This window comes from Vanellus vanellus (genome assembly GCF_965231255.1).
Source record: "Vanellus vanellus genome assembly, chromosome: 9".
Lineage (NCBI taxonomy): Eukaryota > Metazoa > Chordata > Aves > Charadriiformes > Charadriidae > Vanellus > Vanellus vanellus.
The window spans coordinates 15,734,395-16,311,110 of record NC_138914.1 but is presented as its reverse complement, the minus strand read 5'-3'; the positions used below and the strand labels follow the sequence as shown (position 1 = coordinate 16,311,110).

Here is a 576,716-nt window from a genome sequence, read left to right as displayed (position 1 = left end):
ATAGAAATGGTAGACCTGCTTTGTGTTTGGCGCTGGTTGGGTGAGACTTCGACCATTTTCAGTCCATGATTTCCTCCATTTGCTCCTCTTCAGTGGTCTGTCTCACCAACTTTGCAAACTCCTACGCCTGGAGCGGAGGTGCGCCTGCACTGCCGCCCGCCCGCTGCCAACAGCAACGCCGGGAGCCTTAGCGATGGGCAGTAAAACTGTGGACAGAACTCTGCAATAATAGATGGGTTTTGCTGTCGGTCTGTCTACGTGGCTATTCATTATTAAAAGAAACGATCTTGCTTGCTTTTCTAAATTTCAGCTGTAACGGCAATTTGCATTAAATTATTTACCTCCAAACACTGGATTTGCCTCCGTTACTAAGAGTTCAATTCCTCCATTTTCAGGAGTAAGTAGGACAGCAGGACCCACAGCAATTTATAACTGAACACCACACCAAATACAGGGTTTATACACTTGAAAGGTCAGTACTACGCGTTTGATGTGGACTACACAAGGCTTAGCCAAATTATACGGGCCACATTATGGGGCCAATTTCTGTAGATCTAAGATGAGGTCCACATATTCGGCTAGTTTGCTCATTTGCAAACATCTGTAGCAGAACACACTGATCTTCCATTAAAAAAATAACACACAAATGGAGTCAGTTCCATTTGTTTTCCATATATGGGAAGAACTGTCTCTAAACAAATTTAATTCTTGACTCCAAGTGGGATTGAAGATGCTTTTCAGATAAGAAGTGGTAAAATAAAATCGCAAGAGATCACAGAAAATGATGTTGTTATTCCCTTCCTGCAGCATTCATCTAATTTTATGTTTCGCATTGGGGCAGTTTGGCCTTCTCGTAAGACCAGAAAGACAGCAGACAACAGCAGTTGAGCAGTGGTTAGTCTGCACTCATGTAACCCAGCAATCATAATTCAAGGGAGAAAATGATTTCCTGTCAGAAATATAGACTGAAACTGCCAAGAAAATCTCTCCAAAGCTACAAACTTATCACCATTCAGCCATTAGGCTTGCGATGAGGAGAAAAATCAAAATTGCACCACTTAGTAAACCATGGATGGAATATCACGCAGAGAGGAAGAAAAGAAGACGTAGCCATGAAGTCAGCTTGAGTTCTACTAAACACTTCGTTTTGAAATCACATTTCTAAAAAATCAGAGAAGTAGGTAAAAACACAGTTGCACTTACAGCCTACCCACTGTGACATTTTTTCCAGACAGCTGGCAAGATTTAGCACGAGCTACGAAACCGTGTCTTAACAATCTTGTGGATTCACTCGTGTCTCCATCCTTGGTGCCAGAACTACCGTGTGTGATGAACAGCGCACTGCCTTTAGGGCACCGCGCGTGCGATGTGCAACCGAGGGGGACATCGACCTGGGAGCGAGTGCCCGGATAACTATTCAAACCTCCCTCCCCAGCTGCAGTCCAGCTTTCATAAGGTTTATACCAGGATTACAGTCTTTTCAAGTTAAAATAACCAAGAAAAGAAAGTTTGAGAGATGACGTTGCTTGAGCTTTTTCAAAAGTATTTGCTCAACGGTAGTGAATTTCTCTCCCCAATGTAGGGTGTGCTGCTCCAGCCGTAAGAAAAGGACAAAAAAAAAGCCTGCACAGTGTGATTTCCTGATTAAGCTACTTGTAACCTGTAACCTCCTTGGTCCGTTTTCAGCTGGTTTGTTCTGTTGGGTTTTGGGGGTTTGTTTTGGTTTTTTATTTTTAAAGTTTCTACTGCTGAGCCCAAAGGAGATCCGTTAGAAATGGCCGGCTGGCTCATAGCAACAGTATCTCAGGCAGCATCAGAGATTTTCAGATGTGAAACCCTTGTCCAGTTTTTTCACACCGGTGGTTATAGCCGATAAAGCATCATTACTAAAGCATTATCCAATGTATTATTTCAACCTCCCAGAGGAAAACAGACTGGAAATTCAATTATCTATTGCCACAAGTCACTGTGTTACACCATGAAAACGAAACCCAAAGTGGATTGAATATTTTTTTAATAGAGTGCCAGAACGCAAAACTTATCAAGAAATGAGAAACACAGTAAGACCTGAATCAAACTATAAATTCTGACATATCTCCACTAATAATGATTAATGACTAAGAAAAAGAAAAGGGAGGCCACATGCACAAATACCAACCTGAGCTGACATTAAGACATACAGCTATTTTAAATATTTTTCCTTCTAATTACATATTTCTTACTACTGTAAACTATTCAACACACAAAACCAGACTGGCTCTATTGCCTGCCTCCAAAGCAGCAGGCAGTCAAATAAGCTCTGAAAAGCTAATTCAAATGCCACAAGCAAAACAGCGCTGCCGTTTCTTCCATAGAAAATCCAAATAAAGCTCATTTACTTCTCTTGTGAGTATGAGACAAAGGTATTAACACCACAGTGGAGTTGTTCTACAGTAATATATGAACAAGGAGACTGAATGCCCAACCCTGCAGACCCTACTACGGCCTCCAATATTTTTACTTACATTTCAGTGAGAGCAAAACTCATTTGACTCATGGAGAGGGCTGTGGCCACACCAACTCACTTTGTTCACCATTACAAGAGTGATCGCTAAAAAAGAGAGCTCAAGAGTGTGCCAGTGAATAGTATTCAGGGTATGCCACGTTGTTCACTACTTCCCAAGCACCAAAATTAGTTTTCCTGGGCAGAATGGCTCTTTTTAGGACAGCTTTACAACTAACGCATGGCCCTTCACATTCTACGTGACCCGAGTTTCACCGTTCAAGTACAAAACTCATAAATTTTAGTATTTCCCTGTTTCATTGACAGGTGTAAATGAGAGCACGTGCCAGAGACCATATTTGGACGGAGCTGTGCCTGCAGCAGCAAAGGCTGCTGGAGCTCGGTGGGTCCACGGAGCGGTGGGTGTTGTACCGGCACCGTCATGTCAGCAGGAGGCTAAACGCTTGTGGGATACAGCATACCGGGGTTAGCAGCATGACACCAGCACGGTGCCCCACACCGCACCAGCACGATGCCCCTCTGCTCAACCCACCCCGCCGGTGTGTTGCTTCACCTTGGCGCTGGCAGCCCGGCTGCCGGGGAAGGACGGTGGCCGCGGCAGCACAGGAGGGCGGCCCGGCTGGACCCGGGGGCTGCGGATCTCCTCCTGCTCTCCAGGAAAGCTGCCTACGCAAACCAAAGCTGCCGAGCACACAAATTCAGGGGTTGTTTAGGGTTGTTGCAGGCTGGTGAGGGAGAGTTTGGGTCATGCCAGGGGGTCCCAGCTAGGACTAGGACTGGTGCCAGCAAGGGCACATCTGGCAAAAAGCAGGTGCCTAATGACAGAAAACGACCCCCAGCCCTTAGTGCCACTGACTTCTCAATGTGAAAAGCTTCCTAGTGTGTTGATATCTGGGGATGTCAAGGTGCCCTTTTTGCTGTCAATTACCGTGCAAGATCGAAATGGCATCATTTGTCACCGGTTCGATGCCATGCGACACATCTGGACGCAGGGTGTCGGCCGTGTTTGTGTTATGCTCTCAGCGAGAGACGATTTGCTAGTAGAGATCATGACAGCACTGCTGGAGATGAAAATACCCAAAAAAAGAGTCCATGACTGGCAACTTTTATTTTGCAACATATGTCAAACTCTCGTCTGTGATGTGGCACAACTAGCTATCGCATGATGTAAGTGCAACAGCACATATTTTAACATACAATACAATTGTCTGGGAGAAGTTAATTTGACTCCCCGCTGCGAGACGCATTACGTGACGACCAAGTCCTGAAAAGTGCTCTGGTCCACTTAAAACAGCGCTGTGAGCTGAAAGGGCTTCTCGCAGGGCAGGATGCGCTGGGCAGAAATTTCCAGAAGTGAACTGTAAATGGAAAACCTTTAAATAAACACTAATATTAACTAAACTGGATGCAGAATTACTAGTTTGGGTTGGGCCTCCTCAGAGTAATGAAGCAACTCCCTTAGAAATGCCTCTATGTTCAGAGCCTGCACTTAAGGCGGATTAGCCATGTTGTCATCTTATGCGGATACCAGTCTTTGCTCGGTAAAATGAATTAAGACCACACCAAAATTACTCCAGCAAAGAGTTCTCAACAGCGTTCGTAACCTCAGGGAGGCCGTTATGACAGCAAAGGGAACCAGCAAAATACAGACTGGTTTACCAATGCTGTTTTACTGCAGAGCAAAAACACGGTTTATGAAAATGAAACACACCGAGGAAATACTTTGCTCAGACCCCAGCACGATGGTACGGTTCCCCAAGAAACAAAAGTCCTTCTTCATCCCTTCCAGCACGGAGCTTAGGAAAAAATCACATCTGACGTGAGTCATCTTCTCATTCAGACATGAATTCAGTTTATCCTTGCTGGAAGGATGAGCTAACCCTTACCTTCTCCAGACTTTCTCAACGGGGAAGGCAGGCACGGGGGTAGAGTGGAGCTCGGTGACAGAGGTGAAAAGAGGAAGGAAAAACATACACAAACACACAGAAAAGCGATAATTCTGGAGTTTTCCTCCGGGAAACCACGTGCCACTGCACAGCAACAAAAATAACCCAGGGGTTCCCTCTCTGCTCCGGCTCCCTGTGAGGAGCCACTTTAAAGCTTTTAGAACATTCGCAGAGTTTGAGAGAAATGGTTTTTGTTTAACTTCAGCTACTTCAGAAATGCCTGGGGCCTGAAGAAACAAATTTTTGGATTGCTCTTAAAGAACCGGCTGAACTTTGAAGTTTGGGGAATTTTTTTCAGATCGAATGTTAAATTAATAAACACCAACATGACATATCAGTCTGAGTACTGGGGAACAAATTAACAATCACTGAAAATCTTCTTGGATTAATTAATTGTGGCATATTGTTACTTATTCTAATACGCTGACGGGTCTGGCACTTCAAGTCCTGTAAGCCACACTGCATAATGGGGTTTTGTCCTAACTAAGCACGTTTGATGTTATTGCCCATTTGCCCCAACAAAATAAAAGGCATATCATCACCATTTAATAAACTTCACTCTGGGTAATAATGAGATCACGAGTAACTAATTTACTTACGGATCATTTAAGTTCAAGAAATGCGCACAGAATTTCAAAGCATCTGGAATCTAAATGACTTCTTCGTACACAGCGTCTTTATAAGAGAAGTTTCATCAATGCCACTGGATTTACCCTGCACTTTCGCGTTAATCGAGGTGCTTGACTAGTGTCCCACGCGACTCATTTATTCTTCACTGTATTGCAAGAAATGGCTGGATAAGGAAACCTTGACTCCATGGGAAGTCACGGGTCAGTCGGCTGCAAGCCACACACAGACTATTAATTGCAGCTACGTGGTTGCAGAATCATCTGCTAACACTGTACAGACAGGAACAGTATCGTGCCAGCATTGCCACATCCACATTTTTGTATTCTCGCCTCAATTTTCCTCACCCCATTTTCGGAAGAAAAGCCATGATTCATTCTTACGAGGTCCCCTATTAAGTACTTAAAAAGCAGTAATGTAAAACAATCTTCCTCTATAAATACTGGTAAACAACAGCTTACTCACCGCTCTAGTTCCTTACCATCCTAGTGAAGTATAGAGGGGGAGCTATTCAATGCACTTTCCTGTACATTTCAGGGATGTTTTTTCAGGAATCTGAGGACTGTAATGCTTCAGCAGCCCAGAAGCGTACCTACCAAGGACCGTTAGAACAAGCTTGCTTCTCACAAGTTAGCCGATTTGTTGGGAAAAAAAATAATAAAATAAAAAAATAAAAAAAAAGACACCCCCTCCAGATTCTAGACTATTCTCATTAATGCAAGCCAAGTTAATTGTACCAGGACATTCCTACTGCAGGACGGAGCTGAGATGGGCGAGTTCCTACTGATTTTATCCCTGGGGAGTCCAACGTGAGAATCACCTCCCTGAAAACACGTGGTCCCTGCAGAGGGCCAGATCCTCAGCAGGGGCTGATGGACAGGGTGCTTTGATTAACACCACGAGCTCCTGACCCAGAACATCAGCGCCCTGAGGAGGATTCCAGCAAACATCTGTTACCATTAAAGATCGCCGGTTGAGATCTACACCCAGAGAGGGCCAGGGCTGAGGGATTGCGTAGTTCCTCTCTGAGGCTTAGGCAGCACTCAGATTTGAATGTTAGCGGAGCAACGTTTAAGGAAATCGGCTTCAGAATCAGAAATGAGAAATGTGAAGCTGTTCATTTAGCAGTTTCTCTAAAGCTTCTCCGTTTAATATTTGCAAATTTAATATTTACACTTGCAAGCCTTACAAAAATTATCTTAGGAGGAGCAGCTTCTGTACTTCTCATAATAAACAAACGACGAAAAATACATGGTATGTATAGCAGGGGTTTACAGCTGGGATCCTATATGACTTCCTAGAGCCACTTATCTAAGATCTAGTATCTATAAAAAGCCTCTCTGTTTGCTATTTACACAGGTGTCCTGGAGCATTATATAATCATGTAGCAGATCAACGTAGCCTTAGGATCTCAAAGTATAATAAAAGTACATTCGGGTCACGACATAGAGGGAAAGAGTTGGCTACCATTTGGCGCTCATCTTTTATTCCTTCCAGAAGTTCACCTAGACATGGAGGATAGACTTCTTCAGTTCTTCACGAGAATAAGGTGAAGAAAACACATCTTTTCCTAGTCTTGTTCACCTAGGTTTTTAAAACGTAGAGTCAAGCTGCCTTCTCACGTAAATGCTCAGATTTTCCCACTCTTATTTATGCAGTTCCACTAAACTTGGCAATAGATCTCCTACAGTAAGGTCCACAAGCGAGGGGTCTTACAAGATCTCTACTTTCAAGCGTCAAGTTTTAAAAGAGTAAAGCCATAGTAACTTAAAGTATTCCAAATACACACCACCAAGGAGGACAATAAGACGTGAGAGATGACAGAATCTACACAAGGCATAGATGTTTCCACATATTCTCTAACCACAGAGAGGATCAGAAACTACAGTACAAATTAAAGCAGATTCCATGATAAAAATGCCCTCCAGAAAAAGCATATATCATCCCTTCCAAAAAAAAAAAAACAAAATGAATGTGATGTATTATCCATAAAATCCTCCACAATGACTAATCTATCATTTCAGTCAGCCAAATCCTGAAGACACGGTTTGAATCTTAATAAGGTAACAACAAAATCCACTAGAATGTAAGAACAAGGGACATATTCAGTTCCTATTACATCTGGCTTCATTAGAGCTATTCCTCCTTTTAATCTGCTATAATAGAGACCGTACATTTGAGTGAAGATCTTAGAATTTGATGTTTGTATAGAAATATATATTGCATGCAAATAACATTGCAAAGACAACGCTAGTACATCAGACCTTCTACTTACTATGAACTAATTAAGTCCTCCGTTCGTGATGTTCTCCTGCCATTCTTTGCCAAAACATCTGCTACACAGGATCTCTACATACTGCCTTGTTACAGGAGACAACATCAGGATGAAGAAACTTCCACCTCCCATTCCCTAGGCTGTGTACAGCTGCTGCTCATGCCAAGGCATCGAACCCCCTCCCATAATTTTTATCAGTTGGTCAGATTCCCACATATATTAGAAGGCTGTAACAAAACCACAAAAAAATATTATATATAATGCAATGCAAATCATAATACTTTTACAAGGTTAAAAAAAAAAAAAAAACAACCAAACTTATCACCTATTTTCAGGTACAAGCATGTCATCGTGCATACTGAGGATTGCCAGAGGTCATAACTACCAAGCATTCCATATGATGCATATAACTACCAAGGAATTGCTCCCAGACTACTATCAGTGGCATTTGCCTAGTTCTACATATATAAATCAAACGGCACTGTGGCTTAAAATGGCCATATTATCTTTGACAGAAGCAACCTTGTGCCTGCTTGAGAGCTATAGCAACACTGACTCTTAAAAAAAGTATTTGTTTGACACACCTTGCACTGTTCATTTTCTTTATAGTGGGTTTTCTGAGTTTCTTTGGTTATGGTTTTACTTCTAGTTCATCAAGTCCTCTAACTTGATTTACTTACAGACCCTTTACCCACAAATACAATAGGTAAGATGAAAGTATCATTAAGAGAATACTTTCATCCAGAAGGCATAAATGCAGAAATACACAGACCTTCGATTTTACAAGAATGTCAATCAACACCAATGAAGACTGCTAACAAAGCCAACGTGTTTACCCACCATCACTCGGTCTTTTCCCTGTGTTCTTCAGATGGTTACTAGTTCATGTCTTGCTGAGTAACAACTTTCTTTTTCATGCTGTGACTCCCTGTCACCCAAAGGAAAGCACAAAAATACAGCGGACCAGCATTTTGAACAGCATTAACGACCTCAGTCTCCCTGCCCCAAGTAACAGCCAGTTCAAGCTTGCTCAGGGACTACCCTTTGCTCCTCCAAGGTTGCCGGTTTATAAAGCAGAGATACTTGAGAAGTCCTAAAACTATTTGCCTACCAAGCACTAACTTTTCTGAAATCAATAGTCACGGAAAGTAAATCCCAGCCCCTACTTGAGAAAAGCTATGTAAGAAATGCAATTCTCTTTATGAAAAACAACAGGAAAACCTACCAGGAGGTGGGCTCGCTTCCCTGGTAGAAAGAAGAGGCAGAAAGCAGCAGCCAACGGCATAATGCCTGGCAAGCTGCAGCTGCTGGCACTCTGCTAATTAACTGCTGGGCGAGAAGCAGGAGGAGCCCCCGGGCTGTGGGTTGTTTCTGAAAGTGGTCCTCACACTCTAACCTGTCACTGGGGACCTGGGAGTCACCGGGGTCCATTTCCTTTGCTCAGGGTGCGCCTCACAGACAAGGACTTTACAAAAAAAAAAAAAAAAAAAAAAAAAAAAGTTTTAATAAAATGGAATTTTGGAATGGGCTGCTCTATAAAGAACCAAACCAAACCGAAAAGAACGGTGAGCCATGCCCTGAGCTCTACACTACAGTTTGCATTTTTTAAATTCCTCACAATGGATCTGGAATAAATCAGCAATGGGTCAAACCGGTTCAGAAAGTGTTTGAATAACTGCCCATGGAGTGTCCAGGGGTTCTCCTTCAGCTGAGTATTTTGACTGCTGCTGTTCAATTACCATTTGAGAAAGCAGGACTGCTGAGAAAGACAACACGACGTAAACCAACATTGGCTATGAAAGCCTACGGTGTACCAATAGCCACACTGCACCGCCCGGGTTTCAGAGACGTTACCCAAAGCAGCTTCACGTCACACCGCTCGACGACGCTCCCAGCCAGCAACCTTCCGCGCAGCCAGGGGTAAGCGGTCTTCAAGAAGTCATGAGAGCCCGAAATACCTAATTTTATCTCTATAAGAGAAAGAGTAATTGTCAAATCATTATTTTACATTTATAAAATATATGATGAGGAACATACCACATGCATTCTAGACTTTCTGTCTGCACTGGAAATCAACTGGGAAATTAGAAGGTACGGCGTAGAAACATCGCTACGAATATACTGTATTACTGCTTTTGCAGCTGCAGTCCCAGAATTTGTTTCACAATAATTCAGTTACCCATGTTTAAATAACCAGCCAGCAGAAGAAAGGCTGATATATTTCATATGCATTCTCTTTGAGCAGGGGGGCCTTCACGTCTGGTCGAAAAATGTCAGGCTCATATGACACCACCAAAGTCAGGAGAGATGCCTAACCATAACTAAAAGCAGAATTTGGCCAACACAATTGGAAAATACCAGCAGAGTATATACAAATGCACACACGCAATCTCATATAAGAGCAGAGTATGAGACAGATTGGGTTTTTTTAATCGCACCTTTTAAAAAAACAAAATTTCACGTACAAACCCATCACTGCGTTCCTACGTGGTTCATTTATCCGCTGCAACATAAACAGACACACCAGAGCCCGTACCAGGGGGGAAGGTCTGGGTTTTTCTTTTTTTCTTTTCCCCCCCAACATTGGGGATTTTAAATACAGTTTGAAGAGCGAAAGAACAGACCTGGCCTGCTTTCCAAACTGACTTTAATAAATAAGCGATTTGAAGACTACCACAGTCAGCAAGCACGTACATAAGCTATGCCTGAATATATTTATCTATACTTTTAAGAGCGCTTTCTTTTTCCCCTTCGTTTTCATAGTTTCCTCTCGCGTATAGTCCGGAAGAAAAAAACTAGATGTCTTTCCCGATGCAGCAAACCCACCCTTTTACAGTGAATATCCAAACGGTTTAGATACTGTTTCTCAAGAATCCTTACCCAAAGGGAAGCAGCCTTTCTGGCAGCTGCAGCGCCAACTTCTACAAGTTTCGTATCATCTTCGTAAGATCGTTCTATCATCAAGCACACCCTTCAGAAAGGAAGGATATTAGCTTGCTTTCTGCAGGCGGTGCCTGACTCGAAGCTGCTATTCATGCTTCGGGTTTCTCGCCTGTTCCTGCTAACACCTGGGGCTTCAATATTTTGCAAAAAAAGGGGGCGAATCTTTGTGTTCGGTATGGGCAAAGCCATAACCGAACACAAAGATTTGAAGAGATTACTAAAAATACAAGATTCTGAACCAGGGGTAACAGCATTTTTAACAAAATTAAACAGATAAACTTTGCTGCAAATTAAAAACAATTCTCTTGTATCCGAGCCCATAATGACTATTTTGAATACAGATATTTACTGCTGCCAATAAAGAAATTTTTTGGTAACTTTTCTGTTATTGGGAAGAGCTTGAATACAATCCAGTCCAAAAAAATGCTGACTTTCCTAAATAGGGGCTGTGTTTTTGCAATAAAGAATACTGGTCAATATACAAGTGAAGGAAAACTGAACCAGATGTCAGTAATAGGACCACAGAACGTTGCATTTGCCCAGAATCGCTATTTTAAACACACGATGTTGGTCTACTGGTTTGTGGGATAATACATTCTTGGCAGCCAGAAGGAGTTTCGATATGTTAGAAGGTTATCCTTGAGCAAAAAAAAAAAAAAAAAAAAAGAAAAAGAAAAAGAAGGAAAGAAGCAGAAGAGAGGTAGAGAAAGGCCACACTAATTCATCAAGCTCACTATAGCAGAAAAAAATTATGACTTACGCAGGAAATCAGTTCAAAGAAAAGCCAGTCTCCAAACAGAAGGCTTGTTTTTTACATTAATTTTCATTTTCTGCTTTACTTCCTTACTACTAATACTTCACTGTACTTTGCCTTTTTTTTTTTTTTTTTTTTTTTTTTTTAAGGATTCTTCCCTCCGTAAACGCTCAATTTCTGGGCAAAAAGTCGAAGGCAAAACTGGTGAGCTTTCACCTTGCAGCTGGAGTGCAGTCAGAGCGATGGGTGGGGGAACCACAGCGACCGCACACGCAACCCAAACCGCACAAAACTCAGCCCTGAAACTTTGCACGTTGGAAACCTTTCCTTACACGAGGATCCTGCTGCCATCACTGGCATTACTGGGGGAAGCTGTTCACTGGATCAGGCCCCACTGTCCCAGAATCCCTACAAGCAGCCCTGGAAGCCATATGCACCCAAATAACATTGCCCCAGGTCCCTGCCCACCACCAATTAAGTACTTACCCATCTCTAAAATGCTTTCTAGTTCAGAGTCACAGGTATTTGGGATTGGGGATTTTTTTTTTGGGGGGGGTCCCTTCTGTTTAAGAAGTAGTTACATCTGTATGGCTTCTTAATATAGAAATAAAACTTCAAGATGTACTTTGTATGTTTGGCGAACAATCACTTCCCTGTTTTACCACGTAGTAAATTTAAAAATCAACTCTGTTCACTGTTGTAACAAACCCTCCTCTGAAAGATAATTAAAACCACTTCCCAATATACAACCAAAGTTTTATTTTTATAGTCTATCTTCCATTATGGCATAATCCTTTCTTTTTTTTTTTTTTAAACCAGTGAAATATACAAATCACGCAAGACAGAAATATGTACATTAAATGTACAGAACAGAGGAAAGGACATAGAAGATTTACATATCTGAATGACAAGTAAAATATTTTACATTAAATAGTGTTTTAATAGCTAGGATCACGAGACTCAGTTCTGCTCCGACAAAAGTCACTAAAAAGGAACATGAGGTGATTCAGCAAATGAAGAGGAAAATGATCACGGTTTTTGTACAATAAAAACCAAAGTGACATATTCAATGAATTAGTGCTTTATTTATTTATCTTACTTTAAAAGATATTCTTTGCAAACATCTGAAGATGAGGGGTAAATATGTCCTTGTACAATAAATTAAGAGCAATAAAGCGCCATTTAAGAAGCTGATAAATGATCAAGATGAACTTAATGATACAGCTTAAAGGCTCGTGAAAAGTTAAGGCTTTAGTACAACTAGGCTAAAGTGAAAGATTTTCCTCTCTTGGTATTCGCAAAACCGTTTTCTTTAACTTGTTGGATGGGACTGAGTTGGGAAGAGGCATCTGAACCAATGACGAAATGCTCTGTAACGACACAGCACTGGGGGGAACGCATATTGTTCAACAGATAATAACTTCCATTTCAAAAACTGAAAAGCGAGGGCCAAATGCAGCACGTTTCGGAGTTGGAAGGTGTCTCCTTTCAGCAATAATCAAGAATGCCCTTAACATGAGAGTGGCATAGAAGCAATCTCCAGACCGGTATCAATTCAAGTGCAGGGTGCTGCCTCTACCAACCGCTTGAGAAAGTCCTAAAGCCGGGAAGAGGCTTACTTCTTTGTGGTCATCCTTAAAACTTTTGAATGAAAAAAGCTTTTCAAAAATAATTAAAAAAAAAAACAAAACACCAAAAGGTTAGACTCGATCTAAAAACCTGAAGAGACCTGAAAAAGAAAATGGAGGATGAACTGCCCCTGCAATTTAGGCATTTTATTATTTCTTAAATCGTTAAAATATATATGTACAAAAAGCTTTGAACTATCAGACACCAGCAGACCACAGTTCTCCCATATATATGTAACTGCTCAAGTATAGTCTGAACAGTTGTAGTGTATATCTGCAATATATTATCTAAAGCATGTGTATTAAAGACATAGGATGATAAATTTGGTATTGCTGCAACATTTCATTGAACTATAATAGTCAGTTAATGTTATTAAAATATGAAACTATTGTCTCCTTAAGTGAAAGCGTTCCCAAAATCTGCGGAAAAAAATAAAAAATCAGTCATTCCAAGAGCGGATATCTAATGATTTATTTTCTCACATAAAATTAGAGGAGTTATTTGTCAAGCTGTGTTTTGAAAGACAGCCAGCTATTACACCATTTTTAAGGCATTTTCAAATTTGGGGAATTCTATTTTCTATGGGCTTTCCAGGCTGGGAGACCGAAACTGTTTGCAAGCATCACCGCTCCCCTCGTACGGCGCTCCGGGCAGCCCGCACCTCGGCGGCTCTCCACCCTCGGAAGCCGCGAAGCACGGCTCTTGTAAGATGAGACACTCCAACGTCACAATTAGCTAATAAGGCCAAATTCTGCCTTGGAGAATACTATTCATTAAGACAGATTTCTTCTTTTTTTGTTTGTTTTTTGTTTTGTTCTTGTTAGGTTCTGGAACCAGACACGGTGACTCAGGAATGGCGCAGTTGAAGCCTTTATGATCCTTTGCTCTTTACCCTCCGATGCCATTGCGTACTCGAGTGGGCACATTCAGGTATGCGACCGACACTGCACTTTGTGATGAATACACCCCTTATTTACAGAGCCCTAAATGTACCGAACAGCTTTATATACCCTATTCTGATAACTTCTACTGTCTGAAACTAAAAGTCATGGACAGGTCTGTGTGTTCCTCACATCCATAAGGATTGTTCTAACATCCCAAGCACATTACATGGTTGCTCTGCCTACTGCACATGTATTATGTCCCATGGGACTAAATTAGGATATGTTGGATTTTCCCCTCAAACTACTCTATTGTTTTTAAGAAAAGTCAATTTTTTTTTTTCACTTTGTAAAATAAATATTCTCAGGTTCTCCCCCATTATTGCCAAAAATATAAGCCGCACACAGTTCCGGGATGGACGCAGAGAGGGTTTCCAGGCACTTCTCTTTGCAACCTTTATACTTTTCTTTTTTCTTTCTTTTTTTTCCCCTTTTCCCCGCCCTTTTTTTTTTTTTTTTTTTTTTTTTTAAAGAAGACGACAACTCGTTAGACTCTATAAATAAAGTGGAGATAGTCCTGTGGGAAGGGAGAGGGGCCCGCACCCCTTGCTGGCAGGCGGCTGCAGTTCCTCCCACCTCCTCCGTCCCCTATTTGCACACAAACTGGTCCACGATCTCTGTGCACAACTTGCATTTCACGTAGCAGCACCAGTGGAACTTGCAGTGGCAGCGCTCTCGCTGCACCGTCTTGAACTGGTCGTAGCCCCGGCCACAGCACATGAGTTCGCAGCCGTCCATGCCCTCCGAGGTCTTATTGCAAAGGCGGCCCTGGGTGCCCAGGGACCCGGTGCTCTCGTTGCGCACGCAGTAGTCGGGGCTGGGATCGATGTAGACCAGGTCGTGGATGGTGGGCGCGTTGAAGCGGCTGTTCACTTGCACCAGCTTGCCCCGGCTGTTGAGTTTCATGGCAGCGGCGCTATCGTATTTCTCCTTCAGGGCATCGCCTACCTTGCGGAAATCGGCGAGCTGCAGCCAACAGGTCTTCAGGCTACAGGAACCAGAGACGCCGTGGCACTTACAGGCCACGTCAGCCAGGTTGTACACAGTCTGGAGGAGCCAGGGAGAGAAAGCAAAAAGGATGATGAAAGATCAGCACGGCTGTGAAAGCATTTATTCCCCTCGCTTCCTGCCCTCTGTCGCATTCCTACGCGCCCCTCCGCCATCTTCGCCTCGGCGTCCTCCTCCCTCCCGCCCTGCGCTGGGAAGGGAGGGCGGGCGAGCGAGCCGGCAGGCGCGCACCCCCAGCGCCCCCCCTTAGCCGGCAGGACGGGGGCAGGCTCTCGCCAGCCTCTCCCCGCCCCAGAGAGAGCCGCGCAGCTCGCACACGGCCCAGACGGCAGCATCACTCAGGCCGCAGTCAAATTTTAGGAATTCGCTTTCAGGCCAGCAAAGGATTTCGCTGTTTCATTGAGAAATGTAAAACATCCCTTTATTTTCTATCTGAGTTACTCTCTCTATTGATCTCCGCTTGAGGCTGCAATTAGGGAAAGAGTTAAGATTCCTCTTGCTCCTGGCTCGGCTGCAGCCGATTGTCTACTCTTGGCTCGGCATCCTCCTCCCATCCCATGCACTGCTCTGCAAGAGAGACTTCATCCAAGAAGAAACCCCCAAACACCTATGGGTGGGAGACAGCGCTACAGAGCAATATCCTCTTTACAAAGCTTTGGCAGGGAAATATCAGTCATTTGCCCTGTACAAATAGAAATAAGAGTCAGTGTTGACACTGCCCCAAAAATCCTGGGGTCTGACACATTAGATGATACTGTAGACAACTTCCACCCAGCAGTTACAGAGAGTCTGAATGCTGCCAAATGGCACTGCAAAGATGAGGCTGAGGAAGGAAAAATCTGCTCGAGTCTCTGTAAGCAACTGGGAAAGTGTCATTTTTCTTCCTGCTAATAGTAAATTGGCCTGTCCATTGCTTTCAGACACCCTCCTCTCATATTTAAATACTATTAATTTTCAATTATCTTTCATCCTTCTTCACCTTAGAACACAAGTGTAAAGTCTCCAGCCGACTATTTCTGGCACATCAAGCTCTAGGAAAATAATGATTTTGGCTCTTCACATTCAGACTATTAAAAAAAAGAAAAGTTTACACCCATTCATTTAAGGCATTTTTGAGATTAAAGAAACCATAAAGACATGTTTAACCACAGAAGACCGTGTCTTCTAATAATATGGAGGAGCTTTTCACGTCCTCTTGAAGCGGGGGGGGGGTGGGGTGGGGGGAAGTCAGAACAATCCTGCGGCACAATTCCAGCCTGGGAAGCCCAGCGCGTCCCTCCTCCCTCCAACGCACACTGTCCTGGTTGGAAATACAAACTAATAAAATCCCGTTCTACAGAGAATCCACAGCGAGCAGGGTGCTTTTAATGAGACAATACGGAGGGAAAACCAACACACTTCGGTCCCGATCTTCCCCCACGGGGAAGGCAACTGGGCTGTCAGACAACCAGGAGCAACACAAACGCATACGCTCCCCCACCCAACCTACACCCTCTATTTGCTGTTTGCTTGGTTTGTGCACCGAAGCGGAGACAAGCCTTGGTGGCAGGTCACCGCCCAGCGCCGCCCCGTGCCCCGCTGCCGCAGCACGTTGTCGTGCTTCAGGCCAAAATCCACTACTGGGGACCTGAGGGACCCCAGATGGGACCGACACGTCTTTCCCCAAAAGGAGGGACGCGGACGGGGACAGAGGGACGTGCTGTTTCGCAGCCACTTACTCTTCTCCCGGCCTCGTTGTTGTGCAGGTTCATCATGATGCGGGCGCTCTCGTAGGAACCTCTCTGGTAAACTCTCTCCCGCTCCCGGGCATCAACGAACTCCTTGGCGAAGCGGTATCCGTATTCGATGTTATCCCCGCAGCCACCCCAAAGCCAGTCCCGGGGCAAGTCCTTGGGGCGCGCTGCTCGGCTGCAGCCGCAGGAGGAGAGCTCGCCCTCCCGGCAGGCACGGCTCATGGCGTTGACCACCCCGGCCGCGCTCACCGCGTAGGTGAACGCCGTCTCCCGGCTGCCTGCGTAGGAAGACAAGCGGTGTTACAGGGGAGAGCCCGCGCGCCCCGCTCCCTGCCCGCCGATGAGCCGGCAGGGCAAAAGCCACCAAAATTCATTCGCCTACTAAAAGGTAGAGTAACCCTGAACCGTGCTCCTCAATATGTCTTCACTCCGAAAAAACCAAGCGAAACCAACCCATTAAAGCACACAAGGTGTTGCGAAGAGCAGGGGACGCTTCTCATCCACGCTGGTGAAAGCCTGGACGGGAGCATGGGGAGGAGGGGAACCGGGGCCGGAGCACGATGCCAGCGGGACCGAAGCATCCGTGCCTGCGTGCGAGGGGCGGAAAGGGAAACAGACTCCCTGTCTTCCAGAAAAAAAGAGATGTTAAATACAACTTTAAAAAGTCTGGTTCTTAAATTACTACTTCTCAAACATGATTTATGCACTTCACCCACTTTTTCCAATTTATTTAAAGTCATAGCGTTTTACAAAGCCTCCTGGTATCAAAAGAAATGCGCAGCAGAATAGCACACAACTTTTCACCCTACGCGTAAGGCAGGCGCTTCTGCAGGAGGCTAACTAACGACAGGAGGCTAAACTAACGACAACCTGTGCTTGTTTAGTATCCACCACTCCAGCTCATGGGAATATGGCAAGTGAGTCCACGGACAATCAGCTTTACAAATTAGAGGAAGAATAAACCCTTGGCACAAGGCGGCCTTGAAGGTTTTCTCCTGCATCTGGTGCCCTTAAATGGAAATTGAAAACCTCGAGTTTCAAACTTTCGGAAGGAAAAGTTACAATACCCACAATGCAAGGTATGGCCACCTACCATCCTCTTGACGGTACCTAATCCCACCTTTATTTAGAGCCTGACTTCCCCTATCGCTTTTCCAAGGCTGCCACAAGTTCTGACTACAACTAGAAAAGCTTTCAAACAAACAAACAAACAAACAAAAACCAACCACAAAACTAGCACCAGAGAGCCCACTTGAAGTTTGTTTTTCATCTTAAGAGACAGCATCCCACTGGGTCTTTTCCAAGAAAGATTCCCAGAACGACTGAGAATAGACTAAATATTTATTTTTCTATTTATACGAGTCAAGTTTTATTCCTAATCTTTAGTCCAATCAATAGATCAAGCTAGGTTTTAATCTTGATTTTACAAGATTTTTCTTAGGGAACAGCATGGGCCTTTGCAAAACCAGGGGTTTAAGAGGCTGCGTTTTGGACATGCCATATGTATTTAGGCAGCAACATTTTTGAGGCAGAAACTCTTTGTACAAGACCTACCATAACAGGTCAAATCTAATAGAAGAGGAGCTTTCGAGCACTTCTGGAACATAAATAATTTGCGGTCTTGTCCATATTTAACACCAAGATGACACCATGCTCAGAGCAGCGTTGTTAATACAACAGCTGTCATCCACTGGATTAATTTTAGTAATAGATGCTGGTTTCAAATGGGACAAATCAGAAGCCTTATGTTCGGAAAGATGAGATTTAAGGAAGATGAGAAGCACTTCGCTCCCTTACTTACAACAGTCTGCTCTCACAGACACCTGCTCCTGGAAGTACTTACATGAATTATGGGTATAAAGGGTTACAGGAGTAGCCTTTTCGGTTAAAAGAGATTTGGCTTTATGCGGTGACTTATGCCTTGCATTTACTGCAAACTATAGCAGGGGGAACCTCATACGCATTTTAATGTTCCCGTTTGTTCTGTAACACACATTTTTGGATTAATTCCTTAAGCAAAATTTCCACTAGATTGAGAGGAAAGAAACGTGGTCTGCTTCGGACCACAGGACTCGCCTCTTCCGTTCCCTTTTATTCTTTTTCATGTTTAGTTAGCTCATGCTTTCACGTGGTTAACTATGTCGTTTATGGCAGGATTCAAACTCATGAAGCTGACTTTTTTTGACTAGTTTTCATTATTATTATCCTGAAGCATATTTTAAAGAACTTAGTGGGAAGGAGAAGGAAAGGCTGGGGTACGGAAAGAAGAGTTGCCTCCCAAGTTCCCTCCTTGAACATTTAGGCAAATTATAAAATAGCATCAGCTGCTGAAGTGGATTTCAAGCCCCCGCAGGTTGCAAGCCAACACTGCCTCCAGTCATCGACCCCAGGAACACATTAAGAGTGATGGTTCCACATGGATGAGTTACTCTGAATTTTTCTTTTCTTTTTTTTTTTTTTTTTTTCCCCTTTCTAAGTCTTTAGGCACAACTGTGCTTTCCTTCGCTGTCAAACATATCTGTCTTTTCCCACAGTCCAGCATTTCTCTCTATTGTAGCCATGGCAAGGAAACACACATTCCAAACACGTTGAGTCCCCTCTCTCCCATATATATAAAACATAGAAATGGAACCGTTCAACATACGTACACTGTAGGAAGCCACCCACAGAGCAAGGAGCTGAGCTTTACACTTGATATGAATAAGTCTGCAAGAACAGAACAATTTTTTTTTTTTTAATACCTGAATATAGGATACAAAATGTTCTTTGTCTTGTATTTTAAAAGCATTCGGCATCGGGCAGCAGGCATGAATAAACTGCAGCCCGGCTACGCCGAGCTGCTGGGGGAGGATCCGGTTATTCTATTTTATGTTAGCGCTTCTTTGCTGTTCGGGAAGCCCAAGCGCAGCCAAGCCGGGGCCGGCCACCGAGCCAGGAGATGGCGCACGCCGGCGAAGGCAGCCCGGACCACGGCCCGAGCTGGGAACCAGCAGCGGAGGAGAGCGACAGAGAACAAAAGCCCGAAAATGTTGCAGTTCAATAAACCACAGAGCAAGTTTCCAAACCCCATGCTAGGTTTATTTGTACGGCTTTAGCTAACTTTGCGGGGTAAAGCCTGGAAGAAAGACTGTCCGTTTATACACCGGGGTAATTACCGTGCTGTCCGTCAGCGCTCTGCCCGGGCGCAGCCAGCGACAGCGCGGCCTTAGCTCAGAAGACAAAACCCTCCCAAACGATGTGCGTTCAGATCCCGACTACCATCTTCTCCCATCGGTGAGAGTAAGGAGTATCCCACCGTCCCCGACACGCCAGGGTATGGTGGGCTGAAGGAAAACTGAATGAGGCTCTAAAAGACCCCTCTTCCCTTCCACTCAGAGGAACAGCAACTGGTCGTTACCGAAGATCGGCAGGGAATAATACAACTGTTACCCACAACACCTTTCTTGTTCTCAGTGAATACACTCTTTAGGCTCTTTAACTTGAATATGGCTATTAACCTCGCTTCCATCTGCAATTAGAATAAGTGGCTTAATTACATGATGAATTGCTGTGTAGACATCAGCTAATACAGTCATATTCAGCAGAAGGGTGCGGCAAAGTTCTTTGACTTGAAAGAAACCACCTTTAAATAGATCTGTCATACTCGGGGAGGGCAGAAACGTCTGTTATGGAGACAGACACCACAAGTCACGGGCCCAATCCTGTACGTTTCTTCACACCAATAGTCCCCTTGAGCTAATTTTCACTTGCTTGGATAATAACTAAGGGCCGAAGGACGAAGGCCTAAACTTTAAACAGATTATTTCTCTGACATTCGTTAGATTATTAGAACAGAAAGGTATACAGAAAAAGTTTTCTTTCGTGTCTCCTGTGCTTTTAGACTTTTGCTCGGGTAGGGTAAAAAAAACCCCAAACTCTGTTGGGGTGTTAATACCGTTCTTGCAAAAAGCCCAGGGAAGGTTGTTTATCTAAAATCAGCTGTTCCAATTAGGTCCTTTTATGCAATAGACATTTTTCTGCTTGTCTGACAATCTCCAAATAGAAACTTCTTTTAACAGAAATTGAGACCGAATGTGAATCGATGTATTCCTTCCACCTTAACTGGAGTTAGCCCATTTACAGATAAACCTAGCTCAAGTCTGATTTCAAAACTTTCTTTTTTTAAAGCAGGACAGGAAAGTGCTGGCATAAAAGCTTTACTTTACATGTCCAACTAAAAATCACTGCTGAATTTGTCGGTGTACTGATCGCTACATAAAACAACTGTCACCCAGAAAAATCGGGAGGTTTTCAGTTGCTTACACAGAATCATCAATCTGACTTGGGAAAGTCAGAGGAAGGTTTCACCATGGATCCAGTTCAACAGCACTGGTTAAAATTTTGCCAAGGACATTAAAATACGATGAGGTCCTTAAACGACAGTAAAGGCGGGCAGCACGTGAACAGTGGAGAAGCACATTTCAAAGAGGATCTGATAGGGAAAGGGTGGGGTGGCCACCAAATTGTGATGAGATGTTAAACAAGAATCCACCTCTCTTCCCAGCGATGTGATTACATTAAATCCAAGTTACAAGGACAATCATACATTTTGTCCTGACAGAACTGATTTCATAAAAATTACCCTGCGACATTATTTTTAACGTAAATCTACCTTTCTCAGAAAGAGGAAAAAAGTTACCATAGCTGGAAATAAGCAAAAATGAATTGCCCATAAACACTAATATACAGAGCAGCAATTTTCAGTTAACCTCCAGAGCAAGAGCAATTTATTATGCAGCCGTTAACTTTGGATCTAGACATGGACATCTTTAATTTTACAAGATGCTGCTGTTTTTAATTCTCTTTGGTTGCCTTCCTTTAGTCTCAAGGTTTTCTAAAAGGAGATTGCAGGGCTGCATTTTCCTTTCTCCTCTATTCCCATATGCAAATATGTATTCCTTCTTTGTTTTCCAAGACACATGGCTGGACAGTGGTGGGAAATCACCTCCAGCTAAAAATAATGCAACTCCTTTGCCAACTTTTAAAAACACTTGATTGTATACAGTACTCAGTAAGAACCTGGCAAGAGTTTCAAGTGCAGAACAGTATGTGCCATACAAATCCTTAGACAAGAGTTTAATCATAAAGATGTTGCTTCCTACCTATCTGCATGACTCTGCCAAAAACAGAGTTGTTGTCCACAGTGCTGCAATTCCATCTTCTATGTCTGAACTGATACTGGCACTCCTTAATGCCCGTCTTTGCACCCTCTCCAATGAACTGCATATGGTCCTGATACAATTGGCAGAGTTTCTTCTGTCCTTGGGAAAGCCCTGCTAGCTGGCTACATAGTGGCTGGGCTCCTATTATATACACCTCTGACATCTGAACAGGGTTCATGGGGTTCATAGGGTTCATCCCTAAAGACCTGCATAAAGAAAGATTTGGATTAATAAAGAGAAGACTCAAAAAAAAAAAAAAAGTCTATAAATCTTATATATGAGTATACAACTCTTTGTTTTGCTATCAGGTGAGAAAACAGAAACACTTAAATACGAAACTTTTGTTGTAAAGACATATGAAACTCTTGTTTAAAAGACAGCACGGAAGAGAAGTTATTAGATCCCGTCCATGTGGTTATCACCATCCATTAGGGACTGAAGTAAAACGCAGACCTGGAAGACTTGCATCTAGGCAGTCCTTTACCAACTTAAATGGACGTCGTAAAAGTAACAGAAGCTCCAAACAACTGCAAGGCCAGAAAAATAAATAAAGCAAAACCAAAAAAAGCCCCCCAAACCCCACTTTATTTTAACACACATTTTAGGTTTAAGTCTGGATTTTTCAATCTGTTCTACCATAAACAAAGAGGGAAGCCTTTAACAAGCCAGAAGTTAGAAACTTGCTACAAACTACTTCTAGCTTCTTGAGAACGACACAAAAAACACAGAAGCAAGTATATTCACTGTAAACAAAATCAAATTTGTTTTCTTAATTCTTAAAGTGCTCTTCACATGATACATTTCAATTAAAAAGTGGCCATTAATCTGAAAAGGATCACTTGAAACAGCAGAGAAACACCTATTTCAAGAACTCCCAACATCGTACACTATACAGAAACAGATAAATCTGCCAAAGCTGAAATTTAAATGTACTTCTTTGTAACAAAACATATTTATAAATGTTTATAAAGTTACAGAAAAGTTCAAACTGAAATGCTAATAAAAGGTTTTACTTGTAAATCAGCATTATCTCTTATATATGCAAAATTTCTAATCTTACAGAGTTGAAAATACTGTTTTAAAAGAGAGGCAATTCTAGTAATTTCAGGATGATCAAATCCATAGAGAATCTACTGTACGGCATTCAAAAAATGAATTTTACAACACGAGAAGTTGCACATTTACACTTCTTCGGGAGACCCGTTCATTTTACTACCCAACGTATTACAACTCAAACATTACTCCCCTGCCGTCTCCTTCATGCGGTGCTCCCTCAGAAACAAAGTACGTAAGAAGTAAATAGACATTTAATCAAGCAAACCTTGACACCCCCTTTTAAAATGAAGTCGATACAAGATGCTTACCACCAAGAGCTGGCTTCTATTACAACCTGGGTAAAAGAGGAGAAAACGGCCAGAGCCACTATGAGGTACTGAGAAGCCATTGTACTGCCAACTGTCCCCAAAGCACCTCCTTGGATTAATACTGCAGTGGATTTCTGGAGGGGGGAGAAAAAGGATCAGATTGTTTATTGCTTCTCAGACCATTTTCGAGCATTCAAGTTTAAACAACGGAAGTATCCGGGCCCCTTTTAACTTGACTCTGACTCGCCTGCCCTTCTCCCCGCCGCGGCTTTGGTGCCAGACGCAGGCACGTCGCGGCTCCCGCTCCACCGGGCAAAACCCACCCACGCACCCCCACCCGCCCCCGCCACCCCCCCACCCCCCCGCGGACACCGCCTTCCCGGGGCGGCCGCAGCACCCACCCGCGCCCGCCTGTCCCTCTGCCCCGGCCCCGCCGCTCCCCGCACCCCGCCCGCCCCGGGACGGGACGCGACGCGACGCGACGCGACGGGACCGCTGCTCCGGAGGCGGGGGGACCCCATCCCCGCTCCCCACCCGGCCATCCCCGCTGCGCCGGGGCTCCGGGAGACCCGCGGGCTCCGGGCCGGGCATTACCCCATCGCTCCCTGCTCCGGCGCCAGCATCGTGGACACGCAACGCTCCCGGCTGGCTAAAGGCGGCTTCAGGTTTGCCGAGCGAGCCCGAGCGGGAAGGAAAGGGGGGGAGGTCGGTGGGTCCCAGTCGGGGACGATGCGGCCGGTGCTCGCCCTTCCCGGCCGCCCGGGGAAGGCGCTCCCCGCCGCCCCCTAAACCATCTCGCCGCAGCCTCCGCGCTGCGCCGCCGCCCGCTCTCCGCGATGGCCGAGGCAGCCCCGAGCTCCGCGCTGGCGCCGCGGTGACAGCCCCGACGGCAGCCCCCGGGCCCCGCCGGGATCGGTACCGGTCCAGGGAGGTACCGGGAGCGACAAGGAGCGGCTCCGCGTCCCGAGCCGGCCCTTTGCAACAACCGGGCTGCCGTCTTGGAAGTCAAACGCTTCCCCCGACAGGTCCCGCGATCACCGTCTGCGTCCTCACACGGGACTCTTTAACTTGCTAACCAGTGCCATTCACGGTTTTTTATTTCCCCTCCCCTCGGAAGGGGAAAAAAAAAAAAAAAAAAGACATTTCGACACTTGGGGGCTCCCTATTCATTCTCAAAAGGCCCTTAATGCTGAATTGAAGGTGCTCTTAATTCTAATTTATTTCTGTTTGCGAAGGGTCGGGCGGAGAGGAGCGATGGCAGCGCCGCGGCGGGAAGTCGGGCTGACACGAAACCCGCCCGGACACACGCGGGGACCCGCACGCGTGTGGGAGCGGAGCACCGCGCCCGCTCATCGCCGCCGCGCCGGGGCTGCAGCTCCCCCTCGCCCCTGGCCGCCTCCTGCGGGTTAAACACCTCCTGCCCGGGGGGACCCCCCAGTTGCTCACTGCTGGGGGAAAGGGCGGGGGGGGGGGGGAGCGGGGGCCGGACTCCCGCTGCTGCTCCCGTCCGGTTTAGATGGGATCAATCCCGGGAAAGATGGGAAAGCCGAGGGCGCATTAAACAAGGGACGAGGGGAAGCAAGGTGTGCGAGGAGCTGGCGGCGGGCCCCAAAAGCCAACCTGTTGGGTTTTTTTATCCTTTCATCTGTTAGTTCTTGAAGTAATACTAAAGAAGCGTCATGGAATTGCCCGAGGAGGTTGGAGACGCCGGTGCCCAACCGGGACCCCAACAGACGTGCCACTGCCCGGCCCAGCAGCCCCCCCGCTGCACGTCGAGCTGCCCCGGCGGGGCGGGCGGGCGGGGGCCCACCGGTGGCCGCGGCTCCGCGAGGAAGGGGGGCGGTGACCCCGGGGCCAAAGCCCCTCTGCTCAAAGGGCCCGGGTGCCCTCCCCCCCCGTCTCCAGCGCTGCATCGGGCCGGAGCCCCGGAGCCCCGGCGGCCCCCGGGGAGCTGTGCCGCCCCGCTCCCAACAGGGGGCGGCCTCGGCCGCCGCAGCCCCGGGAGGCGACGGGGACGGGCGGCTGCTGCCCCTCCGACGGCACCTCCCGCTCCTCATCATCGCTCTTATCGCCCTCCTCGTCCTCCTGACACGGAGCTGCGTGGCGAGGCGGGAGGAGGCACCTGCGCCCGGGGGCGCGGGCGGGGGGACAGCCCCTCCAGCCCGTCCCTTCGGCACGCAGCGGCTGACGAGCTGCCATCAAAAACAAAGGGAAAAAAAAAAAGGGGGAAAAAAAAAAAAAAAAGGAAAAGAAAGACTCGCCGGCAGCATCGGCTATCAGGAGCGTGAGGCACCATTTGCAACTTTGTAGGGCCGCGGAGATTGTTTTTTGGTATTTAATGCACCCCATGCGGAGCCCGCGCTCTTTGCCGAGATGAAAAGGGAGGCTTTTACAGATCCTGCAGCCGCGGGATCGCCTCTGATCCTGTTTTACACGGGGTGTCTGGAAAGCCTGCGAAGGCATCTGGTTTTCTGGGAGCACTACCTGCGGGAAAGCGGCATCCAGAGCCCCGGCTCCGGGGGGGCTGTAAACCGCGGCGGCCTCCGCGGGAGGCGCAACGGCTCCGCGGGGAAGCCCCTGGCCGCCCCCTGCTCCCCGCTGCGGCTTTACATCCATTTCGGCCGGGCGAGACCAGGTTTCACGTTTGCGGAGAACGACACCGGCCGGCTCCCCAGCCCGGCTCTCTCCTGCCGGGGTGGCGGAGGGGGGAGGTCCGGAGGGGGTCCGGGGGGGGGGGGTTCCGGCGCACCTTCCCTCCGTCCTGCCCTCCGCGCCAGCTCCGGCCGGGGACGAGCCCCGCTCCTCGGCCCAACTGAACTCTCCGTGACCCTCCGAGCGCAACCGATTTAGCATACAATTGACAATTAAAAACAAACAAACAACAAAAAGGCAACAGCCTTTCCAACATGGAGTCCTCGCAGCGCCAAAGGGACCCCGAGGAGTCGCGCTCCTCCGCTCTGACCCAGGCGGGACCCTCTGCAGATGCAGAGTGATAATCTCCAGAAACTTAGAATAAAATTAAAAAGGGGGGTGGCGGGGGGTGGGGGGGGCTGACTCCGGGTCCTCCGCTGGCCCCCAGCCAGCTCTCCTTAAAGGTACAGGCCACCATTAGCGCCGACGTTGTGCTCCTCCATAGCGATCCTCCTCGGGAAAGTTTGGGAAGTTTGGAAAGATGTCTTTAAACTCGCGTTAGGAGCCGCTGCCAGAAAGATGCACCGGGACGCGGCGGGCAAAGCGAGCCCCGCAAGTGTCCCCGCGGCGGGCAGCCCCTCTTCGCGGAGGGGGGGGAGAAATTTTAAAAAAGAAGGAAAAAAGAAAATAAAGGAGCTTTTTTTTTTCCAAGCGAGGAGCAGCGCTCTCCGCGGTGGGTGAGAGCGGAGAGGTGGGAGCGCCCGGCGGCAGCCCGGGGCGGAGAGGGCCGCCCCGCCGCCAGGGACCCGCGCCCGCGCAGGGCCGCGCCCCGCCAAGGTGCTGCCCACCCTGCGCGCCCGCGGAGGCAGCGCCCGGCGGCGAGGAGAGACCCGCGCCCCGCGCGGACTCACCTCCATTGCCGCGGGATCACCGAGCGAGAGCAGCCAAGTAATCCAAGCAGAGCAGGAGGGGAAAGGGCGAGGCGAAAGTAAAATCCTGGATCGCGGGAGCCGGGCGGTATCCTCCCGAGCAGCGGGCGGCGGCGGCGGCTGCCGGGGGAGCGCGGGGGCCCGCGGAGCTGGCGGGGGGCGGCGGGCGAGCGGTGGCTCTGTCCGGCGTGGGCTGAGCGTGTCCGACTGCGGAGCGGGGCACCAGTGCAGCCTTCTTTCCAAGGTCCATCAGCAATCGCAGTAATTAGGGCTTTCCACCACCAGAAGAAGAAGGAGGCAAAAAAAAAAAAAAAAAAAAGCCAAAAAAAAAAAAAAAGCCAACCCAACACACGCACACAGCGCCCGTGGGCGTGATTGTGCGGAAGCAAATAAAAATCTTCACAAGCGGCAGCGAAAGCGCCGCGGGCGACGATCCGTCCCACCAGCCCAGGTGGTGCCGCCGCGGGGCTCCCCGCGCTCCCACCCGGCCCCCGGCGGCGCTCGGCCCGCCGGCGCGGCCCCTCCGCGGCTCGGCGCGGACCGGGCACGGAGGGGGACGAGCGGAGCCGAGCGGGCGCAGGGCTACCCCCTGCCCGCCCCCCTTCACTTGCTTAAAGGCTGGGCGGTGCGGAGTCGGGCGTCCGGGGCTGCAGAGCCATCCTGGGGCTGGCTCCCTCCATTTTACACAGAGAAGAAAAAGCCAAAAAAAAAAAAAAAAAAAAAAGCCCAACAGAAAAAGAAGTTTCTGCACAACCGGGGAAGGGGGAGGGGGGGGCCTTGTGCACGCGTGTGTCTGTCTTAGGGGGCGACTGATCCTGCAAGGCGTTTAGGGGCAGGGGGAGGGGAGAAGTCCGGGGCTTCAGGAGCTGCGGCTCCCCCAATCCATCGCTGGCAGAGGCACCCAGCGCCGGGGAGCAAGTTACGCGCGGGAGAGCGAGCCAGAGCAGACGGCGTCGCGCTGCAGCCAACCTTTCCTCCTCGGGGCTCTGCCCCCCGCCCGCTGCAGCCGGCCCGGCTCCCCCCGCGTCTCTCCCTCGCTCCTCTTCACCCCACTGCTTAAAACTGTTTAAAAAAAAAAAAAAAAAAAAGTTGGAGAGCCAACGGCAGCTGAAAAACTTTCTCGGCAGCGCATGCGCCTGGAGCCGACCTATTGCAGACTGGGCTGGATTTTAAAGCTGTACGGCAGCGAGTGGGACCCCGGTGCAGCCCCGGAGCGGGCGGGGGGGGGGGGGGGTGTCCGGGCTCCGCGGCCGCGGCGCCTCCTCGGGAGCGCGCCCTCCGTCCCGCCCGCCCCGGCTGAGCCCCGCGTCGCCGGGCCCCTCTCCATAGCCAAGCACGGCGTGAGACCCCCCCCGAACACAACCCCTGCCCGCAAAAGGCGGCCCCGCGGAGGCTCCCCCTCGCATCCATGTGCGCGCAATGTGCAGCGCACATGGCCGAGCCGGAGGGGGCTGCCCCAGCGTTCCCCAGCAGCGGCTCGTTTGACAAGTCTTGTTTATCGCATGCTCCGGGACGCGCTGCCAAGCGCCGGGGGATGGAGCGGGCTCGAAGGTTTAGGTTCCTCCTTCTTCAGCGTCTCTTTTCCGCTGTAAATTCGGCAAGTTGTTGGCAAAACTGTTTGGGTTAAAATCATGTAAGACCCAATGAGCGCTACAGGCGCTACGGCGGGGGAGGGGGGGCGGGGGGGGAGGACACCCTTTGTACTTCAGAATGCTTTCCCCGCTCTGCAGTCCTCAGCCAAAGTTTGTTTTTTTTTTTATTGCCCCTCTCACACGCACCCAAGCACAGGAAATGGGAGCGCTCCCCCAGCCCTGCCATAACTCCGCATTATTTCCCTCGTACTCGCCTGCGACTGCGGGTCCACGGGGGGATGCGGGGAAGGGGAGGGAGCACATTATCAAAGCGACCCTGGGAAATCCAAACAGGCTGCGAGAGCAGCTCCGCTATCAATAAATTCATTCACTCCTTCAAAGCCATTCCAATGCAAATAAAATCCCGTCATCAGCCCAATGGGGGGAGAGGCACATCTCGGCCGGCCCGAGCCCCTCTCCCGCCGCGCACACGCCTCCGGGGGCAGGAACTCGCCCGCCCCGACGGGGCGCTGCCCGCCAGGTAAGCGCAGCCCTCCTCCGGTATCACCGGCTGCTGCACGCTCGCCCCGACCACTGACCGGGCCAGCTCCCCTCCTCGAGGCCGCGATCGCTACGCTCCCCCCGGCTCAGCCCAGCGTCCCGTCCCCCCCGGGCCGCCCCCTCTGCCCGGGGCGCCGCTCCCCGCCGCGCCCGGCAGCGCCCGCCGCCTCCCGGGGAGGGAGACGCGCCGGCGAGAAGGGGGTACCGGGCCCGAGAGCCGAGGAGCGGGCGGCTCGGGGCGCGGGTGCGCGGGCAGGGAGCGGGACGGCGTGGAAGAAGGGGAGGGGGTGTGCGTGGGGGTGTTCCCTAACGGGGCGGCGGAGGCGTAAAAGCAGCGCGGAGCCCCCCCTCGCCCCGGGACACTCCGCGCCCCCGCCGGCACCTGCCTGCCCGGACGGGGCCCGAGTCCGCAGCAGCGATTCACTCGCCAGATTTATTCACTCCCTGGTGTCCGAGGAGCCTTTCGGTCAGGCATCCTCCCAGCCCGGGCTGCGGTTCTATTCCTGGGGCCGGCTGGTGAGGAATTTATAAATTAGGTGCAGGAATAAAGGGGTTGTTCGTTCCTTTTAGGAAGACCAACCTTAGTTTTATGCCTAGTAAATAATATTTTACTGCCTTTGGTTTACTGTGGCATTTCAATTATCCCCTTTAGGAGTCTGCAAACTGCGTGGGTTAAAGGTCATTTCTCAAATCACTAGAATTAGTAAAGAATAGCAGAAAACTGTAAAAAGGGGAGGAGCCGCGCAGTAAAAGAAGAAAGATCGCCTGAAATAAACTAATAAAGAGCCCCGAGCTGTTTACCTCTCGCATTTGTATTCCCGAATGATGTTTATCATCATGTAATTGCATAATGTCATCGGGCACAGGAAAACGCCGAGCCCAGGCCGGGCAGTGCAGGCAGGGCTGGTAGCAGCAGCTTGGCAATCGGCGAAGCCAACGCCGGATCATTTTCCTTGCCGGGATGCCTAGTCGTTGCTTTTAAATAGAAATCCGAACAGGGAATTTATAAATCACGGGCAATTTTTCAAGCCGTGGCGCATAGAAGTGGAAATAAAGGGCAGAAATCCAAACATCCTGCAAGGCTTTAAGAATTTTAATTTCTCCGCGCTATTTAAAACAGCTGGGTGAAGCTAGAGGGGGCAGGAGGGAGAAGTATTGACACTGTTACAGGCAGTCGGGCTGCCCAAGCTTTTGTTTTCCAGGTTTGCTGGTGATGGAGCTCTTAAGTTAAGTGGGCGGTTGATCCGCTGTGCTTTACTGCTAACATCGAGGTGTTTGCTGGAGGAAAAAAATATGCTCAGAGCAATGTAATAGGAAGTGCAAAGATATGGTTGAATGTCCGCACAGCAGAACCCCAAACAGCAACTCTGCAGGATTTTAGAGATGAAGGTCTGCTATAGTTCTGCAATTCTCTGTAAGACAGAAATAGAGTATTTCTGGTCTTTTAGATGTGTTTCTGCCATTTTTCTGCAGAGTAATGCATTTTAACTAAGGACTAGTCACATCGGAATATTGCATGCATGTGTTCATTTTAATGTGTAGTGCTGTGTGATTTGTATCTTTACACCTCGGTCAATGGCAAATACGCAACCAGAGGCCGATAGCATGGTTTTCCATCATGAAGAACCCATTTGGGAAGCAGAACTTTTGAGGGAAGATGGTATTTTCCTATATGTCTTTTTAGTTCATCATGGCATTTGAATATATAATATAGGAATTATTAGGCATGCTGCACTGAACCTTTGTGAAGGTTCATAGCCCATCTGCAGCTGCTTCAGTTTTACGATGCATAGTGGATCTGCATATATGCTTCTTTGTAGGTGGGGGCCATACATAGTCCCATAATGACCATTTGACAGATCAAATAAGTTGTGTAATTTTGAACGCGAAACCTGCACTCTGCCCACAAGCACATCTACTCCAAGGAAGACTTTTTATTTTAAGCTCCAAGGGACTTAGATGTGACTGCCTAAACCATGCCGTTGCTTTCTGCTGCAGACCATCCCGTCATCCAAAATATGGCTAAACTACAAAAGAAATGCCAAAGATGATGAGTTTATGCCAAGTTTTGCAATAATTGTTATTTTCCTACATGCTTAGCCACTAGAGGCAAGAAATAGCATGAGAAACTCCCACTCTTCTTAAATAATCATTTTATATTTCTAACTTGCCACTGCTGATGAAACTTGGACAAGTCAAGAGACTAAAAGACAAAGAAAAGAGTATGGACATGTGTGTCTGTGTCCCATCCCCCCGTTGGCCCCTCCCTCAAATCCCAAATTCATGAAGTTGAAAGAAGCCAGGATATTTGGGAGCAGCAATAACCACTAGAGAGCAAGAAATACAGAGTCTAGATTAGCATTTGTTTTTACCAGGTGAAGACAGATGCAGTGAGATGCAAATAAGAGGCATCAGGCAACAGAGGACAGTTTGCAGGGTAATTAAGTGTCACAGATTCTGCACCAATCTATAAACCTGCAAAGTCTGTAGAAAAAAATATGCCATTGATGATAACTATACCAATTTGTTATTACTAGTAATGAACTGCATAACAAATAGCCCCCTCAAAACACTCGGCATTTGTCTGCATTATCAGCTGGAGAAAGACAGTTGTGGATTCGTTTTTTCATTTTTAATGTGCAAAACACAGATGGATTTTTTTCATCCCCTCCTACTGAGGTCTACTAAACCTTGCTGCCGCTGCACAAATCACAGCCCAGGCACAGAACGTGTCTGCTGCCTCTTGGAGGAAAATAAAGCTATGCGGAGATTCTTTACAAAAATGGGAAGTAACTCGAAAAGCTGTTGGACCGGGACGCCAACCTGGTGCCGCGTCTATTGGAGCACGGGGCTGGACTGCTGTGAGCTCAGCCAGGTGGAGGATGGTCAAAACCCACCCTCGCACAAGAGCAGGGAAGGCAGCTTTTTGGTGCCCCGCAGTGCTGTGGGGGCCAACTGCTGTGGGAGACTGGTGCCACAGGCGGCTGCTTGTGCCCACCCCCGGCTCTGGCACACTGAGCTCAGCGAGCTGAAGGTACAGGCGCTGGTGCTAATGCAAGTGTCTGCTGGAGGTGTTCAAGAAGGACGTGACTCCCCCACAGCCAACAGGACATGGGAAAGCTGCCTAGACCTCTGTTTTCCGCAGTGACAGACTGGGAAAGGGGAGCTTCTGACATATTTTCATTTTATCTCTGGAATAGCGAGGCTGCCGAACATGATTATCACAGGAATGACTTTATACCCCTAGAAGTGTTTGCTGTTTTCCCCTCTTTCCTGCCTCTGTCCGGGGCAGGTGTCCCTCTCCTCACACCTTGTGCCTTTGCCTACAAGCTGTGGGTCTTTATCTCGATGATACCACTCTTGTTCGCATCTCAGCCATCCCCCTGCTGCCACCATATGTCATTGGAATGTTTCAAGTAGTGAGTCTGGTTTACTTAAAGAATAGTGCTTTTAGAGGAATAATACTTTGCTTTGTTTCCATTAGGACCTTAGAAAAAACGTTTATGGGAGGAAAAATAAACAATCCCACCACCACTCCTTAACAACAGAGTACTTTCCCTCCCCTAATGCTACCAGTTCCTTCTTTCACTGAGGCCAAAGGCACCTCCCATAAACTCTGGAGGGCTCTTACATGTTTCTTCTGAGTGGCCTGAACATAACTCTCCCCAATACACACGCCCAAAGGCACACACAGAATTCATTTTCCAACGATGACCAGGCAGGGAGCTTTGTCACACCGACTATGGGCCAGCACAGTCTCCTGGTTCTTCCTCAGAGAGCCACAGAGCAGTTGAGGCGTGGGAGGCCATAGCTGCGGAGAGGGTCCGCAGAGGAGACAACGGGGAAAGGGCAGGACGAGGCTCTCTTCCACAGCCCGCCTGTATCGCTCGGGTGTAACAGCCCTTTGAGCAGCCCCGTTCTCACACGTGCGCCTCTGCCCCGTGGCTGTGCTTCAGGTTCCCAACTGCAGCAGCAGAGAGAGGGCAGAAGCAGCCCAGCACCAGCTATAGAGGGGAAGGATCATGCCGGGATGCTCTCTGCCCTTTAAACGGACACCCCCATCAGCAGACTGCCGTTGTGCTCCGTTTACACCGCTAACACACCCCTTGAGACGTGGTTTGGGGCTGCGCGTAGCGTGCTGGGTGGTACATCACCACACTTGGTTCAGCATCCTCCTTGGCCCGCGTAAGATGGCACTCCTGCCTTCGGCAACGTTTTAATCCCATGTCCTGCCTGGCGTATTTTCATGGTGTCGGTGTGATCGCTGTGTGGTACTCCTGACCCGCAGGTAACTAGGGCTCTCGGGAGATTTTACTGATGGCAAACCAGCAGTCCGCGAACAGGCGTGAATTTACATGCGGGAAGAGGAAGAGAGGAAAGGGCACCACAGACTGCTGCTGAGCATGGGCCAGTCTGACACCCGCTCATGTCGTGACCGCAACCGTGGGACCGGTCTGACACCCGCTCCTGACGTGGTCGCAACCACGTGTGGTTGCCTGGGGCTGCATCCGCTCCTGAATAGCATTACTTGCCTCCGAGAAGATTAGAAGATTAGGCTAGAATTTATAATTGTAGCAATATTTGATCCGCACAGTCTGCATAGCTCAAGGAGGAATGTAGGTGGACGCTGTCTGAAGCTCCCACCTGAAATATCACTAAGCATTTCTTTAAAATATGTACACACGCATATCATCAGTAAGGTGTGCTTAAGAGTGAGAGGAGGGAGCTTGGTTAGCCCTTATATGACACTTATCTTAAAGACTACTTAGCTAATTCATCATTTCCTTAGGACTAAAGATATGTCATAACAGCTAAGCCAATGTATATTTGTCCATGACTGCTTAAAGCCAATATAATTCCGAACATAGCTATCAATCTACGCACCATGAGCAACACATCTGATAAATTTAGCCCTATCTTTCAAGCTCCGTAACAGTCTGTGAATTGACCTTAATTCTTACCAGGTTATTTAGAATACGGCATTGTTTGACAACTCATTTTACGAAGATATTTAAGGTTTAGATTAATTTTGAACTCTTCGTTTTAAGTATCTGATTAGGCAAACCTTGTGACTTGTTGCCCCGGTGATAGCACTGTCTGTATTTTTTCATGGAATGATTAAGGTACCATTTTAGCTCCACATTATTTTCCTCAATTTAAATGAAAATTGTGAAAACTTTTGAAAATGGCACTGGCAGTCCGAATTTCTGCTCACGGTGAGTAACACAAGGATCCCCTGATAGCACAGCCATGGGACCGATACGGAATGGGATTCTGTACAGAATAGGTACGTAACGGGCACACGTGTAGACCTGGCACTTACAGCAAGTGCTTCCCCTGCTAAAATCACCAACCCAGCCTTGCGAGTTGAAAATTGATGTATCGTAGACCACCTCTCATTCTCTTCTGCCGTTTAGAGCCTGTAGGCTGTCACTTTTTGAGGAGTGACCTGACAAAAAATGCTTATAGTGTAATGTTGGAAGAAACAAGGACCATCGCGGTGGAAAGCGTGCTGTGATTCCAGGCAGGACCTGGGGATGGAATGGATGAGGGCTTCCGCAGTGAAGCCTCTGCTGTGCTCCAACTTACCTGAGTTCTGGTGTCAAAGTCTGTGTTTGTGTCACTCCTCCTGTTCTGCTTCTTCACCTGAAGGCAAAGAAAAACCACCCCAGCAGCGTACTGTGCTGTCGGAGCTGACAGTCCCACAGAGATGGGAGACGCTCTTCTGTCCCTTATAATAGTACAGAACGCTGTAAGCTGGTTTTGTCAAGTGGCTGTATTTTTGCTGCTGGGAGAGCGTGACAGGTACTCATTACTGCCCAGTGTGCCGCTTTGAACAGCTCTGCTAATTGCCCGGCCCTGTCTCATTGGCATCTGTCCTGGGCACAGCATTTCTTCCACCCAAACAGTCAGTAATAACCTATAATTCAAAGCACAGTGGTGACTCCATGATACCGCTTGTAACAAAGCAGCCAAGCAAAGGGACAGCTACAGAAGGGGCTACTTAATTGCCTGATAATAGTCCTTGCACTTTAGTTTATCTAATTGTCTTTATTACAGGTTGCCAATTTAGCAACTTCTCTTTATTTAATCAGCTGGTTTGCTAGTATTTTCAGAAAACACTTCCTTCCAGAACATCTGAGGCTCACAGGGTAACTAACCCGGTATAGGGGTGGATGTACCGATCTGCCGCTGGTTGTAGTGAACTCCACAGGAAAACAAAATCTCATTACTTTCTGTAAGGTTGTATGCAGAACATTTATTGCATTTTCATGATCACCTACATGTATTTCTATGGAATGGTGGAAATGCCAGAGGCTTTTCAAGCAGAAGTGCTTTTCCATGCAGTTCCATCATCCTATGACTTTTTTCTTTTTTTTTTTTTTTTTTTTTTGACAATACAGTATGAAGTTATTGTGAGGACTGCATTGTCACAAGTAGGACATCATGAGGATATTCTCTATTTCCATAGAAGCCAATAGTATTTCTTCACTATCCCACACCACCAGCTTGTGTTCCTTAGGAAACTATTCCCTGGTTTTCCACATTTTCTTTGTACCTCTCCTCTTTATCAAAATTGTAAGTCCCAGCTTGACTCTGTAAAAAAAAGGACTATAGAATATAGATTGTAAAAGTCACTTAAACGGTTAAATGTGGGTCACAGCAGGGCTTTTTGCCACTCCGTAGGCAGGGTGCTCCCCTTCAAAATGCTGGACTTTATACTTGCCATTTGCGCCGGAATGAATATCGACAGTCCTGTCCCTGAGACTAGAATAGTTTTGGGGAAAGCATTCCTTGTCTGAAATACAACTTGAGCAGTATTTTATTATACTGTGACCCTGTGAGTATACAATCAGGAGGGACTCCTGGGGTTTATTTCAGCTGATTATGGAACACAGAGCAGAAGGCAGCCAGTGACCTCTGTAAATGATCACATATTTGACTTTTGGATAAGAAGTCATCTAGTCATAAATGATTTATCTAAAAGATTCTATCTGATCTGAGACTAACTTCACTCAGCTGCATTAGCAAAGCATGTAACAATATAAATTTCACATACTGTAGTACTTTAGAAAATATATTTACATTTTATATTCTTCACATATATCTGGACTGGATTTTGAAAGCTAATTCAAAGTGAAATCAGATTTTTAAAATATTTGTTAAAAAGCCCTTCCTAAAAATCTGGTATTCATTTTAAGACGATATCCTGTATTTAATAAGAATTGTTAATATTGTCTGTGGAGCATAATTACAAAACTGTACTAAGATGTGGCACGCGAAAGAAGTGTCCTTTTCATCTTCATTCCTGCGGTGTGAGTAGGATGTGCATAACATCAAAAAATATCTCTTCAATTGCCATTTTGTTTGTAACGTGGTTTCAGGCAGCGTCTTTGAAACGTTTTGAATATGCAAATAGGAAGAAACTTAGCAAAATAAAAACATCTGATTTTTTAAATTTGTCCCATTCCCCTGGTGTTTGACCTTCCTGAAAGTCCTAGGCTTTCACACACAGAGGCACCTTCCTTTCATATGAACTACTCAATTCAAACAGCTCATTTATTTTATTTTCCGTCTGCAGTTTAATGTCTGTGTTGCTAAGTAATCTAAATTCTTCTCGGAACTCGCTATGGTTTCAAGGTCCAACAAATCAGTTGCAGAAGATGCCCCTTCGGTGCAATTTCTCCCCAATCACTCAGAGGTTAGCAAAGGTGCACGCATCACAATTTGTACTGGGAATTTCAGAAGCGAGAGGGAAAAATAATCATTGAGCCAAACTGAATAGGCAAGCGAAGTCTGAAAGAACAGCATTTCTAAACAACCTATTTTGATATTTCCTGATTTGCCTGATTCTTTGGGACACTAATGACGGCAACCTAATGTCTCTTCGGAAGATTTTATAGGGTTTTCTATATTTCAGTCTCTCTTGTGCAAGCTGCTGTTATATCCAAATGCCACAGCAAGCAAAGGAAGGAGAGCATTTTCGTATTGCACAGGATAGGACCCATGGGTAATGCGGGTCTGAAGCACGCGTTTCATTTCGGATAGTCTTCCCTTAGGTGCCTCCTGCCTCACGCAAAGTCCTCCTGCGCACCCTCAGAGAAGATGGCAAAGCAGCCAAAGAATCACAGGATTCCTTCAAGAAGAAGTTTTCAAAGACTGCGTGTGGCACCTCTGCGTGAGGGAATTTAGTGCTAAAAAATGTGCAAAGTGCTGCTGAAAGTAGAAAAATCAGTCCTGTACGCCCCTATGGCTGCAATGGAGAAGAGCAAACAGAATAGCGGCAAAGCATAAACATTTTAACCGAAATCATTCCCTACGATGTATGCAGAGAACAGATGTGGACGAGGACTGCTGTGAAAAAGTATCACTATGACCATGAGCATTCACATTACCCCAAAAGCATTTATAACTGATTTCAGGATCTAAGTCTTGTAAAAATTTGCTCACGTGAGTAGTTCTATTCTTCTATAAACTATCCGGCCAATCATAGCCCAAAATGCCAAGCACGGATATCCCTTACTCTCTGAAGGACTGGGACTAATTCCTTCTGACTTCAGTAGCGTTACTGACAGAAACGGGGGGCTACTCCTGCTCTCTGATTTAAATTCTTAACCTGGTTCAAAGACACTAAGGAATACAATGACATCTATAGCCAGATTAGTAAACAGTTCTCTGTATTTTAGCAGAATAACTATATCCAGTGCAGTGTGCTTCATACAGAAGGAAGACTGTGAGATATTTCAATTAATTTATCTATGAATTACAATAACTGACGGTAATCTTGAAGAAAAATTAAGAATACCTGCACAACACCCAGGTCTGAAGAAGAGACTTCCACTGAAATATTCATGGGTTTGGGACCAAGAAAACATTCCTTATCGTATGAGCCGGACAGGTCTTTTCCTGTAGTTTTCAGACCTTGATGTTTTATTGACCAGACTCCTTGCTTTAGACTTGAGCTCATGTTCTCCGAGGAAGTACAAGTGGTAATTATGCAAGTCTTTCCTTCCCTGTCATAGGCAACATTCACAAGGGAGATTTACAACCTTCAGCTTTCAGATAGGGAGACCGGTTGTTTAACTTCAGTGAGAATAACTCGGACACGGTGAATGGCATCAGAATTGGAACAAATCCTCCAGAAACTGGCTACCCGCACAGCACTGGAAGCTACTTATTATGTGGGGTTTTTCCCTCTTCTTCTTTTTCCTGTAAGATTGGTCAGAATTTATTTTGTTTTAGAAAAGAGATTCCTTAGACAGAATGCATTTTACTCCCTGAGGCCACAGCAAATCTATCTATAGCAACAGAAAGCTAACCTAAAGACTGAATGATACTTACTCAGTCGTAAAAAATACCATAAGTGACCGTAATGTAGAGACGCTATAGTGACAGACTACCTTGAGAGTTAGTAGGAATAGAGTGCTGACCTAGAAGCAGAGTCAGGACAACTATAAAGAAAATACGTTGTAAATGAACTTTACATACATTTTCTTATCACAAAGCATTCAAAAAGTCAGGCAGTTTGCTCATCTGAATTACATTTCGCTCAAATTCTGATATGTAGAGGAAATGGTTTGGCCCCGTGCTCCCGTAAATGTACGCAGTTCCTCCAGAAAGAAGCAACTGGGGTACAATCAGAAACTTACCTTAAATCAATAGTTTTTCAGTTCAGTAAAGTTTGAATTAGTCCCTTAATGCACATCCTTATCATGACTGACAACAATCCTGCCTTCACGCGTTTCATTGCTCTAAGACTGGAGAAGGTACAGAGGGCAGGAGAGTTACGCATGAGGAACACAGCTGGTCCGTAATGACCAGATTTCTGTGACCCTTAGTGGATTGTAATAAGGATCTTTTTATTAAAACAAAACAAAACAAAAGAAAACTGTAAGAGCTCCAGGGCAGATCTGTGTTCTCTGTTGGCCTGTGTTAACCTCTAACCAAAATCTGGCCATTTAAAAAAAAAAAAAAATTACTTCAGCTGTTTTTCTTTATTTTTAGAAGTTTAAAATGAAATATAAAGCCCATAATAAAATGCATATGAGGACACAAATCAATAGACTTGAGAACTATGTTAAGAACTACCCAACCATATAGGTCTTCATTAACAAGGGTGTTCTCCTCATGACATTCAGAAAATGCTCTTATTTGCTTCTATGTGTGGTGGTGTTCACGATATTATTTATTTCTATGGTAACCAAAGCAGTAAATACAGCAATATTAGACAAGAATAATCAAGAAAAAAAAAAAACCAACACTTATTGCTAAAGAAGACAACTAAAAGCCAAAACAGAGGTGTTTAGATGATGGTGTAATTTGCTATAATAACTGTTTAGCCGCATATTTGGCAAGCCCTGGATAACTCACTTATGAGTAATGCATTTGTCCAAATTACGTTCAAATAAAAAATAGTTACCGTGCTACATTATCCCGCATACGGCACAGATATTTCCTTTCCATCGATTTTCCCACGACAAGAAGGCTTCTTACCGCACTCCGGTTAACTGTGGCTTGGCGCTTATTTCTCTTGTGCAGCCCCTCGAAGGTTGGTTAGGTGATGTGGAGCCACACATCATCAGTCCTTCGCTATCTGGAGCTATCTAACTTCCTTGCGCAGCCTCCCACTCGCCTCTCCGCTGGCTGCTCCATCTGGAGGGAGCTGGCTGCTCTCCTCCAGCCCCGGCTCCCCGAGCGCCGGGCAGCCTGCAGCTGCCAGAACATCTGCTGTCTCCTGGCCTCGCCGGGGTGAGTACCGAAAGCACGGCCTTTTTAAAGTTGGACAGTCGCCTCCGTTAGAAACTGGATGAGTTCAAAGTTCTTGGATTCGTCCTGAGACTTGTAGCTACGTGGGAATATATGGTGTGACTAACCGTAGCACAAATTCAAGTGCACGTTTCAATCAAAGGGATACGTGCGTTGTCTTTAGGATGCGCTGGCGTTTCGCCTGCTCTTCCTCTGCATCTGTGGTGATCCGCTTTTGGAATAGCCTCATTCCGAAGAACGAATCGTTTTGAAGAGCAAAGAGTGGAAGGAATGCAAAACCAACAAAATCAGTCCTTGATCCTCAATTGCATCCCTCAAGGGTTGGCTTCTCAACAGGGCTACTGCTCCACCAGTGCCTCCAGGCCATACAAAAGTTGTAGTGACGCGTTATGGGCCACTCCTGGTGAAGGCAGAGGTTGCCTCTTCTTTGAGAAGGTGCATTTGAAAAAGAATTGTCTCGTCTGAAAAGTTAGGAGTGTGAAATGACGTCACTCTAATCTCACGGGAGGAAAATCTGTACAGCAGCCCCACATCAGCTGTCCTCTCCATGTATGGGTCAGATCACGCCCTGGCAACGTGCAGGGCTCCCACTGACTTCCTAGTGGGAAATGTATTACTTATTTAGAGCTGGCTTGGCTTTATTTAGAATGATTTAATACATTAGTTATTAAACATTTTGTGTTTTGGAGGAGCAATATCAACAGGTGAAACAGAGTCACGCAGTTCTTTGACCTTCTTTTTGGTACTGTCGGACAGGTTTCTGCACAAGGCGGGACGCAGTTGTGCGTAATTCGCGTGGCTCCTCCAGGATCACATCCTGTACCTGAAGCACAGTGCGAACAACCGGGAGATGCAGTAGGTGTTCTGCAATTGGCTTTATCCAACTCGTGCTGGCACGGAGCTGTCTGGGGCTCTCAGAGTGCGTCTGAGCTGACCCGTTGGCTTGAAATGCAAGCCGCCACATGGCTTCATCCCCTGAATGTCCCCCACCGCTTATAGTTGTGCTTGCGCAAACCTCGAGCTGCTTTGGCTGAGATCTGGAGCAAACAAACGGGCTCCCTTCGGAAGAAACCTCAAGCTGAGCAGAGGCTGACCCTTACTCAGGCTCTGTCCTACGGGGCTGGAGGAACTCTGGGCTGCGTGAACTCAAACTTCGCTTGAGGCAGTTCCTGCAGCCAGAGCTGCCCTCTGGGGAGCTGCCCTCCCCGGAGGCGCCCAGCGGACACAAACACACTGGTCCTGCCCCTTCCCCGGGGCCCTCACAGCCCCTTTCCACGGAGGAAAGGGGGGGACTCCTTGCTGAAAACAATCTTCTAGAAAATGGGGCTCAAGAGCCTTTTACAGTTTCCCCAAATCCACCGCCGTCCTCAGGACGACGAGTTGGCACGTACTGTCCCCTCCAGCGCGCAGGGAGGCAGGAGCTGCCTTTAGAGCGGGAGGTGATTAGCGCCGGAAAGAGCATAAAAATATGTGTGTTGCCAACGGAGTGAGACGGAGAGTCCCCCAATACCGGCACGGCCTGCATAGAGGACCAGACCGTTCTGACAAATTGTGCAGGTCTAGGAAGGAGATAGAAGCAACTGCGACTCAATTTATAGCATTGCAACTCAGAGCTAAGTAGGTGTAAGTAGACTACACAATAAACGTACATTTAGCTGTAGTTAAAAGTGAAACTTAATATCCTATGTTAGTACATAGTGCCCTCTTAGCAAGAAAACTAATTTATAGGTAAAGAAACAGAGTTTAAAACTAAGAGACTGTGTGTTTTTAAACAACCTAAGCAAAACGCGTACTTACTTACCTTTTATTCTCCTGCTGTGTGTGCCCTGCGCTGGTCCAGGGAGTTCTATGAGGTAAGAAATTCCTGTTCAACAAAAGTTCCTTTTCTAAAAAAAGTGAACATAATGGAAACGGGGAACCGCTTACCAGGCAGCTGAAAAAGGAGCTGACTGTGCAGAGAATTTCACACCTTATGGCTTTTGGTCAGTAGAGTACATAAACAAAATGTAATTTTCTATGCAATTACACAGGGTCACACAAGAATATTATGCTTTAGAAACCCACTCAAAAGCATATTGCTCTCGAAGAGCCCAATCCGGCCAACGGTTCCTCATTTTGGTCGTAAGCGTTTCTGGGAGTGGGGCCTAGGAGACGTTTTCCTTTTTATGCTTTCTTAAACAGTTTATGTGATAGTAACAACAGGAAGATAAATTGCTTTGAATGGTAGCAATTAGAGAAATAAGGAGCGTGATAGATTTACCATGTGGAAAACATCTCTCACACATTTTCTGACAGTCATTAAACCCACTTTTAATGACACAACACCGATTTCAGAAAGAAACAAAGTTTATTTGATGAATATAAACAAGCTGATCAACACTAAATACTTCCCATACACATGATAACAATGTTATGAACTCTAAATACCTTGGTACTTTACACTTCTACTAGACATTAAACTACAATGACTGTCTAATACATGCCCACTGGTAATTTCTAGGAATTCCTTAGTTTCATATCAATGTCCTTAACCGTATATCAATATCACAATCCAGAACATGCCACTCACTTGAAAAAATTATTACAAGAAGCACTATCAAATGAGGATCTAAGGTAAATAGGGAATACTGACCCATTGCTGCAGAACATCACATTCAAACGTCACCCTACGCACACAAAAAAAACACTGCAGATATAGTTTGTGTCAACACATCTGAGGTCTTTTCATAAACACTGTTTAAAAAGTAAATTGAAACCCACTTTCAAATGAAAGTCAACGCGCAGGTACGTGCATACCGGATACACAAAATTCATTAAATACAAAATTCATACTGTACATTTAAATGAAAGAAAGAATGTGCAGTACAAGACTGATCTCACATTAAAATAATAATCGTTATCTTCAACGTTAACCAAAAGTTGGTTTGCTTCTTTACACTTAGAGGGGGGAAAAAAACCTACCAAACATTGCTCAAATAAAATATTTCCCGACATCACAGTGTTTATTGTAAACCCCGAGATTCTATTTTAGTATATGAAAAGATTTTCTCCAAACGTCAGAGTATCACATGAAATGAAAAAAAAAAAAAAAAGAAAGAAAGAAAGAAAGAAAGAACAAAGCAATGTTCGACAAAATTTTCCTCTTTAGGGGCTAACTCGTAGGCCCTGATAAAAGTTTAAATCAACGCTCTTACCAACATGAGTGGAGCAAAAATGCCCCTAAAATAATATCTGTGACAAAATTGGCACATACATATAAATATCTAACTATACAGCTTTGTATCTGTGACCCTATTTCCCCCCTAGTTTATTTCCTACTTCAAGTATTCAGTTGCAGAGTTAAGGTAAAGACCTGATTGTAAGAGACACAGACGATTGTCCCCTACCGCGACAACAAATTTGTCACGAGAAACTAGTTTTGTTGTCTGAGTTTCCAAGTGCAACATTTGTCATATGTGCTAAATATACTCCCAAAAGCTTTGCTGTTTCAAAAACAAAGATCTAAAATGCCATTGATAGTTAAAGGACAAACTTTTTAAACATGAATGAAATTGGGATTATCTATGCTATACTAATTCTATACATTTTACTCTATTTACTGAAGACAGTAGCATCCAGCAGGACTCCTGCTTGAATAAATTGCTCTTTGATTGCACCAAGAATTATGGTACAAATAAATAAAATATCATCTCTAGACAACAATTTTAGAGGGGTTACTATGTATGGCTCATGTAGGATGTTTAGGGTTAATCGCACCACAAGTTCAAAAAATAATTTTTCTAAATTCAGTGCAAGACTTTAGGAGTATCCATTTAGATTTCTATTTTTTACAGCAGCAAAGAAAAACTACTAAGGATTAAGGCCACCCATGCTTAAATTTATTGTTTGTCCTTTAAAAACGCAGATATTCTATTCCCACTCCCATCAGCATGGAAGCGTTTCTTCCACGGACAAAAAGATGCCTCAATAAAACAGCCAAACATTTGCACACGTTTGCCAGACTGACTGAAAATGGTCAGGGAGTCATAAGGATCCTCTCCTTGAGAAGTGGTAGAGATTTGACTATCAGTTATTTTCTCTCGCTGAATGTAATGACTTCGCATTTTTATTTTTCCTTGCATGTGCTTTAAATTTATTTTAGTAGATACGTTTTTGTTGACGCAAACAGCCTTGAAGTGCCGTTTGTTCATTGGTATTTTCATCTTTAATGTCTAAGATTCGTTGGGATCCATGTTGGAGACTGTTTTTCAATGCAGAAAACAGTAACAAACAGTTCCTCATTTACAGGAGACCTAGTGCATACACTGTATTCACAGCAATCTTTTTGTTTGTTTGTTTGTTTTTTTTTAGAGTCCCAGCTTTTATTGTTGAAAACTTGTATGCATTTGGATGGTAAAAGGTTGATACATCCTTGTGTATATGTCCATATATATACATATGTATTTATATACGCCTCAAGCTTTCACCATCCAGGAATAGATACATCTTGTATATAATCTTATATTTATGCTCAAATTAGATGTCCTATGCATTGTCAGAGACACACACCATATTTTCATAAAGCTGATCTTTGTCATCAGTTAGTAGTACCAAAAATTGATTTCATTTCCAACCTGGCCCAGAGCTTAACACCGGTTATACTGGCAACATTTTGGGGGTTTTGTTTTGGTTTGTTTTTAAATTATTATTATTGTATCAGTAGATATAAGAAAACAGAGGAGGGCAAAGGCTTGGTTTTTTATTTTTTGGAAAAGCCCAGACCTAACTGGGGGTTAATTAATGCCAACACCCTTATATAGCATTTTACTAATACCTCTTTGATAATCTAGTGCAATAGAAGTGATACTTTAGAATAGACTAGGTAAAATCAGCAAATGCAGATACCACATCTAAGAGAATCTGAATTACTTGTTAAAATCAATATCAATTTACCAAAAATTAGTTAAATAACCTGGTTAACTGAACTTCATTAAACAATACTATTCTGAACAGATGGTTTCTTAGCGAAAACAGAATAACTTGCAAGACCCATTAAAGACAGAAATGAAGCTCTCATAATTTCTGCTTGAGTCTCCTTCGTTATTTTCCAAAGTATCTTGATTTCATAGTAGACTACAAGAAATAATGGAGAAAATGCCAATGAAGGCAGCATTTCAGTAGATATCAACCTTAGCGTTCATTTTCTGCATCTGTGATCTTCTCCAGGGTATCATGGTCATGTTTGGAGATCCAATGCAATAGATTATCATCGTTACCTTCCAGTGCTACGGTTTTTTTTCTTCTTCTTTCACTAGTTCCTCTGACAACTGTAACAAGGGAACAAAATATTCCAATTAATAACATGATCGAAGCATACAAAACATCCTAGTTCTCATCTAATCAAGCTTCTCATAGACCTCAGGGGATATATTGCTTTTCTAGGGACTAAGGATTTCAATTTGATTTGAACCCACTTATGTTTACAGGGCGGCAATTGGTTTTACAGCGGATTTGTATGACAAGATTCCCCCTAAACGGGAAAGATTTTAAATTCCAAAGATGTGAAATTATGTTACGTTTGTGATTCTGTAAACGGTGAGTTTTCTGATCTTATCTATAAGCACAGTAGCTCTGAAGTGGAAATGCTATTAATAAAACGAAATACTTTGATTTGGAAACTAAAGGAATCATCCACTTATTTCCACTCAGTTCTACGGCAGGTGGGAATACGCAGTACCTCTAGCAACTCTCCAAAACTGAAGGTACTGAAGGTATTGTTATATTTTAAGGACTTTATTTTAAGTCCACTGTTAGTTATTTCAAGCACTGTATTTTAAGTCCACTTTAATTTACAAAACAGTTGAGAGCGGTTTTATGGACACAAACCCCACAGATTTATAACAGTTAAAATATACAACAATTTATTACGAGTTTTTCAGCCATGCAGTCACTAATCAATGACTGTTGCCCCTTAGGGCTTGGCTGGCATCGGCGAAATCGAGGGGACTGTGAGCGGTAACGGGTGTAAGCCCACGTCGGTCAGAGGAAAGAGCATTCCTGCTTTCCATGGGCTTTGGATGAGGCTCCGTGGCTGATTGTAAGTGACTCCAGAGTGTGGCCTGAATGATTTTTATTGTTACACTAGTTGTGCTGCAAGCAAAGGGCACGGTATTCTTGAACAAAGAGCAGTGAATTAGTCTTATTCACATTATCTGTATATCAGACGAGTGGGGGGAATTACATGATTCCTTTGCAGGGCAGCTGTTCACTTATCTACTGACTTTGTTTCCAGAAAAGTGGAAATGCATTACGTATGGGATTCCGCATTATTGCCCACCCGTTTACGTAACTTTAGAAGTTTCTAAAGCATCCCGTTTTATGAAGAAGCAATTTTCATAGAATGCTTACACTTTTGTACACAGCTGAAAAATCGTTGTTTTGTAAATAGAACTAGTTGACTAAAACGCCCCTTTAAATTGTAGAAGCCAATGGTGAGCAAAGTGCAACACTTTACAGAATAAACTTGCGAATGATTTTAAGTCGCTATTTTCAAGTTCACGTCTGTGTGGCAAGTACATATAATGGTTTATATAATACAAACTTGGATGAATAGTTTTACTTTTCCAATGGGAGGTTGGTACAATTCTCCTGGTTAAAACACTTAGGGACTAATCCAAAGCCCACTGAAATGTGGAAAGGTTCCCACTGATTTTAACAGGTTTTGGATCTGGCCCTTGAATGGAGAAAAAATGACTTCTGCAGAGCTGGAAAGCCAGGGAGTTCCTAAAGTAGATCATGTTACTAGTTCTGGCACATAAAATCTTTGCAAACTTTTTATGAAAACTGTAAGTCAGAGCGTGCATTACGTTTCGTGGACGGCGCATAGCTCCCATTCTTTTGCGTACCGAGCATTTCTTAATCAGCATTCAAAGAGATATATAGGCATAGGAAGCACCCGTATAAATTCATGAGGAGAGTACATTCCAGAAACTGTAGCACAAAAAATGTCTGTATTTTTTAACAGGTTCGCTAAAACATAATCCTAGCAAATCTTCAATACACTTGAGACTTTACAAGCTGAAGTTCCTTTGCAATTAACACTCATTTATGCTCTTAAAGAACCCAGAATAAAGTGGCCAATCGGAGGAAGAGCAACAAGTCATAAAATACAGTCTCTCTCCGATTCGCTCCCCAAATGTTCATCGGGGTTTTAGTATAGAATGAAACCCCCGCATAAACCCCACCCGCTTAATCAACCCACCCGTTCACCAGGAAACCATATACCTATTGGAAGCGTAACAAAAACTTGCTCACCACAGGTAGGAAATGCAGAGTATTTCTCGAGTAAGTCAAACAAATATATAAAAGGATATTGCTGTCAAATACCAAGAGAGGTTGAGTAAATTAAATTTATATTTGTTTCTTCAATGCTGGGCTTGGTATAGGTCACTGAACCTCTCAAAACAGAAATAAAATTTGGTAACATACATTGGGCCTGAGATTCAGCAGTGCTCCAGCTGAAAGTAATGTCTTATGAGTTTGGCACCTCTGACAGTCCATTAGATGCCAGTCAATGAAAACAGCAGAAGGATGCGAAGATATAAAAGTGTAGTAGCCCGCAAATGTTTGTTCAGATTGTTTTTCCGTTGGATAAAGACACCTGCCCGATGACTCCTTTTTACCTCCAATCCCTTCCTCTCCTCAGTGATTTGCAGAAACGAGCTGGAGAGGGTGGGTAAACACAAAGGGGTTAAAGGGGAAACTGTTTAATAACAGTAGTAAAACGCAGGCTATTTTTGACATCTGGGTTAATGTCCATTATGCTCCATATGCTTTCCAAATGTTTGCAACAAGCACCCAGATACAAAAACAGATACCCATTCACATAGGCTTAAATGGCCCTCTCCTAACCTGTTACACATGGTACCTACATAAAAGGCCAACGACTGATATGGTAATTAGTGAGTCAGAAAGAGAGGGAATAGCCACTTTATTGCAGGGAATTGGTATCTGACCAAATGTTAGTAGAGAAGGATATCATTAATGAAAACCTGTTAGGGCTATTTCTGCTCCTTAATCTATGACAAGGCGTCTGCATTATAACGTGACATCTTTTAAAAAGCCGTCAGGACGAATTCCTCAGTTTCCTTCTCTAGACTCATTCATCATTACTGCGATCAGAGCACCAACAAACGAGGGGAAATTATTTCATTTTCTGGAAACAAGTAACTAGACTGGAAAGTAGTATTTAAAAAATAAGGCTATAACTCATAAAGTCTTTCTCAAGTGACCTCCCGAAACTCAGCTGAGCCTCTTGCAACAACAAAATCTAAACGACATGAAGGAAAAAAAAAAAAAAAAGCATTCTCAATTTTTACTTTCGTCTGTGCAAAACCATGAAAAGAATGACACAATTAACTAGGACAAAGCCCTGGCACGGTACTGTTCTGAATTCTGCCCCCGCCACTAGCTTATTGTGTGACTAAGGCAAAAGTTGTATAATTTTTTTGTGCCTGACTCGCTTCTTGCTATAGCAGGGATAACATCAGGCTCCTCGCAGGAATTTGCAAGGCTTAATGTTTGTAATGTGCCCTAATAGTCTTGGATAAGTGCTAAGTATTATTATTTTTCAGTTCCTGCATTTGATTAAAACTGAAATGGCATAGTAAAAATTAAATTAATATATTAAGTTACAAGTAAAGAGCAAGCATGTGGTTTGTGGAGCTACTTGTAACACTTTTAATACGAACGTGTATTACAGAGTAGGCGATTCCCAAGGTCTGTAACGACATGTACCATGTGGGCATAACTTAACAACTGCAGAATCCCCCCCAGATGTTTGATTCAGCCAAAAATCTGTTCGTGGCTTCTGTGCAAGCCCAGGGCCCGGAGCAGTGGGAGCACTGGGGGCTGCTGCTCCCCTGCCCCTGAAGCGCAGTTGCAAACATGATCACAGCCCAGACGTTTGCAACTCAGCACAAGAAACAATATTAGGTAGCACAGGTCTGCTGGAGTGCTCGCCGCCATAGAGTTCCCTTAACGTGGCATATGAAAATGGCACGAGAGGTACTGTTTGAACTTCTCTGTCATTACAGTCCCAACAATAAATACTGTTTTTGCTACTTCCTTCTGGCCTAACTCCCACGGAAAGAATGAAACCCCACCTCTCGCTTTCTAAAGACTACCGTAACCTGTTAAAGCCTGTTAAGTCGACGTGAAAATCTCGAGCGAGGAGGGCTGAAAAATAATTAAGACGTAAACTTGTATCCAACCTACACAGAAAACTTTCAATGCCGAGATGCCAAAGACACCTAAGACACTTGTTGAGCTGAGTGAAAAGGTAAAATCTAGTTTAAATTTATAGCATTCCTTCAGTGTCCCTCTAGGAGTTTGGCTTTTTGCCAGCGTTCCTTGTTAAAAATTTGTTAAACGTGTTTGGCATTAATGCAAACACAAAGTGCTCATTTGTTACAAATTCTATTGGAATGCATTCATTTAAGGCAATGAAGTAGTTACCAGAAAAGAAAAAATGTTCATTAAGTACATTTTAAAAATACAATGATGTATGCGGTGCATAACTATGGCGCCCCAGTGGCTATATAAATATCTGACAGAATAACCACAAGTTGTGTTTGGTTTGAAATCGGAATCTTTTAAACATAACCGATAGAACAAAACCTGGTTTTGTTTGTTGTCAAAACTGCTGTTAGTCTTTCTTGTTTAGAACTAGTTAAAGTAACCAAAGTTTTGGCATACAATTTCTTACATCTCGAATCAATAAAGCCCACAGGTTAAAGTAATGCTAAAGGAAGTTTCTCGATTGGAACGGTAAGTGCAGCACTGCACATTATCTGGAGCACACTGAACGCAGAAAGTAAACACCCTGCTTGGAGGAGATCGAATTTTAGTCATTCTTAAAAAACTCCACTTAAGGAAACGTTACCTGGGAGATCTGCAACTGTCTGACAACATTCAGGTATACGTAGGCCAAGGTGTCCCGCTCTACTCTTAGTGCACTAACCCTTTCAGAAAGTAAATGGCTGAAACCTAGTTTGCAAAATCCTAATAACAAATCTCTCTTTTATAATAACAACGTGAAATATCCCTGATGATCATAACTCTTGATTTTGGCTAAGCAATTCTGAGGTGTACTTCGTAGAGGCTAGAAACATCTTCTTAGCTATGTTGTATAAGTAGAACCCTTTTTCTTTTTACTTTTTCCATGATTTACAGTTACTTACAGTAAAGCTGAAAAATGGTAAATACATGAGCAAACTATATTTTAAAAGAAAGGCCCAGAAACCGTGTGATTTAATTAAATAGTGAAAGGTTCACAAAAACCCATCAGTATAAAAAGTTATTTATAAAGACAAAATGAACTTTGTTCCACTTCTGGCAAAGAAATTATTTATCCCATTTGTTGCTATTTATGTTTTAAATTCATTATACAGTAAACTTCAGAAGGATCTGCAGCTGGTGGTAGAATCACTGCATGAATGTGATGAACTTTCCATATTGCTATAATGCCAGAATTGTTAATCTGAGTTTGGGATAAAAGCAGATACCATTGGGATGAATAAAATCGAATGGATTCAAGCCCTCTAGAGAGCGAGAGTCCTTGAAAACTACTGCACAACTACATGATAAAATTAGATGAAGTTTATGAACCTTGAGACTATTTGGACACGGATGCCTTCTCTACTGGGAATGTTTATAAATCAAAATTAGACAAGTGGTATACGAGTTGAAAGACAGCTTTTTTTTTTTTTAATAAACAACTTCTTTTCATAAAACAAGTCTAGTCCAAATCAAAGCTCTTCAGAAATATGAGAAAACCCGGCACATATTCTTCAATCTGTCACTTTCACGCTGAATTAAGAAGAGGGTTATGGGGAAATGTTAAGGATGGCTTCAGAGTAGCACTCTTCGATGGGCTGAGATGGAGCGTATTGAAGACGATGGAAGAATTTCCATCAGCTCCAGCGGCCCCGAGAGCTGCTCACAGAGGCAGCAGTGACTCAGCAGCGCAGGGCATGGAGCTCTTTGTCAAGACATTTATGTCTTCCTTAAGATGCAGCATGTGAGACGATTAAGGCTTCTTTTTTTTTTTTTTTTTTTAATTTAAATCAAACAGGAGTGACAACTAAAGAAGAGTTCTTGGGCAAAGTGGTTCAAACAACAAGAGTTCCCAATGTGATCCTCAAAACTGTCAATAGCAGAGTTTACTTAATGAAATCTGAAGGAGCCTTTTTCATCCTTGCTGATGTGGAATGCCACTTATTCTCATGCTAGGGACTAATTAGGGGCCTTTTTTGAAGATCAAGGTTTTGCGATCTCTGCTTCTTAATAACATGGTTTGCCTGTCTGCCACCTGGGACAAGGCAAGGCACTCTCTCTAACTCCCGAACAGCAGGCACTGCCTTAGGCCATTGCAAGTGCAGGCAGGAAACCGATCCTGCCTTCCCACTCGCTTAACCCGCTCCCTGCCGGCCCTCCGCACGCCCACGCGAAGTCCTGCGGCGGCGGTGACCCATCCAGTGGGGCAGCCTTGATGTAATATAATAAAAAAATCGTGCGGCTGGAAATCTGACATTGAGGGCAAAATGGTCGCACCGGAGTAGTGATAAAAATGGCATCACAAACCGCGCTCCACTCAGAGCCTGGACTGAACGCCTGCGGCGGCGCTTGCTGCAAATCCACACACCACTTGCTGTGCCCCAAGCAGACAGACAGTTTGTGTTTCTGGTGGCTGGGAAAAGAAGTGGTTAAACAAAAGCTGTGTCAAGCCCCCAATCTAATAAGTCATCTTATTAGGAAGTTGTGATGCCCTGTTTGCCCTAGCCTGTGGCTTGTCTGCTCCACTGAAAGGTCTCCTGCTGGGACCTTTGTGGCATTATATGAGGTAGAGAAGGCTGCTGCAATATATGAGCCTTGGTTTTGAGCAGCCAAAACAGCAGGAGAACTAAGCTGCAAAGAATTAAACATGTAACAACTTTGTAAAAGCACAGACAGTGATTGAGGTTGGCCCTTTTGCTGTTGACACATTCTGGCCCCTGTAGGTTGTGGTCACTAAGCCCATTAGAGTTTCAGTGTGGCAACATCTAGTTCAGCAAGTTCAATGTGTTTCTGTTTTATTTCTAAATACTGGACGCAAGCTGGCAGTGATAGGAGAGCGGAATATGGCACCAGAAATATGTCATAAACACAGTCGTCATTGTCAGGGATGTGAAACTACTTTTCAAACTATTTATTTTTGGCAGATGGAGGTTGGGTGTATTTTTGCATTTTGTTAACTGAAATTTAATTGCAACTTGCTGCATGTTTTGTTTAATTTTTTTTTTTTTTCTTTAAAAGAGAAACCTCAAGATGCTGTTTTCTCTTAAAAGAGAAATTTTTTCAGTGGATAGAGAAGTCCTTGTTGCTAGAAATTTATTGCAAAATGAAAACAGAAAAAAATAAACCCACCAAAATCTCAGCCGGGGCAAGTTTCACTTACGAGCATCCACTTATTTAAATCAACACTCCCCGCTGTTCTTATTTTTTTCATTTCTTTAAGATAAAACCTATATTTAATTCAGAGTTTAAAAACTGGATTGCGAAATGGACAAGAAAGGGGAATTAAATTAATGAAAGGAGGTGTGACTGATATATCTGAGGGGTAGATGTCAATTAGAAACCCTAATATGAGATACAGATCAGAAGAATACCCCTTCCTACCTCCCTGAGGACTATGCTGTTTTCAGGGAACAGTGCAAGGTTTCCATTGCACGCTGATGAGGACACTTGTGGTCCCTGAGCTCTGAAGGTTCGGTTTGCCTTTCAACACCGCATTGCGGCGCCACGTTTTGTAAATCCCTGCAGATTCGTCACCGCCAGGAATTACCAGTCCGCAGCTATGGAGACAAATGATGAGTTGGCTGAACACTGCGTATCTGAGATGTTTGCCTCTCTCAAGCCTGTTAGGTGTTGCCGCTGCCCTCGCTCCCAAATGAGCTAAAGCTTATGTAAGAAGTTAAACGTGCAGAGAATGATAAAGACAGGTCACGGCCGAAGGAGGGAAGGGGTTGGCAATCTTTTCTTCTTTCTTTCCACAGGCATTTCCCTGGTGCCCTCCCGTTTCTTCGTGGGTGAGGTAACAGGGTTTTTGCTCAGGCGTGGTCACCCTTTGGGTGCACCCAGCTCTCCGCTGCTGGCGGCGCTGCTGAGGGCTCGGTAAGTTCCAACTCGCTCATCCACAGAAATGACTGGCCAGTCCTTTTGGAGGGACAAAAATGATGTCAAAGGCAAAGCACATTCTTTCTTTGGCCACCAGTGATGAAGGAGTGTTTGTTTTCTGTTCTTAGGAGTTCGCCTGAACCAAGCAAGGTCATAGCTGCGGCTGTTCTCCGGATGAGGGGAACTTCTCGAATTTGTAGGACTTGTTTTTTCCTGTCATCTTTTTAGATTTGCTGATAGGTTGGGACTAGAAGGAAATTCTTAAAATCTCGTACATATTTGTCTGGTTGTAGGGAGCACAACTTGGTTTTCACCTCATGCATCCCACCAGAGTCAGTCAATATTTAATAGCTAAAATTGGCTGGCTCTTGGGCTTGGATAACTCCAGTTACTGCGGCTGTCACCAGGCTCTGTTGTTAGAAGCATATTGGCTACTAGATGTTGTACCAGAGTAAATACTAATAAATTTGGTGGCTGTGGTGAGGAAGCTTAATCCCAAAGCATTCCAGGCAACGAGCAGGCATACAAGGGCTGCACTCCTTCTTTTGAAGTACCCAAAGGCTGGATGGAGTCGGGAGGAAGAGAGGTGGTGAGGGCTGAGTGCAGGTTTGAGGTACTTCATGTGTGGGCCTATTTCTTCCCTTAGGAAAAGGCTGGATTCTTGGCTAGAGAGGACAAGTCTTCTTGGAAGTGCTGGGCACAGCATGGTGTCCTTAGGGCAGATGATTCCAGTAAATTGGCAGAAGTTTGCTGGGATTATCTTTTTCTTAACTAAATAATAATAACAAAATTAATAAAGATGCATCTAATGGCTGGTGTCTGCTTTTCCAATCACTTTAGATTGCTTATCTTCTAAAGCTGAGAATAAACTAATGAGCTTCGGAGGATTGCTCTGTGCATCTGAATATTTGTACAAACAGCTGTATGTCCCTATCTACACTTCATAATTTAGGTAAAGCATTAACACGCCATTTCATTAGTCTGCTCTGCTAGTTAATAGCCCTGTACTCTTCAGAGTTATACTATATATTTAAATACTAATTGTGCTATGGAGGGCATTGTGAAGTATGCTTATTGTGTTAATAATATAAAATAAATCAATAAGCCAAAGGATAGCTCAGAGTTTTGTTATATACCAAAAGCCTGTTCTACAGTACACGAGATAGATACATTTTCATCTTCTTTCCCTCCAAACGATCCTAAATATTTTGTATTTTCCATGGTTCATGATATGAACCTACTTATAAAAGTGAAGTGTGATATTGACAGTTGCATCTTTTAATGTCAAGAAGAAAGAGATACAACTAAGGAAAGTGTTAGTAGGTTTGGTATATCTGAAGTAAGACCAATGCTGGATCCACTTGAAACTCCTCGAACTGCGAAAGCATTACAATGACTGTGTGTGGCAGTGTGAACATGACCATACACGCTCGACAGCTACTTGTTTTTTTAAATACCCATCCAAACAACAGGCAGCATTTTGAAATCTAACCTGTGTGGTCTAATTATGCAATAATTTTTATACTTTAGGCCCCAATATTATGAGCTTCTCCACAATTACAGGTCTGCCCACGCATTTCTCAGTGCATGATAGGGAAGACTTAGGGACCAGTTCTGGTAAGCGTATAAGCGTACGTTTTAATTTTTACTCTGAGACTTAAATGTGCACCTAACATTAAGAGAATGCTCAAGAGCATACCCCAAAGGGGACCTTACAGACTATCCTTTCACTAAGGGCATGCATATACTATGCCGTGCAGATCGACAACCCACAGTTATCAGCATACCAATAATAATGACTATTGCATAAAGGGAAATGATAAAATAGCAACAAGCAAAATCTTGCTCCCCTCCAACCTCCAACCACCATCTTTTTAACCATTTATGAACTCGAAAGCATGCAAGTGTGTAAGAGTTAGCGAGATCGGAGGCTTAGATTGCAAGATTTCCAAAGCAGATACTCAGACCTTCCATGCAAGTGTCAAATGACAGGTAAACATATACAACTAAAAATATGAAATTCATTATGAAATCGTATAATATTACAAGGGCAACATTTTCTACTTGATGCATTTATATAAAAAAACGATGCATTGCAATTAATCTGTGTTTAGCAATACAAGACTAGTAAATTTATGACCAAAAATAATCACTGCGATCCATCACTACTCACAACTTACACTGAACAGTATTTTTACTAGAGAACAACTACTTCCCTGTGCCTGTTTTCTTTCCCCTCTCTTATCTCCCGTTCCAACCGTGCACAGACCTTCTCTATTTTTTCTCTGTCTATTTTTCTGCTTGCTTCAGCTTTATTTCTCCCTGCTCTTTTTTATTCCGTTCTCTGCAGCACTGCCCTTACCACTCGCTCAGTCTCTTGCCAATCTGCGACCAACTCGTTGTTGAGTGGTGGTATTGGACGATAGCTGGAAATTGTGTGATATCGCCACCATCTACTTTGCCTGCATACTGCACTTCCGTTGGTTGGAACAAGATAAAACACAAGAAGAGTAATTATAAAAAGCATTTTTGAGGACAACAATTTGCTAATTAAAAACGGCAAAACAAATCCAGAAGATACTCTTGTTGTGCATGCACAAATGTGCCAACCCCACTGAGGAAAAAGTAAAGCCCAGAGTGGAACTTAGCTCATAGAAATAACTTGGAAAATAAGAATAATGATGACGGTACAAACTTTGATTGTTCCTCCGTTAATTTTAGAGGGAATAGCAACAAAACTGGTACTTGAAAAAAATCTTTTCCACCAAAACAACTACATTGCAAGAAAGAGAAGACAGTTTCAGGACTACTTGCCAGCAACTTTGTTCTTACTGGACTCTAATTCAAGAAGAAAATACCAAATTTGACAACACATCCTAATTTCTCATTAAGTGTTCTAAATACAAATGAAATCATCCAGCCCATTTAATTCTAATCTTCTGGATTTATCTTTTTTCCTCGCACTTCCATGTCTTGCCTCATTTTCTATTCGAACTTAAAGATACAATACAGGTCACCACCGTACACCTCCACATTAATATTTATATGCTTTGGATATGAGACACAGTGGCCTGTGCTATATAAAAACATTAGAGTTGGACACAAAGATGTGTGAAATTCAGCAAAAAAGCACAGCTGGACCATGATTTCATATTTGAAGTTAGCACACTATTGTGAGGTCTACGATATAAAATGAGAGGATTAAGTCAAAGAACATGGTTTCACTGCATTTTTTTAATGAGAAAACCTTGGTTTTACAAACATTTGCATAGATCAAATCAAACTAACTTTGTATTAATTTGTCTAAGCTACTTGTGCTTTTGAACAAGACAATTTTTGTAGCATAACTGTAAGTTTTCAACAGTTTTATCACCAAAAGCAATTGAATAAGTCACAAATAGCTTTTTAACAGAGCTCAACAATTAACAGTCACGTAAAAACCAACAAAAGCCCCAGTAATTTTCTCATGCCAGTCATAAGATCCCAAACATAGGACATAAAAAAGGAGAAGAATCACCCATGTCCTTCACAGAATTTTTTTCCAATAGAATGTTTTGGGGTCTTTAATTTCATTTCATTTCACTAAATTAAATCTTATTTTTAATTCTCCAAAGCACATACCTTCCACCATTAGGCACTGCCACAGTAACGATCACAAATTGTTTTGGTAGGCTCATAAAAAATGCAGCTTGCTCCAGTAATAATTTCTAATGCAGCTCTCTTCCAAATTTTGGAGTGTGGATCAGGAACAACTCACACCTTCTGCTATCCCTATGCAGAAGGAAACAGGGCCTGCCCTTCCCCTCCAGGGAATGCATCCTCCAGGCTCCCCGCAACGCACGTGCCCCTGAGAGCTTAGGGCTCTCTGCTAAATCCGGAATATCGCATTTAATAACTATGAATAGACCGATGCCACCCACAAACCATTTAGCACCGTTCCAATTTCATTCACACTCGTGGTCTCCACAGCTGGCATGGCAAGCCTGGGCAACAGTTACGTGATACTGCGTAAGTATGGCTTGTATTATCTCTAGAATCCGCTGCCCGCTCATTGCACTAAGTGTCCATATTGTGGGAAAATTTACCAGTCATTTCATATTCACACCCTTAAGACTATTCACGATTCTAGAGACTTCTCGCATTTCTACTTCTTTTCCGAACTGAAGAATTATATTGCAATAGCCTCTCTTTACATAGAGAAAATTTGAAATCTCTGTCATCCCCACGATCGTTTTTCTTTCCCTAGCCTTTCCCGTGCTCTCCATTCTTTCTCAGTGGCTTATCAGAAACGTGTGGTATAGCAAAGATGTGGGCAAACCTTGAACAGGTACAGGGGTTAAAAATGGCTTTGCGGTTCAGTATCTATTTCTTTCCTAAGTATTTATGATATTGTTTGCCTTTTTGATTAGTGCTACAAATAAAGCTACGTTTTCAGAGGACTATGCACAATAATTCCAACACCTCCATCCTGAAGAGTAACGGCTAATTTACATCCTGACATTCGGTATACAGTGTTAGGGTCGCTTTTCTCCCATGTGCTTCATTTTACATTTCTCTAAAGGAAATGTCATCTGCTCTTTTAGTGCCCAGTCCCTCGAGCCACCGCAACCTACATTTTGAATTTTCAGAATCCCTTCAATCATGCAGACGAACAAAACAGATTTCAAAACCATTTCATGGGAAATTCCTATTAAATACATCTGGTTTCTCAAAAGAATGAGCGAAACCTGCGGGGTAGCTGGGACGGAGGGAAGGCAACAGACGTATTTCCATTCTGTGCCTAATTCAACAAAGTGCCAATCCACGCTTGGGGAATCCTTTTCTGTGCTGGTGTTGCTGGCTGATACAGTGTCAGCGTTTTGCAGGATTATGCCATTATCAGCCTGTACGGGGACCCTTTAAAACTCCTGAAATAAAAGGGCTCTTTTTGCATATTTATGCCATCCTGCTCTGAGTACTTCCTGTCGGCCCCAGTAAATCTCTTTGCCAAATTTCAATTGACTCTCGTGGTGTTCCAGCTGTTAGATAAACTTCCGAGGATATTTTTGTGACAGGTACAAACCTAGAGAGGAAATCTCAAGAAGAAATCCTAAATTAATTATATGTCAGCATTCAAGCCACAAGAAGGAGCAATTGTCATAAATTTTTGAAAGTTAGAATCCAATTTTAGTCGTAAGCGCAAAAAAGTTCACTGACTCAGTTGTGAGTCACTGCCAATAAAATAATATATTTCACGTTCTGTAACTGTTCGCTTTGGCTAAACATAGAAGGGAAGAAGCTAAGATTAGTGAGCTGTATATTTAAATCACATAAAACGACTACAGACACGAACCAATAACAAATTGTAGATTTACAATTCAGTATTGCCTAATCTTCTCTCACCTTTTGGAAAACGCCTACAAATTATAACCTCATTTTGTGCTAAATGAAAACATCTTCACTACTTGAAAATCTGACAACGATGCCAACAAAAGTCTTTGGGCAATACCACACAACACGCACCCCAGCTCTCTTCCTCTATAGACACACCATGCGTTTCCATTGCTTTATGAATGCGGGGAATATCGAGTAAGTGGGGGGTTGAGAGGGCAAAGAGTGTTGAAGCAGTACTGGCCCACAGAGCTTTGCCCACGTTTCTCGGGTTTTAGCATTGCTACGGGTTTCTTGACAGCTCTTCCAGTTCCTTTACGACACGCCCTTGCAGCGCCTCCGAAGGTGGCATCTGGGACACACAGGCAGTTCGAGTGCTCTGCAGCCGCCACCGGCTGGGCAGGTGGCAGAGATTCCCCATCTCGTTCCCCCAATATTCAGAATATTCTCCTGGGAACGCTATCGAGTGCCATCACCCGGATGCGCTCCTGCCCAGCAGCGCTTCCCCAGCCACGCAGGCGGCGGCGGCGGTGCGCGTCCCACCCGGCCCGTCAGCCGTGCGCGGCTGGGAGCAGGGCTCCAACCCACTCCCGGCTGACAACAGCCGACAAAGCCGCGCACCGGGTGTCAAGCCAGGGACTGGAACAGCAGCCTTGCGCTCTAACCCGGCAGGGGGGCCCTTTCCAAACCCACCTGCCTAAAGACAAAAGGGAGAGTTTTGAGATACCCGTCTTGGTACAGAGAAACGTGTGCGGTGGGGGTAGGGAGAGAGGGAGTGGGAGAAAATATGTTAAGCTTTGCAGGCTGCATTTCTCCATGCGGATTTGGGGCACAGGTGGGAGATGCTTGTGGTCCTCATTCTGGCACCCGGTCTATAACAAGCACTGGCAAACAGCAGAGCAACGCACCGCGCTCAACCCCGCGGCGTCAATACAGCCCTCAGGGTGCTGTCTACCGGGCACAGAGCTAGCGGGGAGAAACTGTGCTGGCCACAGCCATGGCTCCCACCCACCCTTGGCAGAGCTCTGCACCAGCAGCCCTTGGCTACATAGCCCAGCAACCATCGCTCACAAAGGAAAAGCCCAAGCACGGAGATGCAGCCACCTTCCTCAGGCAGAGGCAAGACGAAGAATCTGCTCTACAGCAAGAAGAGTCACAGCTCAGAGGGAGGGAAAGACAGCGCAGACTATTGACAGGAGAGGCTAGAAAACAGTCATCTCGCACAACGGGCACGAGGCCACGGCTGAGTATTCTGTTCATAAACAATATCCTTTTATAAAATGCAGGTAAGGTTCCCCCTGCTTTACTGAGTTCTTTCTCTTCACAGATGAAAGACACTAAAAAGATCCAGCCAAAACCCACGGAAGACAGAGTCTTTCTAATTCTTTCAATGGAGTTATGTCAAAATAGTCCTAGGAAGCAAACACTCAGGCCCATCTGCAGGCAAAACTTGGCCCACAGCATAAATACGAATACATCAGAAATCCGGCAAGGCACCAGCAGGAACATACTGCACTTAACTGACCACCTTGATTCTGTGTCTCTGAAAAACTGTGGATAAATAACTATTTATGTCACCCTGGGAGAAAAGGAATGTATGATATGGCTATGAAACCACCTGGACTTTTATATATAAAAACTGTTTTCACGACTTATGGAAAGCTAGACATGTAAATTACGCTACCTTTAGCAGGAAAAAATATGTGCCAAAGACCATGCCTAGGAGCAGAACTCAGGAAGAATAGGGGTATGGTCATGCCACTTTTGCAGTGTTTTCTTTTACAAGCCTGTTTTACTGCTGAGGTGGGGGAGACCAGTGTTATTGCTTCCTCAGAAAGCTGTTCTCACAGGATTTGACTGTTGGTCATGAAAATCTTATAAGGTCAGACAATCCCGCAAGATTTTAACAAATGGAGGGTTTAAACGTGTTCCCAAGATTTTCGTTATGTCTATTTCTAAGACGGAAATGAATCCCCTTACAAATGCGTACCCTCTGGGAAACCAGAATTAAATAGAAGCAAATCTGGCGATTTGAATTCAATTCCCTTGAAAGTTTACACAAATCGGTTATCAAATTATTTATCTACTTTCAGGATTTCCACATGGACAGACAAAGCTGGCATTATCAGCAAAACTATCTCTGCATATTTAGTGTGGAAATAAATAGGCTGAGCCTGTTTTCTGAAGACTGATCATTTCGCAAGAGCAAGAAGACACACAGTCACAGCATCCTACGCCATTAGAGGTCCCCTCAAGGCTGACTGTGAGCATTAGAACATTAGCAATCTGTGTATTTATCAAAATGTGGACACTAGAGTGGCTTGAAGTAGTTTCACTTCCTCTTAAATGATAATAAATTGGCAGCGTGAGTGTTGACTGCCTGAAATGCAACTTCATTACTTCAGAGGTTAATGGAGCAACCTCTCTCTGTTGATCTTCCTGTCACCGTTGGCTACAAAAGACTCTCTGACACAGTGCAGTTTTCAGGAGAGGCACAAGTATAACAGAGATTAACCACATCAAAAAGAATACTGTCCCGCTCCATTATATTCTGCAAAGCTGGTGTGCAGTAGACCACAGTGGCCAGCAGTGTGATCTGGCTTGTCAGAAAATAAAATTAGCATAAAAAGAGGTGATGATGCTATATTACGGAGACAAATACATTTCAGAAATTACTGAGACAAATACTTTACAGAAAAATAGAAAAGAAAAAAGAAAGAAGAAAAAAGAAAAAAGAGAAAGAATGAAAAGGGAAGAAGAGGGAACAAAGAAAAGAAAAGAAAAGAAAAGAAAAGAAAAGAAAAGAAAAGAAAAGAAAAGAAAAGAAAAGAAAAGAAAAGAAAAGAAAAGAAAAGAAAAGAAAAGAAAAGAAAAGGAGTTAGTAGAGACCAAACAAAATGTGAATAATTTCATTATGATGTAAAGTATTGGGAGCTACTGACCTTGAGCTATTTTGCACTAATTCTATAGAATCCCTCTTGTATTTCTTACAGAAAGCTACACAGTGATTTAGGCAAACTACTATTCTTTTGAAGGCTGAGTTCATGCTTCTGCAGGAGATGAACACTGACAGGAAAAGAGTAGGAGGTGGCCACTGAGATTCAAAGAGGATTACATTTAATGCTGGTTAAGTGAATAACCCACTGAATGAAAATGTATTCTTTTAGGGAAATGTGCCTCTTCTTGTTATATGTTACTGCCCTGAAATGCCTGGAAGGTGTGATAACTTTTGATAATTCATAGCTCCTGTTGATCACTAAGAACACAATGAACATGTCCCTCACAATTCTGAACAGAGAACATTGCCCAAGGAAGCAGAACATCCTGTACATCCTATACACAAATAACTGGAAGTCACTTCCAAGAAGGCAGATTACTCCTGTCCTCCAAGCAGCAGCCACTTCGTCAAAACACTAACCTAAATTCACAATAAATACAGGTTGGTTTTCTTTTTGTGAATACGTGGATGAAATAAAATTTCTCATTAGAAATGTTTTGTTTAATATTGCTGTTCTCTTCAGCAGATTAACAGATGAAAACATAACTAAGAATACAGCAGACATGCAATTATAGCACTGTGAACGCATGCACATATCAAGTAATTATATGTGTTGTTGTGCAAACAATTCAGGTGTGTTTCAGGTCACTTGTATTCACTCTCCACTTCCCACCCCCGCTAGTCCTTGGGATGGTGTTTAGCAAGTCTGACAACATGTCTACAGCAAATATATCAAATTCCCTTGTTGAACTCTTATGTTTTGGAAGTTACAATTAGAGGTGAATACTTGTGAGCATGAAACACATCAACCTGAACAAAAGCAGCCACCTCCTACACACAGTGGCTGGTACCTGGACTTCTCATTAGAAGGCAACGTTGATAATAAGAAGTGTCTGCTGATAGCGTCAGGGAGGAAGAACTTACTGGAAATTATGGGAGATAAGGAAGACCGGGATTTCTTGCTGGAGAAGGAAACTGGAGGTAGATTCCAGGAAGAAACTCCTCTGAATGCCAGAGCAACTGTCACCTTCCCAGCCTGTGATCTAGGTGTTGTGAACAACGGGACAGGAATTCAGTGATCAGCTCCGACTGTGTTAGTGGCTCCTTTTAAGACCTTGGGCAAGTTGCTTAATCCCTCTGCATCAAGATTTTCTCAACTGTAAAAATCAAAAAAGCAGCTACTAAACCTGAAGAAGTCCCTTACAATCTACAGATCAAAGTGGGATGTAAATGCTAAGCTTTCTTCTGTACTGACACACCATTTTCAGTTTCTTTAGGTTGAAAAACATACGCAGTGTTACCTGAGTTCAGGTTGATTAGAAACCACGGCTTAGCTTTTAAGAGAATGAATAGTGGTTCTGGATGACAAATTTGAAAAAATGAAAAAATTTTTACTTTCACAAACTTTCTCTAACTTAGGATGCAAAAATGAGTTCCACCAATTTGAAGCTGTGTTTTGCAATGGCTGCTGTGCTGCCGTAGAATGATAACCCTTTGGTGAATGATTTAAGAAAAGAATTGAAGAGAAAAAATTGGTAGTTCAATAGTATGTTGACCCCATGAATGTCAGAGAGTTGAGAAGGTCTCTTCCACAAATATATCAAACTCGAAATTGATAACTAACATGCAGTGCTGTAGGTTCTAAAAGATACCATTTGTAATATCTCAAAAAGTCATTGTCCCACTGGAAAACATTTGAGAATTTGTATGTTGCATAAAAATATGAATCAAATATGAGAGTGTAAGACAACTTTTAAACAGGGAAAACTCTGCCTCTGCATACACAGACTATCAGAATGCAACAATATGTATTTCAAAGCTACATTGCTGCAGATGGAATCAGCCACATCTCTCTTTGTAGACTCTCCTTTGAAGAAGGAACTTTACGGGTAAGTGGGTGAGAGGTATAGCTGCCACTCGTTGCTACACAAAGTTGTCCTTCCTTATCCTGGAATGCTTCCTTTTTGCTCCAGTCAAAAATGCACTATGGCACGGCTGGTCTATAGGTTAAGAAAACATTTTTGAACATCAATGGGAATTTCACCCCAGCTTTTCTTCTATGTCCATAGAATATGAAAAAATAAATGCAAAAAATCATCTAAATCACAATTCAGCTCTGCTGAAATGTTGCTGCTGCAATTCCAAAGCAATACACAGCTAATATAACATTCAGAATCACGCAGTTCCATGCTGCATCATAATGAATACCATTGTGGATACATTTATATAAAAGCACTTTGCTTGAACAACCCAGAGGAAAAGAAAGTCTATTATGCACCGCAGACGCTATCAGTAACGCAGGCTAACATAATACGCGTGGCTACAGATGGACCTTGGACAAGATGGGCCTTGGCTACACCTTGGATAAAGGTAAGTTACAGGAAATCAGAAACTTGCACCAGAAATCCTAATACAACCGGAAGTTGTGTATTTTCTCAAACAGTAGCCTCTTATTACGGGTATCAGGCAGCAGGTTTTATTCATGTTGATGTATGTATTTACAGATGCCTTAACACCCAACATTGCAGCACAACAGTGTGCTTTTATCTAAGTATGACAGTGAGCAGTTCCCATCCTCAGCACATCCCTGGAATTGAAGCAACATCCTGATTTACAGAAGTAATTGAGCACAGACAGTTTCTAAAACAACTACTATTAACTGCTTTTTAATGGCACGTATGGTTTCCAGAAAAGTCTATGGGAGGTAAAATAATCCTAAATATTTTAAAAATTCCACAGCAAGGAAATATTCTGGATCTTTAAAATAGATTCTAACTTTGCATCCTGAACTTTTTTTTTTTTTTTAATAAAACCCCTCCGTTCTTTCTTAATTAGAACTTTTAACAACCAGGGCAGAAATCTTAGAGGGAAACCTATACCGATGTATTTTTCAATGAGAAGCAGATTTTAGAAGGATTTTATTTGTAAAAAAGCAAAGCTTTTTTGATCTTTACACCCATTTGCATGGTAGAAGTATTCAAAGGAGTGAAGCATCTCTGTCATTAGTAAGTAAAAGAGATATCAAGTGTACTAAACTCAAAGATTATCCATCAGAAATGAAAGAAAACAAAGACCCTACAAGTATAAGACAGCCTCTTTTTCTGTTGGCTGAAATCTTTCATATGGTATATAATGCTGGCAAAACAGAATTTTTCTATTCACCTTTTTCCCTATTGAAAAGTAATGCTCTCTTTATCTAACCTTTTCTAAACCACCATTGAAAATTGTATTTTCTGATTCAAACAAAACATTGTTTTTCTTTCTGCCTCATATGGCTAATAATAAAGACTTGAGGTAAATCTCCCTACAGCTGCTTTCAGTTCATTTTAAGTCAATGAAACCTATATAATCCTGTAATACAGTCAATTGTTTCTTTTCTACTAGGCCTGAAGGGCTGCAAGCTTAGAAAGGGAAGAATTACTGTTTTGCTTTTAAGCACCTATTAATATTTTACCCCTCCAGCAGTTCTTTTTTTCCCCTTTGAAGCCTTTTTCCCACTAAATTAATGTTTAACAATTAAATCAAGCTGAAGGAGATCTTAAAAGATCTAGACAATTACTGATTGGGTAGAAGAACAGGCCTTTAATTTAAATGGGAAACATCTCTGAAATGATGGTATGAGACCCCACAACTAATTACATAATTTTCTGCATCTGAGAAAACACGAGCTGAGAGAATGCAAATAGAGCCACACATGTAACGTCAGGAAGAAAAGCTGGAACTCGAACGTCTACCTATTATCTTTGAAAATAGAGCAACTTGTAGAAAAACAAGCTTTGTGCTACTAGATATACAGAGCAAAAATATACCTCTACAAAAAAAAAAAAAAGAAGAAAATCCAAGGGATGGCATCTCTTTTTCAGGGAAATATTACCCATACACCTAGAACGGCAATACTAACTCTCTATGTAAACATCACGAGCAGGCCTAAGAGCCCTTTCCAAATTGTATATTCTTTGTATACATAATATACTCTTGTGTACTTGTAAGATACAAGTGTTCTGAGTTTCCCGCTTTCTTCTATAGTAATGTGTATGTTAACTTAAAAATATATCCACAGCTGAGTAGTAAGGTACGATAATGGAGTTTTGCTGTTAGGCCTGAATAAATAGAGTTTGGCCTGAATGAAAATCCTTAACCTGAACTCAAAAGCTGGTTAGTGACCACCTCCTTTGTCAGATCATCTGAGTACCCAGGGAGAGAATTGTCTGCCCCCTTGACTCAGGCAGTCCTTTGGATGCTGAGACCTAATCAGCTCCATAACCTCGTGTGTCTCTCCAGACCTCACAAATACCTTCGTGTGTGCTAAGACCCTAACCACTGTTCTTTTTCCCTCCTAACTCAAGAAAATTTCATCTGCTACAAGCAGAATAGCGTGACTAGCCTTGCTTCTTAAAAAGAGTCAGATTGAACTAGGACCAGGGAAAGTTTCGACCAAAAGTGCATTACCAAGACCTAATTAACAGAGTGAATGACTTTATCCTACTTCCAGCGTTGGTGCAGAAGCAGCTAAGGGCCCCAACTAGAATGTCCAAGAAAATGTTGGATTGTACCAGCAGAAACCAAATAGGTCCGTGGTGTGAAACTTCCAAAAAGGGAGCCATGCTTTTTAAGTTTGTCCATCACACAAGTATTAGGGAGAGACACTCAATGAACCAGACACCTAATTTCCTGGTGGGTTCTCTAAAGTATTTCCGAAGGAACCTGGCTCCCACTGATTCCAAATATATGAGAAAACAGCAGTTTTTAAGAGAGATACTTAAAGTTGCTCCCACTTACACGGTTGAACACTTAGGGAACTTGAAAGTTTAGTTTGCTGTTTCAATGTTCACCAAACTATAGCTATTCCTTAAACATTTCAGGAATTGCACACTGTTCTCCTGTCAAATTTTGAGTACTTCTTACTACAAGACAAGCCACAGGTAAATGAATTAAAAGAAAAAAATCCCAACAGTTTGTCACAATGCAAATACTTGCTTAATATTTCAGATGAAGTTTTCTCTAATTCAGCAGTTTTACTCATCCCTAGATAGAATCAAAACATGATCTAAGGAAAAAGTGTTATTCACTTTTATGAGTCATCAAATCATTTGGAAACACCGAGCGCATTTTAGCTCACCATCTGTTATATAACCTCGATGCAAAGTAAAAATTATTATGCTTTTGGCTAGAAATCTGAATTCCATTTTCAGAAAAAGGTTGAGATGACAAACAGACCACTGTGAAGGACACATTCAGCCAACCGAAAACACTCCAGCACTTCCAGGAATTAAGCCTCTCATTCCTATAATAACAAAAAACATCACTGACATAAGAAGGTCATGTCCTTTCCTGCTTTTGATAATTTTTTTTAAATATAAATTCTTTAGTATCTTTATATTATTCATTTTAAATGTTTCATTTCACCAAGCCAATGATACTAACAATATATTTCCCAATACAGGCTGTGACTGATTCATGAGCGTGTGCATAGCCGAGGCATACGCACTAAAAAGCCATACTCAGTCAAATGCCTTCTTTTAGTCTGCAGAAAGAACAAATAGGTAACAACCTCGCGATTGCGTAATTTACACAACACGTTGTCAGAAATCAGCAAAACTAGGAATCACTTGTATCTTATGCAAACCCCTCAGAGACATTCTGTAATAACACTTCATTTATGGTCCTGAGAGCAACTGACTCGAGGAAATACATACACAGAGGACCAGCACGAGCACCGGCCCCTTGCAGGCAGCCGAGCACAGGCTCTGCTCACGGGTTTGTTCCACTTGGCCCTGTTGGGAAATTGTCTGCGTGCCAGTGGGTAGGAGGGGTGACAACCTCCAGGGCTGTGACTGAGCAGGCAGCAAGAGGAGACGCAGCCCGGGCAAATTAGATGGGAGCTCAGGGGCTCCCACCACCGCCGGCATCAGTCGAGATGAACGGCAGAATGTGTTGGCAGCAGCTCTCGAATGACAAATCCGAGGTGTGGTTGTAAGCGCACAAGCCTCTGCTGAGCAACCGGCACTGACTCCAGCGCAGACCTACCTGCTGCCACTTTTTTTTCTTCTGAGTCATTTTGAGTGCCGCCAGAAGCAGCTGTCCCACACATCCAGCAGGATGCTGAGGCTCAGCCCATCCCTGAGGTCTCCAGCGCCTTTTGAGGTGTCGAGGGCCCCATGCAGCCAGATGGCTGGAGAGCTGAGCACCCTCACCTGAGCACCACGCTCTCGGCAGGCCCTCCGCAGCGCCGCAGGAAGGCGCTGGGCTGGTGACTCAGGAAGGGGCGCACAGGACAGATGCCCCTCGGAAGGACAAGGCTGCTGGCTCCCGGAGAGCCGAGGACAGCCAGCGGCGAACCTGCGCTGCATGCGAAAGCCCAATCCTGCGGAGCCACTGTGCTTTACCTCCGCACGAGGCAGCAGCTCCTGTTACCAGCAGGCTGTGAACCATGTCCTCACTCTTTCTCCTCCATTTCACACGCCAAGTGAATCTGATGAGGGCGCTGTCCCTCTGACACCTTCTGTTTCAGAGAAGCTACAGAACCAGCGAAGATGTTGCTAACACTTCAAGAATGTGCTGAGCTGGGCAGCAAGTTTGCTGAGGATTGCCTGAGAAGGCAGAACCACCCTCCTGGGGCAATCTGAAGGGAGCACAGTATTAAACGTTGTTTTTAAAATTCGTGAAGATAGGGTGGGTCAAGAAGACGGATGAGGCAAAAAAGTAGGAGAGAGATGAACAAAGGCGCAGGCTTTGGGCCAAAGAATAAACTTTCCTTGCTGTGTAATGGCAAAGGTGAAGGGGAGTTGACTGGCAGCAAGAAACAGGCTGCAAGGTTGCGAAGAGAGACTGTGCCCTTCTCTAAAAACTGCGTTCCTAACGCAGGAAGGAAATGATACAAGGATATTTCTGTCTTTTAGATTCAGTATGTTCCTTGCAGTGTCAAAAGTTCAAAGTGAAAATTTCCATCTTAGTCTGAAGAAGAACAGTGCAAAGGTTTGAGCATTGGGAAAGCACGAGGATCTTCCTGGAGATCCGGCATGAATACAGGCCTAAGCAACAGAGAGCGGGTCTGAGCAATTAGGAGAGCATGTCTTGAGAAGGCACGTAGGAGCCCCAAGCCGAAGGCAGTCCCGGGTTCTGCTCAAAGTCAGGAAGATTGAGAGAGCACAGCTCCAGCGTGGTGGGACCTAAAGACAGAGCTTGGGGAGCATCCAGCCAGGGGAGCCTGTCCAGAGCCGTGACACCTAGTAACAAATAAATAGCAAACAAAGATATACCGGTGACAACAATCAGCTTTAGAAGTTAACAGGAGAAGCCTGGAAAGTGTAAAACGTATTTGCGTTGCTAGGCAAAGGCAGTGAAACTAATTCTAGAGTAATGCTGTGTCAAGTAGAGTTTTGCGCAAAGGAATTCGAAGACCAGAAAACAAGGAAGATGAATTGTTATTTAAATTTCCAGATTTGGATCCTTCCCATAAGCCTGACAATGAAAAATTAATAATACAGATTCATCTAGTTTGTAATAAAAAGAACCAGGCCAATATTATGGTCTCAACAAACATTAGCTAACGGGCATGGGAAGGTTTAAACTGTCACCATTCAGCGCAGTGATGATGAGTGAAAAGTGACACGGGAAACTTGGGGACTGTTTTTAATCACCCTTGCATAGCTGCTAAAGGCACAATAAAATGGCAACAGGACATTATAAATAGAGCATGTAAAAGAGCCTTCTGTGACAGGGAGAACTGTTGCAGACTCCCTCATTAGACAGGTTGGCTTAAGCATTCACTCCGTCACCTTCCACAGTTGGTCGAATGCTCCGTCCCACCTTAAAGATAACCGAGCTTGTTCCGTTTGGTTTGGCCCATCCCTAGTTTAATATAAAAAGGGTGATTTATCAGAGTCTTAGTTTCAAAGGCAAACCAAACAACGACCCAAATGTGTTAAAAATTTTCCAATTTCACAGAAAGGATGCCAGCTTTGTTTTAAAAGCTTCACATGAATTGAAATACAATTTAAACGATCTGGGATGTTTGGAAATAATTTTGTTTGTAAAAAAGAAACCTTTCTTCCCACAAAGATGCTGGGAGAGAACGGAGCTTCCTGGTGATTTCTGATTGTGCCAGAACTGAATTTTGCACATCTATCTGCAAATCAGTCCGCAAGCAGCATTGCACAACATTGTCTTTTGGCCCAATTTTCAAAGATCTTAATACCAATAATTCCCACTGAAGTCAGTGGGAAGATGGAACTAACAAAAGGAATCTGAACATCTATGTCACTTCTGAGGAATAAATGTTAATCAGTCCATTTAGTTAATCAGTCCCTTTAATCTTGAAATGCAGCATGCAAACATATTAAATTCTAGACGCTATTCACAATTTGCCTCAACAGTTTCGGCAAAGAGCAGGCAAGCTCAAAAAAAAAATAATCAAGACAAATGTTTCTGGTTTTTGAATAATTTAGTTTGGATTCTAATTTCACTGCAAGTTATGCACTGTAATATTGAGCATAAAATCAACTATCATTCAGACTCAGCACTGAAGAATTACAAATTTGTTTCCAGCATTTAGTTCTTCTTGCTATTACATCACAGATGTGCACACATTTATTTTACTATGAGTTTTGTGCATTTAAGGCCACAGTTAGAGATAAAGAATTAGCAATACTTTCCCTCTCTAAACACACAACAACATACAGCATGAAACCCATAAAAAGGAACATCGGTGCTCATGTCATTTACATTTCTTATTCGTCCTTCCTTTCCCCAAATGTGTACTGTGTTCAGCTAATCTCACTTGTCATTCTCAGAAATGTTTAAAATAATGAAAATAAATTCCTTAAAAAGAAAGATGATTTCCCTTAAGGCTAGGCATTAGTGAAGTATTCCAAGGAAATAATATCCATAGTGCTCAAAGACAAAGGACTGTTCGCAAGACCTACAGTTTTGGACGTTTTTACTCACATTCTTCTCCCAAAATGAGGCAGAATATCAATGATTAAGAACAATGAATGTTTTTTGGGGTCACCGAACAAAAGAAACCAAATAAACTGAATAGTAAAGAGCACACCAGAATGTTGAGAGGGAAATTAAACAGCAAATAAATACATAAACATGATTAGATTTAAGCATGCACTTAATACATGTTTAGAACTCTTCACTCATACCTGACTCCATTATTGCACAGATTACCTTTCCTTTACCCTTCTCCCTCTGGAAATTTAATTAATGGCATGGATGAGAGATGCTCACCAGGCACAATGAGACATGCAAAGGACGTACAGGAGGAATACTCTGAACGCTCTTTGTGGTAAATCATCCCAGGTTTTGTAAACAAATGAGAGGGTAAACAAGAAGTTCACATGCAAGGCAGCCACACGGCACTTCTGCAAACAGATGTGCCTCACCTCACCAAGAGGCAATTCTGTGCAGGGTAGACTAAACCTTCAATATGCCATCTCCTAAGATGCAAAAGGAACATACAGCAATGAATCTTACCGTTATTATTTTAAGTTTTTTTAAGTATTTTTGTTCTATTGCAAACTACTCCATTCTCATGGCTTAGAGTAGCTGCAGACAAGCTTTAAAATGCACTACTTCCATGCCTTTTCCATTTTACTGTATTCAACCTGTTTTAAAGGAAAACAATTTGAAAGTCTTTTCCCTCAAAAAATATCTCCTTATACAAAGACTGTCTCTGAAATAATTGATTGCTCAATGCTAGCCTAGAAAAGCATTGCACAACTCTGAGAAATAATCCCTTAGATATAAGGACACGGTAAATGACAGGATGTCAAAAGCAAAAGGAGGGAGACACCTGCAAATTAATTCTGTCATCTGCTCACTGCTCACCCACTCACATCACGTGGAGCTGAAGAATGAGGGACCTCATCTCAGTGGGGCGGTGAAAGGATCAGAGAGAAGAACAAAGCAGCAGCTGATCATAACAGTTGCAATCGAAAATTGGAAGGGAAAAGCACAGGGAAAATTGAAAAACTGAATTTAAATACAGACATGGAGAAAGGCCAAGATAGAAGAGATAAAACACCCTGGGCAATTAAAGAGAGAAGACTGCATTAGAAGAAAAACATGGTTTAAACTACTGTGTTAAACAAAGGCAGACTGCAAACTTTATACCTGAGGGCCCCTCAGTGACAAAGTACATTGAGGGGACTGATGGATGTCACTGCTGTTTCTGAACCTGCTGAGAAACTTCCCCGGTTCTGGAAGAGGAAGAAGGCAGGTACAGGCATGAGTGATATCCACCATCCTTGCTGAACTCCACTGGAAGGCTGCCAAATAGTGAATGCAGTTAAGGATTAATTAAAGTATGAGCAAACTACTGCATCGCCGAGCAAATCCTTCCCTCCTCCCTGTGTCTGAGAAACTGAAAGGGGGAAGACCGAAGTGCAGAGGTAGTGCAGAAGCAACGATCATCCCGGAGGATGGTTTTGTGGCTCTGGAGGATCCCCTGTGATCTCTGCAGCCCTCACTGCTCACTTCCCGAGGCAAAACCGCACTGCTCCTGCTGCACGGCAGGCAAAACCATCCAAAAAATGGAGCAACCTACAAGGGATTTTTCCGTATTTCTTGTAGGCTTTTTTTTCTGTGAGTTCGCAGGTCCTACCATCGAGATGCAGATGCCTGGCTTGTCTGCAAAGTTCACCTGACAGGATGCCTTTAAGGAAATGTTTCTGTGGAGAAGGGCTGTGTACGGAGGAATCTACCCTTCTTTAAAAGTATATGTAACCTTATCAATGTACGTTTGCCTTCCCTCCTTGGGAGAAGGTGCAAATATCAGCGTAAAAGGATAGCTTGATTGTTCAAGCATCTACATGGTTTTAATGAGTAGCTGCTTAAACGGTCCAGCAATTCCACACGTAAATATTTGACCTCAGGGCTACAGTAATTTACGGACCTTCCAATTTTGGAAAGTATTCTTTTTTCTTTTGTATTGCACTTGGACTGTTGCTTTTATTGCTTACTCCATATCCTTTCCCACTGTTCCCCTACGGAGCTTTGGGTGATTGTGGGAAATGACAGAGGGATCTGTACATCACTCTCGCGCGTGAAGAAAAAGGGTCTATTTAGACTATTTACAAACCAGGCAAACAAAACACAGGGAATTGTGGAAAAGTTTATGTCGAAAAGTTCAACACAATTTTTTTTTTTCTAGAACAGTGTGAAAGGGAACCTGAGCTTAAAAATGGGGTCCACAGCTAAAGGTTCAGTACAATATATATTTATTTGCCCCAAGTTAAAAGTCAAAATCCTGGCCTTTCAACTATGTGTCAATAACTATTGTAAATGTTTATGAGAGGGAAAATGGAAATTCTCATCTAATCCAAGCCATGCCAGAAACTTATTTGCATTGTCTACAGTGATATAGAAACTGTATCAACCACAGCCCGATCATATTAAAATTTTAATTACAAAGTCCTATGCAGTTATGAAGAAAGTCTTTGGATGTTTCGTCATGAAGTCCAAATTAAGACACACATTCCAGTACTTAAAAACTCTTGCTGCTTATGGCAGGGGATTCATTAAAGTTCTTTCAAAATATAAATTCTATACCTTCCATACAGTATTTGCAAAATCTGTTCTAAGTGTGTGTTTCTCGGTGCTGGCAATATTACAACAGAATCGGAAAAGAAGAAAGTCAAAAGTAATCTCTGTGCAATTAATAACAACCTTTTCAACTATCTGGACTAGCTAAAAATACACTACTTGGATGAGGAAAGATAGCTTTGAGGTAAAAATAGCGGAAAAAAAATTATATTTAAGACAAAACAAAAAAAAATCCCAAATTACTCTTAAGAACTTGTGCAGACCTTCAATATTTATAACCTCCTTTCGCAAGCAGAGCTTCAGAACACAAAGAGGACGTGAAATTGATAACAAAGGAAAGACGCCAAGAATGTACAAAATAGAAAGAATTTCTGCATTCCTTCTGCGAACATGGAAGTCCTCCCTCTGAAGCAATTTATCTTGGCTGATGAGGGATAAGTGGGTGTGCCCAGGACAAAACTTGTCAGACAAAGACATGTTTGTTTGCTTTTTATTTATCTTAAAGTCAAAAGCACAATACGTTACAGTGCCAATGTGGGCCTTTCCAGATCCTCACTCTTCAGTGGGATACGAGATGGAGAGAACTATTTATTCCGAAGGGAGGACAGAACTGCAACTAACTCTATAGTTATCATAAATTTGTATAATAAGTAGCCTTTGAAATGGCTGTGCAAGCATACTGAAAAACATCCTAAGCAGATAAGACAAATAAAGCCTGAAAATGGCAGCAAAGACAGAGGTGAAGCAGTGTGTTCCACCTCCTACAGTAGAATAACGCCCCGCTCACTGCTAGAATTATCAGACTATCGCCCTCACTCCCTGCCATGATGTTCTACCCCAAAGAAATGTAGATCCTTAAATTAACATAAGTTAGTCACTCAGAACACACTCCAGCTAAAAATTAAGGCCTAACTGGAATTCAAACTTCCTTACTTTCTGGTTTCAATTCCAGTCTTGCAAACACTGAAAATCGATTTTTTGAAAGCTTGTTATTACCCCAAATTAATAGCTTCAGGAGCAGAAAATGCTGCTTAGGGAGTAGTTCTCACTGGTAGGAAGATGGAATGGCTGAACGAATGTATTTTTTTTATTATTTCTATTGTCCGTGGCTTAAAGTGGACAACAATTGACCTTGAAAGCTGCATTCCTAGCAAGATTAAACAGAGTACAACGAACTTTCTGTTTAGAACAAGATTAAAGAAGATCTCTGGAAGACAGAGAGTCAATGGTTTACTTCAAAGATAGGTATGAAAATTTATTCTGACAAAACAAAACAATATCAAGTGAAAAGTCAGAAAAAATGGTCTTGGATCTCTACTAATCAGCATTGCTTTTTTCAAGAATCAGGAATTCTTTGTAGATGAATTACATGTTAAATGACTAGTTCAAATCAATTTATTCATGCCACATGTCTGGATTTTCATGCATTATATCCGATATTGTTTTATATTTTTAACTGTAGCTTGTTTTAAAATGCAGTGGGCTTAGAATTAATGCACCGGACATAGATTCTTCATTCTACTTCATATAGTCACCATTTCAATGTAGAACTTTTGGAAACTGGGAAGTTTTGAAATGCTGAAGTGTTGCTACATCACTCTGGGCTAAGTTCTGCCTTGCATATTCTTTTGAGTGATTGACAACAAGAATAAAAATAGTACCGCGTTAATCCTTTTTCTTGATTAAACTTGATTAATTCTGGTTACATTTATAATCTTATTAATCTCTTGGGTTACTACTTTTAGGCTACGCAAGCTAAAATGTATTATCTGATGCAATCATTTGATGAAAATAATGGGCCGAGTGATTACTATGGAAAATGAGTGTTCGGTACCTCAGGGGATGAGAGCCTATCAAGGGGATAGCGAGGCATTGTTTTTTGTCCAAATCTCAACAGTTACATAATATTTACTGTTACCCACCCATATACTAAAAACACATAATGCAGATGGTATTCCTAACTTGAATCTGTCTCATTCTCAGAACAGCCCATGGTGATTTTATTTATTTACAAAGAGACACTGAAGAAAGAAGATACGCACTGCACTTGCATAACTCCTGGTCAAGACCTAGGGTTTGCTTTAGGCTGTATGAGTTTTAGAGGACTCACACCCTCCCTCATGTTGGAGTACGCCATATCCGACCAACTCCTGAATTTTAGTCATGTTATTCTCAATCCTGGAAGAAAATCAGAGAGAGAAAATGAGAATTCCTGGAACTCTGAGGTAATAAATGCCATTTGATAGTTTGTCCATGACCTATTTGCCATGAGAAGAACCCATAGAGAGGGGTGAGGTCTGCGCCTTCCAGGAGCAAGGTGCCGGGATAAGTGGCTGCCTAAATAAGATGCTGCAAGGAATATATCATTTTCTCCTCAGTCTCACAAGTTTCAGAAGAAACAACAGCATTATAAATTATTTTTTTTTTTACAATCCCCTTTTTCATGCATTCAACCACTTCTATCTCACATACCTGTTACTCAAAGATTCCAACTACCTAAGACCATTATAAGAACCATTTCCATTTTCAGAAGTAGGTCAACAGCAGAGCATTCCATATGAAATGCGTACTCTCTCATGAAAGAACATCTGACATTTATATTTTAAGCAGACAGTGACTAGATGGCACACAATAAATGTAATTAAGTAGCCAAGCCCAGCAACGGCAGGGTCAGAATGAAATCCTGAACGCTCTGCAGTGCAGCAAGTTATAATTTTCTATAGGTTTTAGTTCTAAAGTAAAGAAATCCTGGAAAATGATATCTTTTCACAAGTTTGATACAAAATGCAAAACATTCATAAATATGGTTTTAAGCTCCTTAAAATATAATGCTGTAAATCTTATTACAGACTTCAGATGTAATTGTTCTGCTGTTTGTCTCATAGCGCTGTGCCTCTTAACTTTATATGGTTACAAAGGGGATTAATTTTGCTTTAGTCCTTTGTTTTCTTTTGCTAATAAAGACCAGGCTTGTTTGTTCATTTTCTTTCAATTACTTCTGTTTCTTATAGTGTGAGCTCATATAGATGTAATATAGAAAATCAGTATAAAAATCTAGATGGTTCAGGTAAAGTCCAAAAATTTGGACAACTTGAGAATGACCAGAAGCTTTTGGGGTCATCCATTCCTTTTTTATTCCCTCTTATATTTCTCATATTCCCTCTTACATTTCTCTTCCTCTGTGTTTTCTTTTTATTTTGAACTAATAAAACCTTATTTCTCTCTTCTTAATTTCCTATGCTTTCCTCTCAGAATCCATTTTTCCCTTTCCAAAATATCACTGGCAATTGAGAATACCTTCACATTACAGGCTTATCAGTTCATCTTCTTCAAAGGCCATCTTGCCAACAAAGATGTACAAAAGACCATCTGAAGGGACAGGCCCCTGTGTTTGTATAGAGCTTTGCTGTTATGAATGTGTAGGTGTATGGCAGAATTCCCGTACAGCATATCTACATCAGGTCCAACAGTAATAATTTCTTTTAAATACAGCATCACTTAATCACATCAGCTCAGAATATAGGTTTACGCTTTTTTATTTTTAAAAAAAAGTGGAAGATATTTTGGAAAGTCAACTGAAGTAGAAATGCCTTGACATTTTAAAAATAACAGAAAAATTGAAATTATTTATTGTGAGCCCCTAACCTGTGCTCTGATCCCAAACACAACAGCATTAAGAACAAAAAGACCAGGGTAGCTAATGCATTATTGCTAAAAGTGAGAGTAAACAGTCTCATAATTCATCCTTACAAATGAATGAAATAAAAATGTGCAACCGAACCAAATTTTAAAGCCAATACAAATTTTGGTACTCTCTTCTGTGGCAGAAACCCAAGATATTCATAAAAAAGTAGTAGCTATATAGTTTACCTCAACAATATTCCTTTAAATTCTCTAATTATAATTCTATTTAAAGGAAGAAATATTGTTTTAAATAAAAATTTTCATGAAAACAGCTCTTTTCATCGAATTCTTCAGACAACACAGGGCCCTATGACCTGTAATTTCCTGAACTACAGCTTATGTACATATTAATGAAGACGTAATAGCTCTGACTTGTTATTGGCAAAAATTTTCTACAACTTAATAAGATATAAGGTCTTAGAATGTAGATACCAGAAATACCAGCAAGCTTTATTTTAGACCTATCTCATACAGCTGTCTAAGGCAGGAGGAATACAGTCCTTCTGACTTCATCTTTCCTTCCCCTCTAAATATACAATATTCCAACCAGCGTACAACTATGCTTGTATATGCACTTGGTACTAATAAGTTTAAAGTAGGAAATGATGGTGATGTGATAGCAAATGAATGTTGGCAAAATGTCAAATGTCCGGTGTAAAATTTTATGAGCATGCACATTCCAACGTAATGTGGACACAAGCCATCCACTGTAGTTCATTTTGGCAGAAATATTGCAAAAATATAATTTTAGCATATATTACAATTCACTTACGGATGCTTAAAAACACATTCATCAACCTCCCAAGAAAGGTCAAAGAAACACATGGGTATACGATATACCGGAGGAACTGGTGTATCAGAAAAGCCTGTTTGAAAACCGAGACACCGATAGACGCATCAAAGCTGTTGCACGGGCTTCTGACTGGGCTAAAAGTAAACGCAAGTCTGACAGTCGGGAAAATGTAAGTGAGCACGGCTATGCTGATTTTAGTGGACCTATAGCAATTCAACCCAAGCCATGATCAGGCCATTAATTTACAAAAGAATTGAAATCTTTCTCATCAACATTAAATGTAAGATGTTTGATGTTTTCTGACGGTACACACGTAGAACCTTGTCAATAATCATACCCAAGATGGTATCCATTTTTTTTTTCATGGAATAACCTAGTGGTGCAATTTGTGTATTAAAAAGATTGAGTAGTGCAGTTAGTTGTGTGTGTTTAATTATGGGTGGAAACTGGAAAGCTGTTCTTGCAGTGGGAGAGCTGTTTTATTAAGAACGAAGAGACAGAGGAGTTGCGAAGAGATGAACGAGGTAAAACTATATACCTTGTTGCTGCACAGCAGCACTCCACACTGGCACAAACGTAAGCAGCAAACAAGCAAACTTTGGGGCAGGGCAGTGCGGCTGGAATCCACCAAACAGAAAACGACTTTGACATGATGTCTGCGTGAGAGCCGCTGATGCCAGTGGGGTGTCTCAGCCTGTGCAGCGCTTGCAGCTCTCGGCTCAATCGGTGTCGAAAGGGGCTGTGCTGCTACAGGCTCTCCTGCCAGCAGCTTGGTGTGCAGTCTGGCACTTCCAAACCTCTCCAAACAAAACCTCCGTGCACCACCGACTGGATTACGGAATGACAGTCAAACAGGCCTCAAAAATATCTTTATAAATACACTTAAGTCTACTATGTATAATATAGGTGATGTATGGTGGACACTCACGACATAGCAGCGGGGAAGCAAGCGCATTACAGCGTTGAAAATTTTGTTAAGTCATTTGAGCTGGTCAGTTTTGAAAATAAGACACCTTCACATTACCTGATTTCATACTCCCAAACGTGGAGTCATTGAGAATTAGAAGTTTTCAGGATGGATGTAAATATTCATAATTTCAATAATTCTAGTTTATGCACTCAATTCAAGTTCACTAATGGAAATATGACATTTGCCACACCAAAAATAATCCCGTGGTGCGCTTTTTCAAGTCCCAAAAAGCACATTCATTCGTTAGTTTGCAAAAAACACCTGGCACCTGGCAGAACCGCTCTCTTGGGAACTCCATCCCTGTACACTGTTTCACCACTAATCGTTATAATATTTGTGAAAAAGGGGAACCTAGTCAAGGCTTTCAGAACCTCTTGAATAACTTACAAAACCGCTAACTCACAAAGCTCTCCTTTTAAAAAACATATGAAATCCCTCAAACCTGTACCTCTTCCAGACTCATTAGCAGTAAGCGATAAAAGACATTAACAAGGGAGATATTTGTAATGAGCTTGCACAGAGGTCTGTGGATGTCTGCTAGCAGCCTGACCCCTTCTTGTGCTCCTTGGGCTCCTGTCTTACCAAAACAGACCACTACCAAAGTGTGATGCTCTTCCTTTGGCTTTTGTCATCCATTTACAAGCTGCAAGTAAGCAAGTAAACTGAAAACCAAAGAGAATGCTGCTAAATACCAGCAGAAGTCCTCATTATGGCGGCACAAGAGTCTCCAAACAAATCAATTACGATGCCCCAGATGGCCACTGGTAAAGTTGCTTTCACAGCAGAAGTCATATCGCGCACACAGAGAGCATATGGTATCTGCCGCTAGTAACTGCTTAATACTAGGCAAAATCAAATAGCCAATATCCTTCACTGAGCTTTGTGTGGCCAATACTGTCTCCCCAGGAGTAGGAACCCTCAGCTCACAAAAAAAGGCAAAAGTAAAGATGCTCGAGACTTGTGACTGGAGAGGACTCGAGTTAATGAAACATCCTACTGGATCATACACCCACAAAATCCCTATTATAAACATTTGCTCGTCCATAGGGTTAGCTTCAGGCAGAAGTTAATGAAGAAGACCTCTAAATGTGAGCAGAAATTTTAAAGTAACACTGATTGTCAAAGGTGCCCTGGGAACGCTGCCCAAGATGCTTAAGAACCACCTCAATGACTTTTTCATTAGTCTCCAGAGTTTCCAAAAGTCTAGACTTACTATCTTGAAAATGTCAGTATCAGACAAATTTATGGTGAGAAGCAAAGTTCATGAGATAATGGGGGTGGGGAAAAGAGGATGTTGGGGGAGAGGGGGAGAGAGAGAGGGCGGGAAGAGAGAGAGATAATAAGTCTAGACTTTATTTTGAATATATCTTCCATTTTGTGACAACATCTTGACTTCTGAGCATCTGGTTGATCTTGAGCTCGTGAGGAAATAAATCCACTTCATAGACAATGGCATCAGTATTATGATACAAACTAATAAAAACAACAATCCTTGATTTTATCCAATTAGACTAGCTAATGACCAGGAATTCATCGTGATGTACATATAGCTAGTCCCTAACTCAAAATTGCATCGAAGGTGCTAATAGACGATGAGTGTAAGATGAGGTTATACAGAAATTAATACGATGATAAAGAATTTTCTTATGTGTTTCCTTCAGTCTAAGTTTTACACTTGGGACTAAAAGTAAGGTAGATGACAATCCTGCCTAAGGCTCCTTCAGTTCTTATCATTCTTCAATCCTTAATTCATGGTTGTGTTGAACTTCAGTTGTATCGTACATATTGGTTCCTATGCAGCCTGAGAGCAATTAATGCTTAATAAATTTGCCCATTTCACCTGATGAACGGGCTGACCAGAATGAGCCTCCAAACCTGTCTGATTAAACAAAGGAGAAAGGCAGACCTGAAAACATTAAAGGGCTTAAAATCCTCTTTGATTGTCATTAACTGATCTGCATCTGGAAAAAGCATCAGAGAGCATAATGTGATAAAACGAAAAGGTTAAGATGTTTGCAGAACAAGAATAATCCTTATGCTATAGACAGGAAATATTCAACTCAGAATAAAGTTTAATGAGGGCAAAATAAAGCCTAGGCATGTGGAAATGGTCCTCTTTGAGGATATTCTTTATACCAATTACTCTTCAAAGGTATTGCATTAATGTTTTTGGCAAAAGATTACAATTAAATCAGATGAATAGTTTCCAATGTTTTTGCATCTAATGTGCTCAAAAAAATGTTCTTTCACTCATATTATGAATCTGTCATCCTTGTATTTTATTTTGGCAATTCATACAGATACCGATTTCAATTACGTCAAGAATTGAAAAACATCTCAGCCTATTAATCTAGTTTATGACATGAAAAATAATTAATTGGTTTTCATTATTGTTTTTTGTTTTCCAAGAATATCGTATGGGGAGAAAAATTGCCAATAAGTTCCTACTTCTTTCTTCCTAGAGCCTTACTTTCTTATTTTTATTATTACCATTTTTCCCTTAAGGAATAACCACTGCCTTGAACTACACAGTCTCTTGCAATTTCATTTCATTCTAAAAAATTATTTTGCCTTGCGGTGCTTCTGATATTAGCACAGTAATAAAATAATATACCACAGTAATTCCCTGATAAAGCTAAATGTTGGGACACAAAGGAGAACAATTTTTGAAGAGTGAGTGCAAGATGGGGGGGGGGCGCGTCTGGGTTGGGATATTTGCCAGTGGGATTTGTATGTTTAACTTCCCAAACATTTAACCCTGCATTTCAAAAAACCCCACCCCTCCAAAAAAAAAAAAAATTAATAATAGCAATAAGCCATTTTATTTTTTTCTGGATACAGAGATCCCTTTTCTTGGGAAATCTTCTTAATCAGGTGATAAAGATCACCTTGAAAAGATTTGGAGACGAAATGCACATCATTGTAATGATCTGTCTGAACACACTTAAGTAACAAGAGCAGGGGCTGAAATCTCCTCTCTCCTGCAATCATGGAAACCTTCAACTCTGAATTCCTCTTTTTCTCACACCTTTTCCTATTCTCCCCGTACTATTTCTGCAAGTTCTGCCGCGTTTGCCGCACGCCTTTCTGCACAAGAAACCCCACCGCTGCAGGACTCGGTAATTCAGCCTTTTTTCTGACCAGTATTCTTGGACTGCTCTATTTGTCCCCAAAACACTGCCATGCTCAGCAGAGCCAGCCTCCACTGAGGGGTCTTGCAGGCGCTTTTTGGGTTACAGAAAGCAATCTGAGGAAGCAAGTGACAGCTGTCGGCAGTGAGGCAGTTTGTTTCGAAAAACAGAATTGTGACACAGGGGAGAGTCATGGGGAAGAATCTCAGACAGGAGGAAGGTTTGCCATTCTGTGTCTTCAGACAAAATTACTTTTTAAAAATCCCTGTCAGAAGGCTTGGAGGAAAACATCTCCTGTGTCAGGATGCCAAGCAAGGGGCAGCCTGGGCTGGGATAAAGCCGCCTCTGGCAATAGGTGCTGATGTAAGGATCCTGCGTATTAGCTCCCTTACAGCTTAGCTCAGGAAGACACTCGCCCCTTCCACAGTATTAAGACTTCGAACAGCCTTCACTAAGTAGGTTTTTCACGTTTTTTTTTGGTAAAAAAAAAAAAATTAAAATATTTATAGTAAGAATAGGTCACCATTGCGTTTAACGTTTCATTTACAAAACACCTAAGTGAGCAGATAGGACCTTCTTATTAATCTAAGTTTCTGCTTTTCTAGCGATTAACATTAACTACCTAACCAATATATTTCGAAAATGCCAGTATGAGAGAGATGTTACTGACAGATCAGAACTGCTGCACCAGCACCTTGCTGGATTTGGCCTCCCCTCGCTAGATCCTAGTTGCTTAGAATTACAGTTCTCGCCTCTTCGTGTGTTTCCTCTTGCACCGCTTAATGTACTATTTTAACCTTTTTCCAAGTCTCTACTTATTTCTACTGCTGTGGTCTCCAAGAAGCAAACCCCCATTTTAGCTTTTTATGATTGCTTTACAGTTTTAGGAGGTTTGCTAAAACCACGACAGACAGGATCACCATAATGATGACAGAATACACCGTCCCTTTGTTTCCTAGCCTATTTTGAAGAATTTAGAGAAAATTTCATGTATACAATCAGCATTTTGCTCCTCAAATATAATGGCTTTTGTGCCGTTCTCCTTGCAACTACAATGAGAGTAAAATAGATGTACTATGTCAACTACCGAAAGAAAGGAAAAATTTTGTACCTCTCTTTTGTATAACAGTGTGTTAAATTAGGGAAACAAGATGGATTTGAGTGGAAACAATGTAACTGTTCTACTCAAACACCGCCATAAATCTGAATCAACTTAAGTGCTTTGTTCCGAATTAGTGCAAGGAGCCGTTACCGTAATTCTCCTACTCTCTTTTTCCATCACACTTCAGCCCTGAAGAAGCATCGCTCATTCCTGTGCTTTGAAGCGCACCCTCAGCCGAAGAGATCCGCTCCCCATCACACGCCCTTAAGTAGTTTGATGCCATTTACCATCTTCACCGCGACACGATTTCTTGGGATGCTTTTCCCAGGCAGCTGGATGAGCACGTGTGACTAGTACCAGCAAAGAAAATTTTCAGAGTCCCCGAAATCTGAATGGAGGCAGCATTTGTGCAGCAAGGTGTCTAAACTTGCCGCCTGCAGTTACGGAGCGTCGCAGTCTGCCTGGGGAGCATTCAGCATCTAGCAGGCAGCCTTTTATGGTGAGACCCAGGCCTACCAGCAATGACGGCAGGAAAAAACGACAACACGGAATGCCTTTTATAACGTGGCTAGTCCATTGCAGACTACAAAGCACGTGGGCATGCAAAAAAGAAAAAAAAAACAAAAAACAAACCAACCACCACATTGCACATACTACTAACAACTCGTCTAAAATATAAGAGTAATTTGAAAACAGATATTCCAATTATAAATAGCTGTAGACATTTCAACGCTAAGGGCTTCCAGCAATATTGCTGCTAATTTAGAAGAGGTTATTGGGTGACATGGTCTTTAACCATGTCATCAACGCCTATTGCTACTCTCCATCCTTTTTGCTGGATAGTCTTTTGGACACTATTATAGTTCTTTGGTTTTACCTGAAGCAGAGGAGCCAAACAGCATTCCTGTTTAATCACTGGGGCCCCTGTGTGCCTCATGTCGATTCCCGGGATCTGAAGGGACCAGAAGCCAGAGCTCCGGGTGTCACATTTAGCTCTCGGGTTGAGGGTTTTTTTGCAATAGGTGCATACATTTCAAGCATTAATCCCGATTTTGATGTTCAGGATATTCAAGAACTTTGTGGTTGAGCTGAAAGAAGCATATTGTCCTATTGTAGAAAGGGGGGAACAGGAGGGGGAAGTGTGTAGAAATCCGTTTTCTGAAAGGCAGCCTCTCTTCTGCCAGCATAATTTCAAAATACCAGTTGAATTGCAAGTACAATTTCTGTTCCTTGCACCTCTAAGTGGACTTGACTGTGGATACAAAAAAAAGGTACCTGTTTATTCTCTAAGGGAAAAGACTATTTAGAATAAGTGTATGCTTACAATTATGGTAATGCTTAGAAAGCTCAGTTATGAAAGGGTTCGGGGTATTTTTTTTCTATATAAGTTGCAGCGTAATCTAATGAGTTGTATTGAAAATGCATGATTTTTGCATTCACTTCACATTGCTCCTTCTCTGTTTGCAAAATCTCATAAATGTAACCAAGACAGATCAAGTTTCACAGAGAAAATTAGGCTAAGAAAAAAAGCAGAATTCCCTTCCACTACCACCCTTCCTGCTTTCCCCATGCATTCAAAAGAGAGAGACTGGGTACATGTCAGTCGTACAGAGAAGAAAGAAAGTAGGTCCAAGCTTGACACCTCACGCTACGTGTAGACTATGTATTTAGGAATAGAGCTTTATACGCCCTTGTATTTGTCAACAGAAATATGGCTCTATTTATATTCACAGAAATTGCGAATATACACACTGTATTTTGCCTTTCATTTTTACTTATCCCCTGAATTTTGACTTCGCATGCAGAAGAATAAAGATTACCTGTCAAAATCAAATGGTATAAGAATGAAATATACAGCAGTGTGGGACTATACAGTGTGGAAATATACAGTACTGTGGGAAAGTACTTGGTTTGCTTACAGATGCAGCAGATGGTGTGCACTACTGAAAAGTGCTTAATTTAATCACCAGGAAAAATAAAAGACTTAATGGCATATTTCAAGCGAAGACATCTTGAGCTTTTCACATGGTTAGTAGTCAGTATTTATTTTAATATTCATCAGCCTTCTCTGAAAATTAGCACTTCCTATACCAGCAAAGGTTAATTTTTAACTTTCCCATTCAATGTAATATACTATTACATAGCAAGGAAGCCAAGACGTCTTTTAAATCCAGCTTCAAGTATCCACACATTCCACGTTAATCTGCAATGCTTAATTTAATATCTGTACAGCACTGGTAAACATTTTAAACAATAGATCACGCAGCCTAAGGGACAAAGCCACAGTATTCAGAAGGTGGTATAATAGGTTTGAAGGATGACTGTACACTTGAGAGGAGGCAGAAAACCCAAAAGCAAGGAAATCTGTACCACAATTGCCAGAAAATAATGCAGTCGCTATGTGAGCACACCCTCTGGCACTCTCTTCTGTCAGGACAGGAGAGAAGTCTACAGTACTGTCATGGTCCACAGGCTACAAATGTTCTCAATGTAGCTTTGTATTCAAAGCTTTTGACAAAAAAGGTCAACAGCTGTGGTTCACCGAAAGTCTGGGGGCAATAATTCTGTGTTTTAATGACATAAATGACAATAGTTTTTCAACAAGAGAAAGAACAGAGAGAGAAGAGAGACAGCAAAAATGGAAAATAAAATTAGTCTTATTTCATTTCCTTTCTACATTACTAGTTGGAATGAAACGTAAAATATCGTTCCAAATTCCCTCAAGTGCTTGAAATCATTCTTCAAAATAAAAGGCGTTAATTACCTGCAGCAGTTACGTTCATCTAATGTAACAAGATTTCATTTAGCCTGTCTTAATCTCCTCATAGCTGTTATTGGTCTTTTATTTGGGCAGTGAAGGGAGGGCATGAATATTATTATTAAAAGACTGCAAACCAAAATTCCTGAAGAACCAAAGGAAACGAGATCATTAATACCATCCTTGTGCATACATTTAAAATATGGTTGCTAAATATTGGGCACCGATAGCAAAAAATTTTACAACTACTGCACGTGACACTGCAAACTGCAGACAGCGCTTCCAGGAAGGATGTGAAAAAGCAGTGTCTAGGGAAGAGAAAATGTTTCCTAGATGATATTAACATTGCCATTTAGGGTGAGCCAAAAAAATATCCATCTGCAGGTTCAACTAAACAGCCTGGGAAACTCCAACATCAAAATATTTACTAGATCCAGATGTTAAGAACTTAAAAACCAAAAAAACCTTCTTATCTTTCCTTCTACGCTTATTCTACCGTTTTTCTACCATTCCTACCATTTCATGATGTGCTTGTGATTTTTCACAGGACCTCAAAAGGTTGAGCTCAGCTCAGGAACCAATGGGATAACTTTCCGCTCTCTTGTTTCCATAATCTCCTTTATCCCCCCGAACACGCCTTCCGCCACTGACCATGCGTGTCGCCTGCGTGATCCTTTTCTCTTTCAGTGACTACCGGCAAGCCGAGTACCAAAATTTTGTCTCCAATATGATCCCTAAGAGCTAAATTTTGTGGTCCTGAGGCAGATTTTCCTCTTCCTGTTCTCAGACTCATAACGAAGCCAATAAAAATGAAGGGTCTGCTCATGGAATCAGTTCCACACATACTTGTCTTATGGAGGTGAATAATCCCGCTGATTTCAAAAGAAAGACAAATGTGCATGAAGTTCAACCTAAGTGTAACTGATTGCAGGCTCGTGGCCTGGATGCTGATCCCAGGATTTGGCTCCAGCAGCACAACCTTATGCAGCTTGTGCTGATAAGTCTTATTTTAATATTAGTAAAGGGGATATGGCACAGAACGTGTCTGTTAAAAGGTTTAAAATACATGTGTATTTTATTTAAGCAACGTTGAATTTCTGGGCAACCTCCCTAAATTCCTTTAGTTTGCTGAACAATTAGAATCAGCTTTGGCATTCTTGTGTAATGACGCAGTGGAGAATTAAATGACAGACCATATGTATATGAAATGTATGTAAATTAATACAAACATGCAGTAAAATTAAACATATTATAAAAGCAAAAATGCAAAAGTATATGCTGATTTGTGCACATAAGGTTCAACATTGTGGTAGAAAACCTGCTGTGCTTGTCAATGAATTCATCCTAATTTGATTTCTGTATAGAACAAACAAATGTTTAAAACTTTTAAAAAAAAAAATCTTAAAAGAAAGTGCACATCTGTTCACCAAATCTGACCCGAATTTGCACACAGCATTGCGCCCTTCAAAACATTTTTTTGGAAACAAATTTTGATTTTTCAACAAAAATGTTCCTAGTTATCCCCATATAAAGATAATTTCTATACACTGTGAGACACTTAAGCCCAAACTATTAACATATACAGAAACCTAAAAAAAGGAAGCAGACCTCTCTCTTATCTGCGCGCCCAGCCACTTTTCTACAAGAGTTTGAAAGCCACACACACACACGCGCACTTATACATGTAATCAGGGGCAGCGCTTAGATACGAGACCTTAGTCGTGGTGTTACCCATCTATAACTCTTCACTTACAGAATGTCACAAGTATTTTAACACCCATAGCAAGATGTCACGCTGCTTACAAAGCAATCTCTCAGAAGTACAGGCAAACCAGATGATTTGCTTTCCATCATTCCCCTGGTGTTGTTACTTTCCTGACATTCACGTGGGATACTTGACCCGGGGGCTGGTGCGATCCCAATCAGAACCGTACGCCGTACAGCCCTGCCTCGCGCCCGGAGCTTCCCAGCAGGGGAAACCCAACTCGCGCTTTCCTGCTTCTGCTCCACGGGCAAAAAAAAAAAAAAAAAAAAAAAAGCCAGTTCCAGCAACTCTCCTGCTTTTCCTGAACGCAACAGCCTGAAACAACCCTGCACTTGCAGCGATGCTGATAACACTTAGAAAGAGAGACAGAACTGCCACTCGCACAGCTGAACCCGTGCCCAGGGAAGTGACCGGTCCTGCTGCGCGGTCGCCAGCGGAGAAGTGGCCAAAGTGTGACACCTTTGAGCAGGGCACCGCCTTGGCTCCCAGCGACTCTGGGCCAGGATTAGGAGCGCTGCATTCCTGCTCCCCCGGAGGCTGTCATTTGCAAGTCACATTAGAGTTCCTGAAACTGGCGTGATGCCATCTTTTGTATGGGTGAATGTTTTTGGAAATAAGAATGAAACGACTGTATTTGCAATCACATATCTTAGCTGTAGGTTCTCTTTTTATAGAAATAATTAATAAAAGCTTTGCTTTCATGCAAAATAAATTTTTAAATACCGCAGTAGTTGTGCATGAACTGGAAAAAAAAAAATTAGAAAGTTAACCTGCACTCTGAGAGAAACCACTAATCTGGAAGGAGAAAAGAGCTCAGCAGATTTTGGAAACATTTTCCAAAATACTTCAGGCCAAAATTTCCACAGGCTTTCTGAACCACGTTCATAGCATTTATGCATGTATGATGACTTATTACAGATTTCTATCTAGCCTAAGGCATTTGCTTTCTTAATTTGTTACATATCATAACAAGGAGAAAGTTAAAATAGTTTGTAATGCCCACCAATGAAGAAGACTTGTCAAATATGGACCACATTCATCCGTGACAATAGGGAACACAGACCGAAAGCAATTCTCTCGCAAAATGCAGCGCTCAAAAGACCTCTCCAAAAGCAACACTGATTTGTCATTAAAAAACAGGGAAATGTTAAAGTGCAAGTCCATCTCTATCCATCCATCCAATTTATGCGTCACTTAGGAAAAGAACTAATCAGTACGCTCCATGGTCTAGACGTAAACACCTGCAAAAATAAAGCTTTGTTAACATTTCTTTAGTAATTTACTACAGTTGTTACAACATTACAATTAATTTCTGATGATGTTTGCAACCGGAGAAACTCCTCACAAAAAAAGAGCCAGACATTAACACTGGTTGAACCCATTACCAAAAGCAGTCACCCTTATTGGGGAAAAGTCATCATTGCTGTGGACGATCCTAAATAAGTCAGGAACATTTCCATTGGCTTTTGGTAAGCAGCAACTAAGCTAATCTCCAATTAATTTGTACTTGTTCTTTGCATACCCCATGAACTGGTCCAAGCTCTCATTTGCTACTGCAGTTTCCAACTGGTCTCAAAATCAGAACAGACTTCTTGAATTTATGAGTCTCCGTTAGGAAGCTGGACAGCTTCCAGGACACAAGATATGAACTTGACCCTCTGATCTGCAGGCAGCAGTTCAATACTTCTAAAGGAAAGTGCTTTTGGAGCGTTCAGTAGGAACTGAAACTTGCATATACTGCACACAACCCTCTCGGCCTCCCCCCCGGCCTCCAAATTTCCAAACCTAAAACCAGACAAACTAACACACATTAGCAAGAGGAAGGGAAAAGAGTATGTAGATTGCATCCATTCATTCTCAGTTGTATAGGCAACATCTGAAAAAGATCTGGAACGCAAAGAATACTTAATACTGGACCTGGTTCTTCCTTCAGAGATTTGTATATCCGTTCAAATGAAAGTTGAATCGTAGAGCTAAAAAGAAAAGTTATCACACTCCTATGCAAGCCGTAATACGAAGAATTCACTGGGTTTCTCAACAATGACTTAGTAGGCCATATACACAGCAGTAATTATTTTTCTGAAAGTAGTTTCTATGTTTGTGCTGCAAGTGCATGGATTGGTGATGACAAAAGTAACACTGGTCACAGATTCTGCTGTCAAACTATTCAGTCTACCAAAAAGGTAGGAAAAACTAGCAATTTTTCTGTTTGAAAATATTTTTCTAACAAAGTACTAAACCAAAATATATGTTCTTTTTTACTTCCATAAAAAATGTCAAATGGCTTTTAAGCACAGAGCTTCATTCTTCAGCACAATGCTATAGATACACATATGATCACAAAAGAAAAAAGAATCCACTAATGGCAGATCCCTTCATCGCAGATCTACGTCACTGCAGATTTATCAGTTTAATTATGGCATCCAAGGATGTCTATGCAGCTGCTTTTGTTATTAACCGCATATCCTGTGGTAGTGCTAAGTTAAAGGCTTCCAAAAAAATGTCATTTAGCTAACTGTTTGCTAACTGTTCAGCAGCTTGGATTTACACAGCACAGCCGAGCTATTACTGTATTTGACAGCGTGCTTATTGGAAGTCATACATGACTGAGCTTTGATATTTATGCTATGCACTTTTACCCAGAAAGAAAGAATGCAACCCGTGTACCAATTAATTTCCTGTATTCCCTAATTTAGATATTCTCTTAACGGTTAGTTTCATAGTATGTAGATAATATTAATCATTACTAATTGATTTATGATGAACTAAAAAATTATTTTGTTAGCTTCAACAAACTTAAGATTTGCCACTAGATATTTCCAGATCTTCTGTTCCCAAACTGAGGGTACAGAGCAGAAATACAGAATATAAATTGAAAACAGATAACAAGTACTTTTCTTGTGAATGACAGAAAGGCAGGGCAGGATTTAGATGGCTTTGTGATTGGCATTGTTTCAGTGCTTCAATAAGTCATTCCTTGTTCAGTACAAAATTAAAGCTGCCAAATACTATTTTTTAGAGATTGATTACGTACAGAGGTTTTAACTAGTATATTTCTAAGCCATGTTGTGAATGGATTTAATAATTAACTAAGTGTAACTAAGTAATTTGGCAGCCTCAACCAACTTCAATTTATAATTTTTTTCTGGTTGAAAGGAAAAACAATTACTATACTCTGTATTACTCTCAAATCTGAAAATACACATAAGCTAAATACAAACATAACATTAAACATTAATAAATGCATTTCAAGCATGGATATTCTGTATCAAATACATTTATAAATATTACTTAACAATTATACATCAAGTTTTTCATTGCTGATAGAGTCTAATTCATTGATGAAACAGTTACTCTAGAGAGCCCTTTAAAATTCCATTCATATTACTGTATTAAAAGATATGCAATCGCCGGATCCTTGTTACAGGCTCATTTAAACCTTACATACAATGGAGGATAACGTCACGCAAAATAGACCCTCTTTTGAGTATCATCAGAATTCATTTTTTATTAACTACTTATATTTAAGATATGCAAGTTGGAAGGCTTAGGTCTGATTGGCAAAACAGTTCTGGGCATTCTGCACTGAATAAATACCGATTTCTGAGAATTTTGTTAAAAATGACACAATATAAAACAGTTACTGAAAAAGAAGGAATTTTTATGTTCTTCCAAACTGGTAGACCTACGGCACATGTAAATATTTAGTGTGAGTAAGTTCTACTATCAATATGACTGGCCTACTTACCAATATGTCATCTGTTTCTAGTGTCTTCAAGAACTGAAATTACCAGAAGTATAACAGTGGTATATAGAAAATGCCACCGTGACTTTGCTCTTAAAGAACCTGAGTGTCCCAGAGTAACAATTGTCTGGAAGAACAGCAGGTAGCTTTGGATGCGTTCACTGCTACATCTTTACACAGCCCTCAGACACTAATATCAAATTCAAATTGTAGCTACCATTTAAGCCTTGATTTCATAGTCAGATCATGATGAGTCAAATCTTGTCTAGAAGATGCAAGGCTTCAGTGATCAGAGAAATACCTATATGGGTCTGTATGTAGAAAATTGACTCTTTAAATTCTCTACAGGGATGGTAAATCTCTCAATACAAGGGTAAGGGGAGGTGCTGAAGTTATGACTTGCATAAATAAGAAAAAGCAAAAAAAAAAAAAAGAAGAAAAGGAGAGAGATACAGGTAAATAAAGTAAGTAAATACAATCAGCACCAGCTAGGAAAATACGAAATTACATACTAGGAAATCTGAATATCCCACACAAATCGCTACACGGAAAGCTTTGGATTAGGCTTCTAGAAACCACGATTCAATAAACCAACAGTTGTCAAACTGGTAGCAGACCTGACAGCTATTTCCTGTCTGGTGCTGTCCATTATGGAAATAAATTGACTAGATTACTAAATCGGTGCGAAAGATGCCGCTAAATAAGTAATTCTAGTGGAGACCTTTTTTTCCTCCTATTTATTATTTACATTAAAATAACTCCCAGAGGCTGTAAACAGGATTGGAACCTAGAAACAAGTTTAGACAGCTCTTTGCATAGCGTTGTCTAAGCTTGCTTAATAGCTATGGATGCATAAAATGAACACGTGTGTATACACACACACACACAAATACAACTACAACTCAGCCTTGATTAGTACGCATACAAACATACAGACCTTATTTACATACTCAAAACCATTCTTTTACACTATCAGGATCACATATATATACACACTCATATAGTATATAGTGCAATGACCTCCTGGTCCATAAGTGGGCTGGGTAGACACTTCCTTTATGTAAAAAGCAATCCAGCACATAATCATCTGAGATCTGCTATTTTTGTAAGCAAAGTCCATAGTACTAACTGAAACAGATGTCATACGCATTTTAGTATTGTTAATTATTTTTCTCCCAATTCTACTCCGTTTTATAAATTCATTATATAGAAAAAAAAAAAAAAAGTTATACTTGCTAATTACCTGATCAGTATTTTGAACTTGGGATAAAGCAGACATCTGTTTTCGCTGCTTTCTCATCTCTGTGGCACTGTAGCGAATAATTGATCAAGACTATGGTAAAAATCCTTTAAGTAGGGTTTTTCCTTATACTTCATGTTAAAAGACATGAAGATGTGGTTTCACAGCAGCTCTATTAACTAGGCAAGTAAGAACGCTCTTCATCTGTGCCCAGAATTACAGAGTATTACGTTATGCTGTGGCTGTCAAATCCACAGATATTCTTAGCCTAGACACACGCTTGCTCTGTAGATCACTTTGCACCTTGTGACAATTTAAGTTTTATATCTGTGTCTGCAATCTGAATGGGAGGGAAGGCAGAAAGATAAATCTATAATACATGTTAGTTCCATGTTGAGACCTCTGTTAATTAGGTCGTCCTCAATCACCATCTCTTTAATTGGCATTTTTCTAATATCAGGAAGAGACGCCTAATGTTTAGGTGTCTGATGCTGCATCAAAACGCCACAGGTAACAGCACAGCCCTATTCCAGTAGGACAGCGTGTGTTGTCAACAGAATTATTTCTTGTTTTAAAAACAAAGACTCTGCAATGAAGAACTTAAAGTGTCAGAAGTGAAAAAACTTTGGGGAAGAAAAGAAGCAGAAATAGTGTTACAGGCTGTTTCTATACAGGTAAATGTTCCCTAGCTCAGCGGACATACCACCATCAGAATAGGAAGACAGAACACTAAAAGAGGACAGTACCACTGGAAAAACTCAGAAACCAAATGACTCTGAAACATGCCAATGAAAGCAGAGAAAGGAACAGCACAGAAGCATTTTTCTCCATCTATCTGTAATTGTCACATGTGTTTTATAGATAAAGGGCACGTATTTAAGAAGTTCCTCTGTGCCGACTGTGAGGGTAGGATTATAATAGTCACATCGTGCACGCGGCATTTGTAACGAGACTGCCACAGGGAAGGAGCGGATCTGGCGACAGAATGCATAAATGGAGGAGATACCAAGGAGATTCAGAGCCAGACGTAACATCATGTGTGACATACCAGAAATGCACTCAAGAGGCCAGGTTTAGTAGACAGGGCAATCTGTGCATTTCAATGGAGTTAGGGAGGACATCGACGTACAGGGCTGTGTAGTACCTTGCCGTCAGCTGATGAGAATGATTTGGGTAAGACACCAACTCTTGTTCTTCCATAGGTCCCTCGGTAGAATATTTCCAGGTATTAAAAAATACCTGCACACATTCTTCTTCTGGTTTTAGATGTATACTGTAAGGTTTTTGGAGATGCAATACACCTCAGGCTTCCATGAGCTTTCTGTAGCATTTTTGTTTTGGCATTTCTTGGTTGTACAAGGACTGGGAAAATACATGTAAGACACCTTAAGATCTGTTTTCTCCTTTCTGTATCTGGTTCTTTTCAATGTTTTTTTCTAGCCCTGTAATATTTGCCTGATGCTCCTTTTTTTCATCCTGAAGAACCATATCTACTGGAAGAACTTACTTGCTAGTATTCTCAATCATTATTTAAAAAAAAGCCCTACAGAATTCAAAACAATATGCTTCAACTAGGTACTAATGCATTTATTTATGCATTCCTTCATTCCTTTCAAGCAAAATCTGATTTGGCCCTACATCTGTATGCCTCTTAAAGATAAACAGGGCATTATTAAAAAAAAAAAAAAAGAAAGAAAAAAAAAAGGTTGTTTAGGCATAAGCCAGACACAGCTTGTTGAATGTGACAACAGTTTTTATTTACACACAATTAAATCAAGGCTGTGTTTGCACTATATAGTTTTAAGGGGTTTCTGACATTATGAGCTAAATTGATTCTGATTGTTTAGGAGAGATGAGAAACCTTCAGCTTTTTGATTCTATTTCACGCCAAATGACAGTAACTTACTGTCTTTGATTGCTGTACCTTTGCTATTCATGATAAATGCTTTTAGATATTTATACTGAGAATGTGTTCTAAATAAGTTTACCTAGCACTACCTTTTATCAACAAAGTGCTAGTGATTAGAAGCTCACGATGGAGCCAATAGAACTGTTTGTCTGAAAATTGACACATCTGTTTAATAGAGGAAGAGAGAACAAGGGCAGGAAGGAACAGTTTTTGGTTATCTAGAACTGGATATATTTAAACTAAAGAGTTGTTTAATAGCAATTCAGGCTTTGATTTATTTTACGTTAAGGGATTCTGTCCCACATCAAAGATGTCTGTTAAAGAGGAAAAAAAAAAAAAAGATTCCTTTCTGAAAAAAAAAAAAAGCCCAAACCTTTGGCTGAACAAGTAATTTTCAATTTAGGAGCAGGTGACAGTAAGATATCTCCCAAGGGCAGAGTATTTAGACTTACATGGAACTAAACAACTCTGTTATGATGAAAGCCGGACATTCCTCAGTGCTAGGATCTAATGAAAACATCAATGTTTTACTAAGTTTTGAAAGTGACAATTTAACAGTTTTACAAGAACCATTTAACATTTATCATCACTTTCTGCAAGTTACATTTAGACAAGGGAAATAGTTACATAAAGCAAACAATTCTTGCATATCGTAAAAAAAAAAGCATACAAACTTCTTAAGATGAATGTACATTTAAGAATGATGCCTCTCTGCAATAAACTGTCAGCAATAATGGGTTCCCATAAACAGGAAATGGTATTATAAAAAGAGGAACAGATTATGATCATCTCTGATGACAGAAACTACATACTTTCTTTTTCTCTGACTACGCTCTGTGCAAAGTCCATCAGACTGAGCAATTGCACGGACCAAATAACAGCAAATTGTAAGGTCAGAACAGAACAGGAACAATTACGGTACCACAACTGCTACAAAACTTGTGCCTCTGGAGAACAGTAGGAAAGCTGAAGAAGCAGGAGACAGATGACGTAACCCGGGAAAGCGGGGTTTTAAGTTTGGAAAAAGAGATTTTGAAGTGCCGGCAAGTTACTAATGAGGAAAGAGGAAAGAAGAAAAAGAGGCTGGAGATAGGCTTGAAAATAAATCAAATTAAGCTGAAAGCCTGGAAGGAATACTGCAGCTGGAAGAGGTTGTAGAGGGAAAAGAGAGCACGGCAGAAAGACCACATAAGAGAATGAAGAGCCACTAGAGGCTGTAAGAAAGGAGGCATTGAAATGCCAGATGAAAAATGTTAAAAGAGCAAATCTGGCAAAATAAGGATAAGGTGCTTCCTCGGATTAGGTAGCCAAAGCTGAATATGAGGCATATCCATGCAAGTGCTGAGATATTAGTAACTGGAATATTGCAACATTTGTCGTTTAGATAATTTCTGTTAATGACATGAGGCACTTTGTCTTTGACAGGAGTGGGTGGCAGAAGACAAGCTCTAGGTGCTTAAGAAGAAAGCTGGAAGACAAATTTGGGGAGCTAGTTTAGGATTTCTGAGATGTCAAGAATGTAGAAATGATGAAAGGGACAATACACACTGATATTCTTGTTTGACCTATAACGCCTAGAACAGGAAGCTTCTGTACTTCAGAACTATGTCTTATAAATCTTACAGGTACTAAACAACGTGAAAATTAGTTAACAGATAGAAACAGTCTTAGGAACACATGCTAACTTTTAAATATGCCTTGAACTGCCTATACAAACCATTGCCACAAGAGAAAATGCACTTCTGTTTTGCAAAACACGATTTCCAGAAGCGAAGCTTGGTCTCATTGAAACACATTTAAATATTTGTGTTCAGACGATGAATTCATGTGCTTGTTCTAAACATTCATTATTTTACATTCTGCACGTACAAGAAAAACAAATTTGCACAGAGGTTTATCACTATACCATTTCATTAGCACACAGAAAACTCAAACTGTTGGAAATGCGCAACTGTGCCTTATGCAACAAAAGTCTCTTTATGAAGTATGACTCGATAGACAATATGCCGGTTCCTGTTCTAATCAAATACTTTTGAAAATTTGTTGGCCAGGAACTGATGAAGTATTTACCTGCAATAGTTAGGTAAAAGAATGACACTATCAAGTAAAATATATTTTCATAGATCCTTTGGATGTTTTATTCCCTCAGCAGCCAGCTTCCAATGGTTCCACCAAAAAATCAAACCACGTAGCTTAAATATTTGTCCGCAAATAACACTGGTTAAATAACTCTGCAACATCTGGTTTCCCTTTCTGTTTGCTATTTGAGTGCTTTTTCTGAGTATAATTAATCCTTATAAAATGGGAATAAAGCAAGTTATTGTCTTCTGGAAACTAATGAAGTATATTACAACTACAGACAAAGGGACTGTACTTCGTTCTGCACAGCAGACTTCAGATGCCCACAAAGAGAAAAAGAGCTTATATTCACATGAAAATGGTACTTGGAGCTCAGAGGTCTAGATTCACTTAACAAATTTAGTAAAAGGAAGGTCTTAGAGTAACTACAGAGCCGAAGCGGAAAATTTCAGGAGGACAGTTCGAAGAAATAGGAAATAAAAGCACAGGGAGACATGACAGGACACTTCTGTCTTGATTTTCCATGTTGAGGGCTCTGCCAACACAGACTGAATTTGTGGGCTGGTACAGATAATAGAAGTGGGGAAAAAAAAACCCAGAGTGTGAATGGTGCTTCTACGGGAGCTGTGGTAACATACACAAGTATTTGCATTTTCATTGCAGTATTGACCTAAGACCAAAGACAGGTTTTGTTCTCCCTGTATCTGTCACTGTGCACAGGAGAACAAAGCCACACTCTTAAGAAATCATCTTTGAATTTAGGATTCATTACTGTAACGCTCCAACCAGCAGAGCTTGAAAGGGTAGCTCCAGACCAAGCTGTTTAAAAAACTCTACTCCAAAACCCCCTTTATTATGCCTAATTACAGAGGGCAAAACTAACATATCCCAATCTTTCTTTTATAAATCAACAAAGCTTTTGCCATTCATTTCCATGAACATGGGTTTAACATAAAAAATTCAACAATAGCCACCGAATCTTGTTGAAAATACTGTTCTAGCCTCCTGTTCTGACAAGAATGGAATTAAACCATTTTATGTTCTCTCACATCTTCTTTTTCTATTTGATAGAAAAACAAAAGAAAAAATGAGAAGGCTGCTAAAGCAGTCTTTACCACTGGTCTAGTTCAGGTCTACACATAAAAATCAATTAAAATAAAGGGTGGATTTTTGTCTCCCCTTTAAAATTAATTCTGCGACCTCATTGAATTCAACAAAGGAGATCCATATCGATCAGTTAATTACGCCTCTGTTACGCATAATAAAATATTGTCTACTTTCCATTTCTGTTTTGAGGTTTGGTCTGATTTTGCCTTGTAAACATGAAGTGCTGTATTTGTAACTGTCTTTGTTTATAGAAGACATCTTTTAGAACTACAGCTTATTTTACGTGTCAACGATATATTGCCCACAAAAGGACCCAGACTTTACCTGAAGGGGCTGGTCCAACCCATTAGCTACCTACATGAGATACAGTTTGAACCACAGACTCCAAAACAAAACAAAGAGCTTGTCTTTTTTCTCAGGGAAGCCTCAGCAGGACTGTGCCTCAGGATGTAACCTTCCGTATCACTCAGCATTTCGGACTATACAACATATATGTAAGAAGAGTGAGGAATATACATAGGAGAGTCACACAGTCATAACACTGTAAAGCACAAATGCCCACTATTCATTGTACTACATTTAGTAAAACTTCATTTTTTACAACTCTCTTAATTTTATCTTACGAATAGGATCTAGACCCGCTGCAAACCTAGACATGTATCGAACTTTACTCGCATGGATCAAATCAAAACCATGAATTTGCATTACCAGTTTGGACTGGCAATAGAGCCAAAATTCACTAAGTCCTCTAGGTATGCCACATTACGCTGCTTCCAAAAATCAGTTTGCTAAAGGAAATCTTCCTGGAGAAAATGTCAGTTGCGTACTTTTCAATATGCTTCATATTTCTGCATTTTTCTGCATCAATTTGTTATGGAACTATCTTTCAGATTACCCCTGCTTTTATACTGCTTGGTGTTTGTTTTTAAGTAGAGTCATAAATGTATTTCCATTTCATGCTATTCTCAGTTAGGAATAAAATGACGGTACTTCCAAGAAAGAAAATTACCAGGGAATCTGTTCTGCATTTGTAGGCAGGAGTGAGGCGCTTTGAATGGAGAAGAAGAATTAAATTAGCCCCAGATATAGGGGCTGAATACTAGCCATGTGTTTTTGAAGTGAGTATCTGCAAATTCATTCCTATAGATTCTTTACAGTCTGAACTTTATACATACAACAATATAGGTATAACGTGGTAAAAAGTTTGCTGCCCTACAGCAAGCACAAGTCTATCCAATTTTTAGGCAAAACACTTTTTTTTTTTCTCTTCCAAAGGGACCATCGGTCTTTGAATAAAATATTTTTACCTTCCCCCACAGCCACCAGTTTAGAATGAAAGCATATTCCATGTTTAAGATTCTATATTTACTTAGTTTAAATATTTATGGGTGAGATGTATATACAATATTGAATAAAACAGAAACCAGATTCATTCCTTAATGAGTGAGAAAGAATAGACTTCATATTGGGCAAAAAGTAGCGTTAGAAATTGTCACTGCCTCTTCGAAGTCAGCAACCACAAGAAATGTTAAGTCTTCTCAACTACTGTACAGAATAACAAAACCAAAAGAAAGTGTTATTACGTTTTCTTCTATATTATCAGATTTTTATGACAAAGGTTAGAATGTTAAAAAACGTGTTTAAATTTATTCAGCTGTTCTCATAGTTTCATGTTTCACTGGGCTGCTACACTGCATTATGTTCCCACATGACTGGATTAAAGCTATCTAACAGGCTGGTTAAGTTATTAGTCCAGCATCTGAATACTTGTTCAGAACCTTTTTCATCAAGTATTGACAAGCTGCAAAAGTCATAATGAAATTCATTTTTTTTTAAACGGGACATCAATGGTATTTGTCAGATCAACACTTCTAAAGACTGCTCTTCCTCCAAAGGCACCGATAAACTAAAAATGGTGTGAAACCCAGTTGCAGGGGGACTGGCCAGCCCAAGGGAGAGGTAACAGGATACAGAGACTTTAACCTTCAGGTCATCAATTTAAATTCAGCTCAAGTTGATCATGACCAACATTCCCACATGATGAATGTTTGTTAGCCTGTGTAAAGAAATAGACACAATAAATATTGGTGGACACATTACCAAGGTAACTGATCCCCTTCGGTAATCTCAGAAGAATACCTACAGACTGACGGGGCACACAACAATCCTGATTCCTGTAGTTTCATGGAATCTATCACCGACTGCATATCCTGAAACAATGTCCCAACCACAATCAAATTACTTAGGACAGGGTTTGCAATGTTTTATTTTTTTCCAGTAGGTGCACGTTTCAACTAGAAGCATCTTCAACAGTGATCACCACTGAGTTCACCTTGTCATAATAAAGCATAAGGTGCAAAACCAGAAAACTATATTGAAAAATGCCATTAAATTCATTGCTATTATATCCCAAGTACTACTGCTAGGCAGATTTGGTTGAACTGTTAAAAGTGTGGAAATAGGAAAAACAGAGAAAAATCTGAGACAGCTGACAGGAATAACCAGAGGCATGGAAAGACCGCTTTATATGGAGTCTGAGATTGAGATTTAGTTTAGAGTCCAGATTAATAAATGTTGCCTGGTATGAATATATAAAATAATGATTATTACAGGCATTTTTTCAGAGCCTGAGGGTTATGAATAAAGCTAGGCACAAAGGTTCTCTCCTAGCCTGTAAGAATTCTGGAGATTTCAGAAAGGTCTTGTTAGTATTAGGTCAAATCCTTTCACAATTTCCACAAAAGCAGAGATACCCAACCTATTACAGACAATAGTCCAGTGGTAATGACAGTTGCCTTGGATGCATTAGATATTCAACTGGGTTTTAAGTCTCTATTCAGCTGGATTCAGAAAAGGAAATTGAACCAAAGTCGCATGTCTTAAAGGATAATGCCCTAACTATTAGGCTCTGGGTATTGTAATGCAGATTTCTCTCAAGGTTTCTAGTTGAGCAGTTCCATTTTCAATAAATTAGTTATTTGCTATTTGAAATTAAACTACCCTTGATGTGAGAGAGGTTTCAGGTTCGGGAAAGCAACAACTTCTATCAAGACTTCCATTAACTTGAAAAATTCTCTAGCAGCTTTGGTATTTCCAAGAGCGAATGCAAATAAGTTTCAAACATTTGTGAATGGTCTTTTTTTGCTTTGTGGCAACACTAAAGAGGGGACAGTGAGACCAGGCCATGCAATCTTTTCCTGTTCGAGGTATCAAGTGATTTAAGGCTGGGGAATCACTGCTACCAGTCATCCATCAACGAACCTCTCATATAAAATAAAAATAACAAAATGGGCCATAAAATGAAAACCATTTTCATTTAAAATTGATCAAGGAAAAGAGCAACAGCATTCATATCACTTTTTCTTTGCAGTTGACAATTTTTATACCTGGGAGGATAAGGCCTTTAATCTGAGCTTTAACTAACATATGAGTAATCTTTACTGTGATATCTTTTTATCCTTCCCATCTGTAAACTTGAAAATATGTTGTTCCCAAATTAAACACTAATTTTCATGTGATTTTAACTGTAAGTCTGTATTCTATTTCTATCGTTTGTCTTACGTTTGACTGTTACCTGACTCTATCAAGATGCTTATTGATCACAACTTTCAATTATGGTAACTGCCTTATGCAGTACACCAATTCTAGTCAACTAGAATCATGTAATATAGTTTATCCATAGTTCCACAATAATTATTCATTCTTGAAGACCTCTGCTCACCTCCAGAGTTTACCACTCTATCAAGTCATAGCTTTTAAAAATTCTCCCTCTGTAGAAATGTTTCTGTTTTCTCTGCTCTCCTACTCAATTTTCCGATTCCTGTTTTGTTTCAGTCCTCTCTGTCCTTCTCTGTCATTATGTGGGGTTTTACAGTGGTTTTTGCAGCTATTTATGCCAAATTCATAACACTGGTATCTAAGCACCCATTGATTTCTCCCTTTCCCAGACTAACAAACACCCACTTCTCTAGAGCATTCAAGTCAACGCTGTGCTAAGCAGTTCCCTACACTGGTAGGTCCCCATGCACACAACATCATTAATATGGTGTTGACTTACAATCTTTTATCAATTTAACTTCTGTTCACTGTGAATGGAGAGATAGCATTAAATTGTGCAAATGGTAGCCCTTCTAAAGACAAATTACGAGACAGTGAAAGTCCTGTGTGGGAAACAGAAATGCTGCCAAATGAACTGCACATAAATCTATGCAGTCAATAACCAGGATACAGACTGCATCCTTCCTACTTGTGCTGAGTGCTATCCTACTATATGAAAAGCTCCACTGCAATGAAAATAGACACTAGCAAGGCAGAAAAAGATTTGTCTTTAAAACCAACAGCCTGTCATGAATATAAGTTTCTATTCCCCCCACCCCCAATTTACCATATTACAAAGCCACAATAGTTCACAATGCAATGCATTTGGATACCGAACTAGGTGATACATCTACTGCCAGAAAAGTAATGTGTAATGAATCACATTATTCTTCTAGTGTTTTAAACAGGTACAAAGAAACAATAATAAAAGAACTGCCAAGGAAGTCCACAGTTCTAATTTTATACTGTCTATAGCTCTTCAGACTAAAAAATAATTCACAGATGTCACTTTCAAAATTAGCATTTCTATTAAAAAGAAAACCAGACTTATCCTAGTTGATCTTAGACACCGACTTACCAGAATAATTCCACGGAGGCAGATAAATGCATCTGCATGAATAAGGATCTGCACCGCAGGATTTAATAAAAACATACACATTGAAAAAAAATAAAATGATAGCCTAGGAATTAAGTCAGAAATTTTGGCAAACATTTTTTTTATAACTGCAATGCAGTTCATTTAGTTGACTGTTCCTGAGTTCAGATCTAATACACATTGCTTTGAAAAGAATTAACACATTTAAAGCAATTTCACTCTTTAGAGCTTCAAAACACACTGTGTTTTCTATGGTTCCTAACTGGCAATGCACTTTTGGACCACAAATTCTTCCTATCACCTTGCTTAATTATAACACTTCCTTTTAAAGTTAACGTGTTTGAAAAACGGGTTCATAAAATCCTTCAGTTCTACATCCAAAGGAGCTGTTAAATTAAAAGAAATTAATTGCAGGCCTAAAAATATGGGAATTCAAAATGGGGCGTGAGGAGAATTTAGGCACCTCCAGCCAAAATGGTGATCCTCAAGGCCCCTATCTCATCCTGAAGATGTCTGTTCTCTGAAGACAATACCTTTTGCTACGGTAAGGTAGGCCAGACACAGGAGCTGCGTCTCTGTCCACGGCCAGCGTTTACCTCTCCAACCAGGACTGAACATCTCACGGCACAGCTTATGTCTCCGCCTGAGCGGGATCTGGAAAAGCAGCCCACCCCTGCCCAGATGAGCTGAGAAGTTCGATCCAACAGGCGTTCTCAAAGCCAGCCTAAGCCAGCCTAATAAACGCCAACCAGGTGGGTTTCCTACAAAATTCTTCAGGTGCTATTTCTCTGTGAACTGGTAGATGAAGAGCAGTCGCTCCTAGCCTAGCAGCGGGACTACTCATCCCAGAAGCAAAATCCCCAGGTTCAGCCTAGGAGTCAAAGCAATATCTCTTAGCAGAGTGTTCTAATCAACAGGCTACAGGCTGCGTTACGTGCTGGGATGAGGACGGGGATATATTAAACCTCTTCTACTGAAGCTGTATCATCGTACAGAAAATAATTCAAGATTCATTGGGCCAGCGAAAGAACACAAGAGGGAGCAAGAGTCTGTAGCCTAGTGATTTGGGCACTCAGCTGGGGAAAGGAGTCTTGGGTTCCTGGCCTTTGCTCCACAGAAGGTTCATGCAATTTATCTAACGGCCTTTCCATAATGTAAGTCCTAGCCTGAATCTAGCAACGTTTTCCTTCTTGATCCAAGTTTATAAATAACATTTTGTGTAATCACGTTTATCAATTTGAATTTCACAAACATCAGTGTGTCTTTTGTATGCTTTTAACACTAAATTTTAAATAGAGAACATCAAAAAAACTGAAATGTACCAAACCCCTAAAGCTTACTTCACATTAATTTTGCTCTATATGTATATAAAGTACAAGAACTTACCTGACAGCAGGTTAAAAATAATATTAAAATGCAAAAGCCTTTATTTACCTGTGTCAATAATGCTGCTTTGAATTACTAGGTTGGACCTTATTTTTTCATCTCACCTTCGTCAGGATGTGGTAAGGCTTTTAAGGAGTTATAACAGCAGTAATAGACTTCTCATCTCTTAATTCTGCTCAGTTTCAGTTTCTGATTCTCACTTAATAGTATTTTCATTTGCTGGTTCTCATTCCCTAGCACAACAGTGCAATGTCATGCAGGCGACTGTTTAAATCCAAGCAAGTTTACCCTGAAATTCCCACTCCAACAATTTCATGGGCATATTTCTGGGTTTGCTAAACATTCTTTTTATAATAGCTTCATTTTGGGCCTAAGCCTACATAACAGGGTCCCTTTAAATAATATTCCATGCCTTGAAACATATTACAAAAACTGTTATATCAAGGCAAGTTATGCAACAGCTCTCTATGGTTTTAGCATATTTACTCTGTCACGCCATATGTGAGGCTGCAGCCTCCACAACAAAACCTTTACACACTGAAGTCATTATCTCTGTGAAGTCTGCGACTGGCATTTAAAACTTATTGATGGCCTGGGTATTGGTGGCTCAGTAGGCAGCACTCTTGCCGGAGGCCCAGAAGGTCAGAGGTTCACATTCTGCTCAAAGAACAAGTTGGACATGTTCCAGGATTGTGTGTGGGCTGTGCTAGACTCCTAAAGGGGCAGTCCTTAGGACAGTAAGTGAAACCTTGTCTGTGTTGTGGATATCAAAGTCCTCTTGGAAATGGAAGAGGAAGAGAAAGAAGCAAGTTTAAGTTGCCTGAAGCGAGTGAACGAAAATGAGCGTACTTGCCAGGGACGCGGATTTAGTTGTGCGTGCTAAATACAGACCCGTACAACTACAGTACACCGAACAGTTTTAAACAAGCCATTTTGGTCTTTGTGGTGAGCATACGTTCAAGAGACAGGTACAGACTGCCAGGCATGGGCACTATTAGCTAACTTCCACAACAGCAGAACGACTTGGGATTCAATTTCACAGCATGGAACTATGAAAAATGCACGTGTAGTTTCGCTAAGTGAGGAATCTATACAAAAAAGGTTTAACGCTGGTAAAACTTCAGAGCATGCTATATAATTACTGAAAAAAATCTTCAGCCAAATATCCAAGTCAATACTAGCAACATATATAGAGAATAATATAAATGGAGATTCAACCTGCTCTGGTGTTAAACTTTGATACTTGAATATCCCAGATGTCTCCCTCCTCCTCTTCTTCTTTATAGACGGGTAAAGATGGATCTCTTGAAGAAACTGGGGATCACACTCTAGGCAAAGGTTGGACAGGTGATCAATGTACAGCATGAGATTTTGCCGTGGCTATGTGCCTCCAACAGTGACTGGATCATCTGGTTTAGAAAAACAATTCAAAATTGTAATATTTTCTAAAGAACTTATTTAGGGAAAAATTAGCAAAAGGGAGAACAAATTATTTTTATAACATGGAATATACCACAGAACTTGTTCCCATAATTATATATGTTTTAAAAAGTCATTTATGTCTTATTTAACATTTAGTTCATTAACTTTTAAATTCCTTAGAAGTTAGCCTTCAGAGGGTCGTATCCCATTTCCATTGGCAGAATGCGTTCAATAGTTACTGAATAGATATGAAGTTATTCCTAAAAGTTTCAATTTCCTTTTTTGGTGTATAACACAACCACACAAAGTGCCAAGGCCAGGTCTGGCCTATTATTTGCACAGGCTTTGGAGCAAGCCACTATTTATTAGCCAAATGGGATTCTACTCTGTAGTGCACTTCAGGGAGGTATTCACAGAGGTTAATGTTTGCTAATGAAGATTCATCTCCCAACACTCCCTCCATAGGCTTTCAGTCAATAGACTGAAAGAGCATTTTCTAAAGGACGATTCAGAACACCTAAAGTGAGACTCTTTCTTCTAGCATTTAGGAACATCATCTTTTATCTACCTATCTTGTACATAGTGCTTTTTTTTTTTTTCTTTTCTTTTTCACAGAAAAACAAATAGGGCCCTCCTTCCCAGAAATATCCATTAGTATAATGGACCTTTGGGTTGAAGTTTGGTGAAATCAACCTGTATTTAAGCAACAGTGTTTACACACAGTAAAACAGATCATGAATCACAAGCACCACGGCATCTTTAGGCTATCGCACAATCAATGTGTAAGCAATGAGATTCTTAAACAAAACAAGTTAATGATGGCATTATTTCTAGTTTAGAAACAGAGGAACCCATACCATAATCCCAGTGCAAATTTGCAAAGAATTATGAGTTCATTTTGTGGCTCAAATATGAAAAGAAGCTATTTCAAGGAACGAAGGATGTCCTCTTAACCTGTGACAACAAATTTGTTTGTTTTTTTCTCTTCTCAGTAAGAAAGCAATTAGGTTTTTTTCCAATAAAAATATCCTTGTCCATATATAAACACTCCTGGTAATCATGTAATTACCTTACCCAATCAGATTAAATTGCTGTCAGTTGAGTTCCCACTGTTGATTAACTTTCGTGTACTCTAAACCTAAATGAAGTCTTTAGTCATTTACAAAGGTGTCTCTATGATTCCAACAAGCATAACAGCAATATATTTTTTGCCATAATCATCAAATATCCAAGGTCAAGGATAGATCACAGTGGACCCCTTTTTTAAAACCCAGAGAAATACAGAATTAAACCATGTTGCTTATTTTTGTGTTTCTTGCCATGCCTTCTAAATGTAATAGTAACCTTTGACCCCCACACATTAAACACCATAATTATGTAATTAAAACTAATTATGCAATTTAACATACATATTTTTGTCCTACAACAGGCAGGTCAATTACCTCACTCATTGACCTTGGAAGCTTTCACAGTTTAAACAAAACAATGAGGCTTTCAATTAATTTTAAAGTACAAACAGAGAAGGAGCAGCAGAACCACAAGTCTTCAAGCTAATATTGCATAGATGGATCACTTACAAATCTCTTCATTTTGTAATACATAAAACAAGTCCCTTGATAAAAACTTCTAAACACCTTTCTTGCCTATAGGTTTCTATCATTAGAAATGTTAACGCACTTGCGAACAAATCATAGACACATTACTTGCCAAATGCAAGCAAGAAAGGGGGCCATATATGGCCATATATTATTTTTCTTTGTCCCACTTCTTTTCTTCAGTATACTTTCCTTCGCTCCATCTCTACCTGTTTCACCTTCACTTTCTGAAGTCTTTTTCTTTCCCTTTATTTCTTCGTTATCTTCTCTGTTCCATCGCTAGCTGTAAAACTCGGTAGCAATTTATATATTACCGATATACCTATATTAGCCATTGCCTTTTCCAGTTTCGGCTTGCGTCCCTAACCCCATTCACAGGATGGTGTTTCTCATCAGATCCTGGCTCCTGCGGATGACAATCCAGCACACTGAGGGGACATGATTGCAGAAAGCTACAGCTAAACCAAACATGGTACATGTTCTCAAAAACATTCTAAATTTTCCAGTGCTGGAAGCTTGGTACGAGTGTGAGACACTTTATGAATTACTGAAATATGTTTCACCTGGATAATGTCTTTATTCTCTTCATACACTGCACTGAACATTTTTAAATTGCACAGCAGAGACTCATGCAATAACACACTGTGTCTTTTCTTTCTTTTGACCATACTCTTTCTTTTCAAAGAGAAAAATTAGCATTACAATTCAACCACATTTTTATTTTTCAGTAAACTAAATCCCATTCACGAGAGAACAATTCTTAAAGCAAGGGTAAGCCCAAGAGCTCGACATTAAAAAGGATCCTGTTGTGCTATCTTTTTTTTTGCAATTGCTATCCACAAATAGGTCCACCAAAATTAATAGGCTTAGCTGTGAAGTAAAGTGCCAGACAACCTATAGATAGGTATACCAATCAAGCTTTAAGCTGTTTTCTGTAAACCTGGGTTTCTGTGGGGATCAGAAAATAGTTACTGGAAAAATATATGTGCAAATCTTTGCTGACTTCTTGGAAGTAAGGCAAAAACATCTACAGTGCGCTTTGTGCTCTGGTGTAATTTCCAACACCATTTTTGGAGTCCTTTTGGTTCTCTGCCTTAATTGGGCCTGACTTGCACAAGCAGCTCCAACAGGTATCAGTAAACCTTTGACATAATGGAAACAAGGAGCACTGAACTCTGCTTGCGGAGTTACAACAGGAAAGAAACAATTTAAGATGGTAGCAGGCCTTATTGCAACATTAAACCTCAAATTGGATCTGACCTATGTAAAGTAAACCGATATATTGAAATAGTGCCCCAAACTTCTGGACAATAGTTTGAAGGAAAATAATACAGTGCCTGTAGAGAAATTCTGTCCAAGGGAACGGAGGACATTATTCCTTATACTCTCATTTAACAAAAAGGTTCCTTCTGTTTTGCACGGAACATTAAAATTCTATTTCAGCTCATAGAGCATCCCAAACAGAGCAGCAAAAGAATGTGTGAAGGAGTCCAAATATGGTGCTATTGAAACAGAGTAGATTAGAGGAATTGGGACAGAATCCTCCAAGTGGCTAAATAGCAGCAGGAGATCAGCTTCGCAAACAGCAGGATGCTGTTCTTTCCAGACGTGAGTGACATAATACAGGCAAAACAATCAAGATTTAGCTGATAAACGTATGCATTAGGAAAAAGCCTTGATGTAGAACTTTCATACTCAACACACTTTTAGGTAAATTCTGTAGATGTAATTTACACTAGAGAGCATTTTGTCGTATATGAACACGTCATGTTAATCATGTAAAACAGAATCCTTTATAACATAAAGACAATAATTTGTAAGCGCCTAAATGCAGAAAACACGAGTATTTGCTTAACAGTTCAGTAAATGGATAAAGCCAAAAACTTCCGTAGTTTGACACAGCTTCAATTCTGTCCTGACCCAGTCTATGTATATTAGGTTAACTATACATAAAAATATTAGCCCCACATATCTACTGTATCTAGAATAAATAAGTAAAAGAATCTGTGTAATCCTATTGATTATTCATAAATTCCATATTATAGCAGCAGTATTAAGGAAGTTTTAAGGTTCTGAAGGGAACAATTGCATTTGTAAAAAGATATATTGAGATATCAAAATAAGATGCACTAAATGAAAACATGGAACATTAGATCATTTTGATTTCTAAATTTCATGGGATTTTATAAAATCACACTTTCATTCTAAACATCTATTTTTCACTCACGCTATTTTCAAAATATCGTTTAAAAGGCTGAGATTCTACTTACTTTCCATTTTATGCTATGAGCAACCAGCAGAAAGTTTATTCAATTGTTTTTTTACTAAGGAAGTGCAAAATATTATGCATAAAACATCTGTCTTCCCCAAATTCTTCCCTGTCCTCCCCCAAATACCCTTGTGGGCTAATTCCTTTAGTAAGTTTGAAATAAATTGTAATTCTTAGGTCAAGAACAGCTTCCAGCCTGCAGTAGAGGCCACACTTCCCCTCGACTCTTAGAACACTGTGAGACAAGAACCGAGTGGTGGGGTAACTGCAGGAGGCCTGGTAGAGAGCTCAAGAACATTGGAGCACATCACAGTTCCATCTACTGCAGCACCCTTTCTCCTGCGGTGGCTCCCTGTACAGACTCCCAGCTTAAGCAACCTTCACACCATGTATTTTATGCAATGCAAACAGTATCTCAGCATTTAATAGCCTCTGACGGATTATATTTTTTTTTTCCCCTCACGAATTCGTCAAATCTTTTTGAACCAGCAAAAAAGCTGGCACTCACAGCATCATGTAGCAAGAAGTTCCACAGAAGAATTGCAGTTTACAGGAAGAAATACCCAATTCCTTCCCCCTGCCCCGTGATTTTAGATTTTTTTTTAAACTCCCCAACCACTAATTTTATTCGATACTCTGATTAATCATGATATAAGGGATAGTCAATAGCCATTTTGAACTTCCCTCTTCATGACAGATGGCTTTATACTCACAGGCATGTTGTTAAACCTTATTAGTTCTCCAGTTATCAACTATCCAGTTGACTGTTTTCATTCAGAAATCAGTTTAAGAGGCAATTGTGCCTTTGGGAGCATGAGCTATAGTGATTAAGGAGGCAGGACAGAGAAAAGGCCAACCAGAAGCACAAAGGCACAGAGTTCCCCTGCCGTGGCTTGGGCAACCCCATAAGAACATCATGACATTTGCAGAAGACACCTGAAGACTGTATTCCCTGAGCCCTTTCTTCATCTATCATCTGATCACAACCAGGCATTTTGTATCACATGACCGAGTGAGAGAACATGACAGATGATGTGTGTATTTTGACAATGTGATGGACATGTAAATATTTATGTAAATTTATGTAAAAATTTATGGTCATTTCTTCTGGAGAAAGACCAGCATACAGAGCAGATCAAGTTCTTGCTAGCTGGCTCCAGTCTATGGAACCTGTCACAAGTTGGCCATCTGCGACGTTAATGTGCATGATTTCTGGAGATCTTTCATAAAACTGTACGAACGGACGGGAATTTGAAACGATGAAGAGATAGCCACGGTATTCAGCAGTTCTAGCTCTAGTCCCTGCTCCGCTGAAAAACGACGAGATGATGCTGCTGCTTTGCGATTACCTGCAGCATTGTGCAGTCATTGAAATACGTAGTCATCTTGTTCTCATCACCACAGGGAGTGTGACTTATTTACATGTACGGATGTATTGCACATTTATAGCATGTTTGGTACAGAGCAGAGCAGCTCTGTAAAAGCTGATTAAGACATTATGCTGAACTAAAAATTGAATGCTTTGTGAATATCTGCGTTTTGGCCTTTCCCCAAATGTCTTCCCCCCACAATGTGAGAGAGGACAGCTGGAGTAGACTAACTTTCTGTACACAAGAGACTTTTTTTTTCTTTCTTTTTGAAGGTATTGCTTGCATATTATTACATTTACATGAAGGATCTTTATTTTTTCCCATATATAGTAAATTGCACTCCAGTATGTGAACGTTGTATAGCCATTTCCCCCCCAAATACAAAACAGAATTATCCTCACTGTCATTCAAGCTTTTTTCCTCCCCCCCGTTACAAAGAATTGATGCAAATCTATTTTTGTTTGGTCTGTTTTATGCTGACAGCAATTAATTCTAAAGCCTACAGCATAAAGACATACAAGTATCACATATGTTTTTAATCTACAAGCAAGTTATCCAATTATTTTAGGTAAACTTTATGATCACAACCATTCTTACCAACTCTGATACGATAGGTTATTTTCTTCTTAATGGCTTAAGACTCATACACGCTGCTATGGGGAATATATTCTTGCACATTCCTCATGTTTTACCTCCTGATCTTGAAATAATAATACAATCAATGAGCACATTTTGTTTACACTTATTAGTAAAAAGACACTAAAAGCATGCTGGGAAATAATATTCCGTGCCTTAGGACTCAAACAAGTTCTCTTTATAAATAGAGCTTGTGTAAATCACAGGCAAAGTTGACAAATTTCATGGATTAGTCATGGTGAAAATATCAAATTTCATGGTTTAAAACAGATTAATAGGAAAATCATATTAGAATCCCAACTATCCAAATTCTGCATGTTGTTGAAGAATGAAATGAAAAATAGTGATAGTTCAGGAGTGCATTCGCTTATTACACTTGCATTGAGTCACATATGGAGCATAAATCTTCCTCACCAAACAAGTGCCTTGTAAAACCTCTGCAATCTATATTTAGCTACATTAGGCAAGCCACCCTAGAACCAGAACATCAGGAACTCCAGAGACTGTACTACATTCAAGCTATTTCAATGCATTTTTCCATCAAATTATCCTAACGTGAAAATATTTTGTCACCTTATAGAAAAACTTTGACTAACAGAAGAAAGAGACTTTGAAATGGAAGCTGCTGTTTTCACAATTATTTATATTTGGTGCATTTAATTAAAAACTAGGGAAACAATCTCCTGAAGAAGTTCCACTTTAACAGAATAGCACAGTATTCTGGCAAAAATATAAAATTCATCCCAATGAAAAACAACATTTGGAGTTAAGAGAAACTATCAGTTTTCATGTAAAACTTCATGGCTTTTAAGTCTTTCATGATGATGTAATTTAAAGTGAGGCCTTATTTGAAAGAGAGGTTACATATAACCATGTGATTCAAAGAGACTTGTTGACTATATAACTATTTGGCTTGATGCCTACATCTCTCCTACTTAGCTGTATAGACCACTTGTCATCTTTGCGTATGAAGACAGCCAATTTGTCAGACATTTGCTTTAATTCTTTTTCTTTGTCTTCTTTACAATATCCTTCATATACATCCTGGTCATCAATATCATATATCTGACTGGAGGATGGAAATTCGTTTGTGTCTCCGTCTTATTTCCTTTGCATGCAATCCTCCTGGGTCTTATAGGATGTACTTAATAAGAACCACATTATTCTGCTAAAGGAAGTCCTTGAGCAGACTTTGAGAAGCAGTATGGCAAATTAGTTTCAGAATGTGGAAGGTCAGGTTGGAAATAAAAAGCTGCAGTTATCTGCGATATTTTCTGCAGTTCAGAAATTAAGAAAAAGTGGTCTAACTTTCAAGAAAGGATTTGTTTCATGTTTTTCCCTTAGAAAGCTGGACTAATTTATCCACAAACAATAACGTGTTGGACGTTAGCTGAAACTAATTAAAATTAGCTTTTAGTTAAATTCACATTTTTAATATATGAGCAATCACGCTTCTCTTCCAAGTGTATTTAAATGCTTTTGTTTGCACAAACTTAGAACATTATTTGCAACAAATTCTATACCGTTCAAATATTTAAACTGAAAAGCGTATTTGAGTTTGAACATAAATAGCCCTTTAGGTGGTTGGAAATGCCAGGTTTATAGCTGTCCTTGCAACCTTAACTCTGCCCCCTGGTGTCTATAAATTATGGTTATTTCTAACTAATGATCACACACTATTTTTCACTCTAGGATCTCAGTGACGCTCTGCTCACAGGCTAAACGTTTCCTTGCAGAGCGAAGCGGCCTTTCAATAGTACCAGTTTGTAAAATGCGGCCTTTGCTGAGCATCTCCCTGAAACTACATTACTATTTGCTTCCTGGGCTTCTCTGTGCTGCTCATCGCCGTCTCTGGGTATCTCTAGAACACTAAACAAACTGCTTTCTGCATCTTCTTTGGGATCTGAAAAGAGCGTTATTATCTGTGTGGGAAAAGATGGTGCACAGACACTGGGCAGAGTTTCAAAAGCCTTTGTTTGTTGCAGATGTCTTGGTCATTTGCTCTAATGCATTAGGCTTGCTTGTGTAAAGTTCTGCGGATTTTACAGTCCTTTTCATTTTTGCAACAGTTGTATAGACTTTAACACGTTATATTTGACACATCTCTATAAAATAAAATTGTACTTTTCATTTTCCTCATCTTGTAGATGTTAAAAAGTGACTTTTGCCTTGGCGGCCCAGAGAACTGTTAGAAAAGGTCTAAAACTCAGAACCACTCCTGGTGCTTCAGCACTGGTTTTGCTCCTGGGGACCAGATACTTTTACCACAATGGTGATGCTTTCATTGCTCTGACGTACTGTCAGTGCTCTATACATCTGAGACAGGTCATGACAGAAACAAATAGAAGTTCCTATTTTGTTCTACACAATTTGTTAGCACATAAGAATTCTGTAGCAAGAGAATGGATAGGGCTAAGTTGACCAACAACATTATTATATGTCCCTCCCACAGTCGCTGTTCCGTTTAATATGCAACTTGAGAATGTATTTAGTATAACAGATAGCAAGCATGGAAGTGAGGTGCTACAGAAAAGGTAGTAAATGGCTGTATAACTGAAAAGCGCTGTAATATGTACCAAAAAGGGCATCAAAACAAAAATTGTATGAGCTACTTGAAATTTGGCACTTCCTAACTTCCAGACTTTTGATTTACACCGTAATGCCCATTTAGTGAAACCATTTTGTTGACTTGCAATATATACTTACTGTATTAAAAGCAAAAAGTTACAGATAACTTTAATGATGGCTCGTCAGTATCAGAAGCAAAGTTTGAGCTCTTAACAGTGACAGCTGAAGTACATATATAGACCATTTAAAACAAACCTGCGGTTATTGGTAATCGCTTCCAATTATAGCGTTGTGCACTGAAAGAAAAAGCTGCTAGCTTATATAACTCAGCAAATGAAAGCATTTTGGTTTGCTTTGTTTATTGTTAAGACACACTGGAGCATAAATCCATCACTTACTGTCTGAACAAAATCTGAGTGCCCTCTCCCGAATGGCCATGCAAACTGAAAAACAGTGAAAATAGGGCTTTTGATTCTTTAAACCTACCAGCTTTCCCTGCCTATTTGGAAATGGATCTGATCCAAAAATCAGCTGGACTTATAAGGAGCCTTTTTGTTGATTTCACAGTAAGGTGGCATACAACTCGAAGGAGTTCAAGCAATGTATATGGTCAGGTTAAAAATATCGAATCCACTCTTTGTTTTTACCATCTGTTTTTCAATCACACAGACCTCAGTGGATTTCTCATTATCTGTTTTAACATCAGTAAATTAGAATCAGCTACAAAATTTAATTAAATAAATTTCTTCCTAGAAGCAATGCATGCATCAGTAAGACCCAATAATAGCCTCAGTCAAGTCTATCAAAACCCTCCCATTTTCTTTGGCAAGAGCAGGTTAAAAAGGAAATACTGTGAAAATCCCAATTTACTCTCCAGTAGCAACCTTATGTGTTTTGTGTCTGTATTTCATTCTCCTCAGTGACAAAAAATTATTACAATAAATTTTTGGTTCTTAACATTTTGGGGTGCAAGAACTTCAAAAGACATGTTTGATTTTCTATTGACACTGAAATGAGAAAAAAAACCCACAATATTTCCTTTACAATTCTAAAAAACCCCCAAAGGAATACCAATTTTGGGCTAAATTTGGTCAAAATTTTGACATAATAATCTCTCCCCCACCTTCTCATATACTGAAAGAAATAAGTAATCCATGTTTGTAAAGTGTTTTAATGACCTCAGATGAAAATTACAGAAATGCAAAGCAAGTGTAATTGTTGTTACTGTGATGAAAATGTCTAGTTCTACTCACTATGTTCATTGCCTTAAGTAACACAGTGGGTAGCCTGTTATTACTAAAGGAATAACCTTTTTCATCAAACACTCTTTATAAAAATATTTCCCTGGAAATGTAACACAGCATGTAGCAAGACTACTACAATTTTCCATCGACTATGAGTACATGCAGCATAGGTACTGTATTTAGATAATTTTACTTGAGCTTTTTGGCAATAGTTACTCTCAAGGAAACCGACATTAACCTGAAATTTAGAGTCTGTTATCCCCAGGCCAGCTTCACTGGAATTTTTAATATGGCACTGTCTATTCAACAGTTGTGTGTAAAATGCCAATAAACTGGCCAGAAAAGAGCTGAAGGGCTAATTGCCTTTTAACTCCACTGTGATGATAAAGTCACGTAGAAAGAAAGGAAAAACTCCCACTGCTTTAACAAGTTTATCTGACTGCCACTTTAACATTCTCTGTCTGCATGCACTTTAGTGCATTCACCAATAAAAGGATAAAAGCATGCAAAATCCTATACCCTCAATAACTAAGAAAGTCCAGATTCAAAACGTCTGCTCTGCTGGAATCAGCCCATTAGGTCAGCTAGCTTTTTGCGTGGTACTCGATTTCAACTATGCAGTACATACCAAGAAAAAAATCTCCTTTTGATGCAGAAGATTACAAATCCTTCGGAAACCAGAGTGAGAGAAGAAAAGGAAGGATATCGTTTTGAAATAATAATAAAAAGCAGAAACTGCTTCTCACAGACAAAAGGTGAAATAGCACTAATCAAGTCAGTGGTGAAATTCCCATTGACTTTAACAGGTCAAGGATTTAATCTCAAAATAAAATACCGTACAGGAAAATATAGCATCATTTAATTTTTAATGCTGGATAAAGATATAATTTCAATTTTAAATTAGTCTCTGTTCCTTCAACCACATTTTATGTTCTTCTTTTCTATACTTCCCTCTTCAAAAATCCAGTTTTATTAATAAATTTTTTTTTACCTGATTGTGACTGAGATTTTCCACCTAACTCTGGTTTTCTGCACTTTTTGCAGTGTTACCTCTTATTACCCATAATAATATCCATATTTTTATTATCCATAATAATAAAAGCAGGCATCAAATGATGTCAGTTATGGAAGTCAATATTCATAGACAGAAGGCGTATTTTCCTTTGCTGCTGAGTGATAACCATTCTTGTCCTACTTGATTCTGCAAAATGAGATGGTTATTAAAAGACACTTCACAGAATGATTGAAAGGAAGAAACTAGTGGTCACTTAATTTTTTGCTGGACCTGTATTTTCACTTTGACCAGAGAAGGAACACAGTCGGCTCTGATATTGAATTGACCTGTTCCATTTCATAAAATAAAAGCAGCAGTAGAGGCATTGTGATTGCCAGCTGCAAACTGAGTTGTTTTTCTATTAAAAATCTCTTCCATGTTTTTCTTATTGTAACCTGGAAGGAGTACAAAATCTGAAATCCAAAGGAATTTCTATAGAAAAGAATACTGTTAACACTGAAAGTTCCTCAAGTACTCACCAAAGCAAATGTTATATCAGATTACAGTAAAATTTAAAAGCAGAAGTTCAAACTAAAAATGAAGTGTCCTTCAAAACAGACTTATGTGCATTAGAACCTCTGCACTAATGTACTCATTTCCATACAGTTCTGCATTTCCCTTCTCCATCACTTTATAATTCGTTCCAGATTTTGTTATTTCTTTCACATTTGAAGGTACGTTGTTCCACATTTGGTTGATGAAAGGCTGAACTGGATGGAAATACAGTGAAACGTTAGAGGGAGAATGAAAACAAAAAGGAAGTTAAATTTTCAATATATAACAAAACTAAAGAAAATTTAGTGCTCAGAGAGACCCAGAATGTTCATGTTCACAGTCTAAAATCAACAACTTCGCTGTCTTTCCAAATTTAAAATGCCAATACCTACGGGAAGTAATGAATTTATCCATAACAATACACTACTTTCAGGTTGTCACTGCAGTTCAGGGGTATTCTTAAAGCTTAGATCTTTGTTACTAGATTAGAAGGCAGAGTAAACTAAAAGATCAAGCTAATCTAGGATAAACTTCTTTTCCACAGTTCAAAGGCATTGGCCTCTCCACAGGTTCAATTGCAGGTTTCTTTGAAGATGTGCCCTAAAGTTCATTAAAGAAATTTCACTGACTTGAACTGATTTCAACATTAAAAAGATAATGCAAGAGCTTCATTGCCAGAAAGAACCCGGCAGACTGACTTCGAAGCTTTTTTAGGTGGTATTAGCTTATTTTTTTATTCTTCCACTAAAAGCCTTTTTTATTTAAACAGATCTTTATGTTTAAATCCTTAAGAAAACTTAAAAAATTCAATGAAAAGACTCTTGAAAACACAGATTTTAAAAAATCCAGTTAAAAATCATTACTTAATTCCGTCTCCAGAATCCAAACTCAGCGTTTCCCCCCCTTAACAATATTTCCAGGTGGTAGTGCACACAGTGACCTGTTAGTTATTGCTTATGCAGCATCTAATCCGTGCATAGAGCTTCGCAAAGAAACATAATGGCAACAACAACTGCAGTCTTTAACAATGTAAGATTTAGACAGACGTACGTAGCCGTGTCTTAATAACAGGTGCTCCATAGCCCTGTGTCGATAGTAATGTAAAGAGTAAAACGCTTTCAGATTTTCTCAACCTCTGCTGAAATCAAGACACATTTGCTCATTGTAACTCCAGAGTTAGACTTGATCACTACGGTAAACATTGGTTTTTTTACACTAGTGTGAATGCTAATCTCCTTATTCAGAAAAAAATAGGAATTGTTGGTAGGACAATCTTAGGAAGGGGACTTTTACCAATAAAGTAGCTGAAGGGGAGGCTCCGCCTAGAGAACGGGACTACACATACTTTTGAGATTTGTTACACAATAGTTTGCAATGTATTACAACTATACGCTTTTTTTTAGTACAGAACGCTGCACTGATGACTTTAAAAAAATTAAGACACAGAAAATTTCCCAAATCAAGGGTAAGCATAGCAGCACGAGCTTTCAGAATAACCAGGCACCCTCTAACTTCCCGGCAACACGAGCTGTAGTTCCACGTTACTATAGACTTCAGACCACTGCACCAGACTCACAAAATGGTATTCTTGAATTGCATTCGATTTCATTTTTACTCTAAATACTAACTTACTGGCCAGATCCTGTCAAATAAAACCCCCATCCTGGAGTCTGACAACTATTATTTTGTAAACTCTGCTGATGCATAGAACTTGCCTTCTTAGACAATAAATTCTACATATTTAGGTCAATTAAATACTTGCATTGCCTCAAAAAATTGCCTACAGGACAAGTCAAATATTCTGGCAGTACTCTATTCCACCTTTAAGTTATTCTACCATGAACCTTTATGAGAAAATCCTAAACAGAGAACTGTCAAAAGTACCAAGGTTTCTTTGAAACACATCATCCTTGGCTTTTTTGAGGTGTCCTTTGCTACTCTTTCTCTTCATAAAAGCACACAGCTTTCTCTTTAAGCCTATTTATTTACTTTGCTTTTTCGAGTTCAAGATTTTATCTTGTAGATTTAAAAAAAAAAAAAAAAAAAAAAAAAAGACTGAACTACCTGCCAATGTTGACACATTAGGCTTTGTAGTAAAAGCTGTTGGGCTATGCAGCTCACTCAAGGAAACTCTGTGTTATCAGAATAATGGAATTGATTACAAAATAATTATTAAAAATATTACAAGATGACTGATACAGGTATACATACTGAAGACAAAAGGCTGAAATTCATATTAAAGCTTTTGCCATTTAGCAAATCTCCTGCTGTATATTCAACCTCTTGCAGAGATGACCAAGCAAGTATTTCACTGATTAAAAAGATATTGAAAAACTGATCCTTCTGTCACCTAACTTAATGTTAACCACATAATGTGATTAAAGCCCTGACACACAAAGACTATTTTTTTTTTAATTTACACAATGAATTTCCAGAATTTTGTCTACTATCTTGCATACAATCTACTTAACGCGTATTCCACACACAGAAAAAAATTCTATGGTATAACAACATTATCAAGTTGAAACAAGCAAAAGTTAAAATGTTCCAGAATTAAGATTATCTGTTCATCTTGAATTTTGCACCTTATTAGATATTAGTTATGATACAATCTCTAATTCCACATATATTTTTTTCTCAGGACTCCTGCCTCAATCAGCACACAGAACGGATGTCGGGCCTTCGCCCATGACCAACTACCCAACATTTTTGATACATCTTATCGTCAAGCTTAGTTAATTGAATGCTATTCAAACACTATCGTGAAAACAAAACTACTAATTTCATTCAGGCTTTTCTAGAGCATTCTTTATTATGACATTATTCCACTCATTTACCTGAGTATCAGCGTCCACTACTCGGTCGACTTGTAGTTATCCTCATCTCTCTGGACTCTCTTCAGTTACTCCCATTAGGGATTTTGCTCAGCCAGTTCCAATTTCCCCGTCTTTTTCCGTATTCAATCATTCTTATTCGTGTAGTGTGACCTCCACCACGCCCTCCAATCCCCATCTCACGATCCCCTGCCTTGCAGTTTAGCAGTCCCAATTTTTCTCCTTGTCTCCCGAACCACCGTTACTCTCCCCTCTCTGCACAGCTACCTCAGCTCTACCTTTCCCCTGCAGCTGATTTGCCATTTCTTTTCTTTTGAGATATATTCCCAAACTCTTTTTCCTGCTGCCTCAAGGTTTTTAATCAGTCTCAGTCTTCTCTGGATCTCATTCTCTCCTCTCAAATCAACTTGTTGAGAAAAATCCCAGTTACGGACTGGCAGATAACACGGAAGATAGAGGAGAGACAACCTCTCAGTTTCACCTCTGGACCTGGCACAACAGAAGTGCTCTCAAACTGAAAATAAGGGAAATCTTCCTCAGCCCCAGAGCTGATCACACAGAAGGAATCCTACTCACTAAAACCTAAGATCTTATGCAAAGTGGGATTCTTCTAAATTAACTAAATTTAACAGACAGTAACTTGGACAACAAAAAGTACATCCATGAAATGAATACTTCCCAACTGCTAAAACCCAGGACACTGTCGTGAATCAATGGGATCAGTAAATCTTTTCAAAGAAGTTTCCACTTGTATCATTTACTAGTTTGGGTTGGTTGTTGGTTTGGTTTTTGTTTCTTTTAACCGATATCCTCTGTCTTGCAAATAGCTGAGCCTTTTCAGCTAAGCACATGGAAGCATTTGTGCAGAGTATAAACTCTTGAGACAGATAACCTCACTTGGCAAGTGTCCCAAGTAATTTTATAAAATTATCAGCTAAAAGAAAGGATTTCTTTATGGGAAAGGTCAGACAACCTTTAAAAGAAGAAAGGATACTAGGCAGGTCTGTAAACTGGGAATATATAATGCAGATAAATAAACCCATACTACTGCTTTATTGTAAAAATCTATTTCATTTGTTTCTTTTTGTTGTTGGAACCAGAAAGGAAATTTTGAAGTGCTGTAACCATAAAATAAAAAGATGTAGAAAATCTTGGTTGATAATTATTTGTTAAAACAGCTGAAAAAAAACTCTATTAAAAAAACCCAGCAGAACAAGTTAATGAATACCTTAAAGAAATTTGTAAAAATATTCAATTCTATATTTTTTATATATTGATATAATGATATTTACATCTTTATATATTGATATATATTTAACATAGTGATATCAATGTTCATAAATTGATATAATTTGGGGGCCCTTCTTGCTAAGGATGAAAAAACCCTCCAGCATGATAGGAATAAAAAAATTGTTGTTCTCATAAATATTTAATAGAAGGAAAAAGGATATATAACACTTTCAAGCTACAGTATTGCCAGAGAGAATGTTGCTATTTAGAGCTGATTAAATATATTTAAAGTTATCTTCATAATCAAAGAAATTGAGAATTATTTTTTGCATTTTAAATTTTGCAAAATAATACTGTTATTTGTACATTCAGGCTGTAAATTCAGAATAGCTGTACTGTACACCTTATCCACAGCTTATAAAATATTGCTCCTTAGCGTACCAAGTGCTTCAGTCCTCAAATCACAATGCACAAGAATAATACAATGGTCAAATAACCCTACGCAAAAACTAGCAGATAGGCTACATAAAGGACTTCAAAATTAAGTTAGAGGTACAATTTGTCACAAACCAGGCCTATCCAAATAGATAAATACAAATAATTTATGAATAGGTCATAACATCTTTGTAGTTCAGTTTTTCAAAATAGAAATAGAATAGTACCTACTTACAAATCATTTTGTGAAGATTAAATTTATTTAAAAGAACACACATTATTAGTACTAATTACCACCAGACATTATTTATGATTAAAGGTGCAATCAAATTCCTCTCAGAGGAACATACTGCACAACCCATATACATAATACCTAAAAAGAATGGGCTGCTTGAACAACTCCCTTACGCTCCAGCAGTGAATGTAAAACTTACTTTTATAGTTTGATGTAAAATGCAATGGTTGACTTTCAACTGGCATTGATGGATTGTAGATCACACCTTCAAACTTAGCTGGATGAATTCCAGTTTTCATAGGTGTGATATCACTATCAGTATTGCTACCACAGTCAAATAATTGACCGGTGACGTCACGCTCAAATTGTAAGATTTTATTTTGAGTCTATGGGCTGCCATGTGTTTAATACTACAGTGTACCATGAGGGCCCTTAAAGAATTTCCTTTCAATTTTTTTTTCCTTCTGTTAGCTGGGTTATTAACTGTATTAGCAGTGTTTCCTATTCTGCATATAGGAAATACCTGCTCATACCAGTAATACCTTGTCTAACTGTAAAAAACTAAAAGGAAACTATCGACTATCCTACACTCCATAAATACATCAAGCTCTTAGGCACATAAAAGTGAGACTTTTCTCATCTGGTTCATACCAGATAGATCTCTGCACTTCAGCTTCTTCTACATGCACCCCACCATTAAATTTGATTCAACTTAATGCTGTCTAAAATTAAAATAATGGTAACCTGCTATTATTTCCTTTATTGAATGTGAATGCTTACTATAACAAGAGAAAAAACAACTAAGAAGAAGAAATTACAGCTATCACAACCATTTGAAATATAAGTATTTGTCAGTTTTTAACACACAATGATAAAATTAAAAGACAACATAATTTAGAATCAGCTTTATTTGCTGAGAAAAAAGGGTTGTCAGTTGTCTACAATTCTGTTGAATTCAGCAAGTCTATTGCATTATTTTTTAGGAGAAGGACCATTCGTAAGAATGCAAACATTTTATCTTCCTTGGGCTCTTGGGAATGACTGTTGTTTTGCTAAGATACTGTATTTTATTTTATGAGAACGCTATGAAAATTCAACCTCATTAAATGAGTGTCTCACATAAAATTCAGAGTCGTTGGTTCCCAAGGATGATGGTGTGTGGAGGATGACTGTGCTAGTGTATTGCATTGCCCTTTTAGCCTATTAATTTCTGCATCAGAATTCCATTTTTCTAAAGAGTGTAAGCATAAGATATGGCTCTATTTTTTTTTTAACTCTATGAACGAAATGAAATGACAAAAGCCTTGAGGTTTTTTTCATTTCAAAGGTAAAAAGCCTAAACCACATTTTAGTCCATTCATTTAAACCTTGAGATCAACACCGTCTGAAACTCCAGTTAAGTCCTGGATACTTTGTCCCACTGAAATTCCGTATTAATTAAATATTTGAAAGGTGCTTTATTTCTATAAAGATTACTTTCAAATAATAACAATTTTAAGAATCCCTTAGCTGTAGATGTTAAGCTACATTTAGGATTGTAAAGAACTTTCTCTTTTCCTCTTAGAGGAACATAAAGAACTATATACATCTGAAAACATTTTATTTGTTAAAATTTAGTCATCTGATTTCTGGGGTTTTTTTTGTACCACAAACAGATGCAGAAATGTATAATACTCAGTGTAGACATGTCTAAAAATGAAAGGCAACAGTGTATAAGCCAGAGTCAAATTCTTTCTCAGCATTAATTCCACCCTTTTTTCCTCCACCATGCATTCTTGCCCCTTCTACAACAGTCCTTGAAGTTTAGCAGCTTGAAATCATATGTCTGTCCGTTAAGCTGCTAGGTATGTGGAAACAAAGTTTTTAGGAGACCCATAAAATCAAACAAGATCAGACTAAATTATCTGCTGCTGATCTGCTCTGATACATTACTGCTAGTCACTAAACCAGCCACTTGAGGTCCTGAAAAAAATTCAAGGGGTAATGACCCATGATATGCAACTCCATTGAAAGTTAGTTAAGCACATTATCTGACACTGAAAGCATTTTCGACCGCCTTGGTTGTCAACTTAGAAAACAGTAAGAGTGATAATTACCTCTTCAGCACTAGTACAGACCAACTGAAGTATTACACCACGAAAGCTCCTTCATTACACAAATAATCCCCCTACTGACTAGGAAAGCATTCAACTATTTTTCAATTCCGGGATAGAATTATGCCACAAAATTTGTAAAGAGGCCTACTTGAAGAAAATAAGGCTACACTTCACTTTCTCCACTGTCATGCCTGTGCAGATACCTTCTCCTATAGGCCAAGTCTCAGATCAGAGCAAAACGTGGGTGTTGGGATTTCACTGCTCCTTCTTTTCCTTTTGTGAAGACACTATATCAGACACTGTTTTATTTACCTCCCACTACAGAGCTGCAACTGAGCAACTGTGTTTTCTTCTCGCTCCTCTGCTCTTTATCCTATATCACACACACAGTCTGTTTTCCTCTTAGGTTTTACCTTCTAAGGTAAAAAAGGTACTGCAGCAGTCATTTAAACGTAGCGTTTCCAAGTGTTTTCAGATCACCTGCTAATTCTAAATGAAATCGGAATTAGCTACAAACCTAGAATTAGCCACAACTCCCTTATATTTGCTATTAAAGAGAGTATGAAAAGGGGTATAAAAAAAATAGAGATTTGTGCATGAGTTTCCAGACGAAAGCCTTGATCTTGGAGGACAGCAGTGTGCAGGTAGTGAGCAAGTGAAATCTTCCTTATTTTATAATGGAATTCTTAACATTTCTCCAGGTCTTTTGATTTGTATGACTTCCCTCATGGTTAAAGCCATGAGAAAACAACTGATGAAGCCGAAGCCCCTCCATTGAGCATAATGTATCCTCAAATGGTTCCCTCAACAGATCTAGAATTTTTTGTTCATCTGGAACGCAGCATATTAAGTGAAGGTTTCAGAATGACAGAGAATCCACTGCAATTTTTTGATGTTTGATTGTCTTCCCCGTTACAAATTTCTCTCTCATCTGTCCTGTGAGGTTTTTTTGGTGTGAAATATATGCTATAATTAGTTCCATCACAAGTTTCCAGTCATCATAAGTGGCCTCACCTTCATGGAAGTGACCCATCATGCTCCTCTGACGGGATGTATCAGGTTGGATGAGGTGTACAAAGCAACCTCTTTGGCCCAGGCTTTTTCAAGCCTAGCTTGCTTCTGGCTGCCCAAGCGCTTTCTCAGGTCTCTGAACAGTGCTGAACCGCTTTCTTGCAAAATTGCCAATCTAATTTCCTCCTTTCCAAGATATTTGCAATTTTCAACCCCTGAATGTCACGCTAGTGGCTCCTAAGCCCTTCATCCCCTGTTTTCCTCCACAGTCACGACTGTTCTGTCCGCTTTATGCTCTTCAGCCATCAGACTTCTTTTACTGCTGCATCCTGCGAGAATCATATTGCTAATTTCCACTTTCTCTGTTCCTGCTTTCACTTTGCAAAATACCGTTGCAAAAAGCCTCATATCCATGAGGCTTCCTTTGTTAAAAATGTGTTCTTTTCCTCCATTTTTAATGGGCTTACTTTGTTAAAATGATTTCTACTACCCACGCCTCATTCCAAGATCCAGATATTTACTTGCCATTTCTCAAGTTTACCTCCCAGCATATTGTCAGTACCTTTGCTCTGTATGGTCTTGATAACTTTTTCAGCTTGTCACATATCATCATATAAGTTAGATGACAACACGGAAATAACAAAAAATAAAGAGGGAAACAAAAAATATTTTTAAAAATGTATCTGTATGCAGATGTAGGTCAAAAGAAGTACTAGAACATTAAAGTGATAAAAACTGAAAAAGCATGTCACTTACAAAAATGATAACAAACAGAATCTTCTAGGTTACACATGTTAGTTCAGAACTACCAAAAACTTTGTTTCTTTTACCCACTGTCTGACCTATACACTTACCTGAGAAGAGGGGGGAAAATAACTTGAAAAAACGCAAGAATCATAATCTCTTTTTTTTTTTTCCTTATAAGACAAAATTAGACCAAAGAATTATTTCAAGTACAAGTAAATCCCAACTTACTCCCTATTTTCCAGTCACTGTATTTCAAATGACCAGGACAAATACATGAGGAAACGACTTGAAAAATTAAGAATAAAACTGAATAAGAAATAAGACTATGAACATATGAATGATATGATGAAATATTAGAAATTATTAAATGCATTCAAATTTTTCCTGCTATTAATAGTTAATAGTCAACTATAGCAATACACATAGTATACTGAAATCCTCATTATAAAGTAAAACACACAAAAGCAACTGGCATGCCCTGGTTGTGTATTGCTTACGATCTGAATGATGACAGTAAAGCATTAAGGGTGTGGGTTAAAGGTATAGCTAGAAGAGTTTTGAAACACGTTCCTAATTATGAATCTTGCAAGCCAGTATCTCCTAATATTGAAATATCCACCCTTGATATTAATATCCTAGCTTCTTTATGGCCCCAATTTAATTACCAACATTTGAAAAATATTTTGGCTCTAATAAAATAAAACTTGTTTATTGTTGTTCCAACAGATATATCAACCCTTTCCTCAAAGACTCCAAAATCTTTGGCTTTGAGAATAAGCATCTTTTAAGTCTTCGCTTCTTTGAACACTTATCTTCTCTGAATACATCAAGGAAAACAGCAAATAAATAAATAACCCAACTTTGAACTGCTATGCCTAAGATATTTAAGTAGCAAACAAAAACATTTGACCGAGGTATGCTACAATAAAGAGCCAAACTTTGTTTGTACAGTACCACGCAACACAGGAAAATGAGAGCCACTCTACACAATAATACTTATGCTTTTTAATTCTCTCTAAACACACAAAACATAAATCAATAGGATGCACATTAGATGTACGTCTTTATCCTTTTTTTCATATTTTGTTTTAGATCATCAGCTTAGAATACTTCTTATTTCTTTTTAAGTGTAAGGTGAAAGGAGAAGCAACAACACTCACAGACTGGTTTACAAAGCAAATGAGGTGAGAACTGTGGAACACTTTCATGCACTGACCCTCTCAATCACTTGCACTCCTGCCGCGCCTGATTAGCTCCCTCTATGCTCAGAGCCATTATCATCAGTTATGAGGCAGGCACGCTAACAAATGGAAACAAACAAACAAAAAATCTTTTCCACTTCTCGCTTCTGGAAGCTTTTCCCACATCAAATACTTTGCGGGAGACATGACTAGAGGAGGCACAAAATGATCCAGGACTCGATAACATGCTCAGTAATGTAAACCACGCATTAATAGCTCTGCCACAAGGACACAGTACGCGCTTGTAGTGCACGCAACAAAGCTGCGGAACGCTAGCTAAGTTGTGGATCTCAACTGAGTTCAGTCTCTTGTTTCAATTGTCCTTTCTTGTGTCCACGTTTTTCGTCGAGCAGCCACCCTCGCTGAGAGGAATTATTCACCACTGTACAAACAATGACAGCTGTGATTACGGTATTCTTCTGACATTTCAAAAATTAGTAGTCCTGCTCAGGTTTATTAGATAAAGACTGCCTCATCTTCCGTCATGAGCACACATTTAGTGTGCGTACAACATACAAACTACAGATCTTCCTATGAACAAGAAAAGCAAAGAAACTGTCTTTCAGAGAGAAAAAGCCTTAACAGCAAAATTACATACCAAACCTCGCAATTTGCACTTTTAGAAATACCATTCCTCCACCGACACACAAACAACGAAGTATATCACTTAATGACGGCTCCTGGAAGAGATACCCAGGTTAAGTATCTATTTGCCCCATGCAGTCAATATTAATGGTAACTGGAACTTTCTAAGGAAGGTGGGAAATCACCCACTTCAGAGCAAGAGAACGTGATGGCTGTAAGGGTGAGGGTGCAGATTCCGTAGCTCTCCAAAGCCTGGCCCAATCCTAGCAAATTGTGGGGCAAAGCTTCCCCTGCCCCTCAAAAAGGTCTGTGCAAGGATGTCCAAGAACTACTGTTTTAGAGAACTGCTTTCAATAAACTCCCCTAACTGAATATTTCCTGATCTGTGATGTGTCCTGTGATTTACTGAATGTGAACATTCAAAATCACATTGCTCATAACATTCAGATTTATTGATTTCTGTTACAATTTTACCTACTATCCATTCAAGGACTTAAGTCCCATCATGCTATGCACGGTATAAATACCTTTTGTCCAGAATCTTCACAACTTAGGATAAAAATATAAAGAAACAAATAAAGGTGAGATGAAGAGGTAGATACAGCCCTGATTTTAATTAGTACTTATCAGCTTTGCTTGTCACTTGCCCCTCTTTTTCAGTTAATAGCCTTTAAGGATAATTATTAGTGATTTAAAGGGCAACACAGCGGTGAGTTTACAGATTTGGACATAGCTTCCTCTCACCTAGAGGAAACATGAGAGAAAGTGCAAAGTTACTGGAGGAATAAGTAGACCATACAAGCAATAAAGGCTGGACTTCCTGATGCAGCCAAGGAGGGAATGACATTGTGTCCTGGAATATTGGGTCTAAATTGTAGAGAGCCAATTTCTTCCTGAAGATGTGAAATCCAAAATGAGACAGGCCTAAAGTATTCTAATTTATTGCAGACTTTTCTGAGCACCTCGAAGACAAAGTTTACTGACCAGCTTTCATCCTCAAACCTGGGACTATTTTTTTCAACTGCATTAATAGCAGATGCTCTACAGAAAGCAAGCCGGTATGAGGATAGAAAATAAGGAAAGTTCCTTGAGAACAAAACTGCAGCAATATTTTGATGCACAATGAATTCCCAAAGACCAAAAGACTACCATTTAGAAATCTAATTACGTTAAAAGTCTTGATAAAAGATATTCGTGATGCATTTTGTACTAACTTTACCAGAGACTCGGGGCCAAAACTGGCATGTGTATAGTATAAAAATAGCAACCGCTACATATATATCACAACTGTGACACATACCCTCAGGCATGCCAGCATGAAGTTTTCTAAAGGGTTCAAGAGCTTCCTATGAAAACCTGCCACACAAGTTAATAGAAGGCGCTTGGGCAACACATTACCAAAGCTGGTGATCCTCAAGATTCTCTTACATTTTAGACAGTGGACCTAGGAAAGCTCTGGGACAATCTCCAAAAAATGCAAAAAATGCGAACATGCATATTGGAAAAAGAGAGAGATGTTTCAGTGACCGGCATTTGAGTGCACGTACATGAGAGAGGAGCAGCAAAACCAGCACAGGACTGACATGGAGGTGAAATTAAAGCACAGCTAGAGAAAGTCTGATGCTGTGACCGGGATAGCTGTATGCACTGAATGCTGCCAAAACCAGGACCGAACACCCAGTAGGTACGGCACTTCTACTTTAGTTCTTCCATGCTCAGGGAAAAACAAGCTGTGTTTATTAGAACACAGATATACAGAGGTCTGAAACAAAGACAGTTCACTATTGATTGTCTCTGTTCCTGGAATAAGTGCACCAGGCCCCAAACACTGACAAGTTAAAAGTGGTAAGTCCATCACTGTGGTGAACAGCTCAGATATTCGTAGCATCTCACCTTGGTGGAGGTGGAAGAGCCATTCATATCAGAAGAAATTAGATCACCCATTCAAAGTTCTAGTAATAGACATACCTTTGAAGAACAATAGCAGCTGTATGTACTGCTGTGAAACCTTACATGCACATCTGGGCAATATTTGCTTCACACAAAAAGATATTTTATTTGTATTTCATACAAAAGATATTTTAATCCAAATTCTTTACCTACTTTAATAGGTGCGTTTATTCAATTCTTGCTTTGATTAAAAAACCAATAAAGTGACTTAGAACTGAAATTGCCCAGCATTCATTTAAAATTATACAGTTTGGGTTTGGTAACATTTTTAAACGCATAACTTTGCCCTCGTACAAATGCAAATATAAGCTTCCCCCAAACACGTGCCAGTAACTATATCTGCCAAGTCTCATGTGCTAAATACAAAAGTCATTCTTTTGGCCTCATCTCCTGCTCTCCTGCCGCAAAACCTCACGTATTTAGGGCACGGTGCCGCTTCCTCTCTCCAAATCCATAACCTAATATCCCACATGCAAGTGACAGGCTAATCAAGCGTGTGAATCCAGCGTGACTTGAATGGCAGTGGGGAAGTGACAAGGGCGAGTCATGCAGCTGAAAAAGCATGCTGCAAGGTCTGCATGGGCCAGGCTGCCTCTATCATGTGAGCAAGCACCCATCTCCATCGCCTACACAGCTCACATGTTGGGATTCCAATAAACTGAAAGGGTTGGAGTGCGTAGGGGGGATTGACATGTGGAAAATCAAATGTGGAGGGGAAACACTTCTTTTATGATGCACAAAACTCGTTGGTGTGGTCAACAGATGGAACGTAGCCAGATGCTCATTACAGCAATTCTATTGACATTGCTACAATTAAGGTAAGAGTCACTGTTTCCACTGTAAACTCCTGTTTGCAAGAGCTTATAAATTGGCCGTAAAACTTCACTTCAGGCAGAACCTTAACACACAAGGTCTCAGCATTAAAGTATGTTTCACATATATTAAAAAAATGGTGTGCCTTTCAGATTACATGGTAGCTCAAAACAGGTTTCCCATTCTTGTTCCAGTATTCTCTGCACTCCTTGCACTCAGAAAAACCTTTGTGTCTACCGAGTAGAATGATGGAATTTTCCATTCTAATTACAATTTTCCATAGTTGGTAGCAGTTTCATTTCTTATTTTACTATCACATTAATAAGCCAAGTTGTTAGCCTTGGAAAACTGGTTATCATCTTTTGAAACAGCATTTTTAACTCACAACACCTCCTATATATTCATTTAACATAATCAAAAAAACCCTTCATATAATAAAGCACCTTGGTTGAAAAGGATGCAGTCTAGCTTTTAGTCTATTTTCCTCACATAAACACCCCCCGCAACGTAAAACAAATTCAGCCAGCTAATACAGTATGCTATCCTCTGTCCCTGAAGTAAGAGGGAAAAATTTCCTTGAATTTCAACAGCAGACCCAAGCTTTCACAATACATGGGTGCATAACGCTATAATTGCTTCTTATTTATAGAGTGCTGACAGTAGGCTCAGTGCTGTACAAACAAAAGAAGACATGGTCCCTGCCCCTTGGGGCTTACAATCTGAAAACACAACAATTGAGGCACATAAAACATCAAGTGGTGATACGGTCCACAGCGGAACACTGACATGTTTGTTTTCCCATAAATAAATCGTTCTTTGGGGGTACAAAGAAAAGGGGCAGATAGTCGTCTTCAATTTGCTTTTTAAGAGAGGATTTGAAAGCATTCATACTCCTAGCACCCAGTCTTCCAAATTCCCCACCAAATACAGCTACGAGAAAAAATTATCTAGAATATGTAAGGACTGAGTACATAATTATCGTTACAGAAAAAAAGTTTACATTCTCTTTAGTTTAGAAGGAGCTGAAATGCTACTTCATGTCTGTATTCTTCAACTACTGACAAGTACACATCATCCTTCCACTTCTCCATAGAATGTAACCGTGTCTTTAAATACACATAACTGCATAACTAACCACAATTTGATTACTGAAGTTATCTACAGCAAGACGGGATACTGCACTTTTCCGTAGAGCCTCTGTGCTTGTGAAACATGGCTTGAGATATACAAAACCAGTGTACTTTCTGTTTAAAGACCAAATGCAGCTGGGTTTTCTAAAGCTCATGAACGACACTGGTCTAACTGCTCTAAGATAGGGTCCATTTCAGCAGCCCTCCAGGAGACAGAGAACACTTCATTCCATTCCCTTCCAGGCACTTTGCTGGTTATGTTCCCAGCAGAGACTGAGACACACTCATCCTATTCTACAGAGCAAGTCCTAGTTTTAGTATCAGTAGTTTTACACTTGATTTCACCAGACAAGTGCAAACATTAAAGTAAGGCCAACCACTCCTCACAATTTCACCTCTTCTGGGTAGCAACAGCTATACAGCGCGCCCTGTATGTCTTCCTATTGCCAAATTAAGCTAGGAAAAATGTTGAAAACAGGAAGAAGTTTGGCACATGCACCGCTTAATCCCAACTAAAGTGCTAACGTTAATGCTTTTGAAGCACTCCCCAGTTGTGCATATGACAAAACCCAGTCAAAACTTTGTAAGAGCTGCATCCTGCAGCCAGTAACCTCCACAGTGCAAGTGCCTGAGACTACGGATTCTCATTCTTCACATAAACTTCTTATGACCTATGGCTTCACGGCTGGATAAAGTTTTTAAATTAATCCAGCCTTGATTATTTATCACACTGGGTCAGTGACAAGTTTTTTTGAAAAACCCATTCTTTAAATAAACATTTACACTGTTAACTTAATAGACTATAATGTCTTCACAGAATTATAGGGTGGTGGGTTTGTGTTTTGTTTTGTTTTGTACAGTGACAGATCAAGAGTGGAAGGCCTAAAATTTGACCTACCCTGGCACTGATCCTCCTTTCCATTTATTTCTTTTTCTAACCTGCTTGCCACTGGTAAAATTAAATTAACGAAAGGCTAATGATATTAATACCAAAATAGAATCATAGAATGGTTTAGGTTGGAAAGGACCTTGAAGGTCATTGAGTTCCAACCCCCCTGCCATGGGCACGGACACCTCCCACTAAATCAGGTTGCCCAAGGCCACATCCAGCCTGGCCTTGAACACCTCCAGGGATGGGGCCTCAACAACCTCTCTGGGCAACCTGGGCCAGTGCCTCACCACCCTCAAAGAGAAAAATTTCTTCCTAATATCTAATCTAAATCTACCCTCTTCCACTTTAAAGCCATTTCCCCTCGTCCTATCACTACATGCCCTTGTAAAAAGTCCCTCCACAGCTTTCCTGTAGGCCCCCTTCAGATACTAGAAGGCTGCTATAAGGTCTTCCCGGAACCTCCTCTTCTCCAGGCTGAGAAGAGAACAACATCCATTTGTTGGATGTTCTGGCAGTTACCAACTATAAAACTGGATGGAAAGATTTCTACCATAAACTTTTACCATAATTGTGTAAGGGGTTGCAACTGAAAACACTTGAGATTAAAATAATGTTACACTTAGAAGAACCTCTCAGGGGAGACTTGACACAAAACGTGGTACTGTGGAAGGCATAGATAGAGACACCAATTCAAGTATGCAAAATGGGGCTTGTAAAATGAGCACATTGTTACTGAAGAGGAGGGTGTTGGTTGAGGGGAGATAATGTTCCTGCCCATGGCAGGGGGACAACGACAAGATTTCTGAAGGTACCTTCCAACCCAAACTGTTCTATGATTCTATGAAAGGAACCTATGGCAGACTAACTCAAATTTGCAGCTTTTCCTCATACATCCAAATACTGAAACAGACTACCAAATTAACTTCAGTATAATTACACTAGGGTTGAAGATTAGATTTTAGAAGACACAGTGGAAAGTAGAGGGGGAAAAAAGAAAGAAGCATTTAATTTTTGATCACCCAACCACAGTGAAGTAGAATTTGTCCTGACAGCACCTTGCAACTAAATACATGAAAGAAAATGTAAGTGCAAACCCTCCCTTCATCCACATTTTAACACACGTGTTCCCGAGAGTGCTTCCTCTTCTATCCCTCAATATTATGATTAAACCCACTTATGCTGCTTAAGACATTTTTGCACTGTTACTACATTCAGAGAGAATGAAGAGTGTTATTTAGACACTGAGTGGAGGTGAATGTAAATGCGTCTGGAAGTATAAACTGGCATAAGGAACATCTTAAGGATAAGAAAAGAGATTTAAATCAACGCAGATAAGAGTCTATCCAGACTTAACTACAACCCATCCACAAAGAGGTATTCGCGAGGTAGGTATAGACTGATTTTTATTCTGAAAAATACCACAGAATCCTTAAATAGCTTGATGGGGATAGCGAAACAGATAGCAAAGAAAGAGCTGAAAAGTATGCGGTGTGATAAAAGATACAGGACATGCTTTGTGTACTGTAAGTGCATTTGATGTGGTGCACACACTACAATCCACAGCCAGTTACAATAGGTACGCATGTGATCTCCTGCCTTTCTTGCTGGCAGCTGACACCTGCCTAACCGGGTCTGCCTTCGCACGCTCCCAGCACCAGTGTATTACGGATGAAGCCCACTACTTTCTGCTGACCTTTTCTACTGTGATTCTTTTTTCTCCCAAAATTTTGTCTGTTACATTCCCCTCAGACACTCCCCATTAAAAACAGTTATTTGTACATGCAATATGCATACATGATTTGAATACAAGCATTGGGTAAAGACTCATTAATAAGAAAACAATGCCTAAATCAAACCACTTTAAAAAAAAAAAAATTGACCCTTCTCTTGTAAGAATATGTGTAATAATCTGACGCAAAATCCATGCCTACAGACTTGCCAAATACCATGAGCTGAGTGTGAGGCTCACTCTTTTACACTTCTAAGCAAAGCAATTTAACCACAATTTTCAAGACTATTTTTAAACTTCAAAAATGTGACCAAATTTTATTTGTCATAGTAGGAGAAAAGAATCAATGAATAAAGAAATCTATGCAAAACGCATTTTATCCTAAAAAGCCTGGGTTTTCTTGGAAGACCTATACAATTTAGTGTCATAATGAAGCGCTTCTCAATTTGCATCCTCTCAGAAGACTTTTTCTCTTCCATGTTAGGGGATTGTCATGGCAAGCCAGAGAGTTTGTTGTGATTTCTACTGTTTTTACTGAGCACTGGAGGAACCAGGCTTAAAAGTGTAGGTCACCTTTTGGAATGTAAATTACAGCAGAACAACGGCTGTCGCTTATTTATATGTTTTCAGTTTGTTTAAGTTTCTAATCCTTTTTTCTATAACTGGTATGGCCTAATCTGTAGAACTAATTATATTTCCATCAACTTTGACTTCGCTCATTCTGTTGCTCAGTTTTCACTGAAGAGGCTGTATGTATTGATGTTTGTCTAGTTGTGAAAAATGGAAAACACCAGCAATTTCACTTTCTGTGTGTTTAAAATAATGCTATTTAAATCCAATACTAATTCAATTGTAAGCATATTTAATAAATTTAAACATTAAAATATTTAATGCATTTCCAGGCAAAGACATCTGTTGCTAGGGATTAAACCGCAACTGAACAAAATGTTTTATTAATGCCAAAGGAAAAGCAATTGACTTAACTACCTGCAACAGGATACAAAACCCTCTTACAGAACTCCCCTATTTGCTCCTTGCTGGGGTTGGCTCAGTCAAAGGGAAAGAAGGAATCTTATCTTTTCTTTGATAACAGGCTATTGCAGATACCCTTCTGATATCCAGGAAATATCATGTCTAATGAATAGGCACTTTGTCACAGAAGTTCAACTTTTGGTTAGAAATAATTTTTCAAGTGCTATATATAAGAAATGACAACTGAAATCTATTCAAAGAAAGAACAGTCTGTGATTTATAGCCTGCAATGATGGGAAAACTCCATTTTCATTATGCTGAATCAGTAAAGATATTACAGGGTGAATTTGTATTTGACCTCTAAAGAATTGGTTATGTAGGTGAAATGCAAAGACCTCATGTGAGTGAACTGCTTAAAGGAAACAAAAAAACATATTTGTTGAACACATTAGTATTCCAAACTCCTTGGATTATTTTTTTGTTTGTTTTAGCAGTATATTCCTAAAACAGCACAAACATACAGCAACTATGAGTATTACAGTTTATGCCAATGGATATCATTTTACAATTGCCTGCAGTCTATCTGCTCTCCTGCTAAAAAGCGACATCCTGCTGCCCTATGCCCCCTCTCCCTGCTCCTCCTAATCACAACCATGCAGTTCTCATCACGGGCCTTTTTTGGCATCACTATTCATTTGGCTAACTGGAGAGCTGGGTAAGTTCACTGATTCAAGAAACCAATCATTATTAATATTTTTTGGTAAGGGTTAGCGTTCAGCCAGAAGTGCAAGCTGAGCATGAGTACTAATGATAGCAAAAAGACCACACAGCCAGGAGTCAGGGAAAGGGCAGGAGCATCCTTCACAGTGGCACCAACACGCTTAGACCAGCTTTTGCAAGTAATAAAAAATAAAAAATCCCTTTTGGATATTTTGTACTTTCTATATACGTTCTATTGCTGTTTTTTTATGCATCATCACTGCCTTCTGAGATGTATTTTTTAGTTGTTCGTATCACATGGCTACAAAATAATAAACCAAGATGAATTAGAATGCATTGCTCGCCTATGAAATACCTTTAAAATTAAACAGTTTTGCAAGTCCATTTGGTTTCTATTTTATGAAGCTAGGAAAATGGACAAGCCAGGCTACTGACAAAGGAAGTTAAAGCTCTTCTCCTTTAGGTAACAGATTATTCAAGTTAATAATTACTGCAAAATTACTATAATCAAATAGCCTTATAGCTGGCTAACGTTAAACTAATTACTACCATCTGAGTTCTTCATAGACAGTAAGAAATACCATATAGTTGGCCAATATAGCATTACTAGTAACCTAAAGGGAGAAATCAAGGCAGAGAAGACAAGATTCAGGGTTTCCAAATATAGAGAAGAGGTCTGCTCATAGGATTCTCCCGACCATTCTAATAAATTCACATACCAAAGTGTATTGGCACTGGTGGAGTCACCAGGAAGGTATGTGCTCTGCTTCTTTCACAGCAGTTCAATCTCCTATAGAAAAAGGGCATTTACTGATCTCCAGGTATACAGGTAAGTTTGATTCTTAAGTTCTCTGTTGCTGAATGACTGCTGATGAATTAAAGTCTCCTTGATACAAGCCCCAAGTCCTCCTGCTGAGAAGGATCATTTACACAGAACTTGTGATGCCAGCAAAGACCTTTCAGTTACATCTGGTACTGTATCATCATCTCTGCAACATCCTGCTTCATCCTTGCTTGCATGAAATGCAGAGACAAATACATTATCCTTATTTCTGTACTACCTGTTTATATGTTTCCATATATTTCACTGACCATATACTCCGAGGTCTCGGTTAAAAAAAATTTCAGTCCAAACAAGAGCCTGAGCAACCTGATCTAACTTTGAAGTTAGGGCTGCTTCAAGAAGGAATGTCAGCTTAAGTAAAAATTTATTTATGATAAGGCATAGAGGAAAATTTTTTAAAAATATGAATTTCTAAGTTTTATATAAAATTTTCATTTAGTCCTGAAGTCTGTCAGGATGGGACCAAGTGTTAGAGCAATACTGAGCATTAGTCAAGTCTGGCTCAGAAAGTATTTATTCCCTTTTGTCCATCAATGACCATGTTTTTAAAAATGATGTGAGCTGCCACTTGGTTGTGAAGTGCCCCAGACGTGAGGATGGGTTATATACAACTGCCTGATCTCTAAGAACATAAACCACCAGCATTTTTTTTAATATTACTTTTTATGTACACATGCACTATTCAAGTACGTTATCTACAGATTTCCCCTAGACCTGCTTGCTACATGTGGGTATATGTTAGCTTTTTCCATTAAGCTGAGCTACTCATTTTCTGCAGTACCACCTGAACGATGCCAATAAAAAATTGTCACTCCCATGTAACAGAATCTCAGCTAAAATTCACATGCAAGATGTAATCTCAACAAGCCACTTGGAATCATCTCTAAAATAAGTAAAAGCCTACATTCTTCCAAAGGAATGAATCAATATGATAAAAACATCTCAGATGGATGTCTAATCTGCTCACATGAGAACCTGTCAGCAGAACACTCACAATGTAAGATTAAACCACCTTCGTAATGCCATTAGACAGAAGTGATTAATTCAATAGCTGAAACTTCTCTTAGACTCCCAGTTAAAACCTTTTTTTTAAATTTTCGTGTTTGCATAGAAACTCCAGCAACAAAATGCATTAAAAAAGTAAAAAATCATAATTTTGTTCACAAATTCCCATATAGTTTTGCCTCTAAAAATCTACTTCCATTCAAATCCTTCCTCCAGAACAAGTATATAAGGTTTAACTACTAAAACAAGGAATCAAGACCTCCAATTCATGAGGATTTTCTTAAACTTGTGTCAATTTTTCTTTTAAATCAACACATACAGATCTGAAACTACAAGTCATCTTCATGTATTCTTAATACTGATCATATGTCCAAGTGATTATTGACAGTAATACAGAAAACATTCTATTTCATAGACAAGTTCAAAAGCGGAATCCAGACATCAACTTAATAAATTATTTTAAGTGCAGGCTAGGTAAGGTTCCACATGAAACAAATCTACATAAACTAATCAAATGGCCAACCCTATGTTTAATCACTAAAAAGCAAATATTTCCATGAAAAATATATCTACAGCACAAAGTAACCAAAAATATTATTTCATGACATCTTATGTAATGGATTTTTTTATTATTATTTTACTGTAGAAAACCCCTTCCGATGACATTTTTCTCATTGCTACTCTTTAAAGGCAAAGCATTCATAGTTCAAAAACTACCTCCTGGGAAGCAGAGATCTCTGCCTTATCTCCCTACACGAACCAGTAAGATTACTCTTTTAGAATTAGAGAGACAAGTCAATGTCTTAAAAAAAGCTTTCTAGACTAGGAAATAAATATAAGCTAATTCTGACAGCTCTGCTAATCACTTAATAAATCTTCTTCAGAAAAAATATTAGGGCATATGACAGTAGTTTATCTTTGTAACATCTGTCATGCGGAAAGGGTACCTATCTCTCCTTTAAATGATGTATATTTGAACTAAGACACTTCAAACCACCCCTCATTTTGAGTAAAGTCAACAAAAGTTAAATGAAACTAGCAATGTGACTGAAGAGTTTAGGAAAAAATTAAAGCTTACTAACTCCAGCAAAAAATACGGTGGAGACTTTTAAGTGAGGCAGCAGATGAAGAAAATGACTACTTAAGTTAGATATGAAACTATCTCTACCTTACTGAAACACATCATGGTAATTTGAAGACAAGCTGAAAATGGCGATACCACTAATACGACAGCAAACACCCCACCTTTTTTCGTCAGGGGCACTGTTATCATCATGATTTCACAATGGGGAAAGTAATACATTGGAATAAAAAGGAGCTGGCTTAAATTCTTCACAGATAAGAGCAGGGGAGCAGTAACCAGGATGTCTCTTGCAGCTCATGCATGTTAGACTCTTACTCAGGCATTCTTCAGAGCAGTGTGCAACCTCGGTGTTGGTTTACCATCACTTATATATCCTATATAAGCAGCAAGTTTTCACTGGCTAGGAATTGTCAAAGCTTTCTCCTTATCTATGACTCTTCTAGCCACCACAATACAGGCACTGTGTCCTCTAGAATGGACCACTGTAGCCCGGAAGTAATTGGGAAATATTACACTGATTTCCTGTCACGGAGTGGGCTGCTGTAGGAATATAAGGAGCTCCAATGTCTCAGCTCTTCTAGCTCAAAATGCTAACCCCAGCTTCAGCCCTGGGCCACAGCCATACCTAAGGAACAATGCAACACCTTGCAGCAGTATTAAGCTGAATACACCTGAATGCTTGACCATCACCACAAGATGCAGCACAGCTTTGCAACCTGATGAACATCTGAGGACAACTTGTTTCTGTAGGGTGTCGTGCAATTTCATCTCCATAAGGTATGAAATCCTGCATTAAATTCTGAATAGTTCTGTGACACCCTTATGGTTAGCTGTTTTGGTTTGGGGTTTTTTTTTTTTGAGATCTGACAAGAAAATTTTCTAAATCAATGTCATACTAAACTCTAGAACAAAAAATAGCATGACAGAATAAGTGGATAAGGAAAAAGCCTATGAATAGTCAATAATTACCTGCATTATAGAATCACAGTTTGTGAACTTTAATATTGAAAATTACATAAATTCCTGTTCCAATAAGAAGTTAGAAATTAATAACATGCTGAAAGAAAGAGCTGTTATTGTTCACTTCACCTAGGGTGAATTTTCTGTGGTCGTCATTTTAGACAGTATGAAAAAACATAGAGTAAGCATCTTTCCTTGCTCCAAGAAACATACTGAAATTTCAGCTCTATTTCATTACGATTGATCCTATCGGAACAGTGCAGTTACCCATTGCGGAGGCCACCTGGGAAATGGGGGTCTGGGTAATACTTAAAAGACGTGTTACTTATGCCGTAAGAATAGGGACCAGTTCGCAGTCTGCAGAGTCTGTGCAGCAATATCAGTTCCTAAAAGTATAAAATACAGCAGGATGCTATTTCTAACCTTTAAAATCAACAGCGTATCACTTTCCTCAAAGGATCCCTGTAATAACTTATCCATGATACATAAGGTTTCTTGTATTCTGACTCACATCTGCTTCTAAGTCTTTATCAGTCACTCCTCCATACTGTGCACTTTGTTAAATCATCAAAAATCCCTGCTTTGTGGTTCAAAGGAAGCACCATACTGCTTAAAAATTATGCTAAAAGATGAACACCATAGATGATCCCACTAGCTTGAACATATGCCTTTTTGATTCCATTGACTTTTATTTTTATAGTTTAAGACACAAATATTTTGGACCAGGGAAAAAGCAAATGGGGGAAAGCAAATGAATGTGATATCAATGCTACTGAGAATATATTTTTTTTTTTTTAAAAAAAGCACCATTATTATTTACAGCATGGAAAATAAAAACCAGAGACTGAGGTGTCAGTCTTTTAATTCACAGTAGGGCAAAATGATTACCAGGTTTCAATGCAAATATGCAGCTGATGGGCTGGATTCAGAAATCAGGTGGGAATTTTACGAACTGTTTTCAGAAATTGAGATGGATTACTTTACCCCCAGGAACTGAAATCCCACCAGAAAATGCTACCCAGCTACAAATGCAACCAGGACTTGAAAATAGACCCTCTCAAGATTTGCATCAGACCTAGGAACAAAGCAGGGACACGGACGTAAACTGGGTAGTAGAGTCAAAGCTGCAAACACAAAATATCAAAATGCAATTTCAACTTTAATTTCTAATACTGGCTCAATTTGGAAATAGCAAACAAACTAGACATTTCTAAAAACAGGGTCTGAATGCTAACATTCAATAATTCTGTGAATTGTTTTTCAGACTAAATATGCAAACAAAATACAAGGGGGTTTCTTTTAACCACTGGGACATAAATACGATGTAATTTAACACAGTGAGACCTGTTTTCTCCCTTACAACTGACTTAGGGTACTCAGCAATCTCCCTTCAACACTTTCAATTATTGTTATTATTTAATTAAATTACAAATTTGAGAAAGGATGATTTATTATCGAAGAAGATTCAAACCAGGGGAAATTTTATTTTTGTTTAAGAAAAAAAAAGGGGGGGGGGCACTTGCCCTATCTTAGGTCTCCCCCCCCCCGTAAATAAATAAATAGTATTTTTATGTTTATGGCAAGTTGCCAAAGCTTAAATTGGCCTCCTTGAGAGGCTGATAGAGCTGTTTTAGTCACTACCACTTCATTTGAAAAACTGAATGAAAACCAGGGAGGCTAAAAATGTCTTGGTTTACATTCACTAATATGTAAGAGAAAAGAAAGAGTGATAATGGATACAGCGAGTGTAGCTACACCAAAATACTTTCGAGTCTTTCTGCTTAAAAACAATGAAGAAGAAAAAAAAGTCTGAAAATTCTCTTTGCAAACAGGGTTGTTCTAATTGCTTTTCATTAGGCTAATTGGTTGGAACTGACACAGGACCTTTCTAGAAATGAACTAAAGTCTTCTTAAGATTTTGAAGGATTTTAAATATAGCATAATTTATTTATGTGCTCTAAATTTACTGTAAAATCTTTGCTTTCCTAGAATGATCTCATAGTATTTCACTAAACCCTTCTTAAGATTTTCCCAGTAAGGGGGCTTTAATTCACTCCCTCTTTTCATTCCTCCCAGAGCCTCTGCATACTACAAAGTTCTTTAAAGTTAATAGGTTCTGTGAGTCCCAGAAAGGAACAGAACGAAGAACGTAGATCGGAATGCTCTCTTCCGATTTTTAATTCGCTCTGTGGCAGCTAGTCACATACCAGCTTGCAAGCAGCGAAAATAGGCATGTTCCTTTAAAGTGTCACAATGCGTACGTTCTCAAAACAAAGTGCTCTAACACACCAACACAAAAAACTCTTAGTTTAAAATGTTAGTAGAAACGAGCATCTTTAGAGAAGACAAGCTTCTGCTGTTGCTATTACCATTATTAGTAGTAGCAATATTACAATTATTGCTACTCTTATCGTGAGTCATCATATCTACCTTGTGCAAAACACCAAGACAGGTCTCTTCAACAGGGCATTGGCAGAGATAGGAGGAAACGGGGAAAGGAAGTTTCTATTTATTATTATTTTCTGGAATATGAAATTTTCACGTTAGTTTTCTGTGCGGTACTTTTTTACCTACTGTGTGGTTAATCGCTACCTTCAAGCACGTAGACCTGTAAACATCTTTTAAAAATTCTCGGCATTAGTATTTCTTTCATAAAAATACTATCAGTGGTCAAGCACAATCCTCTTATGTCTGACTAAGCTTTAATTTAATTAAATTAGCTCCTATTTGTATTTTTGAATGATCTTCTAAATACCTTATTTAATTTGTGTTTGGATCAAAGCCTATGACGAAGTCCCTATTTAAATTCCTATTGCTTAAATGATTCCTGATGCATAAAATGAGCACGCTCTTAAGAAGACTTCCCATTCAGTTTTATGCATTGTATAAAGTTTGAACAAATCCTATTCTTTAAGAGAAGCCTCACGTGATACATGGTTTTATTTGGGTGGTTACGATCTTAAGAAATATTTCTTGTTCAAAGTTTTAGTCCTGAGAATATATCCCATGGCAGGGGCATCGAAACTAGATGATCTTTAAGGTCCCTTCCAACCCAAACCATTCTGTGATTCTATTCTATAATAATTTATCCCAGACTACAGACAATGTATAAGTTAATGACTCCAAGGGCTAAAAATATAGTTGGGATAATAGCCAAAGGTATCTGTATGTACACATCAATAGGCAACAGTTAATTTTTATAACAATAAAGACATCAGGTAGTTCTTGAAGATTCAAAAACCAGCTTCTGCAAATGACAGAAAATGTTTGAGTGTACTGTAAATGTAAAAAAACAAAGTAATATATTTATACTATTTATAATATACTGTAAATGTAAAAAAACAAAGTAATATATTTATAATTTTAAATACAATAGAAAGATTAGAAATATATCATCAAGAAGACAAGATAAACCTTATTGAAAACAAGTTCAATTGTTGAATATGAAGTTCTGTTATTTTCAAAATGGTTTGATGTTTGTTGAACTAAAAATGAAACACAATTCCAATCACAGTCAAACCCAGTCTAGAGATCGATTGAAAACTTACTGGTTGAGTCCCCTGGAAAGAAAATCTAGCAATAACACATATTTTTTAAAGTCATTTAAAAGCTGGGAGATTAATTTCTCATCTCATGTATTGGTTGGAAATATACCTTACCAGACCCATTTATTCCTAATGCTATTTAAATAGCATCCAGTGGATTTAAGCAGACACTAGAGCTGGTACTCTGTTTTTAAAAGAACACCATTCATCATTGTACATAACCAAAAATCAAATGAGATCTGAAGAAACCAGATCTGAGCATTTCATTAACCCTACTTAAATTCTGAAAATCTTCAGTATCTGCCACAGGACTTGGGATCATTTCACCAGCAGATTATTTGCCTACTATACTGCACAGCATTTAAAAAATAAGAGATAGAAAGTTTCGTGTAAATTTTCATGTTGCTTAAATTTTCATGTTGCTTCATTAGTATTTTAGTAAGGCTTACTTTTCATTGCGCAGAATAGAGAAGCAGACTTGTTAGAAGTAATTCTTAATTACAAGTATCACAAAGTATAAAATGGTCTGTGAAAAAAGGCCTATTTGGCAGCAACGGCGAAAACTAAACCAAGGTATTTGAGGATTAATCTGCTGCTGAATGTGGTCTCACAAGTGCAGCTTTGGAAATGAAGATAAAAGAAAACTGCTGCTGTCCAACCACAAATCACTTTAGATTTAAAAAAAAAAGAGAAAGACTGATAAGTCATCAAAAAGGCAAATCATAATCATAAGGAATGACAAGGAAAAAAAAAACTACTGAACTACCAAGGGTCTGATGATGTCCTCTTATTCTATGCCTTCTATTCTACAATGACACGAGTGCATTTTGTCTCAAGAAAGAGAGATACGTGACGAAAAATTTCTTTAGATAGATTTACACATATCTTGTGAGATTATAATTTAAATCAAGCACAAAGCTCAGTTTCAGCATTCCTTATTACTAGCCATATTACAAGACTAGCAAATTGGGAGGTAAAGCTGCTTTAGCAGCGATGCTTATCTGACTTCAACACTTCTTTCTTCATGTTTCAATCAAAGAACAGCTGCTGTCATCCTACTGAGAAAACAGTGATAGCAGAACACATAGCGAGCCTTAAAAGCTGCTAACACAGGAGCCTTATTGTGGAAATAACTCATCTGCAGTTAAACTTCACATATAGGAAAGCTCGTAACTGAGGTGAAAGGATGGATTTAGCAGCAACATTCTTTGGAAGTCTTGTGCTGCCTTTCCAGAAGGACAGCTGTGAGCCAAAACAAGGCCTTGTTCTGCAGGTGATGCACCTCGATCTCCTCCAGATAACCACAAGAGTTGGTCTTTCAACAGCCAGGCTGTCATAATGATTACAAATTACTAAATACAACACGGTCCCATCAAAAGCCTTTAAGACAAAGGCCAGTGTGTCTTAAAGTTGGCAACAATATTAGCAAAAAGTTATTTTTTAATAAACTATTTCTGCTACCTTAAAACTGCTATTTGGTGCAGGAGTTTTGTTTCTTTGTTTTGGCTAAGATTACAATAATTTTGTGTTGTTGGGGGGGGGTTTAATAATTTTATCATTCGGTGAATTATCTGGAGAGACCTATTCCTTTAGGCAAAAGATTTCAAAAATAGTAGTTTCAATAAAAATAATTTTCCAAATCAAATGCCGCAGTGAAAAGCAATCAACTCAATGGTAGGAGAGTGCATTGAGACGTTATGCCCATGAGGGGAAGGAGAGAATTCCCTGGACTTGCTAGCTTAAGCAAGGACCTTCTGTAGCTTTATATTTGGTGCAGATGAGAAGAGAGTAAAAGTTTTGTAAACATAACAGTTCAATTGATCTAATTTTATTCAGTTTTTATACCAATGAGATCTGCGTACTTTTAAAAATGCAGTCCTATCTTTTCTTTAATACATGCAAAATATGAAATTCTTCAAAAGTTATATAAACTTTACAACTAAGAAATTAACTCATTTTAGGAGGATGAGTACCATTCTCCTCTAAAAGGAAGATAGCAAAAATGAAAAGTGAAAATCCTTCTAGGATTTCACATCATTCCTATTGCTTCCAGGAAATAGCTGCTAATATGCAAAATCTCTAAAGATTTAACAACAAACCACAACGACCAACATATTGACCTTCAACCTAAAATAACTTTTATTGACCTTACTCATACAGTTGTTTCTTTGCCTTGATAAATACAACAGAATATTAAGCACACTGCATACTGTACCTTTGTTAACATAAGAAATTCCCATGAAGAAATGTGTGTAAGGAATACCTCAGACCTGGATGTGCTCACCCTGCCAGTTGCTAACCACTTTGGTAAGTAAAACTTCCTGCCAATATGAACAACTAGATCCTTTGGGAAGGAAAACTGGCATGCTCTACCTCATCCCGTTGGCCCTAATACCACACAGCTAGTTAAAGAGACATTCACTGAGACATATGCCAGCACGCACGTGTTCTGCTTAAACAGCAGCCGAAGAGCAAACTGAGGCATTATTCCCGAGTATGTCTTTTATACCCCCTTCCTTCTTTCACTGATGCATAGAGGATGCTACTGCTCAAGCCAGCTGCACAAAATAACACACCCTATTAGACTACGCCTACAAACAAAGTTACAAACCATATAGCTAAATATGCAAGTCAAACGGGATGGGTAAATGCCAAATGGGTTTACATTCATGTGGGTTCAGTCCAGGTCTGAGTGATTCAGGAATGATTGACTCTGAAAGCTTCCAGTCACTCTGTGTAAATAGGGATGAATAAAAACTTTGGCACAACTACTCAATCCCCTGACCCTGGCAGGAAAGTCAAGCCAATTGGCCAAGGAATTTAGATTTAGACTTCCTTGAACATGTCAGGATAATAAAATAGTACATTCAAAAATATATCTTAGTCACCAAACAAAGAGCCATGACAATTCTTCTTTCCACCCCAAACACTGATATATTTATGTTTCAATGCATGTCAAATTTTCAAGCGTTCAGATGCTAAAACACTTAGGAATTCATTAATCTAATCAGCACAATATATTTACTTTTCAGGCTTCCAGTGTGCTTGCAAACATAAAAATAAACCGACAAAGTTTAGCATGTATGGCAAGGCAATTAATGAGTTTTCTTTGAAGTCGTAAGTAGGAATAGCAAATCAAAATATGCCCTTACAGAATCAGGAAATTATGCCAGAAGCCATCTCGTCATTTTTATAATATTGTTTTAAATATGCAGATTGACTAGCTGACTAATTTCCAATGATGACACTCTAAGCATCCTGATTTTTTTTCTTAGCTCAATGTCCATACAGTAATTTATTGAGTGCTAGATAACCTACCGAATTCCTACCTGGAAACTCAATAAACAGCACTGTCCTAACCACAAAACCAAAATAGCTGAGTTTATACTTTTAAGGCTTCTGTACAACAGGCCTTCTTTTTACTAAGTGGCAAACCCTTGGGAAAACACTACAGACCTGATCTGGAATCTGGGAGACCTGATTTTTGCCCTGACATAAAGAAAGCTTAAATCTGGTGAATCAAACCCTCTCACATTTTTTTAGCATTGGGAATTTTTTGATGGTGTAGTGGCATTTTGGTCATATTCTTTACCATGATGCACCTCTTACACCACAGTAATGCAAATAGGGTATAATTCTAAGAAAATCAGAAGAAAAGGGAAATTTACTGGATTTTGAATGACAAATGTGCAGCTATCAAACGGGTATATTATTTCTTGGTACCTCTAAGCATGTGATTCATTGATCTGTTGTCAATGTCATTTCGTAAAACAAAATCATAATAAATGTAAATTCACCGAGCCACAGTAATTTAGGGAAATCAACATTTTCAAACCCAGGTGCAAAAATATGTGCACAAACCTTTGTCGATGGTTGACTTACATTTGATTCATTTTTTCAATCTGCATGTACACACTGGGCTTTTTGTTCAGAAAAGGGTACATAAAAGGATTTGGAAATGTAAGCCTTGGTGGGCTATATCATACTGCATTCCAGCTTTACGTTAAGATTTTTTTATGACACGTTAATTTTGTTTTAAAATGGAATTCTTTCTCCTAAATCTGCAAAGCTTTTGATTATTGACTCTAGAGCACATAGATGTTCACATCATAAAGTTATTTAAACTATGTGCACGCCCTACAGATTAATAAATGCCAAATTCTCCCATTGTTTCCTAATTTTTGTCCTGTTTTGGATCTCATACAAGCTGTCCTATACAATATAATATTGTCTCTGCCAGAAATTGCTAAAGTGAGAACAAGTGTTTAAGATTGACTTCAGCAGTTGCCTTGGAAATTGGCAATAAGGATCTAGAATTCTTACTTGTCTTGAGTTATTCCTGACTTCACAGGAGTAAATTTATACTGTGCACTCTATAAACCGATTCTTTTTTAAATCTCTTCTTCATATTCTACAGCAAAGTAGACAAACAGAAATGATGATGTATCTGTTTGCAGGGACAACAGTAAGATGGATTCCTATGGATAAGCTCTATTTGGAGTAGACTTAAGATTCTGCCAATTACCAGCCCTTAACCATCTTTGTGGACTGGACAGACCAGCAGAGAAGACTGGCAGACATGCCCCTGGCTCTTTTAAATCAAAAACATAATGTCGATGATGATCCATCCACACTGAGGGAAAAAGTAAATTATTTTATCTTCCATACACCTTTCTATGCCTTTCCTGATTCCTCCTTAGCTCCTGAAAATTATTTAGAATTTGTGGAATTCTGGGAAGACTTTTCGAACTCTTTAAGATTCTGTTCTACCTTCCACCAATCGGAAAACAGAAGACAGGGTATTATTAACCTGTAAAACTTTTTTTTAAATCTAACAATTTATTAAGTAATAAAAGTGAAAACTTCCTTAAAATTGACTGACCATGCATAAATTTCTGCTTTAATTATTTTGATTGTCTTCTTAATCAAATTTGAAAAATACTAAGAATTGCAAAATAAATTAATAGTGGTTTCCCCAATTAAAAATTGAAATGTAATATGATCTATATGATTTTAACATTTAATATGATATGTAATATGAACTCATTACTTGTTCACAATCTCAAACCAGCAGTTTCTAAGGATTCTCTAACCTCATTATATATTTTACAGTATTTTATACTGTTTATCTAACTGTATTGGACATATATATTTCTAAACCCATTATATAAGTCAGAATTCTCCATCCACTACTTAAAAAAACAACATTGAAGACCTAAATGTGGCCTGCTTATCTGTCTTGTTTAACCTAGATATGTGACAAGAATAAAAATCAGATAAAATGTGTTTTCCAGTGTAGTTGCAACTACCTTTGGAGAACAAAACAAATTTTTAGACTTTTCTGAGGGCGTGGGGCTCTTTCAAGAACTGACAAAAAGCCAGGAAGAAAGAAGAAAACTTTTCACACTGCTCATATGCCATTGTTAGCTCACAAAAGCAAATAAAAGCATCTGAAACGAATAATACCACTTATAATACTAATGGTTTAATATTTGGTTGAGATTTTTTTTCTTAAAATTTGACCTGTTCTTTAGCTAATGAGGATGCTAATTATGTCTTCCTTAATAGAATTCACCAGGCAGAGACGTAAATCCATTGTAGGAGAAGAAGAATTTTAAGTCTTGAAAGATGGTGCTTAAAGACTTCAACTGTTGAATTAACCTTCTGAATACCTAGGCAACATCCCTGTACACCAGGAGTGGGATTTCTTTAATCCGTCCACTTGACATCTGCTATACCTACACCATTCTTTTTTTCTGTACTCTGGTCTGTAGATGATTGAAGATAATTTAATTCACTGTGCCAGTTATGACTATTTCTTTCTACTGAAATAGTTTTGGTTATGCTTTGTTACAGTAGCATAACTGATACACATTGTCTAACTCACTGGAAAGACCCCATCAGAAGATTCTTCTGTGGGCTGGCAAGATGATGTGTATACTACAACTCCATCCATACTGGATCCCAGCCAGGTCATTTTGTATTAAAACTGTCATGTGGTGACTCATCTAGAGCAGCAGACAGTCTATATGTGTTAGTTATTACCTTTTGCAAGAATAAAACAATTGTGTTCTATTCTGGAAGCTGGAAGCCAATTTCCTAAAGGGGCTTTCACATTCATAGCCCAAAGCAAAAACATCATCAAAACAAAAGCTGCTCTGGCACAACACAGGCACAACAACGGTAAAAAGAAAACCTAGTCTCCCTTTGTGTTCCAGACCTCACCTCCCTCCACTTCCCTGCTTTGAGGTTTCAGCTGTGTGCTGCTCATTCTACGTGCCTGCAGAAGTAAACCACAGACCATGGTAGTTTGTCTATTTGGGGAAGCTGAACAAATTAATTCATAAATAATATTAGAGAAGTCAGATTATGATATAATGATCATGAAAGCAAGTAAACAGAAGCAAAAGGCAGACTACCTATTTCAGACATAGTTCCTCAAACTAGTAACTAGATACCTGAGGGTTGCAATAGCCATGATTTTAATTTGGAGAATATTAGTTGGATCAGCAAAGACATAGTAAATAAATTGTGTTTGCAGGTGAGATTATCCAAAGATTAAGGTGTAGAGACAGAAGAAAAGGGAAACAAAAGAAAATTGAAACAAAAGGAACTTCAAGAAAAGTTGTGAAGATCCATCAAAGAATAACTTGATGAGACTAAAGAAATAATGGCTATTTTTATATCTCTCAGTCCTTGGTTCTTCTCCCCATATCCTAATTCCATCCCTAAAGCTAACTCTTAGCATACAATTTACCTACCACTTCCATAGGACATAACCCATATAACCTGTTTTGTCATTCAACTTTTCACCCCATCATCTCAGATGTTCAATCTTGCCAAACCAAATCATACCCATCCCCGTCCTAAAACTAGCCACGTTCTTCAGCTCTTTCCTACTTCCACCTGCCTGAAAACATTCACACCAGTCAGCAAGCAAGTCTGTCCCTCAATCGCATACAACAATCATAGGTTTGAAGAAACCTCTTTTCGTCAATCGGCCGTCTCGGAAAGCCAATTCCCAACTTCATTACCAATCTCTTCCTGCTCACTGACAGATCATCAACCCAAAACTATCTTACCTCCTCGTTACTGACAGTGGAAATGAAAAAGCAGAAGCAAAAGACAACACGTTATTTAGCCAATATTGTTAATTTTTGACCCAAGCATAATTGTACTCAGTTATTTGATGAAGTTTTAGTTCCCATATAAGAATGGCAAAAGTAAAAATAAATTATCACTCTACGAGGAAGAAAGCATATTTCCTGCCACCCCATCATGCTCCATCTCTCTTACTGGGGATAGCTGTATCTCGCTGTGACAATCTCGATTCAAGGATCACTACCATATACAAGTCGTTGTAGTGTTCTCACAGGCACTGAAACATTTAGTAATTTGACAGAATCCACACAATTCTTCAGGAAGTTAATTACCACTGAGTTTTAAAAGAAGTAACATGATCTACTACCAGAACCAACATCTCACCATGTTACTCATATGTTGGCCCATGTGATCAAATTAGCCAAAAAAACAACTCATAAAGGGGGACAAAATGAAATAATTTTAAAATGTAGAGTCAATATCATATTAAAATATAAATTTGTACACATCCCATATACAAAAGCACTGATTGCAACAAGACACTTGGAAATGAAACCAGCCTTTTGCATGATCCCACTTCCTGTAAGCGGTTTAAAACTATTTTTTTCCGTTTTAATCCAGTATTTCAAAGGAGCATCTGGGCAAAATATGCTTTTAATATAGCCCAGTGATTTATTTATTGCTTGCAACAATATTTGGCAGTAAAAATATGCATGCAACAACTTCATGCAAAACTGTTGCAAAGACATTCGGGAAAGCAAGCGCTTGTAAAAGACAACTACTTTGTTAAGAAAGAAGGCAGGCAGCAACATGCATTTTGAATGACACGTCTAAGTTTCAGCAGCAGCTTCCAGGAAACATTTACATTTGAGAAATCCCTACTTTGACCTCTTTTTCCCCAGTTTGCTTGCTGGCAGATAGGAGTACATGACAAATGAACCTAATTTAAGTGGGCTGAATGCCAGATTGCCTGTTAAAAAAGAGCACCTGATTGTACATTAGGTGAGAGGTCAGTGACACTGAACACCAGCAGGTGTAATAACAACCACAGGCTTTTTGTAAAGGAAATGCAAACAAGAATTCACCCCGAGGACATTCAGGATAGTGCCTATCTGCTTAGGTACCAAGTGATTGGCAGTCAGGATTGCACATCAGGACACTTGGTGATGCTTTGTTAAGCTGTACCATTGACAGGACTTTGAGCAGTATGTCATGGAAGATGGAGTCTGTAGCTAAAATCATAAAGCAACACAAAACTAGTCACTGAAGAAGAAAGCAGCTTTTCTACTATTAAAAAAAGCCTCAAAATACACAGAATAAATCGTTGTGCATCTCAGCACCTGTTTTCCCCTTGTTACAAAGCCTTTATTCATCTGTCATCGTTTAAAAACACCAGTGTTGGAACTACCTGATCATTAATCTTTGAAACATTTGCCAAGACAGTATTAGGTTCTTGCAAACTCTGCACACTCTACCCACCATTTGCGGGAAGAATGTAGAAAAACAATAAGTAAATAACATTTTAAAGCAGTGTTATTCCATCTTATTAAATTACATTAATTTGTCAAACACCTCTCCTGCAGATTCAGAGGTTTTATATTCTAACCTCTGCTTTTTGATCTAAGGAAAAGTGACTGGTTGATAAACAATATTTTTCTTACACAGAAGCTCGCTAAAATTGCATTATAACGTCAATACCAAAGCACACAATTTGTACCAACCACAGTGCAGTCTTGTAACAGACAACTACAAAGACAATATTGAGTACAGCTTTTATAGATTTGGGAGGGGGGGGGATTTATTTTTTGGAATACCACACCCACACTTTATTTCTGGAATGCTGGCATCTCTTTTGGTTAAGATTCATTTATTTCATGTTGGGGTTTAGAATCTGGCAATGCATCTTTGTTTCTTTTAAAATTTCAGTCATGATATTAAGCAGACTCTAGAGTTCTTGGGTTAGAGGATAAATAATTTAGTTAATTATTGTTAGAAGGATGCTAGCAACAACTGTATGTGTCATATATATACATATATTTGATCTCACATAATAAAATTATGAAAAAAAAATAGTTTACTTGCTAATTAGCTTCCTGCTTTCCATTTTATGAAATACATTGTTCTGAGTCATGGTACGTGGCAGATCCTTCTTAGTAAGAGAGATGGCTTGATTATCTTTCATATAAAACTATTTGTGCTACAATGAATTTTGAATAAAAATTTTCTTATGATTATGTTCTTTTTATGTATCATTTGGGATGTTCTTTACTGACACTAGTGTGTAATTCTTCAGGACAGTGGTGGCTTCATGTGCTACATCCTTCCTCTTCAAACAAGTATTTGGCACGTAATAAATAAAATTAGATGAAACCATAAGAAAACAGATTTCTTAACTCAGTATTATACTTCTAGAAACAAAGTGAAGCACGCACTGTCACTACTTTTGAAGTAAAAGCAGTCTGTGGCTTACAGATCTTTCAGCTGCTCATCTGTTTCTGAATGGCTTTTATGCATAAGACTATGCACAACCACACCCTGCACTATTGTTTCACCATACTGAAAATTTATAGTGCAGTTGACTATTAACGAATTTCTCCACATACAGAAAGCATACACAACTGAAAATTATGTAACAATTCACTTGTGGAAAGAGCTTGTTTTCTGAAAATAAAAACGCAGTTTCATAAGCTGCTTAGTGATTCTTCCTTCAGAGAATTTCACGTTCTACGACAACTTAGTAGCAACTTAAGTGCATCAGACCACATAACTTCATGAACTTGAATGCACAATCACAGCATTTGAAATATTTCTAACACCGGTTTATTAACTGAAGTTTGCTTTGTGGGTGCTAAGCAGATAGTCAGTTTTGTCCAACCAGCCCATATAGGGGAGAATGTACTTACGTGTTAATCACCTGCTGGGTGGTGGTGGTGGGGAATCTGTCCTTTGATCAAAGGGAGACATACTGGTTTTACTTTACATCCTGTCTCTCCAGCTCTCAACTGGCCCATAGCTGGAGGGATTCATTTCAGGATTTTTCTTTATTCCCAGTATTCTGTTACTTGCTGCATACCACCACCCAAGACATCAGGGCTAAACCCAAACACTCTTTGTGGTACACCCATATGACAGACTTAAAAATGGAAACGATATTTAAGTTAAACCTGTAAGATCAAGTTTGCTAAAATCCTGCAACACATGCAGCTTTTGAACACTTCGACATCAGATCAAAGTTTGCCAGACAGAGTCAAGGAGAGAATCAGTACATTTAAACCTATCGCTCCTCAAAGAAAAACAGAGTACATTGGTAAAAGTACAGCTGACAGTATTCATTTTGTCTCGGTGCTAACAGCAGTTAAATATAGCTAGGGAGCTCATGCTTTTTTCTCTGTAGCGTATCTTTTTTTTCTGTAACTAAGGCAGGGTTCTCACTCAGCTTGTCTTCAAATACATTCTTAGAAGCTACACTGCTTTCAAGAGGGAAAGAAAGGGTATTTTTCTTCTGATTCTTATACTGAAGGACCATTTCCAGATAAAACTTTCCCAAATTTTCTTCAAGCAATAAGACCGTGTCTGTGGATGATTCACATACAACTTTAGTAGTTTTCATAGGAAGACCTCTCTTTCCTACAAAACCAAAAGACAAGGTACTCTAAGATACTAATATTTGAACAAGTAGTCTTCACTTCTAAGTAAAAATTAGAGAACTTATTAAACAAGTAAAAGAGATGCAACTGAAAAAAGAATTAGCCCCCTGAGAACGAGCCCTTCTCTCTCTTGCAATCAGTTGTAGGCTTTTTTTGGTTGACAGGTTCAATTCTAAAACTATTACTACTAGCAGAGACTTTTTTTAACATTCATCATTTATCTTAAAATGAATGGCAGTTCAAGTTCTAAATATTTTTCCATCTATTAATTACACCCTGGAAATACATTACAAGCTTCAAGGTAAATTGATTTGCAACACTGCAGTTCTAAAATAGTTCATTTGAACTATAAAATAGTTAACAATAAGACAGTTTCTTATTAAATTTTCTGCTGCTAACTTTAGAAATTAAGTAAATTTACAAATGAAGAAAAATATCTCCTAAACAATGAACAACCACAATTGCATAAAAGATGGAATAAGAACTGAATCTGGTTTGGTAAAGAAATCTGGGAGAAAACAGCAAGCAGATTTCAAGCAGTTTTTTAAGTTTTTAAAAGGATGACCTACCATTCATAAATATTTTGCAAAGGAGTGCTGCAGGATCTGCGTAAATTTCTCAACAATTTTGTCAGCCTCAGACAGAGTATGAGTGAGGGTAGATTAAATAGGGTGGATAAGGAGTCATGTTTGCATTAAATCTAACCACAGACTTAAATCATAAGTACAGCATGGAGTTAGGCAGAAATGAAAATTTAGAGAGTTGGTAAAAAATTCTTTCAGAAGCATGACATTGAAGGCAAGTCCAACACTGGATCAGGAAATATTATTGAAACCGTTTGAAAAAGGAGTAAAGCTTTTCACTTTTATCCTATTTTTCCCCCACAATTAATGCAGGTAGGATATAATACCCAATTACATTAAAAAATGTAAGGGCAATCTCAGAGCACTTTCCACCCAAAGGGCTCGAACACAACTTAATTCAATCAAAATGTTAGGATCTGTTATTACTTAAACAGGTATAAATTCCTATAGAGGTATAGAACCAATGTAAGTCAGACCTAAAGCCTCTAACTGCCATAATCAAAATCATCCTAGCTAACAGAATTCCTAAACCATTAAAAAATTGCCTCAGTGGTTACATTTGACCCTATCCGTATTCTTAGAACTAAAATGAATCCTCATGAAAAGCTCACGTGCAGGAGCCAGGTCAACAGATGTAAAATACTACACAAAGAATGTGACTGTACTGTGCTGCTTTGATGGCTCCAACAAATAAAGATTTGGGCCTCCGCCACATTAGGGAACAGTAGTCATTCGTAAAGACTTATAGACAGACTTTAAGATCTGTTATAAAGAGCAAAGCTTTTAGTTTGCTTGGAGATTTATCACTTAATGCATTTCAAGGTCCTAGAACTGCGTGTGACAAAATGAATCATATTATTAATATAATTGGCCCAGCGAAGACTTATTGCAAGATCTATCCAAACTGTTTTATGGTGGGGGTTTGGTTTGGTGGGTTTTTTTATTATTTTGGTTTTTTAAGAACTGGTTTTCCTAGAATTTAACACAAATTTACTATCCAAAAGTATATTTCCTACATAAAATGGAAAATATCATTCATTACTGATCTCCATGCTTGCATCTGGTAAAAATATGTCTATCTGCAAAATGAACAAAGAGGTTCTGATTCTGATTAGTTAAACAAGAAAAGTGCACTGGTTTAATTTAAATTATTTTAATAACCCGATTACCTAAATTGGTGCAAGAGCCTTTGAAGATAAAGCGATTTTAGTAAGGGTCTTTTTGTTTTTAATTTATGGACATAATTCTCTTCCAGACTGAGCTTTTCCACTTGAAGATGTTACTGCCCCTAGCTGCTCTTCACTAACCATCACCTGGATGTTAGCACACCGTTTCCAACAGAAAGTCAGAAACGTCAGCGTGCTCTCTAATGCCCACCAGGCATCGATAACCAGGCTTGCCTGATGAACGGCTATTCGTCACGATTTAAGCTAACCTGGCCCAGTTTGATTGAAGTTGAAATGGGATTGATGGGAGCGATTTCTTCTGTTGAGAGATCTGGGAGGGTAACAACCTCTAACAGAAAAGTAGGAATAAGCACATAAAGGTGGGTGGTAACAACGTCATCAACTGGCACAGCTGTTTGTAGAGCGCTCTGCCCACGGCCTAAGGCTGTGGACAGATATCCTCATCTACATCCAGATAATGCTGTTGAAAGAGATTCCAGCTGCTTGTCCCTCTCCCTTCTAAGACTTCTTCAAATCTTCCAGCAAAGCTGTTCAAGTAGCTTGCTCATTTTAGTGAAAAAGATCTGGTTTAAAATAAAACTAGTCCATGAACTGTTTAATTAACTTGGCCTAGTTTGGCAGAACTCAGAGCCAGGCCGAAGAAGAGCTCGTAACCTGGCCAGCCACACGATCTGAAAGGCTCCAGCAGGAAACGATCACTGCTTTTCTGGAAAACAGACCTGTAAACATATTCACTGGTGAGCTGTCTATAAAGCAAAACTGAAGCAAAATTAAAACTGAAGCAAAATGAAGCAGCAAGGCTCTGCCATTTGTGAGATGCAGAGATATTCCACCACAACAACTAAAGTTGCTCTTTGCCTAGTGGTGCCTTGAAATGGGAAATTAGCACAATAGGGGTTTTGAACAAATTAGAATATCAATGCCAAAACGGATGCCTAATTATAGTGGGACAGTAGAGCAAAATGAGGAATATTAACAGGCATTCCTTAGCTATTTGTAATCCATTCCATTAATATTTGCTACTAGAGCACAAGTATACAATAACTTAATGCTGTCAAAGCAACATTCCCAAGATGCCCGATACCGATCTTAATTAAATCACATGAACAAATATTTTTCCTAGATTTATGTATGGTACTCTCTGTTATAGAATTATTTATAAATTATCATATTTCAGCTGCTGATTTGAGCCTCAAACTCAAGACAATCTCATCCCGCCCAATAATGCCTTTTCTTTGGCAGAAAAAGGGAATGGCTATACGAGTAGTATACACCTGCTGAAACAGCCAAATGCCTTTTTTTTTTTTCATTTGTTTCTTTGCACCTACACCTCACTCAGGTCAATCTGAGCTCCGGCCACCACACCCAGGTGAAGAGCTCCATTAGTGCATGTGTGTGATCTGAAAATCTGCATTAGAAACCACTGCCAGAATAACATGAAGCATAAGAGATAGGGACGCGTCTCAAAACTGGCTCCAGGCCTTGTGGCTGGTAGGACTGGATATCTATGATAGCAGTCATCACCTTTCAAAGCTTTTCCTTGAGGAAATCAAGAGACACATGCAATGACAACTGGTATTTCATTGATGTTAACTAGGTCAGCACAGGGAGGTTTTCTTTTTTTTTTTTTTTTTTTTTAAAAAAAGCAGCATTATAGCATTGTAACTAACAGAATAAATACATTTATTTATATTAAAAATAGATACTAGATAATTTTTTAGTAGGTATTATTTTCTGTGCTCTACTGAACATTTTCTCTTGTATTTTTCATGAACTTCCCAGAGCAATTGATATAAATCTCATGTTTATTCAAAATTGACTTTTTTCATATTTTAGTATTCAATTGTAAAATCTTACATTCAGAAGTTTAAGTCATAAGACCTTTCATTACGTCTTTAATTCAGGTGGTGCTTCTGCTTCCAAACAAACCAAGACTTTCCAAGAAGAACGCTGTGTTGCAAGTCCCATATTCACATACTCTGTTATTCACAAACATCTGCCTGAAACAGTTTTCAAGAAAAATAATAGTAATTTCACATGTTCGCATGAATATTTGTAGAAGTGCAATCCAACAATCGCAATTCACCATTGAATTAATCTCTTCAAAGCAGATTTTTGCTACTTTTACTAAGATGTCAGCTTAGCTTCAGATATTAAACTATATCTAGATTACGCGATTGTTTCTTTCAGTGTGAAGTCAATGATTATCTACTCCCGTTTACAGCAACTACAACGTTTTGAAACAAAGTTTAGATGTGAAAATACAGACTGCCTGCTCTCACTTTCTACGTTGTTAAAAATTGCTCTAGTATGTTATTTATTTTTACTACAGGAGATTATAAAAAAGCACGACTGATGACTGTAGGCCCTGTGATTGTTGTCTTTAGGCTGACTACATCAAATGCTTTGAAGTTCAGTTCATCAGCTACATTTTCAGATTGTTTGCACACCTTCTGCACCTGCAGTGAAGAAGCTGAGGCCAAAGTTCAGGCAGAACTCACACAGCTAAAATACAAGTGACAGACAAAAAACCTATTGAATACGCATAATAAAGTTCTACAGCTAGACGTGAGGGTGATTTGGTGGCTCATAAATACCAAGGATAAGATAAGCTAAACGCCTGTTAGAGTAAAGTAAAAGGCATCTAGTTTGTACAAATGTCTTGGAGAATATATATATAGGTATATGCACAGATTTTTTTTCTACTACGACTATGAACAAAATGAAAGACAGAAACTGCTCCGAGTGAAAAATTAACAGTACTGGAATAAATACCAAGAATCTCATGGACTCCAATGGGCCTGGGGTTTCAACTTTGTATTTGGCTGTAGCAGTGTTGTAACAAAAAGTTAAGAATGACTTTTTTTCAAAAGAACAATGCTGATCTTTCTTTACTGATCTTTCTTTCCATAGGAAACACAGAAAAAGTTTCCCATTTGTCAAGCGATCCACTTATTTCCAGTGCATAATCAATAAAAAATAACCAAATACATGCAGCTAAATAAATTCCTATGTATTTTTCAATGAAAGCCCTCCGTCTTTGATGGTGGGCAATTAATACCCGAAAATACTAACAGTAGGAATCACAGCTTCAAGAAAAAAAGAAAGGTAACTTTTAAACTAGTATAAAATTTCCCAATTAAAATAAAAACTATAAACGTCTTCCATTATGAATAGAAGTATTTTAACAGGAACGAAGACGAGTCACAAATCTGTCCATAGTTTTCCAAACAAACATTCCTAGGGAGGTTCCTCCTTTTGTTTAGTAAAAACCAAGTTGCAATAAAACAACAATCATGTCTAAAAATTCACAAATCCAAAATGCCCTTGGGCTCCAGTCAGTGTAGCAACACCCATTTAGCTAATTAAGCATAGAGCAAGTATTCATACACTCTATGAGAGAATTAAAATGAACACTGCAGTCATGCTCCTTATTTTTCCATTGCTTTGCATGCTACTGAGACTCCTTTCAAAGTTAACATGTTTTTTCCAAAACAGGCTAAACAGAATATCCAAACATAAAGAAAAATAAATTATTTACAAAAATCTTGACTTGAAATAATGAAAACAAAAAGCAGAACAATAGCTAATAGCTAATGTCTTTAAACATATCCTTATATAGTAACACGACCAAATTTTGTTATGCTTTATACTGCTATTAGTAAGGACATCTTGAAACAAAACTGTTCTCCACATCTCAAAAAAGACAAAGCTAGGCACCACATTTGTTTTAAAACAGCCTCCTCCTCCTCCCTGAAAACACATACAAAACACATCCAATAGTTAGAAGTGAACAGTGAATATTTGCCTGAGGAGTAATTAAAAAGCTTTACTCTTTCGCCTGTTCTGCAGACACTTTCTGCTTTGAAGGGGTTTTTTACTGAAAGACACTGATGCCTCTCCAAAGAGTGCCTCCACAGTGACTATTAAGGCAAAATATTAAAATTACAGCCTTTATGTTCAGCTCCTAAATTCAAATTTAGCAGACTAGCTTTATGATTTTAGTTTCAAAAACACTAGACATCATTTGCTGGCAGGCACATGCTTCAGTCTCTCTTTGCTTCAAGAGCGAAGGTAACCCTGTTCCAAGGATATAACAGACAACGAACTTGTCCAGACACTCCTAAACATCTTTTAAAACGTCCGATTTACTGCACATCTGACAAAGAATAAAGTCTCCAGTACCGTACAAACAGGCTTCGTGTTGATTTCTATTACAGGCACACACGGACAACTTGTGGCAAAGCCCTAACTGTTTTTCCAGTGTCTGTCGCACTTCAATGGTAGGAACTGGAAAGGAAAAAACAAGCACTTGTGTTCTATCTGCACACACCTCAGCTGTGCCACGAATCATATTTTGAGAGTCACATGGCTTCAGTTACCCATGACAGACTGCTATATAGGCTTAATTCTTAAAACTTATCATCACCTCCTGATTTTCTTTTTTTTTTTTTCTTCTCCTTTGTAAGGGTGAAGAGAGGGGAAGAGATCCTGTTTCTAACAAGCCCCAACCAGTACAGCTACATGTGCTACCGAATTTGCCGGCCAGTGAGATATCCCTGAACATCTCATCTCTTCCTTAATGAGTAACGAGCTCTCCATAACCTGACAACACATTCTCGTCCTACCACTCTGTATTTTCACCGTCATTTCACGTCACTATTCTGTAGTATTTGAGCACTGAAGTGGTAACGTTTAAAAGGACTTCACTGATTTTTAACTTACTGCTTTTTAAACGTAATTAGAGGACCAGCCTGCACTATCCTTACTTACAGAGTACTACCTCATGGCCTCAGGAAAAGTTCTGATTGCGTGAGGCTATATGCATGGCTCCTAACACAATGTTAGTAAGCCTACATAATCAGGATAAAATTAGACTCGAAACAAAAGAAGTTCACAAGCTAAACATTTTGGTATCTCAGGTGCTTTTTGTCTTGTAGAAAAAAAAATCCTCTTAAAGAGAAATCAACTCCAATTCATAAGCATATAATTTATTTGATGCTACTGTAACAAAAATTAAATTTAGATTCTCTTTGTCTCTTGATAGTCAGTTTTCAAAAAGATTGTACACTTTGTACCCAAGTTTTTTTAAACCAAAACATATGTGTCTTTGAGACTCTAGAAGGACATTAATATGCTCTGGTTCATAAACAAAAATGTGTGTCCCAATGGAATTGCTGCATCCATAGTGTATATAATTTAAAGTGTTTAACTAGAAATTATGGCAAATATATGAACTATTAAAAAGTAAGGTGAAGGATGGTTTTCTAGAAATCCACATTCTTGCAGTTCAAATAATTTTAAAATTAAAATGTTGCTAAAATTGTTTTCCTCTCCAACATAAAATTTATGCCTCATGTTCATTCTCGTTGGGTCTCTTGGTTTTCTCATGTACACAATTAGCTTTTGACACAAATTGGCAGGAAAAAAAAAAAAACACAAAACAAAACAGAAAAGCTTTTCTAAACAAGATATACAGTCAATTTAACTGTATTTTCTGCATTTTAATATACACTCAACTGAGAGATTTTATTTCCCTCAGCCATACTACTTGTATGAAAATCAGGAGAAAGTGAGAGAAGAAGAATGGTAAAAACGTGTCTAATCCCATGAATTTAGAGCTGTTTTAAAAGTCCTTAGATTATGAAGAGTGAAATCAGCTCCTTCCTACGTGGGGATGAAATCTCCATCTCCTTCCCATTCCATTTTTCTTGTGTCCAGTCCTATTTCAACAGGCTGCTGAAAGCTCACAGGTTCAACCACCCATCCACTCTACTACTATCATGCAAAAAGAGTCAACCCGTCCTGCCTAATCCTGCAGCCACAATGCAATGAAGATATACCCAGAGTGAACTGTGGACCCATCATTCCTGGTGGTGAACAACTGTTCAGGGAGTTTTATCACCTTGCCTTGGTGAGAAGAGCATCCAGACTCCTCTTACATGCACTGTGAAAAATACAGGACGGAATGCTCTGTAGTGAAGAGTTAATGCCTGCTCTGTAGTGAAGAGTTAATGCCTAGAGCTTTAAAACTCTGCACAGAAATGGATTTATTGTAATCACTTAGGTGGATATTCTTCTTATGTTAACACTGCCATTTTCAAATAGTAATGCAACATTCAAGACAGTTTATTTCACCCTGATTACTAACCATTTGAGCTGTTAAGTTCATTTAGCCTTGAGCCACATGCATCCAAGACAAATCTTGTGTGTCTTATTTAAATAGCAAGAGAAATTATTAAAGCGTTCCAAAACTGAATCAGAGGCACTATTCCTATCAATTCATAACTACAGCATCATAAAGTGGATTCTAAAAGGAATATCATAGAGCAAGTTATAACATAACTTACTATAATGTCCAGACTTTTTACAAAGCAAACAAACGTGAAAAAACATGTGTTTTACAAAGGCGGTGTCTACAAGATTCAACTGTATCAGCCTTTTGATTGTTAGTATTGATTGTAAGTAGAAACACGAAATAATGCAATTATCTAAAATTTTCATTTCTGTAAGAGATCCAGGGTTTGGTCTACCTGGCAGAAAATACCATAGAGCTATCTTTCAATCAACTAATTTTCAATTGCTGCTGTGCTCAAACATCAGAAAGCAGGAATAAAGACCTGGAAAGTAGTTTATGTCATAACTTACTCCTCAAGAATACTGCTGAGAACTAAATCCAGTTTTGCTCTCGTTTCATACAAGAGCTCAGTAGCTCAGTTGTACCTGAGCAACCCCCACTGCTGCGCTGCAGGAGTGGAGATAGCCAAATCAAGTCGTTAGCTCTCAAGTCTGGGCAAAATAGAAAAGTTTATCCATTATTTTTTCTAAGTATCTCCTTTGTAAGATATACTAACAGCTCTTACCAGTGAATATGAGGAAATCTAGTATTACCACATGTATTTTCAGAAAGGTTTATAGGTCTGGGACTTAAATTATTTTTTCCCCTAGGGAAGGAGGTCTACGACATGAATTTTCACCGTACGATGAAACTAGACTTTCCACTAGGCTCATGGCTATTCTACCTACAAGGACAGGTCTGGAGGGCAGGCTATGCCTGCTACCAGCTATTTGTTATACTGCCTTTGCAGTGGTCCCCCGCTTGAAAAGAAATAGCAAATAAGTTATTTGTCAAGGGTCTGGTATATAACGATACCAGATAAATTATGCTGGCATTTGAACAAAAGAGTCAGAGAGGAATGTCTGTTTTTAAATTGGAAATATATACGGGCCTGGAAAATAAACAAAGATTTGCTCTCCACACCCAAAACAGAAGAATGATGCTGACAAGCAGCTGAAAATTACATTACTTTTAAAGAACATCATAAACGGCTATTAAAATATCTATCATGCAGCTGCAGTTAACAGAACTTGCTAATTACTTAAAACACAACACTAAGAAAACCCATAAACCTTTTTTACATTTTTATATGAAAAGAACAATTCCCGATTCTTTTTAAGGCTGCTTATTTTCTGGAAAGAAGAAAGTGTAACTAAAAATATTTAGAATATGAGTCACATCCTTTCCTACTGTTACCACATGCAGCATGTGTGCCCCTAAACCCAGAGGTTATCTAGACATACAACCTGTACAGGTATGACATTTAAAATTGAGTCAGAAAACATAAAACCAAAAAAGGTTTATAACTATACCCCGATAAACCAAGGTTGCTTTCTTTTAAATGCTAATGGTATCACAGTGCCCACTATTTTATTTTAAAATTGCCAGTATTTTATTTTAAAATTGTTGAATCTTTGTCTGTGATAGAAAGCTTCAACAGTTTAATTATTTTTTGTAAACCAAATACAAATTATTCATTATGGAATGCACTAATTTTGCATCTCACCACTCTTCTAAAAAGTAAGTACATAAGAACAAAAACTATTTTGGAAATTTTATTCCTGTCAAATAGAATGACTGACTTGTAACATGGCTAATAACACTACTGGAAACAAAACAAATCCTACAGTCTTTGGCTTGGGGTGACAGGGGCCAAAGCAATAGACAGTAAAGTATGGCAGCTTTAATAACACATTAATCTTTACTCGTGTGAGTAGATTTTGCTCCTCTGAACAGTCCCACTGCAGTAAACAGAATTGTTCCAGTAAGAAGTAGTGACATGAGCAACATTTTCCATGAGTCAACCTCTGGCCCTGACAGTCGTAGCAAAGTTGAGACCACAGTGATCATGAGCTACAAATTACCTACAGCTTCAAAGGCAAGCACCAAAAGGTCTATATGTGTTGACCAATAACTGACACACAGTGACAATATGGTATTTACTCATTACTGAAAGAGACTTAAACAAAATAAGCTGCACTTTGTACTCTTAAATATCACAACCAAATTATTGTATGGGTGTTAGTCCATCAGATTATTTCATGCAAAGAGCATTTATTACATAGACAGATTATACTTTCCTTATTAAGCATCTGCTGCACCTTTTAAAATTTCACTAAAACATTTTAGCTTAATAGGTAGTCTCATTTTCTTCCATGCATATTATAAATTCCATTCCAGTAAAATTGTATGCTTAATCTGTGGCAAACTTTCTAATGTATCAAACTTTCATACTCGTTCTGCAAAGATATTACAGTTTTCTTACAGGGATTTTTGAGATCATGTAGGAGATTAATACTAGTTTAAAGAAATTCTTCTCTTACTGAAACCAGGAAATTGTTTAGACAGATGCAAACAGATACATATACCCTCCGTTTAAAGTTTTGTACCTACCTACACCTTTAGCCACAATAGGCTATGAAAAAAATTAAACCATTAGACCATTAAAACATTAGACATAGTTTCTCATTTTTCATTGCATACGTGAAAACATGTTTTACATGGTTCACAAACACACTTGTCAAGAAACACACAGCTCCATGCAGTTTAAAATAAAGCAATAAAAATCAGACTGCAATTTGAAAGAGATAGAAAAGAGAATTTCTCACCCCTCAAAACAAAACTGGAACTTTGGTTTATAGGAACGGCTATGCCCATATACCCTCCTCGTCATCCTGCGTGCCAGACAAGATGCACAGAGATGTTAGCATTGGAATGAAAGAAGAAAAGGTTAGTTACTTTTGTGCATATAAAATACAATTTTCTTCGCTGTTAAAAACATGATTTTTTTAAAAAACATAAGCCAGCAAAAACAGCTGAGCAAGTTTGTGTTTCATATACAAGAACCTGCATCTATAGCAACCAGAAAAACAAGAACAGTGACGTAAACATTTTTTCACCAAGTTAAATCAGTGTGTAGGAAGTAGATTATATGATTAAATATTAAAAGATTATCTATTTTTTAATTGCACACAATTCAAACCAACATTGACAGCAGAAATAGATCAAAGCTTATAAGTAAGCAAAGTAATTACCATAATCAAATTGTCTTACATTCTGTTAGGTTAAAAGATACAAAACGGCTGAAGAAACAAAAAAATCTGTCATTAGTAAAGTACAATCTTCTAACATGTTATCAATTAAATCTATCTTTTAAGCAATCCTTAAACACTGGACATTGTTCAATGCTATTAGATAGTTTCTCTCCTTTTTTCCATTTTTGAAACAACAGGATTACTCATTTAGTTAGCGTTTTAATGATAGATAACATCAATGGCAAATACAAAAAATCATAACGCTCTCAGCAACTTGTTTTTAAAAGGGATTATTTTATTGTAGATATGCTGAAAGCAGAAGGTCTTTCTTTACATTTATTATAAACTCGAAGTTAGAAAAGAACAAAATAAAAAACATGAACTAACCCAGGACAGTGAAATGGTATTCCCCGGTTATGTTTACTGAAGATTACATTTTTTATAATGATTCTTTATCTATGCACACACAGATATGTATGTGCATATCTATACCCATATATAGTTCTACTATGTCAAATTCTGATGCAAAACTCAGCTTCTAGAACAGAGGCGCACAACATAATGTTTTTCATTTAACTCAGCATTTCAAATAAAATCGTACCATTTTAGATATCCTCAAAATTCACCCATTCATAATTTAGAAACATAAAAAAAATTACATACTATAGTTTCGAAACTTTGAAAGTTAGCTGGTGTAATATATTGCTGGCACTTAATTAAATTTAAAAACTAAATGAAATGAATGGTAATTAATTATGATTGAAACAGACAGGAATTTTAGCCTGAAAATATACACTGCCAGTATCACTACTGTTCCTAGTCCATTCTTGGAATAAAAAAGAGCTCCCAGATGTCAACTGTTATTAAAAACCAGATGTTAAGATAGATGTCTTGCATGTTGCTGAATTAAGTAAAGAAATCTGACAGTCCACTGTAAACTTAGCTATCATTTAACACAGAAGAAATGTGGGCAAATTTTTACAGTTAACTCAGAACACATCTTAGTTCTAAGGCCTGCACAACTACACCACCTAGCAAAGACGCAGGAAGGCCCAAATGCTCTTATTTATTTTTGAAACAAAGGGCCAGATTCCGTAAAACTTCCAATGAGCTGGGTTCCCCTCACTGACAATAAGAGTCCTTCCCCCTGAATTCTACAGGAGCCACTTTTATTCAGGCCCACTAACGCTAATTGAACTGACTTTGAAGTTGACAAGAGGTTTGCCAGAGTAAAGGTTGAAGAAAGACTGAAGGATTTCTTTTCCACTGAGTAGTTTGATCCCATTTCACTAACAGAACGCATTAGGTTAATCTTTGGTGAGATCTTTAAAAACAGCAAAAATCAACAAAATGGGCAACTCGGTACGTTTCCAAATGACTCCTCCTAACTACATACAGCTGGTTTGCTGTTTAGTGTATTGTAATTCTTCAAACAGGCAGATTTTCATTTTTACTTCAACTATTTCCGTGATCTCTTTTTGGCAGAATTCTAGAAGAGTTGAAAAATCAAATATTGTCAAATATTTTTAAAGAGCATTGTGGGAAATTACAGACTACATAGTTTGACGCTGATCCTGATATACAATAAGCAATAAATTAAAAGCTGGAGCTCAGTTAAGGTCAATCAACATCGCTTTATTGAGTGCTGGTCCTGTCAAAACAACTTTCTATCTTGTTCAATTACATAGAGATTCTTTTTGATAAAAAGAGCATTTGATAATCTCAGCATATTATTTCAAAGCATTTGATTATGTGGCACAAGACACAGTGTCAGCAAATTTAGTTCTATCTAGAATGAATGTTGCTGGAGAAGGAAGGGGACCTGCAGGTATCTTTTCTCATCCCAAACTTGGTCTGTATTCCCATGATCTGAAAGAACAGTCTGACAAAGACTTCTTGGAAAAGTGAACGCATCTGTGATTAGCTGAATAAATGTTATCAGCCACATAAATACATGACTGAAATCACGTAAACAGAATCATCATTTGAAAACATACAGGGCAAACTTAGAAGACAGGGGACTGCATCTGAAATCGATGATATCAAAATGGCCTTTACAAATCATGCTGGAAGTGAACATGTGTCACAATGTTGAATTTACGAGGACAAATACAGGCAGAGAAATAAAAATCAAAAAGTTTGCTGTATCTCTATGCAGTAGCATAAGACCATTAACAGAATCACACATCTGGTGCTCACGTCATACTCTTCTGAATATTTGAAAGACCGTAACCAGATCAGGAAAGAGCTACAAAATTACTGAAAAATAAACTTGGCAGTGAGAAACAAAACAGACTCAACCTATCTGTCCGCTCAGAAAATATTAGAAGATTGTTTGATCACTATTAACTAACACATACAGAAAAGAAGATAGCTCTTTTCTCTAGCAGGAAAAAAGCTAGATAGAGATTTATAGGATGTATTTAGACTTCAAACATGGTACATATTTTTCAATAGTATAACTATTATATAACAGTATAAAAGGATAACTTGAAGATTTTATATCAAGACACTTTCTAAAAGGATATGGCTAACTGTAGTCAAAGCAATTTAAAAAATATATTTAAATAAGAAATTATTGAGTGATTAGTTCCAGATTATGATCATGGTCTGCTTCAAAGTAAGAAATTATTGAGTGGTCAATTCCAGATTATGACCGTGGTCCACTTCACCTTCAACATCTACAATTAATAAAAATCTCCTTCCACCTTTTTTCCTCACATCTGTTTCAGTGAGAATGTCTGTGCCATGATCTTATTCTGTAAACAAAGAGTTTAATATGTATTTTCCAATTTTAGTGATTAACAAGTTCATTAAAAAAATTAGTGATCTGTTTTGACAGACAACTGAATAGAAAAAACAGACCCGCACTGAATTTAAATCTTTAATACTAAGAGCAACCTCAAAACCTGTCTCAACATACTATCTTTTTTCAAAAAAACTGTTTCTATATAGTATTTTCACTTCATTTATACCTACTCCAGAAAATCTGTTCATATCTCATTTTCAATTCCACACACTAATTATTTATAGAAGATAAATATTACTTTAAGGCTTGCATTAATCTAAGCAGAGCTCACCCCCTTAGCATCCCTATTAAAAAAGCCAACGTTTCATAATGATGTGCTTTATCACATAATATATTATTGTTTAGTTAATTATGTCATATATTGATGCTAGGTAATGCACTGACCTATAAATACTTGGCGCTTGATGACAGTTGAGGAGAAAAGTAAAATTCCTACAGATATCAGAGATTGTAAACCCGCTTTTCATTAAAAAAAAAAAAAAAAAGGATTAAACCAAAGAAGCATAATTTCATGATATATGTCACTTTTTAATTTAACAGAAGCCAGAATGTACAGATGCAAGATCTGAAAGGAATATCAGAAGAACTCATGGATCATTTACTATTCCCATTTCGCAGACAGCTTGTTTTCAAGCCTGCACTACCTCCTCCCAGCGCATTGGATGAAAGTTATGAGATAAAACTCAACTATCCTTGTAATTCTGCTGCCTATTACTTTTTGAGGCGTGGATATTTAATGATGTAAATCCTAACTTAGTGTTACAGGCCTTACAGGATTTTCTGTATGGATAGGAACAACTACACAAAAGCACTGACTAAAAAGTACCTAAGAATCAGGATTGTAGTTTTGGTTGCTTTCATCAATAAGCTATTCTATCAAGAAGCTAAGGTTTGGTACCTCAATGCAAACAGATAACCTAAGAGAATACAGAATTCTTCACTGATGTTCTGAGACAAATTAAGGTCATCACCTATTTTTGCATTCTTTACATACTGTGAAGCAAAATAAAAGCTGCAGTTATGCCTTATCATTTACTAATATTGGATCAGAGGCTTCCAGAGGAATGCTTAGTCTTTCATATCAGTGTGTATCCTACAGAATCATTAATCTATGGCTCTTTCAAACAATAAACTATAATCAAGCAATTTTTGATTAATGTTTGTGTACATTAACTGCTTTTTAAACTTGGATCTTTCATTGGTTTATACGCTCGAGAATAGCAGTTCAAGGACAAAAACTGCAAAGCAAAATCTCCATTACAGACAAGCAAAAAGGGAAAAAACCAAAATTCAAGAAATACCATTTGAATTGATAAATCAGCATACAGTCTTTATTATTATAATTTAAAAATATTTAAGATATTGAGTGCCTTGTATTTTTAGGACTGACATCCAAGTCTCTAATTTGGACATATATTTAGATACAGTACAGTGGTATAATCTCAACTTTAATCATGGTCTACACAATTAAGTGTATCTAAAAAATTTTAATAAACAGATGCCAGAAATTATAACCCTATTCATGAGCATTCTGCACTTGGCATACTCTCGATTACTGGTGACTGAAATGGTTGCAAGAGGTTATATTTAGCAGCCTCTCGCAACAGCAACAGATTTATAGCCAATACAACCGGTACTGAGAATTGGCATCTGCACAATACACCTATCTTGCGGGGGGGGGGGGGGGGAGAGTATTCTGGATTAATTTTGCTCTGTCTCCAAGACTGAATTCCCTTTAGCAACTTCACTGTGTTGGGGGACCTCCTGGAATGCATCTTTCAGTTAAATTTAATCAAAAAGGAATTCAGTGTGCCCACTCCAACACTGCTTCTGGATACGAACCATAGTGGGAACGATCAGGATATTTGATCCGAATCTGCACTCTTGATCAGAACTAAAACCCTAACGTAGATGCCATCAAAGACTGCAAAATTCTGCATTACTATGAGGCCCACTGACGTATAAAATTTGGTTACCTGAAGTGAAGAATGTAGTGAACCTGACTCAAAAAACAGAGAGCAAATACTTCCATGAAGCTGAAGTACTGCACACGTCCCTTCACTTTTATGGCACGCAAGATTCTTTATAAAATCCATTCTTCAAATAAATAAAAAATTTAAAAAATCCTAATCTCCTTTTAGACAAAAGCTTTCGCAACACAGGCAACATTAAAAACTTGACGAGTTAAGCTTTTCTGGCTCTCTTCCCACAATAGAAGACCCTTCCTGACAAGGCTCATCACATTTCCTTTCATGTGCCGGCACGTTAAGAATTAATGTCTTAACTTGGGTTAAACAAATCTAGTGATAACCTGTTCATCTCTTGAACTAACTTTCTGATGACTGATTTACGCTACTCTCCGTATTATCTGTGGCTACTAATGGGTCATTAAACATGCAACTACTGACTCTGGACTGTGAAATTGTCCTACTTACAGCAAACAATTACATTTACAAATATTAATTTCCCTTTGTGACACAGAAATCTACCTGCTATGTAATGACATTTCTTTCAAATCAAGAACTTCGTTTAAAATCAGAATATTTCAGAGCTTAGAGAAACTTTTATCTGCTACTCGGTTTCTAGGAACAAACATAGCTGAGGACTAATCTCACAAACTCTCCAGACACAGAACAAGTGACTCCAGAAGAGTTTTGTGTGTGAATGATTTGAAGAACTGAGCCTGTAACTGGAAAGGGGAAAGACTAACAGTGGATTAATTTAAGGCTTTATTTTATGTTTCATTTGTATATTCAAAATTAGAATAAATCTTAAAAATTGCTTCAGTAATATGGATTTATGTCACAGGTCTATTTTCAAACCTATCCATAACAGAAGGGGTCACAAGTAAGCATGCATCATCCAATTAATGAAAATGACCATAAAACCCATCTGACCATTTGTTCTGTTTGTATATAGTTAGGCTAAAATCTAACATAAATACTGGTGATGGGGGTAAGCGAAAGGTTGTTTCTGACCACTTACTTTACAACACCCAGACTAGCATTAACATGAATAAGATGTTTCACCAGATACTCATGCATTCTAAAGCTTTATCACTAGATGAAGCGGAAACCCAATGCTTCTTACAAGAAGCGGTCCGTGAAATCAGATTTGCAATGCAAAAATTTATGGTCCCCTTTGTAGTGAAAGCCTGTGACATGTTATCTCACTTAAGTAACCAGCGCCAGATATGCAACTTTTGTTATCAAGTTACTGTCTCCCAGAAATGCATTTTTGGCTCTTTTAGCTAGTGTAAAGACCTATTTTAGACTATGATGGTGGCAGCTAATTTTTCTAGTAAGAAATATAAGATAAATGTAAACCTCTATATGTGTTGTATATTCTAACACACACATTCAGGGGAAGTGAGGGGGAGAGATTTCTATAGCTAAACATGATCTCAAAAAATTCTTCCATATGTGGAAAAGACTGCAAAGCTAACATATAAATATAGATATATAAATATACACACTGAGCAGTATGTATACATTATATCACATTCATTAAACCTCAAAACATAAAATAAATTCATTTCTGTAAGCAAAGGAGAGGTATAACTTTTCAATACACAAAATCCTTCTCCCGGAGGTATCATAAACAGCGAAACCTATTTTCTACTTCTTACTTTTAATACAGCTCCAGTTTAGCTGGTCTCTTATGCAAATTACAAATTCAATAGAACTAAAAAGTATATGGAAAATCATCTGGCTACAATATAATTAAAATTAAGAGGTAGGAATAACAAAAACATTAACAAATATTACAAACTTCTATTGGCTCTTACTTAAATGAGAAACCTTGAGTAGAGCACAATGTTTGTAACTGTGAAATGGCAGTATACCAAAATCAAGAACCAGGGTATCCCTGAAAGGTACTCGGGGCAGACTCTTCCAAATTTCAAGGCTCGCTCTTTTTTTCCACCACAAGTACAATGTAATCTACAATGAAATTTGGGTTTGAAACCAATCATATTATCCTCAAAATCTGGGCAAGCCTCTGTGGAAGAGTATTTTAGTTTTAAGCTAAAGTAGATAGAAATATCTAGCTAGATGTCAGAGGCAAGAAAAATTGTCTGTATCTACTGCAATAAGCATGTGATAACATGGACTTTCGGGAAATGCCTAGACAGAAATTACACCCTCGTTACAAGAGGAGTACTTGCCATTCAATGGTGCGTTAATAGTAAACAATATAGCTAGGATGACTGCATAGAATTTAATCAGGAAATTGACTTTTTAATAGTGACCATGATACAAACAGGATTTTACTGCATTCAGTTCAACAAGTATGAACAATGTGGGATACGAATCACAACTTCTTTGTTCCAGAGGGAGAATACACGTATCAAAGATGAAAAATTAGAGGAAATACTTAAAAATGTGAAAGCATTTATATGACTAATTTGCACTGCACTCCTGAGATCTCGAAACACTAATTAATTCAGCACAATACTAGTTATTTACAGTGGATGTGCCTGGGATTGTTTATACTGAATGTACCGACAAGCAAACCTTGCCCTGCCCAAATTCCTAAATTAAATAAATCCATGTGACTCCAATGAGCTTAGTGCAGGCTCAGCACTGTGCTAATGCAATTGCGTGCTTCCGTGCAGCTTGAGGCGCCAGCAGAACAAGTTCACATACATTTAGCGAACAGACAAGAGCAAGCACACACCTGCCCAAATACAATGTGTAAACACAGGATAAAGAAACACAGAGAATATTAAATAAAATCTGGGTCAGGGAGGGAGCCAATAATTCCAATTTACTGCGTTAAACAGCCATATCATATCACTTCTTTCATATACTAAAACGTTACTGGTGCTTTGGGTTTTCCCCTTATTTTTGTTTCTTCGTTCCTAAACAACTAAAGGACAAAGTTTTCATCTTGCAGAAAACTATTGAATATGATATTTCAGTTTTCCAGATACTAAACACCTGTTCAGATTGAGCTTTCCACTCACAGTCTAAAGAAATTTGAAGAATTTTATGCTTTTCAAATAACCATGATTATTTGAATAAACTAAAATAATCGGGTTTGGTTTATGTTTGTCCTCCTCCTAAGTTGTGTTTGTCAGTTTTGTGCTTTTTGAAAAAGACAAATCCCAGTTTCTGTATTCCTGAGGCCTACTTAGGAGTTTGAGGTTGGCAACTTTCCATTATGGCCACAGAATATAAGATATTGTGCTAACAGCCCAGGCTGCCAAAATACACAAACTAGCATGTGCTCCTTTCCCCTAAAATCATATACGGATCAATATAGTGATTTTCAGATCAAGATCCAGACACTAAAATAATAATCGTTGTTTGATCGTCCTTTGGCTTTGATTTCAAAGTCATCCACCTCAAACTAAATCCTATCTGACCTGTTCAGAGTTTTTCACATACCGTCTTTCAGCAACTCCAAGGATATTTACCAGTTCCAGCTGATGAAGAAAGCCCTGTTGCCAAGACCAGCCACCACTTTACAAATCAATAAACGCTTTTTTGGAGAGCACGCAGTCTTCTTCAAAAAGTTATTTTTCAGTGGCATACTCCTTTGCAAAGGTCAGGTTGGTGTCAAGTTTTGTGCATCATTGCGTGTGTTTTCATTTCTCAAATGAATGAGTTTACCAGCATACTTTAAAAAAAACTTTTGAAAGTGACATGCATTTATTACTAAGACAGCTATCAGATAGTTCTTTAAACGTTGGCTTTTGGACTGGAGAATGGCAATAAGGGAAGCTTCATAGATACACACTGCCCCATCCCTATCCTAATAAGGTGGACTCTTCCTTTAGATAATTAGGAAACCTCGAACTACCTTTTAGGCCTCATTGCTGAGATTTCAGAGTAATAGAAAACGTGATGGAGAGTTTATGACAAATTACTTCTGAACACTACCACCTTGTAGAAGGGCCATCAAAAATGTTTTAAATAGGAACAGAATCTCTACATAGCCAGACTGGATTCAAATATGTAAAAGGACATGCTACATGCTTACAACACCATGTGACATTCCATCCTCAATCACAGCTTCTAAGAATAGGGTGAACTTTTTGGAAAGCAGCCAGCTCCTACAGCCTTATGGCACACCCTATGATATTCATATTTTTCTAAAAATCAGATTCTTTTTTTATGAGAATATTATCTCTCATCATAAAACAAAATTAAAATATATTTGTAGCCTTGGTGACCATGGAGTAAAGCATTCAACTTTGACTCAACTACATCATGGGAATTCAGGAAACTCTTATGAAATGATAAATACCTTATATTTTATGTCTTTAAAAATCTCCAGTACTATGGGAAGTAAGAAGATTTGATAGTTCTTATAACTATCAGGATTGGCAATAAAGTCCTAAAATATGAAAATTCTTTGGCTGTTATACATTCAGTCTTCCGCTGTGTGGATGCAGAATCAAGTTCTTCCATGTGCCCTCTCAAATTTAGCATAACCTCCTATTAAGAATGCCATCAAACTAACATAGGTACGTCCCAGACGCATACATGTCATAGATTACCTACACAACTTCTCTTAAGTTTTTTACCACATAGTCCATAAGCAGCAACTTGAACTTCGCACCTTTCCATCACATAGCAAAGATCTCATGAACTTGAACAAGAAAGTCCTGGGTGATAGCAAAAAAATGCTATTCGTTACGTGGAGACCATCCTAGAGTTAGCCATCCTTCATACGTGCCAGTAAGTTAAGGACTGTTTCAGAGGCAGCAAGGAATGTAAAATGCCCAGGGCAAATAATAGTAAGTGAACACGCTTGACTAGGGCCTGAAAATCAGCACAGGATACAAATATGGAAGGGCAGAAAGGCTTCTGAGATTACAAAAACAAAGAGAATGAGATGTCTCCATTTGACCAGACTCGTGGTTAGTGAGACAGAGTTCCCTGTTGGTGAGTAACTTACAGGCATGTTATGATACTAAAAGTGCAAGAAAAAAAAATGACAAAGGGGCTGCAGTACATAAGGTAGGCAGCTGTGGCAGAGAATACAAATGCGCAGATTCCTACCAACTTTCAACAGTAACACAATTTCCGTCAAGAGCACACAGTCACTTGTGTGACACAAACAGGCACTTCCTTCAAGACATTTTCAATACAAGGAAGAAAACTGAAAGTTGATGTGGGCAACTGAGGCCAAGAGAAGAAGTTTTTAAGGAAAAATAGTAAGTACGTAGAAGTGAGAAATAAGAGAAGCAGGGAGTTGGACAGTAGGCTTTGTGATGAAGTCTACGCTATGAGTCAGGACAGCTTCTAAATCTGGAAGTTCAAATTTATTCAGCCATATTTTTTTCTTTTGTTCCAGATAGATCTTGGATGCAACGATCCAGATTAGATTACTGTAATGCACTCTACAAGGGGCTACATATTACAACTCCTTGGAAACTGAAGCTAGTACAGAATGCTTATTAAGCTCATTTTCATGCTAGGCGTATTACACCGGCACTCCAGGATACACACTGACTGCCAAAATGTTTCCAGGTGGAATTTAAGAAAGATTGCCAACTCTCAAGCCAAAACTGAAGAGAATAAATTTAAGTTTTTAGTGCAAAGCTGCAAAATTATCTTTTTTCCAAGTTTTTTAAAGACTAGTAAAAAATGTTAGTATTGCAATGTTATTGACATGGCAGCACTCAATCCCCAGAAATTTATTTATGTCAAACAAAAATCAGATGCACCACCATAACTAGGGAGTCATGACTCACTGTAACATGACCATGTGTATGGCCACAGGAGAGTTAGAGTCTTCCTACTGCTTGTGAAGTTTTCTTACATCTTCCCCAGAGCTTAGGGGGCAAAAAAGGTTGCCAACCTGTACCCCTCCCGAAACAGCAGAGCAGAAAAAAAGAGGGGATAAAGGCAAGAAGTAGCTGGAAACTTGGCTTTACTCCCTAGCAGCAGCCAGAAGACCAAATCACATCCATTACATCTGAAAAAAGGTGCCCAAATAGCTCCTCCAAGAGAAGTCAGAGACTCTTTCCTTTACTACGTCTAGTACCACGCTGCCACATGCTGCCCATAGCAGGATATGTATTGAGTAACAGTTACAACAAAAACATGATCACTAAAACGAAACATCGATACCCAAACCAAACAGTACCATGTAAAAAGTATGCATATTTGAAGCAGGATGTGTGTGCATTTTTGTTCCAAGACACTGTTGGTACACCATTCTCTTTTAAGGGGGTATAGACTCACAGTAGCATACATGCAGTGTTTTACATCAGTAAGTGAGAAATGTCTTATTCTTCCTTACAAATACGTACTCAAATGCACGTGTACATACTTTTACAGCCATATATAGCAACATATATGTATTTCCTTATAAAAATGTAGCATAGAAATTAGAAAATCTAGTATTATCCATAAAAATAAGAACTGCTTCAAGATTAACACTGCATGTTCAACTATCTCTTTTTCTCCAGAATTTCTGAGAAAAATTTCAAACCCCCTGTTTAGCATTCACTAAATTAAATGGCATTTATGTTACAATATGCACCACTTTCTTGTCTCCTTACAAATTTAAAAACGCCTTCTGATGATTTGCAAGTTTATTATTTTCTCAGTTTATTCTGTGGTTTCAAACTACTGGCAGTCTTTCAGATTATGGTCATCGAAAACCACATATCAAGTTTATGTGTAATACACCATTGAATGGGAAATACAGGTTTGTATGGCGCATGGCAATCAAATTGCTGTACAAAAGAATGCTGTACGGAATGGTAAGTAACACAGAAAGTAAAAAAAAAAAAAAAAATAAAAAAAAAAATGAAGTCCACGATTGAAAAATTCAAACTAAAGCAATGACTAGAGTTCACTCATGAATAACATTGACTGCTGTTCTCAAAGATCATTTCAGCAAGGACTTTTGTTACGGATCTCCTATTTGCTTGCTTTACAATTAAAAGTTTGCTGGCCTCATGCATTGTTCACAGATTCTGTGGAAATTTAGGGACAGCAGTACAGGAGAACACCTACTCCAAGCCCAATGTACAACACAAGATGAAACAAAGCTATTAGCATGGGCAACAGATATTCATATAACCTGTTCTTAAAAATCTCCAAGAAAGGAGCTTCCATTACACCTATATGAAAGAACGTCCACATTTTCTTTCCACTTACAAATTCATTGGACTCGTAGTGAAAAACTCTCCCTTTTTTAATAACTAACCTAGTTATTTTTGGTATAAATTAAATTTACCACTCCTACTCTTTCTCCAGTGGGCACTGGAATACAATTGATCACCGTCTTCTTTACAACAACATTTTATGTATTAGAAGACTTATGTCTCCCCCTTAGTACTTTCTAGACTAAACAAACCCAGTTCTTTAAGCCTTCCTTATAGCTCATGTTCTCTAAAACTCCTATCATTCTTGTTGCTCTCCTTTTGTCCCTTTCCAATTTGCCTATCTTTCTTAAAGCACGGTGATCAAAACTGTATACAGCTTTTCAGAGGAGGTCTCACCGGTGCTTGAAAGAACAGAATAATTACTTCCTGCTTCTTTTCCAGTATTACATCCATCCCAGAATTAGATCCAACTGCCTTGCAATGGTAGTCCATTGTTACCTTATATTATGTGCAATCCAGATTCCTTTTTCCATGCTATTGCCTCATCAGCTCTCCCTTGTAAATGGACTTGTCTTTACTGAATTTCACATTACTTATTCTAGACTTTCTCTCCAGTTTATTGAGACTGGAGCAGCTTATTGAGCAGTTTAACTGCTCCTACTATACCTGCAGATTCTTGCAGTTTGCTTCATTATCAACAATATTCACATTTTTTTCTATTTAATCACTGAAATAATTTCTAAAAAAATACCCCTCGGAAGCAGGTAAAAGGACAGACCTCTCTGAAATACCGCTGCAAATGTCCCTCCTGTCTGACAATGAATAATGCAAAATTTGTCTGTAGCATGTTACTTGTGTCACTTGCACACCCATCTCATGGTGACTTCATACGTAATTAAACTGAAATTGTATTATTTATGGTTGCAGCTTTTACTCATAGAATCACAGAATCACAGCATCATTAAGGTTGGAAAAGACCTTTAAGATCATCAAGTCCGACCGTTAACCTAGCACTGCCAAGTGCACCACATTGTAATGCATTTTACATTGCATGTTAACTACATTACAGATTAATGTATTTATTTGTATATTACAAATATATGGTGGGACAGTGTTAAAGGCCTTATGAATTCAAAATATGAGACAGCTACCACTTTCTTCTTTAGCCACAAAGCCAGTTACTCTATCAAAGGAAATTAGATTTGCTTGACATAATTTGTCCTTGACAAAGACAGGAAGACTAAATATAGGCTAGGTATGCTATGTAACAGCCATCTAGACCTGCATTCTGTTTTAGAGAGCGGCCCAAAATTGTCTCCTAGGAAAGAGCGCAAGAATAAAGTGAGTATACAGTGATAAACAACCTCATACCTTCAAGTATGTAACATAAAAATAGTTTATCTGGACTAGGAGAGGAACTGCCAGTTGATAGGAAAAGAGGATAAGGGTGAAGCAAGTATAAAGTGATCTGATATACACTGAGATAGATAGATAATGTCACACAGTGTGATACAGACATCAAGCTGCTGAAAATGAACAGCAAAAAGACTACTGGCTTTCTACTGATTCACTGATTAATAATTTATTCCATAATTTTTCAGGATCCAAAATAAAGTTACTCATAACTCCCCATATATTTTATTTGTAAAGGTAAGTGTTGCCTTTCGTTGAGCCTCCAAGGATCTTCTATATCCTACATGACAGTTGTTGAATATAATCATAAATAGTTCAAACTGAGAATACTAGTACAATACTAGTAAAATAGCTAGTATTTTATGTGCTCTATCTTTAATCATGTACTGATTTCCATCATTTATACTCTTAAGTTTTTTAAGTTCTTGAAGGTGTTTTGATACAGACTTTCATTATGCTGCTTCTCCCTTCTCTTCCCTGAATAATCTGTTATTGTGCATTAAAAAGCTCCACCTTCACTAAATGTTAGCTGTCTTACACTGTCTTGTCCCTCAGATTTTCTTTACAGGTTCAGGTTTCTTGAATTAGTTGAAACCAGTGTCTGGGTTTCAGTAACACAGAGGTTTTTTCACAGCCCTTGCCTTCATTCTGTTTTTCTCTGTATTCCTTGCACAAAGCCAAAACCTTTATTATTTCATGGTCATTTTCAGACAATTTTGCCTTCTGTTATAAACTCAGCCAACTGATCTCTGGTAATCAGAAACAGAACTACAACGAAGACAGCAAGTCCTTAATAACCTTCTCCACTTTCTGAAAGAAGTTGTTCTTCACGTGTTCCAAGAATTCGAAGGATTCTGTGTCCTGTTGTTCAGGTTTTGGTTTTGTGTTTGGTTGGGGTTTTTTTTTCAATTTGTATCCGTGAAATTGAATTTTTTCATACTTTCCAGTTCCTGCCTTTAGCACAACTCTATTGGTCATTCAAAAAAAAAGTGTTATTTGCCTCTTTGTCTCCCATTCGCGATTAAATAGTCTATGATACATCCTTGTTACAACGTCACCAATGTTTTTCCCTGTTATTTCTACCCAGACATTATGAACTTATAAACTAATTTGGTATCAAACAATGATTCTTCATATGAAAAGCAATGTTTTATTTTTCCCCAGGGTTCTCTACCTGGAAAAGAGTTACTTGCTTCTATAGACTACTTTTTGTACTCCAAATAAATACATGTACGGATAACTTTCCTCCTTGTCCTACTGTGACAGAGTTCCTCCTAAAACTCCTACAGTTTTCAGCTCTCACCTACTATAGCAGGCTAACGAGTCATATAGTGAAGAGAAGTCTATCTTAAAATCTGAAAGTCGTCTTCAGGCCAGACTCCATCCACAGCTGACAAACTCACTCAGTATCAGCTGGAAACACATGGCCCACTGGCAGCGTGGCTTACGTATATGTTTTAATTTCAAAATAGAAGTTTGTTTCTTGAAATTTAATGTACTATGGCTTAGCTTCTTTCATTGGTATTTCTTGTGGTTTAGCATTTCATGCACATATCCACATACATGCATGCATGGGGACACACACATGCACACACTATTTTTTACCACAACAAATTTTTAACAGCATCAGACCCAGACACCTCAGAAAACAATCACTTAAACGTGTTTGCTGGCAGAAGGGTATTTTAAGGATGAGATAAAGTTATCACTGGAATTACAAATATAACGTATATTTAATACAATAAAATAAGTAGTTAAAAATATTATTTCCAATACTAAAACTTCATAATGCTAACTAGCTATAACTAGTAATTACAACATTATTACTAATTGCTATAGCAATGCTTTAGCATTATTTTCAATATTATAACTATAAAATTAATGCAGATACTTCATTTTTGGTGGATCTGGTCTTCAAGCTTTCCAGAAATAAAAGGCAAACACATCAAAACCATAAACTTTTCAGTCAAGGTGTCTGCTTCACCCAGTTGCCTATGAACCAGAAGTACTAAGCTTGCAGACTGCACACTTGGCAAATTGCTGCCTCTTGACAGCAACTTCATCTGGAAAACTACATTAAAGTATTCCAACAGACAAAGTGTTAGAATGCTAATAAACCACAGAACATCGTGACCTCCTCATTCCAGACATGTACAGTGTCAATATTAATTTAAAATTATGTGACGGTAAACTTGTTTTAATAATTTTGTATTTCAGTTTTTCACTTAACTTTCGTATCATTAATATTGTAAAAAAAAGAAAATAAGTTACGTATTTACAAAAATATTTTTGTTTAAAAATTATATTTACTTGTAAACAAATATTGACATTTACAAAATGTCTAAACAGTGTTAGGCTTATGGATGTTTTTCCACCCTGGGTGGAGGAGAAAAGGTTCAATGCCAGCATGCTCAATTAACATATTTTAGAAGACCATGTTATTAGGACAGTTATTTGCTCTTTCTGAGACACAGGACTCTAAGAAGAATAATACTGAATTACTAAGCATTTTTAAACTAAAACATCTCTGGAATTTGGTTTACCTTGCCTAGTTAAAAATGCACTGCTCCTGATTTTAAGCTATATCTGTTATTTGAAAGCTTCAACAGAAAGGTAGTTTCAAAAACAGTTCAGAAGCACTGGATTACAAGCTGCCAAAGGGAACTGCTGCACAGGTTTTTCAATACTAAGGATCGATTCAATACTAATGATACTTCTGAAATCACTAAGTAGGAGATTCTCCACTGATTTTCGACTGAAAAAGTTATAAAATGCTAAAAATAGCTTGAAAAACTTCTAAAGAAAGATAGGGAAGAAAAATATAAGACACCAGAAAAAAAGCCTTAATTTAAATGTAGTTTAAATCGTTTCAGGGATCGAAATAAATACTTATCATTTCTTTGGAATATTTATTTTATCTTGAAATAGAAAAATAGTAAAATTATAAAACTGAAGGTGAAAAAAGAGGTGACTAACCTGATCTGGAGAGGGTCTGTGGTTGGAGTGTTGTGGCCTCCCAGGAGATCGATGATGGTGGTGGTGGTGATGGTGGTGGTAGTGGTGATGGTCATCATCGTAGTTATCTGCCATCAATTTCATTCTGTTTTGTGTCTGTTTAAGATGTAAAGTGAGACAATTCTATTACAAGATGGAATATATTACACTGAAAGTGTTTTAGGAAGATCTCAGCTCTCAGCTCCCTTTTTTTTTTTTCTCCCCATAGCTGTAAGAATCTAACAATAGAAGTCCGGACTGCTGGCTCCCATAGAAAAGGCAGCAGAAATAGAAAAAGATAACAAAGTATGTGAACACATCTTCTGTCTGAGTTTTCACATGAGTAGAATTGCACAAAGAAGTCAGAGAAGGATATGATCAAGGATGTTGCGTTTGAAGTTTCCTATTTTTTCTAGTCTATTATTGTGTCCTGCCAATTAACTTGTAAAATCTCACTGAAAGGAATATTAAATGTACTTCAAATATTTACAGTTAGCTACTGAGGCAAGTCAACAACAATCATTAATAGTTATGCTAAAAGCTCTGTTTCGGCTTAATTATTTTAATTGTACACCAGGATCACCCTGCTAAACAGTAAGTTAAAAGAATCTGAGAACTAACTGATACAGACACAGGCACTTAGAGAAATAAATGATTATGGAACTTGACACATGCGTGAATGAAAGTAAGTCTTAGATATAGATCTCAAAAAAAAGATCATCAACACTTCAGCTACTGCCGTGTACAGATAATAAAATCTATGTCAGCATGAGATAACAATACACATCGCTGCTCTTTATCACTACTACAATTATTCCATACCATGAAATACATAGACTGGAATAATTCTGACCTTGCTCATAATACCAAAAATATCTAACTTCCAATTGCCCAATACCAGTGGATACAGTACTTATTTTTTCTGTTAGTAGGACTGAAGGCTGTCTCAGGCAAACCTGTTAACCTATAATCAAGTTTTACTTATTTTTGCACTAACAAAACTCAGAAGAATGCTGTCAGCTCTCAAAGACCTCATCCAAAGTTAGAAGAATTAAAGACATATATAATTAATATCATGCAGATGACTGCAGGAAAGACAGCAGTCTTAACACACAATGTCATCTTCAAAAATCTCACCTGAACCCTATAGGAGAAAGGTTGGGTTTGAAGGACCATTATCTACTTTGTGCCAGTTCTCTATGGGGACATCATTTGAGTCAGTCAAGCACAAACAAGTCCACTTTGCACTTAGACACTTTTGGTGAACAGTAAAGATCAGAGAGTGAAATCAACTGCAAAAAGCCACAGTTTAGTTCTACCCATGCTGCAAGGTAGCAGGATTCATGCTAACTCCAGTGAAGATGCCGGCTTAACACATTTCCCCAGGGACTTTGCCCAAAATAATGAGTTCTGAAGGATCAACTTAAACAGATGAATTTAAACACAACTCATTTTTTCAGGTATATATATATTAACAGGTCTAACTGGCTTCCAATAAGAAGTGCCCATGAGACAGCTGGTGTCCCATAGCTAGTATATGGTAAACTTACTTTCAGGACTACTGTAAATTGATTTTCCTATGAAAACAGTCCTGTATCAAAATCTCTGTTAGGATAATTTCACTAGCAAGTATATTTTAATAGAACACATTAAAACTCAAAGATTGCTGTTATACTGCCCCATTTAATTTTTTTTTTTTTTTGCTACAGTAGAAAAGAGATTTGGAAAAAAAATCATATTACACAATATTTGAAGTATAACAAATTCTAACGTGAAGAAAACTATGAACCACAGAGAACACAGGAAATCCTGATGTGCCATTTCAGCAATTAATTTTTTTTGAAATGTCACAATGTTTCTCAAGCACTTCACGTGATGTCCATTAGAAGGATCATAGAAAACTATTTTACAGGACGGCACCTGTATTCAGTTCAAGTAAAAACAAACAAACAAGCCTACCCCAAACCCTAAGGCATCTGCAATAACAAGATAGAGGAACAAACACAGATCGGATGTGCACATGCTTTAGCCACTGTCAGACTCTTCCTGAGCATGTCCTCAGCGTGTCACAGAATAAATGTGACCACAGGTCAAGTGGTGCATTCCTTTGAACAGAAATTGCACCGGCACCACGTGCTATCACTTCACAATTTTTAACTCTGTTTTCTGCACAGTTGGAACCATTTCATTTTCCCCATCCTGGATAGGAAGATGGAAGCATACAGCTGTGTGAATTTCAGCTATGAATTTCTACCAATTTTGCCAAAAGACCAAGACTCCAACTTGTCTTTAGATTCAAAGAAGAAGGTCTCTTGAATGAAAGAGTGGAAAAGATGGAGAATTAATAGACAAATAATAACCCAGTTACTGTAAACACTGTAATATCCTGCCTCTTTGGGGAAGCTCCTAACATTTTATTAGTTTATTTTCTTATCAATGAACAGCCTTAAATTTCCTACCTTTCAACTGTATTCCATAAAAGAATGCAAAAGTTAAACAAGATGATATATGCAATCCTAAAAGTGTCCCCTGTAATGAGGTGTTGGGGATTAGACGTGTCATGGGATAAGAACTGTAAATGAATGATGTCATCTTTCTAATTTGGTGCTGAAATATAAATAAACCACTTCTAATGTTTCTTCCTTTTGGATGCCAGATTGCAGTAAAATGTGCACAAAGAAATGTTAATGCTGTAGTAGGCTTCCTTTAGCGTGCCTGTTTTGGTAGCATAATATATATAAGAAATGTGAAATGAGAATTTCTATTCCACTCAAGTGACCATCAAATCATCCAAACTTTTACATGAATTGTGATTGTCAATAATTCCTTAAAATGCTGCTAAATATTTTGAACAATACTATTTTTTTAAAGCTCGTTGGTTTTATTTCTTAGCTCTTCGTAACAATAACTAATACGACTTTGAGGTTCTGTTTGTCTTCTCTTTAGCCACTGTCAGAGTGCTATACTTCCACACTGAACTGTATTTTCCTGGTATGCTTAGCTTTGATTTTAAAAGTATAAACCATGGTATGAGTTCAAATTTTGAAAAGCAGGACCTTTGAGGAGGATGAACAGGAGGATTTCTGGAGGAGGAACAAAAGTAAAGCCATCCAGAAGAACAAGAAAATCCTTTTCAGGTCCTTCTAAACAAAAATCTGTAACATAACTTCTGTTTGCTTCCCATGCTAACTCTTATAATCTTTAGTAGGCTTTGAAATGCCGGGTATATTTTTATTTAAGGAAGAAATTAATCAACCACATTGGAAATTGTTCAGGAACCCAGGGCTTCCCATGTCTACACTTACATGCAAACACACAGAAAGGCATATACCTTTTAGGACATTGGTTTATCAGACAGACAGTAAATCCGCATTGTCTGGGTCATCACATTATCAACACATTAGAACACTGCTTCAGTACTGACTGCGAGGGAAAAATACCACCTACTGACTTGGCAATGCCATCATTTCCTGCAACATCTTCAGCATACTTGGAAAATTCCTATTCAGGAACATCCAAGACCTTTTCTTATATTACTTTAGAAAGCACAACGGGTTATCTAATATGAATTTCCCAGATGATCGGGAAACTCGGTCTTGGTACAATTCATGAAAATTAGAGTGATGATTGTACACGCATTTAAACTGTGCAACATCTAGTTTGCATCATATATTGCTCTGCACAAGTTACTCCATATCTGAAATAGTTATATCATATAGTTCAAAATTTTATTCACTTTCCTCTCAAAGATGTTATTATTGATACGGTTTTCCTGCAAATGGGTTTTCTCAAAATTTACACAGCCACAGCTCTGGCAACAAAATTATCATACCAAGAGTTCTTTTTGAAAATGCCTGGTGAACACCAGGCCCACACCTGAGAAGGGGCAGGTTTTAATTTGGGTTTATACTAGGAAAGAAAAAAATATTAACTTGTAAAATGCAACAATTAATTAACTGCATCTCCCACAGACCGTATATAGCCTTATTAGTTTTAGCCTAAACAGTTTCCTCAGATTTTATTCCTTTAAATTTAATGACTACATTCAATAAATACTGCATCCATTTTGAAATAAAGGAATGATAGAGGAATTAAAGCACCTTAAGTCTCGGTGCACAGGTATATTAACCCTTAGGGCTTGAAACAGTTGTCTTTGATCATTCAATATCACTAGTTGCTAAGCTGTCAAGGTCATGAATGGTATGTGTAACTGAATTTTTAACCACTTACCAAAGAATTTATGATCTAGCAGTGTAAGAAAACTGACAGATATTTCTTGTCCTCCTAAAATTCTGTTGAGTTTAAGTAAGGATCTACTGAAGTGAAATGAAAGTCTTTGATTGACTGGTAACAGACTAAATAGCTTAACAGCAATCTGTAACTGTAAAACTATAATATTAAAACTGTCTTTTAAAAAATATTTTAGCTAGGTGGCAATAGGGAACTATGCTTTGATCTGTCACCTGGATCAAGTTAACAACAAAACTCTCATGAATGAGGTTCAAATGAGGAAAAATAGTAAGATTTGTTGCTCTGGGATATAGGTGTAACACCATTCAATAGCTATTACTTTCCTTTGGATTTTCTTCTCAATCTCCCTTCACTAAATGGAATTTGAAATATTTCTAGAATATTTACTTTCAATAGGATAGGGTTTTTTTTCCTGTGTAATGTGGGAGGGAGGCAGATATAAGGCCTACAAGCTGTCCTGGAGATATCCTGCGGTCTAATTATTAAAGCATGGAATTTAAAATCTAGCATTGATTCTGCAATGGCCTCTTGTTGTCTTCAATGACAGAGAACCTCTGTTTCTTGCAATCTCACTATTTGAAAATAAGCATGCTAATATTTCCACAAAGCAGTTTGAGATCTTCATGCGGCAGATGTTTAGTTCTAGTCTTCCTGATTTTTATTAATAAAGGAATTAATCTGAGCTTTTTTTTCCCTAAGACAATTTTAGAAAACACAAATAAAATCTTTTTTTTAACTTTGAAATCCAGAAGGTAAGGATCTAAAATATTGTGTGCTTAAGACTATATAGTTCGGGATACAGACTATCCTGAAGCTGCATAAAATTAGTGGAATTAACCTGGATTTCATGAAAGCATGTGCAACAGCAATTGGTTTTCCAGTATGAATCCAGTGCTTCAGGCCTGAATTACATTAGCTGAGGTTTAATAAAATGTTTGCTAATTAAGCCAGCTCTGTACTTACTCTCTGCAAATAAAATCAGTTTTCATGTCAGCAAAATATTTTTATACATTCTTTGAAAACTGTTATCATCTGAAGTGAAGAATTTATCATCATTTCTACTGCTGCACAACACAAAAGTTGCAAACTGCCACAGAATACAATTTATAGCTGATTCGTTATTTGATAAGTTAGAGTTAATTAAATATTGGACAACAAATGCTGTACTTGGCCTCAAACATCCCTGAAGTTCACCAGATTACATTCATCACTCACAATCTGTTAAAGGACGAACTGAAGAGTTTGTGAAAACAGCATATATGTGTTAATTTAAAAATACAAAATATTCCACAACGTAGACCATTATGACTGTGTAACAGAGGAAGACAGTCTTGAAAAGTAGCTACAAAAGACATTTCAGAGGCCAACACAGAACGCTGTGTTTCTAAGTAACGCTTATGGTGACTGCCAAGACCAAAGAAGTCATGACAGGCTACACTGAAAACCAAAATTAAATGCCACGCAAAGCATGTATTTATAGAACTTGATCAAGTTCAATGCCTTTTTCCCTTTTTTTTTTTTTTAACTCTTCAGCAAGTTTCCATTTATTTCACTTCTCTTGTCTGATCATTATTATATATTTTTCTGAGATCAAAAGTAACAAGTTCAAGTTCCAACCATGGAGCCTCTAAAAAACATGTTCAAAATCACTGTCATTTAGTTCCACGCTCTTTGAGCATTTCAAGCTTCCTGGAGATAACATACATCCTGCATAGGTGATTTGATAATAAGCAAAATAGCGAGCTTAATTTGTCATCTAGAAAAGAGATTTAAGAGAGATTCCATTGCAAAGTTTCAGTTGAAACTTCTGTTGCTTAAACTTCTTAATATACTTAGAGATTTTTGAGCACTGGTTCACTAATTATCTAGCTGAAACAAAAAAGATAATTCCAAGGCTATCATTGCTAAAAAGCCTACCCTTGAGACTGCTCTCAATTCTTTTTAACAGTAGCACGCTTCTTGAATAAACACGTGATTTAATATGACAAATCATTAAAATATATCCACCAACTATGGTTTTGACAGAAGGACTCCTGTTATTGTTCCACAAGCTGAAGGATCTGTTAACTGGCCATTGCTTTGAAGGACCTTTTGCCAATACTAGGACTGCATGGTAGAAATGCCCTTCAATTTGTGTAGGTGTTCCAGAGCTTGTATTACTTTATGCTAATTATTCAGGCCACTTGTAACAGCATAGTACTAGCAACATAATGCTAATTATTTCCAAAATAAATGGTACGCTTGTCTTCAATTATTAGAAATATATGATAATATACAATTCAGGCTTTTTTGTTGCTTATGCAGTGAGTTTTTAGACACCAGAAAATTCTAATAGAAAAAAACCCTTAAGTTATGAAGACTATAAGTTTGCAAGCACTCATCAGTAACCAAAAGATAACAAAAACATTACGGTTACTAAGTAGGAACTCAGATTCTAAATAACTACCATAATCATAACCGTATGGGTGTTGGTATGCATCACTATGGGGTAGATTTGTTTTACAGAGTGCTTTAATTATGCATTTTCTTTTTATAACATCCCTGTAATGTACTCTATTCTTATATTCTTGCCCTTAACTATATTTTAACATGCGTTTCACTGCTTTGTTTCCCACCTCCATTGAAGAACACAATTAATTTTTTCCCCTGTTAAAATTCCAAATGGGCTAATAAGCATTTTTTTCTTTTCCTGTTATAGTGTATGACTTGTCTTGGAAAGTGTGAGAGACAGGATGCATGCAGGCTAAAAGTGTGCATGATAGCTTATTGTAGAAAAGTTTGGCTACTCCTCATTTAACTCTTTTTATTTTTTACCTCATTAATGATACGACTGTTGCATATGAAGAACAGTAAAGTTTTTATGCTAAGAAAACATATATTTTTTTCTTTTTCCCATCTATATCTTGGTATATATTAAACTTAATTCATGTGATGTTTTACATGAAAAACTTACAATTCTTATCATTTGTAACGCACATGTAATCAGAACACTTGTTCTTCAGGCCCTGTCTGCCCTCCCCAGTTTCACAGGACAGAGAATAGGGACTAAGAAACAGTACAGAGTGGTTTCCAAGTTTTCATGAAATCCAACCTTCCTCCCAGGTGAAATACAAGAGCAATTGCTGGTCAAATTAGATGCTTTGACTGCTGTGCAGAAATGGAAAGCAGCTTCCAATGCAGATCTTGTCAAAGACTTAGAGCTGATAATTTAGTGTTGAACAAGAGCATAGAAATTTTACATATATTTCAGTTCTTGTTTAATTAGAGTACTATTTAACTGATATCAACAACCATTACACCTGCTGCTTTGCAAGATTACAAAATGTTACTGATTTATTCTGAAAGAAGTCAGAACTCATAGTAAGTCTCCCTCTTCATGAGCTGAATGATAATAGTCTCACAAACACCAGCTGGGATGTTAGACACTTGGCAGACCGAGACAAGCAGCAGTTCCAAGTGCCAAGCAGACACTTATCTAAAGTACTAAGGCCAAATTTCAACTTTCCTGACACTTGTGATTGAACAAAGTTATGTTGATTTGAACATGGTCCATCTGACTTTTTAGTTGCGCTCTCTGCATTTAGGGTTTGTGGTTTTGAAGTTTTTTTAAGTTCTGTGAATTAAAAGTATGGCTTGAAGCGCAGGAAATATCTTGTAATAATACAGCATACTCAGTAATGTATAGGCTAAAGTCATGCTAAAAGTATTTGTCTGAGTCCTACTACTAAACTTGGTAATTACATAGAAGTATGCAAGAACATAGACGCAAAGAAGTGGGTTAAAAAGCATAATTAAAGCTCTGAAACAGTAGCTGCCCGAGGACATCTCAGGCCAGGTCCTACTAAATGCAGACAAGCAACATAAGGCAAGGTTTGCTGTTTTTTTCCTTTTTTTTAATGACAGGAAATAACCTATTAAAAAGATAGCTCCCCATAATAATTATTTAAAACCAGACATGAATCAGAAACTTCAGTAGCTAAGCAAGACCTTTGAAACTGCAAATCTCTGGTTAGTGGCACTGATTGTCTTTCAGCGTCTTTAATGTCTGAATAGCTCGTTTCAGCTGTAAATTTTGCAATTTCATTACCAAGCCCAGCTCTCTCATTTGTATCATATACAAAATATAGCCTAAGTTGAAATTACCATGTCTTCCATTGTATGCAATAAAAATTGATAAATAAAACATACATTTCAACACATGGATGGTATATTGGAATATGGATCGAAACGGAGAGAACTTCATAACACTGTCTTGATATGCTTTATAGAGACACCTTACCTATAATTAATTTTTGTTTGATGCTAGATTGTAGAAATGATGTTTTATCCACCATCACAGAAGCAGAAAAAGTTTACACCCAATTTTTACAATATTTTTTTAATAACGGGCTACTTAGCACTGTACTTGAGATTAAGTGTTAAACTATATTTAGCTTTATTATCACAGGGTACTTTGTAGTAGAACTTAAGGACTTGTTTCAAAAATGTCTCATGAAGAAAAAACCAAAACTTTTTGGCTTGGGAGTTCACTCATTTATTTAAGGGAGACATTCCACTATTCTTATCTGAGATACTTAATACCCAATTTTCACCTATCGAACGAGCCAGATGAAAAATTTAAAAAGTTCTGGTGTTAATATATACATTATTCTATATCTGCATTCTCTGCTTTTTCCATTTAAGATTTTGAGTCTCAGTGGAGTTAAACCATTTGTCTGAACAAAGTGCGTTATGACAGCTATAGCTATTGAGAGGTTCTCGTATAAATTCAAAATGAGATTATCACCAGTGAAGAAGGGTGCCATTAGACATGGCCATGCTTATGATATAAATTTTTCAAGAATGAAAAAACTCGGAACAAAGAACAAAGAGAAACAGATTTTAAAGGAGATCACCAACTACAAAGCAGGAAAGGACTTGTGTACTAGGCCTGTGATGCCTTCAGGCCTATAGGCCACAAGGCAAAATAAGCCCCTCACATTGGAAAATGTTTCTATAAAAATACCACCCGAAAGAATTTGGATTCCTGAGAGCATAAGGAGGAAAAAGTGATGCCATATCCAACTATGACTTGAGTCCTTCAACTCTTATAACATAAATTGTCAAATCTTACAGAGAATATGTGAAAAGTGTAGTGTGAGCATTGCCAACATTTTCAGTAGTTTTCCAACGCAGAACGTTACTTCTGAATTAACTAATTTAATCAGGCAAAGGCTATTAGCTACACAGACACATTCTCTTTTTACCTTGTGCCATATGGAGCCTGCTGCATTAAGCTATAGGGAGAAGTGGTGCTCTGCTGTTTCACCCTTACACTAATTTGTCCGCATTGGGTTTATAGCTAAGGTGTTTGTACTTGGCAAAATTGAGAATTACAGATTCAGCTTGGAAAATACAGATTCACAATTCAGATTACAAATGAAGAGAATAAAATCTAATCTTAAAACATGCAGAAATGCTGGCTTAGGCTATTTCTAAGAAACAGAAAATTATAAACTACAAGGATTTTTAAGATAGTAAATAAGTTTAAGGCCGTTGAGTGCATGGGCTGCTTGTATTGATGTAAATGGGATCTGAACAGACACATTTAAAAATCAGCCATTTTGCTATGGTGCCTGAGAATTTTTAAGGAAAAAATAACCAAACTGATATTCCTCATATGAGAGTTCAATATATGAACTTATTAGAACATCTATTCTTACCTGCCCAAAGCAAAACAAAAAGCTTGTGCAGCATAACTGTAACAAAAATAAAACTCCTAAAACTTAACGGTTTCAGAATACTCCTTTGTTCAAAGTTAGGTGCTTAAAGTTTGAGCAAGACCAATATTATGAGCAACAGTAAAAAGTATAAACAGAAGAGGAAAAAAAATAGCACAGTGGTCAAATATGCTTGCAGCATCCATGTGAATGGCTTATTAACATGGATTCTATTTACTGTGCAGTAACATTTAGACTCAACAGTACGATAATTCTGAGGCAGATCTGCGTATATCATAATGACAATAATAATAATAATGTAGTATACTGTGCTCCTATAATATTGCCACCTGTAAAACTCAAGAAAACCAGACAACATCGGAACAGAAGCAATAGTGATTAGGAGCCAAAACAATACCAGAACAGTGCTATTGATCACAAGGTCTACAGATGATAATGTCTACAGACACCGTGAGAAAGCATTGCAAGACTTTTTTGCTCCCACACTTGTTAAACATTAGAGGGCTTAAACGCAATTAATTAATGCATAGTAGTGCAGAATAATGTTTTGGGCTGCCAGAATAATCACAATCACAACAATTTCTAATCCTATTCTTTTTCTTATGGAGTAATATAAACACTTTCAATATCATAAAATACACAATACAATACAGGTGAATTAATCTAACAGGGAAAACATAACTTGGGGTATTTTGTTATTCTTGAGTGCTTGAAGTCACCACCATAATATCACATTAGCACTATTTCTACTGTACTTAACTAGAACAGTATATGTAATGCAATACACTGGCTTCAGTTCCATTTTACTCCTTTGCTGCTGAGAGAGTTCTTCGAAATATTTGGATGTTAATTAGTAAGAAATTCTTCTATGTATTGCATGCAGGAGAAAATATTACTAGTGGTTAATTTACTGAGAAACTGTGGTTACACAGATTTCTAAAATTCCTTGATTGCTTCTCACCCGTTTTGTTTCATTAGCAATATGTTCATGTGATGAAATATAGAGCAGTGAACTAATAGACTAGAGCAGACTGCCAAACACCAGCTTTGCCTCTGGCCAGAGTAGTCTGTACACCTGCAGTCTTGAAAACACTGGAAAGGATTCTAATGTCATGTTTTGAGAAGAAAAATAAAATGCTCTCAAGGAGTTAGAAGACCTTGCATTTTGGCCAACTCCACTTACATTTTTGGCTCTATATCCCAAAAGTGAAAAAAGGCAACTGGGAAATTTTCTCACAGTATCCAAGTTCAGAATGAATCAGTAACACAGCAGTGTCTTCTGCTCTTACCAGAATCTCTTGAGATGTTCTAAAAATGGACTTTGAGCTAATTATTACATGAAGGATTGCATCACTATACAAATTTCTCTAAAAATAGCTGTCTCGGAATTCTCAAAAGGAATCTTGGCCAGGGTGATTATAAATATTATGTAATCACTCAGCCAAGCCCTCGTGGTGATCTCGTTTAATACTGTATTTCTGAAAGGTTTTTTAAGCCTATTACAAAGTTCTGTGGCTCTCAAAATACAGCATTTGGTGTATATATCAAAACAATTCCCATGGTTCTGTTTTGCTGGGACTGCATTCCCCTTTATTTATGCTTCCCATTTATTTAAACCACTAAACAACAAATATTTCACTGACAGGTTGCAGCTGCTAAATTGTATTTAAATCATTACAATTAAATATGCTCGTTTCTTATGGGAAGGTGTTTGCAACACAGAGGTCAGTATTATTATTACTAATTTTACAGCTGGATACAGTGTGACACAAATAATTTTCACAGGTTATAATGTGAAAAAAACTGTAAAAGTAAGCCAGCACTTGAGACAAAACCAATGTGTTTCTTCCAGCTTAGAAATAACTGGAGTTTTACTCTAACTCACACAATCACAACCCATAAAAAGACTGCTCAACTCATTAAAATAAATATTTTCATCTTTAATATACGTACATCTGTAGCTTCATGTTTAAAATAAATCACATATGTTCTCATTCCCTTACAACAGCAGTATATTTCATTTCTTTAAGATGCTACTTTTTCTTTTTCAGTGTGAAGAATTGTGACAAATTACTTCAAAATCAACGTCTTGGTAATTTACAATCTGTCTGACATTCCCAAAGACCAGAAAAATTAAAATAGAAAAATTGGAAAAAGGAATTAAACTGCATGTTTGGTGCTAAGAGCATTATTTAACTCATGAACTATTTAAAAAGAGGAAAAAATACCCTAAAAATTGCAATTGAGACTTTTTCAAACTTTCTTTTTTGAACACATTCTATTTCTGGTTTAATTCTGTTTTAGTTTTGGTTACTAATGGGATGTCCTTTGTCAGTCTGCAGGCATTGTTGAGCAATGGAAATTAGGACATTTGTCATTGCAGAAAACACTGACATTTGATGACTAAAAAATTGATTACTAAAATTGATTAAGACACGAATGTGTCTTTTGAGTTGGGGGGGTTGGGGTGTGCGTTTGGGAAGTAAATACTTTGCCTCCAAGCTGAGTAATAAGTGACTTCACTGTTGTAAGACAAACCTCATTAAAAATAAAAGACATAAAATAACATAAAGTTTATGACATGGATATACTAAGATGAATCTTCATGCCTAAGCAGGCATTACACTGTATTTGTTTTATCTTTGCCAGAATAGTGCCTTTTTAGACAATAGCCTGCTACTTCTAGATATTGAAAAGCTCTTGGTACTTTTCTTCCTCTCATGGAATTTTTCATGCTCGCTGCCTGTGGCACAATGTTAATATTCTTCCGGAGCAACCTTAAGGAAGCTTATGGAAAGCCAAGAAATTCCCAGTTGAAATACGAACTACACTGGGATGCTTCAGGAATCTACCAGAGTGATTAGAAAAGTTTTTCACAGTGTAAGTCTGTGGTAAAAGCAGCTACATTTGCATTTAGGCAACTCTATCTCAGTGCAAGTCTGCGATACATTACAGCGCAATGATAGAATCTGTTTTTCTGGCATTAATCCAATAACAATAAAATTCTATGAGTAACCTCAATACTTTGGGTTACTCCACTGAGTTTAATAGAATTGACCTCCTGAACCTTTAAGACATCTACTACATACTGTGCCCAATCTCTAAATATGAAGCAGTCTTTTGATGCCTACAATGACCTCACATGGTGGGAGCCACCACAGCTCTTGTACAGAATTCTAAGTAGCAGTAGATGAATTTGCAAACATTTTGATGTTCCAACTAGGTAAGCTTTTGACACCATTTCCCGCAGCATTCTGGAAAAACTGGCTGCTCGTGGTTTGAACGGGTGTATGCTTCGCTGGGTAAAAAAAAAAACTGGCTGAGCCCAGGGAGTGGTGGTGAATGGAGTTAAATCCAGTTGGTGGCCTGTCACAAGCAGTGTTCCCCAGGGCTCAGTATTGGGGCATATTCTCTTTAATATCTTTTTCAACGACCTGGATGAGGGGATCGAGTGCACTCTCAGTAAGTTTGCAGACAACACCAAGTTAGGCAGGAGTGTCGACCTGCTTGAGGGTAGGAAGGCTCTACAGAGGGACCTGGACAGGCTGGATCGATGGGCCGAGGCCAATGGTGTGAGGTTCAACAAGGCCAAGCACAGGCTCCTGCACTTGGGCCACAATAACCTCATGCAACGCTACAGGCTTGGGGAAGAGTGGCTGGAAAGCTGCCTGGTGGAAAAGGAGCTGGAGGTGTTGGTCAACAGCCAGCTGGATATGAGCCAGCAGTGTGCCCAGGTGGCCAAGAAGGCCAGCAGTGTCCTGGCTTGTATCAGGAATAGTGTGGCCAGCAGGACTAGGGAAGTGATCACCCCCCTGTACTCAGCACTGGTGAGGCCCCACCTCGAGTGCTGTGTTCAGTTTTGGGTCCCTCACGACAAGAAAGACATTGAGGTGCTGGAGCTAGTCCAAAGAAGGGCAACGAAGCTGGTGAAGGGTCTAGAGCACAGGTCTTGTGAGGAGCGGCTGAGGGAACTGGGGTTGCTTAGCCTGGAGAAAAGGTGGCTAAGGGGAAACCTTATCACTCTCTAGAACTACCTGAAAGGAAGTTGTAGTGAGGTTGGTGTCAGTCTCTTCTCCCAAGTAACGGGTGATAGGATAAGAGGAAATGGCCCTAAGTTGCACCAGGGGAGGCTTACACTGGATATTAGGAAAAATTTCTTCATTGAAAGGGTTGTCAAGCATTGGAACAGGCTGCCCAGGGAAGCAGTTGAGTCACCACCCCTGGAGGTGTTTAAAAGACACGTAGATGTAGTGCTGAGAGACGTGGTTTTGTGGTAACTTGGCGGTGCCAGGTTAACACTTGGACTTGATGATCTTAAAGGTCTCTTCCAACCAAAACGATTCTACAATTCTATAAATGTTACGAAGTATATCCATTAAAACTCCACAACCCCTTCCCTTAAATGGAGACCCTCACTGGCCTCATTAGAGTTAGGTGAACAAGCAGCAGTTGGCCCTCTCCTGCACACAGAAATATCAAGGAGGAGTATTCACATTTTTTTGTGGGAAAAAAAAATTCTGACTCTAGGAAACTTACTTTCATCAACAAGATTTTCCAGAGGAAGACAATGACATTTCAAAGAGGATATTCCCGGGCATTCCATGTATACAATCAGAAATCTTGGATTCTGATGAATTCACATACATACTTCTCCTTCTCTCTCTCTCAAGAAACAGCTGTTGTAGCTCTCAAAAAAAAAGCCCTTTGTATTTACTTATTCACATCAGCAGAAGACTTTCCAAGCTACAGCGATCCTGCCTTAGACACTGAAGCCACCACCTCAGTAGCAAAAGCAAAGCAGCATCCTAGGCTTGGAGCATAACATTGCGCTTTTTAAGGTACTATCCCTTGCAATACTCCATAGTACAACATGATTTGAAATTGCTAGAAATATGGAATTGGAGTTTATCAACTACGCGACAAAGTCTACAATGCCAACTGAAAGAGACAGCAGCAGAAAGAGAGACTCAGAGAGTTTCTGAGATAGAAACTCCCCAAACTGCAAACAAAAGCAAAAAGCAAATCAAACTGTCAGATATATGATGAGGCAGCACGACGGTGGACGTTTCACAACAGCTTATTTAGGTCCAAGTGATTCACCTGTCTACAAAGATCAGAAAATAAAACTTGCTTCAAGTAATATTTTCTGTTTCAAATGGTAAAGCTCATCCTCACTGAAGGCTAATTTCAAATTATTGCTTCTTTACTGAAATGACAAGTCTTTGAAAAACAAGATGTTCTTAGAAGACATGGAGGACATAAGGAAAGCAGATGCAATTAGAAGCTCAATTGCAGCATCACCCCATGAACTCTGCAGTATAATGAGGAAAACATAATAAGATTGTCTATGAAACTCTAGGACTTTGCTTCTATAAGAGCTTTGCAGACTTCTACAACAGTGCATGTAGGTTTCCAGGCAAGGTGAAATTAAGTTCAAGCAAATTTCTAACTTCAGTTAGCACTCTAAAATAATTACAAATTATTTCCCAACAACTTGGCTACATGATTTAAGACATATTAAGTGCTGCTTTACACTGCAACTTCTGTTTTGCAGGTCTAACACAATGGCGAAATGAAAGTCTGGTTCTGAAGAGAACGTTTCTCAGCAAAATTTGGAGAACATTAGAAGTAGCACAGGAATTGTAAAAGGAAGACAGACAAATAAGTGGAGTAAACCAACTTTCTTCCGGAACACAGTAGAAAATATTTTTACGTTTAATGAAGGAACCTTCTAAAAGTGATGCACCTGTAATAGTAGAAATTTTGTAGCAACACAGAACAGTTACAACAGTATTTTTTACGTTCAGGAGATGCATTATTCGATGTGCGAATCAAGAATGGGACTTCCTCTAGGATATAAATATATCAAAATAAATGTCTGAATTGCAGCTGCTGAAGGAGAAAGGAGATGTTTGTTGGCAACACATTTACTCTTATCAGCTGACGCCTCTTAGTGGAACAGGGAAAGGCTTCTCTTACTGATGCTCTGCTAATAAGGTTTTCAGCCACCATGCTTCATATGCAGCCTAGCTTTCCCATCACTAAATGAAAAACAGAGAACCTTTGTAAGGAGCAACAAGAAAAGGAACAACACACAAAGAAAGCCCCTGGATTCTTTACGGTCCGCATTTCTCATCCCTTGCACTGCTGCCTTGATAAGTTCTCAGCCTCCTGTAGCCATGAACAGAAGGCTTCCTGCTTGATAGGTAGATACATCAAAAATCAATTTGCTATTGTGGAGACACATGAAGGGAATACAGATTTTTATCATTGCCCACCTTGTTATTTTGCCTCTCAAAGCAAAAATTCTTCCTACGGTATAGAACAGGAGTGGATTTGGGGGCCTAGTGTTTAACATTATCTAGTGAGTCATCTTCTAATATTTATAAATATCTCTCTGTTCATGATCACACTAGGCTGGGGAAGTTGGGGTTTTTTTACTTCTTTCTTTCAGCAGTATAACAGCTGTGCAAATGGCGGATGGGACAAATAAGGCCATAAGAAAAAATTTGATGCCTCTAGCGCATTGTTCACTGAAGTTCTACTGAGTCAGACATAGGTCGGGAGATGTCACCTCTCAAAGAAACTGAGGAACAGGGTTGATATATAACACAGTGGGGAATCCGTCACTTCCCGTCCGTCCATCCCATCCCGTCCCCATCCCCCCCCCTTGGCCCAGCACAATCATAGCAAGGAAGAGTAGCTCTAATGAGCCTTTGTGTTGAATGCACATGTGAAAGCTTTGGGGGTTGACAGTGGTTCTCCCCAAAGGGATTAAAGAAGTATGAATGATCTCTACAACCTCTATTATCAGATAATTCTTAAGTGTAATAAAGTGGTGACCTAGTTAAACCACATTCCTGTTCCTGGTGTCTCTTTTTTTGTGCTGTCTGAGATAACAGGGAGATTATTTTGGCATCAATTTAATCTAGTTAAATAGCTTTACTGAAGATCTTTATCACTATAAATAATGGAGGTATTTGAAGTATTTGGTTACAATTCTAACTGAAGTTATCCAAAACAATGCCTCTCTAGCAATCCTCTTCTGCTGTTCCATCACTCTGTCTGAAGAAAGTTATGAATGTTTTGAACACTTTTCAGCAATAGCTTAAAGGTACAAAAACAACAACCACCCAAAGCAACAAAAACAAAATAAAACAAAACAATGAAAAAAGAACAGTTTGCCCAAGACTCTGATGAACATTTTCAAAATATCCATGACATGTATCACGGAACACGGCAAAGCGGTGTATTCATTTACTCTTCAGTCACGAAAGATAAAGGTGAAAAAAGAAGATACCTAAAAGAGAAAATAACTGTCTTCTCTTTTCCAAAGGAAACCAAAACAAAAATCCCTAAAATTATTTGGACCATAACATCGTCTGCTCTGATGCAGCATGGTGGGATGAAATACTAAAAAGCATAAAGCATGTCTGCCTATCTAGCATATAAAATCCATGTGAAACGTCTCCTGGCCAGCTGACTGATCTGAGGCATGAGTGCATCATGGCTGGAACACACGTACTCGGATGGAATGTCTGTAATGAAGTCAGCATCACAAGTAAATGATAAGTTCATGCTCAGGGGTTGTCTCCTATTTTTATAGATCTGTGGGATAGATGCATGAGGTCAGAGCTACTAGGAATTTAGCACAGCAGCTAGGGTTCTCCTTAACTTTCTGTAACTGAGTGCACAGAGTTCTACAGTATTTAATGCATGATTCAGAATAAAGAGTCATAACACTGAGATATTCTCCTCCTCCTCCTCAAGCAACAATCACAGAATTCAGTAACGTCACATAAAGGAAAACATAGAATCATAGAATGGTTTAGGTTGGAAAGAACCTTGAAGATCATCGAGTTCCAACCCCACTGCCATAGGCAGGGATACCTCCCACCAAATCAGGTTGCCCAAGGTCACGTCCAGCCTGGCCTTGAACACCTCCAGGGATGGGGCCTCAACAACCTCTCTGGGCAACCTGTTCCAGTGCCTTACCACCCTCAAAGTGAAAAACTTTTTCCTAATGGTTAACCTGAACCTGCCCTCTTCCAGTTTAAAGCCATTCCCCCTCGTCCTATCACTACATGCCCTAGTAAAAAGTCCTTCCCCATCAGCTACAACACCTTCAGACATGGTCTGAAAACATCTTTCTCATCTTTTTCACCTATTCTGAAAGAGTAAAGGTGTTTAACAACATGCATGACACACAGCACAGGTCTTCAGTACCTGGGTTATCTGAACACCCTTTGTCCTCTTGCCTACAGTACATCTTCTGGCTATGATTATTACCTTTCAAAAATCAGGGGGAGTAGCCACTGCACAGTATGCAGAGTTTTAAACATTTTAATTAGACAGAGAAGAGACCTACGTACTGTGTCTGGTACATGTGCACTGTGTCTAGTATGATTATTTTCCTCATTAATGAAGCAGAACGTAAATTAAAGTTGCCTGTGATAAAATCTATTTCTAGGGTTTGTAACTACATTTTTTTTATTAAAACCTCAAATGACTTACAGTGTTGAAGGCAGGTTAATTTTTACTAATTTGAGAATTTATTTTAAGGATAATCACAATTTCCAGATATCCACTCAGAAAGCCCGAAACCTCCTGAAAACACAATTATTTTACAACAGATAAGCAAATAACTGAACAGAAGGAGGTTAGAAAGAGTCAACAGAATGGATAGATATTACTTTACGGCAAAGAGCATCTGCTTTCCTCTGTCATACATAATGAAGAAGGTTGGGAGCTTTATAAGGAGGGAAAACAGAAAGCGTATTGGCTGCATATAACGTGTGCCAAGCAAACGTGCAGCTAAATACTCAGCAACAACAGAGAAGCAATAAATGCTTACATTGAAGACCTCCTACCTTTCGTAACTGCTGTCATATGTCAAACCTGGCTTGAAGACTTTCAATATGAGATTAGAATAAAATAGTACAAATAATGCCAATTATGTTGCCATGAAAGTATGAAAATGAATGTCTCCCCACCTGCTGTTTTAACTGATGTACTAATCTGTCCTTCTCTCGTTTAAGAGCCATTACTTCCTCTTGAGTCTTCTTTTTCTTTGAAGCCGACAGTTCAAGCAAGGCAATATTTGCATCTTTTTCACTAATTGCAGCAAGCAAAGCTTCCTGTCTGATAAAATAAAATAAAAATTGTTATAGTCTCATGAAAACAGAGCATATACTACTATATCTACTACATGAGATGTTTTTTTTAACCACTAGAACAATCGACTACCTTCTGAACACTCTTTAAATAGCAAACATTGTCAAGTCCAATCAAATAATGAAATAAACTGATTAGCCAAGAAAGTTCTCTTTATAGATTTTTCATTATTTAACTATTTCATAAAACATTTTTCTCAGTCTATTTTACTACAGTATGATAACTAGCAATATTTCTGTGAACTGTCTTGCTTTTAAAAATCTTCGGTATTTATATTCTTAAATTCACTTTTCCGAATCCTAGAATATCTTACATAAATCTGTCGTGAATTATTCAAATCATACAAATTGAATAAGAAAAAGAAAAGTGATACAGATAAAACATATTTTTATGTTATCCTCTTAATTTGGCACCCTAGAGAACTCAGTACAGAAATCGCTGGACATATTCCTCACATTTACTTAAATGTTTTCCTATGGATTTATTATTATTCATTGTGTCACCACAAAACTGTAATTCTAGAAGTAAAATATAACATCTAGAAAAGAAGTTCCTTGATTTAATTGTTCACGAGGAAACTTTTCCTTTGGAATCTTGACCCCTCAATCTCCATAAAGCAAACAGAAACTTACAGCACTCAGAAACATATAGAATTACATAGAAGCTAGCAGGGTCACATCATTAATAGTTTGTGAGGACATATGACAAAAGTAATTTTTACAACATGCAGTTGGAAGCACAGATCTTGCAGTATCTTATTATTTCTTATCCTCTAAAATGTTCACGTTGGCAAGGCCATAATCTGTCCCTTATTTTCCTAAATAAAAGTAATATATTCATCTTCTGCAATGCATTCAATGACAGACTATGACTTATCAGCCAAGAAGCAGCATATAATACTTAATACCTCTTAAGACAAAATATGTTATGGCCTATGCCTTTTTTCCAGAACTATATAAGATCAATCATTAAAAAATAAACATGAATAAATGACTCATAAATTAGCCTTAGGCTCCAACTGCTAATAAATGTGAGAATATGGCTCATGAACTTCATACAGTCAAGGTGAGCTAGAAGTTTTGTATTCTCACAGTCCTTTGCTTGCCAGCAAAAATGTCAAGAAAGCTATTTCACTTTTATTTCAAAATTCCTAACATATTAATGTAAATATTTATAGGACAATATTTCTGATGGAGTCAAAGGAAAACAACCCATTTATTTTACTCTCAAAGTTATGAGACATGGATCAATTTTAGATAAACAGTTGCATTTTATTCATACGCTTAAATAGTCTCATTTATTATTCTGTCTTCTTCATTCCAATCACAGTTAAATGATGTTTAAAAGAGGATGGCATAAGTCACCAACAGTCTTAATTTAGATGAAAGCTATTATTTTAAATAACAGGTATTAAAGAAAAAAAATATATCAGAGGGTCACATATCTCATTTCAAATTATCATTATGGATATAGGTATACTGTTTTCTATAAACCTCATAATAACACATAAAACTTGCTACGTAGTAATTGGTAAACGTCAGTGTTTTCATGTATTGTGTTCAAATACAATATCAATTCCATAACATTTTCATTAAAATCTTAACTTTTTAATGCACTGAAGTAGAAGAAAGCTGATTTGCTACTGTATTCAACAATTCCTCTCACCTTGCAGAAAGCAGAGAATTTATGCACCAAAGAAAATCTAACTATTCCCTATTTTGAGCACCTGGCTCAAACAGAAAGAAAAATGTAACACGATTCCGGCTTTTTCTTCACAGTACCTTTTACATACAAGTCTGTACTTTTCTGTTTTAGAAATGTGTCCTAACCCTAGAAGGTGGGGTTTTTTTCCAGGGGTGATAACACAGCCTTTCTGACAGAAAGTGTCAGCAACAGGAATTCTGTGACTTTAAAGCCAAAGAAACAGCAAATTGCATTATTACATAAAATACTCTTCTAAATTAGATAAGATTGGGTTAGTTCCTCCACAGTTATCCGATAGCAGACTGTATTAAAATTACAAAGAAAGGTTAGTGAGAAGTTTTGACAATGTTCCAGTGGTCTGCATCACGGAACATTTTCCAATTTTTAACTTGCATCGAGAAATGAAAAAGGTTTCACAATCTTGCTCTGGTTTTCAGGATATGTAGGACAAAGATCTGGCCTGTCTGCAATTAACACCTAATCTTTAATTCATGGCAATCATTGCTGTAAAGTAGGTACCTCTGGTAAACAGCAAAATATAAATCTATTTATACCATAGTTATCAATCTAAAGATATTTAATATCTGAAGATAAACATTGACATAACCATCACAAACCCAACGCACAATAAAAATGCAGTAATGTACATCTCAGAAATTCCAAGGTTTCTAAATATATTTAGATGAACTCATAAGTTATGTAAGTTAACTCCATCCCAGACTGACCCAATACGTCTGCTCATCTAATAGCAAATTTCATGGTAAATACTTGCCATTTACCAGGTTTCTAATGATATATAATGGTATTTAATTATATGTACACATATTACAGCCATAAAAAGCAACAAACAGAAGAAAAGTTTTAAATTGTCTTGAAAACTACATTAAGCTATACTGGAATTTTACTTCTCTAAAATTGAGATTATTTCACTGCCTCAAAATTGGCAGTGAAAACACAAACCTGACTTGTGAGTAAGAAGAGACAGAACTACTGAACTTTTTGGTATCATTTCAACATCTGATAATGGGATTCACTCATATCAATCTTTTTTTGTAGTGCAAGCCAAAAATTACCACACATTCTTGTGGTCATAACTGTTCAACTGCGCAACACTCTCTAGCCCCGCTTTAAAGCAGCAGATGAGATAAAACCTTCCAAGGGAGAGAGGAGCCAGTAAACAGGCTTTGAAAAGTCTGCACTCGGGATTCTGCATCCCCAAACCCACGAGATTTTGCAGACCCCAGCATGCTTTTTCTCAGCTGATGGCGTTGAGGGATTATGAAAGCCAACCAGAAGTTATTAGAATGTCTTTGCAAGGGAAAGCTAATAATATCTTTTTTCTCTATTGCCTTGTGGCTCACAGGATAATTCCATTCAGTACATCACTTCTTCTACCTAGGGAAAATACATAACCAAACGCTTAATTCCAGGAAATAATGATTCATACCAAACACTTCCAGGAAATAAGGGTTCATAGTCATGTGAAATAGCTGCTGTCATATGATTCCATAAGCGCTCCACTGAGACGCTCTAAGATTTGAATCAAACCCACGGCACCTACACAAGTTTGAATTTGCTCCCCAAAATTATTGTCAATATATTTTTTAATTCTTATCTTTATAGCAAATGTAAGGGGAGTTAGGACGCCTTAAACCTACAAAAGTTGAGAAACGACTGCACAAGAATACAAGGATGGGGATTTCTACCAAAGTCCTTCCACAGCAATGCGGAATGACGAATACATCTGCACAGATGGGCAGCTGAATGCAAACTCACACTGCCAGTACTCTTGAAGCCGCCTGAATGTGAGTCAGCTTCAGCTCAGAAGCTGTAAAGCCTCATTTATCTAAGAGACAAGGTGTTTTAGCTTGGGCATAGTGCCACACAGCACGCTGAAGGCTTCCAGACTGGAACTGGCTCACACACAGCCTGCTCCGAGTGTGGGCAGAGCAAGCTTGCATCTGTCTGCACCTGTCTGCACAGACATACTCCTGGAGTATGTCCGCATATTATCTGTGGCTATTATCGTGGATAATCTGAACAGCAATAACCTCAAATTTATAATCCAGTGGCATTTAACCAGGCATCCGGGTTAACAAGAGTTCAGCAGAGCGGGACTGCATATCCTACCAAATGATCCATGTTGGTTGCTTATATCTTTAGTAATTAATCACTTCAATACAGAGGGACGACAGAGAGACCCAACAGTTTTTATTATTATTATTTTAGAGAGTACAAAATAAAGATGCAGGTTGTGACATGGCATCTAAAGAAAGCAAAGTGGCCGCCTTTACTTCTGCATGGCCTAGCGTACCACCAGAGTTACCGTTCCTCCACCAAGTCCCTGGGAGACAGAGGCAGATAAATCCCTTGCTCGGGCTGGTGAGGCATCGCAAGGGAAGAGACCCAAGCATTGATGAAGCAGCCTGTGGGGACAGACCCAGAGCTCTGCGTGATCATATCCCATTTACAACGTGTCATACACAGGTTTACCCATGTCTGTGAAAGGTGCTGCGCTACCCTGTCAACATACTTCAGGTTTCCTATGGAAGAACCAAATCTGATGAACAGAAGCAATTTATTTTAGCTACCTGCTAAAATACCGGTGACCCTGCTAAAAAATTTGTGTCACCGCTTTTGCAGGAAACATTTGAAATGAGATTATCTGACCCCTAGGAACAAGGCTAAGAAGCCAGCAAAACAGCTGACAATAATGACCTTCTCACTTACAAACATGAAGTAAATTTCACTCAAAACCATAACCAGGTGGGAAGGTTTTCATCTAAATCTCTCAAGTGAGTAATACACTTCCACTGTGCTGCTAGAAACTGAAACTCATCATGCGTTTCTGTGAAAGGATTTCTGAAAATCAAAACCTGAACTGGCACCAAGAACAACATACAGTCTGATATACTCTCCAGCTAACATGCTTAAGAGTGTAAGTATAATTTATAATTCCTAATTATCTACTGTGTCAGGAAAAAAAAACAACTATCCAAATACAGTTCTATAGAGATGTTATCACTATTTGCAGCCAAAGTGTCTCCTTATTGTTTAATAAATGATGGTAATAAAATACATTTTAAAATAATTTATTAGAGCACTGAATTAAATGGCATTCTTTAACAGTAATATTTATAAAGAGTAATCCTTTTTGCTATTAGTACTTTTCCCTCTCTTTTTGGCAAACTAATCTGTTATACAAATAACAGGGTAGTACTTTTAACACCAAGAAAAATCACTCCAAATGTACACAGTAAAATTACATAAACTCTCATATTAATAAAATAAACGTTAAATCTAACAGCATTTGCTCCACATTGGTCATTATTCCATGCATTTTCCTTTGACATACATAAAGTAATTCCTAGGATTACCAATTTATATATCCTCCACGATAATATCATTGCTCGTTACAAGGAGGAGAGGGAGAACTTTTCCCTGGAAAAGCAAAATTCATGAAATGAAACTTCTGCCCTGGCGAGGCCTGACTGCATTCTACTCCACAGCAACCTACGACCCCAAGCCGGTCTCCTTATCACAAAGACACTGAATATAACAGTCCCTTGATAAGCACACTTGCAGCTGCAAGATCAGGGCAGTGATGCCAGGAAGAAGTACCAAGAAACTTGTACAAATATCTTAGTATACTTAATGCCACTTCATACTGAAATACAAAAGAAGAGACGAAAGGAATAGTCCCTTCCTAATGGTCAGCCATTAATTTGTTTACACAAGTGGTATTCCATCCAAAACTACTCAGGATTACACTCTCTTTAATGTTTTCATTAACTACTTGTATGATGGACTAGAAAATCTACTTATTACATTTCAGTGAGACCTGAAACTGTGAGGATCTTCAAGTGCCACGAAGACAGGAATAAAAAATGTCTTGACAAACCAAAGACACCGTCTAGAAAACTAAGGAGGAATCCCATATTAATGACCTGTTGTGAATAACGCAAACTTCATACTGTGAAGTATAAACAGAAATAGATTGCAAGCCAGAAGTGATTCTTTTGATCTACATGACTTCAGGAAGATCTTTGCTGAAATACTGAATCCAGTAAGGATACGATTCTCCATGAAAAACGTGGAGACTGTTCAGGGGAGAGCAACAAAAGCAGTCAGAGAAATCACTGACAAGAAAACATTGGAAAAAACTACAATAAATAGTCTATGAGTGGGAACATGATAATGAGAACATAAAAAGCTACATCAGAGTGAAACAGAACATTTTTTTTCCATATCCATGGCACACAGAACAAGAAGTAATGTGCATAAATTGCAGGAGAAAAAGTTGTGGATTTTCCTCCTAATATCTAGCCAAGGTCTAATGAGAATGGCAGGTAAGTATGAATAGCAATTGAGTACTGGAAGAAATTGATGGGGAAAGATGGTAACCGCCAGTGGAAGTCTCTCTGAACAATTTAAGCAAGCGTCTGTTAGAAATGACCTGAGTATAGTTGATCTTGTCCTGAGACATGACCTTACCAGCAACCCAATTATTCAGTGATTCAATGTTTTAAAGCTGATTTACTCTGTGTCTCATTCAAGACAGTAGTCCTTGGAGTTCATGTCATGTTTGATCTGCTTACATCATATGCTTATTAGCCTTCCTATGACTGAAAGGAAAGACCTTTTACATTTAAGTTTCCATATCTACAGCAAGAAAGAATAATACAAAACTTGAGAATGATCAAGTTTCTGTGAAAATTTCCATGACAGCAATTACAGATAAGAATGACTTTGTTCTGCACACGCCATTCCTCGGTGATAGGGAAATATGGAGATACCTTTCCTTGGAGGATCTATCAACTATTAATCTGGTAATAGACATGGCTTTTAGACAAACGAAAGTATCAAATCATATAAATCTTTTAGTAAAGTCACTGGAAGCAGTGTTAAAGAACAATTTGAATTAATGAAAAATACCATATATAGAATTAGAGAAAGCAGATGATACCAAAGCAACTCAATTATAAATGTAACCTAACACCTGAAAAACGCAATCTTATAGATCTCTAACAATACAGACATAGAGTATGCATTTGTGAAAGTGTCTGTCCTGGAGTGAAAAAAAATTACTTAATATGAAAAGGAAGCCTTAGCATACTAGAAGGGAAGATAAGATAATGCAAGAAGAAATAAATCCATGAAAGACTCTGTTGAATGCCAAACTGAAAAAGTATATTGTGTACAGTATTTTATCAAAGTGCAGCCTAAACAAATGTCAAATGGAATAATTTCTTTAACAAATATGGGCAGCAACTGAGAAAAAAGGGTTGTTCACTAGCATATATTTAGTCAAGATTAACTATGGATAAAAAAATGTACTAAGAACAGATTTAATAACCCTAAACTGTCATTCAGCTTGTAGGAGGTATTCAAGATACAGCTAATAAAACACAAAAAATGGTTCTAACCACCCACAAAAAAATCTCAGTAGTATAAAGCACTGAAGGATGACCACTAAGATAAATGCTTTCTTTTGAGAGCTGCCTTGCAGTTAACCTTCTTCAAGAGTCTCCCAGAAACCTCTAATCATAATACATTGCATTGCCACTTATCACAGTCAATTTAGAAGTGAACTCTGTAAACACTCCTGCTTTACTCCCCACCTCTGTTAGTCTAAGAATAATTTTCTGAGCTTTAATAAAAGAACACATGACAACTTTTTGGGAGGTGGGGCGAGTTCTTAGAAACAGTCCAATTGTAATCTAACAGAATTCCAAGATTAAGGTTTATAGAAACAAGATCTTCTAACAAGAATTTTTACTGCCTTTACTACTTAAGCTGTTCTCCACAAAATACAGAAATACAAATTAAAAAGTCACCATTAAAGTTAAATCAAGTCAGAAATGTTTGAATTAATGATATACAGTAGAGTACTCGGCCAGCTTCTCACATGCTAATCGCACTGAAGGAGAAAAAACCAGCTCAATCAACTTTTTCTCTTTAATTACTGTTTTCTTTCCCTCATGACCCCCAGTATTCAACCTTAAGTTCAGTAGGAGGTGACTAGAGATAGACGGTGATGAGAGATCCTGTTTGAAACAGCTTCTCTCTGTCACTCCTAAAGCAAATAAATGGTTTGTTAAAACATGCTGTTAATCCATTATGGATGTGCATGCATCTTAGAAAATAAACTTCAGAATATTATTGGTATTTTAAAGCTTTTTCTTTAAAAATAAGACATACTGATCACAAGCATGAAATATAAAATCTGTATATTCAACAACATAAGCATTAAGTCTAAGCTAGTTGTGTGACACAGACATGTAAATTCAGTCACTATTGATTTTAAACGATTATCCTAAAATCGTATGTCTGAGGCTGACAGAAAAATTGTCTCTCCAATTACATGTCTAAATATGCTTTGCAAAAACATATTTATAGCTTACTTCTTCTAAATGAACAATTATTTTGCACTGTTTTCAAAGAACTATCGCTTTTGAAATACTTTCTGAAGAAAAACCAGCATGAAATAGCATTTCAGGTTCGCCTGGTGCCCTTTAAGCAAGCACAGAGAACTACTGGTGCTCCACAGCCCGAATACACCAAGAAGCACAACAAACACACACTGCTCCATTAACTATGGGACAGAAAAACAGGGGCCCCCCTCTTACGCATCCCAGTCCACCAGTCCAACCCACCAAGCACTCTTTCTCACATTATCTGAGTAGCAAACCTTGAATTTACCATCTGATCAAGACTTCTGCTGGAAGCAGGTGTGAGGAGTATGTTATACCTGTATTGGATGCATATTTTCATTAGGCTAGAATCAAGAAGAAACAGGAAGAAGCAGCTGTCCCTAATTTGAAATTTCAGAGGAAATTGAAAGAAGGAAAAGAGAGGACCTGATTCTGAACCATCACAGAGGAGATTTTTGAAAAACCAGCTTTCTCATCCATTTGTCCTTTTCCTCCAGTTTACCTCCCCAGAGCCACAGTTCAGTGCTTCTTCCCTATGTTTCATCATTCCCATAACCACCTTATATCCCCCAGTAACAGTAACGGTATGGTTTTTAGATTTGCAGTTTTGAAATATTCCTTTTTTTTTTTCTCCTTAACAGCAATTTGGAATGTGCCTATAGGTCTTTTGTTAAGCAAACAAAAATCATCTAGTATAAAGGTAAAAGTTCAAAGAGAAATTTTAAAAGGCAAAGAAGGACCTTCATGCTCATATTTTGGGCCTAATTTTCAAGTAAGAAGTCGGAACTCAACTGCCCTTCGAATTCTCTGAACTTTTTCAAGACCTGTAAGATTGCACTTCTGATGTCTTGATGATTTATGCTTTAGAAATGACAGCTAAGTAAATTGTCTGCGCAAGCAGTTACATCATAGTTTCATAGATCACGCTTCAATAACCACGGCATTATCATTTCATTCAAACGGGCAGCACTGCCCACACATGAGTAGCTATAACAAGCTGCAGATTGTGTGAGAAATGAAGGGAGAAAACAAAGAATTCGCAGTGCTGCAAAACACCGCTGAAGTCAGAAGATGACAATTATTTCTCAGCTTTGCGGTTTTTTACTAGGATTGACACCTATTGTTCATTCGCCTTCGTATGATCCTCCACAGGAATGCAACCAACGCCTGGTTAAAACACCTCTGGCTGGTTTACGGCATACCACAATACGGCACAGAGATAGGGACTGCTGAGAACAAGAACGATGGCATCTGAAGGCACGGGATTGGGTTACAGCAGAACACAGCACTGCACAGGGTCCACCTAAGTTAAACAGGAAAACAAAACTATAGGTAATCTGTCATTGTCAGCCTCCTTATCCTTCAACATCGCTTTTTGTGTTTATAGAAGACAAAGATAAAAGTACTTTGCAGGATGAATGGCTCGGTCTCTAGAATATAGTTCTTGGTAACGTTTTTTGAACTGCCAAATAAATGTTTAAGCTTGGAAAAAAGTCACTATTAAAAGTTATTACTGTTGTAATGAATTTGCAGAGAATTCAAAATACTTGAGTCAAAGACATAGAACTGAGATGCAGAGACAGAATATTAAATAAACATAAACTTTTGTTAATTATACTCTGTTCTTAAATGGAACTGACAACATATTCCAAATGGCCATCTGTTACAAAGTAGATGGTTATGCTAAAGAATGAGTAGGGCTTTCTTTCAACTTTTAATAAATGCTGACCAGCAAAATTATCCTTTTGGCAAACAGATAACACAGATAAGAAGATACTAAAATCTATTTCCGCCCTTTCCATTGGAAATTTAATATAAAGATGGGTCTGATTTTGAAAGAAGTAACTTAAGGTCCTCCCTCCAGTTTCCATACAGTTACAGCAGCAGCCCTTTGAATAACATATGTAACAAAACATAAAATCCAACGTAGATTACATTGAACTTTAAAGTATATCACAGAGGGAATAATCAGCTCCATTTTGAAACAGCATATAGAAATCAACAAGAATATGTATTGGAATTTATGCCTTGAGCTTTACAGTATATTAGAAGGTAATTTCCAGAAAGAAAATCGCCTGCATAAGTACTATTAATAAAATGCACTCTCTTGGTAGTGCATAATTCGTATTTGATAACTGATCTGAGGGCATAGTTTAAATGCTCACTTACTAAATAGGGTGTCAGACAGAGATTATGTAAACCAGTGTCATATAAATTCCACTAGCTGCAAATAGATGTCAGAGTAGAATTCTGTATGTAAGCCTTAAACTAAGAAACTTCTTAGAATTTTGCACACATGCACCCCCCAAATAGGCTGACAGTTTTCATATTTTAATTATTCTAATTTTGATCTGTGCAGTCAGAATCATCATTACCATTATTAACATGACAACATCCATTACTTATTGCTATACTATGAGTATGTATTAAAACTGTTACATAGCTTAATTTGATAGACACAAGAAATTCTACAAATTATTACAACTCACTATTTTTTATTTTTAAAAACTACATTTTTGTTAAATTTGTCTAGTTGATAAGCTATTGCTAGGTACAGAATAAACTTAAACATACTGCTCCAGACATATTGTTTCTGAGGATTTCATCATACTGGGAACCATTGGACATGTATTTGTCATCAAGCCACAGAAAACCAACTATTAACACCACTAATTATTGGTGTTAACATTAAAAAAAGTAGTTAAGCATCTGAGCAAAGAAGATAATTAAGATAATTATTCTCAAACTAGCAGGCCACCATTCTTTTAGGTGTGGGCTGTCTAAAGACCTAAGTGCCTAACGGCATTTTCTCAGAGAACATTTATTCAAACCCCGCATCCACCATTTTACCTCAGTGAATAGAACACCTTCGTTTTTAGTAAAGAACTGCACACCCAAAATACGGCGTATGAAAATAATAACTATAAATAGAAAAGTATCAGTAAAGACAATGGAAGCCTAGAGCAGGCACAAGATACTTTATGAGGAAGGAGAGGGGGAATTAGACAACAGCACGCAAATATTTCTCTAATTAGTATCTTAAAAGATTGGGAATTAAAGAGATAGGATACCACACGATGTTATTTAATTACAGGACTTCCCTGCTAATGAAGCTGTTCACAAGCATTGCCAGGAGCATGGAGACCATCATATGATTCAACTTTGCATAAAGAAGTTTGCTCATTGATCTTCTTTGGTGGGTTAACTGCTTCAAAATTTGTTTCAGACTAAGGAAGCATTTTAAAAAAAGGCATATGTACAGTCTTAGAGCTCGATGATAATACACATTGACTCAGAGTGAAGACAGTTTGTACTGACTTTCTCAAAGCAGACAAAAGAGTAGATCACTGAACTGTACCAGAGAGAAGGTACAGTGCCCAGCAAGACAGATGTCTGAATGGCAGCAAGGAGGCATCACAATAGAAATAAGAGTAGTTGGGTATTTTAAGATGGTTCCACAACAAATTGTAGCATGTTTAGTCCTGATAAACAATTAACTTCTTACATATCATACTCGATTAACAGGACTAACACATTAACTTCTCTATTGATTTGAATAATACTTCTGACAGTCTTGAGGAAAACTTCTAAAACTGAAGGACTTTCTTTTCCTGAAGGCAAAGAGTCTGCTTTTGAGTTAAGATCAAGTTAGTTCAAATTTTACTCTAAAAATGGATAATAAAATGACTTAATCCATAGGACTACACTGATTACTGAAAAGTTGTTTGATGATACTTTTAAAATTATTAAAACCAGCAAACTAGAATTAAAAAAACTACATGGCACTTATTATTAGTTGGGTAGGTCAGCCAAACTGCTGCTTCTTCCTTGCCAATGTTTTGACTATCAGCTGTTTCCATAGTTAGTTCACTCCCTTCTGTAGATATCAGCTAGCAGTATGTCAGAAGGTATCTGTTCTGGTTGGGTATTCTCAGTATACATTAAAAATAACTGACTGAGGTGAATCTTCTTGGGGAAAGGGGATATTAAGACATTTTCTGAAGAAGCTACCGAGCCTGCAAGGTGGGGCACCGAAAGATGTCACAGCAGGGAGCAGCCTGCACAGGCACCCAGATTACAAGCAGGGGTGGCAGGGGACAGCCAGTACTTCTGAGGAACCAGTAGGCACTGGATGGAGTTTGCTGCCATTCAAAAGTTAGCTGGAAAAGGGGCATGTCTGCAGGGCAGGTGTTATACACAGATCTTTTAATTTCTGATGAGACATTCCTAGCCTTTTGCTCATCTTTGAGGAATGCTTAGGGGCAAAAAAAAAAATAAATAGATCCATGTCAAAACTATTCCCAAGCTGTGGCCCTGTCACAAGACATTAGACTTTCAGACGCTTACGTATGTAGTCATTCGGTCATGTCTCCATCAACCATAGGATCTGAGATCCATCCAGATGGCATACAGCTGAGTTTACTCATCAGTTAGACACATATATGTTGGCAATGAATGCACTGCTATAATCTTCATAGTGACAGTGGAGTAACAGGACTGTGTATAGTGGTCTTGTATATATTTTCAATTCTTTTCTTCCTAATGAAGAATTCAACATTTTTTCTCCTCACTCTTTTGGCTTCTATCTTATGAAAAACTACAGGAATTAGCAATGTTTCCCTCCCACCTCATTGTACCTGCAAGATTTGCAAGGCCTGAGAGTTCTCCTCATTGCATTTCACTAATTGGGAGAATACAAATGACTTCTCTGTTAGAAACAAAATATATTGAGTCCAGTGTGCAGTCTATTTTTAAGGTAGGGCTTTAGAAAACATAGAGAAGTAATCTGAAAAGCAATCAATAATAATAAATATCTAAAATACAACTTCAAAATACTATCTAGATGTTATTTTGCAAACTTTTGATGGCTGTATCTTAGAAAAATATACAGACCTGTTGCAGGACACTGCGTAACGTGATGTTTATGGTCTTACTAAAATTTAAGAACTCTTTAGGAAGTCAACAAAAACTACAACTAAGGAGACTTTAGTATTTGGCAGCCAAGCTACTTAAACCTGTACTAGACATTACAAGAGCAACACAAAACCAGAGGATAAATTAGTCACGCAAACAAACAAAATCAGAAGGGACTGAAAGAATCAAAATCAAAAGGGATTATTACTGGAAAATCTGACACTTAGATCAGGATGGATGAAACTTTTTGGCAAAGAGGATGTGGGGATATTATAGTACATTTGAATTTTAACACAGACATAAATTTCATAATTTACACTATGTGTAAAGTATGTGGACAGTACAGTATGTGTCCACATTACAGTGGAAAAATAAAAGCACAGTATAGAAGCATCATGCAGAATGTGAATAATTTCAATTCTCAATTTTCCAATTCAAATCTGACATTCATCAGTGATGACAAACTCCCTCCAAATTTACTTGAGTTAAAAAACAATAAAAAAAACCCCAAACGACAAAAAAGCCACAAAACAAACCCAAAACAAAACAAAAACAAAAGCAATGCAGGTTTCAACACTGAAAACTGGGAAATACTCAGACAGTTCAGACAGTAAATTCATACACTCAGGTTTTCCCAGGGACAGTTCTACAAGAGGTATATTTGTAAGAACATTTAAATTAATCAAGATTGCTAAATTTTTACAGTGTCTATGGCACAGTCAAAAACTATAAATTACTTCCAAAACCTAAGGCACAGACATTAAGTGTAACAAAAATCAGTAGTGCTTTTGGAAAAATAACCACCAGTGAATTCAAACAAAAAAGTTTGCTCAGAATCAAATAGACGATAATTTCTGGGCCCTCTGCATGTCCATAGTTGACTTTATTTGTTTTTTTTAAAACTATGTACAAAATTGTACACTTACTATAACCTTGGATGAGCTCTAGAATCCAAGACAACCAAAAAATAAGAAGTTTCTGAGCCAGATTTTGAACATTACCTGAATCAACAGCACATCTGGAAAGAATCGTGACAGAAAGAGCCTAAGAAGTAGTTGCTATGGAAAATGCTCTCTTAAATTGCTATCCGGGTGGCCTTGTGACTCATACAAATAATACGATCCATTTTAAGATGAGCTGTCACTAGAAGGAGGAATGCTAATAGAAGTAAATGCCATTGCTATGAGAAATGAAATGACGGCTGTTAATTTCTGCAATGAGCAGAGATTCTGTACAGGTGGTAGGAAATAATAGCACCTCAGCAGCTCAAAGAAGCCAGAACTAATCAAATCAAAGTCTAGATACAAAAGTAGTTGTACGATTTTTTCGTCCTGTCACGAACTAGTTAATTAGTACAACTCAACTCTGCAGGTAGCTATGCTGTTGAATGCACTGTCCGAGACAAAAGAAAGTGCACACTCTCAAAATACAACAAAGATTTGCAGTATTCCAGAACTAACTTTAAAACATATGAGAACCATGTCAGCTGGCTAGAACAGTATTTCCCCCAATAAGAACGTAACACAAAAACTTGCCAAAAAGATGCTGAAAGAGAGAATGCAACGCTATCCTTTCTGGAATAGAAGATTAAATAAAATAAAAAATTCAGGTCAGTATCAGATGCTAAGAAAGTTTATCTATGTTTGCCTTAATTCTTCCAAAAAGAGAAACATATATAGACTATTATTGTATTCGTTACAAAAAAAATTTGATATAACAATAGAAACGAACGCTTTGGTTAATAAAGAACTGATGTATTTTTAAAAGGAGGAAACACTATGTAAAAGTCTAATAAATACAATATTTAAAACATCAAAAACTACATTCAAGTATTAAAAACCTGGCAAAGATGTAATTGGCTTGGCTGTTCTGCTCATTTTAAAACTATACTACGTGAATACTGCTCATGATTCCGTAGTTAAGGTTGTCTTAAGCTTATCCTTAAGGCAGAGAGTCATATTATTCAAGTACAAAAGAACAAAGTCTATTTCTCCCCAAATTACTTCCATGCTTCTGAACATTAGTGGAAGTTACTTTGTAATGAACAATTACTAACAGCTACAATTGTTTGGGAGGAACAGAGTGCATATGATGTTTATAAAGGCTGACATATTCAGTTCACATTTACAGGAAGCAGACTAGCTTGAAGCAAGAGAGCCGAAGAACGAGGGACTGAACGTATCAGTGCTGACTACCTAAGTGAAAAGTAAATCAGCGTAGTGTATGGAACAGAATTTCACATATGGTGACAATGCCTCCAAAATAAATAATTTCTTATGTTTTCTAAGAAGGCACTGCCTCAACCAGTCGTATAATAAATTATTTGTTCTAGTCTGAAAACAATACCGCAGATAAGACACATGCGCGTCACAATAAAGGGAGGAAATGCTCATAGATATTTCCTCAGTTTTTTTCAACAGGTAGAATAACTATTACTGGTTATAACAAAATCCTATGCTGTTAGCCGGTGAATTTTTGTTGGACCTGGAGTGCTGAATGGATAGTAATTTTTGAAGTCTTTCCATCCATGTTTGCGTTGTTGAGAGAGGTCTTAGTTTTTCAAGGAGCCGAATAGAGTCTCAGCAACTATGACTTTTTCCAAGACAGCAAAGAAATGATTACTGACAATGACTACTGCACCTCACTGGTGATTTGTTAAAGTAGTTAATAAAATTTTCTAGTTAAAAAGCTGTGGCCTTCATTTTCTAAAGATGGACCTAACAATAACCACCTTAAAATAATTTATTCCAGCTGTGAAACCTCAGTTGCTACAGAAGAGGAGAAAAGCAGATGTATGTTAGCTACCAAAAGAACAAATAGTACTTACCAACATTTACCATCTCATAGGTGAATTTTTAGTTATCTTCTTGATGGTGAACTGCTCAAACTCTATTCTTTAACATACAAATACAAACCCACAAAGTTACAAATTATTTCATGCTGTAGATGTGTCAGTATGAGCCTACATAGAATCATAGTTCTTTAAAAAGCTGTAAAATCTTTAGCCTAAAGATTAAGGAAAAGTTTTTGAAAAACATTCAAAATGTCCCACAAATCCCGTTTGCACAGGAACTAAAACAGTGAGAACCCTACAAAGGGCCTTGGAACTCTTGGACTGGGTAAATACTGCTTATTCCAAACAGCTAAGATCACTTTTAGGAAACCCTACTCAAGAAAATATTTTAAGTAAATCTCATTAGTCACAGACTGTGCCATTACCCAGCACAAAGTCACAGCTTCCAGGTATTGCATGATTATAGCTCACAATAATGAAGATAAACATCACCATACCTCTCAGGAGTCAGACAAGGTCAACATCTCCTGACTGAGCAGAATGCCCGTATTAATACAGGAAATAAGAGAGCTTGCTGGCAGGCTTTGGAGCAACCAAGTAACACGTGCATGAGAAACGGAAGTCCTTTGCTTCTTGCTTGATATACCACTGGCCCATTGACTTGAGATAACACTCTTCTGTATCTTCTCTAGCCCTAACCAATACACCAGTTAATCTAGTACGGCAGAGCTTGAGGTAAGGATTAAGTTTCATATTGCTCCTGCCAGGAATCCCCAGAAAAAATTATCAGAATGTGTCTTCTGAGTATAATAAAATAGAGATATTGAGAATTCCAGGCCTGGTCTTTTCCTATTCAATACAGAGAAGCAATAGTATAGCTAACTAAACCACAGCAACCCTCTAGTGTAAACAAAATCCAGCTGCCAGATTTGGTCCAGGTCTAATCCGAAAAGGGACCCCAAGGACTCTAGTCCTCATAAGGTCACCATGTGGTATTAATTGGACTAATGTGCCTTTCCAAGTGCTTTTTTTTGGTCAAAGACTCTTGGTTCCCAATGCTACATCTAGACTGCACAGCTGGCGCACATTATTCTTCAGCTCATCCAGATTGGAGGCCTGGTTTTTACAAGGTCACAGGATCAGAGGGCACAGCAGCTTTCTTCTATCTTATATTCTAGAGTTTCCTTCCTGTGGAGGTTAAGTATAAAGGTGAGTTGATCGGATTGCACACAGATCTCATCCTGCCGTAGTTGAGAGGTATTCTTGGTTCTCATACTTCCAGCACTGTCCATCAACAAGAGGCTCCCTTCGAGAAGCGCAAAGCTTTGTTTTAAGAGAACAAGTATTTTGAGATGCCAAAGGAAAAGACCTTATGTGTCCAATTCATCTTGGTTCTGGCTTTGTCCATCCCTTGTGGACTCTCCATAGAAGGTATACCTCATATGAAACACAACTGGGCAGGCTATGAGTCCAACAGACACTTTCCTACAAAGAAGGCCTTGCTCTGGACACAGTCCCTTTAAATGAAAATATAGCCAGCCTGTCAAGGGCATCTGACTGCACAAAGCTTACAGATTGTGGAGATTTTGGCAACGGAACAGGATGAGTCTCAGGGTCAGAGCTTAGGTGTAAGTCAATGCAATCCTAAGAAAGTAAGTCAAGCAGTTGCTTCAGATTAGGATCACCATGGGCACTACCTTCTTCTGGAGCCCCTCCCTGTTTTCTTTTGCATGGTGGGATGCTATGGGCCTAAACTGGAACAAACAGAACTTCTGTATTACATTTACCAGAAAAAAGTGAACTCTATGGTTAAAGGAAGAAATCACTGTTCCAGTTACTAATAACATCTGTTTATAAATGAATTTTATTACATATATAACAAACTGATATTTTCAGTCCAAGTCACAGTACTTTTACTTTCCAAATACCAAGATTTCCATTGTACTCCAACTAGCAAATGTTTACACACCCTATCTCAATCAACAAAGACAACACGTTAAGAGATTACAAAGAATCTCTCAAACGTGGCTTCCATTCTCTCAGAGCGTAGATTTGGCCAAACATTTTGTACACATTTGGTGTTACTCAGGTTTATTCCTTCTTACTTTTTAAAACATTTAAAATCTGTGGAAAATTAAGTCAGAATATTTATAGACATTCATAAAATATGCAAATACCACATCAGGAAACAAAAATTAAAAGAAGTATGAAGGATCTGATGACAATTATATTGAAAATGTTAATGACATCCCAAACCAAGGACTTCCGTAAGCTGCAAATTTACAGTTCTTAACTAACTAGAAATTATGAGACAACTGCGGTAGTGAAAATATTATTGCTTCTGTAAACTCCAAGCTCAAATATAAAGTAGATATGTAATCTTCAACTCCCTAAACACTCCAATTTGGCCACTAAAGATGCTGTTTTACATTTCCAAACATTTTCCCCTGTCACTACTTTTTATACTTCAGTTCTCAGGTTGTAAGTATTTGTTACTTGCAAAGCAACCCCTTTTGAACACAGAATCATGGGAGGCATTTGTTACTAACTGCTAATGCAGCCTGCCAAACAAAAACTCCCTGCTGGTGACATGACCACCTAGTGACCTCTAAAAATGTTTTAACAATGTGAAAAATATCTCCCTCTTGTAGGAAACAGCAATTTTTTAAATTAAATGTACATTGAATGTTCGCTTACATACAGATAAATGGTATTCAGAGTCACCTTCTCTGTTTCCAATTTCAATCTTTTGAAACCCAGCCCAAACCTAAATAAATAAACGTTGATACTAAGAGGAAACTAAGAGCTCAAGAGCCTTGTGATTTCACAAACAGCTTTTTTCCATTTTCTAAAATCTAAACTTCGAGCCAGACATAGAACAGGTAATGAAAAGAAACAAGTTTGGCAGCCCCTATGTGGGTCCAGGCTGAAAATATGTCAGGCAAAAATAAGTGGCTATAATTTGGCAGATTTAAAGTCTTTAAAAGTTTGCAGCTTGCTAGACTGATTTTTTTTTAGTATGTAAAATTTGCAAATTGAAACACTATAACTGTGTTGAAAAGTGACTGTTACATAATGCCACCATAATCAAGCTTTTAAACATCGTTTTACCATTATCTATCCCTTATGCAATAGCATCACAAAGAGAAAAATAAATTAGGATATCTACTTATATGATAATGATCATCTAATGCTTAAATATGCTATATTTCTTTATTACTCTGAGAAATTTTTTTTCGAGTTACCGGGACATTGACAGCTTTCAAGTAAATACTTTTTAGAGAATTATATTTCATTTATCTAGGGTTTTTTTTTTTCCTTATTTGGAAGACACTGGATTAAAAAATAATGCTACCTGACACCAAAATATAACAAAATATATAAGTTGACAACAAAATATAAACTTCTGAATACTAACCTGTAATTACTTCAGATCATTCAAAAAGAACAAATCTGCCAATCTCGCTCCATCAACATTTTACGATTTTTGTTAAGAACAACAAACTAAGGTACAAGTCTTGAATCTTTCTCCTACCCAGAACTATTTGGCCCTCTCTTACAGTAGTGTATCAGGTTAAAACAGGCTTAGCAGCCTAACGCCACAAGACTGAGAGAAGTCATGGCTCCTTCCACGTCATTGACACAACTAAACAAAACTTCAGGCGTGCCATATAAATTAAAGGACTTTAGTCCTATGAAATGAAAACATTATAAACTTTTCCTATATTTAGGCTTTGAATGAAAAGACAGAAAAGCTGAGATATTAGAGCTGAACAGCTGAAATACTGACACGACAGAAAATCCAAAGGAACTACCCAGGGCTTCTGAACCCACTGAGTCAAGTCCACGTTACATCAACATGCTACATCAATGCACAAGGTCATATATTTGCTAAGACAGAAGTATGGCTTCCAAAAACTTTTTACTGCGCTAATTAGGAGTAATATTCACTATAAAGCATGGATAATTTTAATGGAGTCAGGAAGAACACTTTCAAGTACTATGATGAGAAAAGAACTTTTTATCCAGATAAAATTCTATTTCAGCATATAATATAATCAGCAACATATGCAGGTTTTATACACAGATAGTGTGTAGCTACTAACAGCTTTTAGGTGAAGTACTTCTATAAGAAGTTGCAGAAACTTATTCTTCTAAACCTTATTCATAGGCTGCAGCGTATGTCTGCTTGATTCTTCATTTGTTCCAAGGCAAAAAGTGGTATTTGCACTTCTATAATTGCAGCAACTGCCAGAAAGTAAAAGCGTATAATTCAAGTTCTGAGTAACAGAACAGAATGCTTTTCACAGGAATAAAACCCAAGGCACTGAATTTTTTCTCATCTTTGACCCTGATCAAATATTACTGTTATCTGGGCAGCCTTATGCTGTTCCCACATCTGTCTGGAAGTGGTCTGGACCAAGGTGTTCTCCTTTCAGAGGCACTCTCTTAGACAACATTCAATATAGACATCTGATATAGACTGTAAGATAAATATACCGCATCTCCTTTACATTTTACACAAGACAGACTTGTGAAAATCCAATCATAAACTGATTAAAAAAGAAAAAGAATCTCTGTACTGCAATACTTTGGCACCAAAGTAGAATCTGTGAAGTGATGCCCTTTCGATACTACTGTAAGAACGTATTCTCAGAGCCAGTTCTCACCTGTAATTTAAGTATGCTTTTATAGATGAAGTACAGAGGTTTACATAAGGCTCCTTAAACCAGATCTCTCGCTGGTACACATTTTGTAAGTTCCATGAAAATCACAGGGACTGTCCTAGTTCACACTTAATGGTCTGGTGCATAAACATTCCAGTGAGCCGAACTACCTTATAGGAAAAGTTGTAAAGATGTTATTTTTGGGCTTGTATTTATTGATGTAAAACAATAAATGCAAAACAGAAGGAGCATGTTTTTATGCTTTTTTGTAATTATTAATATATTTTCTGACATTTTTTTCCCTACACTGTTTCTTCATAAGTTTGATAACAAACTGGGGCAAGACATCTCTCAAATTCCATCTCCGAATAACAGTATTACTGACTCTCCGCCTAATACATTATTAGGTTTTATTCCTTCTGCCGGGACTACTGCACAGGAAGAACTACTCAAGTTTTCTTTCTTCCTTTTTTTTTTTTTTTTTTTTTTTTTTTTCACAACAGTGGGAGACATGCCAGCTGGGACATTTTAAGTCTCTTTCATTAAAAAAAGGTTAAGGTCAAAATAAGTATGATAAACATGGTAGTTCATCTTCTCAAAACTCAAGATGAAAGACTAAACAGAAGAGAAAATTTTAACCTCAATAACTGTAAAATCTTCTTTTTTTTTTTCTTATAGCATAATTAGAAGCAAAAAAGACATGGGAAAAAACATTTTTACTATAAATTTTTTGTCCTTAAATGTACTCAGTAGCTAATTTAACAACTATATATGTCTTAAGTTTATTATGTGTTTTCAATTATCTAAGTGACTGACACTTTCAAGTTTTATGGAGGATTATGAAGAGTAACACGCTTAAAGAGAAAAGGAATACATTTTCCCATTGTAAAAGAAATAAAAAGACTTTAGAAGAGAACTCACATTATGTTTTGGTTAAATGAGTTGTCCTTTGTCTAAAAATTTGTAAATGCTATTTCTCAGAGTTCCTTGCTTGTAGGACTATACTGAAATACAGTAAATGCCTAACTTTGGTTTCTCATACTAAAATACTTTGCTTCAAGAACACTGAAATATGTTTTCACTCACTTTCTTAAAGAAAAAAACAGCCCAAAGGTTATCAGACAAATGGGGACAATAGATTAACTTCCAAAGAACTATATTCTGTTTCTTGTAAAAGAAAAGTAAATTTATAGCACATCAAGCTTTTATTCCCAAGTGAATATAATAACTGGAATGCAAAAGTCTAAAACTGGCAACAAGTAGAGCTGGTCAAAGCATTTGTAATGAAACTTGAAACTAGGCAAAGAGATTTGAGAGGTTAAAGGGAGATAGGGTGGGAAGCTAGCAAGGCAGACCTGTTCTCCCTCAAAACCATAAGAAAAATCTTCAGTACAGTGAAAGCAGCATGGGTTGCATAAATTTGAACTGACGGCGTGTTTTGGACTATGGTGTTATTTAAGGTGGGAGGGTAGTTTGGGGGGTGGCAGGAACCCGTGGAGCACTACATGGGAGCAGCTTTCTGCCCAGTCTTAGGGGTTTAAAGTGAAAGGAGAAGTATCAAACGGACCATATAAACTTAATTTTACCTCAAGGACTGGTGCAGTGAATTACCCCTGGAGAGCAAAGGAGAACAAAAGGCTCAAGTAGCTATTTCCCCAAAATACGTTGGCACAAACCCCCTCTGTTAACCCAAGAAAAATATGTTGTTATTTTTCAGTATTCCTTTAAATCATAAAAAAATTGATATCATGGAAGTTTAAATAGATCTAGCAATTATTCTTAATGGATAACATAAGTCATGTAGCACCAGTGAGTAAAATGCCCACAAACAGCTGACATACCATTTATTAAAGGAAGAGGGGAAGGTTTCTAGTTAGTAAAGTTATAGAGAAAAGGCAGCTCAAAATGGTGCCAAGTGTCAACAACTAATAGCTTAACTCTGTTCTGATTTACATGCCATATACACTGGGATGACTGACACTGCAGAGGGTGTAAAATTAGGTAAGAATTTCGTCTAAAGTGTCCTTTTGGGCTAATTACTGCAATGTGCTCAACACGAGGCAACTCCAGTGCTGATGCAAAGGGAAATCTGAGCTAATGCAAAGGGCAGCAATCCATTTATTAAGTTGTATATTTTAGACAGAGATCTTAACACCAATACTCCATGACCTGCACTGGCTGGCTGCCAGCTTCCTGGTGAAACTGAAAGCGTTAGTTTTCATCTACAAAGTCTTAAATGGCTTGGCACCCACCTACTAGAAAGATTCCCTCTTACCCTTCCTTTGTGCTGGGCAGCACGTTGCGTGCTGGGCAGCAGACAGTGTGAGTGCGTGAAGGTAGGGGGGAAGAAAGAGGAACAGGGAAGAAGAGAAAGCATTAAGAAGAGTTCTCTTACTTGTGCAAAAAACTGCACTACTTGATGTGAAACAGCCCATGAGGTTATGCTATAAGGACCATCATTTTATTTGAGTGCCTGAAGAGAGTACGATTTCCTATGCGTGACCGTTTGATGAACACACTAACTGTACTGGCAAAAATTCAGTCTTTGACTTCGTGAATGGTGGAGTTATTCTGAGTCTTTCTTTATTCCTTGGCTTCACTTAGGGAGTTTCCTTAAAGAACGATAAAAAAGTACTTGGAGTAGTAGATACTTTTTAAAAGCCATCACTACCCAGCTAAATAAATAAAATAAAATAATAACAAGGCATTATATTTTCACATGATGTCCTAAATCTATAGCAAACGGCAAATGGATGTTATTAAAAATCCATATTCTTATCAGCACTAAAAGTACACCTTACTCCCAGTCTATTAAAGTTTCTGCATTCAATGGTGCGACTCTGAATTTACCGCTGTGTTTTAAGGTTGAAGCACTGTGCTTAACATAAAGACAGACATTAACATACAAAATAAATTTCCAGAGAAACGCCATGTCACCAACAGCAATAAAGAAGATTTAAAGATTTTGTAACTGAATGTTTGGAATGGTCAATGAATAGAACATTGATTTTATGACTGTTTAAAAGACACTTTCACCACATATCACATAATGCTTTTGTACACTTGGCAACCTGCTCTTACTTTAGCACATAAGTGGTTAAAAGGTACTGAATCAGGATAAGGAAAAGTAGCCATAAAATTCAGTTGTTATTCAATATATTATTGCAGTATTTTCACATTTACCCTTGAGGAAATGAGAGCAGAAACATGCTGCACAGTTAATACACAGTTCAGCTATGAGACTACTGTATTCAGGCAGTAGATAAAGTTTGAGAGATGTCCCATAGGATATCCCTATTAAATACTCATCTGTGATTTAATCTAGTTAGCCACAGGGTGTCAACACTGGTCCACACAGAGGCAGGCTCACTGAATTTGTATTTGCCAGTTTAAAAATAAATCTTAAATAAAACAATCTAGAAATAACAGTTTGAACAATTTGACACGTACAATAAACATATGGAATGACTTACAAGGGAAGGAGTCTGACGCAGAGAGCAAAAGTGAGTTCAGGAGACACCCAGTCTTGTTACTTAAGAAAGCATTAATTGAATTGAATCAAATTCTTTTTGCGTAGAGCCAATGGGACTGGGTACATCACTCAGACAAACAGGGCATAGACGACAGGGAAAAAGCATGCAGCGTGTTCTTCATCCAGTTATGCTGCTCTTCTCTTTCCCCAACCCAAAGACAGCATGAACCCAACTTAATTTTTCAAAGGTGATCATGCTCTACAGTAAAACCGTAATTGCACAGCATGTGTTCAGCTGATTAACCTGCAATGCGAAAATCATCCACAATAGAAGTTCCATCTTAGTGATCTCATGCATGTAAGATGGCAGTGTTGTGTTTACCCTTAGCAATTATTAAGCAAAATAGCTACATTTAGCTAAAAATAGCTGGTTTGCTCCAAAGTTTACTGTATCTTTAAGTTTGCTTTATACAGAGTACTTCTAAATCTATTGATTCTGTGATATAAGTTAAACATGATTAATGCAGCAACAAAGTATGTACTTGCATAATCTATTTTAATAATAGATTTTAATAAAGCAAATAAACACTAGCTAAGATGCAATCTCTATTACAAAAGTTTGTAATGCCAGTTCCACTTCAAATGAGCACTTTCAAATCAGTAATTCTAACAGAAAGAAATTAAACATCACAGAATTGCCATTATTTATTCTGTCATTTTGTGATCCTATTGATTCAGAAACTGCTGGGTATCAGATACAAGCGTAACACTATATTTATGATGACATTTTTTAAGTAAGTGGGAATTTTGGAACAATAACCAAAATGTTTTCTTTTATGTGCAAGTGTTCAGAGAAAGAGGAAGCAAAGCAGAGTCCTGAAAATATTCTCTAAATTATCACCCAGCTCTTCCTCAGTTTATCTTGAAGTATTTCACAAAGAAGAGGAAAAGTAGGAGTAAAGGATAAAATTGATTTTTCTAAAATAATTCCAAAAAATAGCAAAAAACAAATAATGAATAACATTCAAGTTTTCCATTTCCCATAGTACACCTTTATTCACTAGTTCCCCTCTCTTAAGATTGGATATGTATTGTTGTGTAAGGTAACAAGTTTTGGTATTCTACTGCAAGCAACCCCTACGTACAGGTCCTGCTGAAGTTCACTGTAGGGGAAGGACTGCTAAAGAAAAGAACTGCAGCTAAGAAGAGATGGATTTTAGCTCCCAAAACTCACTTATACAAACAGTTCTATCATTAGTGCCACTTTCTGAGAACTCTAATCTTTTCTTTACCTCAGATACATCCAGTAAAAGGCACTGAAAATAAAAAGTGATAAACAGCTACTTCGATACTTGAAAATTAATATCAATATACATAAAGCATGTTGGAGATACCAGAAATTGAAATAATGTCTGCACAGTATCAAGAATAACTTGCATGTTGTGTCCTGAAGTGACAGAATATTAGAAGGAAGAGATCCATCTAAAACCTGAGAATTGTAAGAATGAATTCAGTGTTGTTTCAGTAAAGTAAAAACATGGTAGTAATAACCATGCTATGCTATGTGCTAATCAAGCATTTAATGGTCTACGCAGAGTAGGGAAAATAATTAAGATCAAGTGAAAAATTGCAAATATTTTAATTTTATTCATTATTCTAAATGGTCCTGTTTTAACAGCTCAGATCACTCCACTACAATCCCTGACTGCATGAGCCATATACAGCACTTGAGAAATGTGGGTTTGTGTCAGTGGTTTTTCACTGTAATGACTTGGAGCAAAGCTGCCAAAATCATTTATCCTGAATTTCATTCACTATCCAGAATTTCCATCATCATGGAATTTCCATTCCAGAAATTCTGAAAGGGAATCGTTCCATTATGTAATATATTTCAAATACACTGACTAAATAAGGTTCTCTGTTTACCCCATATGTGGTGTTCTCCCCTGTAATGACCATGGCCTTTCTTTAAAAAAAAGAACACCGAAAAACCAAAAAAACACCCCAACAATCTAGTTTTTCCATACAGTGCCACTTAGTTACAACTAGCAAAATAAATTTTGTATGTTATTTGATTTTTTTCAAATTACCGAAGACACAACTTATAAGGAAAGAACAGTGAGAAATATTCTAAAATTGATACATATATGTACACGTCGTAAGAGAAACAAGTGACTGTAATGGGTCACTGAGTCAAGGGTGCAGAAATATCCAACCAAAAACCTGCCATCACCATTAGTGTTCATGCTCCAAGCCTACAGAATCCTTTAAGATTATTTTACTTGACTAATAGGGTCAGGTCCCGAAAGCCACAGAGTGATCTGCTCCTATTCACTAAAGCATTTAAACATATGCTTTCTCATAAGCAAAGCAGATTTGGATTCAGTGGAACTAGCCACATGCTTACAGCTAAACATGTGCTCAAGCGCTTTGCTGGTCAGGAACAGCGAGATTCTTACTTGTAAGATGCTCCCTTAAATCCCCACCTATTTGTGGTTGTGGGAGTTGGTAAAGGGTCACAAGTATCCTGTAACATTTTTTGTGTTTCCCAGAATCTTATTTAATCTGCAGATAAGAGCAACTATCAATCTTCTTAGCATTCTGATATCTCTATTCTGTTCCTTGATTAAAAAGTATATTATCTGTTTGCCTTCTACTTCATTCACACAAAACAAGTATTTCAAATTTTTAAAGAGGACATTGGAAAGGACAGATTTATGTCTGAATCCACCTGGTGCTGTAGGCAACATTTAAAAAAAAAAATTAAAATTGTCTAAACTTAAAAAAAAAAAAATACAAAAAAGATGAGTGGAAGAACGGTAAAAGCAGCCAGAAAAGACAGGGAGACAGCTTTCATACATGGAAGAGTAACATATGGGACATCAGGATAAATATAATAAATTCAAGAGCAGAGTAATATAATTATAATATCTCCAGGGCATTCTGAGACATACAGTCTTCCTGCATATTGCTTTTAGCATGAAAATACAGTCCCTATGATAAGGTGTCTTCAAAGAAACTTGCCAGACTTTTAAACAGAACAAACCTGAGAAATGGAGTGATGTAGCATGTTAAGTAAAGGATACCTTAGAAAATTAAATCACTTGCAGTCCTTCATACTTCCAGTGGCAAACCTCAACACCATCAGGCACACGTGGCACTTCAGCCTTTTCCACAGTGGATGTTAATTCAGACCTGCATACGAATGCATCCCGCGCCACTTATCTCTGCTGTCTGCAGGAGACTGGCCCACTACCAGTTTCAAAAATGGGGAGACACTAACCGAAGCATTGTTCCAAACTAAAGCCACGGCTGTAATAATTTGCAAGAGGTGATAAACACACACATTTGACACGGATGATGCCCAACTGCCCTAAAAATCAATACACTTAAAGCGAACCAATTTTATATTAAAAATAAATGGTAACTTTTGATGTTGGGGACAAAAGTTGAGTACAAGGAGTTTAGGATTTATTGCTACCTTAGATCTACTATGCTGCACTAGTCTTCACATGGGCTTCATTTTATGTCTTTCTTTAAAGCACAACATAAATCTATAATCCAAGTAAATTTAGAAACTTCTTTAGGTTAAAGCAATTCATTTCATCTTGATAATTTTAACTCTAACAAGCATTTACACCGACCATTAATTCTGGACTGGAATAACATAGCTGATTATTCGAAAGTGTCATCTTTCTGTTCTCCTTAAGCAACTGTACTTTATGCAAAACCTTCCTGCGAGAATGATCATCCAGTCTGTATGTCAGAGATCATTATTTCTCTGCAGAGAGAATTTATAGAGAAGCAGTGAATCAATTTTAAGATCTTCTGCTAACAGACAGCGCTCTGCTTGACCTTGCTCTTTGCTCTATCATGTTTACATTTTCTACTACAGTATGCCTCTAATCCCCAAAGTGTCCCTAAGGGAACTTTCCTGTTTCGTAACTCATGCTCAACTGCTGAACTTTGCAAAACACAGCCAGAGGACAAAAAAAAAAAAAAAGTGAACTAACAAAAAAAATCGTTTTCTATCTTAATTTTCTCCCAGTTGAATATTAGTGGGGGGGTTGCTTCTTAATTTAAGAGATATCCAATTATGATAGTCATTCATTCTGTATTTTCCTCTCATGAAAAACGTTACTTTCCAAAAATTCATTGTCTTATTATTTATTTATCAATTACTCACATCTGTGTTTAGTAGCAAAGAATTGTGGCATTAAGAAATAATTTTCATTCACAGAAGTAACACCCAATATTCATCTGCGGCTCACAGCTTTTAGATCATAGATCTGACTGGCCTGCTAAGTACTTAAAATTTCAATAAACTCCTTCAAGCTATCTATGAAATAGACTACTCTCCACTAACATTTAGCTATCTTGTATATAAGTATCTTGAAATGATCCTGTGCAAAGTAACGTTGCAGTTTCAACATTAATCTCTTACTATACCTCAAGAAAATCTTTTATTGAAACCACAGAAGATTAAAAAAATAAATATATACCTCTCTCTTTCTTCATGTTGCAATCATAAAAATACTTCCACAGAGGATGTATCACGTCTCTCATCTGCATAAGTTAATGCCATTTAGAGAATTTGAAACTGTATAAGAAGTTACAGTTTTATATTTCTTCTATGTTCTTATATCCTTGCCTACATATGTAAAAGAAATCTAGGCTATCAAGGAAACAACTATTGTCAACAGACAATGCAGTAAGTACATTTGAAGGTAGATGATGAAAACAGGAAGATAACTCACCAGCCCTTACAGGGCAGACATGGTATGCTAGAGCTGAGGTAATGAATCTTTGTTAAGTGCAAGCAGGGCAGGGCTTTCAGAGAAAGCTGAACGGTTACCATAACATGCACAGTAAGAGAGAGCTGTTACGTGCCTGTAGACACAAGGACTGAAAATTGTCATACATCTTTAGGGCATGTAGCGATAGGACGAGGGGGAATGGCTTTAAACTGGAAGAGGGCAGGTTCAGATTAAACATTAGGAAGAAGTTTTTCCCTTTGAGGGTGGTAAGGCACTGGAACAGGTTGCACAGAGAGGCTGTTGAGGCCCCATCCCTGGAGGTGTTCAAGGCCAGGCTGGACGTGGCCTTGGGCAACCTGGTCTAGTGGGAGGTGTCCCTGCCCATGGCAGTGGGGTTGGAACTCAATGATCTTCAAGGTCCTTTCCAACCTAAACCACTCTGTGATTCTATGATTTTTGATCTCCTTACCTGCTCTCAGCCTTCCTATAAATTTCTCCAGAACAAAGTTTCACATTCTCATGCCCAGTACTAATTAGTCTCGTACTAATATATCCAGTCCTAACTGCCTAGTACAGTTAGAACACCAGGCACGAGACAATGATGTATGTCTCTTGCCTCTGTCCTGCATTCTACAAATTACTTTGGAAAAGGTATTTAAAGGCAAATTAGGAAAAGGGTATTTAAGAGTAAACTTAGCCAATCTATGGCAAAGGGAACAGATTGCTAGTAGCATCTCATCTAGCTTTCAACAGTCATACACATTTTCTTCAGCTTTTCTACCAAATATTCCTAAGGGTTTTGAGTACTGAAGACACGTCCGCTTCAGAGGAAGGAAAAGAGGGTTACCTTGATTCATGAATCTTTCTGTTACACCTAGTGATAGATCTCATACAGGAATTTGCTCATGACAGGTGACCTAGGGTACGAATCACGAAATCTAGTGCTGATAACACTTCTAGAACACGTCACGAAAAAGTTTTCCATCATTAACCCAGTCATTTCAGAAAATTCTACTGGTCTGTCGGTTAATTGTGTAGATATATACACGATTATTTAAATCTGGCTTGTCTCTTTCTATATCAATTCTAATCTACAGAATAGGAATCACGTTAGGCATGTTGCAAGAGTTAACTACATTGATGTTAACATGATACTTAGATTTAGAAGTAATTGGGTGATATATGTATATAAAATAGAGATATTATGCAACTTAAAATATTAAATTTTTTTTAGCCAAAGAAATACACCTTTATTCATTCTCCTAAATCCAAAATACCCCGAGCAAAAATTTCTACAAGGAGACTGAGTAAACTTAAGAATTTGGATAGCAATTTTTTCATTCTTTTATGCGGTACTAGGATTCAGAGACACGAAGCTTTTACCTGCTAGACATCATCTTTTCATTAGAAGTCAGTGCTTTTCCTCATACAGCCAGACCAGAAATACTAGACCTTAACACAACACATTATGCAACTACAAAAAATTAATCTCACTTGAAGAATTTAGGAAATTTGGCTTTCACAAACCCCTATACCGTAGGACTCATTGCAATTTGAGGCATTCAGATTTCAAGGGATGCAAAAGTTCTTCATTGTTTAGAGTTCTACCTTAGACATTTTATTTTTTACAACATCTGTCATACACAGAATGAACAATGGCATGTTATGGTAACTTTTGTCAAAAGGCACGTAAAATCAGCATATATATACATAGATACATATTTGGCTATATTCTGATAGAAGAGAAGGTGATAGGTTTGGGAGTCACAGTTGAGGAATGGGTGTTTTTATAATGGATAAATTAATCCCTAGTGCCATTCTACTGATCTACCAGGAAAAAAACAGGGATTAATCTGGCCCAGGACACCAACTGTAATAGTAAGATTATTTTGTGGCTGCTTTTCTATGTGGATTTATTATCCCTTACTGTGTAGATGTACATCGTCAATAAATAATGCCTCTGTTCACATAGCAAAAGGCCTTTCTTCTTAAAAACCTATATACGCAAAGTCTGTGTCCTATCATTTTCAACTTTTATAGCATCATCTTCAACAGAGAACTCAAAGCTTCCTCTACTAGTACCACGAAACAACACTGAATATTGGTTTTCTTTTAAGAATCATATTAAGCATAATTTGCTGTATTAATACTGTTGTTTACACCTCATTTGGAAACATCCATAAGTTTTGACTCTGCCAGTGGTTACATACATACTTGACAAAAGTCAGCAGAAGTATTTGCATTTTAAAAATTAAGCTATACTTAAACATTGGCAGAAGTGGACCATAGTTTGGTTCCACTGAAAATTTTAAAAATAGTATTTCCTTACAATAATTCTTAAGCAAAGTGTAAAATTAAGTCCTAAGAGAATTTGCAATAACATAAAAACAAAATGGGGGGAAAAAAAGAGTTGGTTTGGACCACCAGAAATTATAACAAAGACACAAATGACAGAATATATTTAAATGACTCCATATCTTCCATCTTTGAGCTTCAAAGTATGATAGCATTATAATGATAACAAAGTAATTCAAAGACCACGTAAATTAACTATAATTTTTACATACTTTATCAAAATAATTGTATTATATTTTATATTCTTGACATGTTTCATAGTCCCACACAGAAAAAGCTAAATTTCATCTTTCAGTCCTATTTCAATTAAAATACCAATTTGGGATTCAGGAGCCCAAACATGAATACCAATATACATATAGAAAAATACCTTCCAAAGGAGTACATGATTCAATAACTTCAAGTGAATGAACTCCTAGTGACTGTTACATGTGTTTAAATAGGCAAAGCATTGTGCTAATGCACCTACGCCAACAGAACGTGGACGTAACCTATTTTTCTGAAACTATGACAGGGTAATTAACTCATAGTATGCCAGTTATTGACATCTTAAGGCTTCATAAACATATGTACCATTTTATTGGGAACAAAATTTGCTGATAAAACTCTTCCCTTTCCTGTGTACTGTATCCATACAGGCCCAGGATTTCAGGGTTGGTGCAGAATCCAGCCAGTCCCCCATACTCCCTTGGAAGGGTTTCTCCTTCTTTCTGAGGCCTGGGGGACTGTTTCTGCTCTGCTTAAACTGCTAAAACTACTGCTTCCTGCTGTCTCTTTGGTTCTCACCAGAGATCCCCTCCAAGCTTTTTCCTCCATCCATGCTTCCATGTTCCCCACGGAAAAAGCTATCTCCTCTCACCTAGAAAACAACTCCATATAACCCTGTCATTTCTTTTTTAGAGGAATGCAACACAAAGGGAGAATGAAATAAATCAAAGACATGTCAGTGCTGCACCTTTCGGACAAGGCAAATCTAAATGGATGTCTGCAATAGTCCATTCTGTTTTGCAGTGTGTGTTCAGCAACGTATTTCTTTTGAAAAGCTAACCTACTGTTTATCCACAGGACTGTTTTTTACCCTCGCTGAAGACACTTCCCATGTCATCTTTAAACAATCCTTATTTATAGATATTCAAATAATGAACTAGTTTTATGGAAATATATATACAAACATATAATGTAGAATGTTATTTAAATATATGCAAGTAATTCTATTTAAATATCGTTTCACAGAAAAAAAACCACACAATAAGAACCATTTCACAAATAGAATTCAAAAAGAGACACTCTTGCATATTCAAAGTAATTGCATAATTTATAAGCGGTATTCAAAATGTAAAAAGAAAATTCTTTCTTATCAATTTCTACAATATGACATTTACTATAACTTGATATTTCGCAATGGAGAAACAGGAGTTCAAAGTTCATTTTGTACATGAAAAGCAAACTATGACACAATATCAGACAAAATCCTGAAATCGTAAAACCATGGTTTTAATTTCAGGGTAGGAAGAGTTTCTATTTTCAACAATTCTGATCTATTGTAATCATGGGTATTTTTTTCCCAGTGATCAAAAAGTATGGAGAGAGGCTATAACCATTGTTTTATTTATTTTTTTTAGGAAGTGCGATCCTGAATTTGTACTAGGAGGTCATCATTTTATCAAAAAGACTTTCTCAAGGGGGGATGTTACTTTCATGGCAGTTTGTCAAGCTTTCCTTTTCAGTCATCAATATATAATCATTTTTAAAAGGATATATTGTCTCGCTCCTAAGCAAGAAATAATCATATTACATTGCCTGGAACATCACCCTCAGCTTGATCCTGAAATCACGGCATAGGAAGATAAATGATATTTCCATTGCAAAGTCCCCACAAATAGTTCAGTGTTTTAATAGCTTGTTCTCCAGATATGACTTTCCTTAGCCTTTCAAAAACTACAATGTCAGACAATATGATAAACATAGTAATAGAAAGGGGAAATTTACTTTGTAAACCAAGATCCATAGGTAATGCAGTTGAAAAATTAGGCAAAGGCAAGAATGGCAGTGAAGTCTATCTTGCTTCACATGGTGTTTGCTGGCTCAAGGGGCTTGTATGCAGCCGTGACCTAACACAAATCAAGTAACTCCAAGTAGGGGGACTGTGGCTGCATCAGCAGTCCTGCTTCCCAGCTAACAAGACCTGACAAGGTTAATTGTTTCAGATAGTGATATATTGCTGCAGTTAAACTGTTCCTAGAATTCAAACTTGCATTCCCATATAGAACAGGAAGATCATCCTCAGCTAACAAGAGTGTTTCTGACACTGTACTCCCGCTAACCTTTCTAACGATTTTCCATTAAAATTGAGCTACTATTTGTAAAAATCACTCACGGCCATCTTCTACAGCAGTATGCATATACCAAAGTTTCATAGGAGAAGATTGGTCTGAATTATTCATTCTCATTCCACCATCTTAATAGTAAAAACCCCAACCTACAGACCCAATTACTCATAACCTTTCATTGTTGCTAACATGGATGTTTCTACCCCACAGCAGAAGGCCCATACTGTACACAATGAAATTTATGCTATGGAATAAAGTATTTTATGATATTCGCTTTAGAGCATTCACTTGACCTTCTATCGATTGTCCCAAAATGCATTGCACTTTTTTGGGTTCTGTCTTTTGATGCCCGTGCACTTTATAGGAAGGAACCAGGTGGACAAACACACCTCCAGTCAGATCTCCCACAATTCTATACTCACACAGAGAGCCCTACATTCAGGGTTGCTCATCTATGGTGTAGGACAAGAGAGCAGCCAGATTTTCATATAAACCGTCCAGCCAAAGCGTACCCACACTAACTCAAATCAGCCTCGCCGCACAGAATCTCACCAGTGCTTTTGCTGGAACTTCTGGAGTGGCGCATCACATCAGAAAGGCAGGACCAAAGTAAGACAGCACAGCATTCCAAATTTTCTCTGTGAACTCCACTGAACTGAAAGTTGTCTTTGGACAGATTGCTTCCTTGGTTTGGGTTTGTTTCTGGGATTTTCTTTCTTTTTGTTTATTCCCCTATCACCTTTAACAAAACTGCAAGGATTGCCCTGTCACCTCACTTAAAACATTAATAAACGTAGAGAATTACACCTCATCCACACTAGAAGTCCAGATTTTTTTATTTTATTTAATCTTCTTATACACATCTCCAAGAAAGAAATGATTAGCTTCAGCAGTGCACTGAAACAGGAGGGGTCAATAAGGACATCAGTTTGCCCTTGACTTCCTTTATAAACCAAAAAGTAAAAGGAAGCCAAATGGGGAAAGATAAAAGACGCACAGAATGTAGAAGTCAAAAAGAATTTATAGACACAATAGGTTAGTTTAGCTTTAATCTTTCCCTATTTAACAGCAAATATCAAACTGCTGAAAACCTTTTGCTTTGTAAATCATAAATATTCTTACAATCTCTAAAATCAATTAAGTGCAATTTAAACTCATATCTAAACTTAAGAGCACTTCACATGCTGCACAGACACGTTCACTAATCTCCTTTTTAATACCAGAAACACAAAATGAGGTGTAGTATAGGATGCAAATCAGCAGTACACTTCGTAAAATGATTTTTTGCCCTGAACATGACAGCTGTGCGTCAACAGGATAGGCTGATTATTTTTTTTAATGTTTTGGACTTGCCAAGTAAAATATAATAAAAGCATAGTGAGATAACTTCTTCAGTTTTTGCTTCTTACCATTTATTAAGGCTTCTAGGCCAGTTAAGGAGTGACAAGACACCAGAAAAAAACAGGGATGTGTTATTTTTTGTGTTACAACCACTATTATTAGTACTTATAGTGCTGCACTTTCTCTCAAGACCCTCACCCACGATTGTGTATCTTATGTATCCATGCACATGGAAGACATAAAATATATGTCAAACAAAATAAAGCAAGTTATTAAGTCAAAATAGACCCTAAATCTTAGTGGAAGTCAACAGATAAACATACTATAGGTCTCGTATAGCCTGAATACACAATGCATAATTCAGAGCTGAGCTAAGTTTATAACTTATTGCAATATTTCTTACTCAGAGAGAGGTCTGGTATATTAAAGCATTGTTCAGTCACTAATTCAACAAAACTCATGAGAAACTTCTTTCTTACTTATCCTTGCTTTTTTTTTTTTTTTTAAAGTCAGTACAGCGGTATCTCTCCCATGATAGGCATGCCTGGGAAGAAAAAAAATCTGGTCTGAATCTGTCTATAATTAAACACAGAAATTTATTGCTAAATTTTTTGTACTCCGTGCTCTCACTGCCACATTCATAAACATGCTGCTTTATGCAATTCCAATATGATTGTTAGCAAAGATTTTTTTTCCTTATCATTGGCTCTCCCAGGCATTCATCCTTCTGAACATTGAACTATATATATTATATATAATGAAACATTATTTTTATATATATAAATATATATATACTAATTATATATCTAATTTCATATATATACTATCTATATAAATTCTGCTTTACAATACTGAAGAATGTTTAAAGTATTTTGCAAAATAGTTGAAAATACCATGCGAAGTTAAAAGCGTAATAGATTTATGGAAGCATTTATCATCAACATCATTAAAAATGTAATAATATTCATGACAATTTCCATCACTACGATATATTGAAATACAGAGATAATCGTAAATATTAATGTCTTTCATCTGATTAATAATGCTTAAACCTGTGCACCAAACTTAACTGTTCTCTGCTCTCGTACCTGTCACTTTGCAATGCTAAGAAGGAAAGTAGCTCAATTTGAATGCAGAACTTAAGGAAATCCCTTTGCCCCCAGCTCATAAAAACAGACATGTTCATCTCCAGAGGGTACAATATAAATCCACCATGCAGAGTGTAAGGAGACTAGCAAGATGTTAGGAGCCCAAGAAGGAACATTAGCATGTGGGAATCAAATAAAAGGGAGAAGGGCAGTTGGGGTGGAAAGAGAAGACTTTGTCATTTCTACTTTACATCCGCCTCCTGAATCTAAGCTAGGACCTACCACTCCCAAACAGTTCAAGTTCCTGTTGTCCAGCCAATATTCATGGTTCAATTTAGTTCAGGAACTTCCACAATAAATGCCTTCTCTGTGGGATGAAGGATTTGGCACTGATGATGACAATGTGGCAGTCTTAATGGAGAGTCATAGGCCACATATCTAAGAACTAAAAGGAAATCAAAATATTTTATTTTCAATCATAAAAATAGGATCACATGAGAAACAGTGACCTCAGGTATGGTTCTTTATTAGTGACAAAAAGACTAGAACTATGTTAAGACTCTGTAGTGAAACTACTCCAATACATACTCACTTAACTGATAAAACGCCACTGCATCAGAACCTTACAGGTTCAGCTATATAATTGGTATTTCCAATTTACTTCCTAAATAAACTAGTTTATATCTCTAGTTATAATACCTACATTTCATTTCAGTAAACATTGTTATATGATTATTGCCTCCTCAGTTAATTATTGTGTGACAGTACTACTTCAGCCATTTAAATTGAACAGCAGTGGTATTCCAACTTAGTCATGATGTGCCTTGCATATTTCCATATTTCTTCCAGCCTGCTTTCCAGAGCGTTGCCCATGAGGACAGCAGTTGATTAGGATGATAAACACGTGCTGAAAATTATCTTTTACATTGTAAATTACAGGATTTATAATAAAAAAAAATAATCTTTGCATGCTGCTTTCAGTTTTTAACGTCTGAGATTCAGGAAATAGGGAGCAGTTTCTGGTCAAACATCTTGCAGGACATCCCTTATTCATGCGATCTTAAAATTAATATTCTATTATAAATTTTAGTTACACGAACTGAAAATGAAAGAAGAATAGACCACTACTCTTCCTTTTCTTTAGTGTCCCATTTCTTAATAAAATTCCATGTTAAAAGAAAGAGCTGAATAAACGCATCACTCACAAGGCAAACCCAGGATATGACAAATTATGGGACAATACTTAATTTCATGCCAGTGCCCAAATAGCATATTTTCAGTGACAGGCTTGTCATCATTATTAAGAACTTCCCCCGTCTCCCAGTGATGAAGAAACACATTACAGACAAACACATTAATCTTTCCACACAGTACAATGTAAAACCTTAATTACAACCTCATGCTTTCCCCCGCAAACACACAACATACCACAGACCTAAACCATACATATGTCAACCCTGAATATCTGTTGCCGTTCTTAAGACTGCCGTTAAGGGTTTGTGTTGAACTGTAAGGGAGCTGGCTATATTGAATACAGTATGGTTTCTTCTTAATCAAAAGTTCAGCAAAGAACCAAGGAAATTCTGTTCTCATGGATGCGGGGCTGCAGGTTTGTACACACAGACAGACTCTAATACAGAGAGGTTTCTAGCAAGGGGACCAAATTCTCTTTTCAAGTTAAAGACAGAACTCAATGCAGAGGTGCAGTTCAGTGACAAAACTACAAAATGATAGAGACAACATACTCCAGCGACGTTTGTGTGCTGATCATAGGCAACACCTTGTATCAGAAATGGAACTCGGTATCTCAGTATTCCTCTGTTTTCCCAATACCTTAGTCCAATAGAAGCTTGGACAAACATTGCCTGAGACTCAATCCAGATAAAACAAAATAAATGTTTTCTAGGAAAGTAAAACAATTACAGTAACTGAAGGATTAGGGTTAAATGTTTTCATTTTTTCTTTTAAGCCACTGGCACAAGGACTGGAACCCAGTTTTCCCCAGGTCTCCCACAAACATTGAGTGATATTTCTTTTTTCTTCCCAGAACATCATTGCAATAGCTCTAGAAGGAGAGACTGACTGCCAGCCTCCAGGTTACAACATTTTCTTGGCAGGTGGATTCAACCATAACTAATCCATTAAAATGAAGTCAGTATCCCTTCTTCTCAGATACCATGTGAACCTAAGCGCTGCTTTTCTTCCTGTTACAGTGAGCAAAATGAGTGAAACAAATGAGTGAAACAAAAAAATTCTTCCTTGGGAAGAAAGAAATCCCCTCCTTCCATCACGGAACAAACTGAAAAATAATTACATAGCTATAAATGTGGAAGCTTGTTTGATCAGTAAAATGTGGTCACACACTGATGCTTTTACTAAAATTATTTTGATTCCTGCCTGTTGTTGAATTTGCTTGCAGTTTACAACTGATTTTCCATTACAGCAAGCCTGTATTGGCCTTCTGCTGCTGAAAAATTGCAGGTCATCACTCCATTTGACCTCCATCCTGTATTATTACAATACTACGATTAAGGATTACCCTTGAGATCACTAAGACATGTCAGTCAATGTACTTCAATGCTGGAAGCAAGGATTCCCATGGTTTTGTTAACAAAAATACAACTTAAAAAATGAGACAATAGGCAAGGATTGGATAACAAAATTTGTCTGCACAATGTTCAATAGAAGTAACAGGATATGGCTTTCACATGGAAAATTGTAACAGAGAACTCAGGAGCATTACTTTATTTCTACCTGAGTGGGATACATGCAGCTTGACTTCTTCTATCATCTGTTTTCCTAATACAATGAGAAGATATGCTGCAAACATTAAAGCCTCTCAAGTCAGACAGAGAATGCCAAAACAGAAAAGAATTGTTGATTTTTTAACTACCAAACACAGATAAACAGTCTTACACAGATTTTAAAGAAAAGCTGTAGATCATCCTACAGCAAAACCTACTGCTTCTGTTCTATGGATACATGCCTATGAAAGGCACAATGTGTTTCTTTACTTTTCTAAAACATTTTAAAATATTATAAGGAGACACAGTACAACAAACATGCTGTCTGCAGTGCTACGCTGAAATTTCATGGTTCATCAAAATTTTCCAGGGAATAAACTAATTTTCACAACTACCCTAGAAGAAATATATTTCCACAAAGCAATTCAAAAACCTTATTGGAAAACTGCGAAGTAGAGACCAGTTTCTGGGACATGCTCGGAACTTGTAACTGTGTCTTTCAGTATTATGTTCAGTATCCTACAGGACAGTTCAGCAGATCAGCCTCTATGAGATGAGACTATGCTATCAGGTTCTGGTCATTTTTACAAGACAAAGATCAAAAGAAATGTTTGTCTCTGGTCCTCTGTAGATTTACACCAGTTCAACTGCCAATATTTCTTAATTCACAATGAAACTGTGCAGGCACCCTTCATAAATATTTATTCAAAAAGTTAGACAACTGAATTTTAGTAGTGTGTCAAGCTATAAACTAACTGAAAGACTATTTGTTCCTCCAGGGAACAGATGTCAAGGTACCCAACCTTCCTCTTCATGTAGCGAATCTACAGACGTATCAGTTCAATTTCTTTTCGTAATTTAATATAGTATAATATATAGTTTAATAGTGATTATTTAGACTACTAAATATGCTGGAATTCAGATAGTGTGGTGGACCCACTATTTGTATTGTTATAGGATAGACCTTAACCTCTTCTTGAACATAAAATTACACGTAATGAGTAATTTCCTGAATGGAAGATTGCTTTATAGAGCTATTTATCCAATATAGTAAGTTATTTTTAGTGATTATCTTAAGTGAAATAAAATTCCAAAAGAAATAGGAACCATGCATATTCTACAATAGTTTATTTGCTTAAATATTATGTAAGCAACACACATTGAGTAAAACCCATGTTATAAATATCATCTACTTTGTGTTATATGAAATATCTAATCTTTGGTTCTCAGCTTATAGTAGGCTCAAAGGTGAGTAATTCCACCTTAAGAAAAATGTCACTAGTAGACTCCGTAGACGTGTAAATGGTATTAAAAAGGTCAAAGAGACCAAAGTCTGGCTTTCATGAGGTCTCACAGCTACAAGGCGTTTGTCTTTGTTGTTGGTGCCAGTTAAGGCATGTCTGGCTTATTTGATCCCCCAGATTAATACAAAGAAGATATCTGAACTGTGAAAAAAAAATACACAACAGGAAGCTTAAATGCAGCCATATGGACCATCTGATTCTTTCAACCTCTTAACAGATGAGGGTTGAAATAACTTCCTTTGCTTATTAGCTAATTAAATTGTCCTAACAGTGTATAAAATGGCTATAATAAAACTGAGTTTAACCATAACCTCCAGCTATGTTCCGTTAAGTCTCACATTCTAGGTCATCTAACCATACAGTATACAACATATTGCTAACTGAGGTATAAATATGTATTTTCTCAACTTAAAAAAAAAATCTCATTTTAAAACTAATACAGCTCACAAAAAGAGAAGAAAATACAAAAAGTACTTTAAAATATATATATTAATATATATTTAAGATTTTTACCAAGATGAAATAATTACCTTTACATGGCATTAATGCAAAGTCACTTATGCCTTGGCCCCCATTAAACTTTCTAGTAACGAATACATGACAGTACCTATAGTAACATTCTTTTTTTTGTTGTATTTTTAACACAAGGAACGCTTCAGAATCAGTCATAAGAGAATTGAAATTTTATTTTTTTTTTACATAAAATGTTGTGCATTACATACATGTAGATACATACTCTTCCTTCACAACAGCTGCTTTATATGTTGCTTTATCATTTGCTTTATTATCATGAAGTCTACTGCCCTTTTTATGATGCACAGCTAAATGGCTACATAAAAAACGTATCGGTGATTCTAACGCATACACATCACCAGGACAGCAGTTCCTTTTCCAGTTTTCCTTTGCCAAGTTCAGATGAATTTTAATTAATGCAGCTGAAAGGACTCTACAAAATATACTCTCTGAACTACAGCAAGGCCTACGACTCTTTCCAGAATGATTGAAAGCTCCTTTATATCCTGTTATCTCCAAATGATAACTGTACCTTTCAATGTATATTTATTTCTCCTAGATAGGAACAGCTAAAGGACATTTCCACAACATATGACTTCCATTAGAAGATGTGATGAATGACCCTCTCTCAACAGCCCAAGGAAGAGCTCATCTGTGCATACTGAAGTAACATGATTACAATGAAATTCTTCCTCACATCACCAAATATTATCAAATTGACACGCATTGTAATTTTGCTGTGAGATACCATACTGCCTGAATAAAAGTAAAAATAATCTCCAATCTGCATCTTCCAAGGATGGTATTTATTTTTATTGATACTTTGAAACGACTCTTCCTTAAAATTTGAATTAATTACAATTCACATGATAATGCTGCCGAAAATTGCTAGCGATACCTGGCTTACTCAGGGTTGCGCTAACTTGCCTTGACAAAGTTGCCAGTAAGAAACTAGAAGCAGGTACTTCCCTTATGTCTTGCATGTTAGTATGGTAGGAGAATGTGGATGGACCAAGGAAGCGATATTTGAAAAAAGCAGGTCTTTTGGGGTGATGCCAAAAGAAGCAAGGACCACAGTGGACAATAAACAGGGAAGTCATACCCTGTGAATCTGGCAAGACTACTTATTATCTTGTCACCAGCATTACGCACTGGTTTACTCTGTGTTAATGTAAAAAAAGTGAATATCACTCACAAAGAAAGAAATTAGCTCTCTGAAGTTCATTACTCCGATAACAAAATATATTCTGCTATAAAGGTTTAAGTGGCAGATGAGGCAAAGTTAATGGACTGTCAAATATTTTGGACCAAAGGAGGTTTTAATGCCACATTTGGCATCACTTATTTTCACTTTATGAATTTGCATTTCTGAATTTCTCTAATACCACAGACATTGAAAACACTTATTCTTACAAGACATAATGCACTGGAAAGACAGAATATATATATATTGTATTAATTTAACATAAAAAGTTTTTCATATCTACAAGTGTTTACGATAAAGAATGAACAATCTATTACTGGCAGAAAAACCACATTAAGAGATAACTCTAGCTGATGCTTATTGCTAGAGATTTCTAACGTAAAGGCAAGGACAACATACACAACATACAATATATTTTGCAAAAATATAGGAAGAAGATTACCCGCTTAGTGTCTTTTTCTTTTGAATTATACAAATTATTTAGAGATTAGTACCTACCAATTTCATAATTGCCTGTATCTCCAGCAAAAATAACTCCTTAAATAGGCTAAAAGTTGCACATGACTTTCTCAGATTACGCTCATCTCTGCAACAGGATACTGACAGTCTGAGAACCATAAACTTTAACTTCTTATTAAGGTGTACTTCGAGACAGAACCCAAAAAGAATTTTTAGAAGGAATAACTTTCTATTTAAAAATAATACCTTTCAAGCTTTCAACTTATTGCTCTAGTTATTTGCTGTATCTGAAATATTAAAGCTCTAGTTTTTTAAGCCCCACATGGGATGTTTGCCTGTACTGCCCGTTTTCACCTCAGCTTTCTTTAGCGTTCAAAATTTACAAGAATAAATATCCATCACTTCAGGAGTAAAAACATCCAACTCCTAGCTTTTTATAATTTGTCTGGCATTGCAGCTGGTCCACTACATTTTGTAGGTTAGTAACAAGAAAACAGTAATCACGTGTTTCAACTTTGGGTACAAAAAACTACTGCTGTACTATCTGGGTTTTTTGAACAGTTGGTTTCAGATAACACAGTGTTACCTTTTCCTAAAAGCCATAGTTCTAAATTTATTTTAATTTTACCTTTATTTCCTGGACTGTTTGAGGCTTTTCATACAGAGTCAGCTCATCTTCCATTACAAAGTAATAGTCGTGAAACATCTTAAGAGATTACCAAGACTATAGGAATAAAAACAGTTACTGTTGTGTATGTTTTATGTATATGTACATACGTATATTTTTAGGAACATCATATCCCCACTCAGTCTGCAAAAAACCCTAAAGAATTATTTAGACTGATCACATATAGGAGATGACTTACATTTTTTCATATTTTTTTGAAAGTCAAAAAGTGAGATAAACAATGATTATGCAATTTTCTCACAAATTGCCAAGACAGAACTAACAACAGAACTAAACTCTCCACACAGTGGCCATGATACTACCCTTTTTCTCTTCATCTCCTTATCATGCAAGCTGACATGCTTGAGCAATTTATTAACACAGCAGGATGAAGATTAACGGCTGGTGGAGCAGTAATATGCCCATTTCAATCAAGAAAGCCATGGAAAAACATCAGTTGCAGTACAAGCTTCTATGTTACCTCTGAAAAAAAACCCCACTTGGGTAAATGAGTTCATTTCCACATATGCTAGCAGCAATAAGCAAAAGAAAATATTAAGGGTCTACACTGCAGGAAGAGATCCTGATTTAAAGTATGTCAAAACAACTAATCAAGCAAACAGATTGGTCCAAGAGTCACAGAATGTTGGAATGCCTAATGTATCAGTTAATAAAGGTTTACCAGATGGGGAGACCTTCTGCTGAGACGTTTTCAGATACTGTACTAGACTAGACCATAAAATTGCTCCTAATGTTTTTTAGGAGATTACACAAGCCACTCTAGAACTTCCAGGATGGGTAATGCTGATTACAGTGAAGAAATAGTTTACCTATATTAATCTTTTTATCTACAATCACTGCCAAGGTGACTTTTTTTTTTTTGAATACTATCCACCCAAACTGAAAGACAGCTGCTACTGTAAAACAGCAGATTGCAATTGTTAAAGTATATATTAAGCCTGTCCTATAATATCAGACATTAGCTATTAAAAATATCCAGGTTTTCTTTCCATTTCTCTTTGATAAAGAAACAACATTACAGCAAATATGTGCTGCATATAACAACGAGCATTAAAAGGAAGTTGGTTTGAGTAGTGAAGAGCAGCGAAGGAGCAGTGTTTTGAAAAGGAAACTTGTTTTGCGTGCACCAGTTGTGCTTGCAAACACAAACCATGTCAAAAACAAGTCATGCAAAAGATAACAAGTGATGCCATAGCAGCATCATTTTTCTAATTTGCTACAAATTAGAAATGAGCATGTATGTGACCAGTAAAAAAGTTAAACTTCGTGAAGAGGAGTTCCTACCCCTCGTGGCTTGTTACACCATCATAGCTTAGGAAATTATGCAAGATTAACTGAGTAGAGTAGTCCTCCAGCTATTGATTTTCTGAACCCTAATAACTGCTTCCTATTACTACCAATATGAGATTGGACCCCATCCACTACTTGGTCGTCATCCTAGTTTATAACACTGCAAGATTCCATAGAGTAGCTCTCCAACTCCTGATTTCTCTGACTTTAATCTTTCCAACCACCTAATGTACACTGCAAACACGGCTCTCAGTACACAGACTTTAACATTCACTTTGGTCAAAGTATTCCCGCAAATAAATAATGACCTAAAAATGAACGACCATTTCCTCCCCTTTGTAGTGCCTGCATCCTTCCTCCTGCCAAACTATCAAAAATCCTATCCATCCTCTAACACTCTCTGCTGTCCATAGCAGGAAAAGATGAGTCTATCTGTACTGCTGACATTTGCCCTCATTTTGTATTGGCAGAATATCCAGTATTGAGGAAATACACTGATTTTTCAGCTCATGGTTTTGTAACTCCAATCATAAACTTATTTTCAAACATTCACATGAGCACCAAAAACCCTTCATATTACAAATGAATCCCTGTTCTCTGCTTACTTTCACCACTAGCCTCACTTGCCACAGCACTGAAGATCCTGCAAAATGGAGCTTCCCAACTTCCATTTTTCTAAATCTTAACTGCATACCTTCCCTTAAGTATCATGTGAGGGAACATCCCCATCCCCTCAGATTTCATAGTAAAACTACAAACGTAAATCTGTTTCTATCAAAACAAACTGGTTTAGAAAAATCCTTAAGCATTATAAAAGAATTTAAAATAACTTTGATCATTTTGACAGAACTCGGGTAGGAACCAAACACCGGTACAAAGAGGTTAAAGGAGAGCAGTCTACTCTAGCAGAGTAGAAACATGCAGTGTTGAACTAGAGGCGGTAACTTCATAACCAGACTCCGCTGCAGGCAGGGTGTCTGAATGGAGGCTAAGACATGCCAGAGGGTTAAATCAATTGTGGAAAACTTACCAACGTTTTCACTCCATCCACTGAGATTACAGTACAAAACTTTAACATAAAAATTATTGACTATTGCATTTTCAGACTGACTTAAAAACATGCCCTATTCAAAATAAAGAAAAAGCCAACATGGTTAAGATAAGCTATTTCTAAATAAAACAGAGTCAGTGTATCCTTCTACTCCATTTTGTCATAATAATATTTCAGTTCTACTACTGTGTTAGTACAAGGCTGTGCTGTCAACAAGTTGGAATTCATTCTGGGACAAATGTATAAAGAAATAGTAATAAAAACCTATGCTATAGCCAGGGGGAGATTCCCAGTGCTGAAATAAGTCTTCAGGAAATCAGTGAGAAAATTCTAAGCTGCAGTGACTTCCTAAGATAGCATGTGAGCAGCAGGATCTAACAAACTTTATATTACTTGAATGAATCCTTTCTTCAAGATTATGTTATTAGCAATATTAAATAAAAGAATAAAACTAGAATATTGGAAGTTCAACCATCCAGTCAAGTAATTTTCTTATTAGGTTACTTTCACCATATTACCAAGGTCTCATGCCCACAGGGCAAAAACCCCCCACCCTCTAGTTCAAGTACCTTTCATTGCCAATCACCCAACACAAAGTTTAAGCAACACTTTTTGCAGTAGATTCTAATGTAAACATCAACAGCAGCATCAAAATTATCATATAACACAGAAGTTACATAATCCCACTAAAAATAATGCGTGAAACCGCATTTGCAATACAAAACCACAAACATACATACCGACTGATTACAATACAAGAAAGTAGTGTACATTTCCTTAAGTAGGAAAACATTTTAGCCTTGTTTTAACAAAACTAACACCATAGCTCTAAATGCACTAAGAACTATGCAGTGCTGGAGCCCAATGGTGCAAAAATGCTGAAATGTGAACAACTGCATTTCCACGCGCCAGCTGATTAGGAAATACGGTGTTTATTTCAATTTTAAGTTACCTGCAGGAGGACAGAAACGCTTCTTGTAAAATATGGTAGGAATAGAATAAAATAGAATAGTTCAGTTGGAAGGGACCTACAAAGATCACCTAGTACAACTGCCTGACCACTTCAAGGCTGACCAAAGGTTAAAGCATGTTATTAAGGGCATTGTCCATCTCTTAAACACTGACAGGCTTGGGGCATCAACCACCTCTCTAGGAAGACTGTTCCAGTGTCTGACCACCCTCTCGGTAAGGAAATTTTTCCTAATGTGAAGTCTGAACCTCCCCTGGTGCAGCTTTGAACCATTCTTACGTTTCCTGGGCTGCATCAAAAGAAGTGTGGCCAGCAGGTCAAAGGAGGTGATTCTGCCCCTCTACTCCACTCTGGTGAGACCCCACCTCGAGTACTGCATCCAGCTCTGGAGTCCCCAGCATAAGAAGGACATGGACCTGCTGGAGTGCATCCAGAGGAGAGCCACGAGGATGGTCCGAGGGCTGGAGCACCTCTCCTGTGAGGAGAGGCTGAGAGAGTTGGGGCTGTTCAGCCTGGAGAAGAGAAGGCTCCTGAGAGATCTTATTGTGGCCTTCCAGTCCCCAAAGGGGGCCTACAGGAGAGCTGGGGAAGGACTTTTTACTAGGGCATGTAGCAATAGGACGAGGGGGAATGGCTTTAAACTGGAAGAGGGCAGGTTCAGATTAAACATTAGGAAGAAGTTTTTCACTTTGAGGGTTGTAAGGCACTGGAACAGGTTGCCCAGAGAGGTTGTTGAGGCCCCATCCCTGGAGGTGTTCAAGGCCAGGCTGGACGTGGCCTTGGGCAACCTGGTCTGGTGGGAGGTGTCCCTGCCTATGGCAGGGGGGTTGGAACTCGATGATCTTCAAGGTCCTTTCCAACCTAAACCATTCTATGATTCCTGCCACTGGATACCAGGGAGAAGAGCTCAGTGCCTCCCTCCCTACTTCCCCTCCTCAGGAAGCTGTGGAGAACAATGAGGTCACTCCTCAGCCTCTTCCTCTCCAAACTAGACAAGCCCAAAGTCCTTAGCTGCTCCCCATGGGACATGCCTTCCAGCCCTTTCACCAGTTTTGTTGCCATCCTCTGGATGCATTCAAGCACCTGAGCATCCTTCTTCAATTGTGGGGCCCAGAACTGCACACTGTACTCAAGGTGAGGCCACACCACCGCTGAATACAGTGGGATAATCACCTCTTTAGACTGTCTGGTTCTACTGCGTTTGATGCTCCCCAGAATACAGTTTGCCCTCTTGGCTGCCAGGGCACAGTAGTCATGTGGTCAGACAGTGTCCGATGTGGAACACTGTCTGCCAGAAGAAATAGGCTTTCCAAAAAAAATGAACCATAAGCACAAGTTTGTGCAGCACTCATACTTAATACCATTATCAATCTGTTAATAACTACCCTAAAACTGCATTTACTGTCCCCTGAAACAAAAACCCAAGCCTGATAAAGAACAGCAACACACTGGGCTGCTTCCAGGTAAAACGGCCTCAAATTTCTGCTCAGAAAGACAACTTTTGGGATTATGCATCTCTGACAATCAGTTCTTTACTGTCAGGACTTCCGAAGCATGGTATCTCTAACAGTCAGTAGTTTACACAACTACAGGTACTCCACTGTCTCTATACATCCATCCTTCTTTAGAAATGTTACACAGCATTTTCCATAACGCCTAACTCACCTTTGAGATTCTGCTCCTTTATTATTACAGATTCATCTGGCATACTTGCAGACTTTCCACCTTGTTTGTAGCACTCTCTAACAGCATTTTTATGATACACTAACCATTTCCCAAGCTATATCATGCACTTAAACTGAACTATGTCCAGAGTGACTATAGCATACACCTTTTCAAGTCCAAGCCAGCCCTCCCTTTCACTCTCCTCCCTGCTTACTCCTTGTATCTTGGTGTCCCCAGCTGGTACAAAGTCAGTTCGTTCCAGTCAGGAGTCAGAAATTGAACCAACATGTCAGTCTAGAGAAGAATTAAAGGTTTGAGTAAGATCAATTGTCAAGATGACAAACATAAAAAAAAAAAAAATTAGGATTAGAACCTTTAAAAGACTCTACTAATTTAGATGCTTTCTGTTTTGAGCACCCAGCTTTACCTACAGCTGCATGTAATCAGCAGATAATATTTTTCTACTAGAAACCTCAGGTTGAAAAATTATTATTAAACTGTGACTTCAAAATCTTGAGAAAGCTGTAGAAAAACAGAGAATAGAACTAAAATATTTTAAAGTTTATTCTGGTATCATAAATACTGCGTTGAGTTTTTGCTGTTCTTTTTCAGTCATTCACCTTGGTCTAACTTATACCATCAGTTATATACTCAGACTTTAGATATTATTGAATTTAGAGTGCCATATGTACTAGTTAGAAATTTTGGGCCCTGGCTAGTGTATATAACACTTAACTTCCCAAACTAAGCATTTTGTTCTTTAGCATTTATTACACTCTTGTTACCATTTCCAGCTATTTCTAAATATCAATAATTTCTATTGCGCTGTATCACGAAATACCAATGTAGAATAAATTCTATACAACAAAAGCTATATTCAATGCTCACTTTATAATGTAAATACATACTACATCATAGCTATATACATTGCAAAATTCATACACCATGAAACAAAATCATTTAAGCGTAGATCTTCAGGTTTAAAAGTTATAAAAGAGCAGAGGGGGCACAAGCATACACACACAGATCTGCTAAATCACAAGTATTTCAGTTACAGGTTGGCATTACATTTCAGCATACTATATTTTTCTCACTTTAACTTTGTTTTCCATGTTGACTTTAAATTTTTTATTATTTGCTTGGTATATTGAACCCTGGCTTGGAATAAATGGGTTCAAATAAACACAATTCAGTGCCAGAATTGCCACAGGCACATATTTTTCTTTCAGTGGTCCTGGGAAGTGGTTTGTTAAGCTATTGTTCTCAATTAAAAACTCATGTGTTTGTTCAGTACAATATGGGTCGCTGCTTTGAGTGAAAGATTCCCTTGACATGGCAAAACCTCTAATTGTAACATGTCTATGCCAAGTATGTTTAACCAGATGCAGCCCCGGGTTTGATTAGCAGCCACTGGATTCCATGTACAATCAGATAATGATGGTTTTGCTTCTCTGCTGAGCAAACATCCTCAGCTTTTAATCAAGTATGTATGTGTATCTATATATGTATGTACGTATATGTGTATATATCTAAAAACCTCTATACACATAATTATGAGAAGCACAACTGTTTTAAAACTATAGTTCATCTCAACTTATTTGACCTTTGACTGTTTAATTTTAGGAGGACCTGTGCAATACCAACTAAAAATAAATGGAATAAAATATTTATTTTGGCAGATACCATACAGATATAGTAAAGAGACATGTGGTGCATGGAAATTTTTTACCGCACATGTAGAGAGCAGAAAAGGCTCTGGAATACATTTTTGTTTTCCCACTTGTGGGATAGCATCTATTGGATAATGATGATATTAGAACTGCAAAGACACGTGCCATTTTGGAACAACATTCCAATACCCCTTAACTATGCCTGAGGGAAGGTGGTGAAGGTTGGTGTTTATTTTATATGAGAGTGGATATTAGTTAAGTTTGCTAAGATGACTTCAAGAATATTTTGGACTTCTGCTATTTGCATTTATTTTTTTGTTTTATTTGCACATATGTAATAAGGGCTATTAGTGGAAGTTAATAAAACAAAATTCTATCCCCTTTTTTAGGCCTGGACTTCTTTTATTCCGGAAATGAATATAGTATTATCTTAATACCCAAAGTAATCAACATAATCTCTCACACAAAGAAAGAACTGTATGTCCTTCTACACACTGCATACACAAACACCTTTAATTTTATCCTGTTCTGCTCTGGTTTCTTTTGTTCAAAAGAACAAGGCGAAAAAGAATTAAAAGTACAGTGCAGAGAAGTTCAGTCGAGAATAAACAATAAATTTTAAACAATCTAAATGAAGGCTACAGTGAAGAGTGTTAGGGAGAAATTCTCCTGTGTCTTTTAAATATTTATCTACCACAAACAGCAACAACACATATTCTGCAGTATTGCCAATGGCGTATTTCCCTCTGTACTAACATATGAAAGAATATTTATTTATTTCTATATAAACTAGCATTGTTCTTTCACTGAGAAGCATGTGTGTAGCTTCATGAAGTACATCAAAAAATAACCAAAGAAACTAAACATAAAACTACATGAACAGTTGATAATATGACTTTTTTTTTTTTAACTTCCTTGCTGAAATTTATAGAAGCCTAGATTTAATCATCGCTTCAAGGACACTGTACGTGAATGCACTGGTGTCCTGGCTTCTGTCATTCCCATTCACAAGCATTCCCATTCATAAGAGAGAGAGATGGGAAAGTTACTTGCATGTACTTGCTACCAGAGTCTTTAGAGCAAAGCTGGTTCTGACACACAGCGTCAATTTTTCTATTACATTAATATGCACATAATGAGAATAGAACGAAAAAAACCCAAAACTTAAGGCACTATGCAACTTACAGTACTCAGCTCCTAAAAATACTTGCCTCTAACAACAAAGAGAAAATAGCACAGAAAACATTTCTAATTTTCCTCACTTAAGCTTTTCCTTTTCCATTTTCACTGCTAAGGCAGTGTAGTATTCCAGACTGTAGTTACACTTAAAGTTTTACAGACGTTTTAAAAGTAGCAGCATCTACTTATAATAAGCTTCACAACGAATTTTCATCATGTAGATAAGCAGCTAAAACATGGCTGAAAAGCACTCAGAAGTCAATACACAATTTTTATCTTCTTCAGCTAAACTTCTTTCTATGTTTACTTTGCAAAGTAGAAGATTTGGGGGCAGGGAGGAGGAATTGTACTGCTTTGTATCTACATCAGAGTAGTAGTAGTGTGTTACACTTCTGTGTCATGCTACATCATAACTCCATGGATACCTATTAATTCCTCCTTCCCAGTTCTGTTCTTGATTCACATATCTGTGTTGAATATTATTTCCACTGTGGTCTTAATTTCCTAGCACGCTATAAATAAACCACGTTGTGAAATAAGTCATGTTATGCTTAATTTAGTAGCTCATAATTTGAAATACATATAGTAGTACCAAATAAATGATGAAGATCGCAGATTTCACCTGATTCTAAAAGAAACAGTCAACTTCAGGAAAAAAGAATATTAGCGTGCATAGATAACTTGGGAGAACAGCAATCCCCCCCACACACACCCCCCTCCATGAGGTATGACACCAGGACACAGCTGCAAGATAAATTAATAGAGTCTCTTCTCTTTGTCACTGCAACCTGACTGCTTGTTGTAGCTTGGTTATTTTTTACATCAGGCTAAAGTGTTTCTAAAATGTATTCTTCAACACAGACATATTTTATAGGTGTGATAAAGCTCGGAAAAAAACATTACAGAATTGCACCTGCAAAACAAAAATTAAATTTTTGCGTTTTTAGAAGAAACTGTTCAAATGCCCACTGGGAAATTGGGCATTTGAACACAGGCTGTAGGATGCAGCACAGGAGAGCATACACATTCCAACTTCCTAATTCCCCGCTGTGTGCACCTCTCTGTAAAATAGATAACATGCCAAACCAATGAATTCCAACAGAAGAATAAGAGACATTTCTAACACTGCACTCCCACAAGGGCTCTACTCATTGTGGAAAGCTGGTGAAGAACACTAATTGACATTGTGGAGCCACTCATCCTCTGGCATCGCTGGCTGTATCCCTCAAGGACAGTTCTTGTAATGCAGTACTGGATGCCAGTGGAACCATCAGCAAATGCTTCTGCCTGGGAAAGGAAATAGCCTTACACTGTACCCTGAGGATAAAGAAACTCTGGCTTTGTTAAACTGTGTATGTGTCTGTGTAAGAGAATTCCACAGTCAACAGACCTCCACTGAGAAAGTCCTGCCACCAGATGTTTAAATCAAGGGATTGTTAGTGCACCAGCTGATCTCAATTGCTGGTGGTGGTAGTGGAGGCGCTTTTGGCTCTCTCTGAATTGGGCTGTTGTCTCCCTAGGTGGGGCTGTCATTTTAATAATAGATCATTGTATTTCCCAGTAGGAGGCCCACTGTCATGGTCCAGAGTAGGATGGGGAGAATTAAGCTCCTGTTTAATATTTTGTTGTTATGTCATATCTCACAAATAGCATTGTTTTACTCTATAGTCCATGGAGAGATCTCGTGCCTAGGACTTATTTGGAAGAAACAGAATTTTCAGATTTGCTTACAAAGAAGAGTTAGCTCATAAGCCCATGCACACAAAACATACAGAATTTAGGAACGCTGCCAGAGATCTGACATATTACCAAAAAAATCATAGTGCAGTGTATGTGTGGTCTACTGAATTGAATAAAGGTCTGGTAGCCAGGAACAATTCAATTCCTCCCCACTTAGCTAAATACAATATTTCAATTACAAAGCAGTTCTAACCCAAACATCACATACCCTATATATGTACTTCATGGAGTTAAAAAAAAAAAAAAATCTCATTTACCTAAATGAATGCCAATGTGATGAACAGAGATGCATATTTGCATTCCCAAACCCCAGGTGCATTTCTGGGGAAGTACACAAACAGCGAAGTAGGAAAAGCACAGCTTGAAGTAGTGTGACATGAATGTATTGCCTAATTCTCACGTTGAAAAAAAACTTCAGTAAAAAGTTTCATTTACATGAGAAGTAGCTTCATACCTGTGTTTGTCTGTAGAGAAAAATCCGCAGAAGCATTACCTCTCTACCACACCAGAATGCTTCAATAATACATCCATTATCGATCACTTAAGAATTATCAAAATACTATTCGATAAATAGGCAGGTGATGTCGCCTCAGATTCAATGCTGTTCAGTTCCCACAGATTATGATTTTTAAATATGACCTTACTTGCAAAACACAACATTTTCAGGCGCTTATAACATTAATATACATTCTCAATTCAGATATTTTGCCTCTAGCCTGTTTACACATATTTACATGTCAGGGAACTCATTTATAACATGTATCATACATAATGCTTCTACACTTGGAGCAGACCGTATAAATTATGTAATTTTAAAAAATCATGACAGTAACCAGGAGCTGAGTAAAATTCTACTATAATGTAATCCAAAACTTTAAGAGTATGACTATTCTCGCAGCCAAAATGTTTTCAAATATTTTTTCCTATTAAATGTTCAGGATCTTTTTATTCTGTCTTTATATAGATAAAAACCTTGTTTTGTTCCATATTTGTTAAGTATTTTTCATATATCTGTTTTTTAGCATACAAACCAAATGCCAATAAAATAAAATGAATGAATGTATTATTTACAACACTTAGCCAACACTATTCACGGATTAAAATAAAGTATAACTTGTCCAAGAGGACTTAATCCATTAAAGACATAGGAAACCAGCTTAATTTGTCAGAATGGCAGCCATTAACTCTGCAAGGTTATGCAAATATGGCAGATGGATGAGAAAGTGCAGGCCATCCCCACTGTGTCAAACATAAATAAACTCTGTATAAAACTGGCCTCTAACAAATTTGTGTAGAGGAGGCAGGTAAGGAAACACAAATACTTTTATCCCTTAAATAGGAACAATTTAAATAATTCTACAAATGTTGTTAATGCTTGTGAAATTATCCAACTACTTTTGTTCTAAATAGCTAATACATTTCTCGGTCTGTGAGATTCCCCTAGAGGGAGGAAAGCTTCAGAATCTCTTGACACACTGTCTGTGTAGAACTGCTGTGTCAATTGGCCATTACAGACCTATAGGAAGTACTTAGTACTTAGTACATAGTCTAAGTATAAATTTAGATAAATGAATAATATTGTTAATGAATAATATTCCTGACATGGAAAACCTTTGATTTTAAAAGTATGTGATTTTCCTGACTCCATCAGGTCAATAACTGCTTTTAAAAGCAGTAATTTCTGAACCTATCAGACAGCAGAAGAGGGTCAAAGGATCTTTGACATCACTAACAAAAAAATACAAAATTTATGTGTGTGCGTGCATGTGCTTTATAGAGGAAGACAGACAGATAAATTGGTAAAGATCTTGCAAAATTTCTTGAACAAAATTCTGAGGTGAATCATACAGGTTTACAAGTCAGTACATCACTGTAATAACTTCAATTGTGCCATCGTTGCTCTCTATTGCCACTGTTATTTGGATCTTTCATGCATGGAGGCCCTTTCTTCTAAACATGAGTGTGGATAAAGATACTTAGTCAAAAAACTTGTGAAAAGGAAGAGTATATCACCTTGGGAAAGATAAATGAATGCCTTTGTAAGAGCTGCTGATAAGCATAAACTAGGTCATTAGAAGAAATACAGGAACATGTAACTCTAGGTGATTACTATTCATGAGGGAGGGGGAGGAAAAGGAGAAAAAGAAGCACCCAACAATTTGAACAGTAGTGTAACAGTGGGGTAACCCAGAAATACTGCAGAAATATTACATTGTACAGGAATAAGATCATCATGATCTATTACGTAGCATTACAGAAAGAGTCAGGCATAAATTTCATGACACTAAACACACGTATAACCAGTTTTACAATTCTGCTTTCTGGTTGTTTTGCATGGAACAATTTTTATTCCTACGTTTTTTAAAAAGTGGGTCACATAACTAGCCACATGATCCCAAAAGATGACTACAAATACCTTTGAGGTAATTGCTATATATTAGGCAGTATATCCAAATAGAAGGTCAAAGAGAAGATAAATTGTGAGCGAGCGCTTGAAGCAAGCTCCTGGCTTTCACTGGGCAATTTCAGAAGTAAGACAGAGGAAACAAAGTTGTTTACATCCTCTGTTTTTTCAGTGCTAGATTGCTGAACTCTTTAGAGGACTGAACCCCCCTTAACTAACTTTATCAGTTCAAGTTCTCTTTACAATTGAGCAACCCCTAGTGTACCTCTTGACCAGTGACCTCTTCTTTCCAGTTTCCATCCCACTTTTTTTCTGGATCTTCCACAACTACATGATACAGAGTCTTTCTAAGCCTGAAGTATTTTTTTTTTCCAGCTTGTTCTACCATGCCTTACTATTTTTAGCTTCTGAAAAGGGCATTTTATCCCACCCCAAATTTGCAACTTTGTTTATCCTTCAACACTACCTGTCCTGTACTGTCAGGAAAGCATATCCTTGGATCACTTTCCCTTAGGTTGGCTCCAGTTGTGCAGAACATTTGTGCAGAGAACATTTGTGCAGAACATTTGCAGAGAATTTGCTTCCAAACCCATAATAGCTAAGAACGAACAGAATCTCACATATGATCTACTCGCACTGCTGCTCTCGATGGGCTACATGAAGAAAAATATAAACCACATGAGACAGTTGTCCTTCTCTACCATATAAAAAAAACTTATCAAACACTTTAATATATATTTTCTCTATTAAAATGCTTAAATATTGTTTGCCAAATAATCCAAGATAAACTCTTCCTTTTATAGATCAATTCCACTACTTCCTCCCCTCACCACCCCCACCCCCACCCCAAGAACTCAGTCTACACATTCCTGCTAACAACTTTTCTTAAAAGGTAGAAAAAGATATGGACCCGTAGGAAATGCTTCTCTGAAGTTTCACTAATGAGGAAGCAGATCTTAAGGCTCTTGCTGCTATTGGGCTCATTTGTATTTTTTATGAGCTGATGTACTAGTGAGTAGAAAAGAGACAGACTCGCTACTGGCAGATTAACCAGCCCTTTAAGGATGCCTGCTATTAATTTTGGTTATTCATCTGCACATCTGTCTCTGCCCAACTGTGTCATGACTATTGCTTCTTGCAGCTCACTTCATTTAACCAGAAGCTTTTCACCACTGAAATCTGTCAGCTTGTTTTGTTATCTTACAAGATCTAAACTCTAGTTATAATCTAGTTGAAGATCAGATCTTTCATTTCCACCAGTGGGAATAAAATGATCTCTGATACTAGAAATTTTAATGTAATAGTTATTGATCACAAGTTACTGACATGATGATTCCTGACAACAATTGGTACCTCTATAATTTTCCTTAAGAAAACATGCTTTGCTAGCCCCAGACTGTCCCAGCTGTGGCTCTAAGGAAGCCGGTCATACTGTCAAAATCTCTGAATGGAATACAGCTTAAACCCTTTGTTGCCTTAAAATTTCATAGACAATTCCCCCACCTTCCAATGGAAGAAAGACTAGCTTGTACCAGCTTTCAGACAACAGATACTGTGCTCTCAACTGGAGAATATTTATCTTTGTTTTGCCAAAGCTTGTCCCTCTTAGACATCTTAAGGCATATGGAAGAAGGCATATGATCTGTTTAACGCCTTTAATGTCTTCATTTTCATTTTCTAGACTCTATCTGACTATAATAATTGACTTTGGATTGTTACTATCACCTGCCTACGAAGTGTAGTACATTATCATTTCAGAAGGAATATAGAGCACATTACTCTGCAGTTCATTTAAGCTCTGCTCCTGTCCCACTACTGCTTTGTTCACTTAGAGAACCTTAGGAGTTTTCTCAGGCATTTCATAGATCTGGCAAGTAGGAGCCTGGAATCTGCTGTTCTTTACCTTCAGCTTGCCTATACAAACAGAAGACTGCTAATACACCATATATTATCCACGCCTGCCCTTTATGAGATCCCAACATGACTGCATTGTGGTTCACCTGATTTAGAAGCAAGTGATGTAGCAGAGTTGGGATTAGATCACATCAAATATATTCTGTTTCCATTTACATTTGCTTTCGTATGAATTCTATGTTAGAAGTACTTTTGGTCTTTCCCATCTAAGAAACATGCTCCAACCACAATGGTCAATGTAAAAAGAACCACTTGGTAGAGAAATCAGTTCTCTCCTTAGTGAGGCAGGATGTCTGCTCTCCACGTGAACCTTTTATCTGGTGTTCATTTATTCTGTCACTGTTCTCATCAGTCTGAGGGTTAACCTCCTGAAGGAATACAACTGAAAAAGACTTTCTTCCTCTCATAGTTTTGCCAGATTTACAAGAAAACAAGGTTCTCCAAACCAGGTTATTTTTCTTACGCTCTCTTTAAAGAAACCCCCTGCTTGCTTTGCGATGCCAAAACTACACAACAGACCACAACCACTGCAAGATTTTGTCTGTGGATTACCATTTATCTCTCTTTTCAATAATATTTTGAATTTATTTTCAGTAATTTAGTATTTATATATATAGTATTTATATATTTTCATTATTTTTAGTATTTAGTCAAATATGATTATTTACATAGAAATTTTAGCATTTAGATTCATCTAGCCTAGATGGAAACAGGCATACTGCGAAGCTCTAACCATTAGCAGTTCCTCACAAATCCTATCACACCATGTCTCTTTTGTGCCACAGCAAATGGACCCACTTTATTATGACTGAGAGGTAAAACTGTCAGTCTTCCCAGATACATTAGATCCATCATAGGGCTGACGTGCATAGGTTCAAAGAAAATAAACCACCACAGATACACTTGTACTATCTCAAAATCTAGGTACTTTTAAAAAAAGGCAGGGCAGGAAAGAAGCTATTTCTTATAAAAGTACATTTCCATATCACCCATGTCTTGATTTTTACATGCCTTTCCGCAGACTGGGGTAGACAACTTTTATAATCAAATTTCAGTCAAGGATGCACACATATAGTCACCATTATTTAAAACAAGCTAAACATTTAGTGGTTTTGTGAACACTTCTACAAGCAAATTCTTTTCCTACATTATTTATAGAAGGCAAACACTAAAATAACTGAAGATCAGCTGAGACAAATTTACTGTCTTATTTTAGTGAATATTAATTTATTTTTAGAGGTCTGAACAGATTCCATATAACAGGATGTTAAAATGAACATTCCTTCCTGAAAAGATTTTTCTCCTCCTGGTGTCTCTAACTTGATTCAATAGTCATTATTATGGACTCTGAGATAATATTCCCCAAAGTAAAGAAAACAAAAGAACTTATTTCATGATTTCTCTGTCTTTCTGATATCATCTACACAGGTTGCTGTGTGATAAGTTGTTCAGAAGAAGTCCCTCTGTGTAACTGTATTTTATGAGGAATATTAAGGTGAATGCAGGTCAGGATTTGCTCTACCTGGTTGGATGTGTGTGGCCTCTGAACTGAGAGTTAATACTAATATACAGATACCTCATAGAATAGTTTTTATTCACAAGCTTCCTGCAATTTTTAAGAGAAAAAAGCCATAAATAGTGAAAGTTAGATCTTAAACTAATCTTTCAAATAATCCCTGAAACAGGAGTCAGACCAGAACAAATAAGCTTCTGATATTTATTCCTAAACGTACTAGTAAACTAGTACTAGAGAACTGCAACCACCTTATAACATTTATACACAAAAGTACCTTTCGGACACCAAAGTACAAGGACAAAGGACAAGACAGTTACAACACCTGCACATTCCTGGACATATATGAAATGATAAAAATAAATACATGGCAGACTCCTTTTGACGTATCAGTATAATCTTTATGGTAAAATTACAAAGCCTAGGTCTCTCCAAAAAACAGTAAAAGTGTATGTATTATACGAGACAGTTTGCTCTTGGAAAAAGAGAACAAAAAGAAAATTGTTAGATTTCTTTGTTAACGGAATGAGAAGGAGTGAAGGAAGAGAAACTAAAGTGACTCAGAAGGTAGCTACAATCTTTATTTTTACGAAAAACACTAATAACTAGGCGGGAAAAGGACAGAAGTAGGAACATGGATACAAAGTGACATCCTGAATCACCAAGTCTGGTTGCCTCTGGAAACCAGAAAAGGCTAAAATTATACCACAAATTCTTAAGGCATAAAATTGACTAAGGCCTATCCCTTTCGATGTGTCAAAAAGCAGTGATTTCATATGGGAGTCTTTTAGAATGTCCCAATTCCTACTTGACAAAAAGGCCGAGAAAACAAACATAGATTCTTCCTTTGAAGGGTCATCTGAATCTTCTGCCTCACATAGAGACTGCAGGAAAAGTATTATCAAAAGGTGAAAATTCTCATATATGAAGATGCTGGACCAAACTTTCTGCTGTGTGCCTCCAGCAAGGTAACAATTTTGTAAATGGGACATATAGTGCCTAAGCACTTGAAGCGATACCAGTGTTCAAAGGAATTTTTTTATAGCAGTCTTTCATGCCTATGTTCAAGAGATTTTTTTTTTTGTTTTGTTTTGTTTGTTTTGTCTTTAACCTGTTCAAACTCTGGAACTCTTGGCTGAATCAAAACATGTGACTAAATGTATCACTTCCCAGTGGCAGAATAAACATCTGGAATTATTCTAAGTAAGCCTCTATTGGCATACTACTGCCACAGGGACCCTCCTAACATCACACAATGCAAAGAACATTCTGGAGGCCCATAGGAATTGTTCTGGCTATCTTGTGTTTTATTGATCACAGTTGCTATAAAATCTGTCTGAAAATGCTAACAAGGCACCTAAGCAATAGCAAACCAAGAGGTGTTCGACTAAGTACTGCACTAGAAGTAGCGTTAGAACTGGAGAGGGTACAATCCTCAACTTAAGAGACAGCCCTGTGTCAAACGGCCAACAGAGTGAACATTAAAGTGTCTTAGTTACTTAATAGAATTTTATAATTAAGGTAGCCGCAACACTGGAACTCTCATCTTACTAGCATGTTCTTTATTTTACATTTCTGAAAAATAAGTTACAAACATGAAAAGGTTGTAAGATAACTTAAAGGAAGAATAAACACCAGTTTCAGGCAATGAAATACGGTTATCAATAATTATATGTATTTAGTTTGAAAAAATGAAATTAAAATTGAATTTGCACTATACCCCAGTTGCATGGCCTTCACAGAATTTTTTTTTATGCTCATCAGTTTTACAACTGAAAGGAGTGGCACTATGCCTTTCTTAGGGTATTGTTTTGGCATGGGATGATAACAGACCTAACACATATTCAGAAATCTAAAATAACAAAAGGTATGGGGTTCATTTTCTGACCAAACAGAACCATTCTTGATATATAGTTTATGGACATATATCGACAGTCTATGTTTTCACATGTGTGAAGAACTTTTAAAAAACTTAGCGAGATTAAAGTAGATTTCATTAAAACAGCTTTAGTTCACAAACCAGAAATAACTACATGAAGCTAGTGCAAAGGTAAAAGAAGACAAATATTTCTATTGGGGAAAAGTCAGTAATACTGGCGCAACTGAAAATGTAAAACTTATATAAAAAGAATCTAATTTTATTGAAAAAATATATAGTCCAAACAGCAACAAGATTTTGAGAGTTCACCGTTTCTTACGTTCTATCTTTCCAATATTAAATAAAAGCAATCATTGTTGCATTTAAAATGTTATTTAAAACTTGCTATTTTCTGAAAATACATAGCCTTTTGGCTCTAAAATATGTATTGTTCAAAATCTCAGGAAAAAAAGACATTTCTGCTGACAAAGAACGTGTCTTTTTTCCTTCCTCATATGCTGGTTGTGATCCACATGTATTTTGTCAACATTTATCCTCACAAAACAGTAAAATCAATAGAAAAACCCTAGTGAAAGCCATCTGCAATGAGGTATAGAATGAACACTGATAATCTGCTAAACAAGAAAAAGGCAATTAGGGGTGGACTGGCTGCTGGGAGAAGTACCATCATACATTTAAATCAGCATTTTCTTAATTAAGTTTATTTGTAAACAAATCTTGAAACACAGTGCATGCTTTGTGTTCTAATATTTTCTGAACAAAAATAAAGTCACTGTAATGTGGATTTTGACTGCTAAATCCACAATATAATTAAAAGGTAGCAAATGAAGACTATAGTCTACAATAAAACGTTAGCTTGTGAAATTATTATCTCCTTTAACTGGGGTTACCATGCCTTTATTTAGAGTTACAAATCATTCTTTAAGCTAATAGAATTTTAGATTTGTTTAGCACTTTTGAACAAATTATTCTGAGATTTTTTCGTATTGGTACCTACCTTTCTGCTTGGACTTTCCACAGCACCACTGAACCATTCGAGAGGTATTGAAATAATCAACATTTATTCTGATCAGCAAAATTCTACCCTCCACATTCATTTTACGTTGTGTTCCTTAGATGCCCACATCAACAGTTATGACAGACAGTTAGTATGCACACTTCCCCAAAACATGCCAAAATGTTGAATGCTTTCCATCAGACTCCTGAGCAACTCAGAAATAGCTCGAAAAATATTCCTAAGTTTCTGTCCTCAGACCTTCCTTCCTTCCAAAGGAATGAGCACTGTGAAAAAACAACTATAGTTCTATTTATGTTAAAATAAAATAATAATAATAATAATAAAAAAACCCAACAACAACAAAATAAACATGGTTCCCCAGGGATGTACTTCTGTAGCAGTGGGAATCAGCATGCATTACTTTATAGCAGCACATTCTGCATGCTTAGCTCTTTAGTATATAAAGTCACTTCATCAACCCAATTATTTCTTTTTTTTCCTGTTTTTTCCCCCAAAGTAATTCTAAACTACTTTAAAACACCTTCATTACAGAAATGATTCAACCAGCACTGCTGCAAACCATGGAAATGTAAAAGCTGTTAAAAATGTATTAAATGCTGTCCATGCCACAAGGGTACTAGTGTAAAATGACCTTAAATTTAAAGGCTCCCTATGAAGGCAGAACAGTAATCTGCTCTGCTTCTCCTAATGAATAACAAATGGGCCTTCACAATTCATTTAGTTCAGTACAAGCTGCCATTACAACCCATTTTGTTTTTTTAACTTTGTGGTAATGTATCATCTTGCCTGACTCTATGTCATCTTCTTGAAGGTCAGCAAAGGTATGTAACTCCACTCTTAATAATGAAAAAAAGAAGGAAGGAAAGAGAGATATGACAAATTTTGACAAAGCACCGACCAGTCCATCCCGATATACTGTATCACACAGCGAGGCTCCTACTTCCTACACAAAAATGCTTCCTGTATTGTAAAGAAAGTCAGAAAATCCCTGAAGTCTTCAAAATAATTCTGTTTTTCAATTAATAACTAAAATACAACAATATCTGGGAAAGAATTCTTTGGGTTTCCATTTACTTCCTCTTGATTTTTGTTACGCCCTAAAATATAATCTGAATCTGAGCATTCAAAACGGAATTAAAAGACCACGAATATGTAACTTTATTTCACAGGTATTTAGAAACATGTATTATGTTGCTATGGACAATTAGCCTTTTATCCAATTTTAGTTGGTAGTTTAACTCACCCACCCTAAGGTTTTAATTATCCCCTCCGTCTGCATGCTTAGGCCTCAATTCATGCAGCTGGAAATCTGCCTCCGTGATGTTATAACCTTGTTAATGTAACAAAAGAGGAGTTTACTTAAAACTGTACTGACTGTGGACTTAAGCCAAATTTACTTGAAAGAGGAAAGAGACTGTCAAAAATCCTACAATAAACACAGAAATGCAGTTCTTTCATAACCTTCACCTTAATTCATATAGACAAGCAATTTACATGTAAGTGGATTCATATGGCCTGCGAGGGGCCTCCTCTCTGGAGCTGGACTATTCTTTGTACCCTACCCCCATCTTCAACAAAAAAGCTCCAACAGCTCACTTTACAGAAAGGGCAGAGTATCTGCAATCTTTTTTAATCACAATAAAACATAATTAAGATAAACATTTATAAAGCTAGTCAGTATCAATAAAGGCAGCATAATTTCACAAAGCCAATTTCAAGTAAGTTCAGCTAGTCCTTGGTCAAATACATATTTTAAATTCAATAAAGGTTTTATTTGAAGAGTGTAAAGTTGCACTTCTAATGAGGTAATAGTTACATTAGCCTTAAGTGGAAGTTGCTTGTCATATACTGATATCCCCCATTCGTTTAGTTGCCAAATTACAGTAGGGATTTCCTAAGTTCATCTGTTAATTAGATTCATTTCTAGGCTAGATACTAACAAAAACCTACATTAGACTAAACAAAACATCATAGTATTGAAGTGTTGAAGGGAGATCTTTCTAAGAGAAATAATATAAATTACATTTCTTAATACAACTGTGAAAATACTACAGGTAATTTTCATCCTAATTGGATCCTTGTACTATTTTTTTTTTAAGCAGGGATCTGATGGGAGGGGCAGTAGTGGGTAGCTGGGTGGTACACATGTATGCATAGCCACAAAACCCATAAAAGACTCCGTTTTCATTTTGCTGGTTTTCCTTCAGTTTTTTGACAAAATGATCCAGGGGAGTGATGGGGCTAATGGGCACCCAAAACAAAACTGGAAGGCAGTCAAGTCTCTTCTATGCATACTGAAAGTTTAAATATTTTTCAATAGGTGAAAAGTCTTTGCTTTAAGCTCATGAATGTCAGAGCATTTTCCACTCTGGTAAGAGGGTATCAGGTTGCTGGATGACAGGTGATGATGTACCACACCTCTGGGGCTTCTATTCTTCAGGTGTTACATAATAATCTCTACTTTTTTGCTACTGAATTTCACACTAGTCCCAACAGCAGCTCCTGCTCTAAACCCCACAGGCATGAACTACTTACCTTTTGTTTACAGACCACACAGAAAACTAAAAAGAGTTTCTCGAGATAGTCATACAAAACCTAGATGAGGTTGTCCAGCTCACCAAAATACTCATGAGTTATCAAACACAGTAAGTCCCCTAAATAGCGATGAGAAAATTCCATATTTTGGAGCTTTTAGAGTGAGGGGGTTTAAAAGTTCAGATCGCTCTTCCTATTAACTACATCATTCCTTCCTAACCAGTCTTTGGGACATAGCTCACCATGCAGCCAGCTGAACGTAACCTCTGTGAAGTCACCAGTAGCTCCCTGACTGATGCAATAAGGTCCTATAACTGACTGCATTTTATTCAAAACTCTTCCAGCCTAAAGAAACAAGGTAGGATATTAAATTACATTCTTATGTATGTAGATTTAAGCGGAATTAGAATTTTGTTCAATAACTTATATTCACAATCCACGTAATGTAACGATTTGAAAGCATCTAGGCTAGCTTTGATTCTGCATTGCACACAGAGGTGACCTACCTATCCTAGCCTATAAAACCTACCTTCAACATTTTCTCCTCAGTACCTATCTGTTTCCTAACCATAAAGAAAGCTCAGGGGGGCTGAAATACAAATCAAAGTAGTACATTTCATGACTGCCTATGTTAGGCCAATTCACATTTTCCCTATCACCTAGAAGATGAGAACCATGCAAGCCACTCTTCAAAGAATAATGGTGAGTTTGTTCGGAAGCAAAAAAGAAGAACCCCTAGTAACTAAAATGATTTTAGCAATATGGTGATCCTCAGAGGCCTGTGAGGCCTAATTTTGGTCAGAGTCAAATGCAACAAAGATAAACCATATGTTTGAGGGAGGAGTGGTTAGAAACTGGGAAGAGTTTAACCACAAAAAAGTATTTTTACATTTCTAATCTAAGCTAGTGAATCACAGTTCCTCCCTTAGCATCTGCATATTTACAAAACTAAAACTGGATGGGCTTTGAGAAATTCAGTGTTAAATATGAGGAAAAAAATATACCACGTCTTTCACTTGCATTCCCCAGTATACTTTTAAACACTAAAACATAACATAATAAGCATGGTACTCCCATTAGGATCACACAAGCTCCTCTACAAATGTAGTGTTTCTATTTACCAACAACTGAAAAAAATCTTTCCACTAACAATCTTCTGCATAAGTTTTTGCTGTGACCAAGCTTTTGTTTCAACTTGAAAAGTTTATCTATTCACTTTGAGCCCACTTCACCCTACGGAAGCAAGCCAAGGTGTCCTTTTAAGGTGATGTTTACCTGAACACAACAGCTTGCCTGTAAGATGTAGCACAGACGTATATAATGTACCTTCTTAAATAACGTACCTTCTTAAATAGGGCTTTTATTTGCTGAGATACCCTGGTATGCCACACAACAGTGTGGGCATAGCCAAGTTTGTTCACAATCAGAGAAAAATGAGATGAGCTCATCCTAATTTCCACTGTCATCATGTAGGATCACTGTAATGATCTCTCAGTCTCTGCTAAACAGCAGCATAGCACTGAGAGGTGTTGTTCATTAGAAATTCAGTGTCATAGCACATTTTTGTGTGCTATGGCATATTTTAACAATCATATTTGAAAAATTCTCTTTTTATTACAGTATTTCTAGACTCACATTGTTTAGTGTTGACAGTGAAAACACAATACATGTTTTTATTATCTTGTTTATTACAGTAATGCTGGATGGCTGATGCAGGAAGGTCCATTATGCCAGGCGTTAATTAATATTAGTATTAATAAAGGGTATTGATCAGTCTTGCCAGGCTTATACTCTAAATAGGTAAGCTAAACAAAGTTCAGTGGGAGGGCATAAACACCACCAGAGCAAGTGTGAAGTTCTCTTGGATTTAAAATACGGTATAAGCGCGTTTCCCTCCCCAAAAGACAAAGTCTTTGACTCATTTCAAGATATGGGTACAGACAATAACTTCTTACAGGTGTCGTTGTATCAGTTAGATAAAAGAGTAAATCCTGCTTATACCCTTACATACAGAAAAACTGCCCCATGGGCTCACACTTTACAAACCATGAGAGAATGCACATTAGAGCATTAATGAGTGCTCTCAGACATGAGAGAGCAAAATTTCAAGCACATCTTGCACCTTATCAGAGAGAGAATCCAATCAGAGGAAACAAAGCAATTTGAACTTGGGTTTATTTTTCCACAGCATACACCGAAGTACTTGTTTTGCTGGGGACAGGGGGAGGGGGAGGAATGAGGAAGCACAGGAAGGAGGCAGCAGTGGATTTACTTCATAGCACCTAAGGAGTAATGGGAAAGGAGAGAAAGCCAACCAAACCTACCCTTCTGCCACACTAAGAAAGCTGCTCCTGTTTGATTGCTTCTGACTCTGTTCTCTCCTGATTTTATAAGACCTTTTCCTTTTAATAGAAAACAATCATATATATTTCTAACCACACTTTATATTTTTATACAATATTAAAAAATAATCCAGTAATTTAGTTTAAATGATCCAAACCTTTAAATTACTTTGGTTCTCCATTTTCAAAGATCTGAGTTTACCTTAAGTTCAGCATTATCCCACTGGGGAGACCCTCAGCTCATAATTCCTACCATTGAATTGAATGTCCTGGGTCTCAAGTATGCAAGATTTGCCACTGGAAAAGGAAAAAAACCTGACCCATCATATTTTGAGGTCTAAAATGCAGAAACATCTGCTAGAATCATATTCAGTTGGCTGAGGTTAGGAATATGGGAGCCTGCAGTTGATCAGCGCTGCCCTAGGTGTCACAGAGGCCAATGGGAATTATACTAAGAGGGTTTCAGTAGACAAGGGCGTAATTCAGTCAGCTTAAAAAAAAAAAAAAAATCCATGAAACAGAAGCCTAACTTTTTCTTTCTTTTTTTACTTTCAGCCTCCTACTCCTTCCTTTCTGCCTTTTGAGCCACTTGTTCTTTTGAGTATATATTATCAGAGGTGGAGGCCTTCACATTCCCATGCTAGCTGAACTTCAAAACAAATACCATCCTATGTCATCATTTTTATCAGTACTATTTTTTTAGCTAATAAAAGCACTTTTGAGGTAGTTTTAAAACAAACCATATATAGCTTTGTTAAGATCAGTAATTACAGAGTACAATTTCTTTTCTACAGTATTGTCATTCTGGTAAAATTATTTTGTTGCTCAGATTTTCTTACATTAAAAAAAAAAAATTGTGCAATAGAAACCAGACAAAAAGTGTTTGATACTTAGTAGATAGGATACAAACTTTTTGTTCTTTATCTAAAAAGTTAAGACTGCTAAACTCCCCACTAAGTTTTTAGATAAAAATAGTTAGTTTTCTTAGAAAAGAGAAACATACTTCAAACTATACCTTTCCTTCAGAAGTGTCCAGACCTGCATTTTCATTTTTCAGGTTTGTACAGCCCTCTTCCTTTTACCATTGCCCATTTTTCACTGAATACTCACTCATAGTCCCTTCTCACTATCCTTCTCATCATTGTCCCTGTCTGAATAATATTGCACCTCACATGAATTTAGAATGCTATGAATCAAGATATACCATAGATTAAACTGGTTTATTTTAAATCCTAATGCATTTCTAAGTTAAAAAAAACAAAAAACAAAAACAAAAACAGAAAAGCATTTTAAAGAGGTTGATTTTTTTTAAAAAAGGAAAAGCAAATGTAATTATTTTCAATTGCAATTGTTTCTTCAAATTTTCATTTTCATTACAAACAAACTAGAATACTCTGCATCTTAAAGTCCTTCAAGCAGCTCAAGACACCTGTAAACCTGGAGCACTGTTAAACCTGTCTGTCTTCCAAGTGATTCAATCACTAGAGAATGTAATATAACTGTCATATCTCACTCTTATAACAAACATTTTGTCACTTGTATCATCTTGTAAATTCACTTACACACTATAAGGCAACAGAAGATGCAAAAGGCTATTCAAAGTGTGGCCTTTAATCTTTCCAGAGTGTATTAGTTGACTTAATATAACTGGTTCTCAGAAAAAATAAAAAAAAAAATTAAATCATCTGATCATTAACTATGTGTGTTTCAGTGTAAGGGCGCAATGTGGGAGGAAAGAGCTAATACTTCAGAAAGAAAATAAATTTTAGGAACAGAGTTTAAGAACATCAGCCAAAGAAGCAGTCAGTTATGGACCTCTTGTCCATGAATTTGTCTAACCCCTTTTTTGAACCATCTGATGCCACCTTACCCTCTATGGAAGCAAGTTCTAAAAGGTCACCAACCAACCACTCCATAAAGCAGCACTTCTCTCTCTTTCGAATCGATACTGATTAACTTCAGCAAGTGTCTGATATTCCTCATGCTGGGGGATCTGGCAAACAACAGTTCTAGGTTCGGTTTATGCCTTCCTTTGAGATTCTGCAAACTTCAAACGTATCCTCCCCCTGCCTTCCCCTCCCCAGAGTGAAGAGTCTTTGAATCTCTCCCTCATAAAGCAGCTGCAGGATCCCCTTGATCACTCTACCATTCAGGTTCTGGGGAAAGTACTAGAGAAATAAAACCCCTGAGTACTGTGGAATTACCAACATAAAACGTTTGCTGGAGCACTGACTGTTACTTTTCTAACTGAGGCAAGGTACCTGAATGGGCAGAGAATAACAGCAACAAAATTGGAAAGAAAAGTGCACTACTAGGACACAGAGGGGCAACTACCATCAAAGTCCCTTTCTGCTTGGGAGATGCCTCAAACCATATGGATCATAGGAACCTGGAAGATCATTTTTACAACTACAGAGCCAGAAGTTTAAATTTCTATAGCTACTTGAGAACGTTACTCATGGAAACACATGATAATTAAGCCAAAACACTTACGAGATGAAGAGAGCAAGCTGGTCAAAATCCAAAACCATTTTCTAGATCAGAAAACTATGCTTACTTATTATAACCGTAATACGTGTTCTCTGGAATACGTCTGCACTCTTTCTGGTTCGCCTTCAGACAATGTTTCTGTGACATAAGAAGCACTACTGCTATTCCATAACAGAGAGGATGACACTGCCTTCTTGGAAGGGAAGCACTTTGAAAAGGTTGTTCCTGCACTCTCCCACTGTCTAAAGGGGGCAGGAAACACGGGAGAGGTTCCAGCTTCCTTTGCTTGGACACCCATATAAAAGCAGGCAAAAACCAGCCTCTCCTATCATGTTTCAGAGAAACCCTAAATTGATCTTACTCACCTTCAATAGCAGGTGAAAATCTATTTTGAAAGTAAATTTTGAACTTAACAAGAACAAAATGAAGAAAAGAAATGGCACACTTTCTTCCCATGCTGATGGAATTTCAAACATCATGAATCTTATAAAATAAAATCAAAGTATACTATCATTTAGTCTGAACGCATAAGACTCTCAAGTGAATAGGAACTTGGTGACACTCATATGTCTCTAAATAACAGAAGCGCTTTGCCAAGTAAACAGTTCACTCATTCTATTCTCACAGAGAGAAACATTTTATTGCTTTGTGCCCCTTCGTTGTTTACAAAAGAAAAACATCTCTTCATTTTAGTCAAGAAAGCTTCTGTTCCAGAGAACAAAGCCTTCATTTGGTTTTCTCTAATCTTTATGGTGTTTGCAAGTTGGTGTCAAAAATGTTAGTCAAGGCATGCTGTGTTACAGGTCCGTGGGGCAAAAGCAGTCACAAGAGACTTTCCACCCAAGTTAGAAGGAGACCACATTACCATTCTAACTACTTCCTATGGAAGTCACAGTTGTATCAACATCCTGCTGTTTTGTTTGTATTTAACTTGGGATATGACTCTCTACACTCTCAGCATGAATCCTACAATTAAATGGAAGCAGTCCACAGGTTACTAAAAAACAGTCTAGTGTTCTACATTTGAAATGGTGCAATTTTTGAGACAATCAACTTGCTATCGAGTCACTGAACATGTTTGTAGTCTACATTACCACAGCTGAAACAAGACAAATAATCCCTCTAATAAAATTACAAAGAATAGCAAACCGCTTTCTGAAAATTTTTTTTTCTCCACAGCTATGTATATGCTACTCTGTTTGTTATCTGACCTATTAAGTAAAGATACATTAAAGAATTCACATTAGAGAAATTATCATAGCTATCTTTCTCAAAATATAGGCTGTATTAGAGCTGACAAAGTAGAAAAAAAAAGATTTTAAAATGATCCTACTTTCCAAATACTTCATTAATAGTCTAAGAAATCTGACCCTGGTGTATTTGCTTTAACTTCAATTCAAAGAGTATCCTTTAATGTCACTGCTACTTATTTAGCCTATAACTATCCCCAAGGTAGGTTCTGGCTCTTTTTAGAATATACTAGCATTTAAAAAGGAGTATAAACTAAGCATCTTTGCCCACACCTGTTAGTTAAACACCTCAGTTTTCAGTGTAGGCAAGAGAAATGGTTATCTACCTTCTCGCTTTGCTTTCCAGAAAGAAGGGGGCTGGGCGAAAGCACTGCCAAACTGTAACACAGAAAGCAGTGTCTATAGGGAAACTATCATTTTAAGTGATTTTAAAGAGTGAGTTCCCTGCAATTTCAAGGAGTAGTTCCAACCTTAAGTCACCTTGCCAATTTCTCTTACCTTGCTGTATTGCTTTCCTCACCCTTGCTGCTGTATGCAAGACCCAAAAAAAGGAAATTAACTTCATGACTACATGCAAGTAGAGACCCTACAATTTCATCAGGGATTTTCCTGTCAATGAGTGTCATGCTTCTGGCCTGTGTATGAACTGAACAGGTGAATTGCATACACAATTACTCTGAAATGTTCCAGATGCACTGGATTTACTACTCACACAGAGATTTCAGAAGTGCTTTTGACCATAGCTGTACCCACAGCAACGTGGAAGAAACCACTATCCTGTGGGTGACAAAGCCTCTTGGGGTAGAGTAATTAAGACATAAATAAAGGAAAACATGCTGAGTTCCTTTCCCTTTCCCTCTCCAAGTGCCAGTCTCAGATGGTGATGGATGGAAATAGTAATAGGAGGATGTAAGGCAGGGACATGAGCTGATTTGCCCAGATGCTGGAAACATGTCTAGATTCTCTGGACATCCAACAGCCCTTGTCAGAGCAGCAGCTCCTGCTGAGCTGCTACACAGATGTGAAATCCCCAACTTGTACTCCAGTAAAATTTATAGATGGAAAAAAGGGGTATGTCTGCAGAAAAACAGATGAAAGGTAAACTCCCTTGTACTTCTGCCACTAGTACTCCATAAAGCATTTTGACTTTCCTACAAAATCTGACTGTGACTCTCTAGTTTTACATCTTACACAGTCTTCCCCTTGGGTTGTGACTCCTGACTTCCAGAATCCATTCGAAGACCCTCTTCATCCCTGCAATATCCTCAGAAGTCCACTTGGAGCCATTTGTATACTCACCCACACTTGAATTCCCTGCACTGAAAGGAAGGAGGAGACCAGTCAGACCAGGTGACAGACACATTCTCTTCCCAGCAACAAGACAAGCTTCCTCCTTACTCTGCGAAGCTGCTCATACACAGTTTGTGGAACGAAGCAGATCCAGACCCTGGTCTCGCACCCGAGACTGGCATCTAGTGGCAAATACAAGTGCCCCCTCCTTGTTTGGCAGCGCAGCTGAACCAGTAACCCAGCAGGTAAAAGTACAGTATGTGTTCAGTACTTCTGCAAAGAGTGGCAGCTGGTGGGCCTGAATGCTTGGTGGAAAAAACATTTTATCCCCTTCTTCCCACAAATATTTCATCCTTGACTATACACAGGTGCTGTTAAATGAATAAAGTAAACATACTGAAAAATGAAGATAAGCAATATTCATTTATTATTTTCAGTGAAAATATGGTGGACATTCTTAAACAAAGGAAGGGATGTTTAATTTTATATTGTCGCTGTGAAAAAATTTACTGCAAAATCTAATTTTTTTTTTTTTTTTTTTTTTGGACAGCACAGTAATGTTCTATTTGTGTTATTGAATGAAAGGGACTAGTAGCTGGTTATTTTTTTAGGAGCTCTTTAATGCTTCATTACTGAAGTAATCTGATCTATTCCACATCAGGGAAAATATATATTCTTCTGGAAATTTGTAGTGAATTTCAGGGCACAATCAATTCCAGCAACACCCACAGGTGATGGCATGAACTCTACCAAAGTCAAGGAAATTAGGTTTCAAACTTTTGGCAAGAATTTCATTCAGCATACTCTGAAAGCTTCAGAGCACTGAGTCTACTGAGTTGACTGCTAAAGGAAACACTCAGTAATTAACAGTTGAATCTCAAAAATTAAGAATTAACAGGTCTTCAAGTCAAAACATGAAGTTCAGTCTTTTTGGGGATTAATCCCATGGTCACTCACTACCAAGTGCTGTGTTTGTCACATGTCACTAAATCACTGAAAGATCATCAAATCAACGCAAAACCACAAGGAATTTTTTTTTTTTTTAATCTTGCATTTAAACATATTTCTAAGTAGAGTAAACACCACAGAAAGTTAATTTAAGGGCTTTTAACCAAGAAAACTCCAAGTTTTGATAACAAAGTTTGGGGAGTTTTGGGTGGGTTGGGTTTTTTTTTGTCTTGATTTTAACTTCAGTGGTTGCAGCTTGAAGATTACATGCATATAATTTAGAAGTTGAACTAACAAAGAAGGTGATAATAATTTTTATATCTTTTCCCTCACATGCCATTAGACTTTCTTTTACGACTATTGGCTCTGCAGGTCAAACTTTATATCTTTCAAAGGGAAAATAATTTTGACCATTTCTAAAAAGATGATCTATCCCATAGAGTAAAATCCACTTTCCATAAGGACAGGCATTTATTTCACATACATATAAAAAGCCATTTTAATATTATATAAATACTCATTTATCTATCTATACAGCTCTCTAATTTCGTTACAAGCAGGTTTATGAGTTTTGGAACGAACCACCATACAGGAAAAGACATCTGTATGAAAGCATTGTGGACGCCTGGTGGTCATGAAAGTATGCTCCACAAATATGGCATTTCTGAAACATCTGGAAAAAAAAACCTACCACATCACAGAGCAGAAACTTCTCCTACCCTCAAGCTCTTCATATTACAAAATGAATAAGCTTTTCTAGGCAAGCCTTGTGAAGTTCTCAGAAGGCTGTGCTCCCTTCTTGCGGACTCTCAGAAAACAAAAACAATGTCGGGGCAAAGTAGGCTTGATATACATTTCTAACTACCAATTTTTAAGTTCAGGCCAACTGAAACATTTCTGTAGATGATAAATACATTTTTTAAAAACACTAACGTGCTTTTTGTCACACTGCAATATAGATTTTTTTTTAAACTATTACTTATTAAAAAATAATAAGTGCATTGATAGAAAGACCACAAAGCATTAAGACAATTAGGCAAAATGATGGATTTGAACACATGCTGCATTTCACTGTTAACATGTACGCGTAACTTCCATTAATGTCAGTATGAGTTATGTGTGCACTGCTAAAATAATATGACCATAACAAAAATATTTCCTCCAGAACTAATATAGCAATATTTTTAATAGACATTTGGGAATATAAAAAAATAAAAATAATCACGTATTTAGAAAGTAACATGCAAATGCAAATCCTTCTTGAAACCTAACAATTTGAAATTTTTTCAAATAAATCCTATCTTGTCACATGTTGGCATCAAGTTAAGAGTTACTCGGTTTTTACCTCCATCAAACTACCTTTCATTTAATGGGTACTTATCTAGTTTCCAGTTCGAAAAGACCAACCAGATAATGAACAAGATTAAGCTGCTATCCATTTTTATTCTAAACTTCCTTAAATAACTGAATGTCTATGGGAATATGTAATGATGACTGAAGAAGTTATCTAAAACTGACAACTGATTGTAGCCAGTAAATTAACATGGATCTTGGCAATGTCAGCCAGATGGGCCTAGAATGCAGAGTTATGTTTGGAACTTGAACGTAATATAAGCATAGGAAATCACGTGAACAGTCTTAAACACACAGTTCATGCCTATTTAACAGGGAGTTAGCACCCAAAAACTGTAATCATTGAGTGATTATTAAATAAAAAAAATGAAAAAAAAGTCATGGTCAATGCTGTCAATTAATAAATTATCTTACAATATCAGAGAGGACACGTTATCTTAGTATATTGCTACAACAGTACTATCATTATTCTGTCAGCGATTGGGTCTTAGCTAGCTTTTACAATCTGTATTTAAGAATACCTTATTCATAAAAATATTTAATGCCATATTTAGTATACTCTGTTGTAATGCAGCAGTTTTGTAACATTGTTTGTCATACACTACTATCAGTGAGCAATTTAAAAAATTAAACTACTGTAATACAATACCTGAATTATTTCTAAAAGAAGTTTACTAATACATGTGTATCAATTTACGTTGTTTAGCATATCTTCTTAAATTAAATAATCTGAAATTAAGATCTACGTTTATTTTATATTTAATAGCAGTCATGTAGCCCTTCCCATACAGAGCTCAAAAAAATAAGTATGCTCATTTTTGCTTGGTTCAGTACTAAAGTTCTTAAAGAGCCAGTAAAAAGAAAAAAAGTAAATACGATCATATTAATTTCTGTCATTATTCTATTTGTTCTCTGTTTAGTAAAATTGTGCTGTGATTTTTTATATCTTATTGTGTTCATTAACTCTATTTCCTATCTCCTAGACCAGCAAAATCATCCTGATGTCTGATAGCCATATTCATTTCTTTTCATCTCACCAGAAGCAACAGAAGTCCTTTCTGATTCCATCTCCAATAGGAACTTAGCTTTGTAAGATATTTCACAGAAAGTAAAGTTAGGATAGAATCAAAATAGTAATAGAATATGGGTTTTTTTTAATGAAAGTGATTTCTAATTCTAAGTTATTAGCTGAATCATAGATTTCAGGGGAAGTGATTTGTATAGGAGCTAGAGCATCAGAGACTTACAAGTAAAGAGACAGGGCTATGTAACTGGGAAAGGTCCCTGATAGAGGATTAGGTAAACCCGTATGGCTTAAGTAGGAAGAAGTATGCATTATAATTAATTGTATTTTATTATTACAGGTCAGAAGGGTTTTGTTATCAACTTAGAATTTCAAATGAATTTTAGCTCAGTTCAAGATTAAAAATGAAAACTGCATATGAACAATTGCTTTTGTTGAAGATAAAAAAAAAAGGTAATGGCAGAAAAAGTCTACATACTCGCACAGCTAACAAAGTAGCAATTAAGAAAGCAAAGGCAAAAAAGAAAAATGAGAAAGTCTTTTACAAAAGAAATCAATCATACTAATGACTACTCAAAGAAAAGAAGCCCCACGCTTTTAACTAGAATTTTTTATTAATTTAAATTTCTAGGTGCTAAATTAAAATTATCTTCTAATTTTACTATTTTAGCTTTTAAATTGATACTGTAAAAACACACTATATGTTTATATCTCATTTTTAATTCCAAACTGTATCTAACTTGGACCTTTGATACTGCGGCTTTCATCACTAGTACCATGCACTCAGTACTTTAGTCATAAAATAAAACATCTTTTATCAAAAGAAAAGTCAAACGTCACCAGTTTTTCCCAACCTCGCTTCCCAGACTGAAGATACATGCCTTATACACTTCTGTGAGGTTCTCTGTACCCAACCAAAAAAGTCACAATAACGGAATTAGAGACTGCTTTTTCCCCCTATGTTGCTTAATAATTGAAAACTATGATAAAAAGAAAAAAAAACAACATACCATTAGGACAAAAACCAAGCATGAACTCAAAGAAACAGACCAAAGCACTATAAAGAAAATAGATGACTGCATGAACTATACTAGCATTGGGCACCTGAGTTATCATAGATGAATTAACATTTACATATAAAAGAAAATCAGAAAACTCAAGAATGTATCTATTATAGAATATAATATCACATACTACTCTAATTCATATGTGCTTCCTTTTTTCTGTATAGATATAGAGTTCATTAAAGTCAAAAGCAGAAGTCCTTTTGATTTCAGTGGAAACATTCATGCTTACATTACTGTATTTCTGCACCTATATTACATAGCAGCCATTCTTAAAACCTACTTTTATACAACTCTAGTGAGCATATGTCTCCATTTCCACTTTGTGTTATTTACAGCAACACTATTAATATCATTGGTGAATGAGACAGGTGCCCTAGTGGTGGAAGACATAGAGAAGGCAGAGTTACTGAATGCCTTCTTTTCTTTGGTCTTCACTGCTAAAGCTGTCCCTCATGAATCCCATACTCTGAAGGCAAAGGGGACCTGGAGAAGGCAGGTGAAGGCAGCGTGACCTGGACAGGCTGGAGAGCTGGGCAGAGAAGAACCTAATGAGGTTCAACAAAAGCAAGTGCAAGGTCCTGCACCTGGGGAGAAAGAATGCTAGGCACCAGTATAGGTTAGGGGTGGGCCTGCTGGGAGATAGCTTGGAGGAGAAGGATCTGGGGGTCGTGGTAAACAGTAAATTATCCATGAGCAAGCAATGTGCCCTTGTTGCCAAAAAGGCCAATGGAATCCTGGGCTGCATAGGGAAGAGTGTGGCCAGTAGGTCAAAGGAGGTCATTCTCCCCCTCTGCTCTGCACTGGTGAGGCCACAACTGGAATACTGTGTCCAGTTTTGGGCTCCCCAGTTCAAGAGGGACAGGGAACTGCTGGAGCGAGTCCAGCCAAGGGCAACTAAGATGATTAAGGGCTTGGAGCATCTGCCTTATGAGGAAAGGCTGAGAGAGCTGGGACTCTTTAGCCTGGAGAAGAGAAGGCTGAGGGGAGACCTTATTATGGCATACAAGTATCTAAAGGGTGGGTTGAAGGAGGATGGAGCCAGGCTCTTTTCAATGGTTTTCCCAGTGACAGGACGAGGGGCAATGGGCACAAGTTAGAACACAGGAAGTTCCGTTCAAATACACGGAAAAACTTCTTTAGGGTGAGGGTGACAGAGCACTGGCCCAGGCTGCCCAGGGAGGTTGTGGAGTCCCCTTCCCTGGAGATTTTCAAGACCCGCCTGGATGCAGTCCTGAGTAATGTGCTCTGGGCAATCCTGCTTTAGCAGGGGAGTTGGACTGGATGATCTCTAGAGGTCCCTTCCAACTCTGAAAATTCCGTGATTCCGTTTTTCTGATTATTTACTTTCCTGTAAAATGTAAGGACATCTACAGCAACTTAGCTGAAGTTATATAAGTGTTTTGGGTTTTTTTTCCTCCCTCAATAAAGCAGTTTTGAAATTACAACTGTAAGTTTTCTTTGTCGAATGTTAACTACACACTCACCAGCCTAGACAGGTCATAACAGGTTCACTCTTTTTTGCTAATTTTAAAGATCATGTCAGAACTTTAACATCCCATAATTACAGATACTTACCTTTATTGTGGGTAGGAAGTTAGATCTAAATTATAGGTCTATCTTCCTTTTTCAGTTCTACACTTTTACACATAGTAATGTGTATGCAAATAGGTTGTCGTTTTGCATTTGCGGGGTTTTTTTAACCAATTCAATGCAATAAACTTTGCACCATCCATATAAAGTTAATAAACCCCTTTCCTTGTATTTGACACTAACAGAAACTCCAATATAGAATTCCCACTGAAAGATGGGGATTTAGGCCCTCAGTTTCTCATGGTAATTATATTGTGCTGATATTTTATTTGCATGTAACAAAGGATAGCTTTCAAAAAATTCTTCACGTGTCAATTGTTGAGTACTTCTAAAATGAAGACTTTTGCATTCCCATATTTCACAAGGAATTTAACAGTCTTACAACTATTAGAAGTCCTTAGACTCAAATAGACTTAAGTCCCTCAGACTTAAATATATACATAGAAAAGCACTTACAGAAAATAAAAACCTTTTCTTATGGCAATTAAGTAGTAATTTTAATTTTTCTAGAAATTAGAGAAATCAATGTACTTACTTCATTTCTAGAATTTCTTCAAGCTGTTTTCTTCGCTCTATTCTCAGGTTAGCCAGATGTGCTTCTTTTTCAGCCAAAGACTGCTGTGTTGAGGCAAGACGGGCTTTGGTAGAGTCTAATTCTTGTCTGGTCTTTTCCAGCGCATTCATCAGCTCTTCTACCTATGAGAGAGAACTTTTTAAGCTCTGTATTCTTTACAATAAGTAAATCTGAAATCTATATAAATCCAGGAAAAAAACAAACAAACAAACAAACAACACCACAAAAAGAATTATTTTAAGTAAAAGGCTGTTCAAATCCATTCCTATCTTAACTGTTCTAAAAACTAACAACAAAAGTGGTCGTTAAATACCAAAAAAATCTTTTTCCATGAATCCATCGTGTAATACGCAACATTTATACAAAACAGAACTAACACAGATTGCCAGAAACCTATTTAACCTGGGCCATGGCCACATACAGACAAAATTTATGAATATTTTTGGCGTTGTTTATATTCTTTAAATTCAGGGTGGTGGTAACTTATCATAATAGTAATTTCAGAAATTTTAGATGCAGATATAGACATATATTTCAATATAAAACTGGTCATGACAATCCATGTATTTTTGATCAAAAAATGCAAACGCTTCTGTGCGGAACAGGTTGCCCAGTGAAGCTGTAGACTCACCAGTCCTTGGGTATTTTCAGATCTTTAGACTGCATTGCCTCTAGCGGTCCCTTCTAACCTGAATTATTCTATGATTCTGAACTTTAAATGTCTGTTACTGCTCTAAAAACAACCAAGCAATGTTCCTCGTGATAACTGTGAGAATTTCTGAAGTATGAAATGTAGGAAAGTTAGGCTGATCCTAGCTTTTCTTTAGTGTTAGTAAATATGGACTGGATGTAGGATGAATTGCTTACTGCAGGAATTCAGAAAACCTTCATTTTTTTCAGAAAACAAAATTCAGAAGTAAAAAAGAGTGTATGACATGGTCTATCACATTATTTAAAGAGCACACTAAAGAATGGAGAGTACATATGACACCTGCCCAGCAGCTGAAAATTTACTTGTGGGTTGAACCATTATATTCAAAGATCCAGAGGGTCACAAATAGTCTCTGGTACCCACGACACCAGTATGATTTCCCCCTGTTCAAATGATAGAGTTAACATTAAGAGCTGGAAGTAAACAACAGATTTAATTCACTTCTATGAGATATAATGATTTAAATAATGAATGTCCTATTTCCTATATTTTCTTTCTCACCTCTTTTGTCCAAATATTAACATTTTATAAATTAGCCAACACTTCAGGAATAACATCTAAATAAAATGAAATGGGAGAGGGGATATATTCCAGTTGGCCATGTTATACAAGCCATTGAAAAGTGTTCACTTCTGCTGGTGTATTGCAAAGTCTGACAATATTCCACTGTGGTCATATAATCAATGTGTCTACAGAGAAAATAAGATGTTTTCTCCCAAGTTCATGCTTAATTGATGTTTGTTGTTATGTAACTCCTCCTAGCCTGCAATCAGTATTTATAAGCCAATTTTTTTTGTTGTTTCAATTTGAACACACATTACCTCCTATATAACAAGTTCAATAAAGCAAAATTAATACTATAGTCTTCATCAAATTATAATGAGGACTCACACCCTGTTCGAAAATGATACACTGATTACTTAGTTTTTCTACCCCAGCTGCATCTGCATCTTTAGAAACACTCTGATAAGATCAATGGAATACTAGAACACATCTTATACTCTTTAGTGCATAAGTTACATTTCCTAAATGCAGAATCAGAATTACCAGTAGCATTGAAGTAACGGATGTTCAACTTTCCACTCAGAAAGCAAAACCTGTGTAACGCTGATATAAATGAAATGGCAAGGAATGCAAATTGTGCAATAGAGTCTGTACAGGTGCAAGATTCCACTAAAGCAAACTCTCAAGATTAAGGCTGTAGATAGCTTTGTAAAACTACTATCTAGTGAACTTTCACAGTAGAAGCAGCAATGAGAAAATACACTTGAGGGAAATAAAAAAAAAAAAAAAAGCTGGATTTGCACTTAAATCCCGGGGGGGGGGGGGGATTAAAAAACAAAACAAAACAAAAAAAAAAAACAGAGATGGAGAGAGTTGGATCATATTTCTTTGAAAATATACTCAATTTCTAATGTAACACCAGATACTTCATTTTCTGTTTCAGTACAAGAACAAAACCCCATGCTGTCTCCAACAAGGACAAGCCTCAACTACTAAAACATAACATGATATTTCTCCCTGTTTTCTTGGGTTATTTCTTAGGCTCGTCCTTGTGTTTTTAGTTTCTGCTGAGCCTTCAGCCTGTTAGTTAATTCCAGGTAACATACATTAATGGAAATAGTAGTAAGGATTCCAAGCTGCAAAGTCATTTATTCATAGAGACTCTTGTTTCGAGACAGTATCTTTAAACACCAAGTCACTTCACACATGCAGATTTGTTTGGCAGATGAAAACATAAAAAGGCAGAATAGCAGCACTTCTGTATCTTTAGTATTATTGCCCTCCTTTTCCTACAAGTTCAGCTGAATTTAGTACCCAACGTGTTGACTGACTGAATGCTCACCTAAGTTATGATGTATCACATCAGTTACATTTTAAAACATTTAAGGGAATTAAAGACTTGTAGAAAACAAAGCTGTGGATTTGTTAATGTATATTAATAACATACTCTTATATTACCAGACAAAAGAGATCAAAGTTTAAAGGAGAAGGGAAAAACCTTTAAAAATTTAAATATGAAAACTTTTTCAAACCACAAATCCTTAACACATGCAGACTTGAAAGTTATACTTTCATTTACACTTTCAACACAATATTTGCCAGCTAGTTCTTCCTCCATTTTTTGAATATGACCCAAGTTCAGAGTTGTATGTTTTCCTAGTTAACTGTCTCACCAACACCTACAGCAGAATTCAATTGGCAGGCACGTGTAGAAAAAACTGATTTTTTTTTTAATCAACTGCTATCAAATGTAAATGTGTGAATGATGAAGTTGCACACACAATCATCTTAACATGTTTGCTATATAGCTGCAGCAGATATATTACAATGGAAAATTAACTTTAAACACTGAAGGCAGTATTATCTAGATAGAAAAGTCTGGGGGGAAAAAGCATTGTAAAACATAAACCAAATTCTTAATGTAAGCACATGTTCTCTTCTTTGATATTACAATTAAAATGATAGCAGGAAAAAATAATGATTAATGTTGATTTATTACCTCTTACTCCTACTGTAAGAAATGGAAACAAATTCAGTACTACTAGTGCAAAATTTTAGCTTTCTGACCTATGGCAAATGTTTCTTTTGCTGCATTTAGGGGCACTTCATCCAGAGAATAATGTGTGCCTAGGAGTCCTTTCCTCTCCAAAGCACTGGTATGGTCCTGCCTTCCAGTGTCTTTTAAGTTTTTCCACTCTCTGGACATTGAACGGAGTCCCCCAGTGAAGTCCAATAAGGACCAAGTCACACATTTACATACTTTTCTTATCATCGTACAAAGGACCAAGATAAAGTTTGTATTCATGACTATATTTGTTACCTGTAATACCTCCTCCAGCCATTTTCCTCCCAAACCGAAGCATCTATTCTACCTTAATTATCGCATATACATCCTTAAGACCTTTGTTTACACAGAAACACAGGAAAGTCTCGCAAAGGAATTGCTATTGATCAGTAAGGCTCTAAAATCCAAGCAGCACTTTAAATGCCTTCACGTGCTGAAGCTAGGGCAGGCACTGTCACTGCGTTTCCCCCGAGCCGGGGGGTGCCGCCGCAGCCCCCGCCGCAGCCCCTCCACCTTCAGCGGCACCGCCGGGGGCGGCCGCAGGCAGCAGCTCCTCACCCAGCCTGGCAAGGCAGCCGGTGCCTGAAAGCCTGCTCCCCCCCCCCGCCCTATATCTCTTAGGCTAACTACTTCTAATCACAAACTTTGCCATGGTAGACACCAGCTAAAGAATTAATAAGAATTCACGCTTTGAAAGAGTTTACTGTGAGAACCTCACTGAATACAAAGGTCTTTGCTATGCCCTGAATGCGTTATTAAGTGGGTTTTCTTCCCTTTTGCAAGACAACAGCCTCGTTTTATCCTTTGCTTTTTCTAATAAAAGCCATTATATTTTGTCATACTTTCAGAAAGCCTAACTGACCTCAGCACTACAAGGATTTTAATAAAATCAGTACTAGAATTAAGTTTATGTTTCAGAACGGCTGAAAAGCAGCAAACTAAACTATTATAAATCTTTCTTCATTTTGAGACTATTTTAAAAGAACACTTTCTACTTCTTCTGCAGCTTCACATTTTCAAGTCCAAACAGCAGTGTTTCACACCAAGATAAGAAAAGAGAAAGAAATGAACGTGGTTGAAGTATACATCTGCATTACCAGATTCTGCAAATTAAAAAAGGTTAGAGTTCAAATGAATGACAGTTTATTAAAAATGCCCTGAAGCATTCTTAATTCCAGATTGGATTCGGCTCAGCACAACTAACGCTAACATAATACTGTTCCAGTTTGTGGGAATAAGGAGGGGGAGGGACAATTGCATGTTTTCTCAGTTCAAGTATAATATATTTCTACAGGATGACAAAGAGCTGGCAACTTTCCAGCGATCAAGGTTAGCATTATTAGTATTACTATCTTGGGACTTCATATTAGCAATGATATTGGTGATAAATACAAGAAGTTTGGATTTCCCTAACTGACTTTTTCAAGTATCAGTAGCTATGCAAAAACTCCATACCTACTTTAATCTAAAACCTAATCTTGTTAGGTTTATACACACAGATCATTTATGAATTGTATATACTAAAATAAAATAAATACATCCTACTATTTAGCTATAGATTCTTCACTTTTCTTTAATACAAGAATATTAAGCACTATAGATAATTTAAAAAACAAAAAAAAAGGTTTAACAAACTATTAATCCAGTATGGCTTTATGTGAGCTGCATTTTTATAATTAGAAGTCAGCCAGTGTAAAAATCCTCTCAGTTCTTTTCAAAGGTGCTTTCTTTTTTTCCATTTGCTAAGGAAATGCATTTGGGTTTTTTTAGTTTGTTTTGTTTTTGTTTTGTTTTTGTTTTTTTTTTTGCCAAGTTACACACTATATAAATTTCAGTTATCTCCAGTTCTGTGAAGATTAATTTAATAAAAACTATATTTGGGTTTTTCCCCCATGATTAAGCATGAGATTGCAAGAAAGGAAAGGCTATATTCCTTAAAGTTTCTCTTTGTGGCTTTCCTACAAATTTATTCTGTCACTGGACTAAAAGGACATAGATAACACGTTCACAGCGATGAGGGAAAATGGATAAAAACCTGGATTTGTACACACAAATATCCACTTACCAGCTCTTCTGACTCACAGGCTGAAGACTTCAGCATTTTTACACTAATGGATTGCCTACGCTTTGCATAGCAAAGGATGAGTGCCAGGCATCCCAGGGTCTTCTACCAGCGGCTGCTGGCCACACAGAGAACCACGCTATCTCATGGCTAATTCAGTTACACACCTACAGGAGGTCCAGCACAAGTCATGTGCACCTACGGCTCTTAAAATTGCCAACACTGTCCTGCAATATGGTTTGTAAATACCTTGTTTCTTTCTGATTCTAATGGGAATTTCTCCAGTGTACAACTGCCTAAAGTTTCATTACAAAGGTGTTTTTCGCAAAAGCAAACAGACGTAGCAAAGTGTCATACTGAGCTTTGCAAGACATGGAAATAAACTCTTTGTCGCTCTCCCCTCCACTCTCTTCCCATCCCATTCGTCATCCATAGCCAAATTCCTCACCTCTGATCTTCAATCATAGCTTTTAAACCCAGGAAACAGGTTTAACAAAACCAGCATAGTTATGGAGGCTGATGTTCCGGAACCTTTCCAAATGAAGAAATTAGACACATGTTGTCTCTCACAGTTTTGGATATTGACAAAGAAGAAAAAAGTAACCATACTCCAGAATGTATACAAGCTTCAAAATAAACATCACAAGTAAAGGATTTGACAGAAAATTAAGTAGAACATTTATAAAATCCATGGTAATAGTTAATTTTCAATTTTGGGTTGGTTTTTAAAAAAATCACAATAGGCTAGGCAAGTAGGACCCAACGATATCAACCAGCAATGCAGTGGTGGCATAACACTAATTACGAGAAGCACTGAAATAGCAATCCTCATGACATGGCTTGCCATCTCCACAGGAACCCAACAGCACAATTATCAAATGGGATGCCATGCTGCAGAATTTGAAATGAGGTTTAGTTTTATTCAGATAAAGAAGAGAAACATTATTGATACAGCATATATTTCCCCATCTAGACTTGTAGGGACCTCAGTCAGGGAAAGGAGGTACTTTAGTTTCCTTAGTATTTCCTTGCTGGATGCCCCATGGAGGCTACCCGTCATGTTAATTTATAGAGACACAGGTCCATCTCTACATAAAAATATTCTAGAATTATCAGATTCCCATAGATTAAAAGAAATATATATCCTAAGTGGAAGGTTTAATAATGTAGTGGTCTTTATTAAGTTAAGATTTTGCAAGACAGTTCTGGGAACAGTATTAAAATTATTAACATTCTTGATACAGGCAGTTAGAACTTTGATTATCTTTTATTCTAAACCTTAGTAATTTAATAACATACGGGACCACAACAATATAATTCTTGGATTTATTATCCAGTCTTCCAATTACTATAGTGATTTCACCTATGACTGAGAAAATAATTAAATAATTTTGGAAAATATTGGTTATAATCAGTTAAACAGAATAATAATCAGCTTAAAAAGCCAAACCAAAACAACAACCAAAAGCAACAACAACTTTTTTTTTAATATCTATATGTATATAGTTTCAATGAAATCAAACAAAAATGATGGTATAAAATAATGTAAACTTCTATGCTCTAGGGTCACCTTTCTAGACATATGAAAACAAAAACTATTCTCAAGTGCCAACAAAAATGATGCTCCCACTGCAGTCCCAGGAATACTGTCATTTATTTAAACACTTCATCTTGTGAAACACAACTGGCCTTCAGTTATAGTATCCTCAATTAGTTTCAACTAGAAAACACTGTATGACAACCCAGTGTGAACGTGACCTACTGCAAAACTGAAAAGGATGGGCAAAACAGCAGAATACTCCTCTCAGATGCAGCTGGAATGTTTAATCCCAAATAAAAGCTCTTTCATTACCAGCAAAATACAGTTATATGATGGACTAAATAATATCATATTTTGATTTTGCAATGCTATATATATATAAAGAAAAACAAACAAAAAACCCCAACCCAAACCAACCCCAAAACACCTCAGACCATGTCAATAAAGATACAGTATTCAAAGTGCTGCAAGAATCAGTCAACAAATGTTCTTTGTCCAGGGGGTAAACCTCTCACTGACAAGGCCTAGCTCACCGTCGGCCTCATTCAGCCCTAGCAGTCGTCCAGACGTGCACTGTAATGGAAACAAGACCAAGCACCTGAGCAATTGTGCAAATTCCACTTATTACAAAAAAAGCAGCATCCTTTTAATTTTTTCCTTTAGTTTGAAGATGAATTATTTTGTTGACATGTCTTACTACTTTTTTCTACTTTTCCATCGAGCTTCATTTGAGCAAGTCTCTGATTGTTTTAAACTGCTGGTGGCCTCAGTTCTACTCTGTCTTACACTTGTTTGATATTGTGCAAACCTAATTACAAAAGCAGCATTAAAGGTGTTTTATAGTTGTGCAAATGAAAGCAGACTTAGATATAATATGCTGAGAAATCACAGAGCTCAACCTAATGCTTTAGAAGTATAAAAAAAATATGAGTTGAATTACCTATTGAGCATACATTGATTTCAGTAGGATGCTCAATTGTCCTACAGGATATTGTATCTGGAAGAGAACTCTTATAGACTGAAAGCAATTACACTGTGTGATTTCAGTGTTGAGTCTTTTCAGATAAACCATGCAAGTAGAGCAGAGCAACTCTTTAGCTGGTGTTAAAGTACAGCGCTGTCAGACTGGCCTCTCTGGTTAATGTCAATAGCACTGCGTATAAAAGGTGACTAAAGTGTGTACAAATGTTGATCTTTGGAGAAGGCATGCCTAGAATCATACACACATCTACTATTTCATCCACCAGGTCAACTTCAGGGAGAGAGGGCAAATTGGGAGTTTTCTTGCCAAAAGCTGATTCTTAGCACACTTGTTAGGTTACACTGCACAAAGCTACTTCCCCACTGCTTTTAATCCACAATCCCAAAATTTTATTGAAGTTAGAGATGTTTCTCCCTCAGAATATTTCCAAAGGCAGCAGATTCACATGGTATGTGTAAAGTCTTACTGCAAACAGACATTTATGTACATCAGAGTTTCTCCACATGCTGCAATATGCTCACATATTGTGAAAGAGCAAGGAAGATCTATTAAAGTGAAAACATTAGTGTATGAAAATACTCGGATAGTTTTATGTGAGTAATATCAGAAAAATACGGTTTCCTATCAAGTTTTGACACAAGCTAAATAATATTAACATGCAGTGAGATAAATAAAAAGATTCCTGCAACTGGTAACGAAGTATAGCTTCTGCACCAAAGAAATTTGATACCATCTTTGGTACTGTGACTTTTAACACAGAGTTCATATGAGTACTGAATGCCCAATGAAGGTGCATATCTGCACTCTTCTTGTAATGCAGATAATCTTTTACTTATTTCTGTTTAATCTGTTTACTTATTTCTTCGGCATTTTTAATATAAAATTATTTATGCCATTTTTATTAGCTTGGCACAACTTGCAAAAGTCACAGTGGCGCAGACATGCTACAAGCTTAAAAACTAAACTTAATTCCTATTGTATATAATGCAATATCAACTATATAAAGAACCCTAAGAAAAGTCATGGTATTTCTGTACATTGAAGAGCCAAGTTCTGGCTTCAGCACACCCATTTGCAGATCACTCTTATCAAGAAAAAATGTAATACTTGCTATAGCAATTGGTAGTTACATCCTCACTCAAATTTATCTAGAGCCGCGGGTGAAGTACAGGAGAACGCATGGAACAGCACTACAAAGAGCTGACTAAGTTTATTGTTTCAGACATGGTACGAACATAAGCAACACAAGTTATGTCAAATAAGCTGCACTTAAACCCTAACAATAAAGGTTACGTATTTTGTGTAATTCCTGGTACTTTTACAGGGAAAAGGGTTCCTTAGAAGGAAATCTTTCTTACAAAAATAATAATTAAAAACTGCTTTGGAGGGTCACTTCAGGAAGAGACCAGTCAATAGGAAGAGAACTGAAGTGCTTAGGAGCCTGTCCAGGACAGGCTGGCCCACAGGCCTGGCAGGGGAGGCCTGCGGGGGACAACAAAACGTCTGACAACCGGACTCCATTACTAACACATGATAAGCTAGGAACGATCGCATGATGGAGCAAAAATATCGACCCAGAATTTGTCAGCGGGAATTCCCCCATGAAGGCAGGCTGAATTAGCATGTCAAATTTGCAGAGTGCTAAATAGAAATCCTGCTCACATAGTAGCTCCCTGTTCGGGAAACTATCCCCATACCTACTACACAGTAATAAGCTTACTGGGTAAATCAGCCGCAGATCACAGGGCCTCCCCTCAATCAACACGCCAGAGAGAAATTCCCTGTGGGAGGAAGAAGGAGTGCTGGAGGAGCAGGACGCCAAACTGAACTCAACAACAGTCTCAGGAAATACTACTTGTGCAAAAAGGGAGCCAGATGTGAGGGTGGTTGCACAGCCTGTTGCCTCGGAGAGCGGGGCAGAAGCCAAGAAGCAGTAACAGAGCCCATAGATGCCTCTGCAGTGCCGCAGGCACACTCGCCCAGGAGGAAACTATGCAGCAACTAAACGGATCCTCACACATAATTGCACGGAGAGCATGCAACGCTGCGAAGTTGCAAAGGGACAGAATGTGCAGAATTATACACACGCAAAGTATGCAGAAAATAAAAACCCTGTAGGAACAGCTCACTATGATTACAGAGATGGGAGAGGAAAATCAGGTGGGGGAGAGAACACCGATAAAGGCAGGAAGACAGGCCAAGAAATACTGTCCTTCTGAATTTTCCTCAATCACCATCTGAAGGAAGGAAGAGAAAGTCAAGAGACTTTAAAACAACGGGTTTACGCCAGGTTAGCTCCTGAAAAAATTCACCTCCATCTCTTTGTGAAATATAGCAGCAGTTAACAATGAATAAAAACATTATTGGGAAAAACAAAGATGCTGAATTACAGAACTTGATCTTTTTCAAGCAGCAAAACCACATTGTCTATCACTGAACCAAGACAAGTTTTAGTGAGGATGCCCAGATGAAAAAAAGAGATCTGTCACTTAAACCATTGCATCAGCTACAAGGAAAACAAAAATGTCCATTCTGTCACATCAGTTTGTGTGAGTTTGGCCCAATTAGAAAAATGTAAATACTGTAACTCAAAGTTCCAGCACCTAGACTTTTTGTCTCCCCTCATGCAGTTAATAATATACCAGCCAAATACGCATTTGGCAATGCCTTGCTACTGAGTGATAGTATTTGTTTCACTAGACTGAAAAGGGGGAGAAGATGATTATAATACATCCCTATTCACCTTATCATTATACTATTCCAGAGTACTTATATTATCCCAACGTCTACCAGGCACAAGAAAATAACAGAAAAAGACAACAGAAAATGGTGCTTAGCTCTCTGTTCTAGTAATTCAGTTGCTTCTTCCCTCTCATAACTGTACATAAGTACTTCCCCACTACAATGCTCTGCAATTCCATTTTCTATGTCCATTCTAGTCCCTTTTGGCTTCTGATGGAAGAAATATCATAGAGCTGCCTTATTAGCAAGCTCCCAGAATGTGCTGAACCAACCTTTTCTGCTTCATCTTCCAAACCTGCTGGTCTAGGTCATATTGGAACATTTCTCCATATTATTCTTGGAGTGCTTCAGTTCCAAATTCTGCTCAGTAGTCACTGAACTAAATTGTCTTTGCCTTTTTATCTTCTCCGACCAAAGATGTGACAGTTGAAATATTCTAACAGTTTTGCCCTACAGAATTTAATTGATTACCCGACTATTACCAAGTAGTTACTGCTCACCCTTTTTGTGGGTTATATGCACAACAACTGGAGTAAGGCAGCTTTCTCATTTAGTGATTATACGCAGGTTTTGCCATCTGCTAGAAAGATGTTCTTAAAGAACAGCAGCTGTCAAAATTTAGGTAGAGCTTTCATGCTAAATTTTGCTTCACATTACGTTACAACAGGAATCCTTATGAAAGGCAGCCTCATTAGATAAAGGAATTCTATTTACAGGTAGTAAGAAGAAAGTTTCTGTATAGATAAAGTAATAATCAGTTTGTAATAAGAAAACTAAGAGAAACTGCACTATAAAGCCTTGGCCTAAACTGGATAACCATAATAATTGCTTTGTGGAATTTACTAAAGACTTTACGATTGTAACTGTTCTTGGATGAATGTTATTTAGATACCAAAGCAACGGGCACTTAAATAAAAGCCTAAGTTTTATACAGCTATAAATACCTTTTTAGGCAAAATACATTAGGGAAAGTATGATGAGCAATAATATGTCTCTCTAGATGAAAAAAAGTAGTAACAGAATCTTTAACTAACATAAGCTGCCGTTTATTCCTCAGTTAAAAGTTTGTTTTCCTTCTTAGTCCATCAAGCCTCTTCCCACATGAGGAAAAATGCAGGAGACTACAAACAGAAAACATGCAGATCTACAAGTTGATATTATTCACTCTATTTTGAGGCAAAACATATTAAGAAGACAAGCTAAGTGACAGGAGTTACAAAACTTACAGCTGGGAGGCTTAAACTGGCCTTGATGAGAACTGTATTTTGGATCTGCTTGACCCTTCATGTAAACTAATGCCCTTGCCACTCTTCATATTCTGTATACTAATTCTCATCAGGACATATCTTTGTTTATTAAGTCCTTCTCATCCAAAGACAGGTTTGGTTTCCGAGGACAGAGATGACTATGCCCACATCAAGCTGTACATTTGAAGTATTTTTTAAGATCTAGAGTCCCTATCCAATAAACACATAATCCCACAAGTGAGGATACATTGAAACTACATTAGAGTACATTTACAAACATATATATTTACATAGCGTGTTATTAATTAATGCTTGCTTTGTTTCTCAACTTTGTACAGGCTTTTGTCCTGCAGACAAACTTTATTACAGAAGTCTCTGCAGTTAAGTCCTAAGCAGTTAAGTCCTTTAAAGAATCAAATTTCTATTTTACTTGTGCAGGTAAAACTTAAGAAACAAACAAAAAATTCTTAGATTTATCATGTATTAAGTAAGCAGTTATGTACTATGAATTAAATAGGCAGTCTTCTAAGGCAGAAGAGCATTTCCAACCATTTAGAGGCACTTGATACAGAAACATGACTCTTTAATGCTTAAATTACATATAGACTGTTTCAGATGGGCTATTCAGTCCCTCAAATTAGCTCCAGTATATGATACAGTAAATAAAATTTGTTAAGCATCTGATCTGCATTATGAGAAAAATACTTTACACCGTATTGATGTGTTTTAAGAGATCTCACCTCCAAAATGTTCAGCAAAGAAAAACTTATTCTTTCATCCACAGCCTAATGAAAATACTAACACAAACAATATAACTGTGTGCTCGCAGCATACGATGTCATAGCCAGAAAACTGCCTACAATGGCTGAAATCATAACTCCTGTCTTAAGCACACAGGACTCTAAGAAGCAGGTCATATAGTTATTTAATTATTTTATTCTTCATATTTCCAGTCACATGCAAATATTTTTTTAAATGTTTGGGAATGAGGATAGTCTAAATATAATATACTTCTAGTGGAAATAACATTTGCTCCTTTTAGACCTCAGGCACTTCTGATGGCAGAACAAGATTGGAATGTGCAGATAATTATCTTTGAGGCTAGTCAACAGCTAGAAGTCCCTCATAATATCACCTTTAAGATCAAGCCAAGACATTCCAGTCTGAATCAAGGTTTATTTATTAAAGGATTTGGCACTTTTAGATCCAATATTGCCTGGAAGACCACCAATTTCCATTCCCAAATATCTAATTTCTTCAGTTTCTTGGTGCATACTTAAGACCTTCAAAATCACTTCAGTGAGCACACACATATGCACACCAATGACAGCTAAATTCCTTCCCCTCTCTAAGATGAATTCCACAGGAAACACCTCTACAAAGCAAAATCTGCACCGAGACTATAGGAGATTTCAATAATACTCATTCATTTAGGTGACACAGCTTAGCTAATTGCAGTCATTTTTTATTGAATGTTGGATTTTTCTTGATCTTGATTGGTATAAGGGATACTGAGAAGAAGTGTTTCAAGGCTAAAAAAATAAAATGAAATGAAGTAAAATGAAATAATTGGTATTTGAAATGATCATATCTGTCCATTTCCTTGGGCTAACAAAGACAAAAGACACAAAAATTAGACAACAGTGGTAAGCAAATACATACAAGATGTGCTTTGAATATTTTCTTATCTAGGAAGAGAGATGGGTACTTAAAACTTAAGGGTTTACTTTTTTTCCTTTTAAGAAACACTGTTTACAATGAGTAAATAAAATTATTATTCAAAATTAGATCTCAACAATTCTCTTGTTGTAAGTTGGCTTTTTCAGTCTGGTGTCTTTTTTGTGCTGGTGCCACGTATCAAAAATCTACTTTTCACGGCAAGATCAAAAGTAATGGCATATAATACAACATCTGTTCAGTAAATTCATCTGATAGTGTAATACTAAAGAGGCTTTCTAGAAATGAACAAAAAAGAAATATAGCCTTTCTACATATAATGGATTTGGTCAACAAAACCCCTAACTACTCACAGTATGATCCTGGTTATCCAAACTTCCCTGCTGTATGTGTCTTCCTGTCTGACAGTGACCCTCATGATACAAACTCTGAGTCACCCAGACAAATTTAGTGTCATACAAGTTGTTTGAATAACTGATCCCTACTGCACTGCGTTACGAACACAGTTTAATCTGAGATGTATCTCATGGTACTTCATGTAATGTTATGCAACATTCCACCTCAAGTTGAGGGAAAATTAGCTATTACAAAAGAGTAACCCTCATTGCTATAAACACACAGCAACATATGAAAATAAAAATAACAGCAACTATTAATTTACTGTGCTGTTGTAATACTACAAAAGCACCAACTATTTCATATTCCAAAAAGAGGCCCAGAAGAGATTTCCCAAACCAAATAACATAAGTTTCCTGGACACAGGAAAGAAGATTCAAGCCCCTTATCTTAAAGGACAGCAACCTTTCTCCCTGCCCCCTGCCTTCTCCAAATAGGGTTTCAAAGAGAAAAAAGAAAAGCCTATTATATTCTCTGTCCGGAGGATATATTCTGCTCCCACATACTGTCCCTGCCTTCAGCAGGGTAGAAGCAGTATAGTTAATACAGATAGCAATCCACTACTATTTTTACTCAGAGTTGCAGTTATAAACTAAAACCATTTTAATATTCCCAGAACAGGCTTATGGTTAAAAGCCCACACGGTCCCATATACACTGTAATATCTAAAATGAGAGTCTTGAAAAAACAAAGAACTGAACCAAAGCTAAGAGTATTGCTGTCTTTACCAGAGAAGTCAAGTCAGAAATAAACACAACTGTTCATGAGAAAGATATTAGAAGCAGTAAATTTTCTAGTGATGAGTGTTTTTAGGTGTATAATTTATGTGTGCAAACACTCACTGGTGGTATGACCAGAAACACAGATATCATGGAATGAAAAGGAGAAAAAATAGGGGAAAGTAGAAGATGTGGCTATATGCTCTACTAGGCTGATAAATAAAACCAGCAAACCTACATGAAAGACTAGATTGTGACATATTTTTACAAAAGCAAAACCAAAAACAAACGTTGTTGACTCAAGAATGAACGTTGGCAGGAAGCTGCCATTAGGTCTTCTATAGTTTACACTATATTTTTTACTTCCAGACACTGCCAGTGGGAGGTTTTATAGGATAATGATATACGGAGAAACTTATGACAAGCATGTCCAAACAAAGTAAAACATATTTTTCACAAAACAGTAAACTCTGATAGCTTTAAATCCATGGACCCAGAGGTAGCCTGAATAATTACAGCAGAATTGTTAACTTGTAAAACCTGTTTAAGATAAAAAAGTATTCTTGACTTTTTTCCAGAAAATATTGTTAGAGCAGGAAGTTACTTCTAAAAAACAGAGCTGAAATAGGAAAGGCATTATTCATACAGGAATGATGAAGAGTAGTATATTTAACAGCTTGATGACAGCAAAAATAGGCAAATATCATAACTGGCATCAATTAAAAAACCTACCTGGCATAGTAAACAGAATTTTAAAGGACTGAGTAGGCGTACAACTTGAATAGCTTTTTATTCCTAGGAGCTGTTTTTTTCTAAGCAAACTTAGAGTTTGTTAGCAAAACAGTACAAGAGGGTGTCCCTAAGTTTGAGTATATTTAAATATGTTGTGTAAATGGAGATCGTGACAATCACCCATGCAGTCACTTCTGTAACTTTTATTGTACAAGCACATGACTAATTCTCAAAGTACCAAAACCCTCTAAGAAAACATAAAACCCTTTTCACATATTAAAACAAGTTTATCTGAGCATCTGTAGAATAAAAATTGCTGAAGAACCACCTAAAATATGTTAAAAATGATATGACTGTGAAAGGTAAAATTTTAAATTATTGGCAACAGAAATTTTATCCAAGAAAAATTTCTCATCTGAATTAGACAAAAAGACGAAATCAATATCTTATGATTCTCCTGGCACTTTCAGATAGAGATGAAGTACACAGTGTTTCTCTGGGTATACAATTCAGTCCCAAATCTATGCCACAGACTGAGTATTAACCACCACCTGAGCATTGGTGTGTGACAAGAAGTGCTGAGTACGCACATTATGATGATTTTCCTCCTTTCCTCCTAATACACAGCATTAACTATTCTTTAATTCTAATAATCCCTAAAGGGGATTAAACAGGGTATAGGAACCAAGACGCAGCTTTGCCAATAGAGAGATGCAATTGAATTCTCAGCAGTGTCTTGGGAGGACAAAGATAATCTCGTAGCATCTTTACATGGTGCATCTACTCACAAGTAGGAATTTAATTGTTTGTTCATCTTCTTCCATCATCCTGTCTAAGGAAATAATGAACAGGTTGAGCCTTACCAGAGACAACAGATCCATCTCGTGCATATTTGCTCTCAAAAATGAAAAAGGCTAACAAGCAGCTAGGATACGGGACAGACTAATAATCTAATTTTGACAGCTCTAAGAGTACCAGGATCAGAGATTATTTGTGCAATTTAACTATATTTTTCAGCTACTCCTTTCACACATCAGCCAACTGCACCGATGGCATAACACTTGCATTCCATGTGTATCACTCAGAGTTTAGTCCGTAAATTCTCTAAAGTCATTTTTCTGTTGTTACTGAAGTACTTCTTTAAATACATATTGACTAATCTATGGTTTCATACATCAAGTAGACTATTTTTCATATACAGACTTAAATCTGGCTTTAAAAACTGTACGATGAATTGTAAAAACAGTTTAAAGTTATGATTGGCTGATAAAGTGAAACTCTACTCCATTTCACTTGGATTAGTGTGCAGCTGCAAGATATAAATTCTGTGTGAGAAACAGTACATTTTTTAATACTCTTTGAATTATCATGTTTTTGCAAAATGAAAGACAACTGGTTTCATATGCAGGTAAGAAATATTGGCATAAGGAATGTTATTTGATTTTAACTGAGTCATGTTGCCAGAATGCATGAAACAGCTGCATGAGCCGAGTATCTGCCTGAGGCTACAACTATATTTTCCTCATCCTTTACCACCTGTCTGTGCTAAAGTTACTGGATGCTGGTAGATATAAAACCCCACTGGGATCTTTAACTATCATAATTACAAAATGCATTCTCTACTATCCTATTGATTTTAATATCCAAGCATTTTGTACTAGATGAGACAGTATTATCTCTTTCATTTATAAACTTTTAAAATAACGTCATAAATAAACTCGCAAACAAAATGATTAAAGCTATACTGAAAGAGTAAGACTTAACTCTACTAAGCTTACTCTCTTTGACGCATCTGTAAATTTATTAAATGATTATTCCAAGACCGCAAAAAGGCTGATGCTTTCCTACATCACTCTTTACCTAAGGGTAGTGCTGATCAAACAGCTAGTACAATTAGCACTAAGGGGGTGAAAGGAAACATATCACTGTTAGTGTGGGAACAAAAACCAACCAAGTAACTGAATACTAGGATGTTTTAATATTAGCTAGATACAGTGAGTTTTGTCCCAGGAACAAAAATGGCTGATAAAATCTCAGTGCTGTTGAAAACAAAAGTGGTTTTGAGAATTCTTGAGGAACAGTTGTTATACCAAAAACTAGGGAATGACAAATATAATTTTGATCTTAACAGAAAAAAGGAAGACTAGGGAATTATAGATAAGTCAGTTTTGATTCTGAGACTTACTGGAACAAGTAATCTGGTTCAGACTATTTGTAAACACCTAGAAGAATCAATAGACTTCCCAAGAAGTTATGTCAAATGAATCATTTTTCTTCGTATGACAGAGTAATTGACTTTGTTGCAGAACATAGCAGTCTTATTTGATATCAAATCTCAAGATATTCCCATAAGCAAGCTAAAGAAAAATACGATCCAAATGGAAGTAACATAACACGGATGCAAACTAGTTGGGAAACTGTAGCGAGCCACCAACAATTCACTGTTAAACTAGAAGGATATTTAAAAAATGGGATGATATTCAATTTTTTTATTAATAACTACAAACAAAAAAGTAACTTGTAAGACATCTTGCCAAACCTGAGAATTGAACCGGAAAAAAAAATTATTATATGTAATAGAGAGAAAAGCAAGGTCATACTCTTAAGCAGAATTAATCAACTCCACAAATCCAGGAAGAGAAAGAATTGATGAAGAAGTTGTCTTTTTCTACTAAAGAAAAGGATCGAGAAACTAAGGTGACAAGTCAACAGCGTCAGGTTGTTGCAAAAAACATACTATGGAAAGATGTACATATAGCAGTAATCCTTCTGTTTTCTTTGGCACTGGCAAGATCTCAGCAGGAGAACCGGATCCAATTTCATCCACTCAAAGATGTGAACAAACTCGAGAGAATACAAAGAAAAGCAACAAGGACAATAAGGAAACTAGAAAACATAACCTTTATGGTAAGATTGAAAGAATCAGGGTCTATCAACTTCAAGAAGAGAAACTAAGGAAAGTTATATGCATTGTCAGATACAGGTCATCACAAAGGAGGAAGAAAAAAAAAATCAGTTCACTATGTCCAATGTGGATAAGAAAAGAAATAACTGCCTGAAATTACAGAAGAGACTATTAGAGAAATCGTTTAATACCTGTGGACAATGAATCGTGAACAAGGTTATTACAAAGGTCACTAAGAACACGCTAGACAAACTTTTCTCAGAAACAACAGTGGAATAACTGATACTCACTTAGTACTATGCATACACTAGAAGATACCTTCACGTCTCTTCCGGCCCTGTTTCTTTATGACCTCTTAATTTAAAATATATGTAAAACCTGTTTATCTTATTTCTAGCATAAAATGCAAAAGAATTGCTAGACAAAACATTCCAGATCCGCCAAAAATCAGTTGAAAAGAACCTATTCTCCCAGTTAAGAAAGACAACTTAAAACTAAGTGCAATGAGAAAAGGCAGACTTTCAAGCAGGACTTTTCAGCTTGGAAAATGCACTATTGAAAAAGAAGCAAGAGACCATAAATGCCATAGAGAAGGTGAGCTGGGAACTATTGTTCACTATTTCTCAGCTGAAGAACTATGAGCACCTAAGGACATTACTAGGCAACAGGCTTAAAAGCCACATAAAAGGAAAAACTCTTAATACGACGTTTTTAGTTGCAGAGCTCAAGGATGTGAGGTAATTCTCAGCCCCAAAATGAGTGCCAAAAAGTTTTAAACACTTTATTGATTATAAGTTCTATGGCTTCTAAACATGACAATATATATGCTATTTCCAGCTCAAAAGGTCCCTAAGGTCACCAACTGGTAAAACCTGAGAGTATACTGAGGAAAAAACACTCTGCCTATTCTTATTTTTTCATGCCATAATTCTCACATTATTCTCCAAGTTTTTTCTGCTGAACAAGACCAAAAAAAAAATAATCAAGTAGATGTATCTCTTACCTGATCCAGTGTGTCAATTCTTATGTTGCAAAGATTAACACATTTTAGTTGCAGAAAAGAAGGAAAGGACTGATGTCAAGGCTGATGCTTCCTTCTTTGAAAATGCTGCTGCCACCAACTATTCTCAATTCATCAGGAAGACATTATTATTATTATAATAATACCCACAGAGGGTAGCTGTGATGCAGAATTACAGAACTACTTCCCAAGCTGCAGGGACCAGTCACAAAAATTAAAGACGTATTAATTAAAGCTACTGCTGTGCATGGCTTGCAGCCTAATATTCATTCTGGGGAAATATCTAAAAAGCTCTCAGGTATGTCACATGGGTTACACTAATTCAGCCTCAAAGCATTAGTAATGTAACGTATAACGTTAAAGGGAACCAGATTTAAAAAAAAAATAAAAAAAATCTCAGGGTGAAAAGTGCTTACAGAAATGCAGAAAAATTCATATCTGGAAGAAAATTCTCAGTCATTCTTTTGCATAGAGTGAAGAAATCTCTTGGAGATACCACTACAGTTCTTAATCAGCTAAGGATTCTAAAACAGAAAAAGAAATTTAAGTAAAATTCCTGTTTCTACTTAAAATCAAGAAAGTGTATCAAAGAGTTAATGATAGTTACTAGAAAAAAATTGCTAAAAGCACTTCTCTGTTTCATGAAAATAAAACAAATATTTAGGAAAGGACAAAATCTATTATAAATTGAAAAGGACTCGCAAGTATTAAGTAGAGTAAAATGGTTAATACTGAACACCAAAAGGCACGACGGGAGCCAGAAGCTTGTGATCTCCCCACCAAACTGAAGAATGACACATCTCCTACCCTTCACGAAAACTTTACTTCGCAGTGGAAAACTTCATCTATAAATTAAGTTGTTTATAGAAATGTGTATTAGTTGCTTAAATACAGCTGTGAGCAGGATAGATAAGAACCAATAGATACTCTTGGTCCTCTAGTTATACAGTAACGTGGATAGAAGTGCCCTACTGTAAATCACTCTATGTTACACTAATGCAGGCACATTTTTCCTTGACAACACTGGAATTTAAAATGTATATATACCATGTAGTTACATTCATAATTACTGAAGTGTAATGATCATATGAAAATCTCAGGAAACCATTTGTCTTCAAAGACAAACTGCACCACAGTTCAGATGGCTCATGAAACAAAGTCATTTGAGCTGCCATTTTAGATTCCTTCCTTGGAAAGTAAGACACCAGCTGGCTAGGTTATGGGCCTTGATGCCTAGAGTTTATTCTGAGCTTTTACAAGCAATCAGTGGCTTACATAATGAAGTTGTTTTCATGTTCAGGATATGCTGTTATAGCATGAGGGAGGGGCAGACAGGGAACAGAAAATCACACAAATTATTCTCCAGGTACAAAAGCTTAAGGCTTTTGTTCAGATTTAAAAGTTAAAAAAAAATTTAAAAACTGTATAAAAAATAAATGTCTTTCACAGACTCTTATAAAGATCCAAGCATAATATTTTTAGCTTTTTCCTGCAGTCCCAGATATTCTAAAACATTCTCATACATATTTCCTTAGTGTCTTAGAAAGCACAGGACTAACTGGTGGTATGCAAAAGGACGTAAACCAGGGGTCTCAAACTAATTATATTAAGCTTCTACTACCTAAGTCCTAAGTAATTGAGCAATTGACTCTAAATACCCATGCAGCAGTTAAAGCACAGCCTCCTTACTTAAGTATTAATCATGCATTGAATGACTCTAGAAGTTCTGAGACATGGCAATACCATGTGCATCCATTTTACTTTTGCAGCCCAAGAACATCATTCATTGTGTATTCCAGTCCCTTTTCACACTTTCAGCTTTTGCCTGATAATTTCATTGCCTTCAACCAGTATAGTCCCGCAGAAAGAAATGGTTCATATCTTCAGTCTTGAGGTCATTCTGGGAACCATTGTTCCCCTAAATTTCATTAAAACATTAATTCTATCTTTCTTAAAGACTATGAAAAAATTCTCAACAATTCCATTAGTGCAGATTCCACCCAAAAGTCTACCATTCCTTCTAGATTTGCCAGGTAACTGCTGCTTGTTTTGTCACCAGATAATTTTTCCAGTAACCATGTTTTCTAAATATTAAAAGATATTAATTTTTTATTATTTCTGTTCTGCATAATTGAAGTGCCAATTAAATCAGTGAGATGTCCTTTAATTTAATGGGATTATTTTAATGGGATCAGACTTAGCTCAGTTAAACTTTAAGTCCAAATTCATGCTTGCTAAGAGCAGGAGATGCTTAGTTCTTCAGTTATACGAGTTTCCTTGTTTGAGTTAAGGTTTTTTACTGTCTTTAAACAGATACTTGTCAAGACTTATACCTGCTTATCTTTTTCTATCCTGAGCCACATTTTGGCTGTATGTGAAATGAGTTTCCAGACTGTGACTCTTGAGCCACTTGTCTAGTGGATAGGTCAAATAAAGTTCCCGTGATAGGGTTTCATTACACAACTGATAACAGTGCTTTGCAGCAGGAATACAGCTGGGTAATCTGAATCCCTGGCTGGGAAGGAAAAGAACCAGCTAAAATTATAAGATTGATTTATACGCCAGCTAAAGCTAAAGCAGATTCACCCACAGTCCCCCCAGAGATAGAGTCATTTCTTATTTGGTAAACAATCCCAAGAGCCCATCTTTTACCTCCCTACTTTCGATTTTCCAAGGTGTAACTCTTGTGGCTCGCATCTATAAAATTTTTGGTCCACAGGTTCTAAGATAAAGGAATCCAGTCAGCTCCAGTATACAGTCTCACCCATCCTTTAGACAAATCTGTATCTTTATCACCTTTCTAACATAACATTGTACCTTTAACTAATAAGTACACTGAAAAAAAGGACAGCTTACACCCAATGTGCTTCATACCCATATCAACTGATGAGATCAGCTCATGACATATCAAGTGGAAATCTTGATTCTTAATGTCATTCCTGTTTCTTCTATTCAGCAGCTAACTTTCTTAGCTAAGTACACTGCACAGAATTAAGTCCACTATCAAAAGCTACCGATTTATATTGGTGCCCTAACTACTGCTTCCAGAAAGAAATAGCCATTTTCATTGTTTACAGTAGGTGTTTCTGTAAATTAAAAAAATAATTAATTTTAAAAGTCTGTATGTTGGTAACCTGACCTTTCAGATAAACCCTGTGTATTTCTAGTATTCCATATCTCTTCAGAAACTTTTATCCCAGTTCCCCAAAAACTACAATATTAATTGTCTGACTCTTCTTTCCTCTGTGGTTTTCAGTGAGCGCCCCCACTGATGAAATGTCTATTTACTGGGCCAAACTGTCAGAAGCCTTAGTATAAGAGTGCAGAAGCCTTTCACTTGTTTATGAATTTACATAAAGACTTCACATGTAGAACCTCCTCTCTGTTGCCTGTCCCTGGAGAAGAGGATGCTGAGCAGGACATAAAATAAGGGTGGAATATAATTTGTTTCCACATATTCTTCAGCATCTATGTGACATGTCTAGAAGAATAACCTGTAGCATCTTCATGGAAAGAAATAGCTCTACATTCCACGTGTAACAAGCATTACCCAACCATATCCCTACTGCTTACAAATTCCACACAGACCTTATGTTGAAAAACTAATCTTCAGTTAGAAAATATAACAGAGAGACATCAAAGGAAATATACTTGCAGCTTTTTTATTCTTAGTTGTAATGGAAAACTACTGGGACCTGCTCCCCGCTCCCCCCTCCCCCCCAAAAAAAAAGCCAGGGGGAAAGTCTACACTAACCTACAGAGAAAGTTCAACCAGAGAGATGCATGTAGCATGAAAGAGTTTCTCTCCCTAATCTGTTTAAGCTATTGATTTACCAAGGGAAGCAGCCACAATAATAGAGCTATATTCCAGTGCAGTCAGGATATACAGTCCTTGCTTTCAAAACAAGTAGCAAAAGAGAAATTAGGTTGATTATGAAGCATTCAGAGTGAGAAAATCTATGTATCTTTCCCCTCCCCTCAATTCCTGACTTCAACTTTTCAAGGACCTTTGTTTTCTAGTTCCTCCCCTAGTATCCATGGGTTCCTATTGCCATAGTTTACTGTGGTCACTGCTTTTCCACTTTCTTTTTAACTGATTTCAGTTTTGGGGTACAATTAGAAAATTTTGTCATGTGAAAGTAAGTGAAGAAGAGGATACTAAATTTATAATTTTTAGGTAAACACTTGACAGTTCAGCTGAGGATACTAAATTATTCAAGTCTACAAAGCCAACATAAAAAATAAAGCTGTCATGAAACTGCATATAGAGTCACGATATTGTCAGGACTGCAACTATTCTTTCCACATAACATCTTCACAATACATACAATAAAATTCTGGACAACTAAGTTTTCAAAATGAACCTTAAACTCAGCTCTTTAGAGCTGTAATATTTGCCTAAGGTTACATGCAAAGTTTTCAGAACTCTATAATTCAAAAATTGGCCGAACTTCTGCAAACTTCACTCCCCCCACACTTTTTTTTTTTAATGACAACTTGAGTGTAACCAGGAAAATTTTTAGGCCAAAGGAAAGCTTAAAGCGTGATCAGTTTTGTAACCTTATAAACGGGGCCACAAACATAACTCCTTAATAATGTGAAGAATAATGTTTTTGATTTGACTATACAATGTAAGAAAAAATAATGGAAGAGGAATTTGATAGTCTTAACTTCACAAATCCCATATGGTATGTTTATCATTTACCATATGTATAGTGTCTGATGTGCATACAAAGACTATGGATTTGAGACACTTTCTCAGACCAGCAGCTTGAACATATCCTATCCCGCAGTTTCATGAGATCCAAACGAGTTGCAGAACATGCACCATTTACTGTACAGGCATGGCTGTCTCCATGGAAAGTGGTATTTACATTACCAGAATTTAAGAGATACTTGTTAATAAGTGGTAGAAAAAAGCCAAACTATATTCCTTTTTTAAACTGTTCAGTGCTTTGGATGTCTTAATTATGTCATTTCATATTCTGAAACACACAAGGAAGACAAAGTATCTAACACTATCACTTCCACCACAGAGACAAAATAAAATATTTCGTAAATGGACATGAAGACACCTCATCATTTCAGATGGTATCTACAACCTTTTTGTTCAAATTCTGTTGTAATACAAAAATGAGAAACAAAACCTTTCAGCTCTCATTTTTCATCTCCTTATGCACATACAGTAAAAAGACTTTTACTGGGTATAGACACTACTAACCATTAAGATTCAAAAATAGAAAAAGAAGCTCTGGAAAAAAGTGTAAAGAAACAAAGAAAGGGGAAAACTATTATAATAATTAGAGTTGTGTGAAACTTGGCTGTTATGGTATGTACGGTTCATCCAAACCTTTTCTTTGGCTTTGGTTCATATCCCAAATGTTGCTTTGACTTCTGGGCTTAAAGGAAGCCAAAAACTCCAAGTGAAACGTTGCCAAATCCAACATATTTTTGCAGGTTTAGGGTCAAAACCATGCAAACCCACAGAGTTCCTCCTACCATCATAAATCAGCCTAAGTTTGCCAAAATAGTCTTTTCTGTTCTGCATAAGCTTTTTCACTACACTCTTCCCTGTAACATTTAAGCTTTTTGCCATCAGTACTGCATTTAGTAACATGATTACATAGCTTCATGTCTTAATGGCTTTCTTATTCTGTGACAATTGTAGTCTTTTTTTTAAATTATTCTTATGGATTTTATTTTTAAATACTATTCAGTTTTCTATGAGTTTGCAGGGAGACACAATCAAACAATCCTTGGTCTTGGAGTGGATGATGCTGAATTTCATTAAACTATTAAGTCTCTTTTCCAGGCCTTTTAAAAATATACCGCACAGATTCTTACAGGACTTTTGAAAAATATCATGACTTGTGAACTCATGAGGAATGACTTAATTTTACAAAAGGCACTTTGCCTCTTCACCAACATACTATGTTTAGCCATGTGCCCACTAATTTAACTTTTTTTAAAACAGTTTCACTTGATTTGTCCAATACAGATGTAGTATGCAGAAATAGTTTCCCTAAACTTACCTGGAACCCTTTTTAGAAACAGATGTCACATTAGCCACCTTCTAGTCCTCCAGTAAAAATGAAATTTTACGCAAGTTATACACTGAAGTTGTAGATTTACATATTTCACCTCTAATTTCCAAGAACTTTAGAATGAAAACTACTTGGTTCTGACAGCAACTGGACTGACCACAAGATCACCTTGCTTTGAACAACTGGTTGAGCTTGAAGGTCCCTTTGAGGTCCCTTTCAACATGAACTATCCTCTGATCCACTGATCCTATGATGATAGCACTGCTAATTTTGTTAACTGTTGTGTAATCTCTTCTACCGTAGCCTCACTCTGAGATAAATCTTCCAATACTTTGCCCATAAAAAGGAGTTCCAAAAGCAGAAACTACCCAACGTTCTCTTCTGTGAACACAGGAGGAAGAAATTTCTTTCATTTTTTTGACCTCATGACCTTATTTTCTGAAAGCACTCTTTATATGTCCTGATTATCTTTGGCTCTATAGATTCTCTGGCAGGCTTCTGCCTCCTGACACATTGGAAAATTACTAGTTTGAATGCATTTCATGACTTACTCCTTATTGTGCTTCATGCATTTCATGGTCTGCCTATTTGTGCTTTTTACATTTCACTTGCCAGGTTTTATGATTCTATTTTTCTCAATTGGACAAATTTCAGTTTTTTTGAAAGATGTTTTTTTGCTTTTGATAGCTTCCTTTATCCCGCTGTTTAACTATGCTGGTTTCCGTTTGGTCTTCCTGAAGTAGTTTTTGATAGGTGGTATCCATTTCCTCTGAGCCAATATAATTTTCTTTAAATAGCATTCATGATGCCTGTAAAGCTTTTACTCCTTTGCCTGTCCTTTTTAATAAACTTCCTTATTTTTGTGCAGTTTCCATTTTTAACTTTTTTTTTTTAAAACAAAGTGAAACTTGGTCCTTGTAATTCCAGCATGCATAGCGAGTCCAGGGAAAATATCAGCTGCTACAGCACCACTCTCAGTTCCCGGCTTTTAAACGAGGTTTCAATTTCATTTAATTTAATCAGCATAGGCTAATATTCAGTTTCTTCATTTGATTGAAAATACTACACAACTACAGAGAGTATGGTATCAGCAGTTAATATCAGCTGTAGTCACCACAGCTGTACCGCGTTTGACAACATAAGCTACATTTTGTTTGCTTTCCAGCTTTACCTCATGAATTGTGAAACTTCATTTACACCAAGAAAAAAAAAAAGAGAACTTTAAAGGTTCCCTAAATGGTGCATCTGTCAAGGATGTTGCAGTGGTTTATGAAGACGGAGAATGTGTTAACTGTTAATACCTATAGATCCACCGAAACAAAATTCCTTAGGTATTCAACACTGGGAATCAAGACATAAATATAAAGACATGATACTGCCAACATACATAAAGATATTTGGATCATTTAAAAGACAGGAACAATAAAGACGAGGCTTTTTGCTAATGTTGATGAAGTTTTTGACAAAACTACATGGCTGAGAAAGTGGCAGGCTCCTCAGGGACCTCACTGTTAGTGTGTGGTGGCGGGGGTTGCTTCTCACTGGCAGCCTCAGACACCAACTCCCCCCACCAGCTAGAGGCCCCTGAGCTTTGTCCCTGCCCTGATGCTGACCCAGCTCCAAGTCCCCTCTGTCACCTCCCTGTTCCCTGAAACAGCCCACTGACACCCCATGGTGAATAGGTCCCTTCACAGCCAGTGCTTTCAGAGCCCAGACCCCAGGGAGGCGGGAGGGTGGGGAAGGGTTGGGGTGGAGAGGCTGAGGGCACCAACAGGCCTTAATGGCCCTGACTGGCTTCCCCTGGGGCCTTGCCCCCCCCCCCTGCCTACAGGCCCCGGCCCTCCCTCTCACCTCAGCCCTGTGCCTGCTCCTACTCCCAGTCCTGCCTCCCGGATCCCCTCCACCTTCAGCAGCAGCTTGCTCGTTAACATGATCAGCATTAGCATCAAAATGTTTGTGCATGGTCCATGTGTCCCTGATTATGACCAGGAGTGCTACAGCAGGGTAATTCTGCACTGGGAAGCTGCGGAAATAAATATTCTTCAAATGTACTTTATAATGTCCTGGCTTTTCAAAGTACCACAGCAAAGTGAACGGGGAAATAATGATTCACAAGATCATCCAGGACAACAACTTTCCCATTTATCTTTTAAGAAACATTTTCAGGATTTGAGATAAATTATTTCATCTGACTGTCCAGTAGATAATTCAATATGAGTTTTAATTTAATAGGTATTTTATACATGTTTCAATTGGGTACGGAAAGAATGTAATTTGCAGTTGAAAACTGGAATAGAGCACCTTAGAGAGCAAAACACAAGTTAGCTTAATGTCAAGCAGCTAAGTATAGTTAATAATTCATATCCTACCACAATGGATTTAGTATACCTTCATCCAGATATCCCACGAACATATTTACAGCAAAATTGTCTAGGTAGGAAGCTATTAAGTCACATTTTATATGCTAGCTTTCTAGTACTCTTGCGATACGCTTACTTGCTATTTATAGAAAAGATACAGAAGAGGAGGAGTTTAAGATACCAGTTATCCTGCTTATAGCACTAAATATTTTAGTGTTAATCAGTTTCATAAGAAAAAAGTGAACAAAGCCATTAGGCGTAGAGGATCGAGGACTATGCTGAAGGGACAAGAACCAGACAGCAGCCTTGTAGCAGTCTTTTCTAATGTCTGCATTAAGAGAAGTAATAGTATTTGCTAGGACTTGGCAGCCAAATGCTCTTATAAAAGAACACCCAGACAGAGAAGCCAATCTTGACAAACCTTACAGCTGACTGCGGAAGGACTTTCTCACAAATTACAACTCCCATCAACAGATCAGATGTAAATGATGAATGACAATGGACTGTTTCCATTTGTACTTGGGATCTGCTTTCTCAATGACCTTTTAAGTTTATTTTTTGTCTGTACAGGGGTTTTTTAATTATTTTTCTCTTCATGTGAGAAATCTTTTTCTGACAAGGCAGTGGCAAAATTCCCATTAACTTTACCAGAGCCAGAAATTCACCCCATATGCAGGAAAACACAAAATTCTTTCTCCAAAACAAAAGGACTATAGCACTCATGTGACACACTGTTCACATTGTTATAATGTCCCTTTGAAGTTTAAAACAAAAAGGGGGAGGGGGGGATCACATACACCTGGCTTTTATCTTTGTCATAGCTTCTAGATGGATAAATTATGGCAGTTCTCGATATGACAAAGGTATGTGACAGCTAAAGAGTAGGTGTAAAACGCTTCTTTCATTATGCCAATATGCAACTGTGAAAAGAAACATGACTGGCTGATACTGAATAATATTGCTCGATAAAACTCCACTGCACTAAAGAATAATGCATTTTAAAAGCATTTCTAATTCATGTCACTAAAATATCAACAGAAATACAAAGAATAACTCAAGATGCCTTTTAGAAGGCGATATGAAAAAAATCTGCATTCTATGCAGATTTTTGGTGTTTAAGATTCAAAGTTAACATTTTAATGTTCATCTACATCAAACTAATATTCTCAATTAAGATCATTTTTTCCTACTGACAATTATGAAATGTGTCGTGGAAAAACCCTCCAATTTTATTAACACATTTATTTAGTGAAAACATCAGGACTTCAACAATATCCACAACCTATCAGGCTTTCTCCAAGTTATTTCTATGGAAGGAGTCTTTCTCAGAAACAGAAAGCTGAATAGACTGTTTCCCAAGGAAAAAGAGAAATGGAAAAATACAAACAGGAGTAGAGGATCAAAGAAATGCTTGTTAAAGCAGTAAGGACCCCAGCAGTAACTTGAAAGAACAGATAAACATCAGCCTTCTATAAAATTTAATGTACTGTACTCCAGTATTGTTTGTTGCTGAATTATCTTATCATCTTGATAATCTGGGTTTAAAAAAAAAAAAAAATACCACAACTGAATCCATTGTAAAAGAAATCTAAACCACAGATTGCAGTAGTCTCTTTCTTCACGTGCTGCTATTATTGATCATCCACAGAGAAGTGAGAGACTAGTAAAACTGCCTAGTTGCTGCAAAATAGTTAATGTGGTATGTGGTCTTCCTCATCTTTCATATGCTAAAGAACCATCTTCCAATCACTCACTGGACCAAAAAACTATATCAAATTCGTCAGCACTAAGTACCTCAATCAGTAGCGATTCATTAGCAAACATTTTTAGTATCATGAGTAACACACCACTTCAAAATCTTATCAGTTAACAGTTTGGACCAGTAAATGGAATACTGGATAGACTAAGACTAAGTCTATGCTTCTTAGTGGTGCCAGCCATCTGGGACACCTTGTCCATAACCTTTATTCCTTATGCCTCAGTTTCTTTCAACATGTTTGTTGTACCTCTTTCTGTAGAACACTTTGAGATCTATTAATAAAGCATGCTATGTCAGATGTGTGGTTTCTTAATTAAACACTAAAAGCCTTTATCTTTAGTCATAAACGAGTATTTTCTGACAGCCCATGCATACTGTTTTAACTTGCATGTGTTGCAAAACAGCTAGAAATCTGAAATATTAGCAATTTACTCTCATACCTCCATGGTTAAGAAGTCAATATCTGAATATGACTTTGCTCTAAGTGACTACAAATTTCAGTAGGTGCCAATATTTGTTTGTTTCTAATTGGGTTTAATCTGATCACACTGTATTTGTTTAAGTTAGAAGTGAAGCATAGAATCATAAAATGGTTTAGGCTGGAAAGGACCTTGAAGATCATTGAGTTCCAACCCCACTGCCATAGGCAGGGACACCTCCCACCAGACCAGGTTGCCCAAGACCACAGCCAACCTGGCCTTAAACACCTCCAGGGATGGGGCCTCAACAACCTCTCTGGGCAACCTGTTCCAGTGCCTTACCACCTTCAAAGGGAAAAACTTCTTCCTAATGTTTAATCTAAACCTGCCCTCTTCCAGTTTAAAGTCATTCCCCCTTGTCCTATCACTACATGCCCTAGTAAAAAGTCCTTCCCCAGCTCTCCTGTAGGCCCCCTTTAGGGACTGGAAGGCCACAATAAGATCTCCTCAGAGCCTTCTCTCCAGGCTGAACAGCCCCAACTCTCTCAGCCTCTCCTCATAGGAGAGGTGCTCCAGCCCTCGGACCATCCTCGTGGCTCTCCTCTGGACGCGCTCCAGCAGGTCCATGTCCTTATGCTGGGGACTCCAGAGCTGGATGCAGTACTCCAGGTGGGGTCTCACCAGAGTGGAGTAGAGGGGCAGAATCACCTCCTTTGACCTGCTGGCCACACTTCTTTTCATGCAGCCCAGGATACGGTTGGCCTTCTGGGCTGTGAGCGCACATTGCTGGCTCATGTTGAGCTTCTTGTCAATCAGCACCCCCAGGTCCTTCTCCTCAGGGCTGCTCTCCAGCCATTCCCCGCCGATCCTGGATTTGTGCTCGGGATTGCCCCGACCCACATGTAAGACCTTGCACTTGGCCTTTTTGAGCTGCATGAGGTTGGCTTGGGCCCACCTCTCCAGCCTGTCCAGGTCCCTTTGGATGGCATCCCTCCCCTCGAGCGTGACTACCTCGCCAAATAGCTTGGTGTCATCGGCAAACTTTCTGAGGGTGCACTCGACCCCACTGTCCATGTTGCCGACAAAGATGTTGAACAGTACAGGTCCCAGTACTGACCCCCGAGGAATGCCACTCGTCACTGCTCTCCACTTGGACATCGAGCTGTTGACCGCAACTCTTTGAGTGCAACAGTCCAGCCAGTTCTTTATCCACCGAGTGGTCCATTTGTCAAATCGATGTCTCTTCAATTTAGAGACAAGGATACTTTTTTAACTCCAAGATCAGCTTGTTTCAGCTTGAGATGTGAAAACTACCTCCCTTTTCCCTAACTTATCTATTCTACCATCACTAATTTTGCTCGCTAAATTCTGCCCAACTAAAACCAAACAATTCAAAAAAGGGATTGGCAAAGTATAACATTGAAATTTGGTCCCCAAATCTTCTAATGAAATCTATTGCATGAAAGCTTCTCAAAGCAAAGATGCATTTACAACAAATAATTTTAAGAAAATTTCCCAAGGTAGAAGTGTTCCAGACACAGTTTTGTAAAGAAGCACCTTAGAATCATAGAATAGCTTGAGTTGGGAGGGACCTTTAAAGGTCATCGAGTCCAACCCCCCTGCCATGAGCAGGGACATTTTCAACTAGATCAAGTTGCTCAGAGTCCCATCCAGCCTGACCTTGAATGTTTCCGGGGATGGGCCATCTACTACCTCTCTCCACCCTAATCATAAAAAATTTCTTCCTTATATCTAGTCTGAATCTACCCTCTTTTAGTTTACAAGCCATTACCCCTTGTCCTATCATAACGGGCCCTGGTAAAAAGTTTGACCTCATCTTTCTTGTCAGCCCTCTTCAAGTATTGAAAGGCTGCAGTAAGGTCTCCCCAGAGCATTTCCTTCTCCAGGCCGAACAACCCCAACTCTCTCAGCCCGTCCTCATAGGAGAGTTGTTTCATCCCTCTGACCATCTTTGTGGCCCTCCTCTGGACATGCTCCAACAGGTCCATGTCTTTCCTGTGCTGAGGGCTCCAGAGCTGGACTCCAGGTGGGGTCTCACCAGAGTGGAGTAGAGGGGAAGAATCACCTCCCTCGAACTGCTGGCCACGCTTCTTTTGATGCAGCCCAGGATGTGGTTGGCTTTCTGGGCTATGAGTGCACATTGCTGGCTCATGTCCAGCTTTTCATCCACCAGTATCCCCAAATCCTTCTCCTCAGGGCTGCTCTCAATCCATTCTCCACCCAGCCTGTATTGATACTGGGGGTTGCCCTGACCCAGGTGCAGTACCTTGCATTTGACCTTGTTGAATGTCATGAGGTTCACATGGGCCCACTTTGCAAGCTTGTCCAGGTCCCTCTGGATTGCATCTAGTCCCTCAGGCATGTCAGCTGCACCACTCATCTTGGTGTCATCTGCAAACTTGCTGAGTGCGATCAATCCCACTGTCTATGTCATTGATGAAGATATTAAACAGTACTGGTCCAGAAACAGACCCTTGACGGACAGCACTCATCACCAATCTCCATTTGTACATTGAACTGTTGATCACTACCCTCTGGATGTGACCATCCAACCAATTCCTTATCCACTGAGCAGTCCACCCATCAAATTCACCTCTCTCCAATTTAGAGAGAATGATGTTGTAGGGGACCATGTCAAAGGCCTTCACCTCCCTTCTCTTTCCAGTCTGTAACATGAGGTAGTCTCTAACTAATAGTGCATAAGGCTATTACTGAACACTTACAATGAGAGATAAGTGGTATAAACCTGGCTTATTAGAAACCAACCAAAATAATTCTGCTTAGGCTTACCTCAAGCAGAACTTTTGTTACTGACCAGATGTTTTAGTAAGAGGCTTGCATGCTATTCAAAATGATCTATGGAGAGTGACAAACAGCAACAGCTAGCACTGGTTACAAACAGGTAAATACAACAAGGCCAAGTTATGAAACTAGCTAGAAATCGGAGCCTCCACAAGGAGGTTTTTGAAAAACTTTTTATATTGTCATCCAACCTATCAAACTTCCAACAAAAAATGTTATAGCCCATGGATAAGCTACGAATATAACAAAGTATATAGAGATGCAGTTTGCATAGAATTTAGCTAATCAGCTGTATTTTTAGAACATGATTACTTATATATAGGAAAACAGCTTTCTTTTCTGAAAAATGGAAATAAAAAATGTAAAGGTAACATTTTTAAGCAATGCCTAAATTGGAAAATCTATGCTAATACAAACTTCCATTATACTGCTTTTATATTTACAGGGTTTTTAACAGGGTTAAAGCTCATATATTCATCTTATATTGAAGACAGCTATACAAATAGGGTCAGACATTTTATTGCAATTTCACTTTGCAGAATTTCAATCTAAATCATTGTTTTTGTCATTGATTATAATTTATGTAATATAGAGTGTTTAAATACATAAGTTAGTAAAATATTAGACGAGCTATAAGTCAATGTAAAAGTTAAAAATGAACTATACGTGGAATGCTATATTGGACAGTCATGTGCTGAAATACTAACATCTATTATAATGAGGTTATTGATGTAGAGTTGACATATGACTTGATTTGCAGATGCCCTACTGACTAACCTTTTGCAACTATATCTCAGTGTAAACCTGTGGTAATTATTGCTGGGTAGGGAGAGTTGGTTTAACTGAACTATTTCTTTTGATGCATGTTGAATGTGATTGCCCCCTGGAGACTACAGGAGTCCCACACGTGTGAGTTATTACATAAATATTGAAGGGGAGAAAAAAAGGTGTATCACAATAAATTTTTCCTGTTTCCTATTGTTGCAGTTTTGTTTTTTCCAACAAGATCTTTTTTTTTCCAGTGCCTTGCCATATACGCCCTTTTTAACTAACATAGCACTTATTAAAACACATAGTAGAAATAACTTATTTAATCTAGAAATAAAATACTTGTCAATAATCGCAGCTCACAGATTTCTAAATAATATATTAGAATATATAAATTTAACTTAGTTTGCAAATCAAGATATCCAGGTTTTATTCTTGGGTACTGAAGTCAGTGAATTATGATTACTTAGACAACACTGAAAAACATTATGTTTCTGACTTAACTGTAGAAACTGAGAAAGATGAGAAATTCAGTATTCGGACTTCTCGATATGTGATGCGCTAGAAGTCCTTGTAATAGTGCAAAGGTTGTATTAATGATTATATATCACGTTCTTTAATAGAGTGTACTTGCTTGAAAATCCAAAGGTAATAAATTGGGATAGTTCTAAGAATAAAATTCATGTTATTTTATACATACATATACTAATATAACATAATACTCTAGACAAAAGAAAGGACATGGCAACTACATACAACAGTTGCACTGATAATGTTTTACCCACTATTTTTTTTTTTTTATATTACAGCGTGTTAGAACAACATAGCACAGAACACTGAGTCACTTCTCAGCCTACCAAATATGACAAAGGAAACAAGATTTAAGAGACTGTGAGTCTAGTAGAAACTGATCTTCAAGTGAGATTTTCACAGATTGTCTATAGGGACATTTTATAACAAGAGTAGTTTTGGCTTCTGGGGATTACACTGCACAATGAAAACAAATGTCAAAGTAAATCCCCAAAGAAAAAAAAAACTTCTGGTATTGATAGTCAGACCTACCAATCAACCTTCCTGCCCTCTGTAGACTCTCAAATACTTTTCTTCATCTGAAACCTTTTAGAAATATTTTCTTCAACATAATCTTAAACTACTGGCTGAAGTTCAACACACGTTTCAGCAACACATATGGAATTTATCCACAGCTTACGGAACTTCCACAGGCCAAGGAAGGAAAATTCCTAAATGTCCATCCATATTTACAATCTGAATTTATATTTATATTATGTTAAAAATCTGAAGATAAGTACACTAGCTGTGTCTTCAATAGTATTACGTGTGTTTTAATTGATTAGTCTGATTTTTGTAAGTATGCACTTCTAATCTGGTAATCATCTTTTAATATATGGCACTACATCATCACAGGCTTATTTATTTTTTCTATTACTCACTGCCTGAGTCTCCATTCAAAATTTTTTTTATATAAATTGGTCACATAAAAGATAGTTTATTAAGTCCTACTTTTTCAAAATGTCTATTAAAAATCTATGTTCGGCTACATGAAAAGGACTGCTTTAGGAAAATGCAATTCCTGCCTTTTTCCAAGATATTCACAAGAGAAAAAAGGTTCTCTGAACTGTGTGAAGTTTATAATAAGCTGTACATTTTGCTGAAGGCTGGACATTTTTGAAGTTGTAGTTATTAGCTACACTCTATATTGGCAAAATCCAGCTATAATTAGAGAAGCAAAGAAATGCCAAAGGAAGTACTGATGAACGTATCGCTAATGCACACAACTGTGTAATCTACTGTGCCAGGTTCTCTACATTTGCTAGTATATAACTCTTGCTTTATGGGGTAAAACTATTTGATATGTACACGAACACTAATTTTCTTACAAATTGATCAAACTTCAGCTTAACCACTCAAAGATGAAACTTTACAGTCCCCAAGGAACCTATAGCTTGAGAAGAGAAGCATATAAGAACGTATTTTAGTTTTCAAACAATAAATTGAAGAGAATTCTGTAGATGTGCTACAGAAAACTAGCAAAAAATCTTGACATATTTCTTCATATGTTAGTTCATTAATGTAACAGACTATATATGGAGAACTTGGCCAAAAATTCCAAAAATTGCTCACTTGCACTTGGAATCAACTCACTTATTAAAAAGTATTTGCAACAGCTTGAAAAAGCGTATCCAGTAGAAAAATTTACCATTTAGTGTGAAACTTTGGAAGTAAGCTTGTTGTCAAAAATATTTCTGCATGGGCTACAATATTAAATAGGACATCTACAACACAAGACCATCATAGTCTTCTGTCTTAAATATCAGGTGCATCATTAAGCTTCTGCTTTAATTGTAGAAAAGTTCTGGTAAAATAAGTTTTTAACTCACTACAATCATAACAGAAATAAGTTTCTATTCGGTATTTTCCACAAACAAGTCCATGGGAGCTTTAAAGGGAGAACTTCATTCTTGCTGTAGCTTACCCCACCTTCTGAATTTGTCACAGAACTGGTTCCAAACCCAATGATTCTTTATTAACTTACAGAAAGTCTGAAAGACTTGTTGCAGTTGCCTCTTACACAGACTTGCTAAAACTCAGCTTTGGTTTCAAAATATTCGTATCTGATAGCAGAAATCTTATCAAGAGGTAAAAGCTTCACAAGCATTGCAACCTTTCTTGCCTTTGTACATATTTCCAAAAGTCTATCTCCATCATATCTCATCTGTGTGTTCTGATTGCTCATAATATCGAGAAAGTCATCTATTTCCCCTTATCCTCTGCCCACAGCTGAATGAGAGGTAGGGAGCAATTCTACTTATCAGAGCTAGACCACAATGTGTGTTTCACGCATGCACATTGTGGAAATCAGAGAGAAATGGGGTAAGAGGCAGAATCCCAACCTTATCTCCATCTTCCCCCAAAATGACCAGTCTTCTGAAGACAGAAACATACAGAAACTCCTAAACACTCAGAATTATGAAAGCCTTCCAGAGAGGCAATAGGTCCGGCTTCAGATGCGTGATTAAAGTAGAAATCACTTTTAATACAATAACTCGTGATTTTAACCTCTTAAAAGGGTGAGTTTTCTCACTTCGTATGTATTTTAGCACTAATAAACACAAAGCTGTATGTTTATGCAATGAATTCTCTCCTGCCTTATGTCAGCTACGTACACTAATGCCTGTCTGCATAACAGTCACGACTGTTTCCTCTGTCTCTAAACTGATTACACGGCTCTGTTCATTTTTATTTGCAAGACTTCACCTCATTCCCTAGCTTCCTCTTTTTATTAATATTATAGTTTCAAAGTTTTTGAGACAATGCAGTAGGAAATACACTGCATCAAGAGAAAAAATATAATAAATTAATGTCAGGTATACTCCTTGTTTAGGCCATGCTTCTATTTTATTTTAAAAGACACAGACATAACGTATAGTATCATGCTGTGTCTTCAGTATATTTTGTACCTCTAGAACTACTTTGGAGATGAAAATTATATGCTGAGGCACAGAGTGAAAAATAAAGAAACAAATCCAAGTTTCAGTATTCACGCTGACTAGCAGTGAAATCGCTTAGGAGCTATTTTCAGTGGGTAAGATATCACAGTAGCGAGTAAGATACCACATTCACATGGCAAGAATCAGACAGCACATTAACTATGCAGTTCTTATATCTCTCTTGATAGGACTTTCTCCTGATCATGTTTTATTCATTACCTACGACTAAATTTCCAGCCAGTGTGAAACTATTGAAAAACTAGATTTCTTGCCTTGCCTCAGTATGTCCAGTGACAAACCAAGGCTGACATGCTGGACTCTGTTTAAAAAGCGAGATATGTATACCTGGAAAATGTACGTGTGTACACAATCTGTTTCACAGTACTTCAGGCTTAGAGCATTGATCAAGCTGCCTGTATATGATACTTGAAATCAGTGAGAATTATACATTGTATACTCAGAAACATTTTTTTTAGTGAAATATCTTTTCAGCATGTGGATTTCTGCCCCAAAAACGTCCAGCCTACCTAAAAGAGGATTGTGACAAATAACCCAACCATTTAAAACATTAGGAGAGTCAAAAAACTTTTCCAGCAGGTAAACCAGAAGAAAAGGCAGAAACACACAGAAGCCATGTAGATCAGAACAGAATAGGGTATTAAACTTTTCCACTTTGTTCCCAGGCTCATCCCTGCACCTCTCTCATGACATGTTTGCTTCAGACAGTTTGAACAAAATTTTCACAGAGAAGTGTTTCTGGACTTTGTGCAGATATGATTCTATAAGATTCAATTCACTTCTTAAATTGATACTTTACATTTATTAAAAGTATAATCAGACAAAAGCATATATTTCCCTTGAGCCTATGTGATGAGACATATGGGAATATTATTACATGCACATTCTTATTGTTTACTCTAGAGAAAAGAAAGGCCTTTGTTGTTGTTATTACAGCAGGTTTCAAAATCAGAATCAAAACCAAACCCACTCAAGTTCTCAATGTTATGCCAATGTTTTCTTTCTCAATTCTATTGAGGTAACAGTGTTACTGGAACAAACATGTTCCATACAAGAATCAAGAAAAACATATCTTAGGAAATAAACACATCTCACATCTATAACATTTCAAGATCCTGCAAAGAGATTTGAGGAATTATGCACAACTTTATGACATAATGCCTGTATATTTCTTAGCTCAGCATTCCTCAAAAAGGCTTATCTTTTTAAGACAGACAAAAAAGAGAGAAAAATGAAGGCACATTAGATACACCATTCTCAAAAAATTTCATGATAAAGTGTTCAAGGGCCAGCTCTCCTGCTGTGATGCTTTATGTAATATATGATCATCACGTTTGGCAAGATTTGCACTGGTCTGCCCTTGATTTGTGGAAGGAAAAAGCAGAAAACCTCACAACTATTCTTCATTCCCAAGAATTAATCTGAAGTCTGCTCCCTGATGTTTCCAATTTTACAGTGATCCAAATAACCCCCCAAAACCACACCTGACGCATCACTCACAATTATAGCTGAGGGAGACCAACGTGAATTCCCTCCCCAGGCATCCCAGGGCACTCTCCATTACAGCAGTGGCCCTGCAGTGCTGTGAGATGGGCCATCAGAGGCTCAAATTTGACCTGCAAGAACTGATGCTAGGATACGGACCAGCTTTGAGAGGCTTTTATCTGAAAAGATAGTGAAAAGTGTCACAAATGCACATGATGCTACAAGCCCCAGGAACTATTACATACTATTGAAGCTTCAAAGAAACTACAGGCTTCTGAACTTCTTCAAACCTTCAAACCAGCAAGTGGACAGCTGAATGGGCAGAGCTTCAGCGCCTACCTGAGCTGTACAAAACGGATGGCACTTCAACTGATTGCTTCAGTTTGCCCTTAACCACTCCCTGAGTGGTCCACGGACAATTATACTTTCTTGTTACACCTTTTCCAGTACTTCTGCAAAAGGGATTGAGACTTGGCTGGAGTAAATGTAATTCCACTAGTCTAACTGCTCTTCAATTCCCAGCTGAGCTTATCACAGCTAGCCAACAAATACAATCGTTTCATCAGGCCAGAGAATTTTGGATATACTTTACCCTAACAGCTCAATAGATCATTAACAATGTAACAAGTACGCTATAGACACAAGCACTATAAATGCCTATAAACATAGGATGTATCTACTAAATATAGTAGAAGATATTATAAACAGTAACAAGAAAAGGTGGTCAGATCCCCATAGTTTACTAAGATATTAATTCAATACTTAAATGCCAATTAATAAAGAATGATCAAGTAATTTACTCTGTCAGATTATTCATTATCCCAATTTGAATTCTGTATATCACATCACTAGGAGAACTTCAGTTTATATTTTGCTTCCTGAGGAAAGTATTGTACCCTTGGGTTGATAGGAAAGAAAAGAATTTTACCTATACATACTGCATTATACATATCCTTTTGAACACATGAATAAATAAGTTTAAATCTAGAACATTCACAAATGTAGCTTCATATGCGGACCTGCAGAAAGCAGGTGTGTTCCATCCCTGCACCCAGACATTTATGGCTACACGTTACAGGAGTAAACATTTATCTTATACCAAATACATGAAATAGAATATGAACAGGTACAAAAGCCTCAAATTAAAATCACCCTGAAATAACAAGCCATACAGGTCAATCAAAATCATAACTGCATTCACCAGTGCACTCGATCATTTTTTTTAAAAGGAAACACTTGCATTTTAAGATATGCTTGCTTTTTTAACAATGCCACGGAGGAGAAGGGGTTTTTCGTAAACAGCTCATATGAAAAAATTTCCTTTGTATACTAAGGCTAATTGACTGGAGCTTTAGAGTTTGTTTGGCTTTATAACCAGTCAACCACCTACTTATCAGATTCATATAAGAACAAGATTTGATGTTCTCACCTAATATTTGTAACTTCCTTACACATACAAAACAAATTAACCATACCAGAGAAAAACTTTAAATGGAAATACTCTCCTATCAGCAGAATAAATGCACATCAGAGTCATGTTACCTCCACTACTCAATGTCAAACTATTTGCTTTACTTGCAAGGTTCACTATGGCATTTACATAGAACAATTAAAAGCTCCCCAAATCTTGCAATGACAGGGAAACCTCAAGCTCTCAATATGTGAAGCAGAGACATGTCTCCATTAGATGTAGAAGTAGTATCATGAGCTTTTACTGGAACAATGAATTTTGTGATTCATTTTCAAAAGCAAACCCTAAGGAACTTCCACAGAAAATAACAATTCCTTTACCTCACAAGAACAAAAGAAAAAAAAAAAAAGCCCCAGGTACTACCACTACCCTATTTTCCTTAATCTTATGAAAGAAGCAATCATACAAGGACACGTTATCGAGCCCATTTTAGAAAGGGTCCCTTGAAGGTATCTGTCTCCTGTACCAGCTAGACCAAAGCAACTCTGTATCTAAATTTGCCGGGGAAGGAAAAAGCTGCCCGACGTTCATCCAGTTTGGCTGCTTTTCTCCATCCCTCTCCATTCACTTTGTTTCTTTAGGGATTTACTTGAACACGTGGTAGTGCTGGAGAGTCAAGCTTCTATTTGCAACTGCACACCTCCAGGTATTTTATGGCTCAATCTTGTAAAGTCAAACAAGCCATTTTCATTCAGCTGGATTTGCCTCTTCCATGACCCATGCAGTGACAGCCCGTCTAATTCACTAAAGAAGCAAACCACAATGAGAGAACACATCCAGCCCTGCGTGAACACAACAGTCAACATTAAGAAAGTCATAGGAAGAAATAAGCCAAGGAAATGAGGAAACATTTTAGTCATGGGAACTATAACAACTAGTCACGGAAGCAAACTGATGAGAGCAGCAGATTGCCCATTTTGCTTATGCCCGAGAAGGCAGGATCAGCTGTACCAGCACGCCAGCAGCACAGACAGCCAACACTCACTTCCTCCTGTTCTTGCAACTGCTGGAGGATGAGCTGGGGAACGCAAAGCACCTACTGACAGGCAGAAGCAGCTGGGATCTTCTCTTTTTCACTTTCCCAGCAGCTCGGCAAGAGTAGGATGGGCCACAACACATACACACATACATTACTGAAAGTAATATGTTGAAGTACCCAATATTAAAATATTAACATTTTAAGGCCTAGTAACAGAGAAGTAACAGTTCTTAGCTAACTGGTTTTCATAAACTGCTCATAGTGTGTAAATGTTTTATAGCAAGTGAACAGCACAGAAGAGCTATACACTAGACAAGGTTTTTTCTTTCTAAATTCAGGCTATTCAGCCGTGCTACTTCCATTTGGTAGACCCATTCTCATCACATGACTTGAAAGCTCCAAGTATAGCAGTTAACATCAAAAACCGTAGGAATGACTTGTGTTCTCTAGTGACCACACCACTCTGACAGATTTCCAAAACAATACTGAAAAATAAAGCTCTAATATATTCTCTTTAGTGAAGCACATTAATTATAAGTAGCTGCTTAACACTAAAATTTAATTTTGATGTATCATATTGTCAGACCAAATACTTCACAAGGTTTTAGTACTGTATCATGTGCAATAATAATCAGTACGTAACAACCAAGGTTATAAAGTATACATAACACTACACCGATGCATAAATAATGTATCATTTCCTGAACTTGATTCTGACATAGAGTTTCACCAACACAAACCTGAAGAGAGGTGTGCTGTTAATTTCTCCATTTTCCATATAGGAATACATGAGTACCTTATGAAGCATGTGAGGGTCAAATTCCATCTATTGGAAATTTTGCAGAAACCCATTATATTAACCAGATCAAGGCAAAATTAATATTTTGCACTGTAAATTAGACTTGCCTATAAACACTGGGTGTGGAGACATTGATGTTCTTGACGGAAATCAGTACGTCTCTTCATAGTTTTTCATGGTCAGATCTCAGAGGATAATTTTTAAGTCAAGCATCAAACTTGTTTTGTGGCCTTTAATACAAATTCCCTAGTATGTATCATTTAATGTATCATTTAATCAGATCAGCTAATTATCTTTCAAATCTCAATGCCTGAACTCAATAACTTCAAAACTGTAGAAATTCTCCTGGAATAAGGTTCAAAGTCTATCTTAAATAAAAAAAGAGATATAGGACAACCATTTCTTTCCAACTCTAAGAAAAAAGATGCTGATGTAACTGTGCAGTAATGATTATAAGAGATCTGTCAAATGAGACAGCTACAGCTTTCTCCAATGGTCCCCTATGGTATATCTAAGTATGTAAGATAAAAATGATCTTTGGTGAGGATTCTAGATTCACTGTTACCCTGTTAGACAATCAATCCTTACCCTTTTAACCCACTACATATGCATGTACAGAGTGTTAAGAAGATCAAATCACACTCATTAAATGATTTGAGTATGCAACCAGATGATGATATCCTTGCTGATACAGAATTTCACTCCCAGACAATGGAATTTAATGTGAAGAGCTACATCTAGAAACATGAACAGGAATGGGCTCATGGGTCTCAAATGGCATTGCATTCAATCTCCGCACTGGAACTCATGGCAGAATTTTGGTTATACAATGCTCTTGAAAAACTGAACTGTATTTTACAGAGCTAATCACCCAGATATGCTCAGTTCAAAAAAAAAAAAGAAAAATCACAGCACACTACTATTTGATAGTCAAACATGCCGAACATTTGTAACCACACTAATATAACCTCGCTATGGTTTGGGATATCATGCTGTGAATAGCACAGAAATAGAATCCAGAAAAAATAATTATCCTTCTATTTTCTGACTCTGTTCAAAACAAGCTATAACGACCTACTTGATTTTAAATAAGTAAAATACAGCCCTTGTGAGGAAAGAGCTTCAAATTCTATTGTTTTTTCCTCACCATAAATAGTAAATATTTCACTCATGCAACTGAAGTCAGTAGTGCATCCTCTGTTAGAAAAGGAGAGAGCCATCAGCTCTTTGTGGTTAGAGATACATTACACACCCTGTAAGACATACAGTGAAACATAAGTGTAATTTCTTTGATGGTTTTAAAACAAAATTGAAAAATAAACTCACTTGTAAATGCTGAGAGTTGTCAGTCATATTGTCCTCTCTCCTACGAACTTCTTCCAGCAACTGTGCATTCTTCTTTTTCTCCATTTGCTGATTGTGCTTCAGATTGGCAACCTTCTTGTTTTGGTCCTTCATATGTCTAAGAATTGTATACACATATGCACTGGTGTTAATGACTGCAATCACTTCTTTTTCTCTATAAATTGACTTGTGACTATGACATTGATTCTCCAACAGATACAAGTATTCCAAGTATCAGATGTAAACAATACAACTTCACCTTGTTTTCAAGTTGGCATATCAAGCCAGCTTTAATACCACCAGATTATACAATGGTAAGGCAATTATTCGGGCCACCAAGACTTTGTTCTGTTTTATCATTTGCTCACAAATATGCATGTTCTAAGCACTACGCAGAAAAATTGTTGTTATAACAGAGGGAGATTATCCAACAATCCTTACATACTCAGTCAGTTTGGGAACAATTTTAATTGGTGCTTTAAGTAGCATTAATTTCAAAGGAAGCAGAAGGCCAAGGTGATGACTAATGTATGTTGTGAAATTCTATTTTTGAAAACCTGGACTATAAATACAACATTTCTGAGGATTAAAGTGTGACGGGGTAGAAGGTCAGGTCATAAATATGCCATGAGGAATAAGGGATACCTTTACAAATAGCTTTATGCATAACAAAACCATTAAATTTCTACCTTTTTTAATAATGAGACTTCTTTCTACAGAAGACTATCAACAAATAGATTTATTAGTAACTTCTAATGAAAATGAAACAGTCTACCACTGTTACCTATTTTCTTTTGTTAAGACTGTACTCAAGTAAAAAAAAAATAAATTTAAATTTTTTCAAGGTTTAATTATCTTTTGCTGTGGATCTTACTCATTAAGTTACCAGAAGCTTTCCTGATTCTGATACTTAGCATACACCCTTTTAAGAAAGAAGGCAAGCTAATTTTGCCTGGTAGGCACTGAAAAAATATCCTTCCAGTAATGCTTTCTACCTGCTTGGATTCTTAGATATTATTTTCCCGACTTTCATTGACTTTGAGGAATTTGCTCCCTTTTATGTATATAAAAATAAAGTCATGTGCAAATTCCTAATGAGATCTAGACACTAATCCTATTTTGGGAAATGAAGAGAATATTATTCAATGCCCAAAAGGATCACTGAAAACGTCTCCGTTGCTTCCACATTAGAACTTTCAGTGAAAAAAAATAAAGTTAGAGAACACATTTCTTGCACTGATTTTATTATGCTAAAGAAGCTAGGTCATTTTATATTTCCTTCTATCAATGGTTTCTTTGTCCTACCACTGTTTTTTTCACTACTTATTTATTCTGAAAAATTAATAACGAATCTCTAATCAATAAATGTGGACACAGTATTACAAATACTTAGAAGACACTCCATATACAAGTTTGTAGGTACAGTACAGAACAGAAAAGCTAATCTATTATTACTAAAAAAAAAAGTAACTTCAGCTTCCCTAGAAGAATAAAAGTGGGTACAACTAATTCAAATAAAAATCTTCACTTTTTAAAATAATCTACATCAAACTCACAGATAGTTTTTTTCAAAAGGACAAGTATAAACTCCTCTATTTGAAAAACACATTTATCCTGTAGTTGTGTTCAAGAGTTTGCATCAGCCTGTTAAGGCACAAAAAGATAGATTAGCCTAACTGATCATCTGTTTCCAGCATTTGTCTTTTGTATTAATTTTTTAATGTTAGAAATAAAATTTGTGAAGACTGTACATACCATAAAGATAACAAGACATCGTTACCAGGAAATAGAACAGTTTCAGAAAAAAAAATATCAAAACCCATCCTTTTGAAATTTATATTAGTACAATGATTTCTCTATTACACAAAACAGTGCTTGGAAGATGAACAGCTGAGCTTCCCCAGGTGGAACCAACTCTAGTCAGGAGTTAGAATTTTGCAGTGCTAGAGACTTTGAGATCTTAGCCTGTATCTTCCTTAAATATTCTCAAGTATTTTTTATAGTACCCAGATACAGTTCTAATAAACTATACACCTAAGGGTCTTTCCCCTTTAGACATACCTTTAACAAAATGACAAAACTCCTAGGAAACACCTTTTTCCCAGCTGAAAGAGACCACCAGTACAGCACTACAGCTGTCTTTTGGTAGATTTTTGCCATCATGTTTAAATCCCCAAATTAAGTTCACTTGAGAACAAAAAAATACACTACATGATGGTCAGACCTGCCTACAAACCTGCCTACATGAGACCTACCTCAATAGGCCTGGGAGCATAGCATAAATCACCAGCATTTTTTCATAGTGTTGTAAGAAAGGTTAATTTTCTAAAAAACACAAGAGTCTGCCACAGCTAACGAGTAATAAAGCAAGCAACACGATAGTGCAAAAAACAGCGGGAATATTTCTGTCAAAGTTACACTGACGGATTAATAAAAAAACAACCAGAAATTGCCTGTTTCAGTTTAAACTTGTTTCTAGGTCTTGAAGAATATGATGGGTTTAGCTATTGAGCTGTCTATTTTTTTACTAAATTTCCTGAACAATTTGAGAGTGATGCCTTTTGTCTTTCTAAATCAAGTATTCAAATATATGTTAGATGCTCTATGCAGCTCCAAGTGAAAATTAGTTCTCTTTCATGGGTCCATGTTGCATAATTGTAAGCATAGACCTAATCAGCATAAAATGAAAATGACTTTCACAACTTCATATATGAAGGTGGTATTTGGCAGAAATTTTGGCGGTGTATTATGACTTTGTGCTGTTAAAATATAAAATGGTTTTCAATCTAATGCTGAGTAAATGATAAATTAATTTCTATTTAATCTCTGTAAGAACTTCAATTTTATGCCAATGCTAACTGCTTCTTTCATCACCCTTCCCCTCTCACAACTTCCCATTTCAATTTCTGGCAAATGCCACACTGAAAAGTAGAACACGGTAAAGCTGCAAAGGAAAACATCTGGTGCCTGTGATATGCAAAATCTTGAAGAGAAGGAAATAAAAGAAAGCTGTGTCATAGCCTCTCTTTCTTCCACAACTAACTACATGCTTATGGAAATGAAAAGAAAATGCTACAGTTAAAAAGCCTAGCCGAGTAGTTTTCTTTTAGGCCTGCATTAAAGATACAGGAGAAGTTCAGTAGAGGAAATAAATGAAAGAACACATTCCCCACCATTTTTTTTTTAATAGCAAATACATCAAATATAAACCTTGATTCAGTATATTTTTTGAGTATGCTTCCTCTGGTATTTTTTCGCATGTCCCTGTTTCTAAAATGCTTTTGAATAAAAAAGATTAGGATAAGTAAAGATTATGCATGAGAAATAGAAAAAAATATTTGGGAACAGTTCACAATCAGCACAAAATATCATATGCCGTTGCCATATAGGATACAAAATATCCACACTAGTTTACTAGTAGCTATGCTGTTATGCATAGCTGAGTCTACATTATTCTTTATCATGAGGCATTAGTTTTATGCGTTCTGCTACACTCTTTCAATTTAAAGCTATAAGACCACAAAATTCATTAGACAGAATAAAATAAATAAAACATTACTGTTTAAGGTATACGTCTTCAGAATCTGAAATGTATGCTTCAGGGGTCTGGGCAGTAGAATTGATCTTACTATCAATCACGTGTTAACCATATTCTGGTACTAACATATATACAAAAGCATTATTTGTTTGATAGTCTAACTGCCCCAAAGCAGTGAGATGAAATCCACAACTTTCCAATTTTCCACAGTGTTAATAGTTAATTTTGAAGTTGGGTATCTATTATCTTATAGTGAGCTAAATTCTTTAATCACTGAGCTAGGCATTACAGTCATCTCAAACTAGTTATTACAGAATACTATGCTGTGTTTGTAATTTTCGAACCTTCACATAACTGGAAAGCCAGTCTTCAAACCAGTTCTAAAGCGCCCAAGCCCAGAGCACACTGAAGTGGTGCCAAGACCACATTTGGCTTAAAGAAATGATGTTCTGAGCTCATAACATTTAAGAAGGAAAAAAGCAGTCTAAAAAGCAGCATGGATGACTAGCACCTTACACAGATGCTTAATCTTGGCCAAACATTAAAATGGCCGGTTATTGACACTTTTTCAGATAACAAATTTAAATTTCTGTTTGTATTCCCATGGTTATAGCCAGTCAGCAACTGTCATAAAACATCTAGCAGCTTCATCTACGGACAAAAAAAGAATTCGGAGTGGAGCTAGGCTGTCTTAATAACAGCTTCAGAATGTAAGCACATCTTGAATAGTTTTAAAAAATAAATAGTTACAAACTGAAGGACTTCATAGGCATCTCCCATTCGACCATTCAATATAGAGAAGTAGCGTCCAGCAAACACCCATGCCACATAAATACTAGATGACAATGATATTGGAGGTTAATAAAGAAGAGATGAACACCAGATATAAGAAAAGAATCTAAATAAAATTTGGTTCTTCTAGTACATTAGACATTGTTTCTTTCCTATTGAAGAGAAAAAGATTATATATACTTCTTTAGAAACTACCTTACTGTACATTACACTGAGTTCATGAATTTTTTTAAACCTAGATCAAGCCCTTGATCTGAACTATAAATACACAATAGACTGTAGCTATGCTACTCCATGAAAAATTGGCCAGTCATAATTCCCCGTTCCTCTTCCTGAATCTTCCTGACCTGGAGTGATTTTCTATAATCTTTTTCAACACATAGAATGGACCACAGCCATCAATTTATACCTCAAGTGGGCAGTAGACTTAAAATTAGGTATCTAAACCATAGCAATGCCCACATCTGTTTTCCTCAATATCCAACGACTTTTTCAGAAAAATGCCCCTAGACCACCAACACAGAAATCAATAGACTGTAGCAGCTCTGATGTCTGATGCTGCTGAAGAACCATTAAACTATGACTTCTAAAAATTTAGGTCTACTTAGAATATCATAGATCTGAAGAAAACAGGTGAAGGGAAAAGTCAAAAAATTCTTATACAGCCCTATAGCTTTGTCTCTTATGAAGTCCGGACCAAAAAACCTAGAGCCCCTTGATCTTACTGTGCAAATAATAAGATGCCCTGATATCAATTACACTAGCCCTTCATTCTATCTAATTTTTTTAAATTGAAATGTCTTTTTAAGAAATAGACATCAGTGTCATGGAGACCCAGACCCTTGATGAGCAGAAAGACAAATATCAAAACAGTAGTAGCACTTGCTAGTATGAATATCACTAATTGCAATGACCACATTTAACCATGTTCCTTTGCGGTTTTTTTTCTCGTTCATCTGGAATAGCACACAAATTGATCTCATCGTTCTAACTACAGTGCATATAAATCCTTCAGTCCAACTTTTTAGGACAAATATTAACATTTAGTTTCTGCATATATGTGAGTATCTTTCAGGCTGCATTTTACAGTACCGCGTAACTGTTGTCTAAACTCCAATGCTTTCACCTCTGATAGTTATAGAAAATCACACTATTTCATTAAATTCCCACCTTTAATTAGCCACCTGGGTACCTTGGCCAAAAAGTCAGTAATGTCAGCCAAAACTAAGTGTTACGTGGTTAATATAGCCTTCGCTCTATTTCATAAAGATTTTTTTTTCCTCAAAGCATTCAAAAAATGCAGACGTGTAAAATACTCCCGAGAGCAAAATCTGTAACATTTTCTAATGGAATATGTTTCTGTAATAATTTTCATCACATTAAACAGCATTACAATAGGACCAGCTGTCTGAAAGTCAATCAAAAAATTCTCCAGTATGCTAGGAACCTGTACTCCTCAGGAAATAAAAAAAAAAAAAAAAAAATCAGAGTGCTGATCAATAAACTTTTTAAACAATGTTTTCAGGGGAAAAAAATCAGCATGAAATACAAAGATTTAATCAAAACAAGTAATTTCTATACAATAGGAAAGTCTCAAAAACACATTTTAAAATTTAATCTAGTGTACATATTTAAAATAATCAACAACTTCACTTATTGTTGTAGGCATGCACTGGGTAGAATATGACCAACATCATCACTTGAAAAAATTATTTTTCTTTTTAACAGATCATCTCTTTCTCCTTTATAAATAGTCCACACCTTTACAAACAATTCACGGATGTGAGCAATAAAACAAATCTCAACATTTTACTAGGCACTCTGGATCTCAGTAGCTAGTCATGCAGAAGACCTGATCCTGTAAATCCTGTCCATGGGAATGTCCATTCTGAACTACATTACTTCAGTAAGACTCAGCAGAAGTATTTCCAACAATTCAGTTCTCACTGTCAAAAATGACAGTATGCCTGGGTTCCCATTTAATTTTTTGAGCCAATACTAAGACAACAGCTTAAGGGCAATTCTTTAAAATTCAGATCCAGCTCCACTGAAATCCATATGATAGAATTTCCATTAATATATGAACAAAGTTAAGTACTGTTTCTGGCATTTTCGTGTAATACAAATGTATTTGCTACTACCAATCTATGAACCTGAAAACCAAAGATGGGTTCTCCAGCAAACTATAAACATCACAAGAGACGTTAAGAGGGTTACTGACAGACACATTCCTGACACAAATATGCAAGGACCCTGTTTATTCACTTACAACCCATAGATGGATTTGTCTGGGGAAAATAGGTATTATCAAGATAAGAAAACCTGTATCCATGACAAGCTGAAATTTTGATATGACAAAGTAAATGTAACATACCTCAAATAACCAACATTTTTCAAAAAGTAAGCCCTCCTTTTCTGCTAAATTTATTTAATAAGTTAGACTCTAGTCACCTTAACACTTACGATATGCTAATAAAAATCTAAATAGTATCTTCCTCTTCATTTACAATTTCAGATTATTGTGGATTTTTTTATTCAGATTCTATAACCTAAAGAATTATTAGTATCCAAACATCTTTTAAAATTTGGAAGTTTTCCTTATTCTTAACCTTTTTTATTTCTTTAAGTAATACAATTTTCACAATGATAAAAAAATTAAAGAATACCTTAAATGCAAAACCAAAAGCAATCATCCCAACCATTAAGAAATAATTTCTTTGACCCAGCCAGCACGTCCAACAGAGCTGAGCTTCAAAATAACTTTTATTCTTTCTCCCTTGATGGCAAAAAATTATATTGGGACTGATCCTTTTTTTAATGACATAGATGATGTTCGGAAGCAAGACTGCTTGTACATTCCAGGCCAAATAATTCATATAGGTCAAAGAAATTCATGCCCTGATATAAAATGGCAGAGAGAAATGATAGTAACCATAGGAAGAAAACATTCAAATTTATTAACACATAAAATTTTATTTCATAAGCATTTTGCCTTTTCTTTGTAAAATGAAATCTACTGACCGCAAAACTACAGAGCCATTTCACCATTGTAGACAATGACCTTTTCTGTGAGGTCCACTGACTAGCAAACATGTCATCTTACAGCAACACAGAATGCAACTATTTATTGCTAGTGCACTTGTTGTGAGTGAGAACAGAATTAGTATGTCTAAAGCTGCCCAGAAGAGTATTCCCCATTGAAGTAAGGTGTGTCACAACTGCAGTACCAAAAAGCAAAAAGGGAAAAACAAAGGTCCGAAGTAGCTGTCTGATTCTCCCAATACAGAATCTTCAAAACATGGAAAAATGTATAAATAAAAGCATCAGTGTGAACTGTTTCAGTGAAGCCCTACCAAAACTGATCCACAACCCACACCAAGGGCATATTCACCACTGACACAATATACACCACCCACAAAACAAGCAACATATGTAGAATGGAGCCTAAGTCGGTCCCAAAGCTATAATTAAGCAATTTACCACTTCTAATGTTTCCCCCTCTGGGGTAATTCTTTCATTTGGGTTTTGTCTCTGGTTATTCCAACAGTCTGATGACAAAGCTGCTATGAATATCTGTTACTTTGTCAAAAATGGTGCCAAAACTTGTAATACTTTCTCTGCGCAGCCTCTTTATTTCATTTGATAACACCATACAGTGCACCCAAATTCTGAGAATATAAATGGCCTGATAATTGTCTGCCTTCAGGAGGACTTGGCTCATCCTGATTAATCTGGAACTACAGTATAACACTGGTGTAAATCAGCTCCATTCTCTATTTCAAAGCTATTATACCATTTTAAAAAATAACATTTCTTCTGCTTCATTTGAATTTGGAAGTCTGTCTGCTTTTAATGTGAAAATTTGACATAAAAAGCTCACAGATTATTACAGACTACTACATAGGCACATATGAATAAAATGTTTTGAATGAAGACTTCCTAAGGAAAAAAAAAGAAAATCATTCCTTGATTTTTGTTTAGACAGACTCAAAAGAAAAAAACAGATTTTTTCCATGTCTGCTTTCATAAAGGCCACATTTTGGAGCAATACTTCATCCCCAAATCCCAAGGGATTCCTTTCTTTGCATGTCTGACTAACCAATTACCATACTATAGAAGAAAAAAAAAAAAATCCTGTCTCACCTTTGCCCTTCTTGCCCTCACTATTCCAGAGCAGAAAATCTAGCAGATCTTATTCCCACTCTTTTCCTTTTCTCTATAGAAGAACTATATTTTTGCCTCTCCACTGAAAAGGAGCAGGGGCAAGACTTCAACTGCCTGAACTAATTGCTTTTATAATTGTTTAAACTCCTAAACTGTGTAACAACATAACCTACCATCCTACAGCTGACCCTGTAACACAATTTCATTTTTACAGTGGTGCTATCTGATCTTGTAACTGAAACAAATATCCGTTCTACAGTGGCATAAATGAGAGAAGCTCAGCTTTCTTAGCATGTCTATTATAATATGGGATGAGGAGGAAAGTTTGAGTGGATGCCTCCTGGAAAGGCAGGAAAACATTGTCACCCTGGGGCTGGATTGCCCCTGCTGCCAGGAAGGCTAACAGGGGACACTAAGACCTACAAAATAAGCTTATGACAACAGAGTAAAATTTTGTTTTGCTTTTGGACAAGAGAATTTGGAGGAAGGTAATACTCTCTGATTAACTTTGGCCGCACTGACTTTACCTTTCAGTAATAAAGGCCTCTATTTTGCTATACACCTCAGAAAATATTATCACAAGAAGTTCATATTGTCATCTGTTACTGAAGAATACTTGGTCTTTCTGCCATTTACCTGAAAATGAGACTACAGCAAACTCCACATCATAACATCTACTCAACCGGACAACTAAGAAGCACCCTCTGTTTTCTCTCTATGTTGATACAAAGGACTGGAATCAAAATGACCAGTGCAAAAAATGGGCCAAAAAAACCATCCAAGCCAAACAATATTTTTAAAATCTCCAAAGAATTTGATTCCCACATCCATAATTCTCCAGTTACTGCTGTAATGCCCAGAGTTACCAATTAAGATAAATTAATTTTAGTATATTCAATCTCTTCATTACATGCCCAGCTATTTCAGTTTCACTCCAAGGAGCGAGCTTGCAGCCCAGACAGATCTATAGGTCTCAAAAAACACAAGGCGAATCTATTGCTGGGTTTAAAAAAGAAAAAGCCACAAATTTAAATAATCCTATTTTCTTCTTCTTCATCCCCCTCCTCCTTTACATCTCAAATGTTCGAAGCCCGGTTTAAGATTTCTTAATGCTCCGATTATGACAGTGCTTCAGTGTGACAACTTTTTTGCCTCCAAATGCACCAAAAAAAAAAATATATTGTTGCCTTGAGAGAACCAAGAACTCTGCCTGGTAGAAATAAAGCACGTGTCACAAAAGTCACTGAAACATTTCTCACCTCAAAGACAAAACTGTGGGAGGAAGGGTTTACCTAACACACAATCTGGGAAGCTTTCCAAAATCTTTGTTTAAGAAGTGTTTAGTCTGACACAGTTCCCTCCAAAGCCCTGGAGAGAGGCTACAAATATCCACGTGAGGATAATGCATGAATGAAAAAGACCTACTAAAATTCTGTTCCAAACTATGGTTCATATCACTTTGTTTCAACACATATCTGCCTGCAACCACTGAACCTCCAATACAGTGCATTGCACTACTGTCTTTCTCAGCACATTCTTACTGGATGACACTTTAAATGAACATGTGTGAAATCCGTACCAGAAGACTCATCTGTCACACATCTCTCATACACCAAGGATTGTTCTGCATTTTCTTCTGATGTTCTTTAAAAAAAAAATAAAAAATACTGCTGATGACAGGACACTAGATGAGAAGGATATTTGATCTGATTTAATATGGCAATTGCTTGCTCAGCTCTTTTATTAATTGATACCATTAGCGATAACAGTAACTGGAAATAGTTTGTTGCCTGGTATTTGCAACCAAGGAGTTGCAGTCCTGCTGCTGCTTCATCAGGTTCTTTCTAGCTGTTGCCCAGGTAAGCTTTTTTCTTTAAAAAACATACAAACAAAAAACAAACAAACAAAAAACCCTAACAAACAAACAAACCAACCCAACAAAAAATCCCTATCAGCTCCCGAGTCTGTCCTGTTATTATCTGCATCCAACTGCTCCACAGCATGTCCAGCTCAGCCTGAGAGCAATCAGGATCAAACCACCTCTGCTGCACTTCATGTTTCACTGCAATTCCTTTCTGAATCAAATCTTTCAACTGCAACTCCTGGCTCAATCTAGCAGTTCTCAGGATCAATCCAGCCATTATCATTCAACGCATAAATCAAACTTTCCATGCTTTTGCAGTAACCTGTTCAGACCTCCAAATAAATCAGGTACACTTTGTATGATTTCTTATTTGACATACTAACTTCCCTTCATTATAAAGTCAGATCAGAGCATTTCACTCCAGTCACAATCACATTGTTCAGGCATGTTGCTCTGGCATGATGGAAGCAAACAATACGAGTGGAAGAAGTGGTTCCTCCAACAGCCCAATTCCTAAATTTAGTTCCTCTGTCTCTTTTCAGTCACAGCTTTTTGAGGGTAAGCTATGCTATCTCATAATGATTCTTCACACACACACCCTCCACTGTACACAAGGAATCCTGACAGTGTTGCACCCAGGCAGTTACCAAGCTCCCCAGAATAGTGCTGTATGGCTACTTTATTCACACATTCAAGAGGCAAAGAAATATGCTCTGTGGACCTTCCCCTTGGAGAAAACTAGTGGAAGCAGCAGGTCTAGAGAAGCATAAGAAATATTGCTCTGTCTTGGAATTAGTAACCATGAAATGGAAAAAGTAGCAGTTCCTTATGTCCTCTCTTCCCCAACACAGAATTGTGGTGTCAGGTCCAACCCAATCCATAGTGGATATTTTTCCGACAGAGATGTAGAGCTCACTTCTCCTCATATCCAGTTTGTGCTGCATACCCATTTACTTCCACAGAGTATTTACACTCCAAATCAAAACAAAAAAAAAGTACGACTGAGAAATTGTAAAATGTCCTTCCTTATTTAAAGAATCAATTTCTAGTTGTCTCAGAAATTATTTTAACTTCTGCATGTCTTTAAGCAAACTGAAAGGGCAAACAAAATATAGAACTGAGCAGACAGGTTCAGGAGCGAGTGGGATACAAAAGAACAACAATGCCTTATCCTGTCCCAGGGACCCATTTGTATCTTTTTATTGTTTATGACGATGATTTCTGCTTATTTTGTAATATATTATTGTTTTCCTTTTTTTTTAATAAAGCAGAATTTCAAGGAAACAAACTTTCTACTATACTATTTCTTAAATATAATGAAATGTAAATGCACACAAATTCAAAACCACACACGTAATCAGAAAAATCTAAATAATGCCATCTCAAATCTTCATCTCTTTCAAAATGTTTAAATGTTAAAATGTTCACAAGGTTAAAATGTTGGTTCTGCATACGTAGCAAACAGACTAAAACAGACAGACATGACAACAATCTGCCTGTTATCCAATGTGACAACTATGTTTCTCACTCAGAATAACTAGTCTCTCAGAAGAGTAACGTATATCACAGATTCTCTCAGTTTTCATTAGTACACTATCTCAATTTCTCCAGGGAAATTATCTTTGAACAACATATCACTCTGCCCTTGGAACCATCAAACTGACATTTGACAAAACTGTGGAAGGCTCATAAGTTAAATTTAAAACTCTGTTAAACCTTGCCTTACACATCTGATGGAGCTCTAGCCTCCCACGGAAACAGTTAGGAAGGCCAACACCAGAGGCTGGTGGGAAAATTTCTAGCACTAGTCTGTATATAATACATGGAAAAAATATCCATGTTCTCTTTATCTGCAGCCGGAAAAGTTTGGGAAGTATATAAGCTGCTGTAACCTAAATGAAAAATAAAAAAATAATCCTTTCCTGATTCTTGTGCTCAGAACATTTTTATATTGTATAGGTAGATGCACATGGAGGGAAGGGGTTATGCCAATGTATTCAATTTTCCTGATTGCCATCAGTATCAATAGCCTGCCATGGCATAAAACAGATCCATCATTTTTCTAATCATTCTAACCCCATATAAAAAAATAGGGATGAATAAAATGACAGCTAAGAACATATTGATTGGCAGAAATTAAAGAAATTAATAGATCTGTTTCTTAAATTAAGTTTTGACCTTAATGACGATTCAAGCTGCAAAAACTTAACACTTCACTGAAATCCCACAATAAACTCTAATCATACGCTACAACTTATCTAGGACTCTAGGGATAAAAGTTGGCAGGGTTATGAGGACAGTTTGCTTCAGCAAGGTCAGCTGTTATTTTAGGTCAATAAAACATAACAGAAATTGCACCTTCAACTGCTGAACAAATGTTTCTGCATACCAATCATTGAATTCCAGTGAAATCAACCATAATGACAATTGCATAGCATAATAACTTTTTTAAGCTCTCTCTGGCTAGAGAGATTTTCAATCAATGTTGAGTATGTTCTGATAGAAATGCCAGAGTGGTCACATTCACACAATAACTTCATCATAGACAACTCCAGAGTAAACTCATTTAATTAATTTCTGGAAGAAAGAAAGATTCTGAAAATAAATTAAGTTGTTTTTTTTTTATAATTCAGGTGTAATAACTATCCAATCAAGCACATTACAATGTGCTTGTACTTGACAATAAAAAGAAAGTGTTTCTCTCATTCGTTACTGCAACCAATAAGCCTCTAATTTCAGAAACAAAATTTTCCAGCTGGAAAGTAACTTGCGATTGCAATGTGCATTAAAGCACATCAGGAAAGAAAACCCTTGTCTCGTCAATCTTTTAATAATAAGCCATCTTTTGCCATACAGTTTGAAGGCATCTACATCTGAAACTTCTCTAACACATCTGAACTGTGAAATGTGAACAATGCTGTGCAAATCTATACATTGACATAAAAATTCTGAAAACTTCAGATCTGAACATATTATACAGGCGGATTGGACATTTGCCATGATTCTAGTCAAATGTACTGCATGGCAACCTGATATGTGGAACCACATCTGCAAATGCAGAACTTTGGTACGTGAAATCCACCTGGAAAGTCTTTGCAGTATACACCCTCCTTTATACTCCAGTCCGACTGATCTATGAAGAAGTAAACACTTTCTACCGTGATAATCATGGAAAACCAACTCTGTTCCTGCCTAAAGCAAAGCTCCTTCAGTACAGCAAACAAAACTTTGTGCAAGTTTCCATCACCAGTTTCCGAAAGTGAAAAATAAGGGATGAGCTTAAGAGTACAGAACTGTCTTAAAAGACCTGTCACAGGAAAAAGAGAAAAAAATAGCCACTCTGAAACAAATGGGGAAAGAAAGCAGCAGATGACCCTGTAGTCCAAACCATATAAAGTTATTAGTTTCTAAAATACCAAGTAGAGGTTTTAACACTTCACTAATTTACACTTTACAGCCAATTCGTAAGCACTGGGGAAGAAAAATTAACATCGAGGCCTACTAAGAGAAAAAAACGCTGACAATCAATTTTTACTTTGAACAACCACCAAAAGACATAATACTTAATAAGATGATAAGATTACTCAAAAACAGTGCACAAGTACAAACCCTAGCTAAACTAATTTAAAACCTGGAAGAAAGAAAACATGAATCTGACTAGATAATGCTACATACAAACACAGCATATAAAGCATACACATACACACACCTCCTTTGCAGTTATGTTCTGGTCCAGAATCTGTCGAGCACAAACAGCTAAAAGTTTCTGAACCAGAAGCTGAACCACTGCAATACATCCTATTATGTTTGCAACAACTGTGAAAGTGATGACAGTCACATATTAAGAATAAGTCTCTGATCTTAAGTATAAATCTCTCTATATACTATAGTTGTAGTTCAACCCATCACCTACTGGGTTGGGTTGTCTACCAAAAAGTTGATCCCAATGTTGAACGCCCTATACAAAGAAAATAAAAGTAAAACTGAAAGAAGAAAAAAATCTTCACACAAAACAACATATGAATTGAATATGTTGTTAACAAACATTTTTTTCTTACCGATTTTTGACAAAAGCATTAATTTACTGTAAAGTTTCTGATCTAGAAATGGAGCAACCAAAAACTTCACAATGGGGAAAAGCAGAATAAAAACAAAACCCAAAAAGAGACAAACAGAAGTTATTAATATGGAATCAAAATGGCCAAATAAATGAAGCATCAATGAAAGCCTTCATTGCAGAAAGAGTAATTAAATAGGAGAGCAGAAGATACTGACCTGGAAGTCAAGCTGGTTGGAGTAGGGATGAAAGCAGCAGTTTGGAGAAAAACAGATAGGGAGGAGGACAGCAAAAGAGAATAAAGGGAGGAACATATTAGTTCTTCAAAAATATAACAAGCAAATGTTATATCAGCAGATTTTACTCAAAAAAAAAAAAAAGAAAAGGAAAGGAAAGGCAAGGGAAAGCGAGAAGTAAAATAAAATTTCTGTAGCTCTATATCCTTGCTGTGCACCGAATAAAACAGAAATTTTAAAGTAAAACGGCACCTTGTCATTTGTGGACATTGAAGAACCACCCATATTTATAACAATCCAAATGTATACACATAGTGAGCGGAACAAATAAATCAGGTGGATATTGGTAGTGTTCACTGCCACACAAATGTCTCATCATATACCACAACGTCTTTCTTTGAACCAACATAGGCTTGATGACCCATGTTCAAGTCTTCCCATGAAAGCCAAAACAGCTAAACAATGTGGCAGCTCATTCAAAGATATCATTAGAAGTTCACAAAGCACTGTACCTAATAATCAAAAACAGAGATTTGCCCCCTCCAGGAAATACAGCCCCTTCTAAAGCTAAGAGCACTTTTTTTCTTCAGTCTGAAGAATAAGGTTAATACTTCATGACTGAAGCTATGCCGATGCTTGATAACTTATTTTTTTAAAAATACCCAACATGCCCTTTCAATTAGGCAAGAAAAAAAAAATCCCTGGCTGACACCCAGCTAGACTAATCCTTAAAGCTGCCACTGGTGCACAGTGTTTCATTCACTTATGAAAAGGAAAATTTATAAAAGGCACAAAAATACTTTTTTTTTTTTTAAACACAATTATTCCATATGCTGATATTTTGTCATTTATGCAATGAATTGTCAGTGCTGTGCGGACTTATTTTCATCAGAATTCAAATAGAAATCAGTTCAGAATGAATTAATTGTAGGCTGAACATCCCAAGAGTCTAAATGCATATCTACAGTTTTATTACCCAAAACTTAGAACTGCGAAGTGGGTAACAAAAAAAAAAAACAAAAACCACAAACTGCTTGTTTAAAAGCAAACTGCTTCTGTCTGATAGCAAGTATAGTATTTTTAAATGAACTTCTATATTGTGGTAAGCTTTGCTGACAAGCTAGACTCAATCAAGCAAATGACTGACCATCTAACATACCACTGGAGAAAAGGAGATTCAAGATTTTGTATTCTATACTGTGTTCTCATCACTTCGTCATCAAGCTACAGCATTTCACTCTTAAACCAGCAGCAATCTGATTAGGATTACAATATTTATCCTTTACCAGACAGGTTAGTTCACAGCCTGTTCTCTTAAAGGAGGTAAGGTAACATGCTAGTCCTGCTCTATCTCTTATTATCAGCCTTTGCGCAAACTCCTCCCGTGTCCCTGGGGATGAGTAAAGTTAAGAGACCACTGTGTCTTGAACCACATTTTGCAGCCTGATAGGCAGTCTGCTCTCTCCAGTGTGGGCACTCAAAGCAATTGACAACAATGGATTTTTAAACATGGACCTGCCTGAGAAAGCAATTCTTAATCTAGTTCTTTTCCTCCGAATACACCACTTTCCTGCGTGGAATTTGTCTTCCTATTAAATAAGGTTCCAGACAACAGCTGGGATGATGTGCTCAGTGTCAGGACCCATGAGCAAGGGCAGCCTCTTGGCTCCTTTTTCATCCTCAATTTCACACACGCCCGTACAGTGTCCTTTTTTCTCCCGGTCATTCCGATTCAATCCAAAGGGCAGAGTGCATTTCTCGCATTCTGAGAGCACGTAGTTACAGTTCTCATCCCTAAGAAGCAACTCAATACAAGCAATATGTTTGCATAGATATTTATGGAATGTTAAGTAAGGTAAAATTAAGACAGAAATGACATGCACACGGGTTGCTAACAGCATACTATTCTTGTAAGAGCACAAGATTGTGAGGAATAATCTGGTTCTGAAGACTGAAATTGTGCACGCAGTTGCAGGCAGCCACATGTCATAATCAGGTTCATAAATTTATCAAGCCGCATCTTAAAACCAGTTAGGTTTCTCATTCCCTTTGTTTCTTTTAAAAAGCTGTTCCAGGGCCTTCATTCTTCTGAGAATTAGAACACTTTTTCTTCCTTTCTTTCTCTTTTCAGCCTAAATTTATTAACGGATAATTTATATCCACTGTATTATGTGTCAACGCTCCTTTACTTAAATCACTCTTCTTTCACCGCAGCGCTTACCCCTTCACATATTTATAGAGAACGAGCATCCCTACAGAGCCTCTTGCCAGAGAAACAAACCGCTGTTGTTTAGACTCCTCCTGTGACATGAGCACTCCACGCCCTTAATTATCCCACCAGCCCTCTCTGCACCTGCTTCCAGTTTTAATTCAACCTTCTCAAACATGACTGATGAGAAGTATACAGCAGCGTTCCACATGGAGTCTCGCTAGCGCTTGATGACATGAATACCTTCCTGTCCTTACTGCAAACGTTTATTCTGACATATCAGGATTCATATCTCGTTATTTAGATGTCTGCTTCATTATTTAGATGGCTCATAATGACACACCCATAAGCAAATTCACCCAATCTTTCTCTTCCTAAACTGTATCAAGGATTATCCTTAGCTTACAGCAGGCACTCTTACTGGTCCTAACTTCACAATCATGCATTTCGCACTACTGTATTTCACTTAATGTCATGATTCAAAGTCCCTAGCATATTTCATAAATATACCTTTCACTCTAACTCCATTAATGAAAGCAATAGACAATATACTCCTTCCATCCTGACAGTTCCTTTTCAGCCGCACTTAACTCCCTTTGGCTAGGCCCTTCACGTTAAAATTAAAGCCGATCACTATCTTACCCAGTTTCATTTACATTATCAAAAAAACCCAAACCAAACAAAAAATCCACACCACATTTCCTTCATCAAGAAAGCCAAAGAAAAACATCAATCTAAGCTTACCAAAGGTTCATTATACTGGGATATATTGCATTTAATTTTAACTTGTTCTCATTATAAACAGATAAATCATGAAAGACAATAAAAGTTACCAAACAGCTTTAGTATAGGAGGAGGAATTGGTTCTCCTTTGTAGCAATAAGAAGTTATAAATTACAAAATTGATATATATGGACTAATTTAAGAAACAGACCAACATGTTTGTATATATGACGAATCATATGAATCATGAACCTTAAGTGATGCAACTCAGAAGTGTGATAGTTTCTGAAGCAAGAAAATTAAAACCAAAAGAATCACCATTCATATGAAATCTTCAGGATTATTAATAATGTTCATCTGCCAAACAGCATACATTTATAAATTTAATTGCCTATATCTTGAAGCAGATATTTCTACCCTTGAGTATTTGACACTTTCTGTGCCAATACTTTCTGGCAAATCGTAGAATATTAGGATTCATCACCTCGTTTTAATTCTTATCGAATTTTTAAATTATTTATACAACTACACCTCATTATGCTGTTGAATTTATATATGAATATAATAAATATTGTGAAGATACGACAGGTTGCAATACTCTAGATTATAACTCTCTCTCTCTGTTTATAAATTTTGAGAATTTATGTTGTTGCAATTATCTTGCAATGTAAAGATGCTGGCATAGCAGTGAACATGGAACCCACCAAGCAAATACGTTTCAAAACAGCATTAATTTTCCTAAAAAAAAAAAAAAAAAAAAAGAAAACCACCACAACAGAGAAGCCCTTGCATCTGAAGTTAGGGGAAATGTTGAAGATGCATAGTTTCTGATCAAGAAAAAAAGGAGGAGGAAAAGTAAGGAGAGAAAATAGTAACCTAGACCACATTACTTGAATTACAAAACAGCGGGATAAGAAGGAAAGAACATTTTCAAATATGCTTCTGTTAAAGTTGCAGTCTTTTTCACAATGCTTTATTCCCATAAAGTGGGTAAACTGAGCTTTGGCTCCACCTCTTCCCTTCAATAATGAGCCAATCAAGTAGTCATTACAAGCAGAAAAACTAGTAGCACTTCATAAAATGTTACAGCAATTTACACTCCACCTAACCCCCTAGAAAGGGGAATTTCAACATCAAAGTTCCCTCTCTAGGGACACCGACAGGTGGCACAGTTATATACAGATTTAGATCTTTAGGACAATATTTTTAGAAAATAAGGAAGAGGGAGAGAAAATAAATTAAATTTTAGAGAAACCTAAGGTGAGCATGATTAGATAGCCACTCTTTATAAATACTTCCTATTACACCTTTATATTGCTGGCAGATTGCTAGCCTTATTGCACCAATCAATGAATTTGGGCCTGTGCTTATGCATGGTGGAAAGTAACTTTAAGGCTCCATTACCAAGTAAAGGTAGTAACTTCTGTTGATGAAATCAATAATAGATAATTTTAACGTAAATTCTATCTTACAATAATTAACTTATATATACTGTGCAGATAGGAATTTGGAATTAATTAATTTGGAATTAATCTTGAAAGCTATATGTTGAATCAAGTGAGAAACTTCATTAAAGTTAATAGAGTTCACAAATCTTAGAGCACGATGATTCCCCAACATTGCAGCATACTACTATCCTTAGCAGGTAATGCCACACATATCTTATTGAAAGCATTACAGAAGCACTTAAACATTCATAGCAAAGCTTAATTACTATATCATATTCAAAATACAGAATATCCTGTACAAAAAGTCTGTGCTTACTCAGTGGTAACAAATTATTTTCTGAAAAGTTCAGGATCAACACCCACATCAACAATAACAGACTGGAAATTGGTGTCCCAAAAGTTTCACTGATAAAAGTGCACTGAATTTGCAAAAGAAAATTAATACAAAACCAGAAAATTCTGCCCAGTACATAACTCATTAAAAGGGTCCTCAGACGGCAAGAGGGTGTATGCTGACAAGGCTGTAGTAAGATCTCTGCATCCCTTAGGTCCTTGTTTCTTTGTAATCATTGATTTGTAATCAATAATTCTCAATTTTATTCAAATAAAGCTGCTGATCTAAATGGCCTCTTTATCTCTTTTTTATATAAAATATTTAAATCAAATTAATATTTACTAATAATTTTAAATCACAAGTTTCATTACCTTATCATGTTCATTTTTTAATCTTAATCGCCATTTTAATATTCAAACGTTCAAGACTGATTGCTACTTACTAAATCTCTTGAACAAAAACTTAGCATGCCTATTATTGCATCTAATGTCACACAATAATTCAGTAGGTTTTATAGGCCAATCAGGATATCAGTTACTGTTTCTGTAAAAACTATACAGTCGGTTTCCACCAGCTTGGTCATAGCTGGAGTAACTATCTTTCAAGCCTAGGTCTGTAATTGCCCCTACAGTACATGCACCAATGGGTGGAACAGGCAGCACTTTCTTGACCACACAAATTCACTAATCGTGTTATCTTTTTCCAATATGCTGCTTTAGGATTTTGGAGAGTTTAGGCAGAACTCACAGTCACGGTGCAGAAAGTGACCACTCTTCATTATTAACTTCCTCTTGTATCTACTTTACACATTAAAATCGATGCAAACACTAGAGTATTCTAAACTCCTCCTGATGTGATGGGAGAGGTAACTGCTAATTAAAATTGTCCTCCTGCAAACAGTTCTATTTCGAGTACAAATCTTTTTTCACTTAAAATTTGAGGTCTTGGTTCTCAAGACACTTTGATAACTATGTACCGTTCATCAGTATCATTATTAAACCCTTGCCAGATGTCTGCAGAGAAAGATAAGTTTTGGCAACAGATAACTGTGAAGGTTGATAAGTCATCATCAGTAAAAGATGCTCTACGTGTCTTCCTTTCCAAGCTGGCCGTTTTTTTCCCCCAAAGGTAACCGACATTTCCGGCAGATCTTCCCCTCTTTCACGGTGATTTTCCCTAATGGGACAGAGAAGTGCTATGTCTTCACTGAAACTACAGCAATAACCACAACAATGAGACCCCTTAAACTTCTCTTTTGGAGCCATGAAGTGCTTTTTTTCTGACTTCATCGCTAGAAAACAATTACATAAAATATCTGAAAACATAAAATTCCTTCTTTCATTTACATTAGAGGTGCCAAGTGCAGGAAGGAAACAAAGAAATAGATCCATTAAATTGCTTCTCAATCAAACAAATCACAGCATACTGTATGGGACAAGGATCCAAGAATCATTTCATTATGAAGGGCATGAGACAAGCGGATCCCAAACCCCTCCTGTCTCCATTAAGGAGACTGTACAGACTGTACAGCCTTCCCAGAAAGAAGACAAACACTGCTTGGTCTACATCAGATAATAATCATTTGAAGCGGACAAAGACTACAGAACCACTTAGAAATAGTTACAACTATTATTAAATAGAAATACTTAGAAATACTTACCAATACTTTTCAGGACTTCTGTGAGCTAGCGATGCTGTTCACACTGGAGAAACACATGTGTGGGACAGTTTTGATTTATCAGTGACTAAAAGGTGGGGTTGTTCCCCAACAAGGTTTTCTGGGAGCGTTGTTACTGTAAATTGCCTATGGCTTTTCCTATTTGTGTTCCTTTCATGGAGGCTACTAAAAACATTAAATTGTTCCAGTCAGCAGACAGGAAATGCAGTTCTCAGGTAGCCTTTTTTCCTTTTCATTTCCGATTCAGTTTTACAAGACATAAAAAATATTCTGTTAAAAAGCGTATTCTACTCTTAACTCCTCTGCTCTGCAATGAAGATCAAGCAAATAAAAATGCCAGATAAATAATACAAGAATTACCTTTCTAACTCAGCAATTTTCTTATCTTTGTCATTCTTCTCATTCTCAACCTCCTTGAGTATTTCTAGAAGTCTGTCAACCTCAGCCTGAGCTTTGCCACATTCTTCTCTATAGTACGATGCCTCTTTGTCAAGCTGTTTCATTCTGTCTGCAAATTCTGGATTCATCCGTGCCTCCTCTTCAGCCTCATGAGCCTTCAGAATCAATATTTAAAAAAAAATAATGATGACAATAATTTATATAGCTTTAAGAGCTTTAATTCTTCGGTCTTGGAGTTCAAATTTTCATTAAAAAGGATTATGGGTATTTCTGTCTGATGACAATATTTTCTACAGATTATAAAAGGGAATGAAAATACCTTCATAGTCTAAAATTATAATCAAATGCTATCAACCTGAAGAGGAAGAGGATTTATTAAGGATTTTACATATTAAAGCAACCATACTTTAAGGGTTGCTTTTTTTTTTAATTAAAAAAAATCACCTTGTAATTCATTTAATTCACATTAAGCTTTTAAAGTGTTTCAAATATATAGGCAATTTCTTAATAAAGCATATTCTCTCTCTTTCCCCATATATATACACAAACACTTTGTCCGTGTATATACACACACACAGATATACATACATATTGTAATCTGTATCACCAGATGTTTTAAATGCAGTTTGATACAAAGAATTTAAAATGCAGAAATTGTTTTTATGCAGTGCTGGTTTTAAAAGACAAACCAATAAACTAAAAAGTTGCCTTCAGCAGACATTTTACCCAATAATCCTTTTTCTCTTATCGTTAATACTTAACCTGAAACATCAGAAGAACAAGCCCATTGGTGAAAACGGCACAAACCTGGCAAACACATGCATGGATGGGTGGCAGTTTCACAGACAAGAAAGAACGCAATGAATACAACAACAACAACAGTACAGAGCCCAATCTTACTCCCATCAAACCTAATGGCACAAAACCAATTAACTTCAATGGGAGCATGATCTGGCATCAAGTGCTTTAAACTGTTGGCTGGAATAATCACAGACAGATGGAAACAACAATGCACTGCAATGCTTAGCCTACCCCTTGCTTCCCATTATTCCTAATTGGCATCTTGAAAGAGCAGGCAAGGAAAAAACAAGTAGTTTAAGGCAGTGCACATTAAACATAGAAAATTCAGATAACATTCTCTTGACACACAGGAATTTCACAGAAATTCACGATATTTAGAACTGAAGGCCCTCCAACTATCTTACTACGCAGAGAAGACGTGGACTTATTTATCTTCTTAATTTCAGGGAATAGACAATGCAAGCAAGCAAAGAAAGAAATGCAGATCAAAATGAAACATGCGTGTTTTGGAAAGAATTAATATAAACTACAGATACTAGAAGGTTCATACTCTTTGCAATGGTTAAAATTTTCTGTATAAATAAAGAACGGGTCTGGGTTTAGTATAAATACAACAATTAAAAAATTGAAATTACTGTGGAAGAAACTTAGGGAGTTTGCATGTAACATATCATTTAAGCATGAGGATAATAAGAAAGACAGTAGATTTTAATTGTTATATGTCCCACTGTGAGATTTTTATTCAGAAGAAATAGTTGGTTACCAAAATAAGCCAAGGCAATGACTTGAGAAGCCTACTAAACTTACTGGCCTTGCTCTTCAAATACTCTATTTGGGATAATAATACATGCTCCAGCCCTGAATTCTATGCAGATACATAATTTCACTAACATCTCGTTTCAAGTTAACATCACACCAGTATCTTGATTATACTGTTTGGGTGAGAAGCTAGCAACAGATTCCTCTTCATCCTCACAAATTTTCCTGCTTTAATAATAAACTGATTTATTTTATACTGTGGGTTAATTGTGTCAAGAAATTTACTTTCAGCAAGCTTTGTAATTTTTTTTTAAGTAAATGCAATACTCAGACTCAGGGCTAATTATGTGAGAGACTGTGTATCAACTTCCAGCTGCAAATTTTCCATCAACTCTATTAAGAAATGAGACAATGTTTTATCTTTCCAAAATGAACACTAAGTGTTCTTTTGCAAAGACTAAAAATATTTCCATATGTAAAGGTAAACTCACTCTAGAAAAAAAAAAAAAAAAAAAAACCAGCAACCCAAGTCTGGCCTCTAAGATACTAAGAAAACTGCAAAGAGCATGTTGTTCCCTATTGCTCTTCAGATTTCTCCTCCTCTCCTGAGGATAAATCCAGAACTTTACATTTCCCCTCTAGAGTCTATCACTCTTTCATATTCCCCCCGTCACCGTTCTTTCCCTTCTGTTCACTTTAGTGTACAATTTACAATTCACAATACAGGAACTCAGCTTCAGCCCAAACTTTTTTTTAACCCCCAGTTTTAACCCAGGACAAGCAGCAATGCAGAAGAAATAGAGAAGCCTGTCTTTTTCTTGCTCTTCATTACTACGCTTGACTTTCTATGATGAAATTACATAATTGGGCAAGAACACGATAGAGTCACCAATGCAAAGGTGCCAAATGTTCAGCTCTCACTCTCAGCTATCCCTGTCACACAGCAGCTCAGAAACGTACTGAACAAATTATCTATTGCACAGCTTATCACTAAAACATCATCTGAAATAGTAGCTATAAATTTTATTCTCCCATTTAGCCCTATAAACCTTGTTCGATAGCATGTCAAGGAAATTAATGTTAAGTTCAAAAGTATTTTCAATTTTTGTGCTTTCTGGTACTCATGCCATTCCATGTTTGTGGGATGTGTTTTAGGGAAACTACGTAGCACTAGCTTGGTCATTGTATTTCCCCATGGTTCTTAACACAAAGCGGAACCTGTAAGATATGATTAAATCCAATATGATCAAGTATGCAACCTATACAGGGTTTTGAGGTGCAGCACAGTTATCCATATGTCCCATATAAATCAATACAAGCATTCAGTTCAAAAACAAGTATAAGGCTATTCTAGTCTATTAAACAAACAAACAAAAGATCTCAGTGTTGCAAGCCACCAATAAAGTTGGTTGCCTGTACTTTTACAAGCGCTTCCTTGAGAATATTTTTGGACTATTGGTAAAAGTCATATTTGTACAAGGGCATTGCCTTAAAGAAGAAGGAAAGGAAATTTAGTTAGAAAGGGAGAGCAAGAACATAAAGCGTTTTTTAAAAAGAGCTTTCTGCAGGTGGCAGTCTAACTTGCAATGAGTCCCTTGAAGGGAATCCTCATATTGTAAACAAAGTTGCTGATACTACCAGAGAGCAAAACACAATCCATCTGACGTTCCCAGGACCAAGGCATACAACTACTCATCAGGGCCCTATTATATTTTATGATTTTGAAAGATGTGTTTGGATTTGAACACGTACTTTTTTTTAATTGTTACATACAGATCGGGGGTGATTTGTTGACAGACGGAACTGTACTTTTGAGGTCAAACAGTAGGCTGAATAGAGATGAAAGGCAGCTCAGCTGATAATGACTCTGCTTGCACTCGGACAGGGCAGATTTCTTTGGCTATTTTGCAGGCTGCAGGAGACAGGCTTGGATCACTTCTAACCAGAAGCTGCACGGTTATCATGTGAATCAGGAAGTCTCTACCTATTACTGCTGTCCTCTCTTCTACCCTTTTTCTTTTCATTTCTTTCCCCTTTTTCTCCTTAAATTCTCTGTTTTCTTGGGGAGAATACATTTTCTGCTTTTATGGGGCTTTTATAGGTAAGAGCGACTGGTTCATACATACCTTTCAGCTGCAAAGTAATTGATCTCTTATCTTAAAAATAGTATATTCACTAATTCTTACAGTAATTATGTATCTGTTCTGACATTTGCTTAATAAGTACTACAAATACTTTAGAAGTAAAGTAACATTTCCTTACATGAACCACAAATTTTCTACAGAAACATCATAATAGTGTGGCACACACATGCAACATGAATGATTTAATCTATTAAAATTTTATGCTACATGCATGCATTATTCTGCATGACAGTAATGGATGGATAAAGTGTTTATTTTTAAAGCTTCAGACACAAACATACAGAGAAATCAACCAAGTACTTAAAAAAAAGGAACAGAAGCATATACATGCAAGAAATTACTTTGTAAGATCCTTCAAATTCTATTACTTTCAATAATAAACAAACAAAAAAATTGCTGTCACATTAATTTTTTTGTAGTCTCCTTAAATTTAAAGGTTTTTTTTTATTTAACTTCAGGGACTGCTCTAAGCAATTTAGAGTCGATTCTGCAAGTACTTTAAATTTTAATCTGGCATTGCTCTGATGGAGCATTTGGAAAATTAAGTCCTTACTATTCAGAAAAAGGTTCACCAGAACTCCCAACTAAGTACATCATTGTATTTTCATTACAGGACAAAAACAATCATGTAACTTCTTATAATCAATTTTGCACAAGAATTCATTGGTTATTTCAAAAAGTTCACCTTTCAGAACAAACATGAAAAAACATGCGTCCAATTCTGTTCATGTCTTATTCACACAGGTGAATACATTGTGAAACCATTTACTACTATCCATTGCTGTACTTTAAAAACTTTAGATTCAGCAATATATGAAAGTCTTGGAGTTGATACCTGGGTGACAGAGTGGAAAAAACACATTCCACCACAAAAAAAAATGCTGTATTACTGCATGGGCTAAAAGAGGTCTACTCAGAGATTGGCTGTTATTCCTCTGACACATGTAAACAAAAGAGCATTAAAACTTCAGTATTTTAAGATTAAATTGTCATATGGGGTTTTATAACATTATAATGCTCAAACAAAAAAAAAAAGTCAAGAATACATTCTATTAAATAAAATATCATAAGGATTTGCAGTACAAAAAAAAAATATCTTTCAGGTAACTCCTATTATGCCACCTCAAAGTACAAAGGTGAAATCATGGCCTTGCGGAATTCTAATATGTTGCCATTGACTGCAACCAAATTATGATTTCATTTCAAGACCTTAGGTGGTTTGGGGGGAGAAGAGGATCATTATTACTTACATTGTTATAAGTAGACTGACATATGTAAGTAGGAGAAGAAAGAAGATGAACAAGAAAAGTTTATTTAAGACAACCTGTCTCGTGGATATACTATGATTGCTGCCTGGTGCCAAAAGAAAAGGATCTTGCATCCATTATTTTGGAACTGCCAACAGGCTCTCCTTTTGAAAATTAAGTACGTAAAGGCAGAAAAAAATAAAATAATAAAAAAGGACTGACTGACTTTGGAATACCACACACAAATAGACTAGGAAGTAACAAACGAATTCCATACAGCAGAACAACTACTACTGAAATAATGACTGGAAAGCCTTTAGGATAATAAAGGGAAAAACTAACACAAAAAAGACTCCAGTCTGGAAAGACATGCACAGTAGGAGTGCAAACGATATGAATAGAAACATAACTACCACAACGGTGATCCAAGATGATACAGAAAAAAAAGGTTTTATCATTCAAAGGGAAAAGCTCATTGACCAGCAGTGTGCTGGATGGTAAAGGTGATACTATCAGGTCTTATGCTACTTACAATCAATTTATGACTGGATTCTAAAAACAGTTAACCAACTTTAAAAGTAAACACAGCACATTCTGTGGGACTCTCTTTTCCCATGCATAAGTCACGACATAGCCATTACATGCTTAGAAGCTACAAAACTTAGCAATAATAGACTCCAGAGCTGGAATCCTGGTCCACAGACATTCATGGCAAAATTCCCATTGACTTCAGTGAAGGCCATATCTTCCTTAATGCATAGCACCACATTACTTAATCTACAAAACTAGTTCTTATATACATACTATCCCAATGACATGCTAGTTCCAACTATGATTACTATGTAAAGTATAGCTTGTAAATTGCTATTACAGTTACATCATTTTTTCTGCCCTGTGATGCTCACGGCACACTAAATGTTACAGTCTCAGCCAAAAACTGAAAACTGTTCTCTGCAGAGAAAATGTTTGTTATTGCTCTTCCTCAAATTGAAAAAGGAACGCAGTCAAGTCAAGAGGGCAGACAGTGCTCAATTAAAGCAGACATTGGCAAGAATAATAATGCTAAACAAGCCAAAGTAATACTGTTTGGCTTTTTCAAACACTGCCCTTTGCATTCATCATTTTATATGTCAGCATTTTCTTAGACTAAATACAATGTTACCATATTCTTAACATATATGCAAATATGGAGCCTTTTCTGAGTAAAACTGATCTGAACTATTTTAATCGTAGGGACTTTTGACAATAGCACCAGTCACTTCCTAGATATTATTATTCCCATAATCAACTCAGTCACTTAAGATAAACTGAATAAATTAGAAGTTATTTAAGTTTGAAGGATCAAATAAAGTACTGCAGCAGGAGGAATTAAAAAGCAAAGCAAAGAAAAAAAAATAAAATAAACTGCATACTTTTTCTAATGGAGAAGTTGAGGACCTGAAGGCTAGGATGCTTATTTTCTCAGAAATACTGTATGGACCTACTAAACACATTTCACGTTCTTAAAACGGCCTTGAAGTCCACAAAGTTCATTTATGTGGATATAGTGAATGCAGCATAGTGAGCATCAGAAGTATTCTGCAAAGCTCCACAGAGGAAGAGCACAACACAGTAAGGTAATGGATCCTCATGCTTTCATATGTTACAGCGGGCATTTTAAAAAAGAACTTACTGGATTGTACATCTGATTGAACAACTGTTCAGCTTGCTACATTGCAAAGTTGGAAGGGAGTGAAGCACAGACGGGAAAAGAAGGAAAGATCCAGGAAAACAGCATTAGCTCAACAAAACCAATGCATTTGCACAGAAGAACTTGTCATAAAAATGTAGAAATTTAAGATTCTAAACATTCCTTGGTGAAAGTGAGAGGCACTGAGGAAACATAAATGTTGACTTTGGCTCCTAAAAAAGAATAGCTGGAGTAAGAAATTTAAGGTTTGTGTTACTTTCCCTTTCTCAAGTTAAATAACCCATGAAATAAAGAAAGGTGTCCACTTTTGATGATACATTAAGTGCTGGTCTCAAGCAATGAATCACAAGAAGTGCTTTTGGCTGAGGCTGCAATTTATCACCAAAGCTTCAAAGATGGTAATAATAAAAGATTAATTAAATTCTATCATTAAATTTATTACTTTGTTTTTCTTAAACACAAGACTGAATTTTCTATGCAGAATGACTTTCGAACAGTACAGCTTGGCAAAAAGTACTTTAGCAACTGCAAATATGTCAGTAAGCAAGTAAATTTAAGATAACGAAAAACAACAAAAGGAGGAAATTCTAGAGTGGATAATAAGATTATATATATATACACACACATATATATATGTAAAACACTTAGCTACCTATTAGGTAATTCCTGCTGTTCTTTAACTAGTAGCAATACAAAGTAAGTCAATAAAAAGTCTGTGGAATTTTGGCAAAAAAAAAAGCATTGAGCATTCTTCTGGGGTTCATGATTTTATTTTTAATTTTATGAATGTCAATCTGTAATCTTTGTCACAAAAAGTTTAATAAGCATGTCTATAGTTCAAACATTATTTTGCGTACCAAAAAATAGCACAGTCACATGAAAAATTACTCTTTACAAATACCCTATTTATTACTTTTTGAAATGTGTCTACTCTATAAAATTAAAACAGTGGGTTTAGAATCAGCATGTTTTCTCCTGCTGACATGCAAACAATGCAGTTATGTAATACTGAAAAAATATTTGGATCTAATCAGACCCAATCGAAACTGTCTTTATTATCAATAAACAAATCTTATTCTCTCCAAAAACAGGAAGAAGAAGAAACAAAGGAAGAGAAACTTTAAAAATATTAAAAAAAAAAAAATGTACAGATTTTGTTTGGACTTGCCCCTTGTACATGTTTTCTTTCAGGCATAGTACTTATTACCATGAGTGCTCATGAAAAACTAACTCCTAGCAAATGGGTATATTAGTGTATTTCTTTAAAGCATATAAATCAATATTAAACTATGATGATTTTACAATACTACAATGAAAAGTGCCTTCTCTACAATATTTTTAGAGAGGAGTCATGTTTAAGCTGATTCAAGTTTCTCAAAATAACAGACAGCCCTTTGGAGTCACTTTTGAAAAAGAGATATAAACTGTGCCCATTCCTTCTAGCTTCTGTGGCGGTTAACGTTCATACGTAAGCACACTTATGGGACACGCAGGTTAATTTACTCCGAACTATGTTGATGTTCCCTCCTACTCTAATGCAGGCGTATGCACGAATAACCCAGATTTCTGTTTCAGTTAGTTTCCTAAGGAGTGAAAACAAGGTGAAGGTAGATTTCTGGAGACCAATTACTTTTTAACACGGGATATTTACAGGTTTGGACATAAAGTATTTTATTAGAGAAAATGTGAATTGAAAATTACTGTTTGGAGTCTACTATCATTAACAGTCACCATTTCTGTTCAACTCAATGTGCCTACAAAGAAGGCTGTAACTACGTTTTATTGTGGAAATACCTGGTCTCCTACAAATGTTGGGTGAATTTCCATTGGGGTTTTATGCTGTATTTATGATATAATAAAACTATTATGTTTTCAATTTTCATTTAATAATCCTTTGTATTTATACACAAGCAACATACTCCCTTTTTATACGAAAGACGTCCCAGACACTCTCTGACTTTTATAAGTGCTTATTTTTCCATGACTGTATGATGTGTTTATATGTACAGTCATAAAAGATTGACTTAGGACTTCAAGTCCTTCAGGAGGATTTTTTTTTTTTTAAGTGATCTATGCTTTTAGGGTTTGTTTAACTATTTTTTAAATGAAGAAAATAAGATATTTCTGATTGTAATGAAGTATAGTTTGTAGTGAAGTGTAAAGTAAACAAACACATTTTCTAACAAAAGAAAACAAAATAAAGGACTTCCAGGGAAATAGCTTCTTTGGATACTTTAATTCTGACATCAATAGCATTTATAAGCCATCAACTATTTAAAGTAGTTATGTTTCCATTAAAAGCTTTTGTATATGTTTATTGAAAAATATTCCCTTCCTCTCCACAACTAAACATGTTATACAGGCACCTAATTGCACGTATTCGTTCTGAATTAAAAAAATAATAGAAGTATAAGGTTTACATTCTGGTATCCTTTATACTTTGCAATACCTTCTTCACAGGTAAGGCTTTTGAAACACTGCTTAAACACAGAGCAGAATACTACTCAACCTGGGTAAAAAGACTGTCAGAATATTATCCTAACGGTGGTAACTTTCATAGAACAAATGAATGTTCTTTTCTAGAAAATCAGCCATTAGATATCAATATAAAAACCCCTAATGTTTAACATACATTTAGTCATGAATTGCAGAAGGCAAACATAATGCCTAAATCCATCAAATATGTCATGAGATTGGTGTTCGAACAATGAGAGCAGACATTACCAAATGACACAGAAAAAGGTCAAAGAAACAATGTATGGTAGAAAAGGCATCAGCAAACTTGCAAATCACTTAAGCAAAAACTATTTTAATGCATCAATTTAAATAAAACCACGTTATAAAATATAGGATATGTATGTTTACCTTTAAATGTTCGCTTCCACTACTTGCTGAATAGAAATATTGAATCTCTAGCTGAGATAAACTATGCATTATTTTGCTTAATTGTCACAAACATGTATTCACCAACAAAGCAAAAAAGAAAGCCAAAATAAACCCTAGCTAGAGTTTCCATTTCAGAAGAAGAAGTTTTTTGATTAGGAAGTACAGCATTTCTTGGACGAGCCTTTAATTTTTTCCCATGCTACAAACATTTCAGTCTATTTCTAGTAGCAGTATAAATGCATATACGTACAAATTGCTGGTTTGATAATATCTTCCTGCCCTTCTACTTTCCCTCCAATGTCCTGCTCCCAGTTCACCTATCTGTAGCAGCTTCTCAGAATTTCCTCATACAGGTATTCAAGATAATTTCTGAGGCTTACTAGTGGCTTTGGTATCAGCCTCTTCAGAAAACGTTAGCAGTATTTGTTGCGAGCATCAGCAAACAGCATAAGATGGGTAGATTTCAGATTTACTCCAGAAGAGTAAACAAGCTCATCTTTTCAAAATGAGGGGGTGGGATGTTGATTTTTGTTTTTTCTGATTGTTGTTGTTTGTTTGTTTTAAGATGGAACTTACCTTTTTCAACTGTGCTTCCAACTTACTACACTCTTCTTTCTTTTGTTCTATGGCTATTTCTAAAGACTTAAGTTTGGAGTCTCTTTTCAGCCCTGCTGATGCCAATGAAGATGCATGTTCTTTGAGATCGATTAAACTAGACTGAAAAATGACCAAGAGTAAAAAGTTAATTCCTAGTCACCAGGACACTAACTTATTGCCAACTCAGTAATCACTTGGATCCTGTTCCCCCTCCCCTTCCCCAAAGAGTTGACACAAAGATAAGTATCGATAGCAAAAGACACCATTTTGAGAATACAACCAATTGGAATCACAGGAGCTGGCATGCAGTGAAACATAGAAACATTCATAATACAGACAAGTTGACATTATATTCTGGAGGTACAATTACTCTGAAGTCTATTGCTCTAAGTAACAAATGAAAACAGGAGCAACAATGGAATATTTGAGCCTCCTAGAGGCTTCTGTAAAAGAAAACGTAGAGAAAACGACACACGACTATGCAAAAACTGAAGCGATATTTTATGTACAGAAGTGAGGACTATGAAGAATGCTTAAGAAAATAGCAGTTCAGAAGCTGACCACTGAAGTGGCAGACTTTAAGTACTTAAAATGATTCAAGAGTAATCCTTATTCATTTTCTTTCACCATAATGACACCGATAGAAGAACATAGATTTTACTGAAAAGACTGACCTCTTTTTCTGTCAGTTCAGCTTGTAAAGCATTAACTTTCTCCTTCAGGTCTTTGTTTTCTTTTTTATAAGATTCAATTTCTTCAAGTCTTTCTCTGTCATCTCGCTCCCTTTGCTCCTTCAAGCGCTCTATTATTCTTTCCTAACAAAGGAAAGAATTGCGAAATGGAAAAGTTGAGAATCATTTTAAGAAAAGACAGAATAAATTGGCTCTACATTAAGTTTCACTTAGAAAAACCAACCTTCAGAAGCAGTGGATGACTGAGTTAATGGTACTAAAGTCAATGCAAGATTTCCCCCGATTTTAAAAGCATCAGATCAAGGTTTTAAACACTTGATAAGCATAACATAGTACAGAAACTTGATTAAATATCTATACTGATAAGAATATGTTTAGTCTTGTGATAGATATGGAAAGATATTCGTGTCAGTAATATATTTCCTGTATTCATAAGTGATTGAAGTCTTGAATAAAAGTTCAAAACTGAGAGGCCATGACTGGTTTACTCAGCTTGAATTTGGTTATGTTTTTTAAATGCTGGTAACCTCTATAGTGGTTGCAAGAAGTTTTCAAGGTTCCAAACCTAATTAAAAATCAATCACTTGCTAACTATCAGCAACTTAGAGTTCACATGCATTATAATTTGAAAGGACAAAAAAAAAAAGTTATCCAAGACACAGATAAAGTACCTTGATACAACTTAAGATATCCAAAGGAAGATTTTTCTCCATTTAATTAACAGTAACACAACACACATTTAACCTCCACCACATTTTAAAATATTTTGCTGACTTCCAGTTACTATAATAAGGATTGCTGAAAATCATCAGTCAAGGATTGGGTGATGAAGTCAAAGGGTGAAATGTAAAAAGCAGATGTGGTAGTATGGTTTTGTTAAGCTTTGATTACATTCTTCAAAAATCATGTTCTACCAATATTTGAAGGATGCAAATAGTAATCAGAGAGTAATATTTAGAGTAAAATAAAATAGCCACCTGAGATGCATTTGAATTTGGAACAGGTCAATTTAAGCAGAGTATCAGGGGAACTACTAGTATCATTTTAGAAGTGGTAGTCAGGGGGGCAGTAGAATCAACATCATTTAGGGAAGTTAAACCTACATCGGACAAAACTACATCCTAAGTTCTACACTACCAGTGGTGTGGCTCAGGTGGAACCATCAGCATACTGACGGATCCTATTCAAGTCCTTTTGTACATATGCTTGAAATCTCCAAGAAGGAATTTAAGATTGGGATCAATACTTAAAATACTATTTTCTAGAAGTGGAGAAGACTGATGGAAGCCTAATATTATTAGCAAGAGAAAAATCTCACACTAAATCCCTCTGTTCATGATTCCTTATACTGCCATAAATATACAAACACACACACTAGAGATATAGAGATATATATACACACAGACACATATATATACACACTGCACTTAAACATGAAGTTTCCCTTTGCCCATATCAATATACTCTCAGCTATGGTTATTATATATCAACAAACATTACAATGCAAGCAACTTTTCAGCAGCTGTATATCCCATTCTGATTTGTAATAAACTCAGTCGTTATAACGAAAGAAAAAAAATTAATTCATTATCAGTGTTACCTTAAGCAGTAACAGCACTTTTTAAAAGCATATATTGTTCAGACAATCCTGGTTATTCATTCATTTCTCCATACACTACATATGATGTTCCTCCAAGCCCTAGAGGATCTTCTGAAGATTGCTTCTGTGCTTTTTAAAGTTCAAGGTATATTTTGTAAAAAGCCAACTGTCAACGCTTATATGCATAAAAAAAGTGCCTAAACTCCAGGCTGTCGTTTTCACCCCAGCAGTCTTCAATCTTGGCGATATTCAAAACCCAGCTGGACAAGATCCTGAGCAAATTGCTCTAGTTGACCCTGCTTTGAGCAGCTGGGCTGGACTAGATAATCTCCAGAGATCTTTTCCAGTCTCATTGGTTCTGTGGAATAGGCAGAGACATTTTCTAGATTCTGTACCTCAAACACTGGTTGTTTCTCTTCTGCTCAGTCTGTCTCCCCCCATTTTCACAATTCATCCCTTTGTAACACTGATCACATCAGCAACTCTGCTGACAACTGTCCATTGCCTCTGCTTCTTGTCTGTTCTTCCTTTCATACTGGAAAGGAAACTAGTTACTAGAAAAATCAAACACACACATAGTGTTTTCAGAAAACTGGGAAGTTTTCCGTAAGTGTCCCCTTGTATTTTCAGCTTTTATACATCTGCCTTTCACAACACATCTGTTGATGTGTATTTAGAATCATAGAATTGTCTAGGTTGGAAGAGACCCTTGGGATCATCGAGTCCAACCATCTACCCTACTCTACAAAGTTCTCCCCTACACCATATCCCCCAACACCACATCTAAACGTCTCTTAAACACATCCAGGGATGGTGACTCAACCACCTCCCCGGGCAGTCTATTACAGTGCCCGACCACTCTTTCTGTGAAAAATTCTTTCCTAATGTTCAGTCTAATTCTACCCTGTTGGAGCTTGAAGCCATTCCCTCTTGTTCTGTCATTAATTACCTGTGAGAAGAGACCAGCACCAACCTCTCTACAGTGTCCTTTCAAATAGTTGTAGAGTGATGAGGTCTCCCCTCAGCCTCCTCCTCCTCAAACTAAACAGTCCCAGCTCCTTCAACCGCTCTTCATAGGATTTGTCTGCTAGGCCCTTCACCAGCTTCGTTGCCCTCCTCTGCATTCGCTCCAGCGCCTCGATATCTCTCTGGTATTGAGGTGCCCAAAACTGGACACAATACTCGAGGTGTGGCCTCACCCGTGCTGAGTACAGGGGCACAATCACCTCCCCACTTCTGCTGGCCACGCTATTTCTAATACAAGCCAGGATGCCGTTGGCTTTCTTGGCCACCTGGGCACACTGCCGGCTCATATTCAGCCGCTTGTCAAGTAGAACCCCCAGGTCTCTCTCTGCCAGGCAGCTTTCCAGCCACACCTCCCCAAGCCTGTAGCGCTGCGTGGGGTTATTGTGGCCCAAGTGCAGGACCTGGCACTTGCCCTTGTTGAAACTCATACCACTGATGTTGGCCCAATGATCCAATCTATCTAAGTCTCTCTGTAGAGCTTCCCTATCCTCCTGGGAATCAAACTCCTGCTTAACTTGGTGTCATCTGCAAACTTGCTGATGATACACCCTGTGTCCTTATCAAGATCATCAATAAAGACGTTGAACAGAAATGGTCCCAACACTGAGCCCTGAGGCACACCACTTGTGACCGGCCACCAGCTGGATTTAAATCCATTTATTCCCATTTATTCATTCTTCTATCATTTAAATGCCATATTATCTTCATGTATAAAGTTTAAAACTCATAATCAGTTTCCGTATGAACTGAATAAATATTTCATTATTTTTAATTACTGATTTAAAACTTGGCTGCACTGAAATCAATTTGGCTTTAATGGGTTACGCATTTCCCTGAAAATATTTAAATGACAAGTCAAGAAACAGAAAAATTCAGCTTCTCATATTGATCTTTACTTATTTGGAATGTCTCTAATGTTTGTAGTTGCTTACTAGAGAGCTAACTGTAGACCCCAGCGTAAGTACAATTAAGCATATTAGAATTTTAATTTAATTCCTCATTTTTATTTTAAATATTTAAAAATTAACTTACTTTTGCATGTTTATACAGCAAATGTAAGCTATGGTGCAACATATTTTATTATGTAACATGAGATATTAAGATCAAGTATCAAAAGCAGATGTGGGTTATTAATCTTCATAGATGCTTGCTATATAACTAGTCTATTATTGGATGTGAAACTAGACTTAAGCGCAAAACGTGATATATTTCAAATATATTCCTTATAGAGCCCTTTCAAACATTTATGTTCCTCTGATAATTTTTTTTTCCAGTTATATAATATTGGCTTCCAGCTGTAACAATTTGTTTCACCAATTGTCAATATTTTTAAAAATGCATCACATGGAGTATTTTATAATGTAATTATATGTATTAGTAAAATTCATGTTAAATATTATTAGAAGGTTTTAAACAGTTAGATAAAGATCTTTACCAAAGAAGCAGTTAGATTTAAGTTTGTAAATAAAAGTATTTTGAATCCTTTGGACATTAAAAAATAATCAGCACTATACTGAATAATCTTGTAGTAACTCTACTGGTATAGTTGTTTGCTACTCGGTTCCTAAGGAAAGGCTTTTCAGAAGGATGGAAGTCCATAGCGCTACTTTCATTTTGCATCCAGTGTTCCCCCGACATCAGGGACTCCCTTTCACAATCTAGCTAACTGAACACACATATTACCAAATTAGCATTACTGTAAGAATCTGCACAGAAACCAGTGTTGACTACTCACATAAAACTCATATCCCTACTTATTTCACCTAGAAAGAAATACACATTGATGACATACAACATTCCACCTAGCATGCGGTAAAAAATATAGGGCCCAAACTAAAGGTAGTAGGCTACGTGTAGTTGAGTCTGTTCCCAAGACAGCATCGCCTGTCTATGCGCCGAGACCCCTGGCACTGCGGATGTAGACGACTCCTGGCTTCGTTCAGCCCAATGACAAAATCTCCCTTTGACTCATACCTGGCAGGATTTCAGGTAGAAATGTGTTCATACAGAATGAACGTCCTTCAACAGCAACATCGTTGAGTATTACACAAATGACAAACCAGCAATTCTAGTAGTTTATTTTCTAAAAAATTTACTATTAGCTGGCTTTTGCTATATAGATTATGCAAGAAGGGGATGATATGGGATACTATATAACTTGAAGTTTATTCCTAGTAACAAATAGTATACATTCTTAATCCCTTGAATATTAACTTTAAATTGCCGTCCTCCACTAAGTGGAATAGTTTAATAACCATTCAGAATCCACCTAGTTATATTCAGATGTGGTTTTGTACCAATTCTGTCTTGAAGATTTATTTACCTAAATTATTTTTTTCTTCTATAACAAATTAAGCATAACACTATTTCATCGTATTAATGAAGAGTATCAATTTTTTCTCAGTCAATCACAAAAGAAGACTAATTTAACTGTCAGCTGCATAAGGCTAAATGTCAAAAATGTCTAAAAAGGCCCTAATATACCATGTTTTACTTGATTAACAGCTAACTTGCAGAAATCCCAACAATGTGTTCTTGTTTCAGTCTTATTTGCATTGGCAAGCTTTCCTTATGCATTAATCTAGGACCTCACAGGTCTAATCTATTTGCACTTTATCACAGAAGCAGGAACTGAATTGCCACAGCATATAGCTCTATTATCAGACATACTCAATTGCTTATCTGCTGTATGCTGCTACAGTAGGAACAACTTTATAAATATCAGCTTCATGAAAGCAACCTCTTGAGCTGCTTTGGGCCAGTCCAAGAGCTCAGATATTCTTTGAAAAGTTTCTTGTTAAAACATCAAGGGAGCTGATAGCAGTTTTGTACATTCTGATTTTCAAACTTTTTTTTTTTAATAGGCATGAACTTATTTTTTGTTTAGTACAATGTAACATTTATTGTTGTTAAGAATTTTCAGTGCTTAGGAGAGGCTCCAAACTTAGAGGTAAGGAATTAAATTAATATCTTTTTCAGTTTAGTTCTAAAATGCACTCAAAAGTGACTTAAGTTGTGCTGATTCGTTTCTGATTCCTGACAAGAGAACAAATTATGTCAGCAATATTGCCAGAAAAATACAATTATTAAAAGGATTACATTTCAGTAAATTTTTATGCTGCTTTATGATGTCCACAGTAATTTCTTATTTAGTGTTACCATCTCCCTAATCACTAAATATGAAAGAAAAAGGAAAATAAGGTGCAGATACTTGGAAAAATCTATTTTCACGAAGAATGAGGAGCTATATTTACTAATCCAGAGGCAAAAATGTCAATCTGAGTGTTTTCAAGAACAATGCAGGAAAAACATGAATGCTCAAACAATTGAGTTTTGGACTTCAAAAATAGCTTTGTAATTCATTCATATCATATGATCATGATTTAGTATTTTTTTCTTCCCATAGAAACCAAGAAAGGTATTTAAATTAAATTTCAGTGAATTGTGGCTAACTAAAATAGTATAAATAAATTTAATTTCTATTTAAGAGAGCTTCCCATGATGCTCTTGGAGTATTTTCTCCAAATTCTAAAAACTATTGAATTGGCCTAATCCTGGAGTATAAAACAAGATGATATATCTGCAAACTAGGCCTCATATAATTTCTAGGGGAAAAAAACCCAATCAAACAATGGAAATCAGGTATTCTTAAATGAAAGCAGCATCCTCTCTTGAGAGCATTACAAATTTAAATTGATAAAAGTACATATATTAATGCACTTGTTAATAAGAATCTCTCACTGAAGGTTCTTGTTTTGTCCCATTTGGACAAAAATCTATTCCCTACTTCTACCAGTATTTTCAGTGGAAAAAATTAATAACTATTGATAAAGTCCGTAGGTCTTAAGAATGCTACTGCAGACAGAAATAGAGATAAGAAAGCTGGAATTTGAAAGCTGGACACAAAAGAGAATAAGACACATACATAAACTGTTAAAGTATTTAGCTGCCAGAAGACACAAGAAAGCTAGACACAGTTCATTTGGAACTTCTAGAAGATGCCTACTGGCATCTTTCGACATAAAAGTACCCCCCAAGAGACTACACCTAAGATTGAGAAACCTAACCTTGAAAGTATGGGCTTCAAGAAACTTTCAATGGGAAAGAAAGTGTGCATGATTTCTCTGTACAATAAACCATCAAAATCATACACAGATATACTTTTACCTTGGAAACTCATTGTGTCTAATACTCTAAGATCAAGTACTGTTTCTCAAAAGCTCATACTAACTCTACTCTGCAGTGTTGCTTTCCTCCTTCTTTTTAATCTAATCATTCCTCAGTAGCACACAGTGACTGGTCACGCATTTTAAAAAAAATAATTCATCAGAATCATCATGACGTTGAATTTTTGTAACATGGTTCTTTCATTAGCAAATTTAGCCAACGAACTTAAAGGACAGGGCAATAATTTAAGTCTTTTAGAACTGATATTCTAGATTCTAAAGCTTATTATCAACACTGCTACCTAGACTTCCAACCACTCTAAATCACCCAGTAGCTGTGTAGGAGCTATACTGTCATGTATCTTTTCAGAAACTGGACAAATATTAATGATTTAATTAATAATTTAATTAAGCTTACAGATCTCAAAATAGAGAAAAATAGTCATAGTAAAATAACACAAATTCAAACAAAAATTTCTGTAAAAATTCAAGCCGTATGTTCCTATTCTAACACAGTCACTAACTTGCATAACGATTTGGTCACTTCATTAAATAATTTACTCTCTCAGTTGTAAAGTGCATTTGAAGAAAAAGGCTATTATTTAATAACTCTGTGTATCTTCTCAGGTTAACAAAGTAGTATTTCTGAAGCAATATAGAACAATAAGCATATCACTTACACATAGAGTTCTTCTCTTTATATACTGCCACCTAACTTTTATAAGTCTCTCCATAAGTCATTAAACAGTCACCAGAAACAATAGCGCAACTCAGCTTCATACCACTTCTCAAAAGCATTGACTTAAAAAAGATACCATCGCTTTCCTCAGCTTCAAAAAATCTCCGTGGCAGAGCAAACATCACATAATATCCACTGTATCTGTGTAGTAGATAGTAGCCTGCAAACACTGCAGGAAAGATGCCATTCTCAGCTGACTGAATGTAAGCAAAGTGACTACTCTGTACAGAATTCAACCTTAGGGACCCCATGCGAGTTGTAATCAATTCCACTTGGAAAAAACGTTAATCACACTGATTCTTTTAAAAAAAAAAAAAGTCTGTTCGTATATATTCATGCAATTCCAAATGAAGTAGACATGAACTGCAAAAATACATTTCAGAGAAGGATCTAAGTTTATCCAACTTTTCCAAAACGTTAAAACTAGATTCATTTATTGGACTTTGAACCTGTATTACAGCAATCAAATTAAGCTTGACACAAAATTTCCATACCTTCAGGGTCTCTAGTGTTGTCACATTTCCAGTTACCATACACACAACAAAATTCTATAGCAAAATTTCTAAACAAACTCTAGGACAAATCCTCACTAAGATATTCAAAAATAATGCATCCTAAGTTTAGTGAAATTTTACAACTAGCATGTCCGAGAATAATAGAATAATTTATTTTCAATATCTACAAAACTTCTTCAACATTATAAGAACTTTTACATTTGTTTATTAGTTTGCATTTATTTCAATAGATTTTAGAATGGTACTGATTCAAAATGACTTGAAAACAACTCATTGCAATTTACTAATTTGGGTTAGGTTTTAACCCAGTACTTCTTAACCTTTTGTATTTCTGGTAGTGAGAAGACGACTTCTGTTCAACGTTCTATTCAGTACCTCCACTCTTGCTGCTTCTACTATGAACTCTGGCAAACTGTCATTAATTTAATATTTTCAACAGAGAAATACATTACAATTGAAGACAGATTGCAACTTAGCAAATTACCCCAGCTAAGAAGTATTGCGTAAGTGCGTGTTCTCTGAAGCGCTGCAGATATAGCTGAGGCAGAAAATGAGATACAAGATTTCTTTGGCTTTTGAGGATCTACTTCATGCTCAGTTGCACAGGAGAACAGGCAACTTTGCAATGTGACACTCACTCTGCTTTCTACATTGACAACAGTACCATGGTGGTTAAAGGGCTGTTTTAACCTCTCAGCTGCCTCTATGGGCATTTTGGGAAAGTAACAATGTAGACTAGTCCCGAAAAGTAAAGGGAGGAAAACCAGATTATAAACTACTTCGTGTCATTTTTTTAATAATATGCTGTGAAATTGGTGAGCGCTGTGCCCAGACTAGCAGTGAAAGATTAACAAAATGCATGTACTTTCTTTACTGGATAAACGCTGTAAAGCCAGAAAGGTAACAGTAATGCCAACATTTTTCTACTGTTGTTAATCAAGCAAATGTTAGTAAGGTGATTAAACATACAAAGAAATCAGAAGTCTAATATTACCATTTTAGGTGTTAGTGCCAACCCCACAGTGGCATTTTTAAAGTCACATAGAGTCATAAATACCTTCCTAGGATTACCCACTGCAGAATGGCACATACTTTAATTAGTCACACTCACCTGTGCACATTTAAATGATATATATTAAGATCTGTGAGCTGCAAGAAGTGGATAGTTGTACCAATTTTTTTGGCATATAAATTTACTTGGATTACCTCGTACTCGAAGTTAATGGGAAGAGAAACCCTGACCTCACCGAAACTGGTAGGAATGTTGACCCTCATTAAACAGTCCAGATTTATCCCTTCTGCTAGGTATTTTCAGATTAAAGGCATATAGTTTTTAAAGAAAAAAAGTAATTCTTAATTTTTTTATGAAATACAGTTTGTCCTCTAAATTAAGTGTAGGAAACCAAGAGTGCTAACAGCAAGCCATAGAAACACTTGGTACAGTCACTTGCTGTTGGCTCTTAAGTTAGGCTCTACTTCAGACAAAGAACAGGACAATCAAGAGCACAAAGCCATAAAAACACCCAAAACTCTACCTTCATTAAGTCAGGCGTCCATGCCTTTCAGTTCTTTCAGGGAACAACCACTCATCCCATTGACTAAGGGAAAATCTTACCATGTCCTGGGCCATTTGAAAGGATGTCCTGTTTCAGTTCATCAGCCAGGAATCACTTCTTGCTCAGGCTACCAGAACAGAGCCATCTGCTTTCCTGATAAGGCCCATAGATTTTGTTACAGGTGCCAGACCAACTTAAAAAGACATTTTCTCGACACACTTCACCCACAAGAGCAGCACGTAATGCTGTTCCATGAGAAAACATTACCTTTTCTGATAGAGCTTCTTCTAAAGTCGCTAGTGCTGTGTCTGTGTTACTAGAATCCGTCTGCAACGACTTCACTCTGTCTTTTAGATTAGTTAGTTGTTTGTCTTTGTCCCTAAGTTGCTCCTGCAGATTTTCAATCTGAAAATAAAAACAGATCATAATATTCATCAACCTTGTCTTAACATTCAAAGAGGGACTTGGGTGGTAGGATCAATTGAATGCATACATATCACACATATGATACATATGCCTCAGTATACTGCCAAGTTTTTATATGGTATAATATCAGCAATTAAATTCTGTCCTTTCTATTTTGTTTTCCTTTGCTAACAGTATCATTTCTCAATAAATTCTAGGAAAAATCTCAGTGCAGCCAAATATTTTATTATTTAAATATTTCCTGATATTAATCACTTTAGTTTAAGGTACTGCATTATCTCAGTAATTCAAAGTATGTGTGGAATTACCCCTTATAGATTATTCTAGTCGCAATAAAAAGAACAAAGAAAAGGAGAAGAAAAGTGAGTACAGTGAGCCTTAAACTGAGAAAGAAGAAAGATGATAACCTACCTATCTAAAAACCCCTTCTTCCATGATGCCCTGCTGTAAAGGAAACTCATCGGGACAGAGATCAAGATGATTATATTTCAAAAAGCCAAACCCAGATACAAAAAAATCCCAAACAACCCAAAGGCTACTTTCTTCATGTCCACGGAGATTTAAGGTATGCCAGATATTAAAACTCCTTTAAACAGGTCTAGTTCTTCCTCTAGCAAGTATTTAAACCTACTGCTAAGGTACCTATAAACACAGTGATTTGTTAAACAGGTCATGATTTATAATGATTAAGTCAGAAAGGTTTTGCACAAACAATTTCCCACTGGACCATGTGGATTTTGAAGCAAATCTGAATAAAAGCACTCAGCTTCTGATTGTCGCAGCAATCACCTTCTATGGCTGTAAGGCACCATGACCTGCTGGACATACTGCACAGAGGACATGTGGTATGTCAAATGTGTAAAATTTTATTAATTGTCTGTCAGAAGAATCAACCTCCCTTCATCCTACACTCTCACTGCCACTCACTATTATGCTACTGCCATAAAACCAAAATTTGTTCCATAATACTTAGCACAAATAAATAGTAACAAGAAAATTGCCTATTACTTTGGTATGCCACTTTATATGACAAAATATGCCTAAACCCATAAGATATCATTTGTTCAAAACTGATTTTAAATATGCTGTTAAAAATAGACCAATTATTACTGTCAACAGAGAGTCAAATTCTTACTTTCACCGGTGATTTTACACTTTGGATCACATTCTGTTGCTACTGAAATGAATGAAGTTTTGCTGCTCATTTCATAAAGTAATGTAATTTTTCTCACGGCCAATGTCATTTCCATTTAAAGCAATTCAGATTTTAACAGAAGCAGGATCCTTGATAATTACTGTTAAACCGTATTTAAAGATTCTTTTTACAAACCTGAAGCTGAATTCAATGCATGTACAGCTCCGCAGAAGTCAAGTTATGTCAATAAAAATTTGGTCTGCATATGCAAAAATATATCACCATAATCAAACACTCTTTAATTTGGGGCATACTTTGCTAAAAATTCTCTTCCTACTACATTATACATGTGCAGGAGAAAAGGCTTGAAGTTAAGTTTTGACATCATATATATATCTATAATTAACAAATCATAAAATCCACAGCTGTGTGCACTGTATAAAGTTTGTTTAAATAAATTTAAATTTTAAAAGAACTTAAATAAAAAGTAAAATAAAATTTGAAAGTAAATTTGGAGGAGCACATTCCAATTAGAAATTCATTATAACAGTATGCCAAATGTATCGTACTTTTTTTCTTTTTTTTTTCTCTTTTAAATATATATAATTTAGTGTGTCAGATTACTGCTATGGGCCAAAGATTCCACTTGCCCTGTAAACTATAAAATACTAAGGTATATACAGAAAGGTTTTTTTGGGAAGAGCTGACATAGAATAGCTTACTCTTGTAAACGACCTCTCGTAATATTTTTCTTCATGTGTATATTTTATACAGATACAGAAATAAGATACACGTGTTAATGAGTTAAGAACTTTTTACTTTATGGCATGTGTATTAGTCACATCTAAAATTACATTAACTGGCATTCAGAGAACTGCACACTATGTTTCTTTCTTTACTTTCATCCAAGTATTAATGATTCCAGCAACTACCTCATGACACCCTGTGGAATACTTACGTAACTGCACATTTGAGCTTCACCAAAACAAATTCTCAAGCAAAAAGGAAATAAAACAGGAGAGTGAATATTGATTACATGTTCTTTGAAACAAAGTTAAGATCTGGTCCTTTATTATCATCAGCTTGACCTACCAATTCTAGGCACCCTAAATTAAAGTACTTATTTCCTATGCACAGTGCTTATCTGAATTCCACAGCATTTACACGATTTCCTTCCTCTTAAAACTAATTTAAAATATGATCCAACCCTTAACCAAGAAAACATGTTCTAAAATTATTCAGCATTTACAAAATTCTTTCCTCAGAGGTAAAGAGAACAGGCAGCAAATTAAAAACATCCCCATTGAATCACAACTGCTTTAAAATAAGTCATTCAATGAGTAGCCCATAGATAAAATAAGAGGAAAGGATCTGATTATTCTTCTATTTGTGCTATAAAAATCTGAAGGAAATACGGGCACAGGACCACACTGGGGTATGTGAAAGTAGAATCAGTACCACAGAGTATTTGTTTGTTTGTTGGGATGGGCAGGGGATTAGTAAAGGTCTGCTAATGCAGACAAGATTTTATGACCAGTTAATGACAAAGAATTCTCTCAAGAAGATGACAGGAGGCAAAGAGATTGAGCAGTCTCACATGCTAAAATCTTGGAACACAAGATATGATTTAGTTCTTCCTGTTTTCTTTAAACCCAGAAAGAACAACAAACCCTCCGGTAACCTCTGTCTTTCTCCAACATGTATTTGGGTACAGGCATATATGTAAGGATACCACTTTATTGCTGAATAATTACTTACTTTTGAGTATGCCGGAATTCAATTTATGACTTTCTAAATCCTCAAGCACTTATATTTTTATCTGATAGGAAATTAGTTACTGTGTAGTTTTGTCAACATGTAATTCTTACCTCTGTAAACTGCTATGCCCCCGTGCCATGAGCTGTATGAAAAGAAACTGCTCCATTCTTTCTGCATTTCAGAAAGCGTGTGTATTCCCAGAGCTTGACAGACTTTATTCCTTTTTAAAAAACAATACCCTTACAGATAAATGTCTTTCCTATGAGGCATCCTGTCAATAAAGGGCAAGTGCTAATCTTGGCACTTTTTGGCGATGGTCTCAGGAATGCTTCTTAAATACTCCAGGGATTAAATTAAATCTCACCCACAGACAGGCTTTAAAATTCTACAGTAACCCAAGTTCTTAAAAGAAAATTACTTTCATTATCAAACTTAAGGTACCGTACTATGGAATTTGCAAGAAAATTATATAATCAAAGAAAATGTTCCACGCTGTAACAATTTGCCTTTAGAGATATGCATTAAAGTATAAAAGTTTAAGACAATGTAAGAGAGAATTTATCAAAGACTTCCTAGGCCAAGCTAGTGAAACCAGAAATCATATACTTAAACTTAGCGCCATATATTTTCCTCTCTGCTCTGTATTTGAGTTTTAAATAACTCAGACAACAAGTAGTTTGCAACACTGGCTTTTGTAATCCTAAAATTCATTTTGCTCTATTCTAAATTGAAAGGTTGGACCAGATGATCCTTGAGGTCCCTTCCAACCTGGTATTCTATGATGATTCTAAATTTCTCTAGGCAGAACCATTTCAGATTTGTTTCATATTAAAACACAGGTCGTGTCTTCAAATGCGCCAGTGAAGAAGATCAATAATATAAGATTAGTTTAATTTACATTGCAAATTGAAACACGGGGGAGGAAACAACTTTTGTATATACCATTTTTATTATTTACTAAAAAAATAATCTTACTGTTTATGAAAGCAAATTCTACTGAACAATTTCCCAAGTACTGCTACATTCTACTTGAAACAGTTAATGGAATTACGAGGAAAAGAGATTTAATGAACAACAGCATTCATCCAACACGAGCACTAACAAGACTACTTTAGACCGTCATATTCATTCTCAGACTTTAGCTGCTGCCCTATAGATATACATAACCAAAGACAAAAAAAAAACGTAACTACTAATTGAAACAGGAAAAAAAATAGCTGGGTGTAGTGCAAATGCAAATACTCTAAATGTCTACTTACACACAATTTATTTGTATTAGTAAGAGTGATGATAATTGTTCTCTCTCATATGGTCCTTCTCAGAAACATCTTGTCATATCCCAGAACATGAAACTAGCTATAGCAGTGACTCAGCAAAATAGGTGTATCTACAGATGTCCTAACACCTCCACCTTACAGGGGTGCGCGCGCGCGTGTTGGCGTGTGCATGCATAATTTGAAATTAAATACCCAGAAAAGACTGAAATAATTTTTCCCTACCTACCTACCATGACTGTAAAAATATTACTACCTGAAAGCTCAATATACAGAGGTATAATTTCTGGAAAGCACAATAGATTTTTAGCCAAAGATTTTTACCGAACGATGTACAGTTACTAAATATCAAGTCAGTCAAAGTATTTTAAAATTAACAGGCGTTATATCAGCTATTTGACGTTTCAGCCTACGGGGCAAGAGGGGGAAGCTATGGCTCCATAGCTTTCCACTAACAGTCATGATATGACCTAAATACATTTTTCAGTTTAAGCAGGATTTCGATTAAAAAAAAATTAGTTCACTGAAGGGCAACTTCTGCTTCAACAGTTTGACGTTGCAGAATTGTCTTCTGTTTTGAAAGAGACTAGACCCAAAAGTGCTTCATCATTCAGTACCAGTACTTTCACTTTGGTTTTCTACCTTTTAAGGAGGTAGACAGACAAGCATTAATTGGGAATATTGTTTTCAAAAGTCAAAATACATACACATTTAGATTCTAAAACTTAGATGTTATATTGAAAAATTATACTATAATATGAAACTCTTTAAAGTATTATAAAATGGGAGTTTGTTGCTTGCAACTAAATGTATTTACTGAAGTATAAGATTTGCACTAATCTTTGGCTTTACCAAGGTAATTGAGAAAAAGCTTGCTAATCTTATGACATGATAAAATACTCTTGGATTTCATAAGCAATTCCAATAGCTACCAAAATGCCTCATTATTTCTCGATAGAATAAAGCTTCTTACCTACAGTTGCCTATTGCACAATATATTCTCAATTTAAAATATTTTCAGTGTGTCTTCCTGTTACCACCTTCCAAATTATTTTCCAAACCGGAAATGCACAGCAGCATTGCACACACTTCAGATTACAACGTACCTCCTGGTTCAATAGTGTCTTTTAGCTTTATATTCTTAGATGGCCCAAAGCATATGATCAGCTCAATCCTACACTGTCAATATGACAGTGGATTACTAAATCAGACAGTAAAAGTTATTAGTAAACCTGTCCATAAATTTTACATAACCCTTTCAGGGTTATGTAAACATTTCCAACCATGGATATGGTGTGTGCCCAAGAAGAAAGCATTCTCCAAATCAACGGGTCTGTAAGGTTTTCACAAAAGACGATTGATCTGTCTGAATAGTTTTTACCTCAAACTTCCTTCAGGACTACAGTTCAAAGTAGCAAAGCGCAGCTGCACCGTGAGTGTCACAAAGGAGCTAATGAAGCAAATGCTGCTTCAGACATCAGCCCTCACATTAACCTGATGACAAGAGCAATAGAGCAGTGGCATGAGCCAGTAATTACCCTGTTGCTACCTTCCCCACTCACATAATCCAAGCAGGAAAGAAAATAATCCTTCAGAATTTTGCTCTACTTGACAAGCTTAAAAAACATATATATTGGAGCTGTATAAAATAGCTCCAATAAAACAACACAAACCAATAACTTAACTAAGACATACCTTTCTCTAGACTTACAAAATGCTACTATTGTCCAGTATTAACACTGACAACCAAGAACTTATGGCGAAACTATACCCCATGGATTTACATTGTCCCTTGTAATACGCACTGACATGTTAAGTAAGCCAAGCGTACCATTTCACAGAGAACAAATGCTAAGTTTGGGGATGACATACTAAGTACAACCAGTTTTGTTAGGCAAGGCTCTGTGTAAAGACAGTTTTGAAAGACTTAATGAGAATTTGATCTCTGCCTTCCTCAGTGGCTAGAATAAATTATCTTAAAAAAAAAAAAAATGAGCTCTGTGAATTCAGCTGAAATTTTTAGCTAGAGAAGAAAATTTGCTTCACGTTTGTTACCACTTGTATTCCCGGACTATCCAAGATGTTACGAAAGCTATTCACTCACATATTTATCTACACTTTCTTGTTAAGCTGCAAAAACTGTCGCTAACATACTAAATAAAGCATTAAAATGCATACTGCAAATTAACCCAAATAAAAAGTTAATGGAAAAACAAATTCATATAATGGAGATGCATATTATATGTTTGCACCTGGTATGAAATAATGCAGAAAAGAGAGGGCAACTCATTTTTGATTATTCAAAAGCAACAACTTATGAAGCAGAATGGGTAAAATTACAGTACCGTCAACAGGACATGTGACAGATTATCAACTGCCTACACTCTTCAAAAGAAATAAGATATGCAGTGCATACGGCTAACTCCTCACACGATTGAATAACGAAGAAAAATATCTGAAGATACTACCATTAGAGAGAAAGTGGACATTCAAGATGAGAGGTGAAGATGACGCCACACGTCTAAAAGAGAGTTGGAAATTATAACAAATATGCAAACAAAGACCAGAAAACAGTAATTTAGATGAAAAAATGATGCTCTTGCTACTGAACACTAAAGCTGTGGTAGCAACCAAACATAAGGAAATCACCAAACAAAACCAAGAGTTTACACAGATGCTGACATCTGGAGATGGGAATTTTCAAAAAATGAAATAAAGAACAGGAGACAAAGGGCGAGAAGAGCTATGAAGTAAGTAACAAACACTGGCAGCAGCATCAGACACAAAAGAAAAAGTAAAGGGCAGTTATAATTCCATTGGATCAGAAGGATCAACATTAGATAACTAATAAGGTCGCACTAACAAGGCCTCGAGGAGGAGAGAGTGGAATAACCACAACAAGGTATTCCTTTGCTTGTAGATGTCGTTCTTCCTGTTTGAATTACCAGTAATGGCAGCAAGCTCTGTGTAAATATCTTTCATACCTTTTTCTCTCAAACTGCAAAGTTTGAGATCTTTTCAAAGCCATTAATGAGAATTCAGATACTTATTTTCCAATGTGGCTTTCAGTTTTGATCTGATTTTTTCTTCAATTTTAAAGAAACAAATAAGACTTCAAATTCCACATACAATTTTTATACCTAGGTTAATAGTTGAACTCGATGATCTTAAGGGTCTTTTCCAATATAAATGATTATATGATTCTATGAAATATTAATAAAATAATAATAATATTAAAACATTATTAATAATAGGCCCAATACTTGATTGCTAATTTTGTATTTTTTACAGTGTCTGAAGTGTATGATTGCAGCAATATATCGAACTTGATTGCAAATACTTTATCAGAACTCCATAAAATAATATTGAAATGCATTTCTTAAATTTCCCTTTCCAAGAAGCTGATAACTAAACAAACTGTTTTCAAAATCGTCACATATTTCACAGGTACAGTAACCTGAAAAGGCATAAGGTCTTCACAGATTTGCAGTACCTGAAGCCCACTTTCCACAGAAGCTCTACAAACAAAATTTCAGCCCTTGACACAGAAACACATAGCTGTAGGGCTCTGTCACCTGAACAGGACTAATATTTGCTTTTATATTGTAACTTACTACAAGTGTTTTATCAGGTTTGCTTATAACAAATCTCTGTCCTAAGGAGCGAGTGATTTAGGAATACAGGGATATTTTAAGGTCTAGAAGACATTCTTGCTACTAAACAGTTTAGTCCCACATGTTCACTCTGTCTGCTCATCCATTTGACAGTCCACTCAACACATTCACCACAGTGCGGTTGTAAAGCTGCAAAGAACAAAAAGGATATGATTAATGAAGACATGAAATTTACATTGATATCAAGCATCTGAGCAGATGTTACCCAGTAATTAAACTTTCCTAATGTAGGCTGAGGAAAGCAAATAAGTCAGTGGTAGAATCAAGATATCTACTCACATAATGTGGAGGTATTTCCCATGTCATTGTATGTTCTGTATGATTCAGTTCGTTAAACTTATGGAGTATCAACTGAGTATTAGCAAAATCTTAGGGAAAACAGTATAGAAGCACAAAGTATCATTACAGTATCTAAAAAAAAAAATCCAAGAGGATTGGAAGTTTACCTGAAGAAAAAAGAAAATCTATGTGCCACTTAATTTGGGAGAGAAAAAAAAAAAGGTATAAAGACAGAAAAGAACCTATGAACTGTTGATCACTAAGAGAAAACATATATCATTTAGTGGGAATATGGAGTCATATTCTGTGGTCAGTACCTGCAATAAAGTGCAGTTATATGTGACTAGAAAAAAAATTTCTTTATTCTATAATCAGAAACATCAACCAACTATCTCCTGTACATGTAGAAACCGAAAGCATCCTATTGCATCAATAGACACAAATGCAATCAAAATTGGGGATCAAAGGTGATAAACACCTTTTCTTCTTCTTCCAAAACAAGCATGTTTGTTGTAGTGTGCAATCACTGCAAGAAATATTTCACCCATTTTTACTTCCCATGAGATTCTAGATTCCTTCCATAACACAGGACTCAAATGTAAGGGTCCAGGAAGGATTCAGACGAACCAACAAGGATTAAGAAAGAAGACGTGTGCTGAGTTTTCATACAGAGAGTAGAAGAAAAATTCCCTAGGGCAGCTTAGGGAAGGGATCTGCCCTCAAGTCAGCTGACGCTTTTACAGGGCTATAAAAGCAGGTCAGTGGGCAAACTGAGCCAAGAGAGGAGAAGGCTGTCACATAGAAAGGAGCTCCTGGACTGAAAGCTTGGCTTCTGTTGCCAGACTCCAGCTGAGAAAGAGCTGGAACTTAATGCTAAAATTAACCTTCACCAGGAAGCTAGCCAAAAGAAGCCTGGGCTGATAATATCCACTTGTGTATCTGGAAATACTCAGTCTCTGTCTCCTTCTCATCAGGGACCAATAAATTCTCAGAACAAAACAGCTTGACTCTTGGACTCTTCTAAGCAGGGATCACACAGTCTTGTCAGACATCCATTGAAAAGTTTTTTCTCTCATTATATGTATTTATTATGATATAATTCAAAATGCAATAGGTATTTTTCCAGATAGTAAAGATAGTAATATTAAATGGACTAACACATAATTCCAGTTATGACACACGAAGAGGTGGACATTCATTCTTAACAAGCTAATGCTTCTTGCAACAACCATCTGTATATATTCAGGGCCAGATTTTCGAGCTGGGTTGGTTGGGTATGAATTTCTACATCTCACAACATTTACATGTTACAGGGTAATGATTGATTGCTGAATTTTTTTTTTTTTTTGAAGTCTAGCCCAATTGCACATTGAGAGCACCTGAAAATATGACCTGTATTTCTTCTCAAAGCTAACCATGAAAAATCATACCTTTCTGTTCAATCCTACATTTCAGGTATTCGAAGACATCTGATGATCTGTTACTCATGGACAGTTTTCTATTATTTGGTATAGGTGCATATAAAATAAGATATGTTAGCTTACGCAAGAATTTTTCAAGAAGATTTTGCGTGGAAAACTGTTACACTATGTAGGATGCAAGACGGAGCAATGTATATACTCTAATATAAACTCACATGTAGAAAAAAGCTGCTTGGGCATATTTATACTTTTAAGACAAATCATTTAAGATGAACAACAATATACCTTTTAGTTTGTATCTTGTCATTCCTATTATGTCTGTATCAATTAGGAAGACTTTGAGGCCTCTGCCCAGATTAAAAAATTACAGGTCTTGTTAAAAAGTTAATAGATGGTGGGAAGAGAGAGACAGCAGATAAGTTGTATAGACAAGTGTTGGGCAACAGGGAGTACCGAAAAGGGAAGCTACAAAGGAAATAGAGTAAGAATAGGCACCTCAAGAGCTGCAAAAAGAGAGCCAGTTAGACAGTACTATGGGAAGTCTTCCAGAGCAATGAACATAGAGAAATCAATCTGCTGGATAACATGAATGGGAAGTAGCATAAGAGAAAAAAGAAAAAAAACCAACACTACACAACCAACCAAAAAAAGGCCGAACACAGATGTGTATGTTGTGTGCATTATTTTAAAACACACGTATATAAAGAGAAATATATATAGAAATAGAAGAATAACACAAGCTTTAAAATAGCTGAAATAGCTGAAAGCAGATTTAGGTTTTGGCATCCGAAGTATCCCAAGAAAGAAGCTAAAAAGCATATTACCTCATTTTAAATTAAACAGCAATATAGTCCTGATAAATTAATGAGGCATTCATCAGTGAAAACAAGGTAGCAAAACAGAAACAATCTCCATCAGTAAAAGACTAAAAAGAGTTTGGAAAAGTAATAGCAGGAATTATTTACCATAACTTATCCTGAGTTTTGATTTTACACATGTAGGAAAATTATGAAGATAGGAAAACAGACAGACATCCAGAAAAATGATTTCTTTTTAATTACAGAAAAGAGCCATCATCTAGAGTTCTGAATAACGGGGAGAAACCTTACAAACTGTACTTCGTTTCAAAGTGAAAAGATTGTGGTGTAGAGGCTGGAAGCCTGGCTTAATCCCTAGAGAAAATGCAGGGGTTTCATTCCCTGTAAGAACCTCCTTCAAATCCTGTTTGTGGGCAGTGGAACACACTATGATACTCTAAGATCCTTTCCAGGACTGTGGCCTACGTTACACCTAGCATTGAAAAACCTATGGTAATTGAATTTCCTTTCCCACTTGAAGGCTATCCAATCACTTAACAGATCTCCTTGTCAATCTGACTACGTTACTTATTTTCTAGGTTCTACACTGTCCAAAATAATTTCTCCTCTTTTGTGATATTTATAACCTCAGAATATCAAAATAAAAAACTAAACTATCTTAGGTTTATCCAGATGCCTGACCCTGTCAGGTCTCTAACTATTCTTTTTTTCTAACTCTTTCACATTTACATCATTGTTCTGACAATGAGATGTCTGAAATCAAATATGGTTTTTTAGGTGGGATGACACAAAGGCCATCTAGAGAGAGGTCATCATCTGTTGTTTTGCTACCCAGTACTTCTGCGGACAGAAACACTGGCAATTTTTACTACCACATCTCATTGCAAATACTCTTCTAAATTGATATTAATCACTCCCTTCATCCTCCTGGCATTAACACTCCAAATTTCTTTTTCAGGCTCGTAACCATTTCTTTTTCCCCGTCTGCATTTAAACTTTTTTTCCCCTAATTGAAACACTGAAGAATGAATATTTTCTAAACTAAAACATGGAAGAAGGCTGTATCTGAGATAAAAATCTGTCTTCTCACTCCAAGTAAGTCCCCTTCATCTTAACTGTAGTTGTCCATTTATCCTTTTTCATGCTTCTTCAGTCAACTTCAAGCAATGCAGGTAATTTTTTATATTACCTGAAGGATTTTTTAACTTTTATTCTTGCTCTCTTATGTTCATTCTTTCCATATTCACTCCAGAATGATGGTTTATAATAAAATGTTTCTAGTCTCAAAAGTCACTGCTCCATTCATGTATTGTATACATCTGTGTGGACAACCCAGTTAAAGAATTAACATTGTAACCTGGGATGTCCCAGGTTTTCTTGCCTATTTTTCATATACTTTTAATTTATGTATAAATGTATTGCAATACTTTCAGAATATCTGTTTTGTTTTTACAAACACCGCCACGTATTTCTATTGGTGGCTTAGGGTTACCATTAAATCACCAGCTTGAGTGAAACAAAAGAATACCTTTGTTTCCCTTCCTGGAAAGTTTAAAGAGATATTTAACGTGCTTTGTAAGGTTTGAATTTGAAACTCAATACGTCTCTCATTTAAGCAACTCCTATAGTTTTGATTCCAATGGAAAGCTATAAAAGATACAAGAGTCTAGACAAAAGCAAAATAAATGCCCATTTAAACATCACACTGTTCTACAGGATAGTGTAACTCAGACGGTACACAATTATGAGTATAGCAAATGTCTAACATTTACTGCAGCATGCTACAACTAATTCTGTTAGAAGACTCTGGCCATAAATTACATTATAACAGTAATTATATATCTCCTTATATTAATAGTTTCATAACATGCCTTTTAGATAAAACTGTATGACAATATTAAACATATTTGGTATAAAGATTTCAAAACTACAGACAGATAATTCACTTGAGAATTAATGCCAGCTTTATTTGATTGTTCCAGAACATAGAGAATTCTCAGTATTCTTTCTTTAATTCAGAAACTTTCAGGTAAGTGTACTGCTCTTAATTCTACATGATAAATTGATTGTTTAGAACTTACAAACCACAGACATTTCACGCGTGAAGGGAAAAAAGTGCAAGTACAGCACTTTAAAACTGGTCTGTCATATTCAATCCTTAATTACATACCTCTTCCTACAGCCTTACGAAACTATTTCAGAGATTTCCAATATTCTTTTATTTCCCAGTTTTCTTGTAAAATGTTCTAAATAGTAATATAATGCTTCATCAAAATCAACAGGAGAAAAATATTAAACTTTACACTTCCTTACTCTCAGAGTAAGGAATAACAGGGCAGACAGGTTGAAGAGGGAGGAGGGAAGCCCTAAAATTGGAAAATAATTTTAAATGGAAAAAAAAATAAATCTGTAACGGCAAAAAATTTTTTTCATTGAAAGTAAAAATAACAGGCCTGCCCCCTAACTAATATAAATAAAGAATGGCTATAGGAATTAAATACAGCTATGTTGATTTGTACTAGAAGAGCATCCTGTCCTTAGAAGTTGCATTCAAGTGCTTGTAATAGAGAATTCGGTTTCACATGGTACTATTTTATATGAGTTTCCTTAAGTGCCAGTGGTAAAAAGTAGGAAAAAACCCATAGCAGCAGACCTTAAGCAGTTAGGCAGGAATTAATCAGAAATAATAATACCCTTTCTACTGGAAAGTTTCCTTCTAGCTCCCTGGTTACAGTGGGCATCTATATTCATATATAAGGGACAGTGTAATGACTGTAGATGAAAAAAAAGCTTTGCAGAAGGATAATGTACCTCCCTGCCCCCTTCTTTTAAAGATGTTTTTTCTTAATCATTCTAAATTAACATATGGTCAATGTACAGAGGTTTATATCAATTAAGAGTTGAAGTGCTCAAAATGTCGTTCATCAGAGAACCAAGATTCTTGTTACTATGAGATGTAATGTAATATTTGCACTATAGCTGCACGAAAGACAATGCATATATTGAGTTTCACCACTAGTTACTGCAGACTACTCACAGCCTTTTTGCATATAAACTACAAAAGCATCACTGAACTTAAACTGAAATGTTAAACACAGCAACTTGGATGTCTTTAATCAACATCTGCTGAACAGTTTAGATTTTCTACAGCAGCAAAGGTAACACAGCCATGCTTTCACATAAACGTCTGAACAGGAAGCAGAAATAATCTGAAGTAGTTCTGTGTTTAAGATAGTTTGCTTTTGGTGTGATGAAATGTCCTATCTATTTTAATCTTTCACTGAATTTCCTTTATCATGTATCTCCTCCTGAAAAACTGCAGCTTTGTATGTATAACTTAGCCTCATTCTAATAATATCAACTATTAAAAAATTAAGGAAAATTGCTATATAGTAAATCTATGACACAGAAATATTTCTTTCCCCAACCGGGAAATTAGGTCATTGATGCCTGGGATTTATTAATCAGTGTAGCCATCCTTACTCATTTGGCTTTCTTCATTTTTTTCATTTATTGTAAAAGCCTTAATGAAAGGATCCATGAAGAACACTCATTGTCCCTTCAGCAATTATAAGAAAATTCACTGTAATATCCTGAAGATGCATTTGGAGGTCATCTGTTATTGCAATGTCAGTGGCACTGACCTTATACTACACTAAAACAGATAACACACTTGTAATATTTTTTTCTCTGATTTATATTTCTTTGCTTTTTATGCCAGACATTTAAAAGTTTACCTTACAGAATTACATAGCATGGTGAGAAGTTTCAGCAACTTACAGATGCAGTTGTCTCTCTCATAGACTTAAGCCCTTGTAGCTCCACGTTCACTTCTGCTACAAACAAAAATACGGGCCCCGCTCCACGGTGGGAATTGACAGACAGTAGATAAAACCGTCAGAAGAGTGGCGAGTTTGGAGTTTTCAGTTAAGAACACTTTGAAGTTCTTTAGATATGATGGCTATATCAAAATACGTTACACAGATTTACTACTTTCCATCGCAGTTCCACAAGCATTAGAATTATTACAGAACTTAATTTTTATCAGGCTTTCTCAAGAACATGCACTTAAATTAACTGTAAAATTCTTTTTAAAAATTTGACCATTGCTTAACAGTGACACTACAATAGTCTGACCACACTTCCATTTTCAGTGTCTCCCATTCAAAAGATGATAGATACTACTAACGGTCTGGACTTTTTAAATGAGTGAATGATGGCCAGCTTATTCCACAACTAGGCATATATAGAGGTTATTTTCCACAGCTCTACTCAGAACACTTTTATTTTAGCATTAGTATAAAAAGTCAATCACGGGGTGTATGAGTGTTAATTGGGTATTGTCTAATTAGTATATTAAAACTTAAGCAAAACGAAGCAAATCTTCCTGTTCCGTTCCTGTGCCTTTTCATGGTTTGGGTTTTTTTTTTTTTAACAGGTTTTGCAGCAGAATACTTAAGGCACAGTGACAACCAGTGACTGCAGCACTGCTCATCTTCCCCCCACCCCAATTAAAAAAGAAAAAAAGGAAAAAAAAAAAAAAAAAGATTTAGCTCTTACTATGTCCTGCAGCATGAATTGTAGCACAGGTCTCAATAAGAAGAAGATACATTTGTCAGATTAAACACTACTGTCAGCATAACGACATGCCCAAAGGAGAAATGCTCCTGCCTTCCCAGGAAATTCACAAGGATGATGGTATGAATTGGTTTATTTTGCTGCCCAGCTTGCAGCTAGCTGTCTATGAGGTGGCTCTTCTTCCCCCTCCTTGAAGGTGGAATGATTTATAGGGACTCATGGAAGGTGTTGCAATTCATGCACTTTAAGGCAGAGGCTGAATAACAGAATCATAGAATTGTCTAGGTTGGAAGGGACCTTTAAGAACATCAAGTCCAACCATCAACCTAACACTGCCAAAACCACCACTAAACCATGTCCCTCAACACCACACCTACATGTCTTTTGAATACCTCCAAGGGTGGCGATTCCACCGCTTCCCTGGGCAGCCTGTTCCGATGCTTGATAACCCTTTTGGTGAAGAAATTTTTCTTAATATCCAATCTAAACCTCCCCTGGCATAACTTGAGGCCATTTAGTCTTACCCCATTGCCTGTTACTGGGGAGAAGAGGTTGACCCCCACTTCTCTACAACCTCCTTTCAGGTCGTTGTAGAGAGTGATAAGGTCTCCCCCTCAGCCTCCTTTTCTCCAGGCTAAACAACCCCAGTTCCAGCAGCCGCTCCTCATAAGACTTGTTCTCTAGATCCCTCACCAGCTTTGTTGCCCTTCTCTGGACACACTCCAGAATCTCAACGTCTTATATTACATTTCACAGAAAGACAGCATACAAAAATTAGTAACAAAGAGCGCTGACAGTGAAAACTGCTGAACATGTAAAATGTCATGCAAGAAATCATGTTTTGTAAATCTAACATAATTTACCAGATTGGTTTCCATGGATAGTTCACAGGGATGGTCTCTTTTGCAACTAAATTAGCAAACTCCTGTTTTCTATTACCTTCCTATGTAGTCCAGTTTCTATACTTTGAAGTTCTTCACATTTGTTCAGCTGCTTACTATCACATCCACCTTCCGACATGCAAAAATTCTGAAACTCTCAAAAGTCATGGATTTTATTTTTTTTTAAATAAACATTCAGATCAACCTATTTATGGCTCCCATGACAGCCACAACAAAAATCCAGACCTAACCATAGATTAAGATTTTGGAATAGGTCACAGCAGGTGTTTCACTCAAATTGGAATTGTGATATTTACATACTCTCAATCCTGTTTATCAACAAGACAAATAATTTACAAATTCATGTGGACCTTTTGCAGCTTCTCACCCTCACTCAAGATCAGCAGTAGGCACTACAGAGCGCAATGTACAGAAGTTCCCATGGCATACAGTCACTTTGGCATGGGGTTAAACACGGAGCAATAAAGGACTCTGCACCTGTCTGGGGACATGAATGGAGATTTCTGCTGTCAAGCCAAGGCATCTCTTAGGCAATAAATATAGTGGGGCTGATTTTTCCCCAGATAAAGAGGGGTTTACACTGGCATAATTACTTTTACTAAATTTACTGCAGATTTATTCATAAGTGAATGGCAAATAGGCCCAATATTTCTTTCATATATTAAAGGTTACACAATGTTATGCCATTTGTCTTTTTAATTTCCAAGAACTGCTTTACTCCATTCTCTTTATTTCACTTTGGTCTTAGCACTGTGCCTGGCTAGGCGTTAAAAATTAAAGTCAGGTGTGCTAGAAGGAAGTGAATTAGATTCAGATTCCATTCTAAAGTTGGATTTATATTACTTATATTCAAACATACCACTGCTGATTCTACCACCAAGAAATACATACTACTTGGCAACAAGAAAATTATCAAAGCAATCTGACCAAATTGGCACCACTAGCTCTGGCTACATCTGGTAACAATAATATGAAGGGAGAACTATGAAGATAACAATTCTCATTTATTGTTACCATTAAAATTATCTGCATGCGTACCCTTAAGTCTATGAACTTCATGCTTTCATAAAGCCAGTAAGAGCTCCACACAGAGGTGAGGGGTGATGCTTTTCCAAAAGTGATAAAATATCCAATTTACTAAGGTATTAGTCTCTAGTCACAGACTGCTCAGTCAGACAGACAGCAACGGAATACCACCAGGAAAGCATGACTGCCAACATCAAGGAGCTCTAGCAATGCATAAATTAAGGTGTTTGATTTTATGCCAACAAAAGAGTAGAAATTTAATATACTACAAAATTGGTAAAAACCAACTGCTAATGCATAAGTCTACTTTTTATATTTATTAGGAAATGTCTCTTTTTATTTCCAGATATAACAAACTTGGATATACATTAGGTCAAGTTGCAGATCAACTGTAACTGCCTATCCTAGCAAGGAGATGAACAAGGGCAATGGGATCTACTTTTGCATTTCAGGGTAATGTCAGGATGGTTTAGCACATTAACAAGTTATTCAGTCACTATGTTGCTAAATATTTCACGCACAAGACTATGACAAAAACATTAATTTTTCAGTTAAAATAGGCTAAAAATCATACATAAAAATCTACCATTTCTGAATCATTCAAGATTTAAAATGGTCTTCTCATGGATTTTACTGTATACAATTAACAAGCTGATGAACTTATTTTCCTAGGAATCATTTCCTGAAACTATGATTCACCATTTTCTAGCCATTTTTAGCCGAAATACACTAGAAAGGAATAAGCATCAATAATAAAAATCTGGTAGCAACACGTTTGAAACAGCATACTATAACATACAAAATCATATGGACAATTTATTTAGATTCAAAATTTATCATTATACTTTGCAAACAGGCAACGTTAGTAAATTTTGACCTGTGTCTGAGACTGTTTTATTACAACAAATTCCAGTATGAATGGTTCATTGGTTCAAATGAAAACAAATAAATAATATCCAAATATTTTGTTTGCTTAAATTTGTAAATAACATCCTCATTTTACCCAAGCTGGAAGTAATTACAACTTTGAAATACTTCTAGTATGAACAAAAATCTCCCACCCACAGTTGCACCCTCTGTGCACATAGCAGTAAGTACATATAACATCTCCAAATACACTAGCCTGACAAGATGCGTGGTTTCCAGCTCCACAAAGGATTATGTTGAAGGTGACAACTTGTGTATCCCAAAGGAAAAAGATGAATTAAACATCTCTACCAGTATTGGTGTAATCATAGTTATGCTGTGTAACAAAATACAATATACAGAATAAAACAACTGTTGCTTTAGTTAAAGTATTACTTGGCAACACATTCCCAGCTCACCACCCTATACATTCTGAAGCTACAGCTATGGTTTTGAGATACATGTATTAACTCTGCTACAGAATATGTCTAAAATGGTAATCTAATCCAGCAGATCTAAATTCTGGAGCCTGGCAGAAAGTACTTCCTATACTCGGTTACAACACGCTCAGAGAAAAGGCTACTGATTTAGAGAGGCAGCTACAGCGTGTTCCTGTGACTCCCCCTTTTCAGTGTCTGTGTCAGCCAGAGCGGGTGAGAAGCCACCCAGCCTCCTTCCTCCCTACCACAAATCAGTCACCTGGAGCTCAGAGCTTGATAGAGTTTTCAAGAAAAAGATTAGCATGTAAATAAGGCATACAAGCCTTTTGGGTCTGTGCAAAACTTTGTTCCATGGGCTACCTTCTGAAGGATCTGGTTTTGTGTCATTTAAATGAGTTGTCAAGGATTCAATGGTAAACAGCTGGCAGGTATAAAGCCAGCTGAATCTGTCACCTTGAGATAGGAAAGACACAGCTCCAGGAGCAGTGAATCACATGAATACACACTCTCCTTTAAGTTAGCAGCTGAACATTCAAAAAAAGTCATGACTTGATTGTGAATATATCTCACTAGAGAAAAGGCATAGCAGCCTCTGCATTTAAAAAACTGTCATTTTGTTTTTTTCTTAAAGATATGGTGTTTGTTACTGAGTTTTCAATTTTCATTTGGAAATAACACTAATAGTCAATGCAAATAAATACCTAAAGATACTTTAGCTGAAAATTGCCAGATACAGTTTTTCCAAAACTAATCCAATTATTACTTCAGTTTAAGAAATGATCCAAAAATTACTCAGAAAAACTCTCCATTTGTTTACAAATGACAAGTATTTTTTTGCCATTCTAAATACAATTGTCCTGTCAATGTTCTAAGAGAAAAATCAATAGCATTTAAGAAGTTAATTCATTTTGGTCTTTTAATTGGAGATATTATTAGCTTTAAGCATCTTCGGACTTTCTGTTGTAACTTTCATTTAGCAGGCAGTTGTGAAAAAATGACTATTTCATGGCTTGAGGGGGAAGTTGGGAGTTGGTGGCTTTTTTTGGAGCATAGGTTGAAAACCTGAAGCAAACAACAAAATTATCTGACTTCAGTGAAAGTAGGATTCACGTGACCTCAGCATACAATACAGCATCTGAACACATGGGAAAACAGCAGTATACCTCTCTAATGTAAAATTATTCTCAATTACATTTTTAACGCTCTCTCTTTATCATTTTTCATTCCAATCAGCAAGCTTCTATTATTCTATTATTCTTTCTTGGAAGACAATGTCACAGACAAATATATTTCTTCTCTTAAGCAATTCTGATTCTCCCTCGTTCTTTTTCAGATATATAAGCAGTCATCCACTTCCCTAAAGAATTCATTTGTGGTGTTCTGCATCTCCCAAATAAGACAACCTCTACTTTCTTTTTGCCCAGTCACACTATACGTAATTTAGCTCATTCACACTGCAAAAGAAATTTCCTCCAATTCTATTGAAAAGAAAATAGTACTCTTCACACAGCTTAAAATTCCCAGCATGCGAGTTGGCTGCTTTCTTAACATGATTAAAACTTAGGATCTTATTTAAAGATAACTTTGTTAATTAGTATTGACATTTCAGAGCCAAATGGCAGCTTCCTTCCTCACCAATAGCACTGATGTCACACTAGCAGTATGAAACCCTCACGTAAGTATCTCATTAAGCTCAGTCCTGCTTTGCCAATGGAATACTGTTTTTAAGAGTATTTCTGTATGCTGCGTATAACCTGAGTTGAACTATTCAAGTCTCTTCATTTGAGCTGTGTGTGAAGAATCCTCTCAAAACTAGCTTGTATAACTTGATCTGGAATAACTTATGCTATTTACACTTCAGGATTTATCTCTAAAATTCTAAATACATGTGATCTACACATATACATTTACTATTTCCCAAAAAGTGATTGTTTTTTAGTTCTCACATATATTGCACCACATATTGTGAATCTTATAACTGATTACCTCCTTTCTCTCTATATAACTACACTTAGAAAGTTAATAATGTATATAATAACATTATCAGACTACTCTGCGAAAAAGTGTATAGACATGACAGCATCTCTTCACACCACGCATTGCTTATTTCAGCCTATTTCTTCAAATAACTAGTACTTTTTTCACTTTCACAAACAATTTCTCACCCTATAGCTCCCAAAGGAATTAAATGATATAACCAAAATGCTCAGTTTTCCATACATGGCATACAAAGGCAGCCAAATTATTATTTTTTAATTTTACAATTTTAAAATACAAGTAGGATTTTCAAACATAAAAAAAAAAAAAAAAAAGGTTCCTGTGTTACCTCTTCAGAGATATATATTACTGGTACGTGAACCAGACTAGGTTGACCAACTCCAGTTTCATCCTGTTTCTTGAAAAACTGCATACACATTGCTTCTTGTAATATTTTCTGACAAGTAAGTGAAGGCAATCCCGAAGAATAGATGCTTCCACCTCATATTGGGGTAATAATTACTGTAAACTAAGACATGCTTGCAGTTTCAGCTATTTATACTGAAAACCAGTGATGCTTCTGAATTCTTCCAAACACCTGGTACCAAACATCTCCAGCCATTTCATGAATTTGTCAGCTGCCATTGATAAAGAGGAGACCTGCTTAGACACAATTATTACGAGCAGATCTGCAAACAACTTTAACACCAAGACCAGGTGCAGTCAATATTTCTTCACTTACTTGAGAGTCCATGATTTACAATATACCCAATATTCAAAAAATACCATGTTTACAGAACTGGCATTAGATAAAACAGTTTTTAGATTTTGTAATCTCATGAAACTTCATTTGAGTGATTTTCTCCTATAAAGATAAGTGCTTACTTTCAAGCAGGTCAGTAAGCAGAAGCGTGTAATCCAACTATTCTCCTTTTGAAGTGTAGACTTGAACAAAAGCAGCAGTAATGAGCAGGTCAGCAGGAGTGAGGGGGAACAAACAAAATGCTGGGCTTTTAGCTTCAGCGGGTAGCAAATTCATTGGAAAAGACAGTAGATTCAATCACAGTTTGGAAAAAATTATAGTGATTGGGGATTTCAAGGTGCAAGGACTTACCTAAACACGTAGCTATGGTTTTAGGCTGGATGATCATTCAGGTTGGGTTCACTAAGTGAACCTATATAAAGTCACATATTTTTAGTGACCTTTTATAATCTGTAAAAACTTAGAAGTGTAATGTGTTACAAAGAATGGGAAATTAAAGCAGCTAAAGGAAAGTGAAAATGATCACTGCCTCTGATCTTAATGACATTGTTCTCACTGTCTCAGTGTACAAGCACCCAAGCAGCCACACTGGTTAGGCTTAAGATTTTTCTGCATTTATTTAGATAGCCTTGATGTGTACCACATGCAGATTTTATGCATCCCAGGGCTGCATTTTATTGTGCAGAATCATTGAGGATCCTTTTTTTTTTTTCTACAATGTATTGGGGTCAATAACACTACCACCCTGGATGAACAATTGGATATATTTAGTTCAATCTCACTTTCAGACTGCCTTACCTGAATAACATAACATGATTTGGCAAAGCTGCAAGCATAAGCAGCCAAAGTACCACTTTCTAATACTCAGTACACTGGATGCTGTATCCTTAAAGTGAGCATATATTATTAGAAGAAACATTTCTTAATGTAATACACAAATCAATAGTCACCATAGCAGCTTTGAAACATCAAAACTTTCATGTTACACCAGAATGACTTCCTAACTTTTTTTAGCAATACTGGCAATCTGCAGTCAGAACATTGGTCTGTTTTACAGAACAACTAATTAGTTCAGAATTTGTTGCCTCTCTCCAGAAATACAATAGAATTCTGATTTGGCGATTGCAAAACCTCAGTTCACATAACAGTCTATTTACAGTGTTCTGATAGAAACGTGCTGCCAACTGATTAAACCATGGAAAAAAATCAAAGGCATCTTCTATCAGCAATGTGCTTGCACTTTCTACTTGTTAAGATCAAACAAAAGAAATTGGTCTCTTAGGTCTTCCTGGACCATTCTGGATTCAGAAGTTTCGATTTCAGTGGCATTCTCAGCCAGAATTCCTGCATCAAGCAATAATATTGATGCAAATTTCTAAGCACAAGAGTAGCACTCATTTGTCTACGCTAGTATACTCCTAATCTGACTGTATGTAAATTTCCTCTTTTTCAGAAGACAGCTAACAGTAATGCATACAACTAATTGAACAACGCATTTTAATTTAACATGAACTGGACAATATTACCTAGTGTGCAGAGTCCAGTCACTCCAAGTACAGATTCCAATTATTACATGAGAACTAAGACTTTATGACATTTCCTACAAATGCTAATTAGCTGCTAGGTTAGAGCCCTCAGTCATGTAGCACTTCATCAATCACAAAGCTTAAACTATTAAAGATGGAAACTGCAATATATATTTTACATGAAAAGTTATGTTGCAAGTCAAAGTAGAATATTATATTAGCCCCCTTTACGTGGTGTTCTTTTATAATAGTCCCCACAAAAGAATTTCCACAAGCTGTTGTCCTAATATGATCCAGGTCTACATCCTCCACCCTGTTCTTGTCTCAACAGCTACTGTTTTCAACACCGAGACTCATATTCAGAGTATGGTTGTTTTTAAAATATCTGCAGATTCCTAGAGGACAAAACATACCAGGTATAGCCACTGTATGAAAGAGAAAATTTGGGAGCAAAAAGGGACATGAAAGAATCATCATCCAGTTCAGCACTTTTGCCCTTCAGCCATACTCATAGAACTCACATGTTCTGGTAAGAAATACATAAAGATTTCTGAGGTCTGCTCCTCTGCATGCTAAACTGACAGATATGAGGTGTAAGACTAGCTTTGCCAGGTTAAACAAGACTATTAAAACAGCATACCCAACTTTACTGGCACTAAAAATGGAACAGCGGTGCCAAAGATTCTAAAAGAAAGAAATATTTAGTAATATTGCACCTCTGACATTGACATAAGTTTATTATTACTCCATGCCAATCTACCTTGATCCAAATCCTCTTAACGCATGCTGTTCCAGTGCTGAGACTCTCTTAAGCCTGCAAATTACACTGAATAGTGTAGCGGTTATTCAATTTGGTCAAAAATTACACCAAAACCACTGCACGGAAAGACAATGCATCATTAATTTGTTATCTATCCCACTACTTTTTTCTGCAACGTGTTGCCTTATATGTATTCCTATGCCATCCTGTGGGACTCACCACAGCTCTTTTGTTGCCAATGTTTTTGTTTCTTCCACACCTTTGGTAGGGAGCCCTCAACAGAATCTGTCTTGTCCTTCAAGTATAAAAGCTATACAGAAAGGAGAAGAAATAATTCCAACTTCGAAAGGGAGCTTTCCTGGTTTTGGTTTGTCTCCTTCATATTTTTCAACATGGCAGGTAATAGTAATGTACACAGGAGAAATTGAGAATTAGAAATTGTGTCTTTCCAAGTTACATATTCCTTCCTACTCAGCTTCAGGTTATTACTGACAGAAACATTTTTGAGCACAATATACAAATTCTTCCTTCTTCAATTACTTGAATACAACCATTAAAACAAATACTATTTTAGGCTGAGTGAAGCACTTCAGACTGAGTGAAGCAAGATGTAGCCATTTATCTTGCATCATCAAGTGAAGCACTAAAATTCACAAGTTCTCATACCAAAACTAAATAAAAATACACAGATATAAAATTTGGCCCTGCATAGAACAAAGAAAATGGAGACAAGCATTATAATCTTACAGTCAGAAGAATCTAATGTCTCGAGAGAATTTAGGAAGAACTAGAAGCAATTCCTTCACTTTCAGGTGGGTTTTCTTGAGAGCAAGACGGCAAGCAGGGCACTTGTCCTGAAAGAAGATATGTAAAGGCAGGACAATCCACTAGAGGGCCCAGTAACTGTTTCATCTCCTAAGTGTGATATGAAACGGTCCATGTTGCTTTCCACCCACTGAATTCTCCACATATATGCACACGATGAGGACAAATTAATTTCTAAATGCTCAACACGCAAAGGCCGGCTGCTGTCACTTGAAGTGAAAACAACAGTGGAAGAAGTGGCTAAAAGGTCAGAAGGAGACGATGAGCAAAAACTGCAGGAATGCAAGAGGCACGTGCAATCCAGTGAAGGATAAAAGCATAATCAGATTCAAGTAAAGGATACAATTACTGCAATCTATATGTAATAAACACTTTTCCATCAAAATTCATTCTTATATATGGTTGCTATTGGAAAGGTATGTTGTCAAAATTGGAAAGAAAAGAGGTACATCAGACAATCTTTTTCTTAAAGCACAGCATCCACTACCAGAGTATCTGAAAATCCCTGAGAAGTGACTGTTCAAAAATATTACAATAAGAATACTACAGCGTTAGCAATTACTACTATGCATAGTCCAACATTCTTCTGAAATATCTCATGACTGAATGAACAATCTGCCTATGTCAAAGAACATAAATACTCTATGAGGTATGAACGTCCTGGGACACATAACTTCATGTAGTGAGGATAAAATTATCTAGAACAGAAAGGTACTAATGCCAGGCAAGCTTCTTGGAAAAAAAAAAAAAAAAAAAAAAAAGTAGACGGACACTGAACATCTTCCTTTCTACATGCAAGTATCGTGGTCCAGAAATGAGATTACATTTGCTGCTAAGGATGCTGGGATGCTCAAGGAGGCTAACCATGAGAAGTCATGATCTAATAAGCACTAACAAAATTAATTTGAACACTTGGATTAACTAGACAAGTAGATTATTTATTTTTTTCCAGGTGAATTTATAAGCCTGGATTTGCATTTGTGACATAAAGAATTTCCTACTTCAGAATTGTACACTAAACATATAAAAAGTAAACAGTGAAAGGATCCTTTATAGTATCATACTCCAAATGTATTTAAATAATGGGGTGAATAGAGCAGGATGATATTTCAATCAAATTTTTCTCTAGTCAAGTTATCTGTGAATGAATTTATCTCCAAACACATTGGAAGCAAGGCACAACTAAAAATAATGATCCAAAGCTGAAAATGTGACCTAAGGGTAATTTTTAAAGTGTATTTTCCAAATATTATATTCTTTTCCTATTAAAAAATAATGGTGTAATGGTGATCTGATATTATCATTTTGGGGCATGCTAAAATCTATATATTAAGATCATGTAGTTATTAAAAATGCTTCAGAGAAGCAAATCTATGCATAACTTTTAAGTGATGTAAATGATTTATTTTTCTTTTTTTTTTAAAGTAATCATCATAATTCATTTTTCTCTAAGTGAACCCAGTATTAGCCCATAGCAGAAAAACTGAACTTCAGAAGTCCCCTGATGAAGCATATTTACCAGAATAAAAACCTCAAAAAAAAAATCAGGTGCTACTTCCAGTTTTAAAGAATCAGTTTAGTACTAAATTTGATTTTGCACCCAGCAGTTAGCAGGATTTATTTATCACACTGTATACTAGAGCTCACGAGGCTATAACATGTTTACTCTATGATTAAGTGAAGAGAGAGCGCGCAGTTTGAGAGTGCCTATTTTCATTAAGAAGCAGGTGCAAAAGAGGCAAGACCATCTGCAAGCTCTAATAAAAGAGCCACGATATATTAAAACCAGAAAAACCCACTATGTTGCATATTTCTGAAAACATAGCCATGACAGATAGCGCTGACAGCTCTGTGATAAGTTATATTCATCACACAATTTTGATCACTGAATCCACATTCCGCCCTCCTACTGATCCATTTCCTCAAGATCTAAATACAACACCAACTGTAAATCATCGGTTTGTTTGGTTGTTTTTTTTTAAGAATACAAACCAAAAGAAAAGATACATTCTTTTCTTCAAAATTCTCAAGTGATGTCCAAAGCTAATTAGCATTCAGCACAGGATAAAAGGCTTGAAGTTTGCTATCTTTACATCATCAGCATTTCTAACAAGGCAAATATTCAGAAATAAGATTAAAGGGGATGAGTACATATGGTCCAGATTTGATAGGCCTTATTTCCTGAGCCTGAAAAAGCAGTCTTCTCCGTTTCTGGAAAATAAGGACTTGGCTTTCTAAAGACTGTATTTAACCACTTGCAGACAGAAGCACAGCTAGAAGACCATGTGAGCCCTATATGAATCCTGGAGGAAAACCACAGTAACATGAACTACCTATGTAATAATAGAGAGTAAAGAGTAGACATTCTTTGACTGGCTGTAAAAGGAGGGGAGAAGTAACAGTAAAATGTATTTCATGCCAGGAACTTTTTCTCCGTTTATCTGTATGCTCACAAGTGCATTTTTATATAATAAAAAGTGATACACCCGGAACATACCTGCTAGCATAAATACTTTCGTGAGTGTGAGAAAAAGGATACGGTAAATAAACACTCTACTACTGTACACAAAACCCTTGCAGAGCTGCCTTTCCAGGAAATTCCCTCCCCACTCCCCCAACTGGAAACTATAATGATTAAGTCCAACTTCCCAAAGAGAATAAATGCAGTTAGCTAAATTTGTGGAAAATTAGAAACAAGACTAATAGGGCTGTTTGGAGACAGCCTCCCTTCTTCATGTCTTTAGCTCACGGGAAAACCAGATAATTGACTTAATTTAGGTTCCTTCCCCACTCCCCTCTTCCCCCCCCCCCAAAAAAAATTCTTTAAAGGAAAAAAAGCAGTATCCTAATCTTTTAACAGTCCTGCTTGTTTTATTTACATTATTTGGAAAGAGTAATAATCAGTAAGGATAATGGAATCCCTCATGTTGAGGAATAATAAACCAACTTTCATTAACTCCAATGATTTTGTGGAAACTGCAGTACCTTATATTTTTGCGATATAATATAATTAAGAAATTTACTATAAAAACGACTCCATGGAAAACAGTAGCACATATTTTATATTAGAGAAGTACTTGACTATTACAGATTTACTTCTTGCATTTTTTTAACATATTAAAAGTAATACATTATAAGAAATATATTTCATTTAAATGTGCCTCAAAAGTTTTACAACATATCCTTTCATAAGCGATCTTACCTTTTTTTGAAGTACATTAATTTTTCTTTCTTTTACTTCCAACATGTCTTTCATATCTCGAATCTCTCCAGCCAGGGTTCCCTTCTCTTCTGTGAGGTCTTGAAGTTGTTTTGTTTTTTTATTCAGAAAGGTTTCTTTTTCTTCCAGTCGTAACCGCAAGGCATCAACCTACAGTAAGTAAATCAAATATATTTAGGTTTCAGTGAAGATCGTTCACATATTTTATTTACTTTTTCTAATCCCCTTTTTCTTTGTCACTTCACAAGAAATGTTTTATTTCTTTTTTTATGTAGATTTTCCAACTTTATCTCGGACTAAGAGATTCTTGTACTTGTTAAAAGGCAATAAAAAATGAAAGCACTTTTAGCACCAACACATGAATAGAAAACGTAGAATAGTCAAAACATGAACTAGCATTAAAATAGTGCTAACTTGACAAATGCATAACGGATTAAAAAAACCCAACATCTTGACTTATTAAATATATCTCATTGAAAATAGTGTTCTGTAATCTGTATTTAATTTGCCTATTAAAGCCATGAAGTGGGCAATCAGATACTACAGTCACTAGGCAGGTTTGGGCACAGATGAGTAATCTAGAAACAGAATTACTTAAGACAGACATGGCAAATAGGGAAGTAATAAGGTTCTTCACTTTTCTCCAGTGTATATCACATAAGTCTCTTAACAAACAGGCCTTACTGTTCTTTTCTGTAGTAAGCACAAATCCCTGTCAACCAAAATAAGGGATATTCCAAGGATTTTCCTACACAGAAATATATTTAGAAAGAACTTCATCAAATTGCTCTGCATATCATAACTGCTTTTTTTCCTTTAGAAACCCTAAAAAAAAAAAAAAAAAAAAAAAAAAAAGTATTCTAACATCCCTGAAGGTATATGTAGCCTCGATTTTCTCATTTCTTGCTGTATAAATGCCCAAGCATGCAATTTTATTATTCTCTTAACGCAATTCAAGCAGTTGTCAAATTATGGCCAGACAAACACTTGCTGGTGGTCTGGAAAAAATCCATAGATCACTTGGCACTGGTTACTATTTGTATACTTTTGTTTCTAGAAGCAGCTCTACTGCTAATTGCAATTAAAAGCTTGGGTACTTATAGCAGCTTTTTGAAATAAGGAGGAAAAATAGTCGTCTCTCCTCCATTACAAGAGGGGGACAGGGGTAAGCAGCAGCCACCTTCAAGGACAGCAGAATAAATACTATCATCAGTAAAGAGAAAAACATTTGGTGAAGCAAGGAACAAAGTGGCAAGCAAAAGGAAAGTTTAAATGACAGGGTACCTGTTCAAGGAAATGGAAAAGGAGGGAACTGGCTCTTTGGGGAGTATAATCAGGAAACAAGATAGTATGCACAATGTGAATAGACAGACATGGCCCCAGCAGTAGGCATAAGCACATGGACCCAGGTGGAAACATACAAAAAATGTCAAAACGGGGGGGGAGAAACAAAGAGCTAGACAGGAAAGCAACTTTTTTCATATAAGATATAACAATCCTACTTCACAGCATCAAATTCCTAGTACCTTTTTTAGTAACACCTTTCTACATAAGCACTGCCTAGAGTAGTTACCACAAGGTAAATATGATTCCAAATGGAAAAGGTGTTATGCTTCATACTGTGAAGAGAAAAGGAAGCAGTCACTGTCGAGATGTTCACTGATACAGTGAACATTAGAAATTCTTTCAAAAAGGTATTCAAAGTAAGAGATCTTGTCACGGCTGCCTTAAATTAAAATATAATAATGGAATGGAATAAAGCAAACAGTTAAGTGGTCTTACAATGATGTGATGGTGAGGTGGACCTGAAGCCACAAGGTGAAATTGTAAGCAAAATGTAGAGCTGGAAAATGAAGTTTTGCAAGTTTTACTGGTGCAGCTTTTTATATAGTAGAGAAGAACAAAACAATTAGGAATCAATACTGCAATAATTCAAGAATACAAAGATACTGACTGTAGAATGTAGGGGGTTCAAAATATGATGCATGTATTCTTTGCTGACCTTGATAATTAGCAAAATGAAAAATTATACCTTTCACGGAAATGGAAAGAGCAAGTAACATTATTCCTGCAAGAATGTTTTAAAAATTGTATGGAAGGGTGAGCTAAGTTGAATAGACAAATAAGGAAGAATTGTAAAGGAAAAAAAAAAAAAAAACAACAGAAATCAAACTGAATTGGAATGTATCTCTCTAGTTTAAAATATTTATCAATTTGTCTAACCTAAAATATGATGGAGGGTGGAGGATGGAACTTAATTCATTAATGCCAAAGAATTACCCGTCACATAAATCCTACTCTCATTACCTTTCTAATAATAAGTATCTTTGTAATAAAATAGTAGACATCATTAAAGCAGCAGAATATGTTCAGGTTTAACCATCAGTACTGCAAGAGTTGTACCTTATATGCATTGGTCCCTTCAGCGAGCACTTCCACTAAATCATACTTGTTTCTAGATTCTGGTTCAGAAATGCAGTTACAAATGAATCACTGAGTAGCTCACAGGCAACACAGCACAAAACACTGGGTGGGGATATTTTGGGGGTAAAAACAGATTTCATCATATATCAAGGTTTTTTACAGACCAAAAGAGACACCTTTTTTTTTTTTTTTAATGTAAGCTTCATATTATTGAAGGCTAATCTATAAATAAAATAATACAAGAAAACATAATATACCCACAAAATTTTGTCAGCACTTTGAAATATCATAAGAGATCAACAAAACCAACCCACTGTTAGGGTTAAGCATTATGGAATCAATTCTGCGTTTCTTGTGCAGTCTCAAACTCCCAAATTCAAGCCTGGAGTATGGAAATCAAGGAGTTTATGCTTAGTGAAATATTTCAGTTTTCCAGAAGGATGGTTAACACATTGAAACTTAGAGTCCAGGAGAGGAGTTACTATAAATACTGCTACAGACCTACATCTACATCTGCCCTTCCACTCCACCCAGAGAGAAAGATGCTACGTAGAACAGGAAGCACACAGAAGTGGCAGCGTGGGCACAGAGAACTTTTGCAAGGTTTGCAAGCCATTAGAATAACATTATAATTTCATGCAAAGTAGAGAACTAGGATAAAAAAAGTGCAATCATTTGTCATTACAATGGCAGGTTTCTTTGATTAGAGGCTATTTGTCTGATACTGTTTTCTTCTGCAGCTCTGAAACCACGAAGCATTCACATTAAGTGGACCCACACAGGCTTCCTTTGGCTGCAAGGTATGCCACTGAGAAGACAAGGTTTGGACTGAAAATATATGATGTGGCAATCAAGAATAATTCTCCATCTACAAGAGAGCTGCAGGAAGTCAGGGAAGTGTGAAATTTTAGGTTCACTAATCCACATTTCAAACATACGAATGTCAGAAAATAAAGAACAAGGGTTTAAAGTTTACATTACGTAGAAATTCATACAGTTTATTCATAATAAAAATTCATAATAAAAGCTGGATGGAAGTAATTGAAAGGGCATAAGTGTTAGTTTAGCATTTTTAAGTGTCGCAGTTGGAATAGTCAGAAAAGGTCTTCTGTATTAAGCATTTTTTTTCCTAGTTAATCAGAATATCAGTAAAGGACAAAATCAGCAAATCTTATTTTTTTATTTATATTCTGAGGTTTGTAATACTAAATTTATTCATAGAAAAAGTATTTGCAATGCCATTTTAAAACTTGGTTTGGGACAAATTTAGATGATCCATTGGATCTCGCAATGCATGTTCTTCCTGCTCTTAAAATGGCTCATTGCTTTTCTATACGCTCAAAAAACAATTTATATTCTACTAGATTTATTTTATTTTTAAGACTTTTTTACAATATTACAGTAACAGGATCTTGCAGTTTGTAAGCAGTGTGCAATGAGATTCAAAGATGACTTCTTAAGTTAGAAAACAAGAAATAGTAGTAGCAGTAAACTTTCAGACCTCTTAATAGACATAAAAGACCCCATCTGAAACTCATTACCACATCTTCTTTATACTTAATCACTTATTTGCTCCGTGTCTGAAAGCAATCCCTTAAGTCAAATCACAAAAATCTCTGTTGAGCCTTTAAACTGCAGCTGAGAAGCTCATCATAACATTGCAGCAGGAGCTCAAAAAGGGGGTCTCTTCAGTCAGGCACTGCAAGTCTCATTTACCAACTGCCACTAGGCAGAAGCTTAATGCTTGAAGTCAAAGGGAGTTGAATGTGACTGGAGCCACTGATTAACAAAGCACTGATACCGTTCCCTAGTGATTGGGGTAACGCAGAGCTTCCACATGAGCTGATACAGTTCTGTTCCGCTTGGCTGAACCAGGCAGTTTCTGAGTCAATAGTCTTTTCTCCTCTACCCATCCAGTCCCATCTTAAGGGCCGAGCAGACAATTCTCACACTTCTTCACAAATTTCTTCCCACACACCCTGTCATCACGGCTGACTAGATTCAACTCGGGAATGAGGATTTGAGGCATATAAAACTTGGGAGCACAAGCAGGGCAGAGAGGATGAGCAGATGGCACTGAAGTCCAAGTCTGTAACTCACAACCTGTGTGGGAAAGGGAAGCAGAGCCCTGACCACTCCAGTTTTTCAGACCCCAATCCTGCCCCTCACACAGCGGTTAATTAAAGAGCACCACATGACTGAACCTTTCTGTGTTTCCTTTCACCACTAGCCAGCTCGTAACATGACTAATACGTTATTTCTATTCCCTAAACAAAGACGTAAATTCAATCTGGAGGTACAAGAGAAGTTCCATGGTGGTTTTCTTTCACACCAAAAAGAAATACACTCGGAACTCTGCAGCATAGCCGCAATCTCCATCTTTTCCCTTCACTGGTTAGCGTTCAGGCCAGCCACACGAAAACATTTAAGTTAGCACAAAGGTTAAGACCTTGACTGTGCCACAGAGTACCAGGCACCTAGTATTTCAGAGTTGTCTGGACTGACTCTAAATGCAGAAACAGATTGTTTTCTTGTTAATGCCATAAATAGATTACTCCACAAGCCTTCATGTAAACAGTTGACACTTTAGATCAATTCTTTCAGCTCCATGGTAACATTTTAACACTTATTAATGAACACTTGTGTTTGAGGTGAATTGCATTTTTCCATAAGAAATTGCACACGGACCTAAGATCTGAATCTATTTCGATGTAAGCAATATAACTTCTGCCTAGAACCCCACTTACCACAACAGACTGGTCTTAATATGAGACTATCTCAGTTTTCATTTAAGAATTTATTTCTAGCCTTGGTAGCTTCAAACAAAAGCTTAAAAGCATAACTGAAGTGCAGCTTCAATAGCACTGAGAAAAACGTTCAAAAAGATTTGAAATAGTCAGAGAAGCTCAAACCCAATCCCAGCAACCCCATTTCACACAAGGACAGTGCAAGCATTGGGAAGGAAAGAGTACAGCACATCCAACCACAGCCTTAGGTGGCAGATCTTCCGTTCCAGTCCCAGTGTCTCCAACCCCCACTCCTCCCTCTCCGGCAGGTGAGTGGTTCTGGCTTGTCCAGAGGCAGAGTCCACCCTCATTACTAACACAGAGAAAGAAAAGATGGGCTTACACCACATATTCTCTGTCAGGAACTCCGACACTTCCGTAACAGTCCATGATGTCACCTCCAAGCCATAAGAAATCCAACGTCATACTTAGGAGGTTAAACTGTCTTATTTCCCAGATCTTTCCCAATGAACTGTAGGTCAGCAAATGCTCTACTGTTTGAGCTAGAACTCGAGTTCCACAGAATTACGACAAAATTCCTTAAAGGAATTTTACCTTCCCGGTGAAACAGAAATCTTTCTCAAATATGATGAAAAGCAGCTAGTGACCTGGGTTACTGACACAGCATTTCCCATGTTTCAACCTGGATCACAGAGATTCACACTAATCTTTTGCAAACCACAGACTTTCCTATTCTTTTCCAAGACAATACCTTATTTGATGCTCTTTTTCCCCCCCTTTGTGCAGAAATATTTTAATCATTATATATTACAATTAAAGCCAAGTCCATGTGAGAGTTCAGACCAAAACCTTAACAATCAGAAAAGGATAATATTCATAGCACAGCATGGTTTTCAATGTGTCATCCTTTTCTCCTTACAAGTACAGGAAACAATTATCCCTAGTCTTCCTCCTCAGCAGCTATTTTTTGTAGAGCTCAAATGAAATTAACACCAATGTTTGGAAGAAAAAAAAAAATCTGCCAAATATATCTCTATTTTCTTACATCTCCTCAACCAGTGGCCAGATATCTTGAGACTGATGCAGCACAGCACTTTAATTCAAAAATCCACCTACTCAATGAAGCCCATGTATTTTGATAGAATAGCTTATATGATCCCCCAAACTAACAAACATGGCAAGGAGCCATTCTGAAATCAGTGCTCTATGTGATTTTTCAGAGAGGCAGAACTCTGAGCCAGTGCCAATCTGGGAGAGTGAATAGGCAACTTACACCATGTGTGGTCTTAGGTGTACAGATTTATTTTCTATTCACAGGAATGCAAATGTGGAGGTTTACAAGAACATCGCTTATGTCAGTCATTTTCTCCTTCCCTAAATTCTTTTTTCTGCATCCAGTAATCATGAACCAAGACTTTCACATTTCTCATAATGTGAAATAAAACTACCTCAGCCTGAACTGCATATGACCTTTTACGTGATATCTGTTTGGTGCTGAGCATGTATGACATCATTTTTTAAGTCAAATATGAACCTCCAGATAGTGTAAAACCAAAAAGCTGTTAAATCAGCTCCCCACCTTGTGGATGACAAGAAGCAGAATATACTACTTCACTGACAGCCAGGATGAATTTGCCAATATTAGAAATTATCTCTTCCCTGAAAATGGTAATGTGAAATCATATCTCCCAAAAATAATGAAACAATGAGGTATTCTAAATGGAGCATGCCAGTAGACCATGAGAAATGCCTGTCATTTTGTTACTCCTCCTTTTACGTCTATGGCATTTTAAATATAATATGAAAGGAAATTAAATATGGGTCACTTTACAGATTCAGATATATATTTTTATATTTGAAAGGATAAGGATTTCTGGTACACAAAAACCCTCTCTTTGGCTTTTCACTCAACACCATGTAATTTTAAGAGTCCTCGAATTATTTTTCCCAAGCTTTGGCAGTACATTTCCCAGTAAAACTTGGCAATCTGAAGAACACCATCATTTTCCAGAAAAATAAAGCAAAACCAGATCTGATAGCTAACACATAAAGCATTTCAAAGACCTTCGTCCCAGTAAATTGCTTTTTAATTTTGTCTAACTTCTTTTTCCTCAGCAACCACTTATTTCAACTATTTAATACGATAAACTCTGTCACTTGCTCTGGAAATACAGAACACGCTGCAAAAACTTCAGAATTGGGTTATACTTTAGAAAGAAAAGAAAAGTTCATTTGAGTGGCAAAAATTGCCAAATTCAAAGTTGAACTTTATTAATCTTCATGTCATCACCTGCCACTCATGACCAGCTCCAGTAGTGACGTCTATTTCTTAACGTTCCTTACTGTTAACTGTTTAACTTACATGGCATATTATATATATCATTTATGAAAGTGGTTTTAGTGTTATGGAGCTCCATGAGGAAGTAAAAAATAAAGAAGGACTACTGTGTTTCACTGTTAAGAATTATTTATTTTACCAGCATAAATAAATATATTTCAAGCAAAGGCTTGCCTGCATTTTTTTTTTTAAACTAATTCTGAATTTACTAGTCAAGCACTAAGTGTACTGTAGTACCTGGGGTAATAGAGAAGGCAAACTGTAACCCACTGTCAATCTCCCTCCTAATCCCACGTCTGTTCCAGCACAGACTGCAGTCAGTATTTGCCACTGCATCCAAGAGCCAGCCTTCTGCCCTTTTGTACTATCATTCTCTCCTTTCCTGATGAGCACCACAGGCTCCATGGGGCTGTTGACACTTTTCTGTGCTCCTGTTTGCTTTCTTAGTGCATTGTGCGGCCATCTTTAGAGAACCGCTTCAGTTAATCAAAAAACAAACATACTAAAGATCTTAATGCCTGTATTTATGCATATGTATGTACCTGGGGAAATGTAATATACTAAGTTTTGATTATGAAAACCAGTTTAAACCATGAAAAAAAGAGCTGTCACTTCAATTTTCTGTACAGAAGTACTGAGTTGTGAGGCCTCACATGGGCATTTTTGCAAATATGAGAACTAAGTTTACAAGTATAGAAAGGGTATCATGTGTCTTTAAAATGTCCCAACTCTCCACTTCAGAGCTAGTAAAAAAGCAATATCCTAAAATACAAGAATAAAATGAAAGTTATCCCCCCTTGTTATATTGGTCCCTCATTTTTCAGTCTGATGTGGTAAACAAGATTTTTTTTCAAGCAATGGCTGTACCTGGTGATCCATAGTATAATACCTGAATTTCTTTCAAAAACATCTGATCTATGTAAAATTCAAGGCAGAAAAGGCAGAACATGGCCACATTTTGAAGCTGGAGACACTGAAATTTTGTACAATTAATATGCTTCACCTTCTTGTTCCAAACTGAAACCTTAGTGAGTTAGCTAGCTTTTTCCCTTCTTAGAGGAAAACTCCACTTTCAAGCACTATTTCAACAACATTCCCACCCCTATTACTCTGGGTATTATGGTCACTCTAGTTTACATTTTAATTCAGCAAATTATGTTATTATAGAGCTGATAGTTAACAGGCTTTATATTCTTTAAAGGACAACCTGGTTTACTGTCTTCTTTCTACTACTTCATCATTTAAGAACTGACAAAAGGAGAGGGGTATAAAGAACAGACAAGGAACAACATTAGAAGATGGTTTATAAACACAGGACAGTGTCGCCTGTTCACATCAGGAAAGCAAACTTGTACCATCTCATCCCATTTCCCTCACAGAATCACTGTCACCAGCTCTTTCAATCCTTCTGTACAAGAATGGGAGAACCAACTGATGGAGGTAATGCATCAAATGCACTTTCCTTTACTTACTCCTTGAAAGACGGCACCTACATGTTTCATAAAGCTCCCAGCCTCCCTCCCCGACAGCTTGGCCAGCTATCATATCTACTAATCAATCTTGATTTGTCTTTCATTAGTTTTTTCCACTAGTGTAGATTATGCTGCTCTTTAAAAGAGAAAATTGGTAATACTGACTGGTCGAACTACACTACAAAAGGTTTTAGCTGAACCAGAGATTGCAGTCAAGATATAAACGGTTACCCCAGGCAGTTTGAAACTCATCCTTGTGGAACATTACAGGCTGCAAGGAATTCTGATCATGTGTAGCTTAGCCATGCAGCCAACTGCCTAACAGCTGTTTTATTCAAATTTATATCTTTGCCTACTCCTACCACTACAATTAGGTAGTTTAAAGCAACTAGTCCAAAGTTCAGAATTTAATATTCAGTTCAGTTCCAGCAAATTTTGGAAAACACATGGGAATTGTAACTCATGTGCTAATACTTAAAGATTTTGTTAATAAAATCTCCAACACTAACCTTACCTCATTGAACTTACCTCACTGGTTTTTATGCTCACTATAAAACTATAGCTGTCAAAATATTTTTGAATTACTGCAAAAGGAAGTAAGTCATTCCAGAGTCAATGTTATTTAGCAACATAATGATAGTTATAAATTCAAAATACTTAAAACCAATTTACAAAACTATCAATCTTGCAAGTTTTTAACTTTTGAAATTTCTGTCTCCAATAACATTCAAATTTTATTATACTGTAACAGATTAATAGAAAGTGAATTAAAAGGACACAATGTTCTTTTTAAAGTCATGCCAATGCATTTAATTGCTTCATGAATAAATGTGTAGAAATGCATAATAGTATAAGAATAATCAGTAAATACCTGTTAGATTTATACATGATAAAAATAGAATTTTTACATGAACTGTTTTTCTCGGGTTAATTTTTTTAATATTGGGAGTAAGTTATTACAAACCGTTGACATACCAGTGAAGGCATGATTTTCAAAAAGCACATTTACGTTTGTAATCTATTCAGAACATCCAAACAAAGGAGGTGCCTTAGGGAAACCTCTCTCCAACTGAGCTAGAGAGCCTGTGTTATGCTAGCAGGGGTGAGCTGTACCCTTGACCTCTCTCAATTTCACGTGTTTTGAGAGAGACGCACCTCTGAGGAGAATCTTATTATTCACCCTGTTCTGAGACTGGAACACCTGTTTATGTCACCCAGTTGTTTATGAGGCATTCCTACATCAGTAGGTCCAGCTGGAATCAGCTTGGCTACAAGCTTATCTTCCAGGATCTGTGGCCAGCTCATAAACAGAGTGACATAAAACAGCTTGGGCAACATTTTTCATTTATTCGTAAGAACACAGTGAACAGAGAAGGAGGTTAAAACAATAAGCTAAACATATATTGTTTACTTTAAATATAACACAGCGTTTTCTTCGAGAAACATGCCATTTTGCCTTTTGTATTTCTCCTGCCCACCTTCTTCCAGATACCAAGTTATAGCCTTTTCTCTGCAAACCACTGCATTTTTCTCAAGAGTGAATAAGCTTCTAACTACTTGTAATCTCTCTGATTAAAAATTCACCCCTAAAATTTTCCAAATATAAAAGCTGAGAGTGAAGTCCCCACTCTCCCAACAAGCCAGGCTCCATAATCTCCTACACAATAGTAAATATCAACTGGTTTGATATCAGCCTTGAGCACCAGCAAGCTACAGGTCTGCGTAACTCCATCACTTGTCCTCAATCCCAATCTTTGGTTCTCTAGGCCTTTCAGAACTTTCTCATTTGCTCTGGCTTTCAAGGCATGTAAGACAAAGGCACACCCCACCCCACCCCGGTTCCTCCCGTTGCATACATAAGGCAAGAAGATATTTGCCTGCTATCAGAACAGAGTGCAGTATTTTACTACATTAGGTAGACAAAAAGATGATGTGGAATATTTGGCATTCCAGTAGTAATGTTCTGAAATGTGTCATGGTTTGGGCCGAACTGGCTACTGCGTGACTGACAGATGCTTCCCCCATGTCTCTTCAAAGAGAGAGGCAGAGGAGAGACAGACTGATGAGTTTAGAAGGAACTAAACTACTTTAATGAAACATAAATAATAAAATAAAAAGGAAATAATTAAATATATACAAAACGATATCAAGCTCCCAAGATGACAATCATGTCACTGCCTGGCACTGGGGAAGTCCCAGACTGGAACTGGATCAAAGGCAGACAGAGTCCTCCTTGGGCACCAGCCATTGAAGAAAGAGAGCTGACCCTTGATCCCTCAGCTTTTCTACTGAGCACGAGGCAGATGGGATGGAATACCCTGTTGGTCAGTTTTGGGGCACCTGTGCTGTCCAATCCTCCCCGCAGGTAGGACCCCTTTATGCTTTTCCGCTTCTGACCCTCCAACAGGGCAAATACCAAAGTTAGCTGGCCTTGGGTATTATAGAAATAAGTACAAGCAAGAGCTTCTCTGCATACCATCCCTTGGCATCAACTATAAACATAGGTCTTACCACTCTGAGAGTGAACAGTGTCTGCATAATATGCTGTTAATTTCAGTATGTTATAAGAGGCCTAGCTAAAAAGTAAAGTTACTGAACAAAATTGTTCCTGTTTTACCTAAAACCAGGACAAAAAGAAGAGTTGTCACATAAGTTAGGAGCTCCATTTTGGCTATTTTTGAGACTTGCCCATAAAGGAAGTTCTTCTCAAGGGAAAAACCTCAATGAAGGTTCAGCTTGCCAACATCTGGTATATTCTCAATATTTATACATTTCAACAAGAGCTGGTAGTATGCCACCAGACTTGCACTTATTCAGGAGGTCCCTGTCCTCCCTGCAATTACAGACATCAGCCACCCTCTTCAGAAAGCCCCAGTCAGTACATTATTCTTTTGAGTTTTTTTTCTAGCTTCATAGTCAGTATTTTTCAGCCATGAAGATTTAGCATATATATTTTCTTGTGGTACAGAGCTGTATCAAAATACCCTGTCCACAAGCTGTTTTTAAAATTAATTTCCCTTTTACAGCATGCAGCTGAGTTTAGGTAATACAGAAATAATTCAGTTGGTAGCAGTACACAGATTAAGGATTATTATAAATGCCAAATATTTGCCTGGAGGAAAGACAAGATATTGACTACACAGTTAACTAACTGTAGAAACAGACTGCACTGACCATGCTGTGTACAAAGTTCTCTGTCTTTATCTTAATAAATTAGGCTGAACGATGCAGGCATATCAGAACCAGGTAGACCTCAAATCAGAGGCCCCTGGGACAACAAGACCTAGAGTGAGAAACACAAATCAACCTTCTGGTCTGTTCTGGCTTTATGAAATAATATTTATTTATTGATTTATTTCAGGAAAAGCCTAATGCTACATATAAACACAATGCATATATACACCTGGTGAAACAGACTTTTACAAAATCCCCTTTTCACAGAGGGCAAAAGTCATAGGATACCTGTACTGCTTAGGGGTTTCCAGCTCTGCTATAAGTTGCTGGTCTTAATAGCATCCTATAAACTTGCAAAGTGACAGCAACCAGAAATGCTCATTGTTCAGAATTCCAGAATATCCTTGCACCTAGAGGCAAAATACTACATTATTGGTTATAAAGGCTTTGACAAATCTTTCCAAAATAACAAATAATTTCACTCTTTAGCTGACAAGCCTTAGTTTCAATAAATAACAATGTTGAGGTCTCTAGTGGAAGTATTTTTATGAGATTAAGATGCAATATGTATCAGACATGCTCTCTCTTTCATTGCCTGCACCAGTCCGCTATTATATACTCTTTCCACGTTTCTCCCCAGTCCTCTGTGATTAAAATGTCCAGTTTAAGGACTAGCAATATTCAAGGGTAGATTCAAAAATAATAACTCTAATCCAAGAATTAGATAGATGATACAACCAAACCGCATGTACTGGGTCTGAACCACATGGCATAAAGCAGCTGTTTAGAGAAACCCTACCTAAAGTCTGTGAAACAAACCCTAGCTGGCTCAATTCTGTCATAAGTATCTGGAAACATATACGTGCTAGCAGACAAGTTGCAAATTAACTTGAAAAATGAAATTAAAAGTGACATCCTATTTTAAATTCTTTGTTCTACCAGGCCAAGGACACAAATTTCATGGAATTTCATGGAATTCAGAAGTCAGGTCTGCTAAAACAAGAAATAAGAGAAAACTAACAGACTGGATAATTAAATTACATCTTTCTAGAAATAAAAGTTATAGATTGCCTCGGAAGAGATCTTTATTTCCATACTCAGAGTCAAACCATACTTTCTAAAGTGTTTGATGCAAGTAATAGTTACTGAGTAATATTAAAAGCAATTTATTTTGTTTTTTAACATAGACTGAAAGTGCCATAAATGGATCCTAAAAGGACTACTCTGGCATGTAATAAGGTACATTCTTGGTAAAAGTTTATCTCTGTATCTACTAAACATTAATAAGATTTTTAAAATTGTAGAGATCTCCCAGCAAGAACATTCTAAGCTATTCAAGATATAATAAAGAGCAATAAATATTTATTTAAATATAGCAAAGTTTGCATACCATTCTCAGAGACAGTTTTAATGGGAAGTCCATTTCAAGCAAAGGCAATATGCAATCCATCTACAGCAAGGTCTTTTGCTTGCTGCAGGTGGTAGGTTGATGTAGGGGACAACTTAATAAGTACATGTGTGTCTCAGATCAAGAGTAAAAAAATTGTATCGATCCCAGTGTTTGTAAGGATAATTTTTTTTTTAATATGAGGTTTATTTCTGAACTAAGGGAAAAAACACTGATTAATTCTGACGGATGCGACTCAAAAAGAAATGCTTCTGTAGCAAGTTCATAGTGATCTCAGTGCTATCAATCATCTAAATAGGCATTTCAAACTCAGCAGAGGATGATTCTTTTTGTCGGTGTGGTATAACCTTAGTTTTCCAGTTATGGCATCTTGAAGATTAAAACATCTTTCGAGAGGAATGAAAATGCTTAATACATGCAACTCACATAAAAATCTACTACTTTAACTGAAGGAGGAGCAAGAGTTGAGATTCTGCTTTGGGAGTAAGTAAAACTTGGTATGTGAACTTCAGAAGAAAATTTAAGTCCAAGATCACAAAGCAAAAAATTCCAAAGGTTAGCAATGAAAACTCTTTTTCATAATAGGTGAGAGAGATAAAAAAGCTAACAATATAAATACATATTTATAGCTACACTGGCGAGTTTTTTCAGAATTCTTGAATTACACAATTAAAAACTATTTGTCAGCATTGCCTCAATGTGATATCTGCACAAATTGCTGCTTCTCATGTGAATGGTAGTGTTGACTAGTGTACATCAAAGATAAGCCAGAAAATTAAACAGGATATCACTTAATAGCTCACTTAAGGTAAAAAGCTGTGTGCTGAGAATAACTAAAGGAATAACAACAGAATCTACATTCTTGTACAACCTGACATAACAGGAAAAAGCTAGGACTGTAACAGCAAGCTATTGCTCAAAATTAAGGAGACTGATAAAAAACTCAAAGATATAAATAGCTGACCTGTTTATCACAATTACTTGATTTTTGCAAATAGTCAACTTGAAAAAAAAAAAAAAAATCAGAAAAGCAACCCTAATATAGTTCAGCTGTAGCAGTGCCTTTAGATCGATCATTAACTGACACAGGAACTTGCCAGCTGCTCTAGTTGTGTAACAGTACAGATACATACAGTTCTCTCAACATCTCCCATCAGTGCCTTACCCAGAAACAAGTTAAACAAGTACCTACTAATAGCAATAACATTGTATTAGTTATTTAATGCATGGAAACTTCCAGAGTGCCAAGAATGCTAGTATCATTATCTATGTTATTGATATTAGGAGATGATATGTGAGTAGCCATAAGGAAACATTTCCTTTACTAGTACAGCCAAAGCCCTTAACTAGTACCTAGTAACTTTACTAAGTTAATTTGCAAGTGGCTTAAGAACAAGATTACAAGCGTACCGTGAGTCGTGTGATAACTACTTATTTTCCTAAAATCTCAGTTCTGAAATAGTAAGCATTGAAACTCTTACCAAAAAAAAATAAAAATCTCGTCTTTATGATAGTGTAGAAAAAACAAGATCTAAAAACACTCAAAACAGAAAGAAAAAAATATATAAAAATACAATTTAGATCACATTTTAAATGTTATGATTTTCAGACTCAACAGATAAGTCAAGATTTAAAATGTGAGGGCTCAGTAGTTTTTGGATTTATGGAAACTAACAGCTTTTCAGTGGTATTCTGAGCCCTTTAAGAAATTGCTCTGTGAAATGCTGTAATAAATATATATATAAATTTAATTCCATAAGTCATTATTCAGAGATATCTTACAGATAGTAGATGGCACATCAGCTGAAAATGGCAAGGTTTGGTAATATTGCTAGAGTTAAACCATTTTGTTTATAACAAGCATCTCAACCAAAAAGCAGACTGTACTACTCCTGAAACAGAAGTGCAGCCCTTTTGCCTATCTTAGACATTGCAAATATATTTACTTTTTATTCTGGAAATACACTCCCAAACTACTTAGAATCATAGAATCATTTAGGTTGGCAAGGACCTCTGAGATCATCGAGTCCAACCGTTAACCTAACACTGCCAAAACCACCACTAAACCATGTCCCTCAGCACCACATCTACACGTTTTTTGAATACCTCCAGGGGTGGCGTTCCACTACTTCCCTGAGCAGCCTGTTCCGATGCTTGAAAAACCTTTCAGTGAAGAAATTTTTCCTAATATCCAATCTAAACCTCCCCTGGCATAACTTGAGGCCATTTACTCTTACCCTATTGCCTGTTACTTGGGAGAAGAGACCGACCCCCACCTCGCTACAATCTCCTTTCAGGTCGTTCTAGAGGGTTATAAGGTCTCCCTTCAGCTTCCTTTTCTCCAGGCTAAACAGCCCCAGTTCCTTCAGCCGCTCCTCATAAGACTTGTTCTCTAGACCCTTCACCAGCTTTGTTGCCCTTCTTTGGACACGCTTCAGTACCTCAATGCCTTTCTTGTAGTGAAGGGCCCAAAACTGAACACGGTGTTCAATGTTCAGCCTCACCAGGGGAACGATCATTTTTCAGAGATTGTGCTGGCTTGTCATAAGAATTCCAGACAAGGAATGACTACTTAGACCATGAGAGGCTGCTTAAGATGCAGCGCATCAAGAAAGGACTACAAGGGCAGTTTCAGATTCCAAATCGGTAACTCCTTTTTTATGTCATCTTTGCAGTAACATCCTTTAGGCATATTAGCTAGACCTGGAGAAGGCATTCTACTCTCAAAAAAATTTCATCACAGAAATGGTAGACCTTCACCTCACATTTTAAGTCTTTTAAACACCTAAGAAAATTAATGAGACAACAATACTGCAAAGAAACGCATGGGATTGGAACTAGGGACATAAAAGCAACAATTTTATTCTTTGTCTAAATACAGTGCTTATAACAGAGGTTACATGGTAAATTAAATATAAAAAGCTATGCAAGAATGAAATCAGACAGAAGTTTCAGTTGCAGGCTTCCTAACATACCAACAGAGATTAGCTTGCCAAATACTTTTGCTGAATCCAGTCTGCCAGATCAGAGACAAGTCAGAGACGTGTCAAGATCTGATCTTGCGTTTATTCATTATTCAGCTGGAAGCTATAAGTTTACTAGTTTACCACAATTATATTCCATCTGGGAGACACTCGGTTTCTCAAGACAGAGTATCATCTGCGCAAGAAAAGATAAAGTAAAACTGATACGTGGTGCTTTCATAACAGTCTTGACACTAAACAAGCTATCTAAAGCTAGATACAAAAACAAACTGTATCACAGAAGTGGTCTTGCACTGTCAAACATGTAAGGGATACTCTCAGAAAAAGAATCAGCAGTGAAATGACCCTCAAAAACTACTTTCAGAGAAAAAGCCCTGCAACCTACAAGAACCAACAGTGACAGCCAAGACACAGGCACTGAATAAACAAAGAAAGAGTCCTCAACGGAACACCAATTTAATGAGAATAAAAGCCAACTCTGATTCTTCACAGTGCAAGAAAGTCTAGAACACGCAGATCTCTTAACTGTAATTTCCAGGATACCATCATACTTTCCTTCTCCAAAATGTGCAAGACATTACTAGATATCGTGTAGACTTTATTACATTTCAAAAAGAGAAACTTCATGAACTATATATCCATGCTTGATCCTGTGCTGCAGTAGAATCTGCATGGAAAAATCATTAAACCACAACCACCTACACTGGAATAGCTTAAAAGAAATCTTTCCTTCTTCCCCCTTTCCCAGCTGTCTTCAAGGAACCTCCAATCTATAAACCTTATAATCAGAAAAAAAAAATGTAGCTAGTATAGACCTAGTACAAACAGTGTCACAGAGCAACAAATCCCACACTTGTAAAACAAGGCCCTCTAAATCCTGCAGAAGCATCCAAGATTTTTTATATACTTGATTCAGTGTACTATTTGCTATAAGGAAAAACATGTTGGTGAAAATTAACTATTATGTATCATCATGAGGACACAGAAACAATCAATGTGGTAGTAGAGGAACTATTTAGCCACAAGAAAATAATTTTGCACAAGGCAAATGATTTGTTCCTGACATCTCATTCCTCCAGGAAGTCCTGAAAAACATTTTCAAATGTAATGCCTAGGAATGTAATTCATAACTGTGTTGGATATTAAAATGGCTGTTGAAAACGGTTCACAGCACAAAGCTACAAAATAACATCTACAAACTTCTCAGCTAGTTCTGTGTGATTAAAGTGGTGGTCTCTAAGAGATCCGCAGGCCAGTTACGAATTTGACAATCACCTCCGTAGAATATCCAACATACCAAATAAGACTATATGACTGCACCTAGTGAACAAAAAAAAAATAATCCAAAACAAGCCCCAAATATTTTCCAGAATAGCCTAATTCTCTCACAGCAACCATCAAAAGTATACAGATCTGAGTTTATCTGCATTATCCTTGGTTTGGGAGAACCTTCATGCATAAAGTGGATTCAAGCCTTCCCTAAAGTAAGACTCAGCAAATGAAGACTACTAGAATTCAAAAGGATCAAAAAATAACCACTGAAAAATTTAAAAGGCTTTTCATTCTACTGTACTCAGCTAAAATTTAAGTGCGATGCAATAAAATGCTAAGTCATTGACCTTCTATCTACTACTACTTTGGGGGGGGGGGGGGGGGGAAGGTGTTTGTTCTTTTTTTTTTTTTCTTTTACATCGTGTTAGTACAAGACTTACCACTAATTGACTAATGTTTGTCAAATGTATAATCATGTCAAATGTATAATTTATGTATGAAAATAAGTAGTTATCACACAACTCAACGGTACGCTTGTAATCTTGTTCTTAAGCCACTTGCAAATTAACTTAGCAAAGTTACTAGCAGAATTTATAGAAGAGAAAGGTGTCATAGCATTCAACATAACTAATCAGAAGGTCAAAAATAACTTAACTACAGTAATATGAAAATATGATGAATACATGCTTTTTAGAGAGTTAAAGAATTATTTCTCTGTTGAGACTTCCTCCCAAAAGCATGTCAACAATCTCCCACCTACAGGAAAGAACTAATGTTATAAGAGAACTGCTGTCAAAACTAAAACAAAACCTCTAATTATATTCGCTAAATCATCCAAATGTATTAAATTGTCATCATTACACATCAGACAGTGAAACACCATTGAATTAATCTGGACATACCACTACACATATATGCTCTGTGTGTTTTATTTCTCTTTTCTTTCTCCTTTTTTTATAGCAAAATTTTGTCACCAGCAGGGAGAGAAAATGCAGGGGGAGAAAAAACGTAGTCAATACAATAAAGCATATAGTCACATCAGGGTCCAAATGACATTTTCTACCATTTTCTGTAGAAGGAATTAGTGACTTAAGACACTACCCTCAAGTAAGCAATCATCAGCAAGATGGTTCTATGTCTAGCTCAGTTTTCCTGTCCATAACAACACAGCAATTGCTGTACCTGTCTCAGACATACTATGAAGTTCCAAGACTTTGTTTAAACCTTTGAAAAGTGCCTTACACGAAGAGCCAGAGGCATGTCATGCCACGAAGGCAACAAAGAATAAGTAGACAGGGTAACGGAGTGTTGAATCAGGACAGCAGGCAGGCAGCTTGAGCCATTTCTGGAAAGACCATGGTTCCTTCAGGCATTCCCAAAGAAAGGGAACTGTCCCATAATGACAGTTCTCCCATCAAAGTTTCTGAAGTATTTTCAAGACTTCTGATAGAGACATTAAAGAACTGCTATTATACTTTAGAACTGTAGGTTGGAAGGAAAAATGCACTATGATGTGCAGCATCTTAAGAGCAGATATCCTCCAGACCAATTTCTGCTAGCAGAACTCTGATCATTATCCCTAGCAAGTGAAACACACTTCTACTCAGGGAGCCTGTGAAAAGTTTCCCGTATTTTAAAGCTTGAAGCAAAAGTTCAGCTGAGCCAAAACAATGCACAAATGAACATTTCAAATAAGTCTTTTATCAGCACCTTTCAAAATGAAACCTTTTCTTGACTTAGCTTGCCCTAAAAAGTGAATTTGGGAAAAGTTTGAACAAAAATTTTATGACCATTTTTGGTAATGTAAAGATAGATAGATTCCATTTCTTAAAGGGGGAAGGAGAAAGAAACATTCTACAGATTTTTACCACACAACAAACCCAAATCGTTGGAATGCCAGACTGTGACATGTAAATAATACTAAATGATCAAATAAGATATAACATATATGATACAAGATTCTGAGCACAGACTGACAAGTCTACCTCGTAAAAAATAATTTTTTTTTTAAAAAGTATTTTAGAGTCTGACCAGATTGCCACAAGTAAACAATCTGAAGTTGTTTAAAACCTCATTCATCCCTGAGTTGGAAATTACTATTCCTTAGCAAATATATCATAACTGAAAGAAAGAGGAATGTCACCAGTTCACAGCTGTGATAAGCAAAATGAGTTGGCTGAAATGGCCCCTCTAAGTGAAACTACAATACAATGATACAGTTGAGCCAAGCTTTTTTAGCATAAGACTTTTTTTTCCATTTTCCTCATCATCTCTCTAACCTTCCTCTGCAACTCTCCTGAATTAATCTTTCTCAAACCTGGGTGATCAGAAACATAAACTGCATTTCAGATGAAATCTCACAGAGTACATTAAAATATACCCCATCTGTAACAGAAATCTCTCTCCTGATACATTCTAGGATCAGATTTTCCACAGACACATTTTATTGGAGACTAACAGCAATCCTCTGACTAACACATTATTACTACCTTTACCTCAACATTTACATTATAGAAGTTATAGTTTTTAGTCCTCAGGGGCCTAACTCTGCACTTCATACTACCACATCTCATCCTTTTTTCTCACTCCAGAATTCAAGATCATCCAAATCTCCTCAGCATCACTAGTGGTTGCAATCAGTGCATCTCCATGAAATCTTATGATTGGGCTACCAAAGTTTAGCAAGCTATGCAATGAAGACATAAAATAAGCCTCATCACAATATCAGGTCTTGAGGTGCTTCAGCAATAATTTCCTCCAGCCTGGACTTTCCTCTTCCATACTATCTACAATGTTTCTCTACTAGCCAATACTTCACCAATTCTACCATTCTTGGATGGACCTCAAACTTCTCCCACATTAATCACTTTCAGCATGACACGGCATAAAAAGCCTTACTAAGATTCAGCTAGATTAGACATAATGGATATTCTTGGTCTACAAGATTAACACCCTTATCAAAGAAAGATACTGCCTTAGTCTAATTTAACAGATTTCATAATGAAAATGGATGCACGATGTCTCTGTAAAAATGACTAAATGAAAAGGGAGATACTCAGAATAATGTATGTTTTTACTTTAGATATAAATGGATTTTGTTTCAAGCTTGCTACCCAATCTGGGAAAGGAAATGGAAAAATTGTATTCTAAATCCTACACTAGCAATGAAATTGCAAACCTTGAGCAACTGTTTTTTTCCATACAAAATATCACCAGAATTCCTGCTTTTTGAAAGAATACATTCAAGACTTCTGTTGAAAGTATTTCTTTGAAATACCTCTAGGATTGAACCTTCACGGATTTTAACCCTTTCAACTGAGGTTATCCTTAAATATGAAGTTATAAACAACTGTGGGAAGGATTTTGCTAATATGCCATAGAAAACATGCAAGAAACATTTGTTTTTTAAAGTGTTTACTGTTTAATAATTCTTAATATTCTTCTTAGTCTATATAGTATATATACACTAAAAAGAATATACACTAAATATATATTTAGTGCATATATAGAGATGTATATGCATATTCACATATAAACAAATATTACTGCTAAAAAATCAGGGTATAAATAATTTAACACAGAAGCTACGTGAAAGCAGATTTACTAGCCATGGAAATGAAACCTGAGTATGTAAATTCATTCTCCAATCTCTGACAGTTGACATTAACACGAAGCCTTATAAATCTGCTCTTTAAGAAAATTCTAAAAATAAATAAATAAATAAAGCAAGCAAGTATCATTCCTCATCTGTTTTTCTTTTCCTGGAAAGCATTCTGAAAGTAATCTTTTTTCCAGACATAGATTATTCTGCATGTGGGTGAAATTCTGCTCCTTTTTCCAAACTCCTCAAAAGATTGGGAAAGTAAAGATACATTTCAAGAAACAGGACAATGCCAGCACACAAACAGAATCTTAATGTAAATTTTAGTATAGATCAACTACATAGGATCCTGCACTATGCAAATTTAGTTATATTTATCAGCACATACAAGTATCACAACATCATCTTAAGGAGAACGAAGAGGAAGAAGTTAAAAAGCACACGTTAAAGAACTGCTAATACTTCTCTCTGTAGCTGTCAAGCTGTCTTAAACAATACCTAGTGCCTTTCCCTATATAATCCCACGCAGTGACATGCATTTCACACAGTTCATCTAAATGACAAAATGCATAAGCACTTTGGAGCTTAGAACGATGCTTCAGAGCATTTAATTTCCAAGTACTCCTTTAGTGAGGAATTTTTTTTAAAAAAAGTGAAGAGCTAGTAGTTAGAGAATAAAACCAACCACATACAATTTAATTTAATTAATTTATTAAATATTAAAACCTTAGGACTGCATTACAAAAGCATATCTGTGGATACATAGGTGTATTAGCCTCTTTGATTTCCTTCTCACATTACGAAAAAAGCGGAGTTTTTTAGGCCTATTGTTCCTAAAAATTAAGTCTAGGATGGGAAAGTCAGCCTTTAGTCTTCCTGCACATATTATACACCCAATTAATACCTCTGCAGTCTGCCTGTAAACTTGCACAGATGCAATTAAGTGCTTCTGTAACTGAAACTTTCTAAGCCCTTTTATTATTTATGCAAGAAGAAATATAACCCTCTACCCTCATTCATCTCTGTACTGGATTCCAAGACCTAACAGAGGACTAAAGAAAATTAAAACTTTATTTGCTGAACGATGTATGTAGATGTGATTTTTAACGTTAACAAAGAACAAACCTGAGGAGTGCAAAGCGTCTTTTCATAATAATAAAATAAAATACTTCCTGTAATTTCTTGTGATTTTTTTTACATCTAACGTGCAAACTTTTATATTTTATACACATATGTTTACATAAATATTTAAATTTTTACCTTCAGTACACATTCAGCCACTGAAATTGTACCATTAAGTATGCCCTTAACTGCCTATTTTTCCATTTTGAACATCTCAATTCCAAGAATCCGTCTGAAGACTTAAACCAGCATCGTTATCCTAAGAACATGTAAAAGTAAATGGATCTAAAGAATAATAAAAGCTTTTGACCTCAATGTAGGCATACTGTATCAAAAACACTTAAAAGTGTACAAAGGTTTGACTTCGGGTAGTCTCATTCTTTAATATAATCTATTGCTTGGCATAACAATAAGGGTTCTTCTTCAGCACGATTGCTGGTTATAATTAGTGACAGTAAATGATGCGAGTTTTATATACATGAATATTTCTCATGCGTATTAGATAACATAAGCACGCAAGGTATACAAAGAGGCACTTAATTAGCCTCAAGGTCACATGCTACGTAAATTATTAAGCCGCTGAAAAATAGAAACCCTTGAAACAAAGACAGAATCCTAAGTTTGCAAGCAGTAGAGTCCTACAAAAAGGACACTCACATGGCAAACGGACACGAGATACCAAAACTCAATATACAGAACACAGCCTTTAAATAACAGTAGCAGCCTTTTCCTGGTCAAGTTTTCAACACTGGGTTGCAATCCTCAACGCTCATCTAAAATTTTCTCCTCTTATTTAGAAAGAAATTTATTTTTACATAACTTCAAGATTTCTCTTCCAACCATGTCACTGGTTGAGAGAGCAAGTGAGACAATTGTACATCACACAGAGTTCTAGTCTTTCTCTTTTAACTCTTAACAGCAGATGCACGATCACGCCACTATAACAAATATCTTTGAACTGTTTAACTTACTAACACAGTTAAATGGAAAAATACCAAAATCCTAAATATGTAATTCATAAAGCAGCATATTTTCCTTAATTAATTTTCTCAAAGTTTACAATATCTGTACTAATTCTCTGTAACTAGATATGTTCTGGAGCCATTCTCAGAGAATCTCTGTAGAATAAACATTTGAAACATCTTAAAGACTAACTAAAACCATCTTTCTACTACACTGCAAGGCAAATGATTTTTGGATGTTTTGCATTTTTATGCTAAATAGCGCAGCTGCAATTGATAAAAAGCAATCAAGCTAATTTAAGTCAATCATGTCCAGGAGGTTCTCATCACTTGTATAAAAATGCTCTCACACTCACTTTAAGGTTTTACCACAGCAAGTGGCTTCTCCCTCCTCCCTCCCCCAATTTTGGTACCTTAAAGTTCCATCTGCATCTTATGCAACAAAGAAAAGGAAATACAATTCTTATGGAATAAGAGTCTTCGTAGTTTTACACTGTAAATCAAACTTGTAGGTCTCATTTGAATAAAAACATAGGTTGACAGTACCACTTGAGCACAAATATGATTTATCACAATACAGCAACATCATTACCTGTAGTGTATGTTGAGGCATAAGGTCAAAGGCAAAGTAAACTTCTAGAACTCCAAATGGACAACTGTTACCCTCTAGCACATAATCTGGATTACATTACTGAGATCATTACATATGTTTTGAATTTATGATTTTCATTTATCAATATGGCCCATCACAGCTGCCATCCTGAGTTCCCTCTCTGTTGCTGCATTTGACTTTTTACATGATTGTTCATAGTTTAAAATTTTGCATTAACTATTGCCACTACATTTCAGACCTATAAAACTATTATAGCCATGCAAGAACTCTTTCCTAGATGGGGAAAATCCAACATAATGGATCTGAATTCTGTTAGGATTCTTACCCATGTGGACAACCCCCACGTGCATGTGACTGCTGACACTTTTCAGCTAGCTCGAAAATAATGAAATAGATAAAGAGAGTCCCTAAACTTCAAAGTGTGCCATGGTTTTATTCCTGTTCCCTATGAGATGGTTATGGCCTTCAAGTACAGTAACTGGAGAGGGAAGCAGAGAACCACATAACCATACCCTGGATCTCTTTCTCCTTCATGAAGAGATGAAGCCAGGTGACAGCAGGTGCTATCAGATTGACTTAAATTGCTTTCATAGCTTCTTTTCATGTTCTCTTTGAGCAGCTGCACATCAAAACCATTTGGCTCACTGTTCTCAGAGAAGCAAACAGGGAAAATACAAAAACATCAAGAAAACCCATCTACCAGTAATCCTGCAACTAACCAAGGCGAGGTTTGAAAAACATACCCCGATCTTCAAATCATAAAACCTGTATCTGTCTCAGTGGAGGAAAATAAGACATAATCACTGAAATAATTTTCCTAATAATTTTTTGTGTACAGTTGACACAAAGTTTTTTGTTGGATAGGAAAGGTTCTCTTTTATTGACAGACTACTGTGTCTTCTTTTAAATACACTGACCTGTTAAATAACACATCAAATAACAATATAAGCTTTTCACCAAACTGTTTATCTTAGAACTGTAAGTGGATAACAATTCTTGGACTTACGTATGAGTAATAATCATTACTGGAATTAATAACACATTGCAACTCTGAACTCATGTTCCAGAAATGCTCCTTCTGGTTTGTTGTGGTTTGGGCCCTCAAACCAGGACGTGGTTACACATCAGAACACAAAATTCTTCACAACAATAGGTAAACCAGCACAAAACAAAGCCAACTAACAAAAGGAATGGGCAGCACTTACCCTAGGGTGTGGGGCCTTCCTCTGAAACTTGTGAGATCATACTTGGAGCTCTGTGCTCACTTTGGACTTGCCCAGTACAAGACAGATACTGAAATACTACCATGAGTCCAAGTGAGCCCCCGCCTGGATGGTCATGGGACTGGGGCACAAAACACACCAGGAGAAGCTGAGCCCCAGGTTTGCATGCCCTGAAGAAAACGCCACAGGGAGATCTTACCGCTCTCTTCTATTACTTAGCAGGAGGGTGTGAAAAGATAGAGCCAAACTCTTCTCAAGGGTGCACTGGGAAGGGATGAGACACAACTGGAACACAGAAATTCCACCTTGACATAGAAAAAATGCTTTTTTAATCACAAGCTTGGTCAGCTACTGGAACTGGTACCTAGAGACGTTATGGAATATACATCTCGGAGATATCCAAAACTTGACTGTGCAGAGCCCTGAGCAACCTGCCCTAATTAAGACCTGCTTTGAGCAGAAGCTTGGGCTAGATGACATCTACAGCCTCCTCCCAAGGAACATGATTCTATGATTCATCTGAACTTAAGCATCAATCTGTCAGTCTCGTATACCTCCCACACTAAAAGCAGAGACAACAGATGTGCTCGCACTAAGCCCGGTACCACAACATACCACAGCAGGAAGTACCCACTGGAAGAGGAAGCACCTGCAGACCAACCCTCCCTGAGGATTTCCCCGAAGTCACAGAGACAGGCATGCAGCAACTGGGCTGCACGGGCTAAGTATGAAACGCACTGCATAAGCGAAAGTTAGAAAGTCCCAAAATCCCAGCTACCCTGCGACTTTGTTCATGAGTAAAGTGGTAAGAATTTACTGTGTTCTTTAACCATCCTTTCCACAATGAAGTTGAACAAAGATGATCTTTCAAGGTTCTTGCTTGACTAAAACCCTTTAGAACTGCTACAGACATGAAATATTTAAAGAGAGAGTTTGCCAGTAACTGCAAAAGAAAAATACTCTAAGAAAAATGCCTAAGAATTATCCAACCCAACACAAACAAAGGAAAACATCAGATTTCAAATCAAACTATCAGCAACCCATCAAAAACACAGCTTTTCTTGGGGACAATCCACCCCCAAAAAATGCATAAATTTAAAAAAAAAAATACAAGGCAGAGTTTACATACAGGTGTATCTAGAATATTACTTTTATTTTCACAGAACCATGTGTTATGTTTAGTGATAGTAAAACCAACAAGCAAAATTACAATATTCCCAGTTAATATCTCCAGAAATTCTAGAGAATAAAAAAAAAACTGCCAATGACAGCATATGTTTAGAATCTGCTGAAAATACGCTTAAAGCATCAGACATTTTGAGAAGTAGGCATGCAATCTGAAAGCTAATGAAATTCATAAAGCATAGATCTGTACAAAGGAAAAACTGGGCTAATTTTGTCATTTATCATAGCATCCTCCTATATTCAAAGTCGTACTTAGCTATTACTATTCATGTGTTTTGCTAGCTAGCTATAAGCACTTTCCTTTTTGTTAATACATTTTGTTTTAACCCAATTCCTAATATTTTCAGAAAATAATTGATAGAAAAATGGAATGATAATTGTAAACTGCTTTTTAATAACTGCAAACTATACCATGCCACTGTGAAAAGAAATAAAGACCAGTCTCTTACATTCACATCTTTATTGTAATAAGGCAAAGTGTATTTTAAAGATCAGGTAGCTTGCAAATGGATTTACTCTAGCTAAAATGAAAGAGAAGCTGAAAAGAAGTAGTACGTTGGCATAAATTAGAATATACACTTAGACAAGATTTTAGGACTAGGTGGTATATTTAGCAAGAAAAGCCCAAGACATGGTAGTGCTTGATAAAGAGAACACGGTCACAATCTTGCACAGCAACACAAATACTGAGGACCTCACCAGCATCAACAGTAAATGCTTATGTGCAACTCTGGTAGAGGCAATTGCTTCACTGAGGAAGGCCAACAGATTGTTCAGACATTATTTCCCCTTCATAAATCCATGCTGGCTACACACAACCACCTGCGTCTCTGTCATATATGTATGAACTTCCCAGGGACTACTGTGGACTTACCAGCCCTGGATCCTCCTTCTTGCCTTTCTTAAAGATAAAAGTGACATTTGCTTTCTTCCAGTTCTCACAAAGCTCCCCCAACCACCATGATTTTTCAAAGATAACTGACACAATGCCATCAGCAATTTTAGGTGCATTCAAGCAAGGCAAAGGGACTTGTGTGCGTCTAGTTTGTTTAATTATCCTGACCTGACCCTCCTGCACTGAGGGTAAGTTTACCTTGCCCTGGACTTTTCCACTGGCTTCAGGGACCTGGGACTGCTGAAGGCCAGTCTTACCGGTAAAGATCAAGATGAAAAAGGTATTCAGTACCCTGGCGTTTTCCATGACCTTTAGGACCAGGTCCCCACTCCCATTCACCAGTGAGCCCAGATATTCCATTGTCTTTTGCTGTTGATGTGCCTGTAGAAACCTTTCTGGTTGCCCTTCACATCTCTTACTATATTCAATTCCAGATGGGCTTTAGCTTTCCTAGCCTTATACCTGCTCAGTCGGGGTGTCCCTGTTCCTCCCAGGGCACTTGTGCCTGCTCCCACCCACTGTATCCCTCCTTTTTATTTAGCTTCATAATTAGAGGAGGAGGAATGAAAGCTGATTACAGTTATACAAAAGTGATAATTTATAAATATGCATGGTGCCAAAACATTCTTACATATTGTAGCAATTCCTGAAAGCATTCATTGTCCAGGAAAAATATATATCATTTAAGCTTACCGTCTCACTAGATGTGACAGACTGCTTCAAAATTTATGACAGAAGATGACAACAAGTAAACTAGCCTGCTGCCAGACTCTTAGTACATAGAATCTTGCTGGAAGAAAAAAAACATAACAGAGGCAACTGGCACTTCAATGCAGATAGGCCTGAACTTTTGCATGGCTCATAAACCAACACAGCTGCAGGGCTGGGCAACAACCATGAGTCACCAATGTATATGAGTCTAGGTCAAGTCTGGCAAAGATTTCCTGCCTTATTTAAACTTAGTTTATTTGGTCCAATGGCACTTTTCCTAGAAACAGAGGGCAGGTTGACCACACATCTGTCTGTCTGTATTTGTGGCCTGACACTTGGCAGGATAAACTTCATTATGTTTATGGTTATGCTTAGGAAAACTACTCTCAATTGTTTCCAGTCTGTTGCAAACATAAACCTACAAGCTGTATTAAATATGTACTATTGTATTTACCACAGCTTCATGAAATCATGCATAAAATCCTAAAATGGGATAAAATAAAGGCAACTTTCCTCCCCCTCCCCCTCCCCCCTAGTTTCTGGCAACATTTCAAAATAAACAAGGAAGCAAACCAAACCTTATATTGAAAGGTCAGCCAGGACCTTATTTACAGGAAAGATAAAATTTGAAAAAGAAAAAAAAAAATCCAGTAAGATTTTCTCTTACATCAACTATGTAGAAAGATGAAACAACTGTACAATCTTTGTATCTTAGTAATTATCTGTGTTTATTAATGAAGAAAATTAAATTCCTTCTAGCCAAAAGACTAAAATGAAATTTACACTTGCTTCAAAAATGAAATTAATGAATAGTAAGGGAAAAGATTACTTTATTGCAACTCAGATAATGTGGATCTGACTCTGTATTGCAGAGAATTATGGTTTCAATCTTTTACTTTCATACTCTCCAATCTCAGGAACTTTAATGCTCCTGACATAAAGCAAAGAAATATAGCTATAAGTATTCAAAGACAGAAAAGAAAGTGGAACTATCCCAAGATGCAAAATACATGTTCTGTTTGAAATTCAATGTAGCACAGAGTCCATTAAAAACTGTACACTATGTTGTGTTTTAGAGTTCCGAAACACATAAAGGATCAGTGAAGCGTAATCTGGAGCTTGAATATAGAATCATAGGGTTGGAAGGGACCTCTGGAGATCATCTAGTCCAACCCCCCTGCCAGAGCAGGGCCACCTTAGAGCAGGTTGCACAGGAACGCGTCCAGGCGGGTTTTGAATGTCTCCAGAGATGGAGACTCCACCACCTCCCTGGGCAGCCTGTTCCAGTGCTCTGCCACCCTCAAGGTAAAGAAGTTCCTCCTCATGTTTAGGTGGAACTTCCTATACTCAAGTTTGTGCCCGTTACCTCTTGTCCTATCACTGGGCACCACCAAAAAGAGCCTGACCCCATCCTCCTGGCACCCACCCTTTAAGTATTTATAAGCATTGATCAGGTCCCCCCTCAACCATCTTTTTTCCAGACTAAAGAGACTCAATTCCCTCATAGAATATATCTAAGCACATTTTTGTCTACAGTTTCCTTCCTTACCCTGTAAGGAATCTGGTTATTTTTACATGATTTTGCTACATATCTAAATTTAAAGATGAAAGATGAACCTCCAACACAAATCTTTCCAGTAATAATCCATCTTCCATGCAAGCAATTCACCAGAGAATCACTTCTGTTAGACTGGATATGGCAGGCAGGCACCATGAACACTTTTTGCAGAAATGCAATGAAAAAGAATTTTAGTAACTTCTATTACCACAGGTAGTAACTTCTACCAGAAGTTTTCTTCTTATTACTTTATTTGTCCTAAGTTTTACAGCAACTTAGCGTCCTCAGTAAAGAATATTTCAACTGCAATGTTCCTCCAAATTTAGTACTGAAAAACACTAAATGTGTTCCAATAGGAAATAACGTTCTCTGATCTTGCTACAAAAATGTTTTAAATTCAACCACAAACAGTACTCATCCTTGGAAAACAGCAAAATATTATTTATGCAAAATATTATTTATATATATAAATGGGCAGGTATAATAGATATTAATTTTCATTTCAGTTAGGTATTGTAGGAAGACAGCTATAGTATTTATGAATACTATAATCTGTTCCAGAATCCAACTTAGTGTTGTTCTGATGGTGTTCAGAACAATGAGTAAATGATACAGTGTAAAAGTAATTAAACCCATGGAAAGTATTTTAAGTATTTTCTTGGAACTTCAACAGTTTAAAGAGTTTAAAGGGGAAGCATGCAGTGAACTTGATCCAGAACTGTTTTTATTTACAAGCTCCTCAGCCTTTCCCACTCTACACTTATCTTGTGCCTGATCTCACAATGTAGGGCAGCTGGAAAAAAGTAGTCTTTAAAGATAAGAAACAGCTGTTATGCTTGTTCAACCTGAGGAAGAATTTGAAAGACAAAAGCAAAAGGACATGAGAAAGAAAATAGTCTTCAGAAATGCTGTATTTGCAGAATTGTTTTAGCCTATTTCTAGGCAACGCTGGTAATAGTATCTGACATGCATCTTGCTTCCTTCAAACTTGGTTCCACTGAAACACAGAAGTAGAGGGAGCCTAACAAAGGTAACAATGATTCACAAGCCCTATATGAGTATCTACAAAATCAACCTATTTTAAAGGAAAATTACTGAACTTGGAAAAAAAAAAAATCAACACCCCACGTTACAAAAGGTCAGAATTAAGGTTTGCCTCTGCAAATCCAGTTTGACCCCTTATATTGAAATAGGCAGTCAAAGAATTCCTACAGAAACAGAAACCAAAGCATCCTTATCCATTTTATTCTATCTTCTGATCTACTTCTCAATCCAACTTTACACTAGTACAAATATTTTCAAAACTCTCTAAATACTTGACTTCTAACTCCCTGATTTTATCTTGTTAGGGCTCAATTCTACAATACTTAAATACATTTCTAACACTAATTATAGCAGAACTCTACTGATTAGACAATATTTAAGCAGCTCTATACACCAACACTGATGTACCTATGCCAGACCTCCTAAGTAGCAGCATCTTCTGCAATCTTTTTCCGCAGTCCATGCTCCTTTTTCACTTATTTCCCTCTGATTCTGTAAAGCAACTTATTTTCTTAATGAAGCTTTAGATTATTATTAAAACTCGACAAAAATATCCTCTCCTTTCCTTCTCTTGTAACTTTTATTCTTTCAAATCCATCAAAAATATTTGTTTCCATTTTTAAAACCATCTTTTCCTACTTTTCTAAATCTTTATTTCTTCTAGCATGGTACTGCTTACACAGTTTCTTCTGTAAAACTAAAAATGCTATCACACTGAAAATACAAGAGACATAGCTGTGGCAAAGAGCATACATTAGAAATTCATGCACACAGCGTCTTTAAATAATTACAGCTGGTGAAATGGGCACAGGTAGAAAAAGTATGATCATATAAGAGCAAGAAACCTACAATATATGCTGTTTGTAACAACATCAGCAAACCTTGGCATTCCCAGCACTTTTTACATCCCATGCTTCCTTCTCAAAAATATGGAAATTTACATTGAGAACGATAGGAGTAAATTAATCTTCTCTGTGAGAAAGAGTGCACATTCAACACTAAAGTACAGAGGAAAGAATTCAAAGCCTTTCCTCTTTATATTTCACAGAACAGATAATAACCAAAGGCAACAGAGATTCAAGTTACCTACTGCCACATAATGCTATTTCTTTAACCAATATTACTGCATTACAAATTTTATTGCATAGAAATAACATAAGTAATGCTAGCAGGAAGAAGGTCTATGATCCTGTACAGGAAACATAAATGCAAAGGATTTGTTTGAAGAGCTAAGATTTAAGTTATAACGCCATACATTAAAATAATCACAGGAAAAGAATCAAACAAATGGAGAATTGCCCCACAGTGAACAAACGCAACAGTTTACTAACATCTTTAGCCACTTACATGACTCCAGATCTAACAAGAACATTTTTCAAAGACTACAGATGATTTCAGAACTTTGTTACAGCATTTTTTACCTAGTCAAGTCCAGCAAACATTAATTAGCACCTGTCTTTGAGAACATTTTGTATTTTAATTAAATTAAATTCCCAGCCTTCTCATCAACTACATATCTTTAAAAAAAATTTGCTCTAAGGACATTAATATCCTTCTTTAACTAGGTGCTATCCTGCGCAGTAGTTGTTTAGCCCAGTTTCTTTTTAAGTGTCAGATCACTATTTTCATGGCTCACTGTGCACAACTGCAATTCCTCCCTGCAACAATTGGAACCTAAAATGATTGTTCTCACATGTCTATGCCAGCCAATGGTCCACAAAGATTTTTATTTATTAAAGCCTTTAACTTAACCACGGTAGAGCTGTGAAGTACCAAATCTACTTCAGAAAGACAGCTTTTGCCACACATGTATTATCCTTTGTTTGTCTAAATGAAACAGTATATTTATGTCTGGACTTCTATTCTGTCCAATTTATAAAATGAAAAAGCAGCTTTCACTTTAACAGAAAACAAAAGTGGAAGCCACAAAACTGGAATTTCATTAAGTTTACCACACTAGCTAGTTGAAAATATACCAAATAATGACAGAATCAAACTATTCAGGAGAAAATGCAGCTGCCACTTCTTTTGTAGGAGATAGTTTGCAAATACTTTTTACCTATAACAATGAAAAGTTTTTAAAAAATTCTCACAGCCAGCATTACTTGATGATTTTAAGTATGGAAAGTACTAGAGAAATGTAAAGTATTATGTAATTATATTATGTTATCACTTGGGACATGAAGTGTGTGACTTCTGTTTGCATTAGCTGATCTTATTTAGATGTTTCCCTAAATATTAGCAGGTCACCTGTGAAACCATTATCTTTCACAAGCTTAGATTCTTACTTTCATTTTCCACTGTGACACCAAGACCTACAGATTTCTTTCCTTCTAAAAGTTAAACGGGGGGGGTGGGGGGGTGTGATGGCTGAGGGGGACAGGACAAACGACACGACGACGACACCACTACCACACAGAATCATAGAACGATTATTGTTGGAAGGGACCTTAAAGATCATCTAGTTCCAACCCCCCTGCCATGGGCAGGGACACCTCCCACTAGACCAGGTTACTCAAAGCCCCATCCAACCTGGCCTTGAACACCTCCAGGGATGGGGCATCCACAGCTTCCCTAGGCAACCTGGGCCAGTGCCTCACCACCCTCAGAGTAAAGAATTTCTTCCTAATATCTAATATAAATCTACCCTCTTCCAGTTTACAATTCTTACCCCTCGTTCTATCACTATACTCCCTGATAAAGAGTCCCTCCCCAGCTCTCCTGTAGGCCCCCTTTAAGTAATGAAAGGCTGCTATAAGATCTCCCCAGAGCCTTCCCTTCTCCAGGCTGAACAACCCCAACTATCTCAGCATGTCTTCAGAGAAGTGCTGCAGCCCATCTGATCATCTTTGTGGCCCTCCTCTGGACTTGCTCCAACAGATCCACGTCTTTCTTATCCTCGGGGCCCCAGAGCTGGACACAGTACTCCAGATCCGGTTTCTCCAGAGTGGAGTACAGGGGCAGAATCACCTCACTCGACCTGCTGGCCATGCTTCTTTGATGCAGCCCAGGATGCTGTTGGTTTTCTGGGCTGTGCGCGCACATTGACAGCTCATGTTGAGCTTCTCATCAACCAAGACCCTCAAGTCCTTCTCCTTGGGGCTGCTCTCAATCCATTCTCTGCCCAGCCTACATTTGTACTTGGGATTGCCCCGACCCACGTGCAGGAACTTGCACTTGGCATGGCTGAACTTCATATGAAGTTTGCATGGGTCCACTTATCAAGCCTGTCCAGGTCCTTCTGGATGGCATCCCTTCCTTCCAGCATGTCAACTGCACCACACAGCTTGATGTCATCAGCAAACTTGCTGAGGGTGCACTCAATCCCACTGTCCATGTGGCCAAAGTTGTTAAACAGCACCAGTCCCAGTATCGACCCCTGAGGAACTCATCACTGGGCGAGTACATAGCATACAAGTACATAGCTATAAGGAAAACATTATTCAGAATCCCACCAAGAAAAGAATCAAAAAGCCATCTGAGCATCTCCAAAGACAACCACAGCTGCAGAAGATTTTTTTATTTCAAATGGGCCATATCTTCTATTTTATTAAACTCTGCTCCCTAACATAGATAACAGAGTTCTTAGCTCACAATTGCTCTTAACCCCAACATTCAAGCCTATGGTAGGTGCAAAGTTACATTCTTAGCCTGCCCTCTATTACACAAGGATGCTCTCAAACTGAATCAGTAATTAAAAAAGGCATAGTTTGAAGTCTCTGGCCTGAATCATAGAATCATAGAATTAGTGAGGTTGGAAGGGACCTTTAAGATCATCAAGTCCAACTGTTAACCTACCCTGATAAAAACACCACCACTTGTAAACCATGTCCCTAAGCACCTCATCTACCCTTTTCTTAAACACCTCCAGGGATGGCGAATCCACCACCTCTCTGGGCAGCCTATTCCAATGTTTAATAACCCTTTCAGTGAAAAAATGCTTCCTAATATCCAATCTAAACCTGCCCTGACATAACTTGAACCCATTTCCTCTTGTCCTATCACTTGTCGCCAGGGAGAAGAGGTCAGCTCCCATCTCTCTAAAACCTCCTTTCAGGTAGTTGTAGAGGGTGATAAGGTCTCCCCTCAGCCTCCTCTTCTCCAGGCTAAACAACCCCAGATCCCTCAGTCGTTCCTCATAAGGTTTGTCCTCCAGACCCTTCACCAGCTTTGTAGCCCTTCTCTGGACACGCTCCAACACCTCAATGTCCTTCTTGTAGTGAGGGGCCCAAAACTGAACACAGTACTCGAGGTGAGGCCTCACCAGTGCCAAGTACAGGTGGATGATTACTTCCCTAGTCCGGCTCACCACACTATTCCTGATGCAGGCCAGGATGGTGTTGGCCTTCTTGGCTGCCTGGGCACACTGCTGGCTCATACTCAGCCGGCTGTCCACCAACACCCCCAGGTCCTTTTCTGCCAGGCAGCTTTCGAGCCACTCCGCCCCCAGTCTGTAGCGCTGCATGGGGTTGTTGTGACCCAAGTGCAGGACCTGACACTTGGCCTTGTTGAACCTCATACCATTGGCCTCAGCCCATCTGTCCAGCCTGTCCAGATCCCTCTGCAGAGCCAATCTACCCTCAAGCAGATCAACACGCCCCCCTAGTTTAGTGTCGTCTGCGAACTTACTGAGGGTGCATTCGATCCCCTCATCCAGATCATTGATAAAGATATTAAAGAGAACGGGCCCCAGCACCGATCCCTGGGGGACACCACTTGTGACTGGACACCAACTGGATTTAACTCCATTTACCACCACTTAATCCCTGCACAAAGGCTGAACTGTCCCATATTACAACCCTGCATTGGATTTTTAACACCCATATTAAAAAAAATATTAAAAAAAAAAAAAACAAACAACGAAACACAACCCTTTTACTGGTCCTATGTAAGAAATAAAAAATCATACCCTGTCGCTTTGTACAGCAAACTTTACCTAGCTGTTTGTACCCTACACAAGGATCAGCCTCATTGATGATTGATATCGTCTTTCATTTTTACCCCAAGATAGCAGACACAAAACACTAGCTGCCATTGCCCTTTCCCTCTTTCACTTTTATAAACATGAGAGCCACTTGTCCTTGACCTGAAGACCATTCATGGCTTATTCACCAAGCCATTGCCGCCTGCCTCTCTTCAGTCACCAGACTTAATTCATGTCTTCCTTTAAGTGGCTCCAGCCCTTTCTCCCCAGCTGTCTCAACCACAAAACCCAAAAATATGCAAAACTACTTCAGTAACTTCTCCTCACACTTCATAGTTATAGCAACATACGGAAAACATCATTAACAGTTTCAGACTAGGGAATTATGTCTACTAGTTATTATGCTAATTACAACATCTACAGGTTCTTTGTGGTCTCCTTGGTTTTGCATGTACCAGGTGAAATTTCAGTACTGTTTTGAAGTTGCATTTCTTTGTGTACAGTGCCAATACACTCGGACCATAACTGGGCCCCTTTAGACTTAATCACAATATAAGCAATAGTTAAAGCATACAAAGAATCATTTCTGAAGCAATCCTTATCAATGTTCCCCTGAAAACATCTGCAGTTAGAGTAAAGGTTTTAAATTAGTAGATAACCATACTAATATTTTTCTAATCATTTCCATGCGCTAGAATCAAGCCTAATTGAAGTTTAATTTATCTTATCACAGTAAATTTTGCTTGGTTATGAAAACCCATTAAAGCTGTCTAATTGAATATTGTCTTAAATGGCAACAAGGTAATGTTCTGTAAATCTAAGAACTTGGGGGGGCAGTGGGACACAGTTATTTATCACTTTAATTAAATGAAATAGATGAAAATTAGAAGTGTTTGGACAGTAAGATAAATCTAACATTCATTAAAATATTTGTCCCAAAGAACTCGCATATAGTCTTTACACATCAAGTATACAGCCCTTATGTTTGTACTTTCATCTTTCCTATTTTCTTTTTACCTGTGTTTTCCTATCTCTGGGCACTACTTTCTACAGACCCCACAAATGGAACTCTCCACTCTTTCAGTCACCTTTCTCTCAGACAATTCCATTTCAGTTTTTTATGAAATAAAACTAACAGTGTCCCCAAAAGAAAGACAGACAATTTAAAGCTATTATCAAGAATGGATTCAATCGAGGCAGGGTGTGTGCATATGTAAATAAATCAATCAACATCTAATCTTTCTCTGGATAAATGAATGCTAGTATCTAACTCACAAAGTGGAAAATACACATCTTTGGGACAGTATTACCAATCGTGTATTTGAGATAGCTTCATTTCTAGTCACTGAGGTTGGAATGGTTTCTCAGGAGGTCACTAGTCCAACCTCCTGCTCAGAGCATGGAAAACACTGAAATCAGACCACGCTGTTTGACGTGCCTTTGAACAATCAAGTCTTGAAATCCTCCAATAGATAGACAAAAATACCCCAAAAAACTCTGCTTTACAGTTTACTTCTGTTTAAACATAGCATTTTGCTAATCCAAGTATTCTTTCAGTTCAACTCGGAATTTACTGCCTTGATACTATGCTCCTCTCTCCTGTTCTAAACAATCACAGGGGCCTAAAAAACATGAAAAGTGTATAAAAAGTGAAATGGCTGGCAAATTCCACCTGAGAGAAAGCTCGGTTTGAACTATGCAACACACTGTCAAGAAAGCTGCAGAGAGCTGTGCGGTGACAGAGAGAGTAAATGGTACACAAGCCTCCAGAATATGGGTGATCTTTCCTTTGCACGCACAGCAGATCTACCAGAACAATACACTGGCAGTACAGCAAAGAGACCACACTGAAATATCTGGCCCACCCTGATTTGGAACAAGAAAAAAACCCACAAAACAATAGAAAAATACAATTACAAAGTAAAACTCTAACATAGAAAAATAACAATGTGAGAGTGAAATAAGCATAGTTATACCATTATTATTGTAAAATTAAAAGCAGATTTACATTTCAAGCAATATCAAATATCAACGTTGTAATAGAAAGAAAAATAAAGCATTTGTAGTTTTGTTCCAAGTATCTTGTGCTGTCTGCTTTTATTTGCTCTTTATGCAAACTAACAACTGCCAAGAAGTCAATCATTTCACAGCCCTTCTCTATAAACAAATCTGTTTAAAAGAAAAAACAGATTGCAATAAATACCTACTATAATCACCTTTCCTCTTCATTTTTATTAGGTTCGTTATATTAATATATGTATGCTGAACACATGAGTATTCAATTATAGTACAGACTTCACCTATTTTTCTAATTCATTTTCTCCATTGACAGGACTATGCTCTCAATTTACAAAACTTCTTTGTAGACATTGACTTATTCCACAGTTCAGGAACCTTCAAACAGCACAGCTGCCAGTTTGCAGGTGTGTTATCTAAAGCAATTATACACTAACTAATAAAGTGGTAAGTATGTTTGTGTCAGAATTGTTTATGAAATGAATGTTCTTCTCCACTGAGCTACCCAGCTGAAATGAATTTATTTGCATCAATTTATGTCAGTTTTTTCCCTGATGGTAAGAGTAGTAGTTACGTGCCAGCCACTGCAAATATGCACAAATATAGTCTCAAACTGTACCATCTACCATTTTGGTCTCATCTTTTTAAATCATCAAAAAGGATTATTCATGCTGTTTAACCTCTTTCCCTCTGCAGTAACAGTAAAAGGCTTCATTTAAAAACTAATATCTATAGCTTTTTCACAGCAGCAAGGAAAATCTCAGCAAGTCTAATATTCTTCCTTTTAATAATCCCCTACAGAGCACAGTGACATTTTCAGTGTTCTGTAGCTGGAGTAGCCTGACCTTGGCTCATTTTTATTTGACTGCAGGATTTTAACATCATTAATAAAGAGATAATTAAAACAAAGGCTATATACATTAGGTTAGGAAAAGTTTGCATAGTTTGGCACTATTATCACATATACCCTTAAAAATGGAACAAAATGAAATGCACGTAGCAGAGGTGGTGAACCTTCTAAGGACTGGTTCCAAACATTTTTCCTACTGGCAATAAACCATTTTCAGACCTCCCAACTCTGGCCACCATGATAGTTATTGCTTTACAGGATTATATCTTTTTGTTTCAGCTGTCAATAAAAACTTCAAATGATAGCTTTTTAAGTCAAATAAACTTACAAAAAAAACCCAAAATGCTGACATCACTGAGACAACAGAAACACCATGCAAAAAGCACATCAGGTTAGATCTAGACTTGACTGACTTACTGTTGGTTTTAAATTTTCTCACATCCTGTGACAAAGTGCCATTGTACCTGAAAATCCAATCCCATTACCATTGCTTAAAGGAAATTAACTATACTCTTTAAAAAAAAAAAAAATAATCCAGGTGTCCTCTTATTTCTGATGATTTGCTATAAACACATGTAAAATAACTATCTGAATAAACCGATATGCTACTCATGACTCTCAGTATTAGTCAACATTCTGCAGAGATTAAGAATCATCATAACTCTGCCTACACTTTATTTCTGATCACTGAAACCAACTACATAAGAATAAGCTCAAACTTAAACTATATTTTCTGAGCTAATTTTGCTAAGACATCATGAAAATTCCAGACTTGAAACGACACAAAAAATAATCTATTCTACTAAATAAAAAACACTAATAGAATTCACCAACAAAGTCTAATTAACTTCCAGGGGTACTTGAACTACAAGAAACTATAATTAATACCGAGAGGTTACTCCTAAGCCTCGTGCCCTTTTAAGACCTGGCTCGTGAGAACCATGGAGGAAGGCCGAGGAGTATCAAGGAGTATCAGGGGACTCAACTAGAACCCGTATGGTACCCCCCCAGGGGTCAATACTCCATCCAGTGCTCTTCAACATCTTCATTAATGACCTGGATGATGGAGCAGTGTGTAGCCTTAGCAAGTTTGCTGATGGTACAAAACTGGGAAGAGCAGCTGATACACCAGAGGGTGATGCTGCTGTTCAGTGGGACCTCAACAGGCTGGAGAAATGAGGAACGTCATGCAGTTCAGGGAAAGGAAATATAATGTCCTGCACCTCGGGAGTCGGAAAGCAGCTTTGCAGAAAAGGACCTCATGGTCCTGGTGGACAACACATTGAACACCAGCAACGTGCCTGTGCAGCAAAAAGGCAAACAGTACCCTGGGCTGCATTAGGAGGGCTGTTGCCAGCAGGTTGAGGGAGGTCATCCTTCCCCTCTATTCATCAATGGCCAGGCCACACCTAGGATATTGTGTCCAGTTTGGGCTCCTCAGTACGAAAGAGACATGGACATACTGGAGAGAGTCCGATGAAGGGCCACAAAGCAATTAAGAGACTAATTAAGGGCTTTATTAAAGAATTGGAGCATCTCTTACATGATAAAAGCCTGAAAGGGCTGGGACTGTTTAGCATAAAAAAGAAAAAGAAGCAACTTATCACTGTGTATAAATATCCAAAGGGAACCTGTAAAGAAGATAGAGCCAGGCTTTTCAGTGGTGCCCAGTGACAGGACAAGAGGCAATGGGCACAGACTGAAACACAGGAGGCTTCCTCTGAACATTAGGAAACATTACTGTGAGGATGACTGAGTGGTGGCACATGTTGCCCAGAGAGGCTGTGGAGTCTCCATCCTTGGAGATATTCAAAAGCCATCTGGACATGGTCCTGGACAACCAGGCGGCCCTGCTTGAGCAGGGTGTGTGGACCAGATGACCTCCAGAGATCCCTTCCAACCTCAACCATTATGTGATTCTATGAATCACATTCTCTTGCATCCTATGCAGCTGCTGTCTTCAAAACCTGAAGATAACCTGCAGAGTACAATTATTAAGCTAAATAATAATAAAAGGCTTATTATGAAGTAACTAAGAACCTGTTGAGGATTTCTTTTATTACAGGACTTACTAAACTGATTTAATTACAAGGTGATTACAAAGTAATCCTATTTAGGCAGGAAGTTGACACTGCAACTACAAATACATTACTCAGCTCAAGATGAGAACTGGACTCTGATGGTTTCACCTCCAGAAAGAAGCCCTTGAAGGCAAGTTATGAGTATGTTTTCGGACAGCATAAAATTCTACGTGATAATTAAGAAAAACTATCTATTCTACAAATAGACAATGTGGACATACGGGAAGAAAGGAGTGTGGCTTAATGCAGGCCAAAATGTTATTAAACTTTACTCATCAGGGAATGACCAACAATAGCTTGTACAGTACAAAATTCCTTCCATAATGATTTCCACCTGCTGGATGTCTGCCATTCATCCTGCATCTCCCTGCAGCTGCTTTCCCATCTGCTGCTGGAAGCCCATTGCCCTCCCTTTAGATAAGACCTGAGGCCTGGAAACAGAAGACTCAAGTTGCTCTAAGCAAACGAAATCTTTTCCCAATTCCCAGTTGCAGAGAACAAAACCTGCTATATGTCTAGAATCATTTCTGGATTGCTACCACAGCACAGTCTAGGCCTTAGCTTAGTCAGCTTAAAAGCCAGGTCTCAGAGAGAGCCCAGCTGGCAAAGCAGTATTTTTATTCCTCATCCATCCACACCGGCAGGCCACATGCTTGGATCACCACAGAAATGGCACTTGCTCATTTTCAGGTCTTTGGTAAGAAGGATCCTGGGTTTAGTCCACAGAAAGCCTCTAATCCTATCATGGCTCTCTTGTTGCAGGGATTGTATCTTCTGCAGAAAATGTATGAGCTGCATTAGATTTGTTGTTGTTTTCTTATTTAATTTAACACAGCTTAATAGATATACCAGAAACAAAACATTGATGGCCTCTGCTGATACTTCGAATTAGCCCACATTTAGTCTCTCACACATAACCAAACATAACATTTTCAGCAAAGATTCATATGAGAGATAAACATTCTCTCTACTCCCCTGGAGTTCTCCAAACTAAGGAAAAAATGGAAACATAAATGGTCCTTTTGAAAAACAGGATATTTCTGAGCACCAAAGACAGACATTGTTAAGTTATATCATGTTGATATTTGCAAAATTATTACCAAAAAGGCTCCCCAGAAAACTAAGAGTAGGTATAAAAGGAGTTCAGGAAAATTTTACTCTAAGGCATCATTTTGAATTTTCCTGTCTTGCTGCATCACACTTAGTTTGTACAGGATGTAACAGAATGCAGCCTGAAGGCATGAATTTGTTAACAGAAACATACAATGAAGCATACAGTGAAACAAACAAAAAAATTACTTAATTCTTATTGTCACATATTGGCCCACTGGTCAGTCAAAATATAGAAGGGGCAAATAAGTAGGCAAAAGTAATAAGAGAAAAAAGGAGGCATTTCCATCCTGAATAAGAAAAAGTGCAAGGAGCACAAACAGCCTGTTTTCAACAATCTCGTAAGTAACACTGGGAACAAGATCAGCTCTAAAAACCCTCAGACTTATGGAATCCAGTGAGTGATCTATAGCCTTAGTAATTCATTTTTACTGAGGTGTTTTCTTTTCACTTATGTTACGGATTGGTTCTTCCTGGTTTTGTCTAAACGTTTATAAGAAACTAGGACTATGGCCTACAGGAGTAGAGGTAGCAATCTACAAATTCAGCCGCTGTCCAGCGGCTTGTGTGTTCCTCAGAACTGCAGCACATTTCTCCAGAACGCCCACAGTTTAACAGACGCTCTCTCCAATAAACTGCACACCCAGTCTGGAAGTTATAACATAATAGTTTGTGGAGAAGAGACATCCTGGCAATCATTTTTAACCAGAAAAACTCCCTAGCATACTGCAGGGTGGTAAGGAATGTGCCAAAACCCTGAGGGTCTTAAAAACATGTAATAACAGAACATCATTAGAAAATAAGATTCTACGAAGGCTGATGTGCATGTTCTAATCTGTGAAATTGCTTGGACGCAGAGATCTGTCGCTTGTTTTCATGACTGTTAGAGAAAGCAAGTAACATTCTCACATAGTTACACAGCAATTTATGATAAATCCTGCGTTTGGTTATATGAGCGTATATCTTGTGAGCTGAAAGCTGCTATAAGACTCTATTCCAGGAAACAAGACTGGATAGCTCAGTAGTTTTAAGGAGCTCTTGATTCACAGTCTATTCAAAGGAGGTGAAAAGTACGTCCAGACTAACCACTTATCTTTTACGAGCCTCAATATTATTTAAACCCAGAAACTGCTCTTCACTTCTAACCCCTGAATATCTAATCTTCTAGAAGGAAAGTTGTACAGCCTGTGATGTGCCTACAACAACCTTGAGGCTTTAAAATAAAAAACAAAAGTACTGTTCTTTCCTGACAAATCCTGGCTTGAGAAACTAATGGGTACACAGTATGCTTTATTTCTACCTATAACATAAAAGTAAGAATCTTTTTCAGCAGATTTGAGATGCGCTACATCTCCACCATAAAGTACAGGAAAGTAACAAAAATTCAGTGTGTCTTAAATGGACAAAAAATGAGATGTAATAAATTTTGCCCAGAGTATGCACATTATTAAAGTATTTTGAGATCAGGTAAACGGCTGACATAATTTAAAGTTTAATACAGGTTATTTAAAGTGTCTGCCTCATAGGTAAATGGTGCATATAAGAGCATACCCTATAATGCTAGCTTTTCAAACGTAAATAGAAGAAATTTTGAGGCAAGTGAAGTTGTTTCCCATTTCAAATCTGCTATTAGATATAAATTATTTGGTAAACCATTTGAAATAGTGGCACCATCAATACATGTGTATAACTGGAACTTGTTTTCTTTATGTTGCTTCTAATGCATCTTGAGATGTATCATATCCCAAAATGAAGTCTGGCATTAACTCAGTAGCCTTAGAATCATAGAATGATTTAGGTTGAAAAGGACCTTGAAGATCATCGAGTTCCAACCCCCCTGCCATGGGCAGGGACACCTCCCACTAGACCAGGTTGCTCAAAGCCCCATCCAACCTGGCCTTAAACACCTCCAGGGATGGGGCCTCAACAACCTTTCTGGGCAACCTGTTCCAGTGCCTTACCACCCTCAAAGGGAAAAACTTCTTCCTAATGTTTAATCTGAACCTGCCCTCTTCCAGTTTGAAGCCATTCCCCCTCGTCCTATCACTACATGCCCTAGTAAAAAGTCCCTTCCCCAGCTCTCCTGTAGGCCCCCTTTAGGGACTGGAAGGCCACAATAAGATCTCTCAGGAGCCTTTTCGTCTCCAGGCTGAACAGCCCCAGCTCTTACCCTTCGTCCTATAGCTACGCTCCCTGATAAAGAGTCCCTCTCCACCTTTTCTGCAGGCCCCCTTTAAGTAATGAAAAGCTGCTATAAGATCTCCCCAGAGCCTTCTCTTCTCCAGGCTGAACAACCCTAACTCTCTCAGCATGTCTTCAGAGGAGAGGTGCTCCAGCCCTTGGATCATCCTCGTGGCTCTCCTCTGGACGCGCTCCAGCAGGTCCATGTCCTTCTTATGTTGGGGACTCCAGAGCTGGATGCAGTACTCCAGGTGGGGTCTCACCAGAGTGAAGCAGAGGGGCAGAATCACCTCCTTTGACCTGCTGGCCACACTTCTTTTGATGCAGCCCAGGATACGGTTGGCCTTCTGGGCTGCAATCGCACACTGCTGGCTCATTTTGAGCTTCTCGTCAATCAGCAATTTCATTTTCATATGATCTCCCAGAAAAAAAAAACCCAAACTTACATTTATGTGACCCTTCCGCCAAAAGCTGCCTGTACATGGACAATTACAGCAAGTTTTAACTAAAGTTACTTCGCATAAGAGATGGACACAATTCACCAGCTTTCCCCAACTCCCTTTACAAAGATATCTCAAAAAGAGAAAAGAAACTCAAAAAAACTGTTGTCTTATAAAACCATTGTATACACCAAAAGCGGAAAATGGAAATCCCCTAGATTTCTATGGGGAATATGAAATAGTTTGCAGTGTTTAAGAGCTTCATCGACTTATGAGGTCAAAGTCTGACAATAATGCATGTGAAATAAAAACCACAATTTGTGAAGATTCAGTCACAAAGAAATTCAGGCTTAACTGTTTAGCAAGTCCATGCAGAAACAGCCTTACCTGTCTAGAACCAAGATATACTGTGAGGACATTTATGAGTTGTTTTGTTTCATTTTTAAGTCTCATATCTGCAACGATCTACCTAGCTTACAGATAATTTTCCTCACTGAAAGCTGGAACAATCTCGTATTATTTGTACAAAATCTCACAATCACTTATATCCCAAATAACGTGATATTAGGCCACTTATATCCCAAATAACGTGATATAGGCTATTATACAGCATACCTTCTATCAAGCTACCTCTCTGATCATTTTAACATTAATTTTTCATTTGGTTTCCCTGAGAGACTAGAATAAGCAGACACAATACAATCGTCACCTGCATAGCAACGGGCAATTACAGCTAATTTTAACTTACATTGCTTCACGTAAAGCATTCAAGCTCAACTGCCTTATGTAGAAACGGGGAAGAAGAGGAATCGAATACCTGTCGGAAACCAACTGGTTCTCCACCAGGACTGCACAATCCCAGCAGAGCAGCCCTTCATCAAAAGCATTGTAGATTCAGCTCTTTTCACCATTGCCCATGTGCCAGCCATAAGACTATAAATGCCTTGAATACATACCAGTCTGACAAAGAATTAGGAAGTCAAATTAGTGGAGAGCCAATGGAATTCATCACCATCCTCAGCAGCATGACAGGTAATACAAATCTTGCAAAACAGGTTTGAACAGCTGAAGATTTAAAATACGTAATCTTTGCTACTCAAAAGCTAGACTGAGATCTGCCAAAATTGCTGGAGTTTTTACCCTTGCTCTATTATGATTATTTTGCATTATATACATATGCTGGCTGGGCCATTAAAGACAAGCTGGAAATTCCAAGATTTCATCTGTATCTTCTTAATGTACAGAGGATAAGACATACAGCACAGAGGGATAATCAGAACCTTAGAAATATTTATTTCCTGCTTCTATGAGAATGAAGTTTAAGCTGTTTTTTCTCCTAGAGCTCTGTTAGCCAGAAATTTGAAACATTCTGTAAGATTTCTGAATACCTTAAATAAGATAATTCTCTGAAGAAAAACTATTTGCACTGTATGACTGAATTTCACAGGTATTTCTGTTTCTTGAAAGGGGTACACACATTAAAAATACCATGAAGAAGTTATAATATTGGTATTGTGTGCTCCAAGTCTATGAAGTTTTTTAAAACCCCAGGAAATGAACTAGTGGACAACATTTTTAATACTGGATTTACACATTCCATCAAATGTCACAACCATCTCAACTGTGTATCCCATTACCCATATTTTTATGATCTGACTTTGGAGATACATACATAACTAATGCACTGGCCTGTTTTAAAGACTCAAGTTATTCATATTTTAAAATAAATGCTGATTGCACTCGAAACAATAACCACAGCATGTACCCTTCAACAGATCCCTTCAAAACACATCAGTAGCTTCACTCTTCAGAATAGAAACACATAGTGGAAAAGCAGCATCAAGCCAGAGTAACCAAAAGGGAAACTTAGTCAACTAACAGATGAAGAAACAAGAAATGAAATCACAACAACCAAGTAATTAAGGCCCAGCTCCCCCCATTAAAGACAATGAGAATTAGGCACAAACATTTTCATAAAATGCAATCATAGGTGCTTCTAAAACTATTCTAGAATCACAGCTGGTGTTCTACCTAAAAATACATACCAAATATATTGGCATTTAAAGGGTTTTAAATTATTTCACTTTTCTTAAACAAATTGCCTTCTACACAGACTTGCAACAAACACATCATCACCTTGACACATGCTATTAACTAAATATTTCTATTGCATTTTATGATTAGAAGATAGAATACCTCTGTCTGAAGTATGGCAGCTCTCTGTTCTTTGGCAGTAAGTGACTCTTTAAGCACTTCAATGTGTTGCTTGCAATCTGAATTCTGATTGCTAAGGGTTTCAAGCTTAGTTTGTAAGGCAAGAAGTTCTGATTCTTTCTTTGAGAGTTCCTGTTTCAGTTGGTCAATCTGTAATGGGGAATAAAAAAAAAAAGTTAGATCATTAATTTCATTTCCAATTCATAGTTGCACTTGAAATCTGAAAATTGTGAACGACCACGATATGACAACTCAGACACCTGTAAATTCTAGAAGAGAATTAAGATCTGGACATTTTACACTCACAACTTCAGTTGAGTATCTCGTAATTTAACGTACCCTGTCTTAAGAATTATTGCCCTGCTGTTGCAGAAGTTAAAAGGAAACTCTTAAAGATTATACGTGATGATGTGGCCTATAAATTCACCATGGACCTCACTTACGTTCAAAGGAATTTATCCTGTGCGAGGCAAGTCTGGCAGGACAGCAAAAATGCATAGGAAAAAAAGCGTTCATAAAAGTATAAATTCAATCCAATAGCCTATTCTTTCCAACAGCATGATTCTTCTGACTTATCATTCGCCAGAGTGAACCAAGGTTTTTCAGGAGCCTGATAAGGAAAAGCAGGCATCTTAGTAAGGAGAGGAAAACAGAGAAGTCAAATTTTAACCTTACTCTTCTTGCAAATGTATTGCTGCCCACCATTCCCACCTCCTTTTTTCCTCCCTGGCAGTTCATATGGAATTCTCAGATACTAGGAAAGCCAAGCCACAGAGATTAACTTAAGAAAAGTCTGGGGGAAAAGTTATAAAAAATTCCACAGAGTGAAAGGTCTGTGAGATTATAAAAGTGTATCCTAGGGGAAAGAGCAGAAACTCAGTCACTATCAAAAAGCTTCTGAACTTTAGCTTCATCATTAAATATCACAGAATTGTGATTAATCTTCCCTTTCCACAATGATAAATAGGAGGGGTAGCTGCAGAATGAGAAAATATGGTGGATTTAGAATATATGAATCTGAACAAAGCACTGGACAATACACAGAATGATTTCAAAGGATGGTGAATTAGGTGACATGCAACTATTCTTAAAGTCCTGTGGAATAACACTGGTGACCAGATGAGTTCAGATACATCATCTCATGAGGACTATTTGAAACTAAACACTTCAATGCATATGCATAAGTCAGAGAAACCACACTTCCTTTATATTTGGAAAGTCTTCTTGATGACTGTAAGGCCTAGAAATTTTTCTTTAAAATTCAAGTTTCAATTCTGCAACAACCGGAGTAGTGCTAGAAGATCTCCTTCCTTTCTCTTCCATCAGTTGCATCCCAACAGACATTTGGGATGCAAGAAATCTAAAAGGGCTAGTTGGAAGGCAATTCAAAAATCCCCAGGAAAAAAAGAATATGTAACCACAGGTTGATCCTACTCAACCACATCCTAGAGACTGACATATTAAATATTTCACAGATTCAATATAGTATGGCACAGTCACTGGAAACATTTAGTGCTGATCAAAATATTTCTGTTTTGTTTTACATTGCAAGCGTATCCTTAAAAATTACATGAAAAAATGTTTCTTCTAACTATAGTCCATATGCACGTCTTAATATATTTAGTCCTTATTTCTCTTTATAAATCTTAATATTTGTCTAGCTGGTAAAGGTACTTGGCTAGCCACCTCTGAGCTACTGTATAAAATCAAGAATCTACACTGGCACTAAGAAGCCATCACCTTCACAGTCTGAAAATATCAAAATAAGAAAAAAAGCATACGAAAAACAGATGTCAAGAAAATATAAAGAGTGCAGTTAAACTGCTAGAGAAAACTTTCCCTTGAAAGAAAACGACCTTCCTCCATCCCTTGCCAGAATATGTAAGCAAGTATAGCAACCGAGACAAAAATGTATACAAAATGAACAATGGGAAAATTTGTCTACAAGATATAAAGACAAAATGTAGATCTGCAGCCAATCTGAATTACATCACATTCTTTATACGAGACCCATGTGAACATCACAGACACTTAATCTCTGCTAGAAACTCTTCCCGCTTTTTTCCATGACACAACCCACATCCTGAGAAACAATCAAAAAAAAAAAAAAGCTTCATTTTCATTGCAGGTATGTTCTTTATGTTTTAGAAACAGAATCTGTTTAGTATAAAGTTCTAGCTACAAGACCTACAAATTGCAAGGAGTTTAAAAATGTGTTAGAGCTCTCAAATAAAAAAATAAATTAACCCCTCTTTCCCCCCGCAAAGAAAAAGGCTTGAATAATTATGCTTTTGGCTGGTGTTTTATTAAAGTATAATGGTGAAAATGCACTAATATTTCAATTTAAAAAAACTCAAAAAGTATCAAAATTACCAAAGGCATAACAACAAAAGTTAAGTAACTTTTAAAAGAAATTTTTAGACCTGGGTATATTTGTTTTTTAAAGTTCTGCATTATCTGTTAGTATATAAAAAAACTAAACAGGGCATGAAATAAATTTCTGTCTTCATTAGATGTGCAAACATTTTCACTTTGGTATATCTTAAGTGTGGATGACCAATAGCCATGATTCAAGTGATCTCCTGATCTCAGTACAAAAAAAGACAAAGGCAGAAACATTTTTATACTTTATAAAGACTACAGTGAAGATAACCTACAAGCCTGGGTATAAATGCTGTAGCATCTAAAGAACTCCAAGTTTATCCTCTGATCCTGACCTCCCCACTATCTTACATATTTCATATGTGTAATTTGTCTGTCACTGCTTTTTCAACATTGCCCAATATGATCTTGCTTCACCTCCTTTCCTGAAACCCTAGTTCCTTTGTCTTGCTCCTCAATTTATGATTCTCTGTCACTTCCCGAGACACTAGCACTTCCAGAAAACCATTATCTTTTTTCTTACATTATTAGTTTTACACACCAAAATCTTAGATGATATTACATAGAATGGGGAATGAATTGGGAAACGAAAACAAAACAAACAATCAGAGCTTTTGCCCTGAATATTGCATATTAAAATTAATGGACTAATGGGCTAAATATTTAAGTAAGTAATTCCATTAAATGAACCTATGCTGATTTACACATCATAAGGATCTGGTCTTATGTGACAAATGACTACCACTTTTTAAAGTGAAGGATTTAAGTAAAGGAAAAACAGTAGCACCGCAAATGAAGTGGGTACATACAGCAGACTCTACAAGTCCATCTGTAGATTCTACAAGTTATAGGTCAAGGTCTACAAGGTCAAGGCCTATTTTTAAAGTGTTTATCACATTTCCAGTCCTATCCACAAAAAAAACCCGCTGTAGTTCTTTTCCTCTATATTTTTTCTACAGGATCACCTAGAACTTTCATGCTTCCTTCATACAGTGTGAAAAATTCTTATACGCAGTCATTAATTACAGAGTGCCTTGTTACAGCCTAATCAATTCTAAAACCGATCTTAATGGTAATTTGATGAAGTTGTACTGAACTATCACTAGATTTTCATATTCATTCCTGTCAATAGCATGAGAGTTCTAATGCTGAAAGAACTACTTAAATTCCAGAGGGCAAACTAGCACCTGAAAATATGCATCAGTGTTCCTTTAAATATCTGGCTTCTAGCCAAAGGATGAACCCTAGTAGGAGAAGTCTTGCAAAGCAGTAATTATTTTTAAAAATGCATATCATCCTATATGTTTTCTTCATATCCTTAATGAAGATATTTGAAGCTTCGTATCCCTTAGTCATGAAAACTTTAAGACTCGTTTTGACAACTTCTGTGTCATGTGAGTGATGCCAATATTTGTCCCTTCAAAAACAGAGCAAGAAGAGTCCTTATCTAAGGGGAGAGGGGAATCTAAGCAAGTTTTCTTTCTCATTTCTACAACTTTTATTTAATTGCAAATCAAAATTAAAGCCTGTATATTTGGAAAGAGTGAATATTACTAAGAACTACTTAAAAAAAGGAACACTTCCCAACATTCTCTGCCACTCAGGTACGATAAATAATATTCAGTATTGGCCTCCATTTAACACCTTCCCATTTATTTAAATCAAGAACAGATTTAAAACAAGTTCTACTTCAAGAATAAATGTGAAGTATTAAGAGCTTTAAAGCACCTAAGATTGTTAACTGTGAGAAAAGTTTTGTTCTGCTCTTTGCCATCAGTCGAGACTTCCGTTTATCAGAATTTATCAACAATCTTGGGTTCAACAGATAAGGTATAATAAGATCTGTTTGCTGACAGCTACACAAATACTTTTCTACCTTGAAAGGTTCTCAGATGAATAATGAAAAATACTATCTTCTGCTGCAAATCTCAATTTTAAGTGGAAGAAAAGAACTCGTGAAAGAAAACAGACAAAGTATCATCAGAATGTGGCATTTATCAAAGATCAGAAGATTGTGACAAAACAAGGCATGTTTAATAGTCTTCTCATTTGTATGCTTTCTGTGCCACAGAAATATACTGAAGCTTTTCCTCTCAAAAACATCAGAAAATTGTTACCAAAATACTAGGCTTTGTACATTGTGTTTATACCAACAGATTTGCTGAGATGCATTAGGAGTTTTGCTGTAAATTACTAAAAATGAATTGCCTTGAAATTAGTGATGTTTAAATAGGAAAAATAATTTTCCTGATGACAACGCTACTTGGGAACTTTAGCTACTTTTCAGTAGCTTAAGAGCTACTTTATCTCAATGGAATAAATATCTACTTTGATGCTATTTTTTTTTTAATAAATCTTGATTAATTCCACATAGGCACTAACACTTGCATTCCTTCTGTAGCACAAACCCCCAGGAGAAGATAAAAATATGCCCCAATGTCCCAAGACACCAGCGTTTCCTGTGATGTAGTTTACAAGATATTACAGTTTCCAAACTGGGAGACAGTAACAGCTCTTCTGAGACGGAAAATCTTTAGTATCCAATACTACACAGTGGTGAAATTTCGCACTCCTATACTCACTGTGGAATTCCAACAAAGTAAAAGCAACTTGTCAAGAAGATAATAAAGATCTAATTTACAAAAGAAAACTGAAAATCAGCGAACTCAGATTCTCCAAGAGGCGTTGACACCTTTTCATTCTCTGACCATAGACAAGCTCCATACTTTCTCTGAATCTTAGCTTGCCCAACGCCAAAAGAGTGGTAATGGTATTTATCTACCTGATATTGCAAACTTTGTACTTAAACAGCAACATTGCTAAGTATTTTTAGCAGCAACAGACAATAGTAGGCAGAGAGCTACACTTTAAGCCAATTAACTCCTACTTTTTTTGCTTACATAGCCTCTAGAGAGGTAATAGTACCAGTTCCTCCCCAAGCAGATTTTGCAGAGCTGCAAGTAAATATTTCAGAAAAAATGAATCAATCCATCTTAGTACCCTAGAATTTCACATACACAATTTTCCCATACACAAAACCCCCTAAATATTAAACAGAATGAGAACCCAAATGAATAACTGGGATTGAATGACTTTTAAAATAAAGTAAGATTTCATAATAATCATGACTACTGAAGTTGTTTGCCTGTATTTTATTCTGGCATTATGGCCAAATTTTTAATATCACTGCAAGAAATTACATAGTTGGCTTTCCTCTTCAGTGTTTCCACTTCAGGGTGTTGTGACTTGTTTCACCACATCTTAGTTTAGCTTATAAATAATATACAAATAATGTTATTTGCAAAACCTAAATTTATTTACACAAGAATGGGAGCATCTGCTTCAGACTCCATAATGTCAAACATTTTTTTTTATTGACCACTTTAATTCAGTATTTTATCACTTTATAAACAAAACACATTCGAGGTACAGACCTGGGGATAAACCAGCAGAAATAGTAACATTCTAATTATTTATTACAATTTTTAAGGCAATTATAAAAATATCAGAAAACAAGTATTAGAACTCACAAGGAAGGCTATTTAGAGTGCTCATCATCACCTAGTCAGAAGTTGAGCACATCAAGATGCAAGGAGGTAAAAAGACCGGCTGGGACAACAATTTCTGATATATTTTTAAATCATAAACAAGCAATACTGTTTCGTGAGCTTCATACCAGGAAATGTATCACATCACTACACACTATCTGCTTGTGGTCAACTCATAATTGTCTATGTCCAATACTTTGAAATGAAAGGTATTCTGCAGGAACAAAGTCATCAAATTGCAAGTCTTTAAAATACTAGAAGATTACAATTTGGAATCAACTATGGAGCAGCAGTCCTTACTGTAAAACTACAGTCGAAACCAGAAAAAAATGCACAATTAAAGTTGTGCCAAAATGGTGCAAGTCAAAATTAGGAACTAATTCAAAAACGGCAACATTAAAACACCATTCACAGGGAAGGGAAAAGGGAACATGATACAGACTTAGGATAGCCTCTGCAGAAGTGGTGAAAAACCCTTTTCCTTACCTCTTACTAAGTCAAAACATAAACACATTTTTATTTATCCAAAATGCTTCACTTCTCCATAGCTACTGAGTATTACGTAGTAGAGATTTACCAAAAGATGAGAAGCAGAGCGCCGCTTGTGTTGAAAAGGGTCAAGTTAAAACTTTTGTTTCCATTATTTAAACAGCATTAAGCTATTTTATTAATAGACCTTACCTTATTTTTCATGAACTTTGAGTGACTCTTGTAAACTTCTATTTGTTTGATTTCTTCTTCTCGGTCCTCTGTATTCAGAACTCCATTTGTCTTTAACATCTGTATTTCATCTTCAAGATCTCTTATATTGCGCTCAAGTGAAGCTATTTTTGTATCCTAAGTCATAAAAACAGAGTATTGAAAATGATACAAAACGTATACTAAAGCATAACAGAAGTATATATGCACCTGCATGAACATCAAATAATAAGGTACAAATACAGATTGCACATACTGCCATAAACCAAGAGTAATTCTATGAACTTTGGCTTAATGAAGTGCAGAATTTAGACTTCTTTCACCACTAGAAAAAAGCGCGCAGTGCTATGTTCTGTTGCGTAGTCCGTAGAGAATACCTTCTGGTCAAAATTCCATCTTCATTCCTATACAGCTACGGATGAAGGGAGAACGGAAGATGCCCTATTTCCCACATGTACATGATTAACATACCTCGTTTGCTTTGCTAGCCATCTAAAAGCTTGGAAGAATACCCAGGCCTAAACACAAAGTTTAGCCTATGGAGGCCAGGCCATCGTCACCGCAGGACGACAGGCCACTTCACTATATGACTCAACCTGAAGCTGTTTCCCTGTTTCCAGAGTTCTGCCTGCTGTCAAGACAAAGAAAGGTTGTCTCCTCATATACTTTTCCTCCACTAATTCAGCCACATCATTAAGAAGATATCTAGCACTTTTTATTATAACTTCAAAATAAACAAAACCCCAAACACTAAAAAATTTCTACATCGCAGCCAATGTCTGCCATGTATGCCAGCACAGCACAGAAAACATTCAGTGATTTTTTTGTTGTTGCCATTAATTTGGAAATTGACTATATCTCTTCAGTGAGAGTCAGAAAGAATGAAAAAGTGATTACACAAATTTCTCATGTAATTTTCTGTTTAAAAGATTGCAAAAGGGCTTATTAGAAATTCTGCTTTAGGCCCTGTTTGCAGACCTTCATTAAGAAATGGAAAACATTGTGATTCAGATGGTCAGACAATCAGTTCAAGAATGTGAAGGAGCAACCACCCATCAAAAATAAGAGGTTGGGTTCATGTATCACTGAGGTCAATGAAAAAAAAAAAAAAACCAACAACAAAACACACCCACAAAAAACACAACACAACAAAACCTGATTCAGTAAGATCAGGATATTAATCTAGAAAGTTAATTTGGAAAAAAATACAAATTAAATCGATCCTCTAACCAGGACAAGCTAAGCTTGAATGGCTCTGCTTAATTACAACTTTGTTTCTGTGTCTTTTTTCAAAATTACTTTTATTTTCCTGAGTTCTAAGAGTACACTAGTGCTTCCTCTAGGCTACATAAAAGCAAGCAAAACCAGCACTCCTGTAATACCTTCTTTCATAATACAGCTAGGCAAATTTAGCAATTTAAGACAGAAGATAGTTTGGACAAGGTTCCAAAAAGCATCTGAACTTTTGGTACTAAAGCAAAAATGAAACTCAATTTCTTTTTGAGATTTAGCAACCACTGTTACAAATCCATATGGCATCAAAGCTATGTAAGGACTAACCACGTCATTTAGATGTCACACTATCGTTCCTCCAACATTTTAGCTTTTATCTTTATAGTCAATAATAAGTCTCAGACTGAGAGAAATTTTCCTTTATTATTTCCTTATTTCTTACATTGGTTAAATTAATAGAGGTTTTTGAATGGTAAAGATTTTAACTATTTCGTTTGCAGCACAAAAAGCTGTTCATAAACAAGTAAAAATATTCAGGGTCTGAAATCCTGGAGGTCTTCCAAGATCTGACAGGATAAGTATTCAGACTATGAAATTAAAGTTTGTATTCATTTTCACTCTCAGAGAAATTCTACTTAAAAATAAACTTATAACATGATTTAATTTACAGTAACTGTGGTCCTTCAAGATTTTTCTCTCAGAAGCTGATGCTCTTTTACCAAACGTGCTGGGCTGGAGTGCATACAGATGATTTTAACACGACCAGCTGAGCAGAATGTCTTCAACTAAGGAAATAAAGAACACATTCTCAGCCAATCCTATTTCTGTGTGGGAGAACACACCTCAAATAATGGTATTTATTGTGGTTAATACTATTCTTTTGTAAGGTAAATAAAAATTTATTTGCCCACATCTTTTCCATTATTAGTGAATCAAAAACACTAATTCACACTATAGGAGCTGTATGAAAGGATTCTACCTGTGCAGTGTGAAACAGTCCCACCAAAAGTAGCATTAGAACTTCACAACTCTGCAAAATAATGTCATGTGAACTCACTCAATGAACCACAAAGAGCTTTCCCATGTATTCCCATTAATTAAAGTGTTTAGGATACAGAGACAGTTTGACTAGAAAAATAAGCTGTCACATAATAGTTCATTTGATAAATCATAGCGCAGATTGACCCAATTAGAAGGTCTATATAAAGATAATCTATCCACACTTTCTTCATAAAGTCAGACCAATGGAGCTTAAATTCAAGTTAATTTGAACTATGTAGGAAATGAGCTTTTGCCTTAGTCTTCAATGACAAGGTCTCTCAGGCCTCTGTGCTTAATAAAAGGATTCAAGCAAGAGGAATATCAATAGTGAGGACTTAGTCAGGGCTTACTTGTGAGAGCTCAACCCATACAAATCCAAGGGACTCAACAGGCTGCAGCCAAGGGTGTTGAGACAACTGGCTGATGTCCTTGCAAACCCATTCTCTAGCATCTTCAAAAACTCATGGAAACTAGGGGAGATCCCTGACATCTAGAGGAAGGCAAATGTTGCACTTATCATCAAGAAGAGACCAAAAGAACAAATCAGGGAACTACAGGCTTGATGGCTTCACTTTGATCCCTGGGAAAATTATGTAGTCTTCTTGGACAACATTTTTGATCACATGAAGGAGAAGGTAATTGGAGACCAGTCACTCTAGTCAGTGGGCATTTACCAACAGTAAATCATGCCTGACCAACACAATTGCCTTCTGTGATAAAATGATTAGGTTTGTGGATGAAAAAAGAACAGTGGGTGTCACTTACATTAACTTTAGCAAGGCTTTGGACACTGCCTCCCATATTTTTGTATCCAAGTTAAGACATTATGGTCTGCATGGGTAGACAACTAGCAAGGTAAAAAACTAATTTTATGATCAGGCTTAGAGAGTAGGGGTTAATAGGTTGTCCTCTACCTGGGAGACAGAAACAAGAGTACCATGGGGTCCATACTGGGACCTGTCCTGGTTAATATCTTTGTCACTGACCTCAAAGAGGTGACAAGAGTGCTTGCTCACAAAGCCTGTAGATTACACTAAGCTGGGAGACCAGTCAATACGCTCAAGGGCAGAGCTGCTATCCAGAGGGACCCAGACAGACTGGAAGAATGGGCAGATGAGACCCTTAGGAAAACCGACAAAAGCAAAGTCCTGCACCAGGGAGGGAAGAACCCCTTGCAGCTGTACCAGGCGAGGACTAACTCCCCAGGGGAGCCACTCTGCTGAAAAAGACTTGAGGATCTTGGTGGACAGCAAGCTTAACAGGAGCCAACACTGTGACTTGGCAGCAAAGGTGGTAAACAGCATCCTGGGCTGTATTAACATGAACATAGCCCGTAAGTAGATAAGAGATTATCTCCTTCTACCTAGTATTCATTACACTTTGTCGAGCGTACTGCACACAGTTTCAAGCCCTGCAGTACAAGACAGACTTGATGAACTTGAATGAGTTCAGCAAGTGGCCACCAAGAGGGCTGGGGAGCTGGCGTACTTGCCTTCTAAGAAGAGGCAGAGGAAAGTGGGCTTGTTCAGCCTAGAGAAGAGAAAGCTTCAAGGAGGGGCCTAAAAGTAGCCTTGCAATACCTACCAGTGTTATATTTTGAGTACAAGCATTGGAAATGGTTGCCCAGAGAGGTGGTGTCATCCATTTCTGAAGGTTTTTCAAGATCTGACAGGATAAAGCCCTGATTATATCTCTCCATTTGGGCTTTGTAATCATGACACACAATATATGGCAGGCAAATATTCATGAATTCCAGTGGGGTAGAAAGAATAGTCTTTCTCTGTCATTACTCCCACAGTAATTGCAGTACAGTCATCTTAAGCCTGAATGTCTGATGCCACTGAAATACGTTCAGCATTTCACTAGCAAACTGTATTAAGATTTTTAGCACCCTTAATAATTAATGCCTTAATAATTAATCACAAATGGCTTTGCAATATAATTAATCATAGATGCAGATGGATGTGTTTGCCAAAAGTAGGACTGACTTCAGTGCTTCTCTCTTGGCTTTTCTCTTATGCAAATAGCCAGCTGCATTGTTCACAACCAAAGTAATGTAAAAAATTAAACCTACAAGTCTTCATAAGATCTAATTCTTTTTACTCATGTGTACACAAATTTTCAATCAAACCCTGTCCCACTGAAAACATCAGAAAAATCACGATACTATGACCGTAGCAAGCAGTAGAACGTGGAAATAACCTCATTCAAAACAGTTAGTTGAAAAATAGCATCAGAGTAAAAGCAGATTTCTTCTGTGAAAGACTCATTAAATAGTTTTATTCAATCACACAATCAAAACCTCAGTAAATTAATAATAAACCTATACTGATACAGGTACGTATATGCCAGGTCAACCATAAAAAGAGAATGGCTTTAACATGAACAGTCATACAAAGCGATCAGGAATTTTTTGTGTGAATCAGAATACTGATAAATACAGTCAGCTCCCTTCCATATACTTAAAAAGTCCAGAATATAAGTTTTCACTTAGGGAAAAAAATTTAAAAAAAAATTTAAAAAAAAATTAAAAATCAGTCATAAGATGATGGGGGGGTGGGGGGGAGAGGGGCACCACTTGTCAAATTTTGCCTACTGCTAACATTGTGAAAATGGGAAAAACACACCTAGCCTGCTGCTGAATGTGGATTCACTCACTTGCATCACACTGTGATATACCAGTTTTCACTGGCAGATAGGTTTCTAGGTTGTGCAACTACGCAAACAGACTGTGGTTCATGCCTGAAGAGTTTTTCAGTGTGTTTTAATCTAGACAAGAGCTCAGTGATGTAAAATTATGTAAAACTTTTCAATAAGAAATCTCAAGACAAAGGAATTTAGAAGTTGAGGAGAGCTACCTTCCATGACAGCAAACATACGTTCATTAATATAGGCAAAGTAATGCACTTTAAAGAGGAATACCAAACCCTTTCATGCATCTTACAAGTTTCCAAATTAACCGCATCCCCTCTCAGAAAAGGAGCTCCAGCCAAAAGAGGAAGAAGTGCCAGAATGAAAGGACATTAAAAAAAAAAAACTAAACAAATTCTGGGAATGCAAAACTTGCTGTTTCTTATCTTTTACACCACTACTATTTTCTTTTCTGGAAAATATCTGATATTGAAAATGCTGATGATAACCAGCAGTCCACATTTTCCTTTCATGAAAGGTATGTTCAAAGAGAAAGAGTATTCCACCAAAAATCAATTAAAAAACACAAAGGAGCTGACTAGGAATGCAACATAAAATAAAAATAAAAATACCACAACAAAACACACACCCCATTCTGGGGATGTCCAACAACCTTTTAGCTTATGTGCCTATATCTGATGTAATTATGAAGTTGTTTTTTGAACGACTTTTCAAGTTACAAGTAAAATGCCACTTAAATTACTTAGTATGTTAGTCTAACATTATTGACGTGACAGATTTCTAATAGAAGAATCCTACTTTATGAAATTTTATTAATATTTGTCCATGGAATTAGCATTACTCTTATAGACCAAAGGCTGTATGAATGAACATAAAAAACAAGTAATCTTTCAATTAAATGACCAGCCCTTCACATGACAGAAAATAAAGATTTTTAAGATGTTAACTGTTCTGTTCACAGAACATTTTCCCATAAACTTCTTTTTTTTAAAAAGAAGAAATTAAAATAAAAGGTTGAGATGGAATAAAAAAGAGAAAGGGGAAAAATTCTCATTAAGTCTTATCATTTGGAGAAATTGCATGAAAAGAAAAACACTGAAAGAAAAGAGAAAAAATAATTTTAAAAGCTATCAAAGCTTATGCATAACAAATTATTGTAGCTCTCACAGGTACTACAATCAAATCAGCTTGCTCCATCAGACTTCATTTTAGAAATTTTCTACTCCTTATTGAAGATAAAAGCAAAACCTAAGTTTCACTGCACTTCAGAATGACTGTGCACTGAATTATATTAATACTTACATGACCTGTTATGACATCTCATGTGGGAGGAGTCCTCATCAAATCTCTCCAGCTAAGTCTTACAGAGTCTAGCTTTTTGTACTGCATTTGTATTTTACATGTTTGCAAATATAACATGGCAGAAAATTTATAGCAGAGCCTGTTACACTCTTTAGAAGGTTTATACATCACAGACTAACCTTTAAGCTTTATGGAGAAATATCTAACATAACTTTTGGAAGCATTTTCTGTACTTCTACATTGTCACAACAAGTTTGAACTCTAAGGAAAAGTTAATTTTTAATCAATCTCTGCATACTCTCATTACAGCTGTATAAAACCTAGTTTTTCTATCTCTAGAAAAATAGTCACTGTCAGTTTTGCATTAAATTTTTATTTGAACAGAAGCCAGAAATTTCACTAATTTTGAAGACTAAAATCTGTTTCAGAATAATTTATCAAAAGTGTCAGTGATGACAAGACAGAAGAGAAGCCAGACACCACCTTTGTTCACAAACTGTTCAAGGAGTCAAAGGTACTGTTCCCTTATGTATGAACCATACAGGGCTGACAATTCCACAAATACACCAGACAGGCTGCTGGCTTGCCCGGGAAACCTGGACAACTGCTAGAAGGTAAAGAACCTTGGAGGTCAAAGACAATACAGACAGCCTGGAGCTCCTAATAGGTACTGTCACAAGGGAGCTGGGTTGACTTACAGGATGGATAGAAAGTGAAATATCTTTGCTTTCACTAAAAGTTTTGATAGAATAGGCACATTCCCATAAAATCTTCCGATTCAGATGAATCAGCATTTTCCCACAGAAAACTTCAATTGGAAAACTTTCAACCAGCTCTTGTTGTGGCACAGGGTCTGGCAATCTTTCAGAAACTGAAATAGGAACAGATGCAGTATTTCCTTCAAACCTTGAAGACTTACCCACATTAGCAGCATTCTAAAAAACTACGTGGGTCTGTGTTGACTCCCAAAGAAGATTCCTTTGCAGTAATATTAAAGAAGCAGCTTAGTATTAACTGGTACTAATAAACATCTTCTGAGTTCTACAACACTGCAAGATTTGTGCAGATTTTTTCGAGTCAAGCTCTCTAAATCTGTCAAAAGACATAAGATCATATAGCAGGATTTGTGATATAGATCAGGGTACTCGCCCGAATCTATCCGCTCCTTCCAGTGGTAACCAATACTTCTTCCTCATCTCCCTTATTAGAACAGAGTTGCAGAGATTCTGTGAAGAGGTTAGGGCTATTTCTATGCTGGATGCAATAGAAATCCATCTCTTTTGGAAAATGAAACAATTAGTACATGTCCTGATGCTGAAGAAAATAATATTCCACAATGGAAAGGAGACTAACTCTACAAATGAGTTTCCACAATAACGTTTCATGAATCTTATCTATCCAGTTTTTAGAACAAGAGTGCTATAGTACATTTCCCGAACACTTGGGGGGGGCAGCAGAGGGCAAAACATTTGTAAATAATACAGCATTCCAGTCTGTATTACTACAAAACGAAAAGTAATGAAATCCTACTCACCATCATTTCAAATACCTGATAAATTTAAACTATGTAAAAAACCTTCCTAGTAGGGCATTCAAAAAGCAATCAGAAGCAAATATTTTAAACTTCACATTTAATAAAACTTAATTTAAAAATGCTCATATGCACACATGCTATCAACAGACCATACATGACCACGCTTATGATACACTTTTTTCAACTTTGTCAATTTAATACAGAGAATATCCAGGTTTACTTTTGAAGTCAAGGGAAAGTGAAAGTTCATGCAATCTTAATAAGAGTATGTTGCACCGCAAACACACATACACGCTTTTTTAGAACCAAACCCATACCTGAAATATCAAAGCTGGATCAATAAATAAAGATGGCTCTTTCTGCAAGTAAGGTAAACAACAAGTATTTTCATTTACTTTACAGCTTACCATTTTTAAAGACTTTTTAATTCTTGTTCCTAGACTATATACGAAGTTGGTCAATAACCTACACTTAGGATGAGCTTTATGCCAATCTGTAAGCAACTAATTTCTGATTTTCTCTCTCAGGTAATATCACCCGTTTAAGCCCAGACCAGCTGAACAAGACCACAGAACCACAGAATGGTTTGAATTGTAAGGGACCTTCAAGATCATCCAGTTCCAACCCCCCTGCCATGGCCAGGGACACCTCCCACTAGACCAGGTTGCTCAAAGCCCCATTCAACCTGGTCTTGAACACCTCCAGGGATGAGGCATCCACACCACCTCTGGGCAACCTTTTCCAGTGCCTCACCACCCTCAAGAGTGGAAAATTTCTTCCTAATAGCTAATCTAATTCTACCCTCTTTCAGTTTAAAACCGTTACCCCTTGTCCTATCACTACAGGTCCTGGTAAGAAGTATTTGTCCATCTTCCTTATAAGTTCCCTTTATATACAGAAAACTCGCAATAAGGTCTTCCCGGAGCCTTCCCTTCCCCAGGCTGAACCACCCCAACTCTCTCGGCCTTTCTCCATAGGAGAGGTGTTCCAGACCTCTGATGATTTTCACAGCCCTCCTCTGGACCTCTGATCCATGTCTTGTACTGAGAACCTCAGAACAGAATGCAGTACTCCATGTAGGGCATCACAAGAGTATGCATGAGTACAATGGCAATTAAAGGAAAGGATTTCAGTGTACTACTGTAATAAGTAATTTAGCAAAAGAATTTTGCTTCAGCTAAAATGTGCTTGCTATGACTTCAGCTAAGATGGGTGTGTGCTTGCTATGCGATTAGAAAAGGGATAGTGTTAGGATATCAGACGAAAGCAACAGCTGAAAGTACCGAACCATTGCAGAACAAAGGGTGGTGTAGTTAGCTAAGATAACCACAGAAGTGTAAAGAATAAAGAACCCACAGGAAGGACATGGTGATAAAGACTTTGAGCCCCCCTCCAACGACTAGCAGGAAGACCCGTGAGGAAGCATAGCGCCTGCGCCGCTAGAAGGGAGGGGGCATGCTCGGGGGTGGGTTGCATTCTAAGAACTCATTGATTATGTAAATTGGGGGTGAGTTGTGTTCTGCCAATTATTTTCAAGGAAGAAACATGAATAAGTATACGGAATACAAAATAAAAAGAAGCGTTTGTAAAGGGAAAAATGAGCCACAGGAGGAGAAATCCCCTGTGTAACTCCCAGCACTGTAATAAATATTCTTTGCTCCACCGAATTTGCCCCTGACTAAAATTCAATACAGTGAGCGTGTTTCTCACACCAGCTTTATCTTATGCTTAAATAGACGAAGATCAAGGCATGAGAATAAAAATACTGTTTGATTATATATATCCTTAGTCACAAAGTAAGAATCAACCATTACAACAAAACTAGAGTGGCTTCCTGTATAAAAGAAGTCATAAAATTACATGAATGCTGTTAAATATACACACCATATTTTAGTGTGCATTTGCTACTGCTAGCTTCTATTTTGCAATATATTTATTTTCATTACTGGAAAGGACTTTTTTTTTTAATATTGATATCTCAGGATGTATCTACACAGCGTAATCTCTTTGCTCTGCCATTTCCTATTTGTGAAGCAACACAAGATTAAGCTCCTAAAGTCATTCATTGTTTGGTAATATTTTTAAACATTCTGGTGGCTCTCCTCTGAACACCATGAACTCCATGATGTAATGTTGTTTTGGGCAGATGTGCACTTCAAAAGTTTTACCCCTTTCACTAAATCCAGGACACACATAGCATATCTAGTACGCCCCACTTTCTAGAGAACAGATCTCAGAAAACTACAGTGGGGCCTGGGGGAACAAAACAAAACAAAAAAATCTCTTGAAAGCGAGGTCTACAGTGTGATTAAGCAAGTTTCAAAAAAAAAAGGACCTTGAGGAAATAACAGGAGCATGCAGGAAAAGGAAGTATCCTGCCCTAACTTTCTGTCCTGTGACTCTGCTTTCCAGAAGCAAGAAGGGCTTCTGGAGAAGGTCTGTTGCAGCCAAGGGAACAGAGATTAAAGAATGTAAGGGGAAAGAATAAGAAAAAGACATGGGACATCTGGAAGCAAACTTGTCTAAGAAGCAAAACCAGAAAGTTAGGAAAGAAAGGCCTGTACAATGCATCTGAAAAGACAATAGACATCTGAAAAGGAATAAAAAAGTAATAGAAACAGGAGTCAAGACATAGGATGTGAATTTTCGTTTCCCTTTTTTTTTTTTTTAAGTATACAGAAGATAGAAACTGGTCAAGGAGATAACATGCAATTGTATGCAGAAAATACATTTGCTGTAAGAAAAGGCAAGTACTTGCAAAGTTTTCAGAGAGAAATTAAGAGCATGACAGGACAGGTAGGGTAGAATAAAAGCTGTTTAGAACCAAAAAAAAAAAATCACATATGAAATTATAGGTAGGAGAAATGAGTATACTTCACCGGATGAAAGGAGGACTGATTGGGAAAAGGGACAGAAAGCATTCAGCAGTAGCAAGGGACAGAAGAAAACCACAGGAAAGAATAGAGGGATCTATGAAAGAGGGAAAGCTGCCTCCTGGCAGAGCCCGGGGGAGCCAAGGAGGGGACTCAGAGAAAAGCTAACGTGGTGAGAGGATGGAAGGGGCTGGGTGCTGCTTGGAAAAAGTATACTGCTTGGAGCATCTGCATGGGGGAGTATATGGCCTCAGATTGCCATATTAGAGGGTAATCTCCCTTCTACCCTCAACACTGTAGGGAAATTATTGCTTCAATGCTTGATCATTCAAAACAAATGTTCGACATTTTTTTCAAAATAAATGTTGTCTGGATTAAGACAATTTAAATTTACTTGAAAACATTCCAAAGCTGGAACTTGTAATGAAAACTGCTGTTTAATCAGATGGATTTCAACATCTTACATTTGTCCCTTTTTCTTTTCAGTGTTAGGCCTATTTTAGACAAGGCAACCCCAAGGGAGCTTGTGTTCATAGGAAAAGAAAGAACTATGTGCCTCAGAGCCACATCAGATTGCTCCAGCAACACAATTACAGCATCACCTGTGAGAAATTAAAGCCCTCATTACAAAGATCAGATTTTTTAAAAGTGAAAGATCACACCACTCCCAACTCTCCTGGAAGACAAACAGAAAAGACGTTACTGTCTTCAGGGACAGACACTGTGAGAGTAGCTGCAACTACAGTCGTCGCGTATGTCATTCATGTGTCATGTCCCCCAACACCCCCATTCTTTTCCAAGAGTATTGGTAAAGGAAGAGGAATTGCAAATTATTTTGCAACAAAACCTTTACATCGTTAATAACCCACATGGAAGACCATAAACTATTCTAACACACTATCTCTGTAACCCAAAACTTTTAAATTTATAATTCTTAACATTAATAGAAAGAAACAAGTTTCTCAGCCAGTATCCTACTTTCCCCATATACTAAGGCTAACGAGTTACTGCAAAAACACACATTTTAGATTCCATAACTAGACTTCTGAACTAGAATAAACAGGGAAGGTCCAAGGCAAACACACATCAGAAGATGGAATACTGAAATCAATGAACTTTCTTTGTTACTCATATAATCCAACTAATTATTATCTATTAAAAGGCAGATACTGTATTTATTAGGTTCTGCTGTTGTTGTAACTGTCTTTACCACAATGTTCAGACATGCTGAACTCATTGGCTCATAACAGAAGTCACTGGCAAAATGAGGCCTTTAATTTGCACTTCCTTTTAAGACTGAAATGAAAGACCATCATTAATGTATTTCAGGCAGCGCTGCCAACTCGCAAATTATCTCAAGTCTCATGGTATTTTTCTTAAAGGTGTATATTCCAGATTCACACAATTAAGTGAAAATATCGGTTTTCACTTTTTGAATTATTATTTTTATCTTTTGTTATTGTGGGGAAAAAAGCCACAGCACTTTAATAGTATTATATATCAAGAAGAGGAACTTGGAATCAGGACTAAGACAGGAGTTGCATCACATTTTGTAATATCACTCTGCTGATGCAATTAATATTTTCCTTGGGTTAGATGTAAAATGATGGCCAAATAACCACCAACAGAAGTATTGTTTCTAGAGATCAGGAAGAAAAACATTTTATATCAGCCTTGGGCAGTTTGCGTTTGCTTCTCTTTGTCAATGTATTCCATCTACTTTGGCTCACCTGAAACTTCTTTTTTGCCCCTGATTCTTTTTAAAAGCCATATTTGGTTCTCGCTATTCAGCAGTGCTGCACTTGATTTTTTTAATCGAGTCTTATTAAGAAAACAGTCTGGGAGAAAGAAATACTAATTATTCCTAGCTTCACAGCAAAATCAGTTGAGAAGTAAAAGGAAGAAAAGGAAGCATTTAATGATTTAACGGTAAAAGTTCTAAATCAAGGTATTGTGGGTTAACCCTGGTAGGCAGCTAAGCATCACACAGCTGTTCATTGACTGCCCCTCAGTGGGATGGGGGAGAGAATCGAAAGGGCAGAAGTGAGAAAACTTATGGGTTGAGATACAGCAAATTTAATAGGTAAAGCAAAGCTGTGCATGCAAGCAAAGCAAATTATGGAATTAATTCACTACTTCCGATCAGTAGGCAGATGCTTAGCTATGTCCAGGAAAGCAGGGCTTCATTATGCATAACAGTTACTTGGGAAGACAAATGCCATAATCCTGAATGTCCTCCCCTTGTTTTACTGCTGAGCATGACATTCTATAGTACAGAATATCCCTTTGGTTAATTCAGGTTCGCTGTCTTGGCTGCATTCCCTCCCAGCCTCTTGTCCACCCTCAACCTACTTGCTGGGGGGGCGCAGAGTGGAGTGAAAAGCTGAGAAAGATTTGACTCTGTAAGCACTGTTCAGCAACAGTTAAAAACATCACTGTGTTATCAACACTGTTTTGGTCCCAAATTCAAAACATAGCACCATACAGGCTGCTATGAGGAAAATTAACTCCATCCCAGCCAGACCCAGTACGTGAGTTCACACTACAAAAGTAATGTATGGGAAAACATGCAGAGACCATACCTTCATTTCAATAACTGTTTGAAGAGCCTTCGTCTTTGCTGGCTCGGGTTGAAGTTGTGTTCTTCTATGTAATTCCTGTGGAGGGACACGATAGAAATAAGCCTGACGACTCATCTTTCCATTACTTTAATCACTCACATGAAATTGTTACAACAAAATAAAAGTCTGATTATTAGAAGCATGTAACTCCAAATGCTACAGGTGCTTCCCTCTCTATAATTCCTCTAGCATAACTGCAGTCCCTATCTTATATTACAGTCAACTCTGACAGCACATGCGCTATCTCTCAAACCCCTATCAATAATTAATGTCAACAGTGACAAAGCCAGCAAGTAATTACTTAATCCAAATACAATGCTCCTGCTTCTGCCTAAACATCAAAACTGAATTAATTCAGTTGTGTTACTAATTCAAACATTGTTAAGTCATTTAAAATCTTTTACTGTAGTTTCTTCTTAGTTTTTCCTCTAATATCTGAAATAAGCCATTTAAAGACATTATATTTAAATTTGACATTTTAAGGATAATAATTATATAGTGGGCTGACGCAGCACCCTCTATAGTAGCAATTACATTTCAGTTTTCACATTTTCATAGTATTTTTATTGCATCTTAATCCACAGATGAAAGAAAAGTAGATTGCATTAGTTAAGATATACAGTTAGAATTAATGTCTATTGGTCTTATTGGTCACGTAAAAGGAGGATAAAGATGGCAGGACTCAGTCTCTTATAAAACACAAAAGTTCTATATTGGTATGAAATATCTCAAAAAAACCTCACATATCTACATAGAACAATGTAAAGCCATAATGAAACATCTCATTTAAGAATTTGATGATGCTTATACCCCTCCCACAAACCGCCTGAGCAGTTTATTCGAAAACAAAACTGAAATAGGACAGATATAGTTCTGTTTGTAGTCCTTTAGAGCCCTTCCCCTCTAAAGGATAGGACCACCATGGAAGATGTCTTTCTCTCCCTTTTCTTTCTACCCAGTGCTCCACATACACACTTGAACAAGCTTTATAACCATGAAAAATACATTTATGCCAGGTAGGCTGAGAAGCTAGGTTCATTCGCCACCAAGGCATTAGCTGACTCCAGAACCCAAGCTATTGTATCTTCCAAATTATGCCTCTCCGAGCTCATCCTCATAAATTTGGGTGCAGGGGGGAACGTCATCAAAAAAAACAAAGATAATTAGGACCCACAGTGTTATTTCCATCTCTTAAATCCCCTTTTATTGAGTGAAGCAAACAATGTACAACTTGACAATCAACTGATAGACTAACAATCAAAAATATAACCAGCTATATGGATTATGCACATTTATTATCCTGCCCCTCCTCAGCCTATCTGAGCACATTTCTGGGGTTTGCCTACCTAATAATCCACAAACTTAAAAGTAATAATTTTTTTGTATCACAAACTATTAATCAGTTTCTTGTTCTGTTAAACAACAAGAATATTGATTATCAATGACTTTGAGAAACAACCACTCTTTAAAGACTATAGTAGAAGTGATTTGGGGTATGTTGTTAAATTAAAATCTACTGATAATAAACATCTTTATAAAATATGTTCCAAAAATTGTGTGGCTTAATATATTAAAATAACTGAAAGAGACAAGTTAGTCATATGTGCTCCATTTAACTGAGTATAGATTACTTAACTTGAAGCGTAGTATATGACAGGACATAATATCAAGACACCCATCCCAAAATTGTCAGGTTTGGCATGCATTTTTTGTTAAAATAAAAGAAGCTGTGCATAGGTAACAGAAAACTTTATGTATACAGAAACGGATCAATACTTATGATCTATTTAATTACAGTTAAGCAGCCAAGTTACAGTTAAATGGGTGGTAAATTAAGACTGTTTAGATCACACCTGGTTTATCTAATTTTTCAGACTCCTCTGTTTGTTCATGATCTTAGCCTGCAAACGTCTGGGGGCACAGGCAGTTTTTCATTGCCTATCTGTACCATAGCTAACAGTGATACCTTAGTCAATGCCAACATAAAAAAAGAAAGAGTTGGATATGCTCTGTCTTGCCTATTTTATTTTGCCCACTCTGCTGTTTCCATAGAAGGGATGCACTAAAACATAACGGTTAAACTGTTAAATTAGATTCTGACCTTAAATAGCCTATGATATCTCGATAAACCACAGCAATGCCTGCAAGAGCCAGATTAGGTGCAAGTATTTGAATGCATACCTAAAGTTAAGTAGGTCTGCGTGCTTCTTTTATTACATTAAATACATTGCAGATATATGCAGGTATGTTTAAACTACCTCTAACCCATGACAACAGTGAATTTCTAGTTTTGCACTGGGCATTTATGGAAAAGTATATCTGAATGATAATTTTTCCTTTTTTTTTTTATTTACAACTAATTCTCCACATTATAAAAAGAAAGAAATCTTTGCAAATCACCTATACAGGGAATCTCTCAATCACCACCAGCTGTTGGTCCTGGTTTAAACAAGTACCTTCACTACACAACTTTTTAAAAAATAAGAGTATGTCATAGATTTGTCATATATTTCCCCTACAAAAGTCATGGAAAAATATTTGGCCAGTCATACCACTATCTGATCAGCAAAAATTACAGCTAATTCTAAGACCGGACTTTGTTCCCCAAGGCCACATAAACTGAGTTGGAGTATAAACAGGATTCCACGCATTACCCAGGGAGACAAACCAGAGTTTCCACCCCCTTAGCCAAAGATGAATAGACTGCCAAAGATGAGTATTCCTAGATGTCTATCATAGTATGAAGCCTTGCCTCATAATACTTTTCCTGTTTGCTTTATGAATCAATCCGATGCTGGCTGACTTAAAAGCTTTTCTTCTCTATCCCTGATGCTAAAACGAAGCAGACTTTAGGATTCTGGAGAAGATCAGAAAATGACTCCCACTTTATTATTTTGTGGGGGTTTTCTTCCAATCAGATTCAAATGTTTGCAGACTCCCACAAGGCTCAGTTCTTGAATTTATGTTGTTTCATGTATGCATTTTTTTCTTTTGGGGTACCTGATTTGGGGACATACTTTTGGGGTACCGATTCAAAAATACTACCTCTTTATGTGCATGATACCTTAATACTGATTGTTTTTCTACCTGAGGTCATCTGGAGGGTTTCTAATTTGCCTGAACAGCTAACCAAGATATATTCTGAACATTTCATGAAATCCTTGTAGACTAAGGAAACCAATTTTTTAATCATTTTTGGAACAATGCTGCTTTGTCTTTTTAATTTCTTTTAATAAAAAGCCCAGGGAGCCTAATAAAAAACTTAAAAAAAAAAAAAAAAAAAAAAAAAAAAAAAAAAAAACCACAACCCAAAAAAACCCAAAATGAACATCAGGGATAGCTCCTTTTAACCTGAACTGCACTGAATGGAACTCTTGATACTTATATCCATGATAAAGTACTTGTGCCATCAACTCTGCAATGATCAAGGTCTATACTAATAATCCCTCAGAGATGTACTCATTTATGAAATTACATTTTCATTACATCCCCTATATGACATCTGTATCACTGCAATTGGTAGTAGTTCTGAGTAACGACTTTGCACATATAAATTTATAATTCTGCACACACAAATTAATTATAAATCTGCATAACCAGATGCCCACACCTGGGATTTCATAATGATGCTTAGTTGTCAAGGTGATTAACACACCCACACAAAACTGACAGGTAATCAGCTCTTTTTCTTCACATCAGATTTACTCCGATATTCTTTACTTTTAGACCAAAATGAGTCTTAAACCAAAGCTGGCCATTTCTTTCTCCTTCCTCATGTTTCTGGGATATTAGATCAGAACCTTGTATTGGCCTCAAAAGTAACTTCAGCATACAATTTTACCGCTAATTTAAATATCAAAAAATCCCAAGAGGAAACAGTTTATATCATATACTTCCTAAAAGAGTGGTGGAAGATGAGTCGTGTACTTTTGTTCAGAAATTGATAAAAAGACCTTGCAAGATTTTATCATTATTGACTGGTATTCAAAATCCACACTGCATAGCATAGTCTGAACCTAATATCAATTAAAACCCAAACAAAACTGCATTTTAATCCCAGCTTTATTATAAGACACTTCATGACCTGGGTGCAAGAAAGCCAGGGTGCTGGAAACTGATCCTCCTTTTATTCTGTTTCTGATTTGTTTTATTAAGATTTGATTTGTTTTATTAAGATACCTAAGACATCAGTGAGTATGTGTTGTTCTGATTAGATGAGATTGAGCTGAAACTGTTAAAAAAAAGGCTACACCAATATTGGTAATGCAGTTCAAGGTTTTACCTTCTATTTACACAAAACTGCCTAAAATAGCATGACACAAAGTGCTAGAAAGAAAAGGACTTTTTCAAAGAAACAGGCAATTTAGAGATGGTATCACGAAACTGTGAGTGAGTGCTTGCATTTCAACTGGTTTACTTCTACTGATTAAAGAACAGAAGGAAAATAGAACTGTAAACCAGAAAGTTTTAAAAAATTAACACCAAATTCATTCAAGATTTATAAGATATAAAGACGTGACAGGAACAAAGACATCAGAATCAAATAACCTTTGGAAGAAGAAAGAGGTTTTAAAGATGGCAGCAACTATACTTAAGACAACATAAAAACAGGCATAAGAAACCATTGTGTCTGTAAATCTAGCTTCTTTTATTCCTCGGTAAAATGTACAAATCTGTAAATCACAGCAGGCAATAGTATAGGAGCTGCTAGTTCTCTCAAACACCTCAAAGCAGACTGCTTCCATTCTCCTGGAAAAGGCGGCCTTGATATTGCTTCTACACGATCAGCTTGTCTGAATTTAAGAATTTAAATCAGCAGTATATTAATATTTCGATCAATTATTTAAGTAAAAGCACAGTCGCTTACTTACCTAAAGTGACTAAACAGTAGTTTCTTCAGACAAAAATACTATTAGAAAGACTGATCAAATTATTTTTAACCAGAGTACTACAAAAATGTAACATATAGGAATTCATTTATTCTTAACATAAAGGCTTATCTTTTCTTTCCTGTTTTCTAACCCTTTACATCTACTCCCAGCCAAAATGGTCTCATAGTAATTTAGATGAAAGCATACTTAAGAAATCCTGATCAAACTCTATCCTTCTGGAAACCGTAAACTGACAACACTGAAAATTTCCATGTTTGGCTCCAGTGTGTAGGAAAAAAAAAACCTATTTTTAGGAAGGATTCCAAAAATCACATTGCCATTGGTTGTCTTTTAAAAACCCGCTACCATAGATAATTGGAACTCTGAGAACCTGTTAAATAAATTTTGTCAAATCCCAACAGATTTTATAGTTTGAATAAATGAAAGTGTGGATACGAGTAATTAAATAATTACAGGAAACTACAGAAAGCTGCTAGCTATACAAGTTCTGTACTAGAGGAAGAGTTTCTTTGTAAATTATGGAAAATATGGAAATTCATTAAGTTCTCACAGTTAAGCAAAATACTCAGACGCATGCTTACTTCTCTCTCCATTTAGCATTTTCAAATAAACAGGCAAATATAAGTTTTGATGAACACAGAATATAGGAAATGCATTAATAAGGCCACCAACAACAAATTAGAAAACAAAGATCAACAGTCCAGCACTGAAGACAAGTCTAGCAATAATCTCATTGGCCTCTTCAACGATTCTGACACCACTCCTGGCCTACATTTGAAAAGTTGGGCATGTTAAAAAGAGTATGAGTGAGAAAGGAGTTTTTACACCAGATTAAAACCACCGTATTGAATCACTAGCCAAAAACATTTCTTTACAATGATCATACTTCCATTTATACCTGAATTCATGCATAAGAGAAGGTCTTATGATATGTTTTACCAATACGCCTAAAGACAGACTACAAGGAAAAATAATCTGAGCATTAAGAAACTCAGCTTTCCTTTGACTCGTATGTCAAAACCACCTTAAGCAACTATGTATGTTGTCATACTGGAAGAGCGTCCTCTGGCAAGAGACCACATATAAAAAGTTTCAAGTGAAAAGGCGATTTGTGTATGGAGGTTGAAATGCATGTGGGACAATTTAGTTTCTAATTGAAAGCACATAGAATGTTTCCTGAAAGGAGCTACTGAAACTCTACTTTCACCAGAATCCTTGAAAATTTATTTCTTTTCTTCGTGGAAGGAACAAAATCTCTAGAGGATCATTTCTTCTTTTTTTGCCAAATATCATTAATATTTTTCCTCTTACCAAAAATCACTTTTCCAAAGTTAAGTGAAATGTTAGCACTTCACAAGTATCTTCAGAGAAAGAAACCTGACAATAAATAGTTTTCTGTCATTCACATCCTAATTTTATTTAAAAACCCAGAACAAAACGCCTGAGTGCATGCAAGTAAAGGAAGGCCATATATTTGTTTTCAGGGCTAGTCAATTATGTTCAGAAAATAAATGTTCCAATCAATACTGACACTTCTGCAGAAAGTATACTCTCTGGAAACATCATGGCTAAGAAACTTTCTCTTTCCAGTGCATATGAAGCTTAAAAACTGCATGGAAAAGTATGCCAATTTTTAAAAAACTAAATGTTTAAAATAGATATTTATTAATAACCAAACTGCACTAAAAGGAGACACTTAATTTACATTAGGACACTAGAATGAAACATAGTTGGGAGTTATAAACCAAGATTTTTAGGCATTTGCATTTGGGTGTGGGGTTTTTTTGGTTTTTGTTTGTTTTTTTTTAGAAGACTTTCTCTCTCTTTAAAACCACATCTTCAAATTCTAATAAAGTAAACGCCTTATCTAACAAATCCTTTCTGTAATCCATAGTGTTTAAAAAATCCTTATCCAACAAATCCATGATTTTAAAGATTTATTTCCACCCTCCAAAACTGTTTGCTCCTTCCTTCCACTTTAGAAGTTTGAACACACAAAGAAGTTTTTTAATAAGTTTGAAAAAGAAAGAAATATCACATCAGTTTTACAGTAAGTGTAACACAATACTAACCATGATATAATAATGGAATTCCATATTAGGGCATAACTAAGTAGACTTCCCTAGCTCCTGCCATCAGAAGCATGCAGGCATTGCTTAAAAGGGTAAAGTCACAGCAAAGATTACCAAATACTATCCTAAGATCCAGAACACACAACAGAGATGCTGCTGTGTGCCAGCTCCACTCTTCATAAAGAAATTAAAACAAAACATTTTAAAGCACATTCAGTACTGTGAGATAGGACGTTACAAGCAATGCCAACATATAGCACTTGTATTTCTATGGGTCATTTCATAAAAGCAGAGGAAAACACAGTTTTCCAATAGTTCTTCCCATATTCAAATAACTAACATCCTGCTAGTTTAATTATACAAGCTGAAATGTAATAGTTCTGTTCTAGAAAAGCAAAAAGACAAAGGATAATATCCATTTTAGTGCTTGCCCCACCTTCCAACCTATGCACACACCCAGTGATTTTTTTTAATTTCTATTCTGCATCTGTGCTCCTCCTTCAGACTGAATGCAGGTGAAAAAATTTAAATGTTACTTCTTAAATGGAAGCAAAATACCACTGCCAAAAACAGAGTCAAACTTGACTACTCAGAGGGAGAAGTACTACGTTTTTCACACACTTGCTGGACAGATCTCTTAAGTTTACTGAAGAATGTATTAGCTGCTGTTAATATACACTGAACTTCAAACATGCTGTTCACTTTTGTGGTAGTAATCACTTTTGTAACCTTATCATTGATGAAACATCAATCCTTTATCAGAGTATCACTGCAAATAGCCTGAGCCAACCAAGGAAAGTGTTGGCATTCCCTGTGTGACCCACATCCCCATATCACAGTAAGGCTTTAAATTGATTATCACGGGACTTCTTTAATTTTGAAAAGCATAGTTTCATAGGTGTATCTGCTAATATCCATACTTTTTATTAATGGATATACTGGTTTGTTATCTTGCTAGCCTACCTTTTACTGTATCCCTTACTGTCTCTTTTCTCTTCACGTTGGCTCAGTGAAATCACTAGCTAAAATAATTTATGGTTTTGATTTTCAGTTCCCTAATTCTCCAGGAAGTGTTTTTCTAAATATGGGTGGGTTTTACTCCCATGCATTTAAAATTACTGTTGGTTTAGGCAATCTAATATTTAAACATCAGGCCTTAATCAGCAATGCCAACAAACATCAGAGCTAATAAGACTTCAAACGTGTAAATTCCTTGGCTCTTTGGTATAGCAATTTTTTTTTAAATACAAAGCTTTGTGGTGATATTTGTGGTGTCCCTCAGGGGTCTGTATTGAGACCAATACTATTTAATATCTTGATCAATGACACACAGCAGGATTAAGTCCACCCTCAGTAAGTTTGTGGATGACACCAAGCTGAGTGGTGCAGTTGACGACACTTGAGGGAAGGGATGCTGTCCAGAGGGACTCTGACAGGCTGGAGAAGTGGGCCTATGTGAACCTCGAAGTTCAACAAGGCCAAGTGCAACACCCTGCACCTGGGTCAGGGCAACCCCCAGTATCGATGCAGGCTGAGGGATGGATGAATGGATTAAGAGCAGCTCTGCTGGGAAGGACTTGGAGATACTGGTAGATGAAAAATTAGATAGCATTATTTTATAACATAAAGATTACAGTTACCACATTGTCGTGTACCAGGATGTCAAAGCTCTCAATTAAGAAAATTATCTCCCCTACGTATTCAGACAAATTTCATCCCTACATTCCTAAGCAGTTAATATACATGCAAGTAAAAGTGTTGGATTGCTGGATCAAATTACCGCACAAAAGGATTGCCTAAGCACTATATTCTATATGCACAGAAGTTGGGGTTTTTTTTAAGAATATGTCATATCAACATTAATAGTCTTTGATTAGCTTTTTCTACTACATACAATTTGAGTGTGTGATTTAATATTGTGAAATAAAGAGTATATATTTGTATGGATGACAGTAGTAAAAAGGATCATTGATCAATAGAAATTCTAAATAGCTGTTAGGTTATGCAAATACACGACAGAGAGGGACAAGAGAGCACTAACCTAACTCTGCAAAAGAGGTGGACAATTTTTCATACAATTTGGGTGTTGAAGTTTTGGGGGGATTTTGGTTTTTTAAGAAAAAGCTTGTAAGCAACATAGAAACAAATACATTTCTGTTTTTTTAAACTACCTTTAAAAACCTTTAGAAGTCTAAAGCCATCAAATTTTTTCAAAATGTTAAATGAATTGTTTGGGAAAAAATATTTGAAATAGCTTTTATTTTCCATTGCCTTTGATCTTTTTCAAAACAATTAGAATGCAAGTCTTACACTTAAAGAATCATGCTTTTCAACCTAAAATAAATTTTACGCTTGCCAAAAGAATTCACCACACCACACAACCCCCCCTACAAAAGAAAAAAAAAAAATTATTTTGCATTGACCCGTAAAAAAAGAAAAAAAAAATCCTATTTTTGGATCTGCCAGAAACTTAATCAAACACAACAATTCAATACAGATCTACCTGGCAGTTGAGATACGCTAACAAAGTCAGTCTTGCTCAGCAGGGAAGAGGTAGGGGATAATGACTAAACATTTGAGAATGCAGAATGCTCATTTCACTCTGAAACTTGTATTCTGCAGAAGAGCCCAAATGCATCATTCCAGGAATACATTTAAATCGGAATATTGTAAAATACTGTTCATAGAATCATAGAATGATTAGAGTTGGAAGGGACCTTAAAGATCATCTAGTTCCAACCCCCTGCCACGGCCAGGGACACCTCCCTTGAACACCTCCAGGGATGGGGCATCCACAGCTTCCCTAGGCAACCTGGGCCAGTGCCTCACCACCCTCAGAGTAAAGATATCTTCCTGGTATCTAATATAAATCTACCCTCTTCCAGTTTACAACTCTTACCCTTCGTCCTATAGCTACGCTCCCTGATAAAGAGTCCCTCTCCACCTTTTCTGCAGGCCCCCTTTAAGTAATGAAAAGCTGCTATAAGATCTCCCCAGAGCCTTCTCTTCTCCAGGCTGAACAACCCTAACTCTCTCAGCATGTCTTCAGAGGAGAGGTGCTCCAGCTCATCTGATCTTCTTTGTGGCCCTCCTCTGGACTTGCTCCAACAGGTTCACATCCTTCTTATCCTCGGGGCCCCAGTGCCGGATGCAATACTCCAGGTGGGGTCTCTCCAAAGCAGAGTAGAAGGGCAGAATCACCTCCCTCAACTTGCTGGCCATGCTTCTTTTGGTGCAGCCCAGGATGTCATTGGCTTTCTGGTCTGAGCGCGCACATTGCCAGCTCATGTTGAGCTTCTTATCAACCAACAACCTCCAGCCGTTCTCCTCAGGGCTGCTCTTACTCCATTGTCCACCCAGCCTGTATTTGTCCTTGGGATTGCCCCAGTCCACGTGCAGTACCTTGCACTTGGCCTTGTTGACCTTCACGAGCTTTACACGGGCCCACCACTCAAGCCTGTCCAGGTCCCTCTGGATGGCAATCTCATCCCTCTGGCATGTCAACCGCACCACACAGCTTGGTGTCATCAGCGAACTTACTAAGGGTGCATTCAACCCCACCATCCAGCTCACCATGTTGATGGCATATGAAAATACTGGAGTGAAGTGAACACCACCATTGTCATCTACAGAAACTAGTTGGGCTGTGTTGCTTGCCGCCTATACCATGTGCTACCATAGCTACAGAAGATAATCATTCAAATCACACAGTAAACAACCTGCACAAGTATTTATTGTCCAGCTGAATATTTACCCTTCTATGAATTCTGTCAAGTGTCTGTTAAACTGAAGTCCATACAACAGCTCACAATAATTAAAAACATTTTAAAAAAAAAGAGGAAGAAAATCCACTTAGCACCTGCTCCGATTCTTTTTCCATTGCCTGGGAAACAAAGTGTTGCTTGGTGACTTGAATCCATCTGTTCAAGTTTCCTCTTTCAGTCTTCCCTTTTTATAAGAAAAAAAAACGCCCCTGAACTGCAAATATTATCAGGAAAAAATTCTCACTCCATAAAAGATGCTACAGATCCTTATCTGCATTGAAAGCATGACAGAGTTAAAAATATTATATTGTCTTTTCAAAATAATGCCAGCCCCCCCCCGATTTTTTTTTAAAGAAAGCAAAAAAAAAACCTCTTTGTTTATTCCTTTTCCTTACCTCAGAGCAACACAACCTAAGCAGCAAGACACCACTTCCTTACACAGTTTAGAGACTGCATCTTTTGTGTATCTATATGCTGAACATGAATATCTATAGCCCAGGGGCTAATGCACAGATTACAAACTACTTTGCTTCGCATCAGTACTTATAATAAATGCTGAATGCATAGATATCATGAATATCTAAAGCCTTAGTTCTCTCTAAAGAGGTAAACCAAAAGAATCTCCACCGAAATTACTGGCATTACCTGTTGTGTAAAGGAGAATTTTCAGAACTTTGGGAATCCATATAATGATGTAAACAGACTATGACTGGAAAACAGACAAGAGAAAAACTACATGATGGTGTAGGATACCAAATTCTGTACAGAACACATTACCACTTGCATTAAAAAAAAAACCCACTGTGTTACAAACAGAAGTGGTAGCAATGACAAACCAGAGTTATCTAATGTTTTCCATTTTTTTTCATTTTTGGGCACAAAACTTACCTCAGTATAAACAGGGGTTTTGTTTTGTTTTGTTTTGGAAACTTGGAGTCGGATTTGGAGAAGGGTTGAAGACAGTAGGTATAGTTTCAACAAATGAAAGTGCTTTAATATACTGAGAAACAAAAAGTACACGCTATATGTTATCTCATTTCTACATCTACATTGTCAAACTCAAAACCTTGGAATTACTGCTGTTTTAAACATTTTATGTCATCTCTGTTCACAAAATAATGGCAGAGTTAGCTCAAGGCTTCTCAGTGACACTTGTTTCAGGAGATCTTTAGGTAGAAGAAAGGAATTGAAAGAAAGTAATAGGCAAGGACAGAGGTTTAATGCCATCTTCTGCTATTCCCCAGGTCACCCTTCTTCAGATGATCTAATTTGCTCTTTAATGTGGAGCACAAGACAACATAACACTCATGTCCAGCCCAGAGGTACTGCAGGTACCTCAGCTGACACCCTAGAAGCAGCACCTTTCTCTTGCTTACCATTTTCCATTTCTCTTAAGAAGTCCCATTCGCCTTCCTGTTCCTCCCATGCATTGGGGAGCAAAATGGAGCTGAACAAGCAAAGGAAACACTCCTCATAGTTTCAAGGAGGGGCTGAGGCAGAAATCATTGTTACAGCTAGGAAGCTACCCAAACTTCTGAACCCTTTGCTACACAGCTGGGGAGATTGGAAGGCTTTTGGGTTTAGAGCAGATAATTCAGTTTCTCAGCATAGACAAGGGCAGGCAGATTATCAAGGCAACTGCCTGCTCTGCCCATTACCTGAACAAGCTAGATCAACAGCCTGACTTCAGTTAGGTTTGCATAATTCACAATTCACAACGAGGTCCCAACACTGATGCATCTAAATACATCCATTACCTTTTTTTCCTTTATACCTTAGTAACATTTTCATTTTTAACAATCTTTATCTGCTTTCACATACTCTAGTTAAGGAACATGCATCAAAAGACACTGAGTCCCCCTAGCCCAGTTTGAGCCACCTACTATTTCTCGTACACTGCAATTACAGCTTAATTTATCCAGTCTAAGGCAAATATATTATGTATAGACAAGATGCCGTCAACCCTTTTGGGCTCTGGTTCAGGCACTTCCTAAAAAGTCCTGGATATCTTCTGCAGTGCATAAACTGAAATTTTAAATGGGGTTCTGTGGTTTAATTAAACCCTTATGTCCATTAAAACTATACCTCTTCTTATAACCACCTTAAAAAAAAAAATCATTTGGGACCACAGATTGCAAAAGCTAACATGTTTTATTACTCTTGCTACTGCAATGTTTTATGCCGACATATCCAACTTCCTAATATGTGAAGTATTCGGCTACAAAGAATTGCAACAATGTGGTTTACTAATGGGCAATTAGCTTTAACAGGCTCAGACCAGAAATAAATTGATTGGTCTGAAAGTAGACTTTTCAAGCACAATATAACCTTAAACAGAGTAAAACATAAATGATTCTGCTGCGAAGTATCATATCATAAAGATGTCAAAATGACAGCAAGAACAGCACCACCACCTAAGTACAAAGAATTTTAAGCCAAAAGACTATTAAAACACAATGACATAAGGCTTTGTCGAATAACTTTTTCCAAATGGTGTCTGTGGAAATCAAAAGAGTGTGATCAGCTTAGTAGTTGACCCTTCTTATAATGTAAATGCAAACTAGTGGAAAAAAGTAACAGTTACACGTACGCACCAGTAAAGTCCTAATCATCATTTCTGCAGCAATTGTAATTCAGGCCACCTACACAAACTTCTGCCAGTTTGTGGCCCTGTACCAAGAAGGATGGCATACACAAAGATATTTTCATATCACAAACAGCAAGCTATAAATGTCTACATTCATATTTATATTGCAGTATAAACTGCAAACAAGGTAACAGTCGTTTTCTATCAGGTCATCCAAAGGTCAGGTTTAATCTCCTTGCAAGGTATGTTCCAGTAACTGTTTCTACTAAGAGCTTCATAACCTAATTAAAAATAAAAAATAAAAAATGTAAACCTACAATTTATGAAAACAGTTGAAAAAACATGAAGTGGCTTGTCAAATGCAAAAAACCTTCAGAAAGCCAAAAAACTCTACTACCTATCTCTTATTAAATGGTCTGCTCCTAATAGATTTGTTTCTGCTTATCAGTAGACAGTATATGCATATTCATGAGATCTTTCCCACAGACAAACTGAAGAATATATAAATGGGTTATAGCCATTAAAAGTCTCAACTTAGGCTTTTTGACTTTGGACTTCCAATTCAGTTCAATAAGATCTAACTATGAATCAAGACAAAAACACTTTCTGAATATCAAGTCATCATGTAACATTGACTAGATACAGCTATTGTACGACTTAGTAATCTAAAATTATTTTCCCCAGAGTTTACTATGCACCGATAGCACATACCTTCCCCCTTGCAAGATTTGCACATATCTATCAGCAGCATTATTGAATAGACATCTACATGGACCTTTACATACCTGACTAAGTTTCACATCATCTTAAGTATAGACATCAGTATCAGAATACCAGTTGTTATTCCACAAGATGAGCATTTTTAATCATCAGAAGTGGTAAACTCCCCACTATATGTAGGAAACTAGAGCAATTTATTCATCCCACAGCCTAGTCCTTTCTGCCTACTGGATGGTTATGCCAGCCTGCACACTGCTACCATTTCCCCAAAAAACTAATCACTAATCATGTGACCAACTGCACATCCATTTCATAAGTAAAAATATGGATTTTTCCCATACATAAGCAGGTATATCCTGTCACTAAACCATGCCAACAGCATTTTGATCACACATTAGATCTACTTCTCATTTTAAGGTGTGAAGGTAGGTCAGTACACACACTCAATGTTTCATATGGAGATACATCATCTGCCCAGTCTCATGACTGCACAGACCCCTAAGTCCCACTCAAGAACTGTTTCTTTATCAAGACAGTGAAAGACAACTTACAGATAGTCTATTAGGGACACCTTATATGCCAGCAGTAACGAGGGCCCGCAGTTTTTAGAATACACAGTGCTGCCTCCTTCTGAGATCAGGAAAGAGCACACAGTGCTTCTCTTCAGCTTAATAGCCTCTGAGCAGCATAGGGGATACACTGCGCTGTTTCCCAGTGGAGTCAGGGAAGTCTGACACCATGGGAGGCTAAGCTGTGCCACACTAATCACTTTGCAACATCTATTTATTTTGTTCCATTCTTGCTCTCACCCATGACTACAGAGAGCAGCAGGAACCTCCTCTAAAGGTCTCTATGACATTGAAAATGATGCCTTAAGATGGTTTCCCCTTATCTCAAAACAGATTCGTTCTGAACTGAGAAAATAACCAACTCATTTTAGGATTACTGGCCAACATCAAATCTAACCACAGAATCATGGTGTTAACAGCAATACGTACCATTACATGATAGCTGATTCAGGTTATTTACTTACGCAAGTTGGATGAACATTTCTTACTTGTTATTTAAGAAAATATTTCTGAGCTGCAGCAATTATCTTTATGCCATTTTGATTTGATTAGCAGAGGTCATTTTGCTAGTAAGTCCCATGATAGGTAAATGCTAGTTATCTCATTAGTGAACAGAGATTTGTAGAAGAGAAACAGAATTCTCAATATACTAAAAGAATCATGTTAAAGCCGTCTCAGTCAATAAGCTGTTTCTCCAATATGCTTATCTTAAACATACGCTACACAGTACAAATACCAGCTAGAATTCCCCTTTAGAACACTTTTTACCCTCCACAAATGAGCCTAGCACATAAAATACCTGAAATGTAAATGAGAAAGGATATACAATACATGCCTCTATAAGCAAAATAACCAATAAAATTGTTGTTCTTCTTTCTACATTCTAACTACATGACAAAGACTGTTTTTATACAACTATGTAAGTACCTTCAGTTTGACAACGAAACTTGCAAGAGCGCAGGTTAGCAGAAGAATCTACACTGTTACCATGGAGATTTGCATTTGTATAGTTTGTCTTAAAAAGAGCAATTATCTTTGGAAAACACAATCTGTTTCTGAGAATCCGTAGCCATAACAAGAAAAACAAATGTGAAAAATTCCTGATCTCTATTTAATTACCACATGATAAATGCATTAAGACTTCATGGTCTATATTGTTAATAAAATTAGCATAATAAAAATTTGTAGATAAGCATATAACAAATTAATTCTTTTCATAATATTCTATGACCTTAAACTCAGAAAAGAGAACTAAACTTAATCTGTGTGCTGACACAGACTGTAATATGTATGATAACGCAGCGCCACCCTTTTTCTGCCTTATTTACAAATTAGTTTCAAAATATAATACATCTCACTGATATATTAATAATGTGCTTTTAAAGCTCTTTGAAATAGCTGAGCAAACGGTGCTAAACAAGTGAAAACTACAACACAGATGGAGTAAAATTTTGCTCAACATTTGCTTTATGTTACTTGTTGCCAAGTCTCCACTATATAGACCAATACATTTTAGTGGATGAAATAATTTTATTTCATCATGTAGTCTTAAGCCCAGTTATTAGAACACAAATATTAACATTATTAACTCATTGATTATCATGCTAACAGAAAATTTCTATGCTTTGAGGCTGCAATAGGTTATCACTCCTTGCTTGAAAATATTTATACTTTATCCATCCTTCAATCTGTCAGTTTTTCTTCTGATACTTCTCTGTTAGGAATTAAGCATCTGATAATGCTGTCACTTCTCTTAAGGGATTCCATAACTCACACTGACTGTTCTTTTATTTTTCATATTACCTTCATGCTACAGAGAAAACATAACAACCTGATCTAGTCAGTTCTCTCCAAATAATTTCTTACAACTCTTCTTTATCTTAATAGTGTCCAAGATGTTGCATTTCACATTTATTTCATATCCATTACTTAGGGTTTTATGGGCTTAGACAAAGTCAGTCCTATCAGCCCTTTCAAACATGGTAGTTTACTTTCTACACCTTCCCAAACCTCCCTGTAGGGAGTTTGGTCTAGGTCTTGTGTAAATGTCTAGGTAGCCTGAACATTATGTTTCTGTCACTGGTTTAAGTGCATACTACTGATTGAACCTGCCAAATCTTCAGTCTAGGTATAATTGCCTTTCATATATGGCTCCATATTTTACATTAGCTACTTACTGTGCATTTAGAAGGTCTCAGTGAATACAAAAGGTACAATATTGTCACTAAATGACCAAAAAAAAAAAAAAAGCAACTCTATGAATTGACAGAATTCCCTAATTTAAATGTAGCAGTAGACTGTTGACAACTATTACCCAAGCTCTGCTGATAGCAAACAAAGCTTGAACATAGAGACATTTTGGCACAAGATAATTCAAAACAAAGAGTTATAAAGAGTTTAAGGGTTAAAAACTATAAGATGTAGGCTAACTGTACAAAGAAGAAAGAAACTCTACAGAGCAAGAACTGAAACCTAGACAGTATAAAAAGTTACCTGGTGGAAACTTGCCAACTACATAACTCTGTTGACATATTACAGAAACAATTTATTTCATAGTTTACTTACTCCATTGCTTCTTGGTTAAATACTATCTAGTTATTTACAGCTCTCTACGGACTCTCCCAGTAGACTCTAGCAGATTTTCTAGGCCCCTATGTCTTACCACATAGCCTCCATTTCCAAAATCACTTCTTCACATATCCTGCCAATTGATGGACTTATCCCACAAATGTCAAAAATTCTTGGCATCAAGTCCTACCTAACAGAAATCTCTTCAGTAACAGGTCCATAGGCAGTATCTCAGCATGCTAAAAGCTCCCTTTACATACATTATTCATTTTCTATTTGGATATTGCTGTGTGCCATTATTCAGAAGACTGAATGTCAAGGCTGAACTTCAGCAGTCAGTAGAACCAATGGTTTTCTCTTCCCTTATTTACACCAGTGTAAGTGCATATGAAATCATACGCAAGCCTGTTAAGCATACCAGAATGGAAAAAGTTACTATGAGGTATCTTACATGAGCTTCACTAGATTTAGAGGCAATAAAAAGGAAATGGATATAATATTTTCATTTAGTAGCAAACATACCAACAATAAAACATCTTTACGTTAGATCTCATATGCGCACTTGTCTCTTTCATTGTTCAAGTCTCCCATATCATATCTCTGTAAGCACAGTTTTAAAAGTGTATAATTTTATGAAAAAACTAACGCCAAAGTTTTTTTGCACTTGTAATAAAAACATACTTAAAAATAGCTACATTTTAGATATTTTTATTGTAAGCTCTTCATCTTATTGCAATTTTGGATGATAGCATTTTCTTTAGAACTGTTTACAACATAAGGAAATATTTCTAAAGAAAAAAATGAGTACAACGTAGTCCTTTTTTTCGCAGGCTTCTGATCCTCCTATCGTCCATGTTTTCTAGGAGGAAAACAGTGGTACACTGGATGATCTCATCACAGGGATGATCTAAAAGAAAGAACGGTACAATGGCGCTTTAAATTTTTTACAAAGCAATTAGGTAAAAGGATTGTGATTCTGTACTTTGCTTCATTTATCATGGAGCATTCTAAGGCACAGCTACTATATAGTCATCATATCAAATGGGAAGAATTACAAGCCAAAGAACTGCATCATTACCTGCCTCAATTTAGCCTTTCAAGCTGGGATCATCAAGTTCATTTTCTGTTATGCAATGCATTTCCTACCAGATGATAAGTATCTGCAAGACAGGAAAAGGAAAAAAGAACCCTAAATTGATTTGTAGCTCATATCATTATCCAACCCTTAAAAGAAAAGATAAACAGAGAAAATGAAATAATGATAAAGTAAACTGAATTGAAAAATTAGGAAAAAAATGATTCCAAGATACATGCACAAATTGTTAGTTCTGTGATCACAAACATAAATACGAGTGTAACTCACAAATAATTCATTCACTGTAGTAAACTTACCACAGAAAGGCTTGTAGGACTTCTGTGGTGCAGTCATGACCAGTACCCTGTGTTCATCGGAAGAAGTGGGCCGCCCTGAAGGCTCCCCTTTAGTTCTTCTGCTACACCCTGATGTTCTCCCCATCTGCAGATGTATGCATACAGAACAATCCCTATATACAGAATAAGTACCAATTTACAGGGTTCTTTTTAATTAATCAGTGACTGTTTCACAAAATGAGAAATTATCGAGGTTTTTTTTGCTAAGAAAACAGAACTGAACGTGGTTCAAAATTTCACTTAACATGTTGGTTTCCTTTCCTATCTACAGGAAGGAGTCCTGAATCTCAATACCTTTCTCTCTTATTTTTTTGAGCAAACGTCAATGCTACAAATTTTTTTTTATGACCGAATAGCTTTCAGAATCAGTTCTTGGAAATTCTCTCCATTACCATAGCTTATCTGATAGTTAGCAATTAGTTTGTAATGATTTATTCACAATAAACAATACTTTAAAAGTTAGAATTAAAGATAAGGTTTAACACATTGGGGTTTTGCTTATGCATTCCCTCTGAATTTTTTGGTGGTTTAAGTGCTTTTTTTAGAAAAATAAAATAAAAATAAAAATTCATTTGGATGATATCTACCTTAAATTACTCAATACTCTCCAGCCTTACTCTTGATGTAAGTTATATAGGCTTCCAATAGTTGCACTCAAAATCTTCTAGGCACACTGTTCAATCAAGCATCAGCATGGTTATGCTCAATTACCCACACCTAAATATATATGTTTATATCCATATTTGGTTGCTAGTCATTATTTACTTTTAGCCCTCTAAATTTTAAAAGTTTACCTTATCTACAGATACTAGCTGAAGAAAAAGCAGGCTCTGTACTTCTAATGTTAGATTAGTTCTATAAGGTCATTAAATATGGATCGAGGTGACAGAACTTTCAAGCCTGAGTGCGAAGAAACACTGCCTCACTGTAAGGGCTAAACAACAGAAGAACAACTCATACATGGCAGCAATAACTGGAGAGAGTAGGCAAATTATTTTGCAGATAATACTACTTATACAAATAACCTCATGGGCTTCTCTTACTATTCAAAAGTCCTGTGACCTTTTAGAATCAGAGAAATTCAAATCTGAACCAAATTATTTTAATATTCTCATGGCTGGAAGGTGGGATATTTATGAAATAAGACTTTCTGAAGTTTAGTTGTAGTTTTTAAACACAGGTACTTAGAACCAAAACATTTACATGAAAACTTTCTTCCAACAGTGGAAGGTACTGCAGATGTCTTATCAGTTCCTTTCCACACGTGTTCAGAAGCGATTCTAATACTATCAAGCACTAAGATACAAAGTCTCTTGCTCAAAATTAAGATCTATCTGAACTAAAGAATGTTCTTTCTCTTCCTCTTGGAATTCAGTTTAATAAGGATGTTCAGAGTGTATTCTGCCCATTCCTTCCATTCTTGAGCAACTAAAAGACACATATATTGATTACTCCAGCTACGACTGAAAATCACGTTTCCCTTCTGAAAGCACCCTAGAATGATGGATAGCATATTGCACATCTTCTGTTGAATACTCTCCCTTGAGCAGAAATAAGTCCAGATTCACTGGAGTACACAGAAGACACACAAGTCTCTACAGCTAGCAAGGTGACTCAATTTCAGCCCTTGCTCTAAGGCTGTTTAATATATCACCATCACTGCCAACAACCCTCTTCTGTATTTTAGAAGAAAATGCAAATGCTGTTCACTTTTTGGAAGTTTGCATGTACCTGTCTTCCGGAGAGACATCAAATTATGAAGCGGACAATGACTCAGGCTTGGATAAAGGGCAGTCATTTTCATTTTAATCATCATTGAAAAAACGCGTCCTCCTACATAAATAATACTCTTTCCCATTTTCTTGGGGACTGAATTTATTATATCATAAGGAAAACACTAGAATACACACAATTATTGCTAATCCAACCTTCAAACATTCTTCTGGGAAATATGACATTCCCACGAATGCAGAACTTCTGTCAAGCTCTGGGAAAGCTCTGGGAAAGCTATTTCACTCCAGTAATTCTGGACAATCCCGAGTGGCTATGTAACAAGCATTTATCATTGTAGTAGAGCTTTGAGGACTAAGAATCTAGTGGTATATGGAGCTATCACAAAGACAACTCTCCCTTCTGGTTTTGCAGTTGGTAGGAGATTTGCACATTATCTAAGCATAAATGCCGTACTTTCACAGGAGTAAATATAAAGGTCACTGGGCTTCAAAGGTCCAGACCCTGAACACATCTTGTGCTGTCTATATTTTCTAAAATTAATTTCTCAAATTTTACTCAGTGTCCTGCAAGACCATCTGTAAAGAAATTAAAGATAATATCCTGTTAAGTTCCAAACATTGTGAAATACCAGCAGAGCCTATTCAAAGAAGCCAAGCAAAATCTGGAACAAGTACATCTCTCTTCTACTTGTCAGACCAATGCACTGGTAATATAATATAAAAACAGTCTTGAACGTTCTAAGTTATGAAATTAAATTTTTTTCAAGACTTTAAGTAAAATCATAACAAGAACAGCATCATTCAAGGGGTTTCCTTCATCAGGAGGCACTGGTGCATTTTTAATGCAAGTAATTTCCACCAGAAAACATTTAACAGAAAGCAGTCTGGGCAGTGCTCAGATTACAAGTGAAATGTATTTTATACTTTAGCTTTTGCATTACCGTAACACTACATTATCTCATCTAATTAGATTTTTCCAAAACCTCTGGAAAATGAACTTTCCACATGCTCTGGATGTTTGTTTATTGACTAAACATGGTGTGCATGACCTAAACAATGTATTGTAGTAACAGAAATTATGAAAGAGCAATACTACAGCCTAATGGACTACAGAAATAGTTCTGTAAATCCATCACATTATCTGTAGCATATTTCTTAAACATATTAAAGACCATAACTTTTATAGTTTTCATCTTTATATTCCTCTCAAAAACAAAAAACAGGTCCTATGTTAATGAACAGGCCCTTAAAAGTTTTGTGACATTTGTAAGCTAATCGGTGTAAATTACTGTTACATTTTGATTTTTTTTTTCTGAGAAGTTACATATTTATTCTCCGGTCTTTATGTGGCTATTTCAAAACAACACCCTTCCCTAGATTTTTGATTTCACAGACCTGACCTAACAGCATTCCCATTTATGAGGAGTTCACACTACACAACGTGTGAGACGCCCCAATCACTGGATGACTGATTACTTTTTCCCCCCCATTATTATCTGCAACTTCCAGTGACTTCATCTGCAGTTTTAAACACTTAGCATTCAGAGAATTCTTTGGATCAGAATGATGATAAACCAGAAAATCAGAAACAAATAAGCAAACTTGTTTCAGGCAGAGCTTTTGCACAACTGGGCCGGCAATAAGGAGAAACACAGCGGCAGAGCCAGCAAGAAACATCACATCTGAAGTCACATATAACCCCTTCAATCTTTAATACCACTATTTCTTTTCTTATCCCACTTCATTCAATAAACATTCTTCCAGTTTCTAGAGCAAATGACACAAAATTTCTGCCAAAAAATACCCACTGATTGACTACTTGACCCCAGTATGGAACAACTGAGCGCTGCCTATTTTTATTTTTTTTTTTTTTTTACATTAAGAGTTTTGTCTTGTGGAAACACAGCATATATTCTGTAAAGGCAAAAGACATTAGAGGTTCTACAGAAAACCAGTTTTTATGCTTCATAATTTCTGAGTACCCATTTGTTCTCTTATACTATTCCTTTAGTAATATGGGGAAAAAAAAAAAAAAAACCTTTACAATACTTTTTTCAAATCTGCCTGCTTTGAGTGGAAAAACAGTAGAGAGAGGAAAAGGAGAAACAAACATTTAAGAAAAGATCCTCTATTTCTATCCTTTTTTTCATTGTTTGTTAAGCAGCAGTACATAAATTGGTGGTCCACTAAAAAAAAATAAATATCACAGCCTGCACTGTTACAGACTATGTGTTACAAAAATAGAGTTTAAAACCATCCTTTTCTTCAGTGCTCTTGTACCATACCATTTAAAACATACTGGACAGACTTTCTTCCATTAAAAAGTCATAGAATTGCATGCTCATTTAAAAAAAAAAAAAAAAACAAAACACAACAAACAATCAAACAAATCCACCAAACAAACAAAAAAAGCACCCCCAATTTGATTTCTCAGTGCATTAAATTAGACAAGATTAACAGATTCATATATAAGCACACTAATTTTTGCTTGCCTGTTATGGTATAATGGCATTTAAAACAGCTTTTGAAGGGTGTTTTCAAGACAAAACAATATATTGCTTCCAGTTATCACCTATAGTGTTGGCAATTATGAAAAATTAATTACACCTCATTATTTTCACTCCTCCCCCCAAGGTCAATCATTAACTCAGTTTCTTTTCAAGAGATTCCAAGCCAGTCCTTGAAAAATCCTAGAGAGCTTTGCTCTTTACAGGTCTATTTCCTCCTTTTTTATCTTGCTGTTTTCCAGGTTATGTGATGAGATCTAAAATCTTATGTCCTTCAGGAACTTGCTAGCAAAGAGAAATACGAAATATCTCATACTTAGTATTTTACACTGTAAATAGTAATTTGCAATTCTGTCATCACAGTGAAACAATCCCATTACAGATTACTTTGTTCAGGTACTGGAGTGCATAAATCCATTTTTTTAATACAACTGATTTAACACAGGTGAGAACACAGTGAAAACTTTTAAAGATATTTCTTTTTCCAAGCAAGGTTTTGATAGATTGTTCATTCAAGAAAGCATTGGAAAAAACATTTTCTTAAGTATATCTCCACAGCTGCAAGGCATTCTATGAGAACATGCACAGCTTCAACATGAGACAGATATATTATTGCCTATCCTTCACCGTAAGTGTCAATTTTTGAATTTATTTTTGATTTACACCTAGAATCAGGATGTGTAGTGCTTCAAATCTTGAAAGGTGGATTTAGACATCTAGAGCTCTGAAGACACGCAAAAGGCAGAATTAGTGCAAAATATAGACAGTCTTATCTTTAATTTTATTTCTGAATACAAAGCAGTTACCCTGTAGAGAAAAAACTCTACGTTCCTACATTAAAAAAAAATAAACAACAAACCAAAACCCAAACCACACAACCACTTTCTTCTTTCTGCCATTCACATAAATTTTACTGTGTCACCAAAGAAAAATTACTTTTGCATTTGTAAACAAACATGGAAAAGCACATGACAGAAGCATGGTTATTTTCATTTTCTCAGAATTATTAGAAACAACCTTTATGGATGGAGTAAATCAGAGTTTGAATTTACATTGTAAAAAAAAAAAAAAGAAATGATTGCCTAAAATATGTTTAAAATAACATCTGGCTGTCTTCAGATTCCATCTTTTTTCTGTGGCATTTCACATAGTATTCCTATCATGCAAAAGAAATAATATAGACCATCACCCAAAACATTTTTACAGATCTGTTAATACCTCAAATATCACATTATATAAAATGTTGCATATGGTATATTATTTATATTGAATTTTTTAGAACATTAGTTAGTATCTGATAACAACTCCTATTCAGTTGCAAAGCTACTGTGAGGTACTACATACTTAACACTAAGTATGAAGAATACCTCGCTATCCAGAAAATATTTTTGTATCAGGAAATCCTCTGACAGAAAAAGAATATCAATATTTCAGCCATAATTGCATTTGCCTCAATAGTGGATGTTCCATGTAAAATAAACCTGATTTTTCTTCTTTTTCAGTTTTTAACTGGTTAACTAAAAGGCAAGTTTGTTCCTTGGGTACCCTGCTGAGCAGAAATTCTACCAATAATAATTTTTTGCTACTATTCTAGAAAACCTAAATTGCAAAGCACCTCAGAACTATTATATCAACTTTTAAAAGCAAATTACTAATTGTCATAAAATTTTAGCAGTTACACATACTAATATAATAGCAGTTCATAGATAAAATCTACTCATATTCTACTGTCGAGGAAAAACGCGAGGAAACCCTAATGCTGCCTTAAACTGCATGACTTTAAGACCCACACAAATATACTGCTGACAACGAACAAAAGTTAAAATAGATACATATGCACAAGTTCTCATTGGTGGTTCTGAAACTAAATGTAAATGAACATAAAACGAAAATAACCAGACCTCTATGTCTATGTTCCATATAACAGGTGAGTTAAAAATCTGCAGTTAATACATACAATGACTGCAACAGGTGTATTACCAGACCTCCCACTTCACTTCAGAATGACATTTCTGAAGCTTGAATCATGATTTTTCCTCTATGGATGAAGACGATGAAAGAAGCCAAAAACATCAAGGGCTGCACAAAAAAGTTTCTTCTTACATTAGAAAAGGCTTATTCAACAGACTTGTGAAATAACTTATCTCTGTCAGTATTTAAAATTATTAGTGAAAACATTTCTCACTTATAACCTAATATCTGTCACAGTCTTTATCCTTATCAGTTATCACTGAGTTACAGCTTAAGGATAACAGAAACCTTCGCAACTGTGTGCAGAAAAGCAAACATTATGCAAAATATTATACACAACAAATACACAAATTTAATATGTAGCAGATTTTGCATTTAATTTGATTATGATTATTTAAAAATACAGTGATAGAAACATGAATGTACAGAAATATTGTGACAGCAGGAAAGAGAAGCTTTCTATTTTCATGAGCTGAACACTGGCACAGGGTGCCCAGAGAGGTTGTGGAGTCTCCCACTCTGGAGACATTCAAAACCTGCCTGGACGCTGTCCTGTGCAACCTGCTGTAGGTGACCCTGCTCTGGTGGGGGGGTTGGACTAGATGATCTCCAGAGGTCCCTTCCAACCCTGACCATTCTGTGATTCTGTGATACAGAAACAAATTAATTTTCTTTGCTGAACAATGTGGATTGTCAACCCCAAAAATATCTGGGTGCATTTCTGAAACTTAAGGTAGAACTTTTCAGGTCTAGAGGAAAGAAAGAAAAGAAAAAAGGAATTATTAATAGCCCTATAGAAATTTGCTTGGAAAAGACTGATTCAAGTCCCTGTTCTGTATGTTATGTTGGTTTTGTTGGTGCTGTTTGTATTTGTATAAGCAGTTATGTAGCCATCATTCCCAAGTAATTGCTTTTTGGATTAAGGGTTGGGAAATACCTGAAGTCAGAGCTGCATAGTCAGACAGGTGTGACAGCCAGCCAAACACACAAGGCTACTCGTGCTTTATACGCCTGCAACAGAGTTATAACAGCTGCTACTTATTCTGCACACGCATCCTAGCTACACTCACAGTATAAAAGATGCAAGAACAAAGCTTGACTTACTGCCATTCTTTTTATGCTCTGAGTATAGATGAAGTGATATAGGAATATGGGAGTATAGTGGAAGTGATATAGGCAGGGAGGAGGTGGGGGGGATGAAGCAGAATACATAAAGGGTCAAAGCATCTCAAAGACACCCAGAGGAGAGAGAAGCCGGTAAACTCCTTTTTCCAGCTGCTTGTCCTTGTGAGCGTTTCCCTGTACACGAATACCAAGCAGCACGTAACACTTTTGGAAAGAAAAGTTCTGAATGTGTTCAGAGCCAGATAATTCATAGCAAAGCCTTATTCAGAGAGACAGACAAATTTTTAGTCTCTCAACAGGACTAACAGTTTAGGGAAGGAGGGCTTCAACCTTCAAATAACAAGGCTCTTCTGATATCCAAGAAGTGTCATTCTAATATCTAAGAAGTGTCATATACTTTCTTCATGATTTGAGTGTGTCTCAGAAAGACCACAGGCTAGCATACAACCTGATTAAATGTGGAATTCTGAAACTATCTCGGGCAAAAGTTTTGAGTACGGCTTCATCAAGATCACCTCATGATGAAATACAGTAGAGTACCAAAGCAGGACAAAAGAATTTCACAGAAAAGTCTCAATTGTTTCACCCCGATACTGGCTGATACTGTTTTTGCTGAAGTAATTCCACTTTCGAACTGAAATGGAAAAGGGATGGAAGACAAAAGACTTCAATAGATTAGAGCTCAAATATAAAATTCATATCTGCAAAAGGAGGGGAGAAAGAATTCTTGCAGCTCTTTCATAAATCTAACTGTAAGTCACTGCAACCTTAAGGTGCTGCAGTCTATTGAAGGACTAGAAACACTAATGACTGCCAAGTTTACAATAAATAATTTTTACCTGGAGGGAATACAGTCAAATAAATTTAGCTGTCACAATGGCAAATGTAATTATTCAAATCATGTACAAAACCTTTTCCAATTTGGCATAACAAGCTTTCTTTTTAAATTCCTTCATGCTCTTACAATTGTCTAAATTTGACTTTTCTATAGTAAATACCTATCCAAAAAGCATGCTACTGAACATGAGAAGACAGGTGTCAAATGGATATCTTCTGCAAAGACAAGAAATCTGATTTAAGAGATTACTCAACATCGCCTCCATAGCCAGCTGAAACGGCTATGGAAATCCAAAGGACATGTCACCGCAGGAGATGCTAGCAGAACTGCTGCTTTGGCCACAATAATTGCAACAATAAGAATGCAGGTATTAGTTAACCTGACCACTGACTCAGAAAACCATCCTTTTGACATCTTTGACCAGCCATAGACCCCAAAACTCTTTGATATTCTTGTTTACAATGAATCCACAGATGGATAACCCCCACAACTGGTAAACTAAGTATATCGAGTTAGTTCTCTTGCTTCTCTTACCTGGAGAGTTTCTGCTAAGGCTGCCAGCATGTTTTAAATAACTGGCAAGCAGTTCATAAATATCACAACATGATGTACGTAGCAGTTCCAAAACCTGCTTGCTAGCATTTCTAATTACACAGCCTACACTTTCCCTTATTTATGGAATTTATCACTGTCATACTGCCCAATGATTCTTGCAGGAAGACATTGTAGGAAATACTCATAATCCGTTTCACATTAGTTAAAGCTCCCCAACGTTATATTGAATCAAAGATTCCTGATCAACCACCATAAATTCACACTCCGGGAATATTCAGCTTAGTAATCATGTATTCATAATTTGTTTCCAAAAGAGTAAAAGGAACAAAAAAGTTTTTATACAAGTTTCTGACTCTGTATTTTTTCCATCAGACACAAAAACCACCCAGGTTTTCTGGAGGTTTAAACCAGTAATTTTAGACTTCGCTGGAATGCAAATTATTCAGAAAAAATGGCTAATAAATTAAAGAACAAGTTTGTGTGTGGCACTAGGCTTTCAAGTACATGGGACAGAGACAAGAAACACCTCCTGCTGAAGGGCTCAGTGGAAACAAGTGATCAACGTAGCCCCGATTTGGAATTCTTCCAGAAGCTCTGTCTTACCATCCTGAAGTCCACTATTGCTTTGATAAATTCTATAACCTGAGTTGGTGTTAAAATGAACTTTTTTTTATTTTATTTTGAGATAAGAAAAACACACAAGAGGGAGTAAGTTTATCTGTTCCCAATCTCTCGGTAAGATTTCCTTTTTTCTGGCCAATCATCCTGTGCCTTAATGATGTAGATGGGGTGTTAGCACTGCCAAGACCTCTGTAAACGCTCACAATACTGTTGAGAGGCTGAAGGGTAACATTATATTGATAATGCTTTCTGAGATTTGTTATCAGCAGAAAATCTTTTGTCTGCCAGAAGTACTCCTATGTGAAAATATGCCTTTTTCAAGTTGAGAGCTGAAAATGACTCTCTCCAAGCAAGTCAGGAATAATTGAGAACAAACTGATTGTTTTGACTCTGAAACCTGCAGGTGTTCAGTCCATCAATGCCCTGAAGCAGACCAACTTTTTTTGTTGGGAATAACAATGCATCTGCAATAAAAATCCTTCCTCCTGTGCTATGATGGTACAGTTTTAAACAGAATATAGATTCTACTTCATTTGTGAGAACGCTCTCCTAAGAGTTCTACAAAAGGAAAAAGTTGTTTGCGGCATGTACGTGTAACTGTACTACAAAATCAGGAAAAAATCTCCAACACAAGTTTGTTCATCATTATGTTATTTGTTCAAGCTTGTTCAAACCTCTACAGGCATCTTCTATGTGAGGCAAAAAAAAAAGTGAAGAATGAAAGCTATATCTTAGGGAATTATCAGTATGGTAACTCCTAAGGATAGTGAAATTCTTCATCAAAACAGATGTTTAATAGATGGCAGCAAAGGCAACAACTAAGCAGGCAGTATATTGGGTGTTCTCATCTATCTGACACTTCCACAATCACTTGTGAAAATGTAAAAAGTTTAATTACTTATATTGAGGACAGATAAATTAATCAGGAACGACACACCCTACAAGTCTTATGATGTAATAGAATAACATGTTTTCTCACTGAAAACATTGGGGTTTTGGATGGTAGCTTCTTCACTGTGAACAAAGGATGCTGGAGCCATGAGAGTGCCCCGTGTCTCATAGATGCCTTAAGCTGCGAGACGCAGTGGCTCTATTCAGTGCTGCTTGAACTCAAGAACTTGCTAAAAACTTGCTACCTTTTGAAATAACCATAAGTGGTTCCCTAATATGCTATCATAGTTTGCCTGTACGTTTGACCAGCTCATAATAATTAAATTGTATTTTACCATAAAGGTTGTTTAAATTATAATTGTCAGACATTTACTATTAAACTTTTATTTCAAAAAGATGCAATTGCATCCCCCCGTCACCTTTTCAATACTGCTGTAAACTATTGCTTTATTACCGTGCTCACCACAGACTGAAAAGAAAAAAAGAAAGGGGGAAAAAATGAAAAAAGTTTGAGGCAACTCCTATTCCTATTGCTCCAGTGTTTTATGCATACTGACATAAGAAACAAAGATGAATATACATCAAACCAAGTTTTGTCATATAATTTGAAACTAGTTTGTTTGGGGTATTTTGTGTTATTTACTTTCCTGGCTTTTAGGTGAGGTCTAGTTTTAACCACATTACAGAATAAAGGCTTCCCTGTACTAAATACAAAACGAAACACTGGAAATGTTAAAGAGTGAAGGGATGTGTTTAGAAACACTAGTTTTCTTGATGTGTAGCAGTTCGGCCAAAGAAACCTTGATGGTGCAAGGGTACAAGCAAAATTTGGATTCATCTGTCTTTTCTCTGCCCTCTGTTCCTCCTCCTCAATGATCACTAGTTGCTCAACGTGTTCTGTCCCTCTTGTTACAAGATCAGGTTCCAAAATTCTTTTTATGTCTGGCATATATTCTATGCTATTAGTTTCATGTTGTTTAAAAGTCTTACGTATTTCAAGTAGAGTATAAATTTTAAAACTAAAAAAAAAATGCAAAGGCTTGTTTGATCTACACGAGAGTCTTCTTTTGAACTTTTACATTTTTTTAATAGAAATGATGCATCTTTTTTGCTATTTTGAATAAGTCCCAGCTATTTCTTCTCAAGGAACACAATAATTTAAGTATTATCTACTACACAAAGATAATAAAGGAAAAATAAATACCTCATGCAGATGAGAAATTAATTTTTGACTAGAAGAGTTAGATTTACAATTTCTAACAGAGTTAATAAGAAATTAGGTTTTTAAAAATCTTGTTGCATCTTATTACTTAATTTTATTATATTTATATAGCGTTCCCATCTTATGTCAGGTACTTTATTTTACATAATGTAGTAATTGTAGGAAATATTTCGTATATTCCTGAAGGCTATATCTATATATTGGCTTTCATGTAAGAGGATCCAAAATGCATCACAAACTATGTAATGAGAACGCAGCTATATACGTGTTGCCTTTGGCTTCTTCAGTATGGTTATACATTAACATGCCATTACAAAGGCAAGAAACCCTTCTGAGTATGCTAAGCATTACAGGCCTGTCTTCAAATGCAGCAGGGCATATCAGCATGACTTGAGATATTCTCCACCATCCATGTGGCAGTCATATAGCGTCAGTGTAGAGGTGTGTAGAGCTGGGGTATGTGAGCACATATCATGGTGAAACTCCAATGCATTCAAAAGAGGAAGATGACATCTTAGTTTGATCTTCTACTTTTTAAAATTATATTGCAAACCTTAACTAACACATTGGGAACCAAATTCCACTAATACCTTCAGACTGAATTCCTGATTTCACTTTTTCTGTAGAGAGCTGCGCTATACTTTTTTGTCTCCTTGCTTTGATTCTTAGATGCAGCTATTCTAAACTGCATTCAGTTTACAGACTACTATAAAATCTCTGTGAAATTGTCTTTGCATCGACTTTAACTGAAGGTAGTCCTCCTCTTAATTCTATCATTGTAAAACGAGTGATGGAAAATAACAAACAGGGCACCATCATCTGTGAAAACCAGAATTAAAACCAATCCTCATTCAAGGGTGCCATCTAGTGACCAAAATAACCTTACAGCCTTTACAAGAAGGATGAGAACTGATCAAGTTGCCGATTTATTTTTAGGAATTATTAAGGCGCCCTACAACACCACCACCTCCACCCCCACCCCCTTTATTTTTTTTTATTTTTTTTTAAGAGGAGGTATTACATTTGAAACTGTAGAATGACAAAGCAGGCTACTCTAGCAGGCTACTTTTGCTGAAGATTATACTATCTCACTTCAAGGCCACAGCAACGCATAGAGCATTCTTAAGGGACAAGCATAACTTGAATGATGCTGAATGAATTTTACATACCTGGAAGTCTGTATCTTCACAAACCTCACAGTGCATATCAATGAAAATGCAGAATTCTGCAAGAAGTTTCCAGAGGAAACAAAGCAAGGTGTATGTAAATGAAGAAGTGGTGTTTGGACACAGTACTGAGTATTAAGGAAATATGCAGCACTGATAATAAAGTACACTACTATTTTTTTCTCAGTTCTCATTACAAATCTCCATGTGTGGAGATTAGATCTTTGATTAATATTCTTCCCTATGCTGTGTAATTTTATACAACGTTCACTGGGTTTCTCATACAAGCATGTGCACAGTTGCAGTGAGGTTTTAACGAGAAAAGGCCTATCATGTTTCCATTGTAATTCAAAATGCCAACATTAGAACTATTCAGGAGACTTTTTCACATCTTTGTTTTTAAACAAACTATACAATTAGATTCTGGTCAATAGTTTACACAAGCATCTTGAAAGACAGGTACGATTGCAGAATCAGGAGCTAACAGAAAAAGTGAACCATGAAGTGCTCTCTAGTTAGCGAGTTATATAACAGTAAATTATAAACCAATTGCTAACTTAAAAAGGAAAGAACTTAGAAAAAGCAAGCAAATCAGACAAAAATATGCTTACTCTTGGGCTATCATGTGGCTTTTTTTTTTTTTTGTACTCTCCACTCCTTTACAAGAGAATATATGAAAATAGAATACACTACGTTTCTCCATGCATCCAGTTTTCGTAACACAATTCCTCTAGGAAAAGGAAGTTTCACACAATCTTTCTTTTAATATGAATATTGCTGCAAAAGAATAGCATAATCATGATAGCTGTATAGAAATTTTCAATAGAAATGTACTGCTTACATAATGTGCCATTGGTTATTTGTTCATTTAACACAACAAAAATTACTAAAATCTCTTCTACATTAGCCAGATCTACAAATTCACAAAACTGAATCATGCTTTGGAAGCATAGCAGAAACAATGCATCTTTTCTTTTTTGTTGGCACAAAATTACTTCTTTTTTGAAGTATGGCACTTCAGCTCCCCCCTAAGTTAGATATGTTGTCAATGACTGGTAAAGAAGCATCAAGTACCATACTTTAAAAACAGCCACAACCAAACCATTTGAACCATAAATTGACTTATTTTGCATATAAGTACCACAGAAAATGTATTATTTGATTACCAAACAATTGTCTCTTGTGAAAAGCATTCATGCAGAACAGCCGAATTCTTATGGGTTATATACATCTGCAATTAAGGAATTTTACTTGAAAAAGAGAAACGTGAACTCAATTAAGCTTTAATCTTAAAATATCATCTGAAAATTATCAATAGTCACAAGAAGTTACGTGCTAAATAATGGCACAAATTAATAACACCTTTCCCCCCCCCAATACTTTCAAGATATCTAGTAAACTATACAGTATTTCTTGTTTAGCATCTGAAGATCACTGCTTTAGTTAATCAAGTTAATAAGCTTTCATTTCAAATGGTTGATAAAATAATTTTTCAGACTGATTTTCCTTCTGGGGGTGTTATAAGACAATATATCTGAATAAAAAAGTTGATTCAGGTTTGAGGTCTACCTCATAATCACGTTTCCAATTCCTTGTGCTTGGTGGCTGAGGGTCAGTAATTTTAAGTTGCAGTAAACACACCCAACATGACTGTTACTCTAACACTTGCTTAGTAGTATAATTCTTTTTAATGTTTTCAAGTAGGAAAAGAGCACCTGCCATAAGACAACATATCATTAACCAATGATATCTTATATCCTGACTTAAACATTGTCCAATGGCTATTGCCCCAAAGTAAGCTGCAAAAACCCCCAGTAGATTCAAGTCAGTTTTACTGCAATATGAAATGCAGGTAGGAGTCAGCAAAAATGGGACACGGAATCACGGAGTTTCAGAGTTGGAAGGGACCTCTAGAGGATTGCCTAGAGCACATTACTCAGGACTGCATCCAGGTGGGTCTTGAAAATCTCCAGAGAAGGGGACTCCACAGCCTCCCTGGGCAGCCTGTGCCAGTGCTCTGTCACCCTCACCGTAAAGAAGTTTTCCCATGTATTTGAACAGAACTTCCTATGTTCTACGTTATTTGCATGTGTCCAGTGTAAGCAGAAGATTAGAGGGATGTGGTTTAATTAAGTTTATTGGTTTGAGAAGTATGAACAATAATTCAGCATGAGTAAGAACCCACCTGACTGAAGCCTTAATTCTTTGACCTCATCCTGAAAAAACTTTTTTTCAAATATATAAAGAATAGCCTAGAACCTGCATTACTACTATGTAATCAGGTCTACACTTCTTTCACTAGAAAATAAGCCAGCATGATCTTACAATACTATGAAATATAGTAAAGAATAGAAGGAAAATAGAAAGCAATGGCATTTCAGAATATTCAGAGATCTTCCCCTCAAGAGATAGCTTGTGATGCAACAGAAAGTTATCAAATGTTACAAACATACACTCTTGCCCACACCTGGAATTGAACTGATCCCCCTGAATTTTCAAAATACACAAAATACAGACTGCTTTGCAGTAGGCAGAACTGGTAATCTGATAAACTCTCCAGGTCCGGCTGGACTGAAGCAGGGCGCTTGCAAGGAACAGTGCTTACACTAGAAATCTCACATCTAATGGCAACTCTTCCACCCCAAGCACTCAGCTGATGTTAAATTAATATGTGAAAACCCACTTACCCAGGGCTTACTCTTCAAACAACTAGCAGCATTACCCTTTTGCTAAGCCTTTTCATTTCCAGCTGTCTCCTCTTAAAGGTGATTTGATCACAGTTGCTTACAGCAGTTTCTAGTAGCTCATGTTTTAAACAAAGCCTGTTTAACACATTAGCATGTTAAAATACATTCTTCTATTTTAAATTCAAATCTTTGAGGAGAGACACTCCTCGTTCAGCTACTGCAGTTCCATTTGCATAGTGGACTGAAATGAGTAGCATTGATCAGAGAATGTACACAGAACTCATGCAGATCCTTCTCCCTGGCTTCCTTATCGATTTTATGAGACCTGGGCAGTTTGCTGACTTACCTTTTGCTTCATTTTCCTCATCTATAGAAGAGGAGTATTAAACTAAGAAAGACACCGATAGATAATTTGTTAAAAATAAACCGTGAGGCATGCAAAAATTATTAGCAACATAGATCAGCGGACAGATTGATATTTTTATTATGTTTAGAGTGCTGAAGTTCTGGAAGGCACATTCATGCTCTTCTGTGAAGTACTTCCTTAATTTTGAGTTGACTGATCCCAGTGAGATGCAAGAGGTAATCATTATTTATGATGAGCTACGTATACAATAAAACTACATCTTAAATACTTTGGTGCTTTGTTTTGGTTTCTGTGTTTGTTTTTTAATCTGCAGTAATGTTTCTTTTCCCCCTTTTTATTTATTTTCATTATATTTTACATGAACAACATAGCAGCACTGATTTTACCTTCTTTTTTTTTTTAAACGAGGCTCTAGGATGGTAGAAATATGACTTCTCCCTGAATGGATCAAGTGATTAGGAAACATGGCTTCTATCAGATAGTACTGTCTAAGTGTTAACATTGTGCAGAGCAACTAAGGAGAGGCATAATCACTGTCAGTCTAGTTCCATTTCAGTAGGAGCAGCAAGTGTCCACATTCTCTCTGACAAGTTTTCTTTTTTCTAATGACTGTTCTAAGAAAAGTCTTAGCCATGGATTATCTCATGGGAACAGAATTGCTAAATTAAAATAATTCTAAAATAAATGTTGAAAATTGCACATACAACGACCAAATGGCTTTCAAATGCACATCTAAGCATAATAAACTGTGCTGTGGACATAAATTCTGTTGGATTTATGATGATCTGTATCTTTTATGTCCTCAGCCCAATACAGTTCCTCAACAACTCTGAGCAATCTACTCCATGGCTTCAGTGCTCTCTGGCTACATCTTGCACTTAGGAGAGAGTTTAAAGTAGAAAGGTATACACGAATTCAAGGGTAACCAGCTCCCCTCTTCCCTGCAATTAGGGTCACATACATAAGCTACTGTCATTCATATGAGCAAGGACAAGAAGATGAAGCTAGAAAAAATTAATTACATTATAAAGTAATGAAGTTATTGCCACAGAGATGAGTTGCAGCATGTTTACAGAACAGAGACTTAAAAAGACAATAGAGATAAGACGAAAGGAAACAAAACCTATGATAGAAACCAAAATTGATCATTTTTCTCTGTTTCATTATTGGCTATTCTCTAGAATGTTTACATGCAGCCAGAAAGTTGTAAATGTGTGAACTGAGCAAACAGCCCAGCAAAGACAGTATTTCTACATGTGGGTACAATACTAGTTTTACAGCAATTCAAGACAGTTCCCCGATTACCTTCTAAAGGATGCACTTTCCCGGAGTGCTGGCAGTATCAACATTTATCACCTTCACGTATTGAAAGGTATAGAAAACCCAGCAAATTCATGAATCTCTGATTTTTCTATGTCTTCCTAAAATAATTTCTTTAGCTGCTACTCTGAGACATGTCAGTTTGAAACTGACAGTTTTCTCGTGTTCTAGATTCCAAACTACTGATGATGTCACGGAGAGTAATCTTGTCTTTAAAGAAACTGATTTCTAAATGAACAAAGCTTTCTTATCCTCCACGTGGACTTATAAAAACTGTTGCAACCAAGTACCCTGGCAAGAATATCATGGGACGTAACAAAATCTGAATGGATTATGTTAGAAGTAGTAACTGTTCTCTAGAGCATACTCAGGTTCTGTCTACTTTCTCATGTCTGGAGTGACTGCCAACATTGCAAAGTCCTTCTGTATACTTAAGGGGTCACCTTAAAAACACATACTACTATTGATATTTTGATAGAAAGTAATTGTCTTTATAGCAACTGATTAGATTAATATTTTGAGCTGAGCCAGGCAAAATAAAAGGAAAGAGGCACTAATGAACCTAATAAAGAGGTTCAGTCTAGAATGGTTGTTAATCTATATAACTAACTTCAGGGAAGAAACGTTTGGTGTCGATAAAGCATTTCCTTAGTAAATTACTACTGGCTCCAGTGTAAGACATTTACAGTAAACACCAAAAGTCTGCAAGGCATCTGTTCTATTCACAGTGGAAGAAGGATCTTTGCTCCATTAATAACTTTAAAAACATGCAATAACTAATTCATGATGGCAGTTCAAATCCTATCAGCAGCCTTCATTATTTGACCAAGCTGAGTTCAAAGATAAAGCAAGTTTTAAAAAACCCTTGAAAGTTTAAAAGTACACTTTAAAACTATAATAAAGAAGCTGTGGTGGTGTTCTTTCTACTAAATATAAAAAAGCTGTAGCTTTAAACCATGTGCAACAGCATTATTTTAAGAATACATGCAAGATAAGAGTTAAAATGTGTATATAAAATCCTATATGATCTCAGATTCTGTTGTTGTGAAATTGTATGTTATATAGAGAGGGCATGTGTAATATACGTGTATGTATATATTATAAAATACTTGCTGGAATTTTAACATTTGACTTTACTGGAGATTTAGTGGGACTTTGCCTAAGGCAAGTTTTTAATAGCAATAATAAAAAAATACTTAATGGTACTTAGGGTAAATAATGTGTGGTCACTATGTTTAAAAAAAGTAATACCGAACATCTGTGCTAGATTTCCACATGATAAAATCCCCACATTACCCACAGTTCTCCCAAAGTTATAGAGAAAAAAAATGTTTATTTAAAATTCTAAAAGAGACATGTGACAACCAATTTAAGAACTTTAAGCCAGGCACCTTGTGTTTTCTGACAGGAATATATATTTAGTGATCTTCATGATATTTAATTCTGAACACAAAGAATGCCATGGTATGACATTATGGCTTCAAGACAGATTTTGAACTGTTAACATACTTACAGGGAGACTACCCAGCCCAAGAATGTCCTTTTTCTTACATGTGTGTATTTGCAAAGACCACTTTGTTCCATACAGGATACGTTGTTTCCTTATCAGAGCAAATGCTATATTATTTTGTCTCAGAAAATATCAATAAAATTCAGCTACCTTTGAAAAACATTAACAAAAATATTTGAGTGAGGTTAGTTAGTTACAGACACAGGATTCAGTCTAACTCAGTGATGGAAAACTGAGTGCAAACAGGGCAGAAGTTCTCAGAAACCACGGAAAAGAGCTCAACATTCTCTCCTCAATATGCCGCATCTCCAAAACTGAAGCAGAAACACATGCTCACACTTTTTGCTATTCAATCAGTTTTATTTGTTCTTTCTTGCTTTGTGAATCAGCAACTAAGGAAACTTTGTTATAACTATTGCAAAGCTGGGAATCTAGCTATCTTTGTGAAAGCTTATTGGCTAGATTTTAAATTCCTTAATCCTTAGAAAGAAATTTAATCCCATTTTTTGCACAGCTGATTTCCCAACATTTTAATGAACCTTACCAACACTGATATTCTTTACTATTCCAGTAAAAGAGCAGGAGTCCAACTTCAGCTGAAGTGTCCTTCTCCTCCCGTGTAATAAGACTCAAATTTGCCATTCCTAAAACCTTCCAAAACAAAACTTGAGTAAACCTATCATCACAAGTTTACCTCTGTGAAACAAAGTTTAAAGATGCAGTAGACTGCACACTGCAGAAAGGTGCAATGTTTGAGGGCCGGGTAATTAACAGGCCAAAGTCAGTCCAAATCTGCTACGAACAGGAAAACAAAGAAAAAAATAGGTTGTTTTATTTTTTGGAGTTATTTTTATACCTCTGGTACACCAGCTATTTGTATGTCTCTTCCCTGTACCTTCTCTAAGAAATATAATCTAAGGCCTGGAGAAATTCCATATCTTCAAAGGCAGCTGTGTTACGAAATCCTGCTATGGCTATTCACAGGAAAAAAAGAACAATCGATTAAGAAAGAGAAATTTTTACATGATTCTTGAATATACAGCAAATTATTTTGAATCCAAATAGTAGGCTATTCATTTTATAGTAATGTGCATGCTTACATGAAATGGGCAGAAAATGAATATGAGAAACATTTCATAATTGACAAAGTGGAGGAGACTGAAAGACAGCAAGAAAAGTTACTTCTCTCTAGCTAGTCAAGTAAACTTTGAAAGAATTACTAGCTAGATAAAATCGGCTCTGGAGTAAGAATATAGCCCTTACTATACAATTCCTAGTCTGATCAGTGCTCAGGGGGGTGCAGGTCAAGGAGACAGAATTGACAGCCATTGGAGACAACAACCAGTTGCTTCAGTTTCTCCCACAGCATGTTAGTTTAATTCTCTGGTTTGGTCAAAATTCCACCTACCAGTGACTATTAATAAGAAAATCAATTTCTTCTGCTTCTCATCCATTAGTTTTCTATTCCACCACATTGAGAGATCTAAAAGACTATGAATGAACAGGAGAGAAGACAGATTCCAGCTTTGGCACTATTTTAAAGCACTAAGAAATGAACAACATAAGGTAGAGAGATACAGTTGCGTTAGGGGAAAACATGTTCAAAAGCTCAGCAAAATGCACAACAGACTTTCTCCAGCTAGGATTTAAAAGGTAACAAGATGGTACACAATTAGATTTCAAGAACCAAAAAACTTCAGATTAAATGTATTTTTAAACTAAACACCAACAGCATATCTTATGAGAAGTCCATCTATATATGCTTTTTAATGTAGTGTTGAGCTGCAGAAAATCAGTAGTCCTCACTTATTTTTTTCCACATCCTACATCAATTCCACTATGGTCAGCTTTTTTTCCCCCATAGGTAGCACTGTCTCCACTGGAGACTACAGCAGAATCTATCATTCTAAGGGTAAATTGATATACTAGAAAAATCTGATCATCGAATAACTTAATTTGCTGCTGCAAAGAAATTTATCTTCCTTAACTTGTTTCAAGTGCAGTGGCAGAAGTTCAAATAGCAAAACTAATTAAAAAACAGAAACAAGTGTTCAGGATTTGATCAAAAGGTATGTTACACATGACAATATACCAGTTTCTCAGAAATATACCCAACATAATACTTCAACCTGTAAAATACAGAGAGCAGAATATTTTAGATGAAGTTCTAAAATGGCAACTATTTTGTTAAAGATATAGAAATTTGAGTCAATACTAAATAATTAATGGATGGAATTAATTAAAAATGTATCCAAGTTCCAGTTTACTTATAAAGCATTCTCAAGAAAAAAAAAAAAAATCCAGTAACTCTGCAAGGTCATTTACACATTTGGGACGAAGACTTACAAACACTAGTTAAAAAAAAATAATCGATCCACAGAAGAGAATACTATAGAAGATTCAACATAGTAATTCCTGTTTTATCATGTCAGAAGACTGTATTGTGCAGGATGAAGAATACATGCAGTGACAGCAATTCAAACGAGCACTGCAGAATAACAAGGACTTACCAAGCTACATACGAAGATGAAGTTGATCCATTTAGACTTTTAACAAATAGATAAAACTACAGAATATCTGACAGTTTCTCAAAGCATGCAGACAACTTCCCATAACAAGACAGCAAGACACAAAATTTGAACCTCAGAATATTTTCCAAGAGCCCACTTGAACAATCAAATCCAGATTACTCAAAAAAAAAAAAGCAGGCATCTACTAAACATTTAGTTTCTAAAGAGTTCATACATCCTACACATCATACTTCCAAGGTCCCTACAGCAAACTTCAAATATGCAGAAAAAAACCCCCAAACTTAAAAAAAAAATCAAAAGCTGTAAATGTCACATGCAACAGGAAGAGAGCTGGAGATTGAAAGACTTTCCCAATGCCTTGAATTCTTCTAATAGCAAGGAAATTGTTAGCCAAAATCTTCAAATCACTCGATAGTTTCTGCCAATCTGACAGTGACAGATTCCAAACAGCAAACCTAGCAAATTTTTAAAGCCTTGACCAGTTACCAAGGCTTATCAGCATGTCATAAGCAGAAACTCCAGTAAACCCCATTCTATACTTGCAGTACTCCAGAGGAAAGATACCTCTGTATCTTCATAGAAACTGAAGGAGAAACAATACTTTTCCTGGTCCCTGAGGGTAACCCAGGGGGAACTCTGAAACATAAAACTAATTCAGTATAAATACAGGAAAAACATGCACAGTCTATAAGTAGCAATATGATTTCTTTTCACCATTCATTGGACTAATCAATAAATTGGATGCCCAAAGACTTTACTTGGAAGCTTAGATTTTATCCACTTTTCAAGCTCTATTTAGCTCTATTTCTCTCACTACTCCCGACTACTGTGCTAATTAGAAACCTTCTTCAAATTTCTGCTGTCCAATACATACCCAAATGAGAATTCACAAACTTAAGTGATACTGGCATAACAGATGAAATACAAACAATCACGTAACAAAACAAATAATAAATAGCAAGTCATCCATCCTTGAACCAGACTGTATGTACTACTGTGAAAACAGCAGATGTAAATCCAGAAACTTGACTGCTCGTTTATAGAACTTCTCCCACAAACCTCCCTCATCACAAACTCAGTATCATTAATCCCTTATGCAACTCCTTTCAGGATCCATTGACTTTCAGACTTCATTAACAGGTGTCATCACTTTTTAATTAAAATTCTGCCTGTGAAGAGATTCAGGATCCACGCTTTCACAAGAAAACTTTACTGAAATGTATCACTGTGCCTTGCAAATTTTCCAGTTTCCAAGCTTCAGATGGGCCCCAGATACCACAAGTCTTTAATATTCTAGGTTAGAGAAGACCAATAAAAAAAAAAAAAACTAAAGTAGCCATAAGCTAAATATAAAAGAATTTGCCCATAGAAAAGATAATATTTTGACAACATTCTGTATATGTAAATAGCTGTTCTTAATCTCTAGCATTCACATGTTTAGTGATATACAGGAGCCAATAACAGTTTTTTTATGCTCTTAGACTAATTTTATGCATGCTTTTATCTGTCAGGCAAATTGGTGTTTACACTAGACTGGAAGTCAATAAGACTACACTGTTTCTATGGAAACAAACCTGTTAGTCACAATTCCTCTTACTGCGTACTCAATCTCCCTGCAATTCTCACCTTTCTTAGCAGGAAGCTTCCTCCTTTCTGAGGAAGACTCACACTGTCTTGTTTGCCTGACACCAGTCGCACAATAATGGTGATGGGTTGCTGGGATGTAGAGGGGCAGATGGGCTTGACACCAGCCCAGATTTTCTTTCAATTGTACCAACTAAATCATCCCAAATCCAGTCCCCAAAATGCATTCACAAGTGATGTGGGCAGCTGGTGCAGGTGGGCTTGGCACCAAATTAAGGATCTATCAAGGTACAGTGCAGCCATCACCCCAGTATTTTAATGTGCAACATTACGTGGTATATTTACTCAAAAAGTTGGGGCACTGGACATGAAAATACATCAGAAATGCACATAGGCAGAAGCCTTTGTTTATATGGAAGGCAAAACATTTTAAACACTAATTTCAAAAACAAGGGGTAAAAATCAAACACAAAAGTAGCATGCGCTCATGACTACTTTATAGCAGTGGAAGGTGTTACTTCTCTCTTCAGTAGTTCTAGTGTTCATTTGCCAAACACTAATTTGTCAAAATACAAAGAATACAGAAACTATGCAAAGCAGCAGACAGTAAGCCCCAAATATAGTTACTTTTCTTCCATAATTTCTTATACTTGCTTTCAAATGTTATATAGCCCTGTTGTGTATTTATTACAGATCTAAACCAAATGCATGTTATCATTTTTATTAAAAAATGAGAGCAGAAAAAGAACACTTAGATACTCTATATTTCTAAAACTGCAAGTACTTTGACAATATCTTTTAAATGAATAAATGAGTTTTTCCTTACCTCTCTAAGATGCATGTTTTCCTTCTCCTTCTGATCTAAAATCACTTCTAAATGATTAACCTGAGATTCCGCCTCTGCCATCCTTCGAGTTCTCTCATTGTCATCTTCCATTCCTTTAGATGGCAAACCTTTACTTTGCAACATTTCCAGAAGCTTTTTTATTGATTCATCTCTGGCATTTAGTGTTTGCTTTTGTGTTTCAATCCTAAGCTCCATTTCTTCTAGCGTTTTTCTCAGCAGGAAGAGCTCTTTAGCTTGTCTATCGTGTTCTGCTTGAAGTCTTCGAAAATTCTCCTCTGTGAGCTCAATGGTAAAATGCTCAGCCCCCCGGTTTCCACTTTCTTGCTGGAGAAGATGGTTAAGGTCTCTCTGGGTTCTAAGCTCATCTTGAAGTGCCTGGATTGTCATTTGCAGATGCTGCAACAAAGAAAAGAAAAAGAAAAAAAAAAAAAAAAAAAACAAAAAATCAATTTCAGACCTGAATGTAGGACTACTCTTTGATTAAACTTTTGTTGTACGCTGTTACAAAAATTCATTAGAATCAATGATGAAAGTATATAAAATGACCTTATAAAATAGCAAATGCATGTGACAATATTTTTAATGATATCTTTCAAGTGCTTCTAGGAAAAAAAAAAAAGACAACACACAAAATAGTTTCAGCTACAGTTAAAATAAATAGCAAAGAAAGGCAAACCAACAAACCCAAACACTAGGCAGTGACACATCCATTAATAACAGTCAATAGGTACCTATAAAGCTGAAAGACTCAGTATTCCATGTTTTCTAAATTACTTCAGAGACTAAAGGTAATTCTACCCTTCATGGTTCTCAACAGTACTGTTGTTTATAAAGTCAATCAAAGCACTCACTATAATTGAAGGGGGCTTTGGGGAGGGGCTGAGTTGGGGCTGGTTGGTTTTGTTTTTTTCTTTTGGCAACTAAAGCTATGAACATGTTTACTAAACAGGATTACTGTATCTCTACCAAGCAAATAAAAAAACACAATAAACAATACTGAATTTTGAAAAATAAATTGACTGCAAATAGTGGACAAACCTTTGTTCTCCTGGCATCCAAAAACTGAACAGCATGGTAAATGAAAAAATGAAGCAAAATCAACATAAATAAAGGTCAGATGCAAGCAAAGGAGATTCAACAGAAAGAACTGAATTCAACAAAAAGTACCTTCAACAGAAAAAAATTTATTGAGTTATACAGAAAGGCACCAACAACTTCACAGTACTCGAGTATACAAGTCTAAACTACGGACAGACTTTACTCAATAGATGTGACAAACAAATACATATTAGAAATAATTAATCCCACAGTGAATAATAACATTCCTATTTTATCTTGCACTGTTCTTTTACACTTCAAGGTTTTTCAAAACACAGTAACTTGTTCTGAAATACTTGTTCTAAATCTGAGTACAGGAGTCTTTCTCTCTTCAAGAGGTAATCCTTGCGCTCCATATTCAACAAAAAAATCAAAAAGGATTTTGACCATTTTAAGATTGTAACATAGTTATCCCAAATTACTATGGTTTCTTATGTTCATGTCAGATTATATTTTTTCTTCTTATTTTTTCCTGCCTACACAACATACTGAATTTATAGAAATACTAATTCCTGAATAGCCACATGGTCTGTAGTAGAAGACATTTAAATGCAGGAATTAGATGACCTAAATGCACGGCACCAGACTTCTTTGCATTAGTGGATATTCTGCAACTCCATATTCTAAAAACAAAACAAAAAAAACCCCAAACAACCAACAAAACAAAAACAGACAAAAAAAACCTCTAAACACACCCATACCCACCACAAAAAAAAAAAAAACACCAACAAAAAACAAAACCACAAAACCCCACCCAACCACATATTTCATTAAAACATGAACTCAGTACAGGAAGCTTCTTCATTTCATTTGGAGGACTTGGCAGTGTTAGGTTTATGGTTGGACTCGATCTTAAAGGTCTTTTCCAACCTAAACAATTCTATGATTTGGTACCATATTCACATTTAGCACACACACACATCTAAAGCTGTCAGTTTGTAACAATAATTTAAACTAAATGAAAAATGGAAAACCTTAAGAAAATAATCTTTTGAAATCATGTCCTTTATCAGTTATTTCAAATGGAATAAAGTATTGCATGTGGTAGAATTCTGTAGTTAGACAATTTGAATCTGTTTTATCATTAAATACCACTTTTTTAATAAATGTCTGGATCTCAGTTCTCTTAATATTTGCATCTTATTAGGCATACACTCAGTTAAGAGCACATAAATGTAGGCTACTCATTTACAGCTCTGCTTTTATTCAATGGTAATTCTTACCTTTTCTTAATCTCATCATCTTTTTAATTATTTATCTAAACTTAAAAGCTCACAATAAATTCAAAACTCCTCTAGATGTAGCAATTTTCCCACTTTAAATATACTAATGTACTGAGTATTTATGACCCCAAGATTGACAGTTTTAGAACAGAAATTCAGTGCATAAATCCAAATCAAATTTTCAAATAGTACAGAAATTATATTCAATGATTATAATGAACGAGCGAATTAACAAAGTCAAAGGAAGGCAGTGACAAATAGGGACAGATGCTGCAAAGTAAACGAAATCAAAAGCATTTCTTTTTAAGGGCTTTTTCACTGTGTTAAATCATAGGGACATAATTTTTGTAGATTACCTTAACTAGCCAATACAGTGTTTTTAGCCAAACTGGTGTATTCCAAATTAAATGACATCTTGCATTAGACAATACAGACTTACTGTATTCTCTAATCCTTTGTAGCTTTATAACACTGAAAGTTGGAGAACAGATACTTGAAATTACTGAATTAAAAGTAAATCAGTTTTTAATAAAGAGATCACAAGTTTCCTTTCTACAAAAAAAAAAAAAAAGATTATTTTTCTTCACTAACATAAGAGCAGAACTATGGATGAAATCCTGGTTTAAGAGTATTAAAAAGAAAAGGAATGAGAAAACCAGAAACTATTTTCACATTCCATTACATTCTTCAATATATGACCATTGAGATGGAAAAGGCAAGGGAGCAGTTAAAAGTAACATTTCGCTTTTTTTAAAAAATGCAAATTCTTGGAAAAATTATGGCAGACATCTCAAAGAATACATTGGAATATCTCCATTCTCATCTTTGAGAACATTTTGGCTTCGGTGATGATGTTAGAGGCTACTTTAAAATTACACTCAATAGTTTGTTTCAGTGGCATGACTGGTAAGTATTTAAGAACTCATAACACAAGTTTCTATACTGAAGCTCAAGGAACATTTTTTTTTTTTCTGTTCATGTTTTGTTGTTACTGGTTGGGGGTGGCGTGGGGAGGTGGCACTTAAATCCCAGTTTCTGACAGAAGGCAATTATGCACAAGACTCACAGCTTCCATTTACAAAAATACACTTTTATTCAAAGGCTTCAAAGGAAACCGTGAGAGTGTTGCAAATCTGACAAAAAATAAAAATATCACAATCAAATAAAAAACAATATTTATATAAAATTTTTCACTCAGTCCTATAATTTAGGGAAACAGCTTCATTTTTTAGGACTTTGGACTTGTAATTATATAACAGACCTATCTGACACATCTTTACTTGTTTTTCCCATTATGGAATGAAGTCTTGGTTAGAGCTTACTGAAAATTTTCAGATAGGTAATTATTGAAAAATTTATTTGTATCCATTTAAACTATTCATAAATTTGCATCAAGCTTGGCAAACAGCACTTCTCAAAAGCTCAAAAGAATTCAAGAAATATTTTCTTTCTTGTTTTTCAAATTAGAAGTTTAGACTTTAAAACATTTTCATGCTTGTTTTGATTTTAAATTGTCTTCTTTTTTTAAATGGAGTCAGAATTTTTAAGTGAAATGTTTCCTTTTGATAAAAAAAAAAATCATTCAACATTAGACAAAAGAATTTCCCATTTAATTCATTAATTTTCAGGTTGGTGTCCATATCAGTCATCAGTCAGAGTTTCAGTCTCAGGGCATTCTTTTGAAGAACAAAGCTCATATCTATACATTCTGCAAAAGAATGACTGGCTGAAATAATACACATATAAAGTTTACTTTGCATAATAACAGTAAACTAAGTCCTTCACATTCCAAAATTGTTTCACTACTATGCAACAGCAATATTCAACAACTACCAAGTAGTCTAGAAATAGTCAAAAGAACTGTTTTCTCTGATCTGAATCATGATTTAAGATATGTCCTCCTAATGGTACATTAGACGATATTTACTACTTTATGCAAAAAACTATTTACAAATAAATGTTTTCCCAAAGTCAAGCATTCACCGTACACCAAATGCCTACATGTGTATGAGACTTTAGCTAAGCAAAGAGAAACTAATTTCTAAAATATTTAAAATGTTTTAAGACAAAAATAAAAGCAAACAACATAAAGGTGAATATACAACCATTCTGAATACAAGCTGTAAAAGCCAAAATTGTTGGATCCACACACAAATAATAAGTCAGAACTTAAACAGCAATTCTGGTAAGATAAACCAGACAACCTATGTATGCGGTTCTCAGGTTCTACTCGTAACCATGTTTGACACTGAGCGCAACAGTAGTTGTGGCTGATTCTCAGTAATTATGTCAAAACTAACAGCCTCAACTGTGGCAGACTACTGCTACTTTGACATAAGAGAATACATTTTCGTACATCTTCAAGACTTAGAACTCTTTGAACCAGATTTAGACTTGTGCTGGCACAGACTTCTGTATCTACAGCAAGCTAAGAAAGGAAAGAACAAATGTTGTGAGGGTGGAAAGAAACTGTATAATTAATTGCAGTGAGGGAGGAATGTAGGAGTGCTGTGAGTATCTGTCACACTGCTGTCATTACATAGACAAAGAACTTTATGGGATTTAAAAAAAAAAATTGCAAGGTCTATCATATTTTTCATAATTTCTACAGACCAGTTGACCAGAAATATTTCCATGCCAATCTCTTGGTAACATATAAATAGTTCTCCCAAAACTTTTTCTTTCCTTCTCTATAGCCCAACTCCAAGGTGCAATCCATGGAACCGAACAGGAAGTTCCATTAAACTTTCACTGAATTAAGCATAGTGCGGGTTTTCAAAATTTGTCCCCACAAATTGAAACAAAACCATGACAGGAAGATGAATTAATGGCCCTTCCAACATTCCAATTCACGTTCTACCCAAGGAAGTTCCTCTAATCTGTGCCAACTGGCTATTGCCAAAGGAATTGTCTGCAGAGAACTGTCCTGCAACAGTAGCCTTGGACCAGAGCACATAAGCACTTTCAGAGCAGCCCAAAGTCTTAGACTCATCGATTTAAAATTGTTAGTCCACCTACAGAAGTACACAGCTTCTTGTATTTAGCACCATTACCCAGGCACCAAAAGCAAAGACCAGGTTGAAGAATCCAGTCTACTGTCACGTAAAAAACCCCAGTCTGTTATTAACACAGAAAGAAGTGAAAAAACCTTGTGTAAGGTCAAGAAAGAAACTATAGCTAGGGCTGTCTTGGCTGGGAAAGCCAACCTGAAGGATTTGGTGGCAGAAAGTGGTGTTATGCTATCATCAAGTGATGGATTTTGAAATATATATCCATCACATATAGAATTTTTAGTAGTCTTCTGTAATATAGCGATAATCTAACAAGTTAATTCCTCAGACACTAATTACTCAAATTTTGGGTACCAGAGCTGCTGAAGGATTCCAAGTATGTTCTTTGATAGTTTCTGCTCTAAATAACTCAGTACAGCACTATGACTAGAGGGGGCGATGGCAAGATCATCCAGGATATTTGAAACAAGTATTTCTGTAGCCATCCAAGACGATTTGTTACTTTGGTGCTTTATCCAAAAGAACTATAGCTACTTTACCAGACTTGAGTGTTGTTTCCCCACCTAATGCTTCAATCCTCCCTCCCACCCCCACTGTCTTTTTATTGACTCCTAGTTCCTGTCTCTCACAGCTCCATTTTTAGCTCCTGATTCTCCTTTTTCTTTCCCACTTCAAACACAAGGACAAAATGTATTAGCTTTGTCTTATGGGACTCTCTTACCTGACTTTACAACAATTGAGAAGTAATGACTATTGTGCTAACAGTCTCTGTCCTCTCAATGCCAGAATTTCCATATAATGTGATGGTCAAAATCTGACAAAGTGAAAACCAACTGACAGCAAAACCCTGCAAGTTTAGAAGGAATAATCGGAATCCAGGAAAGAGAGCAGGTCCACGCAACAGATATCCACACACTGCAGGGTGGGATGTGAGGTGAGGCTGAACTGCCTTACCTTACACCAAGCAGCTGGCAGTATGGGAATACATAGGAGGGCATCAGGATGGATTCATGACAAGGACTTCCAGAAGAGCTGGGAATCAAACCAAACTGAAGATTTCAATATGCTCTTTCTTTTTTTCCTTTTAGTAATGCACATAAAAGTTACAGAAGATTTTGTCAGTCATTTATAATGCTACAGCAGGTATGATCTAACACAGTGTTTTTCTGAATTTATTCTTCAAACTACGGAAGATTGTTTTAAGCAGTCTCTGCAGCTAACTTCTTGATAGTACGGGATATCTTAATATGCCACCTTACATGATCCCATTATCTCTATGGTGAATGCAGTGAAAGGACTAAAATGTACTAACTAGAATGCCCCGTGTCTTGAGACATAAACATAGAATTTACAGGGCTGGATCAGTTGATATAGTCTAGTCTCTTGACAGCGGCAAATACATGACGATATAGAATACTGTGGAAAAAGAATCCTACTGTGCAACTGTACACCACAGAGAGCTACAACTATAACTGAATACATTTGACAAGTATAACAGCAAATTATGCTATCAACTATACTTTCATTTTCTAAAATCAAGCTTCATCATTTATTCTATAATCTTCCATTGCTCCACTTTCATTCTTCACTGTATGAAGCTCCCCCACTTAAAGGTGACAAACTAATTAAAGCTTTCTTATGAACTTCACCTAAACCAATTTGCATGTTAACTTTAGTTATACTACTGAAACAAGCATGAGCATTAGATTTGCAAATATTTATAACTAAACATTGTTAAGGTCAAACATGCAAATCTTTATTTTCTTCTGTAAGAGAAAACAAAAAAGGGAACTGGAGATATTTCTTCATCGGCATAAATTAAGAAATGGATTCTCACATGCATTTGCTCATCTGTCTAATGTAAATTAAAATCCTGGCATCCAAACAACAACACTGGGTCAGTTGGCAAAAATTTTGCTTGAGTAAGACAGGACTGACAGAAAGAGATGAAAGGAGAAGACAGATGTAATTTGTGAGGAATCACAGGAGATTCAGACCACACACACAATGCATTTTCAGCATTAAAAATTCTGGAGGTGCACCAGATGTGAGACAACCTCTGCATAACACCATTTGCTGGTAGAACCATGTATTTAAAAAGGGAGAATTCTTGGTTACTGATTTTCCTTCATTTTTCTTTCCTTACACTTTTAAATTTGGTGCCCTGTCAAATTCTATAAATTTTGCCCTTAGTACTTTGCTTTGCAAGTTAAATAAGGAATCTTGTCATGTACATTTAAATCCACATTCCTTAATACAGACATTATATTTAATCTGAACTATCAGAATGCATTACTATTCAGTCAGCTTCTCTGGGTCATCTCGCACAAATATTTTGGTGAAAGACAACTAAGAATGGAAAGAAAGTATTGCCTAAAAACCTGAGGTCATTGTACAAAAATGCACCTCCATTTATAACTGGGGGATAAATATAGGCTAAAACATTTTAGCATTGCAAGTTTCATAGTAGTTTTGCACCTAATTCTTAAGGCAAAATGTGTAAATATATTTCTTTCCTGATTCCCTGATTTGCTCTGGGCTGAGAGATGTCATTTTTCATTTATTTCCATTGCTTTGCCATTTGCCCTAAGTAAGCTTGCTATCACAGATATAGTTTGTCATTCTATCAAACAATATTTCTTCATAATGGATAAATTCAGTACCACAAATCCATCTCTAAAGCACTGAAGTTCATTTGTTAATTTGGAGTATTTTGGAGTAGAAGAAATTAACTGTATGCCTGAAATATCTTTCCTTATAATCCTTTCCTTCTTTTTTCTACTACGTTTCTCCAGCACAGCCAATGCTTTCTGTGGTGTGTGATCTCATTTCAGGTCTTTCAAATTCACCTTGCCTCTAAAATGCAATCACAGAATCACAGAATTATCAGAGTTGGAAGGGACCTCTAGAGATCATCTAGTCCAACTCCCCTGCTAAAGCAGGATTGCCTAGAGCACATTACTCAGGACTGCATCCAGGCAGGTCTTGAAAATCTCCACAGAAGGGGACTCCACAACCTCCCTGGGCAGCCTGTGCCAGTGCTCTGTCACCTGAACCGTAAAGAAGTGTTTCCGTGTATTTGAACGGAACTTCCTGTGTTCTAACTTGTGCCCATTGCCCCTCGTCCTGTTACCTGGAACCATTGAAAAGAGCCTGGCTCCATCCTCCTTCAACCCACCCTTGAGATACTTGTACGCCATAATAAGGTCTCCCCTCAGCCTTCTCTTCTCCAGGCTAAAGAGTCCCAGCTCTCTCAGCCTTTCCTCATAAGGCAGATGCTCCAAGCCCTTAATCATCTTAGTTGCCCTTCGCTGGACTCGCTCCAGCAGTTCCCTGTCCCTCTTGAACTGGGGAGCCCAAAATTGGACACAGTATTCCAGTTGTGGCCTCACCAGTGCAGAGTAGAGGGGGAGAATGACCTCCCTCGACCTACTGGCCACACTCTTCCCTATGCAGCCCAGAATTCCATTGGCCTTTTTGGCAACAAGGGCACATTGCTGGGCCACGGATAATTTACTGTCTACTAGGACCCCCAGATCCTTCTCTTCAGAACTACTTCCCAGCAGGCCCGCCCCTAACCTATACTGGTGCCTAGCATTCTTCCTCCCCAGGTGCAGAACCTTGCACTTGCTTTTGTTGAACCTCATTAGGTTCTTCTCTGCCCAGCTCTCCAGCCTGTCCAGGTCACGCTGGATGGCAGCACGGCCCTCTGGGGTGTCAGCCACCCCACCCAGTTTGGTATCATCAGCAAACTTGCTGAGGATACACTCTGTCCCCTCATCAAGGTCATTAATGAATATATTGAACAAGATTGGACCAAGTATTGACCCCTGGGGGACACCACTGGTTACAGGCCTCCAACTAAACTCTGTGCCGCTGATCACAACCCTAATACTTCCATTGTTTTTTTTCCTCTAAGAAAGCTAGCTGAATAGTATTTGTTGAATTATTTATTCAATGGAGACTTTCTGATATTTGTCAACCAGTTTTAACCAAAGTCAGAAGATGGTTTATTTCTGTGGTGACACAGTACATTTTACCTCAGACCACGTTTACCAATAGGAATTCAGTTACAGCATACCTTGCATAAAGTAGTCAGTATCTCAAAAGCAAAAATTCAGTACAACCTTCTTCATCAATTCCTTTAACACAGAAAATCTGAATTAAACCATGTTTTCTCCAATTGGTAAAAATCATTTTAATACTCATGGGCCAAATCTTGTAGCCTGAAATCATAAGAATCAGAAGGCCAAGAGGAAGGGATTTTTAGAAATGCAATAAGTCAAACAATGCCTTGAGAGGAGTAATCTGCAGATACCTGTTCACAAAAATGTCCACATCAAGTTCTTTAGTTACTAAAAAAAGCTTTAAGACATGTAAGTCATCAGTATCATAGCAAAATGCAAGATTTTGTATCTGGGTGATCGTTAATGGTACTATTACAACTTATAAATAGTCCAATCATGCTGTTATGACAAGATTGGAAGTTGGAGGTCGCCTTGGGCAGAGTGATCATGAATTGATAGAATTTTCAATTCTCGATGAAGCAATGCGGGGAGCCAGCAGAACTGCCACCTTGGATTTCCGAAGGGCAGACTTTAGCCTGTTTAGAAGCATGGTTGAGAGTGTCCCTTGGGAGGCAGTTTTGAAGAGCAAAGGTGCCCAGGAAGGCTGGGCATACTTCAAGCAGGTGCTCTTAGAAGATCAGGAGAAGGCCGTCCCGTGTCTCAAAAATCGAGCAGACGGGGAAGACAACCAGCCTGGCTAAATAGAGAACTTCGGCTGGACCTCAGGAAAAAAAGGAAAGTTTACATTCTCTGGAAAAGGGGGTTGGCAACTTATGAGGACTATCAAGATATACCAAAGCTATGTAGGGGGAAAATGAGAAGGGCCAAAGCTCAATCAGAACTCAGCTTGTCCACTGCAGTTAAAGACAATAAGAACAGATTCTTTGAGTATATCAATAGAAAAAGGAAGACTAGGGAAAATGTAGGCCCACTGGTTAATGAGACAGGTGCCCTAGTGGTGGAAGACACAGAGAAGGCAGAGTTACTGAATGCCTTCTTTTCTTCGGTCTTCACTGCTAAAGCTGTCCCTCATGAATCCCATACTCTGAAGGCAAAGGGGAAGGTCTGGAGAGAGGAAGATTTTCCCTCAGTTGAGGAGGACCGTGTCAGAGACCACTTGGCCAAGCTGGACATCTGTAAGTCCATGGGCCCTGACAGGATGCATCCACGAGTGCCGAGAGAGCTGGCGGATGTTATTGCTAGACCACTCTCCATCGTCTTTGAACGGTCATGGAGAACAGGAGAGGTGCCTGAGGACTGGAGGAAGGCTGACATCACTCCGATCTTCAAAAAAGGCAAGAAGGAGGACCCAGGGAACTACAGACCAGTTAGTCTAACCTCTGTCCCTGGGAAGGTAATGGAGCGACTCATTCTGGACGTCATCTCCAAACACGTTGAGGAACAGGAAGTTATTGGAAGTGGTCAGCATGGATTTACCAAGGGTAAATCATGCTTGACCAATCTGATAGCTTTCTATGATGTTATAACTGGCTGGCTGGATAAGGGGAGAGTTGTGGATGTCACCTACCTTGACTTCAGCAAGGCTTTTGACACTGACTGAGAGTGGACTGAGAGTTGGCTGTGTGACAGAACTCAGAGGGTTCTGATAGGTATGATAGAAATGATAGATTCAGCTCTATGATAGAATTCCTGTTTAAGGCTTCTGAAATGCTAACAGACAAATAACTGAGACCAAGTGAGCAAACATTCACAGAATTTTCAAGAATACTGGCATTTAAAATATTTGTGGCTATCTTTTTATAAGCAAAACCAAAATTTATTTACATAGAATGATCTAATATCTTGTATGGTTGCCATTAAAAAATTGAACTCCTCAGAGCCTTAAACCCAAGGTTTATTTCCTTCCTTTGAATAGTACTCTAATTCTTCAGTTGTCCTTGATTCTAGGGCTCAAGTTCTAAACAGTAATAGGTCCTGAACATACTAGGATTTTGAATACCTCTGCAATAGCTCAGAACAGATGTTCTGAACTATTTCAACTTTACCCTCCAATAAAGAGCAGTAAGATCAACAGCCTTCACCTATGAATGACAGTGCTACTGCAAAAACACCACTTCTGACTCACTAACATTTAAGAAAAGCGATAAAACTCATTACCTTCAGAGTTTCCATGGGCACCTTCTACACTAAGTATTGTACACACTGAAATTACAGTAACTGCCGATATAGGATAGCTGCCATGAAATTATATTAATCGCACCATATTAATTTACTACTTCTTATTCAGAAAAGATTAGCAATAAAGAGATGGACTCCTCCAGGCACCGGAAATTATACTGCATAAGAAGGGGATATGAAGAGATTCCTCCCTGATGTCAGTCTTGTCAAACCAACAAGCAAAGCAGCAGAGGTACAAATTAAACTTTCAATAAGAAAGGCCACTGGCCATTCCCCATTCAAACCTGCCAATATTTAACTAAAGCATCTGAAAAATGATTAAAAAATTATTTGTCCCAGTCTCACCATAAATACAAGTTTTAAATTTGTTTTTATTCTATAAAATCAGTTACAATTTTATGCTATCAATACAGAAATTCACTATTCAAATGCTGGGAGAGGGCAGGGGTGTGTTTTGGTTTATGTGGGGTTGTTTTGTTTTGGTTTTTTTTAAGGAAAAGAATGCAGAGATCCCCTCATAGTGAAAACACATACTATGTCCTCAATGGACCAGATTGAACACTGCCCTGTTATATTCCAGCATCGATTACTGATCTACTGGAGTGCAATTTTCTTTCTCTAGGGATTCCATAATTGCTTTTTTAAACAGTAGTAGAATGCCATAGGATCAACATTGTTCGATGTTTTGTGGCTTGAGAAGAAATTACGTTTAGCAACGATCACAGTGGGCCCAGAAATAAAGGCCAAAAGCATATACTGTGAATATTTAAAAAGCAAGATTGCTTGTGAATCAAGATTTGCATTTGTCATACGGAGCTGAGCTCTATTCCTATTTCTGTGGTCACGTACAACTGAAATGTACCTGACTGAAAACCTGGGAAGTTTTATTTGCCTTCTTCCTCGTCTATCCATATTATATTCGGTAACACCAGTTCAGTATGAGCCATTGTGCAAACTTAGTTAATGAAGAACAGGAAGTTAAGAATTCATTGTTTCTGATTGCCAGCTTTAAAAAAGTCTGATGGGACAAAAAAAATTTGGCAAGTAACTTCCTCTCTCTTTTTGGACCGTAGAGTATGTTGTTCAGCTTGCTGATTCAGTCAAAATAATAGCATAGCAAAGATCTTAGATGCTAAAAAGGCGTATTACTTTCTTATTTCTCAAAAACTGATGTCTAGCTACATTAAAGGAATTCTTTTTCAGGCACTGAGTCAAGAAGTTACTTACAAAAGAAGAGCATTGAGAGTAAACAAGGTCATATTTCAAACACTGAAAAGCCTGTCTTTGATCTTCAGTCCCTCCCTTTATCTGCTTGATCTTTTGCTATGTAGTTTAGGGGCTTCTGGCAGAAAGCTCACTATTACCTTGAAAAAAATAAAAATAAAACCAATCTTTTTCCCAGATAAAAGTCACATGAACTGGGTTCTGTTTCCCTATTTTGCAGTTTGCCTCCAAAGAAAGAAACATCCCACTTCTTTCATTTAAAAATACAAAATAAAATCCGAGGACAGGAATTTCCGTAGACATCATACAGGTTCTGCTCAAGCTATCAAAGAAAAATGCACATAAAGGAAAACTATATAGGTGTCCAAATAGCGTTTCCAACAATAAGGTCATAAAAGAATGAAATAGAGATGGTTGCTATTGTCGGTAAGTGAATTACATTAGAAATATTAAAACAACTATTTCCATAATATACAGCATATATTTGTTTCTCAAGCAACTATAATATGCCACATACTGTAAATGTTAATATTTTGCATATCATATCTAAGAAACAATATAAGCAAATATAACAGTCTGATATAGCTTGTCAATTTCTCAAAAAGAGACTCCAATAATTATTTGTCACTACATTGGAAGACACAGAATAGGTAAGATAGCAGACTAGACAAACTCTCAGTACGGCATTACAAACATACATGTCTAATTTACATGTGAAACGGGTGCTTTAAGTTTCTATACAGGAAATCTTCATTGACATAAGAGACAAATACATAGCATTGCTTTGGGAGTGGGGCATCATAACAGTTTGTATGACCTTCTTATCCTCTCTGCCTTTTCATTTTGAAACTTTCTAACTATATTCTTTTAATGCACCCACTAGAAAAATCATATAAATATAAGTTATTCACATGACAATATCAAGCACAGCTTTTAGTAAGCCAGACAAAAAAAGCAATAAATCAAGTTCCAATTTCAACCTCTCCCTGCTATAATCTGGCAAAATACATAAAAGAGCACTCTTCAGCTTCCAATTTTTTTTTTTTCTCCAGTGGGAATAATACTGTGAGTTGATTAACCACAATACATAATCATTTCCCATTGAAACAATTTGAAAAGGAGCTTTAGAACTATGTCTTCTGCAACAGTTAAGAAAAAAACAAAAATCAATATTAAGATTTCAGTAGTTCAAATCAAAACAGTGTTCAGTTAGATCCAACAGAGAAAAAAGATGCATCACAAAGCAAGATGGCCATCTGGAAAGACATTTCATCCTGAGTTACTGAAGAAGTGTAGATCAGCAGGAAAGAGAAATCATTAAGGAGACAACATTTTGGGCTCAAAAGGTCTACGCAGTTCACAAAAATATGTTTTCATAAGTTGGAAGATTTTGGTTTCACAATAAACTTTGTTAAAACTATTTGTTCTTGTCAGATTTAACGGGAGTATTTTCTTGTTTATGGCCTAAATGAATCCACTACGCTGTCATCAAAAAATTTGCAGTTTATTATTTTTCCCACAAGATGGCACTAAATCCATATGCTGAAGAAAATTATTAACAAGCACAAAAGCCCAAAACTGTGGTCACATTCCTAAAATAAACAAACAAACTAACTAACTTTACATAAGTATTAGAAGTTGTAGGTATGGAAAAATAAAGTTAAGACCCTAAGCCAGGTCTTCTTTTAAGAGAGAGAAATTTTCCCCTCATAATTCAACAACTGGGGCCAAGGGGGACACACATAGAGAACACACACATATATATACACACACTCAATATATACTTATACATACTTACGTATACTTAATGCGTACTTAAAGATATGGTCTGTACATATTTTTATATATATATAAAAGTAAATAAAGTCCAAACATTTGTTCCCCAGTATATAATACACAAAAGTATTCGTAGAAACTGAAAATCCAACTGAGTCTGAAACTTGATTGCCTGGCAAAGGATAACCGTTAAAAAACAAACACAACACACAACAGAACTTAAAATCCAATAGCAAAACGCCCTCTAATTTGGAGCACCCCAAGTACATTACCAAGTATCCTCTCCAGAATTACTTAAATGAAGACCAGGGGATTCCTAAACTACAATACTACTGAAATTCAAATCAAAGCATTACTAGTATGGAATCTTCCTTTAATTCTTAAGTTTAAAACCTCATCTCACAGGCTGACTTATCATCACTAATCAAAAATAGCTGGTATTTTTCCCAAAAAAACTATGTATAAGGCTACAGTAAAAAAAAAAAAAAAAAAAAAACCAAAAAAAAAAAAAAACACACAAGACAGCATTGGGGTTTTTTTTCTCCCTCATTTGAGGTTTTCAAAACTTAGTAATCCTTGACTGACAGTTAGTACTTACCAACAAATCAATTTAACCTCGGCTCTTTGTTCCAAGTTCTAAGCTAGAAATTATTTCATTCCCTTGGTTACACTAACGCTGGTCAATGCCAAATACAATCATACTGTTGCACTGCAAACAAACACCCAGACGCAATGTTTTGTACCTGCATGTTCAAGTATGGCACAGCTTTCATTCCTAAGAAGCAATCACAAACATAGTACAGCTACATACAAAGAACAGTTAAATCCTAATCACCATTCAAGGGCTGGAGCAACTCTCCTATGAGGAGAAGCTAAAAGAGTTGGGGCTGTTCAGCCTGGAGAAGAGAAGACTCCGCGGAGATCTTATTGCGGCCTTCCAGTCCCTAAAGGGGGCCTACAGGAATGGTGGGGAAGGACTTTTTACTAGGGCGTGTAGTGATAGGACGTGGGGGAATGGCTTTAAACTGGAAGAGGGCAGGTTTAGATTAAACATTAGGAAGAAGTTTTTCCCTTTGAGGGTGGTAAGGCACTGGAACAGGTTGCCCAGAGAGGTTGTGGATGCCCCATCCCTGGAGGTGTTCAAGGCCAGGCTGGACATGGTCTTGGTCAACCTGGTCTAGCAGGAGGTGTCCCTGCCTATGGCAGTGGGGTTGGAACTCAATGATCTTCAAGGTCCTTTCCAACCTAAACCATTCTATGATTCTATGATTCAACACCCAGTACTGCACAAAATAGTTAACTGACTTTTAATTAAGCAGCTAAGTATTTAGGATTTTAAGTTAAATACTAGTGACTTACGTTCTTTAAACATGACTATAAAACCTGTTGTATATTTCTGTAGGAAAAAAAAATTGTTTCTCAAACTAATGGTATGAATTTGAATCTAATCCACAACCAGCAAGAAATTTCTCAGCTAAGACTACAGAACCACTACAGGGGAGCAATTGAATACAGTAAGTATTCCATTTTAAACTACTTGAAGATTCTTTACAGCTATGATTTTCTTTCCCCCACCCTTTTCTTTCCTTGTATGTTGATGGATTCTTTTTCCCCCAAGTACCTAGCATAATCTTAATTACTACAGTGCTGAAATAGTAGTGTATCCATACACTGGTCTACTATTTAGTAGTGGTTCAAACTCATGAAGTGTCCAGAAGCCTCCAGGGAGCCTTTCGTTGCCAACTGCAATTAAATAAACAGGTAGTAAGGGTCATTTGGGGCCAACTGCATTCCTTAGCGCTGAATTTTAAGTTGTTAGCACTGTCTTCTGCCAATAGTCCAACAGTCCACTGTATCATACTTTTTCCTTATTTCTAAGACTGCTCATAAGTAAGCATGCTGTAAGACTATTCCATTTATACACCTATTAAGAAAGAAAGGAATTATTAAAATTCTGCAACCACTTCTCAATTGGATGCAAACCAAAATAACGATTAAGGCAAGTAAAGGTAAAGCGATTTCAGGATCTGGTCTGTGCTCCAAGCCTTATATTCACAAAAAGCAATGCAAGTTTCACAAGCAAACCACTACTATTGATTTCCTTTCAATCACCCCACATTGCAGATAAGAACACCACAAGATCTGTGGGGTGGGTAAGGCATTTTAGAGCCACCTTGGAGTGCCAAAGGCTTATTTCATTGTAACTGCTAGAGGGTTTTTTTCCCAAATCACATGCTTACACATCTGTCAGCTATATAACACAGACTCATTGCAGTGTAAGTACAGATTTGTGATCAGAATGAATATCCTCTTCAACACATCCTCCCTTAATCCCCAGTTTTTGCACTGTATGACCAGAGAGGATTTGTTCTATGCTGTACAGAGGTACAGGAGGTAGGAGTATAGAATCAATGCTCATGTTGTCATCCAAAACAGTCCATGCAGCCTACTCAGTTAATGTCAGCTTCTGTAAATAACTTAATAAAATATATGGGCTCTTTCAACTTTTTAAGGAATTATGTTAACTTATATCTTTCTACTTTTTAATTCATGCTCAGATGCATCTTTATAACAGGATCATTTTATCATAGTCTTGAACAACACACAAGAGATGGAGTATATTAACCATATGAACTAGCTTTACAGCTTTCTATTTTGCTTGAATCTACCTCCAATTCCTCCCTTCTCTCCATAGTACACATTTTCTCTAAATTTCCCTAGACATTTGCAACAAGTTCTCACTTTTATATCTGGTTTACTTTGCTCAACACACATTTTCCAATCGCAGCTTTCCTTAACCCTAATATTGTTCAGATAATGTTGTATTTTCAGTAGAACACAATGCAGTAGCAAAATCTTGAACAAGAATATCTGTGTTATTGTGGATAGGGGGGCTGTTACTTCCCTAGGTACACACAGACACAACAACTAGTAAAAGTAAATAGAAAATAAAACAAAAACAAGCAGAATAAACTATTTTCCAACATGATGGAATGATTTAAAAACCCGTTATAGCTATATCCAAAGCAATTTAAATGTACAATAAATGTCAACTATAATAGGCAAAACAGACTGCATAACGCACCCCAGTGTGCCTAGAAGGTCTTCCACAGTCTGATAGACAAAGCAACATATTATTCAGTATTTAAAGAAATACCACTCAATTCACTTCACAAAAGCCCAAAGCGATAGGATGCATTGCCATTGCTTTGCAGTGAATCACCATATACATGTAAGATCCCTGTTTGGGGCATTAAAACCATGCCTTTTTCAGAGTATAGCCTTTAGAAAGAGAGAAACTCCACTGAAATCATTAGGTTGAAAGCAAAATATCAAGCAACAATTATAAACACCAAAGAAACATAATCATCTTTGCTGTACTACACATGCTTTTAACTTCACTTATAAGATAAAAATAACTACATAAAAGTGAACTAAACTTTATAACTGAAAATAGCTAATCTACCAACTTTCATTAGAAGATTCACAAGAAGAACATTTGATTTAAGCAGAAAGCTTCATGATCCTTTATTATGTTTGCCTTTTGGTATTGCAAAGATTTTCAAGTTTTAATGTTTCTGCTATACATGTGTTCAAAGACTGCACTGGCAATCATTATTTAGTGAGACAGGTGTGCCCATACAAAATGTTTCCCAAGGAGAACAGAAATATTTTTCTTCTTTTGAAGGATTACAGTGTTTTCTGAGTTCTGTTTCACAACATTGATTATAATTTCCATCCTGACTTTCATAAAAGACTGAAAATAAACTAGCAAACTCATAACTTACACATTGCTGCAGTTAATCTCTCAGAAGCCAGACTACCTAGGTTCAGTACTTCACTTCATTCATGTTCTTCTACCACTTAATTATTGTAAGATAAATTATTCTAATGTCAGACATCATTCAGACTCCACACTAGAATTTTAGGAGAATTCTAGGGAAAAACATAATTTTTTCAGCACAAATTACTTACATAATAATCTGGTAAACTGAAGACACTATTGAAAATATAAATTAAAATAATCAAAGGGAAATTAATTTCTATACAAGGGTTATAGGATAAACATTTCTATATAAAGGCTAAGGGAGATAAAGCTTCATTCTGTTCCTACTCTGGCTGTTGTTTGTTGATCCTTTAGTGCAAAGCAGTTGGACATCAGCTGAAATCACAGGTGTTCCCCTCCCCACCCCCCACCCTCCCCCATAGCCTATATGGCAATAAAAAAGAGCACTAGCACTGAAGGAAGTGTGACAAGCAATATGATGCATTAGTATTTTTACCATATTCCAAACTAGTCTTTATGATGTCTTAGCCTAGCTATCACTTTCAGTCCTTACTGTTCTTGCATCAAATCCAGAAAAGCTGATTCCAAGCCTTCCATTTGAAATTCCTTCTCTAATAAACAAGAGAATCACCACTCTACAAGGTGATATTTTCACACCACATTCCTAGTATATTCCACTATTCTTGATGAGTTTTATATGCATTGACTGCACAGAAAAATTAATATTTCTAATGTTTAAAAAAGCTGCATTACTGCCAGAAGTAATAAAATGTTTAATTATAGTTCTCTAATCTAGGGCCATCTAACCACACTAAGAATTTGAAAAGGTCCTGCACTGACATGTTCTGATGCTGTATAGATGAAATCACTAGTAGCAGCAAAGGATTAATGGCAGGGGAATGCGACATGCTACAGCTTCTACGATTTCCAGTATGCCTCCTCACTCAACCTATAAAGAAGTAAATGCATTTATGCCACCTCCTAGGAGGCTTACAGTAATGCAGATGCTCCTTGAGGTGTAAAATCTGCACCAGAATTCTCTGGATTAAACCTTTATGTAAGTAAGAACTTGTATCAGTCTCTAATAATGATTTTTAAAAAAAAAAAACAAACACAAACTCTACATCTTAAGCCATTTAATGTATTACAATTAATACTTCTGAAGAAAATTGCATTTGGTTTTTCAACTGAAAAAAATGGCGGGGGGGGGTGGGGGGGAACTGGCTTAATTCTGTAAATATTTTCTAAGTCTATTTACAGTCAGACTTCTAATAGCCCAAGAAGGCAAGCTTGTATATAGTCCTATGTCTTAAATATGAGAAAACAGAAGAGTTGGTTAACTAAACAGTATTATTCCAAACAACCGATATGTTTTATTAGAGATGCACAGAGAAACCAACATTAAACATAACACTGTTCTTTCATGCTTCAGAGTAGACATTCTTAATTGCAACCTGTAGATCAAGTTGCTGCCGAAATCAGCAAATGGAATGATGTTCACAAGCCAATTTACTTATTTCCAAGTTACTGTACAGGGGGAAGATAAAATTGCTAGTAACAACTGGAAGCCATCTAATGCAAATTTCTCAGAAGTTATTTCTATATAAGGAAAAATTAATTAAGAACTTCTTTTCAGGAATGATGCTGCTTAGTGGTATGGAACTGTCAGCCAATGAGGTAGAGGCGCATAAAACAGAACAGAGTTCTCCTCCTATGTTCAAAGACATAGAGAAGAAAAGGACTAGGCATCAAAAAGCATGATCATGGAGTTCAGGAAAGATAGTTTAGAAGTCCTAGAAGTAAGAATAAAATGGAGCTTAAAAGGCATTACACTACCTTTTATCTCTAACAGGAACACTTGCCAGAATTATGGCAGTGAAAACTTCATTGCAGACTTTTTTTTTTCATATGATCAATTTCTGTATCTGATACAGAATTGTTAAATGATCATAGAAGAGAACAGAGGTGGTCAATGGAACACTGCCCTTTTGTCAAGTCTTAAACCATTCTCTCAGACAAAACAGGATAAAATTCTACAATGCTTTTCCTTTTCTTCCTGTTTCAGTTCCTCTTTATTATCATTAATTTACCTTTGTGTATTAAGGAAACCCAACCCCAAAATGGCAAGAAAGATTAGTTATAAAACTGTGATTTTACTCACAAACATGAAGTACTGACCTCATTGACGTCTTCAGCAGTGAACCAAAGAGCTGCAGCTCAAAACCTATTTCATACTTTTTTATAACTTTACTCAGAATTCAAAATTCAATGGAATAATGAACCACTTTGTATCACTTCTAACAAAAAACCCCAGCGCGCTCAATCTATTCAAGCCCTGTCAAAGGTACTCTTTGGGGTTTGGTTTTTTGTTTGGTTTTTTGTTGTTTTTTTTTCTCTCTCTAAACTGTCTTCCTACTGAAATACCTTGAGCAGTTACCATGATTCATCTGTCACACAGACCCTCTCACAGACCCTCTCTTTAATATTTCCAGTTCTATTGGATACACAAGTTCAGTCCTAGATATTGAATTTTGTCTACTAAGACTTGTACTGAAACTTTGAGAACATGAAAAAAGCCTTTATAGAAAAGCGTACCTTAGAACAGCACTCTGCCATGTCTACTGCCAAAAACCTTATTAAAACTTATTATACTTTCTAGAGAGGATATTTTTTTCTTTTGACAAATAGAACCTATAGAAATCCTGAGTAAGTGCTACCCATATTCAATACAAATCAAATATCTGGGCACGATGATATGAATAACCATTCCATTTTCCTCTGTGTTCCAAAACTATTCATCACAATGAATACTTCTAGACAAAGCAAATTCTAGAAAACATCGCAAGCACTTTTTTTGTTATTGATTACTTTCAAAGATAAAAACTGACCATAAAAAGAAAAACAAAAACCTCAACCACCACACCTTTTCCTTGTATGCATGTTTATAGATGAAAATCTTGTTAGTTGCAGTAAAATGTAAACATGTATCTGGTTTAGCCTCATTCCTTTTCATCTCTTGGTTCACTCAAATCCTAGAAGCTGTCTATATATTACAGTGTAATCTATTCAGATTACTTGTACTTGCATGGGGGGAAATTGAAAGCTATTCATCAGAAAAAACAGTAGAAGGATACCCACATAGACCACTGTTCAAAAAATTCCTTTGGAAAGTGTAACAGGAGATGCTATCATCACTGCTGGGCTGTGCACACCCACATCAAGGTCACAATGCTTTGCTGTCTATAAGCACATCAAAATGTGCTTATTTAAAAGTTACAAAAAAAAAATTAAAGCTCTTTAATTGTTTAGACATTTCTTCTCCTTATAGGAAGTAAAATTGCTAAATAAAATAATTAAATAACCAATTTCTATTTCCAAGCAACTATTCTTCTGTGATTATTCTGTACTCTGTTTAGCACAAGAAGTATTTGAGAGGGGGGAAAAAAACAAGTTAAATTTGCATAGTCCTAAACTCTAATTAGTCAATAACATTTTTCTTGCTTTAGGACCTTTGCTTCTTTTTCCTCCAGTGTCACAGGAGGTTTAATCAAGCTGGACCTTAGATGATAAATTCCAGTAATGATGAAATGCAAAATATCCTGACCTCCTTGGAGAGTAATACCAACTGTTTACCTGCCAAGTGAAAAGTCTTCAGCCAGCTGGATCATTTATTTTTAATTATCACTAAATAGAATCAGGGAGGAAATGGCTCCAGACATTTCAGAAAACAAAGAAAAATTATACCATTTAGTTACTTTTGTAACCAATTAGCCTTTACATTAATAATTTGTTCTGTAGAATCTTTTATCACCTTTTTTTCCTCATAATATCTAGAAAGAAAACACAACAGTCTTTCCACCAAGTTCAGAGCAACAAGTCGATAATTTCTCACTTGGGTAGGCTGACAAGACATCTCGGGAATCCAGTGTTAGAGCTCCGTTCAGCTGAATATGTTAAGTTTAACCAAGAGTTTAATAAACCATAATAATCAAGCAGCTGTACTCAGAATTATTGTGCAACTTCCTTTGTGTATTCTTCTATGCTACATCCATTTTTAAAGGTTTCTTCAAAATTAAACTGTGCTGAAAATTGTCTCAATGACAGAAGTTTGATAACTACATGCCTACCTACAAAAGAAAGGGTGCTTGTAGTTTTTATTGTGTTAAAATTGAATTGTATGAGACAAAACACCAGAAGGCTATGTTATTACTGATCCACAGATACCTTTTTTCTGGTCCTAAAGCCTGATTCATTGCAAACATCTGATAAAACTATTCAATAAGTAAATAAATGCATTGTAGCTAGTTATAAATATCACCCAAATATAGCACACTTTCACCAGCCAATATTCAAGTTTTTTTCAGCAGAAATAATGTGAATATTTGCAATAGCTTAGGCTAATTAGACTGTTCAGAACATTGATGTTTTTGCTAGCTTTTACTCCTCATTGCGAAGCAGAAAAATCTAAATTTACATGACATAAGAAACATCAAAATGTGCTTATTTAAAAGTTACAAAAAAAAAAAGAATCACAGAATCACAGAATTTTCAGAGTTGGAAGGGACCTCTAGAGATCATCTAGTCCAACTCCCATGCTAAAGCAGAATTGCCTAGAGCACATTACTCAGGACTGCATCCAGGCGGGTCTCCAAGCCCTTAATCATCTTAGTTGCCCTTCGCTGGACTCGCTCCAGCAGTTCCCTGTCCCTCTTGAACTGGGGAGCCCAAAATTGGACACAGTATTCCAGTTGTGGCCTCACCAGTGCAGAGTAGAGGGGGAGAATGACCTCCCTCAACCTACTGGCCACACTCTTCCCTATGCAGCCCAGGATTCCATCGGCCTTTTTGGCAACAAGGGCACATTGCTGGGCCACGGATAATTTACTGTCTACCACAACCCCAAGATCCTTCTCCTCCGAGCTACTTCCCAGCAGGTCCACCCCTAACCTATACTGGTGCCTAGCATTCTTCCTCCCCAGGTGCAGAACCTTGCACTTGCTTTTGTTGAACCTCATTAGGTTCTTCTCTGCCCAGCTCTCCAGCCTGTCCAGGTCACGCTGGATGGCAGCACGGCCCTCTGGGGTGTCAGCCACCCCACCCAGTTTGGTATCATCAGCAAACTTGCTGAGGATACACTCTGTCCCCTCATCCAGGTCATTAATGAATATATTGAACAAGATTGGACCAAGTATTGACCCCTGGGGGACACCACTGGTTACAGGCCTCCAACTAAACTCTGTGCCGCTGATTGCAACCCTCTGAGTTCTGTCACACAGCCAACTCTCAGTCCACCTCACTGTCACCTCATCTAGCTCATACTTCCTCAGCTTCCTAAGGAGGATGTCATGGGAGACAGTGTCAAAAGCCTTGCTGAAGTCAAGGTAGGTGACATCCACAACTCTCCCCTCATCCAGCCAGCCAGTTATAACATCATAGAAAGCTATCAGATTGGTCAAGCATGATTTACCCTTGGTAAATCCATGCTGACCACTTCCAATAACTTCCTGTTCCTCAACGTGTTTGGAGATGACATCCAGAATGAGTCGCTCCATTACCTTCCCAGAGACAGAGGTTAGACTAACTGGTCTGTAGTTCCCTGGGTCCTCCTTCTTGCCTTTTTTGAAGATCGGAGTGATGTCAGCCTTCCTCCAGTCCTCAGGCACCTCTCCTGTTCTCCATGACCGTTCAAAGACGATGGAGAGTGGTCTAGCAATAACATCCGCCAGCTCTCTCGGCACTCGCGGATGCATCCTGTCAGGGCCCATGGACTTACAGATGTCCAGCTTGGCCAAGTGGTCTCTGACACGGTCCTCCTCAACTGAGGGAAAATCTTCCTCTCTCCAGACCTTCCCCTTTGCCTTCAGAGTATGGGATTCATGAGGGACAGCTTTAGCAGTGAAGACCAAAGAAAAGAAGGCATTCAGTAACTCTGCCTTCTCTGTGTCTTCCACCATTAGGGCACCTGTCTCATTCATCAGAGGGCCTACATTTTCCCTAGTCTTCCTTTTTCTATTGATATACTCAAAGAATCTGTTCTTATTGTCTTTAACTGCAGTGGACAAGCTGAGTTCTGATTGAGCTTTGGCCCTTCTCATTTTCCCCCTACATAGCTTTGGTATATCTTGATAGTCCTCATAAGTTGCCAACCCCCTTTTCCAGAGAATGTAAACTTTCCTTTTTTTCCTGAGGTCCAGCCAGAGTTCTCTATTTAGCCAGGCTGGTCATCTTCCCCGTCTGCTTGTTTTTTGAGACATGGGGATGGCCTTCTTCTGCGCTTTTAAGAGCACCTGCTTGAAGTATGCCCAGCCTTCCTGGGCACCTTTGCTCTTCAAAACTGCCTCCCAAGGGACACTCTCAACCATGCTTCTAAACAGGCTAAAGTCTGCCCTTCGGAAATCCAAGGTGGCAGTTCTGCTGGCTCCCCGCCTTACGTGATCAAGAATGGAAAATTCTATCAATTCATGATCACTCTGCCCAAGGCGACCTCCAACCTTTACATCCCCCACAAGACCTTCTCTGTTAACAAACAGTATGTCCAGTAGGGCACTTCCCCTAGTTGGTTCCTTCACCAGCTGTGTTAGGAAGTTGTCTTCCACACACTCCAGGAACCTCCATGACTGTTCCCTCTCTGCTGCGTAGTATTTCCAGCAGACGTCTGGGAAGTTGAAGTCCCCCACAAGAACAAGGGCAGATGATCGTGAGACCTCTGCCAGCTGCTTATAGAATACTTCATCGGCTTCTACATCCTGATTGGAAGTCTATAACAAACTCTCATCACGATGTCTGCCTTATTGGCCTTCCCCTTAATTCTTATCCATACACACTCAACACTGTCATCCACACTATTAAGTTCCAGACATTCAAAACTGCCCCTAACATAGAGAGCCACCCCACCACCTCTCCTTCCTTGCCTATCTTTTTTGAGAGTTGGTAGCCATCAATTACAGCACACTAGCTTTTTTGGTCTTTTGATTTTAAGCTTAACAACACTTTTGACAGTCCTCCTTACTCTGAACAGGATATTACTTAATTTCTGAATCATTTCTGGTACCTTGTATCTGGTGCGCTGAATTTTAAGTACTTTCTAAAGTAACTGGTACCCTTTTACAGAAAGCTTTGTCTATATGGGTCAGAATAATCCCAACCAGATGGTATACCTCAACATTTTTATTTTCCCTAATAAAATGTAAACTTTATTAAACCCAAATGTATTGTCTCCTAAAATATCCTGTAACTGATATACTTGCCAGTTTTGATATTAAGCATATATTTGATAGTGGCAACTCTTGTTTAGAGACTGAAATTTTTTAGTGTTTGAACAGCTTTTATGAAGTGAGTTAACACAATCTGCCTGTGAACAAGAGTATCTGCTGCAAGTTTGCTGACAATTAATTTAGTTCCACTGTGAGCATGGTTCCAGATAGACATGTCCTTCTGGCACTTTTTCCTCTTGATTTGGAGACAGAATCCTTGGTTGAGAGAACCAGGATGAAAGAATGTCTGGAACACACTGATGTATATGCCCAGAAGATGTCATCATTCATTGATGACCTTATGTTATTTATGACTATGATCACTCTGTTCCTTTTAAGATCAGCGAGAGGTTTGGAATACACACCACACAGGTGATTCATCTTGTAAGCTTACAGACAGGGAGGGGTAACCACAGTTTAAATGCAGTTCAAACACAGCCTAAGTGCTTTCTTTTTCTGCGTTTTTATAGAAAAGATTGTGATTGCATGATCTAGAGAGAAAACATCTTATATATCCAAAAATAAATGAATTGGAAAAAAAAAAAAATCTTTGAACCATCTTTTGAACAAGGGTGAGAAGCACTGGGGCTCCTAAGTCAGACCCCACGGGATGTTTTTGTACTGGATCCAACAACCAACCCATATTGGATGCCTAGGGAAGAGCTGAGGAGGCACAAGCAGAGAGGGATGTAGTTTCCAGTAGTCTTCATCTCAAGGAATTCTAGGTCCAGACTGGGGATCTATATGCTTAACAGTTATTGAAAGACTTTTAGAATTCTAATGACTTTCTGAATTTCTGGAAGCCAAAGTTCTGCAGCAATGAGCTACCAGCTTAACTCCACGTTTTTTGTTTAAATGTCTTTTTGCTAATTCTGACCATGCTACCGTCATCTATTTCCAAAATCTCATTTTATGAGAAATATCAGTTATTTCTCACTTTTTTTTTTTTCCCATGCTGCTCAAACTCTTACAGATTTCTATTAGCTCCTAAGGGGGTTACTATAATGGCCTCATTTTTACCGATCAAAACACAGGCATCAAAGGCTGACATTTTAGTCTATTCAATACAGGAGCTTTGACTCCACTTTGGTAAATGCTCTTAACAGAAAAGATGGACTTCTTTTTGCTCACTTTTTGTAAAAATTATCTCTGACCTGGAGGTACTGCAGAATACCTACAGAAGACTATCATTCAAACTTCCTATGTTCAAAAATTCAAAGTTGAATTTTACTGTAATCTCATTTCTTTTAGCAGGAAATTGGAAATTTTACAGAAAGAAACTGTAGTGATAACACAAAGAATATATGTCAGCAATAGGTATTATGTTTTGCCAGTTTGAATAAGGTTTTATGCTCTTATTTGAAAATAAGATTCCCTATAACTAGAAAAACAGCTGGGAAAAGTAATTCTTTAACTGAATTCCATGACCTCAAAAAAGCCTATGAAATAGTTTCTGTTACTTCTATAATACTACATAAAGTAGGCGCACAGCAGCATCAACAGATAACAGTCCTGAGTAATGTGCTCTAGGCAATCCTGCTTTAGCAGGGGAGTTGGACTAGATGATCTCTAGAGGTCCCTTCCAACTCTGAAAATTCCGTGATTCTGTGATTCCATGATAACAGATTAGTCCCTCCAATAGTTCTGATTAAATGCAGTCCTGCCAATCTGAATTCATCCACAAAAATAAAACACCTACAAAATAATCACAAGGGTCATAAAATCTCAAAGCAAGGTTTCATACATCGTGAAAAATTTAATTCCCTCTTCCTGCTTTGAATCATCTTGCCTGTATTCCACTAATCTTGACTTTCTACTACAGCAGTGAAAACTTGATTACATTTTCTAGAATAAATTTACAACATCAAATAACCTAGCCACTGAATTTAACCTATCTATGTAGGAAATTCTTAAAGTTATAATGGTATCAATCCTACTATCCCATATTAATAGGAATTTTGTAAACACGTTTCAAAGATTATTTTCATTTTATTTCAGAGTGAAGTTCTCCTGGCTATCAAGCTAAACATTTAATGAACTTCAAGATCATTTTGCACACTGGGATATTCATGTGCAATTACAACATGAGCATTAAATAAGTGAAGCTCTTCTAATACTATTTCAATAAAAAGTACAGAAATGTAATGTCTTACATATATGAAACTAGGAGGCACATTATTGAACAAGTTATTTTACTCATACATAAGAGTCGTGTGGGTGTTTAACAAATTACTGTGACGCAGAGCATAAAATTAAGGCAGAAAAAAATTTATATTATTATGGTGACACTACTTAATATGTTCCTAATCTGCCATTTCAATACATATGTATTTTCTAAAACACAGAAGGCTAACCTTTCTAGAAGTAATTCAAGACTGAGGTCTCTTTTCTGTGGAGTCTTCCAGGAGCTGTAGTGCTCTAGAGAGAAAATTGTGGAGCTTTCCTTTCTTTTCCAGGTGGAAAGTGTCCTGAAGATTTCACAGAAGATTGGGTTTTTTTCATTTTCAGCTACACTCAGAGACCTTAGCAATTTCCATTAAAATCCATAGAGCTTTCATTTTAATGCAAATCAACATTTCTATAGCAACTAGAAAATTCACAAAAAAGGAGCTATCACAAACATCTTTTTCAAGTGGCCATCTTATAAAGCAATGATAGAAAGGGTAAGCAGACGTAGCCGCCTATGACTGTCTAGTCCAGGTACCCCAATAGCATAACTAAGAATAGCTTCAGTCTCGATCTAGACTATTCATATGCTATGAATACATAGCACAATCCCATTGCTGGTATCCCAGTTGTTTTACATATTGGAATCCAAAATCCACAGAAATATAAAAAAGGATTTCCAAGCAGTTAATAGATGGGGAGGGTGATCAGTCATCGCTGCATCTCTTTTTTTAAAAAAATAATATTAATCACTTCCTGCTTGCAAGAATCCAGATGTTGGGCTTTTTTTCTTTTCATTTTCCCTGAGGAAAACCAAAAGGATACGTAGCCCTCAATTTCATACTTAAGAGAAATTCCACATCAGTTAAAGTTCTGACTTAGAATTGCAAGTTTTGACTCACAGCAAAACTGAAAATGCTGTTTTATTTCCTACAAATCTATACTTGCTTGTCTGAATATGGGCTTTAAAAGTATGTACTTGCCTCAGTGCTTGAAAATCATCTAAGTTATTCTGCCAAGTTTCAGTTTAACTTGGTTATATAGAAATCTAATTGTGCTGTAATGATCAAAAGATATTTAATGAAAGATTTAAAGCAGTAATTGCAGTTAAAAATCAAGACAGAAGAATAAGTTTCCTATCTTTCAATTTGATCATCAAAACTTTTTAAAATAAAAAGGGATGTCTAACAGAATTTAATTATTTCTGCCTAAATGTGAAAGTTTTGGGTGGCCTGCCTTGTTAATTCAAAATTTGTTCTAGCAGATAACTGATTAATTAAACAGGATTAATTTACAACTACAGTCCCATCAAAACCAACTGAACTGAGGACATGTAGGTAAAAAAAAAAAAAAAAAAAAAAGATGACACTGGAGCCTAACTCTTCTCCTACTCATTATTCTGCAAACATGGAGTAGCTTCATCGAAGCCTACAGAATGATGCCACAAAGAAAAACAAGAGAAGGGGATCAGATCCTTACATATAATTTTTTCCTTTACAAACCTAAGACTTTCTCCACACAAAGAAAAACCAAGTGAGTTTTAATTAAACACATCATACAGCTGAACTTCACATACACACTGTGAATCAGTGAAACTTTTATATTATTTGAATAAAGAAAACAGAGACTTATATAACCACTCTTAAATCCAGTGTTCAACACAATACCATCTCTCCCTTCAAATTAAAAAAAAAAAAAAAAAGAAAACACGTTATTCCTCACTAGTGGGTCAGTTTGCATGAAGTACTACAATAATTTGGGGTTTTTTTTAAATTCCATATAGGAGGTAAGAAAATATTTTTAAAATAAATGTATTCTATATTTCAGGTAATTCCCACAAGTAAAACTGAAGGTTAACATTCACACCCATTATCCTCCCTATGCTATGGCAAAATAACTGGAGTCTGCCAGAAATGGCAGGGAAATCTTAGCAAGTGTATCCACTTGCCGGTGCATAATAGCCATACGGGCTTTCTAAAACCCATTATTTCCCCAGCAACACCTATATAATCTGGGATACATGTACATTTGGCCACAAATTCTGCACCTAGAAGCATGCCCCTTCTTGTTCAAGTAATATTTATTATAGCTCTTCAGGTCATTTGAGGCCCATTTTAGGCCCTTCCCAACTGCCAAAAAGCACACAGAAAAAAGGGGGGGGGGGGGGGAATCATTGATTATAATACAGTAAACACTATGTTAAAGCATAAAGATAGTTCCTCTGAATGAATCTGAAAAACCACTTCGGGACTTTCCCCAACCCTTGCAAAAAGAAATAAAATTTACTCTTTTTTTTATGAATAATACATTTATTCTTGCATGCCCCATGGTTTTATTATGGAAAACAAATGCACAATAACATATGGTACATCTGTTTCATATTTTCCCTTTCTGCTGTCATACTATTTCTCTCAACATTCAGTAACACATTTCCGTTGGTTCATCATAATTATTTTAAGTTGCATATGAAATACAGCCTACCTCTACTGTCATTCCAAGAACATGATATTCTTCCCTCCCTCCTCATATAAACGTATAGTAAAATATTGGGTTAGCAAAAGCAAAATTAAGACAAGAGAGACCAGGAGTCATATTGTCAAATACTTTACACTCCACTTCCAGAAGCTTGGTTTTGCAAACACTCCTACACTGTAATTCACAAGGGAAAGTTATGGCAATAGAAAGAAGACAACACCAACAGAAACAATAGTTACAACTCATTTAAGCAAGCCATAACACTTGTTCAGATAGGTACAGAGACACGTTCTCTAACTGTATAGGCAACCACAGGTACAAAAACCAGGTTAAAACATCTATGAGGCAAAAGCATGACAAGAGAGCTGGAAGAAAGCACTGAGAAAAAAATGGTAAGGAACTGAAACTGGAAAAATGTCATTAGCTGGCAAAAGGCATGACAGATGGGAAAAATAAAAAGATGATAAGAAGAGATACTACTTGTAGGGTGGACATACAGATAGAAGCAACATTGAAAGGATATACTGAAATGCATATAAAGAGAGCTCACTAAGAAATAACAAGCCTAGGGGGCAATAATATGGCGGGTGTGGAAAAGAGTTTGACCTAGAAAGAGGCATAAAAAGACACCACTGGGTAAACAAGATGGAAGCAGAGACTGATCAGTGAATACACAAATAGTCAAGGTAGAAGATAAACAAGTTGAGCACAAACATAATGGAGAGGTTCAATTTATTATTTTTTTTTCACCTGCATACGTACAGAACAGATATAGAGAGAAATCAACTAGTAAAAATCTTTTATGAATCTGATACTGGAAGTTGATGAAGTTGTCATCACATCAAAAATGCAGCAATAAACATAACCAAAAAAATCGTAATTTGCCAAAAATATTTTTTCTCCAATCTGTCCAAGAAAGTCTAAATACTTCATAGCAGCTGTCTTTTCCTATGGGCTTTATATCACATTACACAATGGGGCACTGATTGGCAAATCTGACTACCACTTTGTTAAATAAACAAACATTCAATAAAAATAATACATTACTATTGTAGAAATGCCAATTTTAATTCTAAGATTTCAACCCTTTTCATTTCTTTGTGAAGCAGATGGTATTTTTGCTGGAAAGTGAAAGACTGAAGATAGTTAGATTTGGCACATTGAAAATTGGCACCGGAAGTTGAAAACGTTCTCTTTCAATTTTGTCAGAGGAAGACAAATCTCAATTAGATCACAATATATAAAGTAGAAGCTAAAGGAACATTTAGCTTTCCAGCCACTTCACCATTATAAAGTCTGAATAGTTTCCTCTTGGGCCAATATATTATTAGACATATTTTACAGCATGCTGTAAATGCCATAAATTAATAGGCAACAACACTTCTAACTTTTGAGGCACTCTTACCATTTCTTCCCTGTTCTTGCTGCATAACCACCAAAATAACTGCATTTTAATAAAAAGTTAATCCGTGTATATTTGGAAAAAAAAAGAAAAAAATATTCTCATCATGAAAGGGTTTTAGGTACCTGCTGAGAGAATACCATATTATTTACAGGAAGAAAAGGGTTTTTTAGGCATTCATTGATGGAACTGAGATAACACTGATGCGGTACCATACACCATACTTCATATTTTGATAGAAGTAAAACATACGGTTTTCAGTAGACTATTTTATGAACCGGACTGTTGACAAAGAATAAGCTTTTCAGATATGCCCTTGGTGCTACACTAAACTGAAATATTAAAGCAGTTTGCCGTATATTAAAACAAAAATATCAATATGCTTCCTTGTTGTATGGGGTCCTTTATATATAAAGAAACAGAGTATGTGTTTATATATCTTTAAACAGAAAATACAAAGTCCAACAAAATTGTTTCTATAGGGTGATTCAGAATACTAATACAAAGGATACCAGTAGAAAAGCTTTTAAAGAGAGATCGATAAAAAAAACCCTCCAATAGATATTTGGGTCTTGTACAGATAGTTTTCCAGAAGTTTTTCATTTTTATTAATAAAAGGAGAGTTCATTCATACTTTCTCATGTATTATTTTAACAGCAAGTGAACAAGGCACTACTAACATATAACATGCAATCAATTAGCAACTTTCTTCCTCCTGGTTACTACACTGCTAGATTTTCATAACTGTGAAAGGTTAAGTGCTATAGAGTATGTATTACATCACTTTTTCAAAACTTATATTTTACTTTAGGATGGGATTTTACAAGACCTTAAAAGAATTTCATAGCACAAATCCAATAGCTAGTTACAGAGATCTGCTCCCGATTTCCCTAGGCATTTTTCACAATCTCCCTTCAAAGCATTAAGTACAAGCTTGCACAAACTAATTTTAAAATGAACATTCTTTATCTCAAGAAAAGATATATCAAAATACATTGCTTATGCCAATAGTGACATTGTATGAGTAGCAGTCACTCCAGTTCAAGGAATAAAAAGCCAGGGCCTTCATACACTGCTGCTTTCTTACCATATTTAGTATCAAGTCTATGTGCACGTTCCAGATGTACTCAGAAGCTACCTTACCATCTGCTATTAGATTTGGTTTTTCCTTTTGCCAAGGTAGAAGCAGCAGTTACAAAAGCTATCTAGAAATTACAAAAAAAATCATGTTCACAATTTTTCAACTCATTCTCATTTTTATTAGACTATATTTACAGCTCCATTAATATTTTTAAGCCATAGCCCTCATCTCTCAACGTACATTCCTTTAGTAATGACAGAAATGTTTTTCCTTAATCATATATGCATTTATGTCACCAATTCAGTGCACAGTAAGAATTATATAAATAGTTTCAGAGCATAGTAAATTCAGTTATAGCCATGCATCTAACACACAGCAGAGTATGCCTAACAAAACAATTTTACTGCTTAATTAAATTTTTTAAAAGAAAGTTTCTGTAATTATGTTATGAACATTTTTAAGTAAGTTAACTCTTCAAAGTGATCGCTTAGTATTTTCTGGATTTCAGATAGGTCATATACTGCCAATTTTTGTGGTAAGATATAGCCTCCTTTTTGCCATGCCTCCACAATATCCAGAATATCTCAAAATGAGGCAGGCAAAATCCAGTCCTTCCACTGAAACCACATTCACAAATGACACAAACCCTCAGCTGACATTCAACTGCTGGCAAAATGCCAGCCTGGACACACTCCAGTAATACAGCAATGTCGGCAGCTGTGAGCTGTGGGCTCTTACCCACTACGCACAGTGTCTTTGCCAATGCGTCTCTCAGTGAGGAGAGAGAGACACCAGCAAAAGCAGCCATGCATGCATGTGCTTCACCAGAACAGCAAAGCTGGCAGCTGAAAGCTGACAAAAGTTTGGGTGATAAAATTCCTTAGTGGTAGACATGACCTTACCCAATAGAAACTAGCTGGGACCTTGGGATTTGACCCATCAAATACACACCTCTTTCTCCACCTAACGAAATGTCCAAATGAACATTCTAATATTATGCCAATATGTTGGAAGAAGTCAGTTATGTATTTGAAGAAAAAAAAAAAAAACGCACCTGCATTAGTATCTTGTAAAAATAACGTTAAATTAGTATGTGAGAGAGAAAGCTAAATTTGCAGAAACACTCCCTATTTCATGTTATAAAGGAAATTACGCTAGGGATTCATTTATATGCATATTCACAACCATTTTTCTAATACAGTCATTAAATTCTGTTTTATGAATCACTGTCCTCATCTGGGCTAAAGCAATTAAGTACTCAAGACAGAGCAGTAGGTGTGCTAGTGCTAATTAATATTCCCCTCAGGTGAGCCTAGAGTTTGCTTGTGTCTCCAGTACACCCGAGATTGGCATTAATCAAGATAACTATACTTTCTTGGCATCTCTCTGAACATGCAAACTAGGCATTAAGGATCAAGTTTCTTTTCATCAGTGTGTGCCATCACTGGCTTTCCCCGCACTAGTACCGAGGTCAGATGTGGTGCTACATTTACTTGTAACCAGCATTTTATCTAACAAACTACCATGCTTCCCCCGTCTAATCCATAACATTTAAAAGTAATCAACAACATGATTTTAGTAATTTGAGTTAATCCCTTCAGGAATCAGACTACTGGTAAAATCTGATAATACAACAAAGAAATGTCCTGTACATAAGGCACTTAAGAAAACAACGAAGAGCTGAGAAAAACCTGTTCGACTTTTACCAAATCCTGAAAAAGTAGCTCTGGCTGTTTCTGTACGCCAGCTACATTTTTCCTCCCTTCAAATGCCTTATTATCCCATTGCTCCACTGATAAAAAAACAACAGTAGATTTATTTAAAATAAATAAACTAATAGATTTGTTTGAATATTTTACTATTTCAGCCTCTGCCATGAGGTCAGCCAAGAAATTCCTCTTCCAAACGCTGGGGAATACAATTTACTCTCCCCACAAGTTTTGGTGGGTTTGTTTTGGTTTGGGTTTGGTTGTTTGTTTTTTTTAAGCAACATTTCAATTGGGCTTCAGAAATAGTTCTGTTTTCCAGTTCTGCTATTGATGAATGTACTATATATAAACATAGACAATTTCTTTTTCTCATGTTGTTTTAAATTTGTTATGTTAGTTCATTCTTACTGTGTATAAAACTCTATACCTGTATGCACAGGTAGAAAGTTTTACTAACAAATAAATAGTTTTAAATTCTTTTCTGTTTTCTCTGTTAAATTAACAACCAGAAAATAGTGACATGCTATAATTTTCATCTCTATAGGCTTTGCTTTAGTTCAATAATTCAAAGTTTTCTCAAAAAAATCATGCAATTTTAAAAATGGAGAAAACTGAGTAAAATCCATTAAATTCTTGTTTAAAAAAATAAAACTACAGTTACAGGATTGTGAATAGAAATTTGATTTGTCTTTATAAAGAGTGCTTATCTGCAACTTTTTTTTTTTCTGAACCACAGATAGGGTCATTTTTAACATACTCCAGTTACTTCTAAATGTAAACCTGGAAAGAAGAAACAGATTTTGGATGAAGTTATTTCCTAACCTCAAGGTATGCTTTTTAGGAACTACTTCAGATTGTAGACCAAATATTTTCCGTTACATCAGATTTAATGTAGATTTAAACATGTTCACTTATTTAGATCCATGGAATAACTTCCGCAGATGCTGTTGTTATCAACAAGTTTAATTGCAGAGAAACTGTTCATTTTACAGGCTCCTTTAGAAGATGTCACAGGCCTGACTACATATTCAATGTCACTGCTATCTGAAAGTGTTCATTGGTCTCTCCTAAGGAAGATGATTTTAGATCTGCACATTTCATAATGTGGATAATGCTTTCTATACTTGCTCAGTTCCAAAGAGAATATACCTGTATTTTCTTACAAAAATGTAATACTACTTTCTTCATTTTCTGCAGCTGTTTGATACAGCAGCCACCCAAGCACAAATAACTATTTAGCATTCTTACACAAAATTTGAAAATCTCTAAAGTTTCAACAAAACAAGATCTTCCCACTCATAACACTTTAAAGAATAAAAAAAAGTATGTCACACGAGATGGGGTAGGACAGGGGAACCAACCAAACAAACAAAAAAAAAAAAAAAATCAAACCACCCAGATTGCTAGTTTCCCTAATAAAGGAAGCAGCAGTCAGTCCTCAAATTACTTTTGTGTAATTTCAAGGAACAGACATCTGACAAGTGCATCCAATATGCTAAACCAGCAGCTATTCCAGACTTTTTGTGTATTTATTTATTGATATAAAACCAATATATTGCATAATATATAGGCACATAGAAAACAAGGAGGTGATTGGTGACAGCCAGGACGGCTTCACCAAAGGCAAGTCGTGCATGACAAATTTGGTGGCCTTCTACAAAGGGGTTACAGCGGCAGTGGACAAGGGAAGCCCAACCGATGTCATCTACCTGGACTTGTGCAAAGCATTCGATGCTGTCCCACACGATATCCTGGTCTCTAAATTGAAGAGACATGGATACAACAAATGGACCACTCGGTGGATAAAGAACTAGCTGGACAGTCGCACTCAAAGAGTTGCAGTCAACGGCTCAATGTCCAAGTGGAGAGTAGTGACAAGTGGCATTCCTCAGGGGTCAGTACTGGGACCTGTACTGTTCAACATCTTTGTCGGCAACATGGACAGTGGGGTCGAGTGCACCCTCAAAAAGTTTACCGATGACACCAAGCTGTTTGGTGAGTTAGTCACACTGGATGGGAGGGATGCCATCCAGAGGGACCTGGACAGGCTGGAGGGTGGGCCCAAGCCAACCTCATGCAGTTCAACAAGGCCAAGTGCAAGGTCTTACATCTGGGTCGGGGCAAATCCCAAGCATAAATAGAGGCTTGGCAGGGAATGGCTGGAGAGCAGACCTGAGGAGAAGGACTTGGGGGTGCTGATTGATGAGAAGCTCAACATAAGCCAGCAATGTGCATTCACAGCCCAGAAAGCATCCTGGGCTGCATCAAAAGAAGTGTGGCCAGCAGGTCAAAGGAGGTGATTCTGCCCCTCTACTCCACTCTGGTGAGACCCCACCGGGAGTACTGCATCCAGCTCTGGAGTCCCCAGCATAAGAAGGACATGGACCTGCTGGAGCGCGTCCAGAGGAGAGCCACGAGGATGGTCCGAGGGCTGGAACACCTCTCCTGTGAGGAGAGGCTGAGAGAGTTGGGGCTGTTCAGCCTGGAGAAGAGAAGGCTCCGGGGAGATCTTATTGTGGCCTTCCAGTCCCTAAAGGGGGCCTACAGGAGAGCTGGGGAAGGACTTTTTAGTAGGGAATGTAGTGATAGGACAAGGGGGAATGGCTTTAAACTGGAAGAGGGCAGGTTCAGATTGAACATTAGGAAGAAGTTTTTCCCTTTGAGGGTGGTAAGGCACTGGAACAGGTTGCCCAGAGAGGTTGTGGATGCTCCATCCCTGGAGGTGTTTAAGGCCAGGCTGGATGTGGCCTTGGGCAACCTGGTTTAGTGGGAGGTGTCCCTGCCTATGGCAGGGGGTTGGAACTCAATGATCTTCAAGGTCCTTTCCAACCTGAACCATTCTATGATATCAATGGAATTATCACATGGAAAGCTAGTTATGCTCAGGCATAATTAAGAAGTTGGTCAAACAAAAGTAGACTTTATCTGACTATTCTTGGAAAAAAGAAATTGAAGTAAAACATTCCTTTCCTATCAGCATATTGATAATTTCAACAGATGGTCTGTTCTTGCCACCATTTTTAAATTGTTATGTCACAGTGTCTAAAGAGAAAGCTAAAAAGGGTAACAGTAGCTCATTGTGGGTAATGTTTCCAATTTTACTTGCTTCACGAATTTCCATTAGAAATAAGTGGACATAATAAGTTGAGATTTCAACTATATGTTTTAAGCTATATCCATTCATGTGTTGACACTGCTTGCTAAATATACAGGTCAGAATCCTTGACAATGATGACTTCCTACAGCCATGAAAATTGGATACACATAGCTTTTGCAATAGCTGGGTCTTGAACTTCATTGGAAAGAGGGGAATTGTATGTATTTTGTAGCTGGGCACTGCTGAGCTACAAAGGCTCCTAAGAAAACATTTGTGATAAACGGTACACTGCAGCTTTTATCCTATAAGAAAAATTGGGAAAAGGTCCTCTCTCTCCCTTCGAATTTTTGTTAGCTTTGAGCATTGTGGTCCTAAGGCCCTATCATGCATATACAGAAAGAGGAAAATAGTGCAAGACGTTCTCTGGCACAGTTTATAATATATAGTTAGAAGTGCCCACTACTACCTAGCCAAGTCTGACCTGTACCTGTCTGAGATTATACAGGGTAATAGGATATTTCATACTAATTATTGAGAGAACAGGTATACTTTCTATATTACTGGTAAAGATAATTCCATTAAGATATGGGGAAAAAAACACCAATTATTTTATTGGGTTATTCATTAATAAAGTGGTTAAAGGGAAATGGGAGATACATAAAAGTCATTAGAGGAAATACAGTACAGCTTTGCCACTGTGCAACCAAGAATGCAGATTTCATAGGATCAGAAAGAACACAATAAAAGGAACTATGACTCATCTATTGGAGAAGTATTCTACTGACAATAGGAAGGGAATTCCTGGTCCATGAACAGCTATTGATTATGGATTCTACACACACAGGAATAAATTGAAAAAAAAAAACCACCATAGAAAATGTTGGGTACCTAAAAATTAGAATAGAACAATAAATTATTTTGCCAACCTAAATTCCTTTGTAAATTTGGGGTTCTATTACGTATTCTACAGATAATCTGTATTTACATTTATTTTGCAGATAATATTTCATTTAAAAGATAGAGAACCTTGTCCATATCTTCTAAGTTGTTTAAAAACAAGTGTGAAGTGAGCTCAGGGTTTGATTTTTTTTAAATATTAACTTTTAAGTATATTTTATTCTTGATCCACATAAAAATCAGGTACAAGGTATAGGTCAGAAGAAAGGCAGCATAACTTGAATGTGTCTTAAGTTATAACTCATACCAAAATGTAACTACACATCAAATACTAATAGTTGCCAAGGAATTTAGAGTACACTATATCTGTGCTTTTGAACATCTGGAGGCTTAAGTAACTAAAAGCATAAATAAACTCTGGTTTTTAACACAAGCAATGCTAAATTAAAATAGTGGACTATAAACAGTCTCCTAAAAGCAAAGAATCAAAGAGAATGAAACATTTCCCAAAATGCTTGCCTTTTGATATAGCAACACAGCAGGCACAGCATGAAACTGTTTGTTTGAAATGTCACTGTTGTCTAGGATCCCGTTCGTTTGATCAGCAGCTTGAACAGAAATGTATTTTAAGAGTGTTAAATACTTTTTCCATAGCTCTGATGCCAAATATGGCATATTATCTATGAAGTACAGATATTTATTGTAATAGCCAGACTTCCTTACTTATTCAAAACTGATCCTGTGATTCCTCAACAGAATCCTTCCCCCATGTGCATTCCAGTCCCTTTGAGAGAAATGGTTGAGCTGTTTGTCTCAATCTCCATTTTTCCCCTAACAGATGGCACCAGTGGCCAACAACATCCTTAATTTTATTACTGGTTCACAATTGCCATTAAAGATCATTCTAAAAAAAAAATAAAATTCAAAAACATGGATTGGGTTCACTACCAAGGGCAGAGATAGAAACCAGAACTGACAGCAGCTGTAGAAGGGGGCCTGAAAGTGCATCTTTTCCACAGTTTCACTTTAAAGGCATTGAATTATTCTACATGATTCCAAATGATCAGCTACAACTGAAAAAAAAAAATGGAAATTAAATTAACAGTAAGGAATCGGATACAATAAATACTTTTTCTTTGTGTATTTCATTAGGCATAATCACTGTTCTTGTGTTCTACTGATATGAATTTTCCTGGTTTATATTTTGGTAATCAGTGACTACAAAGAGTTAAAATTTTGAACTTTTAAATACAGGATAATATTAGTAAGAGATTAATGGGAATATTTACTTAGTAAAAAATATAGTAGTCTTAAAGGTCAGATTTGGGTTCAGTTTTCTGACATTTAATCATGAAATCCCTTACAGCACTGCAAGAATCCACACAACTAAAATGGTGGGAATCATACTCTGAGCTGATGTAAAGCTGATGTGGTATTTTGCACTAGAAAAATCAAAGCCTCAGTCACTAAAAGATAAAAATACTTTTCCATGATTGATGAAGGCAAATCAAATGATTTGATGGCAGATATCCACATTAAAAAGCAATGCAGAAATGAAATTCATATGCTTAGAAGCTATGAAACCTTTGACAACAGGATTTCTGAACTTCAAGATTTACACTAGATGCAACAGGCTAAAAACTAAAAAAAGCCAGTTTATTCAGCGAGTAGTTCCAGCTGCCCATACACAATAGAGCACAAACTTCCTTAGCTGCTGCACAGGGTTTTCTGTTTCTAGAATTAAGCCACCACAATTTTCAGAAATACAGACATCATCTAAAACATTTGTTTCTTAAATACTTAGTACAGCAACAGCTACATTATTTTAAAAATTTCTGTACAAAGAACTGAAACAGTCTGCTTTCAACAGGAAACATTACTAAGGCCTTTTAGTTTCCTGCATTCAGGTTTTGCCCAGCTTAATGCAAAATGTAAACTAAAATAGAATAGTACTACAGAAACCTGTAAGATTGTGTTCAGAATTACTTAACTCATCGCTTGGATACTATGCAATTTGAAGAGCAAACCACTGAAGCAAAACAAACCACAAGAAAAATGGCAGAAAATGGAAAGATATTAAAAGAAAAAACTACATCATCTCATAACGTGTAGGCAAATTTGGATAATTGTTTCATATACAAGAATTACCAATCTGAAATGCAAAGTTCAACAATGTAGATGTGCATAGGTAGACTTTTAAAATACAACTACTGCAAATGCGCAGGTGCATACTTGTTCTTCAGAGCATTTATCACAAACTGCTCTATTTTCCTTAAGATTCTTATCTGGCAATTTGGTAAATGGGATTGTGAACTGCAGAAGGGCATACAGCTACCTACCTTTGTACACTATTATAAGTGATACTAGAATTATTAAGCATTGCAATGCAATCTCTCAAAGCCACTGCTGTGTTCTCCTGAATAGCCACCTTTTTTTCTTCTTTCATTTATTTTACATGAGTTCATGGAAGTGTAAGTAAAATTTTCAGTATAATTTCTTGAAACACAAAAGAATTAATAGCCTACTTGAAATAAATCCTCATCAAAATTTGGTATTACAGGAAATCCTCTCCTTTCTGAAACAACCTGAAGTTGTACTTTACCTATAGAGTAGCAGAGTTGCGATACATATTGGTCTAATATCCATCAATTTCTGCCTAAATTTAACAGGAAAGCAATAGAAAATTGTTTTATACAACAATCTACTAGTCCAGTTAAGCTATCCTGAATTATGAAGTTCTCTTATAATGGTACGGTCTGCACCACCTTTTAGGTATCTAACAGTTGCAAATATATGTATTGATATAAAATTGCTATTAATTTAAATGCAAATCATTTCTTTGGATTATTGTTTTGATGAAAGATAAAACAAAAGAATCTGTTTTAAAGTCTAGACCTAATGCAACATATTGAAATTCACTGCTTGCCTCTGCAGGTGACATGAGAATATCCACCTTCCCAATTCTCCTATAGTAACTGCAGGAAATGCAAAATTCATGTGCCAAAGACAGAACCACTTCTTAATCTCAAAAGGAAATTACTACTTTACTGGTTTTGTTTGGGTTTTCTTGCTTCACATCTAAAGCCTAAAGTTTCATAATTTCAGAATAATTTTGTAATATAAAAGTTCATCTGCTGCATACTCTTTAGAGCCTTAGTTAAACAGTTACACTCCTCAGTATTTAAAACAAAGAAAGGACCATCTCAAGCCACGGTTATTTTTATAGACCAGTCTTTTGGACTGCTTGGGGTGGGGGGGTGTCACTTTTTTTATTGGCTTTAATTAATACTGTTGTAGCTTTTGCAGAATTTGCATCAAAATCTTCTTTCCCCCATCTATAGCTTATAACCTGCAGATTTAAAAGTTTTTCCTACTAAAACAAGTGAAGCCTGATTTCAATATTTAAATAATCTGTGTATATCTGAAAATTCATGCTATAGGCAGCAAGTTAAACAACTTAAATGAGTATTAGAAAATAGATGGTATCTGTTCATTAGAGAAAGTAAATTCACTCTGACTCAGCATGAGGATTTGCTCCAGATTATCAGGAAAGGGATGTTCCTCTTTCCTGAATTGTAAAGGCAGCAGTATAAACCCATTTCGACTAGACAAGTTTGCCAATGGGAAAAAAAAGTTCCACTTTTACATGTGAACAATAGTTTACCAGTCGTTATGCTCATTATAATGGCTTAGAAATATTTATAAAGTCCTCCATCATGTCCACATCTGTGTTCCCAAACGATTGCTTGTTTTGCTTAACTGATCCTGCAGTACAGGACTCCACTCCATGTTACTCACAGAGCACAGTTATATGGGAAAAGGGAAGGACAAATGTCTGGGGAAATGGAAACCTCGCCTTTTTTCAGGGCTCCTCACACCTAAGCTTTTTATTCTCTCAGATGTGACCGATGACTGCTACAGTTTTTCTCCTGCACAGTGAAACAGAAGGAAACACTGCTTTTAATGACCACACTATTCAAAGCATCAATGAAGAGGGAACAGTTACTCATTTGGTATTTAAATGCCTGAGCTTGTCAATCAGGGAAAAGTAGGTGAGTAGCCACACTCTAGAGTGCAGAATTACTACCCTAGGATAACACAGACTTTACATTTATGAGTCAAAGAAAATGCACAGTCACAGCTGAACAGCACAACAAAAAAGGGCAGGATAATACTGAAGGTGTAAGATCTGTAAATGGCATAAAATAAGGAGTTTATACAAATTGACTCACTCTTCTTGACCACACATAATCCTCCCACTAGTCTTTTGCGAGCTGAATTAAAAACAAGAACAGCAGCAAACCCTGTTATGTGTTTTCCAGAGTTTTCTACCATCTGGTAAAAATGAATTAAGCAATAACTAAGAGGCAGAGGATACATACTTCATAACAAAATATATTTACGAGATATTTTTTTTTTTGCTTTAAAAACTGTTTGCTTTGCACATTTTAGAATTCCTCATCTGTTAAAATAATTATTAAAAACAGGTGATTACTTAGTTCTAGGAAAAAAACATATGAGGAAAATAAGCCTTCAAAGCTGAAAGAATTAAATTTGTTGTAAACACTATTAAGCCAGGATTAAAAAGAAAAAAAGAAAAAACACCCAAGTATTCCCATGGTAGGGAAACACTGACCTTAATCAAGTCACTGAAAAAACCCTTCAGATTATATCAAGATAGTATAAAAAAAATATTTACAGCCATTTGAAAATACAGTTTTCAGGGCAAACACCAAAGATGACATCAGAGCTACAGTGCACTACTGATCTGCCAAAGAGAATGTAATTCAACAGCAAGTTGTGTCGTATACTGCAGTCACGAGAATATTGGTATTCACCATCTTCTCATGATGCAAGTATAAAATACCTAAAGTAGTCTAAATATTCTTCTCTCTATCTATTGAGGTATGTCTGAAACAAAGACTGCAGTATAGTACAGATATTCAAGCTTTCTTTCAAGAAATTGAAATTTCTTTCCTAGGTGCCAAAGGCAATCAAGCTTCAGCAGCACAGAGACTCAGCAGCAAAATCTGAGCTGCTACCAAAATTTGAGGCCCCACCTTCATCTCCTACTTTTGGCCACTCAGCCCTCTCTACCTGCTTTACACCAGCACATGACTAGATGTGAGCAGTCAGGGAAGCAATCCAGCTGAAAATTAACCCTGGCAAAAAAACCTCAGTGTTTTGTCCCTAATGTAGCACATTATGCAGACATACAAATTCTAATGACAACTATTGGGAAAAGCAGAAGGAAAAGAATGTGCAAGATTGCTGGTTGGCACAAAAATAAAGTGACCTTACAAGTGCTCTGTGACACCCCCCCACACTAGGATCCAAAGTCCTGGAGAAAAAGAATGAGATGGCAAAGGTCAGAAGACATTAAACCACGCACATTTGTCCAAGCAGATAAAATTTCAGGTTTGGGTACTAAAGTATTGGGGAAATACAGTCACAAGCTACAAGGAGTAGAATTAAAAACAAATGAAACTTAAGTGAAATATTCTCTAAACAAAACTCTACAAGCTGAATCACCCATTCCTAATGGATTTCCAAAAGATAAAAGAGTGGTCTGAAAGCTATTAAGAGTACACCTTCATCAGAATGTAAAGATGGAAATTCTACATGATGGACATCTTTCAAAGAGGCATACATACAATATTGAGTTTCACAAATTTTCAATTATCTAGCACCCACACGGGGACTGAAAAAGTAACCCTGAAACAAACAATGCCAGCTGGACAAGAATGACACTCTCCAAAACTGGCAGATACATGCAACAAGTGCAGAGAAAGATGATTGGGGGAGGGGCAAAAGGCGGGGGCGGAACACACCCACACAGAATGATAATAGAAGTTGGGACCAGTTTGCTGTAAAGTAAAGATGACTTCTTATTTCCAAACTAATCCCTTATCTTTTTTTCATTGAGATGCATTAAAATATCCGAAATATTAATAACACAACAACTATGTAACACAAATTGCCATAAAATTCTTCAGTTAATAAATACGAGACCGCAATTTGTATATATTTTACTCCCGAGTTATTCCAAAAGCTTAGTTCATAAACTGGTCGCCACTTGGACATGGAGCCATTGACCACAGGTCTTTGGGTGTGGCCACCCAGCCAATTTCTTATCCTCCAAGTGGTCCATCCATCAAATCCATGCCTCTCCAATTTACAGACAAGGACATTGTTGTGTGGGACAGTGTCAAATGCTTTGCATAAGTCCAGGTAGATGATGTCTTCCCTTATCCACCAATGCTGTAATGCCATTGTAGAAGGCCACCAAACAAGTCAGGCACGATTTGCCCTTTGTAAAGCCATGTTGCCTGTCACCAATCACCTCTTTGTTTTCCATGTGCCTTAGCAGAGTTTCCAGGAGGGTCTGCTCCATGATCTTGCTGGGTGCGGAGGTGAGACTGACCAGCCTGTAGTTCCCCAGGTCTTCCTTCTTTCCCTTTTTAAAAATGGGGGTTATGTTTCCTCTTTTCCAGTCAGTGGGAACGTCAGCGGACTGCCACGACTTCTCAAATGTGATGGCTAGTGGCTTAGCAACTTCATCCACTGATTCCCTCAGGACCCGCAGATGGATTTCATCAGGTCCCATGGACTTGCGCACTGTCAGGTTCCTTAGATGGTCTCTAACCTGGTCTTCACCTACAGTTCCTCATTCTCCCAGTCCCTGCCTTTGCCTTCTGTGACTCGGGTGGTGTGGCTAGAGTACTTGCCAGTGAAGACCGAGGCAAAAAAGTCATTGAGTCCCTCAGCCTTCTCCATATCCCAGGTGACCAGGTTTCCTGTTTCCTTCTGGAGAGAGTCCATATTTTCCCTAGTCTTCCATTTATCACTGACATACCTATAGAAGCTTTTCATGTTGCCCTTGATGTCCCCAGCCAGCTTTACCTCTATCTGGGCTTTAGCTTTCCTAACCCAACCCCTGGCTGCTCAGACAACTTCTCTGTATACCTCTCAGGCTACCTGTCCTTGCTTCCATGAGATGTTGGCTTCCTTTTTGAGTTGGAGCTTCTCCAGGAGCTCCTTGTTCATCCTTGCAGGCCACCTGGTGGTTTTGCCTGACTTCCTCTTTGCTGGGATACATAGCTCCTGAGCTTGGAGAAGGTGATCCTTGAATATTAACCAACTTTCTTGTGCCGCTTTTCCCTCCAGGGCTTTATCCTGCAGTACTCTGCCAACCAGATCCCTGAAGAAGCCAAAGTCTGCACTCCTAAAGTCCAGGACGGCGAGCTTACTGTGCATCCTCTCCCCACAGCCCTAAGGATCTTGAACTCCATAATCTCACGGTCACTGCAGCCAAGGCTGCCCTTGAGCTTCACGTTTCCTATCAGACCTTCCATGTTGGTGAGAACAAGGTCCAGCATAGCACCTCTCCTCGTTGGCTCCTTTATCACTTGGAGAAGGAAGTTATCATCAAGGCACTCCAGAAACCTCCTGGATTGTTTATGCCCTGCTGTGTTGTCCTTCCAACAGATACCAGGGTGGTTGAAGTCCCCCATGAGGAGCAGGGCTGCCGAACGTGGGGCTGCTCCTATCTGTCTATAGGGGGTCTCATCTGCTTTGTCTTCCTGGTCGGGTGGCCTGTAGCAGACCCCCACTGTAACAGTACCTGTCGATGCCCTCCCTTTAATCCCAACGTAATCCTAATTTAATCCAAATTCATAATGTTTTGCATTCAATGATATTAAATTCCTTCCCTGTGTTAAAAGTTCCTACTCTTCTCTTAGTGACAGAAACTAAGATTTATCTCTCTGATTTTTCAGGGAAACCATAATTCCCGATTCCCCTTTATTCTACAGCCAAAACGGTATTTTTTCACATGCCACTCTGAAAATGTACCTACTTGTCAGCACATACTGTGTATTCCAGAGAGCTATATTACCTATGTAACTACTATTTTAAATAAAGATTTGTATTGAGGTCGATGTTAATATAAATACATCTAGGCACACATTGTATTGTCCTGTTCATAGAATGGTTTAGGTTGGAAAGGACCTTGAAGATCATTGAGTTCCAACCCCACTGCCATAGGCAGGGACACCTCCCACTAGACCAGGTTGCCCAAGGCCACGTCCAGCCTGGCCTTGAACACCTCCAGGGATGGGGCCTCAACAGCCTCTCTGGGCAACCTGTTCCAGTGCCTTACAACCCTCAAAGGGAAAAACTTCTTCCTAATGTTCAATCTGAACCTGCCCTCTTCCAGTTTAAAGCCATTCCCCCTCATCCTATCGCTACATTTCCTAGTAAAAAGTCCTTCCCCAGCTCTCCTGTAGGCCCCCTTTAGGGACTGGAAGGCCACAATAAGATCTCTCAGGAGCCTTCTCTTCTCCAGGCTGAACAGCCCCAACTCTCTCAGCCTCTCCTCACAGGAGAGGTGTTCCAGCCCTCGGACCATCCTTGTGGCTCTCCTCTGGATGCGCTCCAGCAGGTCCATGTCCTTCTTATGTTGGGGACTCCAGAGCTGGATGCAGTACTCCAGGTGGGGTCTCACCAGAGTGGAGTAGAGGGGCAGAATCACCTCCTTTGACCTGCTGGCCACACTTCTTTTGATGCAGCCCAGGATGCGGTTGGCTTTCTGGGCTGTGAGCGCACATTGCTGGCTCATGTTGAGCTTCTCGTCAATCAGCACCCCCAGGTCCTTCTCCTCAGGGCTGCTCTCCAGCCATTCCCTGCCAAGCCTCTATACTCGGGATTTGCCCCGACCCAGATGTAAGACCTTGCACTTGGCCTTGTTGAACTGCATGAGGTTCGTTTTGATATATATTGTTAAAAAAAAAAAAAAAAAAAAAAAAAAGAACCCACAACCCTTTTATATTTCTGGAGATGGTTAATACTGCCATGAAAATTACAGTGTACCACTGGAATGATATCACAATATTCTGGAAACCTGAAGTTGTTCCTACAAAATTTGTGTTCAGAAAGACATCGTGTTGTACACTCATATAAATTTTACTAGAGAGTTCCTGATACTTAAGAGAGATCTGGCATAATTTTTAATCATTAGTTAATAAGAACTGCTTAGAAGGCCATCACCCTTCTGTGGATAAAATTTATTTATTTTCATTTTATATTACTATTATTTTAGTATGTTTATTGTTCTATTTTAACACACTTATAACTCATATGTTCTTAGTCCGATTGAAATGTGGAAATGAATGAGCTGCATACTGCATAACTGTGTGAATAGTCTAGTACTTTCCTTACACTAGAGAGAGATTTTTGTCTTCAGATTCCCTAGTGGAGTTAAGGAAGGGAGGAGGGAACTGTAGAGTAGAAAGCACAAGAGTTGCTTAAGAAAGCAAAACCAGGCATTCTTCATTGTGTTAAGGCAGTTCATCCCCTGAAGAGGGAGAGCTGTCAGAATGAGAATTTGAACAATTAGACAAGAATACTCATGATAGGCTTTTCCACCTGAATACACTGCATTATCCTGGCTTCAGGACTGCAAAAGGAACAAGCAGTGCCAGTCTGGCAAAGTCCAGGAAAAATTATTTCTAAGTAATATTTTAGAGAAGAGTTTGTCTTCTTAAATCAGTATATAGGTATAACCATAGAACATTAATTGAAGCCACCAGTCATAAAGATTCTAGGTTAAATACGTAGGCCATTATCCTTTCCAGGACTCAGATCTTGTATAAAGCAGTACTTCACTGTGTAGAGAATTGGTGCCATAAATGGCTAAACATAGAATGGAATATTAGAAGGAAAATTTTGCAAATTTACAAGAAAATGAAATTATCTTTGGGAATATATTTTTCCAGGTTTGTTTCAACTAGAAAGTCTTTTTTTGTGACACAGTGGTCTCAGAAGAAAGTGGTAACTTAATCCAATTACAAGCTGTATTTGAAAAACTACTGTTCCAAAATCTATCCAGGTGTTCATTTCCCAGATGTGTCCAACTGAGTCATTTTGTTTCCACATATGTGAAGTAGTACCTACTCTTTATTTGATATCCTTGAACTAAGGTTTAAGAGGCCATCAGTGACAAGTGGTGTTCTTTGGGGGTTGGTACTGAGACCAGTGTTCTTCAACATCTGTGTTGGCAAGATGGACAGTGGGACTGAGTGTACCCTCAGCAAGTTTTCAGATGACACCAAGCTGAATGAAGCAGTTGACATGCCTGAGGGAGGGAATGCCATCCAGAGCAACCTGGACAAGCTTGCAAAGTGGGCCCATGTAAGCTTCATGACATTCAACAAGGTCAAATGCAAGGTACTGCACCTGGGTCAGGGCAACCCCCAGTATCAATACAGACTGGGTGGAGAATGGATTGAGGGCAACCCTGAGGAGAAGGATTTGGGGATACTGGTGGATGAAGAGTTGGACATGAGCCAGCAATGTGCGCTCACAGCCCAGAAAGCCAACCGCATCCTGGGCTGCATCAAAAGAAGCGTGGCCAGCAGGTTGAGGGAGGTGATTCTGGCCCTCTGCTCCACTCTGATGAGGCCCCACCTGGAGTACTGCATCCAGCTCTGGGGACCCCAGGATAAGAAAGACATGGGCCTGTTGTAGAGGTTCCAGAGGAGGGCCATGAAGATGATCAGAGCGCTGGAGTGCCTCCCCTCTGAAGACAGGCTGAGAGAGTTAAGGTTTTTCAACCTGAAAAAGAGAAGGCTTCAGGGAGACTGCAGGTAGTGGCCTTCCACTACCTAAAGGATAGTACCTACAAGAAAGAAGGGGAGGGACTCTTTATCAGGGAGTGTAGCAATAGGATGAGGGGTAACGGTTTTAAACTGGAAGAGGGTAGATTTAGATTAGCTATTAAGAAGAAATTCTTTACCCTGAGGGTGGTGAGACACTGGAACAGGTTGCCCAGAGAAGTTGTGGATGCCCCATCCCTCAAAGTGTTCAGGGCTTTGAGCAACTTGGTCTAGTAGAAGGTGTCCCTGCCCATGGCGGGGGGGTGGAACTAGATGATCTCGAAGGTCATCTAAACCTAAACCATTCTATAATTCTATTAATATCCCAACATATGTTTAATTTTGATATACACATTTGTATGTGTATAATTACATATATACTTAAATGGACCAGTTGGCTTTTATCACAGACTTGTTGATTTCAAACAGTGTTTTTCAAGTTTGGATTGAAACATATTATTAATGCTTTGGTATAGCAAAATTTAAATAGCAACCCACTATTTCACTTCCACCTTCTACTGTATCCAGCAGGAATAGTATACCATGATATTTAGGCATTTCTGCACTGAATTAGTTACAAACATTGCACTTTATCCGTTGGAATCAGAAGTTAAATCACACAGAGGAAAAAGCTCACACTAACAGGACTATTCTTTCAGACTTTCTACCAACAAATTGAAAGAGCTATACAACATCATTTTACACATTATTTAAAAGAAATACATAAGAAGTATTTAATTTTCAAAGCACAACCCCCTGCCTTTCTGCGCTATTTTTCTTTCAATTTAAACACAGATTCTGCAGTGAGAATTCTACTCTGTACAATTAATTTTGTAGTCAATTAATTGGAAAACTTCAGTCTGTGCAAAAAGCAGACCTTGTTTCAGGGCTTGCTGCTCCTCTGAAGCTGCATTCCAATGTGTGTTATGCTTTTTCTCTCGTTTCTGCTGACCTTTGCTTTTCTTCTACAGAAATGTGATGTGGTGGGGACCTCATACTTGCATTCAGTTATAGATGGAACTGGAAGAGATTACCTTACAAGACCTCAGTGTTCAAGTCTCTAACACTAAAATATTTATATTGATTTGCCTCAGGATTTTTCCTTTTGGCAAAAACACCATTTATTATTTTCCCTTCAGGGTTCAAAGAGCACTTCACATGAAATCTACTGCCGCCTTTTCACATGCGTTTTGTTAGCTTTGTATATCATCTTCAAATGCCAAGAGTAAGAGCAATAACTATATTGTAGCAGATGCTTAAGGAAATTCAAAAAGTAAATACAATTTCCCCATCCCACAGGCCAAATATTCTAAAATTCACTAAATTCAAAAGAGTTATTTGCTCCTGCTACAGGCAATCCAATCTGAACCAAAGTTATCCTTATAAAATATACCAAGGGCTCCTGAACGCTAGTTTCTTTGCTAACTCAACTGACAGATATTCCAGGAATAAATTCAAGTAGCAAATCATATCTTGCAACTTACAGCTTTTATGACTGACTCTCTGGCACCAGGGAAATACACAATTCTATAGTAAAGAATGCTAGACACCTCGAACAAAGCAAACAAGAGGTCAAGTCAGAATCTGACCCTGCATGACATTAACAAACCATAACTCCCAGACATGCAAAAAATTCAGAAGCAAATCGAATCAGTGACCAACAGGTTAAATCACCATCATAACATTCCCCCACCCCAACACAATTTGAAATGCATCTTATTAACTCAGAAACATAAAATAAACCAAAAAGGTTAGGAAGTGTCATGCAAGCTTATCTTTAAATTATATACACATATAAAATAAATAAAAATAATGCTTTGCAGCACAGCCAAAAGGATTGTTTTTTTCAGAAATAGCCTGGGGGTGGAGTTCCCTATTGCAGGCTAATATAATATGGCATTATCAACTGCCTGGTAGATAAATTGGGGACAACTCTCAAAATTCAACATGAAAGGACCAAAATGAGGGAAAATGTCTGAAATAGTAAAGACTAAAAACATATGATGAGAAAGAAATTACTTTTTTTTCCGGTACTTGCTCCCCTTTCTCTCCCCCACTTCAGATGATGGAAAACTCTGAAGAATAATCTCCTGCATTTTTTTCAGATAAACTCTAAGCCCCAAGGTTTAAAGGCAGGAAGGAAACCAGCTTACAGAAGCTAACAAAGAAATAAAAACATCTTTAAAAAAAAAAAAAAAAAAACACCCCACAAACTTCAGGCTCCATCACAATCGCTGGAAAAGAAATTCACCAAAAATAATGTATCATGTATTACCTACAATATATGTGAGAAACTGTATTATTCATGAGATTAAAAGTTCAGTTAACTTCTTCAGGAGACATTATTTATGCTTTGTAAGCCATGATTTCAAAATAAGTTTATGCATCATCAAATAGTTTACTATTTATGTGATGTATCCAATACCTCCCAATTCTAACAAAACTCAAAATGGCTCATATACAACTACCTCTCTCCCCATCTCCTTTATGTCATTCATAGAATCATAGAATGGTTTAGGTTGGAAAGGACCTTGAAGATCATTGAGTTCCAACCCCACTGCCATAGGCAGGGACACCTCCCACTAGACCAGGTTGACCAAGGCCACATCCAGCCTGGCCTTAAACACCTCCAGGGATGGGGCCTCAACAGCCTCTCTGGGCAACCTGTTCCAGTGCCTTACCACCCTCAAAGGGAAAAACTTCTTCCTAATGTTCAATCTGAACCTGCCCTCTTCCAGTTTAAAGTCATTCCCCCTTGTCCTATCACTACATTCCCTACTAAAAAGTCCTTCCCCAGCTCTCCTGTAGGCCCCCTTTAGGGACTGGAAGGCCACAATAAGATCTCTCAGGAGCCTTCTCTTCTCCAGGCTGAACAGCCCCAACTCTCTCAGAGGTCTCTCTCGGACCATCCTCGTGGCTCTCCTCTGGACGCGCTCCAGCAGGTCCATGTCCTTCTTATGTTGGGGACTCCAGAGCTGGATGCAGTACTCCAGGTGTCTCACCAGAGTGGAGTAGAGGGGCAGAATCACCTCCTTTGACCTGCTAGCCACACTTCTTTTGATGCAGCCCAGGATACGGTTGGCCTTCTGGGCTGCGATCACACATTGCTGGCTCATGTTGAGCTTCTCGTCAATCAGCACCCCCAGGTCCTTCTCCTCAGGGCTGCCCTCAATCCAGCCATTCTCTACCGAGCCTGGATTTGTGCTTTGGATTTGCCCCGACCCAGACGTAAGACCTTGCACTTGGCCTTGTTGAACTGCATGAGGTTGGCTTGCGCCCACCCTCCAGCCTGTCCAGGTCCCTCTGGATGGCATCCCTCCCCTCCAGCGTGTCTACCTCGCCAAATAGCTTGGTGTCATCGGTAAACTTTCTGAGGGTGCACTCGACCCCACTGTCCATGTTGCCAAAGATGTTGAACAATACAGGTCCGAGTACAGACCCCTGAGGAACGCCACTTGTCACTGCTCTCCACTTGGACATTGAGCCGTTGACCGCAACTCTTTGAGTGCGCCTGTTCAGCCAGTTCTTTACCCACCAAGTGGTCCGTTTGTTGAATCCATGTCTTTTCAATTTAGAGACCAGGATATCATGTGGGACAATTCTATTCTGACAGCATAAAGTACCCTACTAGAATGCCTATTCTGGACTGATCCCTAATTTAAGGCAGCAAAAAGCAGCAGTTGCCATGCCTGAGGTGTGGCTTACCAGTAGCCGTTGCCATGCCTGTATCTACTTCAGGAATACCTTCAAGCAGTGTTACAAGCTTTAAGCAAGAACAACTTAAAGGTAGTTTTATTCCCAAACTATTTCTAGATCTACGGTTTGCTTCCCCCCCCTCCCTTTTTTTTTTTTTTTTTTTTTTTTTTTTTGAAGTGGTGGTCTCTGAGACCCTGTTAGAATCCTGGTTTCTGTACAAAGGGTTTTACCCACACAGCAATACAACAATCACTGTTGAACAGCAGAACAGAAGCACATCAGAATGGTGAACACAAAGTAGAATCCAGCTGAAGTTGCAAGTGAAATTTAACAAACATGGTGGAATTACTAAATTCAGCCAAGGTATCAACTAATAAATCTGCAGCCTTTCAGAAAACTCCTCATGCAATACTTCTGTTTTAAGTTTTATGCAGCAAACGATCACCATTACAGGATAAAAAAAAAAAAAAAACAAAAAAAAAAAAAACACAAACAACCACAATAGCAGTACTTTTCATATCTCAGGGATGTACCATCAAATCTTACCTCAGGATAGGAATATGTTCAAAGCTGATGAGAAAGTTGAGTCATATAGCATTACACAGTTACAAACATTTTTTTATTGGAATACTGTTTCTGCTATACAGTCAATCCATCTTTCCTTAAAATATGACTGGTCTTGTTTATGCATCTTTATAAGAACACTCACTGACATTCATTATTTGACACTCATTCTAAGACTTCAAGATGCAAATGAAATAACTTTAAAAAAAAAAGGTGCTAGCACTCTGGCACTGGGATACTTGAAAATGACCTATATCCTGCATTTAAAAAAAAAAAAAAACAACAAAACACACACACACCACAAGTGACCCAACTGACTACATTTTGATCAGATTCTTTTAAGTTTAAATGACTTTTTCAACAACTTTTCATTTCTAACATGATGACTAGAGTACCCTTTGTTTGAAATATAATCATAGCATTCCTTCAGCTGACAGTTATGCACAGCACATCCTAGAGACCAAGATTCACACTCCTTATCTTTTTTATGTTCTTTTCTCCCTGGTATTTGAAATCAACATTTACTTTCCTTAGATCTCTCTATATCTCAGAAGTGCACAAAAGGATATAACTTATTATTACTATGATTTCCTAATGACCATTAACATGTGATATAATTTTCATACAGCTTAAAGTATAGTTACTAGTGTATAGACGTGTAGTATTATCTAAACCAGTATACCACCAAAAAAGCTTCAGTCAAATCTAAGCACATATTTGAATACTTACAGGGACACATTCCCCTTATTCTTTTTCTAGGGCTTTTTTCTACCAAGCTTTTTCAAATTTAAAAATCCCACAGTAAAAAAGAAATGGTTAAAGAGTATTACATTCCCCATTCACCCTTAAACACTATTCAGTTATTGCTTCCTCAAAATTTCCTTGCATAGCTACAGTATTATGACCACCTCCTTATCTCTTTCAGCTTCCCGCCACAGAGCTAGTAGCCTTTCCTCATCATCAGTAACAGAAGCACAGAAGCCAGCACACACCCTTCTGGCATGCCTTATTCACATTTCACACCATCTATATACCATCATTCCTCATCAGCAGTCCTGCTATTTTAGCCTCTTCCCATTGATAGAAACATTTTTATTTTCAAATTAGAAAAAAGCTACTGATGTACTTTTGTTTCATTACACTTTCATTTTCAGGTAATGAAATTTTGCTCTATAATGAATGTTTATTCTATTCCACACATTTAAATGCTTAAGCACAATCTCATTTAAAAAAAAACATAAAGAAATATTTTGCACTTACCTAAATTGCCATCAACGTACATGAATTTAAATGAAGAAAACAGTGAAAACATCCAAAATAAAGTTAAAATCGACAAGTATGCAAGCTCTTAAGAGAGAGTATTAAAGAAAAAAAAGCTGAAGAAATCAAGAAATAGTACAATGAAAAAACAGAAAATAAGGTGAATGAATATACTGAACTTACTGGCTTTAAATACCTTAAAATAGACTTTCACTGGTCATAAATACTATATTATAAATTTGAGTTGAAAATATTTAAGATTACTTTTTCTTGAAAAGATACATAATAAAAAAATCAAGTATTTTTTATTCTTATTAAATTAGTTTATTAATGTGATAACATACCTTAGGAAGCATAGTAAAACACAAAAGGAACATTTCTATTTCACAGGTTACTATCTTTACCTTTTGTGTGTAACCTTGTACTTCATAAATACTCACAATAAGCTTCAAAATTTGTGGTTTTCCACACATTTACATACAGACAATGAGACAGGCTGAAAGGTATTATACCCCCAAAAACTCCTCTGACCACCTATGGTATATAGGGACAATTGGGGGGCCACCTTTCCAACCAGTAATCAAGTGTAAATTTTGATGCATAGTAAGGAAGAAAATACCTATTTAGGAACTCAAACTGAAGACCCAATCACTGGCAACTCCCTGGAATATTCCACTAGAATCAAACCTCCACAATTTCAATGACCATAAACAAAATATCTCAAAAAAAGATGAAGAATAGTCTCAGAAGTGGACAGAGTGAGGAGATAATAGATCTTCAAATTCCTTTGACCTGCACCCAGAGTATACCAGCAAGGTCTGAGAAATGGACTGTCCAGTCGGGAAGCAGGCAGGGTTGATTCCAGTCGTGGAAACCATTGGGTAAAGTTAACAAGTGGTGAGCTTCTTTAAACATTTATATATAAAATATTTCAATAATAAAAATATGACATAATTTTTCAACTATATGTAGATTTACAAGTATATATAAATAATATATTTTCTAAAATTTTTTGACTCCCCTGACTAGGTCCTAGATAAGCTAGCAAAGTTACAGCAAACTAAATTATAGCCCTTGCTTCCTGATTTTTCTTTTACAAGACAAAGATGAGTAAAAGAGAGGACTTTGTATGATATGCAATTCATCAAAAAGCAAAATAAGCACATGGCATATTTGGGTTAGGGTTTTTTTGTTCTTTTGTTTGGTTTTAAAAACGTACACATTAGCTTGATCAAGGTTTTACTAGGAATAGAGTTTAATTAATACAAAGAGGGGAAACATAATTTTAGAATATTTCTTAGCGTATTTTTCTTTTACTGTTCTTTGATACTCGTCATGAATCAAAGCAGAAATGACGAGCACGTGAAATAACATTGAGTAGCTACTTGCAGTTCTGACTTCATTAATACATATACCCTTACCTACTAATTGTTTTATCAGCTCTATTCTGTTAATTGCAGCATCTAAGAGTTATTCATATTGCTACAGATATATAAAATTGTTCCTTGAAATGATTTTTATATTCAAAACTATAAGCCTCTCAGAGGAACTGTTCACTATCCTTTTTATTCTTTCTCTCCCTCTCATTAATCAGAAGCAAACTCCTGTAGTATCAGGACAGGAACTAGACTTCAAAAGATCAAGATTTACAATATGTTTTCAAAGAACACATTAAGCAAATTAAAATCACCTGGCTTTCTGTAAAAAAAAAAAATTGATCAAACTCACTATTTCCAACTATTTCCAGCAAGAACATATAACTATCTCATGAATGAAAAACAGCCACTGTTCATTGCATGCAGTGATTCATTTTGTATTAATTATGTAGTATTAAACAGTGATATTTATAAGTAGGGAAAAGGGGCATTATGTTGTGCAACTCATTTTACAGTTTATCTTAAAAATGTCGCAGTAGATCTAATTCAGTTATGGCAATGTCATAAAAGCAGCATGTCAACTGATTAATATGTTTTCCTAGGACCAACTAACCCAAATGGATAAGCTAGTTCTCCCTTTTTTTTTTTTTTTTTTTGACAGACAGGCAACAATCCTGGGAATGAATACTGCTGAATAATTTCTTGTCCTCCCAGTTCTTACCACCTCATAGCCTTCTGCTCTCCATTGAAACCTTCTACATTAACTCTTCTATATAATACATTCAAGCAAGACTAGAGAGAATAACTATCTACCTGGGGGCAATGGGGGGGGAAGGAAAATCTCCGATTGAGAAATTGCAAATGGATGATTCCAAGATGAAGAACGACTTTAAATAGCTAATAACATTTAGAGTACTTCCTGTCCCTATGTATATAATCAATCCGTATATAGAATACTACTAATTGTTCTGTGAGAAAAATATGTCACAAAGAATAAGAAAAAAGACTAGAAAGACAGCTAACTTTGGGTTGTAATATCACAGAACAGGTGCTGAAAGCATACATTTTAAAAAGTAAAATAATCTTCAAAAGAAAATCAGGAATGTTCAAGTTACCGTCCATAAATTTCTTCACAGGTCTATTTTTGCTTCCAAAAGGTTTAATTTTTGCCAGTCTTTTGTTGAAAGACATCCTACTTTTTCAGACTATTTTTTCATTTTGCCAATTTTTTTTCCATTTATAATTCTACTTTCCAGCATATTTTTAACCCTTCCCAGCTTGACATTATCTGAGTCCATAATACATATCCATCATTCAGAACATTGATGAAAGCCTCAAAAACATGACATATCACTACCAGATCCTATTAGACATCTTTCTAATTTCACACAAATCATTGATAATTACACTTTGATGCAGTCTTCCAATCAGATGGGCATCTATATGATAGCAATTTCTTCTCTCACGCTTCCTGCCAGATTGCTAATAAAAATCTTCTGAGACAACATAAAGAGTAATGCCAATTACTGTTTTTCCCTTACACATAAAAAGCCTGTTTTCCTGCCATCTGAGAAAATCAGATTTGTTTGACATTATTCTTGACAAATCCATATTGAATGTTAGTCTTTTTTATTTTTCCCCAATATTCCTTATATTTTAGAAATAGCTAATGATTTTTTTTAAAAGTACAAATAATTACTGCAGTTTAAAAATAATTTTTTCTTTGATTGTTCTTACAATATTTTTGCAGAAACCACAATAAAAATATCAAACTTATAATTCACTCATTTCTCTTTTTTTGGGGGGTGCGGGGGGGGCAGGCAGCTAGATTTACCCTTCTCTCTTGGGAGTTCCCAAAGTTGGCTATGAGACTAAGGGCCCCATTCAGGGTCAATTTCATCATGCACAGTCAAGCTGAAAACAAGTTTTAGTGTTTTTGTAAGAAATGTCTTAGTTTTTAAGAAAGGAAGTTTCCCAAGTCAGTAACCCTCAGACACACAAGGATAGATCTATCACTTTTTAGTAAAGATGTAATAGATCACATCACTTTTTTTAGATGCCACCAAAAACATTACCTTTAAAATTATAGCTGTTTGATAATTTTAACTCAAATTAGTTGTTTGAAAGAATCAATAACCATGTGTATAAGCAAGACTGACAAAATAGCTGACACAGCCAGCTTGGACTTCCAAAGCCATTCCTGCAGAAAGGTTCTCCTCCAAATGCTTACAAGAAAACTAATCAGCAATTAGATAAGAGGGACAATCCTTTCATACACAAATATTTGATTACAAAAGAGGAAATAACAGAAACACAGAGTCAAGTCATAAAACTAACACAAGGCCCCTGTGGAGTTTTGCTGGAACCTGTGGCTGGGATTCATGCTTTCTAATATATCCTAAGCAACCCAGGAAACAAGGTGAACAGTAAGATGACTAATTTTCCTCATGATATGAGGTTATTCAGGACAGTAAAGGCAAAAGTCAAATGCAAAGAAGGATTTTATAAAACTAAGCAACTAGGCAAGGGCTGGCAGATGAAATTCAGGGAGATAAATGTGAAATTATACACAAGTGAAAATAATCCTACCTTCATGTATATCGAGCTGGGATCTAAACTGATTATAACCACCAGTGAGATTCTTCAGCTATGATAAATACTTCCATTAAAATATTAGTTCAGTATTAAGTAACAGTAAAAAAAAAAAAAAAAAAGCATTGGGAAATACTGGGAGAGACATACTGAATAAAAGGAGAAACACTACAACATTAACACAGAACCCATTTTACACCTATATTGTGACAAACATGATCCTTTATGGTCACCTTACCTCAACAAAAAAAAAAAACAACAAAAAAAAAAAAACAACAACAAAACAAAAAACCCACAACACACCCCCACAGTAACAGGTCTGAAAAAGACTCAGAAGAATCAAAGAAATGACATGGTTTCATGAAATGAACTATCACACATGCTAAGATTCTCCTGTCTGGAAAAGAGCTGAGGGAGGGATGTGATGACAGTGCCCTACAAAATCACAGGTGGCACTGAGACTGGCACTAGACATCCACTATTTAATGTTTCTTCCAGAGAAAATCCTAGGAAAAGCAGCCAAAATCTAGCACAAAACCAAATAAAAAGCAGTGGTTCTTCACATGACATTTTAAGCTGTGGGATTCACTGTCATAATACATTTGGGACACATATAGAATTTTACATAGGTCCAAAAGCAACTGGCTTAATTCAGAAGTCCACTGAGTTATTAAGCACGCAGAAACTGTAGCTGGATCATAAAGAGTAGTCAGTAGAGATATCACTGTATATTAGGTCTATTCTATGAACTTTTGGACACTGTTAGCAATGGAATACTAGGCTACACAGTCTTCATGTTATTTTATTATAGAGTAAGGATTTGTGTTAAATATAGATAGGGTAAAATACATCCTTTTTGTCTTTTGTTAGGTACACCATTACAAGAAAACAAGAGCACTTGTTAAAAATAAAAAGTTTAATATTCTGTAAAATGAATGAATAGGAGGCCTTATAACAAAGTTGCTAATTTCCTTTCCCCTCAAGATGAGGAAATAGCTTTTAGAAATAAAAAAGTATCTAAATACCAGATTCAGGTTCCAAATGCCAATACAAGATGTTAATGTGGCATTTCCATAAGAAAGGCTACCAAAAAATGAGTGTATTAGAATATTACTACTAATAAGGTGACACCAACTATCAGGATTTGAACGCCTAATGAATAAAGATTTTGAATAGTAGAACCTCCACCAAACATGTTTTTGATAATATTGATTCTAACAGCATATAATAAATTAATTTAATTCACTGCACTGATTTCCCTGATCAAGACCCAGTCAGTTCCCCACTGAAGTAACTGGTATCAGGCTTGTTAGTTCCATAGATACCTAGGTTCATGACATGCCTAAGAGGTGGAAAGTTTGGTGAGAAGCACTGATGATCACAAACTCAGAAGTAAATTAAAAATCTCAGTTGTTGCTGCCTGCCAGCAAAGAAGTTTAGATTGGGAATCTGGAAGTGAGAGAAACACAGGATTGTGTTTTTGTCTGGGGAAGTTAACAGATGGTCTAAAAAGGAATAGTTTTAAAATAAGACCAGCAGCCAAAAAGCATGTGGAGACAGCCATATGAGTTTTTTTGATCTATTCTGTGCCACTGTTTTTTGAAATAGCATACAGTCTCAAAGCTTGACCTTATAGCTTTATTCACCCAGACAACAACAATCTTAACTTTGGGAAAAGAACTTCATGTTGAATAGAAGTATTTGAAATACATATTTACAAGATGCTCTTTTTCTAATACACAGGTCTTTGAAACATTGCTGAAAACATAACTTCAACCTCATTCTGTAACACAGAATTACAGAAGGTTGCATATGGGGATTTAATATCATATCTCTTAACTTTCAAAAACTGGGCAGCTAAATCCCAACACAGCTTATATGCCTCTGGATGTCCATTTATACTTTTCAGAAGTAGCTCATTTACCTCTTCAGAAAAGGTTGCTGAAAATATTTAGACTGTCGCTGCAAAAAAGCACTAAGGAAAGTCTCAAAAATAAGAAAACGGCTAGTGGCAAACAATCATTCAGCTATAAGATGAGAGAATGCTGTGTGAACGAAATTATAACCTGCATTCAGATTATTACTAATGTGCTTTCCTACTATTCAGCAGCCAGAGGCAGATAGATACAATTCTTGTTGTAACGGTCAAATTTCTTTCAGCATAGGATACAGTTCCATCAAGTACTTAGCTGTAAATCAACAGAAAGAAACTTTCAGAATTACTTACCTGATTTTCTTCATGGGAAACTCTCATTTGCTCTTTAAGAACTGACATTCTGGCTGCTTCTTCTTTCCTCAACACTCTTTCTTTCTTTAGCTCAGGACTCCAGAAAGTTTTGATGCTATTCATGGAGGATCCCAGCTTGCTGTCCTTAATGTCTAGTTCTTTTCTGAGAAGATCATTCTCCCTCTGTAGTTCTTTAAGTTGAGCCTGCAGGTCTAACATGGTACTATCTCTAACCTGCCTCAGCATAGAAGGAACCTGATGGTGGTGATGGTGTGAAGATGTGGTCAGACCTCCATGCTGATCAGTGTAAGAAAGGACATCTGTGTGTGACAGTCCAGCAGAAGCAATATTAGGACTGCTCCCCATAGCTGTGACTCGACCACCATACACAGCTCTATTTGTAGCCCTTCCAAGAGTCATTGTGCCCTTTGGGAAAGTAGTAGAAGCTACACCTTCATGGTCGCTCAAATACATTGGTCCAGATGTTGCATAGGCTGCATTAAGGGACTGGATGTTCTCCATTGATAAAGTCTTACCTGTTCCACCTCCTCCTCCACTATTTGTTCGCCTATGGCCCAGGCGAGGAGATCTTGGCAAACGAGGAGACCTGGAGGGACTTCCTTCTAAGTTGCTGATTGTTCTTGCACTTCCATACATTTTTCTTCTACTTTGAGGTACTATTTAGTAAGAAATTAGTAACACTAAAGTTGAGTATTAAATTTATAATTCCAGCTAGAAATATTGGCAGTTTCACTGCATTCTTCCAGTAGGCAAAAATCTATTGTTCCTCTGAAGTCAGAGACCTGAAAAAAGATATTATAAAATTAAGTAAATTTGCATCTTGGAAAATAAGTTTACAAATAATAAGCATATATCAGAAAATAAAGTAACCCCCTTCCTAGAATAATTACTTTAAAAATAAAATTTACTGTACATAACTAGTTAAAAATGCATTTTCAAATTAATTTCATTCATTCAGAAAAAAACTGCTTATTTCCTTCTTGCTATAAAATATCTTGACTTTGACTTAGTATAACAAGCTTTATGTTGCAATAAACACCGTGGGCCCAAAACCATCTTAGCTGATATGTTAGTAGACTTAAATGACTGACCATGTGAAATAATCTAAAGGAAAAAAAAAAAAAAATAGCTGTTGTTGACATTAAGAACTACCCAAACCAAGATGATATATTTTCAAAAGATAGTATAAAAGCAGCAATTCAGCAGTTCTGTATATTCTCTAGTAATATTAGATTAATTACAACAGAACAAGGAAATAGGCAGGGGTTTTAATTTTCGTTTGGATTAACAAAGATGTTTTTGCATAGGAAAAAGGATAAAGGAAACAGTGTTTCTAATAGTTCAGCTGTAACCAGTAAAAACATATTTTAGTATGAAAAATTAACAATAAAACTAAGCTAATTCAAGTGAATATTTCCTTCTGAACAATTACAATGTATTACAACACAGTATTATTTGTTCAATGAAGTACTAGCTTGTTAATGTTTGTTGTTAAATAAGCTTTTCAGGAAAAGGTTGCATGACAATAATCTAGGTTTTCATTTAGAAAAGGAGTGCTTGTGAAATACAATTTTCTTTTTTTTTTTCCTATGAATATCATATTATTGCTTTGATAAAACTATCCTTGTAATTTATTTAACCATACAGCTAGTAGACGTGGACCAATGCTCTGTTTACAACTTTTTCAATACTCTCATTATATATTTACCAAGTTTCAAGTAAGTTTATTAACTCTACACAGCATAAATATAAACACACAAGAGGACAGGACTAGGTAGGCCCACTGATTTTTATTATTTTTTTTAACAAATCTAATCATGCCAATAAATTTGTGGTATTAATTAAATTGGTGGTCATTAACCGGATCTAGTACCATTTATTTCAAAGGTAACTCGAGGAAGAACAAAAGTTGGACTGAATCAAATCCAGTAACCTTTAACCATACCCTCAAGGCATCCTCATTATCTATAGATACATTATTTCCCAGTGTTTTAAAACATCTGTTCTACATTTGCTGTGAAAGGCGTTGAGGTAGGGGCAGGCAGAAGTATGATTTGATGTAATATTTATTAATAAGCTCTAGTATATGAAATCCTCACCAACAGTATTAGCATAAAACATTATGGATACTAATGATGTTAGCAAACAAGAAGCATACTGAGTTCTCCACTGACCCCTCATTATCCCATACAAGCATATACCATATGGCTTATATGAATTCTAAGAACTGCTTGGTATATGCCACCTTTTCATCAATTTTAACAGCCAACATAGTCTAAAGCATTTTTGTTTAATTCAAATTACCAGTGTACATCTGAATTAGCTGATTTTTTTTTCAACTTGTTCCAACTACTATTACACAACAGTGGCCATTCTTGTGAATTTTCACCTCTTTCCCAAGAGGTCACAAAATTCAGAAATGGAAGGCACTACAATACACTACTATGAAATGTTGATGACAATGCCACTATGGGTGCTGGGCAAAAATATAAGTGTGTGGTATTTATTCAACATTGATAATTTGGAAACACTGAACTCTTTGTACTGCACCCAGGCTGCTCCATTAAAAGTAATTCATTTCAACTCAAACATTGCCCTTGGCAAAATGGATCAAACAACTTAACATACCGTTGCTCCATACAAACTATATTAACAAGACTAGTAATTCTATCATAAAACATTACCACCTTTCGCCATGTACAAACAATTCAGCTACGCATAAAGCAAAGCAGGGGTACCTACTTCAATGAGAAAACGTAGTTTTTAACTATTTAGGAAGACATAGATTCAAAATTACATTCTAGCAACTCTTCTATTTCAGGATCACATAAATCATAAGATAACATGAATGTTTTTAATTCTAGAGGAAAAAAACTGATCCAATTTCTTGAGCCATGAAAACCTCTTAAAGCTTCCAGAATTCAGCCCCAAGGTGCACATATTTAATGGAACCAGATGTAACTTGCTGATATGAGTTTTCAAATTTTGACATTTTATCATGAGTATCTAAATCAACACCCCTTTTCAGTTGTCATCCAGCATTCAAGAGATGACCCACAGCTTGTTCCAGAAGAAAAAAAAAAAAAAAAAAAAATGCAGCTTTTCTGCCATCTCAACTTGAATGTATTTATCAATAAAAAAAAACATATCTCATGGTGACTGGGGGCAATGCAATTACTTATCCTAATTTTCAAGTGCCAGCCATCCTCTGGCCAAATAACATCACTCATAATGCACTCCGAGAAATCCATCCTTGTATATTTCTAGTTTCCTGAAAAAGTTTTGTAGCTCCTTCAAAGAGGATCTCAAATGAGATCATTTTCTTTCCAATGGCTCGTGGCACACCCTCATCAAAAGCAACTGTCTTCTGGTACAAGGATAAACCCTGAGCCTTCCTTATGTCTGTGAAAACTCTCAAACACAGTAGATGCTACATACCATTGCTTTATGGAAGAGGGGTGAAAGGCACCTACATCATTTTCTACTCTTTACTGCTCATACAAAGAGCCTTCCTAGCTTCAAGAAGATTTACTGTGTGTCACCACACATCAGGAATTGGAGACACGGAGAAGTAATATCTGCCTCAGGGCCTCAACAGTTGCTACACAGATCATCATCTACTACCTGGAGAATACTACCTCCCATCTTCTCATAGAACCTGCTGACACAGAGTCATTCTTGTTGAACTTAGAGTGGGCAGGTGAGATATAGACAATTCCATCTTGAAAACAGAGTTGATTTTATAATGTTTTTTTTAATTTATGGGGGGGAAATTATTACTCTAAAGCAATTGTTTTTCACCCAATATTCCAAGAATGGTTTTGCTGAACTAAAGCATAATCCTCATGCATCATAGTGCGAGGGGTGGAGAGAAAGATAAATGGAATCAAGCAGAAACAAAAGAATCTCATATATCATGGGGAAGATGGGAGAGCTGTATAGACAAGACCAGTATACTCACAACTAAAGAGACCAACTCTCCCTCTTGATAGAGGCCTGGAAGCTGTAAATGTTGCAGTAGCAAGCACAAAGGAGCTCCAGTGCAACTCATGAAGGTTATATCCCCTAAGAACTTCTCTAAGACAAAGTCACCCAGATTCAGTCAGTATGGTCTGGGACAGACTGCAGATTCACTGCATGCATTTTCCCCACAAAAGCTTATTTTGAGTTTTAAAATCCAAATCAGCTTAATAGTACTAGAAAAAACAGATGCTCGTTTACTTTTCTCAATATTTTCTTACTTTAAAAAATACTCTTTAGTGTACATAATGTGTGACTTAAAAACTAACCATTATAATTGTGACTTTAATATTTTGCATTGCAAACAAAACTATAAAAAAGGATTCAGAAAATTAAGCATGCATTCTTGGGTTTCCCTCCCAGTGGGGGACCTGACCCTTCCCCTCCTCCCACCCCATGCTTTCATCAGCCTTGAAAACAAACCCAGCAAACAAGAAATAGTCTATTTCGAGCAGTCTCAGATCAGATATTCCAAACCATTAAAAAAAAAGTAACAGTTTGAACTTTTCTACCAATTCTGCACATAGCCACAGTGGATACAGAGTTCTCACCAATTTCACATTAGAGGTTTTACTAACAAGCAGGTGCTAGACAGCACTCAGTGTGGCTAGTTCCAGAGCAGATTAACAATTTTATTGAAAAAAAAAAAAATTACCAAAACACACTATGCTGGAAAACACCAAGAAATGGAGAAAAACTTAAGTAACTAGATATAGGGCCAGAGACAACAAAATGTAGCAAACCCTTCCTTATGAGATATTCCCATGACAGAAAACAATACGAGCAAATATTCAAACTATGTTCAGGAAGCACACTGACTACCAAATCTAAATTATCTTAACCATACAGAAATCATTCTTCATATTACTAACAGTAGCCAAATATTTATAGTGAAGGACAAAGACTTGATTTCTTCCTTCTCTTGTTTTTGGGGGTTTGGTTTTGGAGTTGGGTTGTTTTGGGTTTTTTTTCCACTCAGACCAGGACACGCTATTCATTTCACAAGGGTCAGTGTTACTGTTTCCTTATCATCAACTGATAACCAGTATTTGAAAGTGGAGCATTTGAACATTTCTGACTCTGTGTCAATATATCTCACATGCTGACCATTTACACCATCTTCGCGGGCAGACATAATGAGGCTAGAACAGCCACTAAAATACAGATTTGGCACGAAAGGGGGAGAGAAAAAGACAATATATATACTAAAAAAAAAAAAAAAAACAACAACCAAACAGAAGAATAATCCTGACAATTATGTTTAGAAAGCTCATGCCTGGTTTATTTTGTGTCTCCTCTTCTGGCCAGAATCACCCACTCTGCAGTAAGTTTGGATATTAGCCAAACACTTAATAGTTTTGCACAACTACTGGCCAATATTAGCATTCAGCCAAGAGCTCAAACATTTGTAATACTACCAAAAGCTTTAGGTGAACTCCTTCCTTAGAGCTACCCTCCCCACATAACATAGAGTGACAGCTAAGTGCAGAAATTATCCATCTGATTTTTATAATACCCAATGGCTTCCCAATTGTCTAAAACTGTTTAGTACTATACAGCTCTCCAAATATAAACCAAAAGCAACAAAATAGAAGAAATAAGAGATGATGTAGAAGATAATGCTCGTATATTTTTCACCAGGACTCATCTGCTTGACTACATCAGAGGACAAGGGAAGAGCTACAGACGTCATCTATCTAAACTTCTATAAGGCCTTTAACACAGGCCCCCACAACATCCTCCTCTATAAACCAGAGAGATACAGATTTGATGGGTGGACTGTTCAGTTGCTAAGGAACTCATTGCACAGTCACATCCAGAGGCTAGTGGTCAACAGCTCAATGTCCAAATGGAGACTGGTGACGATCCGTGTCCCTCAGGGGTTTGTTCTGGGACCAGTACTGTTTAGTAACCTCATCAATGACAGACAGTAGGAGAGCACACCCTCAGCAAGTTTTCAGATGACACCAAGCTGAATGAAGCAGTTGACATGCCTGAGGGAGGGAATGCCATCCAGAGCAACCTGGACAAGCTTGCAAAGTGGGCCCACGTTAAGCTTCATGACATTCAACAAGGTCAAATGCAAGGTACTGCACCTGGGTCAGGGCAACCCCCAGTATCAATACAGACTGGGTGGAGAATGGATTGAGGGCAACCCTGAGGAGAAGGATTTGGGGATACTGGTGGATGAAGAGTTGAACATGAGCCAGCAATGTGCGCTCACAGCCCAGAAAGCCAACCGCATCCTGGGCTGCATCAAAAGAAGCGTGGCCAGCAGGTTGAGGGAGGTGATTCTGGCCCTCTGCTCCACTCTGATGAGGCCCCACCTGGAGTACTGCATCCAGCTCTGGGGACCCCAGGATAAGAAAGACATGGGCCTGTTGTAGAGGTTCCAGAGGAGGGCCATGAAGATGATCGGAGCGCTGGAGCGCCTCCCCTCTGAAGACAGGCTGAGAGAGTTGGGGTTGTTGAGCCTGGAGAAGATCGCAGAGGGCATTGACTAGATAACGTTTCAAGATCTAGCCTAAGCTATTCTATGATTTCCTATATTTTGAGACACCACAAAAGGAAGGAGACTCACAGAAAAAGATCTGTTCCATAAACACACATCTAGGCAAACAGTAAGGATTTAATTTTTTTTTTTAATAAAGGAATCATTTAAATAGTCTCTTATCACAACAAAAGCCATTACTGTACAGAGAAATCCAGGAATGCCCATGTATTTAAAGTAGTGACCAAGAGCCAGAAATATTTCCTGCACATTCTTTTGTTTTACCTTGGGTTTTGGCTGTTTTAACAGTCGCTCAACACAGCCTCTTAAAAGAGAATATTCTTTTATTTGCATATTTTTTATTATCTGTGCCGATTTAAAAAATAAAATCCAGCAAGCTGATGCAAACTACATACAGAGAAGCAAAATCTATTATACAGTATGCTTCCTTTCTTCATTAATCTGAGCAGCACAGCATGTCTTATTTTAATAAAGTAACCAAAAGATAACGACCAAAATGATGGTTCTTATGGGGTTAGTACAAGCCCTACATTGTTTTTATCAAAAGGGCAAAGTATTCTTTTTTTTCTCCTCACCACTATCAGACTGATCAAATTACTTATTCCCACCTATTTTTTAATCATAAGAAGAAAATCACCCATTTCTTCCTACTACTCAAATATTGCATAGAAGTTTGGAGAAAGAAAAAAAGCAAACCATACACAACAACATTAGAAGTAATATCATCTTCACTTAGGTTCCTTAGAGTGTCCTGAATCTGTATTAAATGTAAGTTTTACTGTGGTCTGTACAATAAATTTATTTTATTTTCCAATAAGCCTTGGTTTATCTACTTTGTCTTGTAGTTAGTTACAAAAATAGTACATATGTAGCTGTGTATGAAGTTAGTTTCAAAGTCTGTTTTGATCTTGCAAGTTGGTGATGTCCCTGAACTCATAGCAATGCTACATCCAAGAATTGGCATTTATCACCTCACAGGAATAGTTCATCGCACCTGCATGCCTTTCATTTCTATTTCATACAAAAGAAATAGCATATGAAGGAGAAAGTAGGAATGGCTTCTGAAGATGCACCTAAATGACACAACTGGAAAATAAAGTTGTCAGGCATTCTAATGTTGTCAGGTGCAGTGACATCAGTTAATACTTATGCGATCAGAAAACTCCAGCAATGGAAATATTTGCTCAAAATGAAGTATTAAAAAAAAAAAAAAAAAAAGAGTCTTCAAAAACAAGCAGTTCACTGAATTATCAGGATTGTCAATTATATTACTATGAAGTATATTTAAGTGAAGAGTCAACAATACCTTTTTAATTCTCTTCATAACTGTGAAACTCAAAAATAGGGCTAATTCTCAGTAGAGGTACATTTATTTTTTTTTTTTCCAACACACTGGCTTTTTCTCTTTATTACAATGTTAGAGACATTGCAATTGTTTTAAAACACTTTTAAAGCATAATATTAATTAGAAATCGGCTTTAAATAAAAGTAATATTTAAACTTCAGCAACTGACACGTCCATTACTTCGTAACTTTTATGTTAGGTCTCTCTTTGTTGTTGAAACACTAGTTCTTAACATTTTATCTCTAATGCTTCCACTAAAATAATTCCTTCCTGCACGTGAGACTCCCTGGGATTTCCAAGGTGCTTAAGGGAGGTGAGCAATTTAAGATTTTGTTATTATTATTATTTTTATGTTGCATCAAATATTACAGACATTAATATAGAACATTTTAAAAGGAAAAAAAAAAAAGCTTTCTATAGCCAAGCTATAGTAGAATCATCACATCTAATTTTCATTGGTTTTGCCAGAGAACATACGATATCTTTATAAAAAAAACCTATAGGGCAGTGTAACTGCCAATTCTGGGCGACCAAATCCAAGTACAGCCTACAAAACAAGTTATCTTCCAATGTAGACTACAAATCACTATACAAGTTTATTGTGATTTAATGGTCAATCAACAGAAGCAGGGAGGTTTAGCATCATCCTTTGTTTAAAATATTAAGAACCATCATTAACTGCGTTTTTAAAAGTAAAGTTTCAAAGATGCAGGGTAAAATACCCCAGTTTTCACTGATCAAAGTTCACAGTCCTGAGTTCATTGTGTCATTGCCTTGCTAGCCATCTTCTCTCTCTGCAATTTTTAATATTACGATCCTATTTATTGGGGGAGGGTGGGTGTGGGATCACAAGCAATAAGGGATAGACACATACATTCTAAACCACACCTCTTCAGGTTTTTAAGTCTTCTCAACTTTACTGCACCACGATGACCTTTTCAGGATACACAGACATTTCTAAAGCCTTGGCAAGCTTTTGTCCTTCCTAACACTTTAGTCTTTGCAGGTATGCATGCTACATTCTGTATTCTAGTCTGTATTCATTGTGCCTTCCACATTGCACTTGCCTCATTTCTTTCTGGGTAAGAAATCTCATTCATTAATGCAAGCCTCCATTTACAGAGTCCAGTCTTTTGTGGAGGATTATTCTAAGGCACCTGGTTAGCCAGACAAACAGTATTTTTAGTTTAATGACTTCTAAACAGCAGTAAAAAAAAAAATAAAAAAATAAATATCTTAAACTTTTATGAAGTCTCCTTTGGGGAAAATATTTAAAAGTATACACCATCCTTCAGGATAAGCATGATTTTTAAGTTAATGAGTAGAACAATTTTGCTTTGCTTTTGCCAAAATTCATCTAACTTGAATGACCATTTAAAAGTTTACAGAAACACTGCCTTTGTTATAGATTTAATTACCTTTCTATTCCAATTGAGAAGGTAGAGCTTAAAAATAAGCATGATCTAAGACAACCTCAAAATTTTCTAGCAAAAACTGGAAGATCAGTCTTGTTCTTTCTATTATTTCTAAATTTAAAATGGCAACAAGACACATTTCTCCTCTTTTTAAGCAATATGTTGGTTCTTATTTATACTTAATAATGACAAGAGCCTAATTTTTGAAGCTTCTTTACAGACTACCTGGAAGTTCAAGAAGGACACAAGAGATGGTTCCAGACATATTTAAAAAAGATATTGCTAGAAAAAAAAAAAATACTACACTATAATGAAATACAATTCATTATAAACATATGTAAAGAATCAAATGAGGACATCATGCAGTTTGCATTTCCATTTTTATAATTACTTTTTAAAGGTAAAGAAAATAGTAAAGTAAAAAACTAACAAAAATTTTAAGTAAAAAAATAATATAACTATGTTATGATTTAAATAGCCATGCCTCTTTTTCTTAGCTGCTATCTCATTTGCCTTGCTCATGGAGCATCCAAGTTGCATGCAATAAAAAGTGAAGCAAGTAATTTGATTCACACTTGCAACTTCATATTGCTAATTTATCATCTAATCCACATTTCTTCTGCCTTGTTTATGAGCAAGAAAAAACAAACCCTTGACAAAGCAAATTATGGTCCAAGTTTTTCAATCAAATAGGAGGCAGGCAAGAATCTAATAAAAAAAAAAAAAAAACCAAAAACACACAACACACACACCAAAACACCCCACACCTCTTTAAATTGCATGCTTGCTAATGACACTAAGTTGTGATTCTGATAGAAACCTTGATTGTCCTTACAGGATAATTGTGTGCATTTATTTTTTCCATTCACTTACTCTGGACTAACAGAGCCCATTGTGAGAGTAAGCAACACTTACTTACAAAGATAAATATTTCAGAAGTTTGTTACATCAACTCTTATATCATCATGCAAGAAGGGAAGATAGGTTTGGGAATGAGGAACCAATATTGAGACCTGTTGTGATGCTTCAGACCTTGCAGAAAGGTATTGAAAAGACCATGTTTGATCCTCAAAAGTAATACAAATAAGAGGTTCCTAAAAGTTATATAGATAAAAAATGTGTTTTTAGTATGAACACACATATAAAAACATTAAAAGACATTGCTTCAAATTGAAAGCTTTTGTAAATACCGTGTGACACCTATTATCTTTTTTCCCCCTTCCTATACATAACAGAAAATATGGTTATAAGAGATTAACAATTAAAGACACAGAATAAAGTCAGTTAAATGCTCAGGAATAACAGAAGAAAAATATCACAATATTAAACAAGTGTTTCCTTACAAATTATGTCTACAACAGGAAAAGTCACACTTCCGATGCAACAGGAATGGTTTGATAATGATAAAATAAACAATGTTTATTGTTTAGTGTTCAAATAAGGCCACAAAGGTAGACTACTGAAAAAATTTGTTGCACATGTCCATGCAACAGCAAATATCGATATTGTCAACATTCACACCAACAGTCTTTGAAACATAAGGCTGTTTACCTGATAACACATACATATATTAAGCAGACATTAAAGACTGCAATTACTTGCTTTAGGAATAAAACTTAAGAAGTGAAAATAATGTAAAAAGAAATTGACTGAATTTATAATTAGGTCTGTAAATTTGTCTATTTTCATATTAAGTATGTTTAAGAATATTCTGTCATTTACATTAATGTTTTTCATTTTAAGATGCATTTATACTGGTAAGTCTATCTTAAAAATAAGAAGAGATACTTCTACACAACTGAGTATTTTCAATTGAATTCACTCAGGCTACTGACATGAATTTTATTAAACACAGGCTTATCTTTTTAGTGGCTTAAGCTATATTTTTCTTTTATGCTACAAAGCTTCCATTCTTAGAAGAAAACAGAATAGTCATAGGAGGAACTATTAAGACCACCTGTCTAACTTACAGCATTTTCTTAGAATACTTAAATTTTGGGATATTTACAATCTAGCAAGACTAAATATCCACTATGCCTTTTACATTTCTTGGATTCAAGAGAAGTAATACAGATACTCAAATTATAAAATAAAAGGCATGCGTTTGTACATTCAGCATGCTTTGAAGCCCTTAGAATTCAAAAACATGCTGAATATCTCTCCTCTCTGTTCTTTTCACTAGGATACAAGTGTATGCATATGTTTTAGGATCATTTGCAGGCTCTGTAGGTAGAACTTAGCTGCTAGATTCTACACCTGCAACGTGACTTCAGTTGGAGGGATAGGATAACAAGCATGACAAGCAGTGAGAAGCAGTGAAAAAGACAGTATTTGTTGAAAGTGAGATACTTTAAATAAATAAAGAACACATTGGTCATTAAAGAAGTCACATGTTAACTAGTCCGAAATATTTCCAGTGAATGCCAGTCTGCAAGACTGAGTTTCTACAACAGTCTAGAAAACATAGTCTAGAAAGCAAATATCCCCTTTCAAAAACCTAATCTTAAAACTTCTCAGAAAAACTTAGGCTTTGCTAAACATCCCAAACAAAGGCTCCCACACATCCAATCACAACTTGGAACTCTGAGGTATACCTCAAATTCTTAGACACATTCCATCTGCCACCCTAAAAGAACAGAATTTCTGACATTACAGTTCTCCCTCATTATTCTCATTACAAATTAAACAGAATGTAGCAATATACAGCTTTCCAAACATGTAAACTGTCCATCCCAAAGTCTACACTTCTAATATCATGAAGGAATTCCAGGTTTTTGTGAACAAAAATGGTGTGACGGTAATGGAGCCTTATCCAGAGAAATGCTAAAACATCTTTTCTACTATTCTCTCTGTCAGCTCAGCACCTGACAGACTGTCTCTGAAAGGAGATGAGGTTGGTGTTCCTAATTGTTATAACTACACCAAAACAAAATCTGGCTATTTAAGATATTCCAAAGCTGAGCATTTCAAAAGCTGCTATCACTAAATGAATCACAAGAACTCCCCGAGATCAACAGGCAAGAAAGTAACACAATTTAAATACTACAATACCAATGTTAACTCAAAGATTTTTCTTATACAAACAAACATTGGATATCTATGCCTATAAGCTTTCCTGGACCCCACAACCATAGTCCACAACCATTCTCCAAGGAAGTAATTTTTTTTTGTCATACAAGCAGTAACAAACCAACATAAATCCACCTCACGTTATTTCAGAAATATTGTTTCTTTATAAAATGCATTACATAACAAAAAAGTGACCAATTGTGCTCCAGAAAAAGAGTTAACTGATATTTCTGCTGATAAGCCTTTGCATTTTCTTCCAGGTATCACCTAGAAGAAGCAGCACTATCCAGTTAGTTTAGAAAATTTAGTTTCTGAGCTTTCCCTTGATCAGCAACAAACATCAAAAAGGAATTATAATCTCCTTTTGCTTTAAAGTGACTCTTGCCTTTATAATATAAGCTAGTATTAACACTGCAAAATCAGTAAGTTGAGGCAACATTGTCGTTGCTAAGTACATATAAGAACACTCAAAAACTAAAACTTACATCTCAAGAATATTTTGCAGCAATCCCAAAGCTGAAGAAAACAAATATAATCTCACAAATAAAAGAGCAGTCATATTACAAAAAAAAAAAAATCCACAACCCCAAAACAACAGCATCGCAGTAATATTTTCAAGGTGGATGTGACTAATCGTCTCCATATATATCCCAGGCACCTAACAAACTAAATCAAACTGAGAAGATAACAAATGCATCAGAGTGGATAAAAATATAAACACCATAACAGATACAGGTGGGAGAACATATGTTGTCTTTGGAAGTGATACACAGGCTGGTTGCCTCACCCTCTCTGAGGGGTGAACAACCTACTCTTTTCTGTTAGTCATCCTTCAAAGGTCTACAAGATTCATCTTTCCAAAGCCAAAAAAATCACCTTGAGCATTCTCTTACAAAGACATGCATGCTGAATAGCTAGTTCTCTAAATATCAGGTATATTTGACATTGTAAGATGGCTGAACGTGCTCACTTGATATTTGGCTGCTAAGTATATGGACCACCCCTTACCTTACCACCTTTCTACAGCCTTCAGAGCAGGCAAGAGATAGGAGGGGTGAATGGCATGGATAATTATATCTTACATCACCATTTATAAGATTTTGACTACCAGTAGGTTAGGGGAGTTGAACAACCACCCATAGAATAAAAGAGGTGGTGAGATGGGTCTCCTCCAAATGCAGCTTAACCACAAAAGACAGTATCATCAGTATGAGTATAATAAGGTATTCAAACACTAACAGAAGATAAAAGGAGGTCAATGCTCAGAAGACCAGAAACACACAATTTCTAAGGTAAGGAACTCCATTTTCCACAGTAGGATGTGAAAGAACAAAAGATGCCTTTGCATGCCAACTTTCTCCTTCATGCTTGGGAAGGAGTGAAACCATTTCAGTAACTGAATCCTCTACCTACCAGAAAAAGGGATGCATCTTTGTTCAAGACAGAATACACTTTCTATTCATACACCCATCTTCATGGTATAGAAAGAAAAAAAAACACCCACGCAATCAGAGAGTCAAAGCATGTGACCTCAATGCTAAACTGGGGAAGGAAAAATAAGACGGTACCACCTTCTACATGTAGGAAGACCGTATCAGCCTAGGTACCCCACCAACTGAGCAGGATTAAAATAGGAGCTATTTAAAAATAACAGCAGCCAAGTCTCCTCCAAACCTGCCTAAACACACTTTCTCCAGCACGAACAACCTTTCAATCTTCAGCACTACCCTTCAAAGTTATTTACTTCCAGCTATTTTCTGGAGTCAGTACTTTTACCATCTACTCTCTCAAGTAAACAAATCGCCTTTCTGAGAGAATGACAAGGAGGACAGTCCACACACTCAAGTTTCTCTTTCACTATCAAAACATTATCTCCTTTCCCTTACATTTGAAGTTTTAGTGGTGACAAAAGCAAATGTCTATTTGAAAACATAGTACAAGTGAACTAGCACTAAAAAAAAAAAAAAAAAGAGAAAAATCTCAATTCCTAACTGGATGATCTACCCAACCCTGGGCACACTTGTGAGAGACACAGCACAGTTTCTCCATAGTTTAAACATTTAATTTCAAACTGAACTGTGAAGCCATAGATCTCAGGAACTGCCCTTACCTCATTAATCCTTTGGAAGAAGAAATTATGTTCCCTTCACTCTCAAGACAGAAGGTCAGTTCTCCCCCCCTCCATTTCTTCTAGGAAAAGGGAAATTGCTAACTCACCTTGATGCCTTTGAAAACTGCTTTACACAGTTTTCAAACAAAAACAATAGTAACTGAGAGGTTTCTTTTAAAGCACTGAAGAGATGTGGAAAGGTTTATTTTCACACACACCCCTTAAGCCAATCACTCATGAAGCCAAGACCTAGACTGTAAGTTTCTTGCATCAAGAAACTAACAAAGCCTTTAGCACATAAACACATTCCTTAAAGGAACTGGAGAAGAAACTTACCATTACACACTCCCTGCGCGCAAAAAACAGACCCTAAAAGGGGACCTTTTCCTCTTCATTATCCAGGGAAATGCACCGCTCAAGCAGATGAGACTGTGAAGGGACAGGGGCTACAAGAGCCTTCGCTCTTCCACAGAAGAGGTAAAGAAAATACCGGCCAGCACTAGCAGCAAAGCAAGATGGCAAGCCGCCTGACCCCATGAAGCCACCGCGGGGCACTGAGGAGAAGCGGGTGGCGAAGGAACCTCAGCCCTGGGACGCCCGGGCGGGCTCCTGAGGTGAGGAGGGAGGCGACCGCTGGGCTGCGCGAGCGGCGGGCGGCACGCGCCGGCCCCCGCCCTTCGGTAGCTAAGCGAGCTGGGGCGTGCCCGCCCGCCCACCAAGGAGGGAGGGGAGGGGCGGGGCGGGGAGGGGCGGCGCTGCCTTCCCGCCCGCAGCGAGCGCCAGAAAAAAGTGAGGCTGTCCGCCGTCCTCCGCTCCGCGGTCGGCCCGCAGCGAGGTAGACAGAGGGTGCCTTTCCGCTCGAGCAGCGGCAGCAGTGGTGGGTCCTTGCTATTAGGAGAATTCTGGGACATCCCCCCGGCAGGGGGATTGCTTTAGGGGTCCCTGTAGGGACGCAGGTGGGGGGTGGACGCGCTGCTCTGACACAGGCGCCTGCCGGGGGAGCTGGGCCAGGAAGGTGGCGGGGCTTCCTCAGCGGTCGCTGAGGAGAAGCGGGGCTGGGAGGACAGTTCCAAGTGTCCCCCCCGGCCCCTGGGGCTGGAAAACGACCGACCGCGGGGCCGCAGGAGGTCTCTCCCCGCGCCCTGGGAAGAGCAGCCGAATCAACGCTGTGGAGTTTTACGGTTTCCTGAGGTGGGAGGAGGGTGGTAACGGATACCCACAGCATCTTCCCTCAGAGCAGGGCGGCCAGGAGGCTGGCGGGGGTGGGGGCAGGAGCGAGACGGAGGATTTTTGCCGTCCTCGACTTCGCCACAGGGAAATGAAGGGCCAGCAGAGAAGCGACTTGATGGAGCGGGGGACCTTACCCGCCCTCCGAAGGAGGGGGAGCCGGAGAAGGGCCCTGCTCTCGGTGGAGCTGCCGGGAAGGGGCTGCCGACGAGGCAGCCACCCTGGACATGCACATGGGGTCTGGGGGCACGGGAATAGGAAATAAAAATCAAATCCCGAACAAACAGTTAACTGAAACCACCGATTTAGAAAGCCAACCAGAAAACTAACCCTGACCAGTAGGATTTGCCCTCCTCTTGGCTGCACTTATTGGCCGTGCTTATTTGCAACGAGCTTGTATCTGCCAACGCAAGTGGTCGGTTGGTGTGTCCATCAAAAGGGAAATATCAATTCGCCGCTAAGGGAGTAGATTCCCATCCATCCATCACAAGGCTTAGCAGGTAGCCGCCTAGAAATCAATCACACACTAATAAAAAAAAAAAAATTTATACATCTCTATATTCCTTCCCCATCACATTACTGCTCTAGTGCTCCCAACAAAATATATATGTATCCTTGATGAATATATGCATGGATTTTGTCACATGCATCACTCTCGTCCAACCTGAAATGATCTCTAAAAAAAAAAATTAAAATCACACAGCATCACAAATGAGGAACCCCAGTAAGTATTCATTAATTATATAACTGCAAAATAATATCCTGTTAGGTTCTGCTTTCCATTCTCCAGCCACTAGAAGGGAACAGAAATCTCTCACCTTTTTCCGACACAATTTTTAGAACACCATACATTATCCAGCATTTAGGTATAAAGCCAGGAATTTCTAAAGCTCATCAATTCTATTCTAGAAAACTTTAACAACAACAATAATATTTTTAAACACTTGGCACAAAAAAATGAGACTCCTATGGCTGCTGTGGGGAGAAATTGCAAGGGAGGTTTCTGGTTGATGATTCTGTAGGGAGAGGCACTCTGTTACCAGAATAAGATGTGCACTTGGTCCCATTTAATACAATCTATTTCTAAAGCAATATAAAAAGCCTGTTCTGCGAATTCATTTCCAGTTTCAGCTACCAGACAGTTGAAGAAAGCAATATATAGCAATTTCCTTAATCACAATAAATTTACAGTAATGTATTACAGCCATATTCTTGTTTAAGCTTCTCACCTTTCAAATCATTGCATCTGTCTTTCGTCCTCACATGGATTTTACAACATCACGTTTAGCTGACATCTCGCTTGCGCGGAGGAAGGAGGCAGCAGGGAGAGCCGGAGCGACCGAACCCCTAGGAGGGGAGGAAGACAGGGAACCTGCTGCAGTCGGGGGAGGCTTGTGTGCTCCTGTCCCTCGTCTTTCTGTCCCTCAGCGAGTCTCCCTCAGTCAGCTGCGAGCCTGCCTGTCTGGGTTGCCAGTCCCTGACTCAACATTCCCAGCATTCCCGAGGAGCTGGGGCTTCATCAGCGCCGGGCGGCCTGCCGCCGGGGGCAGCAGCAAGCTCTCTGGCAGCGGGCGGGGAGCACTGGCGGCGGCGGCGGCAGCAGCAGCAGCAGCACACGTACGGCCAGCCCATGGATTTCTCAGAGCATTTGTCTCTGTCCATTCATTGCAAACCCACGGGTTCCAGTCCCTACCCGGTAAACGCCTGAAAGGAAAGTGTATTACTCATTGTGAAACAGACTAAAAATACACCAATGTCTGCGTAAAACTGCAGAGGCAACATTGCTTTCTTCTCCCTGTTCACTGAAGGCCAAAAACGTTCAAAGCCAGGTGTTTAAGAACATGATAACTAAAATTCACAACTATATGTGCATACCCACGCAGGGAAAAAATAAATCTGTGTTTTACCTTAAGTGTAAGAGTAATTAAGACAACATCCATATTTGTTTGTGTTAAAAAAAAAAAAAATAGTATGCAGGAAAAAAAAAAAAGCATGAGATTAACTGCTATGTGAAGCCTGAAACCCTTTTCATCAGAAAACTGTAAACTGCATTAAAAATTACTCCTGAGATTTTATTTATTTAGTTTTGTATTAAGGAAAGTGAGGGAAACTTCTATAAATATCAGACTTCTCATCCTAAGAAATTAGGTTTTTTCCTCTTCTATTTTTCCCCTCTTCTCAAATTTTATTTTTTGAGTTCAATTGCTCGATACAATTTTAACTGATCACCCTCAATCCTTAGCTTCAATGTAAATTCATACCTCACCCTACATAGAGTTTCACAAATGTATTTTTTCTGCCTCTTCTTAACCTCATTGCCATAACGTTTTGAAGAAGCACTTCAGATCTGGAGTTGTTTTACTGTATTTTATTCCTCTCTTGCCCACATATGCACCTATACATGCCATTATTAAACATGATCGATAAGACCAGCTTTTATGGAATTTCTATTAAAAAAAAAAGTCAAATGAAATTAATTTCAACCAATCATGTCTAAAACTAACACAATTCCTTCATTGCTGTATTTGAATTATCCAAAGCCAGTTGAAATAGTTTGGCGTCGTGAATATTTATTCAGAGATGCAAACATTCAAAACAATGCTAGAATGCAATTCACAGCAAAAGTATAGCAGGTTTTTTATTTCC

General features: G+C 37.5%; 2 protein-coding genes across 2 annotated transcripts; both read right to left on the bottom strand.

Moving 5' to 3' along the window:
* Positions 1-12,783: 12,783 nt before the first annotated feature.
* WNT5A (Wnt family member 5A) lies at positions 12,784-26,538 on the bottom strand. The gene is made up of 5 exons (XM_082487599.1): positions 26,467-26,538; positions 22,925-23,058; positions 21,501-21,766; positions 16,345-16,637; positions 12,784-14,665 (listed from the first exon to the last, which is right to left on the bottom strand). Exons 1-5 carry the CDS (start codon positions 26,470-26,472, stop codon positions 14,207-14,209), a joined length of 1,158 nt encoding a protein of 385 aa, XP_082343725.1. The 5' UTR covers positions 26,473-26,538; the 3' UTR covers positions 12,784-14,206.
* A 77,647-nt stretch (positions 26,539-104,185) lies between these two features.
* ERC2 (ELKS/RAB6-interacting/CAST family member 2) lies at positions 104,186-559,008 on the bottom strand (the record flags this gene model as incomplete). Its single annotated transcript, XM_082487881.1, has 15 exons — positions 104,186-104,266; positions 179,728-179,862; positions 198,710-198,857; positions 276,376-276,536; positions 319,479-319,614; positions 340,900-341,093; positions 351,042-351,182; positions 351,737-351,877; positions 361,624-361,761; positions 389,047-389,214; positions 435,596-435,763; positions 442,225-442,380; positions 455,460-455,534; positions 497,556-497,972; positions 558,352-559,008. 15 exons carry the CDS (start codon positions 559,006-559,008, stop codon positions 104,186-104,188), a joined length of 2,916 nt encoding a protein of 971 aa, XP_082344007.1.
* Between the last annotated feature and the right edge of the window lie 17,708 nt (positions 559,009-576,716).

Excerpts from the sequence above, each read along its gene's own strand:
- WNT5A (XM_082487599.1), bottom strand. Across the intron at positions 21,767-22,924 it reads ATAGAAGCCAGCTCTTGGTG|GTCTTTAGGGATGAACCCTA; the intron begins GTAAGCATCTTG and ends TTCTTTATGCAG. Across the intron at positions 16,638-21,500 it reads TGGCAGAGTCATGCAGATAG|GCAGCCGGGAGACGGCGTTC; the intron begins GTAGGAAGCAAC and ends CTTCCTACGCAG.